General features: G+C 40.5%; 5 protein-coding genes, 1 long non-coding RNA gene and 3 pseudogenes across 48 annotated transcripts; 6 read left to right on the top strand and 3 right to left on the bottom strand.

The window, feature by feature from the left end:
- Positions 1-14138: 14138 nt before the first annotated feature.
- CGRRF1 (cell growth regulator with ring finger domain 1) lies at positions 14139-44254 on the bottom strand. The gene is made up of 6 exons (XM_038544760.1): positions 44086-44254; positions 30779-30918; positions 22276-22453; positions 21973-22120; positions 15996-16103; positions 14139-15580 (listed from the first exon to the last, which is right to left on the bottom strand). Exons 1-6 carry the CDS (start codon positions 44187-44189, stop codon positions 15260-15262), a joined length of 999 nt encoding a protein of 332 aa, XP_038400688.1. The 5' UTR covers positions 44190-44254; the 3' UTR covers positions 14139-15259.
- Positions 44255-55559: 11305 nt separating this feature from the next.
- GMFB (glia maturation factor beta) lies at positions 55560-69948 on the top strand. 2 transcript variants are annotated; one of them, XM_038544759.1, is made up of 7 exons: positions 55560-55698; positions 60546-60642; positions 62031-62080; positions 62708-62757; positions 63247-63329; positions 64334-64407; positions 66242-69948. In XM_038544759.1, exons 1-7 carry the CDS (start codon positions 55696-55698, stop codon positions 66311-66313), a joined length of 429 nt encoding a protein of 142 aa, XP_038400687.1. In that variant the 5' UTR covers positions 55560-55695; the 3' UTR covers positions 66314-69948. The 2 variants fall into 2 exon arrangements, with proteins under 2 accessions (XP_038400687.1, XP_038400686.1); XM_038544758.1 differs by having other exon boundaries at positions 63244-63329.
- A 14684-nt stretch (positions 69949-84632) lies between these two features.
- Positions 84633-99134, top strand: CNIH1 (cornichon family AMPA receptor auxiliary protein 1). Its single transcript, XM_038544756.1, has 5 exons — positions 84633-84845; positions 90111-90179; positions 94640-94752; positions 95784-95927; positions 98141-99134. The coding sequence occupies exons 1-5, from the start codon at positions 84765-84767 to the stop codon at positions 98166-98168; spliced, it is 435 nt and encodes a 144-aa protein (XP_038400684.1). The 5' UTR covers positions 84633-84764; the 3' UTR covers positions 98169-99134.
- CDKN3 (cyclin dependent kinase inhibitor 3) lies at positions 88386-119068 on the bottom strand. 5 transcript variants are annotated; one of them, XM_038544752.1, is made up of 8 exons: positions 118926-119068; positions 116719-116801; positions 114695-114750; positions 114130-114174; positions 111507-111729; positions 107891-107922; positions 105499-105599; positions 88386-89748 (listed from the first exon to the last, which is right to left on the bottom strand). In XM_038544752.1, exons 1-8 carry the CDS (start codon positions 118932-118934, stop codon positions 89593-89595), a joined length of 705 nt encoding a protein of 234 aa, XP_038400680.1. In that variant the 5' UTR covers positions 118935-119068; the 3' UTR covers positions 88386-89592. The 5 variants fall into 5 exon arrangements, with proteins under 5 accessions (XP_038400680.1, XP_038400679.1, XP_038400681.1 ...); XM_038544751.1 differs by having other exon boundaries at positions 89578-89748; positions 105499-105602; positions 118926-119063; XM_038544755.1 differs by lacking the exon at positions 88386-89748 and adding an exon at positions 103499-103730 and having other exon boundaries at positions 118926-119064.
- A 24696-nt stretch (positions 119069-143764) lies between these two features.
- Positions 143765-453395, top strand: LOC119876491. 38 transcript variants are annotated; one of them, XR_005363266.1, is made up of 16 exons: positions 143782-143953; positions 144942-145047; positions 163532-163650; positions 164634-164807; positions 172351-172839; positions 190881-190984; positions 194281-194443; positions 194847-194938; positions 223908-224027; positions 281151-281219; positions 283166-283339; positions 327079-327193; positions 422746-422782; positions 432349-432567; positions 437935-438058; positions 452724-453319. It is a non-coding gene; the product is annotated as an uncharacterized LOC119876491 (long non-coding RNA). The 38 variants fall into 38 exon arrangements; XR_005363269.1 differs by lacking the exons at positions 432349-432567; positions 437935-438058 and adding an exon at positions 297667-297778 and having other exon boundaries at positions 143781-143953; positions 452724-453372; XR_005363265.1 differs by lacking the exon at positions 437935-438058 and having other exon boundaries at positions 452724-453315.
- LOC610920 lies at positions 176901-177712 on the bottom strand (annotated as a pseudogene).
- LOC100686446 lies at positions 369464-370782 on the top strand (annotated as a pseudogene).
- Positions 401174-402129, top strand: LOC100686366 (annotated as a pseudogene).
- A 7328-nt stretch (positions 453396-460723) lies between the features above and the next one.
- BMP4 (bone morphogenetic protein 4) lies at positions 460724-467725 on the top strand. The gene is made up of 4 exons (NM_001287170.1): positions 460724-460921; positions 463997-464121; positions 465256-465635; positions 466618-467725. The coding sequence occupies exons 3-4, from the start codon at positions 465263-465265 to the stop codon at positions 467472-467474; spliced, it is 1230 nt and encodes a 409-aa protein (NP_001274099.1). The 5' UTR covers positions 460724-460921; positions 463997-464121; positions 465256-465262; the 3' UTR covers positions 467475-467725.
- The last annotated feature ends 73669 nt before the right edge of the window (positions 467726-541394 follow it).

Raw genomic sequence — 541394 nt, 5'->3', positions numbered from 1 at the left:
TCAGGTAAGGCAGGGGAACTCTTGAGGAATTGGCTTTCACTTTTCATTAAAGTTCAAATTTTCTTCAGTTCCTCCAACTAAAGAATTCTTCTAGAAAAAAAAAAAAAAGACTTCTTAAAAACCCAGTTTTAGGTAAATAGAATGCCACTATCCAAAGGCCATGTTGAGCAGTTGTGATTAATTATTGTTCAGGAGTCAAACTGGAATGTGAACTGGACAAGTATGTTGAATCCAGGAAGAAAATAGTTTTGCTTTTGTTTTGTTTTTTTTTGTTTTTATTTTTTTATTTTATTTTTTTAAGATTTATTTATTTATGATAGACATAGAGAGAGAGAGAGAGATTGGGGCAGAGACACAGGCAGAGGGAAAAGCAGGCTCCATGCAGGGAGCCCGACGTGAGATTCGATCCGGGTCTCCAGGATCACGCCCTGGGCCAAAGGCAGGCACTAAACCGCTGCGCCACCCAGGGATCCCCTGTTTTGTTTTTTTTATTCTGGTAAATTTCTAAACAAAACATTAGGGGCACCTGAATGGCTCAGTCGTTTAAGTGTCTGCCTTTGGCTCAGGTCATGATCTCAGTGTCATGGAATCGAGCCCCACATCGGGCTCCCTGCTCAGCGGGGAGTCTGCTTCTCCCTCTTCCTCTGATGCACCCCCTGTTTGTGCTCTCTCCCTCTGTCAAATAAATAAATAAGATCTTTTTTAAAAAAAATCAAATCCTCCCCTTTTTAAATGATTCTTAAGTGTAAAACTCAGCAGCATTAAGTACAGTCACATTGTGCAAGTCACCACTATTTTCAGAACTCTTCATCATCCCAAACTGAAACTCTGTACCCATCAAAAAACAACTCCCACTTCCCCCGTTCCTTCAGCCCTTGCTAACCAGTATCTACTCTCTGTCTCTATGATGTATTTGTCTATTCTAGGGACCTCAGAGAAGTGGAATCACACAATGTTGTCTTTTTGTGTCTGTCTTCTCACTTAGCATAATGCTCTCAAAACTCATCCATGTGGTGGTATGTATCAGAATATCATTCCTTTTTAAGACTGAAGAATATTACATGAAGAAAGCTTTTGAGACAGCTTTCTCTACAATGCTTAGATAAGAAGGGGTTAACTCTAATTTTTAGAACCCTTAGGTACACTACATTTTCTACTGATATCCAAACAATATAATTCAAATCAATTAACTGGTACGGTTATTTAAATAAGATAAATAAATACAAGCAAATGAACCACACTTCCAAACACGAATGCAGATGGATTCACACTTTTTAAAAATAAACAAATGTGTGAAGTATTCATTATAGTTTTTTTTATAGCTAAACATCTCACAAGGTGTCATAGGTAAATTTTCAAATAGATATAGCCAGAAGGTTAAATGTAAGCATTGCAAAGACTACTCCTATTTACAGGACTTATATGGGTCAGAATTACCAAAGTGGGACCTCAGAACTTCTGAAGGGATAACTTGTCCCAGATTGACATAAGAGAGAGTAAAAATCACTGTTCTCATCAAATCTTTATTCTAGGGATGCCTGGGTGGCTCAGCAGTTGAACATCTGCCATTGGCTCAGGTCATGATCCTGGGGTCCTGGGATCAAGTCCTGGTTCGGGCTCCCTGCGGGGAACCTACTCCACCCTCTGCCTCTATCCGTGCCTCTCTCTCTCTGTGTCTCTCATGAATAAATACATAAAATCTTTTTTTTAAATCTTTATTCTAATCTTGGTTATTAATTTAAGAATTGCCAAAACGCTTTCAATTAAAAGTGCAATTGAAATGTGTTCACAAGTTTGAATAGTTGGAATTTTAAAATGTACAAATTTAGAGGCATGTTTCCTTTTTTTAAGATTTATTTATTTATTTTTAGAGAGAGAGAGAGAGCAGAAGGAGGGAGGGGAAAAGGAAAGGGGGAGAGAGAGAGAGAGAAAATCTTTAAGCAGACTCCCCACCAAGCATGGAGCCTGATGAAGAGCTCCATCTCACAATCCTGAGATCATAATCTGAGCCAAAATCAAGAGTCAGACGCTTAAGTGACAGAGCCACCCAGGCACCCTTAGGGTCATATTTCTAAAATCTAACAAAATATCAGACTCCCCTTCCCCAATATTCTTTTGAAAATGTATTTAATATTATATTTGTAGATTTGGTGATACTTGTGGTATTAGTCAGCTTTGTTATAGTTGTCATTTGTTATACTTTTCCCCAGTACTCTTTGCAGCAACCTCTGTATGATGAGAACATCCCACCATTCTGACACCAACTTTCTCGTTACTGGTACTGCTGTTGCATGGGATATCTTAGATTAAATGTTGATTAATCCCACACTTTCCATATCCTCAGAATGTTCCCAGTCAGAAAAGTTATGAGAAACTGCCTGGTTACATATTTAAATATTATTGCAAGATTTTTCAAACTATTTATTTATTTAAAGATTTTATTTATTAACTTGAGAGAGAGAATGAGAGTGAGAGAGAGAGCACAAGCAGGAGGAATGGCACAGAGAGAGGGAGAAGCAGACTCCCCACTGAGCAGGGAGCCCGACATGGGGCTTGATCCTAGGACTCCAGGATCATGACCCAAGCGAAAGACTGACACTCAACCCACTGAGCCACCCCGGGGCCCCTTAAAGTCTTTATTCAGCTAATGTTCATCATACCTCTTCTGAGAGTAGAGTCTAGGGCAGGTCCTAAATTTACTGGAGCCCAGAACCCATTCTTCATAGGTCTTTTAGTATAGTATTGCCTGGAATATGTTTTAGGAAGTGCTGGCTCTGATAATAGGCTTGAGAAAAGCAATAAAAATGATGGAAGAAATTCTAAATTGTATCTACAGTTCAGTGATGAGAAACCATGTGTTTTTCAGACCATGTAGGAAGGCAACTAGTGACTACAAGTATAAGCTTTGGGCAAAATAAAATACAGCAAAACTGGATTCAAATCCCCACTCTGCCATCAAGTAGCTGTATAATATGAGCTATTTAGCTTGTTGGTCTCAGTTTTCTGTCTACCTTAGTCAGTTGAGCCAGGATTAGGGAAGATAATATCTAATTCCATCAATTAGAGTATAGCCAGGAGACAAAAAAAAACACAATAACTTTATCAGAGATTATTAATATAAAGAGTTGTTAACTGAAAAGTCAAAAAGAAAACATGAAGGTAGCAACTGCAGAAAGCAGCTACCACCCCCAGGGCTGGAGAAACAAAGTAAAGAAGTTGGAATTATGAAAACTGGAAGTTAGAAGTTTAGAGGAGGGGCCTCCCACAGCTGAACTTCTCAGGCCACTGAGCAGGGGTTGCTGCTGGGCTGGGGCTGGTGTCCTCAGTGGAAGGTGAGGAAGCAGGCTTGGCAAATATCAGAAGAACTACAGTGAGGATTCAGCTGGCCCATTGGAACAGGAGGCCCATCAAAAAGAGACAGGAAGGAACAAATCTTTTCTTCCTCTTATCTGCCAGTCTCCCTCTGCTGCTCTGATTTGCAAAGCTTTATAGGCAGCCCACTGGGGAAGCATAAATGCGGTCTACAGAGTCCTACCCCAGCATCACAAAGCAGAGAATAGGAGGGTGGGTCTGGAGCTGGGAGGCAATAGCTTCATCACTGGCACAAACACAACATACTTAGATCATAGAAACTATATGACAGCTCTTCCTCCTCTTCTTAACCTGACTAATTGACTCAGTCCTATACCTGGTATAAATCTGCATAATTGCTGTAGGATATAGCTATGATAAACACAGAAGAGATTAAATGCTAGAGGTTCAACCAATTACATAAAACAAACAAGGTAGGCATAATGTCACATCTTAAACTTAAAATGTCTAAATTGGAACTCTTGATTTTGCACAGCCCCTTCCCCAAATGTGTTACCCCTTACTCTTTTAAAAGTGCAATTCAGACAAGGTCATCCCCCTACTTTGACTCTCTAATATCTTCCCACTGCATAGAAGACAGTCCTAGCTCCTGCCATGGCTAACAAGGCCTGCTCTCTTTCCAACCGCATCCACATAGCTCCTCCTCATTTACTCAACTCCAGTCACACAGGCCTTCTCTCTGTTCCTCCAACATCCAAGCTCTTTTTCACTTTGAGCCATTGTGCTTTTCATTTCCTCTACCCAAGTACTGGGCTTCCCACCACCACCACCACCCCCATCACCAGATGATTAGTCTACTCTCAGTCTCTGGGTCTTCTATCTTGACTTCTTCCTCCCCACCAATGTACCAGTTCATTCCCCATATTCAGTCAGCTAGCTTTTTTTTTTTTTTTTTTGGTAAAGAGCAACTCTGACAAGGTCACCTCCTTACTTTAACTCTCCAGTGTTTTCCCATTGTTGGTTTTTTAAAAAATCAAACAAATCAAGTTACTTCTGATTAAAACTCTTCAAAGACTCCTCTTTGTCTTCATGATAAAGTTTAACTCTTATCAAGCCCTTCCTGATCTTGCCTCAGTTTATCCAATAATACCTACTCTTGCCACTTCTATTCAACATAGTACTGGAAGCCCTAGCCAGAGCAATTACACAAGAAAAAGAAATAAAAGGCATCCAAATCAGAAAGGAAGAAGTAAAACAATCTCTATTTGCAAAGGTTGTGATGTTGTCTATAGAAAACCCTGAAAACTCCACCAAGAAACTATTAGAACTAATGAAGGATGGGCAGCCCGGGTGGCTCAGTGATTTAGTGCTGCCTTCAGCCCAGGACCTCATCCTGGAGACCCGGGATCAAGTCCCATGTCAGGCTCCCTGCTTGGAGCCTGCTTCTCCCTCTGCCTGTGTCTCAGCCTCTCTCTCTCTCTCTGTCTTTCATAAATAAATAAATAAAATCTTTTAAAAAAAAAGAACTAATGAAGGAATTCAGTAAATTTGATATAAAATCAATACACAAAAATCAATTGTTTCCATACCTAACAATTATCAAAAGAGAAATTGAGAAAACAATCCATCTGCAATTGCATCAAAAAATAATAAAATACATAGGAATAAATTTAACCAAGATCTTCACTCCGAAAACTATTAGACATTGATGAAAGAAATTGAAGAAGAACAATAGAAGATATTGAAGAAGATAAAGATATGCTTTATCTCTGTAGCCTCATTCCCTCTTTCTCCTCCTTCCGCTGCACTCTAGCTAGCCTGAACTATTTCCATTTCCTTAACCTTAGAATGATCTGTACATGCTGTTCTCCGTGTATAGCCAACACCAAACTACCCTTTGGGTCCTGGTTTTCTAGTCACTTCCTCTGGGAAGCCTTTCCTCAGCCTCCTGGTCTGAGGTAGCTTCCTCCATAAGCTCCCGTAATATGATATGCTTAAGCTTATCTTAGCACTTACCATTCTGTGTGTTATTTGCTTGTTTACTTCTCTGTGTCTCTCAATAGATTAGAAACTGTTATAGACAAGAACTGATTTGTTTATCTGTATATTCCCATTGCCTTGCACAGAATTTGCCATTTAACAGGTATTTGCTGAATGAATGAATGAATGAATGAATGAATCTTCTTTTTTTTTATTTTTATTTTTTTATGAATCTTCTTTTTTAAGATTTTATTTATTTGTTTGTGATAGAGTGTGTGTGTGTGTGTGTGTGTGTGTGTGTATGTGAGAGAGAGCACAAGTGGGAGGAGAAAGAGGGAGAAGCAGGCTCCCTGCAGAGCAGGGAGCCCAATGCAGAGCTCCATCCCAAGACTTAGGGATCATGACCTGAGCCGAAGGCAGATCCTTAACCAACTGAGCCACCCAGGCATCCTGAATGAATGAATCTCAAAGGTATTGAAGAACCATTGCAGTTATATTAAACAGAGCAATATAATCCATTTATTCATGAGACACACACACACACACACACACAGAGGCAGAGACACAAGGCAGAGGGAGAAGCAGGCTCCTCACAGGGAGCATGATGCGAGACTGGATCCCGGTCTCCATGATCACGCCCTGGGCTGAAGGCGGTGCTAAACCACTGAGCCACCAGGGCTGCCCAGAAATAATCAGTATTAAAAGTGGTTTGAAGTGTAGCAATCTACAAAGTAGTGTGGAAAAAATACTGGAACTCATGTTTATTTTTATGTGTGAGAAATTAAATCTTACTAATCTTGGATTTGCTGCAGAAAATGTCAATAACTTATGAATAAATACACAAGTATTGAGGATGGTTTAGAGTTTGAAATTGGGAAAGACTGAAGGGAAAATCAAGATCAAAATGCTATTACAGTAATCCAGTTGAGAAACAATGAAGATCTAAGGATTTGGTAAATTTTCAATTATGGAAATAAGGAGTCTAGGGTAACTCTTATGCTTCTAGCTTGGATACAGTGAATGATAACATTTGGTGAACTTGGGAGCACCATTCCCATTAGATTGTCTACCCTTCTCATTAGATTGTTGCTCCATGGAGTCCAGACTCTCTTGTCCCTGTTTCACTCATTTATTCACTCAACAAATACTTACTATTTTGCACATTTTTTCAAAAAAGATTTATTTACTTGAGAGAGAGAGAGAGCAAGAACACATGAGAGAGGGGAGGGACACGGGTGAGGAAGAGGGAAAGACATAATCTCAATCAGACTCCTTGCTGAGCCTGGAGCCCAATTTGGGTTCTATCCCACAACTCTGAGATCATGACCAGAGTGTAAATCAAGAGTCTGAAGCTTAATGACTGTGCCACCCAGCTGACTCTAGAAGGACTACATTGAATTAGCTGCTGTTCTTGGTGCTACAGCGAGAGGAAAAACAAGATAACTGAAGTCCTTGACCTCATGGAACTCACTTGGATGGGTGTTGAGGTTACCTTACTTCTATACTCAGTTTGTGGAGTTGTTTTTTTTTTTTTTTTTTCTTTTTAAGATTTTATTTATTTATGATAGACATAGAGAGAGAGAGGCAGAGTCACAGGCAGAGGGAGAGGCAGGCTCCATACAGGGAACCCAACGCGGGACTCCATCCCGGGACTCCAGGATCGCGCCCTGGGCCAAAGGCAGGCGCTAAACCTCTGAGCCACCCAGGGATCCCCTCTTTGTGGAGTTTTTATCATGAATTTTGTCAAGTGCTTTTTCTGCATCTATTAAGATGATCTTATGGTTTTTATCGCTCATTTTGTTAATGTGGTATGTAACAATCATTCAGTTGCATGTTGGAACGTCCTTACATCCCTTGAATAAATCTCATTTGATTATAGTGGATGATTGTTTTATGTGTTGTTGAGTTCAGTTTGCCCACCCTGGGCAGCCCGGGTGGCTCAGCGGTTTAGCGTCGCCTTCAGCCCAGGACGTGATCCTGGAGACTTGAGATCAATCCCATGTCAGGCTCCCTCTGCCTGTGTCTCTGCCTCTCCCTCTTTCTGTGTCTCTCATGAATAAATAAATTAAAAAAAATTTTTTTTTTAATTTGCTGAGGACTTCTACATGCAAAAGAGTGTAGTTCAACCCTCTTCCTCATACCATATATAAAATTTAATTCAAATTTATTCATAGACCTAAATTATAAAACCCTTGGAAAAAATATAGGAGTAAATCTTTGTGATCTTGACTTAGGCCAAGTTTTCTTAGATATGATACCAAAAGCACAAGTAACAAGGGAACTAAAAGATATGTTGGACCTCATCAGAGTTAAAAACTTTTGGGTTTTTTTTTTTTTTTCCTAACTTTTGTGCTTTAAAGGACACCATCAAAAAAAGTGAAAAGATAACCCAAAGGATGGGAAAATATTTGCAAACATGTTTCTGATAAAAGACATTAACTAGAATATAAGCTCTTACAAGCCAAAAATAAGAGGTCAACCCAATGGGCAAAAGATCTGAATAGGTATACAGATGGCTAATAAACACATGAAAAGATGCCCAACCTCACTGAGCGATTAGGAAAGTGCAAATCAAAACCACAATTATAGGGCAGCCCCAGTGGTGTAGTGGTTTGGCACTGCCTGCAGCCTGGGGTGTGATCCTGGGGACCTGGGATCGAGTCCCATGTCTGGCTCCCGGTGCATGGAGCCTGCTTCTGCCTGTGTCTCTGCCTCTCAGTCTCTCTCTCTCTCTGAATAAAATAAATAATTAAAACACACACACACACACACACACACACACACAATTGAATGGTGGTTGGGGGGTGGGGGGTGTAGAGTTTAATGACTTAAGTTTCAGTTTTGCAAGATAAAGTTCTGGAGATTTGTTGCACAAGAATGTGAATATACTTAAACTACTGAACTGTACATTTAAAAATGGTTACGATGATAATTTTTATATTATGTATTTTTTAACCACAATTTTAGAATTATTTTTAAAACCCCACAATTTTGCCACTTCTACCCACTAGGATGGCAATAATCAAAAAGATAATGAGTGTTGGTGAGAATGTAAAGAAATTGGAATCTTTATGCATTGCTGGTAAGAATGTAAAATGGCGCAGCTCCTTCAAAAATCATTTGGGAAGTTCCTTAAAATGTTCAAAATAGGATGTTATGACCCAGCACTTCCACTTGTTGCTATATACTCAGGAAGAATGAAAACATACGTCCACACAAAAACTTGTAACCAATGTTAACAGCATTATTCATAATAGCAAAAAAGTAGAAAAATCCAAATGATCATCAACTGACAAATGTGATATATCTATATAATGGAATATTATTTGGAAAGAAAAAAGAAAAAAATGTTGATTCATGCTATAACATGGATAAACTTCAAAAACATTATGCCGGGAATCCCTGCATGGAGCCTGCTTCTCCCTCTGCCTGTGTCTCCTGCCTCTCTCTCTCTCTCTCTATCATGAATAAATAAATAAATAAATAAATAAATAAATAAATAAATAAAATCGAGTTCATTTACCAAAAAAAAAAAAAAAAATTATGCCGAGTGATGTTTTGTGCCTAATCACAACAGGTCATGTATTGTATAATTCCATGTGAGAGTCTACATGTGATTCCATTCCATGAACTGTCCAGAATAGTCAAATCTATAGAGACGGGAAGGAGATCAGAGGTGGTCTAGAGTTGGAACAAGATGGCAGGGATCAGCGGTGACTGCTAATTGTGGGACCCAAGGAATTTAACAAAAATCCCCTACCCCTGGACAAGCAGAGCAGGATTAACTCCATTTGTGCTACACCCCCATCTCCGGTGTGACCCCCACATGACCTGCTTATTGCTTAAGGCGCTGCCCCACCCTAGTGGAGCCGCTGGGCACACCCTTCCCGGACACCGGCTCATCAGAATGTAAACCCCGCCTGGTGCCCGCCACACCTGCGCGCCAATTCTGACCAGAGTGATAGGCCAGTTCAAACGGTCGCTACAGCGTAAGCTGCAATTCAATTGGCCACCTGCGTGCGGACCGACAGGACTGTGCAACTTTCTGTGTGTGTCACAATCCCATTGGCCACGGGCCCCTATAAAAGTGCTGCGCCTCTTAGCCTCGGGGTCCAAGCCCCTGCTCTGCTGCGGGGGGTACTCTTGGACCCAAGCTCCAGCTTTCAAATAAACCCTCGTGCGCTTGCATTGGTGTCGGCTCCTTGGTGGTTTCTCGGATACACAATCTTGGGCACAACACTAATGTGCACAGGATTTCTTTTTGGGGGTAATTAAAATGTTTTTTAAAAAATATTTTATTTATTTATTCATGAGAGAGAGAGAGAGAGAGACGTAGGCGGAGGGAGAAGCAGGCTCCCTGTGGGAAGTCTCATGTGGGACTGGATCCCAGTACCCCGGGATCATGTCGTGAGCCAAAGGTAGACGCTCAACCGCTGAGCCATCCAGGCATCCCTTAAAATGTTCTTAAATGGACTGTAGTGGTGGTTGGAAAACTCTGTCACTATACTAAAACTATTGAATGGCACACTTTGGATGGGGAAGATGTATGGCATGTAAATTATATTTCCATTAAGTTATTAAAAAGAAAAAAGACAAAAAAAAAAAAAAAAAGGCCATGCAGCTTTTGCCTTGTTGACTAGGAGGAACACTTGCTCTTGGAATCCTAAGCCCCATTTTAAGAAATCTGATTACCCTGTGACCACTTGGTTATGACAAGCCCAAGCCACCCAGAGATGCCACATGTCCTAGCTCAGCCCCACTTTCAAGTCATCACAACCCAGGAACCAAATATGTGAATGAAGAAGACTTCAGATGATTTAGCCCTCAAAGTGGCCTTTGAGTCACACTCCCAATCATTTGAGTTTTCCCAACATAACTTCCAGGCAAGGCCCATGCCTACCATATTCTGCCCCAATACCTGAGCACAGACTTTGTGAGCATGATAAAATGGTGCTTGTTTTAGATCAATCTGCTTTGGGATGGTTTGTAAATACCACTCTTTTGGCTTTCCTCCTACCTCACAGTCTCCTTCTTAGTCTACTGGTTCCTCCTTATAAGAGTTATTTCCTCAGTATGTGGACTTCTGTTCCTGTGTGTTCTCCTTCAGCAACCTCACACAGACCCATGGCTTTACACATCACATCGATGACCCCCAAATTTATAACTTTAGCTGGACCTTTCCCCTGAACTTCATAGTACTATATTCACCTGTGTACTTGACTTCCTACTTTGTTTCCAAGTAGTATCTAAAACTGAACAAAAACAAAATTGCTCTTTTCCTCCAAACCTGCTGTTTTTCCAATTGGCTCCTCAGCCTTGTAGTCATTAAAGCCTCTTTGCCTAGACATTCACATGGCTCACTTCTGGCCTCCTTCAGGTCGCCACTAAAATTCCTGGTAGGCCTTGATATCCTATTTGAAGTAGTAACTCCACTTCCAACCTTCACATTCCCTATGCACCCAACCCAGCTTTGATTTTCTCCATAGCCCTTCCCTCCACCTGATTACTATATCTTTTACTTTGTCTCTCTTTCTCTACTAGGATGTAAGGACCATGAAGGTAAGGGCCTTGTCTATTATTTTCACTGCTGTATTCTCATGCCCAAACAATGTGTAACGGATTTGGCACTCAGTAATTATTTAATCATTGAATGAATAATCACATAAGTTCAGGGAGGCAGAGATGAGAACAAGAACACAAGTTGAGTGGTAGCCTCAAAAGTAGATTTAAAAAAAAAAGATATAATACACCTCCTCTTTTAGGGAAGAGAGAAAAGAAAGTCCACTGGTTATGAATACCTTAGCAAAGTAGTAACAGTAGTACGTATCACACATGGGGCTTACTCTGTGCTCTGTCCAGGTCTAAGCATTTTATACATACCAAATGGGCTAATCCTTTAAACTATAGGTAGGTTCTATAATCACTTTTATAGAAGAGGAGGTTCTATTTTACACATACCAAATGGGCTAATCCTTTAAACAATCTATAGGTAGGTTCTATAATCATTTTTATAGAAGAGGAAACCTAAGCAGAGTGAGGTAAGTAACTTGTCCAAGGGCCAAATGGCAGAGTTGGGATAAAAACTCAAAATATAGGAGTTCAGGCTCTATTACCTTAACCTCCACACCACACTACCTCTTAAAGTTTCTTTGCTGGGAGTGATACAGGAGTGGTGGGGTACAGAATTTGAGAAGAGTGGAGGAGTTTTGCAATAGTTATTGGGAGTTCGGTAGGGGGTCCAGGAGGAAAAAAATGAAAGGATTGTCAAGCTGCAGTGAAGGCCTGGGTGCAACTAAACAATGTGGTTCTGTGGTAGATTCCATTAATTGGGTAGGTCACTTAACCTTCTGTGCTAACAGCAGGAAGCATAGTTGAGTTCAGCCAAGTTTGTGGGTTGATAGGGTAGGTAGAGCAGAGATCAAGAGAACAAACTAAGATAAAAACACATTTGTTTACCCAAAAGATAAAAAAAATACAGATTCAAAGGGGAACTTGCAGCCCAATGTTTATAGCAGCATTACCAACAACAGTCAAACTATGGAAAGAGCCCAGCTATCCATTGACTGATGTGGCATGTATATACACGATTGAATATTACTCAGCCATCAAAAAGAATGAAATCTTGCCATTTGCAACAATGTGGATGGAGCTAGAGTATATTATGCTAAGCTAAATAAGCCAGTCAGAGAAGACAAATACCATATGATATCACTCATATGTGGAATTTAAGAAACAGAACAGATGGGCATTTGGAAAGGGAAAAAGAGAGGAAGCAAACCATAAAAAAATCTTGAGGCTTAAGAATTGAGTGTTGATGGAGGGAGGGGGATGGGCTAGATGGGTGATGGAGATTAAGAAGGGCGCTTGCTATGATGAGCACTGAGTGTTGTATGTAAGTAACAAATCACTAAATTCTACTTCTGAAATCAATATTATGCTATATGTTAACTAGAATTTAATTTTTTTAAAGATTTTATTTATTTATTCATGAGACACAGAGAGAGAGAGAGTGAGAGAGAGAGAGAGAGAGAGAGAGAGAGGCAGAGACACAGGCAGAGGGAGAAGCAGGCTCCATGCAGAAGCCCGATGTGGGACTCAATCCTGGCACTCCGGGATCACGCCCTGAGCCAAAGGCAGACGCTCAAACGCTGAGCCACCCAGGAATCCTGTGAATTTAAAAATTTGAAAAGAAAAAAAAAACACATTTGAAATAGTTGAGCAGGGAACCCAGGAGCAAATTAAAAAATTATTAGAATAAACTCAGATACCCAGGAATTAGGTGATGACAAGGATGAACATTCAGGAGGAATATAATATAGGGAGGATGTCCAAAATCTGGCAAATGGAGTTAGGGAATTATCCAGCAATAGGGCCTGTCTAGGCAGAATCAAGTTCCTCTGAGTACAGGAAGTTGACATGATCTCCTCCTACCCTTCCTAAACCCAGGCTATCTATGTTGATGCTTCAAATGCCCATAAGCCAAGACAAGGCTCTTCACACCACAAAAATGGGAGGGCTTAAAAAATACAACAGCCTTGTGGGAGATGATTCAATGACTTGTGTTAAATCATTGGGTTTTTAGGTTCCTCCTCTAGCATTGATTTGGACATTAAGAACCCTCCTAGGCACTAAGTTGGAAAGAAAGGGTCACTGAAGGAGAAGGTGGCCAATTATCTGTCAAGTTGGCTTAATGTAGCCCTAGGTGGGATTTTTGGAAAGTAGCAACTAATCCACTGAAACCAAACATTTTCTCTAATAACCCATTCAAATAAAATGCTTTTGTAGATGTTCTCACAAAATGTCACTTATTCACTGCGACTGGAAAGTTCTGACATAAGCCTCTAGGAGTCAGTTGTACTTGCTTTTACTTGATTACCTACCAAATTCCTCAAATGTATTACCACCAGGGGCAGGAAGATCAACTACTTTAGTCACAGCAAGAGAAACTAAGGGCAAATCATCCTTAGGAGTTATAAAAAATGATAGCGAATAGATAAACAAAATGTGGCCTATATATACCATGGAATATTGGTCAGGCCTAAAAATGAAGGAAATTCTGACTCCCGCCATAGCACAGATGAACCTTGAAGACATTTTACCCAGTGTGAGAAGTCAGACCCAAAAGAACAAATACTGTGTGATTCCAGGAATATGAAATACCTAGAGTAGTCAAATTCATAGACAGAAAGTAAAATGAGGGTTACCAGGAGCTGAAAAGAGGGAGAATGGGGAGTCAGTGTTTAATAGGTACAGAATTTTAGCTTAGGGTGATAAAAAGATTCTGAAGATGGTTCCTGATGATGCTCACGCAACAGTGTGAATGTACTTAATGTCACGGAACTATACACTTAAAAAACACTTAAAATGATAAATTTCCTGTTATGTATATTTTACTAAAATAAAACAGTTACATAAAATGGAGTAAGATTGGTGGACTCTTATCGCAGATGAGAAAACGATATGCCTCAGACAGTGTGAGTACAAACAGATCTGTAAAGAGAAGCAGGATGGCTGAGATGGACAAAGTGATCTCTGAGGATTCCCTCAATTCCCACCAGAGTGAATTTCCCAGCGAACTAACTGCTGCAAAGACTGTAGCCTTGGACTGCCCTGCTTCTGGTGGCAGGGTGGGAACAGAGCCCTAGGAATTGCCGAGGTAGGGACGTGTTTCTCAAATACTGTCAGCACCCCTTTGAGGCACAATTATTTTGAAGTTAGAAGTCTTGCCTGATTTTTTGTAGCCCAGACTGCCAAAAGGTGTCTGGCCCCTAGAAGGTACTTAATACATAGCTACTGAGCAGAGATGAAAGTTTGATTTGGTTTATAAAATGGAGAATAGGGTAATGTCTTTTTCAGAGTGTTATATTTGATTAGAATGAAATACTACTATGTAAAAACACTGATACAAAGATAAGGCATTATTCTTAATACAAACAAGACAAAAAAGTCTTGAAAATTTCCCTGAAGTTCAGTTTATTTGCCATGATCTAATTTCTTGGTGAGTTGAAGGTAATTTTCCCTGAAGACACAGAAAGCTCTGATCTACCTTTTTCTTCTCGGTCATCTTAGAAAGCATGGTGATGGGGCTTTTTGGCTATCAGTTACTATTCTGGAGGATATGGGTTTATTTGGAACAAAACTGCAGTAGAAAAATATAGTTGTTTCTCTTAGCAGTTTTTCTGGCTCTAAAAGCTCTCCAATTTTAGATGGATTTGTTATGCAGGAGGAAATCTAAGGTAAGGCATCCCGAGTCTCACAGATCTTCCCTGATAGGTCACATTCCGCTAACCTAATCATATTTGACAATAAATTTAATTATCCAAGAAATTTTATTATCCAAGTTTTATATATCTGCTTCCTATAGATGAGTATCATTTTAATCTATGATACACTGAGAGAAGACAAGAATTGTATCTTGCATCTATGATTTAAGAAGCTATATTAAAATTAAGACTTGTGTTTAGGTGACTAAAAGGAAAATTAGATGGATATTTATAAAACCTGTTATTTTAGGAAAAGATCTAGAATCTCTTTCCAACTTCTTTATAACTGGGGAGCATGCAATTTAGGAAGAATTCAGTTTTTTTTCCCAATTGCACTCTAGATGATGTTAAAGGCAAAACATTCAGAAATCTTGACTTTTCCCTCCTCAAACTTTAGATGGACTGCTTTTCAGACTTTTCCTAATCAACATTCTATGAAATCTTCTAGCTGATAAAAGGCCAAACATTTACATTCTTCTTAAGGGTTGAATACATTTTTATATTAACACAGATGGTATTCTAGTATTTATCATACTGAACAGGAACAAATTAATTTTCATCATCAATGTACCATACAAATGTGAAGTTTAAAACAGGATTTTCATTGATGGACAACACTGTAGATTCCATGTTGTGATTAATTCCAGGAACACAAATTTCTACATCTTCAGTGGAAAGTATACTTTTCAGGCGTAATGACTCCCTCAAAGAGCTTTCTGTTGGTCTTTCTCTTGCTCCTTTTGACTGCAAAGCGTAAAAGATTCCTGAACAAATTGCCTGCACATTGGGCACTGCTGAAAATACCTAACACAGCCATCACACAAGCACGTGTGTCTACACGGCAGGAGCACCCAGTTCACACTCCCGTTCTGGCAAACAACACAGTCCTTGCTGTTCTCTTCAGGAGGCTCCACTTCACTTTCAGACAGCCCAGCCTTTTCCAGCAAACTTTGGTCTATGCTTTTTTCTTCTGGGGAGGGATTGCTGGAGGGAGTGGAATTATTATTTGCAGACATGAAAAGTTGCTGAAAACCAAAGAAACAAGTTTAAGGATAGTCACAAATGACAATTACTCTTTAAAAAAATTTTTTAAAAATTTATTTTAGAAAGGGTGAGAGAGAGAGAGCAGAAGGAGAGGGAAGCAGATGCCATGCTGAGCACAGAGCCCAACATGGGACTCGATCCCACCACCACCAAGATCATGACCTGAGCTGAAATCAAGAGTCAGATGCCCAACTGACTGAGCCACCCAGGCACCCTGACAATTATTCTTTAAATCTGGGAGTCATAAAAGCTGCTAAAAATTTGTGAGTTAGTGAGCCCAATAACAAATAATAGCTAACTTCTGTGATAACTAACTGAAAAATATCATCTTTATAAATGGTCATTCTTTGAAACTCTGCAAATAAAAGGAGAGAGCTAAGAAGACAGAGTACTTACCTTAAGATCATGAAATTGACCTTGAGACAGGAGTAAATATTGATACAATATTCTACAGGAAAGTTTATAAGTCTTATCCGGAATATGAATTACTGATACCATGGAAATCTAAAATAAAAAGTGAATACCAATTAGTATTTAATCTCCTTACATTATTCACAGGTATGTGAAATATAAGAAAAAAAAAAGGTTGATAAATTGGAAAACTTACAATAATTTATTTAAATCACAGTCTACTAAGGAGGAATCAGTTATGGAACATATTTTTGCCAGAGTTATTTTTAATTATACTCAAATTTACAAATTAATGTGATCCCAACAAAAATACCAATGAGCTTTTTCATAGAGTTATATGAGTTGACTTTAAAATTCTCATATGGAAAAATAACACATAAGAATATCTAGGAAAATACTGAAAAAAAACCTGTGAGGAGGATTGAGCCCAGTCAGATATTAAAACATAGTACAAAGCCTTTAGAATTAAAATACTCTAGTACAGGCACAGAAACAGACAGGTGGCTAGAATACAACAAACAGTCCAGAAACAGACCCAGCTATCTATACAAATATGATGAAGGTGCCATCTGAAATCACTGGGTAGTCTTTTTAATAAAAAGTATTAGGACAACTGGATAACTATTTGGAAAAATATAAAATTAGATACATTCCTTATAACCATATGTAAGAATAAATTCCAAAAGCATAAGAAACCTAATTATAAAAAATAAAACTATGCAAGCACTAGAAGAAAACGTGTGGATTCTTTTTTAGTCCCAGTGTAGGGACTTTGTAACTATGACTCAAACCCAGAGGCAGATGCATTTGACTATATAAAAATTTAAAACTTGTATGATAAAAAGCCCCATAGACAAAGTCAAAAGACATATGATGAATTGGAATAAAATATTCACAACAAATCTAATTTATGAAAAACTTTTAAATATTAAGAGTTGACCAAAAAGCCTATTTTTAAAAATGGGCAAAAGACATGAACAGACAATTCACACAAAATTATAAACATGATCCTTAGCCATATTATTATTTTTTTTTTAAAGATTTATTTATTTATTCATGAGAGACAGAGAGAGAGAGGCAGAGACACAGGCAGAGGGAGAAGCAGTCTCCATGCAGGAAGCGCGACGCAGGACTTGATCTTGGGTCTCCAGGATCAGGCCCTGGGATGAAGGCAGGCGCTAAATCACTCTGCCATCCAAGCTGCCATCCTTAGCTATATTAAAAGATGTTCAATTTCACTCACAATATGACAAATACAAAATAAAACTTCACTGAGATATCATTTCTTACTCCTGGATTAATAGATTTCAAACGTTTATCAATAATATAGTCTGTGGAGAAATAGTCACTTTCATATATTGCTGGTAGAAATGTATAAAAAAGAAAAAAAGCACAAAGGCCAAGGATATAACCCCAATGGAGGGGAATGTGGTAATATGTATCAAAATGGTAATATGTCTCAAAATACCCTTACCCCTCAACCATACAACCTTAACAATATGAAAATACATACACAAGTTATGTGTAACTTGTGCAAGATTATTTGTTATCGCAAAATACTGGAAATTACCTGAATGTCCAGCTACAGGAGATTGGCTAAATAACTATGGTACCTATACCCCTACATACAATCAAGTGCTATGCAGCCATAGAAAAACAATGTGAGAAGAGCTCTATGAAATGATCTGGAGTGATTTCCCGGAGATACTATGAAGTGAAAAAAAGCAGGAACATGTATAGTATATAAAGCGTGATACCTTTTAAGAAAGAAAGAAGAGAAAATAATAAAACATATATATACCTGTATCTTCTCATCATTACAATATGACACACAGGAAGGATAAACCAGAAAGCAATAGACTTGATTATCTACCAGAATTGGGTGTATAAGAATGGGGAGGGAGGTGCTTGGCTGGGGTGGAGAATGCAACTCTTCGTCTCGGGGTTGTGAGTTTGAGCCTCTGTTGGGTGTGGAGATTACTTAAAAGTAAAATCATTAACAAAAAAGCATCATGGGAAGGGATGAGAGCAACATCTGAGTACACTTCCTCTTTATATGGGTTTCTGACTTTTAGGAGAACAAATCCAAGTAATTTATGGACACAGACTTTAAACCCTTGGGCAGAAAATAAGGAGAGGGCAGTTGAGAACCAAAATAACTAAATTCAGTAATGAATTATAAATCACTGGGAAAGAAAGGAATTCGTGAGGCCATACAGATAATAAACAAAGAAACAGATGGGAGATCTCTTGCTTATAGTAGAATACTGAGAGCTGACTGAAGGGCTGGGGTAGGAAGTCATTTTGCAACCATTGTGGAGAAGGTAAAACCTGGTAAAAATTATCAGTGGATATTCAATCCATGGGGAAATTCTCATAAAGACTGCAATGTTTGCATGGTCTTAAAAGTGCTCTCCCCCAATTGCTTATTTATAAGGGAGGGGGAAAAAACAGAACAGATGAGGAATGAGATAACACCTTGCTGAGAGATTATCAAAATGAGCATCACCAGTGAGGGGGAAGAACGATATATGCCTCCAAAGGTGACGCCTTGAAAAGCACATGTCATCACCTGTGCAGTAGATGGGCTAAAAATGCACAACTCCAATCTGATCATAATGAAACATCCACAAACAAAAGGGGAGCTGTCCTGTTTACAAAAATGGTGTAGGTAAGTGTATTCTTCAAAAATGCTACTATTGTAAAAGACAAATACAGGCTGTGAAATGTTCTAGATTAAAGGAAGCTAAAGATACACGACAAATACAGTACTTGACTCTAGACTAGAACCTGTATTTGAGGGGGAAACATGCTGTAAAGAAGATTGTTAGATACACTGGTATATTGGAATACAGGTAACAGATTGGATAAAATATTTTATCAATGTTAGATTTATAAAGATGCTAACTATATTGTGTTTGTATAAGAGAATATTCCTATTATTAGGAAATACACATGAAGGTATTTAGGGGTAAAGAATCATGCATACAACTTATTCTTGATTCATTAAAAATACACACATCTGGGCAAATAATAGTGCAAATGTCAACAATTAACAATAGGAGACCTGGGTAAAAGATACAGGGATGTTCTTTTGGTTTTCTATTTTTCCAAGTTTCTAAAATTATGTCCAAATGAAATGTTTAAAGAAAGAAGCCCACTATGGCTGTAAACATATAATATTCTTTACAGCTTTATAAGGATTTAATAATTTGGCAATGGCTGCAAAACCTTATAATACTAAACCAAAATGACAGGGCTGGTAGAAGGCAGTAATATCATCACGTCATTTGAACAATCCTGCCATTCCATTTAATATTAAATGCTTCAGAAGCTAGTATCATGTTGGTTATAAATATATACGTAGCTGTAGATATATATTTCATATTGAAAAGATGCTCAAAATATAATAAATGAAAACAGGTCACAAAATAGTTACAGATTACTATGCTTTTTTCCTTTTTGGCTTATGTAGACTTTTTATTTCCTGCCACAAACATGTAATATGTGAGTAAGAGAGAAAATCTAATTGAGTAAAGATGAAAAAAAATGTCAAAGTCAAAATATTGCAGTAACAACCCCTGCTTCTTCCTAAAATATCAAACTGACCACACTATCAAAATGTAATTTTTACTGTTAGAATAGGAATGGTAGAGTTTAATTTTTTCTTTTAGATTTAGACTCTGACCCCCAGCTAAATACTGAAAAACCAAATGCTCGATTTGCTTTTATTTTTTTTTAATATTTTATTTATTTATTCGAGAGAGAGAGAGAGAGAGAAAGAGGCAGAGACACAGGCAGAGGGAGAAGCAGGCTCCATGCAGGGAGCCCGATGTGGGATCGATCCTGGGACTCCAGGATCATGCCCTGGGTTGAAGGCAGGCACTAAACCGCTGAGCCACCCAGGAATCCCTCAATTTGCTTCTAAAATTAAGAACAGAGAACATTAACACAAACTATGCTCACAAATATGCTTTAGTTCCAATGTTAGGCCCAATCTGACTAATAAAAAAGATGGAGGAGCAAGATTAACAGAAAAAAAGGAAAGGAGTTTGCTGATGAGAAGAAAAGACCCAGGGAAGGACCCCAAGGAAATGAGTGGAGAAAAATTAGAGAGGAAGACAAACCATGAGAGACTCCTGACTCTGGGAACAAAGGGTTGTAGAAGGGGAGGTGGGTGCAGGAATGGGGTAAATGGGTGATGGGCATTAAGGAGGGCACATTATGAGATGAGCAGTATACTATATGTTGGCAAACTGAACTTAAATAAAAATAAAACAAAAGAAAAAGAGAAAATGCCTATTAACCTGTGAGGGCCAGACACCTCAATTCCCCTGTGGAAATGCACCTCCCACAAGTACAGCTGGGCCACATAGTCCTTGTTCCAGTTGGATCAGGGCACCGCGAGCAAATCGTTCCCTATTTATAATGCCATTGACTTATACCCTGGAAAGTGGTTAAAACAGTAAATTTTATGTTATATACATTTTGAGACACACACACCCCACTGCTTAGACTAAGGAAGAAAGTTAGGAAACAAAGACTCTGAGTACCTTAAATAGATAGCACCCTCAGCGAGGGGGAAAAAGAAATCAAAAGGGGAAGCAGAGAGGATGGTGACAGATCTGACCTTTTTTTTTTTAAGATTTTTATTTATTTATTCATGAGAGACAGAGAGAAAAAGAGAGGGAGGGAGGGAGGGAGAGAGAGAGAGAGGCAGAGACACAGGCAGAGGGAGAAACAGGCTCCATGCAGGGAGCCCGACGTGGGACTCGATCCTAAGTCTCCAGGATCACGCCCTGGGCTGAAGGTGGCGCTAAACCACAGAGCCACCCAGGCTGCCCTGACCCTTTTTGTTTTGAATGAAAGGAAGGAAGTAAGGGAGCTTAGAAGACATGGGTGACACGGTGGTGACAGACTGGTTACCTTGCTGCGGTAGCCAGGGTAAAGAACAGAGGCTGGAAATATGAAACACCAACCTAACGGTTCTTATTCATCTTCAACTGAGCAGGATAGGAGGGTAAGAGGGGAGGAGAGGGAGGAAACTAAAAGATCTCATATGCACTTGTCATGCACAAGTAACTGACTTGCTGTCGACATCTATGAGGCTCACTAACATTGTTTGGTAGGACTCCCTGCCTCCCGCCCCACTTATCAAGTTTATTGAGCACCTACTGTGTTCCAAGCACTGTGTGGAAATATACTGCTATTAGTATGACTTATTTGGAAAAAAAAAATTGACTTCAATTCAATGGAACTTCAATTTGGTAAGATTTAAAATCCAAACTGTATGAGCAGGGTCTAGATTTCTCAATAAGGGTCTGCACTTTTTAAATACAAGAAAATGTATACTTGTTTTGAGAAGATATTCCTTGAAAAAAATTTTTATCTTCCTAATAGGGACAAACTACCAGACTAAAGAAATAATGAGCACATAGTGAGAAACGGAGATTCCTATAATTACTGAAAATACAGAGACCAAAAACATAGTAGATGTAAGTGTGGCAAGGGCTATGATAGAAACAAGGTGACTTGCCAGCGTGCAAAGAAAAGAGGAATACCATCTTAAAACTGAGCACTTCAGATGATCACAATGCTTATTTATTCAGTGCTAAAAATGCTAAGAATAAATATGCTTCCCAAAAGGCTTTTTTTTTAATCTAGCAAACATGACAATACAGAATAATAAAATTAACTTAATTCAACTATAATATGCCTTTTGTTTTCTAAATAATATCACATGTAACTCAAATGGAAAAAAAAGTCCTACACTGAAGGAGCTGTTACATGTATAAAAATCATACATGTATACTTCTGAGGTATCCCTTTTTTAAGAAAAATGTGTTTGGGCCAAATGTATGTCCTCAGAAGTTAAAATAAAACTTTTTCTTTTCACCAAATAATTATGACCCATCATCCCAATCACTTAAAGGAATGCTTCCAGAATTAGAAAATTACTTACAATATCATAAATTTCTCGGTCATCCTCATCAGCTAGGGTCAAAAGTGCTACCAATGGATAGCGAGATCTGGGTACTGTACCAAAGTCTTCGATTTTAGTATCTCTTGGTAACTGGCAATATATTTCTTCTTTGCTGTCCTTTTTAATACTTTTTGAAAATGTAAAGGTAAATTACCACTATAACCGAAAATACAGTAATACACCAAAGGTGACCAATAGTAACTTACCAAATATTTTATTCATAAAAAAAGTCTAACATCTAAAATTTTCATTTGTTAATAGGTATATCAGATAAAAGGATACAAATACTGTTCTTGATAGAGATATTCACTATACAGAGCATCTTCCAGTGCTTGGGGAGTGCTTATTCGGAAGCAATAAAAGTGCTTTTGCAGAGCTTCATATAATTTTTGAACACTGCACCCCCAATAGCATGTAAGGAGGCTATCTTCTAGGCAATCTGTTGTCAAAGTTATGCCAGCTGTAAAAAACAAAGAAGAAAAGAAGACAAAGAGAAGAAAATTACCTAATGTAATTTCTAATACAATTATACACAGTGAATAACAAAAGCTTCCTTTTGGATCCTGGCCAGGCTGATGGCAGTTAAAGGAACTCATTAAAGGGTATGTGCCTGTAAATGAAGCAACTGGTCCCAAAACAAGTAATATAAAAACCTCAACCTCTACACAGTTTTGAAGCACTATCAGTAAACTCTTATTATTTATACATTTATACTTGGAAATTATCAAGTTAATTTTGTCTGTGTGACTTAAAGACTTTTCCAACATAGAGTTTATTTATTTTTTAAAATATTTTATTTATTTATTCATGAGAGACACACAGAAAGAGAGACAGACTCCAGGATCATGCCCTGAGCCGAAGGCAGACACTCAACCACTGAGCCACCCAGGTGCCCCTGCCACATAGAGTTTAAAAACTGTAGTATAGTTCACTATTGACAACCTATTACTCTAATTGCATAGATAATCCTAACTATAGGAAACAGTAGAGGTGTCTCTAAAAGTGGATATACAGAACCTTGTTACTGTAAGAAACAGCAGAGCTGTTTCTGAAAGTGGATACACATAACTCATGGGGTCCATAAGATGATCACTGGAGTAGAAAAAATATTAAAAAGAAACCAAACCTTAGTAATATTGTTATACACACTGACAACATTAATATATACTCTTGTCACACAGTTAATGTCCCACATAATATGCAAAACATCCTAAGGAAAGAGTGAGGATTCCAAAACATGAAGGGCTTAATAGCAATGTCCTCATTCACTTATTTGCTTTCAGTGTAATGAAACATATTACAATTTGAGTAAACCGGTTTAAGTGGAAAAATAAATTATAAGTGGACATACAAATTAGATTTTTTTTTAAGATTTTATTTATTTATTCATGAGAGACACACAGAAAGAGAGGCAGAGACTCAGGCAGAGGGAGAAGCAGGCTCCATGTAGGGAGCCTGATGTGAGACTCGATCCTAGGACTCTGGGATCACGCCCTGGGTTAAAGGCAGATGCTCAACCGCTGAGCTACCCAGGCATCCCAAATTAGAATGTTTTACTTATTTATTAAATAGTTACATAGGACTTACTATTACTACCCATGTGATTTTTTCCCTTGCTCATGACAGTTGTAGCAATAACAAGTTCAAGGGCAGCAATATCCAGGGTCTTCTACTGCTGGCAGTAGAAACTGTAGCCTCTAGTGCTCAAAAGTACATCGTTTAGGGCATTATTCCTGACTGAACAACTTTGGTCTCTGATGCTGGGTCTTCAAACCTATTGGCAATTCTGTAAGCTTCCCAGTTTCCTTTTGCAGTCATTTCTATTAGCTAATAAAAATTCTGACTGAGGGCAACCCCGATGGCCCAGTGGTTTGGCGCTGCCTTCAGCCTGGGGTACAATCCTGGAGATTCGGGATCGAGTCCCACGTCAGGCTCCCTGCATGGAGCCTGCTTCTCCCTCTGCCTGTGTTTCTGTCTCTCTCTCTCTCTCTCTCTCTCTGTGTCTATCATAAATAAATAAGTAAAATCTTTAACAAAAAATTCTGGTTGATACATTATATATATTTTTAAAAGGTGATTAAGGGGGTAGCTGGGTGGCTCAACCAGTTTGGGTGCCTGACTTTTGATTTCGGCTCAGATCATGATCTCAGACTCATGGGATCAACCCCCACATTGGGCTCTACACTCATCAGGGAGTACGCTTGAGATTCTCTCTCTCCTTTCTCTGTTACTGCCTCCCCCGCTCCCCGCACTCACTCACTTTTTCTAATAAATAAATAAATCTTTTAAAAGTACATAAATCAGGGCAGCCCGGGTGGCGCAGCAGTTTGGCGCCGCCTGCAGCCTGGGGTGTGATCCTGGAGACCCAGGATCGAGTCCCGCATCGGGCTCTCTGCATGGAGCCTGCTTCTCCCTTTGCCTGTGTCTCTGCCTCAATCTCTCTGTGTCTATGAATAAATAAATAAAATCTTTTAAAAAAAATAAAAGTACATAAATCATCCCTTAAGAAAGTAAAATAAAAAGGTGATCAAGAGTATGTCTCAGAAGGATATACACAAACACAAGCAGATGCTCTACAGGATACCAAAAATGGAATTTTTTACTTTTCTTTTCAGTAGTTAGTGTATGTATATAGAGTCTCAGATTTGCAGTATGCATAGTCACAGTGACATAGGATAATTTCCAATCATAGTTATGCAAAACTTCTAATTGGCGGGAACTTTGCATAGGTAATTGGAATAGAATTTTATTTCAAAGTTTTGTATGATTCCAATCATCAGGTATTATTCAAGAATGGGAAATTTATGGGGTGCCTGGGTGGCTCATCAGTTAAGTGTCTGCCTTTGGCTCCGGTCATGATCCCAGGATCCTGGGACCAAGCCTCGCATCAGGTTCCTTGCTCAGAGGGGAGTCTGGTTCTCCCTCTACCCCCTGCTCATCCTTTCTTTCTCTCTCTCTCAAATAAATAAATAAAATCTTTTTAAAAAAAAAGGGAAATTTAATTAGCTATTATTTTTCAATTAGCTACTAAATATCCAAAGAAAAACACTCCATCAATACCAAATATATATTTATATATTAAATTTAATATATAAAAATTTATATATTATGTATTACAACATTTTTTAATGTTAGTATATACTATTTATATTATGTTGCATGACTTTTTTTTTTTTAAAGATTTTATTTATTCATGAGAGACACAGAGAGAGAGAGAGAGAGAAAAAGAGAAAGAGAAAGAAAAGAGAAAGAGGCAGAGACACAGGCAGAGGGAGAAGCAGGCTCCATGCAGGGAGCCTGATGCGGGACTCGATCCTAGGACTCCAGGATCACACCCTGAGCTGAAGGCAGGCGCTAAACTGCTGAGCCACCCAGGGATCCCCGCGTGACAATGTTTATATATTTAAAGTTAATATATATATTAAAAATCATACCTCCCTTTCTCTTTGTTACCACACAACCATACAACATGAGGTAAGGGATAAAAACTAAAGTAGATATGAAAGGGAAAAATAGAAAATACATATAAAAGAAAGTGGAAAAATAAAAAACATTCTTGGTAGAAATGAGAAAATGTGAAAAAAATGTTATGAATGAAGCTCTAGTTACATCAAAATGCTGGAATCCACCCAAATGTCCATCAATGGGAGTTAAATGAATAAAATATGGGATATTCTATAATGAAATATTATGGAACTCTTAAAAAAGAATTGAGGCATGGCAAGATATCTGCATATACTACAATGGGATGGGATGATCTTCAGAATACATATAAATGAAAAAAGCAAGATGGAGGCAAGTATATAGCATATTCCTGTTTATCCTACAGGAGAGGATATCCACATATATGTGTCTATTTCTATTTAAAAAGAACCATGGAAGGATAATCCCTAAAACACACAAAACTACCCAGTTTATTTGCTTTGTAAAAAGAATCAGAGTTCCAGCCATTCAGAGCTGCATAAAAGGCTTGTTTACAGACTGCATATACTTGACTAAAGTGCAGAGAGGGTCAGAGACTATTGACAACTGGATACTACTCAGACATCAACAAAATATGTCTCTGAAATTAACATTATAAGTTAATGAGAAAGAAGTATAGAATCTATAAATTCTACTTTCCACAATCTCTCCACACTTGTCCATGACATAGACTGAGAAGAGAATGTATCAATTTACACTAACTGATGACAGTTCAAATCCCCCCAGGCAAAACTGTTCTCCTTTTAGTTCTTCTCACTTCTGCGGACGGTTCTCATTCTTTTATTTTCTCCGTCTTCTAAAATTCAGTGCAAACACAATGCCATCTCAGATCAACAGTAATAGCAGAGCTAGAACATAGCCTTAAACCAGAAAATTCAGAATCTAAACTAACTGAAGCAGCATGGTGGTGACTGCCTTCAACCTGCCTTTACCTGCCTAGCCATAACAGCCAAATAAAGCCCTGCATAAGAGACAGACTTGCAAAAAATTGCAAAAAATAAGGACTATAGCCAGTGAGTTGAGCCATTAAAAAAAGGAGAAACAATAGAGCAGAAAAGCCACAAACTTCTTTGAGGAGAATCCCTGAGAAAGAAGAACCAACATACAAGGTGATCATGAATGAGTAATAAATCTAGAGTATTGGGAGATGAAAATTTTACATCGTAGAAAATAGAGGTTCACAAATTCCTCCAAAAATGCTGTGTGTCATTTTGTCTAACGGTTTTATTTGTGTTAGTCTCACCAGGGTGAATAAGCCCAAATATAAGGAAGTTGTTACAAAGGGATAGGAAAATTCTAAATCAAATGAATTAAATTCAACTAACATATCCTGAGTACCTCCTATCAATTTCATTAGAGCCTTTTACACTGGGGACATGGAAACATCAGAAGTCCAAATCCAGTATCACCACATAACAACAAAAGAAATCCCACCAAGCCACCCATAGTAAAGAGAACTAAATGACTAAGATTAAAACAAATTCTCAGGACACCTGGGTGTCTCAGTGGTTAAGTATCTGCTTTCGGCTCAGGGTGTGATTGTAGAGCCCCAGGATCGAATCCCGCATTGGGCTCCCCATGGGGAGCCTGCTTCTCCCTCTGCCTATGTCTCTGCCTTTCTCTGTCTTTCTCATGAATAAATAAATAAAATTTAAAAAGTAAAAAATAAAACTGATTCTCTTGTTCATTTTCAAGTAAATCGGGTCTCCAGATATTCCCCTTCCCTCCCCTACATGTCAGGTCCCTTGGGTACAGTGGTGAAAAAAGACCTGGATTTTTGGGGGGATCCCTGGGTGGCTCAGCGGTTTAGCACCTGCCTTTGGCCCAGGGCGCAATCCTGGAGTCCCGGGATCGAGTTCTGCATCGGGCTCCCAGCATGGAGCCTGCTTCTCCCTCCTCCTGTGTCTCTGCCTCTCTCTCTCTATGTCTATCATAAATAAATAAATCTTAAAAAAAAAAAAGACCTGGATTTTTAAACTAGACATCAAGTGAAATAACCTTTTCAAATGTCACAATTATTGCTCAGAATATTATTTTTATGTCCTAGTTAGACATCTTTAATGATATCCACTGTTTCACAGTTTAAACAAATGAATTTTATTCTGCCAAATATAATTCCCACCAAAATCCTTCCCCTTATTTCCCCATAGGAGACAGATAATGAATGATAGGCACTGGTGTTTTAAAAATTAAAATACTTCAATAAGCGTGCTATAAATCCACACATTGAGATGCCTTGGCTCAGCAGTTGAGCATCTGACTTTGGCTCAGGACGTGATCCTGGAGTCCCAGGATCGAGTCCTACATCAGGCTCCTGCATGGAGCCTGCCTCTCCTCCCTCTGGCTATGTCTCTGCCTCTCTCTGTGTTTCTCATGAATAAATAAATAAAATATTTAAAATAAATAAATAAAGCTACACATTAGAAAGGTTTTTTTTTGTATATTTCAGTAATGCTACTGTTGGTTGGCAGCTGAGAGGTCTTCTACTTACTGGATATCTTTTCATTTCCTTCTAACATTTACAGCAGGGTATGAGGGGCTCTTTTTGAGACTATTTCTTCCTGAAAGGAAGATTGATGGATTTCCTTACACTTTCTAGCTCACAAGTGTTCTGTGTTTGTTTGCTTATAATTTATCAGTTCTTACTTTTTTCAGCATTTCCCAGCTTGTAGAACTATACAGTAGGAAGGACAGCTTTGTTCTGGTAGCTTTTTGTACTGGTAGTCCTACTCAAGACTTAGATGTGACACTGGAGCAGGTCCAAGTGCCTGACCACAGAGGTCAGAGGTCACCAAACTACCACTGTTCCAAAAATAAAATGTACCACATTTTATTTTATTTTTTATTTTTTTAAAGATTTTATTTATTTATTCATGAGAGACAGAGAGAGAGAGGGAGGCAGAGGCACAGGCAGAGGGAGAAGCAGGCTCCATGCCAGGAGCCCAACGTGGGACTCGATTCCGGGACTGCAGGATCATGCCCTGGGCAAAAGACAGGCGCTAAACCACTGAGCTACCCAGGGATCCCCATAGGTATGTTTTCTAAACAGGTTAATTGTCATATCTTGAAATCTGGTCTTCTCAAGTGAAAAATGTCAGAATGAACTCCTTATCTACCATTAGAGGGGGGGAAAAAGAGGTCTTTAGTTCTCTTCAATTCACAGGGTGAGAGTACAGTATTTACAGTTAAGGAAGAATAAGAGACTTTGTACTTTTGCATTATAAATCAATATTTACTTAAGGTTAATAATCCCTATTAACTAGGTACACTGATTTGTTAAAAGATTTTATTTATTTATTTATATAGCCACGAGTGGGGGGAGAGGCAGAGGGAGAGAGAGAAAGAATCTTTAGCAGACTCCATGCTGAGCATGGAGCCTTAATTGGGGCTTGATCTCACCATTCTGAGGTCATGATCTGAGCCAAAATCAAGAGTTGGACACTTAACCGACTGAGCTACCCAGGCGCCCTAGTACACTGATTTTTGACTTGTGATTCTGGAAGGTAAAGAAGGGAAGATGACCACATAAGAAGCGTCACAGAAGTCAAGGGAGCAGGGTATCAGGAAGGAAGGATTGGTCAACTCCGTTAAACTCTGTGGAGATAATGTTGATTTAGGCCTATAGAGTGTCCACTGGATTTTATGACTGCTGAGGGGTTAGGGTGGGGGCAGAAGTGGTGATCAGAGATCTTGGGGAAAGTCATTCAGTAGAGGATATAGGCAAAAATCAGACTGCCCTGATCTGAACAGTGAAAGTGAAGTAGGCTAAGGGAAGAAGAAAAACACAACTTGCTTTTGAGATGCCTGGCTGTGAAGGGAAGAGAAAGAGCGCAGTAGCTTCAAGGAGATAAAAAGTTGAGAAAGGTGGGACACCTGGGTGGCTCAGTGGTTGAGCATCTGCCTTTGGCTCAGGGCGTGATCCTGGGGTCCTGGGATCGAGTCCCACATCAGGCTCCCTGCAAGGAGCCTGCTTCTCCCTCTCAATAAATAAATAGTTGAGAAAGTTTGGGATTGTTTGTTTTTAAGATACCAGATATCTGACCAAGTGTAAAAGGTGATAGGGTCTCAGCCCAGAAATCTTTGTAGTGCTACAGAACTGTACCTAGAGCTGCCCACTCTGTATCTCTACTTAATTGCTACAAATGCATTTCAAGTCCAGAAGTTCAAAACTGAATTTATTACCTTTCTTCCCAAACCTGCTGCTTCTCCTGTATTCTTTATCCTGGTAATAGGATCTGTCTGTGGAGGGCTCCTGCAAAGAACCTGAGTCTTCCCCTACTCTTCTCTCTAATCTGTCCTACACTATGTTTTATCCACAACAAACTATTGTTTCTCTCCTGCATTGTTCTCATTCTGTATCAGTGCTCTGTTCATGCCTCTTCCTCTTAGAACTGCTCTCGATCCCAGGAGATAAACACCTACTTATCTTTCAAGACTCAATCAATCAATCAATGAGAGAGTGAGCACATTTTTATAACCTTTTCCTTTTTCTTTTTTTTAAGATTTTATTTATGTATTCACAAGAGACAGACAGAGAGAGAGAGAGAGAGAGGGGCGCAGAGACATAGGCAGAGGCAGGTTCCATGCAGGGAGCCTGATGCGGGATTCGATCCCAGGACTCCAGGATCACACCCTGAGCCGAAGGCAGACGCTTAACTGATGAGCCACCGAGACATCCCATAATAACGCTTTTCCTGAATATGCCTCCCCACCTCAGCAAACTTAACCATTCCTTTTTCTCTCTCTTTCTTCCCTTCCTTCTTTTTCCCTCACTCCTTTTCCTTGTTTCACTCCAGTGGTTCCTAGTTTTACAGATAATTTACTTTTCCAAGTAAGCACAGAAACAAACAACTATGATCTATTATTACCATCTCCCCAAATAACATTTTATGCCAAAATAACTTATACCCAAAATATCATAATTTCAGATTAAAAACATTTGTTCTTGATAAGGTTACCAACCTAGTAACTGTGTTTATCTATACCATTCATATATTTCTCACTGCACTGAAGATCCATGAAAATGGCAGTGACCTAACAAGCTTCTCTTATTAACACTTAAGATACTTCGTTCTTCTCACATGAATGCCACTGCTAGTTTGTAAGTTCCTAAGGAGTAAGTTTTGTGAATTATTAGTCTTTGTATCTATAGTACAAAGTAGTATTATAATGCAGCTCCCAGAACAAAACAGGTGCTCAATAAATACTTAAGTGTAATCAAGAGAAAGCAATAGAGAAAGAAAATTAAAATGCTAAGACAGGGGCATAGAAAGAAAAAAATCTTTGGAAAATAGCCACCAACTTGAAATCGAAGCTGAAGATGGATTAGTGATCTCTAAGCCAAAAGGATTCTTGACTTGTCTCATTTGCTTTTTGAAAACTCTTGTGTTGAACTGGGTCTCTTCTGAATTTCTCAGAATTACTGGAACATCCCAACCAAACCTAAATAAAAATAAAATAATACATAATTCTAGCAAATGCTGAAACTTTGCTATATGTGAAGTATATTGTGCTTCATCAGTTATTCCTTTTAACATAAGCACCACAAAAAGAGATTAATTTATTCATTTTACATTGTATTACAGAATTAATCTAAAATTGAGAGATTAGAGGCCCCATACAATTGCAATATATCATTCAACTGGCTGAAATGACATACTCTTAAAAATGAAAAGTTCTATTGTTAATATTATTGTTGATAACAAAGTAGTATAGTCATTAGATAAATTAACATAACAGCAAAAACATGATAATTATTGACTTTTTTTACATAATATAAAAAACATATTCATATTTAATATGCAGACTATTTTATATTATTTATGGGACAGGAGAACTTTTATTTTTTTTTAAATTTTTTTTTTTAATTTTTATTTATTTATGATAGTCACAGAGAGAGAGAGGCAGAGACACAGGCAGAGGGAGAAGCAGGCTCCATGCACCGGGAGCCCGATGTGGGATTCGATCCCGGGTCTCCAGGATCGCGCCCTGGGCCAAAGGCAGGCGCCAAACCGCTGCGCCACCCAGGGATCCCTGGACAGGAGAACTTTTAAACACCAAATAGAGCATTTCATTTATATAACATATTTTCTACTTGTGAATTTCATGTAAAACTGCAATAATGTACATTGAACAGATTAGAAGGAAAGTGAAAGGGACCAAACTCAATTCCTTATAAAATTAGAAAGCAGCTAGGTTCACTCAATTTAAAAAAAAAGGTAACTTAAAATGAATATACATTAGTTAAACCAGGGGACTTTTTCATACTTTGATGCATTCTCTTCTCTCCAGAAACTTATTAATGATGGATAAAAAATAAACAGAGAAATCAAAAAGACCCCATGGAAATAAGCAAACAAACTGGTATGTTTAAACAAGGAATAGTAGTACTCAGCAATGAAAAGGAATAAATTATTGCCAAAGCCACATGGGTAAATCTCACGACCAACATGCTGTGCAAAAGAAGTCTTATACAAAGGAGTACATGCTATACGATTCCGTAAAATTCTAAAGCAGGCAAAACTATCCATAGCAGAAATAAAAACAGGGCAATGGTTGCTTCTGGGAGCTCAGGAGTATGGACTGACTAGCAAACGGAACAAGGAAACTTTCTCTCGTGATGGTAATGTTCCATATCTTGATAGAGGTTTGAGTAGATGATATGTTTGATAACACTGAAGACTTGTATATGTCATTGTGTGTTAATATTACTTCAAAAGAAAAAAATAAATGTTGAGGGATGCCTGGGTGGCTCAGTCACTTAAAGCATCTGACTCTTGGTTTCGGCTCAGGTCATGATCTCAGGATTATGAGATTGAGCCCCATGCCGGCTCCCTGAGAGGTGTGGAGCCTGCTTAAGAGTCTCTCTCTTGGCCATGTCTATATCTTCCTCTGTGAGATTTCTGTTCATGTCTTTTGCCCATTTCATGATTGGATAAAGACTGCTAACTCTGGGAAACGAACTAGGGGTGGTAGAAGGGGAGGAGGGCGGGGGGTGGGAGTGAATGGGTGACGGGCACTGGGGGTTATTCTGTATGTTAGTAAATTAAACACCAATAAAAAATAAATTAAAAAAAAAAAAGTGTCTCTCTCTTTCCTTCTTCCTCTGTGCCTCCCGCCCCCCTTCTCTAAAAAAACCCCAAACAAAACAAATATTGAACTGTAATATGCAATGCTTTAGTATTTGGAGAAGAGTAACAACTTATTTTGAAGGGATTAAGAAATAAGATGGACGGGACGCCTGGGTGGTTCAGCAGTTGAGTGTCTGCCTTCGGCTCAGGGCCTGATCCCAGGATCCGGGATCGAGTCCCGCATCAGGACCCTCCCAGCAAGGAATCTGCTTCTCCCTCTGTCTGTGTCTCTGCCTCTCTCTCTGTCTCTCATGAATAAATAAATCTTAAAAAAAATAATAAGATGGACAAATATGTAAAATATTGATTATATTGATTATAGCAAAATATTGATTGTAGAACCTAAGTGTGGACATATATATATATTCACTGCATAACTTTTTTAACCTTTCCATATGTTTGAAATTTTTAATAATAAAATGTTGGAAAAAAAGAGACATAGCTGGTTTCAAAGACAAATCTTTATAGCTCTGAAAAGGGAAAGAAATATAAAGTAATGAGTAAGGCTGATGCCATGGTTTGATGGGTCCTGAGTCTGGCAGCAGGCAGTGGGAAGTAAGCCTTCCCACAGTATGAAGATCTTATTTATAGGTTGTCTGCTAAAGACAAGAGCCAGAGTGAAGTTCATAATTTGAATCCAGGAGCTGGGTTAGGCCAATATCAATAAGGAACAGAAGTGTCATCACCTGGTCCTTGACTAAGGGGCACCTAGGAATCTAGTTGGAGACAATTGTAAAATGGTTAAACAGCAAGGATGAAAACAAAGGGTGGGGAAGAAAACTTCTACTTAAATTTAGGTTGCAAACCAAAATTTCAAAACACATGAATAAATCTAAGGCCAAGAGAAGGCCAATAAAAGTAACACATGGAATACAGTTATACTCTAGATGAATTTAATTTTATGGAATTGTTGGATAAGTCTGTTCTGGTCCTGGCTAAGAAAGCTGAAAAGCAAGCCTCTAACAGATCAAACTGTTTCCAAGTAAGTTAACTGTATCCCAAAACAAACCTCAAGATTATATATATGAATACAAACACATCTAGCACCTTTAAGTAAAATTCACAATGTTTAGCATCCAATAAAAGGTTAACAACCATGCAAAGAAGAAAATATGACTCATAATGAGGAGAGAAACTAATCAAAAGAACTAGACCCTAGAAATGACATGGATGCTAGAACTAGTAGACAAGAACATTGAAATAATTGTTGCAACTAAACTCTATATTTTCAAGAAAGTAAGTAAAGACTGAGCATATTATATAGAGACATGGAAGACATCTAAAAAGACCCAAATCCATTTCTGAAGAAGAAAAAACACAGCATTTTTTTTTTAAATACAACATTTGTGATGAAAAATACACTGGATAAGATTAATAGCTGACTTAACATTATAGAACAAAAGATTAGTACATTTGAAGATTTATTCACAGAAAGGAATCCAATATGAAACACAAAAAGGGGGAAAAAAAGGCTGGATTAAAAAAAAATATCAGTGAGCTGAAGGACAACTTCATGTAGCCTACAGTTAAGGGGTAGAGACATACAAGAAAATTACAGACACATATCACTCAAGAACACAGATGCAAAACTTCTTGAAATGTTAACAAATGAAATCCAACAATATATTAAAAGGCTAATACATCAGGACCTACTTACAGCTTAACATAACATTAAAAATTTAATGTAATTCACCATATTAACAGACTAAAAAAAGAAAAACCATATGATCATCTCAGTACATGCAGAAAAAGCACTTGCTAAAATCCAACGTCTATTCCTGATAAAAACTGTCAGCAAACTAGGAATGTTAAGGAACTTGATAAACGGCAGCAATAAGTATGTGGAGCTAACATCGTATTTAATGAAAAACTGCTTTCCTCCTAAAATCAGGAATAAGACACTTAATAGCTGTGTGTCCTTAAGTAATCACTCAAGCTTTATTTAACTGGTTTCCCATCTGGAAACATTTGTAACAGGGCTTGGCACTATATAAGTGCTAGCAATGATAATGTTGATGATGGAGTAAATGTAGGTGTTGGCAGAAAAGCTAGAAAGAAAAATCCAGTAATTTCTCCTTATTGAACGTCAGAATTGGTTACCCCACAGTCCCTGTGTCCACAGCCCAACATTGCCCCAGGGCCTCTTAGAGGTTAGGTTGGGAATGTGAAATGGCAGGATACAAGATATAGTCTTCCCACAAGAGCCGTAAGATAACACTTTCCCCTTCTTTCTTTCATCCCTTGGAGTGAAAAAAACAAAGGGAGAAAAACATGATTCTATGCTATACATACTCATTACATTTCCTGGCCCCTTCATCATTTTAATTCTCCCTACTGTCCCCTTCTCCCTTTTTTTCTTTACTCCCACTGCCTGGCTCCATACACCCACACTACCAGCAGTAAACACCAGAACTCAGAGCTTATTGTGTTCAGTTCTACTGTAGGTTCAAGCATTATATTTCAGGTCCTTTATCATGTTATACCTAAAAATTTCAATTAAACAATCTTTAAAGGTATAGGAGTCAGAAACCCAAAAAGCAAGGCTTTGGAGAAATATCTGGAAGCAGCCTGCTGTGAGCACAGAATTCCTTTGCAATATGCTTTATTTATTCCATGATATATCTGGGTGTTTTTTTTTTAATATATTTATGACAGACATAGAGAGAGAAAGAGGCAGAGACACAAGCAGAGGGAGAAGCAGGCTCCATGTAGGGAGCCTGATGTGGGACTCGATCCTGGGTCTCCAGGATCACACCCTGGGCCAAAGGCAGTGCCAAACCACTGGGCCACCGGGGCTGCCCGATATATCTGGTTTTAATATAAATATATTATTTCTCCAAATCTTTTTTTTTTAGATTTTATTTATTTATTCATGAGACACACACACACACACACACACACACACACACACACAGAGGCAGAGACATAGGCAGAGAGAGAAAAAGGCTCCATGCAGGGAGCCTGATGTGGGACTCGATCCCGAGTCTCCAGGATCACGCCCTGGGTTGAAGGTGGCGCTAAACCACTGAGCCACCCAGGCTGCCCTCTCCAAATCTTTACATAAAATCAGTGTTGTGGAAAGATATCCCATATCTGTTCTGTGGCTTTGTATATGCCTTAGAATGGAACAAATAATATGAGATGTAAAGTGTTCCTTCTTTTTAAACATGCTTATCCAAGGCTGCTTGGCCCAGCATTATATCCGGAGCTGCCAAAGCACACCTATTATGAAAAGAAATTCATCTCCCTAGATTTTTTTTATTTCTCTGCCTCATGCTTAATCTTGGGTCTGCATTTTCTAACACCCTAAGGTCCTTGATTTGAGTCAAATACATCTTTTCAAATTGGTATTATGAATCATGCTAAACCCTTGGCCAGAAAAGTACACAAAACATATTTCAATGAATTAGAAAGTAAACTGGTATTCAGGTTAAGAACCCAAACAATATCCTCAGAAAGTCTGTGTGTCACCTCCCAGGCACTACCCCTTCCCTCTCCACTGTCTTGACTTTCATTACTATAATTTAGCGTACCTGTTTCTGAATTGTTATGTAAGTGGAAGTGTGCTGTATATATGCTGTGTATACTTTTATTTCCTTTTTTACAACACTATGCTTGAAGATTCATCCATGCAGTTATATTCAGTGCATTTTTGTGGCCTTATAGTATTCTAGGGTATAATAAATGTGCTGTAACTTGCTTACTCATTCTACCTTTAATAGATATTTAAGTTGTCCTCACATTCTGGCCATTATGAATATGCCTATACGAACATTTTCATACAAGGCACTTGGTGCACATGCGTGTACATGCATTTTTATTAGGTCCACACAGGCTGAGAATGGTATTTCTCAGCCATAACGTCTGTGCTTCTTCAACTTCAGTGGATAATGCTAACAATTGTTCTATGTGGTAGTATCAATTTACACTCCCACCAGCAGTCAATGAGTGCTCCCCTTGCTCCAAATCCTTGCCAAAACATTATTAGCCACTCTAGTAGTTATTTGGTGGCACTGTACTATGGTTTTAATTTCTATTTCTCAGATGACCAATTATTCTTATTTATAGAAATTAATATGTTCTGAATACGACTCTTTTGTTGGATGTCTTCACCCCTTCTACACCTTGCCTTTCACCTTCATAATGGTATCTTTTGATAAGCAGAGTTCTTAATTTTATTTATTTATTTATTTTTAAAAATATTTTATTTATTTATTCATGACAGACACACACAGAGAGAGAGGCAGAGACACAGGCAGAGGGAGAAGCAGGCCCCATGCAGGGAGCCTGATGCGGGACTCCATCTGGGGACTCCAGGATCACGCCCTGGGCCCAAGGCAGAACTGATCGAGTCCCACATCAGGCTCCCTGCATGGAGCCTGCTTCTCCTGTCTGTGTCTCTGCCCCTCTCTCTCTCTCTGTCTCTCATGAATAAATAAATAAAATCTTAAAAAAAAAAAAAACAACTGAAGACTGGTCAAATAGTAATCCATAATTGGTGCTGACAAGTGGTTCTGTAAAATACTGATAAACAGACCTAGTGACATGTCTCTGGCCACCATCCTAAAATTTGGTCTTTTCCATAATTTTAATCAAAAACTAGAATAAAGACATTGATGCCCTGTCTATCAGATCATGGCTGATATGAGATTACAAGGAATAATAAAATAAAATAGTAAAATGGAAAATTGACAAATTTTCTGTTCAATCAAATTTCATCCTTATCTTTTTCCACTTAGTCATTTTGGCAACTGTTAGTGATGGAATATGGAATGGCAACTAAATAAATATTTCTAAACATTCATTACTTTCTTTTATATTAAACTTAGCCCCCCTTTTTTTTCTATAAAGAGAATTTTCTATTCTCTTTCCTTTACTATTACAATTTTATAGTTATTCCTCCTGGATTTTTCTATAATTCTGGCTTTTCTCAGTTCTAAAGTTGTTTGTTGCACTTGTTCTTAATGTTTATACTTCTAGCACAGCAATAATCTGTGGACCTCCAATTCTGACCACATTTTTCTTATTGCCTATATAACATCTTACCCTGGCACACTTCTGAAGCTTCTACTCAGAGGCTGAATTGGTAGACTGGACCTCCTTCTTTGTGTCTGGAATCTTATGGAGCTCCTCAAGAATAAAGGTTATTTTGAAGCTAAAATTTTAGGCTCAGTAGTAAACAATTTTTATTACCACTTCAGCCTTGAGTTCTCAAGCCAATCAAAAATCAGACAGGCAGTTAATTTGAGGGGGCCTTCTCTCCAGGGTGATCTCCCAAAGATGGTTTCACACAACTAGCTGGATACTGACACTGGATCAGGATATAAAAACCACTCATGGGGAAACCCTTGGTATGGGAGGATTGTCTCTGAGGGAACTACTGGGCTAATGATATGACTTTGGGAAAACGACTCAATCTCTAAAATTCTGTGCCTTTATTTGTAAAATGAAGGGTTAAAATAAGTGATGTTAAGGTCCTACGAAGGTGTAAAATGTCATATCTAATAGTTTTGTGTTTTCTTCTAGATTGCTCAAAAAAAATTCTTGTCAATGCAAATGTTAAGTATTTTGTACCCTAATCAAGTACAAACTAAAGTCATACTCTTTTCTTAAAGAGGAATCTGTACCTCATCACCAACCTCATCATATGCATAAAACTGACTGCATTCAACAGCATATGAGATGAGAAATAGTCCAGGTCAATGAATCAGGCAGGGTTGGCAGGAGACAGAGACACATCTGTTATTTAAGAATTGTTAATCAAGGGCACCCCGGGTGGCTCAGTGGTTTAGCGCCACCTTAAGTCCAGGGCCTGATCCTGGAGACCTGGGATCAAGTCCCACGTCAGGCTCCCAGCATGGAGCCTGCTTCTCCCTCTGCCTGTGTCTCTGCCATTCTCTCTCCCTCTCTGTGTCTCTCATGAATAAATAAATAAAATCTTAAAAAAAAAAAAAGAATTGTCAATCAAATACTGAAGACTGAAAATGCAAGAAGGGGACACTTGGGTATCCTAGTACGAAGCAATTATCACTCCTAGAGCTGGGGAAACAAAGGGAAGACTAGCAGTTATTACGATTTAGAAGCTCGGATAAAGGATTCCCCAGAGCTGGCATGCAGACTTTTGTGGTAGGAGTGTGGGCCAGCTGGTGCCAATATCTCTGAAGGAGTGTGCTAAGGCTAGTTCAAGATATGAGGAAAAAATGTAAACTAAAATAAACTGCTGCTACTCAGGTCAACTGCAACTGCCAGGGCAAAGGCCAGTTTCTGCAGACCAGAAATAGGAAGCAAACTGTTAAGTCTCTTCTTCCTTCTCCAGCCTTCCAGTCTCTTTCTAGCATCCTCTATTGGCAGAGCCTAATAGGGAGCAAACTACAAGAGAAAAATGATTTGCCAAGTCCCAGCTCTAGTATTACCACAGTACAGAAAAGCATGTTTGCTTCTGAGAGACAACAGCCTATGAGAAAGATCTGGAGAATGATTTATATAGTATGTCCTTGTGGCAGCACTGAAGGATACAGAATCCTTCCTATAGGGGACCTGACCTCCCCTTTAATCAGACACTCCAGGTCTATGGATTGGCTTGTATCTGTAAACTGGGTGAAAGGTGGTAAATCTCTGCTGCGATGACTCAAGTCAGGTTTCTGGCTCCAGACATTGAGTTTTTCCTTCTAAGTAGTTTATGTAGCATTTAATAGGCTGCCCATCTGTTTTATTCCTAGAGACACTGTAATCCATTAGCCACTGCCAAAAATCCTCATGGGCCAAAACATTCTCTGCATTGTCCTCCACTGCCCATTATGGAACATATGTACACCTTGACTCCTGTGAGGTGCCGCTGGACCTCAAGTCAGGAGCTCCCACCATCATAAACAGCCTCTAGGAATAGAGATTTTCAAGGATATGAGTCTCCTCTCAGCAATTTACTTCTCAGTGCCTTCATGAAAGGTGTGTCTTCTGTGTACTCTTAAAGGATGCAGTAGGTGGGTGGGTGTGCAGGTTGCATGTAATAAATCCAGTCCAATATTTCTATCTTTCTGAGCATTCAGAATCCTTCCTCATCATGCCAGGAAAGTTCTAGCACCTTAACCTTAATACATATAGGCCACCACTGAGTTTAAATTTCAGCCAACCAAATCTGAGTTAGTACCTTAGATTCAGACTTTCCTAAGAACACACTCAGAACAATAAATTTTATCTGGGGCACCTGGATGGCTCAGTAGGTTAAGTATCTGGCTCTTGATCTCAGCTCAGGTCTCGATCTCAAGATTGTGGGTTCAAGCCCCGCATTGGGTTCCACACTGCATGTGGAACCTACTAAAAATTAAATAAATAAGGGGGCACCTGGGTGGCTCAGTGGTTGAGCGTCTGCCTTTGGCTCAGGTCGTGATCCTGCAGTCCTGGGATCGAGTCTCACATTGGGGTCCCACATGGAGACTGCTTTTCCCTCTGCCTTTGTCTCTGCCTCTTTCTGTGTCTCTGATGAGTAAATAAATAAAATCTTTTTAAAAATAAATAAATTTAAAAAATAAGTAAATAAGTAAACAAATAAATTTTTATCTGATTTAGTGTTACATTCTATCCTTCCTGGCCTAACCTACTTATAATCCATTCTCACACATACTCCTCCTTACCAATGATACAAATTAGCAAAATCTTGCAAATCTTAGAGGCTAGGCTCTTTCCAACTGGGTTGGATTTTTGTCCCTGTTCTTTGGAGCAGGAAGAGATCTGGGCTTCCCAACAGGTTATAGAGATAGGTCTTGAGTACAGATATCGTTTGCAAAGCATTTACTCTAGGCAAGGTTATTACAGGACCTCCAAGCAAGGGAGGGCCATTTTTCCCAGACATGGAAAGCAAAGCAGTCTGCTTCCATGAACAAGGGAGAGTCAGAGTGACTGGGATTTCAAGATTCTCAGCTTTAGCCACGTCAGAGTAGATGTTCCCATTCCAAGTCTCAGGGCTCTAGTTCTTTCCACTCAGTGTCCTAAATGAGACATCAATAAAGTTGTATAATTCTATTATGCACAACTAAAATTGTACAATGTTTAGTTCTGTGGCTGTATGAAATAAAGTGCTTTAGAACTACAGAAACTCTCTGATTCTCTAAAGAGTTGACCCAAGTGTTTTAAGATTTTAGCTTGTCATTTTTCTTTCTGTAAGGACTCCAGTGATCTCAGAAGCACCCATCCCACCCACCTCTCAGTCCTTATAGTCAAAAAGTGGTTTAGCTCCTAGGTCCCCCAATCACTTCCAAAATCATTTTATTACAATCAATCAAAGGCAGCAATTTGATTAATAGTGATGCCAATACATGCCGTGGATTACTAGGACCTTATATCCTTCCTATTGGCAAGGAGCTGAAGATGTGACCAGAGGACTCCTTGAGCCCATCTTTGAGAGTAACTCTCAAAGATCCCACTCTGAGTAACAATTTCCTTATTAATATCTTTTATAAGTCTAATCAGGAGACCAAAACCACACCGGTTATTTTGAGAATTTACTATGAATAATTGTTTACCATATGCTGAAGAGCTGAAAACGCAAAAAGGGGACAGTGAGTATCAGGGAAGTAGTACCAGAAGAAAGTAGCTATCACTCCAAAACAGGGATAGAGGAAAGAGAACTACTATAGCTGAGCAATTTGGAGGAAGGACTGCTATGGAGCTTGGACTAGAATCTCAGGAAAGGGTATTAATATCTTTGAAGGGGTGCGATAGGCTGATTCTAAGAGAGTAAATAACTACAAACTGGAAAAATTAGGACCACTGTGAGGCACTATCACTGTGGTGAGACAGACAAGAAAAAGAATCACACAGGAAGCAGCAAGCCCTTTTGTCCTCTAGCCTTCTACTTTCCCTCCTCTGCTGCCAAAGCCTGCTAGGCAGCCAGCTAGCAAAGAAGAAATGTGGTTTAGAGGTTCTGCCCCAGATTCACAAGACAGCATCTAAAGGGGTGCTATGAAGCTGAGGGACAATTGCTTAATAATCTGTAGTCAAGAGGAAACAGGGAGCAGTTGCAGAGCCAGGGTCCCCGATTATTTGGATGTGTTAAAGGATGTACGGCATTTTGGTCTCCTTTCTGCACAGTGCCTGGCAAATATCAAAAGTTTAATAAACTTGAGCTATTAGAGCTCACAGAAACCACCATAGAGTTAAAGAGAAATACCATACTTCAGTGGCATGATTCTTTGCTATTGCTATTGGGATTCCAATATTCAGATGTTCCTATTCTTTCTCCACTCCCACACAGTGCAAGCAGACAAGGAGAACAGTAGAAAGAAGCAGTGGGAAAGAAAATCAGAGCAGTACTGAGATAATGGCGAAGACAAAACCAGTAGGGATTATATTTGGGGAGGTTAAAAGAAAAATGACATGGGTGAAAAGCACAGTGTGGATTCATGGGTTTACCATCTGTCTGGGGGCACTATTAGAAAATTGTTTATATGAGATCTAGATGGTTTGCTTTGTTTCTACTCAATGACTCTGTTGCCTTGGCTTAAGTTAACAAATAAACATTAGTAGAATGTCTTATCTACATGGACAAAGCTAACTCCGGTAAAGGGAATGGTTGGGTTAGGCTCAAGATAACTGGTTAGGCCCAAATCAGAATGAAACTGACTGGCACTTACATAGTCTTGGGGCCTCAGCAATGCTTAGCCCAGTCTTCCAAAAATTCTACAATTAACCTGGCCTTCCACCCTTCCAAAATCATATCTAAATGGAGTGGTTAGGTAATCATTAAGCTTTCAAAACAAGTCTTAAACTTGGCAGAGCCGGAATTTGAATCTAGGTCTGTATGACTCCACTGTCTCCAAAGTCTGTCTCTTAACCACTACAAACATGAGGTACCCGACTACCCTCATCCACAGATGCCGCCATCATTATCACTCTGGCCCTTACTCATTTTCCTCTTCCCAATACTACAGATAGATATCTAAGAAATCTAGTTAGTTGGCCTACAGAAAATTAAAATTTAAGGATATAATGCAATGATCAACTAGTTACCTATTTTCCTTAATGAAGGAAAATTTACATTCTTCTAAGAGAATAACACTAATATTATAGTGATTAAGAAACCCTGTGTTAAGACTGCTTTACTCACTTGGGCAACCAAGTTGCAAATTCCAACTGCAAACTTTCCTGAACAATAAACAGCAATAAAATTTGATGGATCAAGAATAACAAACTTCTCCCATCCATCCACAAACAAGGAATTTTCTGCTCTACAGCTGGCAGGGTGAGGAGCGGTATGGAAATATTAAAACTGGGCTTAGTTTCTAAAGATGGCATGTAGTTTCAGAAGTTAACAAAAGCTTGTTTCCTTTCTGCAAAGTAATTCCATACATGCGTCAAGGGATATTTTAAATTTGTTTTACTCCAGCTGATCTATTCACTGACACGCTTCCTCTGCCCCCCAGCTCATGCTGTATCCTTGAAATGCCTTCCATTCTCTACCAGACACACTCAACTTTATTTATTTCTCAAAATCCTTATCCTTCAATTTTCAGCTCAAGGGGCAGCCCTGGTGGCTCATTGGTTTAGCGCCTGCCTTGGCCCAGGGCCTGATCCTGGAGACCCGGGATCGAGTCCCACGTCGGGCTCCCTGCATGGAGCCTGCTTCTCCCTCTGCCCCGCCCCCCTCTGTGTGTGTGTGTGTCTCATGAATAAATAAATAAAGTCTTAAAAAAAAATTCCAGCTCATGTCTCTCTCCTCAGTGGATGAATTAGTAAGACGGTTTCAAATAGCCGCATTCATAAGGCTTCTCTAATCATGATACGATGGCATCTCCTCGAGAGAGAAATTTTAGAGTCTCTGAGCTAGAACTGCTCAGGGATTACCTAACAGTCCATTCTCCTGGTCTCCACTGGGTAAACTGCCCCTACCCGTCAATGTGATTTATCTCAAAGGTCTTTTCCAGCTCTGAAATTATGACTTTCACAGTTCCATCGACTAAATGTTACTTCTAAAGGCGTGGAATGCATCTAGAAACCATTCAATTCTCACACGGTAACGGAGTTCAGTTATAAGTTGCGCTGAAAGCTCTGAGGCCAAGCGCTCGGTTCTGCCCAGAACAGTCAACTGTGTTCACTGTCCAGGTCTGCGCGCTGCACCGCAGGTGACGGACTCAAGCCTGCTGGACAAGCACTCTACACCTCAACGCCCGGACCAGGCCCTCACCGGCCGCCTTCTCTTTGAGGAACAAAGCTGGGCGAAATACCTCATTCCGGCACCACCCCCAGATGCCCGCAGCGACGGGGACGGCCCAGGGATGCAGGGAGCAGCGATGCAGGTGCACACCGCAACTTGCTGTCCTCCGGGGGCCGGTCGAGGTTCGCGGCAGCGGCTCCCCCGCGGCCCCAGGAGCCCCAGCCCCGCAGCACCCGCGGCTCCGATGCCCTCCCCCTCGCGGTTCTCCGCGACCCCGCTGCCCCAGCGGTCCGCCCCTACGTCCCTTGTTTCTAACCACGCGGTACTTACCATCCCAATACCAGGCCGGTGGTCACGATGAAGCAGGTAAAGACCACCGCGATGTAGAAAAGCGGCGAATACTCATACAGCGTAACCAGAAACACCGCAGCCATCAGGCTCTCCTATACTGAGCCGAGCCCCAGCCGCTCAGCCCGGCCCGGCCCCGCCCCGCCCCGCCCACCCGGCGGGGGCGTGGGGGGTGGGGAAACCACTACGGCGCCTCGGAGCTGACAAACTTTGTACATACGCACTCGCCCCGGGTTCTCAGACTAGGCGTCCGGGCGACCTCGCCGGCTGCGGGAGCCGGACTGCCAATCACGACGGCGCCTGCAGGGCTGGCCCCGCCCCTCCGCTCTCGTCCCGAGCCATTGGCTGGGCAGAGGGGCGGTGCCCTGATTGGACTCACGGGATTGGTACCCAGAGAGCATCTGTCTGTCCGTGGGGTCAAGGCTTTTCTGCGGCAAATTCTAAATAACCCCTCGCGGCCTGCTTCGCCCCAGGCTCAGGTAAGGTTTTCTGATGACCCAGAGAGGAGGCACGGTCCGAAATCCACGTCACAGAGTCTAAATCCCGCATATTGGATCCGTGGCACATTTGGGACGAGGAGAAGAGAACCCGCCGGCGTCATGGGTTCTACAAAGTGAAGCAACCCCGCACCGGCTCTTGTTTTATCTAGAAAAGTTACAATTAGACACTACGAAAGACCAACCGGAGTCTCACAAGCAGTGTGTACGATTCTTGTCCGCCTTTTCAAGTTGGATTTCATGATAGAGGAAAATTAGCATAGATTCTCACAGACGTAAATCAACTGTCCTCCCACATCCTTTTCCTTTTCTGCTTCCCCTACGTTCCTCAAATTAGAATTAGATATTTGAACTTTTAAAAAAGATTTTATTTATTTATTTGACACACAGAGAGAGCACAAGCTGGGGGAGCAGCAGGCAGAGGGAGAGGGAGAAGGCGGCTTCCAGCAGAGCAGGGAGCCAGAAGGGTGGCTGGATCCCAGGACCTTGGGATCATGACCTAAGCCACCCAGGCGCATCAATATTTGAGCTTTTCTGTATTCATTTTTACTTTAAGGACAATTTTAGATATGTCTTATTATATATAAGGCTTAATTTATATGTATATTTAAATATATATCTTATTTATTTATATATATATATATATATATATATAAAAGGCTTCTGCTCAAAAGGTATATATGTACCTAGCAGAAGCCTTTAGGTAAAGAAAGGAGTGAAATGCTCATCCCCATTCAGCCTCCTCCATCCAGGTAGCCTCCCTGGAAGTCTCTCACACCTCCACTGACAGCCCGTCAGTTTGCATTTAGCCCTTAGGCCACATCCAGTTACCCCAGAGACAGGGAAATGTCTTTTTATTCTGAGCAGCAACACCCCCTGCTACAAATCAGGGTTTTGTTATCAAGGAAGAAAGGGACAGAAGGCTGCAGAATGGATAACTAACTAGTAGCCCCTCCACACTCCCAGATCACTAGTAAAATTAATGCTGGAGACAGATGAGCTAAATTTGTTCTATGGCTTCACATATCTCTTGGCAAATGACCACATATTGTGTACTCTCTGGAGTAGTGCTGTGTAAGCAGTTCAGGTCAACAACATAATTTTTAACAGCTACATATATGATTTATGAAAGTATATGCTTTATCGTTGGACAACTTTTTATTATTATAAACAACACTGCAGTGAACATTCTTTTTTTTTTTTTTTTTTTTTTTTTTTTTTTTTTTTTTTTGCAGTGAACATTCTTAAAGCTAAATCATTTCCTTAGGTGAATTCCCAGAGGTGGAACTTTTAGTTCAAAAAGTATGTACATTTTAAGCCTTTAGGGAAACAATGCTCTCCAGAAATATTGTACCAATTTATGCTCCTACCCTTTCATCCTCAGTTTTGTGATCATTTGAAATTGTCACTTAAAAAGCTTGGCCAATGGGAAAGGCAATTTTATTGCAATAAACAATAAAGAGTTTTCATGATGAAAACAGGGAATTCCAAGTTAAAGTGGCATATTAAACATATGCCTGTAATTTTGCTCTCTCTCCAAACTCCACTAAAACTACAATAAAGGGATGTAAAAAATAAATCAACAAGAATAGGAAATAAAATAACAGCAGCACATATTGGAAGATGGAAAACAGCTGAACAAGGATAATTCACTAACCAGGCCATGAAAGTCAAATCCCAACCCAGCAGTATAGAAAACTGACTCAACTTGATTTATACTGATGAACTTTTTTTTTTTTTTTTAAGATTTATTTATTCACAAGAGACGCAGACTAAAAGAGAGAGGCAGAGACACAGGCAGAGGGAGAGGGAGAAGCAGGCTCTTTGCAGGGAGCCTGATGTGGAACTTGATCCCGGATTCCGGGATCACAACCTGAGCCGAAGGCAGGCACCCAACTGTTGAGCCACCCAGGCATCCCTACACTGAAGAACTCTTAAAAAGAACAGGAACTAACACAAATTTAACTCAAGACTTTATCTCCCTTTTGGATATTTGCTACCATTCAAACTTGTCACTTTACTTCCAACATTGGTTCTTTCTAACACATAATACATGATACATGATTTTGCAGGCAAAAATTATTTTTAGGGCAGCCTGGTTTAGCGCCGCCTTCAGCCCAGGGCTTGATCGTGGAGATCAAGCTTGATCGAGTCCCACCTCAGGCTCCCTGCATGGAGCCTGCTTCTCCCTTTGCCTGTTGTCTCTGCCTCTCTCTCTCTCTCTCTCTCTCTCTCTCTCTCTCTGTCTCTCATAAATGAATAAATAAAATATTTTTAAAAATTATTTTTAACATGTATCTTTTCTTTTAAAACATACCTTATTTCATTATACCACCCCAAATCCTTGATTGCCATGCTATATATCCTTGAGGATGAAGTGCCAGGTTCCTTGTTTGACATACCCACCTCTACATGATCTGACTCCTACTTACCTCTTACTCATTCAGAAAATGTTTGCTGAGTGTGACTTATGTATCAGACACTGTAGATGGCTTCAGGGAAACAATAATAAGCAAAAAATGACATATTTCTGTTCTCATGGAATTTATCATCTAATGGAAAAGACAAATAGTCAAAGAATCTAGAACAAAATATAAAGGCAAAATTATAATAAGTGCTATTAAAAAGAGGTACATGGACATATGAGAGCATATAATGGGAGAATGGTGAAACATAAGGAAGATCAGGGATGCCTGGGTGGCTCAGGGGGTTGAGCATTTGCCTTGGCTCAGGTCATGATCCCGGGGACCTGGGATCGCATCCTGCATTGGCTTCTCCCTCTGCCTATGTCTCTGCCTTTCTCTCTGTGTCTCTTATGAATAAATAAGTAAAATCTTTTTAAAAAATAAAGGAGACAAGAGAGACTGCTCTCTCTATGCAGGTGTATACAGAGAATAGTCCATGTGGGACACAGGGAGAAGGCAGCTGTCTGCAAACCAAGGAGAGAGTTCTCTCCAGAAAGCCTGATGATACCCTGATCTTGGACTTCTAATCTCAAGTCTGCCTGACTATCATAATACAGGGAGTGACATTCTGTTTGCATTTTCAGTCACTTAGGCTATGGTGTAGAATACTTATTGGAAAGAAGCTGGGTTGGATATGAGTGAATATGGGGATATCAATTAACAGATTCTTTAAAAAGTCTAAGCAAGAAGTACTGGTAACTCTGATTAAGATAGTGACAAGGATTTGCAGTCAAGTGGATTATCAGTTAGAAATCATTGCACTTGTAAGTGACAAAACCCGAAACAAAATAGTAATTCACTTGAGATAGAGATGTATTTGTATTTCAGATGAAAGTCTAGAGGTAGGTCAATGCAGGACTCCACAGCACAATGCAGGATTCAGGCTTCTATTTTTGCTCTACCATATGTAGCTCCCATTCCTAAGGTTACCTCATAGTTCAACATGCTTGTTGAGCTCCAGCCATCATTTCTATATTCTTGCTAGCAGGAAGGAGGAAAGAGAGGAAGAATGAGACATCACTCCAGTTTAAGGAAACTCTAGGGATACACCACTCATTCCATTGGCCACAACTCAGCCTCATGTCCACCTTTAACTGGAAGGGAGGCTAGAAAAATACAATCTTTGTTCAGGGCAGCCACCTCTGCTGTTGAACACTATGGCTCTTGTTCAGGGTGGTGCAGAGCCAAATGCAAATTCTCTCTCTCTCTCTCTCTTTTTGTTAAGGGGACAGAGGAAGAGAATCTTAAGCAGGCTCCATGCTGGGGCACCGAGCCCAACAGAGGACACTGGGGGTTGATCTCACAACCCTGAGATCCTGACCAGAGCCTAAATCAAGAGTAGATGCTTAACTGACGGCCTCCAGGCATCCCTCCTCTCCTTCTTTCTTCCCTCCTCTCTTTCTTTCTTAAATGGAAAATGGACTACCAATTCCAGGCTCTTCAGCTTCTCCAAGACCAGACCTATTTGGATGCTTTACTGCAACCCTCAGCCCCCACTGCCTTCTCATCCTGAGACTGCAGCCTGGAGGGGAAGCCAAAACAGAAGTACAGTGCTGCCTGCTGTACTTAGTCAAGCCCCGCCTTCCTGCCCTTCCAGCACATTGGAAGGGAAAGACTTCCCCTCCTTCCCACGCGGCAGATACTTGCCTTCTGTCCCAGCCTCGGTTTCCTCTACCACATGGCATAGACTAAATGCCACTTGTAATTTTGCCATGGTCTGGATTTTGAAATGTTTACAGAGCTTTAATTTTTTAAAAAGATTTTATTTATTTATTCATGAGAGACACAGAGAGAGAGAGAGGCAGAGAGGCAGAGACACAGAGGGAGAAGCAGGCTCCATGCAGGGAGCCCGATGCAGAACTCGATCCCAGGACCCCAGGGTCATGACCTGAGTCAAAGGCAGATGCTCAACCGCTGAGCCACCCAGGCGTCCCTGACCTAGAGCTTTAAATGTTTATAAAACCTGGGGCACCTGGGTGGTTGGTTCAGTGGTTGACCATTTGCCTTTGGCTCAGGTTATGATCCCTGGGTCCTGGGATCAAGTCCCACCTCAGGCTTCCCACGCGGAGCCTGCTTCTCCCTCTGCCTGTGTCTCTGACTCTCTGTGTCTCTCATGAATAAATAAATAAAATCTTTTAAAAAAATGTTTTGATGAAACCTTCCTCAGTAGTGTCTGAGATTTTCTAGATTACTGTGTTTCTGGGGATTCAAGAGTCCTATTTCAGTAGCCAGAAGCTACATGCTTTCTTTTGCATTCCTAATATCACAGTTCTGTTTATCCTTTGAGTCTTATATGGGCTGACTAAGGAGAAAGTCTCATAAGAGAAATGCAAGCAAATATTAATGTGTTTTTAAAAAGTATTATCCACATCATATATTTTTCTTGGAGCTTGTTAATCCTTTCATTTTTAAAAAAAGATTTTATTTATTTATTCATGAGAGATAGAGAGAGAGAAAGAGAGAGAGAGAGAGGCAGAGACACAGGCAGAGGGAGAAGCAGGCTCCATGCAGGGAACCCAATGTGGGACTCAATCCCGGGTCTCCAGGATCACACCCTGGGCTAAAAGTGGCGCTAAACCGCTGAGCCACCCAGGCTGCCCAACCCTTTCATTTTATATGGTCTTTCTATAGCCTACAGTATTTCTTGGAAGGGCAAATTTATGTCTATTTTGAAGATACCAGTAGGAACATCATACGCATCATAACTCTGAGTTTTAAACTTTGAGACAACTATTGTACAACAGAACTGAATGAATGTCCGATTGGGTATGATCCCATAGATGACAGGAATTATGAAAAATCTTGAAAGTGATACCTTGGCAGAACCTGATTCTTGGCAGCCCACTGAACTTCCAACTCCCTCTAGTAAAAACTTCTTATGGTCTAAGCTATTTGGCTTCTGTCATCTATATTTGGAAGCTCAGTCCAACTGAAATGACACTGATGATTTATGTGGTACACGGTCTGTGGCCCAAAGCTTAGGACATTCATCTAGAACAGTGGTTCTTGACTGGGGTTGACTTCCCACTTCTATGCCCTGGCAACATTTGACAATGTCTTGACACATTTTAGTTCTCAATGGGGGAGGTGCTACTGGCCTCTAGTGTAACTCCTGTGACCCTGCATGGTGTTTGGTATTCTGCTAAACACCCTACAATACACAGCACAATGTACCCACAACAAAGAATTATTGAACTCCAAATGTCAGTATTGCTAAAGTTGAGAAACTCTGATACATAATATTCTTTTGGTTCTGGGCACTTCTCACCAAATCACTGGTTCCATATTGGTTCAGGCCATGTCTTCCCTGGATTACCATAAAAGTCTCCTAAATGGTTTTCTTGCTTCTCCATCTCCCATAGTCTATTTTTTTAAGCTTTTATTTATTTATTCATAGAGACACACACACACAGAGAGAGAGAGAGAGAGAGAGAGAGAGAGGGGCAGAGACACAGGCAGAGGGAGAAGCAGGCTCCATGCAGGGAGCCCGATGTGGGACTCGATCCTGGGTCTCCAGGATCACATCCCGGGTTGCAGGTAGTGCTAAACCGCTGCGCCACTGGGGCTGCCCTAGTCTATTCTTTTTAAAATTTGTTTTACTTTTTTAAAATTTAATTTTTCATTCCCATACAGTAAAATGTATTATGTCTCCTGTACCGTTAGCTTTATGAGTTTTATCCTGTATAGGGGTCATAGGACATTAGCACAATCAAGATGCAGAATGGCAGCTCAATTTTCAAAGTCTTTTTTTATGCTCTTTGGGTCTGTCCCTCACATGAGCCACTCTGGGGTTAATCTCAGTCTTGACAATGTTTTCTTTTCTTTTTTTTTTTTCCAAAGATTTTATTTCACAGAGAGAGAGAGCACAAGCAGGGAGGAGGGGCAGAGGGAGAGGGAGAAGCCGACTCCCCACTGAGCTGGGAGCCTGATGCAGGGGCTCGATCCCAGGAGATCATGACCTGAGCCACAGCAGATGCCTAACCGACTGAGCCACCCAGGCGTCCATTGGTAATGGTTTCTATTGTAGTGAGTTCTCATAGTCTTTGCTGTGCTTCTGCAGGTGTGTTCTGCACACATGGAGCTGGGGTGTGTGCCTGGTGTCAGTTTCAATCTCTGCTCCTCAGAACTTCCCTTATGCTCTCAGACTCTCAGGTTTTAGGTACCTGTGCCCCTGCCCTGCTGAGACAGTGCTGACATGGATTGGGATGGGTGTTGGCATCAGGGCAGAGCTAGGAGAGAAAAAAAGGGCAGGGGGGTTTGGGGGGGGGATTCCTTTCACATTCTTCTGTTCTACACTTGTCCGTGATCTAGTCTGCTCTCATGTCAGGCAGTAGAGGAGGAAAAAAAGAACAAGAAAAGTCACTGGCACCATACTGGCCATTCTTCAGGTTCTAGCTACTTGTGGTGGAAGGCCTAAAATCAAGGTCTTATGTTATATGCTGCCATGACATTTGGTGAAATTGGGCATGACCTAACTGCAAGCTCCGCTCCTGACTCTGCTCACATAGGTAAGGTCCTCTAACCAGGCATCCCTTATCATGGGGACCAGGCATAATGCTTGGTATCCTTCAGTGGTAGGTTTCAGTTCCTAGCCAGCCTGAGCACGAACTCCCTCTTTGAGAATACAAAGCCTGCCTTGCACAATGTCTAGTTGTTCACTGTGTTCATGGGTCCTGCATGGCTTTTGGGGTCCTTCTTCCCCAGACTATGAGTATATATGACTAAGAAACTATTACCAGTCTCATTTGTCTAGTGTTGAGTGTTATGCATTTGGCTATCCCCATAACCCTAGGGCAGGAATCCCTCCTTCACAAACAGGATAAAGAGGAGGCCACCAAAACATTTCCTTCTTCAATTCACTGGCTATTTTGTTATTACTTACTCTTTAGAGTCCTCAGGTAGTTGTTTTCATGTTCTGTCAAGAGCTTCTAGCTGTAATCAGTGAGAAAGAGACCCTGCAGCTTGGTTACTCCCTCGTGGCTGGCTCTGGAAGTCGCTTTGTCCCAACAGTCTAACACAACAGCAGAAGGATCTTCTTAAAAGGACACCGAAGTCAGAATGATGCTGCTAAAATGCGCAACAGACCGCATCAGTCCCCTGCTCAATCCCTCCAGTAGCACTCCATCTTGACTGTGTAAAAGCCAGAGTCCTTACAATCATTTACGAGGCTGTAGGATCCAGCCCTCCAATCCCTCTATGACCTCATCTATAACTCACCCCAGCTCATCCACTCCAGTCATTTGGTTGCTTTTTTTTTTTTTTGTCCCCTATAACAACACCTATGCTTCTGCCTCCGGGCCCTTGCAGTGTTGTTTCCCTCTGTATGGAATGTTCCTGCAGATATCCATATGGCTAATCTCCACAGCTTCAAATCTTTGTTCAGACATGACCTTCCTAGTGAGGACTAGGACTACTACTGTATTTAAAATCATAAATCCCTAATTGTGTGCACTCCCAATCTCTTTTTTCCTATTCCACCTCCTCCCCCGCCATATGCACTAATCACCTTCTACCATACAATATTGTTTACTAATTTATTATTCTTATTGTCTGTTACCTCCTCCTTTTCCAGGACGGTATGGATGTTGAATCAGTTTTGGATCAAGGTGCCCAGGACAGAGCCGATTATATAATGGGTCCTCAGTAACTCTTTATTGATGGAGTAAATGGGTGGGAATATATAAATAATACAAACATACTTTAGCAAGGGTGCTGTTACAGAGAATAAAGGACTTAGAAAAATTTCAGGCTAGGGATCCCTGGGTGGCGCAGCGGTTTAGCGCCTGCCTTTGGCCCAGGGCGCGATCCTGGAGACCCGGGATCGAATCCCACGTCGGGCTCCCGGTGCATGGAGCCTGCTTCTCTCTCTGCCTATGTCTCTGCCTCTCTCTCTCTCTCTGTGACTATCATAAATAAATAAAAATTAAAAAAAAAAATTTAAAAAAAAAGAAAAAAAAAAAGAAAAATTTCAGGCCAGAAAAGATTATTCTAGTTCTGATCTTCCATCAGTTTTTACTTAGAATACTCCTTTGTGGGGCAGCCCGGGTGGCTCAGTGGTTTGGCACCTGCCTTTGGCCCAGGGTGTGACTCTGGAGTCCCGGGATTGAGTCCCACATCAGGCTCCCTGCATGGAGCCTGCTTCTCCCTCTGCCTATGTCTCTGCCTCTCTCTCTCTCTCTCTCTCTCTGGAATGAATAAATAAAATCTTAAAAAAAAAAAAAAAAAAGAATACTCCTTTACTATCGAGCCTGATCTTGTCTTCATGTCAAATGCTTCTGGGGGAGGAAACACATTTCAGTAATTTCAGCATATCCTAGTATTGATAGGTTCTTGACCTTTTTTTTTTTTAAAGATTTATTTATTTATTTATTCAGAGAGAGCGAGAGAGAGGCAGAGACACAGGCAGAGGGAGAAGCAGGCTCCATGCAGGAAGCCCTACGTGGGACCCGATCCCCGATCTCCAGGATCACACCCTGGGCTTCAGGCGGCGCTAAACCGCTGCGCCTCCAGGGCTGCTCCTGTTCTTGACTTTTTTATACAGGTTAGCCAGGCAGAAAAGTTTTGGAAAATGTTCTGGAACCCAACCCCCCCGTGAATAACCTAAGCCAGATGGCATTTCCAAACCTCATTTAAAATAGCACTTGGGTGGCACCTGGGTGGCTCAGTGGTTGAGATCTGCCTTTGGCTCAGGTTGTCATCCCGGGGTCCTGGGTAGAGGCCCACAATGGGCTCCCTATGAGGAACCTGCTGCTCCCTCTGTCTATGTCTCTGCCTCTCTCTCTCTCTCATGAATAAATAAAATCTTTAAAAAATAAAATAGCTGTAATATATTTTCTGATTAAAACATGTTCTGTAGACTGAGTTTCAAGTTTCTATAGTCTATATTCATTTTATGCCTCCCATAAAATAAAATAAGTCACATTTTCATGGCTGTTCTTGTCAGTACACCCAGTCCAACATCTTTTCCTTGAAATATAAGATCAGCCCATTTCATAGCCAATAACACTTCGGAAACATTAAAAAAACAGAATGTAAGGGAAAGAAAACAATGGATTTGTTATTTATCAGGTGTAATGTCATGTAGCTTAATACTAATTTTTTCACTTTTTTCTCTGATTCCTCCCATAGATGGAGAGAGGAGATTGGGAAAAGGTGGGGGTTGGGGGGAGAATCTATGTTAAAGTCAAATGTAAGCTCATGGACCAGTAACATCATTTTCTCTTCCATCATTTGTTACATGGTACTGTGTGTCGTACTTAGCAGTCCCCTTCTCATAGTAAAAAGTATTTTGGGAGCAGATCACTATGAGAAAGTAGTTAAGCTGTGGAATTTCTTATAGCTAATACTTCCATTTTCCTAATTTATGAGAAAATGTAGATATTGTATCAAATTAGTTTATATATGTTGAACCCTGCTTTATTGTTATTTATTGACATGTTAACAGTTCATTAAATTTAAACATTAAATACAAACTCAAAAAAATTCTAATAATTCAGGGGCACCTGGGTGGCTCAGTCATTGAGCAACTGACTCTTGATTTCAGCTTAGGTCTGATCTCAGCGTCCTGAGATCCAGTGCCTGGGCTTAGAGGGCAGTCTGTTCATCCCTTTTCCTCTTCCTCTGTCTCTCCCTCTTCTACCTTCACCCACTCGAGCTCTCTCTCTCAAATAAATAAAAACCTAAAAAATAAAAATTCTAATGATTCAGTTCAATACAAATGAAGAAGGATGACAGCGGGAGCATGTTCTGGAATTTTCTTTTTCTTTCACTTATTCAGCAAGTATTAATTGAGCACCTGTTAGGCCCCAGGCCCCAGGGATGATGCTAGCTCATCCCGTAAACACCGACTATCCTGCCCCAGGAAGCTTCTTTATTGGAGGTAACCGTATGAATTCTGGAGTTCAGAGTTTTCCTCTTCCAAACTTCACTCCATTCAAAAATTAGCTTGCTCCAGTAAGTGCGCACCTCCTACAGAAACTTCTTTAAGTGTCATCAGGTAGTGTTTCATTAACACCCGTATAGACATCCTCATTCAATCATACTTCAATAAATGAACACCACTGAGAACAGGAATGGATCCCCAAGTCCTGGAAGGTGGTGGGGAGGTTCTGGAGAGGACGGGAGGAAAGACAGGCGTGCCTAGGTTTGAGGGACCTTTGAGGGACTTGAGGACTTCGGCTTCTGTTCTTGAACGGACTGAACTCCATGCTCAAAAAATAAAGCGGACAGTTAAGTTTGGAAGGTAGGCTGCGGCCAACAGTGCATTATTTGCCATTGACATGATTGACTTAATCGTGCCACCATGAAACGGCTCTCAGTTTGAGTAAAGGTAAAAGGAAGCGAGAACGGGCTTGGATGTTACGAGCGCATCTCGGCGCGGCCGCCCCACTCTCCGACGGACAGAACCTCCTCTCCTAGGAGCAGCGCGAGCCGGAGCACGAGGGCGCTCGCGTTGCGGCGAAGTTTGAGCCGCGCCTCCCGCCGTCCGCCGTCACGTGCCGGCCCGCCCCAGTCGCGTTGCTGGGTGGGGGCGACTCTGCCAGGCGCCGGGGCAGGAAGGGAGGCGGTCGCCGTGCCATTCTTAAAGGGGCCCGAGGGAAGGCGAGGAGCTGCTGACGGCCGGAAGGAAAATGGTGAGTTGCCGCCGGGAGGGCGGGGGCCGGAGGGCCGGGCCAGCCAGCCAGCCAGGCTCTGCTGTTTGCCGGAGCCGGACTCGGCGGGCAGCGCCCGGGGTGGGTCGGCGGCCGCTTCCGCCCGCCGCTGGCGCGTGCCCACAGCAGCGACCTGGCCTCCCCCCGCCGCCGCTGCCACCCCGCCTAAGGGCAGCATCCTCCAGCCAGGCCTGGGTCGACGCGCCCCGCCGATCCTGGGACTGGGGTGCGGCCAGTAGGGCTCCTCGCCGGGTCTTGGAGGACGGAGGCTTGCAGCGCCTGAACTGCAGGGCCGGGGGTCTGGCCTAGCGAAGGCTCCCCCCACCCCCACTCGGGTCTCTGCCGGGACGCGGGCCAGGCCTGAGGGGCATATAGGCGCTGAGCATTTTCCGCCTGGCGGCCTTTGCAGGAAGGGCTTGAAAATTTCGGATTCCATTCTCTCCGCCTGGCCTTAGCTTGAGTCTCCTCCTTCCCAGGCCTGTCCCTAAAGGATTTTTCCATATCCTTGCTTTCTTCAGGTAGGGGGCAGTTGGAAACCTTTTGACCCAAGGCTTTGGTGCTTAGCCTTAAAGTGACCGTCCGAAGCTTTAGTTTGCTTCTCCTCGGGGCTTTGGCTTTCCATTCTCGGATAGGTTGAACCCCTCGCTCAAAAATAACGTGGAGAATCAAGTAAATTGCCTAACAAGGATTTTCTGGATTTTTCCTATCAGGTGTTTAAATGTGCTCACTACTTTCATTAGAAACAAAACACAATCCCCCCACTGTCCTCTGTCTCTGACCTCCCACTCATTTCTCAGCCCACCTCCTTCGTATAGGTCGTGTCATGGTCACCAAACCCAAGGGACTGTCTTCATTCTCATCTTTCCTGACTTTTCATCTACATTCCAGGCAATTGACTACTCTCTCCTTTTTGAAGCATCCCCACCCCCCCCCCCCCCCCCCCCCCCCCCCCCCCCGCCTTTCCCCTGGCTTCTGTTTTATTCCTCCTACTTTTCCTGTTGGTGTCCATTTGTGTCCCATGCAGACTGTTCTGCTTACCTGAATATCACGTGTAGGAGTTCTAAGCTCCAGTCTAATGCTTTGTTTTCCACCCTGTATTCTTTGTCCATCCTTTCTTACACTTACAGCTTCATTTGTCTCCTACCTATATAAGCAGATGACTTGTGAATTTGTATTACACTTGCTTCTGAGATCCAGTTCAGATCTATATATCCCACTATTCAGTTATCCTGTAGGAAACCTCCCCCAACCCGCCCTCGGGACCTTACTTTGTCCAAAATAGAACTCATGCTCTTTCTCTGCAAAACTGCTGTTCCTCATTGTTTTTTAACTCAATGAAAGGTGCCATTTAGTCTGTGACACAAGTGAGATGCTTCAGTCATCTTGGTGGCCCTTTTTTCCTAACTCACCCCACCAATGTCCAGTCTGTCACTAGTGCCTTTATAGAGGTTAAAAGAGTGGCTAGAGATCAGGCTAAAAGATCAGGCTTCACTGGCTGTGTAACTTTGGGGGAGAAATAACTCTCTAAGCCTTAGTTTCTTGCAAAGTGGGGATAATAAAACCATCTTAAAGGCTTGTTTTGAGTATGATGCATGTAAAAGACAGCACTGTGTTTCACTCATTGTGTTTAATAGATATTAACTGTTCATTAGCAGTATTTCCCTATTTCTCTCGATCTTCATCAACCCAAGCTACTTTTCGTCTCTCACTTGGGACTAGGTTTGCCAAGTAACTAGTCTTGCTCTATTCATCTTGGCACTCTGCCTGTTTCCTGCATGCAAATCTGATCATGTTTCAAACATCACCACTTTGCTTAAAACATTTCACTGGCTTCCCTTTGCTCATAGGATAAAGACCAAAATATGACCCACTGGGCCCTATGTGGTCCAGCCCCAACCCAACCTCCTCTTATACCATGTATACCTGCTCTTATACCATGTATACCTGCTCATTCTCTATGCTTGAGTCACGCTGGCCTTTCATTATCTTAGATATGCCATGATTGCTTTAATCAAAGGTCTTTGCCTAGCCAGTTTTTGTCCTTCAGATACCGTTTTTTTTGTTTTTTTTTTTGTTCAGTTACCTTTTAAGACAGACCTTTTATGCCCATGCTATTCTTCCCTAGTCTCAAGTTCGTGTAGCAGTCCATGTCTCTCCTGCCTAGTTCTTATCACAGGTGCAAACAAGTGTATGTTTTCCTGATCCTTTTGATGTAGGTCTGTTCTCTATAGGTATGTTCTCTACTACACTATATCAGAAGCTCCCTGAGGACAGACCCATATTATTTATTTATTTTATAGGATTGTATCCCTAGCACTTAGCTCAGTGCTTACACTCACTAAATGTTCCTTATCTGGTTAAACCGATAAGTGAACACTTGAGCTCAACACTCCTCTTAACTGTGTGTTAATACTTGCCATATAGAGTTGTTTGCAGGGTGTTATACTCATTCTTAAATGCTTCTACTAACTGTAAGCAATTAGAACTGACTGAGCCTGGGTCCTTTTTTTGTAGGAAGGAATTTTTGGCCTTATTATGTATTGAGAGGGGTGAAGATAGCCCCCAAAAGAGCTATATAAATTAAATCACAGCATGTTTTTCACTGGGTTCCTGGTCCTTAGAATGTCAGGATTGCACAAGCAGTTCTGAGTATCAAAGCTGGAAGATAATACTTTTGTGATTAATTGGTCGTTGCCTAAAGAGGAATCTAAAATATTTATTAGTTTCACTCATAGTTGTACTTTTGGTTGAAGAGAGAATGGAAATTTTAGTTTTTTAATTTCTGTATCTTTCTTAAAAGATAGAAAAGATAGACTAGGGTTGAATACTACTTTCAGGAAGCTCCATATGACTTAGCATCTCTTTCTCTAAGGAAAACTAATAGGATGTGCATATTGAGTCACACAGGAGCCTTATTCATTGGCTAATACTTGTTGGTGGGATGTCCTTTCTAATTGTAAATAGCATATCCTATGGTATCATACCTTACAATTACCAGTGTTCTGAATTTAAAGGACAATTTAAAATTGATAGCTATTTCCTGCTTTAACTTATGCTCTCATTTACCCAACATGGGGTCAAGAAAGCAGGCTTTTGCCTTCGACCCAGGGCGTGATCCTGGAGTCCCGGGATCGAGTACCGTGTCGGGCTCCAGTCCCTCGTCGAGCTCTCTGCATGGAGCCTGCTTCTCTCTCTGCCTCTCTCTCTCTCTCTCTCTCTCTCTGTGTCTATCATGAATAAATAAATAAAATCTTAAAAAAAAAAGCAGGCTTTTATTAAATTTGTATTTTAACTTAAAATTGGAGACCTTAATCTTGGGTTATTTAGCATTGGTCTCAGAACTGTTCTAACTCTCTTAAGGTGGGGGGGGATGACTTATGCATGAAAAGATCAAAGAATGTGGACCTTATTTGGTACCTGACTCAAACCAGCTGTTGGAGGAAAACAAAACAAACAGTAAGGGGAATTTGAATTCTGTTTGATTATTTGAGGCTAGAATTATTGTTTGTTTTTTTTTAGGTGTGATAATCTTGTTGTCCTTATATTGTAATGGCACATGCTGTCATTTTTGTGATACATACAAAAATTTTTACAGTTGAAATGACTTCAGGCCTTTTGCTGTGTGGCAGACCATCGGGCAGTATTGAGAGTATTGATGAAGTAAGATTGGCTGTGTGTTGATAATGTTTGAAGCTGAATTATAGGTGCATAGGGTTCCACCATACTACTCTCTCCTTTTGTATGTGTTTGAAGTTTTACACATTAATGAAAGGAGGAAAGACGCTTTCCATGCTCTTCCTTGGAATCAGTAATACATCTGCATTACTAAAAGAGTGCTTTTAGTAATTTCCTTACTGCATTTCTGGAGAAGAATCTCTAACATTTTTTCATAATTTTTAAAGGGTTCTTTTAGTTTTTATATTTGTTTCATCTGGTTTTGCTTTCATAGTTCCTTTTTTTAAGTAATCTCTACACCCAGTGTGGGACTTGAACTCATGACCCTGAGGTCAAGAGTTGCACTCTCTACAGACTGAGCCAGCCAGGCATCTCCCTTTCATAATTCTTTTTTTTTTTTTTTTTAAGATTTTATTTATTCATGAGAGACACAGAGAGAGAGAGAGAGAGAGAGAGAGAGAGAGAGAGACATAGGCAGAGGGAGGAGAAGCAGGCTCCATGCAGGGAGCCCAAAGTGGGACTCGGATCCTGGGATACCAGGATCATGTCCTGGGCCAAACAGACACTCAACCACTGAGCCACCCAGGTGTCCCAAAAAATATACTTTCTAACAGCAGACAGTGATCCTTGTATTTCCTATATTCTTCTCTTCCTCTCTGGTTCTGATGAAGTTGCACATTATTGCATCTAGTTCTTTGAGAACTAGATTAGCCAAAGAAAAAGTTAAAGTATAACATACATATAAGATGAACAAGTGTGTTTAATTAATGTAGATACAAAGGTTGGTAGATTTAAGAGCTCTTTAATTATTTGTGTGTTTAAGGGCAGCTCGAGTGGTTCAGCGGTTTAGCACCTTAAGCCCAGGGCATGATCCTGGAGACCCGGGGTTGAGTCCCACGTCGGGCTCCCTGCATGGAACCTGCGTCTCCCTCTGCCTGTGTCTCTGCCTTTTTCTGTGTGTGTCTCTCATGAATAAATAAAATCTTAAAAAAAAAAAATTGTGTGTTTCATGTTAACTCACATAGTTGTGACGTATGTAGATGTCAGTGTATGTTTTTAAAGAAAGGTATTAGCTTTTATAACTTTAACATGACCTTGGTTAATTGTATTGAAGTCATGGCATTTTATGCATCTTTTTTTTTTTTCTTTTCTAGAGTGAGTCTTTGGTGGTTTGTGATGTTGCTGAAGATTTAGTGGAAAAGCTGAGAAAGTTTCGTTTTCGCAAAGAAACAAACAATGCTGCCATTATAAGTAAGCTAAACGTGATCGCCTCAGTTACATGGTCTTAGTTGATTTTTATCTTACAAGCTACATTGAATAAATTGAGCTTTTAGGAAATAATTTGCCTCCTTCTGTTTTAATCCTCTCCCTTTCTTTTAGATCACTTTAAAAAATAAGTAACAGCTGTTAACACAGAACAGAGGTGGAGTGCTTACCTTCTTCCTCAGCTGCCTACACAGCTCTGGAGAAAATGATCTTAGTCACTTGGTCATTGTAGTGACCCATCCGACTCCATCCTTTAACTTCTCAGGAGACTAAAAATTGCCCAGTCATTCAATCTCAACCAGAAACCTTTACCTGCACCTGAAATGGTTAAGTGTTCAGCTTTGTCTTCAAAGTGATTTGAGGCCTTATTTCAATTCTAGACTTGAGCCCCAGTTTTATAGAGCATACTTTTAAGTGTCACTGACTTCTGACAATGGAAAGAATTATTTGCATATTGCCTCTCCCACTGTGAACTGTATCTGATGTTATGCAGATTTCTTTTATGTTCTTAAGTTATATTTGGTATGGGAGTAGTGATTTAGAAAGCTGAAGGGGAAAGTCAAGGGGGTAACAGTGCAGAACTCTATAGACTATGCTTAAGAGAGAGGGATCTGGCAGATGTGAATTGAGGTAGTGACAACTTGTCATGAGTTTTGGCTCTATTACAAATAAATCCTACAACAGAGACATACAGTTCTTAAAAGTGAAAATTCATGTCAGTGCCATTTTGCTGCAAAAGGTAAAGATATTTGAGATCTTTCTATAAGAATTTACTATGAAATCAGTGCAAAACCAAAAATGGCCGGCTTTTCACAGTAATAGAAAAGAATAAAGGCATAGGTTATCTAAATATACTTCATTTGGCTTTGGATTGTTACATATATTTGAATATAGATATAACTGCTATTTGATAATCTTGTATCTCATAATAATCATACTGCACTATGAAATCTTGACTCCGGAGAAGCAGGGAATTTTTGGTGGTTCTGTCTTAATTTCTGGTCTGCTTTTTCCGGCAGTTCTAACCACGTTATATAGACCAATCATGTTTGCAGTCACCCTTTCGGACCTTATGTAGGAAGTTGCATTTGAGTTACAGAATTCTTCAGATACACAGGAAATATAAGGAGCTGACATAAAACTCTAAATAAGCAAATTAGGTGATGCAAATTATGGGTAAAAGCCTTTAAATGCTGACTGCTTGAAAAGCACAGCTAGCTAATAGACCATAAACTAAACTGCAAATGAGTTTTATGTTTGTGTTTCTTAATGTTTTAATTTTAGATGCCAGAGAAAGGGCTGAGAATCCGTGGGTTGGGTAGATCAAGGTCACATTAGAATCACAGTTTACTTATACTATATTTTTATTTTAGTGAAGATTGATAAGGATAAACGCCTGGTGGTACTGGATGAAGAGCTTGAGGTTTGTTTGACCTGCTAAGTACATTTTTATAGTTAAGCACTTACTATTGCCTAAAAGATGCTATGTTAGTTACATGTACTTTTATAATGAGTCTAAATACATGCTCATTATGCATGAAAACCATGTGCTAATTATTTTGTAGCACATTGTCTTGTTAATTGAATCACCTTTAAAACATTACTGAAATTCAGGGTAGTAAGTGGTAGAAGTTAGAGCTACATGTCCAGTATAACTTCTAAATTGCTTGACCAGTAATTAAAAACTAAAATGCTTATAACCTAAGCATTTAGTTTGTCAAATTAAGTAACTAATTTAGACTAAAAAGAAATTAACTTTTTCCCCCTTAAATCAGACATTGATGTTTCCTTTGAAAGGTAGCTTATTAATCTTATTATTTCCTGACAACTGGAACATGAGCATGTTAATAAACAGAACTAAACTGAGTGGGCTTTCAGTGGATTGAGGGTTTAGTAATCTCAGTTTATATACAATTTAGTAACATAAGATTTTGCATTGTGGTATATGGTTATGAATTTATATCTATTAGTAGAATGGTTGTTTGGCATATCTCTTAAGTATTTATGGGTTAGAAAAATGTTTAAAAGTTGTTTTTCTTTATGGTGCCAGGGCATTTCACCAGATGAACTTAAAGATGAACTGCCTGAACGACAACCTCGATATCCTTTTCTTAGTGCTTTTAATAGATTTGTTTTCTTTAGTGGTCAGAATTTTATTATGAAGTTGGTTTGTTCAATTTTTAAAAGCCCTATATTTTACAAAATCTTCTTCTACAACATGATCACAATTAAAGTAGGTACTCACATACTGGACTAAGAAAAATGGGAAGTTGACATTTTAGTGGGATGAATTATTTCCTTTTTAAAAAATTCCTTCTGTTATTATGTGTTTACAGTAAATAGAAAAAAATCCACCCTAAATCCATACTTTTATAATTTATTTTTGAGAGATTATATGTTTCTGTAATTTCGGGGCTCATGTATGCTTTTGTGGAAAGATAATGATAAGATAAAGATATGGCTCAAATGGATAGGACAGAAATTTACCATTCATTAGCACCCTAAATATGTGTTTTCTTTCAGAACTTTGTTGGTAAGTACTTGTATCAAATAGAACAGTAATTTTAGTTTCTTTAACTTGAGAAAAACCTTCATTGTGTATAGTTATAAATACCAACATGATGATGGAAGAGTTTCATATCCTCTGTGCTTTATTTTCTCCAGTCCTGTTGGTGAGTGAATTTCTTTAAATAGTGCATTATTTGGATCTGATCTAATTAAACCATTTTTATAGGAGACAAATGTTATGCTTGTTTTAAAGATGTGAAGTGTTGAATAGCCTAAAAGGTATGTATGCACATGAATTCAGCCCTAGAACAAAGTTACTATAACATATCCATTCTTGAGAACTTGCTTGTTTTCTTAGGATAAATTTCTAGAAGTGTAATTGTTTAGTCAAATCATACATACATTTTAAGGAATTTGAAATGTGACATTTTAAAATACCAACATATATTTTCTTTTTAAGTTTTGTGTATAAGTACATGAACTTAATGTATAATCATGATATATATTTGTGTTTATCTTTAAAATAGTACTTACTGATGATATGCCTAGAACCTTGAGAAAAGTCCCAGAGTAGCTTACATTGGATATTAAAGTGGCTTATTGTTACTTAAGATATATCCATTATCACCAGAACTCCCAGTAACCACCATTTAAAGCCCACAATAAACTTTCTGAACTTTTCTCTAAACTTTACTACCTGTATCGTTTATTTAGCACTTAAAATATACTGCAGTACCTTTTTAACTTAATATGTAAGTTAAAGACAGGTCTCCCCACAATGTAACTTTTTCAGGACAGGTCTCCCCACAATGATCCATCACCATCCCTAAACCTGTATATGTTTGGCATCCATAAAATTGATCTTGATATTTAATGTCAAAATTAGGTTATTCTGAAAGCTTCTTAAGTATTTACAAGGTTCTAAAAGATCTGCAGAGACCTAGCCACATTTATTTTTATCAACCTATGGACTTGTCATTTAGCAATGGCTCCATGCAGGCAGTATGCAGTTTAAGACTCTTGAAATACACCATACACATTTAGACTGAAGTTTTTTGTAAGCCTGATAGCAAAGAAAATCCTAAATATGCCATTTTAGAAGTAAAAAATGAAAGCCCATCACTTTTTCAAAAGCTAAGTCTCATTTCTATACTAATCTCTTTTCCAGGGTGTAAGCCTGAACAACAGATGATGTATGCTGGGAGTAAGAATAAGCTAGTCCAAACAGCTGAACTAACCAAGGTGGTATTTATATTTTACTTGGTTGTAGAGACAATATTTTTCTCTCACTATTAGAGCAATAGCTAAAGTAATCTGAAGAGTTAAGTATTTTTTATGCAGGTGAAAGTTATTTAGAACAGAACAGTAAATATAGAAAGTTTTACTGTTTGAAAATAGAATGATAGAAGTCTTTTTTTTTTTTTTTAAGATTTTATTTATTTATTCACGAGAGAGAGGGGGAGAGAGAAAGAGAGGCAGAGACACAGGCAGAGGGAGAAACAGGCTCCATGCAGGAAGCCTGACGTCGGACTCAATCCTGGGTCTCCAGGATCACACCCTGGACTGAAGGTGGCGCTAAACCACTGAGCCACCCAGGCTACCCAGAATGATAGAAGTCTTTAATCAAAATGTGTTTTTTGAAAAGAAATTATAAGTTGATTAGAAGAAATCACATTTAAAATATAGGCAGCTTTAGAAAAGCTACTGCCACTAATTCAGTCTATTGAGAGTTTTTTCATCTTCCATAATGTCATCTCTAGTAGATAAAAGTAAGCATTGAAGCTTCTGAGAGCCCTTTACCATAGGCTAAATGAACCAAATTCTGTGCAGAAATTCCCTATTAACGCAGTTAACTGTATATAGTACCAAAGTCTAAAATTAATTGGTAAGAATACTTATGAGCTTTACTATGCTAGACCATTCTGTTTTATATGAGACACCTTGCTTAAGATTTAACATTCCCCCATTGTTTCATGGCATTGTTGAAGTTTAACAGTAAGAGGGGTACTTGTTCTCATACTTTATATAACTTCCATGCATTAGTTTGAGTTGACACAGTATATACTTTTAAGGTTTTGAAATGGAATAGTATATCACTGAAACAATATTAAATAAAATTTCCTTTTAGGTTTTATTTTAAGGGCAGTGTCAGTGTTTTCCCCCTAAGTGTTTAATTATCAACCCAGGAGATGTTGTTTAAGTGCCCTTGGCCTTTTCCCTTTATCTTATGTGATTGTCATTGACACCACCAACTTATCAACACTACTTTTTCTCATTTGTACCATAGGAACACCCTGGAGTTGCTCTAAGGGGGTTAGTTTGTTAGGAGGGAGCCGTATTAACAACCTCATTTCTGTTCTAATCCCACGCACACCATCAAGTGCTGGAACTAAGGCATTAGAATTTATAAGTTACTTTTACAAATAATTACATTGAGTGTTCAACACAATCATGTGAGTTTGATGGTGATATTCCTATTCTGTAGATGGAAGAACTGAGATTTAGACGATGAAACTGTTGTCCAAGAGTTGTCCATGATAGTAAATGACAGACCTAGGATTCAAACCCACATTGGCTTCGATCCCATCTTTTCTGCTCTATTACATCGCTTCTTTACAGCCATTATACTTCCTGGGCCTGTGTGTGTATACAGATTCTTGCAGAGTTTTGTGCTGTGGACCTGTAGTCCATCCTTTTAAAACAATCTACAGCTTGTGTTTCCTCCAACTATGGAAGACCAGCATATATTCTTCCACTTACTAACTAGCTAGATTGATTTTAGTTGTGTGTACTCGTGGTATCTCTCCTAGTGGGTAAGATGTACAGGACTGTTCTTTTAGAATATTCATAGATTTGTACTTTTAAGATAAGAGTTTTGGTTTTATGCCGTCTTGATTGCTAAACTTTGGTAATACATTACTTAGCATTTCAAAAAGTAAAGGTATATCTAATTTACAAAGAGAAGTCATGACCGACATGAATGAAAGAAGGAGAATTTTTTAATACTCACATATATAGTGTGTGTATTTATTTATTTTTTGAGTGCCAAAGTATGACCTAAGGTTCTTTTCTTAAGGTATTCGAAATAAGAAATACCGAAGACCTAACCGAAGAATGGTTACGTGAGAAACTTGGATTTTTCCACTAATGTGAACTTCTGTGTTTCTAAAGTATTTATGTATTAACCTGACCATACTGGAACCAGACATAAATACTTATGCCTAAAAATGCACTGTTACTTACAGTTTGTTTCCTGCAGTAAAGAAAAATCCTTCATTTGTTCAAAGTTTGAACAAAGGGGAAATCATCTTCATAGTAATGAAACTTTGTAAAGTGTTTCCTTATATTTGTAATTGTTAGGTGGACTACTTCTCTCCAGGGATTTTTTGCACTCTTGTGACTAATTTCTATAACTTATGGTTCAGAATTTGTTACTATTTACAGACACCATTGGAAAGTGGGTATTAGATTGTGATAGACAACAGTTGCCTCCTTTTGACAAATACTGGATATTAGCAGTTTATATATGAAAATAGCATATTATCACTTGTCAAATCTTTAAAATTAAGTTGGGGTAAAAGACTTGAATGACCCAATTTAGAGCCATGAAAAATAATTTACTGTAGTGTATGCTGCATTACAGATACACTTGTCATCAATTCCATGCCTTCTTTGGTTTCCTATATCTTTTTAATCAAGTCCAGAAACTTTGTTCATCAATCATTCATTCTTAAGGTCTGAGAGTTAGATTTTATAGTAGTTATGACTATTCTGTTTTCTTCTTATAGAAAATAGCATGTTAGTCTTGGAAATTGATAGGTTGGAACTAATCAAGGGCTTCATTCCTGGTTGTGTCATAGCTAGATAGTTTTGGATCTAGGTTAATAACACTTTATTTATAAAGCACCTCTTAATGTCCTGTGAACACAAGTTATTTTAAATGTGTTAATACTGTGCCTTTGATTTGTTAGCTTTAAAGTTAGTTTAAAACTTTTACACTGCCAGTATTCCGGATTTGGTGAAATTAATACTTTTGTAAAGGGTCCAAGTAAAACAATTTTCTAACGTGTGTATCTGAAATTTGTAATAAAATCAACCTCATATTTTTAAAATTCCAACTATCTGCTTGCATTGGTGAATATATGGCAGTTGAGAGTTATAATTTGGGGTACATTTATGATGACTTTTGTGCCATAGGAAAAATTACTTATCTTAAAACCTTGGCTAGAGTTAATAACATTAACACATCAGTAGAAATTGCATCTTATGTCCTAAATGTCAGAAGATATTCTAAACTGGATATCTGTTTTATTGGCATTCTTGGCATAAAGCAAGGATTCTAATATATAGTGTACTTTAAGAACATATAATTAACTGTTTAACATTGATTTGATAAAAGGTCTTGAGACTAAAGACTAACTGAATTTGGTGAACAAATTCTTATATTAAGAATATCTCAATCATTTCAAAACTGGAAAGGCATTATTTTATGTTGATGTATTTTTCATTTCTATATTCTTTGCATTTTTTTGAGGTTTCTGTGCCAAATTTAATGAAGAGGTAAAGATAGTTGGAATTTTCACAATATTGAATCTTCTGTTGCCAACACTGTTTGGCTTCACTAATCTCAAAAATAGGAAGCAATAGGAAGTTAGTTGGAGATGAGGAAGTGCTAGAGTGGGCATTTGTTTTGGATAGTGAATGGGAAGGATTCTTTATTCCAATTTCCAGAGAGAGAGAGAGAGAGAGAGAGAACTTCACCCAGGAAGTTTACGAGTTCTTTAAACAACTATTTTGATATTGGAGAATAATACTTATAATTCTGCGGAAATGCAAATAAAACCCAAATGAATGGAGAGGGTTTTTAATGTTCTTAAATGAAGGAAATGAGATTTCGTTTCACCTGGTTTGCAGCAATAAGAGAAACTAGTGCTGCAAGAATGTATTTTTTAATGAGGTTCCTTACTTTGTCTTGCATGTTTTAGTTATTTTGTTTTCAAATTTGAAAATCCTTCATAATGTCAGATGAGACTGACTTACATAAACAGAACTTAGTTCCCCTGTTCTCTAACAGGGACAGAGAACTGTGATAAATCATGTTTTTTTGAATTTGTTTAACTTCTTATCAATAACATGTATTTTGCAAGACAGTAGATTGATTGGGGAAATCAGTAGAACATGTTTTTACTCCCTCTGTCCTGTAGGGAGACTTACAAATCCTATGCTCTAGAGTTGTTCTCAGACTTTTTATATAAATTTCCCTTCCATGTAATCAAATTTTGCATTATTCTTTTCAAGAATATTTTCAGTTTGCTCTCTTTTTCTGCCTTCTCTCAAATAGTAACTCCAGATTGGATAATTCCAGTTGTTACATTCCATAGCTTTCCGGTGCAGCCATTCCCATTCATATCTTAATCTTTCCCTTTTGGCATCAGCTTTTTTCCTGGGAACCTCCTTCATGGTCTTCTAAGTCAGCATTAGTTTTAAAATTCTTGGCCTTGCATAAGTTCTGCATAGCATCTGATGTTGTCACAATAGAGCCAACTAGTAATCCTAGCATATTTTTAGTATGGTTTTTGTGGCAACATAAATGACAAATGAAGAAATCTGTTCTCAGGTTACTATGCTGAAATTCCAAAATTTCAGAGTTTTGAATAGTCTTCACTTTGTTTTGGTATTGAAGCAATCATGTTAGGAAAAAGATTGTTAGATTGTTTTTGTTTAATTGACTTCTAAAATAAATGTTCAAATTTGTCTATTTCTAAAAAGTTTACCAAATGCCTAGTGCAGTTAAACATACTCTTGTTTAAGAGGGTGTTGCTAAATTTTTTATTACCATTACTAAATAATCTTTGTAGCAGAATGTCTGTCAGCACTTTTCTCTCCCCTTTTATCTCCTATTTTCAGGAGTCAAATGTAGCCATAAACTGTATCTGGTTTGACACTTTAAAAATTTCCAGTTAGAGGAGTTTATTGCCAAATTAAATTTGGCTGTCTTTATTCCCACCTATATGTAGATAGTAAGGAAGGTATACTTAAAAAAATGTTTGGACTACTTTGAAACCTGAGCAATGTCATTAATCCATAATGTGGACTAGTGATGAATAGATATTTTCATAAGAGTTTAAATGCTGATATTTGGTGGAAGTAGAGAGTAACTTGTATTCTATCAATTCAAGTATTCTTAGTACAGTTGCTTTCTCTATTTGTTCACTAGACTGATAATACTGGAATCTACAGAATTTGAGCCTTTACAACTTATGTGAAGAAGTGTCTCAAACATTTCTGGACAAATCTTATTTTGTATTTCTGGAAGAATGTAAATCTTCTTAGGCCACTTAACACCAATGGTCCCAAGTTGAATATTCTTGAGAAATCTGTTTCTTGTTATGCCATTTGACATTTCAAATCAGTGACCATGTTCATGTAATATTCAAAACAACTATGTTAAGGTTGTGATAGAAACTGTGTTTTATTGCTTTTTGGAATATAGTTCATACACATATATTACTTGAATATTGTTTGAGATCACTAACTTGCCAGGGCAGTTCCCACTGATCTAGATGGTCCAATATAATCTCATCGAGGAGGCTTGAAACATTAATGGTTTGGTCTTGTGAATTTTAACAGTTCCCTGTCATCATTTAACAAACTCAACAACTGGCACAACTTTTTAAGCTGTGATTTCAGTCTCTGCTAGTTCATATTGCATGTTTATTTTGGACAGTCTTCTGTTAAGCATGGTGCTTGTACTGGTTTAAATAAAATGTTAACATGAAAGGACTTTTGGCTTTCATTTTTTTCTCACCCCCTCTGCCTTTTGAAGTTACTATTACCTGCTTGGCTCAAGTTGTGTGGCTTTTGCGTGAGCCACACATATTCACTTTCCATTCTCTGGGAAAACTGAGAGGCAAAATAAACAGGAATCTCTTGGCAAAGATGGGATTATAAGATAACAAGATTATAAAAATTTCTAAAACTTGTCCTGAGGCTAAAATGATTTGTTTGTAGTGGTGGGAAGGCATTATATCATGATGAACCCTTGCTCTTGGAAAACTATATGTTAAAGGGGCTGTATACTTCCTAAGAAGTCAAGTTGAAGGATCTTTTATTGAATATAGTATATCACTATTTATTAAACATCCATTGAAGATCCATCCTACCTTTCTGCGTGGTTTGTGTTTCATAGCTATCTATTGAATGAGTACAAGTCACCACTACTTACCTAGCCTTTAGTCTACCATACACCTCTTGTGGTTGAATATGTGATAGAAGTCAGGATTTGTTTGTTTGTGAAAGGATTAGTTTATGCCTTCCTGTCTTCAAAAATCTCACAAGGAGAATTGGCCAGAGCTTGGAAACATGTCTTATTTCTCAAATTTGTCCATTTACCTATTCAAACAGCCAGCTCCTAAATTTTTTCACCTTCATTTTTTTTCCTGTCCTTTTACTTTTCAGCAAAAAGCTTTTTTGACCACTTTAAGTCCCAGGGTGAGCCCACTTTCATTTGTATGAGGGCACACCCTGAGTGGATATTGGATCCTTTACAGTATATTTTTGGTTATGTTGGGGAGCCAAGTAGATATAAAGATCTTACTGCTGAGCATCAGGGAATTTTTACACCATCTCTTTACTTGAGGTCTGTCCCCACATGACATGAAAGCATCCTGCCAAGGTAACCCCCTTTTCTAGTTATAGGAAAGGAAAAATGAATGCCTAGGTTGTATCCAAAAGCAATGCTGTAGTCTCCAGACTGTGTGTGTGTGTGTGTGAGTGTGCATGAACGAGCAGGACACACCTTGTTACTATCACAGGATTAAGCACGGATTCTCTTCCTAGAATTTCAGGCTTTCACTGTTTTGGCCCACTCCTTTCCTGTGGTAGACAGCCATGCCCAAATGTGCTGCAGCCCTCCATTAGGTAGAAATGCCCCAGTCATTGCTCCTTGCTGAAGCCTTCAAGTATCCATGATTTGCCTCACATGTCTGTACCCCTCGTCCTCAGCCCCTCCCCATCCTTCAGATACACAGGATCTCTCATTTCCAACCCCCTGGTTGAACTCTAGAGCCTAGCCTCTGAGATGCCACTTGACTGGTACCAAACAATGAGCTGGGCCAATCTCCCAGTGTCAGATACCAAGAGGTACTTTACAGTTCAATTCCTGATGCTGGAAAGATGACCTCATTCTCTTGAAATGGGAACTGAGCTTGGAAGCATGCCATTAGATGGAGAAGAGGGAGAGAAGATGCCAGGTGGGGCAGTATAGAAGGAAGCAGGCATGCAGAGTAGCTGAAGCATGTTGAAGGAGAAGCCCCACACTGAAGAGTCACATTCTCATCTTTGAGGTTCCTAGGGCCTCTTTAGACCCAGGGCCACTCCGCAGAGTTCCCTCTGAGACTTGGTTGGTTAGCTCTTTCTGGATTCCTCTGCAAGTCTGTCCCTACCAGAAATTAAGTTATTGTGGACATGTCTGTTTACTTGCATGCAAAAGAAGCTAATTCTGATACTACTACTGGTTTCACCTGCCACTATTCCCTACATTTACACTCCAGCCTAGTTGAATACCCTTCTTTCATGCAAACATGCTCTGGGCCTCATCCCCTACCAACAGGGACACCCTCCCCAGGCTGCTGCTTGCTGCCTGTGAAAATCAACAATCTTCAGTAATTATCTCCAATGCCATGAGATTGGTATACCATGAAATCTATTGTTGGTTGAACTAAATACAGTAACTAATGTAGGAAAACACAAAACTTTTATTAAACCAGTATCATTAGAGAAAAATCAGAAAATGCAAGCAAAAAGAAGAAAATGTCTACTGCCCCAAGAAATCCACTGTGACCTTTTTTTGTTACCTCTTTCCCGTCTGGAGGAATCCTCTTTTTTAGACACCCTAAAAATTTATAGAATTACACTCATTTTTTCAGGTAATAAAAATCCCAACCTAGTCCAACGTCAAAACTTCAATATCTTACTTCCTTTAAAGCAAGCTCCCTCCCTCACTTCTCTCTTCCCTCCACTCCACTTCCATCAAGCCTGGGAACCCCCCATGGGGATGGGATGTAGTCTGTCCCTCATTACTGCCTCCCTGCCTCGCTCCCCCATTAACTAGTTGTCTCTGGACCCTCTGGGATTGGTAGGGGGAGGCAACATAAGGGAGCAGAAAAAGACTCATTCACCTGGTACAAATGTAATCTGGAGTCAGAGCTCTCTGGGGTGTGGCTACTGTCAAGTACCAACTCTTTTTCCTCATTGAATGCTTCCGAGAGTTCCTTGCCAATTCCCACTGGGGATTTTGGCTGAAAGTCCCCTTGACATGGGTCATGTCGTCTATGGCTAGTGGCTTTACAAACTCAGCTTCTGGTAGGCAGCACCTTACTTCTCCAGACTGGCATCTTGTCCAGCTCCCTTCCTCAGGGTTCATGCTGGCCCACAAGAAGCATGCATCTTGGTCTCGTTGCCATCAGGGAGGGTACAGTTTGCTTCCTTCGCCATCGGGGTCAGCTCTCAGATCCTACCCCTGCATACTTCTCTGATCTCATTGTGGCCTATTCTAGCCCACTACACCGAAGCCATGCAGGGCTTATTTTTGTTCCTTTTTTTTTTTTTTTAAGATTTTATTTATTTATTCATGAAAGGCAGAGACACAGGCAGAGGAGAAGCAGACTCCTTATGGGGAGCCGGATGCAGGACTTGATCCCAGGACCCCAGGATTATGCTCCGAGCACAAGGCAGGTGCTCAACCACTGAGCCACCCAGGCGTCCCTTATTTTTGTTCTTTAAATACATCAAGCTCAGGCATTTTCACTAGCTGCAGCTTCTTCCTGGGAAGATTGGCCACTCTCCTTCTTCTGCACCCACCCACCTCCCCAATATTCATTTGGCTGGCTCCTTTATTCTGAACTGAGCTTAAATGTTGCCTCTCACAAAGGCTTTCCCTGATCATTCATCCTGAGGTAGCAACACCTCCACCATCATATCACATCTGTTTTAATTCTCTGCCTAGCACTTACTACCATCTGATAGTTTTCTAATTTATGTAACTGATCTGAAGAAGGACTCTCAAAGGTAATCATGTAAAAACAATTTTGGGGCTGTTTTTCAAAAATTGCTACCTCTCCGTTCCCCATCAAATCTCTCTTTTTTCCTCTGGCAAAAAAAACTTCCTTGATGATCTATTTCCATAATATTTGTTACAAGTTTCTTTTTCTGTTACTAAGATTCAGTTCTGTTTGTTTTAAAAATTCAATCTCATATTTGATTCAAATTTCATCTCTCCTTCAACACATACTACACTTGGGGTGGGGTAGGACAGAGCACTTGTCCTCAGGTCCAGCTCTCTTGTATTGCCACTGGCGCTTTCCCCCATGGTGTTGGGGAGGGGAGGTTGAAAGAAAAGACATTAACTTCTATGCCTGCTTGGGCCAGTGGATTCTAACCTCCTGGATCTGGTTTTTTTTTCACTTGCACGTGCTGCTGGTAAGTGGATTGCTATTCTTTTGGATGTCATTAGCTTCTCTATTTATCACTGACTGGCCATGAGTTCCCAGAGTAGGGCAAGCCGCCTTCAAATGCTGATTCCTTCCTGGAAGTCATCTTTTGCATCTTTGGATGACTTTTTAGGGCTTCTTCTTGGTTACCCTTTCTATGACTTTTGTTTTACTTGAATTAACCATGATCTTTTGTCCCCATTTTCTTATTTTTCAATGTAGTTATTATTTTTTCCCTAAATACCTCCAGCAGATGACTCAAATGCCTAGCCAATTCTTCCAAATGCTTCAACAAATAGAAAATTCTGTCAGTTCCAAAAGATTTCAAATAAGAAAGGAGACTATGTACATTTAAGTAAATTGTAGTTAAGGAAAAATGTTTTCCTATGATTTATCTGGTAATCTCCACATTTTTCCTCTCTAGGTCTCTTACTGGCTTGGATGTTGGACTGCTTGCTCTGAATCTTTAATTTTCTTATCTTTTCTATTGTTTATCTTTTTATCTTTTTTGTTCTTATTCTGAGAGATTTACCTCAACTTTGTCTTCTAACCTACTTATTGATTTTAAAATTTCAGTTATAGGGGCACCTGGGTAGTTAGTTCAGTGGTTGAGCATCTGCCTTTGGCTCAGGGTGTGATCCTGGGGTCCTGGGATGGAGTCCCACATCCGGCTCCCCACAGAGAGCCTGCTTCTCCCTCTGCCTATGTCTTTCTGTGTCTCTCATAAATAAATAAATAAAAATCTTTAAAAAAATTTAAAAATAAGATTTGAGTTATATATTTAAAAGCAATACATTTTTAAAAATATTTTATTTATTGAAGAGAGAGAGAGAGCACAAGCAGTGGTAGGGGAGCATGTGGAAGGCCAGAGGGAGAGAGAGAAGCACTGAGCAGGGAGCCAGACACAAGGCTTGATCCCAGGACCCTGAGATCATGACCTGAGCCAAAGGCAGATGCTTAACTGACTGAGCTACCCAGGCACCCCTAAGAGTCAGACAAGTATTATTAGTAAGATTGAACAGTTAAGCAAGGAAAACAAAATTTCTTCATAGTCTATAAAATATTTTAGAAACACTTTATATCTCAACAAAGGACTTATCTGGGAACCGGCAGCTAACAGCATTTCTACAATTAAATATTTTATGAATACATTTAAAAAGAAACTACAGGGGCTCCTGGGTGGCTCAGGCAATTAAGCCTTGGACTCTTGATTTTGGCTCAGGTCTTGATCTCAGGGTTGTGCGATATAGCCCCACCTTGGACTCTGCTCTGGGAGTGGAGCATGCTTGAGATTCTCTCTCTCCCTCCTTCTTCGGCTGCCCCTCCCTCACTCTCTCAAAAAAAACAAAAAAAAAAAGGAAAAATAGATTAAAAAATAGAAGTGAAATAACTGTGCATGGTTTAAAAAAAAGGTACTACAGCTGACCCAACAATACAGGTTTGAAATGTATGGGTCCATTTATACATGGATTTTTTTTTTTGATACAGTACAGTACTATAAATGTATTTTCTGTTATGATTTTCTTAATATTTTATTTTCTCTAGTTTATTGTAAGAATACGGTATATAATACATCTACAAAATGTATCAATCAACTGTTTATATTATTCATAAGGCTTCCAGTGGACAGTAGGGAATCAGTAGCCAAGTTTTTGGGGAATCAAAAGTTATTCATGGATTTTCGACTATGCAGGAATAACCTCCATGTTGTTCAAGGGTCAACTCTTTTTTTTTTTTTTAAGATTTTATTTATTTATTCATGAGAGACACATAGAGAGAGAGAGGCAGAGACATAGGCAGAGGGAGAAGCAGGCTCCCTGCAAGGGGCCCAATGTAGAACTTGATCCTAAGACCCTGGGATCACAACCTGAGCCAAAGGCAGGTGCTCAACCATCCAAGTGCCCTCAAGGGTCAACTCTATATTTGCATATCAAATCATCACGTTGTATACCTTAATCTTACATGTTATGTATCAATCATATCTCACTAAAACTGGAAAAAAATCTTAATATATATTAGTGTCTTTTCAATCTATTCCCACATATAATTGTATATGTATCATATTGCAAATGATATTATTCAATTTCATGAGTAATGAAATTTTAATAAATTTTATTAATTTATTATATACATTCTTTATTTTAAAAAACTATTCATAAAGGTAGTTTCATAATATTTTTCTGAGTACATATATCATGCTTTACTCAATAATTCCCTTGTTGTTGGATATTTTGGTTGTTTTGAAATTACTGCTATAGATATTTTTGTGCAAAAGAATTTTTCCATGCTTTGGATTATTTTTAAGGGGCTTATTATACTGAACTGGACTTATTATACTGAACAGCAAGTATGGACAAGGGAACCTTGCCAACATTGAATACTTTTATTTATTTTAAATACTGTTTAATTTGATTTACAAAATGGTTATCTTTATTTTTAAATTTGCTTTTCTTTGATTACTAGAGTTACCTGAATATTTTCTCATATACTTTGTTAACCAACTACAACCGTATATTGTGTGATCCTATCTTTTGTCCTTTTCTAGATGGTTTTTTAGAATTGATTTTAGTGAGTTTTCAAAATCCTTAATCCTTTGTCTTTTTTTTTTTCTGGGAATATTTGTTTCCTCTTTTTATTTATTTTATAGTTTTAAAATTTGTATTTATTTATTTATTTGCATTGTTGAATCTGTTGATTAGGTGCGGTTTTGTGTGTGTGTGTGTGTATGTGTGTGTGTGATGTAACTCACTGCTTTTTAGTTTAAAAAGTTTAGTTTAAAAAGATACCTATGCCCAGAGATTTGACAACCCTACATGTACTTTTATCATTTTATGGTAAGCTTTGGATTGACCTAGTTATAAAATATGAAGAGAGAATTTAAATTATTAAACATACCTAACAAATATGTTAGATATTTTTAACATATCTAAAAATATTTTTCCCAATAATTTGAGATGTTTCCTTTAGAAAGTGTTATTTTATTTTATTTTATTTTATTTTATTTTATTTTATTTTATTTTATTTTATTTTATTTTATTTTATTTTATTTTATTTTATTTTATTTTTTGACAGAGAGAGAGAGAGAGAGCAAAAGCAGAAGGAGCAGCAGAGGAAGAGGGAGAAGCAGGCTTCCTGCTGAGCAAGGAACCTGAGTTGGGGCTTGATTCCAGGACCCTGGGATCATGACCTGAGCCAAAGGCAGATACTCAACCAACTGAGTCACCCAGGCATCCCAGAAAATGTTCAATTCTTATATGGAACGTGGTCTTTTTCTGAAACAATTATTCTTTTTTTTTAAGTCTTTTTTTTTTTTTTAAGATTTTATTTATTCATGAGAGACACAGAGAGAGACACAGGCAGAGGGAGAAGCAGGCTCCATGCAGGGAGCCTGACGTGGGACTCGATCCTGGGCCTCCAGGATCATGCCCTGGGCTGAAGGCAGCACTAAACCGCTGAGCCACCTGGGCTGCTCTGAAACAATTATTCTAATATATTGTTAATGCTTGTTGAGTTTTGTGACTCAATCAGTATTATTGTAGGTTTATAAGATGTTTTCAAATCTCAATAAGGCTAATTTCTTTTCACCTTTATTTTCAAATATTTATTTGGTATTTTCATATATTTATTCTTTAAGGGGAACTTTAATATCATTTAGTTTAAAATTGCATTGAGATGTTGATTACAATCGTGGTTATATAAATTAATTTGGGAAAAATGTCTTTTAAAAAAAAAGATTTTATTTATTTATTCATGAGAGACAGAGAGAGAGGCAGAGACACAGGCAGAGAGAAAAGCAGGCTCCACACAGGGAGCCCGATGCGGGACTGGATCCTGGGACTCCAGGACCACACCCTGGGCCGAAGGCAGGCACTAAACCACTGAGCCACCCAGGGATCCCCTTAAAACTTCAATCAAGGAAAATGTTTTAGTTACCTCTTTTGTATTTCTCAGTTAGGTGGTATAATTTTTTCCATATTGGCATTCTTGTTGTTGAAATTTCTGGGGACTCATTTTAATCCATCTCTAGTCCTGGGAGGATTGTGAGATTACGGATGATAATGAAGAGCCTGACCCAGGAATAGCTGTAGAGCTGAGCCTCACTGAAGTTGGAATATGGCCCGGGAACTGGAAGCACCTCTCTCCAGCTACACAGACTGAGTTTTCTGGTTTTCACCTCAAATGCAGAAGTTTGTTGATCATCTGCACTTAGGATAATAAAGCACCTCCTGCAGTTGAACCACCTGGTCATGTATTTTGCTAATGTCTTCTCAATTTCACTTCTTTGGCTTGCTCAAAACCAACCTGAGTTTCCTTTACCCATGGCCATGTTAGCCCTTCCTGCCTCCCAGCCTCTCTCACAGATTCGGTTCCCTTTACATCCTGTAGCCCTGGGGGTGGTAGTGGCTTGTGGCAGCTACTTCCTGCCCCAGTGTCCCACACCTTTCCCGGTTAGTTTCCTTCAGCCTGCCCACACCAGTGCAAACAGGCCAGGACACTGCACCCACCTCAGGCCTGGCGTGGATAGGATGGAGCCCAGTTTCTGAAGGTGAGAATCTGGGCACCTGGGTGGTTCAGTCGTTGAGCGTCTGCCTTCTGTCTGCCTTCGGCTCGGATCACAATCCCCGGGTCCTCCTGGGATCAGCCTTGCGTTGGACTCCTTGCTCAGTGGGGGAGTCTGCTTCTCCTTCTCCCTCTGCCTGCCGCTTCCCCTGCTTGTGTGTGCATGCTCTCTCTCTGTCAAGAAAAAATAAATCTTCAAAGGTGAGAATCGTTGTAATGTTGGAGGTGAGAGGTGGAACCTCATTACTGTTCTCCTAGCTTGTGGCCTCTTCTCTGAGGAAGAGAAATGGAGCTCTTCCAAAAGAACTGTAGGGAAGTGGTTCTAAAAAGTGAACTTTTTACTCTAAAAAAATTATAAAATGTTTCTAATACAAAAATGTATAAATATTTTTAAAGTGTACAATTTTAAGGTGAACCACAAACGAACGTAAGATTCAAAGACTAACACATGAAAAAAAACATACTCATTATCTGGCCCAACTACAACATGTAGAAGAAACCTTTAGACTGGTGCTTGGTGCTCACTGGGTAGCACCTCCATACAAGAGGATTTGGTGTATTATGTCTGCAAAGGTTGGCTCTTTTTTTTTTTTTTCATGTTTTCCAAGCCAGTGGCATTGCTAGACTCCCAGGGTCAGGTTCTGTGATGTCTCAGGGCTAATGAGGTTGGCCTAGGAAAACATGAGTAGATTCAGGTAGCAACCTAGGAGTGGATCTTTGGACTACTGCCTGTTATAGAGTTTGAATACTTTCCCATTCTTTTTTTTTTTTTTAAGAATTTATTTATTTATTCATGAGAGACACAGAGCGAGAGGCAGAGGCATAGGCAGAGGGAGCAGCAGGCTCCATGCAGGGAGCCCTATGCAGGACTCAATCCGAGGACCCCCGGATCACGACCTGAGCCAAAGGCAGACACTCAACCACTGAGCCACGCACGTGTCCCGTACTTTCCCATTCTTGTTTAGGAAAATAAGCAGTGCCTGTGGAGTGGTGAAGCAGTTACTTTGGTTTTGCTTAGACATGGTTTTGATCTACGCTTAACTTGTGTTATTCATGGTTTTGTCTTACTCTGAGATTCCACATAATGCTGGGTCCTGTTCACTGCTTTCTCTTTAGTGTCTTTCCACTTGTGGCCTTGCCCACTGTTGCCGAGTATCTGAATATATCTCATGTTCAAAATCCCAGCGAGACAAGGGATCTGTGTGGTCAATTTGGGGATATCACCCTGGTGAGCTACATACAACATTGCCCTGGGGGCTGTCTCCTCCATACCTAGCTCCTATTCTTTCCAGTCTGTTCTTAGGATAAAATTCCACACACCCATGCCACTTGAGCACGACTCTGTTCCTTGTCACCCCAGTAAGCCTGAATAACATGGATCAAATTGGCAGAATGTCCAATAAAGGAAATTTGAGAAGAGTATGTTCCATAGAGGGAATAAAGTACAGAGGATGTTCAGATGACAACTTTAAGTAATCAAATGTGCAAAATACAGAGAGCATAGAAGTAGAGGGAGAGGGAGAAGCAGACAAGGAGCCCTATGCGGGGCTTGATCCCAGCACCCTAGGATCAGGACCTGAGCCGAAGGCAGATGCTTAACCAACTGAGCCACCCAGGCACCCCAGGAATTAACGTCTACTACAACAACAACAACACAAGCAAATCTCAGAGATATGTTGAAAGAATCCAGACACGAGAACACATACTGTATAATTTCAGTGATATGATACTCTGAAAAAGACAAATCTAATTGGTAGTGCCTCAGTGATGGCTTTGAGCTGGGGGTTGGGAAGAGGTACAATGAAACTTTTTGGGGATGCTATAAATGTTGAACATACTGATTATAGGTGGTTACCTGAGCATATAACTTTGTCTAAGGTCATTGTGCAGTTAAAATGGGTACATTTTATTTTTTGTAAATCATAAAGCTATTGATGCATGCAGCAATGGGGAAGAGTCTCAAAGAGAAAAGCCCCGAAACATTATGCTGAGCCAAAAAAGCAGACACGAAAGAAAGCATATGATTCTAGTTACTGAAATTCAAGAACAGGTAAAACTAATCTATGGTACTGGAAAGCAGAGCAGTTGTTGCCTATGGTGGTGGGTCATGAGGGAATTACACAGGGTGGTGGCAATGTTCTCTATCTTATTATTACCTTAATGTTCTCTTATTACATGGACTTGTGCATGTATTGAAAGTCCTTATACTCTTAAACGCTGTGTTTTTGACCATCTTTAAATTTTACCTTTATGTGGGACTCCTAGGTGGCTTAGTGATTGATTGAGCGTCTGCCTTCAGCTCAGAGCGTGATCCCAGGGTCCTGGGATCGAGTCCCACATTGGGCTCCCTGCAGGGAGGCTGCTTCTCCCTCTGCCTATGTCTCTGCCTTTCTCTGTGTCTCTCATGAATAAATAAATAAAATCTTTAAAAAAATGTTACCTTTATGTGACTTTATGAAAAAAGATACATAAGTCAATAACAATAACAATAAAGGTATAGTTTGTACACAAGAAATTGTTGAGTGAGTCATTTCTGTACATTGATTCTTCTTGTAATGGTTGTATGACAGGTACTTCCAGAGCAAAGGGCAAGGTGGATGACACCTGATACTGAGAAGCCACATCTTTCTGGACAGTCTAATGCTTTCTATCTTCATAGAGCTGTAACCCAGTGTTTTAGAAGTGTGTACAGTGAACAAAAACTAACACCAATAGTCACAAGCTCTGCTCTATAGCGAAAGCACCTGGGAGTCAGACATCACCCTGAAGGACAGGGGCTTCCTCTTCCCAAAACCGTGGGCTGGGAAGGGCTTGTCCTCTGAGCACATGGGCATGAGGGCCATGAGCCCCCAACAGACCCTGAGCTCTGGCAACAGGAAAGAAGTGGGAGTGGCTTTGGGGGCAACTAATATTTCCCGCTAAACTTCCCATTTTTCCCAGCTCCATACCTCTTCTTTCCAAGTCCTACGTCGATTTCCAAATCCATGCGCTACCCACAACCACTAAATGCAGTAGCTTTTCCTTCAAATATGCAAACCTTTTCTGGAAGATTGAGAACTGCTGGCTCAATTATCTATGCTCAGGGTACTTTCATTTTGGAAGTGCCTTGTTACCCAAGGCAAGGGCCCAGATCCTCTCAAAGTGTCATGGGTACCATATGATATATGTAACTAGGACTAGATATTCACCTGTTACTCCATATTTGTGAGAGCACTCAAATTGGTTGAGTGTAAATTCACAATAGTTCCAGGAGCTTTCCCTTTTATGCTACCACCATGCCTCTAAGTATCCTACATACTGCTCCCCATGGAGGGGGTGTGCAGTTTATGAGCTTCCTTGGCCAGAGAAAGAGGACTGTCCCCCTGGCATGGGCTGGATGGGGTGCTGAACAGAGTGGCAAACATCACTACCACTTGGATGATGGATGTGTGAAGATGGCCTGCTGCTGCCTGGCAGTTCCCAACAGACACCAGTGAAAAAGAAAGCTGAGCTTGAATGTCGGGGGCTGGTGGTGGGAAAGACAAGCTACTCCCTGGAGATTGGCAAGACTGAGTTTGCTCCTTTGGGGGCTTGCATATATCTTGAGCTCACATTCTCTTAACTGCTGGGCACCTCTCATTCCCCCTTCCCACCACTGGCTTTCTATATCTAGTCTAGGAGGCTAGAAAGTACTTTCAGGTATGTGTCTGAACTTTTTTAGTCCTATTCTTAGATCACATGCTTTGTATTTATGGATTTTTTTTTCTAGTTCTCTGGTGGCTGACTTGTGCCTAGCTGTGCTGTTTGGGTTAGGAGCATGGGCAGTGGATGGAGTGGGAGCAAACCACTGGAAAGTCAAGTGGAACAAAGGAAGCCTGAGTGGGAGAAGAGGAGTGGTGCAGGAGAGAGCGAGCACGTATGTAAGATTAATATTTCTTTGCAATATCATACATCCCCAGCCATGTATACAGGTAGAAGCAGGGACTTAATTCAGTATGTACTTCAAAATTACTTCCATGAGGTATAAGGGTAATGCAACTTCCAAAGGATACTGAGAATTGATCGAATGAGGATAGCATTGATTACTCACCACTTGTAATGCTTCTCCAAAACATCAAGTGAACCCATTATCTTCCTCACCAACTGCCTTGTCTAGTTGGTCAATCTAATTAGCCCTTTGTCCTCATTAAAATGGGTGTATTCTCTGACTGATTATAGCTGTGTAATATTGTCTAAAGCAGTGCGAACAGCACTTTCTACAATGGTGGAAATACATTGTCCAATACAGTCTCCACCAGCTGCATGAGGCTATTGAGCACTTGAAATATGACCAGTATAGCTGAGGAACTGAATTTTTAGTTTTAATTTTATCCGATTTAAGTTTAAATAGCCACATGTGATTAAATGGTTCCTGTACTAGACAATGAAGGTTTACAATTTACCTGTGTGTTCTGGTAAAATGTGAAAGGGCTTCATATTGCTCCAGCTTCTGGGTGAATTGGCATTCTACGTGACATAGAATGGGTGTTCAATAAACCCTTGTTGAAATATCTTAAAATGCTACCCTTGAATGAAGTAGAGGGGCTTGGGTTTTATGTAACAACAGTTATGGGGGTTGGGGCAGGCAAAATTTCTCTTGCCAACTCTCTCTACCTTCTCAGGTGAAATGTGGGACACCCCTCTAGAACCAAGGATGGGTTCTTGGGATACAGTTCCATTTTGTGTAGTAAGGTGCTGGACATAGTTACCAAGCAAGGGAAAGGTACATTTCAAGTGAATCTGGAGAATGGCTTGTTGCCAAACATTTTCCCTGAAACCAGGAAACGACATCTACCCCTCACTAGATTATGAATTCTCTTGGATAAATATTGTCTACTGTTGTATTTTGCCAAGCTTCTGTGGCCTGTGGTACCAAACATCTTCACTGAGGCTTCCTTTCTCTTACCCCTGCACCCAATCAATCAAGTCCTGCTGGGCTTATCTCTCAAATACCTCCGAATCTGTTCATTCCTTTCTCTCCTGGCTTCCACTGCCTTAGTCGGAGCCACAGTAGCTTCTTCTTGGAGGCTGTGGGCTCCTTAGTGCTGGTCTCACACTCCTCTAATCAGGATCATGGTGCACAGTTGGGCAGTTTGTACACTGCACACACAGCCTGCATTCCTGTGCCCTAGTGTGGACCTCTGTTTATCTGGAGAGAATACCTTTGGGATTTGCACAAAGGTGCCATATAATCTTGATTGTATAGACCTGTACCATTTAAGACAGTAGCCACTAGCTACATGTGGCTACTTACATTTTAATTAAAATAAGTAAAATTTAAAGTTCAATTCCGTAATCATACTAGCCACATTGCAAGTGCTCAATAGCCATATTTTATGAAACAGTGCAGAGAAAGACAATTTCCAGTCTTGCCCCAAGTTTTGCTGGACAGCACTGGACAGACTGCTTCTAAACATGTCTCTATACAATTGGCTAGTGCGAATGATCTGTAACGCAAATCCAAATATATCCTTCTTTTTTTTTTTTTTTTTAAAGATTTTATTTACTTATTCATTCATGAGAGACAGAGAGAGAGAGGGAGGCAGAGACACAGGCAGAGGGGGCAGCAGGCTCCATGCAGGGAGCCGGACGTGGGACTCGATCCAGGGTCTCCAGGATCCCGCCCTGGGCTGAAGGCAGGCGCCAAACCATGGAGCCACCCGGGCGTCCCCCAGAGATATCCTTCTTGTGCTTAAAAGCCTTCAGTGATTTCCACTCCCATCAGCAGCGATCATTTTAGCAGGTGGTGAATCAATTTTGTGGGTCACAACCAGGGCAAGAACAAAACCAGGCTTATGAGGCCCTCTGTGATCTGAGCCCTCGCTAAGCCCTTCCTAACTCTCAACACTGTTTTGCCCTGAGTTCCACTAATTTAGAATTGCCGGTGGTTTCTCCTGAGACATTGAGGTTTTATTTCCCTTTTTCATCTCTGTGCCTTTTGTCAAGCTGAACCCTCTCTTTGGAGTGCTGGTTCCATCTTCTCTTTGCCTGGACTTCTCATCACAGGAGCCTCCGCTTAGGAAACCCCGGGGCTCCGGCTCTGAACGCTGCTCCACGGGAGGGATGCCCTTCTCTGACCTTCCATCCCAAGCCGCAGACTTCCGTTCAACAGGGCTCTAATACCGTCATGATTTATTTAGGCGTTCGTTTCCGGCACTCCACTACGTTCTTTCGGCGCCCGTACTACGTTTCTCCTCTTCGCATCTCAAAGGAGAAGCACAGTGCCTGAGACCTAGCAGGCGCTCCTTCAATAAACACTTGTTCGAAGAATAGACCAGGGAAGGCAAGGAAAATCCATCAGCGGCGCGGACGACGTAGATGCACCGCACGCTTCCGCCGTCAGAGGGCGCCGGCGCGCCTCGCGCTAGTACGCAGGCGCGCGGCGGGGGGGCGGGCGCCGCGGCGGCGGTGGCGGCGGCGGCGGCGGCGGTCGTGGCTGCGGCCGGGGGAAGTGAATGGTTTTACCCAGAGGGCCCTGCGCCGCCTTTCTCCGCTGGCAGCGGTGCCGCTCCCTGCTCCTCTCTGCCGGCCATGGCGTTCACGTTCGCGGCCTTCTGCTACATGCTGGCGCTGCTGCTCACCGCCGCGCTCATCTTCTTCGCCATCTGGCACGTGAGTAGCCGGGGCCGCGGGAAGGAGGGCGAGGAGGCGGCGCAGCCTCTTCCTGCCCCGGGGCGGCGGCCGGGGCGGCGCCGGGGGATGGGGCCGCAGCGGGGCAGGCCGCGCCGCCGCGGCTCTGTGCGCCCTCCGCCTGCGGGGCCGGGCTGCGGTGGCCCGGGGGATGCGCGCGCCGCTGCCCCGGCCTGGATGGGTGGGGCGCCCCGGTCCTGGGGGCCCTGCGGGACCGCGCTTCGCCGGCGCGACCCCGGGCCCCCGCGAGGATGTCAGGGGCGCACCGAGGCGCGCTGCGCGCTTACGGGAGTGAAGTTTGCCGGTTACTAGTATTCGATCACATCGTCTTTTCTTTTCGAGTTTCCCCCGGAGTCTGGCCCAAATGAGATAGTATATATAGCCTACTTTAGAGGAATTTCCAACTCCGTTTTCAGCACTTGTTGGGTGCTGTTCGAGTAGAATGCCTCCCCCCGCCCCCCCCCCCCCCATTCTGTTTCCTTGTGAACTTTGATGCAGATTGATCACTTTGTTGGCCGCATCTCCGAACTTTTCCCCCAAAGCAGTGTTTGACTGCTGGAGTTTCTCAAGAGACACTCTTCCCAGCCATCTGTATTCAGGGTAGCTGGATTTAGTAGAGGTAGTTTCAATTTGATTTTGAAAATGGTCACAAATCTTAAACTTCCCTAGGGAAGTTTTTTTTTTTTTTTTTTTTTCTTTTTCTTTTTCTCGCCTTTTACTCACATCTTGCTGCAGGATAGAAGCACATCCTTACTGGTTCCTGTAAGGAACAAGTAAGCTCCTCGTGACAGTTCTATACTAGATTAAAAAAAAAAACATATATTTATTTACTCAGGAAAGACACACAGGCAGAGACATAGGCAGAGGGAGAAGCGGGCTCCTTGCGGGGAGCCTGATGCAGGACTCCATCCCAGGACCCCGGGATCACGGGATCACGCCCTGAACCGAAGGCCAGGGCACTCAAGAGCCACTGAGCCACTCAGATGGCCCTCTACGACAGATTTTTTAAGGATTCTTGTTTCTCTAGCACAAAATTAGAACCAGCCTTCTGGAAATCAGCATTTATTAAAAATATATCTTATATTTACTTCTGCCCTCCTCCTGTTCTTTTAGTGCCTTCTGGAATATTAGCCGTCAGTTGACTGATTGGACAGGTTCATTCATGTAAATTTTAAGTCAGGTTTCATCATGCAGATAGCAAGGATTTCTTAATGTACGTAGAGTGGCAGAGTGATTTAAATGGTAGCGGTGTCTAGGATAAAAAAAAAAAATCTCAGGGCAGCCCGGGTGGCTCAGTGGTTTAGTGCCACCTTCAGCCCGGGACGTGATCCTGGGGTCCCGGGATCGAGTCCCACGTCAGGCTCCCTGCGTAGAGTCTGCTTCTCCCTCTGCCTGTGTCTTTGCCCCTCTCTCTCTCTGTGTTTCTCATGAATAAATAAATTAAAAATCTTAAAAAAAAATCTCAAAAGTAGAATGAAAAACAAAAAGTAGAATGATACCACAGATTATTCTCTTTTGATAGAGAGTGTGGTTATGTTCATAATTAATTTAGAACCTAATTGCTGTATAGTGGGAAATGCTTAGGTAGGCTGTTCAGTAACTGCTCCCTCAAATGCTTTTCAGTAGGAACCAATACATTCAGAGCAGTTTATGCTCTTTGGTGGAAGAATAACAAATAAAGATAATTTGGGATGCAAACCAGCTCCACTTTAGTAAGCCTCTGGTGGAAGTTGAAATGTGTGGCTCCCTTCCATTTGTGAATGTGGATTTAAGTCATTTCCTGCTTGATGGGTATGCTTTGTTTTTTGAGACGATGAACATTCTGAGCGAGCTGTGATGGCCTTGTTTACATTTTGAACCAGGTTGTTTGGCTTAAGGAAAATCTGAACTGCGTTTAAAAAAAATGAGTAATTTAGTTTCAGCGTTGAAATGAATATGTATCTGGGTAAAGTAGGTAAATTTTAAGTCCTATTATGGAATTAAAAAAATTAATTTGTATTCCATAGATAAGTGGAGAGCTTTTATCTGTAGGGATTTCTTTGTAATTCAGAGGATTATGTATCCTTTGGAAACAAATTGACAATTCTAAAATATATAATTTCAATTTTTCTATCAACTTTCTATCAATTTTTCTGTCAACATAACCTTCAGGTAGTTTAAGTACCAGAAAGCTTCTTTGGAAATTTCAAGTAGAAATTCAAAGAATCTTGTTTGCATTAATCGTTTGGAGGATCTTTTTTGTGCTGGTGGTTACATCTGTCAGTTGAGTCCTAATTCATGTGATTGATGCTCTGGAGGATAGAGGTGGGAGCATAGAATTGCCTGAAGAGAAGGCATTCCCTAAAGACATGGATCAAATTTGAAGTTACCCTGGATTGTATAGTTTGATATCTTTAGGGATATATCGATTTTGTTTCTGCACTTCCGTGGGACGTTTTGTGAACATCTTTGTCTAGATGCATAGTCATAAAAGATGTGAAAACCACTAGGTTAAGAATCCTTTCAGAAGAGTTTTGAAAACTCCAGCTTATAGCGCTCAAACAGAAGCTCATGCATTAACACACTCCTTCAGAGATCCCTGAAATCCCCTGAAGAAGATGCTGGTCAGACGTTAGTTTTACATAAGTTTTATACTCTGCTGTTAAGGTCAGACGTTAGTTTTACATAAGTTTTATACTCTGCTGTTAAATTGGATCTTGTTATAGGCAGGTAATTTTATTTGCAATGACAGTCCTTATTTTGGACTTTATTACTGAGGTGCATTGGGGATTTATCACAGCAAATGATAGGTATTTGACTAATAATGTCCATAAGTAATCAGAAATTAGTATCTTCTAGTTGTACGTTTATATTCTTAACATTTATATGTGTTAGGTTTCATTAGCAAAGGCAAATAAATGCCTTTTGGTGAGTTCTGTATTTTTTTTTTTTTTTTGAGTTCTGTATTGTTTTAAGCTAGTCCCCTCCTCCCCTTTTCATCAATAAATATTGATTGAACACTTAAGAAGTTTATGTGCCAGGCCCGGAGAGGTAGCAGTGAACACAGAAAAAACCTTTGCTGTCATGGAGTTAACATCTTAATGTTTATTTTTCTTCCATTCCTATTTTATTTTTATTTTATTTATTTTATTTTATTTTTTAAAAGATTTTTATTTCTTTATTCATGAGAGACACAGAGAGAGAGCGAGAGGCAGAGACACAGGCAGAGGGAGAAGCAGGCTCCATGCAGGGAGGCCGATGTGGGACTTGACCCCCGGTCTCCAGGATCACGCCCTGGGCTGAAGGTGGTGCTAAACCGCTGAGCCACCTGGGCTGCCCTTCCATTCCTATTTTAGTTAGAATTTTTATTTAGTCAGTTTGGTGAATTTTATAAAATTCTAGAATTAAAAAAAGACCACTATCTTTTTATGAAGTGAAAAAAAATATATTTTTAAAGATTTTATTTATTCATTAGTACACAGAGACATAGGCAGAGGGAGAAGGCTCCCGTGGGGAGTCTGATGCAGGACTCTGTCCCAGGACCTTGGGATCACGACCTGAGCTGAAGGCAGATGCTCAAACACTGAACCACCCAAATGCCTCATGAAGCGAAGAACTTTAACTAGGGAAATAAACCAGCATAGTAAAAGCTAGAAATATAGAACTATACTGATTACTGGTAATATTGAGTAACACTGCCTCACATATGAAGATACTATTCCTAACCCACCAGAGGAAAGGCAGATAGGATTCTCTGTCCCCTGGATGACTAGAGACAGCAACTAAAATAGCTCCCCCATAAACTTGGTGCCTTTGGCTTCTCATTTTAACATCGGACCTGATAACACAGAGTGGTGTGGTGCCCTTATTTTGATTTTTAGTACATTTTGAACTTAGAAGTTGTGTGTTAAGTGACCCTAAATGCTAACAGCCACATCTCTCCAGAGTGTAGTCAGAAACATTTTTGCCATATATTTCATAAGTGGATAAGATCTTTCTCCCCTTATCACATTTATAACTGACTCCTTACACCCTTAGAAGTTGGTCTTACCTGGGTTACCCTTCCTCAGTCTTTAGTTTGGTGACCTAGTGAAAACATCCACAAGTGATAGGAATATGCAGAGGACACAAAAGTTAGACTGATCACTTTTATCATGACCTTGAACAGGGCTACTCTTGCTTATATGATGCCTTTAGGTGCATTAGAACAAGATGCCTCTTGGGGTAAAAGAATTAGTAAAATCCCTCCCTCCACAGCCCCTTAGGGCAGAGCCTGGTGTAGAGCTAAACCAGGATGCTTGGCCGCAGGAGCATGGGCTGGCTTTGAGCTTCCACCTCAGCAGATATTGCACTACCATATGTGGTGGTCCTGGCCATGAAGTTTAATAATCATTTTGTGTTTCCCTATTCTGAGGCCATTTCTTGTATTTCCAAATTGAAGCAGGACTTTGAAATATATGCGTTTGAGAACAGTGGGAACAAACTGAAGCATATGAGTCCATCTCTGGTGTCTCACTGAATTCCGTGATGGGGGCAGGGCACGCCCAAATGATTAAAAATGCCTCACCCCGAGGGGTACACAGACGTGTACACAAATACTGCAGTGTGAGAAATACCATACTGGTAGCACTGTAAAGCTCTGTGTTATGTGGATATTAGACACATGAAATTATTTCTGCCCAAGGGAGTCAGGGAAACCTACGGAGAGGGGTTGACATAGCAAGAGGGTTTTTAGGATGAAGAGTTTTGATCAAGGGCAGCCCCAGTGGTGCAGCGGTTTAGCACCACCTGCAGCCCAGGGCGTGATCCTGGAGACCCTGGATCGAGTCCCACGTCGGGCTCCCTGCATGGAGCCTGCTTCTGCCTCTGCCTGTGTCTCTGCGCCTCTCTCTCTCTCTCTCTGTCTCTATGACTAAATAAATAAAATCTTAAAAAAAATCTCTAAAACAAAAAAAGAGTTTTGATCAATAGTTATGGGTGAGGGAAAAGATCATTTCAAGAAGAGAAAATAACTTGTACAGAGGCTTTGAAAAATTGAAAATTGAAGACATTTATCACAGTGATACCAGGTCATTTAAATGCTATTAGTCTAAACATGTTTTCACTTCTTTAAATATGATTCTAGGTCTTTATCAGTACATAGTGAATTTACTGTGAATTGGTACATGTAGTCTTGGTATACTTTTGCTTTTGTTTTATTAACTTCATTCAATTATCATTTGTTGCTGCTTTTTATTAAAGGTCCTAACTATTTTAATTTTATTTTAGATTATTGCATTTGATGAACTGAAGACTGATTACAAGAATCCTATAGACCAGTGTAATACCCTGAATCCTGTAAGTTATAATATAGGATTTTTCTTTAGATTTTTAAACTGTTTTTGCTTTTAATTTAATTTGAAAATGGCCAATATTCTCAGTAGCATAATATATTTGTACTTTTTGAAGTAGGCAGAATTTACAAAAATATTCTTTTTCCTGCTTGACTATTCTGACTATTATTAATCTGTTGGTGATCTTGTCAGCTGTCATACTAACATTCTTCCAATCTGCTTTTTACATTGTCGGCCAAAGACAGTTGAAAAGGTCAAAAAGATTAAAAGAGTCAAAATTGCATTAAAGGTGTGTACTGCTTTTTAGTTTAATGTTTTAATGCTACATTCATTTCATGGGGAGGGTTAGGGCATTTGTATTTGTAAAATGTTCTGTTCGGTGTGCTTGTTCATATGCCTGTTGAGGTTTATGATTTCATGAAATTTCATATTTTATGCAAATGTTTGCTTGCTGGCCCAGTCAAGTAGGGAAAGCTGTTAAATGCTTATGCATTTTTTAAAAATGTTATAGCCATAGGCACTTCTATATTACATTATTTGATGCAGTGTTTGAAAGTTGGTTAACATAAAATGACTTTAATAGATGGTGAGATGATTCTTCTACTGTGATTTATTTGGAGGTAGTCTGGAAGTGTAGTCTTCAGTACCATGTCTACTTTAATCTTTGGTTATGTCTATTCTAGAATTAATTATTCACCCTTTCAGCTGATGTTTATTCAGAACCTTTTAGGTGGATAAATCTTTCCTTCGGCTCTGGAGTCTTGCACTAGTGCCGTCCTTTGGATTCATGCTGCCAGGATTTTGTGGATAACAATTTCTATACAGAAGTCTACAGTTTTTTTCTAATATATATCCACTCTAAATTTCTAAAATAGACTTACACTAAGTTCTGAGCTCTGATGGATTGTTATAATGTGGCTCCATTGTGCTTAGGGTTTTATTTTTTATTTTTTCTAAAGATTTTATTTATTCATGAGAGACACACACAGAGAGAGAGAGAGAGAGAGAGAGGCAGAGACACAAGCATAGGGAGAAGCAGAGAGAGAGAGAGAGAGAGAGGCAGAGACACAAGCATAGGGAGAAGCAGGCTCCATGCAGGGAGCCTGATGTGGGACTCAATCCTGGGACTCCAGGACCAGGCCCTGGGCCAAAGGCAGGCACTAAACCACTGAGCCATCCAGGGATCCCTGGTTTATATATATATTTTTTACTTCATTCAGTTTACTCATTTAGGAGGATTCTCCTTTAGCCTGTAGGTTTGATTTTGCCTAATTGGCTAGAAGCTGAAAGGCTATTTGTAAGAAAGCAGTGGATAGGTCTCCAAGAAATAGAATACAATAAATCATCTTAAAAAAATTACTCAAGATGAGAACTTGTGTAGACTTTAACTGTGTAAAACTATAAGGCACTAGCATACAAGAGGGATTTTATGGGTCTATAAAGTTAGTTTGCTACTTTCTCATTGTTTCCTTCATAAAAATGAGTGATGGGATAAATTTCTAGTTTGTCTTTAAAAAACTGCTACAGTAATTCTTGATGTAGGTACAATTAAAAGTATTAACTTACTAGCTGTTTCTCTGCTCTTAAGAAACAAAATAGGTGATGAATTTGCTTTCTCATTGGAAAGTAATAATGTTGATTGTAAAATATCATAACCTACCATTGAAACTGTTACCAAGAGATGAAGAAATCGAAATTTCTTTTTTTGACAGTTGTTCATTAATAGTATTCTCTTTGGCTTTTCATTACTTCAAATAACCAAATGATGATGAGGATGATAAGAGCTGAAATCAAATGAGGGGTTTCCTGGGCACCAGGCTCTGTGCTAAGCATCTTTTCTTGGGCTTTGTCATTCAGTGCTGGTGACTGACTTAAAGGGTAGGTATGTTATTCTCATGAGTAGGAGGATAGGATAGGCTGAGGCTTAGCGAGTTTGAAGCACTTTACCAACAAGGTCACACAGCTAAGGTAGAACCAGCATTTGAACCCAGACAGCTGGATTTTTATGCTCAAGCTTTGGTAGTTCCCTAATTTACCATTAACTTAAGAGGGACTAATTTCATTTTTACATATAATGTGTGATTTCTGACTCTTCTTCATGGAAGGAAATTCTCACTTAAAAAAGACATGTGCTTCGACATCCTAATGCTGTGTAGATTGGGAGGAAGTTTTTATATCAACACAAGTTGCATTTGGATAGGGTGCCGAAAATTGGCTTACTAGCAGTGCATCTGACAGTTTTCCCTATTTAAAATTTGTTTTGACAATTCTGCCAAAGTATGGGGGAAGACAAATATTATTTTTTAAATGTGAACCTTAACTAGAGTATACTACGATTTGCATGTTAATTATCATTTCAGCCATATTTTTATGAGGAATTTTTTTGGATACTAGTTTTTGTGTAAACATTTGTTCCTAAATGGAATAATTTTTGTGCAACTTATGAGGAAATTTCACCATTAAAGAACGATTGGAGTGGACTGGTTTTTATGAGATGCACAATTAAAAGATTCTGGACTTTTCTGAGGAGAAGGGAGTGTGGCATGTGTTTCATATTAGAACTGGAAGAGTGGCAGATTATCTGTATTTTCACTCTTACTAAAAAGTGTATTGTTTAAGAGCAGTTAAGATTGTGCTTTCAAAATCATTATCTCCCATATCTTACTCTGGAAGTATAGGATGAAAAGCTGGATAATGATTTGTTTTGTTAGATATCACTTGGCTTTAGAGAGCTAAAATAGACATTATATATTGTAAAGAAAAATTCTATAATTTATACTAGTATGATAAACCGTTTTAGTGGAACTCCTAGTACAATGTATATTTTTCTTGGTTTGTCCTGGTTGCAGTCTTTGTGTTTCAAAGATTTCCTGTGGACATTTTCTTGTTTTCTTGCAGATGTTTAATTTTGATCTTAATTAAATGGTGGCTTACTGGTTCCTGTTATCTACAGGTTCATATACATTTGCAGAGTTTATCTTTTGTTATTTATTATATTGTTTAAGTTTTTAGAAAATATCTGGTTAGTGATGTAGATTAGTTGGTTTTACTGGGATTTCTTTCTTTTTTTTTTTTTTAATTTTATTTATTTATTCATGAGAAACACACACACACAGAGAGAGAGAGAGAGAGAGAGAGGCAGAGACACAGGCAGAGGGAGAAGCAGGCTCCATGCAGGGAGCCTGAGGTGGGACTCTATCTCAGGTCTCCAGGATCACGCCCTGGGCCGAAGGTGGTGCTAAACCGCTGAGCCACCGGGGCTGCCCTTTACTGGGATTTTATTTAAAATATTATTCATTTAAAAACTTTGCTTTACAGCTTTGAAGTGGAAAAAGTGATTTGGGAGTATTAGAAAGTGGGCTTGAATATATAGTACAATTGTTATTATTCCTGCAACAATGGTTTCCTCTCAGGAAAGATCTGATGATGTTGAGGATTCATATAAGTTTACTTTGATATGATGCAGACATTTGAGAAACTGGCTTTGCATCTGTGACTTATAGGAAGTTATTTGGCTGAAACTTGCAATGAAAGGTTTGGGACTTTTATTTAACAGAGTCATTAGGCTGAAATCTTTAGGATCAGAAAGATAATTAAAAATAAAGCATGAACTCTTGGTCATTTTATAAAATGCGTTTTGCTTGAATTAATTTTTCTCATTTAATACTACCTGCAATAAAAAAAATCATTTTATTTTTGAGTTCTGACCTCCTGGTCTGCTGTGTCTGTAAGTAGTTGGTTAGAAAACAAGCTGAAAGAAACAGGAAGGCCATGTAAGCATCGGAGCTCAGGAACCGGGACAATTCCAATTTATGGTTCAGAACTCAGTCTTTTCCCTCCTACATTGCAGAATGCACATCGTTTGCATCTGTGTATATTAGTGTTTCTTTCCCTCTGACTGTGCTGAGATTATAATGGCTTTTGGCTTTCCATTGAAAAATTACTTTTGTGGTAATGCGATGTGATTTGCTAAGTATTGTTTTATGTAGCATTCCTGGTTTCTGTTAAAAGCTTTGAAACACTGACGGGTAAAATATCCTAAAGGGGAGTTTTGTTTTTGTGGATTTTTTTATATCATGTTGCATGTGATCAGATACCTCATTTTTCTATTTTTATCATTGTTGAACAGTGGAAAGAAAAAGTATTCCAAGTGATCAGCAAAAAACTGAACCACCTGGGTGGTAACGTTGTATAATTTAACTTGTTATTGTAAGAATTTGAGTCTTAAATTTGAAGTTCTATTTAATCTTTTAGTGCAAGCTTTATCATCTGGTCACTTTGCTTCGAATTCTACTTTCAGTAAAAAGTTCAATATGGAAACAGAGCTCAGCAGCATCCTTCATGCCTGATTCTAAGAAAAGAGTGATTTTTTCATTATGGAAACTTGGTTGCCACCTGCTTTCCAAATTACCATTTGACTTAATGCCAAGGCATTTTGATAATTGGCTTGTATTTTTCTTCCAGCTTGTACTTCCCGAGTACCTCATCCATGCTTTCTTCTGTGTCATGTTTCTTTGTGCAGCAGAGTGGCTTACACTGGGTCTCAATATGCCCCTCTTGGCGTATCATATTTGGAGGTAATATTTAGATATATTTCTAATACTTTTCCTAATTATATTTTAATTATACTATGGTTGATACGGTTATCTTATGTGCTAGTCCTCTAAATGAAAACTGAAGATTAGTTGGCATTTATTTTAATAAAATCAAGTAGGTGAACAAATAATTGTTTAATATCTTTTATGGTGTTTACTTTGTTACTCTTTAAAGGTGTTTTTCAAAAAGTGAGGTTTAATTTACATACAATAATGTGCAAAAGTCTGAAGCCCCATCCTTGTCAGTTACCTTGCCACCTCCCAAGGAGAGCACTGAACTCTGTCAACTGGATTAGTTTTGCCCATCTTTGAACTTGATATAAGTCAAAATATATAGTGTGTTTAACTTCTTTCTCCATGTTTACTTTGTAATTTTAAATTTGGTTGTTTATAAAATATATTCATATTTTATAACTTGAGTTATGTATATTATATCTGATCTATATAATAGAGTTAGAGGTTTTTCTTTTTTAAATAGGTGTGTTAAATCTCATTGCTCTTGATTTTAGGAAATATACTTAAGATGTGTTTAGGCATAAAGCGGTATCATATCTGTAATTGAGTCTGAAATTCTTCTATAAAAAATGTGTGCATATTTGGAGCTAAAACAAAAAAAGAGAAGAGTGAAGCTGTGTGGTTAATGTGAGCATTTGGAATATCTTGGTGAAGTGTTTTCACACCATTTCTGTAAACCTAAGATTATATTCAAAGAAAAAGTTAAAAGGAAGAAAATCTTAGTTCCTTTTTACAGTTATTTTCCTTTTCCTTGTGTTTATGAAATTGTTGAAGAGACCAGATAGGATTTGTTTAACTGTCCTGTTCTCATATAGGGGCTCTTGTTTTAAAATTAAGATGATAAGAGGAAAGAACTCCACCCTGGAACTACAAGTAAGCTTCCCTATGTAGACTACCTCTCATGGCAACAAATGTTACTTGAGAAGGAAAACCCTCCTTCTCATCTGAAAGGTTGTCTTCCCTTTTTTGGGGTGGCTAATAGACTGTGTTTATTGCAGGTATATGAGTAGACCAGTGATGAGTGGACCAGGACTCTATGACCCTACAACCATCATGAATGCAGACATTTTAGCGTATTGTCAGAAAGAAGGCTGGTGCAAATTAGCTTTTTATCTTCTAGCATTTTTTTACTACCTATACGGGTAAGTTTAAAAAATGAAATGAATATATGATTTCACTTTGCTTCCAAAAAAGTTTGCAGGCATTATGGTCTTAATATAGTACTTTAAAATCCACTTGAAGAACTCAGTGTCTTGAATGGTGGTGGCTGGTAATGGCACAGTGCACATCAGCAAACGCACTCACATTAAATATGAATAGACTGGTACTTGTCACAGGCAGCCAACTGCTGTGCAGTCGGAGACAGAAGGTGTGGTCAGGGGCTGCTTCCTAAATTTTTGGACACAGTCCGTCAGTGAAGGACAGTCCTCATTTTCCATGGCAAAGTGATGGCATTGAGAGGATTGCAAAAAAGTGTGAATTTGCAAAAAACCATTTGCTTGGCTTCACTATCTTGAGGTGATATTTAATTTCTTATCATTCTTTACAAACTGTATGCTCTGCCCTTTATTTTCTGGCTTCCTTGATCTGAATTAGATGAATGAAACAGATCTATCCTATTTGATGGTGTAATTATCGATTCTTCTTCCTTTATACCGTGATGGACTCGTATCATTCCTCTAGATCAGGGCTTCTCAACATCAAGACTGTTAACATTTTAGGCTGGATAAATTTTTGTAATGGGGGCTCTCCTGAGCATTGTAGGATATTTAGCAGTGTCCCTTGCCTCTTCCCACTAGACGCCAGTAGCACCTCCTCTACCCCAGTCATCAAAACCTAAAATGTGTCTGGACAGTGCCAAATGCCCCCTGCAGGGCAAAAACCAGCCCTGGTAGAGAACCACTGCCCTAAGTGTCCTGTATATGGAATAAGATGGCTGCTCATTAAAACAAGAAAAGGACACTTGCAAGTGTGGAATTACATTTCTTTAAGCTACATAAATACACTTTCTCATTTTTTATTGACATATTCAACCAGAGATGACATTCCACCTGATTTTCCAAATATGAAGAAAATTGGCTGTATAAGATGGAATTGTAATCATTAAGCTTCTTTCTATTCTCTCCTTTTTGTTAGAAAGCTTGCTAAGTATTAGATGGTAGGTTATATTCTTATTTCTCTTTATATCATACAAGTTTCCATTATGAAAAATAATATGCTAGGCTGAAATTTATGAAAAAGGTATGTTTATGCTTCTAGAGGTTGTAATTGTGAAAATGAGTATCCTTTAGTGCATTTACAGATGCTCATTTATGAAACAAAAATAGTGAATAAGTTCTGAAAAGTGAAATACCAGGGGTCATTTTCATTTCCTGTTAATTTTCATTTTAAAAAATTTCTTTAACAAATATCTGGAACAGTGCTGGCATATAGTAGGCACTTAAGACGTATTAGTTAAGGGCCACCTGGGTGGCTCAGTCGATCAAATGTCTGACTCTTGATCTCAGCTCAGGTCTCAGTCTCAGCGTCCTGAGTTCAAGTCCCATGTTGGGCTTTATGCTAGGCATGAAGCCTAATAATTAAAATACTTGTTGAAAGAAATGAATCATTGAATAGATGATAAAATCAGCGATGTATAGTTCTGGGAAAATGTTCACCAGGAGATGGTGGCACTAGGTCATTTCATTTCTGTTTAAATTGTTTATCGAGTTTGTACAACTCTTTGCTTTGTATTTCCATTTAGAGATCCATGCTTTTTAACCATGCCTTTCCCACATCACTCTGGTAGAATTGCCCAGAAAATAAATGTTTTTTTTTCTATTTTGCTTGTTTGTACCCTTTTCCCACCCTGTTGCTGTTGCCTAGAGCCTTCCTCTAATGGCTCTTCCTCTTCCATCTGTAAAATGGGGATAATCATGGTACTCACCCCCTGTGACTGCTTAGAGGATTCAGCGAGATCATGTACATAAAAGTTCTAGTGGAGGGCCTGGCATGAAGTGAGCCCTCCAGAGATGCTTGCCTCTATTATTAGACAACTCCAGAGCAGTGTACTGTTTGGATTGCTTCTCTAAGCTCTGATCCCCTATTAAGCTTTCAGCTGTGCTGTTCTACTTGCTAAAATTGGAAAAGAAATAGGGGACAACCACAGCATATGCACTGAGCCAAGTCCTACCTTAGGCAGAAGTCCATAAATGCAAATTAGGATTGTATTGTGAACTGGTCATTAGTCTTTTCATATTCTGTGGTGGTGTGATACTATAAACCAGTTTGCTTTGTAAAGCAGACTCAACTTTTTGGTGCTTTTAGTTTTTATAGTTAGGAATGTTTGAATTAATAGGCTTTTTCTTCTTTTCAGCATGATCTATGTTTTGGTGAGCTCTTAGAACAACACACAGAAGAATTGGTCCAGTAAGTGCATGCAAAAAGCCACCAAATGAAGGGATTCTATCCAGCAAGATCCTGTTTCCAAGAGTAGACTATGGAATCTGATCAGTTACTTTAAAAAATGACTCCTTATTTTTTAAATGTTTCCACATTTTTTGCTTGTGGAAAGACTGTTTTCATATGTTATACTCGGTTAAAGAATTTAAATGGAATTACGTATAAATTAATATAAAATGATTACCTCTGGTGTTGACAGGTTTGAACTTGCACTCCTTAAGGAACAGCCATAATCCCATGAATGATTGCATTAATTATTGACTATCCTTAGTCCATTGGAAGCTTTTGTTATATATAGGAACTTGTAGGGCTCATTTTGGTTTATTGAAATGCCATCTAATTATAAATTAGCTGTAGATATCAGGTGCTTCTGATGACTGAAAATATATATCTGACTTGTGGGAAACTTCATGGGTTTCCTTATTTATCATGTATGTGATTATATATGGACACATTTACAAAATAAGAAGAGTGGGATTTTTCCCCTTCAACTTGAATATTATCCCTGTATATTGCATGAATGAGAGATTTCCCATATTTCCATCAGAGTAATATACTTGCTTTAATTCTTAAGCATAAGTGAACAAGATAAAATATATGCTGAATTACTTGTGAAGAATGCATTTAAAGCTATTTTAAATGTGTTTTAATTTGTAAGACATTACTTATTAAGAAATTGGTTATTATACTTACTGTTCTAATTTGGTGGTAAAGGTATTCTTAAGAATTTGCAAGTACTTTAGATTTTCAAAATTGAATGAGAGAGAACATTGTATAACCGTCCTGCTGTTCCTTAGTGCAATACAATAAAACTCTGAAATTAACTTATTTTCAGTGCATTGTTTTAAAGATTACAAATAGCTATTTCTTACACTTGCTTAATCCATAATAAAGACATATTACTGTCAGTTTTTTTTTTTTTTAATAGTAGAGTATGACATTGTGTGTATGTGTGTTTGTTGTTGTTTTAAATACCATGCCTGGATCTAAAAAACATAGTTTTAAGTGGCTAAGCACAGTACCCTCTGTTGTCACTTGACAAGGTTCATAAACATTGATGGCACAGCATCATCATTTTTCTTAACCAATTTAAAAAGTTATGGTGGCACCTTAAAATGTTAAATTTTGTTTTCTTTTTTGAAACAGCAGGTTTTTAAGGAAAAATGACCTATTAAATTTGAGTTTTTTGCTGCTGCTTGTAAGGCAGGTAAATTATGGCTTGCGTGTTTTTGTAAGAATTGTGCTTTATTTGGAGTGCCGTAGTTGAGGCAATTGAAAATAGTGTGAGTGGCTCCAAAGTTTCTTAAACAAAAGATCAAAGAAAGAAAACCAATACATAGAAATTCCACATAATGATCAAGGTAGTTTGTGGATGAGTTTATGGAATTCTTATTCTAAGAGCTCCTTAAATTAGATGCTGCTGAATTCTCTGCTAGTGAAGAAATGCCTCCCCACCTTTTGGGAGAATAGCTGTTCACTGTTTGGGATTGTATAACAGGGTGAGTGTGCTGAAGAAGAGGTTGTAGAACCAGAAGAGAGAGGAGAGCCAAACTATTTCCTAATGAGAGAAGCTTTAAAGACCTTATATTTTATGGTCTGGATGACAGACACCTCGAGGGATCTGCCTCTTGGGTCGTTTCATGCAGAAAATTATTTATTGACCAGTTTCTAGGCATTGAAAATTTGTGCTTAGAGTCTGAGCAACCATTCAGCTTCTAATCCAGCTAATTATGTCAGCACCTACTTCTCATTTTTCTTTTAGGTTCACAAGTAACTTTTGATCATGTGAGACCTTGCCAGGTCCAGATAGGTTTCTTGGGGCTGTTACTTTAGCATTCCTGTTGAAGTATTTGCACGAGCCCTTGTGGTCTCTTAGCAAGCACTACTTTCTAAGTTTTAACAAATCTCCTTTTAATAATATACTTCAGAATATTCTCCAAAATTCTGCAAGGCTTACTGGCTGCAATTTGTGGAAGCCACCTTCTCAGGCTTCAAAAATTAGATATGTAGTCCTTAGCTGATTCATTACTCAAAGGTGACTGACTGATTGCCAGCCAGTATGGTTCACCCATCTCAGTGGTAGGTGGGTGGCTCCTAGGCACGTGAGCAATTAAAAGATTGAGTGCCTGGAAGCTCTCACAATATCTTCCCATCTTTGAGACAACCTGGGTCACTCAGTGGTTGAGCATCTGCCTTTGGCTTAGGTCATGATCCCGGGGTCTGGGGATTGAGTCTTGCATCAGGCTCACCCTCACTGTGGGTGGCCTGCTTCTCCCTCTGCCTATATCTCTGCCTCTCTCTGTGTGTCTCATGAATAAATACATAAAATCTTAAGAAAAAGCTAGAAGAATGTTTTCCTTGCCATATTTTTCTTCCAACTATATGTTTATGAACAGTATTCAAGGAATATTATTGCCATGGTGCAAATAATGGCTGGTGTGTATCCTACCCTGCAGGGGTGTGAGCTTTGATTTTAGGTGTGGCTACGTCATAGTGTGATATATCACACCCACCCAATTAAATAGTGATCTGTATTTAACAGTATTTATCTAGTTTATTTATTTATCATTCAGCACTCACAAATGTGCATCTCTCAATAATCAGTTGTACGGTATAATTGTAAATCAGAAATTTTGACAGCAAAAATATTTTAATACAACTCTATTCAAAGGGAAGGGTAAAAATATTGATACCTGTCTAGCATTGTTCATAAAAGTACTCCTATTCATAATTTTGGGAAACTACTACTATTAGTCTCAAATTATTTAAGCTCTTTTTTTGTTCAAACCACTCACTGACCTATGGTCAGAGTGGCAGCTAATGAGTCTCTGGTACCAGTATTATAGCTCAGAAGAAGATTCTGAACTAATACTTTAGAAGTGATGCCAAGAGAAAAACTGTGGCTCTGTTTCTGGATATGTTGAATAGCTTTCTTAGAACAATTTTCCCTTTCATTAAAATTAAGAGTCCTAAAGCTAAGTATCTAAAAGAAGTAAACAACTCTGCTGCTTGTTCAACTTAGTTTTGGGAAGCAGTATTAACTGTATAGAGTGATTGACCTGTGGGACCAGAGTGAAGATTTCATCCTATGTTAATTTTATTAATGCACATTGTGGACACAAAGATGTAGAGCGCATCTTCACACGGAGAAGTTCATTTTATCGTACAGTGCTTTTCCTAAAACACATCTCTTCACTAACCACGTTCATATAGTCTAGAGAAGAAAAATTTCCTAAGTAATAGATTGACTACTAGGTAGACCCTAAAACTGAGAGAAAGCATGGCATATAGTTAGCCATCTGCTCATGGTTTATTAAATCTGAGTTAACCTGATTGGTGTGGTACCACTGTCCAGAGAAAATGCCCATAAATCTACCTTCTTAGAGCTTGATTTATTTTGCTTTTGTATATTAAATAAAAACTGTCTCAAATGTTTCCTTGTGTAGTTTATGGTTAATGGCTGGGTCTGTGTCTTAATTCAATTTCAGCAGCTAACTCTGGCTTGTGTGTGACCAGGACTCCAGATTGTCTCTCTGCTTGTGATGAGGGAGGGCTATCCCCGCAGGTTAGGTAGAGAAAATACTTTCCAACAGTGTAAAATTACCTTTTTTTTTTTTTTTTTTTTTTGAGTAATACTCTTCCATGTTTCTCTGTTATGGAATAATTGATGTTTTCCCTTAATACTTAGTATTAAAGTAAGTATTTTTAAACATGGAAGGCTTAACTAGCATTTGATGTAAAAATGAGAGAAGCATGCACTTTGAAAATTCAGTTGATTATTTAAGGATTTGATTAATCCATGCCAATATTTTCCTTCCACTTTAAGTGTTCATGAATAAGCTATATATTCATATTAAGAAGAAGAAATGTAAGATTTGATAATGTTAATTTCAACGATGTCCTAAAGTTTAATAGAATATTGTGATTTTTTTTTTTTTAAAGATTTCACTTATTTATTCATGAGAGACAGAGAAAGAGAGGCAGAGACACAGGCAGAAGGAGAAGCAGGCTCCATGCAGGGAGCCCGACGTGGGACTCGATCCCGGGACTCCAGGATCATGCCCTGGGCAGAAGGCAGGCGCTAAACCGCTGAGCCACCCAGGGATCCTGAATATTGTGATTTTTAAATGTATTTGGCTGTAATACTGAAACCATGGAGAAGGTCAATTTATTACTGCAGCCTGAACTTATTAAAAAAACTTTTTTTCTGGCTATAACTTTTGGCATTTATTATCTTAGATAAGAAACCCCTCGTTTAAGTATTCAGATACTGGTGGGATATGTGGTTCTCCCATCTTCCTTAGTATTCATATATTCTAGATTCTTGAAGTAGTGCATATATAAAAGTATTAAAATACTGATTTTATATTATGGAACACACTGTCTCTCTGATCTGAAGATCCCAAATAGCACTAGTAATTGTTTAAAGTGTTCCCCAATGAAATTAAAGTAGATCAGCAGCAGCAAGAAGAGTGTGAGACAAAAGAAAACTGGCAATCACATGATTATTCAGAAATGAAGTTTTGATGTGAAATTTACTTTGGCGTGGAAGTGCCTAGGACTCTTGTTTCACATTTGTGATCGCCAGCAGCCAAGGGACTACCGTATGTAGTGCTGAAGCCCCCATGCCTGTTAAAACATCCTTGCCTACAGTGCTGACTGCTTAGCATTACATTTTAAGACAAAAAGACATGTTCAGTAGCATAGGGTGAAGTGAAGCAGCAAGAGAATCGGAGACTTAATTTGTGGATAAGTGTTTCCAACATAAATGTGAAAGAGGGGTTAAATGTGTAGTCCCTAGGGCAAAAACATGAATGCTCTAAAAACAAAGCAGCTGTCTGACCCAGTGGATTCCTCATATCTGAAAATGTTGTAGCAAATGCTGGATAAACACCTATTGGGGATGATCGAGTATTGGATGGGAGGTGACCAAGACAACTCATAGGATCTCTCACACTTTTGTAGGTCTATGAAGTAGAAAAAACATGGGAGAAAATGTGGGAGGAATAGAGGGTGAAAGTTATTTGATTTTAGCTTGGGTACTCCTACCAGTTTTTATATTTGCTACTATGGTATATTCCACCCAGTAGTTACAAGTTGTAAAATGAGGTAAAAGTGTGGTAAATAATAACTATAGGCAGTCAGCTATTTTTCCATATGCTTGTTTCAGCATTACTTCCAGGTGAAATATACCAGAGAAGCCAATGCATTTCTAAAAAAGGAAATTGTATAACAATTTTTCAATCTTCTATAAGAGATGAGAGACACAACAGATTTGTCAATAAAAGCTTTAGGAATATCTGCACATACACATTTACATTGAAGTTGGTAACACTAGTAAGTTTCATTTCAATACAGATTATGTTAAATAGCGCTTAAATTTCAGACATGGTCATATATATGTTATTTGAAATTCTTTATCTAGATACAGATCTTGATAATGGATCTCTTGATGATAGATGTGCAGCTAGTTTGTCCCGAAACTCATGAAGATAATTATATTGCTGAAAAAAGTAAAGATACATTGAAATATACTGTAGAAAACTAGTTAGCAGAGTACTCACAATACCAGTAGCAATTATGAATAAAAAAATAATTGCTAAGAACAGTTCTACAACTTTTGAGTAAGGAAGTGTTTGCATTATGAGAATTTTTACCTTTCAGTAAAGCTGCATATAGTGTGAAAAACTATTGCTTTAAAAATCAGAAGGTAGCATTTAGTACACATGAATGTTTTATAAAAATCTGAAAAATCCTTTCTCACTTTCCTGGCAGGAGCAAATTAAAATTAAGAATATTACATGAAGGCCTTCTTTTTGCTAGTGTATTTTACCTCTGGGGTTAAGTAGGGAGGAGAGCGTACTTTCTATAGCAATTAACAATGGTATATTCAAGAAACTGTTTCTTAATTTATGGAAGCCCTAGATTTCTGCTTCTTGGGGTGACATAATCCATCTGGAACAATGTTCATAGTAGTCAATGTTTAAAAAATCAGTAATCTTAACAGATAAGTGAAAAAAGGCCTTAAATAATTTATTTGCAGTTTTAATAATTTCCCAGAGGATATTCTTATTCTGCCAATAATCTCATTTCTTATTACTGGGAAGTGAACATTGTGCACTGCTAGCTGTATCAGCACGGAGATGGCGGAGATGGGAGAGCCTGTTTGCTACAGAGTGCTGAGGTGATCAACTGACAGCCCATATGATGTGGGCTTCATTGTCTCCAGGATAAAAGATGTAACATGCACACACGTGGATATGTTTTTTTTTTTTTTTTTTTAACGTGGATATGTTTGACCATTTGGTTTTGTTTCAGACACCTGAAAACATTTTGAATTTGAAGAATCATTTGATTTTAAGAGGTAAGAAGGGGAATTCTCTGTTTTCAGAACCTGTACAGTGAAGTGGATCCTCTATGGATTGTTTTGAATGATCTTATTTAAGCCCTGAGAATCAGGCTGGTTGGTGAATTTGTCAGTTACTATAATAATTCACATTCATGACTGTTGGGTAGACCCCTGACTCTGGGAAGAGGGACTCAAGTCCAGGAAGCTGCTAAAGGCCAGGACTCTTGTGCCTGATTCCGTGATTGAGTCCTAATGCTGAGACAGGGCACTTGGGAAAGGAAGACAAATTAAGTTTACAAATCCAGAAACAAAGTGAAATCTGCAGAATCTTTCAGGAACATTAATATCTAATAATATTCTTGGGGCACTGCTACTGCAGAGATTTTTAAGTGTTAAGCGGAGAGGAAATGTGCAAGCTGTCACTTGAGTTATCCACAGTAAAGGGTAATTAGCATTGTTTTGTGGGGTGTTTTTCTTTCTTTCTTTTTTTTTTTTTTTTTTTTGTATTATAGTCATCCATCTGTCTTCGTTGACTATTTTGGTGATATGATGGATCTTTATTAGATCTTTCTGGCCAAGAAACTACCGAGTTTATTGTAATCATCTCATTTGGTAAAATTTTGAAATTCATTCCAAGAACTGAATGGGCAAAAACTGAACAATAGTAGATCTGGCAAGAATAAACTGGAAAAGTTCAGATTTTTCATTATTTTCTTTGAAATACTGTGAATTTCTTCAGTATGTATATTTAACATAAATATTAATATATTAATTTAACATGTTTATATTTAAAGATAAATTCTGAACAGGTGATACATGAATAATAGAGTGCTTTGGGTTTTCACTGCCCTTTGGGTGATGAATTCCACTGTGGTGTAACTGCCCCCAGCCCGCCAGCACACAGGAACGGGCAGCCTCCTTACCTTGATCGTCTGTATTGCTCCAGACCCTCGCAGGTCTCTCAGGCTGTCGATGGCTTGCTGTGGTGAAACTGTGTCCGACAGGTAGAGCAGGAGACAAGCGGCTACTAATAGAACATGTTAGGAAAAGAGTATATGATTAAATAATGATAGGGTAGGGCATTGTGTATTTATTTTTTTATTTTTTAAAGATTTTATTTATATTCATGAGAGACACACACAGAGAGAGGCAGAGACATAGGCAGAGGGAGAAGCAGGCTCCCTGCGGGTAGAGACTGATGCGGGACTCGATCCTGAGACCCTGGGATCACGTCCTGAGCCGAAGGTGGATGCTCAACCACTGAGCCACCCAGGTGCCCCAGCATTGTATATTTAATTAGACTTCCGCTGGTGCAGAAGATGGAGTTTTGGTGTCAGTGTGCAAAATGAATTAAAAGACATTTAGTAGGTGTTTTTGACAGTTAAATTATGATTTCAAATGATTATGGTTGGTTGAAGTTTAAACTGGCTTCATTCTTTTTAACAGCTTTATTGAGTTCTATTTAATATACCATATAATTCATTCGTTTAAAGTGCACAATCCAGTGGATTTTAGTGTATTCACAGATTGGTGCAGCCATCGCTATAGTCAATTTTAGAACATTTTCGTCCCCTCAAAAAGAAATCCTGTCTCCTATTGTCATCTCCCTGCCCCCAATTACCTGCCCTAAGCAACCACTAATCTACCTTCTATGGGTTTGCCTAACCTAGACATTTTATATAAGTGCAATCATATGTGGGCTTTTGGGATTGGCTTCTTTGCATAATGTGTTCAAGACTCACCTATTATGGCATGTAACTACTTCATTCCTTCTTATAGAGAAATAATATTCCATCATATGGATATACATTTTGTTTATCCATTGTCAGTTGATGGGCATTGGGTTAGTTCCATTTTTTGGGCTATTGTGAGTAATGCTGCTATAAATGTCCACGTACAAGTTTTTGTGTTTTCATTTGTTTTGGGCATATATAACTAGCAGTGGAATTGCTGAGTCCTGTGGTGACTCTATGTTTAACTGTTTGAAGAAGTACTGCCAGATTTTTTTCAGAGCAGCTGCACCATTTTACATTCTCTTCAGCAGTGTATGAAAGTCCCAATTTCTCCACATCCCAATGCATATTTTCCATTTTTTTGGATAATGGGCATCCTAATGGATATCAAGTGGTATCTCATTGTGGTTTTGATTTGCATTTCCTTGATGACTAATGATGTTAGGCATTTTTCATGTCCTCAGTGGTCATTAGTATATTTTGTTTGGAGAAATATCATTCAGATCCTTTGCCTATTTTTATTTTTATTTTTTTAAATTTTTATTTATTTATGATAGTCACAGAGAGAGAGAGAGAGAGAGAGAGAGAGAGAGAGGCAGAGACATAGGCAGAGGGAGAAGCAGGCTCCATGCACCGGGAGCCCGATGTGGGATTCGATCCCGGGTCTCCAGGATCGCGCCCTGGGCCAAAGGCAGGCGCTAAACCGCTACACCACCCAGGGATCCCCTTTGCCTATTTTTAAATTGGGTTTTCTTTTTATTATTGAGTTGTAAGAGTTCTTATATATTCTAGGAAGTCCCTTATCAGATATATGGTTTGCAAATATTTTTCTTCACTCTGTAAGTTGTCTTCATTTTGATAGTGTCCTTAGAAGCATAAAAATTTTTAATACTGTTCAACATTAATTAAAAGGAATAACTGTTTCTCCAGTATGGCAGTTTGTTAGCTACTTTTTTTTTTTCTAACACATTTTTAAAAAAAAGTGAACAGGGATCCCTGGGTGGCGCAGCGGTTTGGCGCCTGCCTTTGGCCCAGGGCACGATCCTGGAGACCCAGGATCGAATCCCACATCAGGCTCCCGGTGCATGGAGCCTGTTTCTCCCTCTGCCTATGTCTCTGCCTCTCTCTCTCTCTCTCTCTCTCTCTGTGACTATCATAAATAAATAAAATAAAAATTAAAAAAAAAAAGTGAACAGTAATTGCATGAAGTAATTATAATTAACTTCGGTTTTCGTACTTATGATGGATATTATTTAGAATTTGCTGTCAGTATCATAACAACTGCATAGGGAAAATATTAGAAAACACAACACAATGCAAGAATGCAGGTGCTAAGACTTAGAAATAATGTTTTGCAGAAACCTCAAAACAATGTTGAAAATACCTCCCATTCTGCACTCTGGCTTTCTAGAGAATACCAAATTAAGGGCCTTACATAATTCTTTAGGTCTTAGCAGACTTATATTGTGTTTTGTCTCATTTTAACACAAGGTGAGCATACAGCCCAGAAACAGGATACTTTCACCTACTTTGAGGATAAAAAAAGAAAAAAAATACTGAGTAATGAAAATACATTTCTTACCAAGGCAAGATCTCCCAAGTCCTCCATAACAGCTGAAAGGGAAGCACAGTTTTGAATATTATACATTTTCCTTCCACCTCACTAATTAGGACTAAAGACTTGCTTTTTCTGCCTTCTATTTCTAAACCGAATAGTGCCTACTAGCACAATGCCTGGCATGCAGAGGTTAATAAATATTTTTAAATGAATCAAGAGCAAAGCATGCTTATTTATTTGTTGGTACTCTGAACACTTCTGTCAATGTAGATAGGGCCTTTTTTGACCTTTTTAAATACCGGGATCCACCTATGAGAAAGAGGGACATGTTACTAAATAGAAACTAGATTATTTTGACCAACTGCCAGTTTATTTTCCTCTGTCTCCATAAAACCTTAGTGGTTATGGAACAAGTCTGTATGACAACTCTTCATTTATCTAAAAAGAATACAGAGGTGGCGTGTTACAGAGGTTGAGAACCTGGGTTCTGGAGCCCCGCTGCCTGGGGCTGAGTGGTGCATCTGTCAGTCTGACATGTGTGAACCTAAGAAGTTATTTAACCTCTCTGGGCCTCAGCCTTTTTATCTGTAAGATGGTGACAGCCACAGTACCTGCATCCTGGTTAGAACCGAATGAGATAACTAATGTTTGTAAAGGCCTTACAATGGAGCTCAGCACAGGGTAAGAAGTCAATGAATGTTAGTCTGGCCTTCTGAAGAAATCAGCAGTTGTGCAGAATTGGATTTTCCAGAAAAAAAAATCATGATGAAACCTCAAAGCACAAAACCATTCATTCTAATTACTTTCAGAGATGCTTAAAAAATGTTTTACGAGATTCCTAACTTTCCTAGGGGGTATACTGAACCTACTAGCGTGGTGCTGATGACTTCTCAGGAACATGAATTGCTGCGGTGTCCTGTAGATGAGGCAGCAGATACGCGTCTTGGGAGAGGATATGAGACAGAGGGCCAAATAGGTACTGACTCCCAGAGTATTCATGAGGTTGCTTTCTACAAAGTGTCCTGATATAGGGCTGTTTTCAGAGATGAGGGTTTACCCCAGAAAGGTAGGAGGCAGAACACATCAGTGGTTTTCTACAGGATGAATACTGCTTCATACCTATACCTTTATGCTTCTTCCTTTGATTCCTGCTCATCCTTCAAAACCCAGCTCCAATTGCCTTTTCTGACCTGCCTTTGTGCCCCCCACAGAAGCCATGTCCTTTGTGCTGCCTTGTGTACTCCCTGTGCGAGTCTTTCTGCACTCACATGGCAGGGCTGTTGGCCCGGGCTCCGTGAAGGGGGGACTGTGCCCCACGGTGCATACTTTGTATTCATAGTGTTTGGTACATAATGGGTATTGTGGGTTGAATCATATCCCCATAAAGATATGTTGAAGTCCTAATCCCTCATGCTGTGAATATGACCTTATCTGGAAGTAGGGTCTTGGCAGATGTAATCAAATGACGATGAGGTCGCTGGGGTGGGCCCTGATCCAGTATGACTGGTGTTCTTCCAAGAGGAAATACCCCAAGAAGACACAGCAACACAAAGAGAATCATGTGAGGCAGAGGCAGAGGTTGGAGTGATGCAGCTGTGAGCCAAGGAATGCCAACGAGTGACGGCCACCACCGAAGCTAGGAAGAGGCAAGAAAGGGTCCTATCAGAGTCTCCGAGGGAACACGGTCCTGTTGACACCTTGATTTTGGACTTAACAAGCTTCAGAAGTGGGGGAGAGTAAGTTTTTGTTGTTCTAAGCTTTGTAGTACTTTTTACAACAGCATAGTACAGCAGGCAAGCAGTGTTTGCTGATTTTATAAAGGAACAAAAATGCGGAGAGAGAATCAGCGAGACAGTGCTGGTAGACAACAAACTCAGTTTTTGAGGGATAAACCCTAGAGCCATCTAGCAATGTGAGCACTCAAAGATGGCAGAATGGATAGAAGATTATTTTTATCCCAATGTTAGTTACTGTAAGATATCGTGGAAAGCTCTACTACGATGGAAATTTCTAGTCATCAGATGCTTTATTTTATGGGAGCCAGAAGCATTCTGCGTAAGCAAGGCTGCCCGACCATCCTTCTTTCTTTTTTCTTTTTTTTCTTTTTTTTTTTTCAACCATCTTTCCATCCTGTTTGTATTCTGTTAAAAAATCAGACAGCTTTGGTGTGCTAGAACCTGCTTCAGTAGACTTTGTTAAATTTCACTAATCTGAGCTAATTTGAGCTGTGGAAACTTCAGTCAAGTCTGCTTTCAAAGATTTATTAAAAAAAAAATCAGAACGGATTTGAAAGATGGGTCCAAAAATTGGAAATTATTTTTCACGAGCTACATGTAATTATTTAATGCTATTTTACTTAGACCTATTAGAAAATTTAGTATAGACAACTTTATCCTAGAATTATGCTGTTATAATTAGCAAAGCAATTAGTAATTGCTTACAATCACAGATTATGCTTTTCTCTAGAGGAAGGTTGGAAATTGTAGAATGTAGGATGCTTTCTAGTTCTTTATTCCCTATTCTCCAGGCTATAGCCCTCTGTACATTAGAGTTTAGTTCGGCCACAGTGTGTGTCCCCAAAGACCCTTGTACTAGTTGGTTTGCCTTCAGAATGGGAACTGTTGGCATGAGGCCCTGGAGCTCTAGGTTGAAGGAGAGCAGCTTGGCTGGGCTTGCCCTTTCCCTAGGTGCCCTGAGATTAACTGGTTATTTGGTATAGTCTGCATACTTTCTAGTTCAAAGCAATGACTTTAGGGCTTTTGAGGTATCAAACTATTTAATACTCTATCTTGTTCCAGAAAGGATTAAGGAGTTTATCAGGATACAGAAAGTACAAGCAGCACAGAGAAGGACTAGTTTGCTCCCTATGGCTGGCTCTCCTCTGCTGTCTCACTTCTGACAGAGCAGATCTACTGTATTATCCACAGCACCACTTCCCATCTTTGTACTGCTACTGTCTACTGCTGATTGTCACTCCCTTTTTCCTTTCTCCAAGCTACTTTTTTTTTTTTTTTTCCCTTCTCTCCTCCTTTTTTCCCCCTTTGGCCCATTTTATTTTGTTTTAAACTTCCATACCAGCAGCTTGTGCACAGCCATTGACGAACAATGAGAGTTCCTTTTTCATTTTGGTGGCAAATTCATATCATCAAATATAATCTTCATATATTTAAGATTTCATATTTTTAAGATTGCTCATAGCTTATGAATGATCCCTTTGCAAATTTTTAAAATACTTTTTTTTTTTTTTTTTTGCTGTTAGAAGCAACTAAGCAACTGAAAAGCTGACCAATGAGTAAGGCTATTATAAGAATGATACCCTACCTTTTGGGAGGAAGAGGGTCCCCAAAATTATAAGTAAAGGTCTAAGGCAAAAGGAAAGAATAAAAAGCCTGTAAGCCTGTTCTATAACTTTTCAGATCTACTCATTTATTGTCCTTACTCATCAAAAGTAACAATAGCAAATATCTGAGTGCTTGCCTTGTAGCAGACATTGTGCTAGAACTTTTCATGCCTTATCTCCTTTTAATCCTTACACCAAACTATAAGGTGGGCAATAACCGAGTAAGGATGGAATAGGTAGAAAAATCATTCTGACTATGCCATTCTCCTCATGTCATGTACAGAGAAAAGAAAAACGTACTGTATTAAGGTTTTTCGGTTATTTTTAAGGCAGATTGCAAGTTCCTCCATTATTTCACAGCAGCTGGCTATGTCAGGAGTCCCTCCATCTGGGATTGGATGATGATGAGTGATAATTCCGTACTGATGGTAGAGGTCCAAAAGGTTTGGGACTCTGTATTTTGACAGTTCTCCTCTGGTGCAGAAAACAAATATGTCTTGTATACCATAGCTTTTTAGTTCTTCTGCCAATAGACCAAGATACAGATGTACATGTACAAAATATTACAAATTTAATACAATCAAGACAGAGAATGTGGTGGTAAATTTCTTAAGCCAAACTAAGTAGATAACACATGATAATCTATAAATTTGAAATACTTATTGATAATCTAAAGCAATATTGAGTTGTCTTCAAAGTAGGGTAAAAATCAAGCTACTAAGCACAAAATAGAAATTAAAAACGTGAACCAAAAGGTGATTAAAATTAAGCCTGACTTAATAATTCAAAATGCTTTTAACTGAATTTTAAGATGAGTCAACTATATTGCTGTTCTTGAAGAAAATCCATTTTCAGTACAACTTTAAAAATAAAATTCAAAACATCTAATATTTCAAAATAAGCCCTTGTGAAGAAATAATAGCACATTATCCCCCCCTGTTTTCTTCTCACAAAATCCATGTTTGCCACTTTCCTCACTCTGCCGTTTTGTTTTATCCTAAGCCTTGTATATAAAAACTCCAGTATGCCCATGGTGCCTGAACTCATGTTCTCCTTTCTATTTATATTGTGTTACACCATAATGCTTTTAATTTTATGGCCAAGGTCTCTAGGAAATAGAACGTTAACTGTTTTAGAATAAAGTGACTTAGCTAATTTCAGTATAATGAATATGAACCAAGCAGTAGTGCTATGGGCCATTCTATACACTGGAACATTCTTATGGCGATACTCACTGTAGAGTATTAGGTTCAAAATGAATAACTAATTTGGGCTGATCTCAGCCTCCTCTCTCTCTCTCCCTGCCTTCTAAATCCGGGGACATTTAACTAAGCGCCTTTTATCATGAACCTCCAGATACATACTTGAAATGTGGCTAGTCCAAATTGAGATGTACTGTAAGTGTAAAATACATATCTGTTCTCAGAGATTAAGAACAAAACCCCTGTATTTTATTAATAATTTGTTTTATGATTAAGACCATTGAAAGGATACTATGTAGGCTATATTAGGTTAAATAAACTATATCAAGTTAATTTGACCTGTTTTTACTTTTTTTAATATGGCAATTAGAAAATATAAAGTTACATACAAGGCTTCTATTTCTGGCTCCCATCATATTTCTGTTGGACAGTGCTGCTTTAGATAATACTATTATTTTTTGTACTTCTAAGAGCATTAAACCTGAAGTCAGCATACTTAACCATTTTTAAGAGTAAGTAATTTTCTATCTGCCTCTTGCACACATTGGATAATTTCTATTATACAGTGGCTTTCAAACTTTTCTCGAAAGGACTCTGAGGAGGGAACCACGGGGGGTGATGCAGGGAGATTCTAGGTCTCTCCTATCAGATTGTTGTCTTTTATACATTGGAAAACAGAAGGTTTGGCAAAATACTGGAAACCCTTTTTATAGAAAATACTAAATGAATAGGGCTTTCCAAAATGTACACGATTGGTTCTTGAGCCAGTGATTGTCATTATATTTTGGTTATGACTTAAATGTTCTCCAAATGAAAACTTCCTATCATGGCAGGTATCTCTAAATCAAAGAATCTTTACAAATACTGTAAGACTCAACTAACCTATTAGCCTCTGTAAGTCTTTTTTGGTAGGTAAGGAATAAATTAGAGAAAGCAAATTAATAAATTGATATTCCAAAACAAGCAGGAAAAAATTTTAGGATTTAAAAAATTTATAATGGTCAGAATCAAGATGTGTGTGTATGTGTGCGCGCATGTGTATATTAATTTATTTATATTTATTTTGGTGTATTATAAGGACATAGGTAGGACTATTAGCTTTGAAATATTCCAGGCCAACCAAGGTACAATGTTTTGAAAATCCAAGTTTTTTAGCACCGTGCAATATGTAAATTTCAAAATGGGGTGGGATATTAGGATATTTTGGGATTATTAGACTTGAGGCTACAGTGGTATAAGCATCCTTGAGCTTGTGAAAATGAAACCCTACTTCATCTTTCCCACCTAGATGTTGGCTCTAAATTTTCTACCCAGGATGTTCAATTTCACTACTCCTTCTGGGTTCTCAGCTCAGGCTTAATTTCTAGGATCACAATCAAGTCTGGAAAGGATAGTATGCTCAAAGATCTGGGCAGTGAAATGGCAGTTTTCTATTAATGTATTTATCACCCTCCAACTTAGACATTTTAAACTCAAATGGAATTTCTATGTATAACTACAACAATCAGTGAAAGGCAATGCTATGTTTAGTAAACAAGGAGTTAGTTCTCTGTGCCCTTCGCAAAGACATCTTTGCATAGTAGAGTAAGTCTATAGTTTGAAACTATGAAATAACATTCATTTGGTATGCTGAACAGAGACTAACATTGTTCTTTTTGACAACGAGATTTTCAGTGTTATTAGGAAAAGCTATTAATATGGTTGTTTCATGTTATACCTACCTGTATCTTTTTGGATATTTCTTCTAACATTTTTAAATTTACAACCTACAAGCAGTAATAAGGCAAGTGAAAAAGTCAGTGTTTGGCCACATATAACAAATATATTTAAACACATACACAGCTACTTTATAAAGTCATACCTATATGATCATTTATGTTTCAATTTCATTTTGAATGTGGATTTCAATTTCTTATATTCTTAGGAATATAACTGTAGGGATTCCTAGAACCCCAGCTAAGGAACTTCCAATCCAAAGATTCTTTATTCTGTGTCGTCTCTGTAACAAGTACCTGCCAGTTGTCATCAGCCTCACCCTGTATCTCAGTGTTTACATTTTATTAAGGTAGGTAAACCAGAAATGCAGAATTGTGAATGAGTTTGGATGGGCTGAAGAGTGATCTGTGGCCTTTTAGCTAGAGCCCACACAAGGGCTTCCACTACTGAGTTCCCTAGGGTGATGATCTGTGAAATTCTTGTATTGCTCAGTACAATGATTTATTAACTGACAAAAAAAAAAAATTATCCTAAGTATATCAATAGGAAGCCAACTGTAGTCTTACCTACCTGGAAGAGCACATAAACCAAGAAACTGAGAACAATTCACTTGTGACAGGGGTAGCCTGAAAAGAATAAAACTTGAAGTTTAGTTCAGTTTTTAAGTTATAAATGGAAATTCAATTTAACAAATCTGTGCTTGGCACTGAACAAGGGTGTTTTAAAGTTTTATCATAGTCACAAAACAAAAATGCATATGCAAATAGCAATATGTTGTTCACAAAAAGGACCAGAAAGATTGGAAGTTTTATTTATTTATTTTTAAAGAATTTATTTATTTATTCATGAGAGAGAGAGAGAGAGAGGCAGAGACACAGGCAGAGGGAGAAGCAGACTCCATGCAGGGAGCCCAATGTGGGACTCGATCCTGGGACTCCAAGATCACTCCCTGGGCCGAAGGCAGGCGCCAAACCACTGAGGCATCCAGGGATCTCCAGATTGGAAGTTTTAAAACAGGGACTTATCATTTGCTTTGTCACATGTCACAATTTTATTTCCTTCCTTCCTTTTCTTTTTTCTTTTTTCTCCTTTTCTTTTCTTTTCTTTTATTTTCTTTTTTCTTTCTTTTCTTTCATTTGGGATGCCTCGGTGGCTCAGTGGTTGAGCATATGCCTTGGGCTCAGGGTAATCTCGAGGGGTCCTGAGATGGAGTTCCACATCAGGTTCCCTGCAGGGAGCCTACTTCCTCCCTCTGTCTATGTCCCTGCCTCTCTCTGTGTGTCTCTCATGAATCAATAAATAAAATCTTAAAAGAAAAAAGATTTGTTTATTTGAGAGAGAGAGAGTGTGTGTGCAAGAGCACACGAGTGGAGGTGGGGTGGGGTGGGTTGGTAGGGAGAGGGACAAGCAGACTCCCACTAAGTGTGGAGCCCAACTCATCTCATGATCTCTGAAATCAAGAGTTGGACGCTTAACCAACTGAGCCACCCAGGCACCTCTGGTAATTTAAATTTACCCTAAAAATAATAATGCCTAGATTGCCTACAGCTAGTATAAAGCATACTGAAGTTACCCTGTGGTATGTTATCTGAAATGGTTTGTATTTGTTATCTTGGGGAATAAGCCAGAAAATGACCTTCTGATGGTTTTATCCCCAGGATTCATTCTATATTACTATTTTAAGATTTCTTTGTAGGACTTCCTTAAGCAGATATAATATCATATGATAAAAACCACAGGTCATTCTTTGTTGTAATAGATTTTGGTTAAGATAAAATAATTTCAAGAAATCATATTCTCAGTTTGCAGTACTCAGGGACAAAGCAGGTAGAAGCCAAAGAGGAGTTTAGAGGAAAACAGAGGGCATCATATAAATACCATATGACTTTGGGAATTAGATGAGTTTTTGAGTTTTAAAGAGGGGTATAAGGAGAAAGGAAAGGTAATTGCTATTTGATGGCAGAACAAAAAGACCTTTAGGGATAACATACTCTTTTCCCCTTCCTATAGTTGGGGTTTTCTTGGAGATTATTACATTTACAGGGATAAGGGAAAGCATTGATTGTTGTAGAGATTCTGGTGTAACAATAAGTCACTGTCAAGATTTGGAAATTGAATGTATATAGAAACATTTCTTTTTGCTCTTATATCTATAGTAATGTGGCTTTTATCTTAAGCAGGGTCTGCTAATAGATGCATTATTGTGGCAAGTAGTTCTAGGATTGGACTAAATGATAAACAATTAAATATCTCATCCTATGTTTGGTAAATGATTCTTTTGTCATAAAAGAATAAATAGGCTTTGGTCCTAATAGGAGATAGTCTGATCCTATCTCAACTCCTTACTTATTTGTCTCTATATGGTTTTCTAACATAAAGAATGACTTCCTTCTCTGCCTGCATCCCCCCAAAAGAGAGCCTTATTCTATCATAGATAGTAAATAATAGGGTTAGAGGATCCCTTAAAGATTAGAATTACACAATCAGCAGAAGAGAATCAATAAATATTTTCAATACGCAGACTATGGATCTACATGCGTTATGATGTACACAACAAATAATTAGGTCATCATTGATCAGAAGTGTTAACCTACCAGGATATCTGAATTGGAGTCTGTTCATCTTCAATAGGCTCTTCGTCTGATGAGTCAAACTCACTTGTTTGCAATGAACTAGGCTTCAAAAGAAATCAGTTATGTTAAATAAATGTAAAGAAGAATATTTACATATAAGCTGATTCTCGCTTAAACACACACTGAACGCATATGTGCAATTTATTCAATCTGGAATATCAGAGTGATCAGCAATATCAATAATAAATTATTGATTCTTACTGTCCTATTAATAATTACAGTGCTCTGCAGTGGAAAGAGTTGGATTGGGAACAAACCAGGATTCTGGTCTTGGCTCTGCCATTTACTGTATAATCTCAGACAAGCAACTTCAGTTTATTCTGGGTCTCAGTTTTTTACAACCGTAAAGTGAGGAGATCTATTCATTCATTCATTCACAAACATTTCCTGAACACCTTCATTTGCCAAGCTCTGGAGATCCATAAAATAAATAGCTTCAGTAGAGTTGGAGAGATGTGTGCATAGGTTATAAAAAAAGAAAGTGCTAAAATGGAAGCATAAACTACATTTTTAGAGCTGGAAAGGAGTGACTGCTTAGAGAGCTGGAGAACGCTTCAGAGGAGAGACATTAGCTGGATTTTGAAGGATGAGCAGGAGGTTTTTAGGCAGATAGGGAAGAAATTAAGGCAATAAAGGCAAAAGGAGAAAGGTTTTGTTTTCAGGAACTGTGATATCAGAGCAGGGGAGATGAAGCCAGAGAAGTAGTTTACCTACCCCATTTCTCAAAAAATAAGCCCAACAGCCCAGCAGCTTGGTTGATGGGGAGAGGACAGACAGGAGATCATGCCCTCAACTTTGTGAGTCATTGGACTAGAGAGACTGAGATGGACTTTGTGTAATGATCTAAGGAGTTGGAACTCAATCCTGTAGGCGTAATTTCTACATGACTGATAGTTGTTTTATAGGATCAATAAAATATACATCTTTCTTCTTGCTTCCTGGTTGGAACCTACTGAGAGATAAAACAGTGGAGAGGCAAATGGAGATCAATATGTTAATTTCATTGCTGAGTATCAAAGGGAAGGTGTGGCTTTAAAGCTGTGGTCAAGTGGCCAGTCAGTTCTTCACTCCAGAATTGGACTTATCCATCCAGTCATGGGCAGCAATGGATAACCCAGGGCTCCTGTGTTGCAGAGAATACTCTCTCTGCAGAGAGAAGAAAGGGTTCAGCTACTTGTATTCAGCTCCTCCCAAACTGGGGGGATCAGATCTCTCTGTCCCTTCTGGGAACAGGTGGAGAAAGAGGCCAGGAGTGAAGGACAGCTGATGCTCCTCCACATGGAAACGTGGGGATTAGCAAGGGTAACCAGCTAATGTTCTTTCTAGCTCTGAAGCTATAGTCTATAATGGTCTTGTCTGTTACTACAAGATCACATTACAGAGCCATTTAGGCTAAGGATGTGAGTTGCTTTGGATGATTATTATTATCAGCTCAAATGAAGGCCCTTTAATATTCAATAGGTTGTCAACCCTGGCGGCAGGCGATTGAGTCAGGGAGCCTCAGCATCTTGCGTCTGGTTTTTTCCTTTCTCTTTAAATCAGCTTTGACGATCCAAGATTTTCAGTGTGGCTTCTTTACTCAGGCTCTTCCAGCCATGCTCACAGATCCTAAACACGGTGAGACGTTTCCGCTCCCCCGGCCCCAGGGATTCCGAACCCCGGGAAGGGACGCAGTGCCAGTTGGCCCCGGGGGATGGTGACGCACCCACAATCGGGGGTGGGCAATGGTCTTCTGCGAAGTTCTCCCCGTGTGCGGTGAGGACCGCTCGCCCGCGGGGCATCCTCGGGCATCCCTCGGGGCTGGGTATGGGGCAGACTGACGCATCGAGACACCTGAGCTCTCCATGCCTCCGTCTCTTCCGTAAAACGGGATTCAGCCCTCCCTAGCAGGGCTGCCGGGGGGCCTAGGAGACTCCTCGGGCGGCAGTCCCCGGCCTGTGCGCAACAGGTGCACGGCGGCTGTCCGTCCTCCCCTGGACCACCACCGACCCTCCTCCTGCTCCGTCATCGCTCTCCCCGCTCCGGGGAAGCGCCACCTCCCCGACCCAGGACGGTTACGGCGCGAGTCCGGCCACGACCAGGCCTGGACTGGCCCCAGGCCCAAGAGCTGGCCTCGGGGCCGCCTGCGTCTCAGTGGCATCGCTCGTCCACGCCTCGGCCCGACTCACCGGCTTCATCGCGGGCCGCACCAAGTCGTGAGCCGCGGCCGCCAGGCTCCCGCAGCCCCCGCTCCCCCGCCGCTGCCCCGCGCCCAGCCCGCCTCTTCGCTCAGCTCATTGGTGCAGCCTTCCGTGGGGCGGGGCGCGGCGTCTTCCCGGGACCAATCAGACCCCGACGCTGTGTCTTCCTCCGCCCCCGAGCGCCCTGGCGCCGCCTTTAACCGCCCATTGGTTTTTCGGGGCCTTTGAAAGATGCGCGGGAGGAGGGTCCTGCTGAGCGTTGATTGGCTGGGAGGGCGCCGTCCTCCGGCCCGTGGGGAGCGGCGGGCCGGCGGGAAGCCGGGAGCCCAGAAAGCATCTGAAGGCAGCCCCTACATTTTGGGGTCGCTGGAAAGCCTTACTTTCTCGTGACAGGATTCCAGAGGGGCACCAGGGTAGGGAATTTTGTTTCTTAAAAATTTGAAATTTCAAGGGCACAGGGGGAAGCACTGTCCTGGAGCATCTCATGAAAACGCTCCACACTCCCATAAACTTTATACCTGCGGTCATATCTGGTCATATAAATATACGATGGACGCGACTAAAACTCCAGAATATAAACATAGCTTGTATGTTTGGTATTTTATTTACCATTCGAGGATCTAGACAGGTTAGGTCGTAGATCCACTTTCGTGTTCACTAAATGTGAATGCAATGGTATTGTGTGAAAGGAAGTCTCCAGATGGTTTTAAGTGCTCGTGTTTTTACATAATCGGCTATATTCTTTAAAAACTGTGTTTGATTACCCTCTGCCCGATTCTCCGGTCCCCAGTTAGCTGTCCATGGGGTAGGAACTCATCATGAGCAATATTACCTGCAGATCTGCAGAATATGTGGGAACATCAGCTCCCTGACTCATGTTGTGAAAACCCGTGGGTATAGAGCTATTAGGGGAAATTCTTTAGTAAAGAAGATAGCATAATTTGACTTTGGGTCTGTATTAGGGTTCTCCAGAGAAACAATCAAATAAAGAGATTTATTTTAAGGAAGCGGTTCTCCCAGTTGTGTGAGTCTGGCAAGTCCACAAAGTCTGACCGGGGAGCCTAAGGGGCTGGAGACTCAGGAAGGAGTTGCAGTTGCAGTTCAAAGGCAGTCTGCTTTAGAACCGGGGCTGGCAGATTTTGCAGATGAAGTCCAAAGGCAGACTGCTGCAGAATGCTCTCTTGTCCTTTGTTCTATTCAAACCTTCAACTGATTGAATGGGGCCCACCCATATTATAGAGGGCAGTCTGCTTCACTCAGAGTCCACCAATTTAAATATTAATCTCATCCAAAAGCACCTTCACAGAAACATTCCAAAATAATGTTTGACCAAATATCTGGGTGCAATAGCCCAGCTAAGTTGACATATAAAATTAGGCAGCATAGACATGTTGGACTTGATTTATTGATTGGTTGATTGATTCAGAAAATATTTATTGAGCACCACTTGTGTCTGAGGTACTATTCAAGATGCTGGGAGTGAACTCGAGTGAATTAACCAAAGTCTCCACCTTTATGGGGCTCACTTGCTTTTGGGGAAGAGAATTAGGTAGTAATATTGCTGTGAGGAAAAATTAAAATAGAGCCTGATGAAGATACTATTCTAGATAGAAAAGTCAAGGAAGGCACCTTTGAGTAAATGTCATTTGAGGCATCCAAATGAAAAGAGAGTGAACCATTTGAATATTAGTCTGTCTAAAATGTAAAGAGGTGCAAAGGCCCTGAGGTAGGAATGTGTTAGATTATTCAAGGAACAGCAAGGAGGCCAGTTTGGGAGAAACTGAATGAGGTAGAGAGTGGTAGGAAGTAAAGCAGGGACTTGTGGGAGGCTTAGGAGCTTCTTTTCTAAAGGATTCAAGAAAGGGTTTAAAGAAAGATTGAGACCTGGGCTCCGCGTAAGTCCCCTGTGGTAGATATTCAATTCTTTCTCATTCTTTAACTTTCACCTTCTTTCCCCTTTTGCCAACATTGTCTTCACAGATCTCTTTAAACTTCAGCATCAGGGGTCTCTTCCATTTCCTCAGAACATACCCTCCTCCTCGGAATGAATGAAGTCCCAGCTCCTTCGAGTATTTTATAATTTCTGCCACTTCTGGGCTCAGCTGGATGTGAACACAGAATCAATCTGTTCTAGCTCCTGCTGATTCTGCGGAGTGGGGACGATGAGCTGTAGTCTCATGGTAGAAAGGGGGTGGAGGACTGAGGGTAAACTGGGAGCATTTCAGCTTCTGCTCTCTCCATCAGCAGGGCTGTCAGGCTTTGTCTTTGCCTAAAGACAAACACATCTCACTTCTATGATGTAGTTTTTTGTTTGTTTTTGTCTAGTCCCAGGGTTAGCAAACTGCGGCCAATGGACCAAATCCCACAGGCCTGTTTTTGTAAAGTTTTGTTGGAATACAGCTACACTCAATTGTGTAAGTATTGCCTGTATAATTTTGCACTACCGGACTGAGTAACTGCACCAGGGGCTGTGTGGCCTGCAGATCCTAAGATATTTACTGTCTGGCCCTTTACAGAAAATGCTCACCCCTAGTATATAGTCTATGAGGGAAATGTGTATTGTTCTAATACCATGATTTTAAGTCTACTTCTTGCAAAATAGGCGTCCTAGTCTTATTATGCAAAAAGATGTTCTCTGCTTGGCGTGGTACCTTTCTTCTGGAGGGTCCCACATAAAATAGCAAGGCTTTTTGCTGAGCTGTCTGGCTAAATGGCATCACAGTAAACTATTTTCTCTCTAATCCCCAAGATTCTTCCCTGAGAGGAGGAGGGGGGGCTTGAGTTCAGCCTGCTACACCTGCAGTCCTCAGTTTATTTTTTAGTGTATGACTTCACAGCTGTTAACAGGAATGTATGTGGTCAACACAACGTGGGAGATTTATCCAAACCACCAGAAGGAAAAGTGTTAACACACGTCCATAGACAGATGAGTATTTTGAAAGATACTCAAAGAGAAGTGAAACATGGTTACTATTGGTAGTCCCACTTGGGTGTATGCTTTACAACTAGATCCGTATTTTAAAGATATTTTAGTATTATTATTTTTAATTTATTCAGAGGCAGAGAGAGAGAGAGGCAGGCAGAGAGGCAGAGGGAGAGGCAGGCTCCATGCAGGGAGCCCGACGTGGGACTCGATCCTGGGTCCCCAGGATCACACCCCAGGCTGCAGGCGGCGCTAAACCGCTGCGCCACCGGGGCTGCCCAAGATATTTTAGTATTAATGATAATGGATTTGACAAGTGTGTTTGGGGAGAGAACACTGGAACCTTAGAGTTAAATGCAACTTCAGAGAACATACTTCTTCATTCTTGATATGCCAAGTTTAAGAATTTCTCGTGATGATGACAGTCAGAAACAGTGTATGACGTGGCAGTCGGCATATGTGGTTTTCCCATTGCTTTTCCCTTTGGAGAATTGCCCCTTTTTCATTTCACATGATCTTGTTGAGCAGGTGACTGAGACTGCCCCATAAATGTACCCTATTCTTGTGGTCACAGTTATCAGGTCAGGGAAGACACATGATGCAAACTGGAGCATCCTTTCTCGTTTCGTGTCCTCTAGTCGCTGGTGCTCTTATTTTCATCTCTACCTTCCTAAGGTTTCTGTTTTACCCCAGAATGATGCTGAGTTCTAATTTGCACTAGACAATTAGAGTGGGTTATAAAAACTATTTAACATATTGTTTAAAGTTTAAAAGGTACCATATTTTATAATTGGAATGGATATAACAATTTCACTTAGCCCACATGCTCTTCTGCAATGTGACTTTGCCATGCTCCATCATGAGGTAGAACATAATACTCTTCCTCAAATATGACTGAACTTACGACTAGTTTGATTAACAGTGACAAATGATAAGCTCCCAAAGCACCCGGATCAAGAAATGGAACATTACCAGCTCCTTTGGACTTGTGACAGTATTGATTAATTTCACTTGCTTGTAAATTGTATACAAATGGAATATTTTGTGTCTCGCTTTTTTGGTTCAACTTGATGTTTGTGAGATTCATTCATGCTGTTGTCTGTGGTTATATTTGTTCATTCTCATGGCAGTATTCCACTGTATGAATATACTACGATTTATTTATCCTATCCACTGTTGATAGATATTGGGTAGTTTCCAGTGCTGGGCTATGATAAAAAATGCTGCTATAAACATTCTTTCCATGTTTTTTGGTAAACATATGTATACATTGCTGTTGGGCATATACTAGGAGTGGAAGTATGTTTGTTTATTCTTAGTCCATAGTGCCAAACAGTTTTCCAAAAAGGTTATACCTATTCACACTCCCACTGGCACCATGTCAGAATTCTAGCTCGACATCTTTGCCAACATTTGGTATTGCCCGTCTTTTTCATTTTAGCAGTTGGGTGAATGAGTCATTTTATTTCAGAACAGTATCTAATTTCAAATCTTTGAAAGGCTAAGACTGATCAGTTGGATAATAGGATCAGTAGATGCTGTTCTTTAAATGGTAGCAAAAGTTCATAATTTTTGGAATTCTTCTGTATTATGTGTTAATTACTATGTACACATATTTTCTGCATTATTTTAGAAATGTTTGTATCATTGCAACATACATATTTTGAGAGTATAAGGCTACTTTAGACTATGAAACTATTGATACGAATTGAGTGGATCCAAATGATGAAGGTTCTCAAATTTAGACATCAATGAGCTCCTCATGTGATGGTGGAGGAAATATTAAGTTTCCAAGGCATTGCCAGCTTGGGGCTAAAGTAAGTCATAGGAATCATTCGTTATGAAATAATATTCCTCTGGTTCTTCCTTCATCTACTACGTGAAACTGCAGCCCCTTTGTATTCCTCATGATAGTTCAGCGAGCCCTCATGGATGACCCTCCATATGCTCTGAGATATAAGAGTAAGGCACCCACTGTCTTTGGCTCTCCTGCTCGTGGTTGCTGGGGTAATGTGTCTGGTCACTGCCTAAGCCTGGAGCAGCAGCCATGCTGACGTCCACCGAAGGTGCTGTGACTTTCCACTGCCATCCCACCCTTCCCATCCCACAGTGCCCTTCTCTGTCGCTGCTGCTGAAATTGCTGGCACAGAATTTCACTAAACCTTGCTTTCATCTTTGTTCTATGGAAATTTTAATAAAACAGCTCTTTTTAATTGCACTGGCTTTTTAAAGCCATAGTCACAGGATGTTGGGTGTGGCCAACACTTCCGGACTAGGGAATCATCCCTCCCCTCTGGCCCTGTCTTGATGTCATGAAGCCCAATTTGTGTACTTTGACTTTCTCTTCCTTTAGGATGAATTATGTCCCAGGAGTTCTCTGCTCTCCTGTCAACAGTCCTGTCAAGATTATCTCACCCGCCACCAGCTGTGCCCAGGCATGTCTGAGTCCTGAGTGCTTGGTCGCAAGCTGGGGTGACCGCACGTCTGGGTCGGCCTGGGTTAGCCCTGGCTTATGACTGTTGTACTGGTGTAGTTATTAACAACTCCCTCATTCATTTTCAAAAGTTTCTGGGTTTGGATGGTAAATTATGTGGTCACCCTCTCTCAAGCCATTTTAAGGAAGTCTTTCTAAGATAAAGCAGAATCAACAGCACATTTTAGAGCAGCCAAGAAATAGACTGTGTAGAAGAGGATACTGAACCCTGAAGGCTGATGTTCCCATGGCAGTGACCTGCCTGGTTCACTGCCCTGGCTCTTCCTGTCTGCCCTGCCACTGGCAGCCACTTGGCTCCACCTACAGGCTGGTCTCTGTTCTGGTCCCAGATGGTTTCTTCTTTTCACAGAGCTGGAGTAGAGTGCTCTGAAACTCAGTTGGAGGTTAATACTTGGGGTCATAGGCCTGCCCAGCATGCCCTTATGTGCCAGGATTTCCTAATCAGGCTTCTGCTGTGTTCTTGAGACAATTTCTCTTTTGTTCATATTTGAACTCTGAGCAGGGGCCCTAATTATCTCTTGCCATTTCTTCCATCCCATGGAGTGCTCTGGAACTGGACTCTGGCTCCTGACCCTCAGTCACCCGAGTCCTGCTGTCCTCTGCCAGCTTTTCCCACTGTCCTACCCTGTGCCAGGCCTATTGTCCCTAGTAGTGCACTCTGCTCTTTGTAACCTCTTGTCACCCCTGCCTGCTAGGTTCGCACCAGGAAGGCCTGGTGCTCTAGCAGAAAGGGCCAGGCCATTGAAGTCAAAAGCGCTGAATTTAAGTCTTAGTTCTGCAGTTACCTGTGTGACCTTGGATGAATTACCCCATCATCTAACCTGAATTACAATCTCCTCATTGGTAGCATATGAAATGAAATTGCCACTTGAAAATTGACCCCTGGGCTCAGAGAATTTCCCAGGGAGTTTGTTTGGTATAAATTGGTTATCTTGGGGCTGGATCAATCTTTGGGAAGAATAAGATTTCTGATATTTTGATTCAAGGCTCTATATAAAAGTAGCTGGAGAAAAGACCTGGAACAGCTAATTTGATTTCCCATCTTCATATTAGGAGAAAGTTTGGCCAGCTCCTGAAGCTGAGCTATACATCCATCTCAAAATTGCTTCAAGTGCAGAAAGGCCTTGAACCAGACGGCGAGTTCTCACCAGCAAGAGCAACTGGAATGTCTCTCTTTTTTAAAAAAATTATTTATTTATTCATGAGAGACACACAGAACAAGGCAGACATATAGGCCGAGGGAAAAGCAGGCTCCATGCAGGGAGCCTGATGTGGGACTTGATCCCAGGTCTCCAGGATCACACCCTGAGCTGAAGGCAGATGCTCAAAGGCTGAGCCACCCAGGTGTCCCAAGAGCAACTGGAATCTTTTCCCTATCTCAGCTCATTGGTTTTGGGGAAACTACTCTGAGAAATTGGTCAGGAATGAAGAAGAGTCTGATACTCTCAAATCACTGTCTTTCATTTTCAATACAATCTAAAATAAGGAGAAAGCGTTATTTTCATCACTTCATACTGAAATGAATTCAGAATGAGTTGGAAACATGTATGTTATAAGCATCCACATTAATGACCTAAAATATAAAACAGAAATTGGCAAGGCTGACCAGATAATAGTTCTGTTCTTCCTGGAATGGAAGGTGGCAGTAGAGTAAAGTAGTTTCAGTAAAGATCTCTCTCCTGTACAGAAATCCCCAGGGTAGGACTCCGATCTGATTAAATGAGTCAGACTTACATTTATTACGGTATATTACAAACATTTTTCAGCATTCAGAAGTGACTGGTGTCTCCGTGGATTTGGCCAGTTCCTGGCAATTATGCACTTGGCTGCTAGTATAAACCAGCATGCCAAATGCCTGGAATGACGATCCATGTCTGAGCGGCTTTCAGTCTGGGAAGGATGTTGTTCAAACACCACGTTCCTTCCCAAGGTGGCCAAATCCTGGTTACAGTTCTGTCCTTCAAATCTGTTTATCCTGAAATTTGACCAGAAAGGATATGGCTACATCCTTTGCCCCTTTCAGCTTCCGCAGCAAACACCTGGGGGACCTTGCATGGGTTTTACTGTCTGCTGCTTATCCAGAAGTAGTTTCATGCCTAGTGCCTTAATCAGAAAATCACATTTGGAACATGATGTGTCGGATGGATTATTAGAAAACACTAATTATTTCTGTGAAGTCTGGAGGCCTGGCCCAATTCCAAACGAAGTAATGGCATTCTTTCATTCTTTTTTGAAACGTCCTTCCGATTTTATTTGAATGAGTATTTGCCAGCCTATCCTCAGTTGTACCTGATTCATAGTTCTTTGTACTCCAGCCCTTTATTAGGAGGAGAGGCTGTTGCCTGGCATGTTCTGTGGAAGCTATAGAAGAAAAATCAAACACTTTTCCAGAACATGAGCAAGGACTATCTTGACATATATGGGAGAACTAGAATATGCATTCTATGAGGCAAGAATTTTTATCTTTTTTGTTAGTGATCGTTAATGGTATCTAGACTCATATCTGGCTGTTATGAGCCACTCAGTATCTGTTGAAAAAATAATGAGTTAATATATAATTAATTATAAGCCCAGCCTCTTCATTGCACAGTAAATATCATATTGTCCATTTCTTATTCTCTTACTTTTCTTGCTTTGTTTATATTCAATAAGGCAGGAGGCAGTAACAGGCATTTCTCTACTAAATGGGGCAAATTGAAAGTCAATATGGCACCTCGAATGGGGCTTTGTGTGCATGTGCCAGGCTTTTCACTTATTCCTGTCTGTCTCTCTCTCCTACCCTTTCTCATCCTGCTCAAAAAGAGGGCCCTTTTCCCTGGCTCAGCTTATGGCCTCGCCTATTTAAAAGGGAAATTTGTCTGTACCTATAACATGATGTGGCCATGACCGTGCTCACCTCTTTTTCCCCAGTTGGAACAAGGCATATATATACAAGGCAGATCCTTCTTCTTCTTCTTCTTCTTTTTTTTTTTTTTTAAAGATTTTATTTATTTATTCACAAGAGACACACAGAGAGAGGCAGAGACACAGGCAGAAGCAGGCTCCTGCGGGGAGCCCGACATGGGACTCGATCCCAGGATTCCAGGATTCCAGGATCATGCCTTGGGCCAAAGGCAGGCCCCAAACCACTGAGCTACCCAGGGATCCCCAAGGCAGATCCTTCTATATGAGACAAATCCCCTTCCTCTGTGGAATCATGCAGCATTACTGATTTCCTCTCTCTTTTGCCTGCTTCTCATTGCTGGCTTCTTCAGAGTCCACAAAGATCTCAAGTTTCTCCAATATCAAACATACACACACACAAACATACACACATACCACCACCACCACCACCACCACCACCACCACCACCACCACCACCACCGTAATAACTTCCAACCCCTCACAAATAGCTCCATATCACCTTTACCATCACAGCCCAATTGTTCATTCAATAGAAAGAGATTCTACTTTCTCACTTCTTTTTTATCCTCTTATACTTTGCAAAACTAAACAAGAAAAATTTCTTTCAGAAGGAAAATATAAAATGAGGAAATGCCTCTCTTTTAAGAATAGAACCAGATTTTATTCTTCCTTGCTAGCTGGATGTCGTAGGATAAGCGCACAAATCCCAAATCGAATTGCATTTTGTTATCATGGAACTTTCTGTTGGTGAAATCTCTTGACAATAAAAGAAAAATACGGGGATCCCTGGGTGGCTCAGCAGTTTAGTGCCTGCCTTTGGGCCGGGGCACGATCCTGGAGTCCCGGGATCGAGTCCCACGTCGGGCTCCCTGCATGGAGCTTGCTTCTCCCTCCTCCTGTGTCTCTGCCTCTTTCTCTCTGTGTCTATCATAAATGAATAAATAAATCTTAAAAAAAAGAAAAGAAAAATACAAGAACAATCTCTCTTAATGTAAAACTCATTCCTTATCCAAGAAAAATACTCATTTAGATCCCATCTATTGGAGTTAAGGTTGGTGGACTGACCAGGTGAAAATAAATGATTTTTTTTTTTTTTTTTTTAGAGATTTTATTTATTTATTTATTTATCCAAGAGAGAGAGAGCAAGCGAGCACAAGCAAGGGGAATGGCAGGAAGAGGGAGAAGCAGGCTCCCCGTTGAGCAAGGATCCTGATGAGAGACTCCATCCCAGGATCCTGTGATCAGGATCTGAGCCAAAGGCAGTTGCTTAACCAACTGAGCCACCAGGAAGCCCTAAATGTTGCTTCTTAAAGTGAACCAGATGATTGATGTAAATGAACCAGTAGGACTTTCACTAATCTTTCTTAAGGCACATTCTTGAAAAAGGTTTAAAAAGGCCTTATAAACTCCTCCAGGATTAAAGGGAACAATTCTAATTTCTCCTTTAAAGGTAGGATCCCTTAAATAGTACTTTTTGATTTTTTTTTTTTTTTACTTTCTGATTTTTATTCATGAATCCTAAACACAACACTGTATCTTTTGCTTGACTAAGTATTATCTTCCACGTCAACCACACTCAAGACTCTGACCTGTATCTCTGGCGTTCTTCTCGTACACTCTGTGAAGATCACCTCCTGATGACATCCACCTGTCACACATAGTGAACACTTCAGGTAATCCCTCTGTGGTTTTTGATTCTAATAATTGATCCACTCTTGAAATTCCTTCTTCCCAGGGCACCTTGGTTGAGCAGTGGTTGAGCATTTACCTTGGGCTCAGTCATCATCCTGGGGTCCTGAGATCAAGTTCCGTATCGGTTCAGGGAGCCTGCTTCTCCCTCTGCCTGTGTCTCTGCCTCTCTGAGTCTTTCATGAATAAATTTAAAAAATCTTAAAAAAAAAGAAAAGAAATTCCTTTTTCCCTTAGTTTTCAAGAAGTGGGCTCTCCTAGCTCTTCTTCTCTGATTCCCCCTTCTCTGACTGTCCTGGAAACATTCCTCAGGGTCCTTTCTTTGGCTATCTTCTAACTCCCCGTCCTCTCCCTGGGCTGTCTTATTGATCCTGTGGTTCAACTGCCAATAAGCTGAATTCCTAATCTCCACCTCTGGCCTTTCCTCTCTTCTGTGTTCCAGACCCATGTCCACAACTGCCTTCCACCTTGATGGCCCTCACAGTAAATCTCAACACATATAAGGCTGGAATTATGGTCTCTTTCTCAAACTTGCTCTTTCTCTGTATCACTGTAGCCCCACACCTGAGCATCATTCTAGCTCTTTCCTCTTACCCCCACTTGGTGACCAGGTATTGCCTTTTCATCCTTAGTACTGTTTGTTTGGGCCTTCTTTCTATCCCACTGCTTCAATCAGACTTTATCAGTTCTCACCTGGAATATTGAAAGAGTTTCCCACCTGCTTACTGGCTTTTGCTCATACATTTCTTCAGTGCATTTTCCATATGAATCTTTTGATGAAGCCAGAGAGATCATTTTGAGGGATCATGTCACTTCCCTATTGAATACCTTTTCCTTGTTGCCCACTTAGAGAGGATGCGGTTCAAACCTTGAGCATAGCAAAAATATTAATTGCCCTCCCACCTGCAAAAACTATGCATTTTAGCTTTCTAGTTGAGGGGTTCAGACTCAAACACAGTGGAGGGAATGGTGGGGACCAGATGTGGGTGTTGCAAATTGGAGAGTTCATAAACCCATCTAAAGGGGACATTCTTTGGCTCCAGCCTGTTGTTGCTGGGTGGGAATTTGGGCCCAGTCCAGCCAAATTAAAGGCTTTTTTTCATAAGAAGCTGCTTTTTATGTTAAACTTTGTTTATTAAATGTTGGAAACTAATTTAAAAAAATTAAAAAACATTGTGTGGTAGTTCATTATGAAAGTGAAAAAGAAAAACACATCATCTGTGGACTAAATTAAACACATCTGTGTAAGATTGTGCAAGATTGATGCCTGTGTCTAGAACTCCCCCTGAATTCTGCGTCTGAGCCACATGGAACTGCTTCCAGTGCCCTAAACATGTGGTATGCCTCCTCACCTTTGTCTTTGCTGGCTTGCTGTTTTTGGAATGCCCTCCTTTCTCCTCATACTCCTCCCACCCCACCCACCCTTCTCCCAAATAAATGCTAAGGAGTTTGGAGTTTATCCTGATTTGTCAAGACTCCTCTCCTAAGTCCCTTCTCTCCAAAGCATTTCTTGCTATTCCTTCACTCCACTTTAGGGATAACCAACTTACTTTCCTTTGCCCTCCAACAGGTTCTGTGGAACTTGTTTAGTTTTTGTTTTCTGTTTGTTTCCATAATGCAATCTCTAGACCTTAAGCTGCAATGAGACAGTTTCCATGCCAGATATATCCATGCATCCTCCAGGCCTAGCACAGTGATTGGTCAGAGTAGGCATTTAATAGAACTTTGTTGAAAAAACTAGATGTGTACTTTCTAAAGTTGACACTCACTTTAATTTTTATCAAAGAAATGCCAAAATGTTATTTTATAGTTGAAAACTTAATATCATTCCAAAATCCTCATACTTGATATTCTGGTATTGGTGCCTCTTTTGGAAGCCAGTCCCCAAACATGGCTGCCAGTGAACATGCCTCTCAATATCCATGACCTTGTGTAGTTCCCTCCCCTTGAATTTGGGCTGGTCATGTGACTTGCTTTTTGACTAATAAGGTGGAAGGTACACTGTATGACTTCTGGGGCTGGGTCAGAAGAGGTCTTACTGCTTCCATCTGAGTTTTTTGGAGTGCTTACTCTTTTTCAATCTCTCTGGCAACCCAGCTGCTCTGCTGCGTGGAGAGGCATGGAGATCCTTCATGTAGGCCACATATAGACTCCTGTTGAGCTTCAAGACAATAGCTAGCATCAACTGCCAACATGAGGGTAGGCATATTGGACACCCAGCCCAATTGAGCCTTCATATTGAAGTCGTAGCCAACTTCGCACTCCAACTGCATAATGCCCCAGAGTGAGATCTGCCCAGCAGAGCCCATTCAACCCACAGGATTATGTCATAATAATAAAATTACATTTCAAGCCAATTACATTTTGGAGTGGTTTGTCAACACAGTGATGGGTAGCCAGAACAACTTGGAAGGAAATAAAACATGCTTGGAGGGATGTCTGAATGGCTCAGTGGTTGAGTGTCTGCCTTTGGCTTAGGTCACGATACCGGGGTCCTGGAATCGGGTCCTGCATTGGGCTCCTTGCAGGGAGCCTGTTTCTCCCTCTGCCTATGTCTCTGCCTCTCTCTGTGTGTCTCTCATGAATAAATACAATCTTAAAAAAATAAAATATGCTTGGAATTACTATGTTGAGAATAGTTTAACCTGTTGTGCTACAATTGACCTTGGAGTTCTGTGCTGTTTCCTTCACGGAATTATATATTACTGATGCATTTACATATTTATCAAAAAAGTCTTAGTTAAGTTCTCTAACAAGCTCATATCCACCAAAGTCTCTCTCAGTGCCAAAAGTTGCCAGTATAAATGATGAAAAACTGTCAGTATAAATTCCATCCTATAATAGTAGCAAGGGCATTTCATTAGCATGGAATTGCAGAAAATATTTCCTATGGTCCTTTCTATGGAGCACTCATTCTCTAGCAAAATAATCTGTGGCAGATTTTAGTCAACGATATTTACTTAGTTTCTAGATGTTGGAGAGCTCTCTTTCCCCAATAAAAAATTAAGCTATTTTATAAACAGTGAAACATGCCCTTTTTAGTATATGGGCCTGCAAGTCTTGACAAATGTAGGCAGTTGTGTAACCATCCCCATGCTCAAGCTACAGAACAATTTGATTTTCCCCCTCAAATATCCCTGTGCCCCTTTATAGTCAGGTCTCCCAGTTGACCACTGATCTTTTTATTTTTTAATATTTATTTTTAAAAGATTTTATTTATTCATGAGAGACATAGAAAGAGAGGAAGAGACACAGGCAGAGGGAGAGGCAGGTTCCCTGAGGTGAGCCCGATGTGGGACTCCATCTCAGGACCCTGGGATGATGACCTGAGCTGAAGGCAGACATACAACCACTGAGCTACCCAGGTGCCCCAACCACTGATTTTTTTAAAAATCATTTATTGAGGGATCCCTGGGTGGCGCAGCGGTTTGGCGCCTGCCTTTGGCCCAGGGCGCGATCCTGGAGATCCGGGATCGAATCCCACGTCGGGCTCCCGGTGCGTGGAGCCTGCTTCTCCCTCTGCCTGTGTCTCTGCCTCTCTCTCTCACTGTGTGCCTATCATAAATAAATAAAAATTAAAAAAAAATCATTTATTGAGGTGAAATTTTATAATGTCATATTAACTATTTTAAAATGAATAATTCAGTGGCATTTTAGTATACTTGTAATATTGTGCAGCCATCACTTCTGTTTGTGCCAAAACATTTCTGTTACTCCAAAGCAAAACTCCTTATAGTCTTCTCTCCCATTCTTTCCTACCCTGATCCTCTGGCACCCATCACTCTACATTCTATTTCTGTGGCTTTATCTATTCTGAATGGTTACTATAGATGGGATCATATATCATATGACCTTTTGTGTCTGGCTTCTTTCACTCAGCGTAATGTTTTGGCTGTTCATGCTGTTTGTGGCACACATCAATACTTCATTCCTTTTTGTGGCTGAGTAATATTCCATTGTATGGATACGATCTGTTGGTCTCTCTAGTTTTGCCTTGGCAAGGATGTCAGATAAATGAAATCATATGACCTGTAGCCTTTCTAGTTCAATGAGATTTTTTTTAAAAAGATTTATTTATTTATTTATTCATGAGAGACACAGAGAGAGTGAGAGATGCAGGCAGAGGGAGAAGCAGGCTCCATGCAGGGAGTCCAATGTGGGACTCCATCCCGGGTCTCCAGGATCACTGAAGGCGGCACTAAACTGCTGAGCCACTAGGTCTGCCCCAATAAGATGTTTTGATCTTTTTTTTTTAGAGGTTATGGGTGCCTTCAAAAGTCTCTATCACTGGTTGAACTTTTCTCCCAGAGGTTATGTGGAGGCATGGTATTTTGGTTCATAACTTGTGTGTACGTACTCTCCTCCCCTATGCTTCATTGAATTTCCTCATTTTTATGTGGAGGCCGAGCCCAGAGCATGGGCATGTGACATTAGTCACTGTTGCTTTAAGGAAAGGTGGCTGGTGTGAAAGTAGAGAACACAAGTGTCTGACCCTTCACTCTAAATTCAAAAACCATTTTACGGGCATAAGTAAGATTTGTGAAGAATAGTTAAGGAGTCAGTTTTTTCCCCCATGAGCCACAGAAGTGGAAAACTATGAGCTGGGAGGGGGAGATGGTTAGATGCTTTAGATGCTGTTGCCTTCCTGGGGAAAGGAGCGCTGCTGCTCCCTACCCCCTCCTTGGAGAGCATGGTTGGGGGAGGGGTAGCATACCAGGACGTTCAGCTATGAAAGGGGATATGAGGACAGAGGGAACTTGTGATTGTGTTCCGAGTGGGGTCTGGGAAAGCAAGGCAGACTCTGGAGCTTCCCTACTGCACTGGTGAGATGTCCCCTAAGAAGTGTAGATAAGGCTGTGGAATGTGTCAACACAGGGAGGGCCTCAATGGCCTGCCTGGTTTCCTGGCTGAATGAGCCATGGGAGAGCAGACACAGTTTCATATTGAGAAGGACTTGGCAGTTAGCCAAGAGGCAGAGCAAGAGCAGGTGGGCCTGAAGGGGTCTCTTGGTAGGGAGACCAGCCGTGGTGAGAATATATGTATTGTGTGGCTGGAGACCAGATGGGAATTCAGTCCCCTCCGCAAATGTTGGCCTGGAGGGTCATCCATCAGAGCCAAGGGCTAGCCAGGGCTGAGCATCTCAGCAGAAGCCAGTGTGGGACAGATGATGGCAACAAGGGACGAGATGCCTTCTCCAGGTGTCATAAGGCTGCCGGAGCCCAAGGAGCTTGGAAACCACTAAGGGAAAAGGAAGAGGAGGAAAAACTGCAGAACTGATTTTAAACTTGAAGTGACTTAATGTACTTGGAATTAGGAGTGTAATTTCTGCCAGCACATGGAATGGGAGCTTGAGATAGTGAATGTGAGTATTAGAGTGACTGGTCTCTCTGTGTTTGTCTTTTCCTCTGGCAAGAGAGGGGCAATCATACATAGCACCTCCTTCATGAAGTTAGTTTGAGGTTGCATACAGCATTTAGGAGGGTGCCTGGCACACAGCAAACCATAAATGTTAGCTCTTGTTATCTGCAAAATACATACATACATCTATATCAAGCAAACATAGAGATAACAGAGTGATAGGAAAATAAAGACCTTGCTTGAAATCCTCACCTATCGCGGTTCTGTGCTGTTGTGCAAGTGAGCCAGGAAATTAGAGTTCCTGCCCTTTGGAGCTTTCAATTTAAGGCATCACCAAACTTCCGATAGTCCTTCCTGTTGTTGTGAAAGTGGAATTTATCAGTAAGTATTGACTGTATGCTAAGTGAATTAAGATGACAGGAGCAACAAGGCCGGATGCTTGTTTTAGGTGTGACTTCTAGGGTCTTCGAATCTGGGAAGTCACTTGGATCTTTCAGGTTTGTGCCTTTATAAGCTTAACTTTATCAATTTACCCACAGTATGCAGTCTTCCTATGACTCTTCTTCTCCATTTTTCTCTACATATTACATGTAAAAATATTTTGTTTAAAAGGTGTGTCAATTTTATAAAAGCATATCATTATTAGTGGTATTGCTAAGAATCAGTAGCCAAAATATATGATGTAAGTTTCCTTGTGGCTCCCTTGCTCATTCTTACTTTGCCCATCCTAACATTTTTAGGATTGTTAACCATATTATTCTTTCATACTTCATAGTTTTATAGTTATGGTTAGTGTCTACTGATGTCAGTTATGATTTTGTGCTATTGGCTTGCAGCCAACCAGTTATGGTTGGATTGGTTTTCAGGCTACTGGCTGCCTTCTCCATACTGGTGGTAGCCATTCCCCTGAACTTCCTGCTCTTCTGTTCTTCACTATTTCCAGGCAATCCAGGTCCTCCTCCTCCTCCTCTTCCTCTTCCTCTTCCTCTTCCTCTTCTTCTTCTTCTTCTTCTTCTTCTTCTTCTTCTTCTTCTTCTTCTTCTTCTTCTTCTTCTTTTTTTCAGGTCGTCTTCTCTTGTGCTCCTTATGTTAAAGTCCAAAACTGAGTCCCATGAAAAGAGCAGAGTAGCTGGTCTGATTTAACAGCACCATAACTAAGTAAACAATGAACATCAAGTCCACTAAAAAAAAAAAAAGAAAAGAAAAGAAAAAAAAAAGAAAAGAAAATCTACATTACATTGGGGAAAAGCTTTTTCTTTGATATCAAGTCTTCTGCAGGAAATCACTAGGCTTGAGGGCCCCACAGAACTTTCATTAGAACCTTATTTGATAATTAAGATCATATTTCATTGATTTGGACTAGTACCATCAAGAGTTCAAATGCTGCTTCTTTCTGTTTTAATAGGGGGCATAAGATTGCTTTTTCTTCCAAATACGTTTTCATAATGTTTAAAAATTCGTTCCTGACTAAATTATTACAGTGAAGTACTTGGAAACCTTTTGATTCTGGAGAGTTCTGAGTACAGGCACATCCTATGGTGTGCATTGATACCAGGTGCCAAGGGAGAAGGATGAGCTGGATAATAAACCAAACAGTGGGACTCGGGCAAGCTCTTACAGGGCAGACAGAAGCAAAAGGCAAGGCCACAAAAGGAGACTTTGAAAGGCCACAGCAGGTTGCTCTCTGGGAAAGAAAATCAATAGTTTACTTTTAAACAGTCTATTAACTAGCCTCTACGTGAGAGTTGCCTTGCCCTTCACCTCCACACCTTTATTGAGATGTAATTGTACTTAAAAAAATTATGTATTTTTTCATGAGAGACACAGAGAGAGAGGCAGAGACATAGGCAGAGGGAGAAGCAGGTTCCCTGCAGGGACCGTATGCGGGACTTGATCCCAGGACCCCGGGATCATGCCCTGAGCCAAAGGCAGACGCTTAACCACTGAGCCACCCAGGTGCCTCTACACTTTCTCTTTTAAGCTGTTTCTGGACCCCTCACCACTGTGTGATTGGAGCGTAGGCCACAAACAGTCCAGCTTCCTGAGAAAATGTAAGCGAGAACCAGTGAGGAGAAATCGCCGTGCCTGCTAAGTGCTGCTCCTCGGGTGGTTCCCAGGCTGCCTTCCCTTAGGCAGGAGAGCCAGCGTGAGCAGGGCCCTCCCGGGGCTCGCTGGGCTGTGGGGCTCGAGGCCACGGGATTGCCCGGCCGGAGCGCGCCGCACTGTGCAGCCGGGCTGCTGGGAAGCCCCGAACAGCTTGCTCAGTTATTACTTCATTCTCGGCCGAAGCAGCGGCGGCGGGATGATGAGTGAGCGAAAGAGCCCGTGGACTTCAATGTGGGCCGAGGGAACCAAAACAAACACAGAGAAGACAGGCCAATATTTAAATCTGTGTAAAGGATGGAGCGCGCAGGAATGTTTGACTATATTTTGTCTAGTGAACAGATTTCATTTTTTAATGGCCGTGTTAGTCAGTGCAAAGCAGAATTGCGGAATGGAATCTGTTTCGCTACCCCCTGGCCTGTGCCTCTTGCGGCTCTCAGGGATATGTCCCTGTTCTTGGAACTTAAGGTGGCCTGGAAGTTTTAGAGGGAGACGGGTTCTGAACTCACATGCTGTGCCCAGATGCCCAGTACGTCTCTCCTTCCCAAATAGACCTGCCTAAGAGGGTTGGGAAGGAGACCATGCATTTCGCATATTGCACTTTCTCATTTTCCAGGCTGCTCAGCTCTGGTTGAACAGCATTAATCTCCTGGACATACAGCCTTTCCCCCTCTCCTCTCCCGCTATTGCATTGGGTGCGTCTCTCTGCATATTCTTCTTTGATCCCTCCTTAGGAGATTCTTTTTTTAAATTGTCTCACACCAGGTTTTCATGCTTGCATTCATCTTTCCACTTCTGCACTCGAGGCCTCTGTCCTGGATGTCCATACCATTGTTTGGCAGCTTGATTCCAGTTCTTTGCCCTGGCCTCCTGCCATTGTCACTGGTCGGGGAAAGCCAGTCCCTTACCTTGTTGCTCTATTGTTTGAAGGCAAATATTTTTCACTGACTTGAAATCAAGTGTTTTGATGAACAGAGGATGATCATTTAAACACATATTCTGGGCCCCTGGGTGGCTCAGTGGTTGAGCACCTGCTTTTGGCTCGGGGCGTGATCTCGGGGTTGTCGGATCCAGTCCCGCATTGGGCTCCCCGCAGGGAGCCTGCTTCTCCTTCTGCCTGTGTCTCTGGCCCTCTCTCTCTCACTGTGTCTCTCATGAATAAATGAATAAAATCTTAAAAAAAAATAAAAATAAACACATATTGTATCCTTGCAATTACATAATGAGGCAAACTATAAGAGTGAGGATATATGTGTAGAAGTGTACATACACATGCACACACGTGCACACACACCACACACACACTCTCTCCATTTGGCCGATGGAGGGAGAGCATATTACCCAAAAGGGTAGACAGGTGAATCTGTGTTTACATTATAATTACCCATGAAAACTGCCGATTTTACTTCTTTTTTATATTCTCTAGTTTTCAGGAAAGTGTTAGAGGATCTATCTTGTCGTGGGTGGCATAGCTTGGGGATGGTAATTTTTCAGTCACACAATTAATAAAAAATATCTGTTTCCAGGCTTAATTTGGCAGTAGGGAGCAATCTAGGCTCAGAGCTGTAGAGGGCGCGCGTGTCTTAATAATAGCACCACCATCAGCCCTAGAAAAAGGAGCCAGGTGGTGGGCGGAGAAGATCCTTTTCTTACTAGCTTTTATGGGAAAGAAGATAAGGTGCATTTGGGAATAGACACTAAATTGTATTGTTTTAATATTACCTTTTTAAATATTTTTCTTATAAATAAACTCATCTTCTAATTTGTATCCTTTGGTGGTGGTTTTGTTAGAAGTGCACAAGCTAAAAAAAAAAAAAAAAAAGAAGTGCACAAGCTCCACCCAGTGAGAACGAACCTCTTTTAGGTTTTATACTTTGCATAGGTCCTTACGCTAGTAACTAATGCTGTGTGTGGGGGGAGACACAGTAGTTTTTCAAAAATGGCAATTGGAAGAGGGTAGCCCTCAGCATAAAAGCCTTCAGTGGTTTTTGATCTCATTTAGAGTGAACTCCACTTCTTAACTGTGCCTACCAAGGCTTTTAGTGAATAGCCTCTCCCCACCATCAGCCTTGTCTTTCTCTCTCACTTCCCTCCCTGTGTCCAGGCTAAACCTGAAACAGTTTATCCAAGGTGCCAAGCTGGTCCACACTCAGTACCCTCTGCATTTGCTCCTGCATCTACTCAGCGAGCCTGTCCTCACGTCTTCCAGGGCCAGTCCTTTCCACTTCTCAGTCCCTTGCTTCACACAGATTCCTCAGAGAGATTTTCTTCTTTGTCAGCCTGCTCTAAAATAGGCCTCCCCACCTCTAGCTTTTTTTTTTTTTTTTTAAGATTTTATTTATTTATTCATGACAGACACAGAGAGAGAGGCAGAGACACAGGCAGAGGGAGAAGCAGGCTCCATGCAGGGAGCCTGACGTGGGACTCGATCTTGGGTCTCCAGGATCACACCCCAGGCTGAAGGTGGAACTAAACCGCTGAGCCACTGGGGCTGCCCAGTTTTTTTTTTTTTTAATTAGAAAAATTTAAATTGTGTTAGGATGCACATGATGACATTTTACATGGTACAGACATCACCATTTTAAAGTATAAACTTCAGTAGGTTTTAGTATATTCAGAAGATTGTGTAGTCATCACCACGATGCAACCTCAGAACGTTTTCATTACCCTAAAAAGAAACCCCATACCATTATTAAGTCATTCCGCACCCCCATTCCTTCCAGTCCCTGGCATTCCCTAATCTACCTTCCATCTCGGTGGATTTGTCTATTCTGGACATTTCACACTTACTTCCTCTGAACCATTCAAGTATCCTGTCTGTTTCCTTCCTGGCACATGTGCATTTGTTTGTTTACTTGAGTATCGTTTATCCTCACACTCATGAATAACTTGTAGAGTTTCTTTCCAAATCAGTCTGCCTAGCAATGACGTGAGCTCAGCCTCAATAGGGGGGAGTGAATCACTGGGGTTCCGGGGTTGCTGGACAGGATGACCTCGAAGAGCTCTTCCAATTCAAAGTTTCCACATTTATGTGCATCATCTTCCCATTCATTACATTTCCAGTAACAGATTTTTGGGCTCCAGGTCTTCCCCAAGTATTTTCAGTTCTTACTTGCAACCCACAGAGTCATAACTGATTTAATCCCATTTAACCAAGTGTGATGTTGGGCTTCTAGAAAACTCTTTAAGGGCTGGGACTGTGCCATGGCAATAATAATAGTAACACTCAGGGAACGTGGGCCATGTGCCAAGCATGGGGATGTGTGTGCTACATCCATCTTTTCCACTTATTTCAATGGTCTTCTTACAGCCTGATGGGATAGGCACTACTATTATCATCCCATTTTGAAGATGGGAGCAATGTGGCTTAGGGAAAGGACACATTTTACTGATCTGGTTTGTGGCAGAGGAGGTACTTGAGTCCTGGCAGTCAGCTTCCAGGGCCACTTTCTTAACCCCTTCACTTTCTATTCAGCATCATAGGTTTTGCTTGCTCAAAGCGCTGGTGTAATATTGGCATGCAATATTGGCTGTTAAGATTCTGCACAACCACGACATCATAAATAAAGAGATTTTTCTTGTCGTTCTTAGCATAGCAACAGAGGAGGAGTCTTTGTTACCTGGGATTCTCTGCTGTCCTTTGGGCTAGGGAAGTGACCAGTTAGTGTCCTTTGGCATATCTAGGGGCTATGTCAACATTTGTGTGTGGATGAAAGGAAGAATTCCTGTCAGTGACAGCAGCTCATGCGTCCAGAGGAGTTGGCACTCAGAAGAAGGTGTTTTCCTTGAGGAAGATAGATCCTCAGGAGAAATGCCACTGAATGGCTTAGGTGGTGTATTAGTCAAGGATCTCCAAAGAAACAGGACCAATAGGACACACACACACTCCATAAATGAAAAAATTTATTCTTTTTAAAAATAAAATCTGCAAGGTGGGCTAGAAAGCTGGAGTTCAAGTTTGAAAGCTGTCTGTTGAAAAATTCTCTTGCTCAAGGGAGGTCAGTCTTCTGGTCTAGTCAGGCCTTTGACTGATTGAATCATGCCTACCCAGATTAGGGAGGGAAATCGGCTTTAAAGTTCACCAGTTTAAATGTTAATCTCATCCAAAAACACCCCCACAGAAAATCCAGAATAATGTGAGCCCAGATAAGGTGGGCTCGTACAATTAACCATCAAAGCTGGGTACCTGGTGCTTGGGTTCAACCTACCCAGGGCCTGGGCTGGAATGTATGGGGGTCAGTATTGGAGAATGTTCCACCTCCTACATAGTGAGGGGAGTACAGCTACCCCCTACTGTAAGTACTACCAATTGGTTCTCCAAGGGTGGTCCCAGTGGGTAAGGATGTGTCTCAGTCATTTTAAGGTTTACCCAGAGAACAAGCACTTGCCTGAGACTCATCAGTGGATTGGAGGGTCCATGAGCAGAAGGTCCCTGCACTTTCTTGCTGGGTGGGCCTCAAGGACCTATGGATCACTCACCCAAAGAAAGCCTAGTTGGTGTTGACTTGAGTTACCTCTGGATCACATTTTTTTTTTAATTGAAGTGTAATTAACATACAGTGTTATATTAGTTACAGGTGGACAATAAAATGATTCAACAATTCTATACATTACTTAGTGCTCATCACGATAAGTGTACTCTTAATTTCCCTTATCTATTTCACCCATCCTCCCACCCACATTTCCTCTGGCAACCACCAGATTGTTCTCTGTATTTGAATCTGTTCTTTTGTCTCCTTTTTTTTGTTTTGTTTTGTTTCTTAAGTTTCACATATGAGTGAGATCATATGGTATTTGTCTTTGTCTGACTTACTTCACTTAACCTTATATCCTCTAGGTCCAGCCACTGTTGTTGCAGATGGCAAGATCTCATTCTTTTTAATGGCTCAATAATATTCCTTGTGTGTGTGTGTGTGTGTGTGTGCATGCGCACGTGTGTTTACATCTACCTATCTGTCTAGTCGCATCTTTTTTTTTAACACCACATCTTTATTCACTCATCCTTCAGTAGACACTTGGATTGCTTCCATATCTCAGTTATTGTCAATAATGCTGCAGTAAACACTGGGATGCATATCTCTTTTCACGTTAGTGTTCTCCTTTTCTTTGGGTAAATACCCGGTGGTAGAATTACTGGATATTATGGTAATTCTAGTTTTAATGTTTTGAGGAACCTCCATACTGTTTTCCACAGTGGCTGCCAAAATTTGAGTTCCCAAGACCAGTGCAGGAGCTTTTCTTTTTCTCCACATTCTCAACAACACTTGTTATTTCTTGTCTTTTTGATTTTAGTCATTCTGACAGGTGTAAGGTGCTATCTCATTGTGGTTTTGATTTGTGTTTCCCTGATTAGTGATGTTGAGCATCTTTTCATGTGTCTGTTGGCCATCTGTACTTCTTCTTTGGAAAAATGTCTATTCAGGTCTTCTGCCCATTTTTGAGTTAAACTGCTTTTTTTTGGTGTTGAGTTGTGCAAGCTTGGATGTTCACCCTTTGTTGGAGATATCATTTGCAAATATCTTCTTGCATTTAGTAGGTTGCCTTCTCATTTTACTGATGGTTTCCTTCACTGTCAAAGCTTTTTATTTTGGTGAGTCCCAATAGTTTAATTTTGCTTTTGTTTCCCTTGCCTCAGGAGACTTATCTAGGAAAAATGTTTCTATGGCTGATAGCAAAGGAGTAACTGCTAATGTTTTCTTATAGGATTTTTATGGTTTCATGTCTCACATTTAGGTCTTTAATCCATTTTGAATTTATTTTTGTGTATGGTGTGAGAAATGAGTCCAGTTTCATTCTTTTGCATGTAGCTGTCCAGATTTCCTGGCACCATTTATCAAAGAGACTGTCTTTTCCTCATTGTGTACTCTTGTTTCCTTTGTCATAGATTAATTGACCGTATGAGCATGGCTTTATTTCTGGGCTCTCTATTCTGTTCCATTGGTCTATGTGACCTGTGGATCATTCATTCATTCATTCATTCAACAAACATTTGTTGATTGTCTATTATGTGCCAGGCTCTTTTTAAATGCTGAGGATACAGTGGTGAACAAACATAGACAAAAATTGCTGTTCTCAAGAAATTTACATTTTGGGAAGTGATGAGAGACAGGTACTTAAAGAAAATAAGTAAAAAATATCAGATGGTGTTAAGTGCCATGGAGAAAAATAAAAATGAAAAGAGAGATAGGAAATACTATGGTTGGCAATGGGTGGGGTGCTGGTGGTTTGCATTATGAAGTAGAGTGGTAAAGGAAGGTCTTGTTGGAAGAAAAGGTGCTTTTTAATAAGGAAATAGATTAAATATATAGATCATATCATACAGATCACAGGAGAAGAGAATTCCTGGCAGAAGGGATAGCAAGTGCAAAGGCCCTGAGGAAGGAGTAGTGTGCCTGGAATGAAGCGAGAGAGGACGAGTAATGGGAGATGTGGTTAGAGAAGTAACAGTAGGCTAGAGGGTTGGGGGCCTTGAAGACCACCGTGAGGGTGGCAGGTTCTACTCTGAGAGAGCTGGAAACCACCAGGGGGTTTTGTGCGGAGGAGTGATATGATCTGGCTCTTTATGGAGTATGTGTGTGTGCCGGGGTGGGGGTCATGTCAGTCCATTTGCATTACTAGAACAAAATACGATAGACTGGGTGGCTGATAAACAACAGAAATGTCTCAGGGTTGTGGAGGTTAGGAGGTCCGAGATTTGGTGTCTGGTGATAAGTGCTTTTTAGTTCATGAAGGGCTGACATCTTATTGTATTTTCACATAGTAGAAGGGGTGAGGGAGCTCTCTGGGGCATCTTTTATAAAGTCACTAATCCTTTGGTAAGGACTCTGCTTTCATGACCTAATTACCTTCCCAGGGCCCCACCTTCTAATACCATCACCTTGAGGGTTAGCATTCCACCATGTGAATTTGGGGGTACACAAACATTCGTACCATAGCAGGGAGGCTGAGGCAGGCACATGGAGGCTTGGCCAGATTTCAGGGGAGAGATGGTGGTGCTGTGGACCAGATGCAGTGAGAAGACGGCAGGTTCTAGATGTGTTTTGAAGGCCAGGCCGACAATTTGCTGCACATAGTGAGGCCTCTGTGAAGTGTGTGTGGGCTGGAGAGTGCTGGAAGAGAGGTTTAACATTTCATTCCCATCCAGCCCTCTTTTGCACAAGAAGATGGCCTTTAGATTTTTAAGATTCTTGTCCTCAGCAAGAGTGTCTGAGGACTGCCTTTGGGGCCATTTCAGGATGTGTGATCAGTTGGGTCTTAATGGGTGAGAAATCCCTTCTGTGGCTGGTCTCTGTGGCTGAAAGTGGATTGTCTTGACTGCCCATCTTCAGGGTCCTTCTGCCATTCACAGATGTGAATGTCCGTGGCCACAGGAAGTGACCTCATAAGCATGCCCTTCAAGCCACACAGGATGGGTCCTTGTGCGACATTCAGCCGTCTCTCTGGTTTACACCAAATTCAACAACTTGTGGCCTGCAGATACTCAGTATAAATAGCTGGAAAAGCCTGACCTTGACAACCTCATTTCTCATTCCTTTCTTGTTACAGGTAATAGAGCTGAAAATGTGGTTTTAATTATAGCACTAATGAAAACTGAAAATCCAGACAGACACTTGACGAACTCTGCTGTGCTTTATATTACATTTGTGCTAACTACAAAGTGCCCAGCTGGGTGTAACATTATCCCCCTTTCCTCGAGCATCCGCCTGACTGAAGCTGTATAATTGATGTGTACTTTGGCAGGAGGTCAGCTTAAAGGGTTTTTTTTTTAAGTTTTTTTTTTTTTTTTTAAACATCTTTAACGGTATTTGGGGAAGGGAATATGTTTATTACCTGGGCTGGGAGAATATTTCTCTATGTTGTCCGAAACTCCCTGCCCCCATTCCAAACCTCTTCTAGAGCATTCCACACATGCTCTTCAGGGAATTCCATGGCCAGAAGTGACCTTAGGGACTTACTTTAACTTGAAGCCCTGTGCCTTTGTCTTTGCCCTGCTGGGGCAAACCAATGCTTTACCACACAAACCTGTTCGGCTCTCTATTCTTTTCTATCAGCAGGGCATGTTCAGTGTCTATGAAAGGGAGAGTGATGGTGGCCATATCCACATCTGCATGGGCCCATCTGTCCTCACCTGCTAGCCCGTGACTGCCACGTGGCCTCTAAGGGAGTTCCTTAGAGGAGGATTTTGAAGTAACATGGGACATCTAGTTAAATTTGAATATCAGCAAATAATTAAAAATTAAAACGTATTTTAAAAACCTTAATTTTTAATTATTCATTGTTTATCCAAAATTCAAGTTTTAGCTGGGTGTTCTCAGGTAGTTTGATTTGTTAAATTTGGCAACCCTACTTTTAGGGTTTCTGAGACTGGACCAGGTTTTCTGCAAGGACTTCTAAAGAATCCTCACCTATGACTTAAAGTAAATCTAAATCTTAACTTGGAGACAATGTAAACTTAGCTCTGTTCTAGATCACTGAAGACTTCTCTTCATATTCTACCTGAATTCAGAAATCAGTCTCTCATCTTGCTCCTTAGGTCACATGGAATGCCATGGTTCTAGAATGACATGGTCTTGTCTACCTCAGAAATAATGAAGGTTCTGCAGAGACCTACTGGTGGTAACGGCATCTTTACTGACTTGGTTGGTGACCCTGGTCAAGCTACATAATATTTTTCCTGTTTAATTTATAATCTTTCCGTTTTTGTTTGAATACTTAAATAGGTATTCTATTTATATTACATGTATTGATTTCAACAAAATATATAGGGTATATAGTAAGAAGTCTCCCTTTCCCTTCCATTGTCCAGCCATCCAGTGCCTTTCTCCGTAGGCAGCAGCTACTATTAATTAATTTATTTTTCCAGACATATTTATGCATATATATGCAAATAAGCACATATTTTCCCTCCTTGTCATTTCTATATAATTGTTAGCATACTATACCCACTGTACTTAACATACTAAAAGCATCTTTTTTTCCTTTACTAGCTCTTTGAGATCTAGTCATATCATGATATAGATAGCTCTCTTATTATTTTTTATGCATAATAATACATTATGTAGATACATTATTTAATCAGCTTCTTCTTTTTTTTTTTTTAATCAGCTTCTTTCTGATGATATTTACACGGGTTCCAAATGTTTGCCGTGAGAAACAACAATTGAGACATACATCATTTTGCATGTATGTGAATATATCTTTGCCTAAATTTCTAGATGTGGAGTTATTGGGCCAAAGAGTACATGCATTTTTAATTTGCCAAATTGCTCTACTAGTTTCCTATTGCTGCTGTAACAAATTACCAGAAATGTGGTGGCTTAAAACAACACAAAATTATTATCCTGTAGTTCCAGAGGTCAGAAGTCTTAAGATCAAGGTGCTGGCAGGGCTGTGTCCCTTCTGGAGGTACTATGGCATAATCCACCTCCTTGTTTTTTCTGGCTTCCAAAGGCTGCCTGCATTCCTCGGCTTGCGGCCCCTCTCCTCCGTCTTTAAGGCCAGAAGGGTAACATCTTCCAATCTTTTTCTCTGATCCTTGCTTCCATCATCACATCTTCTCTGACTCTGACTCTGACTCTCCTGCTTCTCTTGTATAATAATTCTTGTGACTGTATTGGGCCCACCTGGATAATTCAGGATAATCTCCTCATTTCAAGATCCACAATTTTAATCACATCGACAAAGTCCCTTTTGTTGGGTAAGATGACATGGTCACAGGTTCTGGGTTACCATGTGGACATCTTTGTGGAGTCATTATTTAGATTACAATACTTATAGAATTTGTACCAGTTTAAACTCCTGCCATATCCTCACTTGCAATGCACATTCAAATGTTTTGAAACTTGATCAAGCTGGTTGGTTAAATACCTGGTGTCTCTGTACTAAATCATAAGTTGTCTTTCTCTCTCTTTTTAAAAGATTTTATTTATTTGAGAGAGAGAGACAACATAAGCAGGGGAAGAGGGAGAGGGATAAGCAGACATCTTGCTGCACAGGGAACCCTATGCAGGGCTTGATCTTGGGACCATGTTAAATTTTAAGTTGCCTTTCTCTTATTATGAGTAGGTGAGTGTGTGTGTGGGGGAAGCTATCTAGGAGCCATGTCTTCTTTTCTTTTTGAACTTTCCAAATTGTTACTTATTTTCCTATCAGGTTGTCAGTTGGGAAATTATATATTTTAGGGTAGATGATGTTTCTGAGAAACGAACTGCACATTTTTTCTTACCAGTTTGTAATTTGTATTTAAACTTTGCTAATGAAAGTCTTTTGCCATGCAAAAGCTGTTGTTTTTATGTTGTTAAATTTATCAAATATGTTTATGGTTACAAAGGTCTTCTCCACTTCAAGACAATGAAAGAAACATAATTTCTTTTTAAAAATAAATAAGTAAGAAACAACATAGGAACCACATGGTCAATTTTTGTTGAAAAAGTAGAAAATTGGGCAGCCGCGGTGGCCCAGCAATTTGGCACTGCCTTCGGCCTGGGGTGTGATTCTGGAAACCAGGGATCGAGTCCCATGTAGGGCACCCTGCATGGAGCCTGCTTCTCTCCCTCTCCCTCTGCTGGTATCTCTGCCTCTCTCTCAGATCTCTCTGTCTGTCATGAATAAATAAATAAAATCTTTAAAAAAAAAAGTAGAAAATAGGGCACTTGGGTGGCTCAGTGGTTGAGCATCTGCCTTTGGCTCAGGTTGTGATCCCAGGGTGCTGGGATCGAATCCTGCATTGGGCTCCTCGCAGGGAGCCTGTTTCTCCCTCTGCCTCTGCCTCTCTCTCTGTGCCTCTCATGAATAAGTAAATACGATCTTAAAAAAAAAAAAGAAAAATTAGGGGATGCCTGGGTGGCTCAGTAGATAAGTGCATGCCTTCAGCTCAGGGCATGATCCTGGGGTCCCAGGATTGAGTCCCACATCAGGATCCCTGCGTGGAGTCTGCTTCTCCCTCTGCCTTTCTCTGTGTGTCTCGTGAATAAATAAATAAATAATAGCATCTTTAAAAAAGTAGAAAATAAAGATCAACAAGAAGAAAAATAAAAGCCACCTAAAACATGCATTTTATTGTTTATTCTCTGTATGAGTGGTCTACAGATTACAGTATGTTTGCAGGTAGGGGTTGCGCGGTGGGTGTTGGAGCTGGTTTGTGTGGGTTTGTGAGAGTTGTTGAGCCTATTGTAAGCATCTCTATCCAATACCATATTTAGGGGCATCAAGTTGGTAGTTCTAAGCTGATCATGTTGAGAGTGCTTACACCATGGAAATTGACAATCGCAATTGCTAGAAATCAGATCTTTCCCCCTGGAGAACAAATTGTTAAACATTTACCAACATAGTACCAGAGAACTTGTCTAAAAAGTCTTTAAAAAATCCAAGAAATGATTTTACTTAGATTTTTATATTTGAGAGCAGCTGATGTTAGGGATGGCTCACAGGAAGTGTGTGTGTGTGGGGTAGCTTTAGATTGATGGTGCCTTTGTATGCGTGAGTGTGTGTGTGTGTGTGTGCGCGCGCGCACACACACACACTTACTAAAACATGTATATTAAATTGGTAACCTGCTTTTTTGTCTCCTTAGTGGTATGTTATTGCCATCTTTCAATCTCAGTAAATATTTGTCCAAATCATGTTTTTAATGGTTGCATAGTATGCCACAGAATAATTTGCTGCCTTTGACCAATCCCCCATCTGAGACATTTAGGAAACTTCTGTTTGTCTTGGTTGCTCCCTCTAGTTGGTATGATGTTAGGCTGCTCAGCTCTCAAGGATGTTGAGATATTATCAGTGAGAAAACTTTCAAGAAGTGCTTTCAAATCTATGAGGCCTTTACAGTGCTGGCATCACTATTATAATTGCCCCCAACCAGGCAGGCCTTTTGGGAAATGCCCTGGTTTCTCTTGGTGTAATTGCTCAGGATCTTAGACACATAAATTCTCAAGATGTTTACGGGGCAACAGCAGCTCAGGAAGAAAGAATGCTGGCACTAGAGATGTGGATTCCAAGAGATGGAAGCTCTTGAGACAGACAGGGAAGACAGGGAAGACAGACAGACAGGGAAGGTGACAATTAAGCCAGAGATAAAAATAAAGAGGATAAATCTCATCAACACACCAAGGGATTTCAGACAAGCCAGTGGGAATGGTGGACTCAGAATGGAGGATGATTAGAGAAGGTATTTTTGGGCTAAGACAAAGTGAGAATGGTGTTTCCTAGTTAGCGTGGGCTTAAAAAGTGTAATGCAATAATTATTTCTCAAAGATAGGAGTATCATTAATTCTATGTTAGATGTTTTGGAGAACTTTTTATTTTTTAAAGATTTTATTTATTCATGAGAGACACAGAGAGAGAGGCAGAGACATAGGCAGAGGGAGAAGTAGGCTCCATGTAGGGAGCCTGACATGGGACTTGATCCCGGGTCTCCAGGATCACACCCTGGGCTAAAGGCAGTGCTAAACCACTGAGCCACCCAGGCTGCCTTTGTGTTTTGGAGAACTTAAGAGAAATGTAAGAAAGAACGGATGGATCGGTTTTAATCAGGGAAAAATTGGAATTTTCCTAAGTTCATAAGCAGCTTTGAACAACCACTTTGCAAAATATTAGTTTGATTTTGCTATGTTTGGCATCATTGGCTACTGAGTGCACTTTTGATGATGGGATACAGGATTGCCACACTCAAGTCAGTTCAGAGCTTTCTGTGACAGTATTTGAACAACATAATTGAGTGGGATTCCCATCCACAAAAGGGAGATAGGTGCTTTGAATTTTTTCAACAAGTACTAAGAAAGAGTATTACTAATAGTGGAATTTTAATTAGTGCCTACACCAAGGCTTTGAAAATAACCTTTTGGTGTTTCCTTGAGCCTAAGGGCACACAGGTACTACCTAGTCAAAATACTTAAGTACACTCTGTGGTTTTTGATTTTTAAAACCTATTGTTGCCACTGGAAGGCAGTGTTGCCTAGTCACTGTGTTCAGCCAAACCAATGGGCGGATCTGAAGACTTGGCCTGATTTTGCAAAGAATCCAAATGAGCCCAAAGAAGTGCTTTTCTCTCTGCTTCTTTTCTGAATCTGGCCAAGATCCTGGGCTGCCCATAAATATACCATCCCTGTTGGATGTTCCCTTGTATTGGGTATGTTGGCATTGATTATGCGAAGTCAGCCTGTATGGATTAAAGTGATGAGACTTGATTCCCTTTGGTCTTCACTTTTTTCAAATGTACAAGGGGATCATCAGCCCTTGCAGTATCACAGCTTCATTAAAGGAAAAAAGCAGATGGTGGAATTTCCATACCATCAGATAAAAGCAACCTAATCAATGACTTACACAGATAACCTTTTGGAAATCTCGCTTTGACTATTATTAACTTTCATTAGAGCAAATTATTTCATGATTATCCTAGATAATTTTTTTTCTGTCACTTAATGTACCTTGTAAAATTCTAGGTCAACCCATGAGTTCTCAAAGGGAATTGGTTCAACAGTTAAATAGTCTTGCTGTATTTTTTTTTGGTTTAGAAGCACTCTTCAGGACTTTAGGGAATATTCTGTTGACTTTTTAACTGTAGACATCTCCTTTTTAGACTATTAATAAAGATCCCTTATCTTTGTTCAGTGCTTTAAAAATGTAAAACATTGGTATATGTTTTCTCCCTGGATTCTCTGGACAGTCTGGTAAACCTGTTAAAGGAGGAATCAAGATTTCCATTTTGATGCTTAGGAAGTAAGTCAAGATTAAGTCCCAGAACCACTTAAGCACCTTCTGGTTCTAAACTGTGCTTTTGCCTTCCCCATCCATACTGCATATAAACAAAGGCTCCTTCATCTTACAAGCCATGATAGTAAGGCTGGAATTGGAGCCTTTTATCCACGATGTTTTTTGTCCTATTTTTCCTCCCTTGGTTCATAGAGAAACATACCTCTTTTTGGTTATGTCAATAAATGGTCAGCACAGCATGATTTTTCATGGACTTAAGGTGAATAAGGGCCTCTATCCATTAAAAGCGTTTCTGCTTCTTAGGAGGCTTTATTCTGAAGAGTGTTTCTGTAGAAACGTTTTTTACTTGAAAGACTATGGATCACTTTTCAAAAGCGGAATTGTCTTATCTGAAATACATTCCTACCTGTGCTGAAAGACACAGGTATAATCAATGCCTTGATCGTACGGACAATCTTTATCAAAAGTGCCTTAGATCCCGAAAAGCCTGAGGGGACGAGAAAGACAGAGATTGAGAGAGAGAGAGAGAGAGAAAGAATGAGAGAGAAATCGAAAGAGAGAAGAGTGTTTTGCTAGTGTCTGAATGTGATGAGAAGCTTGGTCCTCTCATAGACCAGGTGCAAAGGAAGGTTTTAGCAAACTGCCTCCAAATCCCTCTAATCCTTCCCATGTTTTCAGCATCAGATAATTAATATATTTCTAGATGGAGGGCACTTTAGTTCAATTGGTCACTTTATGTTCTGCAGTATCTTAGGTTTAGTGTCATTTTGAAGATTGAAAGCTAGAATCTACTAGGCAGTAAATTAGTTAATGAGGATACTTTTATTATAATGACTATCAAAATGGATTGAAAATTAAATTCACCTTCCTCACTGCCCTCCAGCAAAATTCATCAATGAGGAACAGTCCCCTAGAGCCTGCTTAGAAAAATCCAGGTCAGATTTACCAGTGGTAATGCAGACACAGTCTATAAGTATCACTAGGTAGCATCATTGTATTCTTGAATAATCTAGCTCCGTGCAAGATGTGTTTTTGAGGAGACTAGAGAGATCATAGTTGGTGCTCTTCCTTTTATGTTAACGTTATATGATAGGGGAGTTTCTCACATTGCGCCCAAACCGTTAAATAATATATCACAAATATATAACTTATAATTTAAAATTTAAATTTTTATACCAAGATGATTGTTGATTCACATGCAGTTGAAAGAAATAACAGAGAGACCCAGTGTACATTTAGCCCAGCTTCCCCCAGGGGTAACATTTTGTAAAACCCTAGTATAGATCACAACCGGGACATTGATATTGATACGATCCACTGATCTTGTTCAGATCTCTAAGTTTTGCTTGTACAAGTGTGTGTGTGTGTGTGTGTGTGTGTGTACACGGTTTAGTTCCATACAGTTTTATTACTTACATAGATTCGTATACCTACCGCCACAATCAAGACACGAATAATTCCATCACTACCCCCTTCCCCCCCAGTTCCCTAACCCCTGGCAACCACTAATCTATTCTCCATTTCTAAAATTCTGTCATTTCAAAAATGTTATATACATGGTATCATACAGTATGTAACCTTTTATAGCTGCTCTCTCTCTCTCTCTCTCTCTCTCTCTCTCTCTCTCTCTCGGTGTAATTCCCTGGAGATTCATCCAAGTTATTTGTATTCCATGGTATTGATGAACCACGATTTGTTTAACTGTTTACTTGTTGAAGGATATCTTTGCTGTTTCCAGTTTTGGATTATTATGAATAAAGCATCTTTGAACATTTGTATGTGAATTTTGTGTGAGCATTTTCATATCTCTGGAATAAATTCCCGACATATATAATATTTTTAAGAGTAACAGGAGTAGTAGAATTTTTATGCTACTTTCTTGGAGATATATTCTCCTAAAAGATGATCCATTTTAGTTTGTATGGTGACTCCAGACTTGTAAACAGATATTGTAGACATATATACGATTTTTATACTGTTCTAGGTGAGAGTTTTTATGCATGAAAATAATTTGAATTTCAATTCATTCTATGGCTATTTCATGGGGAGATGAGGTTAAGGACTTTTAAAAAAAGGATGTAGAGGCTGAGTTATCACTTCCTGTTTTGCCTTCCCACCTCTAAACTCTCCAGTTATTTAAGTATCTCTTTGTTGCCATGTAATCATGTGTTTACACACCAGAGTCCCCACCCTGGTGGTCTCTCAATTCCTTGAGAGCTGAGCTCCTGTCTGAATCATTTCAGTAACAGATATTCCCAGGGTAGATATTTAGTAAGTATTTCTAAAAGAATACATTTCTTTTTTGCATAGGATAATTTGTAAGTCATCATCATATATTTAAGTGTCATATAGCTAATTTGATAAAAAGAATGTTACCTTAGTATCTTCTAATTATGCTAATATGATCTTATACAGAGAAGGAACTCCTGACTATGAACATGCTTTGGAGAACATTGGAGAGTGGTTTAATGTTTGTTACGATAAAAGGAATTTATTAAGGACAAAAGTGATATAATCCAGTATTTCACATGAGAGAAAATAGATTAAGAATTCAACCCTTCCTGGGTAATGTCAAAAAAATGACATAATTCAACATTAAGCCCAGACCTGAATTTTGTAGTGAGATTAGTGCATGTGTGACATTTAAAAATACTCTACATTTTGACAGTTGGAAGATATTTAACATTATTTTAATTCAGGTTTATACGAGATATGATTTCAGTGACACTCCTTGGAGACTACAGCCATCATGGTAGAAAGAGTATCAGAAGTCTAGGATAATTTTACTTTACCATCAATGCCTTGAGTTTGATATTTTCTTTTAAATTTTGTGATGAATATTGCATTTATGGTATTAACACCATAGCCTTTATATAGTACATTGCTTTGGTCCTCCACTCAAGATGATAAGGCCCAATGGTCCTGGAGCCCAGAGTCTAGATTTATTTATACAAATAAGTTTAACAGTGAAATATCTATATCATAAGAAAAATATTAACACAGGCCAGTGAAATGTACAAATAATTATTCAGTTTTAAAACAATAAATGTGAACTTCTCTCATAACTCTTATGGGGATTTCTAAAAGCAACAATAGTTAAGAATTGTCCTATTGCTACTTCTACTAGGCATATGTATATATATATATAGCTGCCAAATGATGGAACAATTAGGAAAATTAGGTTTTGAGTTCTATAAAAATTTAATTATCTGAAGTAGTCAATACACTCCTGCATGATCTGATATGAATGTTGTCTTTTTCTTTTAACTTTAGCAAATTTTATATCAAAGACATTATAGGTATCCTCCTTATGTGAAGATCAGAGAAAAATTTGAAACTCTTCCATTCTTGACATTTTTCTTATTCTATTTTGGAGAGTTTACAGTAGCAGGCTAATATGTGATATTGTTTTAGAAGCAGCAGCAATTTATAGTTTGGTTGAAGCAAGTTCTTGTAATAATGACAGGCACGGTTCAGCACTAATCCATGGGGATCTATGCAACATGGCAAACAATACACTTTCCAAGACGTGTTTGAATTATGAATCCAATGGTGGGCGGTCTCTAAGTTCTGTGCAGAATAGCTTTGGTGTGAGTTGATGGAGCATTTTGTACCTGGGATTCAGAACTTTTATGAAGGCCAATACCCTGAAACTCATTCAAGCAATAAATTCACTTGTCTTTGAGTTTACAAGGCAATAAACAGTGAAGGCCTTTGACCTTAACATTTACTGAATACATTTGCAGCAGTTGTGTTTATTGACAACTATTTATAGGGAAGCGTTGGGTACTGAATTTGTTAAGGGGAGGGGAAGAACAATTTTCCTGGTCTTTAAAAAAAAATAAAAATGATGAATTTAATTTTTGGCTATTGGATTTTCAGCTTTGGAGTTGAGATTTGATTCTAACTGTGTACCAGTCGTGCTTCAGGAATTTCTTTCTTTATAATAAAATTTAAAGAAGACTCATAGGGGAGAGGACTAACACTGGAATAAGTGTTTGCTCATTCCATTCACTGGGTATTCCACACTTTGAAAGGAAGACAGAAGAGAATGGTACAGGTGTTTTAAGATCTCCCCCTCCTCCCACCACAGATTCACTGGATGTCACGGAGCAAGTAACTACTCTTCTGTATAAACAAACAGTTACATGGAACAATTATACTGTGGATCCACAAAGATGTTGGGGGAATTTACTAATCCCAAGTATATTCTGCATTTTCAGTTTGATGGGTTACAAACATGAAAGTAAGAGAGGAATCCTTTTTCCTGAAATAATGACTATCACAGAAAGGGCAGCCTGCAGTTCTTGTTTTATTCCTGAAAGTTGGGAGAGGTTACTGTTGGTCCACATTGCAGGGGAGGGTGGGAACTTGGGCGCAAGGCAATCAAAGAGTTTTGCTTCAGTTAGAGGGTGAGTCCATGGTGCTGGCTGAATCCGAAAAGATGCTGCAAGCACCTGGGGTGTGGGGCATGAAGCAACTGTACTGGGGAGGTCACTTTCTGCAAGGAGATTCCTTGGAGTTAAGTTTTTGCCATAGACTTGGACCACAGTTACTTCTTACCGTGAGGAAGCACAAGTCTATAATGGCCCTGGAAATCAGGGACCCCCTTCTAATTATACTCTTTTTTTTTTTTTTAAAGATTTTATTTATTCATGAGAGACACACAGAGAGAGGCAGAGACATAGGCAGAGGTAGAAGCAGGTTCCCTGCGGGGAGCCTGATATGGGATTCGATCCCAGGACCCCGGGATCACCACCTGAGCCGAAGGCAGGTGCTCAACCACTGAGCCACCCAGGCATCTCCTGATCATGCTCTTTGAACACGTTTGAAACAGGGATAAACCCCTTGCTGATTTTGGTGGGGCTCATGTCTTGGAGAACAAGACGTGCTGATCATTATCTTAACATCTGGTGATGGTGGGAGTACTTGAGGGGGCAGTTAACAGAGTCCATCCCTTCTAGATTCCACGGTAATACTGACACCACACTGCAGAAGAATTCTGCAATAACAGCACTTGGCAGCCTTGCAGTTAGCTTGAAAAAAACCTCAGTTTGAAAATTCTTCACAGGCTTTCTTCTCACTGAAGGAGCAAACTGCAAAGTAAACAAAAGAAGTATGAGTTCTTTGGGTCATGTTGTTGCTTTTTATTGGACAGTGTATCTGTGGATCCACTCCATTGAGGTCTGGACTGTATTTTTGCCCACTGGCTTGAATGTGGGTTTGCTTACGTGTCTGTTTTAACAAGTTGTGAAAGAAAAGTATGTTTCATCCGCTTGTTGAGGGAAATCGGGTAGGATCTGTCTGGGTTGGTTTAGTTAGGTAAATTTGGTTGTTCTGGCATCAGCAGCTAATGGTTCTGGTTAGCTCTGCCTAGTAAAAAAGACATGTTGCAATTGCACTGGCTACCACCCTCTTACAAATGTGGTCATTGTTCTGAGGAGGGAGGAACGGTGTGAATGTCTTGGGACAATTCACTCATTAAGACCAGAAAGGTGATTCCCAGAGCAGGTGCTCCTGTTAGAATTCAGTTGGTGAGGTTAAGGACCAGTAATGGACTCACTTGTTATTTTCTGGGGGTTTATCTTTTTCATGATGATCCCGTATCTGGTAAGCATTTAATTATATCAACTTTATAGTCATATTCAGAATAACATTTCAATAGGGCATGTCCCATTGAAATTAATTTCATCTCGATTTAGTTGTTTTGGTGGCATGACTCTGGCCTGTAATTGAAGACAACGGTCCCTGCTAAGTCATGGTGTTGGGCAATAATATTTGTTGGGCAAAGCAAGTCGCTGCTTTCCAAGGTTATCATGTGTAATTCCTTTTCCCAGTTCAAGAACATATCTTGTTTTAAACAACTTTTTGAAAGGCAGCCAAAGAAAAGGTTGGCTCAGATATGCCCTTACCAGCCCTGTTTATGGGATACAGTGTTCCACTTCTTGGAGGAAGATGATAAAGCAAAGCTGGCTTGGGGAGGTGTGTAGGAATATGTGTTCATGTATTTCAATTCCATGTGTAAGAGTAAAGCCCAAAGGGAAAGAATAAAAGGACTGTTGATGACTATCTCATATTCAGTTACAGGTACTGAGGTAAGAGTGAAGTTCTAAGAGTCGTTAGTGAGAAGTGTACATTCGCAAGAGCCATCGAACAGAAGACCAAGTGGCATTACTTCTGGTGGATTGAAGCTGCAGCAAGAACGGGAAAACCAGTTTGAAGAAGATTTGGAGGACTTCTGCTTTCTTTCCTGTCCATTCTTATCAAATATGCAGGCAAACAATATGATTTTCTTTGAAAGCCAGTTTCTCAGGGGAGGCAGAATTGTTTTTATGATTCAGCTGATCTCCTACTAACTTCAGGGCACTCACCTCAAAGAAAAAAAACAAAAAACCAAAACAAAACAAAACAAAAAAACACCAAAAAAACGGGAAGCCGAGCTCCCTGAAAAAATGAGGAACTCCCTGAAACAACTAGGAACTTCCCAGAAAGCGGTGCAGTCAGCCTTGTGTTGGAAACAAACAGAAAACAAATCCGAAGGCTGCGGAAACCTGTTTGTTAAGCAGGGAGGGGAAATGCCCTTAGCCAGACAGTCTAAACACAGGAATGCTGGGCTGGAGATCAGATCCACAATCGGAAGGGGAGAAGAGGCTGATAAGGCTGCAAAGAAAGCAGCGTCAGTCACCAAAATTGGTTTCAGGGGTAAAGTGAGGAGGGCCAGGATGTTTGTGATACGATCACATTGTGCCGCTAAATCCTGGCATATACCGCGGGAGCTGTGAGTAAGAGACACTGTTCCAAGCACCCGGCTTGTGTGGCTCTGGAGCCTACCCAGGTGTGCAGAGGTGTGCAGAGGTGTGCAAGGAGACCCATCCCATTTGCTGTGAGGGAGTCTTCCTCATTCTCAGCGGGGCGCCCCGGGTCAATGCCAACCTGTTAGAGGTCTCACTGGGGTTACGGATGATCCAGTCATGGGCTCAAGACATGCAAGGCTCATTGGAGGGGAGATCACTTTTGGTGACATGGGAACTTTCTATGGCATTACTTAGCCCTTCATCAAATGTAGGTGGACTTCAGTTAGCTCCAGGATGGGATGTTTTCATGCCTCTTTTTCTCCTTTCAGTTTCTTGGAAGGGTCATCTTTGTGGGGTAGATGACAACGCTGAACATGTCCTGGGCGTTTATGAGTTTCTAGGATTCCGGCTTATGGCCCCATAATGACGAGAGGTGAAACTTGGAGAGTCCCCAGATGTGCCTGAGGCAGTCGTGCGAGCCAGCCCCATCACCCTGCCCGGCTGAACGTTTGGGACTCGCTTTGTCACTTCTGATTCTGCCCACTGAGGGCACGGAAGCGAAAAACCACCTGCTGGGGATTTGGACAAGGCTAAAATGCATTTCAAGGTGTCCCGAAGCTTGTTTTTGGAGACTCTGAGCGTAGTGCTGCTGACGGGGAGGCATTCAGGTGTCCACATGTGGAAGCCGAGTATTGCTGCTGAGTGGGAATTGTCAGTAAGTGCAAACCAGTGGCAGGCTACCTTAGCCTTTTTGCTTGTTCAACATTAATCTCAGGACTACGTTTATAGGCTGATTCCAGATGTGGTTGACTCCAGGGCTGAGTTTTCGGAGGTGACAGGTGGTGTGTTTACTTCAACATAAAGAAGGTCAAATTGTATTATAGATCGCAGGGCAAATGTCTGCCTGTCCCCTGGGAGTGCCTGACGGATCATTTGGCTGCAATCTGGCCCAGAAGCTGGAGGAGAGAGTGCTCCCTCCTGGGAGGAGTGAAGAGATGTTGTTCTCAATGGCTTCGATAGAGGTCGCAGCTTGAAAGGAAAGTGCTAAGTGAGGGAAGTGAAATACGAGCTTTTAACTTGGTGTCCCCCGGGGTCATTCCTCTCCGTGCCCCACTCTGAGCTGCTGGCTGGCTCTTGGTGGTGTTATTCTGCAGCCATGGTATTTGGTGAGCTCTGTTTTTAGGAACACTTAATTGGTTTGACCTGCCCCACTGCTTCTTACATGAAGGGGAGCATTCCAGGAATAGAGCTTGAGTCTCCTGCCTCTCAAACTTGGGAAATGTACAGACCTCTTTAAAGGGACAACAATGTCTTCGTGCATTCCTGGTGTTGACTTACATCCTTTTTATTATTGTATTCTATATGTGCATCAAGTTGGACATATATTCCCGATGCCTACAAAACAAATACTGTTCAAAATAACCACATCAATCAAATAGAGTGGATGGTGTCGTTTTGCTCAGTCCAAATCCCTTGTTCATGGTAGAAGCACAAACTTGAGATCCAGTCCTGTGGTTAATTTGTATTTGTAACTTCGGCGATGCTAGTGCTCAGATTTTTTGTACATGCAAGTGAATCGTAGGAAAAAAAATTAGTAACTTCAAGGCATAATTTGTAAGCTTAGGAAGGTCAGACCTCATATTAATCTACGATTGGCTGGAAACAAATTTTTCAAATGCCAATTAGAATGAGGCATTAGCTAATTGTGTGAACATAACTTCTGCACTACAAAGTGAGATTAGCATCACAATGCATTGAAATCTGCATCAAATGAGTGTCTGGTTCAAAGACTGTTGGAAGTGGGACTAGAAATATTCTTTTGGGGTTATTTGCTAATATATGCAGGTAACAAACTGGTGCAGATAATTCTATACGACGACAGGGGCCACCAATGCATTAACGCACATTATAAATGGAATACAGACTATTATAACCAAGGTCCTTTTGAGCACTCTGTGTCTATATTACTATGTGCCTTGTGATGGCTCAAGTTCTCCTCAGTGTTTTAAAATGTGAGATACTATCAGAGTGTCCTGTGTGGATCACATACTGTGGAGAGGCAGGAGCAGGCTTGGTCATCTCAGGGAAGGATTCGCTTGTGAGGCACTGGCAAGATGATTCTGAATTTGCTTATGTAACTAACCATGGTTATCATGTGGAAAAAAAAAACCAAAAACCTTAAAAATTCTTTTTTTTTTAAAGATTTTATTTTTTTATTCATGAGAGACACAGAGAGAGAGAGGCAGAGACATAGGCAGAGGGAGAAGCAGACCCCACCCAAGGAGACCGATGTGGAACTCAATCCTGGAATTCTGGGATCACACACTGGGCCAAAGGCAGACGCTCAAACACTGAACCACCCAGGCATCCCTAAATTAAAAATTCTAATGCAGTGCGATAATCGATAGATGGCAACATCCCACATGTCCAAGAGATAAATGAATAGACAAAATGTAATCTACACATACAACAATATTATTCAGCCTTTAAAAAGAAGGAAATTTGGGGGCACCTGGGGGGCTCAGCAGTTGAGCGTCTGCCTTAGGCTCAGGTTGTGATCCCATGGTCCTGGGATCGAGTCCCACATTAGGCTCCCTTCAGGGAGCCTGCTTTGCTCTCTGCCTATGTCACTGCCTCTCTCTCTGTGTCTCTCATGGATGAATAAATAAAAATCTTTTTTAAAAATGAAAAAAATTAAAAGAAGGAAATTTGGACACATGCTACAGCATGGACAATTGAAGACATACTCAGTGAAATCAGCTAGTGACAAGAAGATAGCTATGATATGATTCTGCTGTGAGAAGTACCAAGAGTAGTCAAATTCATAGATACACAAAGCAGGATGATGGTTGCCAGGGGCTGGGAGGGGAGGGGAATGGGGAGCTTATTATTTAGGAGGTTTGGAGTTTCAGTTTGGGAAGATGAAAAACAGGTCCTAGAAGTTGGGTGGTGGTGACAGTTGTGCAACAATGTGAATGTACTCAATGCTACTGAACTGTGCATTTAAGCGTGGTTAAAGTGGTACATTTTATGTTACAGATACTTGACCACAATAAAAAATTCTACTGCAGCAAGTTCAGTAACCCAGGAACTCTGTAGTCTCTGGAACGTGGTTGCCCAACATGAGTTGGGGCACCGGAACTGGTCCGCTGTCTTCAGTGAAATACAGGAAAGACAAGCTGTTGCATTAGGGTTTCATAAAACTAATTTTATCAATTTAAAAGGTTTTCATTTATTCTAGGCTTAGTTTATGCAACTTTGGTTTGGTTTTTTGTTTTTTGTTTTTGTTTTTTTGAGGAAGGAGTGCTTAAAATCTTCCTTTTGTGAAATGAACAGAGTGGCAGTTGGTAATGATTGTTATTCTTTAATGCACCTACTTGGCAAAATAAGTAGTTGGGGATACCACGTTTCTGCCTCCAATTAAAAGTTTATTTTAAAAACTGGTTAGTAAGATCTGAAATCCTGAGAACTGCTGCTTTTTAAAACTGGCATGTGGTCCTGTTATTCCTTCTCATTTTGATGGCTACACTTACTCAAGGTGCATTGAACAAGAGAAAAATTATAGCTTAGCATTCTAGAGCCAGATTCCAGCATCTCCCTCAGTGACCTTTGCAAAACATAAGGACCTATACAGATGTACGCTGTTGCTAACTCTCTTTCCATATTTATTGAACACCTATGGTAGGCCTGGGGAAACAAGATGAATAAGGTTTGGTCCCTGCCGTGGAGGAGCCCGTGGCCCAGCAGGGGAGGCAGTCACACAACTAACTATAACCCAGTCTGATAAATTCTGTCACAAAGAGATGGACAGTGCGCTATGGGAGCACCAAGGAGGGGGTAGTAAATGGTAACATTACCCCAATGTTTTACAACTTTTATAGTAAGGAAATATATTGTTTAAGACTTGGAGTCAAACCCTTCTGGCTGAGGCATGGGCCCATTTCCCCTCATGTTGACCCCAGATTAGAAAACAAATCATCCCACCAGGGCAGCAGCGGATTGTGAATTCAGGGTGAGGGTCTGTGATGGAAGGCGAGTTTGGGGGACGAAGCATTTATCTAAGCTTGAACATGTTGGAGGGAAGAGTTAGGGGCTCATTTGTCAGGTGGATCAGACAGGAACCCGGGTGGCCCAGGCCCCAGGGGACAGAGTGAGGCAGGAAGGCTCCATGTCAAACCCATGCAGGGAGCCCAAAAGGCAAGGGGCAGGAGGACAGTTGTGGTGCAATGTTAAGAACGGAGTTGATCACTATAATGAGGGGAATGGCTCCACTGACAGTACAGTTGACCCTTGAACAACACACGTTTGAACTACACAGGTCCAATCATATGAGGATTTTTAACAATACAGCACTGTACATGTATTTTTCTCTTCCTTATGACTTTCTTTTCTTTTTTTTAAGATTTTATTTATTTATTCATAGAGACACACAGAGAGAGAGGCAGAGACACAGGCAGAGGGAGAAGCAGGCTCCACGCAGGGAGCCTGATGTGGGACTCGATCCCCGGTCTCCAGGATCACACCCCAGGCTGCAGGTGGCACTAAACCACTGTGCCACCGGGGCTGCCCTCCTTATGACTTTCTTAATAGGATTCCTTTTCTCTGGTTTGCTTTATTGTGAGAATACGGTGCCTAACACATAGTACACACAGAATGTGTTTCATAACTGTCTTTGTTATCGGTAAGGCTTCCAGTCAACAGTAGGCTATTGGTAGTTAAGTTCTTGGGGAGTCAAAAGTTATACATGGATTGTCAACTGTATGGGGAGGTCAGTGCTCCAACCCTCTGTGCTGGTCACGGTCAGCTGTATTTATTGAAGGCTTACTGTGTTATAGGCGCCATGCTAGCGTGTATTCTTTGATAATCTTCAGAAGGATGCTGGGGATAGTAACACTGTTGTTATCCCCATTTTACAGATGAGGTAATTGAGACCTAGAGGGGTTACTAATTGACCCCAAATCATGTAAGTAGGACATCCTAGAGGCCGAGTCAGGGCTTGACTCTAGGCTTGCAGGACCCCAAAACTCATCCTTTCCAGTCCAACGTTTCACGCAGGTGCCAGCACACTTTCACCTTCCAACTGAGTGTCTCCAGCTGGATATTCCACCGGCACTTCAAATTTAATGTGTGAAAGTAAAGTTCATGACTCTTTTGTCTGTTCCAGTGAGCATCCCTGCTTCTCTCCTCTTAGGCCTCCCTTAGAACCTCGGCTTGTTCTTCTCCCTTCCCACTTCTTGCTTGCCACATCCAAATGATTGCCAGGTTTTGTTGGTGCCCGACCCACACTCCATTCCTGTTGCTTGTCACCTCCTAATTTGTCCTACCCTGCTAGTCTCTGCCATCTCCAGTTAACAAGAAGGCTGCTGCCAGATAAAGCTTCTTCTAAAGCTCAGCTCTGATTATATTATTCTCTGCTCAAAAGTTAATATATGAATAATGGCAGTGGGTTACTTCCTGTGGACTCAAGAGAATGTTCAACCTCCTTAGTTAATCATTTGAGACTTTTGATGATAGTCTTCAGGCCACCTTTCCAGTGTTAAATCTCATGAAGTTATCTTCACATCTGTTGTTGCCCCTCACACCCTTTTATCCCAGGCCAACTCTTCCTGATGCCTTACCTCTGTGCCCTTATTTATGTGCTACTGTTGCCTGCATTGTGCTCTCTGTCACCTCAACCTGCTGATGTGACACCTCAAATTGTTGTTCCAGTGGCCACTTCTTCCCTGAGACTCCCCTCTCACCCTGCTGGAGGTGACCTGCTGGTTCTAGTCACATAACCAATACTTTAGATGCTCCCCCAAATTCCTCTCAAGAAGTAACTCCAACCTCAACCATGTTTTATCTATCTATCTATCTATCTATCTATCTATCTATCTATCTATCTATTTAAGAGAGAGAGAGTGAGTGAGTGCAAGGGGGAGGAGCTTAGGGAGGAGAGAGAGAATCCTGAGCAGACACCCTGCTGAGGGCAGAGCCTGAAGTCAGTGACACTGAGATCAGGATCCTGAGATCATGACCCTGAGATCACGACCTAAGCTGAAATCAAGAGTCAGACGCTTTAACCAACTGAGCCACCCAAGTGCCCAATCCATATTTTGTCTCAGGTTTCACTTGCTGCTTTTATGTCACACTGTCTTTCTTCTTCTTCTTCTCTTCATTCTTTTACTCTGCCAAAAACTGTTCCATCTTTTAGGATTAAGTCAACTCTCTCCAATCACCTTTGAAATTCATTTATACTTATTTCAAGGATTGGTGTTATATATATTTTCTAAAAATATTCTTATAGCCTCTGCCACTTACATTTTGGCAATTTAATTTTGTGATTATTTGTCCTTGTCCTATATTCCCTAGTCATCTCTTTGCTGAATGCAGGGACCTTGTGTGGTACAACATCAGGGCTCTAACAACAGTAGCCTGTATGAATGGCATTCTCTGGAGTTGAGCAGTCCTCAGCCTGCTCAACAGTATGTGGCAGCCCTGGTTGTGGACTCATTAAAGTCAGGTGCACGTTTGGCTGACATCTGATCATTTTGTGAGTCATCATGGGCTCATTAGGACCTTGTAGTATCTCTAGAAGGGTAGAATGTGAAGCAAATCGCATGCTGGTCTCTTCTCATAGGGCTTCAGGAAAGCAGGCTCCTGTTTGGACATCCAGCCCTTGTCTGATCTGTTACTGCACATGCCGAGACTCCACAGACTGTCGATGTGAGCCCTGGGAGCCCGAGAAACCACTTGCAGGTGCTTAATTTCACATTTGGGTATTCAGATTGGCACCAAGAGGAGAAAATACTTGGAATCCAACAGGATTGTCAATTATGAGAAGTTAGTTGTGGCTTATTGTGTCAAAACTATGTGCTTGTTTAAGCCCTGGGTACTATGGTGATCGGTCCTGTGTAAACACAAAGACAAATAACATTTTATATTAGTCTACCACCTGTGCCTGTCAAGTCACCTAATTGCCCCTTCATAAGCCTACTTCTTGTAGAATAAATGTACCAGGCAGCATAATGAGATGTTTCCCCTTCGAGCATTGGGATTGCTTACTCCCACTTGGGATGCCCAGCCTTCTGAATGCCACGGCAACAAGGGATGGGGGCTTTCCTGCGGAGGAGTCGTGGTGTGCAATTTTCTTGGAACTCGTCATGAGTTTGAAAGGAAAAATGACCCAGAGGAGGACAAGCAAGAAGAGACAGCCCATTAGCAGCCGAACCATATGACAAAGTAAAAAGCAACTTCGGAGCTGTCAGCACAGCAGCTGGGGGAACAGGCCAAGAAGCCAGATGCTGCTGCTGAAAGACTATTTTCCACAAGGTTTGGGCCTGTGATGTTCATCTCGGCCCCATGTGTGGCCCTGGGCATGGGGCTTTATTGCTGGATAAAATAACAAAGGCAGGGAGAGGGGGGAATTGCGTGCATGCCTGGGGGCTGACTTATAAAGTTAAGGCAGACAATAAGGAATGGAAAACGACCTTCCAACACTATCAGGAATTAGAACTCTGTACATACCTCTCTCTAAGGGGTTTGTTTATTTGGAAGGCGACCTAACACGTGGCATATTTTAACTTGAAGCTAGGTATCAGGTTGGTGACATCCCACCGCTAGCTCATTGAATCAGACACATTCTAGCCTTTTCTTTTGTGATCCCCAGAATAGTCACATATGTGAAGTCTTCTGCTATTGATCTTTGTGTCAGATAAGTGGAATTTTTTCTCATTTTACAGATGAATGAACTGAAAAGAACCTTACCTGCTTAAAGAAATGGGATGTGGCTCGCTTAAAGTTATTCCATTTGACATCTCCAGGCATAGACCTTCTGGAGTGCTGAAGCTTTGTCTTTAGGGCTTACTCCTGGACTGCATCCTCCAGCTTTCTCTCTCAACTTCTTCACTCTTCAGGTTCACCTATTTCCATCACCTGTTCTCTCCCCTCCCCACACCCTGGACTACTGATATAGGAAACCAATATATCTCCTTTCATACTCAAAAGACTACTGGAACATTCATTTCTTGATTTCCTGGAAGAGCAAAGCATTTTTTTAAAAAAAGATTTTATTTATTTATTCATGAGAGACACAGAGAGAGGCAGAGACCTAGGCAGAGGGAGAAGCAGGCTGTCTTTGGGGAGCTAGTTGTGGGACTTGATCCCAAGACCCGGGATCATGACCTGAGTCAAAGGTAGATGTTCAATCCCTAAGCCACCCAGGTGCCCTGAGCAAAGCATTTTTAAAAAATAAGAATATTTGTACTGGGAAAAATTTCTGGAAACAGGCTGGATAGATAGTTAAAATCATCTTGAAGTGTGAGGAAATGATTCCTTATGCATCAGGCAAATGAAACAGGAGAAGATAAATTGTAGAAATCCAGCTTTGTTCATTTCCTGAAGTTTTTTGGGGGGATGAAAGAACTTTGCCATCATATTTCTAGGGTGTCCACTCTTGGTTTATTCATCCCCTGACCCCCAATGAAAGAGAGCAGATGTAGGACAAATGAAAAATATCAGGTCATCTAAAACTCAGATACCCTGTAGCTGGTATTGCAGTGTGGTTCTGCCTCGACACATTTGTATAGGGCTGGGGAAAGTTTGAAGATCTTGGGGTTTGCTGGCCAGGTCACTGAGGCTGGGGTGAGGGGATGAGTTTTGAATAGGCATAAGTAGGAGATGTTCTCCCCATTGGGTTTTTTTTTCTTGCTTTCTGAGGTTTTCTTCTGTTTTGGAGCAATACGAAGTTCTCACTACCTTAGCTTGAGTTCTCTCCATAAAGCAAAGTCAGAGAGAAGGGCTTGTGTGGAGGTAGTTTATTTCAGGAAGTATCTCAAGGGAATAGGGGAGAGAGAGAGAGAGAGAGAGAGAGAGAGAGAGAGAGAGAGAGAGAGTTGGGAGGGTTGGGAATAGTGACAGGGAAAGAGGGAAGCCAAGGTAAGGTGCATCATCGAGCTGGTCGCCACCTTGGGCAATCGGGACTCAGTTCATTGGGAGCTCTATGAGGAGCCATGGAAAATGCACCTCAGGATTACCTGCCTAAGACAGAAGTGGGGACCATTCGCTCACTGGTTCCCATGCTCTATAGGTCAAAATTTGTCCTGTGGGCTTAACTTCCTCGAACTTCCATGTTTGTGAAATGTGAGTGATAAGATATCCCATGCTGCCATGTCAGAGAAGCCTCCCAGACAGAACATGAGAGACTGTGGGTGCAGTCAAGGCCAAGCTGCTGTCAGGTGTACCTGTATGGCTGATTGTCACAGCGATGGCTTGAGTAAAAGTTGGGCTGAGAGGACCTACAGGGGAGCTAGAAGTATCTGACAGCTATGCCTCCATCTAGATGTGACCCTGGCATCACAAAGTGGCCTTGAAATTCAGAGCAAAGCACGGTTTTTGGGCAGATGGTAGGCCCTCCACAAGACTGGTTTGTATTCCATCTGATTCATTGATTTTTCTCTGAAATTCGCCCTGCTGTAGGATTATAGGATGCTCTGCTTTCCCCACATTGGCTTTAGACACAGGATGGAATGGGAATGTGGCCTCGTGTTGGACAATCATTTTCTGCATAGCCTGGTGGATGAGTCAGGGTCCCAGCAGACACCAATGGCATATTCGAGAGGGCAAGCCAAGAGAAAGGTTTAGGTACACAGGTTTGGGTACAGTTAAGGGAAGCCAGCAATATTGGAAAACCTTACCACAATTAGCCTGCAAGAATGAGAAAGGGCACAGTTCCTGAGCCCTGGGAATGATAGTTGTAGCTGGAGTGGAGGGCTGCAGGAGAGGAGCTGTGGTTTTTAGGAAAGGATGTGTCCAATTTGTGGAGACCTAGCAAGGAAGGTGCAGGGGGAACAAATACCCTGACCTCCCTCTCATCTTGCCCTCTGATCTTCTGCTAGTGCCTCCCATTGGCCAACCTCAACTAGAAGCCAGAGAGCAGGGGAGCCCAAGATGAAGTCCATGTGGGTCAGCCTTCCTGGACACAGAGCAGAGTGGAGAAGCGTAGACGGTGGATCTGGAGGGATAAGTGGCAGACATCCAGCAGGGCTAGTGTGCAATGTATATTGGCAGTTAGTCGTTCAGTTCTGTCTTATTGGGTATTGAGTTCTAGTCACGCCTACTTGGAAGTGGCTTGCTTTAGTACAAATAAGGAGTCTTTAGGCCTAAGAAGTGCCTGGCTCAGTACAAATCTAACTGTGTGTGTGTGTGTGTGTGTGTGTGTGTCAGAGTGTGGCTAGGTGGATCACCATGGGATTTTAATATATTCAGTTACTTGGAAAACATTTTTTAACAATGAGATTAGAGAGATATTTATTTACTATGTAAAAATGGTGTTGGCTCGAGGACAAAGAAGAGAAGGGGGAAGATGAGATTAAAAGCAAATTCATGGTTTGCGGTGAAAGTGAGGAAACTTCTCTCTCTTCTAATTTCCTTTGTTGCTATTTTAGTGCAGTTTTTGCAATCAATGAAAAAGAAAGAGAAGCCACTGGTCACCTCGATGAGCTTGTGTAGGCTTCTGGATGGGCATGCTGGCTATACCAAGCATCTTGGATGAGGAAGCCTTTAAACATGAAAATTTCTTGCCTGAGTCTTGGAAACTTAAACTAGAATCCATGTGAGGTTCATTTTAATAGAGCCCTCTAGGTTTTTAAGCATTTTTTCCCATAATTACTTCTGTTTTCTTTATAAGCAGTTTTATGGGGAGTGGAGGGGAGGTATTTTACTTTACCCCTTCAAGTGGCTTGGTGCCCGGTTCCCAGGTCACTGTGGATGCAGAGTGAGATTGAGCGTCTTACACAACTTCGGATAAGTGGGACATCCAATATTCTGAGGCCTGTCCTTTCTTTTGGGGAGGCACAGGGAGAAAGGTGGTGATTGCTGGGTGTGGTGCGAGGGGGTCGGGGGAGCCAGGGTGTCCCAGAATGCTGCAAAGGGCAGCAGCTCTCCCATCTCACCTCTCCCTGATGGGGAGGCTGCAGCACCTGCCAGTCAAAGCTGGTATCATTAATGTTTATCAGTGTCCACAGACCAAATACCAGACCCTGTTCCTGGCACATGAGGAGTGGGGACGGGCAGCTTTAGTCCTTTTCTTTCTAACCACAACTGCAAACCTGACACCAATATCTTTGGACTGTCATGAGAATTTACCCTGAGAAAAATGTTTTAGTTGAAAGGTATTGTTTCTGATCTCATGGACTATGACCAGTTGACAAGTTATCTGAGCTGAACTGGATCGGGGGCCTGGCTTCCAGATGTGAACTGGTAGTTTGGTTTTCCACATTCTCTCACCCCTATCTGCCCAAAAAGGATGAAAAAGAAAAAAAATGTGTGCGTGTGCACTTGTGTGTTTTTGAGGGGAAATAGCTAGCTGGTTCCTGGCATATATCTGATGTCTTCAGGTTGGGACCGTGTCTAATGAGAATTTTGTTTGTATGAAATAGAGATGCCTGCTATTCTAAGTAAACTGCAGCAAGATAGTTTTCTGTGTTAGCTCAGTGCAAAGAACCAGGATAGGCTTATGGCACAATTTACCAGCAGCTGATTATGGCCTCCAGATTTGTAGCAAAATTAAAAACTTAAAAAAAGACTACCTGGTAAAGTGTCTTTGCCTCAGCATGATTGCTTCATATATATATATATTTTAAAGATTTTATTTATTTATTCATGAGATACACACACACACACAGAGGCAGAGACACAGGTAGAGGGAGAAGCAGGCTCCAAGCAGGAAGCCTGATGTGGGACTTGATCCCGGCTCTCCAGGATCAGGCCCTGAGCCGAAGGCAGATGCTAAACCACTGAGCCACCCAGGGATCCCCCATATTTTTATCTTTGGTAAGAAATTCATTTTGAGTGATCTAAAATGTCTTAAATGTCAACTGTGCATTTGAGATGGAATCTAATAAGACAAAGAATGGGCCTATCACCTGTGAAGGGGAAGTGGAGGGAAATAGAATAGAATAGAATAGAATAGAATAGAATAGAATAGAATAGAATAGAATAGAATAGAGAGGCCTAGCTTAAGGTGCTTTCACGAGTTCTGGAGATAAATTCACAGTCTGTGCATAAGTCCCATTTGTTCCCATGCCAACCTTCCTGCTTGCCCGCTTGCTTTCTTTCTTTCTTTCTCTTCTTTTTTTTAAAAAAATATTTTATTTATTCATTCATGAGAAACACAGAGAGAGAGGCAGAGACATAGGCAGATGGAGAAGCAGACTCACTGTGGGGAACCTGATGCAGGACTCGATCCCAGGACTCCAGGATCACAACCTGAGCCAAATGCAGACGCTTAACCATGGAGCCACCCAGGAGGAGGAAGCCACCCTTCCTGCCTTTTCTAAAATTGGAATTTTGTCTGTGTACCTGTACTTCCAGCAGCAGGGCCTGTGTCACAGTAGAAATCTTTCTAGCTTTGGAGCTGGATATAACCTGGAAATAGTCCAGTGAACTAAAGGCAAGACTTTTTTCTGCGCTTCCTTTTCTTAATTTACAAAAGAGAATACTAATTGCTTACCCTGTAAGATCCTTGTGGTGCTTACATGAAACAACACATACAGTTATCTTACATTAACTTTAATCATTATTTAAGTAATTTTAAACTAGATCTTTCCTTACTCTTGCCTGACTTCCTGAGCCCTCAAATGCAAAAAAATGTGAAATACGGGAGGCAAGGTGCTGGACCCCAAAGAGAGAGTGTGTGGGGCTGATAAATTAGGAAAACGGCATGACACCACATTCGGAATGGTTGAAGATGGGCAGTGGTAACCGTGTCTGCAAAACATCGTTTTGCCAGCATGGGCAGCGCTCCACACTATTTCTAAAGGGCAACCTAAATTCAAGTCTGATTTCCTGGAGGGTTTCAATCCACTTCCAAGCCATAGTGACTGGACAAGTGATTCTCAAACCCGGCCTTTTCTCAGGCCCCAAGTCTCTGACCGAGAACTCTCTCTGGCTCTGCTTTGTAACTGTAGCCGGGCCGCACACAGGAGATCCAGTGCAAGTGCAAGGACAAGACAAAAGCATTAAAGATTGTTTCAAAATCAGAGACAAATGTAAACTAATATAAAAATAACAGTATTCTCTTGACCCCATATTTTTGAGGCTTGATGGGCCTCTGAGCTCTCTAACGTATTGTTTCATGGTTTAATCTGCCTTGCATTGCTCTGAATTTAGTGATGCCGGGAGAGCAAGGGTATGGGACTCTAGGAACTAAAACAAAGAACAGAAAAACAGGGGGTGCTTGGAACATTAAATTTTTAAAATATTTTTTGTTTTCTTTTCAGAAATGTATCTCCTTGTACTGTTGAAAAAGAAATCCACACAGAAAGTTTTTTTTTCAAAGAAGTCAGTGTGTGTGTGTGAGATAGATCGCTATATATTTATGTTTGTGACTGATAGATTTTGTTTATCACATTAGAATAATAAAGAAGGGGCAACCTGGGCTCAGCGGTTTAGCGCCATCTTCAGGCATGATCCTGGAGACCTGAGATGGAGTCCCACATCAGGCTCCTTGCATGCAGCCTGCTTCTCCCTCTGCCTGTGTCTCTGCCTCTCTCTTCTCTCTGTGTCTCTCATGAATAAATAAATAAAATCTTAAAAAAAAGAATAATAAAGAAAATATTAGTATAGAACAATAGGGGACTTGAGTGCTTTCTTCCCTTCCTCCCTTTTTCTTCAAAAATTTCTAAAATAAATCTACAAGGTAAAATATAGGGATGTAAAAAAAAAAAACCCACACAAAGGTGCTCTAATAGTTAATGTTTAACAATTTGGAAATGAGCTATTTATTTGTTGTAACTTTAAAATTCAATCTGTTGTGTTTATCAAACACCTATTAAGTGCCTAGAAAAAATAAGTAGGCTCCTCAGTTCTTATTCCTAAAAAGCTTACAGTCTTGTTGGAACCAGGGTGGGTGGAGAGCCTAAACACATAGGAAATAGGGTTATGGTAACCCAAATGAATGTATATAGACGCTCAAGAACTTTTGAGGTGGTGGAATGACCCAATGATGGCTGGAAGGCTAAGAATGCTAGAGGTAGAGTCGGAGATAAGACCATATGGGACTTTTGAGAGGTTTTCTTCTTCTTACAAAAGGGCCCCAATAAAGCAATTGTTTGTGTCCCCCACTAACCCTGGCACATATGGAGGCCAAAGAGTGAAGCAAATATTAGTGCCACGTTTCCTTTCTCCCCTGAGCAGAGAATGTAAGCAACTGGAAAGCCCTTCTCACTTTGCTTCAGGAGACAACAGACCTAAGTGATTTTCAGCAAACCTGTTGTCAGTCCAGATCTGCCAGAAACAATGACCAGACCTCAGCTTCCAAGCCTGGGCTGTTCTAGAAGACCATAAGCTCTGTGACTTGAAGTTGTTTATTCTCCCTGGATGCTCAGAGTGGGGCTTTGGCGCATTGTGGTCTGTGCCTGATTTTAGCTGGTTGAATTGTATTAGTCTTGATGCTACGTTTTTAATTTGAGGTCCCTGGGATCTTTCCAGTCTTTCAGTTTAAATGTCACCACTCAGGGAGGTCTGTCTGGATGGCCCTACCTTACGTGGTCACAGCCTCTCTTATTCTTCAGCACAGCATCCTGTTTATTTTGCTGGAGGCACTTGTCGCAAAAGAATTATTTTATTAGTTTTGATGAAGAGAGTGCTCCCTCCATACTAAGACAGCATTATGTGTCAGTAGTTTTAGAGAAAGGAAGGCTAAAGTCTCGAGAGGGGTTTTAACTCTCTTTTCCAATAGCCTTCTGGAAGTTTACATATGACTACAGGTCTGCCGTCCTTCCCTTGCTGAGTATCACAAGGTTTCCTCTTTCCCAACTGAGTGTCATGACCCCAAGGCCCTTCTCTGTAGGTGCTTAGGCTCATCTGGAGTAATTCCAATGTGGCTAGACCCTGGGAGTGGTGGGCCCAGTCTCCAGGTAGTTGGCACTTGTGTCCATCTGTCCAGTGCACTTTTGATCAATGTCAAAAATGTATTTTGAGTTCTGAGTCTAGGGTATCTTTCTTTGACCTCTACTTATATTTGGTACTTAATGTTTGTCTTTCCTGCTGGATTATTCATACCGCAAGGAGAAGGACCATGTATGTCTTGCTCTTTCTCCTATTCCCAGGGTGTCTGACCTGTACAAGGTCCTCAGTCAAGGTCAATCTTTGCTTCTTCCCATCCCCTCTAGCCACTTTTTAACTTCTGAAATACCCTCCAATTTCCCAGCACCCGTGTAACCCATTTGACCCACCCAAACTTATAGGGTGATGAGGAAGGAGTAGTAGAATCACTGCTTCAGATTCTTCCACTAATTGTTAACGATCTGTCTTCTGGGTTTGGGAAAGAGGTGGAAGATTACAGGGAGTCCCCAGAAGTCACCCCTCAACTCCCCATGTTTCTCACCCCCCAACCCAACTTTTTGATTCAGCCTGGCAGTTATTTGTTTTTAATTGGCCTCTCCTGTCCTCTTGCAGTCTCTCAGCCCAGCTCCCTATGTGGGCCGTTCTTGTTCTTGGATGCTTGGATCGCTCTTTATCTCCTCGCCATCTGTGTAAGGGGATCCTGCCAAGATGATCAGATGTGAACTCAGCGCCAGAAACATTTTAATTAATTTATGGTGATAAAATGCGAAAAGAAAACCAATGAGGAAAGTCTGGGCCAAAGAAAATTAAACATAAGAGGAAACAAAGAAACTGGAGCCATGCGGCCTTGGAAGGAAGGGCCTGGTTGGCAGAGGAGCCAGCAAACACTCTCTCTTGCCCTCTTCACTTTTTTAATAACGCCCAAGTGGAAAAGCCACAGAGGACCCAGAAACTGGAGGGAGGGGAGGGAGAAAACTGAGTAGTTTGCTATTTGTCTTGACTTCTGGATTAGGTCAGCTGAATGTGGGTGTGGAGAAGACAGACAGCAAGGCTGTAGGATTGCAGACCCCTGTTATAATAGGGGTAGCCGGTGTTTCTCAGGTAAGCGGAAGACGGAAGTGTCTTAAGCTAAGTCAGTATTTAAAGTAAGTACGGCTTCACTGCAGCCTGGCAAACACTACTTGGGTTGGGCCATGCCTAGATTGGGAAAACACTAAAGGAAACTGGTATTAGCTGGCTTTTTCCCAGCTGAGATGAAAACAGGCTGGCAGTATTTATTTGTTGGCTACCAGGTCATTTGACTTATTTGCAAGGTTTTTCTCCCCCTGCTCCTTTTTTTAAATGTGAAACACTGAATGCTGAATAAGGACAAATTTTGCAGTGACTATTTCCAAGTGAACTTTCGATGAATATAAGAAAAAAGGGAAATGCTTGTGAACCAGCACATAGGAGTTCTATCAAAAAAGGAATTGTTTTGTATCTAATTTATTTGGATATTTTATTTTTATACATATGATGGTCTTAATCCAGCTGGTGTAATTCAAGGAAAATAATATATTCTTAAAAACAACCAGGAGAAGAAAAAGCAGTGAAAGGAAAAGGGGACATGTTAGTTGAAGGCAAGGAAAGAAATTAGCCAAACTTCTCAGGAGTAATCTAGAGCACATATTACCATTTTTTTCTAATGAAGAGGGAACTATTTAAAATCAAATCAAATCAAATAGGTTTATGTTGAATTTAGTAATGGATCATTTTTACACTGATTTAAGAGAATAATAGAATTTTAGAGCTGTAAGTGATTTTACACTATGGGTCTGAATCAGAACTACCTGGAGAGGTTTTCTTTTTCTTTTTAAAAATTTGCACAATTGAAGGGTGCCTGGGTGGCTCAGTCAGTTAAGCATCTGCCTTCATTCAAGTCATAATCCCAGGGTTCTAGGATTGAGCCCTGTGCGACGTGGGGCCAGGCTCCCTGCTCAGCAGGGTGTCTGCTTCTCCCTCTCCTTCTGCCCATGCCCCTTGCTTGTGCTCTCTCTCTCACAAATAAATAGAATCCTTAAAAAAATTTACATGATTTGGCTTCACCTAACAGGGCTTATAGGGTGAGGGATTGTTATATGTATTTGATAAAGCCTGCAAGAGATTCTGATATGTATTCCCATTCATTCATTCATTCATTCAACACTTATTAAGTGCCCACTATGGGCTAGACACTATGGCAGGTGCTGAGAACATTATGGTCAAGAGAAAAAGACATGGTCCCTCCCATCATGGAGGTACGGTCTGTGGGTAATGTACAATCCTTTCATTGTCAGTTAAAGACACTACTACTCTGAGAGTTTAAGTGACCTTCCCTGGATCACCCAATTAGTAGTGGTAAACTAGAATGGAAGGTTATATCCAGATCTCTCAATTTTTCTTTCCATATTCTTTCCATTAGTTACCCTTGCTGATTTTCCGTCTTTTATTTAGACTAATATTAAAATATTTGAGACTCTAATTGTACTGGGCAACAGCTAGTTTCGGATCTTGGTTGAAATTCTTGCTCTACCATGTGTTAGCTTTATGACAGTGGGTAAGTGTATAACCTCTAGCAATGTCCAATCCCCTCATCTTTAAAACAGAATTGTACCTATCACACTGAGATGGAGGGAGTAGATGTGACTATTCTACAAGACAATATAAATGGAAAAATCTGTCCAGAGGCTACAAATCTGGGAGAACTCAATTATTGGAAGTTCTGTCCAGTTCTGTGCTGGAGGCCCCCAACCTTAGTGGGTATTGCTGAGGGTAGGGAGTGGGGGGAGCCAGCCTGAGACTTGGTGGAGCGATCAAGTCTCCTTTATCCTTTGGAATGTGCTGACTCAGTGTTGGGCCTGTTGGCATCAGATGAGTCCTACCATTTAAGCAACAATGGTATACTTAGGATGCTGGTTGGTCTCTGGGGCTCATGAGAAAACACCGGTAGTATTTCCAGAGAAAGCGAGACATTCAGAGTTGGCACAAAAAGAATCTGAAATCGGAGGTAGCAGTCAGCCCTGGAGACAGAGCCTGGAGTATAGTGGCAGTGATTTCAGAAGCCCTTATAGAATGGCTTCTTGGTTTTCAGTGCAGACCTGTCAGCCTTGCCCCAGAGCATGTTGTGGTTACTTCTCATGCTACCTCCTGCTGATCAGCTCAGCAACCTTGGCCTTGGCCTGAGTCTTATGCAAGTTTCCCTGCCAGGACAGAAGTCGCCACCCAAGCTTGCTGTAGGTACCAGAACCAGATCATGACACCATATTAGAAAAGAAGACATGAGAAGAAATTGGTCAGATCAAGAAGTTGGTTGGATGTACCACCAGCAACAAGAGTCAGATTTGTAATGCACTTCTAAAGTCTTTTAGATCTTTATTATTTAAGAGAATATATTGCCTCTTCTAGGAATATGGTCAAGGGAAATGCATATACATGTCCACCGGAAGACACATAAAAGAATATGTATATATTCCGTATATTCAAGATTAGCAGCATTGCATATAATAGCCCCTAGCTGAACACTACTCAAATGCTCATCAGCAGTAGGATGGAAAAATACATAGTGGTATAATCACACAATGGGATGTACAGCAACAAGAATGAACAAACCATAACTACATGAAAGAACATGGTGGACTCTCACAAATAGTAGGGAGTCAGATGCAAACAAGTACTTACACTAACTCCATTTACACATAATATTCAAAACCAGGCAAAACTTATCTATGATGTTAGAAGTCAGGGTAGCGGCTACCTTTGGTGAGAAGGGCAATAACTGGAAATATATGCAAAGTAAGTTTCTGGGTGATATCCTGTTTCTTGATTTGAGTGTCGGTTGTGTGGGATTGTTGAATTTGTGAAAATTCATTGAGCTACATACTTATAAATTTTTTGCCTCAATATCTACATACTGAGTTTCAATGAAAAGTTTACTAAAAAGAATGTGTTAACATATCTGCACCATTATCAACATAGATTGCTGTCTGGACTCGAAATCTGCCATGTGGTTTTTCTACCGGTAAATGATAAAGTAATACTCAGTGTTTTATTTTCTTTCTTTCTTTCTTTTTTTTTTTATACTCAGTGTTTTCTTATGGCTGGCACAGAATAGGCATTCAAAAAATATTTGTTGAATAAATGAAGGATGGGTCGTAGCTTTTCTGTGGGACAGATAGGCTATAAAGTAACAGTGCCAGGGCGTTATGTAAGAGTGCTTGGGGAAATTTCTATTATCAGAGATTTTCATGTTCTAAACCACTGTGTCAGGCATTTAGGAGGGGAAACTCACACTTCCTGTGCACCATCTGACTTAAATTGGTGTGTGCAAATAAATGCAAGGTACTCTTCATTGGTGATAGAGAGCAGCCCACACTTAGGATAACCTCCCTGTAAGGAGCTCTTCGTCTGTTCCACAGCCCCCAGAGCCCTCCATTAGGCCCAGTTCAGCTGGATCTTTGATGTCATCTCTGTGTAAAGGCTACCCAATCATTTTCTCTTGGTCTTTTTTTTTTTTTTTTTTTTTTCTGCAGCAGAGGAAACTTCAGCTTTATTGAAATCACTGGCTATCGGAAGGGAGGTAGGTGAGGGACTGGGGTAGATAGGTGATGGGGATTAAGGTGAAGGGCACTTGTGATGAGCACCAGGTTCGTGTGGCAGTATTGAATCCCTATCTTACACACCTGAAATTAATAGTACACTGAGTGTTAACTAACTGGGATTTAAATAAACACTTAACACCCCACTGGTTCCTGACTTATTTGACCACAAAACCTTGTTTCAAAACATTTATCTATTAGTATCTCCCAGTACTTTGAAAAAATGCTGCTTAAGCACTTTTGCAAGCATGTCTCATCTCAAGAACATGCCGACATTGGGAACACCCAGAAATCACACATAAGATGGCTTTCCAAAATTAGTATATCAAGAAGTTTAAGTCCATGATATGAAAACTGTAGATTTGTCTTTCTTTGAGGCACTTGTTTAATAGTAAATATGGCTAGGAAAGCCACATTTAGAGGTGAAAGTCAGTCTCTCTCTCATTCTCTCTCTCTTCCCCCGCAAACTTCCAAGCAGCCAGGTATAAACTAGGCTGTCTTTGTTCATCCAATAGCCTGGAGTCTAGGGTTTCTAGGAAAAGAGACAAATGGCTCATGCTGGCATTGTCCAATGCTATCAAAGGAGTCCCTCTTTTTCTCCCTAGGTGCAGTCTCCAAGTAGCACCCCCCAAAGCTATAACAGTACACACTTCTTGGTGCTCTTCTTTGTAGCAGGGTAAAGCACAGCCCGGACAGCTTCTGAAAACACCTCATGCACTCCATCCTGCAGCAGGGCCGAACATTCCAGATTCCAGACTTCACTGTCCCTGCTTGTTTGGCCAGGGAAGTGCCTTGCTGAGGAGTTGTGGGCACTAGGCTCTGTTCCTTCAGCTTCTTCACTGTCTCAACATCATTCCGCAGGTCTCTCTTGGTCCCTACTAGCAGAACAGGTACATTGGGGCAGTGATGGGAGACCTCCGGGTGCCGCTTATGCCTCACATTGGCATACGAGGATGGGTTGCCAATGGAAAAACAAATGACAAAGATATGTCTGGGGGTAGGACAGCGTTCGCAGTCGGTCATACTCCTCTTCGTCAGCTGTGTCCCACAGGTTCAGGCTGACGATCTGGCCATCTACAGAGGTCTGGGCGCTGTAGTTGTCAAAGACAGGGGGGATATACTCCTCAGGAAAGGCATTTGTTGTGTAACTGATGAGGAGGCAGGTCTTCCCGACAGCCCCATCTCCTACAACCACACATTTGATTGTCTGCATTCTTCCCTTAGAGTCCGTGGAGTCCATGAACTGCTAGAGGCTAAACTTCAATAGATCCTAGAAGCCGCCTCTGAAGTGTGTAATATTATGCGTATGTACATAAGTGAATTTTTCTGGCAAAGTGGTCGCCTCCTATGCTGTTCACTGTGGCAGGCAGAGGCTCCAGGGCAACTCTCGCCGGGGTGGGCAAGGCTCGGAGGGCTGGGCGCCACATCCGGGCAGCTACCCTCTCTTGGTCTTTGATGAGTAAAATGTGGGTGGGAGATGTTTCACCTTGGGGCACGGCTTGTGGTAAGGCAGAAAATGCCTCATCTTGTTGGGGTACAAGAAGGGAAATTAAAAGATATCATGAACTGGTACACAACAGATTGACTCTCAGGTCTGCCAAACATCCTCCAGGAAGTATGACAGGGCATGCACACAGAGTTGCCAAGGGGGACACTGTGGAGGTACCAGCACTACAGGTCACCCTAACTCCAGCCTGAGTGGAATCTCTGTCAGTCTGATGCACCTTCTAGTCAAACCTGTTAGGAATCTAAAGGTGTCAAGAGTTTCAGAACTCATTTAATTAAGCCACAGAAAAGACCTGTGGAGGTAATTTTCCATTAGAAGACGGGGGAGGGGGTGAACGTGCAAATATGCATCACACATAGATCCAGTCCTGCCCATAAAGCCTGGATTTTGTTTCCTTTTCAAAGGCCCATAAAACATCATACTCTGGAACTCAAATACAACAAACAGCACAGTATCAAGAAATGTGTGCCCTTTGAAACCTGGTTTCCAAAGATGTGATTCCTTTGACTTTAAAGGTAGCTGCCGTTGGGGTGCCTGGGTGACTCAGTTAAGTGACCAACTCTTGATTTTAGCTCAGGTCAGGATCTTAGGAGTTATGAAATTAAGTCCCACTTTGGGCTCCATGCTCAGTGGGGAGTCTGCTTGAAATTCTTTCCCTGGGATCCCTGGGTGGCTCAGCAGTTTAGCGCCTGGCTTTGGCCCAGGGCATGATCCTGGAGTCCTGGTATCGAGTCCCACATCGGGCTCCCTGCATGAAGCCTGCTTCTCCCTCTGCCTGTGTCTCTGCCTCTCTCTCTCTCTCTCTCTTTCTGTGTGTCTCTCATGAATAAATACATAAAATCTTTAAAAAAAATTCTTTCCCTCTGTTCTCCCTCCCACTTTCTCTCTCAAATAAATAAATAAATAAATAAATCTTTAAAAAAATATAGCTGCCCTTCTCTTGGCTCTGGTGGTACAGACCAAGAAGTCTTGGTTTTCTAAGTGCAATTCTAGAACAGAGTTCTTTATACCATGTGGAATGGTGGTGAGCTAATATTCCACTGGGGTGTCTCAGAGGTTTGCTTCTTTTTAATTATGAAGTTGCTAAACCATCTTGTGTAACAGGAGTATCTGCATTTTGCCAAATGTCAAATAATGATGACATTTGCATAGAGATGAAGTCAAGGGGTGAAGCCTGTCTTCCAAGGGCAGTCTGGTTCACAGGGTCTTGTGGAGCCCATCCTAGAGGACTAGATACCCTAGGTTTAAGTGCTCAGGTCTCTTGGCCTTGAACATTATCCTTGGAGGACAGCCATCAGTGGGGTAAGCCTCTGGTGGCCTCTCCTCTGCCAAGGGCTAGGGCAATCAACACAGTAGGAGAGAGCAGATGTAGTGGTTGGGGAGGATAGTGGAAAAGAGCTGGGAAGTGTAGGATTTGGAAAAAACAGAAAATGCCAAAAGACCCAGGTGTTGAAAGACAAACCAACAAACATACAGTTAGCATTGAGCCCTGGGTTTTCTATGAATAATCCTTCTCCTCCTTCTGCTTCTAACACTGAAACCCCTAGATCCACTTTGGGGGTGACAAAAAGGCTTCCCTTTTATACATTTGAGAGAGACAATAAGAAAGCAAGGTTTATTGATCGTAAAAATCCCTGCAGATCTGGCCATGTGAACTGTGGGAAGGTCCACATTCATGTGTCCCTCTTGGGCATTTGTTTTTTTCTCTGCTACAGGGCAAAGATATTAAACTTTATGATCTCTTAGCATGAAAGTTCTGAGTTCCATAGTATCTTCCAAACAGTTTGCTAAGGAGGTGCTTCCACCAGAGGCTTCAGTTAAAATCTGAATGTGTATCCTATGAAAGATAATGTTGTAAGCCTCATTAAAACGAATACTTCAGGTCAGTTGCACTTGCCAAATATACTTGATACTGGGATTCAGGACACAGGCTTGACTCATTTATATCAGAAGAAAAGGGAGGAACATTCTGGAGAAAGGGGAACTGACCAAGGAGCTCAGGATTGAGTGATGTTCTATGGAGAATGCTCTGCCCACTATCTGACAGGAGGGGTTACTTGAGGCAATTGGCAAGATCCTGGAGGTGGAAGTTTTTTACCCTCATAACTGGCATCAGGAAGCTGGAACCCTTCAGGATAACTTAAGGCAGCCAACCTTTGAAATGGTCCTCAATGGTGCCTGCCTCCTGATATTCACAGTCTTGGGTAATCTTCTCCCATTGGGTAAGGGCTGGACCTAGAATCTTATACCTAATACATGCAAGGGTAGGGAAGGTCTATAACATATTTGTCATCAATACATGCTTACTGAATAATTCTAGTTTCCCCAATGAAAACCTATTTCTATCAGTCATGATCCTAGTAATCAGACCACAACTTTTGTTTAAAAACAATGACCCATTTATGACATTGAATATGTTAGATTTATGAGCCTTGAATTGAAGAAGAGCATTTGTAGTAGCTGCCTTCAGAGTATGGGTTTCCTGAAGAGAATTCTAGCCAACCACTACAAGTCTGTGCATCCTTTTTTTTTTTTTTTTTTTTTTTAAAGGTTTATTTATTTAAGAGAGAGAGAAAGAGAAAGAGAGAGTGTGGGCAGGGGAAGGGGCAGAGGGAGCAGGAGAGAAGCAGACTCCCTGCTGAAGACTTCCCACTGTAGACTCCCTGCTGAGCAGAGATCCCTGATGTGGGGCTTGATCTCTCACCTTGAGATCATGACCTGAGCAAAAATCAAGAGTCAGATACTTAATTGAGTCACTCAGGTGCCCCTGGTCTGTACCTTCTTGGGTAAAATGCTTTCTTGAGCCTGTGCAGCTCAAGCCCCGGACTTAAAGCTTAAACTAAGTCATACACAATGTCCCTCTGCATATGCAGACATATTTTAAAGCAAATTATTTACCACCAGTGGTAAATAATAAGTGGTAAAACCCTTGCAGAAGGGTTCTTGTTCATGTTGATGGCCAAACCCCTAGTCTCCTATTTTTCTTTAAATTTATTTCTTGCTTTCTCATTCTCCACCTAGTACCCTGGGGTCTTTCTGACACTTGATAGGACTAAAAGAGATGATTCTTTGGCCAAAGATTTCAGTTTCTTACCACTCCATAGTGGGGTTCAGAAAAAGAGATGAAGAGTGAAGGGAGGAGTTGAGGTGGTGGACCTGCACTAACTTTCGGCTCGCAGAGCCATGGACTCTATGTCCATGGCTGTGGGAGGTTGTACAGGTGCAGCAATCATGGCTTAGACGTAGTGGGTGTCCCAAGGCTCCATCCATGCTAGACATCTGGCCATCAGGTCTCCCTTTTCTTGGACTGGGCTGGCTGACATATCAAGAATGACTAGACATTCTGGGCCGTCCAGGCTCAAAATCTCATCAATGTTTTAAAAATATTTAGCTCAAAGCCAAGCATGGCATTGGTACCTACATTCTAACCACTGTCCTTTTAGGTGCTCTACCCAACACCTTTTGAAATGCATCAGCCCATTTTATATTAAAGATCTTCAGGCTTCCAGGTCTCTGAGGGCAGTTGGGTGACCCAAGGCAGCAAGCCTTATTACTAGATGGAGTTTTGGGGTTTAAGGCCACAGAGAAGGTATCTTGGGAACTCCTTACAAAATATTCCTAAACCAGTAAACAATGAAAATGAAACAGACTGGGTGAAGTTTTGCAAAATAAAAAATAAATTGACCCTTTCCCAGAATAATTTCTTTTTCCTTATTTTGAAGGAAGCAGCTGGTGGTAGGCAATGGCTTAGCCCTGCCTCCTCTTATCCCCATGGGCTTCAGCCATTCATTAGTATCCTACCTTTGCTTATGGTTACTTATTCCCTTTCCTCAGAAGATCAGAGTTTTAATAGTAATCCTGAATCAATTGAGGAATTGACTTTCAGCACATGCACGCACAGGTTTGGTGGACGTGCATGATATAGGTGCAGAGCAGCGGTTCCTGCACTTCCTGAGAGAGTGCCAACACCCATCAAATATGATTTGGCCAAGGAGTGAAAACAGTGAAGCCCCCTGGAAGCCCCCCAACCTTTGGTCTCTGGGCTGGTGGGGACCACTTGGATTGTGCCCACAGAAACATGTGGTCCTATTGGCTCCTCTGCTCGGGGCTGAGTTTGCGCTGACCAAGCTCCAATTGTGTTTTGCTTTCTAGCCCGCCTCGGTGGGTGAGAAGGGAGCAGGTTTCTTTTGGGTGGGGAGGAACATTCCTTTCTTCCTGTGGGGAAGGTGGTATTTATGTTTCTCAGAAAAGAGGTTCCTGGAGAATAACATATTGCTATATGCTTTGGCTGTTTGGGATAAAAAGAGAACAATTTAAGCAATCTATTTCCCCTCTGAAGTGCTGTCAGAAGGGTCAAGAGGGAGTACAACCTAGGAGAGCCCTTCTTCAGATTTAGTGTGTGAAGAAAGCAGTGGTGCTGAACTCTGCTTACAATCACCTTGGAGCTTTTTAAAAAAAAAAAACAAAAAAAAAAAACACACACACACACACACACACACACCAATGCTGAGTTCCACCCCAGACCGATTAAGTCTGACTCTCTGGGCGGTGAAGCCCGGGTCTTGGTATTTTTTAAAAGCTCCCCAGGTGATTTTCATGTGTGGCCAAGGTTGAGAGCCACTGCAGTGGAGTATTGTGTAGTTTATATTAAAAGTGTGAGGGAGACGGAATCGTGATTACCTGAGGTTAATGGGGGGAAAATGTTTTCTTTGAGTCAGGCATTGTGCTGGGCACTGGCCTTATATAATCCCATGATGCCCACAGCAGCTGCAAGGTAGGTGATGTGTCAGTATCTCCATCTTACCAAAGAGGAACTAGGGCTTAGAAAGATGAGCTGATTTGTACAACGTTACCCCGCTGGGAAGTGGTAGAGCTAGAATTTGAGGTAAAATCTATGTGATTTCAAAGCACCCAAACCGCATGTTCCTGCAAAGGACCTACCTAGGAGCCAACAGAGAGAAAGGGCCACAGGCTCTAGTGTGTGTATGTGTGTGTTCGTGGTGATGGTAACAGGGCAGTCAATAAAGACAGGCAATTTCAAGATAGTTTTAAGGGCGAATTCCAAGTGTTCATCTGCTGTACAGCTTTCATTGGCCCTTCCCACATTTCCTGCTGCTCGTATTTTCCTTTCCCCCTCCCATTCATTCCTGCTTCTTCTGGCTTCCCAGAAGGTAATGTGGGCCAGAATATAGTACATATCAAAAACAGAATTCATTGTCTTTCTGTCCAAACCAGTTTCTTCCCCTGTGAGCTGTGCTCTGCAGAGGTGTACCTTCATCCCACTGGGCACTCTAGCCTGAAAACAGAGAGACTTGTCCTCAACCCTTCCCTCATCCTATATGCCCCTGTGTTGATGATGGAGCTTGGTCTAGAACCAGCTCCTAACTATGTGACATCCTCCTCCTTTCTCCTCCCTATTGCCATCTGACCATTGCACGATCCTCTCTTTTTCTTTCTCCATAATTTGATAATGTCATGATAGAAGGAGAATATTACTTATTTAACAGGAATAAGACACAGTGCAAACTTCTCTGGGTATGCCTTTTAAAAAAATTTTTATTTATTTATTCATGAGAGACATACACACACACACAGAGGCAGAGACATAGGCAGAGGGAGAAGCAGGCTCCATGCAGGGAGCCTGATGTGGGACTTGATCCCAGGACTCTGGGATCATGCCCTGGGCCGAAGGCAGGCACTAAACCGCTGAGCCACCCAGGGTTCCCCATGGGTACACCTTTTCAGACAGTTTTGATTTGAAAGCATTTTCTACAGATTTAAATAATGAAATATAATCAGCAATGATGGAAGGCAAAAAAAATCCTAAAACTGGAAGAAAATTAAAGCAAATGAACTCAGTTATATTTCATATAACATTATGGAATAACATTACCATAACGAAGGGGAAAAACTGATTGCAATAATTTATAAACACAATAATTATAAACACACATAACGAAGGGGAAAAACTGATTGCAATAATTTATACAGTCAATTTATGACTATATACATGCAGTCTTGAAGAGGCTCAGGAGATGGGGACAAGAGCAAAAGGTCCTGAACTCTTCATTGTAGGTTTGCTTTTGGGAAAAACCCTTCTGAAGCTCTTTTAGATGTACTATAGGATTGAGTAATGAGTGAATTAGTTCATCTTGTCGGAACCAAAGGTTGTCACTGTGGAATAAGAGGTACAAATGTGCAATAGGGAAATTGAGAGAACCTGGGGGGGGGGGAATGGATTGGAATTAGAGGCACTGGGGTGGACTCAGAATTGTGTGTATGTGTTGTGTATGGATACGTAACTATGTATATTTCCCAGTTTTGTCCACTAAAAAGGGCCAAGAAGCAATGACACCTTACTAGCAATGAGCACATTTAGTGCTCAGATCTTGTTGTCTAATGCCATTCCTCCATAAAGGGAACTAGGGCTCCTTGGAGAAACAGATGATTCCAGGGCTGAAGCAGGGTAGGTACAGGATAAACCTGGAATATCTTGTTATGCTAGAAATTGAGAAAGTGCAAGAAAAGAAACCAATAACAAGCAACCAATGGGCTCTACCACTAAGACACAGGAGCCAGTTAGAAGGGATTCCCAGTTGTCAAATCAGACATAATTTGAGCACTAAAGTTAAAGATAGTAATGGATTATAAAACACTGAAGAAAAAGGAATCCATGAGCCCATACTGATCATACCGAGATGAATAAATTAGTGAAAGAGAGGGAAAGGCTCATGCTTATAATGGAAGGCCAAGCACCTATTGGTAAATGTAGAAGGGGTGCTGACTTTGGAGAGTCATCATTTTGCAACCACCATAGTAAAATTCCTTCAGGTAAAAATTATCATTAGATACTAAGTCTAAGAGAGAAACTTTGGTAAACAGTATATTTATATAACCTTTAAGTGTCTTCCCTCAAATTGCTTATTAATAGCAAAATAAAAGATAATAACTATACATAGAATGGAGAAATTGAAAACACTTTGACTGGAGATCAAAATTTGTATCACAAGTGAGGGACAGAAGGACACTGTGTACCTCCAGGACACAGTGCCATTCATAGATCAACCCTCCTGGGAATGCATCTGAATCTAATCAATAGGGAACATCAGACAACCCAAAATGAGCAACATTCTATTAAATGAAGAGTTAGGAGGAGACCATTATTCAACAATGTCAATGTTATGAAAGACAAAGAAAGGTTGAGGAAATGGTCCAGATTAAAGGTGACTACAGAGACATTATGACTACATACAGCATGTGGTCTGAGACTGGGTCCTATACTGGAGATGGAAGAGGGGGGATATGATAAACGACAATTTTTGGGTAGCTGAAAAAAACTGAAATTAGGCTGAAAGGGTGAAATTTTGCATTAATGTTCATTTCACTGGAACTGACAACTATGCTGTGGTTATAGGAAAGAATATTTCCACTTAGGAAGTATACATTGAGACGTTTAGGGGTAAATAGCCATGATGTATGCAACTTACTCTCAAAAGGTTCAGAAAAACAAGTATACACAATACATACATATATACATATTTTTTAAGAGAGAAAGAGCAAGAAAATAAATGATAAAGCAAACAGGGCAAAGTATTAACGATAGGAAAATCTGGGTAGAGTGTATATGGGTGTGCTTTGTGCACTATGTGTGCAACTTTTTAAAAAGATTTTATTTACGTATGTATGTATGTATTTATTTATTTATTTATTTTGGAGAGAGAGAAAGAGAGAACGCGAGTAGGAGGGAGGACCAGAGGGAGAGGGGCAAGTAGACTCCAAGCTGAGCACAGAGCCTGATGCAGGGCTCCATTCTGTGACCCTGAGATCATGACCTGAGCTGAAGTCAAGAGGGGGAAGCTTAATCCACTGAGCCACCCAGGCATCCCCACTATGCATGCAACTTTAAGTTTGACATTATTTCAGGAAAAAAAACAATTTAAGAACAAGCAATATTAATTCTCTCCAATGTACTATATAGTAAATTTGGACGCTTAGGATACCACCAGTTCACAAACTCATATTCTCATCAAATGTAACAGTGAGTTCTTCATACAATAAGTGTGCACTAACAACATAAGCAACATAAGAAGTTTATTTGTTATGGAAGTTGAGATCATACTCAATGTTTCACAGTCAAATGGTTCCCCCTACTAAAACAGATAGAAAATCAACTGTATGATAGGATAAAAATCCAAATTCCTTAGAAGGCTGTCCAAAGTCCTCACTGCCTGTCCCAGATTTCCTCTGCCCTCACCCCCGAGCCTCGCGTGTGTCTCTCACCTTGTTGTACTTTCCAGTCATTCTCTCAGCCCTGTCACCCCCCTTTCTGTTGCATTTCTGTAGGTCTTTGTGCATGGCATTTCCTCTGAGTGCTCTTCCCCCACCTGCTTGCACCTGCTACGCCAGGCTCAGGAGAGTCTTTTGTGCCCATCTCTTCCCCACTCCTTAGGGTGGAGTGACCTCAGGGTGATAGCTGGGAATGGGGCAACGGGGGAATAGTCCCACCTGGAAAATTTGCACCACTTCTTAGAATCACTGGAAAATAGTTTGTTTGTTTGTTTGTTTTTTTTCTGGTATCCAAATCATCAAGATGTGAATCTGGAGGTGCCAGGGTTGTGTTTTCTGGAAAACTGAGTCTGAGAGAAGGATGCCTACTCACAGAGAGAAGGACATGAATGAGATATAGAAGCAAAGAGCTGAGCATTTCATCCCTCTGTCCCTAAGGCTAGATACACATTTGCCCTATAGTTTAGTTAGGTGAGCCAGTGAGTTCCCACCACCCTCTACTCTTTCTGTGTTGGGGTTACATTTCCAACACTCGTACCTAGCAGAGGCCAACTGCATCCTCAATTGTTTGAAGGAGTTTGGGAGCAGAGACAGTCATGCATATTTCACATGGTACCTAACACTGTCTGGAGCACGTAGAAGATGCTCAGTAAATCCATCAGACCCACTTTATGGAACATCCACAGTGGCCTGGGCATGTGGCTGGCTAACTGATCCTGCTTGTATTTGTGATCCTGTGGAACCCATCAATCGGTGTGTTGCAATATTTAAATTGTATTTGTTTGAGATTGCAACAACCAGCCCTTTTTATCCTATTGGTATCTATAGAGAACATACTTTTCTTTTCTTTTCTTTTTTCTTTCTTTTCTTTTTTCTTTTCTTTTCTTTTTTCTTTTCTTTTCTTTTCTTTTCTTTCTTTTCTTTTCTTTTCTTTTCTTTCCTTTTCTTTCTTTTCTTTTCTTTCTTTTTTCTTTTCTTTTCTTTCTTTTTTTTTTAAGATTTTATTTATTTGAGAGAGCAAGAGAGAGCGCAAGTGGAGGGGAGGGGCAGAGGGAGAGGGAGGGGGAGAAGCAGACACCCTACTGAGTAGGGAGCCTGATGTGGGGTTTGATCTCAGGACCCCAGGATCATGACCTGAGCTGAAGTCAGATGCTTAATAGACTGAGCCACCCAGGTGCCCCTAGAGAACATATTTTCTGAACCCCAAATCCAGACACATGAATAGGCAGGAAGCAGTTTAAAAGACATGATTTAGAAGCTGAAATTGCAACGTTTCTGGGATATTTTGCTTGTTTATGTGAATAATTACAGGGATAGCTACGTGTATCACATGTTTATTTAAAAATTCGTTTTAAGAATATTCTTTTGGAATTTGACAACACCATTGGGTTAGGTGCTCCCAGAGTAGGGCTGAAAACCAGAGGCACCCAACGGTGATGTCTCTGAGTCAGACACCCATCAAAACTTTATCTCTTAACATCCAGGCCGTAAAAAACAGCATAGCTGAGCTCCAAAGTTCTATTTTAGATTTGGTTGCTCAATTATGTTAAACCTTAAAATAGAAGTGTACCAAGCAGACACCTCATTTTTCAATATAGAATTAAGTTCTGCCTGATAACGGATGGATACTTTCCACATTAATGTAAAATGTGAGTATGCATTGCGAGATAGTGTAATGCACTCCAGGAACAGGCCGTGATATATTTAGATACTGATTAGAAGTAAAACTGATACATCATTCCTTATAATGTACATGAATAGTACCAGCGCATAACAGTGCCTCTTGGGACTGAGGTCATTTATTTTTCCTCCTGGATATATTGTTTATATCATGTTCTCTCCCTCATGTTATATATTAAATTGTTTAATGTAAGCCATAAGAGAGCAAATGTCACTAAAGGTCTTCCCCCACACCCCCTAAAAATCTGAAGAATCAAATCTTCTAAAGCAGGTGATCTGTCAGTTTTCATTCCTGAATGTCATTGGTACGTACGGCTTTTCTTATCAGTTCATTTCACATTCCCAAATCAAATGACTGGTAATCTACAACATCTGAGCAGAAAGACTGGGGGCTTCCTGACTTTTATGCAGGCTACTTTCTGGGTTCCAAACGTGTGTCTACGGGAATGAAAGCTTCTTTGAAGTTACTAGGAAAATTAATTTATTATTAGAAAGTTTCCTAAGAGGTGGAGACTGCTTAAAGTCAGATTGATAATAACTACTATGATTATTTTCAGAAAAGGCTTTGTGACTGACTGTGTGTGTGTGTGTGTGTGTGTGTGTGAGAGAGAGAGAGAGAGAGAGAGAGAGAGAATAGTGGTAGAAGAATAAAGCAACTGTATGTCTTGGAAAACTGGATGGTCAAAAATTAAAGTGTTCTGCTCTGTTATCATCAGCACCTCTTCCATCTAGAACTACAACAGCAATAATCACCATTGTTGAGGCTTCCAGTATGCCTGGCAGTGTGAAAGAACTTCATATACACCATCTTATTTAATCCGCACCAACATAAATCCATGGCGAGGTGGTTATGATTATTCCACATCAAATCAATCAGCAAATCTTATTGTCTGTGCCTTCAGAATAACTTCTGCATCTGTTTCCTAACACCTCTCCTGTGACTGCCTGGTCTAAGCTGTTCTCGTCTCTTGCCTGGATTACTGTAAAAGCCTCCTAATTGGTCTCTCTGCTTCCCTCTGGTCTCTGTGGTATTCGTTAGTGCCGTTCACCCAACATCCCATCTTGCAGGCACATGGTAGGATTGTACTTTCCCATTGCCTTTGAAGTTAGATATGGTCCAACAATCTGCTTTGGCCAGTGAAATATGAGTGGAAGTGATGCATGTCACTTCCAGGTTGATGTGTCAGAGCCCATGCATGTGTCACCGTTCTCCCCTTTCTCTCTGTCATGGTGATCTGTAGTGATTCAAATGGAGGCTGCTCCATCCCTGGCTCCTAGAATGGCTCCATCCCTGCCTCCCAGGATTAGCAGACCCCAGCTAATTTACAATGGACATGAAGTATGAGTGAGAAATAACCTTTGTTCTTATAAACCACTAAAATTTGGGGGTTATTACCTTCTCATTTTATAGGTATAGAGAACCTGAGGCCAAGGGACTTAATTCTTGTGGAAATGATTATGTCAACTTGCAACAATGAAAGATGACTTAGCCTATTCTGATTGATGCACTCCTCTCCACCCCCACCACCCCCAGTCTCATCTTCAAACAGCAGCTCCAGCATCAATCTATGCTGCTCAGAACTTCTAATGGCTCCTCATCAACATAAAATGAGACCCAAATTGCTCACTTTCAGACCCTTTATGGTCTGGCTACCTCTTTGATCTCATTTCTTACTCTTTTCCTTCTCATTCCCTTTTCTTAACCCACACCTGCCTCCTTGTTGTCACTTGACCATTCCTCAAATGCTCCTGCCTCAGGGCCTTTGCACCTATACTTTGCTTCTGCCTGGGTGGCTTCTGTCCAGAGGTTAAAAGGTTCTTTCCTCATTTTATTATGGCCTCTGTTGAAATGTTCCCTCCTCAGAGAGACCTTCCCTGACCACCTGATCTGAATTAGTAATCCATTACTTTAACTTCTCATCCTGCTTTATTTTTCATCATAGTGTGTATTATTAATTACTACTCCCTGACACTATAATTTCTATTTCTTTGTCTTCTGTGTTCCTCCTGAGGCCTGGGATTTTTGCCTGTTTTACCCACTGCTTGAACTTATTATTTAGTTACTGGTCCACTTTAGGCACTCAAGAAATATTTGTTGAGTAACTATCAGCCCCATTTTATACATAAGGGAACCAAGGCTCAGAGAAGTGAAGTAGTTTGGCCAAGGTAACACAAGCAATTAGTAAGGGAGTTGTGATCAAGCCTTGGTCTCTGACTTCAGTTTGCTCTGGAGCTGGACTTCTTCTGCACACAGCACCCTGTAAATTCTGTCGGCACACAGGAGCCCTGGGCCTCTGAGTCGTGCCAGCCATGCACTTTCTCTGGTTTTCATTTATGAGACTTGAGGTTAGGATGAGCAGTTTTGAAAAGTTTCACACTCAGTTGTGGTTCATTTGTCATGTGGGTCGTAATCTGTTTTCTAACTGCATCTCTACAACAGTCTCTGTGCTAATGAAGGAGACTTGTCATATAATAAATAAAAAATCCGGGCAGCCCCGGAGGCGCAGCGGTTTAGCGCCGCCTGCAGCCCTGGGCATGATCCTGGAGTCCCGGGATCGAGTCCCACGTCAGGCTCTCTGCATGGAGCCTGCTTCTCCCTCTGCCTGTGTCTCTGCCTCTCTCTCTGCATCTCTATGAATAAATAAATAAAATCTTTAAAAAATTTTTAAATAAAAAATCCTGCATGATCCCAAAGTCATTACTTGCCTTTAAAATGAATGGTCTCTGCACTTAAGCTTGAAAATACAAGTGTCTGCTGTCTGAGGAACTCACTTTGAACACAAAACGGAAGAGCCTTTTGAAGAGCCCCCTGTCTTTGAGGCTGGTAGGAGCCCACGGGCTGGACTGGGCTGGGCTGGAGTGGTGCGCTCAGTCTTTGGAGGACAGGGCGGCCACCGGCATTCTGCTTGGCCTAACCCCCCTAGAACTGGGCTTGCTGGTTCACAAAATAGACACAAGGAGTGGAGATGCTAATAAGGCAACACTGGATGGAGATAGGTCAGTAAAGGTAAGACTTGCCCAGATAATCAGCTAAAATCTCGGTGACATTTTTATAGAGTCACAGACTATTGGAAGAACTGGAATAGGAACACCTTGGACTTCTTCAGACCAGTATTCTCAGAATGTGTTCCATGGACCATCTGCATTAGCCTCATCAATGGTAAGCTGGAAATGGAATATTCCTGGTTTCCATTTCAGCATTTCTGAATCAGTTCTGCCAAGAGAACTCCAGAATCTGCACACTGATCTAGCTCCCTAGAGGTTTCTCATGAACACTCCAACTTTGGGTCTAGTTCAGCCTTTTCATTTAATAGGCTTAAAGAAACTGAGGCTAGGGATTTGCTTCTTGTAGAGATGTTTATGGCAGATTGTAGCAAGTAAAGGTGAAATTAATTTTCAGGGTAAAATAAATATAAGAGCCATCATTCATCTCTCTCTCTCTTTGGGCACAAATGCCCGTAATAAAACAAAATAAACAGAAAACCCAGGTTCTTATAGGAAGCATGTGGTAAAATAAGGTTTTCTCTAATATTCCTTGAAGTCAGTTTTCAGATTCTCTGCACAGCCCGTTTTAGAGCTATTGATTCTTGTCTGAAGTAACAGGCTTCCATGAATTTGCTCCTGTGTTTACCTGCAGAATTGAGGCTGCTGACAGTTATTCAGCAGCTGGAGAAAGAGAAGAGTGAGAGCTGGAAGAAGGAAAAGAAGAACGAGTCAAACCTCAGCAGATTATTCATCCAAATAAATGCCGTGAAGAGCTTTTTTAGAGACCCTTACTACTTAGGCAAGGGAATAAATGTAGAGCACATCAGAGAAGCCATTGTATCTACAGGAACCAACAATTTTTTTTTTTCCCCAACGATGTAAAATAAGGACAAAGGACCTATCAATCAGCCCGGGAATGACTAATTATTGGAGAACAGAAGATTCTCTGTAGTTTATTCTTTGTATCAATACATGAAAAAAAAATCCCTAGAATTTTGTGGTCAAATGTGGCTTTAAGTGAACAGATAAGAGCCCAAGTAAATGGAAGCACTCCTCCATTCCTATGGGAAGTTGGTGAACTGCCCACATAATTTGCTGATAAAGGCCCATCTGTTAAAACAAAGTAGAGTTGCATTGGCAATACATTTCAGCCGGAGACTGTAACTGGTTATTTTTTCTTGACAGCCTTGTTGGCTTTTTTTTTTTTTTTTTTTTTTTTTGCAAGCCCAGAAAACTATTTGAGGGTGAAATATAGATTATGATATTGGCTTTAAGTTAATGTTACACTTTCAGCTTGGGGAGAGAAAAACCCATCGGCACAAGTTCTCTTGTAAACCCTGTTGCATGATAAATTGTTATGAGAATAAAGTCATAAGGAAAACTCAGCTTTGCAAATGACACACGTAGAAAAACAGCAGATGTCTGATGAAGTAAAGAACCGACTTATTGCCAAGACCTTGAAAAACAAAATTAATTTCCTTTCGTCTTTGATAATGATGATGTAATGTAGTTAATAGGAAGAGCCTGCCACGCTCAAGTAGTTATAAAAGGAGAAACGTTCACCAGGCACTGGGTCCGAGTCGTTGGTTTTAGTTTCTTTTACTCTCCACAAGTTGGTTGCTAGATTAGGCGAGTCAAAGAAGCAAGGAACTTGCATCGCGTTGTTTGCGATATAAATGGGCTCGGGCTCTATTAATTAAGCACCTATTTCATACAAAGGAAAGAAAGCAGTTAAATCAGTTCTGACTCTGACAGGGATTTCAAATATCTGAAGCCTTTGAAAATTATTGTCAGTGAAAAAGACACCGCACAAGAATAAAAGTCATATTCTACAGAATAATTAAATTTCCCTACAGAGGAGGATGCTTGGTTTTTAGGTAAATGAGGCACATGGCTGGTGTCCCTTTCCATACAGAAGAAACTTAAAAGTACACACTAAAGAAAGATTTATCTATGACTTAAGCCATGAACAATCCATAGATCCAAATGTCTCTTTTCAGCCCCATCTAAAAAGAATCAACAAGAAAGCTTATTTTGAGGAACATCTGACGGTTCCTGGCATCTCGTGTTTTCAGGGTATAGAAGCTGTTGAATTTTCTGGCCCCAGTAAACTAAAGTTTTAAATAGGCAGAGTGCCAGGGAGCCTAACTCTGGTCTCAGCATCGGAATTGGCCCCATTCTACTGCACATCTGAATTTGTTTTGTCTGCCCTGAACCGCATGCCTTGGGAGCAACCTTTCAGAAAGGTTACTCTGAATCTCAGAGAGCAAGATATCCCTCTTACGACAGCTGGTGCCTGGAGGGTCAGAGTATCAGCCATTAAGAATACCAGCTTGGTGGGGCTGGTGAAATTTGCCCCTCTTTCCAGTGCTTTCCCTGGAAAGCATACATGCATATTATCTGGGAGTTGCTTTTTCAGTGGTGCCAGCAGCAGAAATTGCAGATAGGTCAATGCTGCTGACCTACCTCCTGACTGCTACCTCAATGTGAAGGCCAGAGTTTTAAACTTTTTTTTGGTGTTTTGAGGCCAGTCATTATCGCTCTTCTCTGGGGGAGAGTCTTCTCCCTTGATAAAAGAACTTTGAAGAACTAATGGATGAGTCTTTTCCAAATCCATGATAGTTTATGTTGAAACCTGGGAGAGATGCAAGCTTTGTTTTGTCTGTCCTTTTCTTTTATTTTCTCTTTTCTGTTTCTAGACCATTTATATTGGAAACACATTTAAAAGGTCCTTTGTTTATTATTTTTCTTTTTTTTCCACTTGATTCATCTGGTATAAATTTGGGTTATCTAGGAGGGAAACCTGACAATATACCTGTTGGCCTAAACTCCTTTGCTATCATGAGAAGCTGCCTGGTTCAATGATGTGATAGCAAATAAAAACAATAATGATGGGAACGACTTATCAAGCATGGTACCATAAGAGTATTAAGTGTTTTTTTTTGTTCAGTTTTGTTAAATTGTGACTGTCCTGTCACAGCAAAATGACAGATTACATACTATAAAAAGCTCCATTTTACAGATGAGGTAACTGAGGAGTCAATTTATTTGCCCAAGATCATACAATCATTTTCTGCCAAAATTGGAATTTCAAGGCCTTTACTTTTAACCACCAGGCCACACCACTTCCGCTTTTCTCTAACATTGTGTTTTCTCTGCTTCTGGGGTTCTTGACCTATTATCCCCCATAACCAGGAATGGGGGGATGTCCTATGAGGGGACACTTGCTATTCTGAACTGGCCTGAGAGAAGATGACCCAGGATCTCCCTATTGTGAAAAGGTTCTTATTAAAATTCAGTCATTTGGTTAATACATATTGGAGCCTGCAGAAAGCACCCTTTTAGAAAGATGGGTCAAGCTGAGGAACTCCTTCGACATCCTAGTGTAACAAGTTTGAAAGCTATTGCTTTTTTGGGTTGACCTGGGAGATTTGGATATGTCTTCAAAACCTTCCATCTTTGCTGTTTCAGCTGGGGGATTTTTAGCTCAGACAAGCCCCAGAAGAGATGGAAAGAGCCTGCTAAGTGGAGTTGTAAATCTTGAACACTTGCATTTTCATACAAAAGCAAGCAGAAAGGAGTAAGAACTTGGAAGGTCATCTCACAGAGGAAAAAAAATTTAAGGGAGGAGCTGGTAAGCTTCATGTAGAAATTGTGTGTTGGTTGAGGGGGAGATGGCAATCAAAAGGTGGGTAGAAGGGACCGGAGTCTGAAAGGTAGATACTCTTGTTATGGATTCTAGGAAGGAAGAAAGGAAAAGAATGTGACTCAGAATGAGCTATGGACAAATTAAAAAAGAAAACTCAAGTATCAGGATAAAAGCGGAATAACTGAGAGTTTGAAGAGATTAAGTTGTTTCCTTCTCTGTTTTTCTCTGAAATATTATCCTAATGTCTCTTATAGCTCTTTTTGAGCAGTGTTGATGACAATATAGCTATTATCATAGAAAAATTAGGACTTGTAAACCTCTGTATAAATTTTCCTCCTAAGAACATTCTTTTTTTTTTTTTTTTTGCCTCACACATTACTGTTGGTAGAAGCTTACTACTCAAGAGGGAGGAACTCAGTTTACATTCTCCATAAATAGAACATGTTTGTCACCTGGAACAAAGAGCAGCAGTTTCTACAGGTACTAAATCTCAAATAATTCAGTTTTTTTTTTCCTTAGACTTGATGGGATGAGAAAAACTCACAAAAAACCCTGAAGTAGTTGTATTCCTGTCTTGCAAATAAATGCTTGTCTAGAATGGCTATTAAGGCTATTAATGGCTATTAATTAAAACTATTAAGTAATAGTTTTCCAACTAGTACTATAAATAAGATTACACAAATGTCTTCAAACCTTGCAAGGACATCATATCTATGTGCAGCATGAGCTGATTATCTTTACTCTATTGATGTTTTGGCTTCTCAAAACAAAGAAGTGGTTAAAGATTTATTTGTTTATTTGAGAGAGAGAGTGAGAGAGAGACAGAGAGACAGACAGAAAGAGAGCCCAAGCATGACAGGCAGAGGGAGAAGGATGGAGAATCTCAAGCAGATAACATGGGGTTCGATCTCATGACCTGAGCCAAAGTCAAGAATTGGATGCTAACAAAGAAGTGGTTGAAAACATGAGTCTTCAAGGTAAGTGAGACAGACAAATTTCAATACCAGCTCTAATACTTATTTGTTCCATGTGTTTTTACAAATCACTTGGAACTCAATCTCCTCATCTGTGAAGTAGGGGTACTATTCCTACCTCATTGGGTTGCTCTGCAGACTAATGAGAGAATGGGTTACACACATTCCTGGCAGGGAAGGTCCTCAGTAAATGGTAACTATTATCATTATCTAGTTGCTAAATATATCTAAGCATTCTAATATGTAGGCAATTTTGTGTTTGGAAACTGGAGGGTATCTTAAAGTCAGGCAGGTTCTCACAACACCTGGACACTAAGCAGAGTGTCAGGGTGTTTGTGAAGTTGTTAATGCCCTTTAGACTCCCTAAATAACAAGCCAGATATTTGATCGTTTCTTTCAAGAAGTTCTGCCTTTCCATTGAGGAACACGGGGCAATTCCTTCCTTCCTTCCTTCCTTCCTTCCTTCCTTCCTTCCTTCCTTCCTTCCTTCCTTCCTTCCTTCCTTCCTTCCTTCCTTCCTTCCTTCCTTTTTTCCTTCCTTCCTTCGTTTCTTTAGCTCCTACTATGTGCCGTCCATTGCTAAGGTGCTAGGTGTTTAAGAGTGCAAACAATTGGTGGATTTTCCCCTTCATGAAACTTACATTCTAGTGGGAGGAGAGAGCTAACAATGAATAAATAAATAAACAGAAGACTTTTTGATGATAATTAGTACTCTAAAGAAAAGTCTTTGGATATGTATGGACAGCAACTGGATGGAGGTAGAGGACTGATTCTAGTGGGGAGGTCACAGATGTGTCTCTGAGCTGGTGATTATTATTATTATTATTATTTTTTTTTTTTGAGAGAGAGAGGAAGAGTGGGGGTGAGGGGTGAGGGCAGAGAGAATCTTAAGCAGACCCCCCACCCAGTGCAATCACATGGGGTTTTCTCTCACAACTCTGAGATCACGACCTAAGCCAAAATCAAGAGTTGAATGCTTAAACAATGAGCCACCCCAGGTGTCCTGAATGAGCTGGTGATTATGGAGGGAAGAAATGAAAGGTGAGAAGAACACAGGGAAGAGTCTTCCAGGTAAACAAGCAAATGTGAGCACCTGTGTGTAGGAAGGGGCTTGGTGTGTTAGAAAAAGAAGGCCAGGGATCCCTGGGTGGTGCAGCGGTTTGGCGCCTGCCTTTGGCCCAGGGCGCGATCCTGGAGACCCGGGATCAAATCCCACGTCGGGCTCCTGGTGCATGGAGCCTGCTTCTCCCTCTCCCTCTCCCTCTGCCTCTCCCTCTGCCTATGTCTCTGCCTCTCTCTCTCTCTCTCTCTCTCTGTGACTATCATAAATAAATAATAATAAAAAAAAAAAGGCCATCATGCATGGAATGTGGTGAGGGAAAGGGGAGAGTGATACAGGCTGAGGTCTGGGTGAGAAGACAGAGACAAGGAGCAAAGTATTAGAAAGGGGAAGGGGGAGACTTGCAGGAAATTACTCCAAAGTAGAGGCTTCCATTGTAGGGGGACTCCTTGCCCCTTAGGCACAACAAAGAGAAAAACCAAGAGATTGAGTAAGAAGAGGACTCACTGGGAAAAGAACACTAGAATTTCAGTGGTAATTTTACTTTGGAAAACAAATAAACAAAAGATCCACATTTCACCAGCCTTCCTGGTGCACCTGGGTGTAATGGAGCCACTGGAAAGCTTTTGGAACACCTTATTTCAATTTCTCTTCAAGAAGGTTATAAAATTTTATATATGTTTTATATGTATTATATGTAGATATAAACATATTTATATATTTTTTACGTGTATATATATATAAAATAATTGAATTACTGTATATATGCATATGTATAAATCTATCTACCAATTATTTCAGTTTCTTCTCAAGGTTGTAAAATTATATATCTATATTTCATATATATTATATATATTAATGTAATTATGTTATATATATATAAAATATCTATCTGCCTATTATATGTTTAGTCCATTGAAGGCTTAGAATCAACCATTTTCATTCTGTAGCAGTTTTGATATTTTTGAAAATAGAAACATGTCATACAAAGTATCTACTTCTGAGACATTGGTGTGTAGGCAATATTTAAACCTTAATTTCTCCAGACTTTTCTTGCCTATTCAGAGCTCACATGCTTGATGATTTCATGCTAGGTGATGTGACCACATAGCATTCAGCAACTTAACCCTGTTAGGGAAAGCATGGTGCTAATGATGCCAAGGTGGTGGGGTCAGACACCAGTGGTTGGCTATCTTTGTACTGTTACAAGGCCATTTATTCTGTTAGAGCATATGTGCCTTTGGACATGAGGAGCACAGGTGATGGTATGTCAGTGAGCAGAGAAGATCTATCATGGCCATTGGCATGTGGGAGAGCAAGTGATTGCTTCACTGCGGCCTCCACAGAGACACTGTGAGCTGAGGCTTCTCTGCTGTCAGCAAAATCCTCTGATGTTTGAGAAATCCCATGGAAAGTCATATTCTAGGAAACGTAACTCTTTGTGGAGGCTTACAAAGCAAGAGCAAGTTAGTTCTCTTTTTGTTTGCTAAGACTCTCTTGTCCACCCACTGTTTTCTTTTACTCTCTTCAACAAGTTGGTTTGATTAGATTTTAACATAAATCTCAACATATGGCAAGACCTTAAGTTATGCACTATTGAGGGCAGGGAACTGATTTGACTTTTTTTCCCCATAGAATAGAAAAAATAGAAGAGGGAAGAAATAAGAAATTATACTTTGTGAAAATTTTTCATACTGAAGTATGGTTAAAAAAAGGAAAAATTGAAGTATGGTTGACATACAATATTACATTAGTTTTTGGTGTGCAATGTAGTGATTTGATAAGTCTATACTTTATGCTATGGTCACCACAAGTGTAGCTACCATCTGTTACTTTGGTGTAATTTTTTGAGTCAGATCTTCCCTTTGAACATGTTCTCCTATCAACTGCCCCACTGGGGTCTTAATTTGTCTTACAGCAGTTTTTAAACACTTCACTGATTCCCATGTTGTGAGCAAGTAGGGGCCATATTCAAATACATAGATTCCAAGAAGAGAATGACATATTTCTCACAGGAACGGCACCTTCTATCTCAGAATGGGACATTTACATTTTATGGAGTTGGCACAGTTTAGGTTAAACAGGCACATAATTTATCAACGTATAAAACCAGTAATAGGAAAAAAAGGCTGCGGGGGCACCTAGGTAGCTCAATTGGTTGGGTATCCAGCTTTTGATTTCAGCTCGGGTCATGATCTCAATATTGTGGGATAGAATCCTGTGTCAGGCTCTGCACTCAGCAGGGAGTCTGCTTGAAATTCTCTCTCCCTCTGCCTCCCCACTAAAATAAATATATAAATCTTTTTTTAAAATGTTGCATTATAGGATAAAATATTCAAATGTAATGTGATTGTTTAAAGCAGTTGATGGCTCCAACAGGTCAGTCAAAGAAGGTAGTCTAGATTTGGGGATGATTTTACATCTAGAAGAATCCTCTCCATGACTTCAGTGACTGAGCACTGGAGAGCAGGTCTTCTCCTTAAGGTGAATGATATTTGAGGTACCAGATAGTTTTGTTTTGTAACTGTGGTTCGAAGAGAGGGTTGACTTGGGACTGAACTGCAATCAACCAAAAGAAATACCAGCAAACTGAAGAGGTCACCGACATGATGATATCAGATTACTCCTAAGGGATGAGCCAAAACACCAAGAAACTGACTCAGAGACTTCCCCCACAAGGTGGACCAGTGGTGCTGATCAATCAATCTTGGGCCAAGGGTGCCAAGATCAGCCTTCAGCCAGGCCAGCCATTCCAGCATCCAAAGGCTATTTGACCCTGAACTTTCAGGGTGAGCTATTTGAGGGGACGGGCAAAGTAGTCATTGAACACAGGGTCAGAAGACAATGGCACATTACCTTAATAGAACAGAAGGCTTCCCGACTGCCCTTCTAAAGGATTCATACAAATCGTTGTGTTGAGAGGAAGAAGAAAGTGAGAAACATGGATATACTACCGTTAGGGTCAGATGTCAATAAATCATGCCGGGCTTCTTTCACATGTTTCCACTTGAAAATTAAGGAAATTAATGTAAAAGATACATTTCTTAAAAGTCACAAGGCTTGGGAGGAAGGCACAAGGAATTGGTGGACCTACTTCTAGATCCTGCCAATGCACTTTATGACCTATGTTCTCTTCCATGAAACACTGATTCTCTCCTGACTTAATTAACAGTAATGCAAGAATAAGGGGAAACTGTTTCAATAGTAATATCATTGCAGGTAGGCAATGCAAACATGCACATGAATAAAACAACACCTAAAGTCAAATGAAAGCTTGGTTGGAAAAGCCTGCAAAAAGATGTTATAGAAGAGAGAGGCTGCTGCCTCTTGGTGGGCTAGTAGGGAAGTTGTTGATATTATGAACTTAGGTTGACGGTTTATGGGCTGGCTCTGAAGTCAAATGCCTCCATTCAAATCCCAAACATTTCCAGTTACTTCCATGTGACCTTGAGGTAGGCAATTAACCTCTTTAGGACCACTTACCTCATCTGTTAAATGGTACCTATTTCATAGGACTCTTGTGAGAACTAAAGGAAATAATATAAAGCTTGTCAAGTGCTTAGCTCCATGTCTGGTAAATGTGAGCTCTTGATAAATGGTAGCTATCAATATTAAGTCATGCTTTAGAAGGAAATGTATAAAACAGCTTGGCAAGGAGTCTATTCTTCCTGCAGGCTGTAAATGTAAAGATGACACACCCTATGGTCTATTTTTTGGGCTTAAGTTGTAACTGTCATTGTGTCATTTTTCCCACCTTTTCCTCATTTTCCGGCCCATATCACTGATCCACTTCACTTTCTCTTATCTGGATCCTGAATCAAAGTGGTTTAATACACACCAGCAATCTTTGTTGAGTATTTCCCATACTTACTAATGAAAAGTTCAAATTGATCTAAATAAACATTTATAGAGATGCCTGGGTGGCTCAGCAGTTGAGCGCCTGCCTTTGACACAGGACGTGATCCTGGAGTCCCAGAATCGAGTCCCACATCGGGCTCCCTGCATGGAGCCTGCTTCTCTCTCTGCCTATGTCTCTGCCTCTCTCTCTCTGTGTCTCTCATGAATAGACAAGTAAAATTAATGGGGCAATGTAAACGGTTGTATTCCAAAATGAGTCTCGTAGATTATTGTAACAATTTAGCTGTCTATATTCCTATATTCTCTCTCCTTCAATTTTTTTCTTTTTTTTTTAAGATTTTATTTATTTATTCATGATAGTCACAGAGAGAGAGAGAGAGAGGCAGAGACACAGGCAGAGGGAGAAGCAGGCTCCATGCAGGGAGCCTGACGTGGGATCCGATCCCAAGTCTCCAGGATCACGCCCCGGGCCAAAGGCAGGCGCTAAACCGCTGTGCTACCCAGGGATCCCTCTCCTTCAATTTCATAGATGGATTTAGGAATCAATGCAACAGTCATAAAACAATATTGGAAGCAATGGAATTTTTTTAAATTAATAATCTCATGGGTTTAAACACAATTGGTATGTCCCAAATGCATGGTGTCCTGGATTTAATTTTTTTGTTTGTTTTTTGTACTTTTGGATTCATAGTTTCAGATGGTTGTGAAGTACTTGTGAATTCTTTAGGATGAACAGTGAGGGAAGCATATAAATTTTTATTATACGTCCTAAATTGCAAAATGAGTTGTGAAAATTAGATCTACCTGAGTATGCAGCTCTTTAGTAACTCTCGTGAACTTGGTTGGAATGGAAGGAAAGTTGCTTTTGGAAGATTCAAAACGTCCAACTGTACTGCTAGCTTCCTCTTACAGTTTGTGTGTTTAAGACCAACAAACACTAGAAAAGTGTTCTTGGAGCTACTTGGGCATTTTTGTTTTTTAATTCAGAGAGCAAACTATTTTGAACTCCACACCAAATCTCCATGGTTCTCAAAAGGAAAGGCATAGCAATGCACTGCTCTTCCACGGACCAAATAAATCCTGAAGGAAAATATTGGATCGTTCTGTTTATTCCTCTGTCAAGAGTTTATTGATCGAGTGAGCTCTCCTGTAGCTTGGGCAGCCTTTGATCTGCCAGGGAGAAATTGGGTTTGGGATTTTGGCGGAAGGGAGGGGAGGAGGTTGGGGAAGGATTTGGAATGTAATGGCCCTTGTTATCTGTAGTGGCCAGAGACACCCTGACACGGGCCAGCTCGGGGCTGCTGCCCAGGGAGGAGCGGAGGCCAGGAGATGGCTGGTGGGAGCTGAAGGCAGGGCTTTGGCATTTTCAGCTGGAGAAGCACTTAGTTAAAGCCGTTGGAGTGATTTCTTGCTGCTAATAGATTTGTTTCTTTAGAGGCAGATAAGTAAAGGAAACGATGACTTTTAAGTGAATAGTTCCCCTGCTTGGGGCTGGTTAGTGTCAGCTAGTCCAGTGGCAGGAAATACCGATGTTTTTTTTTTTTTTTTTGTAGCCTAGTGACAAAAGGCTTTGCTGTCTCCCCTCCCCCTCCCCCTCCACCCCCACCTTCTTACCCTCTCTCCTGGCCTACAAAACCCAGACGCCGGCCCTTCTGCCTGCTGGTGGAGGGCCAAGGCTTGTCTGAAAGCCGTTTAAGTAATTGCTCATAATTGCACATGTTTCCCCGACTGGGCTTTTACCTCTCCACCCCTGAAATTAAAAGGGGCCAAAGATGTGTGACCTTTTTCTAATGGGATGGGTTCTGGAACAAAGGAATTCAAGGAGGAGGCCCGGGGCCTTTATCAGGGCTCATCTCTGACAGCTGGCTGGGGCCTGGGGGAGAGACTGGGTTGTCCTTTCTCAAGGTAGAGAAGAACAGGGTTGGGAGGGAACTCTTCCTCCCCAAACCTCACAGTTTCACATGGTGTGTTCTGAAGTTCTCGCTTCTCTCTTCTTCCACTCTGCCTGACAATAAAATCTTTGCCTGATGCTCAGTGCCATTGAATTCTGAAAAGGAGTTGACTGACAACACCCAGTGACAGCTTGGGCTGTCTGTCTTTCCCTGGGTAACTCCTTGTGCCTTGCATGACTCACTTCTCTGAGTCTCAGTTTCCTCATATGAAAAACAGGGATAATGAGATAACATCACCTGTCAGAGGGATCTGAGGTAACATACGCAATGTATAGTGCTTGGCACCTGGGAAACCAATGAATGATCATTATTTCCTAAATATAATTTCTTGGTGTCATTTTACTCCTCTTATCTCTCTCAGCTGGGGAGAAACAAATTCCAGGCCTTGAATTTTATGACCCAAATTAGTTAAAATCTATATAATTCTTTTTTTCTTTTTCTTTTATTAGAGGGAGGTGGGCAAGGCAGAGGGAGACAGTGAGAATCTTAAGCTCTTAAGCAGGCTCCATGCCCAGAGCAGAGTCCTGCATGGGGCTTGATCTCATAACCCCAAGATCATGACCTGAGCCTAAATCAAGAGTTGGTCGCTTAACCAACTGAGCCACCCGGGTGACTCAAAGTCTATAGAATTCTAAACACAGAAAGGAATTTTAGAATCCTTTAGTCTACATTAGAATACTTGGGGAGTTTTTCCAACTATTGATGCCCAAGTCCCATATCTAGAGATTCTGACTTATTTGATCTTGGATAAGATCTAGGTATTAGTACTTTCTAAAAAGAGGTTCAAAGTTATTCCAATGTGCAACCAGAGTTGAGAATAACTGATCTTATTAAACCAAGAATGAGAAACCTGAGGCCAGTAGAGATTTATTTGCTGATTCCTTCATTAGCTCGCTGATCCATCCCCATCTATGCATGCAGCACCAAATATATATTGAGCATTTACTATACATCCGGCAATATTCTAAGCCCTGGGGATGAAGTTAGTGGATTACTCTCCTTGTAGGAGAGCACAAGAACCAGACAGAACCAAGCTCTGGTGGGGAATAGTTTTGATCTATCAACTGCTAGCTTGTTGCTCTAAGTTGCTTCTTTATTATTATTTTTAAAAGATTTATTTATTTGAGAGAGAGAAAGAGAGAGAGAGAGAGAGGAGGAGCATTGGGAGAGGGAGAGAAAATCCCAAGCAGATTCCCTGTTGAGTGTGGAGCTGGACGCAAGGCTGGTTGTGGGATTCAAGACGGGGCTCAGTCCTGCAACCCCAAGACCGTGACCTGAACTGAAACCAAGAGTCTGAGGCTCCACCTACTGAGACACAGGCCCCTCGTTGCTTCTTTATATCAGTAAAAGTTACACTTGGGGCAAGGAGAAATCGGTCATTTGAGATGAATAGTTCATAAGGATTTAAGCTTCAAGAGCAGATGGTGGCTTCTCCATGCTGAGATTCCTGTGATCATCACTAAATGTAAACATCACAGAATATCTTGCACCTGAGGACTCTGCATGTCCTGAGCCATTTTCTCTGGGCTGTCCTCTTGCCCTCAAATTTGCCTTACATATTAGGGCATAGTTCATGAGCTACAACCAGATTCTGGTCTGGAAATCCTGCTGACACAAACAAAATGGAGACAATGTGAAAATTCTGTGCCTTGGTTTATGCTATTATAGTTAATGATCTGTCAGTGTTTCCATTATAAACCCCTGTTTTCGGGGATGTGTAACCCAGTCATAAACGTTCTCTCCAGGCAGAGCTTTGGCACTTGTGATTTCAGCCTGGGAGCACATGTGTGTGTTGCTGTGTGCATGTGTTTTTACAAGGGTATGAGAGAAAAAAATAAGTTAGCCATTTTTAAGCAAAGGATGGTGAGAACAGGGGGGGAAGGTGGTAATTGATTGCAGATGCTCTTTTGATGCTGCCAGGACGTGAAAACTGCTGAGTTGCTTTGCCCCCCAATTGGGGATCTGAAGGGTTGAGATGCTATTCTGTGCCTTAATTTTGTGCAAGAAATGTTATTTGACAAAGTAAAAAAATCCACATGTGAAGGGTAAAATATGGACCTGTGTAGTTTCCACAAGAACAGGAATTGACTCAGGTCCAGAGGCTGTAGGGACCAGAAGCCAAAGAATCTGAACAATATGCTGCAAAGAGAAGTTCCTTTCACCTGGCCTGGCTTCCCTTCACCCCCTTTTGCTCTATCCCTGAGTAGTAGGCAATGGAGAAGGTGTGGCAGGGGCTTCCAAGAAACTGCTTCACTCAGTTTTTGGTGGTGGCCATGGTTGTCTTGGTGTATGGTTGATAGATGGAGTTGTCCATTTTCCCTTTGAATACAGAATTCAAGAAGATTTCTGATAATATGGTTTTAATGAGATTATATCAAAATTGCCATGTAAAAGGCACTAGGCTGACCCATGTTGGTTAGAATCCAGGAATCAAATGATCTATACTACTCCTATCATTGTAAATCCTGAAGTGGCCATTATGCATTAAAACAAAACCAAACAAAACCAATTTCATTTTGTGAGCTGCTTCACCCACCTTTTTCCCAGAGAGGTGCTGTTGTTTAAAATCTAAGAAGGACTAATCTCGAGCAGTAAAGAAATCTGCAGAAGAGAAACCGGGGCCAGTGAAGTCAGAATCTGTTTGGTCCAGAGACATGTCTATCACTCAAAGTGTACAATGTGTGCCTCTCAAGCAGGAAGCTTCAATACCTGGCTGATAAGGACAAAAACTAGTGTTATATGGATCCTTACATCTCCAAACCATGACCTAGTGAGAACATAGAAGTTTCTAGATCCATCTCCCCTCACGACCATTCAACAATTGTCTATGGTGTATAGCACTGTGGATATATGTATTTTTTATTGTTATAAGCTGATTTAAGACCATGTGCTTCAAGAAGCACTCATCTCCTACAACTTTCTCTCTTGTTCACTGTACATTAGCCACTCTGACCATCTATGTGTTTCCTGAGCATGTCAAATTCATCCCTTCTCTAAGGCCTTTATACCACTCCTCTCTGTGCCTGGAATGTTCTTCCCTCTTCTCTTTGCCTGCTGGTTCTTTATTCTCATTTTAGTCTTAGCTCAAATGTCCCTTTCCATGTAGAGCCTCACTTCTTCCCGTCACTCGTATTTTCTCTCTGGCCTTTTCAAGAAAAACTTTGCCGACTTCTGCTCTAGTCTAATACTGCATTGTAGTTTCTCTGTGGCACTTGCTATTGGTTATAAATTATCTTACTATTATTTGCTTATATGTGTATTTGTCCGTGTCTCCTCACTAAAAGCTCTGGAGGGCAGACCTTTTCTGTTTTATTCACTGATGCCTTGTTGCCTAGTTCAAGACAGAAAATGGGCACTCAAAATGTATGTGCTGGATGAACAAATGAATGAATGGGTACAGTTCCTGGATTACATGATTGGCTCTAAAACTTTAATTGGCTCATTCACCCATTCATTTAGTAACTAATTACCAGGTGCCTGTTACGTGATATGCGGCAAACATTTGTGCCTTTGGCTTATCCATTCATTTGCTTTTTTGTTGTTGTTGGTTTTTTTTTTTAAGATTTTATTTATCTTATTCACGAGAAACAAGAGAGAGAGGCAGAGACATAGGTAGAGGGAGAAGCAGTCCCCCTGCCAGGAGCCGAATATGGGACTCTATCCTAGGACTCTGAGATCATGCCCCGAGCCAAAGGTAGAGGCTCAACCACTGAGCCACCAAGGCATCCTCATTCATTTGCTTTCATGGAGGTTGACCTATCAAGACCACTTCCTTCCCTGGGCAGCTGTGGTGTTAGAGCCAATGGGCTTGGCAGACTTTTCACGTCATCAGACAATTCTGACTCTTCTTATCTGATGAGGCAGTCTCTCATCCTGTTGCATCCTTCACTGACAGCAGCACCAGGGTTGTGCAGCTCAGAGCTCTACATTGCCTCTGGGGGTGACCCATGCGCCCTCCCTCAGGAAGAGGCACCAGTCCTATTTTTGCTCATTCAAGTGCAACTTTTGCCTCTGCTTGTGCCACAGAAATCCTCTTTTCCCCACGTTCCCATTTGTCTGGGTTTGCCCCTGCAGCCTCCCACTCACACCTGCAAATCTCATTCATGTGGTGTTGGATTCATTATTACTGGCTTGAAAGCATTTTCCTGAACTCAAGCCACAGATTCCAAGAGAGAGGAGGGCAAGAGTCTGGTGGTCTGCAAGCTTTCCCCTCCTCCTCCTTCCTGCCTTCTCTGCAGATGAGTTTCTGGGAAGGACTCTCCGTGTGCTTTTTCTGGAGTAGATGCTTAGTTTACTAATGGTGCTTGTAGAGCAGGAGGATGTAACAGTCTATTTTATATATTATATATCTCAGTTCCTGGTGATGATAGGAAGATAATTACCCACCCTGAGTTCACATAGCATTTGATACACTGTACAAGATGTTGAAAGATCTCAAGTTTAGACACCTAAGAGAGGATGCAATTCATCCTTAAAGAAGCCTATCTCTTTCCTCATGTGTTAGAATAAAATGCCCATTTTTATACTTATCTAGTTTGTGGTTGTAGTGACTATATGATCTAGATTTTCCAGGCCAGCTCTGGTTGGCAACATACTTCCTCACTGTAAAATCATGAACCCCAATGTGGAATTGGTGATATTTTAATAGGAAATGTTGGCCTATTTTGATACCCTTTTAAGTATCTCATGGGTTGTCCAGTTTTCCTCTGAGCAGTAAGGAGCTGGCAGGGTTCAGCCAGGGTAGGTTGAGGGCCAGAGAAGTTGAAGACAGCTGTCAGGGCAGATGGGAGTGAACTGAGATGACATGAACCTGACCTGTCATAGCTCCCTGATTTACCTGATTAAGAATCGGCAGCTACTTCTCATGTGTTGTATATATCCCCCTTCTTGGTTCTTACTTTATATAGGAGCCTGTTCATGTTCCTATGGAGCCTCCAAGAACACCAGAGTAGAAAGTTCAAATAAAGGGTAATGCCATTATGTCGGCCACCTGGCAACCCCAAGCACCGAGAAAAGCTCCAGGCCCATGTGGGTGCTTCATAAACATCATTTAACATTTAATGGAGGGAAGAGACTAGTAAATGTGCTCTTGGTTGGCAAGAGGTTAGGGAATCTGATCCCTTCCTTCTGACATTTAAGCTCTGCTTTTTCCACACACAAAAACACACAGAGCCAGGGAATGAATAGATGAGACACATATAAGAGATTTAGGAAAGCAATTCATAAGGAAAAAATAATTCCCATTTTTGTTGTTAAGTGGGCATTCAAGATACCAACCCCACGGTGCAGAGGTGGATATATCCTGACATTAAATACAAGGTCTGAAAAATATACTGGCCAGTAAGGTTTGGACTAGGGTAAAATGTGAGAAAGTCTGGCTCCTCTTCTCTTCCCAACCTCTGTCCCTTGTTTTAAAGACTCCAGGCCTCTTTAGAACAGAGCATCTCAGAATCTTAAGTACATATGTAGCTCCTGTGGGTCTTGCCAAACACACATGTAGATTTACTATGTCTCCAGTGGGGCCTGAGATCTTGTGCATCAAGCAGGCATCTAGCTGATGCCCATGCTGCTGGGCCACAGTTCACATTTTAAGTCATGAGGCCTTAGGGAACAAGTCCTCAAGTCTATATTGCTTGCTTCCTCTTGGCCTGAGGTCCAATTCAATCCCTGGGCCAGAACTCTGAAGAGGGAGTCATTTTTCTTGGGCTGGATGATTTGAAATATGCATGCATACAGTATAGTTTGGGATCCTGACGGTCCTGCTTTTGGAGTCCCTGTCTAGCCAGGTGTCCTCCTCAGCTTGCAGTGGGGGCTGAGAGGCCCTTGCCTTCTCCATGTTCTGTCCCTATCAGGGTCCCTGGTCATAGGCTCTGCCATTCTCTGGTAGGGCAAACTATTAGCAGTAGGCCTTGGTTTCTTCATCTAAAAAATGGAAAAAAGAATACTACCTACATCATAGTGTTTTCAGGATTCAGTGAGTTAACCTGTGTGAAGTTGGTGCCCCACTCAGAGTTAGCCCTCAAGGACTTCTGGTTTGTCCTGTCACATGCACTAATCTCTGCCCCTCTCAGGGAGCTGGCGGTACTCAGGAGGGACATGATTGTTGCCATATTTGTGGCCAAGTTTTCATTGTATACATTGGCCTTCAGGAGCATATTTGGGTACATTGTGATGAGAAGATTTTGGGGTGAGCATACCTCCAGTAATCTCAGGTGGTAGCTTCTGTATATGGACACTTGGGGAAACCAAAGAGACTGGCGATCATCTCAGCAGTGTCAGCAAAAAGAGGACTTTTCTAGAGCCACAGCAGCTAGTCATATTACCCTGTCTAAACCAGTGACAGAGTGAGTCTCTTACCCTCTCTTAGAAGTGCTGGCCAGTGCTCCCTAACCTGATGACTGGGTCCTACTAATGACCCTGCTAATCTCCAATGCTGCTATTCTCATCACTCTAGACTTCTTTCTCACTCTGACATGGTATGCCTCACTCTCCTTCCCTCATACCTTCTTCTTGCTCTTTCTGTGTTGATCTCCTGATTCTGCTGCCATTCTTATACTTACTGCCTATTTCCCTCTGTCTTGAGCTTAAACTCTCCCAGAGACTATGTGATCAGTTCAGCCAAATTGAGACTGAAACACCTCAACAAGCCCCTTATGGGTCACTGACAGCATGTAGTCCAATGTGCTGTGGCCAGGACCCCATGGTTATGAGGTACAAGTCATGACTGTCCCCTCTGATGGTATAAGTGCTATAGGCAGTCATATGAAGGCCATTTAGGATGCTTTGAGCAGAAAACCTGATTCAAGTGGCATACAGAATAAGGAACTAATTATCTAATATAAGAAGTCCAGAGGTAGGGTGGTTCCTGTGTGGGTCACCATTGATTGCCTGCCTAAACCTGTTTTTTTTTCTTCTCTCCTGTGGAAGAGCCTGGATTTTGTTTCCATGAGAAACTATATGGTTAGGCAAGATTGTACTTTCCCTATAGCCATGAAGGTGGATTTTGATGAGTTTCTTTCTGTTATTTCTGCCAGAGATTGGTTTAGACAGGGGAATGTGACTCAATTCTAACCAATAAGACACATAAGGAACTTCCAGGAAAAGTTTTCTTGCTTACAAAGCAGTGTCCATTTAACCTTCCAACTCAGCCATCCCACTCCTAAGGATTTAGTTGAGAGAAATGAAAATATACATTTATACAAAGACCTGTCTGTGAATGTTTACAACAGCTTTATTCATAATAGTTAAAACTGGAAACTGCCCAAATGTCCTTTAACTGGTGAATGGATAAACAAATTATGGTATATATACACAATGGAATACGACTCAGCAGTAAAACAGAACAAATCACTGATATATGCAACAATATGGATGGAGTTCATATGCATTATGCTTAGTGAAAAAAACCAAACACAAATGGCTAACCCTCCATCATATATGATGCCATTTATATGACATCCTTGCAAAGGCAAGTTATAAGGACAGAAATTAGATTAGTAGTTGTCACGTGCCAAGGTTGAAGGAGATTGACTACAAACAGACATGATAGAACTTTCTGGCATGATGGAAATGTTCTACATCTTGGTTGTCACATGACCGTATACATTTGTCAAACTTACAAGGTTGTACACTTAAAACTGTTGAATTTCACTGTATGTAACTTATTTTTATTTATAAGCCTGATTTTAGAAAAAGACAAAAGTGAGAGGAAGCCAACCCATTTTGTCATTCCAATGTCTTCAGCTTCTATTATTCTGAAGCTATAGTTTGACCTTCTAGACAATGCCTTAGGCTTGTATTATCTGAAGCTACATGGTATCTTCACACCATGAGGGGGAGTCCACCTGGAAGATCACACTACCCATTGAGGATGGTGCAGTAGAAAAAATTGTTGAGCAGCTGAATTAACCAGTCCTAGAATCACCCTACCTCTCTGATTTCTTGTTGTGTGAGACCATTAATTCCATCTTGTTGAAGCTATTGAATCAGGCTTTCTGCCTAAAGCATCTCATCCTAAATGACACCGATGTATGTGTAAAGAACTGCCTCCTCTAGTGCTGTCCACCAGAATGGGACTGAAGATATGCAAGAAAGAAACTCCATCAAGCATCATTATCCATCTAGGCAACATCTAGGCAACTGTGGTTATTCATGCTTTTTATGTCTCCAGTCTCTTAGACTGTACTTCCCACTCATTACCATTGCAAGTTTCTGCTATATCTGCTTTCCTTAGACGTCTGAGGCATATACATCATAGCTACATGAATAGCATGAATAATGTTCCCCCATTATGAGGACAGGGGGCCTGCAGCTATTGGCTGGTAATGCTCTGGGAGCCCATGGTAGCACAGAAGGACTGAACTTTCCAAAGTAGCCTGAAAACTTGGTCTTGCCATTTGGTGCACCCAGCAGTCTTCTGATGGAGAAGGCTTCCAGGATGAGGACTGAGTGGAGAAGACCATGTGTTAATGTATTCTAAATATGAAGGTACATGCCTCTGGGAAAGCAGAGGTAGGTTTTTGGTTGGTAAAATTATAGACACATTTTTAGAGAGTCATTTAAAAAAGTAAGCTGTGGCATTCAGCCAACATGACTCCAGAATTGAGGCCAGAGACTTTTCTTTTGGTTTCAGAGTCAAAGAAACAGGGCACCAAATGACGTGTGTAAAAAAGTCAAAGCCACAGATACAAATGATGACCAAGGTAGGTAGGCGCTGATGGTCACATATTACCATATATATATATTACCTTATATATATATATATATATATATATGACTCCAACCACTGGGCATAATTTGGTGTCAAGAATCCTATTCAAGAATTAAAGAAAACCTTACATACCAAGGCTGCATTGTGTCAGTTAGTTCAGCAAGAGCATAAAATTCTCCCAGGTGAGCAAAGCCATCTTTTCTTCTCTTTTTTTCATCCCTATCCATTTAGTGCCTCCTTCCTTTTTTTTTTTTTTTTTTTTTCCACTTGGTAGGTCTACATCACTTCTAGTTTTCTAACACTTCCAGAGTAGGCCTGGCATACCTTGGCAGTAATGTATCCTATGAGCCTGTCCATGTCTCCTCCCCATCTAAAGGACCCAGTTTTACACATCTGATGACTGAAAAGTTTTCCATGGTCTGGGTTCTGGCTCCTTATATCTCAAACCTTATTTCTCCCATGATTCACATACTTGGGATATGGGGTTCAGTAGGTCATATTCAGATTATGATATGACCTCTGGCCTATACTGTTGTCTTGATGCAGAGCTAGTCAGCACGATGGGCAGAGGAGCATTCCTAGAAGAAGTCCTACACTGGGATGGCTAATAATGATGTAAATATCCATGGAAAATGACTGTGAACCACATACATTTTTCCTGCTAAACACGAATGTACCCCCAATTTAACTTCTTAGCCAGATCCCCAAAATGCCTCTAGCCACTCTGAAAACAGCCAAACTGAGGGTAAGTGTGGCTGAAGGAAAGCCAAAATGGAAATATAAAATGGACTTAAGCCAATTGCAGTTAAATATTACACATTTGCACATTTCATAAAACATACAACTATGTAAGCTTTTTGCTAAGTTCCCTCCCAGGATCTTAGAAAGTATCTATTTTAGAGAGGTGCCCTAAGGTTTAAGCTTTATTAATTTAAGGTGCATCCATCTCTGATTTACTTAACCTATGTTATATGACACAGGCCTACTTGGCCTGACGGTGAATCACTGTGTGAAACACATGTGCCACTCACACATTAGTGGCTCAAAGGATGTTGAGTGAATGAATAAGAAAATGGATTATTTCATTGCAATTTGAGCTGGCTTGAAGAACTAGGAAGCATACTATGCATAATTCATAAATATTTATTGACTAGTTAGTTTCTTATGAGTCTATCAGTGGATAGTTAGAGAAATTGGGATATGCTTACCCATTTATCACAAATATAAACAGAACCTAATCAGCTCTGGTTGAAAAGGGGCCCAGAAAAGGGGTGTGTTTATCTATAGTGAGTGGAACAAAGGAGCCCCTTTGGGGAGTCAAAACTGAGCTCTGAGTCTGACCCCTGTCCCCCAAGAAACCAAACAGGAATGGTAATATAGAATGACGTAGTGTAGAACACTGTCCACCACTGGGTGAGATATCCATCAGCTGCTGGAAAAGAGGTGAAAACCTCTTTGTACTTTGAGACAGTTCTGACAAACAGCCCACAATGATCTGTGGCAGCAGAGAGAATGTAGTGAGGTGGGTCTCCCTCAACCATGCTCTTCCTCCTGCTGGATGCAGGGCCTTCTACCCTTCTGACCTGTGCCATGTTAGATTTTCACCACTTCTGAAACCTCACTGGTGGCTACCAGAGTCTCCATCCTGCAACCCTGGCTGGGATCTCCGAGTTGGCACATAGCCCTCATGGGTGGCTGCCCATCTTTTCCTTAATGACATCCAACTCCAGCTTGGTATGGAGCTTCCTTCTATTGTCCCCTGTCTCCTCTCCAACCCCAGCTTCCAGGCACCTGTTCTTAACTTTGCACCTGATGGTCTAGTGTGCTGCTGGCACCACTCCGTGTCACTCCTCAGTGCCTTTTCTCAGTCATTCATTCCTCTGTCTGCAAAGCCCAGACCATCTGCTTCTCCAGGGAAGATCCCACTCAGTTTTGAAGTCTTACTTCACATAGCAACCCCACTACGGTGTCTTTCCTGCCTGTGTCCCCAAGTGCTCGTTCTCTGAGCATTTACTTCCTGCTCTGTGTATTAGCTTCCTGCTCCCAGAGCTGGAAATACAGTAACTGCTCCTAATGTGCATTTTGCTGTATGGTTTGAGAATGTTCAGTTCTGCTGTAGAAGGAAGTGGATGGTAGTGGATGAAACTCATTAAGATGTATTAAGCATAGAGTAAGCAGTTCGACAAATTAAGTAGAGCATATTTGTGTGAATGCACAGAGAAAGGGGGTAGACCAAGTAGTTACTAAATCTTTAGATACATTGAATATAAGAAGATACTGAATATTTCTGAGGTTTTCATCTGATACTCATTGATATGCCTATTTTGGCCTGTGTATCCTCTACCCAAGAAGTACAAATATAATCAGTGGCTGTTCAATAGACTAATTGCCAAACTATAGCTATGGCCAGATAAGATTGCTCTGATAGAGCAGGTTCATGCCCTTGAATCCAGGCATCTGCGCCTGATGGGCCCTCTTGCCCATACTAACTCTGATCCTCACACCAATACCATCCACAGGGAAGGGGGAACCCACAATTCAGGTCATGTAGTTTCTTCCCACCTGCTTGTACTCTAGCCTAAGTGTGATAACTTACACCATATCTTTTTTCCCTTACTTCTCCCTATGTGCTTTAAATTCACTTAATGGAACCATGTGATTCAAATATATTAATTTAGTCTGAGAGCCTTTCTGTTCCATGACCCCTGGGAGAGCTTGCCTGGTAGCGCACTTGGGGGCTACCATTATGTCAAGGTAGTTTCTCACCCAACACTGTTCAATAAATATTTACTTAATGAGTGATTCTGTGAGGGAACACAGTGCAGAATTCAGAATTGTCTTTCAAGGGCTCCCAGGCTCTTTCGTAGTTCAATCTACGTTAGGCAAAAAAGTGGTTAAAACTGGGCTGTTGTTGGTGCCTTTTATGCTTCCAAGATGATCTGTACATTTCTTGGGTAGGGAGGGGATATTCTTGTAAGCCTAAGGGCAGGGTAAGCAGATTAGAGGCAGAGGGATTCAATATGAAGAATGAGGACAGAAGTAATAGGTGGGAATGCATTGGTAGGTGGGGATGCTGTTTCCCAGAAAACAGTAGTGATGAGCAGATGATAAGAATAGTGGTTTAAACATCCAGTAACAAAGTGGGACAGCTCAGGGAAGGTTCGGAGAAAATTTGGGATTTGGAAACATGACTGGGAGTGTGGTGTATAGGAGAAGGGGTTAGAGCAGGTGAAGTTGAGGTGGAATATTGAGCACTGGTAATGTGCTGGGCCAGCATGGAAATAAATTCTGGGGTAGTACAAGTTGAGGAGGGGCCTTAGGGGATTCAGGATTTTTTGCTTCATGAATTTACAACGACAGCCAATGTCCACTTTATTGGTGTTTTGCCTCCATTTCTGAAAGGTTCATTCTCTGTGTTTGTGATAGGTTCATTCTCTGCATGCATTTCACGTATTACTATTTTTAAACTGTAGGTTCCTTCTATGTTGTTTGATATGTGCTTTAATAATACAGATCACCTCAGACTCCTTTTTTAAATTAGTTCCTTGAAGTATAAATAAGCAAATAAATACTCAAACAATTAAATGAGATTTCCTCCTATTGATGGTCTGTGACCATTCTGAAAAATAACATCTGCCCTCTACTTGGCTCCGGGGGAATTTTATGAGCGTTAATGACATGTCTGAAAAGCGTTTCATTTCCTTGGAAACAAGCTTAACAAAGTGTTTTTCTCTCCACAATGATATAACAAGCCACTCATGCTGTGCTCCTGATTTATAATAATTGAAACTTTGGTTGCTAAAAAATTTAAGCAGTTTGATGGCAGTTCAAAATAAAATTTTAAATATTTTTATATCTCCTATGTGTTTTTAAGGTGGTAGATAGGTAAATGGCCTTTTCATGACTTAAAAAAAAAATTCCATGACATTTATTCTCCCATCATATTTTAACTAGTCCTTACATTAGTTCACAAGGTCACGGGCTTGGCCTGTTTTTCATTTTGCAAACATCTGGATTTATAGTAAATGATTCATGCAGCCTGATACATAACTGCCCTCTTTTTGCTCTCTCTTATTATCACTTGTGGAATTGGATTTACCTCCTACCCTGTGAGCTATTCTTCCATTTGGAACGATTTCCTACTTATACAAGTCTCCAGTTTGTGGGATAATCATGATTAATTTGTCCACTGTAATGGAAAGTGCTATCTGGAGTGGGTTTTCTCATTTTCAGATAGAAAAATCCATGTCATCCTTTACAAAGAACACGATGAAGAGCTGAGACAACACGGGCCCAGAGCAGAAGGTTGCATGGAGGATATAATGGGGGAAACAAGTAGGAATTTTTAGATACAGTGCTCCTGCTTCCTTTTCTTCTTGTTATTACCATCTGATTATTCATAGACCCACTTATCTGTTAATTGTCATGTGAGCAGGAAATGTATCACCAGCACCTATAACTGTGCCTGGCCCATTATAGATACTCAATAAATATTTGAGTTAATCAATGAGAGGCCCATCTGTCCATCAGTCAATAAAATAAGTAGATACTTATAGTTGCTATTTATTGAAAGCCTCTGTATTGGGTTGAAGAGTGTCTCCTCAAAATTCATTTCTACCCAGAACCTCAGCATGTGACCTTATTTGGAAGTGAGGTCTTTGTAGATGTAATTAGCTAGATTAAGACAAGGTCACACTGGATTAGGGTGAACACACAGAGAGAGACACACACAGGGAAGAAGGTCATGTGACAATGTAGGCAGAAATTAAGTAACTGCAAGCCAAGGAATACCAGGGGTTACCTAGTAGCTAGGAGAGAGGCGTGGGACAGATTCTCCCAGAGGGAACTATCTCTGCTGACTTATTGATTTCCAACTTCTGATTTCCAGAACTGTGAGAGAATACATTTCGGTTATTTTAAGCCACCCAGTTTGTGGTATTTGTTTATGGCAATTCTAGATAACTAATACAATCTCTTTGGCATAAAGCCCTGGACTGGACAAGTACCTTTATATGACAATTGCCAACTTGCAGATAAGGAAACTGAGGCTGAATGTCTTGCTGGTCGGTAACTGAGCCCAATCCAGGTCTTTGCACTTAGAAAGTATGTTCCAGACTGTTGCCATGCTTGGCCAGTTTGGAGTCAGGAGTTTAGGAGCATTGTAAGTTTAAAGGTAGGGTCCTTACCTGGGGTCATTCCATGGCTGCTTTTACCAAGTTATGATTAATAAAAGAGGTGTGAACAGGAGGTTTTGTACTTTTTTTATTAGGAGGTTTGTGCCCAGCAGAGTCAATGGGAATGCAAGTCAGCCAGGGAATGTGCTCACTGGGTTTCCAGAATTTTTCCTAAATCTGTGATTCCATCCCCAATTGTGCTCTTCTCCCAAATGGTTAAGGCTTTGAAAACTATTTGGCAATGTCTACTGAAGTTGAACATTTGCATGCATATCCCTTGACCCTACAATTTCACCCCTAGGCATATATAACCAACCGAAATGCATACACATATTCACCAAAAGGAAAGAAAGTATAAGAAAGTTCACAGGAGTGCTATTTATAGTTGCCTCAAGCTAGAAACCACTCAAATGGTCATCAACAACAGAATAGAAAATAAATTATAGTATGGCTATTCAAAGGCAGACTATACAGCAATGAGAATGAATTGTCTAGTGCCACATGCAACAATATCTCACAAAGAAAATACTGAGTGAAAGAAGCCAGCTAGAAAAGAACACTTAATAAATGATTTCACTTTTATGCATTTCAGAAACAGGCAAAACTAAGCTTTAGTTTTAGAACTCAAGATAATAGTTTACCTCTGGATGGGTAATGAAGTACCATTAATATTTTATTTCCTGATCTGAGTGCTGGTTACACGTGTGTAGTTAGTTTTTGAAAAAATATCAGCTGTGTATTAATGATTTGTGTACTTCTCTGTGCATAGATAATACTCTAGTAAAATGTTTTAAAAAGTAATATTAAGAAATATTAAGAAAATTGCAAAAACCCTCTGCTATCTTGCCTCTTTCACCGGAATGATTTTCTGGCCACACCTGGGCCACTTCTGCATGGAACTATTAACCTCGTGGTGAACGGATCCAGTAGGGGACAGGCAAGAAAACAAGGGGTTGGGATTGAGTTCTAGGGATTCAGGAGCCAGTCTTGTGAACACAGCACATTTAAGGTGATATTTCTCCTACACTAGGCCAAGAATGCTTTCTGGGTATGAAAGTGTTCATATAGCACCAGAACTGCCCTCACAAACATGTAACTGTACACTTTTTTCAGGACCAAGGGTTTTTTCCCCCAAGCTCTTTGCCCTACATCCATCTACATAACATAATTTTGAAATTGATGGTTTGAATCTGGCTTCTCTGTCGATGTCTTTATCCCTCTGTATTAGGCAAACAGCATTCTGAATTTCATTGATCTTATCAAAATCTGGAAAGGCTCTGCACTCATTCCTGAATCCACTAGTGTGAATTAAACCCGAGTGTCATTTTTCCCTGGTATGTTCTCATCTTACTTCATTCCACTGAGTTCTCCTATCAGTATCTTCCCAGAATTGTCATGATTTCAGCACTGAAAGGCTTGTATCCTGAGAAACTCTCCCGATGGGGAAACTAGGATGGTTGGCCACCCTACTCCTGTCGGACAGGGCCACTCTGACTGGCCAGTTTTGACCCCTTCCTGGCCTGGCTCTTGAGATTTGGTCAAACAAGGTATGAACAAAACTCAATAGAAATAGGACCTTGAAAGTACTTTTTGTTTGAGAAGTGGGCCTTTGGAATCCCTGATTTTGGGTTATAAGATATGGATATGATTCCCAGCTATGTATTTACTTGCTATGTGACCTTGAGGATGTCACTTTTCTTTTCTGAGACTCATCTGGTCTGTGGATAAAAAAAATGTCCTACCAAGCAAAATTGTATGACTTTGATAAGATAAGGCATGTAAAAGTGCTTGGTTCACAGTAGATGCTCATGTTGTTCTCATTCTTCTAAACTCCTATATATATGTTTATACTTTTTGGTGACAATTCTCTCCATTGCAAGGTAGTATGGAAGAAGCTTTAAAATTAGTTATCTCAGGACATCTGGGTGGCTCAGCAGTTGAGCGCCTGCCTTCAGCCCAGGGCCTGATCCTGGAGTCCCAGGATCGAGTCCCACGTTGGGCTCCCTGCCTGGAGCCTGCTTCTCCCTCTGCCTGTGTCTGTGCCTCTCTCTCTGTGTCTGTCATGAATAAATAAAATCTTAAAAATAAAATAAATAAAATAAAATAAAATTAATTATCCCTAGGTTCAAATTCTGGTTTGGTCACTTTCAAATTATGGCCCTCAGGGAAGTTAACTTTTGAGAGCCTTGGTTTCCTGACTTACAAAATGGAAATAATAAATTCTTTTTAAAAAATATAATATATGCAGATATTGCGGTTGCTTTTGGTAGCCTGTCCATCCCTGGTTAGCCCATCTCTCATTTCTCCTGCAGTTCTGGTTTCCTAGGAACTGAGAATCACATTGCCAGTACCCCTTGCTGTTTAGCTTCTAGTGTTATTTAGACTACACTAATACAAACAGAAAATGAGATATATGGAATTTCAATTGGAGTCAGGTACTAAATTATCATATGCTATGATTGAGGATAACAATCTGTAAGAGCTTGAACTTTGAGACAGAACACAGATTTAAAAAGAAGAGAGAGTCAAATGAGTTTGCTATATCTGCATTTTCCATTTGGGCGTTTTCAATTTACTTAGCAGTAGAATGCAATGTATTAACCTATCAAATACCCATCAATATTTATCTCTATCTTCAGAACTTCGTGACTTAGTAGGTCATGAAAATCTATCTAGTACACACATTCAAACATTTACTTCAAAGAATGTAGCTTAGAATTCATTTCTGTTATAAGTCCTAGAGCATTACATTGTTTTGTGGGATCTTAATGATGTTCTGATTCTTTTACTCCTAAATAGATTATTTAAGTGTTCAAGGCATTATGTGTGATATAAACTTGAAAAAGATACAATTTGTGCCTCTAAAGAGCTATAGCTTAAAGGAGATGAAAAGCTAAATGCAGAAATAATTTTGTTGAGTGCCCATATGACATGCACATTATATGTACCATCTCTAATCACCCTTCCATACACAAAACATATGTAAAAGTTCCTTTTAAAACAGACACCAAGAATTTGAGGTGGCTTAAAATTTTATTTAAACCTTGAAGTAGATTATAAAAAAATATGCAAAGTAACAACTATATATAGTTAAAGGAGTCCAAGGAAAGGTAAATAGAGCTAGTTTGTGATAAAATAGTTCATAGGAATATATCCCATGTAGTTCTGTGAAGCTGCTTGACATGAATTGAATATTTGACTTTGAGTTTCCTAAAGACCAATGTAAGAAAGAAAAACAGGCATAGTTTCAGGAGTTGGATCCTAGAGATAGGATTGAATCAATGGAGAAGCATAGTTTTTCTGGAGACCTGGAAGCAAATCATACTGTAGGTCTTCATTAAGACCACACTCTAGGGACGCCTGGGTGGCTCAGCGGTTGGGCGTCTGTCTGCCTTTGGCTCCAGGCGTGATCCTGGAGTTCTGGAATTGAGTCCCACATCGGACTCCCTGCATGGAGCCTGCTTCTCCCTCTGCCTGTGTCTCTGCCTCTCTCTCTCTCTCTCTGTGTGTCTCTCATGAATAAATTAAAAAAAAAAAAAAAAGACCACACTATAAAGTAGGGGCCATTATGTCAGATGGCATCCTTACAGTAAAAACTGTGGATAGCTGTTATATGGCTGTTTTTTATAATGTCCCTCAGTATGAGTCTAAGACAAAAGCTCATCTTAGCAAAATGAACAGAAAATAAATATTTGTTGTCCTTCAAACAATTCTCTATAAACATAATTTTTAAAAAAAGATTTTATTTATTTATTCATGAGAGACAGAGAGAGAGAGAGGCAGAGACACAGGCAGAGGGAGAAGCAGGCTCCATGCAGGGAGCCCGATGTGGGACTCGATCCCCAGACTCCAGGATCACGCCCTGGACCAAGGCAGGCGCTAAACCACTGAGCCACCCAGGGATGTCCTATAAACATAATTTTTAAACAATATTTTATATTTGGTTTATTTGAATCAGGATCCTTGCATTGCATTTGGTGGAGGTTTTTACATCTCTTTTAATCTATAACTGTTTCCATTCCCTGTGTTTTCCTCCTTGTCATTTAGTTTTTGAAGAAACAGTTCATTTGTCCTATTCAATGCCCTACATTCAGCATTTGGTTGATTGTTTGCTTGTGGTTTCACTGAATTTTAAGTAGCAATTATTCTATTAACATAATTGAAAATTTTATTTAGCTTTTTTTCAAATTTATCTAGTCATTTTATCTGTTTTTAGGTAGTCTCTGCCTCCTTATTTATAGCTTTTTTCATTATTTAAAAATATTAAATGCACTTATCTTTCATTCAGAATCTGATAATATCACTATCTGAAACCTTTATGGGTCTGTTCTATTATTTGTTGTTCCCAATGACTCTTGTTTGTCTCCTGGTAGATTGTGTGATTTTTTTGATTGTGAATTCATATAAGTTTGTATTTTTGGCATTATCTCTGAGGGCGCTCCATGAGACTTGGGTGGAGAGTTTGTTTCTTTAGGTAGATTTTCTTTTTTCTTAAGTAGACTCCATGCCCAGCATGGAGCCATTGTGTGGCTTGAACTCACGACCCTGAGATCAAGACCTGAACTAAAATGGAGTTGGACACTCAACCAACTGAGCCACCCAGGTGCCCCTCCCTAGGTGGATTTTCAATCTTGTTTATCACATGCCTGGGGGCTCCATGGATCTGGGTCCATCTTAAATGAAATTCTCCTCTAGGTTTTTAGGGCCACATACATAGTGTGATTTCTAGCCCTGAATACCTGTGCATGGCCAATTTGGGTTTTTGAAATCTGAGTCTGAATCCAAGCTTGCTATGATCTTTAGATGCCATATTTGAACAGCCCCACTGTCTTCAGTAAGTGTCAAGTTTTCTTACCTTATTTATCTCAACTACCTCTAACCCTGGCCCTCTCAACCTCAAACATCCAGCTCCACTTTGGGTACCAGTCATTAGATATACCCCCAGCTCCTCTGCTAGCCTGGGGTTACTGAAGTAACAGCATGCCTATGGCCAAACCTCCTTGAGCTGTGACAAAAGTGATATTTGTGAAAAAGAAAAGTATTGGCACAAAGCCCTCCTGGAAAAATTCAGCCAAAGAATCTCTCTCCTTTGAATTATTTGTATTCCTCTATGACACTTATTTACCTTCCCCTTTTTGCTGTAGTTATTTAATAGATGTTTTGTCTTCATTCCTAGAAAATTAGCTACTTAAAGGTAATAAATGTAATTGGAGTCAAAAGACCTGTGTTCAAAACCTGACGCTATCATATTCTAGTTATGTGACTTTGGGCAAGTTACTTTAACATCTATGCCTCAATGTTTTCCCCTATCAACTGAGTTTAATAGCCAATTCTTTATCAAAAAACTTTGGGACCACTTATGTCTAGGAACTTAGAGGTTTTTTTCCAGATTTTGTCTGAATAGAAGTAATGTAGTACACACATTATATATTATGGAATATCCCAGAAGTTCCTTGCAATCAAACATCCTATTTCTGTGATGACACATACAAGCATTTATAGTAGATGGATTAAATAATAATTGTAATTATATTCTTATAATTTCATTCACGCCAGTTTTTGTCACCAAAAGAGTTAAAAAATAACTTAGTTTTTAGAGATTTGGGTTTTGTAATTGCAGATAAAGGACTGTGGACCTGTATCACTTGTCGCACAGAGGTGGTGTTAAAAGGATTAAATACGATAATATAAATTAGATTTCCCAGTATGGAGTCCAGTATATATGTAGTAAACTTACAAAATTTCATGTGAAGCTGATTTTTAATTACCTAATGAATATTTATTTATGTTGTTCATGTGGAGGATGGTGATAGGAATTTTTATGTGAATGATAAAACTTTCTAGTCTGGGCTTTCCTTCTTTGGAGATTTCTTAGAAGGCACCAGCGGCCACCTGGTTCTTCTGATCACAACAAAGATGTGATTTCTTTTACATGTGTAAGTTAGTAGTGGGTGACCTATAAATTTGAGTGATCTGGAATGTTAGGATTGGAAAGGGCTTCAGAGACCAATGGCCTGTGAATGTGGACTGCTTTCCAAGGAGGTTATCAGTATTGCCATTTATTCTCTTAATTTTATAATTAAGGAAATCAAATTCTTAAGTGGAGAGAGATGTAAACTTGATTTGCCCAACATATACAGATAGAGAAGGGCTGAATATCACATGGAAGAGAGGAATTCTTTTCACAAATGTACTATGGTGACTATCTCTCTTCACTGAGAACTACTTTCAGGAAAAAATGGAAAATTGTCCCACTCTTGGAGTTATTCACTTGGTAAAAAAGGATTGCATTTATGGTTTTAAATATGTCCAGTCTTTAAATACTGCATACTTAGTTGTATTATTAACCTAAATATTTGGTAGCTGTAGTACATTCATTCATTTGACAAATATTTGAGTTCTTACTTGCATCAGAACTTGTTCTGTCTCTTGGGAGAAAGAGTGAACAAAAAGAAAGATTTGCTCTAATGGATCTTATGTGGGTGGAGAGGGAGAAATAGAAAAAAATCAGATGAACAAATAAACAGACTAGGTAATGTTATTTCCTGGCAAGTGGCATGAAGACCATCTGTCAGGATGGGTGAAAGAGACTGACTGGGGCTGGATGGGCTTTTCTTCACTTTGATCAGTTAGGGAAGACCACTGTGAATGGTGATATTTGGGTGACATCTGAGTGCTACCCAAAGAAGGATTCAGCTATTTGGAAAAAGAGCATTGAAAGATGAGGGGACAGAAATCACAAAGTCCTAAAGCCAGAGGGAGCTTGGGATGCCAAGCAACATGGAAACATGGGGGCCAGTGTGGCTGGAGAGAGTGGTTCAGAGGAAGACAGTGGTCTAGTCACCCAAGGCTCATAGGCCATAAGAAGGAGTGTACAGGAAACAGTTGGGGGATTTAGGGTCTAGGAGCCACGTCAGGAAAGTAAGGCACAAAATTCCAGGGGGTGCCAAAATATTCAATAATTGAGATAAATTATATGTTTAAAAAATGGAAATGGATGCAAAAATCCATGATGAACAAAATATCACATTTTTAAATAAAGACAGGGTCTGACCTTGCACATAACTGATGCTGAGTTCCTTATCCTTCTTGCCCTGGTCCTGGGCCAGCCTGGGGGTGAGATTGACCTGATTTATGTCTCAGAAAGATCACCCTGAGGCTCTGTGGAGTGGCTGCCAGGAGCTCAGGGCACAGGGGAGAGCAGGATGGAGCCTGTGGTGATAGCGCAGTGAAAAGAAGGTGCAGTAAGAGATAGGGTGAGAGAGCCAGATGGATTCCAGATATTTTTGAAGGAGAGACCTCAAGACTTGCTGAACCTAATTATAATATTGAGCTCTATTATTACAACTGGTTTTTAATTTCTTTTTTGTGCTTCTGCCATCTGTGCTTCTATGTTTTGCTTTGTGATGTGGGGAGTTGACAGAGAATCTGTGCTTGTGGGCCAACAGCAGTGTCCTCACTTTTGCATGCTTTGCCTAACGAAACCAATGTTGACTCTTTGTATGTCTTGGTCCTTGGTCTTCAGCACAGCTTCTGAGTTCTGTGCTGACATTGGCTTCATCCTTTAGATCAGGGCAGCCAATGGCTTTTCCTTTGAGGCTTCAGATTCTCCTTGGGGCCCTGGGTGGTGTTCACAGTAAAGCCACCTGAAGCCAGAGCATGCTTGGAACTTTGGGGACTGATTATCTCTTGTTTCATATTCTGTGCATCCTTCCTCACAGGGTAAGAGGCAAGTGCTTAGACCAGACACCTCCTCCTGGCCCTTCCTCAAACTCTCACTCCATGGAAAAAACCTGTTCCTTCCTTACCCTCTTATGGAAGCTACTATCCTTACCCTTTGGGTAAGTACATGGCTAGTACACGGTGGAGTAGAGATTCCACTGGGTTCTCCACTGCAGCAAAACTTTTACTTTAGGATGTGGGTTTTCACTGAAATTTTACCTCTATTAAAATGGACTCTTTAAACATGAGTTAGGCAATAGACAATGCATTCAGTGATAATGGGTCATGTTAACAATAACAGAACAGTTCTCTTTTTTGGTAGAGTTAGGAAATAAGAGGCCCATCTTTTTGGGTGGCTGAAAAATGTCTGAGGTGGAGTAAAATGAAAATAGCATATTTTACATGATTATTTAAATTTTTAACAATGTCTCTAGCTTCTAATTAGCTTGAAATTGAAGGCCTTGTAGCCTTCACTACCTCCTTCTAGGAAATTCCTCCTTCCAGAAGGAGAGAGAAGACCAACAAAGAGCCACAGGCAGATGTGTTTTCCAGCACACTGTCTGGGATGCATTTTCGTGAGTAGTTCCTGATATTTATGTGAAAAGGAGTATGACTGGGTCGCTCTTCTTGTTGAGTTTTGCCAGAGGTCACCCTCACAAAAATCAGAAGAAATGGGGTGTGTAGGAATTTGGGGCTGGTAAGTTATTTATTTACTTAACCATGTTTTAAAGGCTGAAGAGTCTTCCATAAAGTCTGTGGAATGCATTGTCATAAGAGGTTGGTGAGCCAAGTTCTGTGGCTGCATTTTCCAAAGGGTCAGGTCGTTTTGTGACCAGTGATAGTCATAGTTATAATTAAACCTCAGGCTTGGGTAGGTCTTGAATTTGGGGGACAAAGTGGGGAAGAAATGGTTACCACCCTTGTCTCCTCAAACCCAACCTCTGAATCCCAAACGATACCCCCAGCCACATATATGCTTTGGAATAGAGGCATTGTAGTGAGAGAAAACCATTACAGAAGAGTTATGAAGACACACAACAGAGGAAGTTTAGAGGATGAGTCTGCTCCTCTTCAAGTAGAATCCCATGTTGCCCTCAACAAGAGACCTGGAATGCTGGTAGTACCTGAAGAAGGAAGACAATTATAGTGATGGGATCCTGGAACTGACAGGTGCTAGGGCAGTAGAGATTACAGAGAGATCCCCCCAATAAAAGCAAAAAGCAAAACCCAAAAAAACCATGTGAAACTTGACATATGTTCATTTTTTTGGTAGACATAACATATCCTCAGGGTATCTGCTCTATAATACGCACCCATTCTGGAGGTTCATCTTATTTACTCCTTACAGCCAGCCACTGAGGAAAGGGCTGTCATTGTCCATGTCTCAGACTATGGAAACTGAGGCTCAGAGAGTTTAAGTCAATCGCCAGGATCAGATAGCTGATTTACTTTTACACCTACAGTTTGAATTATGATGTTAGCTAGCCTCCAAGAACAAAAATGCAGAAAGAGACAGTCATCAAATAACACACTAAATTATCCTACAACCTAGGAGTAACTCTTGTAACAACTTGGATTTAATAGATATGGAAAAGGAAAACCAGCCTGCTTAAGTGGCTTGCTTAGCATTCTGGTTTTGTCATTGTTGTTTCACAGAGCACTTTCCATGGTTAAGTGTGTAATGATTTGGGTAATACTTGTCTACCCCAGTAGGCAATACATTCTGTGAGTGAGGGGATTGTTTCTATTTGCTCATCTCTGCATCCCCAGGGCCTGGTTTGTAGTAGGTTTGCTTCAACATTTCCAAATGAATAAATGAATGGACAGAGCTAAGTTGTGGCAGGTCCAGCATTTTTCCTGCCTTCTTCTAAGTTTTGTGACAGGAATTGGTTTTCCTTTGATCTCTGGGAATAGAGAAGTGTCATAATCTTGTCCCCCCAGGGAGCTTGACCTCCTGATGACATCTTCAAGGCTGCAGTGAAATGTTGCTGGAATATCAGGTGTGTAATGCCCCATCTCTCCTATCCTCATCACCGAGCAAAAAAAAAACCCTTCCAGGTGGAAGCCCCTGGGCCCCAGAAGGCAGAATCTGGATCCCCTCTTGGAGCTTCAATGAATAACTGAAGGGATGTTGGCAGCCATGGGCCAATTGTGGAGGGGCCTGCCGGCTGGTAGGAGTACATAATGAATGTGGACATGTGGTGGAAATGGTCGTGTGCAGGAATCCTCATTTAGAAGGGCTCCCCTGATGTGATATTCCTTATTGCAATGTGACTTAGGCCACATATTGGAATTTTCAAGAGAATCCAAGAAAAACAGGGAGGAAAATAAAATGTTCCTATTGGGAATACCCTCTGGAATTGAAGAATAGATGTGATTCTCTGGTTTCTAGACAAAATAATTCGGTATGATGATATTTTATGGAGAAGCATCTATCTCCCAGAGCAAAAAGAATGGAAAAGTATTCTCTAATAAATCTATTGTGCCCTGGTTAGCATACAGCCAGACTTCAAGGGAACCTTACACTGAGGATTTCAGTGCAATTAATTACATAAGTACCAAGACATGTAGTCTCCCCCCCAGACTAAAAGGTCTCTGGAACAATTAGGAGACTGTGGCCCCCTTGCCCCCTTGTCATGCACATTAATGTCACAGGCCTCAGCAGAGGACTTGGGGTGCTTTGATGCCCAATGTGCTCAATTTGGTTTTAGAGATGTCCAATCCCTTGTACCTAAGCACATGTCCTAAACAAACAAATAGCATTGGCACAGAATTCTCTAGCAGGCTGTTGAGACTTAATTACCTCAACTCAGTGGTCTTCCCACTGTTGAGAGCCTCCCAGATACTTGGCAGCATTAACATTCCTGGGATTGTATTTGGCCAGCCTTTGTAAAGGAGTTGAATACCACCTCATTAGCTCAGGCTCGTGGGGCATTTGTGTCTCCAACAACAGTTTAATTATGGACATTGTTTACTAATCAGTATTACAGTGACAGACTAGAGGGCTAATCTGAAGATGAACACAATAGCTTGCTTTCTTTTTATTCTTTCAGCCAGTGAATGTAAGAGTTAAACAAACCTGTTTTTGTAGCCCTTGTTTTCCATAATAAGATTGAGGGGACACATTCTGAGGCAGGTCAGGGTTTCTACCTCTCTCTTCTTCAGTTTAACTTGAATTTAGCCTGCTATGTCCCACAGAGAGAAATGCCGGCTTTGGAAATGTGGTTGGTTGGATGACTGGAAGATGTGGGGAGACTGGCTAGTTAGGATAATTGAATTTAGGGAACTTTGTCTGGAATCTTTGTCAGCTCCCATGAAAGTCTCTTCTCAGAGGATTTTTGAAATCCTGAGAGGTGAATTTTTCAGAAATTTGAAAACTGAATTAAAGATTTCCCTTTATGCATGTTTTCTTTGTCACGTCTGTAATTGAAGATAAAGCATGTTTCTACTTCACAATTTGGGAACTGTGAGCAGGAAGTATTGTGAAAACATTCCTTATTGGGGAGAAAAGTGGGTCATTCTCAGACTCTGGAACTTGGAGATCGATTCTGAGACATTTGTATGAAAGTGTTTCTGTCATTAGTTTTGATTAATTAAGGAAATAGCCTTGAGCACTGAAAGGCTTAATCCCTCCAACATCTCAAATATTGGAGCAAGGCAGCAGTTGGAGGATTCAACTTTCCAGAGCCAGATTTGTCCCCAGAACAGAAGGTGAGGGAGGAACGTGGGTGACAGCAGTGAGCTCAGGCAGGATCTTGAAGCCAGGTCTGGGATTGTCTTGAACCTCACGCTGACTGGGTGGCAGGCTCCTGGAGGTGGATGAACAATTCAAGAAGCAGCAGATCTACTTTATTGCATAGATGTAGGCAGAAGCCTGGGCCCCAAGCCCGCCAGGAATATGCCTGTGTTTCAAATAAGCCTTGGCTGTATTGTCACTTGGGGGGCGGGGGCAGGGATTCTCCACTAACTGAAAAGGGAAGTGGCCATGAAAATCCCTTTGCTCTTTACTACGATTAATGACCAAGAGTCTTTCACATGGTGCTGGAGACCTTGAATATTTGCATGACTGGGCAAAGGGTGAGCAAGTTGGCAACCTAAGAGCCGCACCAACTGGTTGATGGGGGTTGTTTGCCCTGATACACATTATTTTTATGTTTTCAACTGAATTGGGAACTAACATAAAAATATTGAGATTTCACATGAAAATCTATAGTTCTGTCTTTTCTTGAATCATTGAAGTCTCTGAGAACAGGGCCAGCATGCCCACAAGGGGATAACTATCTGTGGTCACAGCTGCACACCTCCCAATCCTGAAAGGTCTGGATGTGTGCTCTCCTGTCCCCAGAGCCTCCCCAGCAATTCAGCCTTGCTCACTGAGGTCCCTGCCTGGCCCCAGACACACGGTATACAAGAGAGGATTTGTGAACCCAGGAGGCCCTCTTACACAGGTGTTGGCTGTTAACATTTGGAAGAAGTCCTTTCTGGTTAGAATTTCCTTGCCTCTTTCAGAATATGATACTTTGGTGTCAATGTCCATTAAGTTTCATACCTTAGTGACTAGTATGAATTATCTTGTTAGATGGAACTCAAGAGTAGGAGAAGTGTCTATAAGGGGGAAAAAGAGGAGGAAGAAGGCTCAAGGGAGGGCACTTTGATCACTTGGTGTCTGGATTGAGGACAAGGAATGGGTTGAAAGCACAAGAGAGCTGATTCCTCCACATCCATTTGTTTGAGCCTGATCCCAGGCAAGTGAGTAAGAAGAAAGTTGTCTTGAGGCCTGATGTAGACTTAATGTTTGTGTCCCCTCAGAATCCATGTGTTGAAATCTAATCTATGGGGTGATGGTAGTCGGGGGTTAGGCCTTTGGGAGGTGGTTATGTCTTGAGGGTGGAGCCTCAAGACCTAATGGAATGGAATTAGTGCCTTTATAAGAGAACCCAAAGAACTCCCTTGCCCCTTGCATCATGTGAGGACGCAGCTAGAAGATGGCTGTCTGTGAACCAGGAAGTTGACCCTTACCGGGCATGGAATCTGCCAGTGTCTTGATCATTGACTTCTTAGTGCAGGGACCTGTGAGACGTAAGCGTCTGTTGTTTTTAAGCCACCCAGTCTGTGGTATTCTGCTATAGCCCCCCAAGACTAAGGTAAGACCCACTGAGGCCCTAATCCCTCCTGTTAACAATGATACTGGAAATGTTTTTCTTTCTAAGGTTTCTGGAGTATTTTGAGAGGACGGAGAGAGTTACATGGTGACTATAAAGGAAACAATTATGCAGACAGTTTTGAGCATTATATAAATCACCTCTATTGGTCATTATATGAGTATTAAAATTGCACTGTATAAGTATTATGATGTATTATATTTGGTCATTATATAAGTCACCTTTATTTAGCCACTGAAAAGAGCAAAGATGACTATTTTCACTTCATTTTCTCTTAACTCTCCATCCAGGAGAAGCACTAAAGGTGTTAGAGTGGTCAGAAGCAGAGAGCCAGAATAGGGAGGGGGAAAAGGGAAGGGCTTGCACAGTCCCTGCAGTCCCTGCCTCTGCATCCTGGGCCACTGGCCCTGCTGAGCAGTCACAGGGCCTTGCCCCATTGCTCTGTCTGCCAGAATCCCCCAAAACTGTGTTTGTCCCACTTACAATAACTAGTCGCAGAATTTCTTATTTGATACTGCCAATCCACATGGTGTGATTCAGCTTCTTAGAAGAATAAATCAACATTTTCAAACCTGCTTGGATTTATTTTAAATAGCCTCTCTCCACTAACAATGGCCCGCAGTGTGATTTGGCCCGGTGCTAGGATGGTGGCTCCATTTTGGAGACATATTTGCCTTTGAAATAACATGGCTGCGAGGAAATGCACCTCTTTGTTGGCCACACACGTGTTTTCTTAGGAAATTGAAAGGACTTCTCTCTGAGTCACCTTAGCTGCTCTTCTGAGTCATTTCTGAGACTCAGGGAGAAAAGGAGGACAGAGAAGCAGGCAGCAGAAAGGCCTGGGCAGGCTGCAGCCTCACCACTGGGACCTACCTACTGCTCTGGCCTGCTTTGACCTGGTGATGTGTGCCCAGACCTCCTCTGGCCTCGAGGAAACTCCTGGAAGATGTTCACCCTATCTACAGAAGGGAGTAGACAGATTTTCTACCGGGCAAGTGTGTTTAGGTGTGTCCTATATTGTAGCTTTGCACAAAAAGCATTGTAGCTTTTCTAAGACCACCAGACCTGACCCTACCTCTTTGAGTTTGGTCCCAGGTGGATGTGGCCTTCTCCCGCAGCACTTATATCCTCTGCCACCAGCACAGAAGGCTGCCTGCACCCCCTTGCTTGTCCATGAGGTGTCATGGATTTGGGGCTCCATGAATCCTAGCAGAACTGGTACCCTATCCTTCTTCCCTCTTTTCTTGTGATTCGGAAGCCCCCACAGTCCCCGAGAGACCTTTTGCCTCTCCATCTGACAACTGCTCAGGCATATTTCAAAAGTGTAGACTACTTGGTAAGATTTCTCTTACCAAATGTGCATTTCGAGTTGTGTGGTTCCCTGGAATGAGAGTAAGTGCATTCTGAGTTTTGCATCACTATTCCTTAGTTTGGTGAACTTGGGCAAATTAACCATTCTCATATGATGGAGACTCTAATAGTGGTAACTATGGCTTGCTTCACTCATTTATAGAACTTTACTTCTTAGGGCTATTGTGGGAATTAAATGACATTGTTTCTGTAAAGTACTTGGGTACCAAATGGGTAAAGTAGGTAAAGTAAGTGGGTAGAGTTATGGGTACGGAACATCTGTTGAGTATTTAGTAAGTGCTCCTATTGCTGTATCTTCGTGGATATGGAAGCTGAAATGTGTACTGTTAAACATCCTGGGATATGATTCATCGAGAAACTTCATAGCTGCTGTGAATGTCTGAACCTTCGAAATTGGGCCTGGGTGAGAGTCTTTCCGGCAAGTGTCTCATGCCGACCTCATGCTGGTCTGTAAGGGTGAAAGTTTGTTGCTGGTGGAGGGAAGAGCTTGGAGGGAGATTCCAAATCCACCAGTCAGTCTTTAGTTGGCTCGCTGAGGCTCAGCCTCAGTCTGAGGCTGCAGCAGTATTCTGACTTCTTAAATGATATGAACTGCTGCTTCTTTCTGCATCCTTGGACAAATTAAAAGCAGTGTACACACAGAACTCTTTGGTCAGTGTTCACCAGCTGAGCCAAATTCAGAGTTGAAGGCTAGACACGAAATAGCAAACAGAAGCAAGCAGACAGGCGCTCACACCTGGTTGCTAAGAATGAACAAAACAGATGCCCGGAAAGTCGGGAAGAATTTGTATGTGAATGCAGAGTCTTATGGATTTACCATTTTGACTCCAGCAGCTCCTAGAAGACTTTCAAAGTGAGGGAATGCTCCCTTAGGATTTCTGGAGCAGTCGGGCACCTGCGTGGGGAGCCACGCCCAGTGATTCCCGGGAGGACTCTGATTTATGGAGAGAGGGATTCTGAGCTCAGCTGCATTCTTGTGGCTGGGATCAAAAGGGCTTTCTTACTGACCACAGATCACATCCCAGGAATCCTCCCTAGACAGCACATTCCTGAGAACAAATGCGGCCTTGGCCGTAGCCCATGGGGTGGAGTAAGACCTGAAGGGCACATAATCCAGAGGGATGGCATTTTTAATACCCTAAGTCACAGGTTTTATGTACCCCCCAAACAAGAGAATTGTAGGTTTGGGGAAAGTTATAATCTTCCCTTCTTATCTAAGGGCAATCTGTTTAGTGGAAAATAAGCTAATCTGAATTTTCATCCTGACAAATTACTTTTTTGGGACTATGTTTCATCATCTGTGAAAAGGGTATCTTGGGTTAGAATCAGAAGGATGTTTTTAGGCATTTTGCCACAGTCCCCACCGCTCCCTATTGTATCACATATGGCTTGCTTTACTCATTTCCTCCCTGGCCCCACTAAGAATTTAAATTCTCAATCTCTGGACTGGATCATATCTAGGCCCTGTTCTTCCCTTCCTCCCATTCCCCACCTGTTACTTTCTTGAAAATCATAGTTGGGAATAGATTATAGAATATTTGTTTATATAGGTTGACTCACTCAAGATATTCCACTGTTTGCTTTTTCAGAGTCAAGAGTTGGCTTGCTCACTTGTTACAGGCAACTTGGCCCTGAAAGCTTCGGTGAAATTGTACTTTCTCCTTTGATAGGGTGAGGAGAAATGGATGAGGCAGAGAGAAGAAAGGGAAGAATGACAGCCCAGGTGGCTCAGTGGTTTTGTGCTGCCTTCAGCCCAGGGCATGATCCTGGAGACCCAGGACTGAGTCCCATGTCTGGCTCCCTGCATGGAGCCTGCTTCTCCCTCTGCCTATGTCTCTGCTTCTCTGTGTCTGTCATGAATAAATTAAAAAATATTTTAAAAAAAGAATGCTGGGCTTCCTCCTGCCAGGCAATATCATTGATGCAATTCTCAGTTGCCTACATCTTTAATGAAAAGAAGAAAAAAAGTGCTCAATATAATTAGAGCCCGCAGTCCCCTTTGGGAAAATGGGAGAGATATTGTACCCAAAATGAGCTAGCATAAGGTGGAGGAGACTGTACAGGACTCCCTTTGTTTTTATTCCATTCTTCATGAAGTCATAGTCAAGGATTTTATTTGATGAAGAAATTGTGTAATACTTGTAAATCTATAGAGACAGTACCAGTCATATTTAAAAGACTAATAATACTAATATTTAACACAAATACTAATATTTATATTTGGTTTGTAGGTTCTATTATTGGCACAGTAGCTTGAAGTTGTACTTAGGTAAGAATCCTGAACCTAACAGGAAAGTTGATGCTTTGGTTAATTACAGATTTATCTCTTCCTAATAGATTGCACACTTGATAATTATGTGGTGTTGATAACTTCTCCACAATGTAACTTTTAGTCTATGACTTTTAAAATTGTTTTTCGAAAAGCTCCTTTGCCATGACACACAATACTTGCAATTAATCTGGACTAATTTTCTTTGCCTTTCTGCCTTTTTTTCTTAAACCAGCTGTATCAGGTGAATTATATAAATATCCCAGATTAGTTTTGATTGTGTCTATTAATCTAATTGTTTATTGTTTGCTTAAATAATGTAATTGAGAGCATACTCTAAAATATAAAAGTCCCTTGCTCTAACACATGCATAGCCTCACTGCTCTAAAAGTCCTCTATGCCCTATCTATTCACCACTTCCCACCAACCCCTGGCAACGATGATATTTTTATTATCTCCTTAATTTTGCCTTTTCCAGAATATCACAGAGTTGGAATCATGCAGTATGTAGCCTTTTTAGTTTGGTTTCTTTCATTTGCATTTAAGGATCCTCTCTATCCTTTCATGACTTGATAGTTCATCTACTTTTAGCACTGAATAATATTCCATTGTTTGGATGTAGCATAGTTTACCCACTCATCTACATAAAGATATTTGGGTTGCTTCCAAGTCTTGGCAGTTGTGAATAAAGCTGCTATAAACATGCATGTGCAATTTTTGTTTGTTTGCTTAGTTGTTTTTTGTTTTTTTTGTAGACATAAGTTTTCAGTTTATTTGGGTAAAGGAGTGCAATTGCTGGATCATATGGTAAGAATATACCAAACTCTCTTCCCAAAAGACTGTACCATTTTACATTCCCACTAGCAATGAATGAGAGTTCATATTGCTCTACATCCTTGTCAGCATTTGGTATTGTCAGTGTTCCAGATTTTGGCCATTCTAATAGATGTGTAGTGATATCTCATTATTGTTTAATTTGTATTTCCCTGAAGACATATGGTATGGAACATCTTTTCATATGTTTATTTTCCATCTGTACACCTTCTCTGGTGAGGTATCTGTTAAGATCTTTGTTAATCAGGTTGCTTGTTTCTTTGTTGAATTTTAAGAGTTCTTTGGATAAAAATCTTTTATCCAATGAGTCTTTACAAATATTTTGTCCCAGTTTGCAGTTTGTCTTTGCCTTCTTTTGACATTGTCTTTCACAGAGCAGAAGTTTTTTTTAAATTTTATTTTAATGAAGTTTAGCTTAGCAATTATTTCTTTCATGGATCATGCCTTTGGTGTTGTACCTAAAAAGTTATTGCTCAACCCAAAGTCATCTAGGTTTTCTCTTATGTTGTCTTCTAGGAGTTTTATAGTTTTGCATTTTATTTTTAGGTCTATGATCCATTTTGAATTAATTTTTGTGAAAAATGTAGGGCCTATGTTGAGATTCTTTTTTTTTCTTTTTTGTGGATGTCTAGTTGCTCAAGTACCATTTGTTGAAAGGACTTTTTTTTGCACCATCGTATTGTTTTTGTTCCTTTGATCAGTTGACTATATTTATGTAGGTCTATTTCTGGGTTCCCTATGCTGATCCCTTGACCTATTTGTCTATTCTTTTGCTGATACCACACTGTCTTGATTACTATAGCTTTATAGTAAGTCTTAAAGTCCGATAATGTGAGTCCTTCAACTTTATTCTGCTCTCTTTTTTTAATATTTTATTTATTTACTCATGAGAGACAGAGAGAGAGAGAGAGAGAGGCAGAGACACAGGCAGAGGGAAAGCAGGCTCCATGCAGGGAGCCTGATGTGGGACTTGATCCCAGGTCTCCAGGATCACACCCTGGGCCCAAGGCAGGCGCCAAACCACTGAGCCACCCAGGGACCTCCTATTCTGCTCTTTCAATATTAAGTCATTATTCTGGGTCTTTTGCTTCTCTACGTAAACTTAAGAATCAGTTTGTCAATATCTACAAAATAACTTGCTGGGATTTTGATTGGGATTGCATGAAAACTACTAATCAAGTGGTGAAGAACTGATATCTTGACAATATGAATCTTCCACATATATGGGATATCTCTCTATTTAGCTATCCTTTGATTTCATTCACCGGAGTTTTGTAGTTTTACTTATATAGATCTCATGATAGTTTGTTAAAGTTATACCTAAGTATTTAATATTTTGAGTGTTAATATAAATGGTAATATGTTTTTTAACTTCAAATTCCACTTGTTCATTCCTGATATATAGGAAAGCAATTGAATTTTTGTATGCTAACATTGTACCCTATAACTTTGCTATAATCACTTATAAGCTCTAGGATTTTTTGTATGTGAACTCTTCCAAAATTTTCTACGTACATGATCATGTCATCTGTGAACAAAGACATTTTATTTTTTTCTTCTCAATCTGCATGCCTTTTATTTCCTTATTGCATAGCTAGAACTTTCAGTAAGATATTGGGAAAAAGTGGTGAGAAGAAAAACATCCTTGACTTGTTCCTGATACTACTGGGAAAGCTTTGAGTTTCTTATTATTAAGTATGATGTTAGCTTTTTTCTTTGTAGATATTCTTTATCAAGTTGAGGATGATCTCTTCTATTTCTAGTTTACTTAGAGTTTTTATCATCAATAGGTATTGGATTTTGTCAAATGCTTTTTCTGTATCTATTGATATAATTGTGTGATTTTTATTTTTTAGCCTGTTGATGTGATGGATTATATTAATCAAGTGCTGAAATAGCCTTGCACACTTGGGATAAATCTTACTTAGTTGTGGTGTATAATCCTTTTAATCCATTGTGGGATTTGAGTAATTGGTTTTTAATCCGGTGTTTCCCAAATAGATTTCACTATGGAACCCTTTGCATATAACAACTGCTAACAGTTGTGTAATAACAGGTCTGTGGCACTAATCTCTCATGAAAAAGTGGAGAGAAATGAAGAAGAGAGATGTCACCTCCTGGAAGGGTCTCTATGGTCTTTAGGGAATATGTATAGGCATTTTCAGGTACAGGTAGGAGAAAGTCAAGCATCAGAAGACATTTCTCTTGTAAAGAGGAATCTTATTTTGTGTGCTCCTCTAAGATATTTGGTTATGCTAGAACAGGCTGCCAGGAGTATATGTCCATGAGTCCTGTAGAGATGCCAAAGAGAGTCCTGGATCTCCTTCCTGACAAATGAGACCAATAAGTACAGCCCCATTACTCCTGAGAAAGCAGGATATACCCATGAAGGGGTAAAGGCAATAAGTGGGGGATACTTCCCAGTGTCATGTGGGGTGACATCACTCAAATTATCTCTTTTTGGACCAAGTTTATTCCCCCTCATCTCTCTCAATCCAGGTCTCAAGAAACCTGGTACCAAATTTCTGCAGAAAAGAAATTTTGGAAACATTATTTAAATGCACAGGAGCCCTTTTTTGGTAACTTGATGAAAAATTTTAAACCTTGTAGGAGGAAGACGCTTTCCCTAGCATAACACAGCCACCAGCCATGGCAGAAGAGTGACTTGGGTTACCCCACTTTTGGTGACTTCACCAGGCAAGGGAGTGCTAGGAGCATAGCTTTAGGTAGGAAGGGTAACACCCCTGTGAGTCATGTGGGGAGCACAGGACACAAAGAGAATAGATTCCAGTGGATAACTAAAGTGAGGAGGGGCTAAAATGTGCACAAGGAGCCCTGGTGAGACTTTGAGAAGATCCTTGAATAGGAAAGAAGGTGACTGTATAAGTCAGATCCCACAGCCACACATTTTTTCAGGTTGCCTTGAAACTGGTACACCTAGGGCAGAAGTCCCCAAATGTCATTGGTGACCAAGAAACCATGGATAACCTTTGAAAAAAAATGCCAATTTCAGGCAGCACCCCTGGAAATTCAGAATCAGCAGATATGTCCTGAATGGATTTTTAACAAGTTCCCCAGGTTGTGGGGAAGTGCATCCAGGTTGAAGGACCACTGATACGAGAGAAAATATTTCTTGAACTTAAAAATGCCTGTTGTGAAGTAAACTTGGAGAAATTAAAATATACTCTCTTAAACTCATAGGACTGTTATTACTCATAGGGCAGAAGTCTTACTTAAAAAAAAAAATCCAACAATTGCACTTAGTGAATAGTTTAAAGATCTCTTATTCATCCATTTGCCTGCAGACCTGGATCCTCCCCTTTCTTCTCTACTCCCATTCCTACCCTCATTTGTCCCTATTTGAGGACTTTTTCCTTTGCTCACCTGCCCAAGCCAGAATCCTGCTCTGATGTGTGCAGGATCTCTGCCTGTTTGAACCCTTTCTTCCAGATAATCAGAAATAAAACAATTTCCAATTTGTAATTTTTGTTTTTTGCCCTTGCTTGGATTATCTACCCTTCGATACTTTTTAAAATAATCTTACTCTGTATTTTTGAGTCATTGAACTGGAAATGGCCAGGGGCCACTCTTCTCATTTTAATAATAGCATTCATGATACTAGAGAGTTGGACTCTATCCTCAGAGGTCAATTTCATGCAAGTCTCACCAGGCAAATCCATCTGAAAGGAGATTCTAGCCAAGAGGGAACACACTGCAAATTTTACACCTCCAGTCAACCTCATTTATGGTAGTTCCCTTCCAGATTTTGTCATTTACAATAGACAATTGTCTTATATTTCTGTGTTATTTTCCAGAAATTTTGCACAAGATGCTCGTGCCTCAGTTTCTTCACCTGTAAAATTGAGGCAATAATGTAATATTACACAGTCTAAACTTTTTGCAAAGAATATTGTAATGCAAGTGTGGCTGGTTCAAGTGTAACTAACCCAAAATGTGTTTATCATTTAAAATGGAAATCTGCAAAGAACAATTTGATAGTAACTGCATTTTCAATGAGCGGCTTGAGGTCACAGTTCATAAAATAGTCCTGCACCACTTGGGTCGTTTTCTGCAGAATTTGTAAACTGAAAGGATGGAATGCTCTCTGCTGTGTAAATTTTGCATCTGCTATTTCTTACAACTGCTTTCCCTAGAGCATAAGTGACCGAAGCAGCAGAGTTAGTAGAGAAAACAGGTGTGCTTGTTCAAAGGAGGAAAGTAAGTGTATTCATGAAAATGATCTTCCCAGCACCCCAGCCTCTCTCCAGGAGAGATTCACAATCCAGGCATCCCTGTGGGCACAGCCAACTGACTGGTGCAAAACTAGATTCTTACATGGATTTTCCAGCTTGTAGCTTAGCAAGTTCAGGATGGAAGATTGACTCCTGCCTGCAGGATAAGAGATGCATGCTTGTTCTTTGTGGCACTACAGGGTTCTTTTGCTTTTAGCTTGTTGAGATTTTGCCAGTTAGAGTAGGAGAACTGTGCTTACCTGGGTACCTGCTTTCAAAACTTGAACCCAAGAGATGCTCATTCATTAGTAAGTAAGGCAGATCAGGAAAATTGTATTTTCATTACATTTCAAAGCTATTTCTTTGAGAATCTAGGGCTGTAGGGAATGGCAAACTAGTGCTAAAAGCATAAGGGATCCTAATGTTTAATCTTAAAGAGGCATAACAGACCCTCAAAAGGATGCCTATGCATTAGCAAAGGTTACATTTCATTGGTGAAGACAATAGGGCCCAGATTCTATCTAGTCTTAACATTTGCAGGTTTGGAAACTGGATTTTGTCAGTACTTAGGAACTCTTTTTTTTAATTTTTAAATTTTTTTTTATTGGAGTTCGATTTGCCAACATATAGCATTAACACCCAGGGCTCATCCCGTCAAGTGCCCCCCTCCATGCCCCTCACCCAGTCACCCCATCCCCCCGCCCACCTCCTTTTCCACTACCCCTTGTTAATTTCCCAGAGTTAGGGGTCTGTCATGGTCTGTCACTCTCATGGATATTTCCCACTCATTTTCTCTCCTTTCCCCTTTATTCCCTTTCACTATTTTTTATATTCCCTGAATGAATGAGACCATATGATGACTATCCTTCTCCGATTGACTTATTTCACTCAGCATAATACCCTCCAGTTCCATCCACGTCGAAGCAAATGGTGGGTATTCGTCGTTTCTAAGGGCTGAGTAATATTCCATTGTATACATAGACCACAGCTTCTGTATCCATTCATTTAGTACTGAAAAACATCTCATGCCCACACAACTGACGAGTGACCATTGCTTGACTTACACTGAAAAATTATCTGCCAAGTGGATAGGATACTCTTATTGGCCGGATGGAATATTTGTATTAATTCACAACAAGAGATACAACTTTCAAGGGTACCAGGCATTTATAACACCTTGCCTAACACTTCTCTCTGTAGGATGGCTACAGAGAAGCTAAAATATAATTATAAGATTGTATATTGAGCATGGACACTGCTTGTTAATACCAATACTGAGTGCATCGAGTCATATAGCCCAGCATGTCCATCTACAGTACCAGAATTCATGTCAAGCAAACTGAGTATTTGAGCGAGGGGATGAGGACCCCTTGTTCTGAAAGGGGTAGTGTTGGACGCTTCCTGTCACATTTGAATTCTCATTTTTTTTCTGTATTCTGATGACAAAATTCTTTCCTCCCTCAGTGTTTCTCGAATATATTCTATGGTTCATGAATCCTACCTTATTTGTTGGGAAAAAGGGATTTGTGGTTGAAAAATTCACCACTGCATGCCATATCTTATTTTGTGGGTTCACTATGCTTATTAGCACATTAGAAGTTCTAATGTCCTATTTAACTTTGTTTACCCCCACATTTCCTAAACTTATTTGATCAAGAAACACTTCCTTTGTAGAATATCTATTAGCATCCTGAGAAATTAGATGTTCCAGGAAATACTCTTTGGAAAATGCTAATATAGCCATGAGTGCCATAAACTGGACAACAGACAAGTTTCCTCTTTTCTTGCATTTTGTTTGGATAACATGTAGAGTTTTGTGGCTGCCTTACTGTTGGCTCCAGGTCCTGACTATAGTGACAGAAGACAGAAGAAGCAAAGGGAAGCAAAGTAAACCTAAAGAAAGATGAAATAGTCCTAGGGTGAAATAGGTTCCAGGAGGCTAGAACGGCAGGCTTCTAAACTTCTAGTCCTGCATATTTAGGGCTCTAAAGACTCTTGGGAAAGAATATTCCTTTATTGGGCTTCAACACTTTTTTTTCTTCTAGCAGATGGAGAAAAATATGACAACTTTACTTAGTAGGATAGGGAAGATTTTCTGAGAACCTACATGAGCCATTATGAGTTCTTGTTCATCATGGCTTTTAAGCCTTAGCAGGTAATGTGGCAGAAAAAGGGCAAGCTTGACATTGGAAAACCTGGATTCAAATTCCAACACTGTTCTGGAGTTACCCTGGGCATGACGTCAGTTCTCCAAACTTCAAATTCATTTTTATCAATTCAAAATAGAGATAACAGTGTTAGTTTGTAATGTCATTGAAAGGATTAAATAATGATTGGATAACATCCAACAGTGCTAAGCCCTGTACTGAGTCTTTTACATGCTTGTTTCTTTTTAATCTTCCTAACCGATTCTATGTAGTAGGTATGGCAGAAACAGCAACTACGGTGTAGGAAAATAAAGACACATGGTTAGTAATGGTGGACCTGGAATTTGAATCTAGAAGTCTATTTTCTTTGCTACAATGCTACATGCAGAAGTCTAGAAGCTAGCACATAAGTATTTAATCCATGTTTTCTTTTTACTTAACATATTGACTAGACTGATTCATGTTAAGTATGAAACTATGGAAAAAGACATAGAAGATAAGCCTTTAGGGAAGAAAAGCTCAAGCCAGATAAACCTTATGTAGTGCTTAACATAAATTTTTTATTAGACCATGTTTAGGAAGGTCTGCATGATATTGATAATCACTGCCTATAGATTTTGGTTTTGATTTTGTTTATAGACCATTATACTGGATTGAATGCTCCATATAGTCAGACTGTGTCATATCTTACAGCGAACATTTGTGGTCATTCAACCTTTTGGTGATTTCCCACATAGGAAGCTTACCTTTCCAATGTAGAAGGCAGAAAATGTGAATCTTAGATTACTTGGTGGCCAGGAGATAGGCCTATGATGTGGGCTCTATGACATGGCCCATACAAGATAGATTTGGAAGTGAGCTGCAGGAGATGGCAGCATGGAAGGGAACCAATCTTTTGCTAAGATTGTTGGAGGAGATATCAGGGGAGGTGACAGTGGCATATTTCCTGGCCTCCAGTCCTAAGGGTCTTAGGTACTGAGTATCGGTGTAGTGGTATTTTCTTTACAGACTTCTCTGTGCTGTGGATGAGCATTATTCCTGGCCCTGTAGCTTCAGGGTTTGGCTTCCTGGCCCTTCTGGAGAGTCCTGAGATATGTACTACTGTTTTTTTATTTTTTTTATTTTTTATTTTTATTTTTATTTATGATAGTCACAGAGAGAGAGGAGAGAGAGAGAGAGAGGCAGAGACACAGGCAGAGGGAAAAGCAGGCTCCATGCACTGGGAGCCCGACGTGGGATTCGATCCCGGGTCTCCAGGATCACGCCCTGGGCCAAAGGCAGGCGCCAAACCGCTGCGCCACCCAGGGATCCCTATGTACTACTGTTTGATCAATTCCCTTTTTCCACTTAAACTTGCCAGGATGAATTCTGTTGTTTTAACTCAAAACTGTCACTGATAACATAGTTTAGTTGCCATACCTGTCACTCTACTGGGGATACAGTAGATGCTCAGTGAATAATTGCTGAATGTATAAATGGAGGGTAATTGTGAAACCATTTGGTGGTGGTGGTGGTGTGTGTGTGCACACATGTGTGCATATGTGTGTGAGACCCCTGCTCTATTACTTTTCTTAATTTTGATCTCAATCCCTTGGAAACTTTATGTTGGGATTTGGTATGACACATTTTTATTTCTGCCTGTGACTTTAAAATGTAGGAACATTGTAAATATTAAGTCCTTCTTCACTTTGTTTTGAGGGGCTGTTACTGAAGATATGTGGATAAATTTATACCAGGTTTTCCTCCTCTAGAATTATGTGGACAAGTTTTCCTCATTTCTGCTTGTCAGAAGGAAATTTGGAATGTATGAGGTCTGGGGTTAACTTTTGAGTTAAAGTTGACATTTTTCTAGTGAAGAATGTTCCTGAAAATTTCTTCATTCTTTGAAAGATGTTTAACTATGAGTCTCAAAGATTCACAGGAAAAGTTTTTTAATTTATCATTTTCATTTCTTTTTAAAAATATATTTTATTATTTATAAGGGATTATTCAGATCCAATTTAGTCTTATGTTTTGTGATAGTTAAGGGACAGTAGGTCGTTGCTTGACATCCATACTTTAGACCCTTGACATCCATACTTTAGAAGCCCCAAATAACAAAATTTTACACCTGAGTAACATTTAAGATTTATCCCAGAAGCTATATAAAATGGGACATTTATATGTTGGATCAAACTTTCACTTACTCGCCTTAAAAATTTTGTAGGTCTGTTTGAGTGTCCATTGGTTTCTTGGGGATATTCTTGAAGAAGAGTTTCTAAATAGAAAAGCCTTACTAAATTTTGGATTTGGAATTCTACTCAGAAAGAGGCAAAAGGAGACCAGTGAGAGCAAGGAAGGAGACCAGAAGATTGCATCCCCACCTCCCCACTGTCTCAGGCCAAAAGGAAGAGTGGCTTCCCTGGGGGAACCCACCCACTCTTGCCTGGTCCCTACTACAGCATAACACTTCAGACCTTCTTGAAGAGAAATGTCTATTTCCTGGAGTTTTAAAATATCTTCTGTATAATTTGTTTTGTTGTTGTTGTTGTTGTTCAGATAGATGTTAATTAAGGGAAATTTCACCCAAAATAGCTAACACATATGAAATTGCTTTGTGAAGGCTTTTTTTTCCCCCCACAGGGAAAAAAGAGTACTGATGGTCTTGTAATCACACATTAGGATGCTCTTAAGGGTCTGGCTTATCTGGAAACAGGACATTTAAAAGATAAAGTTGACACTTCATTTTAATCCCACCCCCAGCAGAGTCAATTTTTTGTGGTATTTCTTTGTCAAGAATTAAGGATGAAATGTGCAAGAAACAGGTTTTTGTTTTTAAAACAACAGCTGCTAAGCAACCACTATCATTTGCCTTCTGTTACCAAGTTTCGGGCAGATAGTGGCCGGGTGGGTATTTCCAGGAGCTCTCTCATATTTTGGTACTTTGATCCCACAATAATCTTTGAACATCTGTTTATATACCCACTGAGCTGTTTCTTCTCTCATGTTTAAATCTGGCAGAGAAACCACAATTTCGTAATTCTGCAAGGGAAGCGTAGAGGGAAACAGTATATCACTGTGTTTATAAAAAAGTGCAATGGAAATAAATACTAATGTATAGTATTTCTTTCTTGGCATATCTGAATTAGATTCTTGCTAATTAGTTAGTCATTTCTTTGGGTTTCACTTCTGGAAGAAGCCTATACTGGCTAGCTGTTGCCATAGAAATCATGCTGTGCTTAACTTAGAAGCAGACAGCTGATATCTAGGGCTGGCATGGACAAAAGGTATTAACTTCATTCACCAGTGTTGTTGAAGCACAAAGGCAATTGCTTTGCACCAACAGTATATTAATCTTGCTTCACAAAAGTGTGCTTCACTTTTTGCCTTGTGGGAAGGGAAAGAGTAGAAATATCCTTTTTATTTTGAGGCACTGTGCATTGACATTTATACCCTATTTTATACTTTAATATACACAAATGCCCTACTTATATTATATAAATATACTTTATATTTTAAGATTGATCTAAGGAATCAGACTGTTTATATCCCAAAGTGCTTGACATTATGCATGTAAGTATTTACATTCTCAGCTTTGCCATTTTTTTGTCAGGATTTAGCTTTGTGCTTTCCTTTAAAACCTCACGTCGATTTTTAAGCTAATATTTATATATTATCACATATGAGACATATCTATAGATGAAGCATTGGTATTTTATTTTATTTTTATTTACTTATTTTAAAGATTTTACTTATTTATTCATGACAGGCATAGAGAGGCAAAGACATAGGCAGAGGGACAAGCAGGCTCCCTGCAGGGAACCCAATGCGGGACTTGATCCTGGGACCCTGGGATCATGACCTGAGCCAAAGCCAGACAGTCAACCACTGAGCCCACCAGGTGTCCCAAAGCAATAGTATCTTATTATATATGTCAAGTCTATTTTTTGAAGATTTATTTATTAATTTGAGAGAGAGAATGCACCTACAGGGGTAGGTGGCAGAGGGAGAGGGACAGAGAGAGAGAATCCCAAGCAGATTCTCCATTGAACATAGAGCCTACTTGAGGCATGATCCCATCCCACCACCCTGAGATCATGACTTGAGCCAAAATCAAGAGTTGGACACTTAACTGACTGAGCCACCCAGGCTCCTTGCTCAATCTTATTTTTTTTGTGCTTAGATATATGTACGCGAGTACCCTAGTATGGATTGAAAAATTATAATCATACTGTACTTGCTATTTTATAATTTGTGTTTTTCTATCATATCAAATCTCAAACACTTTCTATTTTGTTAAATATCCTTTAAAAAATGGTAATACTCTAACATAAGGATGTACCACACTCTATTTAGCCAATCTCTAAATGTTAGACATGTAATTATGTTTTAGGTATTTTAAAAGGGCATATTTAAGAAAAATTTTTTAAAAAAAATTTATTTATTCATGAGAGACACACAGAGAGAGGCAGAGACACAGGCAGAGGCAGAAGCAGGCTCCCTGCAAGGACTCAATCCTGGATCCGGGATCACGACTGGAGCTGAAGGCAGATGCTCAACCCCTGAACCACCCAGGTGTCCCTAAAAGATTTATTTATTTATTTATTTATTTATTTATTTATTTATTTATTTATGAGTGTGTGTATGTGTGTGTGTGAGAGAGAGAGAGAGCACATGAGCAGAGGGTAGGGGCAGAGGTAGAGGAAGAAGCAGACTCCCTGCTGAGCAGGGAGCCTGATGCAGGACTCGATCCCAGTACCTTGGGACCATGACCTGAGCTGAATGCAGATGCTTAATTGAATAAACCACCTAGGCACCCAAAAGGGCATATTTTTAATGTAAAAAGTCCTTGCATTCATCTCTGGTTAGGTTCTTGTGATATAGTCCTAGAAATGGAATTGACGGGTTAAATGTATACATGTGGTGTTGACACATATTGCTAAATTGCCTCTAAAAGGTTGAAACAACTTTCACTCTTACTCATATTGTATATATATATATATATGTTGGATTCTCTCTCTGTTTGTATTTAGTGGTTATTACTGCTTCTCTAACCCATAGCCATTTTTGAGGCAAGAAAGAAACTCATTGTTTTTAAATTTGTATTTTGAAATGTGCTAGTTTTCTATGTTATGATTCCTAGAAACTCTTAGCTCCTCCTATTTGCTTGTTTTAAAAGGGATCAACACTGCAGTGTTTCATTTAGGGTAAAAGTTATATGTAGAAGTTTAAACTATGGTGGAGTAGAGAATCCACAGTTCTATGGATGTCCAACTGTTATAATAAATACAGGCTGCTTCCTAGGTATTATAAAATAGGCCACTTTATCTTATATTATTTTCTACCATGGATCTTAGAAATGTATTGTATAATCAAATAAGCTCAACTGGACATTGAGCCGACAATTTTTTGGACTAACACCTGAGGAGACGTATCTGTGAATTCAAGGCTGTGTTAAACTTGACTCAATCAAGAAAACCAGATAACTGCATTCAAAAGGACATAATACCCATCAGAACATATTTTGTGTTCTCTCTTTTATCATAAACCTTTGGAACTTAAATATGTGCACATGCTTTTAAAAAAAGATTTTATTAAAAAAAAGATTTTATTTATTTATTTGAGAGGAAGAGAGAGTGCATGAGCAGGGATGAGGGGCAGAGGGCGAGCAAGAAGCAGACTCCCTGCTGAGCAGAGAGGTCAATGTGAGACTCTATCCCAGGACCCTCGGATCATGATCTGAGCAGAAGGCAGAAGCTTAACTGACTGAGCCACCCAGGCACCCTGTGCACATGCTTTTTTGAAATCAAACTATGGTATTTCTGGACAACAGGGAAGCAGAGGCACTTTGAGGTCAGCTCTTCATCTACTGCTTCAGTTGTGGCTTGAAGGATGGGATGAGAAATCATTATTCAGTTTTGTCACAAGCAAAATCTTTGTAAGGTAGCTAGAGAATGCAACAGATTATCTCAAAGCCAGATTTGTGCCTTTGATAGAGCTCTGAGAGATCAACCTGCAGACCTCGGGCTAGGAATCAGATGGCTTGTGGATAAGTGACCAGCACAATTGGACAAAGCAGTTCTTGCCTTTATCATAACATACCACATCGAGTTGCTTTCCTGACCTACTTCTCCATCAAAAGTTAATCCCTTCTCTGTGCTCTGTTGTGCATATCTCTGTCCTGGCGCTGGCTACAATGGATGCTTTGTGACTGTACTTTCATCAGTCTGCCCAGGTACCACACTGAGTCTTCTGGCTCACCCATTTTATACTTTAAGTCCATAATATAGTGCTTGATACATACTGGCACCAGTATTCGCATGATCTTTCAGTGATAAGGTTATCAGCCTTAGGCTCCTCTGCATGTTGACCAGAAGGGCAGCTGAGAGGACCAGGGAGGCAAAGGCTTTGCAAGGTCTGAGTGATTCCTGGAGTCCTGCTGTGTCTTACCTTAGACTCAACTCCTGCATCACGCTCTGAGATTTTGATTTTTTGAAACCAGTTTTCTTTGACATTATTAAAATGTCATAGGGGTTGTAATTTAAAAAACCCTTTGTTGAGACCTATTTGATATTAATAATAGGAAATGAATAGATTATTTTGAGAATTCATTTAAAGATTGTATAAAGTGAAGACTTTAGTCATCTGTAAATTCAAAGGATGGGGAAGGGACTATTACAAGGAATCACAACCGTTTCTGTTATTTCTCTAAAGAGACTGTTGTGTTCTAAACACCCCAGAGCAGTCCTACACAGGGTGCCTCTTAAATCAGCTGCAGAGTCCAGGTGTTCCAGTCAGCGTGGAGTCCTCCGTGCCTGGGAGGAGTGCAAGATGTCTTTTGTGTAAAGCCTGAAAGTTTGATTTTTATGATTTTTAGCTTACCTGGAAAATATCATGAATAGCTCAAATAGAAATAACAAGTGTTGGCCCAGAGGTGGAGAGAAGGGAACCCTGGTCCACAGTTGGTGGGAATGTAAATTGGCGCAGCCACAACAGAAAACAGTATGGAGGTTTTTCAAAAAATGAAAAATCGAACTGCTCTACAATCCAGCAATTCCATTTTGGGGTATTTATCCAAAGATAAAGAAAACACAAATTTAAAAAGATATATCCACCCCCATATTCACTGCAGCATTATTTACAGTAGCCAAGATATGGAAGCCATCTACGTGTCCTCAGTAGACGAGTGGATAAAGAAGATGTGGGGAGTGTATATGTGTGTGTGTGTGTGTGTGTGTGCACGTGTGTGTATAAATATTAGTCACAAAAAAGAATGAAATCTTGCCATTTGCAACAGCATGGATGGATTTAGAAGATACTATGCTAAGTGAAATAAATCAGACAGAGAAAGACAGATACTGTATGATTTCACTTATATGTGGAATCTAAAAAACAAAACAGATGAACACAACAAAATAGAAACACACTCATAAATACAGAGAACAAATAGGTGGTTGCCAGAAGGGAGGGAGATGAGAGGATGGGTGATATAGGTGAAGGGGATTAAGAGGTATAAACTTTTAGTTCTAAAATAAGTAAGTCTTGGGGATGTGAAGCCACATAGGGAATATAGCCACAAATTTTAAGGCAGAGCTCAAATAAGCAGCGAAATGACTTTAAAAAAATTCATGGGTCAGTTATTTGAAAACAGACATGTGATTTTAGTTTAAAATTATTTGTTCCACCACTATTACTACCTTCCATAAGGCTTTTAGATGCTAATGAAAATAATCAGAGATGACTTTTCTTTATAGCCAGGCACATAGAGATTCAATAGATACAGATATTATATCTCAACGTCTCAAACCTGCAGGTAAAGAGTCATTAAAGTTTAATTTTGGCTAGAAAGACAGATTGAACGATAGGCTATTACTAGGCTTTGGTTTATTTCCAAGTATTAAATGGGTACCAGATAAATATGATCTTCATGAAAACTGTATGTAAAAATTTCTCTACTTTTGGTAACTTATGCAGCCCACTAGAACAAATGGGCAAGTTTCTGGTTTTCTGATAATTTTAATAATAAGAAGAAAGCCATGGGAGGTGGGCAAATTCTGTCTCAGTCTCTCCTTTTTATTTGAGCAGCACTGTTACCTCCTGTCAAATTACATAGGCAAAAGTCTTGTTCCTCTGAGAATAGCAATTACGTCACTCCATGTGTGTTTCTTATTTTGGCTGATAGACTATTTTAGAAAAAATTCTAGTTCCTTTTCACTTTTGCATATGCTTTGATTTTTGGCTCATGTGTATACCATAGTTACTAAATTGTAACTGTGATCTGGCCCCCTTATTAGAAGCCTGTCAGCTATATTCATATGAACAGCATCACTTTAGAGGAATAAGTTTTGAACTTTTTGGATTGCCATCCCATTTTCACAGTTGCAAACCCCTGTGATGGGAACTCTATATGCTCTTAGAGATTTTTTTGAGCCAGGGGTATAGAAGAGGGAAAAAGGAGAATGAGAACAGATAGAGCTGATGAAAATACCAGAGTATAGTTTAATTATTCAGTAGGTCTTTGTTACTTTTAAGACAGAGACAATTTTTTTTTTTTAAAGAAAAATCCTGATTTAACTAAATAGCACATTGAATCCTTCCCAATGTTCGGAATGAATTTTCTTTATCTTTTAGAATCCACCCGCTCCACTCCCTATCCCTGGGCCTCTGATCTATCAGTTACAATATCATTTTTCAAAGGGGAAAAAGTATTGAGCAGTCCTTTGTATTTTCAGTTCAGGAACTATCAATTATGGATTCAGGATCTTCTCATATTGTAAGAAAAAAATGAAATGGCAAAAAAAAAAGGAGGAAGTTCATTTCTGAATATGAGATTAGTTCTACTTTATCAAATACAATGTGAAAGCTTGAGCTTTAAAAATATGCCATAAGTAGGGAAATGGTTCAATAAATTATGGTGCATCTGTATTATGGGATATTACACAGCCTTTTAAAAGAAAAATGTAGATATGTCTAAACAGGGTTAGCAAACTGGAGGACTAGAGGGCTAGGCTGGATGTGGGATTGGGGGTTGCAGAGCATGCGGTCTACTGAGAGTGAGGGTGCAACCAGAGAGACTCTTGTTTCTAACTGGCTCATGGCGCAAATTGGGCACAATGTTGCTGTCTCGTTCATTAAAAAAAATAAAAGGGGAAATATGAGCTTTCTTTTTTCTTTTTTTTTTAATTTTTATTTACTTATGATAGGCACACAGTGAGAGAGAGAGAGGCAGAGACACAGGCAGAGGGAGAAGTAGGCTCCATGCACCGGGAGCCCGATGTGGGATTCGATCCCGGATCTCCAGGATCGCACCCTGGGCCAAAGGCAGGCGCTAAACCGCTGCGCCACCCAGGGATCCCTATGGGCTTTCTTTGTGTTGAAAACAAATTTTAAAAATTTAAAAGAATCTGTGACCTGGACCTACTGGTTTGCAACTTCTGGCCTAAATATACTGACCTGAAATGATGTCTGAGACAAACAGGAAGAAAAACAGCTTATAGAACAATACATACAGCCTAATCTCATTTACTTAAAAAAGCATCCTCCATTACACATGTGTGTATATACATAGAGAAAGGTCCCTAACATACTTTCTGCATTGCTAACTGTTGTTACCAGAGAGGAGGGAGGTATGACAAGCACTTGGGGGGAGGGGATTCTGGTGTTTGAAGGAAGTTTTTGTTTTTATTCTATATACTTTATATACTTTTGTATTGTTGGCACTTTAAATGTTTTCTTGTATTGTGTTCGCAATTAAAAACTATTTAAAACTGGGCCTTAATGTTCAATTACCACAGTTTCCTACCTTCTTTGTAATGTCCTTTTTCAGAAGTAGATGAAAATATAGGGAGAAGGAATAAAAATATTTTAGAAGGCATATACTTCCTAGGGGTATAACATGGTCTCATTCATACTCACAATATAACTTTGATAGGGTTTTGAAAGTCATTGCTGAAATGTGAGATTTTCAGGTACTGCTACAGCTGACTCCATGTTATGACTATATAAATATCAAAGCCCGTTGTATTTTAAATGTATGTTGGTTTTGTTTTTTCATTGATAATTTGACAGTTCCTGTGTCATTAACTGTGTGCTTGGTTACCTCAACTGGTGATGTAATGCCACAATATTTATTCTTGCTGCTTTGTCAATGGCTGGACACTTCCCTTAACTGCAGCTCCTAGGAATGTGTTTTGTTGATGAAATATTAGATGGATGGACCATTGTCAATCCATTACTACTACTCAAAATAAATGACAACTCAAAGTAAATCACCTGCTAATTATTCATCAGTCCATCGGTGTACAAATGATATGAAGGTCTGTAATACCAATGCTGTGATAGTATTTAGCTGAACAAGTTAGTATCTATGTGGTTGAAATTGCTAAAAAGAAAAAAAAGAAAGGGGAAAAGAAAATTAAAGAGCCCTTACCATTTACATGAAAAATAGTTGGGAGAACAAAACCATTTATTTCCAATATGAGGTATATAAAATGGAAATTCCAAATGTGTTTTCCTACCTCTTTGCATTTTGCAATTGCCCATATGCTGCAGAGCTTAAAACTGAATGATTCATAGACAACATGGTGAAATGCTATGTAAGTTCATGGTGTATGTGAACTCTTGTAAATTGCAGCGCTGACATGAACTCAAAACCTTCGCCATTCCAATTCATTGTTTGAAAACACATGTTTCAGTGCCAGAGTGGCAAAACTTCCCTAGACAACAGTTGCTGCTTTGAACCCATACTCCTCTTGGTGATTTTTAAAATCTCCTAACAATTAAATGCTTAAATAATGTTACAATCACTCCTCTTGTTCCCTATATCAAATTGTACTATGGAATTCCATTTAGATCTTTTCTCAGCGGGAAGGAAAGAAAAGTGAATGAAAGTATAGCATTCAAAATATCAAAAATGATCTGGGAGAGAGATGGAAGGTTGTTTCATTACCTAGGGTTACTGAGTAAGGGGGAATAAAAGAACGTTGTTGCAGCATTTTATTATCCACTCTGCAGCCTAATGCAGTCGCGGGGCTCTTGGTAAAACTGCCGCTTTATCTTAAATGAACTGCAGTATGTTGCAGTACTGAAGTGTTTTGGAAGAACAGTCACTCCATTATTTTTGCAGAGATTACCTGCTTCAAGTGAAACCTATACGGAATCCTTTCTGACCTGTTTGGTATTGTGATATTGATAACCAGCCACACTTTCCAGCCCCTTATCTTGCCTTCTACGGGATAATCTTTTCTTCTGGATCTTAATTCTGCTAATAGCACCCTTGACTGGCTGCCAGACAACAAACACAGGCAGGTGAAAAATGAATGGCTCCAGCCTGACCGCTGATAACTTCCAAAGGCTTTTTATTCTCAGAATTCCCTCCAAAAAATACAAGATGACAGGATGCCTGTCAATTGCATTCCTCTTGCTCTGTTCCGCAAGCACCCACCCTTCCCTGCCAGCCACCTCCCTTCTTATGATTTATTCCAGTAAGAGAATAGCTAATTGATCTCTGTTCTATTTGCTTTTTTCTTCAATGCATTTCAATATACTTTTTTTAATTTAGAAAGTAATATATGTGTGTTATGAAAAGCTAGAAAACCCAGAGGAGTTTACAAAATGTTCTCTTCCTTCCTCACTCCCAATGGTTAATCACTGAAAACCTTTGATGTGAATTCTTTCAGGTCTCTTTTACATGCACATCAACATATATGTCTATTTCTGTTTTTTTCTTTTTAATGACAACAAAAAAATGATACTAAGCTTTATTCATGTTGTGCTGTTCCTAGCACATCATTGATCCTTCCTTAGTACATACAAATATTCTTTATCCTTATTTCCTGGCTATAAGACATTCCATATTATGCATGTAACAATTCATTTTATCAACCCCCCTATTAAGAAACATTGTTATTGATTCTATTTTTTCTATATTTTATGTGTAATACATTTCAAATTTCATTTTCTACTGTAATGAACATTCTTATATTTTCTCAAATATGCAAGAATTACTTCTTGTTGAGTTTTTTAACCCCCATAATCTTTGTGTCTTTTGGTCTCTGCATTTTGAAAAAAAAAATCAGGAACACATGATGTTTCCAAATTAAAGGTGAGGGCTGGAGAAAGTAATTTCCCATGTACCTGGTTAATGCATAGGCTTACCTTCTATGATTCTAGGTCTTGACGTAGTTTAAAATGAACAAAACGAATGTGTACCACAGGTATGCAAAATAGTTTTAGAGAAAATACTTTCTTGATTTATTATCTGTGGAAGTAACTTATACAATTCTGGGAAAAAAAAAAAAAACAACAACCCAGGGGTTTTTATTCTGTGAAATCAATATACTACATTGTATAGGACTTGAACTCTGAAAAGTGCTGAAAACAGCTTACTGCCTTTTGCTTGCAAGGAGCTCTGGAAAGCCCATAGTGTATGGTGCAGGGGGAACAATGGCTTGTTTGCTCCAGAGTAAAATTTTGTACTCTTCAAGGATTCTCGATTGTTCTGTGACTCTCAGACTGAGACACTGTATTTAACAGCACAGTGAAATCAGTCTCAGAATAAGACCCATTTGGTACCAGAGTAGTGATTTAGGTGGAACATTTGAACATATGATTATAAGGTAAGTCCTACTAAGGGGGCCTGGCGTGATTAGCTTTGCTGGAATATATAAAAGTATCAACTGTTCCTTCAGGGAAATCACTTTAATAGATAACAGCATGTTGTACAATGTTTCATCAGTGATATTTAGATCTAAATTAAGAGCAGTTGTGAGATGGGTTGCCGATTTTTCTTGTGATAAAAGGGAAATAGTTCAAGAAATATAGACCAGATGTTATCTTAATCCAGACCTCATGTAAAAAAGCACACTATGGGACAGTAATAATAGTCCATTCTACCTGTTTTTAATTTTCCAACTCTCAGACACCCCCTGTGAAAAATAGATTAAACCAACACATCATTTATGCATCAGCACTAGGCTGGGGTTTACTTTGTAGGGAATGTACAGATTGAAGTTTGCAGTCATTGGTTTTTGATAAATGTTTTAAAATGCTCGTTTGACAGTAGCATTTAAGAGGAAAAAAAAAAACACAACCCTTAGACAGTCGATGGCTTAGAAGGAACGTTCACAGTTTGGGGATAATCCAGACTTCAAGAAAGATTCTTAAATTCATTGAGTTTTGCTCCTTGACTCTGAGCTACACAATCTGTAGTAAATTTATATAAAGTCAATATTGGAAAAATAGGTCATATGAAACTTCTCCTGAAAAGTGCCTTCAGTGCGTTTGTAAGCATCTACTAAATAGCCCTGTTTGCAGCTGTGGAGTAAGGAAGCCTGATGTAGTAGGGCTCCAGAGTGTGCCGTCCATTGTCTTTTCCCCATGGATGTGTAGGTGGAAGAGGGTATCAAGGGCTTCAGTTTGTAGGAGAGGGGCTTCTCCACCGTGTTGCTGTCATGGATGCTATCTTATATCTTATCTCACCTCATCTGTGTCTGGGACACAGATGTGTTAATTGCGTTGTTGCAGGTTAAAATCTGATTCTAGGCAAGGCTTTGAAAGCTGTAGGCCCATGAGAGAGCTATCCACGGGGCCCCTTGGAGCAGAAGGGGCTGGGCAGGTAGCCTATGTGTATGAAGCAGAATGAGCAGAAGACCAGAGGGAGGAGCAGGGGCCACGGAGACCTGAAACATGCATTCAACTGGGCAAGGGCTCCTCAATGTCAGTCTCCGTTATCACTCAGGAATATTGGCTAATGATAACAGTTGCTTGGATTTCTTTGTTTCTAAAAAAAATGGGGATCTCTATTTTAATGTAAAAATCTCTTATTTTTCTTAAATCATGACAAAATGTACATAACATAAAATTTACTATTTCAACCATTTTTAAGCGTACAGTTCAGTTGCATTAGGTACATTTGCATTGCTGTGAAACCATCTTCAGAAGTTTTTTCATCTTTCCAAATTGAAACAAAAATGGCCACCACCAGCCCTGCTCCGTTCTAGCCTCCCCCTAGGCCTTGGCAACCATCGTTCTACTTTCTGTCTTTATGATTTTGATGACTCAGAGAACCTCAGATAAGTGAAATCGTACATTTGTCCTTTTGCAACTGGCTTACTTCACTTAGCATAATGTCCTCAAGGATCATCCGTGTTGGAGCATGTGCCAGAGTTTCCTTCCTTTTTAAGGCTGGACAGTATTCCATTGCATGTATATAGCATACTTTGTTTATCCATTCATCCATCTATGGACACTTGGGTTCAACTTTTATCTATTGTGAATAATGCTGCTGTGAGTTTCTTGGTTTTCAGATCAACGTGCTGCCCATCTGAACACGTCTTCAGGCTGAATTGAGGCTGGGACAGCGGGTTTGTGACTTCTGCCTGAGAACAAGTGTGTGGTAGCCAAATTCTACTTTTTCTTGAATGGAATGCAGCCCCATATAGAAAGGGATATGAAAACAATGACTTAATGGCATCCCCACTGGCTGGCCCCAGAGTTAAAACAGGCTGGAATGGTCTTCCCAGGCATATTTTCTTTTTTTTTTCCAGGCATATTTTCATAGAGGGAGGACTCAGTTCATTGTGATTAGGGCTGCCTCCTGGTCTTTCCTGTCCTGTCCTTCTGTCTCTCTTGCCAGTGGTTATTACTGTGCCGAAGAGAACAATCAGGACAAGCCTCCCATAAGCAGCATCTACTCTGTTGGAAGACTCTTTCAGTGGCTGGCAAAAAGGTCTTCATTATTTTTTCTAGGAGAATCAATGCTCTTTTCAAAATGTGATATTTCCATTTTTATTTCATGACAGAGAAGCAAGACTGTGTAATAAGAAAAATGAGCCTTTAGGGGCCGCCCACACAGCTCGACCTCTGCAGGGGGAGTTGTTCCAAACAGCTTCAATAGGGATTACAACTCAGGATTTACATTTTTAAATAATTAACCTTCTGATCACCAGTGACAGTCTGAGGGCATTTTAATGACCATTGTTGTTTTAATTGGAGTGACAGCAAAAGCTTTGGGAAACTGTTTTTTTCTTATCAGAATCTAGGCAAAAATGTGTGTGTGTGTGTATGTGTGTGTGTGTGTTTTGTCATTCTGAAGAAATTACTGAAAGTTTTCTGAACTCTAAATTAGCTAAAAAAGACATATTTTGCCCAGTGCTGTAATTCCAGTGCTGAGCACAAAGCCATGCATACTGTAGGCACTTGATAAATATTTGTAAACACTGGATTTTCTTTTAATACTAGATCTTTTTTTTTTTTGACAACTGTACACAATTAGTATAGGAAGCTATTAGAATGGTTTCAAGAATGATGAAACCATAGAACATGGGATGAAAAGTACATCTTAATTTATGTGTTTTGAATATTCTTTCTGAAATCTCTATTTACTTTTAAAACAAAGACTTACAAAAATGAGCTCTTAATGTAAAAAAGATCCCGTCAGTAGTTGCAGCAGGACATATAGGTTAATACTCAAAGTGTGTTATTAGTAATGACCAAAGACCTTTAGCCTCCTGTCCAAAATTCTGTTTTACTGTATAGAATGAGAATGTAAACTCTATCATGTTGGGCTATTTAGTAACTTATTAGTGCATTCATCTTTTCATCATTTGACAGGTGGAAGTAGTAGTTCAGTTTTTAGTTTTAATTATAAGGGATTCCAGATGTAGAATGCTACACAAATTAAAACCAGAGCTGCTCATATGTCTTTTCAAAGCAGGCTGACTTCAAGGTATCTGCTTTTCATTTCAAAATGTTATTAAAGCTATTACTAAGAAATTCATAGTCTTAGCCTGTTCCAATAATTGACACCTTTAAAGTGACTAAACAGATTTAGAGTGTGCAGAAAAGTAAATTTGTCTTAGAGAATGACCCTAATCATCTATTTCCATATAATGGACAAATCAGTGCCCTTGGTATTAGCCTGGGAGTTGATGAATTAAGCTGAAGGGTTCTCCTCTTCCCTTGCTCTGTCTCAGTTTTACTTTTGTCTTCCTAATTAAACTTTACTTGCAGAAATTCGCTGTTTAGAGGTGAGGATTTAACGATCTGCGTTTACCTAAACTTGCAGTTCCCCACATTTATTTCTGCCAGTTGGAACAAGGGAACACATTTTCATGGAAACAAAACAACTGAACCCAGAAACTGTGTTTTTTAGTGATTTTGATAAGCAGTCTCGGAGAAGTCCCGTCCACAAAAAAAATGTTCCAACAGCCGTTTCCCAGCTTGCTGCTCATCGTACATCTCCAAAAGTGGCTTCATGAACTGCGGAGATTTTCAGTAATTAGAAGGATAGCTGGCCGGGCTGATAAATTAGAGAAATAACTTGTTTGGTGTAAACCGAGCCTGTTTCTGAGGCAGAAATGTTAGGCTTTTATCCTCTGGAGTGTGATTGAAAGGGTGAGAAGTTAATTTGGCAGCCTCGCTTCTATGGTTTCATAATGTTTCTCCCCACCCCCTCCCTCCAGCCCCAGCGAAGCCCGGGATTGCAGCGCTTTGCGCCTGCCCTCATACAAGGCAGGACCGTGACCCGAAACGGAACCCCTCTCCCCAGGGCACTTTCTGAGCAGCAACAGCTTGGCTCAAGTGTTTCTTATGAACAGCCGTCCTGAGCACTTGATCTAAATCATGCCATTTCCTTCACAGCATGGCACAGTTAACAAGTCAGTGCACCAACACAATCTACAGATGGCAGTTCAAAAGGTGCGGGTCCCCCCAGCAAGATAAAGGGCAGGCGGTTCCAGGGGGATGCTCATTACCGGGATGCAGCCGGGGGCTCGGGAGGGGTGTGAGCGCGGAGCTGGGCTGCTGGGGGGGGGGGGGGTGCGGTAGGGAGGGGAGCGAGCGGGCTCTGGGTGGGGGTGCGTCAGCCCCGCTCCGAAAAGGCAGGCGTGTCTTCGCAAATCAGGCCAGGGTTCTGAGAGATACGTTATTGAAGTAAAGTGCAAACAGCTTGCAGAGAAAGGCTGCATTCAGCCGGGGCTGCGTCCTTCCAGAGCCTGGAGAGGAGAGAGGGTGGTGACAGGGTACAGCACTTACCTTGCTCCATTTATCTGCAAACCCTGGCAAGTATAAGGCAATTTCCTGAGCAAAGCCCCCAACATCAAAAGCGGTGGGGTAACTACCGGCGAATGCGCGAGTCCCCCTGGCACTGGGAAAGCGCCCTTCTAGCTCGCGGCCTGCGCTCCTCCGCAAATTACATTAGCGCTAATGTCCAGCGAAGAATCTACGAGACATATTGGGCCTTTAGACTTCAAAACAGGCCTAAATTGGAACCATATTGCGGAATACTTCTTAGCTAACATTTATATTACTTCAGTTACCAAATCCAGACTAAGTCCCCGGACTCGGCAGGGGAGGACATAATATATTAGGAAGTAAAGAGGAGGGTGTTCTCTTCTGGCCTCCTTTTATAAAAATGTACAGAAACTTGCCTCGCACTAGCAAGGAAATGACTACAAGGCCCTAAAATGTGGATTTCCAGAGGCCGATGGGGGGCCGCTCCCCGCCCAGGCCGGCCCCCCCAGCTGTGCGCCTGCCACGCCTTGGGGGAGAGCAGCGCGCCCCGCAGCCGGGCTGCGGCAGAAAGGCTCAGGTGTCAGGCAGGTAATTAGACACGCAGAGCGAGATTCAGCGGGGCCCGGGCGAGTTGTCAGAGGATGAGATCTACCTCGGGAGACCCAATCGGCCTCTCCCACACTGGTCTTTGTAAGCAAATCTCTTTGGGAACGCGCAGGCTGGTGCTTTACCACGAATTTCAGCGCTCGGGAGAAAGGAACGCGGGAGGCGCGGCTTATTTCTGAGGTCCCGTCGGAGCAGCCCGCGAAGATTTTTCCTTTCTGCACTTATTTGCAGGTGAATGTCCCGAAATGGATAACATTCCTGCAGCTCAGAAGTGTCCACAGCACAGCAGCCCAAGAAGGGATAGATTGGTGCAAGAGATACTACTTTTAAAGATCGTGCGGGAGGAAGAACGCACATTTGTAAAGACTGACTTCGAGGCCATTCTTGCCCCTCTCGCTGGTCTGGAGTTCACGCCGGTGTTAACGGCCTTATCAAACAATTCCTATCATGAGCTCCTCTATTCTTCCATTTTTATCACCCCACCCAAAAGGGGAGGGTGCCTAGAGGGGCAGAATTAAATCCGAAGGGTGATAAACCAGCAGATTCAAAGTTTAGGCTGGGCCGAGGGGTTTTAGTTCCAGCTGTGCCTCAGTAGGACAGACTTCACCAGGGTCTATCCTATTAAGAGCCCCCAGCATCGTAATCCTGGGGCTGCCACTATTGTCCTTATTGGGTTCCTGAATATCCTTTCACACAATGAGAGCTTGAAAACCTCATTGATTTTCAGAAGGGAGGAAGATTTTTAGAATGATTTTCAGGATGGAAATCAATGGGTTACAGCGCACTTGTATGTGCTTTAGGTGTTCTTTCTCTACCATTTATTTCTACCTGACGCTTTCAAGACTTGAGCGTGACTTTGGAGAGAAAGAAAGAGTCATATGATTATATGTAGCTGTAATTGAACGGCATTTATTTTGTCAGAGTTCACATTGCATCATGTACGTTTGGTTTGCTATCTTTAGGGAAGGTTTCATTTGCCATCTCCTATCTGAATTTTATTTGGAATTCCCATTGGGACATACATGGAAATTATCAGTTTCTCTTTGCCTAGTGTTGAAAAGGGTATCAGCTTAAAGTACCTGTGTAGACTCACAGATGGAATGTAACAAGTTTATGAAAACTGGCCAAGGACCAGAACTGACTTTGTATCTCTGTAGAAAAGAGCATAATACAGTGATCATCACAGGCTGTCAGAACTTTCCTTGGCAGCCTGGATAGCATGGGTTGGCTTGCTGTGGAAGACAGAAACAAATACTAAATATGTTATTACAGATCATAGCCATGAAATACATATGGGCAAGACTAGAGAATGAGAATCTAAAAGGCAAAACAAAACAACAAAAGTCAGAACTTGCATCATCAAGTGAGTTTTGTTTTAAAGTATCACCTTAAGAGACTATGCGTTTATACTAATGATGCTACTATTAAAGAGAACATTCTTAGAAATGCTTATTTGAAATTACTATAATAACCTGAAGGTAATTGAGCATGCAAGAAACCTGTGACTGCTTTAGGCTGGCACTTTGTTTTTGCTCACCCTAATTCGGTTCTACACCTTGACCATTCATTTACCTGATTCATAAGACTTGATAGCGAATGAATTCTTTAGATATCTAACTCTAAAAAGAAACATTTTTTTTCCCACAATGTGATGATTCATGAAAAAGAGACTATATCTTTTGAAGGTAAATCCAGAAGAGAATACGGGAAAATGTTTTGAGCAAGTAAAGTACCATATTCTTTATGCTCTTAAAGAGCAAGTTCTTTGTTGCTCATACTTTTTTAATGAAAGAAAAAGCACATAGTGAATCAAAGGGGAGAATTGAAGTAAGAACTTTCAGCAGCTGCTGACTTTCTCCTTAGGGCCTTGTAGTACTTACACTGAATGTGTCAGATTTGATGTGACTTCAAAGTTCAATTTTTTGCTAATGTGCACCAATTTACATTGTGTTTTTTTTTTTCCTTTTTTTTTTTTTTTTGTCATTGGCCAAGGAAACTTTCGGAAAATTTGTGGTATACTGGATTATCATTCACCACAACTCATCCCCTCCCTGTCATAGGAATCTACATTCCTCTTCCTGTGGTGTGTGATTTGCCCCTGCCTCCAGCATACTTGTTTGATTCATGACTTTGAGCTTGATCCTGTGACATGCCAGTGCTCTGGTCAGTGAAGATGAGTGGGCGTAGAGCTGAGCAGAGACCAGAAGAACTGTAGCTAACCCACAGACCTCATGAAAAAAGAGCAAGATAGATATATTCATTGTAAGCCACTGATGTATTGAGATTGTTTGTTACTGTAGCAAAATGCTAAGTATATTAGATCTAATCTCGTAATTTACCTATAAAAGGCAGATAAAACTTAGTGAGGCCATAAAGAAAATTCCCAAATGTCAGTCATCTGGAAAAAAAAAATATCTGAGGAATTCTATCCAGGATTCCAGAACTAAGTAAAATGTTTAAAGAATTCCACAAGGATCCAGGACTGAGCATTGTGTTTACTGGGGCAATATTTGTTGATGAATGGTGGTCGGGGCATTTCCAATCATTAAAAATGAACTTAAGCATCCAGATATCATATTTGATAACTGGGTGTTGGCATTTTAATGATATGGCAAGCTGTAAGCACTGTCAATAGTGTTTACAAGGCAAGTGGTGCTTATTTATTATAGGAGTACAAGTTACATGATAATTTACAGTGGAGACCTCCAGAGTTTAATTACCAAGTCATCTATAGGAATGATACACACATTTGAGAAAGCTAAAGTCAGCCCATTTTATCCTGTGTTAAGAAACAAACTTTTATTCCTTGTGTTCAGAAATTGAACTGATTCAAGAATCTGTACACATTCCTCTATCCTTCTCTCACCACGGCCCATCTTTTCTGATTCTAGTTAAGAAAAGAGAACCACAAGTGAAGCTATTGCTATTTTAACTGTAGATAATTTGTGGTTCTAAATATCCCCTTGGGCTGCTTCTTAAAGACAAGCTCAAACTTCATCGAACAGATCTCCTAGGATAGTGTACCAAATTTTTTCAGTCATCCATGATGCCTTAGCCTTGGGGAATAGTGGAAACTTTGGGGGTTTGAAATGAAGCATAACATCTTCTCCAAGGTTTGGTAGATGACATAGTTACATGGGAACTCCCAGGTTCTTCTCTTTATCCTATCCTTCTCTCTCAAAGGTAGAAGACCTACTTTCTCTATGGAATAAACTGTGAACTGAGTGTTCAAGACTTGGATGTTGATTACATAAGTATTTAAGAAAATCATCTTCCCAAATTTGACTATAGCTGGTTGAGTTGAAGACATTTATATCCTATCAACCAGCATTTTCATTTCCAGGTACATAGTAGGTTGAGCCATATATTTTTTTAGAGATTTATTTATTTGAGAGAGAGAAAGAACATGAGCAAGAGTGGGTTTAGATCTCATGACCCCAAGATCATGACCTGAGCCAAAACTGTGGGATGTTCAGGTGACTGTACCATCCAGGCACCCCTGGGTTGAGCCATATTAATCTGTCATTTTGTAGGTCAGAATGGTTGAATATTGACAATTTCCTGTGATTCAATCTACACATCAAAGGGAAAACTTCACTCATGTTTAGAGAGAGGCAAAAATGTTCCTTGAAGCATTGTTTGAATAATGAAAAACTGAAAGCAATCTACCCATTAATAGGAGGATGAGTAAATTAGAATACATTATAAAGCTGATGAATTGAATGAAAATAGCTACATCTATCATTTTTCATTAATCTCAGAGGAATAATGATTAGTGATTAAAGAAACATAAGAATTTCAATTGAAATTGTACACTGTTTACAATTCATGGAATATTTAAAGGCATACAAAGTAATAAAGGATACTGGTGTAGGTATGTACATAGATGGTAAAAGACTACAAAAAGATCCACTGATCAGAGCAGAGAAGAATGGGCTTGAGGAGATATCTCTTACGTTTTATTTAAAAAAGATCCAAAGCAAATATGGAAAAATGTTAAGAATTTTTTACTTTGTATATGAATGTAAAGATATTTATGATGTCATTATATCGTCTATATGTGTAAAATATTTTACAATAAAACTTTAAAAAAGTCCTCATTTAATGAAATGACTTTTAAATCTATTGCCTTATTTGGAATCCTATTCTAAAAGTTAAATATTGAATATTAACTCTCTATTGTTCTTTACTTCCCTGCCAATCCTACTTCACCACAAGAGCAGGTGGATGCTTTATACTTACTAAGGAGAAGTAAAATACATGGAAATACAAAACAAAACAAGCACTTAGCATTTTTCAAAAATATCACTCCTATTCCCACTACATCAACTTTCTTTCAGTGCAAGGGCGAGCTGCTCTCACTGATTCTGACTTTCTCTCCATCCCCTTTTGTATTTTTCCTACTCTGAGTAGATCTGAGACGTGTGAATAATAAATATATCAAAAAGATAAAGAAACATTTTATCTTGGGACTGATGGAGAAAGTAAGTGCCTGTTTCTATAATAATATGACTGCAATTTTTTTATTCCTGAAGTTTTGATACAGTATCAAGAAAAGAGCAACTCTTGCAAATCTAACCAAAATGGGCATACTGCATAAATGCAGTGTAACATGGCATGATTTGTCCACTCTGAATGAGCCATTCATAGGTCTTATATGGGACGTGAGTTTGTGATTTATGTCTCTGAATTCTGGATGAACATCTTGAAGCTCCTCTAGCCTCTAAGCCATTGTCTATGTCAACAGGTGGTGGTACAGGGGGCAGCTATGTGACTTCCTGTTGTTTACCACAGGCAGAAAACTCTGAGTCAACTAGCTTAAACATTATGGAGATGTATTGCTTCACATTACAAGAAGTCCAGGGATAAGGTGGTCTCGTAGGTATGTTGCTTCAGAGGCCAATGATGCTATCAATATCTCAGGTTCTTTTCATCAACACGAGCAGCTTGCCCCAGGGTTGACTACAGCCTCAGGCTGGTAGCAAGATTGCTGCAGCAAGCTGGGAGTCACGTCCACTCAGGTCAGTGCTCATGGTAGAGGAGGCTGTCTTGCTTAGTAGTGAGGAAATAGAATCTAGAATCTTCCAGCAAACTTTTCACATCTTGTTGGTGAGAGTTAGGTCATATGCTTATTTCTAAAACATTCCTGAAAAGGACCATAGAGTTATCTTAGACAACTTGGATTTGGTGTTGGACCATGTTTCCCTAAGGATCACGGCTGTATAGACCATTAGCAGTTGACTGAACAAAAATCAGTGTTCTGTCAGGGAGAAAGAAAGTAGGCATGGATGCTAAGTAGACAACTAGCAGTGCTGACTACTGTGGCTTGGAGTGTGTATGAGAGATATTAGTTTCACTCTAATCTTCATTAGCCATTCATTAGCTCATTCTCCAAGTACCCCAGTGATAATAATTGTACTATCTAAATAAAATCCATGAGCTGCTAGATCATCTTCAAGTTCCCGACCTGCTCTTATATCCAGATCATCTCCCATAAGCCCCTTCCTTCTGTATGGAAATTCTGGGACCATCTCTACCCACTGCCTGGTAGGGACTTTTAAAGCAGTCGCTCAAGCGTTAAAAGCAAACATTAGAGAAAGAAAAGAAAATTAATTTATATAGACACCTCAGCATATTTATATCCATCACTTTAACACTTTTAAAAACTTTACCTTGTTTATGTTTTGGGAAATTCCAAGGTTTTCCTCAGGGTGTATTCACTTGCCCAATTTGAGATTTTAGGAATATTTTCAAGAATTTTCCAGAAAGCATTTCCATTTTGGCAGCAGCCACCTTTTCTTTTTTTTTTCTGTGAGTCAGATGGGATACTTGTCACATTCCAAATTACTCATTTGCTTTGTGAATCTGCTTGTTGTTGTGGTGACCAGAAAATTTGTTGGCTGAGGGAAAAAAGTTTTATTTTGGGGTGGGGGGTGGATAGAGGGAGGAGGAGGAAGTGGCTTTAAGAAAGGGAGTAGAAATGCATTGACTATTTTGAGTCTTCCACAGAAGGGACAGAGGAGCTGAATGCTTTATTCTGGCTCTCAGAGAAAATTTCCCAGGACTTGTGCAATGAAAATAAGTTCACCAGTTGTCTTCTCTTTGTCTGTCATATATTCTTTTCCTGTTTCTTTCTCCAAACACACACCAAATTAAAATTCAAGATCTGTGATTTTTTTTCCACTGGATGTGGTGAGTGGTGAGTGTCTCCTGCTGTAAGGAACTCTTCTGTTTCAAAGCAGGGAAGCCCAATGCACTTGTCATCAGGTTTTTTTCTTTAACAAGATAGGCACTCTAATGATACTTGCATAAGCCATCACCTGAAGTCAGGAATTAGGAGGGACATTTTAGGTACTTGTTGGAAGGATAAAGGAGAAGCAAGTTTTTCTTCCCCCTCTGGTTTCATTGGGGATTCTTGTAAAATATAATTTAATTGAAGAAAAAAAAAAAAAAAAACTTGGGTTCTTTTCCCTGAAGTGTCATTCCTTCCCCTTAACTGAATTAAGGTTAACAAAACAAAATTTTAGCTTTTGCATTCTTACCCCAGCCAAAGAGCTGCAGTGATCCTGCCCTGCTTTTACTGGAGCCAGTGAGAAGTGGGAGTTAACAGATCAAACCTGGGCTCCTACAGACCTCCTCAGATTCTGCCTCTGTCACTTCGTAGCAGCATGACCTGGTTTAGTTACTTAATTTCTCTGAAATTCAGATTCCTCATTTGTAAAGTGGGGACAGTAAGCATACCTATCACACTGGTCCTTGTGGGATATAAGCACACAGTGTCTAGGACATCAAATGTGTTCAACTTCAGTAAGATACAGACACACATGTCTATGTTACTATTGCTTGAATTTTATTGGGAGCATCATTACAAAACTATAGTTCAGTACAGACTGTCTGCATTCTAAGTCCTGAGGGAATATAACTTCAAATGCAAAACTTAACCTCAATTTCAGTTTCGTGAAATTGTATTAATGGGCAGTTGCCTGAATGATGTGGAATCTCTACTTTGATCCAACTATTTATTCTAGATTCTACACCTAGATTAAGCCAGACCACTGAGGAATACTTAACCATGGTTATTTATGTACTATTTTGAACAGATCAAATAGAGAATAGAAGGAGCTTTATCTGAGGTAGGCAAGGCAAAAGTTAGAGGATTCTAGTGGAGAAGAAAGAGAATTAATGATATTTCATCTTCTCAGTGTTTGAGCATCCATTTTTTTTTTCTATTTATTTATGATAGTCACACAGAGAGAGAGAGAGAGGCAGAGACATAGGCAGAGGGAGAAGCAGGCTCCATGCACCGGGAGCCTGACGTGGGACTCGATTCCGGGTCTCCAGGATCGCGCCCTGGGCCAAAGGCAGGCACTAAACCGCTGCGCCACCCAGGGATCCCCTTGAGCATCCATTTTAAGGAGAATGTGTCTATATCTGAGAAAAAGTGTCTGATATGGGAATGGCTAAGAGGTAAGAGATACAAGATAAAATAAAACAGACTTTTGGGGACATTCACCTACTCCAAAGAGGAGGAAGAGAGGGTATGAGGGTGACCTGAGTGGCATTAATTCATCATGACAATTACCAAGTAATGTTCATCCAAACAAGAAGTAAATTGATAAAGATAATTTTACATCCTTATCATTTATTCCAATGGTACCTGCTCCCTAGCGCACACTCAATAATAACTTCCCACAAATGATCAGAAGATACAAGAATTCCTGCTATAGACTCACTAGCATTGGAAATGTAAAGGTTTTAGAAGAAGCTGCTTTATGTTTATCTGTCATATTTGCTACGGTTGTTAGTCTTGTACCCCAAATTGAGTGCAGACGTTTGAGTTCTACCATTTATATTACAGGCTGTTGGAAAAATAATTTTGTTGTTGTCATGATATTTGTCTCAGTTACCTTTGATCGCATTGGATCAAGAAGCTGATATTAAAAAAAAACAACAAAAGCAATTCCCTTTCTAAGGTGAAGCAGCTCTAGAATAGCAGCTGTATATATATATATATATATATATATATATTTAATACATATACAGTATATGTATACAATATATATATATATATCGCTAGGCTGAACACCAGGTTTGGAAGAAAGAGCTCAACTGAACCTTGAGTTAATTGAACGAATTCAAACTCATTAAAAATGTTTTAGGCTCTGCAAAAGCCAAAATGTCTTTTGCCTCAAGTGCTTTTTCCCTTGGCCTTTAAACTCTGGTGCAGTTTAGGAGAAATTCAATCTGTGTGTTTGTGATTCATTTACACTTAACTCATCCCTGTGTGGTTTCTTAAGAGCTAGTTTGGTGTTCAGTAATCTTTGGAGCCAATTTTTTTTTTCTTGGTACTTGGAAAGTGATTTTTGCGCAGAGTAAATGAACTCAAACCCCCCAAAGTTTCAGTATTAGTAAGAAACTCAGAACCCATAAAGTTCAGGCTGGTTCCACACTCACCAAAAATGTGTCTTCCTCCTGTTCCTCTGGGTTTCATACAGCCCTTTGCTTTGGACTTTGCAGAAGTTCTCATATGCATGTCCCTGGGTTGATATTTGGCTATGCATTCTTGCATATCTCCCTTTCCCCTCCAGAAACAGGAGATTCTTGCTCTCAAAGGCTCTGACTCTACCATTACATTCTTTAATTCAGAATTAAAATTTTCCCCTTCCATGCCTCATCTGCCAAGAACAGAAATCCTTGATCCCAAACATACTTTCCTCCCATCTTTAAATATGTTTAATTTCACTCTAGAATGAAGCCAAAATTCAGCTCCCCCCAATCCTAACTCTTCCTAATATGCCCTTATGCTTAGAGATTCTTATTTTCTTTCTCAGTAGAGTTTTCTCCCCGCACTATGATCTTCCTAAATTCTAAACAATTAATCTGAATTGTGTAGTTAATTATGTATTGGATATATGCTATTCCTCCAGGGGTCAACAGACACAATGCCCATTTTGCAGTACTTTTGTGTGAGACAGAGTGGGTTGACATCTCAGTTGCCATTGTTCCCTTTTCCTTATGGACAAAGCCTTGATTTTGGAGTCCACCCTTCTCCTATGTGACTTGTAAGTGAATCCTGATTGGTCTAAACCAATCATGATGATCCTATCCTTGCTAGAGTTTGTTTTCAAAAGGGATGAGACTCCAATGCTGGCCAAAGAGTCCTTAGGGCTAAGACTGTTGGGGGCTTCTAGGATGAATTTCCTCATTCTTAAAAGTGGACCAGGCAGAAAACAGACTCTCTTCCTTCTGTCGCTTCTTATTGTTGTCTAGCTGTTGCCATACCCAGATGTGATGCTTGGAACTGTGTCAGCCTTCCTGTGACCTGGGGAATACTGGTTGTGAGGACAAATCTGACACACGAGGGTCTTCAGAACAGAAAGGAAACAAGAACCTGGGACTTTGATGATGTTGTTGGACCACCAAATGAACCTGGCCACCGTCTCTTAGTATCTCGCATAACATTTTGTTATGGGAGATACTAATACTCCTTGTTCAAATCATTTTGGGCTGAGGTTTCTGTTCCTTGGACCTAAAGGCTTTCCAATGACTTGTTTACTTTCCTGAATGAAATCCACATCACCTCTGCCTGTGAAAGTCCTGGTAGTTCTTTCTCGGGATGCCAGCTGCTTCTCGACCCCTCTGTGTTCTTTGCCTTGGACTTGACCACTTCCCTCCACCCACATCTTACCACAGCGGGGGTTGTTAATCCCTTCTCCTAGCCCATCTATCTGAAATTTCTTTTCTGCCCCCGGAGCTACTAAATCAGTTCCTCCCTTTAAATCTTATCCTGCAGCAGACCCTTTCTCGTCAGCATTTGATTAGCTCCCTGTGATAGCTCGCATGAAGGATGCTCTATAAAAGTGAATTATGCTGTACTATGTTATACTGCTCCGCCCTGGGGCCCAGTAGGAATCATGGGAAACAGATGAGCACAGAGGTCAGAGGCACAGACTGCAGAGGAAGCCTGCAGAGGGATGGCAACACAGTGACCCTCTCAGGGACACATGTAAAAGCTCCAGTAGTCTCCAGACTCTCTAAGGTATAAGCTAGAAGTAAAACACTAGTTTATGTGACAGCCTGGGAGCCCCAGGGATGAACAGAGGAGTTTCATCACTATAGATCATAGAATTTTAAATAAGTGTGATATTCCAGAAGCTGAAATATTCTTTGAAAACAAAACACACAGTAAAAACTCAAGAATGAGGTCTCCTCTGGATGTTTGCCAGGTTGAGCCTTTGTTTCTAGTCTTCCCCTGTCTCCAGGAGAGCCCTTGTGTATGATTTGGGGCAGGTTGAGGCATCTAGAAAACTAGGTACAAGCTTTCATTTGACCTGCAGTGATTTGCTCAAGGGCACCCTCTGTAGTGTCCGCAGAACACAAAGGTAGCAGCAGGGTGGTCCACGGATTTGTGGGGAAGAGCTTCCAGGCTCTGATCACAACTGACCCTTACACTGCTCTTTTCTGTGGCTCTAATTGTTATGGACTATTTCCAACTAACTGTGCTCTGCATTTTCTGACTGTATTTGCCTTTCCTACAGGTCCTCATTTGCTCATTTTGTTTCTTCTCCTAGAATGCTTAACTCTGGCAACTCCCTTTTGTCTTCTCCTAGCCCTCTTGCAAGCTTCAGACCATAGACCATTTCTCCAGAATGAGATTTCCCTGGTTCTCTCAAGAGGAAGCTTTGGAGTCGTATTTGGCCTTGCATCTGTCTCTCCCGGACTATCTGGGGATGGACCTCGTGAATCTCAGTTACCTCCTATAATGATGAGGGCTAATATTTCAGGGCTGTGCTGAGAATCTGTGCCTGGCACCTATGATGCTCTCAAAAATCTTAGTATATTATCTTCTGTTCTCTTCTAGACTTGAATTGACTTTTTTCTTCTTTTGAACCTCCCCGCAACATATTTGAAACTCTTCCTCAAATTACATTTTAAAAAATGTATTTGTTTATACAATGCCTGTCTATATTTAGGACTTATTTGCTGGCCATACATTTTATGAGAAGTGAGATGGAGAGTCAAGATGATTGAGAGTGGAGACAGAAAGGCCAGAGTTATTCTGGAATTTATTTTCCCTTGAGTCATTCCATCTTCCCTTTACCTATTCCTTTAAGTCAGGCCAACCATGTGAGTGCATGTGACCAGACCCGCTAAGAGAATCTTTTGGGCTCCTGATCTTTACACAGCAAACTTCACGAACTCTACTACCTTGAACCCTATCTGTCTGTCCCCTTTCTCGTCCTTCACTCGCCTGCCTTCTTTTCCTGTTCCTGGCCTGGAGCCAGCCCCTTGATCTTGTGTTGTATTCTACTTTTCTGGTTTTATCCCCACATGATCTCTTGAACATGGTTCTGTACTTTCACCCAGACTCTGCCTCCTGCTCCCCTGGACTCTAACAGTCCTGCCTGATCCTGACTGAGCTGCTGGAACCTAACTCTGATCCAAGCCTCTCTCCCCATAAGCCAATGCTGGGGACTAGAAAATTCTTTTTGGAATAATTGCAGGTACTTACAGAATTAGCCTTTTATTTTTATTATTTTTAAAGATTTTATTTATTTATTCATGAGAGACACACAGAGAGAGAAGCAGAGACACAGGCAGAGGGAGAAGTAGGCTTCCCACAAGGAGCCCGATATAGGGCTTGATCCTGGATTCTGGGATCACGCCCTGAGCTGAAGGCAGATGCTCAACTGCTGAGCCACCCATGCATCCCAAGAATTAGCCTTTTAAAAGTTCATTTACAAATATAATAGAAACTTGCTCTAGACCATGCCATGATTTGTACCTGCTTTTTTCAGACTGGACATTTTCCAAATGAATAGACTATTTCCCATTTACCTTAAACTTTCCTTGTAGTGTGATTTTTATTTTAGAGATTTAGAAAGATAAAAAGATTAAGATAAAAGGTTTTGCTAATTGTGTCACTAGTTTTTTGTCATCGCAGACCATGTTGCAGTCTCATCTTGATGGCATCACGTTTCTTCCTCTTCGCTTCGTTCATTGGATTTTTGATTGTAGAAACCTGGCCCTCTCTGTCCCAGGTTTAGGCAAATATGGGTTTTGACCTCCTAATTTCTCCTTTGGGAAGGTTCATGAAGGCCAAGTGTGAGAGATGGTAAGCTGTTTATCATGACCTTGAGTCTTTAAAGGCACACACATACCCTGTGTGACATGGGTGAGAGACAATTAGGGAAGCAGATCTGGGAACACAATACTCATGATATTGTTTCAGTACAGATTCAAAGTGAATTCTGGAGAGACTTAATTCCTTAATTCTTCTGGTGTTATAGTCCCAGATCACTTGTCCCAAATATGTGCAACTTAAAATCCTCTATGACTGAATCTCAATAGTGCTTCCCTTTTTGGTTTCTCTGATTAAAAATGTCAAGTAAAGTTTCAGGCAATGATTTCTGTTACCAGAATTATCTGAAGTTTGATTTGGTTAGTAGATTCTTATCCTCTCCATATGTTACCGTTTTCTCTCTGCTTGGGTATGATCCTGCTTGGACAGGCTCAAAGAAAAACTACTCAAAATGGGCACTTTCATACTCTATCTAAACTTCTGATGCATTATTTTGCTGGAACTTCTGTGAAAATATTAGACTGGCTCTTTTCCTAATGGGCCACCAAGGCTTTCTCTCTCCTTACTCACTTTCTTCTCAGCCACCTGTGGGTATGCATGAAGTGACAGAAACAGCAGTCACTCAACCTTCCCTTGCCTTTGTTCTCACCTATTGGTACAGGGCTTTAGGTTCCCAGTTCCCAGCAATGTTCTCCTAAGTATCTCAGGGAGAACCCACAGGTGCTCACAAGTAAACACTGCCCATCCTGCCAAGCAGTGCCATGGGCCACTGGTAACCATGGTCCTCTGACAGCTTCTGTGCTGCCCTGTTCTGCTGAACATCATGTCTGCCATGGGATGGGGTAGGGGACTTCCCCCACCTCCCCAGGCCCTGCAGCCTCCATAGACACCTTTGCTTCTCTAACTCTCAGTACCATCTCTTGGGGGATATATACAGAACACTAGTGGTTCTCACTGCAGGGAAACAGTGAAGCCCTAGAGCTTCCCATGCTGCAGATGTTTGGTTTTAAACTCGGGAAGAATCTGCCTCCATAATATGCTCTGTCAAACTGGGTCCTAAAGGGAAGGAGGATGCTGCTTATGGAATTAAAAAAAAAAAATGAATGGTTCTTTCAATATGTACTCATGATCCCCAAACCCAGTGGGTGGTGGACCAGAAGACAAATTAAAGTGATAGACATTATACTGCACTCAGAATTGCTACTGCCTTGACACAAAAGCTTTTTTTCTTGTTAAATCTTCCCATGCCTGGCTTTTTGATCCCACACTAATAAGGTTGTCCTACTCATCAGTTCTGGAGTGGAGTAGGCCATTTTCAGACACACAGAAATCCTGACTCAAAATGACTTATACGATGAGAAAAAGTTCTTACTTCACATAAGAAGAGGCCCAGTAGTCAGAGAGTGGTAGGGTTGGTAAATGCAAAGACCCAGGTTCTTTCCATCTTTTTGCTCTGCGACCCTGCGCATGTCAGCTCTGTTTTCAGATGGATTCCTTTCATGGTTGCAAGATGGTTAGAATGTTTACAGTTACCAGACCTAGAGGAAGAAGGAGCTGCTTCCCTCTAGGTGCCTCTTTTTTTCTCCTCTTTTCTTCCATTCCATCTTCCTTCTTTTCTTCTATCTTTCTTTTCCTTTTTTTTTCAGCAAGGTAACCTTTCTCAGACACCTTCCTTTCCTGTTAGCAGACTTCTTTCATCTCATTGATCAGAACTGCTGCAGCTAATGTTCACTGCAAAAAACACTTCTTGGCAAGGGGAATGGGATTAGCACACCTAGTTTAAGAAAGAACAAGGCTGTGTGTACTGTGTGGATTGTCCAAAAAAAAATCTGGGGTTAGGGACGCCTAGGTGGCTCAGCAGTTGAGTGTCTGCCTTTGGCTCAGGGTGTGGTCCCGGAGTCCCAGGGTGGAGTCCCTCATCAGGCTCCCCTTGGGGAACCTGCTTCTCCCTCTGCCTATGTCTCTGCCTCTCTCTCTATGTCTCTTGTGAATAAATAAATAAGATCTTTTTTAAAAAAAAGAAAATCTGGGGTTAGAAATTCTAGGTAAATTACCGGCAAGTGCTACACTTGGGGGTGAGCAGATGTGTTTGAATACTATGCTTTAAATGAGAACAAACAGAACGAACAAAAAAGATGCTCAGTCTTTCCTGTACTCAACAGTTATAGCTAACTTATAAATTACAGTGGGTGTCTTACTTGCAAGGAAACAGAGACCTTCAGGGGCTTGAAAAGCAAGCGTCCCTTACCTCCTGTGAGTCTTGTAAGGGGCTTAGCTCCAGGACAGGAAGCAGGACACTCCGGAAGATCTGGGGGTGGTGGGTGGGGACCAGGAAGTGTGTGGAGGCCACCAGGCTCCTGGAGGCCTTGTAAACCTGCCCCCCAGCCTTGCTGCATAAGATCCGGGATTCCACAGGGAGGGGATGGTAGCCAATGTGCCAGGAGAAGAGGAAACACTAAGTGAGCAGAGCAGAAATGGGCTCTGAGGCCTGAGGTGGTTTTCATTATTTATTTTTGGTTTATTTTTAGGAAACTCAGGGAATTCTTATGCTTGAAAGCAGTCTTTCTTGTACTGGAAAACAACTTTCTAGGAACTACTAAATATTTTTCAAGGCTTGGTTCTCTCTTCCCTACCTGTGCATCTCCACTCTAAGAAAAATGTTTCTCCATACCTCAAACTCCCGCTTTCAATATTTGATAGGCTTGATAGACTAGATTTGAGTTCTGCTTTCTATAAGCTCACTGAAGGGTTTTGAGATGCTCATGGTCCCTGAACATCAGGAGTTTTGTAATTTATTTGAACATGGATCATGTTTACATGAAAAATAACTATGTTGAGCCGACCAGCTGATACCCAGAAGTTAGTTTTTTACTAGTCTTCCAAGAGCTCAGGGAGAATGGTGACTATCTTATAATTATGCTTTGGGACCTAAAACAGTAGGGGCTTTGATGTACAACAAACAAACCAACCAGAAAATCAGATTTGAATCTTGGCTTTACCCTGTTCTCACCAAATGACATTTAGAGTTGATGAAATTTGAGACAGCATTCCTCATTTGTAAAGTGGGCTATCTTAATACCTACTCCTCCCCATTGCCTCTAGTACGTCCTCAGGGTGCAGTATGTGTTGGCTCTTTTTCCTTCTCTACCAAATAAGTAAATGTTCCCATATCTGAGCATAGAGCAGTGGAAAGAACCCACTCGATTTATTGAATAATTGCAAAGAAATCTGTGACCCAAAGATTTCTGTATTTGTATGAAAAAGAATATACTTTGATATTCATGTATAATATAAATATTAACGCGGAGATTTTTATAATTTATTATTTCCTGAGTTTTAAATCATGGAGCCAGAATTTTATAGCTGAAAGAAGCTATCCTTCTCCAAGCTATTCCTACTCAGCAGCCAGCGTGGTCTTTCTAAAACTCTGATCATGTCATTTTCCTGCTTTAACCCTTGAATGGATTCTTATTTTGCTCTGTAAAAACAGGAACCTGTTGTTCTTGTTACTGTTCTGATAACCCCAGAACCTAGAAAAAGGCCGGCCTCATAGTAAGATCAATAAATAGTTTCTGAAGAAGTGAATCAAGTTGAAACTCCTTTTGGTGAAAAGGCCACTGGTAATGGGTCTGGCCCCTGACTCCCTGTGCATCTCCTGTATGACCACTTTCAGCTGCCTTTGCACAAACCAGACATAGTAAGGTGAGTTGTGGTTTCCTAAGGGACCATGGCAGCCCCTGGCAGGCCTCTGCCCTCACTGTTCTATCTGCCTGGGTCACTGCTCCTGCTCCCCCCTGCATATGCACACTTTGCCTTTGGTTCTTTATGCCTCTGCTTTAGGTGCCACTGTCTCTACAGTGTACCCTCCTCCGTACCCTACAAATGAATTATGCAATCCCATCTCATCCTCCAGTTACCTTTTAGTAACAGTTATCATGCTGTATTAAAATAGTTTGTACTCTTTTCTATCTCTTCCACTAGACTGTAAACAACCTGAGGGCAAAGACTGAGTATTACTAAAGAATATTTACTGGATAAATAAATAAAGCTTCTAGCCTAACCCCCTTTTTTTCTTCTTGAGGAAGCTGAGGGCCAGACAAGTTAGTGACCCATCTGATGCCACCAGCATTTTGCATCATGAAAGCTGGGCCTTGAATTCTTCCTCAGCTGCCCAGCGTTCTCTCGGCTGATTTACTGTAGTACTCAATGTTCCAGTAACTACAGAGTAATCGTAATTTACCATTTGAAAAAGGAAGATAGGAACTCAAATAATTATATAATTAATTCAAAAGACAGATGTGAAGATTTCTTTTAAACCTCTATTATTTTAAATTACCCACATCATTGTTTTCTTCTGTTCTCCTGGAGCTGTTGAAAGAATGTGACATAATGGTGTGCTCACTGTCGGAGGCCTTGGTTTCTGTATGACAGCCAGGATGTAACTCCATTCTGGCAAAATCTGATGTTATCACTCAGGTTTTTTGTTGCACTGAAGTTAGGACATCTTCTTCTGGGAGGATCTGGTGGAAAAAACATCCAGATATCAGATCCCTGTCTTAGCAGTGCCAACTAACAGGGCTCTCAATTAGAATGAGAGCAAAGGGAACATGGGATGGTAAAAAGAGCAGAGGCTTTGAAACCCCGAAACCCTGGTTGAATTCCTACTTTACTACTTTACAACCTTAGGCATAGTATTTTCTCCAGGCATTTGTTTTCTCCTCTGTAAAATAGGGCTAACCGGGAAGATAATTTCAGGATTAGCCTGTATAAAGAGCCCAGTCCAGTGTCTGGCTACAGGCTCTATTACAGCACTTTTCCACCCAATTCAGGTATTCCTGCAGGGCAGAGATCTCATCATAGTGCCTGGCTTGAGAACCTAGTAGGTGCTCAGTAATGCTGGATGATTAATGATTGTAAAGGAGATACGGAATAGCTACATTCTCACTTCAAAGAATCTGAGGTTAGTCTGTCTTTTCCTGTCTGTTTTCTACTGGGGTATGGGTTGGGATGTGTTTGCTCATGTCTTTTAGACACAATCTTTATATATGTATACTGCAGAAAGAACTGCAGTCTGATTATGCTTGCTACAATGATAGGGGAAGACAAATCTTTGTGAAAAGGGCCCAAAGAATCTCTCTTAGGACGCCTGGGTGGCTCAGTGGTTGAGCATCTGCCTTCGGCCCAGGGCATGACCTTGGGGTCCCACATCGGGCTCCCCGCGTGGAGCCTGCTTATCCCTCTGCCTGTGTCTCTGCCTCTCTCTCTATGTCTCTCATGATAAATAAATAAAATCTTAAAAAAAAAAAACCTCTCTCAAAAGAATATGGATTTTGCCATCTTCACTTGCTCAGATGAGTGACTTGGATTAGTCTAAAAAAATAAAAGAAAAATTTGATAACAAAGGGAGAAACTTCTATGAAGTTGCCAGCCAGTTCTCTGCCTGGCAGAGTCATTTAGTACCCAGGTCCAAAATTCAGAAAAGTTCAGCTGAACGTTGATTTGGAATCCATGGAGACCTTGAGAAAGTGGCCATATACCCTTCAGATATTTTTCTTGATGTGTCTATAAGATGTCCCTTAGGAAAAATATGAACACTACTTATCTGCTTATTACTCCAACTCATACCACTTTCTCCTTAGACTGACACATATTGCTTTTTGAATGTACACTCTTAGCATTTAATTATGTGTTATCTTGTATCTGTCCTTTGGAACAAGATTGTAAGCTTCCTGAGAGGGAGGACCAGGTCTGTACCGTTGAGGCAGGACTAGGATTTCAAAGGAAAGCAACATACATTGTTCATCAGTTGTGTGAGTTACAGCATCTGCTCTGGTTTTTCAGCAACTGGAGAGCAGGCATTCTCCCCATATTTTGGATGGGAGGAAAAAAAAAAAGCTCAAAGGCTTGGGTTGGAATTACTGTGAAAATCTTACCTCTTACTTTTGGCAAACAGCTATTGTTCTAGGCCATTCTCTTGGCAGGATTCCTTTGGGAAATGTAGGAGGCATTATAATTTTAAGCCAAAAAATGTGAATTCTAATTTGTTTCTTCTCAGTGTTAAAAATGAATGTGGAAAGAGACACTTCTGATAAGCAATGAGACAAAGGTATAATATCAGGTGAGGGAATGAGGTGCAGGAAAACCAGAGTCATTTAGCAAATGGATTGAAGCTAGCCAGAATTTCACTACATTTTAAAACTTGAGCCCAACAGAACACAAAGGGGTGTGTGTCTTACTGTGTCTTTAGCAAAGGCCATTTAACACTGGGAAGGTTTCCAGCAGTGTATTTCAATAACGGCAACCCTTCCTACAACATTTGGGGCTTGCCACTTTGAAAATCAATACTGTTCGCTGTCTACTGAAGTTGCACATTTGTTCTCTGTAAAAAGTATATGAGATGACCATATAAATTATCTTCTACTCTGGGACATTTTTTTTTAAAGAGAAAGGGAGAGCCTCTAATTGCACCATAGCAATAGGTATAAATTGGGACACTCCCAAGAAAACTGTGATGACAGAAAGTGACAATTACAGAAACATGGATTTGTATAGTCTATTTATAGAAATAGTTATTTTATATATTTATGTGGGCTTAAAAGAATAGGTAATTCAGGTGTTTAACTCACCATGGTGATGGAATTGAGCTAAATCATCTACACACTCTCCATTGGTCACTTTTGTATCTTAGGTCCTTCATTTGCACGTTGTCTCCATGCATTAGCCCACTCCAATGCAAGCATCACAACTGGCCTGCTCAGAAATTGAACCCATAATTTTGCTTGCATGTTAGTTTGTAACCAGCGTTAGATTCTGCAGGGCCCTATCAATGGGTCAGACGCTAGACTAGAAGATCAAAGCAAAAATGCAAAGGGTTCTGGGCTTTTCTGTAAGGACCCAGATTCTAGTCCTGTATTTATCTTTAACTAACTGTGATTTTTGGCAAGTCATGTAACCTCTCTGTGTTTTGGTTTCCTTATCTCTAAAATGGGGTAACAGTATCTGATGTGCAGACCTCAAAGGTTTGTTGGGAAGATCCAGGGAAGTGATGTATGCGGAAGCCTTCTGGAAAGTGCTATACATATGTGAAGTGTTATCATTATAGGAGAGAAGAGGGACATGAGATGGAAGGGGAAAACAGGGCTTTCAACTCTAGCTGGCCTTGTAGATTAGGCTTGTGGAAACAAATGATGAAAATAAGGCCATGGGAGAGGCATTTTATTCTCCTTTATGAATAGGACTAGGGAGGGAGAGAAAAGTGAGGAGAGAGAATGTAGCCAGTGAGACTCAAGGAAGATAGGGAGGGATGCATTATATATGGTCTTCCAATATCACTGTGTTCCCCAAAGCCTGGCAAGACCTCATCAAAAATGAACATGTTGGAGAAGAAGAAATGTTAGATAGCTAGGTTCCCAGGCTGTGAGGGTACATTCTCTCATTCCTGATTGTGAGGGTTGGCTTTATTTTGCAATCCAGTAGGAATCAGAATTTGATACTGGCCTTTTTTCTCTTGTTGACTTTTGGTCAATATTGAACAAAATAATTTATGTAAAATTGCTTTATGAACTATAAATTATAGTATAAAATAATGACTTTATAGGATGAGTCTATTGATACTAGTTATTATTATAGTAAGAGTCATTTTTTTCTTCAAAATGATTATGACCTTTTAAAAAATTTAAAAGGTCAATGTGCTTTTAAAAATTTAGATACATAGTGGAGGAGATAAAAATCACACATCATCCTGCCACAATGGATCATATTTTGGTGAATGATCTTTCAGGCTTTTTTGGTGTTTGTGTAACAATTTTTAAAAAACCAAAATAGAATCTTTATTTTGTCATTCATTTTTAAAATTTGTTTGTGATTATTTATATATTGGTAGATAGAATGCTAATAAGATAAACACTATGTCTTTTTATTTTTATTTTTATTTTTATTTTTATTTATTATTTTTAAAAAGGATTTTATTTATTTATTCTCGATAGACATAGAGAGAGAGAGAGAGGCAGAGATACAGGCAGAGGGAGAAGCAGGCTCCATGCCAGGAGCCCGACGCGGAACTCCATCCCAGGACTCCAGGATTGCGCCCTGGGCCAAAGGCAGGCGCCAAACCGCTGAGACACCCAGGGATCCACCTGTCTTTTTAAAATGTGGTTTATACTTTCCTGGGGGAATACAGACAAATTATTATTTTTCAAAGATTTATTTATTTGAGAGAGAGAGAGAGCATGAGTTGTGGGGAGGAGGAACAGGGAAAGGGAGAAGCAGACTCCCCGGTAAGCAGGGTGCCCGACACAGGGCTCCATTCCAGGACCCTGAGATCATGACCTGAGCTGAAGGCAGACTCTTAACTGACTGAGCCACCCAGGTGCCTCTAAACAAATGATTATAATATAATGTGAAGCATGCTGCAAGGGGGAAGCAACAGGTGCTTTTGTAGGGGCATCTCTCCCAGTCTTAGGGAGTCAGGGGAGGCTTCCTAGAGGAAGAGATATTTGAGACCAGAAAGATGACCAGAATTAGCCAGACTGCAGTGGATGTCATGATGTGCTGTCTAGGTACCTCTTTAGGGACTGGGACACTCATTTTCCTGTTGGCAGTAGTGTTATTTTTTGACGGTTCTCAGCTGAGATCCTACCCTAGATATTGCCCTTTGCTGAAGGAAATCTTGCTCAAGGTTATTCCTATTTCCAGGGGCAACTGGGGTAAAAGGTCAACCTTCTTGTCTTAATTTGGACATTGCTGAAGGACCATCTCTGTTCCAGAGCTCCTCCTGGGATCAGTGGAGTCCTCAGCTGAACCTGTAGTGCAGTTCACTTTATCCTTCTGCCCAATTCTGCATCCCTCCCTCTTCACAGGTATTGTTCCTAAGAGCAATTCCCAGTAAAAATCTCACACACAAATAAACCTCCTTGACACAGGCAAAGAGTGGTAGTGATGGTGCAAATACAGGAAGGTGTTACTAAAAGATGGAACAGCATGTTCAAGGTCTGGAGGTGTTGGAGGAGTTAAATGTTTTGTTTTTTTCTTACAAAGACTGCAAAGTAGCAAGTGAAGTCAGTAAAGAGACATGTTTCCAAAGAGGGAGTCAAGCTCTTGTCAGCCACATCAAGGAGATGGGGAGATTGGACTCTATCCCAAGGCCATTGGGGAGCCCCACAAGATAGTAAATCACAGGAGAGACACGATCTGATTTTCTAATTTGTGTTTGAGAAAGATCATTTTGGCTGCAATGTGGCACCATTAGTTAAAACTCTCAACATCGATCATTGTATTTTTTATTAGAACATTGGAGTGATTGTGACCTCTTTCTGCACTTTACATCTTTACAGAATGAACAGCAAATCATATTTCCCCCGGGAAAGTCATGTAATGAGCACCAGTATTGTAGCAGTATTGTGGGACCTTTCAAACTCTGAAGGGATTCAATCATAGTTCTCGAATTTTTTTTTTAAACCTGATTCACACTGTTTAAATATTTATTGAGCACCAACTATATGCCAGAATGCACTGTGCTATTGCTGTGGAGGATCAAGGACAAAAGCTCCAATTAGGAGACCATTACTGTGTTTGTTGTTCACTGCTCTATCCCTGCAGTGCCTGGCAAACAGTGAGTGCTCAATAAATGAATAATTGGAATGAGGAGACTTAGAGAGATGGGCAAATTACTTAGTCCTCATGACCACAAAATGGAACAACCATCCATTAAGGTTGTTGTGAGTGGTAAATAAGATTATATAGGTATAAAACACCTACTTTGCTTAGTATATATTATAAATCATGTTTACTCAAATAGTTCTAAGATTTTTTGCTATTCCCAATTTTGATAGAAAGAAACTAAGAACTTAAATGATGACAACCAAACTTCTGACACTCATTTCTCTCTTGTCCCCTAGATCCTATATAATATCACTTCAAGAGAAAAATGTGATTTTTAAACCAAGTTAAAAAAAGAATCATTCATAAGTTTATTCAACAGATATTTTCTGAGAGCATCCAAAGTGCCAGGCATGAGTTATGCAGTGGTGAACAGAAAAGACACAGTCCTTGTTTTCATGGAGTTTATCATCTAGAAAGGAGGCACCAAACAAAGAAAATATCATTATATTATAATCCAAACAGTCTGTCATCAGAATAACAGAGGCTAATTTAATAATAGAAAGGCAAGTCTTCTTTGATGAAGTGACCTTTAATCTGGAAACTAAGAGTGGCAGTTTTATTAAGAATGGGAGAGGGGTGCCTGGGTGGCTCAGCGATTGAGTATCTGCCTTTGGCTCAGACCATGATCCCAGGTCCTGGGATCAAATCTTGTATTGGCCCCCCACAGGGAGCCTGTTTCTCCCTCTGCCTATGTCTCTGCCCCTCTCTCTGTGTCTCTCATGAATAAATAAAGAAAATCTTAAAAAAAAAAAAAAGAATAGGAGATAAGGCATTCTGGGCCACGGGAAAATCTTGTGCAAAGGCCCTGGAGTAGAAAAAAAAAAACTTTGGCCCCTTGGAAGGACAGAGAAAAAAACAGAGTAGAGGAAGATGCAGAGTAGAGGAAGATGAAACTGGAAAGGAGACAAGGCAGATCTTGAAGGACGTTGGTTGCCGCATGGCCTTCCTTTATCCAGGCTAAAGGATACATAAAGTGCCTGAAATCTGACTGCTCTCTGACTGTATCAGAGCAGTCCAGGATCCCTGTGAAATAGGAAGGCAGATTAACTGTGGTCTGAACAGTCATATTGAAGCCTTGGGAAAAGTTGGTTAATTTTTCCCCCTTCTGGTCATCATGATAAATGAAAAACCATGTAACAAAGGAATCCAGTTGTTTGTTGAGAATGTGTATATATTTGCAGATATACACTGCACATATTTCTACCTACATTTCTATCCCTATCAAAGTAGAACTATTATAAAGCCTTTATTTTCTTCTTCTTCTTCTTCCTTCTTCTTCACCTTCCTTCTTCTTCTTCTTCTTCTTCTTCTTCTTCTTCTTCTTCTTCTTCTTCTTCTTCTTCTTCTTCTTCTTCTTCTTCTTCTTCTTCTTTTCTCCTTCTCCTTCTCCTTCTCCTTCTTTCTCCTTCTCCTTCTCCTTCTTCTTCCTTTTGGATGTGGTTCTTCCAGTGGAAACAATCAGGGGGAGCAGGGAACAATTTAGAATAGAGATGCTATGTCTCCTGTGGTTTCCCAGGAGAGGTAGGAGAATTTGGGGTGTTGCAAGCTTTTGGGTGGTGGCTTATGCACTGAATTTGCCTGGAGAGGCTTCCATTTTCCCTCTTAGTGATTAGAACAACCTGTGTTCTGGAATACAGTATTTAAACAGCAAGATTGGCATTGCTATCTTCCAGGATGGTGAAGGCTTAATTAACATTTGAAAATGCTTTGAGATCTTTGGATAAAAGTGTTCTGGAAGCATGCAGTGTTATTATCTTTGGAGTGATACAGGTCATGTGACACAGGAAGTGGCTTTGAAGGAAAAGAAAACCTTTCATCAGGCAAACTCCTTGGGGTGGTTTGAGCCTGTTTTGAGTGACTCAACATGCCCGTGTCATCTCTCTCTAGACCATGAATGAAAGGAATAACTTGGCCTACAGCTTAGCAACTGCCACCATCATTAACTGCAAGAATTAGGTAAGCTTACACGGTAAACATTTTACAAATTATGCAGAATCCTAAAGCAGTTAGAGCAGTTGCCCCTTAATAAGCATTGAATAAATATTAGCTGTTACTAATATTGTTCTCATGAATATACTTTAAGATGTCTGGATCTGTTTTCTCTGAACTTAATGCTCCTTTTAACCAAAGGGTTCGATATTCTTCAGTGATAAACTAATCTGAATTTCATTTTAAAGACTTGGTAAAGAGCAAAACAAATGTAAATCATTACTGTTGAGGCTCTAACGTGACAGCCGCAGATAAGGCACCTTCAATGCCCAAGACTCTTCCCAGCAGGTGACATTAGGTCAATGTTGGATACTTAGTCCTTTCCTTCCTTCCTTTCTTCCTTCCTTCCTTCCTTCCTTCCTTCCTTCCTTCCTTCCTTCTTTCTTCTTTTTTTTTATCAGATTATTTATTTATTCATGAGACACGAGAGCGGCAGAGACACAGGCAGAGGGAGAAGCCGGCTCCACGCAGGGAGCCCGATGTGGGACTCAATCCCTGGACCCAGGATCACTCCCTGAGCCAAAGGCAGATGCCCAACCACTGAGCCACCCAGGCGCCCCAAGTCCTTCCCTTTTTAACAAGAGGGACTCAAAATAGAAGCTGGATTTCCTAACTTCTACTTCCCTGATGACTCCTCAGGGTCTTCACTGGACAGGATTTCAAAGAGAACATTTAAAGGTGGTTGCAATTTATGTAAGGGTAGAAGTGCAGAAAGATTTCATCCTGTTCCTTCTTCTACCTTTTACATCTTCCTAATACTTCCTGGGAACGTAGACGTCAGGACAGGGGTGGAGACTAGGAGTGCGGTTCACTTGAGAAAAGCATATTTTTGAGCAATATCGATGTCAAGCCAAGCTTGCCCCTGTGTATTCATGAAATTTTGCGGGCTAGATGACCCGAGGTCTGTTTTGTCCTGCTTTTTAAACACACGTGTGCCTCAAATACGATATTCTGAACAAAGGAAAGGTGAACTGGGAAGGGGTGCAGGAAGGAGAGCGAGAAGGAGGAGAGGGTGCAGGTCGGAGGGAGGCCATAAACGGGGAGAAACGGGCGAGGTGGGAGGAGGGGCCGCTCAAGGAATGCTGGGAAGGTGGGTGGCCAGGGGCATGCTGGGATGCAGCGCTCGCCCGAGGCATGCCGGGAAGGGTTCCAGGACTTATCTGCGCCTGTGCCGGGGGTGGGGGGAGGCTCGCGGTATAGTGGGGTCAGGCACGACGCCGACCTAATTAAAAGCTCATTACACCAGAGCGTCCCCGTTAAGAGGGCGTCCCACGTGCAAATCCCTCGGCGCAAGCGATATCTCTGCCTCGCGTGTGGGGAGCCCTGCCCCGGCCCCGGGGCCTGGGAACAACGGCCCGTTAAAGTGATCGCCCCCGTCTGTGACCATCAGGTACAGTTTCTTTCGGGATTATTTCACATTCCAGTAAATTAGTTTTATCCGCTCCGAAACATCTTAACAAAGAAAGCTCTCTGGTCATCCCATGGCTAAAATAACAGGAGATAAAAGAACGTGTACTTGGCCTAATCAGAAACAAATAACTAAATCTGTCTGAAAATGCAGCCTTTCCTGTCCCGTTCTCCTTTTCATTTATCTTTCACTGGTGGGATTTTGAAATTACCGTTCTATAGGCAGACCGTGGTGCCCGTCTTCCTCTGCTTGTGTTTTATAGAATTGTTGCCGACCTTGACAGAAGATCTCAAAACTTAGGTATAAAGTTGGTAAATGATACTATTGTTTGGGAGGTGGGATAGAGATGGGGTGGGAGCAGAGGGTTTATCTAAGGAGGGGGGAAAAAAAAAAGAAAGAAAGAAAGGAAAATGCACCCTAACCAGGCTCAAATGAACTGAAATGGATCAAAGTAAACAGAGACATCTAAAAGCTTTTGTAAGTTAAAAGTGGCTATCTGTTGCAGGTCTTGCCTCATTAACTGCTGATTGAAGCTCTGCTTGGCCCTCTGGGATACCTAACACCCCAGGCCTATCACCAGATGAACCCCTGGTTAGGCGCTTTTGCCTTCGCCTGTGTTGCTTTGCACAGCTCCTTGACCTCAACCTTCTTACGAATGTTTATCCTTCTACCAGACAAAGTGAGTATAGATTTGTCCTTGAGAATCTTGCTGGGAATTTCATTTTCAGCCAATGAGGAATTCCCAGAAAAAGAGAAATGGAAGACACAGTTGTGGTATCTAGGGAGATCTGTGTTCTGAAAAGTAGACATGCAGCTCTGGTGTTTCAAATAGAGCCTCTCTGCTCAAGAATATGTAGGGGAAAGAGTCCACAGTGCATCATCTTTCCTTTGGATGTTGGCCTCATTTCCATATGTGAATGGTGAAAGGTGACGATTAGGCCATATGCTTGAAGATACAGATATCTCTTGGCTCCCATGGTCAGAGCCCTTCACCAGGCCATTCTGCTGGGACAGGGAGCTGAAACTGAGAGGGCTGTCTAGGGGAGGAAGACAGAATAGTAGTGGGGGTGGGTTTGGGGGTTGGGGAGGGAGGAGCAGGGCTCTTTGAGTGGGACCAGATAGGTCTCTGTGTAGAGTAATATTACAGCTCTTTCTCTCATAAACAAGCTGCATGCCTGCTTCTAAAGACCCATCTGGCATAGCTTTGAGAATGGCAATAATTACAAGCTGATGATGGACATGGAAAAAAAGCCCTGCTGAGCTAACTCATAAGGAAGTACAGGCCAGGACTGCAGGGAAATTACAGGCTGAAAACCTTTCTAGTTTAGGCCTTTTGGTGTTCTTAATCACAGACTTTAAATGTTGTAATAAACACTGTTGCATTTTATTGACCAACTCCCATGACAGGCAAATCTTTTTCATTTTATTTTATTTTTACCATTTGCTCTTTGGAAAGCTGCTCAGCAGTGTCTGTCTAGGTCATGCCAATAGGCCTTTAGTTTTTCTGCTTGTAGGAAAATTAGGTAAACAGGGGTGACTCTTTATTTGGTTAACAGAAATTTGCAAAACTTTTTCTTAAATTGCTCTCTGCATTTTATGGTTCAGACGGACTCTCAGGCTCGATGCTTAGTCTGTAACTGTGTAAGATATGGCCCGGCTGTCTCAAGGAAGAAGAGGATAGAAGGACAGACTTGGGAAGAATAATTTATGACTCTGTACCATCATATAGTGTTTATAATGTAGGAACAAGTAAAACTCCAAGTTAAAAACTATACCATTAGATTAATGGAAACTTCAGTTCTGGCCTTGTATGTAGAAATGATCCTTATTTCAGGGATAAATTTGATATTAAAAGGATATTCTCAAAGTTTTGGATCCTAATATTATACAAACGAACCTAAGACATTTTGTCCTCTCGGACATTTTAGACCGTTTAATGAAGCAAACGCTTTTAGGAAATCTTCCTAGAAAGAAGAAAATAGAAACACTGGAAATATTCTTTCCTCTGAAACATTATTAACCTCAAAAATCAATAACTTAAATGTCATGGCAAAATTAGTCTTGAATATAACACATTACCAGTTGCTATAATAATGGGATTTTGAGACCTCATGTGGGTTTTGTTCTACTTCAACATGTGTTATCCTTTTTTATGAAAAGAATTTAATCTTCATTTTATTCATTTTAAAAGTCTCAGGTTAGAAATGATGAATGATGCTGTGAATTGGGATTTCTGTGTGTGTGTGATTGTATTAATTTATACAAGTATATCTTTGTTCAAAAGATACCTTTATGGATTTTCGGCAGAGCGTGTGAAGTTGTTTATTCCTTAAACATTAGATATGGCTTTAGTAACTTATTTTCAGGTCCTTCCCTTCTTTGCCACAATTTCTCATTTATGTTCCTTAAAGCTTATATTCTTTGTGTTTTGCATGCAGTTCTGGCTATCCCAAATGGATTATTTATTTCTGTTCTTTTGCATTTGATTACTTGTTCAAGGACATAAAGTTTTGGGGTCTATGAAGTTAAAGCAATGAAATGGTTGTGCAATGGAAATTTACCAATATAAACTCAATTTCTTATCCTTTCTTTGCCTTTCATAAGCATTGCTTTACCTGAAGTTCCCTTGTCAATGAGAAATTATTTCTTTATTTTTGAACTGTCTCTTTTCCTATAGAGGGTAGAATTGTTCCTAACAAAAGAAGCATGAATCGGTGGAAACTATATATTAAATGCAAGACTATTTGTCTAGTTTTCATTAGGTTGCTGAGTGAAAAGCCTCAATTCCTCTCTTTTCCCAAGGTACTCAGATATCCATGAAGTCCCCCTCATCTCACACTATCGTTTCTCTCACCGGGTGCAATCCGACTTTAAAGAATTCAACACATACTGGTCTTTAGAGAACTGTCAGCAATGACAGCAACCAGGGACGCTGACATGTCTTATTGTTTACAAAGGATGAGCACAACAAGGCCTCTCGGATGACTTGATAAGCCCTGCAATTTTTCTCTCCCTGATTCTGGCCTCTGGACCAGCTGTCTTTTCGTGGCCAGCTAAAGACACAAGTATCAAAACTTGATCTAAACACCACAAGTCAGCAAACAGCAGCAAAGATAAACGAGGGTTCCTCAAGGTCGCTTTATAAACAGTGAAAACAGAAAGAGAAACAAGAATATCTCAGTCCCCGATTCTTTATACGCATACAGTTTTCTTCTGTACTTAAAGTTTGATGAGAAAACATCCTGGACTATCTAGCATTAAAGTGAGTTCAGGGACTGTTATCATAGTCCTGAATATTTACTTTTTTCCTCACCTTAGCATCCCTCCATTCCTCTAGAAGTAGCAGCCGATGTTGTACTTAGATTAAGTGCAACAGTTTTGTTATTGTTCTGTTTTGCTTTGAAATATTCTCCACATGCCCTTTTCTATTTAAGGAACCACAAGGTTTCTTGGAAATTGTACAAATGCACATGCTTTTCCTCATACTACTCTGTAAAGAGGAACATTCTTATCAGGAAGGGGATCCTGGGAAGTTGAAACCCCTTTCCTCTTTCCCTTGTGCTGCCTTTCAGCGCTGAATAGGTAAAGGAAGAAAAGAAAGTTTCATGTGTTTATGCTCCCCTAGGGTCAATGCTTCTGTTAAATGATGTATATCATAACTTTGCCAACTACATGGGGTTTGGGTTCCTTAAATTCTTTGGAATTGAGACAATGCTATTTTATTCTGAAGATGCTAGACTCTTCCCTGAAAGGAGCTGTTTCAAGGTACTTGGATAAAAGATTTTTACTCTAGGCTTTCCCCCCATTTCTCCTTTTTTTGCAGAAATGTCATTGCTGGGGGTGCCTAGGTGGCTCACCCCGTGAAGTGTCTGCCTTCAGCTCAGGTCATGATTCTAGGGACCCGGGTGGGATCAAGCCCCAGAGTTGGGCTCCTTGCTTGGCAGGGAGCCTGCTTCTCCCTCTCTCTCTGCCTGCCACTCCCCCTGCTTGTTCTCTCTCTCAAATAAATAAATAAAATATTTGAGAAAAAAAAAGGAATGTTGTTGAAAATAGTGTATGCCACAGATGATTAGAGCAAAGCACCTTTCTTAATTTTAGTAATTTCAAGGCCACATTAATCACAATCACTGTAGCTTAATGTTGACAGTCATAGAAAGGGATTTAATCTTGATTATGAGGCAAAATCTTCCTGGTCTCTGCCTACAATCCGCTCAACTCTTTCTGGACAGTTCTCATAAAATATATGCCTAATTTTTACTAGAGCATCTGTCTGTAGATGCTTTTTGTTGATGGTGGTGGTGTTTTTGTTTTGTTTTGTTTTGTTTGTAAATCACTACTTTAAATTGAGTCTTGGAACTCAACTGACTATTCCCTTTTTACAGATGGTAAAACTGAAGTTCTGCCATCTATCCGCTCTGTGGGCTATATAGCACGAGTGCCACCATGAACTCGGGACTGTGTGTTTCCAGATCAGTTTTTAACTTTGCTGTTCTCTCCCATGAACCCAGTCTAAAGGTAAAGACTCAGTTGTAAGTGGGACACTCAGAACAGAAGGCCCATTGCTCAAGGCTCCCAACAGCGATAAGCAATGGAATGTGAAACAGCAAGCTCACAGCTATTTGTAATCGATAGCACCATCTGAGAACACTTGGAATGATGTGTTCTATGGCGAGGAAATGTACAGAGGAAGAATAGTCACTCCAGATCAGTGGTTGAGCTTGTGGAATTATTGAATACTGCTAATTCTGCTGGTGGCTGTACCTCTCAATACTTCCTTTGTGTACTGGAGGCAATTTCTATCCTCCTAAACAAGTTAAATGTATTTTTTTTTTTTTTTTTTTTTTTGTGATTTGATGGGCTAAAGTGTTAACTCTTGTTGAAATATCTATATTTGGAGTTATAGATGTGGTACAAATACATTTTCTTCCGTACACAAAGATGAACTTTCTTGCAGAATGACCCAAATACTTTTTTTTTCTTCCTCACTGGACCATCATTTTAGGAACTTTTCTTCTCTACCAGATACAGAGTGGGTAGATGTTTATGCTTATATGGGATTCACTCTATAGAGGTCTCCATATATAAATGGAACCTACTAATGCTACATCTAGCAAATCGCATCAGAAGAACTTCATGGTAAATCAAGGGTCAGAAAGTGATGTGCCAGCCGAGGGGTATAGTATTGTGTTTCTCCCTTGTTTCTTCTTTGGCCTCCTATTGCTTCTACTTCAGTCTGGCTGTGGCATTCAGACATTTGTTCAGTTCCAGGTTTTGTCTGTTTGTGTTTTTGACTTGTGCCTGGGGATAATTGTGTAGTTTGGGGTTCTCCAACTCCTTGTTCCTCTCAAGTCCAAGTGTCATTTCAGGATTAGATTTCTTTTTTTCTCAAGTAAATTCATTGGCCTGGCTGCTTAGCTTTTGCACAGTTCAGACCTCTGAATCTGCAGAGATACAAGACCATGAGATCTGCTAACATGCGAACCGGAGATAAAAGCATTTTTAAAAATGTCTTCCTGCACACAGGCCTGCTTTATAATAAACCAGAACAGTGCAGGAATTAAGATGTTGTTGAAATGCCTGAGTGTCTCTGCCCTTTTATTACATCCAGGGTGATGAGGTCATGGCTTACTGTTTAGCTTATATGGTGCAATTAAGAGATTCATTTCTTAACGTGATTCATCTCAGGAAGAGTTGACTCAAAAGTTTCAGGGGAGAGGCAAGACTTGTATGAGAAGATGTTGGAAAATTATGGTTTTCTTTTGGAAGTTTGAGTTCATTTTTTCATTCCAGGCGAGAATAAGAACTGCAATAAGCCTGTCTCAGATTTCTGAGTATCAGGGAATTTGACTACTTAATGCCAATAAGGCTAAGGAGATGGTTTTAGTTCTTGGCTTTTTTCCCTCTTTGGAATGATGGCAAAAATATGAACTAAATAATTGTTTTATTAAGATACCTCATTAGGTCTCTGTGTGTAGAGATATGAAAATGAAACAGAATCTTAGATGTATATATATATGTTGTATATTTATATATTTTATATATATAATATTTTATTGTGTTGTTTATCTGTTGAGCCTTGATTGAACCCTTTAAAATGTAGATTTAAGTCTCTACTGCTGAAAAAGAGGTGGTCTCCCCATTTGGTCAGGGCAGTTCTCAACCGTAGTCAAACCCTTCACAATAATGTGTGAATACAAAAATGTCAAGAAGCAATGGATTAGGCCATCTCTATTCTTTTATGAAAGACTTATTCATGGGGCTCGGTTTGAGTAGCATTTACTAAGGTTCCTTTCTTCCTTCCAAGTCTTTCTTGATTATGATTCTTGGCTTGGTCTTTTATCCATGGTTCAGCTTTAAGTGGAAATTAATGATTTCTATACTGGTCAGTTCAGTGCAAGAACCATTCATGAAATGCATACCTTATTTAAGGCACTAATAGGCACCCAAGACCATCTTTGGAGGGATTAACTACTGTCTATGTCCTTTAGAGGAAATGGAAAATTCTACAATAATGAATACAAGTCAGATTGGGAGAAATATTAGAATAAAGGGGTATATGTGTTCTGAATAGGGAGCAATTTATTTTGCCTTGGAATTGGCTAGGGCTTTCTAGAGGTGGTAATGTTTGAATTAGTCTTTAAAGCAGAAACAGAGTTTGAAGAAATAAAACTAGAGGAAAAGTACAAAGTTTTAGAAGTATGAAAGCCCATGGCATGATACAGAAAAGAGCTGAATCTGGTCTGGGTAGAGCATTAGCTGTGTGTGAAGAGAAAAGGCAGGTAAGTACTGAAGTATAGAACACTTTATTTATTGGCAGCCTTGAATGCTTTGCTCAGACATTTGGACTTCATTCTAAGAGAAAACAGAAAACTAGTAAAAGCTTTTGGACTGAGAGGGTGCAGCACAATGATAACTGTACCTTAGGAAGATAACTGTCAGGGATGTGACAAAGAACTTGGAGTGGAGAAAGCAAGTGGTAATGGGGACTACTTGGGGGGGGGCTATTATAATAATACAGGTATAGATGACATGGTGTAGGACAGTGATAGTAGAAGTAGGAGTAAGAGAAGAATCCAGGAGACATACTAAGTCGAGAATTAAATGTGGTGAGATACTTAAATGGCAGAAATTTCTACTTTAGGGTGGTTGGTCATTGGAGAAACCATGGACTGAGATAAGGGTTCTTAAGAGAGGAAAATTGAAGGAGAAGATAGTGAATGGTTAAGCTGACATTTAAATGCACTTTGATTATACACACCATTTCTTTTGTTTCTTGAAGAACAAACTTGTTATAGCCATTTGCTCTAGATTCCATTGTTAGAATTACACTCTATTTTTCTTTTGATTTAGGACCTTGACACTCTTTGACTCCTCCATGGAGAAAGAGAAAATATATGTTTTCTATCACTTCTGTATGTATTTTTCTATTTTACCTAATCTGAAGGTATTTCTGAAGAGTATCTTGAGCTTTACTCAAGATAGACTCTTTGACCTAACTCCTTTCTCTGGCCATACACTTGAGGCAATTTGAAATCCTTACTAATGCTTATAAGGATTCTCAGAGTTAGACAGAACTGGCCTTTACAAGGCTAGAATTGGAGCCAAAATGGATTCTTGGATCATGTATCTCCCGCCGGTTATGAAGCTGCCAGACTCCATCCCAGTGGGTGGAAATGAACACCAGCCCCCGAGGAAGTGATGGCTGCACATGGACGTCTGCTACCTCTGCTGCTTCCTTTCCTCAATGAGGAAGGAAACCGTGGGCTTTCCTAGGCATTTTTCTCATTCTCTTAACACAGGGGGACTGAAGAGTCTTGGACTTTGGAGTTTGGATAGTGAACCTAAGCCTGGAGGGGTTTCTTGAGAGCAGACAGTTGCCATCTCTGAACAGTTGTTACTTTCTTTTTCCACCCCCTTTCCGGTGCTGTGCTATTCATTCTGTCTCCAGAACTTTAGTGCACAGGGGTGGAAAGTCTTAGTGGAGTACCTGGAGTTCAAAGCTCATGCAAGGCTTTAAGTTGGAGATGCTGAAATGGAAGGAAAGGAGTATACCACTAGCTTTCTTTCTGCAAGTGAAATATCATTTATATAAATATTCTAACTCTTTCCTAACTTATTTCTTTATTAGATTGGCATGCATATCCAATGACTAGTCCTCTTGAAAGACGGCGAGGAAGAATGTTACTAAAATTATAAATATCTACTTTTCATTGATAAAGCTCTTCCAGAGTTGGCAGTATAAATTTGCTTTGCAGTGAGAATTCCCCCAAATCAAACATTTAAAAATTCCGGGCATCAAATTCAGCTCTGAATCTCTCGAAAATAGTGTGTAAAGGGTGGATCTGTCTGACTAGATTGTGGAATTAAGGTACCATGTACTTAACCATTTCTTCAGGCCATTTTAGGTCCCATTTTCTATCCAAGAAAACTGAGAATGTATCTTTTTTTTTTTCCTATGTTGTAGCATAAAATTGCTTCTCTAGTTTTGATTTCCTTGATTATTTCAACAAGATGGTTAAAATAAAACAAATCTTCAAAAAGAACATAAAGATGAGCCTTTCCTGCTGTTTATAGCCCCAAAGCATGCATTAAACACTTACCGTATACCCAGCATGCTGAAGGGTGCCATGTGGAACAAAAAGAAAAGCCCCAACAGGTGCTCACTGCAAAATTTCTGAGTGAGGGAAGAGAGGACTGGAGCTGAGGAGAGGGGAAAACTGCTCATCATCATCTGAAGGCTCTAATCCCTTAAAGCACAATCAGGGAGAAATGCTCAGAAGGTCAGCTCTCCTCAGTATTTTAGAGATGGAGTAGCAGGGGTGAAAGGATAAAGTTGAGGTGGCAGACAAGTTTGTGATAGACTGACTGACTTTAATTCTCTACAGTAGTGGGTTTGAGAGCAATAAAGCAAAGGGCAGCTGCTGCTGCCTTTTTGTTTTTAATGTTAGCTTATGAGCCACTTTCACGGCAAAATCCTCATCCTTTTCGTCTTTTCTAATTCTTCCTGGTATTCCCCCTAAAGGCAGCAGGTAAATGCTGGGGTCTAGCCCTTAAAGAGGCTGATATTCTCCAGACACGTCCATAGACACTTGTAAGTTGAGAGCAGAATCCTCTGCCAGACACATTTTCCTTGTCAAATCATGCCTGTCCCACCTCGCTGACACTGATAGTCCTGGGAGCCAGTTCTGATGCCAACCTGTATTGAACTCCTAGATGTGAATACACTCTTTTGAAGGGCAGCTTGGGCTAAAACTTGACCTCTCAGAGCTTTGGGAGGTGGGCAGGGGAGCAGAGTGTTGTTGGGGAAAGAGAGATTTCCTGGTTGTTGCTCCAGGGAGTCTGTTTACTTGCCTTCAAGGGTCACAGCCATCTGAATGGGCTTCTCTGGCTCTGCTCTTGGGTTTGGTTTCAGAGGACTTGGTCCTGTGGAATTCGGCTCCCCAACGCCCTCCCCTTACTCTGTTAGATATGGGACTTTTATCCCACAGTACAGTTCAAGATTTCCCCAGGAACACAGCCGCTTGCTTGCAAGAACAGCAGTTGGAAAGGCTGTTTTAAGTGGAGTTTACTGTTGTTGTATAAACCTTCATTTAAAATTGACTATAAAATGTTTCTGAACCTGCCAAACACGCATTAAAATATTTTGCTCCATTTATGCCTATGTGTAACATTTGGTTTCTAAAGAGCTTTAATCAAGTAATCTTCAAGTAGGAAGTTATTCATCTTTATTGCCAGTCGGTTCTCAGTGGTGGTCGTGGCAACAATCTTTTTATTGCTTCTGTGTTTAGTTGTTCTTTGACATGATAGAAGTCAGCTGCAGTTCAATGAGCTCACTATTTGTGCAACTTAATTGCTTGCTTCCTTCAATACATACTCAATTTTTCCTTTTATGAGCAGGGCTGTTGGAAAAATTAAGCTTAAGGATATAGCCATCCACTGTTAATTAACCTCCTTCCCAAACACATTAGTAAAATAGGTCAAATAACTGCTGAGTGCTAAGTGTACTGTTCCTAAGGTCCTCCTCAGCTGAGAAGTGAATCCTGCACTAAGTGAACAAATGTTGGAGCTTTGAGCATTTTCTGGAAATGGTGATGACATAAGAATAATGCTTTGTAACACAGCATTCCCTGCTGCATCTTCTCTTCGAAGTTGATATATTGTTTGACTTTGTCTGGCTCTACCATGGGTTTAGTTTGTTTTATGTTATATCAACTTTAAAAGAAATAAAAGCCTGCTTCTCCTTTTCTTTTTTTCTTTCTAGGTACTGTTTGCTTTCAAAGGAGGATCCTAAGCTTCCCTTTTTGACCACTGCTGTTTTTTTTGACTCACAATTCCTAGAATAATCTGAATATCGTGAGGATGTATACATGTTTGTGATAAGTATGAAAATATGCTCAGTGAGGGAAATTCTTTATTAAAATAGATTTATATAGAGCTCTTATAATGTCTTTTTAGGGTTATATTCAGATGGAAAATCACTTTAATTGCAGTGGTGAAGGGCTTATTGGAGTTTTGCCAACCTGGCAGAAAATATTTTGAAGTTTATAGACTTAGAAAGAAAAAAACAAGAAAATGTGATAGTTCCTAAATTTGGTAGAAGACAGGAAAATGTTAGGGTCCAGTTTATTCTTTTAAAAAGAACAAAGCAGGGATCCCTGGGTGGCGCAGCGGTTTAGCGCCTGCCTTTGGCCCAGGGCACGATCCTGGAGACCCGGGATCGAATCCCACGTCGGGCTCCCGGTGCATGGAGCCTGCTTCTGTCTCTGCCTGTGTCTCTGCCTCTCTCTCTCTCTCTCTCTCTCTCTCTCTCTGTGACTATCATAAATAAATAAATAAAAATTTAAAAAATAAAAAAAATAAAAATAAAAATAAATAAAAAGAACAAAGCAAATGCAAACAAAATTGAAAAGGAGTAGTATGCCAGAGCTGAAGGCTGAAGATCACAATAGTGATAGTTATCCTTTATCGCTAGTTTCCATATTTAGTTTTTAATTAGGAAGGGGTAGGGAGAAAGAAAGAAACCCAACCAAATCTTCAAATAAATCTTATTTGATTTTCTTATTTTCTTTAAAAGTATTACTCAGTTGCAACCTAGATCTTATAGCTGTTTTTTCCTTTAGGTAGAGATCTACATTTCTAAAATCATCTACTCTGATACGATCATTACCAAATCCTGGTTGGGTTCAGTACTCTTCCATGGTTTGGGCATATTTCTCACCTTGCACTTACAGTCAGCGAGAAGCATCCTGCAGACTTTTTTTTCCAGTGTGATTTCAGGATATTGATGACACAGAATGATGTCAAAATGGTAACCTTTGGGTTCCTTGTTTTGCCTACCTGCTAGAGGGATAATGATCCTTTGCCAGTCTAGACTCCAGGGGATTGTTAGGAATCTTGATTAGCTAATGCTTGTCGGGAGCCTTGAAACAAAAAATGTTTTCCCTCTGTGTTACTTTGTCCCCCCCAGTAAAGCTCGCAAGAATGACCTCATTCATATTCATCAGTTATGGGTGCTAAAGGTTATCCTCTCTTATCTTTCGCCCAGCTAAGTCCTGAGATGCAAATGGCAGATTGTTGACACATGGGAAATAGTTGAACCATCTGAAAGGTTGAGTATGGGAGGAGGGGCATTGCATTCACACATGCTTGTAGATACTTTGGTCTCTATCATTTGTATGGATGGCTCACAGATTCCAGATTGCGGGTGGTAGGGGGTGCTATAACTTTTGGTGGAGAAGGAACTGCTATGAATCAAAGTCAAGGGATTGAGTTAAAGCTTTTATTCCTATCTGACCAATTATGATGATAAATTTCATATCTTTCAAAAGTAGAAGATACTCATCTAAGAAAGTGGGAAAGTATAGAAGTCTGGGGTTGGTGGGTACAAGAAAGTATAGAATCTTGAAAAATTTTGAAGCATTTAGTCTAATATTCTAAAAAATATTCTCCAACAGAGCCCTGTTGCCAACCTGCATGAAGCAAATTTGCAAATACTAGGTTTAACCTTTTAAACATTACCTTTAAAAGAGTCAGACCTTTGCCTCAGGAGAACATGTTAGATCACGTTAAGCATCTGAGAATTGGTATCTTGCCCATATTATAGATCTTTTTTATTATTTCCTAAGGGTATGTTCCTTATTTCTTAAGGGTATGTTTTCTAGCCATCATTGATTGACTTGAATTAAACCCCAGGAGGGAGAGCGCAGAGCCGTAAAGATACTTCCTACAACCGGCAGGTGGCGCTGTGGACACTACAGTGGTAAAGAAATGCATTTAGGAGTCAGAGATGCAAGAGGGAAACCCCTCATGATGAGATGAGGAGCTCCTCCACAGCTCTCAGGGAGTTTCACAGGGCATCTCAGAAAGCCATAAACCAATTCTGAATGTGGGAAGCTGCATAGAATAGCCTTTAAAGAACATTCTCTCTGATTTTTAAAGTCGGCCTTCAGGCTGCATCAATTGAAACCTGTTGAAATTCTACATGTATGCTATTGCCCAGGGTCAAAACACAAACTTTAAGGAAGGATTTTTAGGGAATTTAGAAATTAGTATTTATTCATATTCGAACTGCAGAATGTGAACTAGGAACTCAAGCCTGGTATGTTTATAATATAAAACTACATTTCATGCTCTCAGAATATTATTCATTAGGGAAACATGTTAATGGGATTTTATTTAGTTATATTAAAGAGGTAGTGAGGACATTTCTTGACATCCATTATCCTCTACATTCTCAGTTGTCTATAACTCCTCTTTCCTTTGAAAGTTTATTTGAAAGAGATTTCTGTAAACCAGTTTTTAGAAGATACTTTGGGCATGTGTAAATTTTTGCATCTTTGGAAGTTTATGTGGTGCTGCATTTAGGTAGTCAAGTCGAGTAAAGAGATAGAAACAATTACTTCCAAGTGAAGCCTTCCTGATAGCAGGAACTTTCCAAGGCTCTCTTGTGAAGGTTGACACTTGTCTCTTGTTTCCTGAGACATCAGAAGGGAACTCTTTATGTAGATTAGACCAGAGGCAGATGGAGGTCCAAGGGAGGAAATGTAATTTCTCTCAATAAATGTTTCCTAAGCTGAGGCCTCGTGGGAACACTGCCTTTCTACCAGAAATATGGACTTTTCTCCCTGATGAATTTCTGTTCTCTGGAGCAGATATTTGGAAGACTTTTCCTCTCTGCCTCCAGGCCTAGAATGCATGGGTGTTCTAATTGTGACAGAGCATATCTTCCAAGGGGACAGCTGAGAGAGTTGTGAATGTGTGGTCACCAGTCCAGAAACCAGTATTAGATTGATTATCCCATCCTACATGAAGGCAAGGAACCAAGGGTGGAGGTGGGGAGAGGAACAATGAGGCTGATTTTGGGGAAGGTGGCAGAAATCAGGATCTGAGAGTAGGAGGACAGGATTTTAGGGGCCAGTTTTAGTGGTCTCCCAATTCTCTCCCAGATCTAGAACCTTGCATATCCCAGTCTGCCCAGTCCAGTGGGAGCTGAGGCAGGCAGCTGGCTAAGTTGCCAAGGGAGGATGCCATGAGTGGTCTCTCCACGTGACTGGAAAGTCTGACCAACCAAGGGGACCTGGGAATGGAAACCAGTTTACTGTATATTCAGAAACAGGGATATTTCTGATTCACCAGGGCAGGCTCCTCTCTTATTTCTTGGAACAGATTGCTCTCTTCTGAGCCTGGAGCCTGGGCAGTGCTTGAGCAGCAATGAGGAGCATAAGTTTCCTGTCACTTCCTCTTTGGCAGGTTGTGTCTGCAGACACTGGCTTCCATACCCCATAATTACTTTTTCACATTTTTTAATATAGTAACACATGGTTGGGCTTGTGGTGGGGGAACCAAGTGATGCCTCCGGGCCATGAACACTATAAATAACTTCAGGGATTGTTTTATATGGTTAGGGAAGGAAGCAGTTTCTTTCTTAAGAAATAGCTCCAAGCAAAGAAGTAGGGCTTAGGAACAAATAACTTTTATTTTCAGGAGCCCCTTTGCCTTTTATATTTCTCTATAGATCAGAAATCTTATTGATAATTTGTTTTCTCACCAGTCTGTTACATCAGTTTTTAATCCAAGTGGATATTGCAGCCATCTTGTCATTTAGAGAAAAGTTCATGATTTTGTTTATGAATGTGAAACTTAGAGCTACCAAGTCCATTCTCTAGGATTAGCATCTGACTGTGAACTCCCTGACAGGTAACCACATGCAGGTGTATGTGTTGATTGAAGACTCATTTGTTGGAAGGGACTACAATAAGCAATCTAAAATAATTCCTCATGACTTCAACAAAATTTTTAAACCATCCAAGGCAGTGCAAACTTAGAGCTTCCTGGGAATAGGAATTTGGGGCATTTGTTGTGGAGTATAGTTATTTATCATTTTTCCATTGGCGAGAAGTTCTTCCTTTCATTTACTCTCTCAATGTATTTTCCTTTTTTTTTTTTTTTTTTGCTTCATATTTATTGAATGGAGGTTGACAACAGTTGATGAAGATTACCTTGCAATAGTTGTCCTTTATATGTTTCTATGGCCTGGCCTCTAAACTTGTACATAATTTAATAATTAACACTTAAATAAGATAAACGCTATTCTTTATTAAGTGAGATCTGATAGAAAAATTTCTAGATATAGCAGAAATACTCCAAAAACACTCTATAAATATCACTACAGTGTCTATGTTTTAGCTAAACTCATACTTGTGTAAATTTGATTTGTGCAATTCCCTTCTAAAGCAGAGCAAGTACTTTGGAATATCTTTGCATTATATATAATATCTCTTTGTAATACATTTACATTACAGAAAGGCAAAGATGGTAGCCCAGTAAAGGAGATATAAAAGCTACAACTGGGGCACTTGGCCGGCTCAGTCAGTAGAGCATGGGACTCTTGATCTCAGAGTCTCTCGTGAGTTCAAGCCCCATGTTGGGCATGGAGCCTACTTAAAAAATAAAACCAAACAGACCCACAACTGTCTCAGGCATTGAAATACTTTGTTTCATCCTTAGCAAGTTCATTCCCTGAAGTAAAACTATCTGGGCAAATGGAGCTGATTTCACCTCTTGGATCCTGTATCAGTATGTACAGTCAGTCGGGGAGCAGGGACAATTTCAGTGAGAGGTAAGTCTGTGGAATCGGGCAAGGGGCAGTGAGATACATTCCCAGGGGGAAGCAGAAGGAAAACCAAAACCCATGTGCTTTTCACTCTTCAGGGCCAGTATTTGCTAACCTCTGTGGCACTGTGCTCCAGGTTTCCAATCTGACAAGCAGATATGGAAATCTCTTCCTCTTGCAAAAGGAAACTGCATTTTACTTCATTCCTGACAATGTATTCTTCTAGGCAGTGGTGGCTCCCTGGGCAGAGGGCTTGACCTGTTGGGCTGCTGGCTGATGTGTATACCGAATGCTGTAGTGTTTGCGTGTCTGATAAGTCACGGAGACTGTAGTTGGACTGTCATTTTCAATAAATGATGCTGTTTGATAATTTTATTTTAAAGACTTCTCTAGTGCTGTGAATCTGATAGAGCATATGTTTTGATGTGGTGCGCTGACAGCCACAATATCTATCAAAAGGAACTATGATGGATTAAATAGCAGAGGGCTTATCTCTCGTGGTGTAGCAGCACTTAGGAGGGAAAAGGCCTGTATTGTTTCCTGGGCTCTATCCCCTGAAACCCTACATAAAGTCCTATTGGATTAACTGGGCTGGCACCAGAACTGCAAGTTCTTGTTAAACATACAGGCCAAAAAGGCCCTAACACAAACAATCCCTGTTAGTAAGTCAGCCCTTTACAAACATATTTCCAGAAAGTACTTGTACCTGTTCTCTGCCATGTTACATTTTTTGAGATGATTACACGCTTATGCTAGGGAATGGCAGATCGCCAAAAGCAGAGTCTGCCTGCTGGAGTTTCAATAGTGCTCATTATGAAGGAGAAGAAGTTTCTATTCTTACCCTTGGAAGGAAAAAGGCAGTCACAGATAAAGTGTATGATATGATTACCATTGCTTTAGATAACCACAAGTATTACTTCCGACATGATAAGGGATTGTTTTCTGTCTTGATCATACAGAGCTTGGCTCAGCCTTTATAAGAAGAAAGGGGGGACATTTTTGAAGGCCACTTGGTCAGTTTGGAACCTCTGAGCTCATGAGGTTGCCACGTGGATAAAAATCAACACTGGTTTTAGCTACCACAGCAATTGCAGTGAGGGTGGGGGAGCTTTGTGAGGAGGCTTAGAAACAGGGGAGCAAATGGCCCTAGTGACTCCAGCAGAGTGATTTAGAGGCCTTGTGAGTAAACATCGTGGGTATCAGAATCTGTTAGATGGTTCTTTTTGTTGTGCTAACCTCATTCAGATTAGGTTCTTTGGGAGAGCTAGAAAGCTCAGCTCCTCAGAACGGTGTATTACTGAGGAAGATTGACTTTAAATAGTTGAACAGGAGTGTTAGCCCTCAATACCTGATTTGCTGGAACAGATATGAACAGGAAAGTTATGTGGCTGATGTAAATTTGATGAATTCAGTTACATAAGGGAATTATGAGTCTGCTCTTGACAACTGGGCTGAGTTTTAGACTTTCAATAGCTTTTGGTAGGAAAACAGACTAGAGGATAAAACTCTTTTAAGTTGAGGGATATTAGAATTATCAAAAGGTAAGAAATGGCAGTTTCTCTTCTCTGATACTTTTTTTAAAAAAAGATTTTATTTATTCATGAGAGACACAGAGAGAGAGGCAGAGACAGTAAAGGGAGAAGCAGGCTCTTCACAGGGAGCCCAATGTGGACTTGATCCCTGGATCCAGGATCACACCCTGAGCCAAAGGCAGATGCTCAACTGCTGAACCACCCAGGTGACCCTCTCCTTTCTGGTGCTTTAACAAGTGGCCAATAGATGGATTGTTGACTACAATGTAAAATTCAGAGAAGGAAAATCAGAATAAAATTTGAGAATTTAAAATAAATCCAAAAAAAAAGAAGAAAAGAAATCCAAAAGCTAGGATAGTGTTTGTATGCATGTAAGCATGTGTGTATGTATGTATGTAGTTAAAAAAACAAAACCTCCAATTCAAATATTAGTCATTTCTGTAGAGTATCCAAGATATCAAAAGAGGCCAGATGTATAGAACAGGCTCCTCAAAATGTAATGGGATGTGTTTTCATGCTTTTTGTCCCTTGAGACTGGTAACAGCAGGGGCCAGTGTGTTAAGTATAAGAGAAAAAAGAACAGAGGATTCAGTTTCTCTGACTTTTCCACTCCTGGTCCTATGGTTGTTGATACTACACTCTGTGGGATTGCATTTTTACCACCTCCTGGTACAACCATTGGTAGACAGAGGGGGTGAAGGTAAGGGGATTTGCCTATATGAACACTTGTCCTGGCTCAGTTTTAATCCTCAGAATGGCACTCAAGGCTGTAGTTCTCCAAGAAGAGACCACTTCTCTGTGTTGAATGGTAATGAGGAAAAAGTTATACACTCTCCTTGACTTGCTGCCTTCAGTTTTCTGTCCTTCATGAGAGATGCAATTAAGCTTGGGAACTTCCCTTTTTGCTTAACAGGGATGTGATTACCCAACTTTTGGCAAAGTACTTGGGATTATCCAGATGGAAATGCTATTTAAGGGCCAGGTATTAGGGTTTAGCCTTTTAAAAATTAAAATATTCTCAGATGAGCTTTATTTGTATTTCCCCTACAGTCCTTCATATGGGAGTGGCTAGTGGTGGAAATGCAGGCTCAGAAGTTTCTGAGTACCAACCATAGCTCTCCAGACAGTTTAGATAGTCTCTAGCCAAGGGCTCAGCCAACAAAGCTGAGATGTACCTTTTTCCATTGTTAGCCCTCTGTTTGGTCCCTGGAACTGAAGCCTGTATCCCTGAATTGCTAGGTTTGTATTAGAGATAGGGCTCCCCCAGCACCCTGCTTGCCTGTCATGTGCTGAGTTTCCTCAGGACTTTTGAATTGGAGAGACCCTCTGACCTTGGGGAGTCAGGATACTGAGAAGCCACTTGACTGTGTGGCTACCTCCGTGCTATTAGGAACTGGGTATAACCCCCATGGAATTCATCTTCCTAGTCGGCTCTCAAGTTCTTTATAGATTATATTTCATCTGTCTCTTTGTAAAAAGGGTTCTTGTGGATATAATTCTTGTCACTTTCCATTCTTTCTTTACACTTCAGCTCCTGGAGTTCTCTTTGCTGGAGACATGGATAGCCTCACTTTCTTGGGAGGGGTTCGAGAGCTCATGCTGCTCAGGGGTTATGGCAGATTTGCTGTTGTTGCCTTGCTGCCTTCTTTTCAAAGAGCCGCAGGTCACATGATGACTTCCAGGCCCAGATGGGGAGACGATGTGGATAAAAGTATTTAGCAAGAGATCAAAAACTGGGCTGCACTTCTAAATGGCTTGCCTTTTAGAAAAAGCACATTAGCCTCTCACCCAGATGCGGTTGTGGGTAACTGTCAATACGGCACACAGGTGGCACGGTTATCTGGCCATTTACTGCCTGATGCCTTGGCGACTGCTGCCAGCCCTTCAGAAATAGGAAATGACTAATGATGTGGTGGAAATTATGAACCAGGATTAATAAAACTTGAAAAGGAACAGTCTTCAGTGTTTGATCCTCCTTAGAGGAAGTTAAGTCTGAGTCCTAGATTCTTTTCCCTGAGGTGTTCTTCTGATTTCTTCTGATTACTCGGCTGTAGTTGGGAATCTAGGCTGGAGCTGGGAACAGTGAACCAGATGGTGCAGGAAGCAAAACCCTGCTCCCCATCCCTAAAGGTCCAGACACATGCACAGCCCTGCAGTCCATCTGTGAAGAGTTCAGTTAGAGGAGGCACAAGCACAGAATAAAGATTTAATTTTTTAAGGATTGAAGTTGTGTGCCTGCTCATGAGGAACATTCTGGAAAGACTTCATTCACTACCTGAGTGATTTCTATTCTTTCTCATTAAAGACAGTTGTGGGAATCTGACTATGTTTTAGGGATTTGACATTTTTCTTTTTAGTTTGCAAATCAAAATGCCTTTTCCTTAAAACTTATGGTCAGGTTTTTTTTTTTTTTTTTTTTTTTTTTTTTTTATAGTACTATAGGCCTAGCTTCTGTTCCTTTTCCTTCTTTGGCTCACATTCTCAGGCTCCTCTATTCCACATGGAAAAATGCTAAGTAGGAGAAATGTACGTTTTGATGAAATAGGTGAAGCCAGTGTGAGACATAGTGAGAAGAAAACCAAACTCTGGATAAAGAGATCTCAGCTCCAGGCTCCTTTTGGTTTTGCAACCTCTGGGCAAGCCCCTTCAAGTTCTGTGAGCCCCAAGATGTCACTTTTATGATGATGAGTCTTAACCAGGTATCTGCTAAGGACTCCTCCTGCTCTCATTAAAACACATCTGTGTGTGGTGTTCTGTTCTGAGCGAGTCACAGTTCCATTGTCTGAAAATACTCCAGTCTGCCCAAGAACCCCCAAAGAGAAGCATCATGGGCAGGTCTAGGAAGGGTGGTGAAGCATACCCAGTTGCTGCAGCAGACCATTAATACTTGGGTGACTCCTGAAGTTTTAAGTCTTACTATTGCTGCAGATCAGCTGGTTAAGGAAAACCCCAGAGAGTATTTCTAAATCCTCTAAAGTCAAAATATCTCTTGAGTTTTCTCATTAAGGCCAGCCAGACCACAGAAGAATCAACCTAAACTGGCCACCCACAGGTTTCTGGTGAATCAAGGTAGCCCTAAATCTCGAGTTAGGTTAGGGTTGCCAGAATGACTCTGTGGCTTGGCGCAGGATATGGGCATATGTGTTGAGCTTGAGTTTGTGTATATGAGAAAGTTTGTGCGTGCGTGCATGTGTGCACTTGTGTGCTTATGTGTCCTGGAGAAGTAGGAGAGAGACTTAGTAAAGAAGGTAGCTGGTTTACAGCAAATTTATGTGAGAACTGGGAACTAAGGAATGAAGCTAAAAAGAGACAAAGTAACATATGATCTTGCTCTATCCACTCAGCATCTGTGAAATCCTTAATGGTAGTAACAATAGCTAATATTTGTTGAATACTTACTAAATCCCGGCAATCTTTTAATGTGGTATTTAATCTCTCTATGCCTGTTTCTTCATCTATAAAATTGGGATAATCATAGAACCTACCTCCTAGAGTTGTTGTGAAGAGCAAATGAATCAATATGGATGAAAGGCTTAGGATTGTTAATAAAGATGGATGAGTTGAAATAGGGGAAGTTCAGAACAGAGCCTGGCACAAAGTATGTGCAAAGTGATAGCTGTTATCATCTTCATTTTATGTGCAGGGAAGTGGAAGCTTAGAGGGGTTCAGTAACTTCCTTGAACTCCACAATGGGAGGGAGTTGAATGCAGCAGTCTGACTGTGGAGGTCCAAACCTCCATCTTCCTATCCTGGACCTTCATCAGGGGCCCTGTCCCCTGTTGCTGAACTTTGTCAAATTAATGCGAGCTAGATCCTTGAGGACATTTGCAAAATAAGTTCCCTTAGAACCTGGGGTTCTAGGAGGGTGAATTTTAAAAAACCTTCACTCCATTGCTATCTCAGGGGCTTTTCTCTTGTACCACCCTAGGACTGCAGTGGGCGTGTGACAGTTGTCCCTCCCCAGATCCTAGGACCAGGTCTGAGAGAAAGGCTATATATTTAAAACAAATCTTTATACTTCTTTTGGCTCTTATTCCCGGCATATTCCTGTCAATTGGCTTTGTACAATAATGAAAACATGGGACACCTGGGTGGCTCAGTGGTTGAGTGTCTGCCTTTGGCTCAGGGCATGATCCCAGAGTCCCGGGATTGGAGCCCGCCTCTCCCTCTGCCTGTGTCTCTGCCTCTCTCTCTGTGTGTCTCTCATGAATAAATAAATAAAATCTTTAAAAAAAAAAAAGAATGAAAACATGATTTTAAGCAAATTTAATGGACATACAATAGTTAATATATTTTCTTCTTGCCTTGTTATCTTAGCTATGAAATAAGGTAAAAAAAACACCCCCAAAAACTGGTAGCACAGAAATTGAGATCCCAAATGCTAGTGAAAATATGACATCTCTTTGTTTTTTTTTTTTTTTTTAAATTTATGATAGTCACACAGAGAGAGAGAGAGAGAGAGGCAGAGACATAAGCAGAGGGAGAAGCAGGCTCCATGCCGGGAGCCTGACGTGGGATTCGATCCCGGGTCTGCAGGATCGCGCCCTGGTCCAAAGGCAGGCGCTAAACCGCTGCGCCACCCAGGGATCCCTATGACATCTCTTTGAATAAATGCTTTGATTTGATCTCTAATGGCTGAATCTCTACACTAGAAAAGCAAGTGGGTAGACCTGTAAGAGTTTCCTCAAATTAAAGATCGTCTTCCTGGCTCCTGGGAAAATACTGGCCATGAGGTTAGGGCTTCCTACATTGAACAGAGTAATGAGAGATGGGAAGACAGAAAGGGCCAATCTCTGAGCATCTCTCATACTGGGAAGGAGGTTTGGGTCTTACATAGCTGCTCAGAGAGGAGTCCAGGATCCTCTTCCAGAGCTGTGGGGGGATCATGCCTAGGTTGAGAGGCCAAAGGAAGTGATGTGCCAGACATCAGGGAAATTGCTTTGTGGTCCATCTCCCCTTTTCTCCATCTCTTTGTCTCCCTGGGAAGTCCTGAGAAATTTTACTCAGCGGAGATAGGGTGAAGTGAGCTCTGAGGATGACCTTGAAAAGGAAAGGATGTAAGGGATGGAAGAGGGAGCTTAGATGGCCAGTTGTTGCTAGCCAGATAGACCTTGGCCTTCTGCTATGCAGATGTGTATGGACCAGCCGAGGGTCCTCTTAAAGGCCTCATTGCAGCGCTGCCTCCAGTTCTCCTAGCCAAGACTTGTGATTTTCTCAGCAGCTCTGAATCCAGCTCTGGGCATGACTGGCCTCAATTGCTGAAGGTTCTGCCCAGTTCTGTGCTGAGGCTTTGCATTGCTCTGGCTCTGCCCTTGGGTTCTCCTCTACCCTGCCCTTGGTTCTGGCATCCTGCTTCAACAATTAGCTCAAAGGCCAGCCACTAGGCTTGTGGAGTTGAACCTGCAGTGGCCTTTGTTTGGTGCTTTACAGAGGTTTGCTTTCTTCCTGTTTGCATTGTTGTCTCCAGGCTGTCACTTGAATGAGCCCACAAGGCCATTACAGCCATGCAGCCAAACAAAGGTCTTTTAAGAGAACAATTGTCATTTGTTTTCCAGTTGGCATTTCTGGAGATTTAGCAGGATAATCTTGGATGTACGTCAGCAAGCATGAGCAAGAATCATCTTAATCCCTAACAAGGCATACAAATGAATCAGGACTTCATGCAAAGTGTACAAAGAATTTCTCTTTCTCCTTTCTGCTTGTCTGTTCCAGCTGTAGTGGGTGTTGGGGGAGGGAAAATTTCCTTTTGATTCAGGTACCTGCTGCAGAGATAGGGGCTCAGCTTTGGGGATGTTCTTGCCAAATGTACACTCCTCATTCCAGAAGAGAGCTTCTGCCCCAAACCTCTGTCACAAGTAAATCCTCTGAGGTCTTGGCTGAGAAACATAGCTTAGACTCTTCCAACCCTTCTTTTAAAGTCCTGCCTTGAGTTAGCCTCAAAGAGGCCACTACTGGATTCCAGATCCCATTTGGTTATATAAACTCCACAAGTTTAAGACTCCACAAGTAGAAGACATGTCCAGCTTTCCTCCAAAAGGAAGAAAGGTGTTCAATGTTCAAGAGTCTCTCCATAGTTCCTCTCCAGATTCCTTTCTCCTCCTGTAGCACCAGTTGTGTCAGACCTGTCCGTGGAAGGGAGTTTGAGGGGGGGGGAGGTTACCTCCTTCAACCCCAGAGTGAGGCTCCATGGTGCCCATGATGTTAACAGATCTGTCCTTGAGGTTGGACCAGAGAGGAAGGGAGTGGATGAAACAATATTTTCCTCTCAACAGTGTAAGAGTTGTTGGGAATCTTTCCTTTTCTTGGGTGTTACGTGATCTACTATGCTTGCTGTTATTGTTACACCTAGTTATACCAGTTTTATCTATATAGATTTCTATCTAATTTTCATTCTCCAGGCTTTTTTTCTTCCCATATTTAGGCAAATTATTTTATCACATGAAAGCTTTTAAGTGATGTTTACCGCCCATCAGTTATTCTTAGAAGACTTGCTTTTCTTCCTTTTTAAAAAAGATTTTGTTTATTTATTTGAGAGAGAGAGAGCATGGGAGAGAGCATGAGTTGGGGTAGGGGGTGGATAGTGAGCAAACTCCTGCTGAGCACAGAGCTCGAAGCAAAGTTCAGTCCCAGGACCCTGGAATCCTGACTTGAGCCAAAGACAGTTGCTTAACTGACTGAGCCACCCAGGTACCCGTCTCCCTTTTTCAAAGAATTAAGTGAACATTAAATCTGAACATTTGCATGATTAGTAAAAGCTGTGATAAGCTTTTGCATGATTAGTTAAATCTGTGATAGTTATTTTTAATCCTTATATTTGAAATCACCATAGGTTTTCTTATGGCTTCTGTGGATTTCAGCCCATGCACTCCTTAGGTGCCAAATCTATGGTATTTTGTATGGATGAAGTTAAGACCCTAGAGATAGAGTCCTCATTTTGTAATTCTTCCTCTATACTGTTGTTGAGTAGAAAATGAGAAACTATACAAACAATATCTCATTTCTTCTGTATTTCCTCTAACACTTCTCAATTCAGTGTGACTCCTATTGCTCTTAATACTAAATGAAAAAAGTGAATTACTTCACAGATGCTTTTTCAAAACTTTTTTTAGTCACAGTTATGACTTTAATATATAGCAAGTTTTTTTATTATAAATGGTTTCCTATTAGCTTTAATAACATACGTGATTTTCATTTCATCTTCTAACCAGAATCACACAGAATTTTAGAAGTGGGAGTCACTGTAACATCTAGTCCTACGATGTCAAAAATGTTTAAACTTGTTTGTTAACTCTAATCTGTTGGTTAGGACTGACTGACTGAGTGCTGTCTTGAGAAGACTCTGAGGCTGGGTCTGGGCTGAGGGGGAAAGAACTATGATTAGTAGAGTCAATCGTAAATCGAAAACAGTCAATAATGCCTAAAATGTGTAAATCAAGAGATATTAGCATAAGCCTTTTATTTAGAAATATGGAATTGAACTACTGTTTCCAGTCAAGATGTAACAACAGGAATCAGATTTATCCTCCTGCTAAAGAAAAAAAAAAAAAACAAAAAAACCCTGGCACAATATGTGAAAAAATATGTTTCAAAACAGTGCAAATCAGGCCAAGAAGGACAGTGATCTCTAAGAAACAGGAATCAATACGATGAACCCTATGATTGTTCTATCTTCTTGCCTTGAGAGAGATGTGAAGCCATGGTGCAGGGATGGATTCTCTGAATTGAGGAAATGTTGCTAGGGATGGAGACCAGGAAAATATCTAGATAGAGTTCCCAGGGTGGAGTATCAGAGAGAAGAAAGCTGCACAGAAAGACAGCTCCAGAGATCTGCAGAGTACCCCTTGAGTCTTCAGCTGAGTACTAATAAGTATTTGCACGTGAGAGAACTAACCAAGGTTGGGGAAAGAACTGTTGGAAAGGAAAACGGAGTTCATGCAGGGCCAAGGATCATGTCACTCCCCTGCTAAAGACCCACTGTCGTCTGCACTGGATGGTCAACTTTGTTGATGATCTCCTATCCCTTCCCACTGGACTCTTTGATTCAACCTTATTGAGCGAACTGGTCTCAGACTTTTCAAACTTTGCTTTGCACAGGCTGTTTCCTTTTCATGAAAGCTTCTCCCCTTGAATCTCTTCACACCCATCTTCTTTGCCTGGTTATATGATTGCCTTTCAAGTATAGTTTGCTCCCATAATAACTTGTGTTTACATCATGCATGGCTTTTATGTATTCTTGTTTATATCATTGACTTTCAAAGAGGTGTTCCTTAGAGTCCTAGGTATTTGGTAAACATAAACCTTTCTCAGCCCCACTGTTACACCTATAAATATGAATCTTTGGATGGAGGGGTTTGGTATAGGAATCTTCGGTTTAACCTCGTGCTTTAGCTATTTTTTAAGCAGAGTAAAATCTGAGCACAACTGGTTTCTAAAGAGTTATGAATCTTGCCTCTTTCTATTTCACCATCAGAGCCTACCACAGTGTCTAGCATAGAGAGGGTTCCCAGTAAATATGGAATGAATGAATGAATGAGTAGGGTTTTAAAGGAAGGGTAGGGCATGAAAAGTGGGAAGACCTTAGCAAGGGGATGTGATGATGTACCTAGAGTCTGTGATGGGTAGCTACAGGAAGTGAGGACAAATCAGTAGTTTTACTTCCCTGATTGCCAGAGTGAGTAGTTGGAAATAAACTCTTTAGGCAACAAGGATTCACTACAGTAACACTTTAAAGGTAGTGCTTAAGGTAACCTTTCTAGAAGCAGCATTCAGTGAATATGCATTGATAGAGGTCAAAAGCATGTCCCCTAAGATGGGGCAGAAGCGTAGTCAGAGGGTGGTGTGGACTTGGTTTCTGATGGTAACAGAGAGACTTTTTAAGGACAAACTCCTACACTTTGGTAGTTGATTTTACTTTGGAAATAAAGGCATAGATGATGTCCAAGAAGAGTCCAAGATTTGAGTGCTATGTAGCCAAGAGAAATGGTGAAGTCCATGTTAGGATAATGGATGCTGGGAAAAGGAGCTGTGGGGAAGGGGTGACTATGAGTTTTATTTTGGACATATGGAGTTTGAGGCGCTTAGGACACAGGTCCAATGAATCACTCAATCAGTACAAACACTCAATGAGTGCCCTGTAAGTAGGGTCTCCACTTTGAGACATACACAGGCTTGTGGGGAAGAAAAAAATATAGGATGAAACATTATAATAATTGAATAAATGTGTATAATATAGATAAAACAGCCTGGGGGAATGGAAGAGGATCTGACTTACTGGGAATACAGAAAGACTTTGATCCAGGCCACAAAGGGTAACTACAATCTTCCCTGCAGGGAAAGAGAAGGAATGACACTTTAGGGACAGGGAAGAAAGGACATGATATATTTATGGAAAATGCATTGAATGTTGTTGGAACACAAGCTACAAGTGGATAGAGTGCTAGAAGACAAGATGAAGCCCTAGGTTGAGGACAGGAAATGGGCAAACCTTTATGCCAAACAAAGGAATTGGGTTTCTTCCCATGGACAATAGAGAGTGGAAGTTTCTAAATAGAATGTGGCATAATTAGATTTTATTTTAAAAGGAAGCTAGATTGTTCTAGTAGAATAGTGGAGGCTAGACTGAGTATGTGCTGGCTGGTTGCCAGAAAAGAAGGTTGGAGTTGTTGTAATAATCTAAGAGGATGATGGTCATCTCTGGCCATGCTAGTAATGATGGAAACATGGAGGCTACATTTGGTGAACATATGAATGGGCATGGGCCACAGGGACAGAAGCCAACTTCTGTCAGATAATTTCAGCAGATAACTCTGGGGTTTCTAGCTCTGGATCCTGGGTTGACATCTTCTTCTGTAACAGATAAATAGAAAAGGAAAAGCAAGTTTACTGTTTGCATGGGAATGAGTTCTGTTTTGGACATGATGATGGGCTGAATTGTGTCCCCAGCCCCCCAATTCATATGTTGAAATCATAATCCTCATAACCTCACAATGTGACTGTGTGTGGAAATAGAACTTTTAAAGCAATTAAGCTAAAATGAGACAATTAGAGTGGGACCCTAAGCCAATGTGAATGGAGTCCCTAGAAAGGGAAGAGATACTAGGGGTGTGCACATACAGTGGAAAGGCCATGTGAGGGCAAATCAAGGAGAGAGGTCTCAGGAAAAACCAAACTTGCTGGCAATCTTGATCTTGATCTTTCAGCCTCCAGAACTTTGAGAAAATAAATGTTTATTATTAAAGCCACCTGGTCCATGGTATTCTGTTATGGTAGTCCTAGCAGACTAATAAAGACATGATGAGCCTGAACTACCTTGAGGTAAATTTGCTGTACTTTTTGGAAATAGGAGGCTGGGGTTAGGAAGAAAAATATGGGCTGGAAATCAAGATTTGAAAGTCATCAGCAGATGATGAAAGCAGACTAGTTTACTCTTGTGAAATCTGAATGTGAAAGGCATTGTCAGATAGAGGGGGAACTTGGGGAGAAGAGATTTGAGGAAGGGACTAAAATACAGAAGCAAGTAGCTCTAATGATGGACAGCTACTGAGAAGGCAGGAGAGGGTGAAGGGTTGGCTTTAGCGAAGAGATAGGGAAGAACTAAGACAATTACTACTGCTGTGTGTAATTTCAGATGTCAAGGTAGGAACACTTGAGAGGTCAGGTTTCCATGACATTGACAAAAGACAGCTGATTTAGGAGGATAGAAACAGATGCTTCTGTTGAACATAGATCCATGGAGAGTTTGTTTTCTTTCTCCCTTCCTGGCCATTGAGCTATGCCCTAATAGAATTAGCATTTTTACAGCATTTGTCAAATAATATTATTTTAAAAATTACCTCTGTATGCATAAATACAGTTTAAAATATGTGTATAAATGTGAGAGTATTATGCATATATTTTTGTTGGTATGTTCCTTTTTATGATTTCTTTTCCTTTTTTACTCATACCCCTCTTTACCTTAGTCACCAATCCTTGGCCTGTTACCCACAGTGATAACCTGGTTTATAATCTCTCATATTCTTTCTCCGTGCTTTTACAATTAAATAAAAATGTATGTATGCACAGAGAGAAATATAAGTATTTATTCTTATGTAGTGTTAGCTGCTTAAAAACAAGACTAGGAATATATTATATCCAATTTTCTGTGTCCTGCTTCTCTCAGAATACTTTTTAGAAATCCCTGTAAGTCATCTGGTACATGTTTAATTCATGATGTCTACATAACATAATTTATTTAATACTTACTGATGGAAATTCACTTGATTTGCTTATTTGTTTTATCTGTTCCAAAAAAAATACTACAATAGTCAGCCTCATATATTCCTTTTGTTTTGGTGCTTTTCATAGGTTCCAAGGAATGGAATTACTCAGCCAAATGAATATATGTCTATTTAGTTCCAGTAGATTTTGCCAGACTACTCTAAGGGCCATAATAACATTTTTACCAGCAAAGTAAGAATATATTATTTTCTTCATTAACCTTAGGTATGAGTGGTTACCCCTCTACTAAAGTTTTTCTTTTCTGAGAGGTGTAACTGATACTCCATTGCTTCTTTAATTGAATTTCCCTGACTACTGTTAAATGTGAGAATTTTCTTACATTTGATAACTATTTAGATTTACTTTTCTATGACTCTTTTAAGTCTGTAGCATTTTTTGCCATAAAGATTATACATCTGTTTTCTCTCTTATGACATCAGGGTTTCCAGTGTTGATTAAGGCCTCCCTAACCCAAGGTTGTACAGGGGGTCTCTTGTCTCTTGGATATTATTGCAGTTTTTTTCATTTAAGTCTTCAATAGATTTAGAATTTGTTTTTGTGTATCCATGGGGTAATATGGAAGTCCAATGTAGTTTTTCCTTCCAGATATCTAGCTAGTCATACCAGCACTATTGGAAAAATATCATTTGTGCCCACTGAGTTGAAATACCATTGCCCTATATTAAATCTTCTAATGCACAGGGATTTAGTTCTTGTTCTTAATTCAGATCTGTTTATCTCTCTCTGTACCCATATCACGTTGACTTGATTATAGTAGCCTTATATTTAAGTTATGGTATCTGGGGAGTCATGTACTTCCTTTTCATACTTTTCTTGGTTATTCTTGGGCATATATACTTCTACTTATTTCATTTTTGCTAACAACTTTACTAGATCTAATTTATGTACCCTACAATTCACCCCACCAGTGGGAGTGATAGAAGAAGAGAACTCCTACTGCTGGTTTGCATTCTCCCAGAACTTGGCCTTGGCAACAGGTAGCTGGGCAAAAGGATGAGAAATGCTGATAACCTGTACCTCTAGGGAGGATATCCCTAAGACTAGGAACTCAGGGGAAGAGGAGCCCTGTGTTCTTGGCTGCACCAGTCTGTTTCTGTTTTGCTGAGCTTTGAGGGTGAAGGGAGGGTGCAATCTAGGTTCAAATACCACAGGCTAAGTTTTTACCAAATTTTAGTAGATTATCTTGAAAAGATGTTTCTTCATTTGCTACATGCCCATAAGCCCATTTCCAGAGAATTAAAAATTAAGAAAAACAATTCTCACCAGTTTTCCTGGGAGCAGGTCCATGCTACTCTACATGCTATCATGCCAGAAGTTGAAGTTCCATTCATTTTTTTTAAGATTATATTACTTATTTTTTTGGGGGTGGGGTGTACGAGCATGAGCGAGGGCAGGGAGGAGGCAGTGGAAGAGGGAGAAGGAGAGAGAGAGGGAATCTCAAGTAGACTCCATGCTGAGCATGGAGCTCAATGCAGGGTATGATCCCATGACCCTCGGATCATGACCTGAGCTGAAACCAAGAGTTGGTCGCTTAGCTGACTGAACCACCCAGGTGTTCCTTCCATTTATTCTTAAAGATAATTTTATCCAATTAAAATTAAAAGGCTAAAATCTTAAAAAAATAAAATAAATCTGGGGCAGCCCCCGTGGTACAGCGGTTTAGCGCCACCTGCAGCCTGGGGTGTGATCTTGGAGACCCAGGATCGAGTCCCATGTCAGTCAGGCTCCCTGCCTTTCTCTCTCTCTCTCTCTCTCTGTGTGTCTCTATGAATAAATAAATAAAATCTTAAAAAAAAATAAAAAGGCTGTTAAGATTTTAATTTGATTTAAATTATATGTTAATTTGGGGTAGAAGTCATATTTTTGTGATGTTAAGTCTTTGCACCTAAAAGCACTGCTTGTCTGTCCAGTCGCACAGATCCTTATTTATGTCCTTTGGTGAGACTTTATGGCTTTATATTTGTTGGTCGTGAGGCATTATTTACAGCTTATTCTTTAGTTATTTAAAAATTTTGTCACTGCTGTGAACAGTATATTTTTCTGTATTTTTCTTTTCTAGGCATTTATTGCTAATTATAAATAAAAGCTATTGACTATACATAGTTACCTTATATTTGACCACCCTATAGAATTCTCTTATTAATTCTAGCAGTTTTTAAGCTAGAATTTTTTTGCAAGAGAAAGATTTCTAAATATAATTCAACTTTAAAACAATATGAAAAAAACTGCCCCAAATTTAGTAAGGAGATTTAGAAAAGGGTTTAATCTAAGTTTATTTTTAAGTGCCAGTTAATATTTCCAATATTAAGAGAGGCACCTAAATGACAGGGAGAGCCAGTGAGGCTTTCATGACTGTATCATAATTTTTCCTCCTATTACAAAGTGCTCCTCCAATGAGATTTCTTAAATTTTACTTTAAAGAACATTTTTTTGCTTACAACAAACAGTAAATATTTCATATAGGGATAAAGAAGCCGTGATTACTGAAATAAAGTGGAGTATGAGCTCAGTTTACACACTGTCACCAATTTTCCTTTAATGGGTTTATAGAGAGGTGAAACTTCCTCACATTGATTTGAATGAAAATATAAAATTGAGATTTCAGTGGTTTAACAGGCTCCCTGCCTTGGAGAGAGTCAAGATGCATTATACATATAGATCATCTGCCAAATGGTGGCAATGGAGGCTATTCCACTGCAGTCCCTTTTCTGTCCTGTATTTTCTCTCAAGTTCTCATTCTCTCCTTGCACCTACCCTGCCACACTCCTACCTCAGTCAGGGATGAGGCAGGTCAGCAAATCTGCAGTGGAAGAAGAAGCACAACCAAGGAACAGAGTACAGTCTTCACTTACTGTAGGCATCCTTCACTTAACTGTAGGCATCCTCAGTGTTCCGTTGATCCTCAGGTACTGCTTCAGTTCCCTTTGGGATCAGGGTGGAGAGAAGGGAACCACCTCACCATGAACACTGAAATCCCCACAAACTTGACCCTTTCTAAACTCCTTTCTCATCTCCAGTCTTCTCCCATAGACTGGGAAGGAATGGGGTGGGTTTTGAGGTTTTATTTCCCAACCCCCAAATCTCCTGGTAAACCTGTGAGGGAGGTCCCTGTTGTGGGTAGCTTTCTTTAGTTTGTGGGTTTCTTTGGCTTATGGGGATCTGTAGGCTTAAATGGCAGTTCCAGGGCAAAAGGAAATATCCCAGGTGGGAAGTCATTCAAAAGATTCACAGGAGAGGTGAATTTTACATTGAAGATAATTGATGTTTCTGGCTCATATTCAGTTCAAAAGTCACTAGGAAAGTTTAATTGGGATCACTCGTTTTTCATAAATTAGAACGATAATTCGAATAATGGCAACAATTACCACATACCAAAAACCAGTATTATTTGTGACCCATGTTTCTAACTTACAGAGTGCTTTTAAGTATGTGCTCTCATTGGATCTTCTCAGATCAAGTCTATGATTAGAACTAGGAAACGTGATTATTATAAATTTTTACAGATATAAAACCATGGCCAAACTGAGTGATTTGCCTGAGATCTCGGAGATGGTATGAGTATGAGGTAGAATAGGACCTGAGTCATTTTTTTTTCTGACTTCTGGGCTAGCATGCTTTCCACATTCAAAATCCCAACTCAGAGTCAACTCTTACCAATGACCTAGGTTTTCTTCAACAGCATCTCCAATTATTAGCTGATTTAGTGAACACTCTCTATAGGAATTAGGTGTTTTCACTCATAAGATTGACTTTTACTAGTTCTTTGTGTTTATATAGTGTCTTGTTGTGCTGGTCCCTCTAAGTTCACTTACTGCCATTCTCTAACCTGGCCTATGCATGGGAAGATGGCTTTTATGGATATAATCGGTGGATTACTTGCCCTCAGAGTTGTGCTTGGGTTCCTCCAAAGGGAAGCACTTGCAAGAGATCAGAGGATGGAAGTAGAATGAGTTTAAGTATTTATCCTTGCTTCCTCTAAAGCTAGGAAAAAGGTTCATTTGCTTAAATTCTGGCCAATGGAATTAGGGTTGAGCTTAGATACTCTACTTCCAGGATACTCACCCTTATTCTTCCCCCATGTTCATGATGTTCAGAGCAACTTCAGAAACCATGGGTCAAAGATGGTAGACCCTTGCCCATCTGGGTCTCTGAAGGATTGTGTGGAGCATAACCTCATCCTTTGCCCTGCCAATTAAATCTTATGTGAGCGTGAAATAACTTCTATTAGCCACTGAGATTTGGAGGTCAGCTGTTTGGCATTTAGTGTTATCCTCAGTACTGTACTTCATCTTTTTTTTTTTTTTTTTTTTTTGTAAGTTACATCTATCACTGTTTGAAAAATTTCCTCTAAAATGCTAAAATTTATAGCTCATACAACAATGGCTCCACATCAGTAGCAGCTTTCACACTTTTCTAATTATTGACTCATGACCGTTTAATAGGTTGTAACTGATAGTTTTAAAATGTTGCCATTCCTCTATGTGTATTTCATACCCATGTATAAATACAGATCTGCCCACTGTCAATTCAAAGGCAGCAAATAGAAAAAATGTTAATATTACTTACATCATGATTTGATGAACTCTTGATTAAAACTGCCATTAGACTCATCTGAATAGATTGATTGTACCATCTAGCTTGTCTTCACTGCTTTTTATAACATTCATATCCTTCTTGGAGAGCTATAGGAACTGGGACATACATCTTGACCTACGACCTTATGAGGGGTGAATCCATATATCTTCTTCTTGCTTTATTAGTTTTTTTTTCTTTTCTTTCTTTCTTTCTTTCTTTCTTTCTTTCTTTCTTTCTGTCCATCAGGTTGAGTCCGTTTCTAGCATTAAAAGTACCTACACCATTTTAACTCTAACCCTTTAGCTAGAGTTAAATATTTAAATAAAATATTTAAAGCACTCATTAGAGATTCTGGTATACAGTAAGTACTTGTTATATGTGTGCATATATCTGTGTGTAGCTATTTAACCATTCATCCATCCATCCATGTTTTGAGGCAGAGTTATATTCTCTGCTATCCCATCAACTGCTGATTCTCAAGGGAAGAACTATATATCCAAGCCTCACAAGGTATTCAGTGAATAGGAGAAGTGATATGTGGGATCTGAGCTATTTGAGTTGTCATCTGTCTTTGTAGAAGTTTTCTACTGCTGTGTAACAAGTTACCACAAACTTCAGCAGCTTCAAATAACACCCATTTATTATCCCATGGTTCCTGCAGATCAGTAGTCTGGGCATGGCTTAGCTGGATTTTCTGTGCAGGGCCTCACAAAGCTCAAATTAAGATGTAAACCAGGCTGTGTGTTCTTATCTGGAGACTTGACTGGGGAAGAACTTGCTTCTAAGCTCATTCGGTTTATTTGCATCTATATTCATTTCCTTGTATCTGTATAGTTGACATCCCTGTTTCTTGCTAGTTGTTGGCCAGGGACCATTCTCAGCTTCTAGAGGCTGCCCTCATGTTCCTTGCTATGTGGCCCTCTTGCAAGTCATCTCACAACATGGCAGCTAATTTCTACCAAGTCAGAGAGAGGATCTCTCTCACTTGGGTTCTCTGACTCTAGACCCTCTTTTAAAGGGCTCACCTGGGATATCTGGGTGGCTCAGCAGTTGAGCGCCTGCCCCTGGCTCAGGGCGTGATCCTCAGTCTCAGGATTGAGTCCCACATTGGGCTCCCTGCCTGGAGCCTGCTTCTCCCTCTGCCTACATCTCTGCCTTTCTCTCTCTGTGTCTTTCATGAATAAATAAATAAAATCTTAAAAAAATTAATTTAAAAAAAAATAAAGGGCTCACCTGATTAGGTTTACTTCAGATGATCTTTTATTAACTCTAAGTCAACTGATCTGAGAGCTTAATTATACCTATGAGAGTCCCTTTGTCCTTGCAATATAATATAATATAATCATGGAAGTATTATCTTATCACCTTTGCCATGTTCTTTCGATTAGAAGCAAATCACAAATTCCATATGCACTCAAAGAGGGACACCCTTATACAAGGGTGTGAGTCATTGGGGGTCATCTTAGAACTCTGCCTACCACCCCCCTTCAAATTGATTTGTGGAGTGCTCACTGCCCTGCCCTTGTTGACCACTTGAACAGCAGAGCTTTCATGAAGATGAATGAATGAGAGGATGGTAGATTCTAAGCTCTTTGGAAAGAGAAGCCAAACAGCAATATGGTAAATATTACAAAGACCCTCATGAATACCTTGCCTGTACTAAACCTTGAGTAGGCTGAAAAGCTATCTGCTCCTCTATAGGTGGTTGTATGCATGTCACTGCCTACGACAAGGGGATTTTGAGACATAATGTTAAGAGGTCAAAAATCTTCATCAGGTTGAAACAAATAATTCTCATTGACCCTGCTTACTACTTTTGAAACTTTTTAGGAATATTGGGGGGGAGATCCTTAAGTTTAAAAGATACCACTGTCCTCATGTAGGCTATCTGAATTTCTACTCTAGTTCACAAGATTCCTTGAGGTTTTCTCTAGGCCCAATTGAGAGGAGCTACTTATTAAGTTATGAAGTATATGCTCATCTGTGTGCATGGAGGGTGAGAAGAGATGGGAGGGGAGAGAGGGCTTGCTTTTCTCAGCAACAGATTCTATTCTGTACTAATTAGAAGTTTCAAGAGAGGCAACTCTGAACGGAGAGAAAGAAGCATGTAAAGAAATTATTTAAAATGAAGTATAGATTTGCCATGCTTGAACTGCTAGATTATTTAAAGTACAACTTCAAAAAAATACCAAGGATTAGATATTTTCCTCTACTCCCTACCTCTAGGTATTTCTTTATACAAGAACTTCTGGGGTTTTATATTCCAAGATTGCCTCCAGATGCTCTGAAGTGTTCTATCTCAGCCATTTCCCAGTGGCATTTCTTTTCTTACCTGGGGTGAGGTACCACAGAGATCAATGCCAGAGGGCATTATTGAAAACACTGACCCAGAAGGCACACTCCAGGCCACTGGAAGCATCTGCTTCACAAATGTCAAGCTGGGGGACATCACCAGATGTTAGTGTTGAAATACCATTTAGAAGACAAACATTGACTCCAGGGGCCAAAGGTCACCTAAACAAAGAGCCAGACTGGCAATGAGGCTCAAAGTGAGGGCACAAAAACTAGATTCATGTGACCATGACTCTTTCTGTGTTCTAGCTCACAGATCATTAGACTTTTCAGGACTGTGGAAACTTTTTGCATTGTTTTCCGAGGCTTGGATTCCAAGTCCTATCTGGCATAATATTGTCTGGGAGGAGAGGACCGGGGAGGCAGGAAATGATAGGATAAGCACAAATTTTATGTCCAGATATGAAAATAATTTCTTCCCCACATGGTATCTAGGGGATCCATGATATATAATTTTAAAACTACACTAAAGGATTTTTAGGGTACCTCACCAATGTTATAGGATTAAGCAAGATCATTCCTTTTTCTTTGTACAAAGGAAGATACCCAGAAAGTCTTTCTGGGAGTGAAAGGATGAGCCTTTTTTTGCCCTTTTCGTTCATGGCTATTGTCCATATTCTTAGTTCTATCCATTTTGAAGGCTGAGGGATTATAAGCAGGTAGACAGGGTTTATATCACACTGCTCCTTTTTATTCTGCCCCAGTCACACATTATTTTTTGCTTATCCATCTGAGACAATGCTCACAAGTGATACAACACCTTAGTAATAGTTATCTGGCTAGATTCAGGTTGAGGATAGCAATTGGGTCAAATTGGACACTACAGATAAAAAGAGGAATGAAGAAGGGACTGACTTCTTACTTGCTTCTTACTTCAACTGTATATATCAAGAGACCAACAAGATGCTGGCTTGACTATTTCATACCTTGCGCACCAAGCTGGGAATTTGGAGTCTTTTATTATTACATCTCCAAATACTTTATTATACCAAGGAATAGTGAAGATCAATCAGACTATCTCAGCTTAAGTATTCTGTTCTGTATCTGGGCAACACCCTCCCCCCAAAATAATCTTTGATGTAGAGCAGACTTGTAGAGAATTATAAAAAAAAAAATTACTCCTTAAACATTTTTCACAGACCTGAAAAGAGTATGAGGTGGTAAAATCAATAAAATTGGCATTTTTCTTTTTTACTCATCTGGCATACATTGTTACTTGGCCCAGGTGAGAAGGCTTATAAGAGTGATGACAGTATATTTGAAATGTTTTTCATTTCAATAGAACGTCTTTTTGAACAATCTTGGACTTTCAATCTTTTTTTTCTTTTTTGGGGGGAGGGGAGTGGTGGAGAAAGCTGAAGAATTTAACAGTTGTTTAACTTTCCAGGCACATAGCATTAAGCCAGCAGAAGGGCTGAGGCTAAGCATTCTCAAGTTTTGACTGATTGCAAATGGTGTCCCTATTCTGGGTCTTTGAGGATGAGGTTGATGGAGCGTCGATGACTATAGTCAACTTCAGGATGACCAGTGGGTATTGGAGAAGGATCAAGAACTGTTTATCATGAAGGAAATGGAGCTGCTATCTGTGGGCTTCATCAGGCATGCAGGGCCTACACAGTTGCTACTTCAAAACACAGAACTGCCTCTTCAAAAATGAATCAGTGTTCTTGCACAGGCCCAGTTATTCTGCTTTAAAACAGAGAGGGGATTTACCTGGATGGTGCCCATTCACTTTGTTTCTGGTAAAAACAGTCTGATTTTTCTTTCTTTCTTTCTTTTTTTTTTTTTAATATTTGATTTATTTATTCATGAGAGACACAGAGAGAGGCAGAGACATAGGCAGAGGGAGGAGAATCAGGCTCATGCAGGAGCCCGATGTGGGACTCAATCCCGGAACTCCGGAATCACATCCTGAGCTGAAGGCAGACGCTCAGGAGCTGAGCCACCCAGGCATCCCCAGTCTGATATTTCATGGGAAGCTGCCCTTCTTCCTCTGTGAGACCATATCACTTGGATGGAACTGACTCCATGCTCTAGGGTTTGCCATCCAGGAAATGACATTCTAGCCACACCAGTTCAGGGACAGGCATGTAACCCAATCGGAGTGAAGGAGACTCAGTACTTAGAAAGAGTTGGAAAAAGAGAAACTCTGTAGAGGGTTGTTGAGAGAATAGAAAAATGACCTGGAGCTTTTGGCTTCCATCATGCCGGTATATTGGGGGATCCTGTCAGAGAGTGAAGCCAGCATAGAGGAAGGCTGAGTCAAGACATAGAGAGGCAGCTTCATGAAAAATTAAGCACCTGAATTCAGTCGTGGCTGAGGCCAGAATATCCTTAGACTTTTGTTTTACTGAGCCAATAAACTCCCTGTTTATGCTTAAGGTAGTTTGAGTTGTTTTCATTTACTTGGAACAAAGAAAGCCTTGAATAATGTATGTCCAAGCAAGGACGAGAAAGAAATATCCTTTTACTCTTTCCCATGTTTTCAGACATTAATCTATTTCATTTTTAAGGAAACTCTTTTTCTTCCTTAATAAAGCCAAACCTAGATTCTCTAAAATTATCCCTGGGGGGAAGTCTTCACATTGGAAGAGAGCCTTGACCCCTGAAATTCACCTTTCCCTTGGAGGTTTCTTACTCATGCTACTGCTACAATCACACATAAAAAACCCTTCCCTTAATAAACACATGTCTAGGTTCTGCAAGGTTGGCAATGGGGGAGAATCTCCCTGTTGGAGGGACCAGCTGGACCTCATAGCCTCAGTGCCTGTTCCCCTGATGTTTGTCTTTCATTGATATTATTAAAAGAGTCAGCATGTTTCCTTACGGGCTTATGTTGAGCAGATGAGGAAAACGGGCCACCCTTGCCTCTTGCTTCCCCTGACCTGTCTCATCCTCACCCAGGATTTATATACACAATTACACAATCTCCCCCTGTCCACTGACTATAATGAAGTTAGAGCAGACAGAAGGAGCAGTTGTTGCAATGATACACTCCATGCTTCCATGCTTCCTTTGCTCCTTTGCTCAAGTTAGGAAACCCCTCCTTTCAAATTCTTATTTGAGGTTTATGGGCTCAGCTTGACCTTGAAAACATTTTAGTGGTTAAAGTGTATAAAGTTGACATTTTTTCCCCAACAAAGGTTTAGAAACAAATTCCAACACTGCTTCATTTTTCTTCTAGAGTCCCTGAGCACAGTATTGCTCCATAAATTAGACTTAGATTCTTAATAAGATGCCATTCTCTGTGTGGAAGGTCATAGGTGATATTGTCCACTTTGAAACAACTGGTCATGTCAGTGCAGACTCTTCTGGCAGTTGTAACATTAGGGCCATACCAATGGAACTTTTTTACACAGAAGTTGCCTAGTTCTACTGATTAGTCTGGTGGTGTATTCTGTGTGTGTATGTTCTTTTTTTTTTTTTTTTAAATTTTATTTATTTATGATAGGCACACAGTGAGAGAGAGAGGGCAGAGACACAGGCAGAGAGAGAAGCAGGCTCCATGCACCGGGAGCCTGACGTGGGATTCGATCCCGGATCTCCAGGATCGCGCCCTGGGCCAAAGGCAGGCGCTAAACCGCTGCGCCACCCAGGGATCCCTGTGTGTGTATGTTCTTAAAACCATCTTCGTTTGCTTCAAGGTTTGTTCAAGTACTGTCTTCTCCATAAGATCATCTTTAATCATTATCATTCTCAAATTGGAAGCATCGCTCTTTCTTAAATATTTAGTATCTTATTTGTAGCTTTCTTTTTGGCATTTTTCGTTATTACTTTTGTGTTAGAATTGGTAATTCTTTATACTTACTTCTATATTTGGTGGCAAAATTCTTTTCCAAACCATCTTTCCCTTTTCTTAATACACTACCCTACCTCCAGCAGGACCTCAGTTTACACTGGGTGAATGGATGATGGAGTGCAGAGGGATGGATGCATAAATTGCAACACTAATAACCACATGTCCCCAGATCCTTTTCAATGGCTGTCTGAAGTTCTCAGGAAGACAAGAAGACACAGACTCCTCCAAGCAAATGGGTGCTATTTATTCTTATCTGGAACTTTTCCTAAATCTTTCTTAAGTTTTCTATTCAATGGGGCTAAAATAGACAAAGTAGAAACCTCAATTCTCTTTACCTTTCTCTCCCACTATTGAAGACAGAACAGGCTGAAAGTGGTCTCTTTCCATTTTCTCTTTCTTATTCTGACCCCTCACTCAGAGCTTGCTCCTCAAAACATTAGGTGCCATTAATCTCTATTTTGTAAGCCTCAGCCATAGTAGAAGAAAGAGAAATCATCTCAATAAAGGAGCTCTCACTTTGTTGTTTATAACAAAGACTTTAACCTTGGTAAAAGATTTCTTGACTTCTTTGGCCATATGTGTATTCCTGTGGAAGTGTGTGTTTGCATGTGTTGTGAGGTGGAGAGTGATACATTATATTTCTAGAGTTCTTTAGTACATTATTTATGGTTTTCAAGGAACATTAGTATACATCTTTTATATATATATACACATATATAAGCCACAAGAACTCCTTTGGATAGTTGCCTGAGCTGCCCATTGCCCAATCTCATTCTTAGTACCAAACAATCTTCAGGATAAAAGCTGTCATCTGTTTCATTATACAGTGGACATGTGGGAATATTATGATGCCTGAAGCTTTTTAGCTTAAAGAGACTTTGGGCCAAATCCATTCCTAGGGCGTTCATGTGTAGATCCTATATATGTGGCCCATACTGAGTAACCTGTTTACAATTTCTTTGTAAAAAGCATATGGCATCCAGTTGTCTTTTGCTTTTTTCAGTTAGAAAGACATATGGCAACTAGCTCTCTGGATTTACAGATGTGAGTTAGCTGAAATAGTAATATATAGAGGTGATATTTCCTCATACACACTATTGCATGGTAGTTCTCATGGACAGTGCTGTTTTTTTTTTTTAAACTTTTCTCTATTCAGATTAATTACTATTATTCGTATATTATTTTTCCAGAACAAAGGTCTAAAGAGGCTTCTATTCTGTAAAATGGTTTTGATGTGCTGTTTATTAAAAGTATTAAGAGTACTTTGGGGACGCCTGGGTGGCTCAGCGGTTTAGCACCTGCCTTTGGCCCAGAGCATGATCCTGGCTGGAGTCCTGGGGTTGAGTCCCGTATCGGGCTCCCTACATGCAGCCTGCTTCTCCCTCTGCCTGTGTCTCTGCCTCTCTCTCTCTCTCTCTCAAAAATAAATAAATAAATAATCTTTTTTTTTTTTTTTTTAAAGAGTACTTTGTTTTAGGGCATTAAAAAGATTAATTCTACAAGGAAACCTGATAACTGAGAAATTTGTCTATTTAAAAGATAATGAGAGACCAAGTATCTATGAACTTAATTAAGTCAAGAAACACATGAGTTGTTAGTTAGAGGCCTTCAATAGCAAGTTAGCTATTCCAGAAGTAATATCTAGGTAGGTAGTTGGCCAATCAAAAGTTGGCAGTCTTGAAGACTGTCAGCCAGTGGGTTTGGTCTTTGCAATGGCTGGTATCCAGGTTGTACTAATTTCTGTCTTGTAACTCATTAAATACTTCTTTACCCAAGTGATGTATCACTTACTCTACCAAAAATATCTTTAAAGATGCTAATTCTTAAAACAATAGAGGCTCATAAATTAATGCAAGATCTAAAGCAATAGTTAAATCATAGAAACTGGGTTAGAGCCTATTATTTTATTGCTCCCTTTTTGGGAAAAAAGAGCAAATCCAATGTCAAAAGTAAATTGGAATATCATAAAATTTAGATTCTTACAGGTTTGTGTCTACAAATTGCCAATCTAGGGGAAATTTATTTTCTGGCTTTACTCCATTCCTAAATAATAATCAATGAAAGAAAGGGTAAATAATTATTATGATATATAAACATTAAACTCTGTCCCAAAGGTAATCAGCTTGGTTTCTCTATCTTGGATAAATCAAATGTCACAATAGTATTTTGGCCTATTTTTCAGAATACAAAAATAGTCATGAGTGTAAAAATAATTAAACTAATGTCTGAAGGTATTCATTAACACATTTGTGTTAAACAGATATGGTTACTGCTCTGTAAGTGCTGTTTGCCTAAAATGAACAACACAGATGCAAACAAACAAGAGAACAGAAAAAGCAGCAGACAAGTTGAAGAGAGTTTTATATTTTGTTTAAGAATGGAAATGAGGGTAGCCCAGGTGGCTCAGCGGTTTAGCACAGCCTTAAGCCCATGGCGTGATCCTGGAGACCCGGGATCGAGTCCCATGTTGGGCTCCCTGCATGGAGTCTGCTTCTCCCTCTGCCTGTGGCTCATTCTCTCTCTCCCCCTTTCATTATTATTATTATTTATGAATAAATAAATAAAATCTTTTAAAAAAAAGAATGGAAATTCAATTTATAGACACAATGAAGTGTAAAATTAGAGGATGGAGAAAACCATCACTTTACTAGTTGGATAAAGAAAGCTAGAATTTTATACACTGATTCTGGAAGAAAACATTTTCAAGGCCCTCTTATTGCACATTTTATTTTGTGGGAAGAGATATATATAATACATAAATACATCATTTATAGTACACATAATTTCTACATATGTTTCTATGTAAATTATATATAGATATGTCTTTGAAGTATACTATTGAACTAGTTGTACACTATTGAACTTGACTATGTTGCATATGTTCCCTGCTTTTACCTATGTTTATATATGAATATATATGTTCTTCCAAAACTGTAGATATTTCCTTGGTGAAAATCTCCCTCTTTACTCTTTGGTCATCTGGTACTTCTTCCTTCTGGCAGTTGCCACTTGGAGTGGACTAGAGCCTGGCCTAATACAGAGGAGGGGAATACCAGATTTTAGCTCATATCAATTTTTCAGAGGCTACAAAAAGGTTAGCAAAAGACAGTAATGTGAAATATGGTGTCACAATTCGTTAATTCATCTAGAGTGTACTGGTTCTCCAATAATAACCCATGTTGGCTGTACCTGGAAACAATGTGATCATTCTGCAGAACACTGGGAAATGATCTAGTGGTCTGGCAGACTTCCAGAACAATCCTTCAAGGCCAGATCTTGTTTTTTCTTATCATTCTAGTGATATAGAACACCCAGATTCCAGGGTGCAAAGAAGGTGATGGATGAATGGGCATTTGCTATCTGTAAAAAGATGTAGAAGGAGCTACTTTCTGGGCAGCCCTTACCCACAAAAAGGAAGACAGTACTTGCTGATGGAGACTGATCTGGTCTGTACTTTATTATGAAGACTCTTTCTGGAACATTTACTTCAAAGTTTACCATTATAGGCTTACATTCTTTATAGGTGACAAAAATTAAATTTATACCATCCCCAGAGTAATTATTTTGTTCACTCAGCTAGTGGCTTGGCATATCATTGACTATATTCGGGGACAAAGTTGTCCTTTTCCTTCATGGTGGGAAGGCTGGCTTATAATGTACACTTGACTTTATTGAATCATCTCCTTTCACTTTTCCCATGTTCACTATACTCCAGCCATTTGGGCAAGACCAAGCTTGTTTCCACCTCTTGTCCTTATAACTTGCCATTTTTTCTTTCTGGAACACTGTGCCCTAGATCTACAGAGGGTGGCTCTTCTTCGGCATTCTTGCCTCTGTTCACACATTACCTACACATACACTCACTCTAAATTAGCCTCCTCTCTCCTACCGGTCATATCACCCTATTTTTAAAATCACCTTCTAAAATTAACCTGCTTCTCTCTGATTACACATTTATTAGCTGTCTTTACTGAAAAGGGATGCCCACCATGCATACCTCTGTATTCACAGTGCTAGACAGTGAGTAGCGTATGGTGATGCTAAATAAATACCAGTGACTAATCTGGACTTTATTTTTTTCTTCCAGCTTTATTGATATATAAATGACATATGGTATTGTATAAGATTAAACTGAGTTTTAGATTCATCTCCAACTCACAGAATTCATTTCTTTCAAAGCATACCTGCTTCCTTATCACTAGAAGCTGACTGTTAAGCATTCCAGATTAAAATATTGGTGGTGGAATAAATAAAACAATATTTTGGCTGATTTTCCAATAATGTTGAAGATGGTTGCTGAAAGAATAGGAAGGGGGTAAAAGAAAAAAACCTACTTAAAGTTGGGGTACTAGGGATTTTCTTGGTTCCACCTTCCTGGCTGGCTTAGGACAGATGTTCATTGGAATAGAAATTGCCTTATTTATTTCCAAGCTGTTTGGTCTTTTCTTTTATCATGAGTGGGCCTTTGTGTTGGGAAGGAACTGTTAAGACTTCCTGCTTACTCCAGCATAGACATCTGTGAGTCAAACAGACATTTCTTCATAGACTTCAAATGACTACTTTCTTCTTGTATGAACGGAAATATGCTGCCTATAAGAGGGCCAAGGAGAAAAAAAAATTCCATCGGATATCCTTATAAGGAAAACCTGAGACATGTGCTTATAATGTGCAAACAGCTATTACTCTGAAAAAGAATTATTAACATGTATTAACTTTGATAAAGATAAAAACTAAATCATTTCCATTGATATAAACCATTTGTTTTTCAAATGGGATATTCATAAACTTCAATTATAAAATTAATGACAGATGCACAAGAAGTAATATATCTGGCTTCCACATGCATGCATTGGAATTAGCCCTTTTAAATGCCCATTTTAAAACTTCCTTTTTTATAGGACTGAAGTAATTTAGAAATGATAAGCTTATTCTTTTTACCTATGCTGTTTTATAATAGTTTAGGTAGCTTGTTTAATCTGAACTCTTTGCTCTTTGCTTTTTCATGTGTTCATCTTATACCTGTCCCCAAATATTTCATTTTACTGGTGACACCAGAGCTGGGGTCATGAAGCACCCTTTTATAAAAAAATGAGAAGAGGCTTCTCCTCCCCCAAGATCATGTTTTCATAAACAATGAAATTTCTGAAGATCTGCATAGTGGAATATGAAAAATACTCACACTTAGTTCTTTAGGGGTTTTGTTGTTGTTGTTGTTAGAAAAAACCTGAAAATTACCTTTCAACTAAAGTGAAATGTTTTTGTTTTTGTTTTTGTTTTTTTGTTTTGTTTTATTTTGTTTTTGTGAAATGTTTTAAATGTCTCTTCACTTATCAAATTAGATAGGACTTCTGGTTTGGAGAGAACTTGAACATTGAGTGAAAGAATCCAACTGAGGGAAGTTAAACTTTGAAGTGTGGCAGAAACAGCAGGAGTCACGCCTTCTTTCAGGTGTACACACCACAGTGCTATTGTATAGCACTTAGGCATATCCAGAGAGAACTGTTAAAACTCATACATGCCATGCAATAAGAAAGATTTATGCCTCCATCTTATGACAACTGGGAGATGTATGAATAAAGAGAAAATTATTCAGAAATTTGGATTATCTAGGAAAGGGATGTACACCTGGGATCCAGGAAAACCTGAATATCATGAATGAGTTGCTTGTGAGCCCCTAAATTTATGTGCAAAATTTTGTGTGTATGTATAAATGCTCATTTTTCATTGTTGGTGAGGAGAGTGTCTAGTAGATTTTGTTTGGTTCTCAAAAGGTGCGTGACCCCCCCAAAAAGGTGAAGAATCAAAGCAACAGAGCTAGACTACCATTACCTCAACTCAGTTTCATGGGACTGAATGGGCTGTGCAATGTGGTCCTCTTGTGGTCAGGTAAGTTGGGGAAACATTATTTAATGTATCTCACCTGTTGGAAATTCATAAAACAGTAAGTTATTAAAAGCTCTATGATGTTCTGAGGTAAAGAAGCCTGTTTTTCTTTGTTTAAGAGGGCATTTTATTTGACAACGAAGCCCTCCTTTTGTAAAATACCTGTGAACATCCCATAGGCACTGGAGTTCCACGCATGGAGTCTGACAAATGTTGAACTAACATGTATCACCTAGATTCCTTGCCTCTCAGTAGTAAGAGGTCTTCTTCAGGGCCTCTTGTAGAAAAATTCTTTTTTTGTGTCTTCTAAGATAGGACTTGACTGATGAGAAAAGTCATATGGTTGGAGAGTTGGAAGGCCACCCAATTAGAGGTCTACATGTAAAAACAGGTCATCCAATTAATCCTCCACTGGATACTTAAATTATCTCTGTGAATAAAATGTAAAATGGTGTTTCCACAATTTGGCAATCCTTTCCTTAATAGAGAATTCACTAACTCTGGGGGCATTACACCATTTTCAGGCTGTTCCATCCCTGGTCTGGTTCTTTCTCCTAGAGATGCATCTGTCTTCTTGATAGCTTATCTGTCACTTGAAGAGAGGCAGCAGTGGCAGATCTTCTTGAAGTCTTTGCTTCTCTTGGAAAGCAGCTGCAGTTCCTTCCATTGTTCCTCATGGTTTGGGGCCCTCACACCTCTGACACTGATGTTTGTTTTCTTCTTCACTAAGCCTCACATAGGCATTCTGCCCATCCAGGCTGCTTTGCCAAGGTGACTGGAACATTTCACTGAAAAAGTACACCATCTTCAGTCCCCTTTTCAGGAAATGTCACACATGCATATTTCCATCTGGCGTCTGTTGTCACACCCATGTATGTTCTCTGATAATAAGCCCACCTGCCTGCAACTGGGTGTAGAGCCACTTTTGCATTACCTAGCCCTGCCTGCTCCAAGGTTGATTGGATTATCTGTCCTGATGATTGGAGTTAGGTTATTTGGACCCTGTCTACTCTCCTGGGACTAGGGGGTGTGTATGCTCAGAAGTTGTGTGCACAGCCAAGCTCATGGAGGAGCTGAGAAACAACTCTAGAGGGAAGATGAGTTAGATGGGCAGGAATAAGCAGAATAGTGTGTACCCTGGGGGGAAGGAAAGAGAGAAATTAGCTATTTCCCACTCTTTCTTTCTTGTGATCCTGCCTTCAGGCTCACTGGAATACTCCTGATTCTTTATCATAAATTGTCTTTTACTGCTTGAGCAAAAATGTAGGTTTCTATTGCTTACAATTAAAAGATCTTTGACAAAAGACACTCAAAGGTCTTGGAAGGAAATGAACAGTCTCCAGGGAAGAGTTGAATTACTGCAGTGTTCTCCTAACTTGTCTCTTTTCTTCCATTTCACAACTCATTCCACTCTCATTTGATTTATTAATCTGCCCCACTTCTGTGACTCTGCTTATGTTATTCCCTTTCCTACAATGCCATTCCTTGCAGTCTGTTTAAATCTTACCTTTTCCTTAAAGATGCAGTTATACCTCTTCTCTGAAGCTTCACCTGATCATTTAATAAATGTTTGTTGAATAAGAATAGCCAATCTGATTAAAGGAGTAAGAGAATGGTCTCATAAATAAAGACAAAAGTATTTAGACTTTTTTGAGCAACATAAGAAAGGGGATTGGTGACTAAATGGCAAGGAGTGAACAGAGGACTGGTCCACAAATATTCAGATGTTATCACTCTCTATCTTCACTTAAGCCAATGAGTCAGGGCTTCCATCAAGAACAGTTTTGATCCATAGAAAGAATTCCTCAGTCTTTGTAAGATTTACTTTGAGAGCCCTTGTTCAAGAGCTTGTGGAATTTCTTGTAGATTTTAAAAAGCAAACATCTTTCTTGGACCCTTCTAAAGAGGTGCCTTCTTAGGGCCCTTTCTTTTAGAGTCTCTTCTTTAGCACGTGGCACATAGATGTTTAATAAACATTTATTGGGTAAGGAAGGGAATACATGAATACAACTTCTATCCCTGAAGTTCAACCTCCAGACAAGCAAAAGGCCTGTAGCTTGTCTTGAAGAAATGCTTTATCCGGTGGTTGGAAAAGAAACCACATACAACCTGACACATATAGAATATGCACAGGATTCTTTACTTTCCAGAGTTAGGCAACTAAAGCAGTTTTAGAGTTGATAATAGGGACAAGCAGGCCTAATGCTTAAATGTGTGAGCCACTAAAAACAGCCATCACATTCCTGAATACTTGTGCTCCTTGGCTAGGGAACCAGCATTCCAAAATCCCCAAAACATATCCCTACCATTGGCCAGGGAACCAGAGTCTCTGCTATCTATGGCAGTATCATGCCATGCTGAATATTTGGAAGGGGGAATGAATGCCTATGTATCTTTCTGGCTCATTTGGGGTCACTGGCACAGTGCAGAGAGCCGGCAGCCCACCTGAGGATTAGCAAGAATCTAGTTCTGTCCCCAAATCTCTTAAAAACAGTAATACTGAAGGAAATGAAAGCTCACTTCCATTCATCAGGTAAGAGACACTTTATCTGTAGGAAGTGAGAGGAAAATGCCAACCACAGCAAGACTCCTCTTAGAGTATGAAGTGGTATAGACCCCAGGGTTGTGGGAAGAATGCTAGTCCAGAGCCGCAGGCTTCTCAAATCTGCCCCTATGGGCAGGAGAGAACCTTCATTGCCAGACAGTATGTTCAAGTCACCAGCTGGGAGCAGGATGCCATAGAGTGTTGTGGTCCACCATTCCCTCTTCCATTTCTATGGGAATGAAGATTGACAGCCATGCTTTAATTGAGTTCTCAATGTCTGAACATCCTGTAGTGAGATAAGCAGCAGATTCAGACAGGCCAGCAGACCAAGTTGATTTTCATGAGAAGAAAGGATTTTTTCCATCTCAATTGGTGTTTATGCCTAGTTGGTTGAACTAAGTTAAATCCTGGCAAAGCGATAGGGATACACAGTTGAATGATTTACATGTGACTTGGGAAAGGACATGATTGCACAGCTATTTCTGATCTTTAGTTACAAAATAAACTTCATTTCTTTTACTCTCCTCACTCAAAGCTACTCAGATCTGAGCAATTATACAAACTTCCAAAGTGGCAATAGGGAGTCAGGATGATTAAAAGCCTTCCCTTTGGAAATCTCTGCAGACTCAGATCCTGCAGGCCTTCCCAGCCTCCCTCTGTATGAATTCACTCTTCTTCAATTTGCATCGTGGTCTCTGCCATTGTCACGTTAGGACTTTTTGTTCTGTTTAATGCTTGGACAATGAATTTCTGTCAATGCTAATGAGAAACTTTGGCTTTAATGGTATAGAAGCATTATTCTTATGCTGCTTTGGTTAGGGTTTTATTTAATTCTGTCAACTGAAGTGCATTGGAAGTACAGTCTGGCTTCTTAGTTAGGTCAAGTGCATGAAATTAATCAAATACCAAAGAGGAGGTTGATGCCCAGACACAGCAGGAATGTTCCTGACAATTGCAAAGAGAGAAAACCCATTCAGAGGGATGATTTATCAAGGGAACATAATGGAGAATGGAGAGAGGTGGGGGAAGGGAGGATTGAATTTCAAAGATGATGTCCTTTACAGTACAAGAGAATGTGAATGATAAAGTTTTTTGTTTGTTTGTTTGGTTTTATTTTCTGTTTTTGTTTTGGTTTTCTTTTGTGTTTGAAGAGCCAGGACTTCTTCCTATGGATCACCTCTCTGGTGTCATGGAAACCTCATATATAAAGCTACAAGTAATGTCCTCAGTATGAAGAACCAAAACTGAGAATATCCAAGCACATGAGAGTTATAGGTGACTTTCAGAGTCACCCGATTATTGGCTCTCTGTTTCTTTAAAAGGGAAACTATTCTGTGGTTATTTTCATGGAGAGAAAATTAGAAAAAAATTATGCTTACAACCTTCAGAATTCCAAGTTCTATGAAGGCAGAGAAAATGCCTGTTTAGTTTGGAATTAGATCCTCAGGGCCTAGTATAATGCCTGGCCCATAGTACATCCTTGGTGTATATTTGTTAAAAATAATGTCTGAATCAGTAAGTGTCATAAAATTGTAAGTGCTTCCAAGTTAAAGACACCACAATAGAATTTTTATCACTAGTTACTAAAAGATATTTGATAGATTTAGTCCTATATGGTGAATATATATATGGTATCCACATTGGTTTTAGTATTGGTTTTAACAACTTTTTAAAAAATTTATTTATGATAGACATAGAAAGAGAGAGAGAGAGAGGCAGAGACAGGAGGAGGGAGAAGCAGGCTCCATGCAGGGAGCCCAACGTGGGACTCGATCCCAGGTCTCCAGGATCAGGCCCTGGGCCAAAGGCAGGCGCCAAACCACTGAGCCACCCAGGGATCCCCATGGTTTTATTATTGGTTTTAGTATATGCTCTTAAGAATTTATTACAAATACCAGGAAAACCTAACCAACAGCTGTTTTGGCATTTTGAAAGATTCTCTTTATTGTGAAAGCTATAGAAGTAGTGACAAAGTAATATTTCTTTGAAATTAAAACTTAATCAACTCTCAACCTATGATAATGTTAAGGCTTGTTCTATAAAATGTGGCTATATGAATTAAAGAGAGTTTGGATATTAATCAAAAAGGACATGGTAAAGGCCACTAGTATTTGCATTCAGATTTATAATACCTTCATGGGGTCTGTGTTCAGACCAAGAATAATCCTCTTTATTTCTAATAGGTAAGCACTCCATTGTGCAAAGTATGAACGTTGTCTTTCTAGCAAGATTTTATTAGTAGACCTTGATTTTGAATCATTCTCTGAGAATATTTGGTTGGAAGTTCTTTCTTACATATTTACTGAATGAATGAATGAATGAATGAATGAATGAGTAAGTGAATTTTAAACAAGTCAACAAATCAGAAAATGCACTGATTGCCTGGCTCTTCAATGCTTTCAGAATGCAAAGAGCTTTTTAAACCAAATTTATATATTTAATATAAATGACAAGAAAAAAACCCTCGTTCTTTCAAGTTTCAGTTATTTCTAAGGTGAGGCTAGTCACTTCTATTAATTATCAGTAGCATTAAGTACCAAGAAGTAGTAATATTAAGCACGTAAGAGAACCTGAATATGTTTAGCAAAGTCATTCCTAGAAGGAAAATTGAATGGAAAATAAGAATGCCACAGTAAGCCTCAAATGAAATCCATAAGCTTTGGCCAATACTTTGCTCACTTTTGCTCAGAATTTTATTGTTAATGTCATTGCAAGTATAATTGTGGGCCCACTTGCTGGAGGCAGGAGTTTGCAAAAAGAGCTGACCTTCTGGGGTGTAATATGCTAATAAGAGAATATCTCAGAGTTGTCTGGATATAGAGCTGCAGTGCAAAAATAGCATATAAAAGACAGAGTTTTCTTTCAAAAGAAAGATAAACCAGCTCAAAACCATGCCCAGGCACCCAGAGGAGCAACGCTGCATGCTGATGATGCCATGCCAATTCTTAACAGTACCTCCAGGATTGCCCAGCATCCTAGCTTGGGTTCAAATATAGGGCCTTTGACTTCCTGACTATAGAAATAGCCACAAAAGCGTATTCTACATGGCTGGAGCCCATGGTCATGATCTTTTCCCATAAAGCTCCACCAATAGGGGAAGCTAGTATTTATTAGAAATGGCAGTCATACTGAAGTGACATGCATTCCAATAAAGGCATAGGATTTTGTGCCTAGAGTTCTTTATTTTTCCCACTATTGGGATTTGTAGGGCCCTTGACCTATCCTCTCCATCCTCCCTAACACTACCACTGCCAAAGCCAGCTCTGAACACTTTCATTAGTCTTAGCTTGATAATCAAAACTCAAAGCCAGTTTCCTTTGAGCACATAGGCAAGGCAAGAATGGCTTTTCCAAGCAATGGCTGGAGAAAACAAATGCTTGGAATATTCAAATTATTTCTGTCTTTTCATAATTTATCTGTTTCTCTTACCACCCTAGTCCGGATTTGCTAATCCCTAGGATTTCTACTTTCCTGTAATGGGCAATCATAAATTTCCAGAGAAGTAAGGGTTTGTGGGTCTGAAGCACAGTGACGTTGTTTGTTCAAAATATTTGGAGATGGTGCCAAATGCATAACAAAACATGGTTTATGGCCTTCATTTGGCATTGATTTGTGCTAGAAAACTCAGAGTATCATTTCCTCCAGAAGGTTTTGCATTTTTGATGAGAGAAAATATTTTCAACAACAGAATTCTTGAAGAACTTTTACAGTGTTTAATTGTGGAAATCCTTCAAAATAAAGCAGCTTTAAATTTTTCTTGTAATTTTAAATTGTTGCCTTCTTTTTTAAATTGTTGCTTTGAAGTGGAGCCTTCAAAGTGATCTTTCCAAGGAATGTTCCTTTAAGAATAGTCACCTGTATCGTGGGGGGACACAAACCAACTTGAAGCATGAGCCATGTTGTTACAGATGCATACTTTACAAGAAACTGGTGGCAAGAAACAACATTAGTTATTGGTATGTACCCTGCAACTGGGACTGAGCCAGAATTATTCCAGTGGCCTTGGAGCCTCTGGAAAGATGAATCATCCAGATTTCCAAAAAAGATAGCTTTCACCAAGGAAGAACTCAAGGGTGAGTAGATCAGAAGACTCATCATGTCCAACAGAAAGGTGGTATAATGTTTTGGAAAACCCACTGCAAATGAATTAGAAGGAAAAATAAATTAAAAAAAACAAGTCAGTTTCTCAGATAAGAATTATAAGGCCTATTACCTACTGGAATAGGGTGAAACAGAGGGAAAACCAGAGGGGCCTCACAGCCCCCCAGAAGGTCACATGTCCTCACAGTGTTGATTCCCTCACTCAGGTCCTTCCTTTGTTAGGAAAAACCAAAAAAAGCTGAACAATAAAATTATTAGGTCTGGCCTGCACAAATGTTAATCAGCTTTTTTTTTTTTTTTTTTTTTAATTCTATTTATTTACTCACGAGAGATACAGAGAGAGAGAGACAGAGACATAGGCAGAGGGAGAAGCAGACTCCTCCCAGGGAGCCCAATGCAGGACTTGATCCCCAGTCTCCAGGATCATGCCCTGGGCTGAAGGCAGGTGCTAAACTGCTACTGCTGAGCCACTCAGACTGCCCTGTTAGTCAACTTTGAAAGAAAAAGCATTGTTATGGGTGATGCTAGGCCCAGTTTGTTGCTGGTTTGTCTGCAGGCTCCAGAAACCAGATTCCTGGCCACACCCCCCCAGAGTTTCTCATTCAGTATGTTTAGAGTGGGGAAGGAGTCCAGAGTAGCAATTCTGACAGTTTTCCAGGTGATATGATACTGCTTGTGTGGGATCAACTTTGAGAACCATTCTTCTAGCATATGTCATTAGCTTTGTGAATCCAAGGAAATGAAAGCACATGACTTTTAGGTAATTTTATGATAGTTTGGATTTATTCTTATACATGTATCTGCCCATGCAAACTACAAATGGGGGGAGCATTTATCTGGAGAATTCAGGCTACAGACTTCATTAAAATATTAGAATGCTTTAAGTATAGGAAGTTTTTTCCCTGGAGAGTAGAAGGGGAATGTTTCTAAATCATCCTAGATTGCTTTATTGCCCTTTTTCATTTTTGCATAGGGATAGCAAAGTACTGTTTGTCTAAGACGCATCTATTGACCTGTTCTCTAATAATGACTTTACTTTGGAAAGTCATTTATACACAGCCTGGAAGAACTGTGACTATGTTAGGAAATGGAAAGTGTGAATGGGCATGGAGTCTTTTAGAGAAACGGGTTCCAAGGTACACCCTTTTCATATCTCTGGTGTCTGTGGGAGAGGTCACAGGCAGTCTGATGATAAGTTTATGATGCATTGTTATATCAAGTCTGGAAGAACCAAAGAAGTGCCTCCTATTTGTCTTCAAGTCAAGCTTTAATTAGGAAGACTCTAGAAAATGCCAAGGAAGAGCCTCAGAATATCCAGGAATAATGCTGGAGCAAGTGACAAGTATTTTATCCCACAAACCTGCCTGCACAATGACAAGGAATAAAAATAATCTTAGTGTTAACTTAAACCAATTCTTCTTTAATGTCATTTAGAGTTCTTAATTCCTAATCTATTTTGCCTGTGTTTCCAACCTTTATTTTGTAGGTCTACCCAAGTCTTTCCTTTTGGACATTGTTTATATTTGTCTTAGTTATAATACCAATGAGATTATAATTGAGTGACCCTGAAGTTCTAGAACATGTAATAATTCTTTAAAATCAGCTGCTCATCTGTAAAATACAAACCCTCTGAATGTTCTTTAAAATTCACAATGAGGGGCGCCTGGGTATCTCAGTTAGTTAACCATCTGCCTTCAGCTTAGGTCATGATTCCAGGGTCCTGGAATCAAGCCCACATTGGTCTCCCTACTCAGCAGGGAGTCTGCTTCTCCCTCTCCTCCTGCTTGTGCTCTCTCTCAAATAAATAAATAATATCATAAAAAAATAAAACAATAAAATTCACAACCAAACGTAACAGTGTGGGTCTTCTTTTGGTGACAATGGACAGCTTTTAAAGTCATATCTTACATCTCCTAAAACAGATTTCCATAGCAGGTACTTGAGGTGGGGTGTCAGGTGTCAGTTTAATCACATGGAAGGCCAACTTTATTGTGGGCAAGGGACCACTCTGGAGTGATCATTATGATTCTGATGCTTTTTGAGTTGAGTTTCTGACACTTGCAACTAAGAGACCTATAATCACAGGACTCTTTTGGACTATAAGGGAGAGAAAGCCCAGTATCACTGAGACGTTTCCAAACAGAAATAACACCCAGTAAGAATGGAAGTTCTGGATACAACCAGTGCTAACTTGACTTGTTCTCTCTACATTTTTGGAAAAGTTTAATGAACTTCACCATTCTGAACTTTAGATATACCCCACCTGACCCTTGGGGCTCTCCTTATGAGTATGACTCAGTAAGAAAGCACTGTTCTCTTTTGCATTATTTTGCTGCTGGGAAACAGGTCTTGGGGCCACTTAAAAAGCAGAAGTTCTGGGATGCTTGGGTGGCTCAGCAGTAGGGCATCTGCCTTTGACTCAGGGAGTGATCCTGGAGTCCCGGGATCTAGTCCCGTATCAGGCTCCCTGCGTGGAGCCTGCTTTTCCCTCTGCCTATATCTCTGTCTCTGTCTCTCTCTCTGTGTCTCTCATGAATAAATAAATAAAATTTTAAAAACCTCATTAGTTAAAAAAAAAAAAAAAAAGCAGAAGTTCTCCTTTGATTCTGGGAAATCCAGATGAATGGATAATCAGAGGCAACCAGAAGATACAAATGGAAAACCTCCAAAGGTACACTCCTGTAAATTCAGAAAATAGGAAAAGTTTGCCATCAGCACATATCTGATTTCCCTTTTGGTGCACTCCTCTCTCTTCAGGGTGTACTTAATTTCCTTGAATTGTGTTCTTGGTCTCCAATGGGCCTGTGGGTCTAATTAAAGTATAAAGAGTATCTAGGACTCAGGATCTAGCTCTCAAGCCCTCCTCTGCTCCAGACTCTTCTGTCACCTCAGTGTATGAAGACCATTTGGTCCAAGTTATAAATAGGTTTGCCTAGAGTCTCAAGTAAAAGTGTGCTAAAAAGGACAACGGGGCAAAGTGTATAAAATTGAAATGATCCCAGAGAATCACTGGAAGATATGCTCTGTAAGGGGAAGGATCTTGTCTTTTCAGTTCAAACCACAATCCTCAGCACCTGCCTGTTATGTGGCACATAGTAGGTGCCTCACAAATATTTGTAGACTCAGTGAATGAACCACATAGTCAAGATGTGTGGTCCAGTATCAATACCATTCAGCTAGTTGCCTGCTCTTATCCCAGTAGGCTGTGAGTCAGCAAAAAGCAGATTACCTAATGCAAACTTGATTTTAGTGACTGAGACCAGATCAGATGGAATTCAAGCACTGATGGAGGAGGAGAGAACTTAGCACTTACAGAAAGGAAAATACATGTTTATTGAGTGCTTGTGCTTTACACATCTTATGACTTTTGCTTGGTGCAGTAAGCCCTGAAAAGTAAGTCTTGTGTGTTTTGTTTGTGTGTTTTGTTAATGGGAAAACTGAGATCATATAAGCATTCTAGTAAGAAGCTGAGATAGAATTTCTACCTAGATCTTTTCCATCCAAAGCTCATCCTGATTAGATAAATAGGTGATGGAAAAAGAGTGATAGGGGTTCTTTCTCCAAAAATTTGACTAGGTTATAGAATGAATTTATTTTTTGAGAGAGAGAGAGAAGAAAATACATGTGCATGCATGCATGAACATGGATAAGCAGAAGGGGAATAGGGAGGGGGAGAAAGAATCTTAAGAAGACTGTGCACTGAGCTCAGAGACAAATGTGGGCTTGATCCCACCACCCGGAGATCAGGAACTGAGCCAAAACTAAGACTTGGATGGTTAAACAACTGCACCACCCAGGCGCCCCCATGGGACAAATTTAATACAACATCTCCTATGTCCCCAATATGACTCTGTAGGACATTACCCCGACTATCCACAGTTCCCTGACTCAGCTTTTCAGTAACTCTCAATTCAGAATTCCTGATGAGAATCAATTGACCCAGCTTGGAAAGAATGTAACAAGCAGATACAAATGTAGCTTCATGTACTCATCTCCTTGTTAAGGCTGAGAGTGGAACAAGTTTCTTTTATTTTTATTTTTTAAGATTTATCTTAGAGAGAGCATGAGCGTGATCAAGGGTAGGGGCAGAGAAGAGGGCGAGAATCCTCAAGCAGATTCCCTGCTGAGCTTGGTGCCTGACACAGGACTTGATCCCAGGACCCTGATATTATGACCTGAGCTGTAATCAAGAGTCAGACACTCAACTGACTGAGTCACCCCGGTGCCCCAAAACAAGACTTTTAAAAATGAGAGTGGATATGGGAAGACAGTTATCAGTATTTCTAGGATAAATAGGTATGGTGAACATTTGCCTGCAATCCTCTTCCTTCTTCCATTCTTCCATAAATATCTGTCTGTATTTCCCTGTCAAGATGAGATGCTTTTACTTTTTTTTTTTACTTCTTGCTGAGACACAAGGAACCTTATAATTGAATCTGTTGTCTACTGAGTCATAGGTAACTGATATATGTTAAATATTACCTATATAAACTGTGTTAAAATCTGCTGCCAAAAGTAATGATACCTTGTGGCAATTACTGATAAAACAGGACAGACTATTTCTTCATTCATCTGGCCCTTGACAGAAACAAAAGCCACTGGCTTTGAATGAGGAGACCTAAGTTCTGGAGTTGGCCTTTGTTTTCACTATAGCTACGTGAGATCATTCATTGCAAGTACTGTGGCAAAGGTAAAGGAAGTGTATAGGAGAGCCCCATACAGATTTCCTTTGAAGGGAGACTCTACTGCAAGGAGCACAGTGAACTTTGCAAAGAGATTCCCAGACAGATGACTTTGCCATGTCTTCTCCCATGACATTTGAAGCTTCTTCTATTTCCTGCCCACTCCTAGCTAAGATAGCAGCAGGAGGAAATCCAGTGTTCTGGTAATAGCGGGCTTTGGTTTGGAGTGATCTGGCTTAGTCATTTCATTAGGGAATACCTAGCTATCAGAATTTTAGGCTCTTTCCTCTTGGGATGGTATCTTAGTACATTCACAGTAATGTAGGTTCTTTCTAGCATGCACCTCAAGATTCTCGCAGCCTCTCTACCCATTACCCAAATTTAAATCCACTTCACATTTTGAGGTATTTGTTGTAGTAGCACCGTACGTCTCAGTACCAGTATCTTTTTTAGTTGATTCAGGCTGCTACAACAAAAATACCCTTGACTGGGTGGCTTATAAACAACAGAAATGTATTTCTCAGAGTACTGGAGGCTGGGAGGTCCAAAATCAATGCGCTGGCAGATTGTTTGCTTGGTATGGGACCACTTCATAGATGGCTGTCTTCTTACTTTGTTCTCACATGGTGGAAGGGGTGAAGGAGCTCTAGGGTCTCTCTCATATGAGCACTAATCCCATTTGTGAGGTCTCTGCCCTTATGACCTAATCACCCCAAATGCCTTACCTACAAATACCATCTCACTGGGTTTAGGATTACAACATATGAATTATGGAGGGATACATTTCATTTAGTCTGTAGTAGACAGTCTGTTTTCCCAAAGATAAATCTCATCTTTTTACTGGGATATATAAGCCTGTCTTTCAAGGTTCTGAGAGTCACATGGAGAGAGGGTGTATGTTTGAGTGTGGGGAGGTGGGGTAAATTTTTACCATTCAGTAGTTTCACTTCATTTACTTCAGTCCCCTATTTTCAATATGGCCTAGCCTCCCTTAGCTTTGTCTCCATTCCTGAATCTGCATCTCTTTGGTCCGTTTTCTTGACAGTGTAAATAAAGTTCTCTGTTCTAGTTTTCTGTTCAGATGGGAAAGAGACTGCTTGCTGCATGCACCAAAGAATGGGAAAAGGAGATCTGTGAGTCTGACTTCTCATACAACCTTTCCACGAACTCTCTTTTCGAATCTGTCTTCCACCTCCAATTTTAGAGACACTGGTATCTCTCATTTCTTCTAAAATTTTGCTGCAGCTGTCTCGTCTCTATCCTCTTTGCCTTGATTTATGTCTCTCTCCCCTTTCACCATTTTATTTTGATGAGGTTTGAGGTAGAACAGGAGGTAGATGCATGTGTTCAGTCTTTCATGTTTAACTGGAAGGCTTCTCCCAGGAGCTCTGGAAGGTCTGCTTGGCAGCAGTTACTCCTATTGGGTGGGTGGGTGAGGGGTGGCTACAGAGAGGAGTGAGCTTTTAAACTTTAAACTACGTTAAGCTTAGGAGATCATACCTAATTCCGTGATTTGACCCTGATGAGAACCGAAAACCTGCTGAGTATGAGTAGAATTAGCTCCAGAAAGCTCAGACTTCAAAGCATTTAACATTTTGTATTGTTACGGAGTTAGTTTTTTGAGTTGCCTAGGATAAGACTACAGTTAGGAGATATTGTGGTAAGATGACCAAGAAGCCACCAAAAAAATGCTAGCTTGATTTTTTTGGGGTATACAAAAATCTCCTGAAAATTCAATTATTCTTTAATAATTAGTAACTTATTACTCTGGTTAAGTGGGGGAGATTGGTTATGTATAGGGGATTCATCAAATAAGTAAAAAATATTGAGACTTATGAAAGAAGTTAAAAACATAATAAGGAGGAAAGCTAGATTTAATCCTGTGATGTTGGATTGGATTTGGAGATAGGTTTATCATTCTCAATATATAGAGCTAAATATAGATATATAGATGCAAATCTGAGTATATATATGTACATGTTGGTAATATAAATAAAGACTAAATTTAGATGTAATTGTGGTGTGTGTGTGTGTGTGTGTGTACATATACATAAACTATGTGTTTCCTACTTCTGTCTACTGAAAGGACCTGGAAGCAGTAGCACTCTGAGAGAGAGGGATATATCTTGGACCTAGATCCTGGCTTTTATTTATTTGTTTGTTTGCTTTTATTTATTTTTTTTAAGATTTTATTTATTCATGAAAGACACAGAGAGAGAGGCAGAGAGAGAGAGGCAGAGGGAGAAGCAGACTCCCTGTGGGGAGCCTGATGTGAGACTCGATCCTATGACCCCGGGATCATGACCTGAGCAGAAAGCAGATGCTCAACCACTGAGCCACCCAGGCATCCCTAGATCTTGGCTTTTAAATACTATTCTCCATTAAAAGCAACCATGTCTCTGAGTAAATTAATGATTGTTTACTGGACTGGGCAGAGGAGAATATTTTTTGACATCAGAAAGTAAAGAATGTTCAAGAAATTCTGGGAAATATGGAAAGGACATGGAAGCCGGCTTGAAAGACTTCCCACTGGCTTCCACTGGCCAATTAGAGTATTAGAATAAAAAAATAATGGATTGTAACCCATTAAATAGAATAGGAATTCACAAGTCCATACTGATGAATAATGAATACATAAATAGGCAGAAGAGAAAATTCTTACAGTAAAATAGCAATTAATATAAGAAGAATGATGAATTAGAAAAACATCATTTGGCAATTGTAATAGAAATAATTCAGGCAAGAAACATTAGTGGATGCTAAAAATAATGGATTAAAATCTGATGAAAGACAGGATATTTACTTGGAGTCCAAGTATTTCCCAGCAAAGTAATTTTTAATTACAAAAGGAAAAAAATAACCTTACAGTAGAGAATCCTGGCAAGTACTACCTTAATCAGGTAATCAAAATTAATAACACCAGTAATGAGACAATTTAAATTATGTATCACCCAAAAGGATGCAATAAAATGAAAATTTTTGTGATCTATTCTTGACAAAAATCGTAACCATAATCTAATCATGAAGAAACATGGGAAAAACCATATTGAGGGATAATCTACTGAATAATCGGCCTGTACTCTTCCAAAATGGCAAGATCATATAAATCAAACTGAGATATAGTCTCTTTATTAAAGGAGACTAAACAGAAATGGTAATTAAATACCATATGTGATTTTGGATTGCATTTTTTTTGCTACAAAGCAGTGGTTCTCAAAGTATAATTCCAAGACCAGAGCTTTACCCACCACCTGGAAACTTGGTTAGAAATACAAAACTTTAGACCCCATGCCAACCTACTAAATCAGCAAGCCTGGGTTTGGGGCCCAGTGATCTATGTTTAACAAGACCTTCCATTGGTTCTGATGGTCATTACAGCTTGAGATGCACTGCTATACTTGTTGGGGCAATTGTTAAAACTGGGGTAGATGCTTACAATATATCAATGTTAACTTCCTGTTTTACATGTCAGTGTTTTTAGAAGCACATACTAAATTATTCAAGGGTAATGAAAAGTTACACCAGCAATGTATTCTAAGTGAATCAGTAATGAAAAGTTCTTTACAATATAAATGCAACTTCTCTGTATGTCTTAAAAATGCCTAAAATAAAATAAAACAGGAGGGGTTAAGTTATACATTTGTCATATTAGGAAAAAGCCTGACTCATACTCATTCCAACTCTTTTAATGTAATCAAATGTGGCACTAAATACAAAGGATATATATTCCATTACATGTATGGTTAAATCTGCAATGGAAAATAGTTTGTTCTCTTAAGAACCATCTGTGTTTATTTTCAGGTTGAACCAACCCTAAGGTTGCTAACATTCTTTAAAACCATGTTGATGAATGACACAATCTCTGAATCACATCAAAGCAATATGGTTTCTTTGGGGATTCCGTATCAGAGGGAAAACATTTCTGCTGAATAGCATCTGTCTATCCATATGCAGAAAGAGTCAACACGTGAAACTGAAAGATAATTGTTTTCAAATTGGCTAGATGACACACACAGCCCCTCATTCTCAACTGCGTTACTAATTGCCTGAATACAATCCCTGATCTGATTTTTTTTTCTCTCACTGTAGATTCTTTGCAAGACTTTCCATTGCACACAACTAAATACGGCAAGAGCAAAATGTAGCCTGAGAGAAGTACATATGTTGGATTAGATTCAAATATGCAGGGTTTTATCTAGAAGGAAAAATCCTTTTAGAGTTAGAGAGGAAGTGAATCAGTCCCATGGACCTTGGCTAACTGACTGATTCACAAACATTGGTGGTTGGCGGTTGTTTTTCTACTTTTGGTTGTCTACTTTGAAGCCATTATACAACATCCAAATCCCTAGCTCCATTCTTCCTGGTGTTTTGGTGGTCATGCATTTGTTCTGATACTGAGAATGGAGAGTTCCCTTCCAGCCAGCAAGTGTTCCTTCCCCAGCCATAATCCCTCAGAAGAGCTGAATCTGATCAGTTATGTCACAACTGAAGAAGACTACATTTGTTTTAGCAAAGTTTATTTAGAACATCCTGCTGCTAATGTCAGCACACAGATTGGGCAAGTTCCACCAAAATAACTTTCAGACTATTTGTATTCAATTAAATGTTTATTTAAAATTTCCTTTGGGTTTTTACTGCTGTAAATGTATTGTTCATTTTTCACATACCAGGCACTGTTGTTTAGTCTCAAGGGCATTACTTGTTACAAATTTAACAACTGTGACATATTAAAAACAACATTTAGGGAAGAAAGTAGGGTTGAGAGGATATGACCAGATGTTTCCGTGGTGTTTCACCAAAATGTTGCTTAAATGCCAACAAGATTTTAAAAGGAACTTTTTTCCCAAAGTGTACCCACTTGACTGGGCCCTAAATACACTGCTATCATAGTTCTATTAGAAAACCCATTTCATTTTCATTTTAATCACAGTTTTCTTGAAGATACTTAAAATCTTTTCACTCTCATTTTTTAAAATTTACTATGACCATAAAAATAATCATGGCTGTGCCACATGCTAATTTGTGACCCAGATTTTCTTGTTGACTAAAATAGGGATGTGGTCCTTACCTCCTATGATTGTTACAGAAGTTAAGTGACATAACTTACGCAGCACTGTTAGCCTAGTACTTGGTGCACAGTAATAACAAATAATGTTTGTGTTATTACAAACTGTACTAATTATTGTAACAAGCACAAAACCCCACTGAGTGCCCTGGTGTATATTTCATTAGGAAAAATGCAGACTTCCCTGCAAATTTCAATTCAATTTCAGTGTTTTGTGAGATTGTCACTTAGTAGTAGGAGAAGGGCCCGTCAAGAATCAACTTCAGAAGAAAGTCATTATTATTTTTAAATAAGTCTGGTGGTAATTAGATAAGACCTCTCTGAGCTGATTTCTAAATTCAAGAGCAGTTAGAAAAGGAGCCTGCAGGTAAATAGAACAGAGAGATTGTCTGCACCCAAGTGGAGGATTCCAGGTTTGCTCGTCTTCTGTGGGAATTCTATTGATGTCAGAGGGTTAATAGAGCTTTTTAACAGTAGATGGGGGCCCTGGAGTTTCATGATTTGGCCCACATTCAAAAATATACAAAAATATAAAAGTCAGTGAAGCAAATGCTGTTCAGCAGAAGTTTTTCAGGGAAAAGGGATAAGCTTGATCCAAAAATATTTTGGAGGGTGGAGACATTCCAAGCATACCATTCCATGCCTGTGCCAATGGAATGTGGGCACAGCACAGGAACAATGTCCAAGGCTGGAGAGCTTTAGAGGACCAGGGAAATTTTGAGTGAAAAACACAAAACAGTGAACCTGCCCCCAACAAAAACCAAGTATCCCTATTTACAGGTTGAGTAGTGAATTCAAAGTAAATTTTAAGTCCATAAACTATGAATTCCTGAATTTGGTACCAAATAATTGTAGTTGCATTTTGCAAATGTATACCTCTACACTGGTCACACACACATATTCTCTCTATCTCTCTCTCTCTCTCTCTCTCTCTCTCTCTCTCTGAATTGGAAGGAGAGATTAAGTTCCAATTATTACGTTTAAATCCCAGACTGGAAATAACATTTTGTCTCTTTCCATTATCTTTGACTCTAGGCTGGTAAAGCTGCCATAATGAAAATTAAAAATAAACACAAATACGGACTGCTTTTCCATATTAATCATGAAAAGGGAGTAATTCCTAGACATTCACAGACTTTTTGCATAAAGTTTATTTGCTTGTAATGATTATTTGCTTGTTAATGGTTGTTGTATTTTTCTCATCAGTGTTTGTGATCCTTCAAGACATGAGGGGATTTTGATTTTAAAAGATCCCCATTATTCCCAAGAACTATATTGGCCCATAGTTTGAGCATATGGTTGTGTCTGTTTGCAGTTGTTCATCTTCATTCCTCTCTATTGGTAAAACTGAGGAATGAGGAAACTCGTGGTTGTCCAAAGATGACTTAGGATTTTTTAATTGAAAACTTCAGTCAAATGTCTTTCAAGAAATACTTTGCAAAAACAAACAAATTTTGCAAACTGTTTTTACTAAAAGAGGCATTCCCTTTTTCCTTGACCTGATAATCTATTTAACGGAAGATGAACAGTTCAATGTATGGCAAAGAACCATTCCAGAAGTTGCCTGGAAGTGGGATGACTTAGTGTTTCTCAAAGGTGGGGCACAGCTCATCTCAGTCAGAATCCCCCAGGGAGTTTTTAAAACTGCAAATTCTGGGGTCCCACTCCAGCCCTACTGAGTCCAGATTTCCTCGAGTGGGGACTGAAAAGCTGCATGTTTCATTGACTCTGCAGGTGATTCTTAGGCAGGAGTCTCTTCAAAATGGAAATTAGTAGTTATATCTTAAAAGCCAGTAGTGCTTTCTGCCCAGACATTCCCCTAGCTTTGAAGAGAGGGTCAGTGATGCATTGCTTTTGAAAAAATTCCAATTTGATTCATAGAGCAAATCATTTTCCCTCCTCTTAATGTTTTCTTCTAGCTCTGTTTTTCTTCATGGGCTCAATCATCCAGTCTTCACACAATAGAATTTGGAGTTGAACAGTCTACAAAAGGTTGTTGTTATTGTTGGTCATTGTTTTATTCCTAATGCCTCTGCATTACTGGTCAGTGACCATGATCTGCATTTTCAGGCAAGGAAAGTATATATATTAACAACTGAGTCACCTGAACCTCACCAGGTATGGAATGTAGTCTCTTACAATACCTTATCTAGGGCAATGGTTCTTCACCTTGACTGCATGTTAGAATTGCTGGAAAGGTTTAAAACTTTCAACACCTAGGACCCACCTCAGACCAATGTCATCACAACCTCCAGGGGTACAACCCAAGCATCTATACTTTGTAAAGCTCCCCTGGTGACTCCAGGGTGCAACTTAGACCAAAAACTATTGTCCTGGAGCATCTATAGAAAGTGCATTGAAGCCTTTAGGACACCCAAAGGAGATCATCAGTATTTTTCTTTACAGACATAATTTCTCCTATCTGCACTACACTCTAACAGGAGGAGAAAGTTTAGGAGCTATTTCTTATTGAAATGAGAATTTAAAATTTCTTTAGTGTTCAGCCACCATTTCAGAAGATCCAGTGTGAAATGCTACAGTGTGAATGTTGAAGTTGTTTCAAGTGCACACGCATAGACTTATACATGGTGTGAACCATCCCTGCCCACCTACGAAACTCCCCTACCCCAACCTATCACTTTGTCTGTTTCAGAGAATCTATGAAATTTATCGGTCTTTGGCTGTCTTCTTAAGAGCTGGTAACAGATCTCCAGTGAGCTGAAACAGGAAAAGTTGTTTTAAACCATTGACTGCTTAATAAATTAGCACTAGACGGCTCTTAGCCTAATTTATCTCTGAAAGCCAGTTTCCCAGGGTATCAGAGCAATACCACAAGAAAAATTATTTCCATTAAACACCACAAAAATGTCTTTCCTGTGATACTTCATTGAAAGGGTGACATGTATGAGATTCTCAGTCACAAAACAGGAAAGAAATGTTTGAAAGTTAAATTAAAAAGTAAAGCACAGTTAAGATTTTATTGAGCTTAAACCCCATTCCTACCCCCTAAACATATAAATCTGTTCTGTGTTCTGTGTCTCCCACTCAGATGGGTGATAAATTTTGGATGCTGAATTCTTCTGTCTCTAAAAATAACGTTTACCTAAAGTGAAGTGCAACATCTGGGTCCACTGGGGGAGCATGAAGTGGCCTTTCAGGTTAATTATTTGTGTGGTCAGGTTAGATTTCCCAACCCTGAAAATGATACCAGTTTTGTTTCTCTTGGCCCCTACCCACCACAGGTAAAGACTCCTGTCCCAGTGACTTTCCCATAGGTCTGCTTCTTCATGCAGAATGTTGCCATCAATGCCCCAACATTGAGGAAGTAGAATATTTGTCACCTGCTCTCTGACCTGAAAGACATATTGTGCCCCGAGGTCCCTCTGTTACTGTGGTTAGGAATAGAGTGAAGAATCACCCCACTGCTGTCAGAGTGTGCCATCAGAACAGAATCAGAGGTCCCTAATATTCTCAAAGGAATGTCTCTTTGCCATCTCCATCAAAGGGTATGTCTGCTTATCTAGATCAGAGAGTAGATTGTGATGGTCATGTGCATTTTTAGATACTACCCAAGTAGGGGAGGTAACAAGGCTGGCATTAAGTTGACCATAAAAAGAACTCTTTCCCTGACCTTTCTAACACTCCATATTCCAAAAGAGGCTAATACTGTGGAAAAAGAAGCCTTATGAAGGAATGTAGTGAGAGCAACCAGATGTCCAGGGTGATCCTAGGAAATGATGGTCTTTAGTTATTATTTTAAAAAATATGAATAAGGGATGCCTGGGTGGCTCAGCGGTTTAGTGCCTGCCTTTGACTCAGGACATGATCCTGGAGTCCTGGGATCAAGTCCTGCATCAGGCTCCCTGTGTGGAGCCTGCTTATTCCTCTGCCTATGTCTCTGTCTCTCTCTCTCTGTATCTCTCATGAATACATAAATAAAATCTTTAAAAAAATAAAAAAATATGAATAAAATCACAGCTTGAAATAAATTTTTAAAATCTCTAGATCTTTGTATAAATTTGAGTCCAAGCATTTTCATCCATGGCATAAATTTTTCCAGACATTGACTAGAGACTTGGGAGTTATCTTTCCATTTTTCTCCTTTCCCTACCAAATTCTGTTAATTCCTCTCTCTTTTCCATTTTCTTGGCCACTTCCTCTCTTTAAGCTTGATTGTTTCATTTTGATCTATTGTAAAAGGCTCCTTACTCATCTCTAGACCTTTAACTTTTCAGAATTAAAGGTCATCCTATACACACCATCACCAGAGCAAGCTTCTTGGATTGTTGCTTTGCTCAAATCACTACTCTCTTTAAACTTACGTGGTGACTCACCCATTGACTACTGAATAAAATCATGACAACTTATCCTGGTATTCAAGGCCTTTTACCGTTTGGTTCCAAATTATGCTTCCTATTTTATGCTAATGCCCATGCTCTAGCAAAGGACACCTCCACAGCCCCTTATTTCTTAACCTCATCTTGCCCTTTCTTACCTCTGGTTTTCTCTCCACCTGGACTGTCACTTTCCCTCATCTGTTATTCATGAAATCTTGCTTCTTTTCCTCTAAAACTCACTCAGAAGCTCCCTCTTTCTTTTGTAAAGTCTTTTCTCGCCACTTTAGTCAGAAACTTTCTTTGCCTCCCTGTCCTCTAGCATTTGATTAGAGCTAATCTCAAGGCTCTTAACATGCATTGTCTTGTACTATAGTTATTGGGTACCTTGTTTAGCCTTCTCATTGAAATTTCTGGAGGGTATAAACCACATCCTTATTCTTCAACATGCCTTGTACATGTTGGAGGATGAGTGAGTAAATGAATAAAGTTAAATACTACTTCCTTCCCTTCTTAATCCTTACACTGAAAAAGTATGGTGTGGGACATAGGCCCTGGAAAATTCTCTAGTACATCTTATTTGTGGGTAGTCAGGAGACCTTGGCATATCTGAATTCAGATCAGTTTTCCCAAGACTATGTATGTATGTAGAGGCTTATCTTAATGAGCAGTTACTCCCGGGTCTTTGGAATTTCAGGGATGGAAGGGGGGGAAAGGTGTGGGCCTGTAGTCATAAAACATGTATTTTAAAAAATTTAACCAGAAGTTGCATAACTTTCTGAAAATTTGAGGCTCAAAGCTGGCAGGTATGTGGTGCAAGTGGCTTGGGTGCTGCTGAGTCGGTTTACCTTTGGCATGCTTATTCTGGAAACCTGGCCGCAAGACTTGGGCAGATCATTAATTTATAGGCTGAAAGGCAAAAGACACTTAAAAGAAAAAAAGATACTTCAAAGGATTAAAATGGTGCAGTACAAGATGGCTTAATATAGGTGAATAATAGGCCCTCACATACTAACTTCTCTTTACTCAAGTTATTTTTTCAAGCAGAGATTTTGGGGTAAATGTGAGCCATCACAACTTTCTATGTAACCATTATACATAACAGCAATGTAAATCAGATCCTTTGTTTCTCTTATTTCCCACAGTACCATGACTGTTAGCATTAACAAAGTTCTAGACATTGTTCAAAGATTGAAGGTGAAGATGAATTAAGTGAATAGTTGAGGCCCTTAAGGTTTTCCTTTTAAAAAATTTTAAAATTTATTTATTTTAAATGATTTTATTTATAAATTGACAGAGAGAGAAAAAACAAGCAACGGGAGTGGCAGGCAGAGGGAGAAGCAGGCTCTCTGGGAGCCCGAAGTTTTTCCTTTTTAAAAAATATCCGTTATTGAGATGAACTTGTCAATAATGACCTGTATTATCTCTTAATTCCATTTTGCCTAGGTAGCCTCAAATTTTTTTATTTGTAACACAAGAGTAATAGTAATTTTGCCTATTCTGTAGGATTATAACGAGGATTGAATAACAAATGTGAAAAGTATATTTAAAAAAGATTGTGTACCTTCTGAAGCACTGTGCATATGTTTGCATGTTGTAGGAATGTGTGTGTTATTCAAGTAATGCAGCTGATTATTATCTAGCTTATATTAGCTCTTGGAGCCATACTTCTCGTCAGACCACTTTCAGTTTGTGTAAATAGGTAGATAGATAGATAGATAATGGATTGATAAGTGGATAGATGAATGGGTCAAGTATAAATGTACAAATACTTATGTTTCTATTTTAAATATATAATTAACAATTATACTTTATCAGATAATTAAAAATTTAGAAGTGAATCCAAACTAGGAGATTAGGTTGAATGGATTTTACAAATACTGTTTGTTTGGTGTTAAATATGAGTTTAGGTTCTTTCAATAGTTGGGAAATGTCCTCTAGTACAGTGCTTTCTAAATATGGTCTATGGGCCCTTGTTGGTACATAAATTAATTGTTCCCAGTAGCAGTAATAATGAGCACATGGCCTAGTTTACTACCTTTATTCCCCCATAAAAGTTTCTTGGTTTCTATCCTGGCACAAGGTGGTTAAGTCCTCATGAACTGACAAACAATAGTTTGTCAGCTGTAGTAGCACTGCTCTAATAGCAATAGATACCTTGCTATTGGGGCATTCATTCATTCCTTCAACAAACATGTCTTGGGGACCATATTAGTTATGGTAACCCTAGACATTGTAGCAAATAAGTCACTTATTTGAGCACCTACACTTAATGTAATAAAAACCTATTTCTCAGAAGCATTATAGTCTATGCAGGTGCTCTTCATCTGGTGCCTTTCTCTGTGGTCCTTGGGAAAGTGGCTCCTTCTGTCTTGTGGCCCACTCTTTTCTAGTCTGCAAGAGTACTCTGCATTTGGATAGCAATAGGAAAAGAGGTGATGGGGAAGATGAAGCCTTAACCATTAATTTTAACTACTACATATTTTAACACATCATTTCTCACATTCTCTTTCTGAGGACAAGTGCCCTCCCATATCCCCATGCAAAGGGACTGGAAAATATAATCCCTGGCTTTGTAGACACTTATGCTTATTTTGTTTTGTTTTGTTTTAGAGAGAAAGAGCACATGCATGGTGGGGGGTGCAGAGGAAGAGGGAGAGAATCTTAAGCAGACTCCATACCCAGCATGGAGTTGGACATGGGTCTTGATCTCAAGATCCTGAGATCATGACTTGAGCCAAAACCAAGAGTCAGACACTTAACCAACTGATCCACCTAGCCACTTTGGCTTTGTGGACACTTCTGAGTATTACCATTTCATTAGGGAAGGGGAGCAAAATATTTTGATGGTCACCTAAAGCAATGTTTCTCAGACCATCTGTGGTGAAGGATCAGTTCTGTTTTTAAAAATTTTCAATCTATCACAACCTAATACTTGAAAAAAATCCTATAAAAATGAATTTATAGAAAATTAAGTCAAGGATATACAAAATAAAATTAGTTTTTATAATTAGATTCAAAAAATTAATTAATTAATTAAAAAAACAAAATTAGTAATTTTTATTAGAGTTTCTCTACTTAGCTCATTGAGGACTGATTGGTAGCATCACACACAGACTGGCGACATTTATGAACCACACTTGAGTTGTGTAGTTCTAGATTTCTGGAGTTAAAATCAATAGTGAACGTGGAATTTTTTTCATGTAGGGCAAGAGACAATAAACAAATTAATAAATAAGGTTATCTTATGGTAGCAATAAGCATTATGAAGACATGTGGCCCAGGGTCTTCTAGAGAGAACTTCTTGAAGAGGATCTTTGTTATGATCAAGATAGAAGAGGAAAACATATTTAGAACAAAAAGATACAACCATATTTAAATTTGTTATGCTTCATTTTAATTTCTGACTTCAAAATTTTCATAAGGATTCAGAGGATAGCCCTTCTAAAAAAACAAAAGGTAATATAAAATATTTTAAAATCTTTCTCTTTTCCTAAGATAACATACATATTAATTATTTTTTAACAGCTTTATTGAGATATTATTCAGAAACCCTGTATTTAATTTAAGGCATAGAATCTAATAGTTTATAATATACTTACAGATATGCACCCAGCCATCACCACAATCAATTTTAAAAGGTTATCATTATCTCAAAAAAACGCACGACACTGAAACAACCCTGTTCCCTTTAGCTGTCAAATCCATATCACCCATTGCACCCAGCCCTAAGCAACCACAAGTCTACTTTCTGTCTTTTGCCTATTCTTGACATTTTCTAATTGGAATCATATAATATATGGTCTTTTGTGACTGACTTCTTTCAGTTAATGTTTTCAAGGTTCAGCTATGTTGTAACATGTATAAGTACTACATTCCTTTTTATGATGGAATAATATTCCATTATATGGATATACCACATTTGTTCATCCATTCATCAGTTGATGGAAATATGAGCTGTTTTCATTTTGGGGATATTATAAATAATGCTGCTATAAACATTTGTATGAGTCCTCCAACTGTATTCTTTAAGAGTATTTTGGTTATTATGAGTCCCTTGCAATTCCATATGAATTTTAGGAACAGTTTAAGAATTCCTATAAAAAAGTCAGCAAGGAAATAAAAGTCAGCAAGGATACTGATAGAGATTTTGTTAAATGTATAGATTAATTTGAGGAGTATTGGCATGATAACAATATTAAATCTTCTGATTCATGAACATGGGATATTTCCATTTATTTATATCTTCTTTAATAATGATTTCTTTTGGGATGCCTGGGTGGCTCAGTGATTGAGCATCTGCCTTTGGCTCAGAGTATGGTCCCAGAGTCCTCGGATGGAGTCCTGCATACGGGGAGCCCACTTCTCCCTCTGCCTATGTCTCTGCCTCTCTCTCTGTCTCTCATAAATAAATAAAATCTAAAAAAAAAACAAAACAACAAGAACAAAAAGATTTTTCTTACTAGTCATTTCTAATTTTTAGAGTATTCAGTTTTGCACTTTAAAAAAATCTATTCCTAAATATTTTTTGATGCTATTGTAAATGAAATTATATTCTTAATTTAATTTTTGGATTATTCATTATTAGTGTATAGAAATACAATGGATTTTTGTATATTGATCTTGTATTTATGACCTTGCTGAAGACATTTATTATTCTAAATTTTTAGTGGATTCCTTAGGATTTTCTGTATATACAAGTTCACATTATCTGCTAATAGAGATAGTTTTACATTTTCCTTTCCAGTCTAGATGATTTTTATTTCTTTTTCTTGCCTAATAACCTTGTTCAAACCTCCACTATAATGCTGTATGGAAGCAGTGGGAGTGGACATCTTTGACTTGTTCCTGAACTTAGAAAGCATCCAGTTTTTACCATTAGGTATGATGTGTGGGTTTTTGTGCAGGCCCTTTATCAAGGTGAGAAAGTTTCCTTCTATTCCTAGTTTGTTGAATATATTTATTGTGAAACGGTTTTGGATTTTGTGAGATACTTTTACTTCATCTTTTGAGATGATCCTGTGGCTTTTGTTTTGTATCCTATCAATATGATATATTAATTGATTTTCAGATGCTAAACCAACCTTGCATTCTGGGAAAAAATCCTAATTGATCATCCTTTATAATTCTTTTTATGTGGTACTGGATTCAGTTTGTTAGTGTTTTGTTTAGGATTTTTGTATCCATGTTCATAAAAGATACTGGTTTGTAGTTTTCTATGAAATTTATGTCTCGTTTTGGTTCCTAGGTAATACTGGTTTCACAGAGTGAGTGAAAAAGTATTATCTCCTTTTGCATTTTTTGGAATACTTTTTGAAGAATTGATTTTAAATTAATTTTAAGGAATTAATTCTTTAAATATTTTGTAGAATTCACCAGTGACAGTTGATTTTTAGTGTTGTTCAAATCTTCTATTTCTTTGTTGACCTTCTGCATTTGTTCTATCCATTATTGAAGTATTGACGTATCCAACTAGTGTTATTGAATTGTCTATTTCTCCCTTCATGATCTTTGCTTTATGTATTTTGGTGCTGTTTTTAGGGTTATATACGTTTATAGTTATATCTTCCTGATGAATTTATCTTCTTTATACAAAATGTCTCTATCTCTAGTAATGTTTTCTGTTTTAGAATCTATTTGGCCTATTAGTGTAGCCACCCCAGATTTGCAGTTGCTCTTTGCATTTCATTTCATTTTCATTTTCCATACTTCTACATTCAGTTTATTTGTATCTTTGAATATAACATGTGTCTCCTATAAAATAATATAATTGGATCCTGTTTTTTTTTAATCCAGTATTTTTTAATCTAGCCTTTTGCTTGGGTTGTTATACTATTCAAATTTATTTTTTATTTTATTTTACTTCAAATTGTATTTATTTGACAGAGAGCACAAGCAGGGGGAGTGGCAGGCAGAGGGAGAGGGAGAAGCAGGCTCCCTGCAGAGCAGGGAATCTGATTCAGGGCTCAATCCCAGGACCTTGGAATCATGACCTGAACCAAAGGCAGACAATTAACCAACTGAGCCACCCAGGTGCCCCTATACTATTCACATTTAATGTGTTTATTGATATAGCTGGATTTTGTCTGCCATTTTACTCTTTGTTCTCTATATGTCTCATATCTTTTTCTTTGTTTCTCCTATACTGCTTTGTTTTGCATGAAATGAATATTTTCTAATGTAGCATTTTAATTCTTGCATGATTTTTCACTATTTTTTGAGTTATTTCCTTAGAGTTGCTCTAGTGCAATATATATATATTTATATTTATATATAGCATATATATGTATGCTTATCAGAATCAACTTCAAAAAAAACCCCACAAAACAACAAAAAAGAATCAACTTCAGATTTAAGCTTACTTAGTTGCAGTGAGATATAGAAACATTTATATAGAGCTATATTGTCTTCTCCTTTTTGTTATATATGTTATTTTTGTTATATATATAATTGTTATACATATTCTGTAAATATTACAAACTCAACAATACAGTGTTAAAACTCTTACTTTACATAATTTTATGACTTTTTAAAGATTTTACAAATATCTTCTCCCATTTGGTACGTTGCCTTTTGTTTTGTTGATGGTTTCCTTTACTATGCCCCCAATAGTTTATTTTTGCTTTTGTTTCCCTTGCCTGAAGAGACATATCTAGATAAATGTTGCTAAGGCTAATGTCCAAGAGATGGCTGCCTATATTTTTTTCTAGTTTTATGTTTTCAGGTCTCACATTTAGGTCTTTAATCCATTTTGAGTTTATTTTGGTATATGATGTGAGAAATTATTCCATTATTTTGCATGTAGCTGTCTACATGTTTTCTCAGCACCATTTACTGAAGAGACTCTTTTCCTCGTTGTATATTTTTTACTCCTTTGTCATAGCTTAATTGACTATATAAGCATGGGTTTATTTCTGGATTCTTTCTTCTGTTCCATTGACCTATTTGTTTTTATGCCAGTACCAATACTGTTTTGATTGATACAGCTTTGTAGTTTATCTTGAAATCCGGTATTGATATAACTCCATCTTTGCTCTTTCTCAAGATTGCTTTGACTATTTGGGGTCTTTTGTAGTGCCATACAAATTTTGGTGTTCTTAGTTTTCAGCATTTTTACTACAGTGTGTCTATTTGTGAATCTGTTTGTATTTATCTTACTTGAAGTTACCAAGCTTCCTAGATGTGTAAGTGAATGTTTTTCAATAAATTTGGGAACTTTTTGGCCATTATTTCTTCAAATATGTTTTCTGCCCTTTCTATTTCTCCTTTCCTTCTGGTACTCACATATGTATATAATGATATTCTTAATGCTATCTCTCTTATCTCTGAGGCACTTTTCATTTGTTTTTATTCTTTTTTCTCTTTGTTCCTCAGATCACATAATCTTTGTCTATTATCTCAAGTTTGCTCATTTTTTTTCCTGCCAGTTCAGATCTACTATGTAGCTCCTCTAGTGTATTTTTACATTTCAGTTATTATACTTTTCAATTGCAAATATTCATCCCCCCATAAGCTCTGTCTCTATTGATATTCTCTATTTGATGTATCACTGTCATCATGCCTTCCTTTTACTTCCATAATCATGATTTTCTTCAGTCCTATGAACATATTTATAATGTTTACTTTGAAGTAATTGTTCATTAAATCCAAGATCTGGTCGCTCTCACAGGTAGTTTGTTTCCCTCTTATTTTCTGGTGTAAAGAGCATACTTTCTTATTTCTTTGTGTGTCCCATAGTTGTTTTTTTTTTTTTTTTTTAAGATTTTATTTATTCATGAGAAACACACACACACACAGAGAGAGAGAGAGAGAGAGAGGCAGAGACATAAGCAGAGGGAGAAGCAGGTTCCCTGTGGGGAGCCTGATGTGGGACTTGATCCCAGGACCCTGGGATCATGCTCTGAACCAAAGGCAGATGCTCAACTACTGAGCCACCCAGGCATCCATCCCATAGTTTTTTTTTTTAATGGAAACTGGACATTTTAGATAATAGAGTGTAGCAACTCTAAGTATTGGTCCCGCACTTTGGGGCTTGTTTTTGTTATTTGCTTGTTTATTTGTTTAGTGACTATCTGTATTACTTTAGTGAAATCTATTTCCTCCCTACAGTTTGACGTCACACAGCCTTAGGTGTGCCCACAGTCACCCTGAGATGAAAGTGGTTTTGCAGGGCTCTCTTAGATGGTCTCTTTTTCTGATTACAATTAGCTATTAAGTGCCACTAGTTGCCGGCTGATTGCTATATTGTTTTCAACAATACTGGTGTGTAAATTGCTTTATTAAAGTAACCTAATCAAATTCTGGCTCTTTTGAAGGTGTTGTAGAAGTTAGTATTAGAGATTTGTTCTGACTCCAGTTGTGCTTCCCAGTTCTTTTCAGCAAATTAGTCAGTTTATAGTTTAGCATTTATCTCTAATGAGCCTATCAATCCCCTTCCAGTTTCCTTTTACCACAGATTCTGTTTTGGGGAGTACCCTTAGGGTTGAACTTCACCACTTTCTATTGGGAATGAAGTCAATTCCTTGGGGAGAGATTTGGAACTATCTGTTGAAAGGCCTGTTTGGATTTTGTAGACTACTTCTCCTTGGCAAAATTTCGGAGCCATGGCTTTGCTCGAGGTGAGGACAAGGCACACTTCTTCTTCTTCTTTTTTTTTTTTAAAGATTTATTTACTTATTTATTTATTTGTTTGTTTGTTTATTTATTTATTTATTTATGATAGAGAGGCAGAGACACAGGAGGAGGGAGAAGCAGGCTCTATGCCGGAAGCCCAACATGGGACTTGATCCCGGGACTCCAGGATCACACCCTGGGCCAAAGGCAGGTGCCAAACTGCTGAGCCACCCAGGGATCCCCGAATGGCACACTTCTAAATGACATCCTTACTTTGGAGTTGAGCACTCAGTGGATGGGGTAGCAGCCCTAGATGTTCTTGGTTTGCCTCTCTTGTCATGGAATCCTTGACCCACAGACTGCAGCAAGGGCATTTAGGGTCCCAGTTCACAGTGGCACCATGTTCAAGGTAAGGGTTTTATCCTATTCATGGAGGCTGAGTAGAAGGTGAGAGGCCTCCCCTTCCACCCCCAATTGGGTGTGTTCTCCTAGAACTTAGCCTCAGCAAGCAACAGGTAGCTGAGGTAGGATGAAAACTGCTAGCATTCTGCCCTTATTGGGAAGATATTTCTCTAACTAGAAACTCAGAGGAGAGGGTTTTCTGTATTATTGGCCATACCAGTCTGGAGTGGAATTTCTATCTCAATGCTGGAGTTGGAGAGAGGATGTAGTTTTTCATTCAGATCCCACAGATTCTTGCAGTTCTTATTGGGATTTAGATATTTTTTTTTTTTAAAGATTTTATTTATTTATTCATGACAGAGAGAGAGGCAGAGACACAAGCAGAGGGAGAAACAGGCTCCATACAAGGATCCTGATGTGGGACTCGATCCTGGGACTCCAGGATCACACCCTGAGCCAAAGGCAGACGCTCAACCGCTGAGCCACCCAGGCGCCCCGGGATTTAGATATTTTTGAATAAATATTTCTTTATTTGCTCTATGCCCTTAGGACCATGGACCGTTTCCAGAGATTTTAGGTGTTTTTTTTTTCCTAATTATAATTTTCACCATTTTCACAGGGGAATGATTCTGTGGAGCTTCTTGCGGTATCATTGCCAGAAGTAAAAATCTTATATGTTAATTTTTTCATTTTCTCACTCACTCAATTTTATTGAGTGTGTTATGTGTCTGGTGCTGTGGTAGGAGCTGAAGATACAATGGTGAATAAAACAGACCTGGAACTTGCTGAAGTAGACAAGACAAAAACAAAACAAAAAAGGATTATAAACCACTTGGGCAAACATGCTCATTGCATTTTGAATTAATAATGAATGAACAAGTGAATTATATGAAAAAATCTTAAGGAAACTATGGAACTAGGAAAGGCCTGTTGGATTTTGCTATCAATAGATTACTAGGACTATTTTTTAAAGTGTTTTTATTTTTTTTTTTTCCTTTTTTTTTTAATTTTTATTTATTTATGATAGTCACAGAGAGAGAGAGAGGCAGAGACACAGGCAGAGGGAGAAGCAGGCTCCATGCACCGGGAGCCCGATGTGGGATTCGATCCCGGGTCTCCAGGATCGCGCCCTGGGCCAAAGGCAGGCGCCAAACCGCTGCGCCACCCAGGGATCCCTTAAAGTGTTTTTAGTAGAGCACCATAGACAGAAGCTCATGCCATCTGGCTAAAGAGTGAATGAGAAGAATACAAGTAGGCAAAAGATGTGTTAGCTATTCTTGGAGGAGCTCAATTTTAAAGGAAAAGAAGGGAACATTAGCCAAAGGGTTAACAGACTTTTTTCTTTTACCAATTCTACCCAGCACTGTGCTCCAAAATTTTCAAGAGAAAGGGATATATACTTCTTGTGTCCAGTTGATTTCTCTTGCTCTAATTCTGTGCTAAACAAGCAAGCAGATGATTTAGCTTCTCAGGTGTGTCTGCATACAGACAAAAACAAATGAAATGAACTAATTAGAAAAATTGAGAATTCAGTCTATTGAGAATTTGTAATTCTCATTATAAAGGAAGTAATTGGCATTTGATCCCTGTGGTTTTGAATAGAATGAGCTGACCTTCCTTGGTCTTATCACCTCTAGACAAAACTGATCTTGTCTGCAGAGCAAAGCTCAGACCTGGAGCAGGGGTTCTCCTTGTACCTATCTGTACCAAACTCAAGCCACACTTCATGTTCTAAAACCATAGGACTTGCTAACTGAAGTATTTACATTGTGTTTTTATCAAATAACTTAATAGCAAAGATGGATTTCTTTGAGTTCTGCCTAGTATTATATAATGGGATCATCTATTATCTTTCTGGCAGACATTTTTAGATAAAGAATGGAACTTTGCTAGCAGTTGTTGTTGAGAATGAACTTTCCTAAAGTTAAAATGAAATGTGAAAAGAAATTAAAAAGGTAATGAATGATGGCATGTGAAGGCCAGAAGATAAAGTTACTATCTTGGATATTAGGCAGTAGGTGAAAGGTAGCTAAAGACAGTAATGGCTGAAGAAGTAGAGAGATCCTAAGGAGAAGAGAGGGATAAATGGGGTGGAGAAATATTAAAAGAAAAGGCAGAGTCAATGAGTTGTAATGGTACCTACTTTGCCCAAGTACAAAGTCTCTTCTGTGTGTCCTGACAAACACTGAAAATCAGTTTTCACAAGGGGGCACTTCTAAAGGCATCCTAGTAAGCAATATACTAGAGTACGGTTTTCTTTTCTGACTTGGGTTTTTACCCTAGCATGAAATAAGTTTCCATTTATTCATTCAAATATTTATTGACCCTACTAGATGTCAGTCAGGGGGCTAGGGACCAGGGACATAAGCAAGAGCAAGATAGATAGAAAGGTAACTAATATCAGGTTAATTGGCGGTTATTATTCAGTGTGATAATGTGAGGAAGTACTTGGAATTATGGAAGCAAAGGGGCTTCTAACCCAGACTTGGCAGGTAAATGAGGGTCCCCCAAGGAAGGTTCCCTATTAGGCTAGAATCTCTAACATCCCTAGAACCTAGCACAGTGCTCATCATGTGATAGAAGCTCAATAAGAATAAGATGAATGATTGAATTAATCAAAACCCATCTTTACTTCATTTGCTTGGTATGGAAATAATCCCAATAGGAGAAATCATCCCAAATCATATTCTTTAATTCTTAGTGTTTTCTTATGAGAAGAGAACAAACATATCTGGATTACTGATTAATTAATCTGTCATTTATTTGCCCTTGAAGTTTCATGAATATCAAAATTTTAGAACAAACTTCCAAGCAATTGCTGTAGCAACTAATGTCAATGAAATGTCAAGAAAGTGTAGAATAGATCTTTTAAAAATCAAGGGAAAAGCAATATGTAATGGAAACATTGAAGTGCAAAATATGTTGGGCCTTAATTCAGTGAGGCAAGTGAGGCATTAGTGTTTTCACTGGATATTTACAGATAGTTGAAATAGCTAAGAATCACTTGATTATTATTTGCAGCTACTTCCGTGCACCACAGAGAAACTAGCTGCCAACCCTTCTATTCTAGTGGCTAAAGTTTGGAAAACAGACAAAACTAATGGCTTCAGAGGAATATCCTCATATTAAAACTCCCACAAATAGTGTGATACGAGGCAAGGAAAATAAATTTCAAACGAAAAGATTTACCACTTAGTAGCTTTTGTGATCTGGGTTAGGTCAGTTAATCTTCCTGAGCCTGGTTCCTAATCTATGAAATGCAGATGCCATGATGTTGCCTAACCTCCTGTCATTGCTGTGAAGATCAAAGGAGATCATCTAAGTGAAGGAACTTTGAAAACTGTAATATGATTGTTAATTATTCAAATAATATTATGAATGGAGAATAGAATTCAAATTGCTATGAGTGTGGTCCATGATGAGCAATCTTTAATATTCCATAACCAGCTCCAGAGCCTTTGACCCATTAATGGTTCATCACATAAGATGCGGAAAGAATCACATACTGGATGAAAGATTTCACACTGGATAAAACAGTTTTTTTTTTTTAAAGGCTGGTCCTCTGATCAGTCTAACAATCCAAATTGTGAGCATGTGCATGTGTCTTTTAAGAAGGATACCCCTTTAATCAGGATGCTTCTGAGGCTCTCTGGAGTTCCTGCAGAAGCTGATATGGAAAACTCACTTACCCAAGCGGCCTGAGTCACTAATTAGACAATTTGCACCAATTTGATAGATCCAGCTGTTCAAATAAAACCTGCCCTGATGGGAAGGCTGAGAGAAAGACTGGAAAGGGCAGGATTGGGGATGAGAATCACATCCAGGGAAGACAGCTGAGCCAGCTGCTTTCCTTAGGCGGATGTCTGAGAAGCAACATCTTTATAAGACTAAAGAGTTTATTTTAACTATAAGGAAAAGAAACTAAGTACCAGTCACCACTAGCAAGGGTGATCTTTATCTGCCTTTGTTGGCCTGAGAGAAAGAAAAGGAATCTTAAAAGGCTTCAGCAGCTGCAGGCTCCTCACAGAGGACATCTCCTGCACATTGCTGACATGTCTTGGATTTTTCCAACCTTACCTTGTGTTGGAAGAAATTACTGCGGGAGTCGAATGTCCTCCTACACACGTGACCCCACGTGGGTGTTAGCCACTACCCCTCACGCAGCAGAATCAGCATTTCCCAGTCTGGTTCTCGTAAAGGCCAGTGATTGCCCTGTGGAAGGCTTTGTGATCCTTTCCTTGCTTGGAAGCCTCTCTCTTCCAGCACCTGCGAGCCCTCACCCTGAGAGATGGCTAATGTGCTAATTACTCCGAACCCAAAAATGTAAGCTGTAAACAAATGAGAGCTGTGTTTATAATCAATCAGTTTTATGACCTTCTGATGGTGATGATATCAGTGGCGTTTACACTGGAAGACCGCACAGCGTTCTCCAGCAGCTGGCCGCTTCTGTTGCTTGAGAGCAGAGAATGATGTGGCCCATTAATTGTAGTCTTTGCACTGAAGGGCATGTTACCTTGGCCAAATGGCCAATCTGGCTCTTGGAATTGCCAAATAAATTATTTTCAAAAATCTCAAAGTCAGCTTGGATGGTTTTCAAATAATCTGTGGTTTGGGGCCTACACTCCTCCCCCTCCCCATTGAAAAACTAAAAATGCATTCTTTCTGAGCTGTAACTTGATATATACATGATTTGAAGACAGCGGGGAGACACTCTAATCCCAAAGAGAGAGAGAGAGGTTTGGCCTGGATGCACAAAGAACTCACTCCCTCTGATTTAGGGCTGACCTTTGCTACATCATTCTCCCTGCCCTTAAGCTGTTTCTCCACCTGAAGGCTGAGGTGGGGAAGACTCCTGAGCAGATGCCTGCCGAACACTTTGTTATCAATGGAACCAAGAGGATCCATGCAAAGCGTAAATATCATAAAACGTGGCAAGAGAAATGTTTACACCAATCTGTGGTTTCTGATCAAAGCCAAAATTGCTGGGTTCTTGAATGAAAACTTCTGGCCGCACATGTGAGATTTGCAGCTGCCTTTGGCACCTATAAAATATGATTTGTGAGGTGCTGAACAATGTCCTGGGGGTCTCCAAAGGCTGCTCCTTTGGCACCAAGATCCTTTTCATTGAGTCATGCCAATATGTGGATAGGCCAGTTTGAGAACTTTGGCTGCATTTTGGGCTTGTTAACAGTGTAAAAGATTTGCCAGAGAAACCCCACATGCATTTTGCCCCCAAGCACCTTGCCCTTCATTTATAGACCCCTGGGAAAACCAAGCCCATCTGTTTCTCATTCATTTACACTTTACTCATCAAAATGTTGGTTTTGGTTGGATTCCTTTGTTTTCATTTCAAGAAACCTTTAAGAATGTGGAGTGAGGAAAAGATGGGTAATTGGCCAGAAGTGCTGATGACCCTCAGCGCTCTGTCCTGTTTCTAGCATTAGTTTTAGTTCTCTGTATGGTGACAAGCAGTATTTCCCCCATTTATCCCACTTACTAGTGTGCTTAAATTATTATTAAAAAAAAAAAAAAAAAAGGAAAAGGTGTATAAGTACAGTGTTTTGCCTCTGCTCTACCACCAGAGATTAGAAAACAATCTAGAATCTGAGGAGTTTTCATGAGGGGACACTCACAGTGTCTCAGATTTTGCCTTTTCTTTCTTTCTCTTGTTTTTAAAGAGTCAACTGCTTTTTCTTACATTCATGAAAGTGAATGAGTGGCTGGGAACTGGGAAAATGAGTCTTTTTTTTCTTTTCCTTTCTTTGTAAATACTCGTGAAATTGTGAATATTTGTGAGCTGCAAGAAAAATACATTCAGTCTATTTTCTGGTCTTGTTTTTTTTTTTTTTAAATCTCTTAAAAAAATTCTTAAATCTCCTCAAAGCAGCTTTTTTTCTTAGTTCTTAGTCAAAATCAGTAGTTGTAGGCCTCTTAAGTGAGGCTAAATTCCTGCCTTGCTTACAGTTGTAAACTTGCTGATCTTTAGAAGTAGAAATAAAATTAGATTACATCCTGTCCCCACCACCAGAAAAAGGGTAGATAGTTCCCTCCCCAGTTCTTAGTTTACACATTCCTGAATAACAACCATAATCTAAATTGTGTAGGAACATGATGAGAAATATCTCAGTTAAAGGGGACATTACAGAGGATTATGTATTGTATGTATTATATAACCTTAATCAAGGTTCTTGGGTTAAGTTATCAAGTTTTAGTAGTGGTGAACCTCTGGTACTATTATGAAGTATCTCAATAACGTCTTATGAATTGGTGTTAATGCTGTGACAATCAGATGCAGTGTAATTTGGCAAATTCATTCCCTTTTTATGTAGTAATGGCTTTACTTTTTGTCATGTGTGCCAGATGGTAGGGGACCAATATAATCTGCAAAATTGAAGTAATTGGACAAAGGAGACCCAACTGCTATTATGGGACTTAAGAAGTTCTAGAATTACCACTGCAGATATGGCTTTCTGTTAAATACCATTCAAGTGGGTGACAGCCTAGGGCAAGCATTGAGAACCTGTGCTGTGAGAACAGGCTAAACCCCAGCTAAAATCTGAGATCTGCTACTTTGTACTAGCCACAACAAGTTACCGAGCCTCTCTCTTTCCTCATGGATATGGTAGGAATAATAATAGTGCCCAGTCCAGTGGTATGTTGGTAATAGCCAATTTCCGTGGTGTAAATACTCTCACTGTGGTTGGTTTCAGGTCGCCCGCTGGAGTTGGCCAAGGTCGGCACAATCAGTTACTCCTGAGCTGGTGCAAGCCATTGCCAGCACTCCACTGACAGTACCTTGGGGTGTTAGTTGGGGGTATTAAAATGAGATGCAGCATGCAAAGCGCTTAATATCCTGCTTGTATATGCTTTATTTCCTTCATTCTAAGATGGCATCAATTGTAAGAAAAACCATATTTAAAGATAGGTTTTAAGGAAAATTTTTATTGATTGTATATATCCTGTATCAGAAATGAAAAATTAACAGTTTGTGTTACGATTGAGGAAATAATGTTTACCCTGCAGAAGGCACTATGCTAAGCATTTGTCATAAGTGAAAAGCCTACACCACACATGCTTTTGGCTTATGGCTGTATCTGTTTGCTTATTAAATTAGAAGTACTCAACCAAATGCTAACACCCTGGGCCTTCTGGCTCTTTCATTGGAAGTCTTACCTGTAGAAAGTCTCTCTGTCATACCTTTTGTTAACCTACTAGGGCTACTATAATAAAATACCACAGTCTGGGTAGCTTAAGTAACAGACATTTATTTCTTACAGTTCTGGAGGCTGAAAGTCTAGATCAAAATATTAGTAGGTTTGGTCTCTCCTAAGGTCCTTCTCCTTGTCTTGCAGTTGGTGTCTTCCTGCTGTTTCCTCCTATGGCATTTTCTCTGAGCACCTGTATCCCTGGTATCTCTTTTTCTTCTTAGAAGGTTACTAATCCTATTCAGTTAAGGCCTCAACATATGAATTTAAGGGGATACAGTTTTGGTTCATTACACATGTCTTTAGGCTGTGTATTAATATTTTGGAGTTACCTTAACAAATGGCCACAAACTTGGAAGCTTAACAGAAATTTATTCCCTAGGCCAGAAGTCCAAAATTAAGATGTCCACAAGGCCATGTTTTTTTCTGAAGGCTTTAGGAGATGATTCTTTTCTTCTTTTCTTTTCTTTTCTTTTCTTTTCTTTTCTTTTCTTTTCTTTTCTTTTCTTTTCTTTTCTTTTCTTTTCTTTTCTTTTTTCTTTTCTTTTCTTTTTCTTTTTCTTTTCTTTTCTTTCTTTTCTTTTCTTTTTTTTTTCTTTCTTTTCTTCTTTTTTATTTTTTTCTTGCCTCTTCTAGTTTCTAGTAGCTCCAGGCATTCTTTGGCTTATAGTGGCATTACTCCAATTTCTACCTTCATTTTCACATGGCCTTCTTTTCTTTTCATCTACGTCTTATAATAACAGGTGTCATTGGAGTTAGGGTCCACTCAGTTAATCCAGGATGATCTCATCTCAAGATTATTAACTCAATTGTATCTGTAAAGACCCTTTTCAAGTAAGGCCACATTCACAGGTTCCAAGTAGACACACCTTCTTTATTGGGGGAGGGGACACCATTCAACCCACTATAGGTTGATTAATTCATCCTGTCAAATGCATGAACAACATATTGATTTGTATCACAACTAGATATAGCAGTAGTATCCAGTAAAGAAACTATTTGAGAAATCTTGCTTTTTATGAGCTTTTCACAAGCCCGAACTAGCTGACACCAGCTGTGGGAGAAAGAGCTACCTGACCACCCAAAGGCATGGGACCTCCTTCTACAATGTAGAACACTGTAGAGTTTGGACTAAGCTACAGCTTAGCAACCTAGGGAACTCCATTTCCTAGCTCCTTTGAATTTTACTGTACTTATGTGACAATTTCTGGCCACCAGACTAAGGTAGTTAAGCATTCTATGTGCCTTGTCCACATTGCCTTTTGTGGCACCTTCACAAAGTTAAAGTAGACTGCACACTTGAGTCATCACCTGGGGAATAGGTGCTTAGGAGAGATGTCCATCAAGGAATATCCTTGTAAAAATTTGCATGAGTAAGAAATAAACTTGTACTATATTAAACCACTGAGATTTGGAATTGTTTGTTATAGCAGTTAGCTTATTTTAACACTCCGGGTGATACTACTCTATTTATGCATGATAAAGTGCATTTTATAATGAAATTGTACCATTGGTTTGTAAGATAGCTACCACATTATCTTCATATACTAGGAGTTAGTCACAAAGTAACATTGGCTAGAAAAAAGGTATTGCTGTCTGAAATCAATTCTGATCTGGAAATGCTATAAAGAAATGTTAAACATTCTATATAACTTACCCTAACTTTCCAAATTCATTTGTTTTCCCTTGGAAATAACCAAGAATTGGTAGTAATATTGAAAGATTATTTCATAGGGAAGAACACTATAATTTGGGGAGTGATTATGATACTGTGGAAAAGAACCTAGCTTTTAAGAGGCAGATGAGTTTGTGTTTATTTTTTTTTTATTTTTTTTTTTAATTTTTATTTATTTATGATAGTCACAGAGAGAGAAAGAGAGAGAGGCAGAGACATAGGCAGAGGGAGAAGCAGGCTCCATGCACCGGGAGCCCGACGTGGGATTCGATCCCGGGTCTCCAGGATCGCGCCCCGGGCCAAAGGCAGGCGCCAAACCGCTGCGCCACCCAGGGATCCCTGAGTTTGTGTTTAAATGCACAATATGCCACTTCTACTTCATGAATCAGGAAGATAATTTAATATTTCTATGCCTTACCTCTCCTTACTTATAAAGATGAGAAAATGACACCTACTTCACTCATAGTTACTGTATTAATTAGATAAAGTAATGAAGTATTTTATGTTTGTTTAGTACACGGCTCAATTAATGATTATGACCTTTTTTTTTTTTTGCTATTATTGCTCTCATTGTTATTGACTGTGGTCTGTGGTTTCTGAAAATATCTCAGAATACTTCTGTTCCTCCACCACCTTCTGTTTTAGCTTGTTGCTTGCAACACCTAGATTGCCAGACATGATCATTTCCGCTAGTGTGTTGATTGAGTTTAAACCATCTAGATGTAGCTTGTCAAATTAGCCACCATCCATAAGTCTTAACACCCTCTAGAAAAAAATGGTCATCTATATGGTGTAGATGCCTAGTCATGTTCTGAAATGGATGGTGGTAGAGATCGACCAGTAAGACCTTCTAGGTTCTTAGAACATGGTATATTAGAACAGATAATAACATGAGAATCTGTTGAATTTCTAATTAGGTAATATTTTAGGTTTGACTTTATAATCTCTATTTTGACTTTAGTTGAAACCTTGAGACCAACGAGAAACCTGTATGGGTCCTGCTTGGTGGTTAAACGACTGTAAACTGCATGAGGACAGAGCCTGTGAATATTTTGTCTACTACTTTGTATCTCAAAGCCAACCAGTGTCTCACACATAGTAGGTGTTCAGTGAAAATCTGAAGAATGAGTAGGTAACCACTATGGAATATAGAACTGGACCAAAGGCTGCCAGAAGGAGTTCTTAGGACCTCTATAATATATGTTAGAGTCTAGATGGGACTGATATGACCCTGCCACATTAATTAATTGAAAAATACTCCTCCTAGCATGGCTTAATAACCCCTGAACTATGCAAAGCACATTTCCCCAGCATTATCTGTCATTGTTTTTCAACTCTATTTCATGGGAACTCACTCAGGTAAATACTGCTTCTCTGGCCACCAGAATTACTGAAATGGAGTCACTGGTTCTGTCTATATATTGTAGAGGAATGCAAATCCTAACATAGAGGTATCCCCTCTCTAGCAAAATGGTGAGTTAAATTCAACATCTGTTTCTTGAATATAGTTCAGGAAGGGGCAAGTGATATGCAGTAGGATATTAAAAAGGGAGACTTGCTATATAGAGTGCTGTTTTCTAGAGATTTTGAGGTGCTTATTTGTACTATGGCAATTTCAGGGAAGAGAGAGCATTTTTTTTAAGGTTAGGATTAAATAGGATAAGACATGTGAAGAAACAGTCCTGGGCCTGGCACAATATAATGCCCAAAGGGTGTTAGCTAGTTTTGTTTTATATTCTTATTAGAGATATTAATATCATCACTGTAGTGGATGCTGTGGTGCTCCTCCCAGATCTTCCCTTAAAGATGAAGACACTAATTCCTCCAGGTGCCAGCAGTGTTAACTGATGATAGCTCAGAGCTAAATCTGTCTCCAGAAGTTGCCCTTGGCTGAAAGGAACTTGTTATGGACTGAATTGTGTCTCCTCAAATTTAAATATTGAAACCTTACCCCCCCCCCCCATAACCTCAGAATGTGATTGTATTTAGAGATAGGGCTGTAATAAGAGGTAGTGAAGTTAAAATCAGGCCATGAGGGTGGGCTCTAATGCACTCTGACTGGTGTTTTTATCAACAGAGATTAGAATATAGAGAGAGACAGCACAGGTGTGCATACACAGAGGACAGAAGAGTTGTGTGGGCCTGGATCCTGAGGGTGCTGTGTAGAGACAACAGGAGGGCAACCATATAGAAGCCAAGGAGAGGGGCCTCAGGAGAAAGCAACCCTACCAGCCCTTTGATATTAGACTTCTAGTTTCCAGAATATGGGAAAATAAATTTGTCCTGTTCAAGCCATCTATTCGGGTATTGTGTTGTAACAGTCCCAGCAAATTAATGCAGAGGCCTCACTTTAAGTTACACCCCAAATAGGGGCAGCCTGCATTCAATAACTGGTCAGTGAGGGGGACACAGTGTCCAGAACCCTAGCCTGAGTCTAGTACATCTCTCAAGGGCTATCCCAGCTCAGAGCACTCCTACAGTATTTGCTAAGGCTCTTGAGGTTCCAATTCTTTCTCTGTCCAATCCTCACTCCCCTTGAGGGATTGTCATTGAGAGTATTCTGTAGTAGACTTCTGCACCAAAGTCTATTACAATGTTGACACACTTGAGAATCTTGAAAATGGAGGTCCCCTTGAGCTCTCTGGGTCTGCAAAAGTGGCCTACCCTGTTCTATTAAGCTTAGAACCATCCCATTGCTTATAGCTGAGGCAGAGATCTCTGTCTGAAAAGATTTGTATCTGCCTCAGGATCTATTCCTCCCTCCACTGTAGGCTACTAGATTATAATTATGATTAGGTCACAGTCCAGTCCAGCCAGGAAAGTATTGGGCTTGCTAAGGAAGGCAACATCTGTAGGAACTCAATCGACATGTATTGATTAGTCCAGGAGCCAGGAGAGTTGCCTGGGTGTAGATCCTGAGGATGTTGGATCAAAGTGGTGGAAAGGAGGTGGGAGTAGAACAAAAAGTTGGAGGAGAGCTTATCAATATGAGAGTACTCATGATACAGGATTTAAAGCTCTGGCAAGGATTCTAGGAAATGGTGCTAACATGTTATTAGTTTAGCTCTTGGAAGCTTGGAGAATGATGGCCTCACTAAATGGAGTAGAAAAAAGAAATGATTAGTGGTTTGGAGTAGGGTTATTTTAGAATAGATATGTTACATAAAGCTGAAAACCCACCAGGAAACTGCGTTACATAAAATGGCCAAAAAAGCCCTCCATACACCAAAGTGAGATGTATTATGCTGGTGAAAGGATCCCAGCCATTGAGCTCAGTGGTAATTGTCCTTCATAGACAAGGTCTGACAGTAGAGTTGTCATTCCAGAATGGGGCTCACTAATAGCAGTGGGGAGCATAGAGCCCTTAGACAAATTGAGACCAGTGTGGTGGTACTTACCTGTCAGAAACAGGTGAGTACAATTTCATAACAATTGTCTGCCAAAGGAAACTGACCTATGGAAGACTAAGGAGATGATGAATAGACAAAGCATCACTTAGAGGTCACTGGGCAGTTAAAAAGTGTGTTGCTCAATGTACACAATTAAAACAAATAAAAGGTAGAGAATCAGAAAATTGAGGGTAGCCATCTCAATAAAAAGTCACAATCGTTTTTAAAGAAATGATGCTGAAGCAATTGAATAGCCGTAAGAAAATTAAAATGAGGGAACTTTCCAGAATGCTCCGTGAGACGTGGAGGAGCGGCAGCTGCCCAAGCTGCCCCCAGCAACGCGCTCCTTCCTGCTCCCCCACACCGGCCTCGGCCCTCTCACCGGCTGTAGAAAATGGTGAAAGAAACCACTTACTATGATGTTTTGGGGGTCAAACCCAGTGCCACCCAGGAGGAATTGAAAAAGGCTTACAGGAAACTGGCCTTGAAGTACCACCCTGATAAGAATCCAAATGAAGAAGAGAAGTTTAAACAGATTTCTCAAGCTTATGAAGTGCTCTCTGATGCAAAGAAAAGGGAATTATATGACAAAGGAGGAGAACAGGCAATTAAAGAAGGTGGAGTTGGTGGTGGTTTTGGCTCGCCCATGGACATCTTTGATATGTTTTTTGGAGGAGGAGGCAGGATGCAGAGAGAACAGAGAGGTAAAAATGTACATCAGCTCTCAGTAACCTTAGAAGATTTATATAATGGCACAACAAGAGAACTAGCTCTGCAAAAGAATTGATTTGCGATAAATGTGAAGGCCGAGGTGGTAAGAAAGGAGCAGTCGAATGTTGTCCCAATTGCCGAAGTACTGGAATGCAAATAAGAATTCATCAGATAGGACCTGGAATGGTTCAGCAAATTCAATCTGTGTGCATGGAGTGCCAGGGCGATGGGGAAGGGATCAGTCCTAAAAATAGATGTAAAAGCTGCAACGGAAGGAAGATAGTTCGAGAGAAGATTCTAGAAGTGCATATTGACAAAGGCATGAAAGATGGCCAGAAGATAACATTCCATGGTGAGGGAGACCAAGAACCAGGACTGGAACCAGGAGATATTACCATTGTTTTAGATCAGAAGGACCATGCAGTTTTTACTCGATGAGGAGAATATCTTTTCATGTGTATGGATATACAGCTGGTTGAAGCCCTGTGTGGCTTTCAAAAGCCAATATCTACTTTTGACAACCGAACCATCATCATCACCTCTCATCCAGGTCAGACTGCCAAGCATGGGGATATCAAGTGTGTGCTAAATGAAGGCATGCCAATTTATCGTAGACCATATAAGAAGGGTCACCTAATCATCGAATTTAAGGTATACTTCCCCGAGAATGGCTTTCTCTCTCCTGATAAACTTTCTTTGCTGGAAAAACTCCTACCTGAAAGGAAGGAAGTAGAAGAGACTGATGAAATGGACCAGGTAGAACTGGTGGACTTTGATCCCAATCAGGAAAGATGGCGCCATTACAATGGGGAAGCATGTGAGGATGATGAACGTCATCCCAGGGGTGGTGTTCAGTGTCAGACCTCTTAATGGGGCCAATGAATAACACTGCTGCTGGCATTTTATATGCAGTAGTGGATGAGTGAAGGACTATAATCATAGCTCACTACTTGCTAGTGTTTTTGTTTTAATATTCAACTATAGTAGTGTTTTAAAAGTTAAATGAAGAATAAACTCAAATATAAAAGCTCAAAAAAAAAAGAAAATTAAAATGAAACTTGGCCCCTATAACATGTACAAGAATTAACTTGAAATACATCTTAGACCTTTTATATTTATAAAAGCAAAAACTACCAAACTTCTAGACAAAAAAAAAAAAAAAAATAGAAGAAATCTGTGTGACCTTAAATCAGGCAAAGATTTTTCAGATAGAACACAAAAATCATGAATCACAAAATAAAAACATTGTTATTTACTTTATCAAATGAAAAGCTCTTGCTCTTCTAAAAAATACTGTTGAGAAAGTGTAAAGAAAGCTAGACTGGGAGAAAATATTTGCAAAACATGTATCTGATAAAGGATTTGTATCTAAAATATATAAAGTACTTTGACAAGTCAATAAGAAGACAAAAAATGCAGTGTAAAAAATGGACAAGAAATTTGTATAGACACTTGAGCAAAGAATGTATTTGAATGGCAAATTAGCAATAAAAATGTCGTTAACACCAGTAGTCTTTAGGAAAACAGATTAGAAGCATGATAATTAGCCAGGATACAGGGTTAAGATATTAAACGTTTAGAAAAGGTTAACCATATGAAGTCAGAGATGTGCTACACCTGAAACTGTCATGCAACTGCTGCAGGAAAAGTAAAATGATACAAACGTTTTGGAAAATAGTTTGCAGTTTCTTCAACAGTTAAACATGTACTAACTAAAAACTCAGTAATCCCATTGGTAAGTATTTACCAAATAGAAATAAAAACATCTCTCTGCAAATGATCATAGAAAGTATATTCATAATAACCCCAGATTGGAAACAACCCAAATGCCTATCAACCAGTGAATTGGTAAACATTTTGTGATATATCTATATACAGAACACTACTCTGCAATAAAAAAGGATGAGGCACTGATACATGCAACAACGTGGAATCATTATGTTAAGAGAGAGACACAAGATTACAATGTATGACATAATTCCATTTATATGACACTCTAGAAAAGGCAAAGCTATAGTAACAGAAAGCAGAGAAGTGTGGTTGCTAGGAGCTGGGAATAAGGAAGGGAGAATTGATTACAAGGAGCACAAGGGAACTTTTTGGGATAATAGAAATGTTCCATATTTTCATTGCGGTGACAGTTATATGGCTATCTACATTTATTACAATGCAATGAATTGGAATTGAAATGGATGAACTTTATTGTGTAAATTTTATCTCAAAATGATTAAAAATGCTATATTAAAAAATGTAAAATTTATAAAGTCATGCTTCTTATCCCAGTTTCCAGATCTGAGCTAGTGTGTAGATCTGAAATTCACAGCAGAAGGATATATGATAATGATTCCAACAGTCCTTCTCCAAAGAGATCTACAGCTATTTCTTTGAGTAACCATACAATGAGGAAAGGGCAGCATATGGACATTGAAAGACTGTTGAACACAGGATTCAAACTGAAATTGATAGCTGCGACCTGAAGGTCATCACTGTCTCTTTTATAGAGAGGTGACATAGGAAGACCAGGTGATCCTTGGGACCCTGGCCCACATTCGGTTCACAGTGGGTCCACTGGGACTTTGGACTCACCTGGTGCCATTTCCCTAACCCTTCAGTGCATAATTGGAGTGGAGATACATGGTAGTTGGCTGAACCCAATGTTGGTTGGCTGAACCCCATATTGGTTCCTTGACCTCTAGTAAGAACTGTTGCAGTGGGGGAAGACCAACTGGAAACCTCTGAAACCCCCACTCCCAGTCCTGGCAGTAAGTAAAAACACTATTGCATACCACAGGGAATGGTAGAGATTAGTGCCAGTCTTAAAGATCTAAAGGATGCAGGGGTCATGGTCTTTACATATCTTTGTTCTTTAGTTTTCCAGTCTAGCCCCTACAAAGCCAGACTGATCCTGGAAGATAAAGGTAAACTATCACAAGCTCAACCAAATAGTAGTCCTTATTATAGCTGCTGTACCAGATGTGGTATCTCTGCTAGAACAGATTAACATGGACTCAAGTACCTAGCATACAGCCACTATCTGGCAGATGGATTTGTTTCATCTTCATCAGGAAGGAGGATCAGAAGCGGTTTACATTCACATAGGATTAACAATAGTATACACTTTCAGTTTTGTCTCATGGTAACTGTCATAATATAGTCTGAAGAGACCTGGACTCTCTAGATATCCCATAGGACATTCCATGATATTGTTGACATTGTTAATCAAACTGGATGATTATGAAGTGGCAAATACATTGAAGCACTTGGTATGGCACATAGACTGTAAAGGGTAAGAGATAAACCTCATGAATATTCAGGAGCCTGGTGTATCAGTAGAGGTTTCAGGAATCCATTGATCTTGATAAATTGTTGCATTTTTCACCTCCTATGGCTAACAAGGAAGAAGAATGCTAGGTGGGCCTTTTATTTTCTGGATGTAGCATATTCCATGAATGGGAACATGGTGACATGAAAGGTTTCTAGTTTTGAGTAGGGCCCAGTGCAAGAAATGGACCCTGCCTATTTGGCCGCATGATTTGGTAGACCCTATGGTATTACCTGCAGTAAGGAGTGATGTGTGGAGTTTATGGCAAGTGCTAGTAGGAGAATCATAATGTAAATACCTAGGGTTCTGAAGCAATGTCATGCCTCTACCATGGAGAATTATATATTAATTGAAAATTAAGTCCTGGTATGCTTTGGATTTCTGGTAGAGATGGAGCACCTACTCATGGAACCTTGAAGGGCTAGCCAGAAGTGTCTACCATTACCTGTGTTGTGTCAGACCTACCAAGTCGTAAGTTAGGATATCCCAGCAGCAATCCACCATAAGATAAAAGTGGTACATCTGAGAGTGGGCATGAGCAGGATCATAGGACACAACAAGACTGCATGAGCAGATGGCCCAGACTCCTGAGTCATCCACTGCTGTTGTATAGTTTCTTCTCTCATCTTGCCCCTGTGGTCACAGACATAATCTCTTATGACCAGCTGACAAAGGAGGCAAAAGGCCAAGCTTGGTTGTGGATGTGAATAGATGAAGAGAAATTCTCTCAGTTAACAACACCTTTGGGCAGTGCAGCACATCATCTAATTTGTGTGGTAGGAAAAATGGCCAAAGGAAGAACATACACCAACATGTGGGTGGTTGCGAACTGCTTGGCAGATTGGTCAGGGGTCTGAATGAGAATAATTAGAATTTGGAGATAAGCAGATATGGGGAAGAGTAATGTGGATGGGCACATGCAAGTGAGCAACTATAAGGTTTGGTTTATCTAAGGGATATTATTCCTAATCTTTCATCCAGCTTATGGAGATACCAAGGTATGTGGGCTTCTTTCCATATTTTAATTGTTTTAATCAAGAGAAGGGAGGACAGATTTAATAGCTTATCCCTTTGTAACATATGTTAACTTCTGGTCCCCATCAATGCCCTTTACCTCTATATTTAAATAATTTCTAAATTTAAAAAGAATTGCCTGGAACCATATCACTGTTCCCCAGAAGGGACAATTGTGAGACATTAAAGAGTGGAGAGGACACACTCAGCCAGAGGCAGAGCCCTCGTTCCAATTAATGAACTTCTTGGAGGAGAGCATAAGTAATTGGTTTTGAGATTGTTTCCACTGCCTTTGAAGGGCAATTGAAGTGCTCATCAAGATGTGCCAAATGTTTATAGAGTGCCTCTTTGGATGAGTATCTGTTTTAAATAAGTGAATTTAAAGGGGCCTGTAACTCACTTAAATTACACCAAGATGGGAGACTGGAGACAGGATATAGCTTCCAGTTGAAATTCCTTGATCTCTGGTTTAGTCTTAATTTTATAGATAACAAAAGCCATCATTGGAAGAACTTTAACCAGTTGTGTTCAAATGGTATTCAGATGGGACACAGGCTGCAAGCTATCCCCAAACTGGTTGGTTCAGATCCATTTTCTTCTTAATGCAGTAACTTGCCATTTGTTGGTTCAGCGAACACATACAGTTTGTAGCTTGAAAAATTCTTGAGCTCCCGCCTGGACAGAAGAAAAGGAGGACTAAGAGAATGCCATACCCTTATCACTGACACCTGAAAACCGTGGATCTGGTGAGTGCAAGGAAATCAGCTGCAGGACTTCAGTCAGGCTCATCCTGTGATTCCCCTTTCTTCCTCCCAGATGAATCCCAATTCGTAGTTTTCCAAGACTGCTATTTACCAGCCTAATGCACCTGTTTGAAAGCTTCAGTGAAGTACACACTTGGCTGAGGTATAGAAAGGGAGTGCTAGATGACTCTGAGAGATAGCAAGGGGGGCTTTAGGATAGAAGATGGAATAGGTCTTGGAAACATTAAGATAAAGGAGGACCTGGATGTGCAATAAGAAAAAGGCCAGCCTGAAATTTCACTGTACCCCACCAGGAAATGGAGGAAAGACTAGTAGATAAGATTGAGGAGGACTGACATCTAGACTTGGCTTTGCCACTAACTAGCTATGTGGTCTTAAGCAACTGATTTAATTTTCCAGGGCCTTGGTTTTCAAATGTAAAATGAAGGATTCAGAGAAGAACATCACTATGTGCTCTATGCCCTATTTTCATTTTAAGTTCTAAAGTTCTCTGATTTTATTTCTAAGAATGTTCAAATTATATCTAATTGTCTTAGAGATTTCAGTCACTTCGTATTTGGACTGTGGAGCTGTGTTTGCTTCTGCATCTTCAATCCTGACAACTCAGCTTGCTTTAAAAGTACTACACATTGCTTCTCTCCCCCCACCCTCCTCTTTAAACACCTATGGACATCACCTTCTTCATCACCACAGTGCTCAAAACACACAGCAAGAGGATGACCCCTGGCCTCATGCAGGCCCTTAGTGCTAGCCCAGGGGTCCAGTTGCATTGCTCTATTCCAGTCTTTCCCTTATTTCCTAGACAGCTTTTCACATCTTTTTATTTTTCTTCAGACCATCTGAACCTTCCTCCTCATCCTACTCATAGCTGATGAATATGCATCCTGTTTTCTTGAGAAAATAGAAATGGTCAGAAAAGGATTTATACCAAATCCCGCTGCCTCCTTTACCCACCTGTCTGCATCTTTGCCTTTACACTCTGCCTCCACTCCTGTTACAGGGGATGAATGATATATATGTTAATCTAAGGCTAATTCCTGTTACTTGTGCATTCCACCTCATCTCCTTTTGCCACTCAAGAACACTGCTCTAGCAATTGTCCCCTCTCCCCACTTGCTTCATCAATTTTTCTTTCTGTAATGAATCATTTTCATAGCATACAAACATACTGATGGTCTGTCTAGCTTTTTTTTTTTTTTTTTTTTTAAAGATTTTTATTTATTTGACAGAGCATGAGCAGGGGGAGTGGCAGGCAGAGAGAGAGAGGGAGAAGCAAGCTCTCTCTGCAGGGAGCCTGATGTGGGGCTCAAACCCAGGACCCTGAGATCATGACCTGAGCAGAAGGCAGGCACTCTACCAACTGAGCCACCCAGGCACCCAATACTGTCTAGCTTAAATAAAAATTCCCTTTTGTTCCCACATTTCTCCCACACTACTGCTTCATTTCTCTATTGCTCTATACAGTAAAATCCTTTAAAAAGTTGTTTCTACTCAGTGCTTACAATTTATTCTCTCCTTTTTCTGAACGTGCTCTAGTGACTTCTGTGTACCTGCATTCAGTAGTCAATTATTAGTCTTGATATTATATGACCTATCCCAGCATTTGATCCAATTAATCACTCTTTCTTTCTTGAAATGGGTGTTATTTTTTTTTTTTCCACTTAGATTCCATGACACCTGCCAGTTTTATCCTACCTCCCTACTGCTTATTTCATTCACCTTTGCTGGTTGGTTCTTCCTCATCTCCTCAACCTCAGAGCATTGGGCTGCTCAAGACTACAGTCCTTAGGCCTCTTCTATTCTAATGGACCCACTTCCTAAGTGGTCTCATCTAGCCTCAGGACTTTAAATTCATCTGAACTTTGATGACTACCAAGTATTTGTCTCCAGCCCACAAATTTTCCCTTACTCTTGGATTCATATAGTTAATTATCTATTCGACAAGGGTATCTGAATAGGCATCTAAACTTAAGATGTCTAAAACCACAGTCCTGATTCTTCCGCCCTTTCTAATCTCTGCCTCTCCTGTAGCCACTGCATCAAAGTAACTGACATCTTCATCTCTCTAGTTACTCAGGCCAAAACCCCTGCAGACATTTATGAAAACGTCTGCTTACATCCCATTATGTTGGTGGTTCTACCTTCAAAATATATCCAGAGTTCAGTCACTTCTCAGACTTCCACTCCTATTTTCATGGTCTCCCTCGTTGGTCTCCTTGCTTCTATTCTTACCACCTGTTGTATCTCAGCACAGCAGGCAGAATTGTCTTGAAAACTTTAAGTCAGATGATGTGACTCTTTTGCTCACAACCTCCCAGGGTTTTCTTATCTGGCTCATAATAAAATCCAAAGTTCTTATGGTGGTCTGGGATATCTCTAAATTTTCTCCATCAACACCTTCCCCCACTTATATTTCTCTTACCTCATTTCTTACCACACTGCCCCTCCACTTCAGCCACACTAGCTTCCTATCTGTTGCTGCCTCAGTGCCTTTGTTACCTAGGTTTGGCATGCTCTTTCCACAGATGACCACAAGGCTCGCTATTTCACCATACCTGCCCTGCACTCCTATCTATTTTACCTTTAATCTTTCACTACAATGTTTATTCATCATCTGACATAGATCTACTTTAAATACTTCTGTTGTCTGTCTCCTCTCCCTAGAGTGGAAGCCTCACAAGAGCAGAAGCTTATTCTCTTCGGTTCACTGCTGAGTCCTCAGTGCTTACACCTGGGCTTGGCACATAGTGAATGGCTGATACCAATTTGTTGAGTAAATGTGTGAATGTATAAGAATGTACAGGCCAGGCCCATGGGTTTGGGGGAAATTTAATTGGGAGACACAGGAAAGGAGGTCTAGGGGCTTGCCTATTTGGGAGCCAAACTCCTTATACATCATCTGTGAATATATCAAATGTGAAATGGCATAGCTTAATTAGGTAACAGGGAAATGCTGAAACTCGGGGAAGTAAATTGTCATTTTGTTCATTTGATGTGGTAAGATAGTGATGGACAGGGCTTGTGTCAGGTGGAGTAAAAGACTTCTGTACTCAGCTTAGTTGATTTACTTGGTCAATGCCATAAGTATAATCATAATTCAATGACATGCACTTGTCAGAAGATTGCTTTATGAAAATGCGTCTCCGCTAGCTTATGTGTGTGTTTTGTGTGCACATATTCTCAGTAGCATGCCAGATGACAGAAATTCAGAAACCATCATCTTAGTTGAAGTATGTGGTCCATTCAACACAATATTCCCTGGCCAACAGCAATCCAAGGAAATTAGGTCAAAGCAGATAGGCACACTTGATAGTATATTGTCATTTATTTGTAAGGTTAGATCTCCAAACTAGCTTGAACAAACAAAAAAAGGGATTTATTGGTTCAAATAACTTGGAAGTTTAATGGGTATTTTTAGATACAGCTGGATTGTGGGACTCAAAATAATAACTTTGTATGTGTATCTATTGGATTCTTCTTTCCTGGGTTGGCTTAATTCTCAAACATGCTCTCTGCAAATAATGGCAAAGATAGCTTCAGGCAGTTCCAACCTTATGTGGTCCCTAGCCCTACCATAATTCCATGAAGTTGGCAAGGGACAGGTCAAAAAAGGAAGCAAAACAGGGCAAATAAAAAACTAGTATTGCTACTCTTCTCCTAATGGCCAGTTGTGAAGTTGATTTACTCAAACATTTTAAGTGTATTTTTATTTCCTTGAAGTCATTGACATGGATTTGTCTTTTTAGACTCAGCTGTCTTTGATTACCATGTTTCTTAGAACCCCATAATGTTTTGTTTCCTCCACAACTCTTTCTGGCATAATGTTATTGTTTTTAATAGCATTGATGAGGTTTTAGAAACTTTAGACCAAACACAATTGAAATGCTAGTTAGGCCCCTTTGGTGCTGCTGTCATGACTTGATGAAAATTATACAGACTGGGGCAACATCTATGGGATCTAATGCAAGCAGTGTGGTCCTTTGCCATCAAAACAGGCCTCACACCATCCACTGGCCGGAGGCAAAGATCAGTCAAATTTTGGTCCAAAGGGAGATCTAGCCTGAGAACAAACTCATAGCTTAGGAAATCAGTAGGTTCTCCATGCATTTCAGTCATGAGGTCAGGACTGCTCAGTCTGAGTCCTTCCTTTAACTTTGGCCTGGGCCATCCTCTCCTCAGCCCCCTTGATCCAGAGAGTGGAATGGGAATCTTAGCCTTGACCTTAAAGCAGTTTGGCCTTTGCCACCCTAAAGCCACTGTTCTGTTCATCCCTAGTGACCTCTGAATGGAGATTCTCAGGTGGAAAATCAAGGAATATAGAGGTAGAGATAAGACAGGTCAAGGTTCCAAGCTGCAAGAAGCAAAACTAATTTTGTTAATTTAAGCTGGAAAAGAATTTATAAGAAAATTGAACACAAGATCAATGGGATGGCCAGAGGTCCAGGCCCAGGAAATCAGCAGGAATATAGATGTTGTGAGTTGAACTGTGTCCCCCCAAAAGATATTTTGAAGTCCTAACCCCCAGGACCTGTGAAGGTGACCTTATTTGGAAATAGAGCTTTAGATATAATCAAGTTAAAATATTGTCTTATTGGATGAGAGTGGCCCCGAATCCAGTGATGGACATTTTGTAAGAGAAAGGAATAGGAGCTTTACCTACAGAGTCATAGGAGAACATACAGGCAAGACCATGTGAAGATAGAGGCAGTGACAGGAAAGACGCTGCTACCAGCCAGGGAACAGCAAGGATTGCCCACAACCACTGAAAGCTAGAAGGGGCCAAGAAAGACACTTCCCTGGAGCTTACAGAGAGAGCATGGCCCTGCCAAGGCCTCAGTCTCAGACTCCTGGACTCTAGAACAGTGAGATAATCAATTTCTGTTGTTTCAAGTTCTCCAATTTGTGGTACTCTGTTATGGCAGCTCTGGTAAATTAACACAATCAGGCAGCATTGCAGCGGAAGCCTTGGCCAGAATCATGCCCAGCAACAGTCTGAATGCTAATCCACAGCTGCTGCCCCTTATTGACACTGGTGCCACTGGCTGTGCTGCCCTCTCCTCTGGCTCTCGGATGAATTGTCTGCTCTCCTTACTTCTTTGTATTCAAGTTCCAGACAGGACTGTCTGGGTGAAGTCTGGTTCACATGTCCATACCCAGGCTGACCAGAGGAGGCAGAAAACAAGAATCAGGGAATTCAGGAAGTAACATGGCAGGTCCTTCCCAGAGATAGGAAGGAGCTTTAGATGGTAGGTGACAAAAACAAGTGACCATGAATTGCAAGAAAGCAGCAATTTAAAAATAGGCTATGTTGCAAATAATAATACTGAAGTTTATGAATGGTTTGCTTGAATTTTGGCATAAACTGGAGGAATTGCAAGTTTATTTTTTAGTATATTTTTAGGCTCCTGCCAGAAGACAGGATATTTTGTATATATCTCCATGGCATATACATGAGAATGTTGTATCTGAAGATGCCATTTGTCAGGCATCTCTGCAAAAAAACAAGATAGATGTTGATGGTCTGGGTGGGCTCCGGAGAAAGCCTCTGGAGCTTGAACCCTGGTTCTGCCACTTACTAGCTGTGCAGTGTGGCTGTGGTTTAACCTCCTGGGCCATTAGTCTCCTTGTTTGCCAAAGGAGGGTAATAATCCCTAGGTCACAGTGTTGTGGTAAAGATCAAGTGAGTTAAACCCCACAAAGTACGTAGAACAGTGCTTAGTATGTCAGAAGCACTCAATGTTAGCTAGTATCCCTTTACTAGGTTCTGAGCTTTGAGAGACTATCTTTGTCCTTTGCAGGGTAGCATTTAGCATTTCTGAGCACAAAATTAATAAAAAAACAAAAACAGCACTCAAAGAGCAAAAATCATATCAGTATTTTGGTTATGCCATCAGCAGGAAAATGTATGTCTCTGGGTGCTTTGTCCCTCCTGTTCAGAGCCAAGATACACAGATGGTCCCAGTCCTCCAGGGACAGGGGATACAATTAATGCCCTGTACATATCAGATGTCTAGACACAAAAGGGAAATAGAGAATTAGCAAGTTGATTCTTTGTTGGCAGCATGGGCAGACATAAAGCCAGGCATGTATCATGGCAGGCATACCAGTGCTGTACAAGATTCTCTCTGTTAATCTTCATGTAGCCTTACATAGTCAAATAGTCGACACCGTTATTCCCATTTTACACACAAGGATATGGAGGCTTAGGGAATTGAGTGACTTGTTAAAGATCTGGAGTTATAGGGGGTTGAGTGGGTTGTCACCTAAACCAGCCTAGAAGTAGAAGCAGAGTAGCTGAGGCCACACTAGGGCAGGGCAATGAGCACCTGCTGTTGAGAGGCAGTGACAGTCCCTGTGCCACCACACCTTGTCCCCAGTGATCTTCAGGACCTGTTCTGCTGGGAAGCCCCATTGTGCCTGCCTTCAATGGCCATGTGTATAATAAGTGTCCCATAAGAAAGGAAACCTGAAAGGCTCTTGTTCCCTAAAGCCTTGCTACTCAAGGCGGGGCCCAGGGACAGCCAACTCAGCATTACCCTGGTATATGTTACAAAAGCAGCATCCTGGGGCTTCCTGCAGACCTCTCAGATCAGAATCAGAATCAGATTTTTTGACAAAATTTCCTTGTAATATTCACGAAAATGTTTGAGAAGCACCTTAACTGCACGTTGGGAGTTTAAAAAATACCATTGCTTGAGTCCCCAGCCCTAGCTGTCACTGAATCAACTGTTGTGGGCTGCAGCCTGGGCATCAAGATTTTAGCTCCCTAAGTGGTTCTGTCTTATGGCCAGAAATTGAGAACTCTCTGTTCTAAAACCTCTAATCAGTGTATAAACACATGGTAAACATGGGGCTGAGGCATGACCTGAAGACTGAAATCATGAATGTCAGTGGAAAATACAGATTTGTTCATCAAATCTCAGGTAATTAGAGGCACTAGAAGCTTGAGAAAGCTTAAGCATAGAATAAAATGTGTACGATGAAATTAAAATAACTACAGGTGATTATTTCTAGCCTTTTCCCTTTCTTTCTTGCTGCAGAGAACCGTGCTAGCTCATGATTTCTCCCTCCCTACCGAGGGTTCAATCTCTCATGTACTTAAATGACATGGACTCATAAGGAAAAGGAGGGGAGAAGGGGGATACAAGGTAATGGCAAGGGTGGAGTTTTAAGAAGTTTGGCAGTAGATTTGGAAGAGACTGTGTTGGTGAGTATGGATTTTGAGAAAGCTTAGGAGAAGATTAGAAAAAATATGGTAAGAGTAAAAATTTCTTTTTCAAAAAATAATTGTGGTAAAATATACATAAGATAAAATTTACCATAATTAATCTTTTTAAAGTTTACTGTTTAGTAGCATTAAGTATATTTGCATTGTGCAGTCTTCACCACTATCACTTACAGAACTTTCTCATTATCTCAAACTGAAACTTGACCCATTAAATAATTTTCCTTTTCTCCTTCTCCCCAGCAGCTCCTGGCAACTACTATTCTACTTTCTGTCTCTATGATTTTGATTATTCTAGGTACCTCATACAAGTGGAAGTATACAGTGTTTGTTCTTCTGTGTCTGAATTATTTCACTTAGCATATGGATTTCTTTTATAATCATTTTTGACTTTTTACATTGTCCTTTTTAAAATTTGGCCTGTTTAAGGACTGGACCATGTGTGTCTTGGCTTTTTTAGGGTTGCATTAGTGTAGTGCTGCTTTTCTTGATGGGAAGTGAACTTAGGAGATGATTATCCTAAGAAGTAAGCCAGACTGAAAATAAAAATAGGCTCAGAAAAGGTTGAGATAACCTCATGATGACAGAGCACACAAGCTTTTCAAGGGAAGATAGATATCTGACAGCCTGTGAAGATGCTTGTAATTGCTTCATCTAGATCCCTAACAAAAGCATTTTGGTATTTCTGGTTGTCAGTGGGTCACTTGCTCTTTACTTGCTCTCATTTTCAAGTTCTAAAGCTAAAATGCTGTTTTAACAACCATCACCTACTCCATTTGGCTATGGGGAGGTTAGTTTATTTTTTATGGTTAACAAAGGAGGTGATGTGATAAGATGAGTTTTCTTGTTTTGTTTTGTTTTTTTGTTTGGAGGGGGGCGGAATCTGCTTTGGATCTCATGAGTAAATCTTGAAACATATCAGTCATTTCTGAAGAGACCAGTTGGGCTTTATCCCACAACTTTTAAAGAATGGGAAGACAGAGGGACATTGCCATTTTCTTTCAGAATATTTTTGGAACATTATGATCAACCTATGAGACCTTTTATGGAGATACTAAAAATAAATTGTCATGTACTGATTATCTGACTTTGGATGATGTTGTTGATTCTTAATTTTTTTATTTTGGAGGTATGAGTTGTAATGTCTAACTAAGAAAATTGTGAAAAGAATTCAAGGAGATAGTGTCTTCATAGAAGGCCCTCAATAAATTATGGTTGTCATTTGTCTGATTCTATACTATGATGATATATCCTTTGCAGTCATCCCAGCATTTGGTAAAATTTCAAGTTTCATTGATGATTGGTGTTGTTACATAACATTTCTATTTAGATAGCAGCATATTGTCTGTCTTAGGTTGGGTTCAGTAGCAGCAGAGTCTGAGATAGGGTTTTGACTGCTCTTTGGGAAGAATCTGTAAGGTAAAGAGGGGAAAAGGATAGGGGAAGGGAAGGAGCCAATAAGATGTGGTTTCAGATGAAGTCTAGCCTCTAGCTTGATTTGAGGGCAAAGGTGGGGTACCTGGAGAGGGGGACCTCCAGTGTATTAATTTTACCACAGGATCATCCCAGGCAGACTGTACGCTTTCATTCTTTAATAGCACCATTTTAAGACTCTAAAACTTTTGCAGTTTGTGGAACCATCAAAAATAGCTAGTTGCTGTAACATTTGTGTCCACTGACTTAAAAATGGCTATGCAATAGATACTCTTTAACCAACTCTTAGTGGTGCATCAAACCAAAATTGCCCCACAATTAAAAACAAAGTATTCATTTGTTCATGAATTTGTGTACTATTTCTTAAACATCAGTTAGGTGCTCAGAACTGCACTAGGTACTGAAATCATGGCCAACACAATAAAAATTATCAATAGATATTTTTTACTTAAAAATAATTACTTGAAAACAAAATAGCAATAACCATTTCCTCTAGTCTTTTCAATAAAAAGTAACTAGGCTGCTACATAAAATCGGATATTTAAACTGTATTTTTGAAAAAGGATGATGCTAGGAATTGTTCAAGTTTGTTTTTTATATAGCTAGGCAAACTTGGAAAGTTGAAAATTTAGCAGCAAAAGTGATACCCTGTTCTTGCTGCAAGCTATTCCTGAGTGGATGTGAAAATCAGGCGAAATTTGTGGCAGGTGGGGCTTTGGATATTAGTAAATTGCAAGTACATCCTTTGAAATTAATCTAGAAATAAGTAGTTTCTTAACATAAAGACATTATAGCTCTGCGAACATCTGTTGAACAACAGATACTTTTAGATACAATAAAAAAGAGCTCCTGCCGAGAATGCAAAGAACTGAATTTTTTTTGTTTCAGCTCCTCTGGTGCCTGCTTGTAAGTATTTTTGGTGAAATCAACTAGACACATGGAAACAAAAGCAGAAAGAAAAATCAATAAACTTTCTCTAACCTTCTTATTACCAAGACCATATTTGGGGATAATAATTGGTGTATTCCATAGGGGCAAGCTGAGAAATGTAGGTCTGTCATGATCCTTTGTTCATAAGCAGCAGAAATGAGCTTTGGATAACTTAAGTAGAGGGAAAGTTTATTGGAAGGATATATGACAGTTCTTGAATAAAACAAAGCTTAGGCACCTGGCTTCGAAAGGACAGGAATCATTGTACAGGAATCCCAGGGACTAGGAAACAAAAACGGATGGTCTCGTTAGAACATCTCTGTTAGGATGAGCTGGCTTCTGGAATTTTTTTAGTCTGTGACATGTCACTTAAGACCCCATCTCAGGGAGAAAGGTGTCTCACTGCCTGGTTAAAGGAGGGCTGGGATCATTCATTCATTCAACAGATAGATTTATTGATCTATACTACTACATGCCAGGTGCCTGAAGTACACAACTTGGCTGACAGCCCCAACACGATGCATTTAGTGGGAGAAGGATAATTTCTCCAGTGCAAAATCAAAGTGCTGCAATAGAAGTAGAATTGGAAAAATGGGAAAGGTTGAAGGGTGTTCAGTATGGCCAGTAAACACTGTAGGATGATTTTCTTTAGATGCACAGACATTTATATACTTACTTCTTTTTGTTGGTTTTTGTTGCTGTTTTGTTTATTTTTTAGAAACATTTGCTCCTTGAACGCTTTCTTGCTTTTGGAACAAATTTCCAAATTTCCCAAATCAGTGGGCTAGAGAATATTAACTCCCACCACTCTAGAGCCAAGCAAAACCTGGCCATGGATGCTCACCTGGCACCAGCAGCCACATATCTGTACCTTGGCTTCTTGCATTCAGGGGCCTGATGAGTTTTGATCCAGCTTCTTTTTTCTCTGTCAGGGTGAATTACAGATTCTGCTTTGTTCACATGTTTATTCTTTCACTTAATCATTGTCAATTTCCTCCCCCCACTGTTCACACACACATTTATCTCAAAGTTTCATTTGAGTGTAAAGTTATTACAGTTTTCTTGCACTATATGTTTAATTTCCCATTTTTGACTACCTTATGAGAAGTCTGATAATGAGCGCATTGTGTTTCTATCTGTCCCTTAAAGAAATTTTTCTCCTTTTTACTGTTTTATATTCCCAGACTTAATATTGGCTCGAATACAGAAGCATTTACATTCAGAAGCAAATACAGGGAAATGACTATATTACCTAAGCATAGCTCATAGAGAGCTAAGGTGGAAAAATCACACTTTCTTTTTGTTTTTCCTACATAAGTCATACAAGTAGTCTTCATTATCAGAGCATTCCTCAAATGCCCTCATTGTTTATTCATGCATTCATTCACTCATTCGTTTGTTTTATTTCCCAAGCAATTATTAGCCACATTTGCTGTACACTATTCTTAAATGGAATTTCTTTGACTTTATATGAACTTAAAGTAAGATGAAGTTTTTAGTGAGCTTAGCACAAGCCAATCTGAGGGGACCAGAAAGGAGTTTGCGATGCAGTTTCTAGGAGATCCTCAGTCTTGGGCTTGTATCGTTGATGTAGTATAAAATTCCAGTTCCTGAGGCAAAACTTAAAATGGCCCCTCGTTCCAGCTGCAGAAACAACCTACCCTTCCTTGGATCTCTGTCACCTTCTGCTTCCCTGGACAAAGAGGGAGTTTTGTGGGCAGAAGCTCTAAGGGCTTTTTAAGGACTCAGAGCTCCCTAAGGGAGGGTGGTGCTGGCAGGATGTGGTGTGATAGAAGCAGCAGTATCAAACCTATAGCTGGCTTTTCATCTCCTCTACTGTTTGAATTCCAATTCTGTTGGTTGGTTTAATAGTCTTTTTTACAATGCTTTTTCCCCTTCCAGTACAGAATCAAGTCTAAGGTCTGGTGTTGCACTGGGTTGTCATATCTCTTTCACCTCCTCTAATCTGGAACGTTTTTGTAGTGTTTCTTTATCTTTTACAACCTTAGCTTAGCTTTTTTGAAGACTATAATCCTCACTACCATCACTCTTCTCTTTTACTCCTGCCCTCACTTTTTAAAAATAGAATACTCCGCATTTTAGGTTTGTTCGATGTTTCCAAAGTACTACATAGGTGATATTAGTCCTTCAGGTTATCATGTCTCTGTTGTCACCAGTAACGTTTATTTCGATGACTTGGTCAAGGTATTGTCCAAATTCTCTGTTATGTAATTACTGTCCCCCACCCCACTTTTGCAATTAAGAAGTGGCCCCTAGGGAGGAACTTTAAGATGGTACTAATATCCATGAAGCATCCTTTGATGAGTCCTGTCTGATCCAATCTTTATTATCATGATTGCAAAATAATAGTTCTTCAGCTCCAGTACTGCTTCATTCACCATCAGTCATTGTATTTCACTATAGCCCAGGGCTCTCCGTCCCTCATTTATTTATTATTTACTATTTATTTGTTATTAGTACAGACTCATGAATTCCCATTTTTTCAGTGGTTTTATAACTCGCTGCTGTCCTTAGTTCTGTTGATGCTCAAATTTATATGTTCTTCCTTATGTAAAATACCAGGCAAATGTAGTTTTATGCAGTTTACCTACATCCACTCAGATTGCAGCCCCTAAGCCCCTCCTGTGTAGAAATTCTAGAGCCACCACTGTGGCTAAATACACAGATTTAGTTATGCATAGACTATAGCACCCAAAAAAACCTGATAGTAGGGGCTGCCTCAGGGGAAGGAGATAGAGGGGGGCCAGAGGTTTGAGGTTGGAGAAAAACTTAATTTTTACTTTGGTAATATTTGAATTTGTTTTTAAATGAGGTACATGTAATAATTTTTGATTATCAAAAATTTTTAAAAAGCTTGTTTGTTTGCTGAGTCATTATTTGGCAAAGCCAGATTAATTTGAGTCTGCTACTGTGAAACACATTTTGTTTTCTCAGTTGTTAAACTTCTCAGCTCCATTTGAAAGTTTTCCAGGCAATCTTCATGATCTAAGTGGTATTGCTTGATGATTGCTTGGTGACATTAGTTAGGGTCTATTTTTGAAGGCAGGTTTTAGATACTAGCAACCAGCAAGTCTGACCCTTGACCCTCAGTTTTCAGACTTGGAGTATGATTTCCAATGCCAATGTTAACACAGTGTCATTGTCATTGCAGTGTAGTTCTGTTTCTGCCCTGAGCTTTATTCGAGAGAGTTTTGCAAGCTGGTTAGATGGGAAACTGTGTGAGGTTATTAGATCAATTGTTTATTTCAGTTATTTTCTTAGTCATTTGGCTGCATGTGTCCTAAGTGAGCAACAGTGGCAGATTTGGTGCATAAGGGTTCTTTGGATTCTAAATAATTGCCAGGGTTGCTGTCATTGAGTTGCTCTCCTATTCACATTGTAGACAATTAAAAAGAAATCTTTATAAAATCACATACAATATATCCTTAAATTTCTTCTTCACTTAAAATAAACCTGTACATTTAAAACATTTGATCTCACTGTGGTAAGAAATATGTGAACCCTGCAACCTCGTAGACAGTCAGGGCTCAGTGTGGAGCAGTTTGTAACACACAAACCGGAGGGAAGCTCTCTCGGCCCACTCACAAGAAGCCTCGTGTAATTATTCCTCCATTAAGCTTGCCTGCAGACCACACTGAGCTCAGCCATAGTCATCCTTCTTTGAAAAAAGAATAATAAAGTGGCCTTATTATAAACATGGGCGAGCTGGATTTTTTTGAGGGCCTTTTACATTTTGGAGCCTTGTGGTTTTCTTCATCTATCTGATAATCATTAACATGCACAACAGTTAACCTTCCAGCAATGTGAAACTTTATATCTGAGCTTTGCGGCATCTGTCTTGCAGTGCAGACTGAGGTTTGCTGAGGCTGTTTTTATAATCACTGGTGGTAAAATCAGGAAGATGCAAAATGGGCGTGTATTGAAACGCAGTTCATCCCACATTCTAGACCTTAAATTAGAGTGATGAGCATAAACACTGCAAACAGAGTTTTTTCCCAACTAAATTGAAATTATATTTTAAATTACCTACAATTACCAGAAACCATCTCAAAGCTAGAAATTAACTTCTTAGGCACTGGTCCCAGCAGATCAGCTGTTAAATGGACCATCTTGTGTAGCTGACCTCCCACTCTGGTTTCATCCTCACATAGCCTTGAAAGAACTGGGCAAGGTGGAGCCCCAGGGCGGTTCCCAAGTTTCATGGTCATGTGACAGGCGTTGGCCAGTGGGATGGTACAGCCATATTTTTACAACTTCCCAAATTACAGTTTCATCCAGGTTCGTGACATTTTGCTGAAAAACTGTGCTTGTTTTGTTTTTAAAAACAAGTGATTGTTTTATTTTAAATTTTAATTGAACTAGTTTTATGCAGCAGGTTTTGTAATCTGGAATGTAGGGCGTGCAGTTGGGTTCAGGTGCCAGAGACTATTCTGGACTGGTCACTGTATGACCTTGGTTATGGCTCTCGCCTTCTAAGCTATACAATCATTGTCAGAACTGTCAGGGATGAGCAGTTGGGCAACTGTCAAGTGCCCTCTCCTTAACACCGGGTAGGTGGCCTATGCGCACGACTAGGTTCTTCCCCATCCTGCTCCCTAGTCTTTGTTGCCGCCTCCCTTTCACTGAGAGTATGAGGGTCTAAGGGTCAGCCTTGCTTTATACTGTCTGGCTGGTACACAACTGAGCATGTGTTTGACTTGAATTCAACACGGTGGAATACTTTGAAATGTTGAAATTTGTGCTTAGTATATTTGCAAATGGATTAACTAGTTTGAACCCCATGGCCTCTTATTTCTCCAGGAACTCATAATAAGCCTCTCTTCCTTGAATCCAGTCTCTTGTTTTCAATCCACCCCCTAACCGTCCCCAAAGTGATTTTTCTAAAATCCAAAGCAATGCCAATTTCCTTCTTAAAAATCCTTCAAACATTTCTCCATCGCCAAGAGCCATGCTGATTCAATCCCTGCCAACTTCTCTGCTTCACACTCCACACTTCTGCAGCATGAGATTATTTCTACTTCTCCCAGGGCAGCCCTCTTGTATTCATGTAAAGTACCTCATTTCATCCCATGGGTTCTTTCTGGCTTGCTCTACCTATCACTTCTCCACTTGGCTAGGTCACAAACAATGTTTAAGATTGTTTAAACCATGCTTGGACTGAATGTTTGTATCCTCTCAAAATCCCTATGTTAAAATCTGAATCCTCAAAGTGATGTTATAGGATGCTATAGGGGAGTGATATCCCTCCCCACCTTTGGGAGGGAACCCCTTTGAGAGGTGATCAGGTCATGAAGGTAGAGCCTCATGATTGGGATTAGTATCCTTATAAAAGAGGCCCCAGAGAGATCCCTTGTCCCTTTTGCCATGTGGGGTACAGCTAGAAGAGAGATGTCCGTGAGAAAGTGGACTCATCAGACACCAAATTTGTCAGTGCTGTGATCTTAGACTTATTGGGAGAAACAAATTTCTGTTATTTATAAGCCTCTAGTTTGCAGTATTTTGTTAAAGCTACCCAAACTGGGGCAGCCCGGGTGGCTCAGCAGTTTAGCCCCACCTTCAGCCCAGGGCCTGATCCTGGAGACCTGGGATCGAGTCCCACGTCAGGCTCCCTGCTTGGAGCCTGCTTCTCCCTCTGTCTGTGTCTCTGCCTCTCTTTCTCTGTAGGTCTCTCATGAATAAATAAGTAAAATCTTAAAAAATAAAAAAAAGCTACCCAAACTGACTAAAGCAGACCACATCTTCTAAAAAGCCTCTCTGAAACCCCTAGTTTATGGTGGATACTCCTTCTTAATGTATTAATTTAAACATTTGAGTGCCTGTTATGCACACAATGATATTAGTTAATGGGGTTCATTTTGCTCCCATGAGTCTCTCTGCCCATCTCTAGGTGTAGAGGAAGAGAGGAGAATATCCAAGAAGGAGGAACTTGATTTCTTAGTGCCCATGAGGAGGTGGTCATATGAGTGCTCTTTATAAAGGGCATATTTGGGAGGCTTTATTTGAGAACTGGAGAAGGGTGAGGTAAAACAAATGACCACAACCATTTCTCCCAACCATAAACTCTATAAAGTTGAAATATGTAACTGAAGTAAAAAAAATAGCTTTGTATACTCTTTTAGACCCCAAGTGTGTATTAGACTGACATGAAGTTTGGTTAATAATGGAGTATACCACCATACTATTAATAATGTGATACTGGTCTTAAATTAAAATAGTTATTATGATAAGGGAATAAACTATAAAGAGAACTCTCATTTTGATTATCTGTGCCCCATGAATCACTTTAGTGATTTGATTAGATAATGCTCTTTAACCCAACTTCTAGGGGATTTCTGAGGGATAAATGAATAGGTGTAGAATTAAAAGGCAATAAATGGGCTAAAGTATCTGTTGTCATACTGTATCAATAAGAATACTTTTGGCATCCATAGAAAACCTTACTAAGAGTGACTTAAACTATCTTACTAATATAATAGGCATTCTGGAGGTAAATAGCTGTGGGTGATTGGTAATAGCTCAAAAAAATACCAGAGCTAGTATTTCTCCAATTCTGTTGGCCCATTTCTTGGGGTTGCAAGATGGCTGCCATAGCTCTAGGCACTAGGGTATATCAAAGGCCAGAAGAAGGCAGTTGCAGAAGGGATGGTGCTAGTGACATCTGTCCTTTATATCAGGGAAGGGAAGAATTGCCAGAAGCTCCTGGAGAATTCCACTTATACCTCATTGGGGATAAAACTGTTTCACGTAGCCAATGCGGGCTGCAGGAGAGCAGGAAAGCAAATATTTGGCTTTTCTAGCCTCTATAATGAAGGATGCCAAAGGAGGTAGGTTTGAGAGTGGGAGTTGGGCCAGCTAACTAATGGCATCTGTCACATGTATGTCCGCTAATTCTTTTAGAAGTCATCAGCCTTCACTGCCACTTACCAGTGTCTTGCTCTTTGGGACTCTTTTAAGGTAGAAACTGGCAAAAATAAAACCTTGCTTCATTTATAGATTTCTCCAATTACCACAGCAGTGGGCCTGTGTGGTCTCTGACAGGCTATCTGTGCCTGGGGAAAAGAAGCATTTGCCTATGGTGTCAGAGAAAGCTTTTGAATCCAGTTGTTTGGATAGATCTGAAAAAAAAAAAAAAAGTGTAACCAAAAATGTCTATCCTTGGTATAACTTTTCGCTCTTGTTTATTCATGGGTGCTTCTAAGAGCTTTTGCAAGTAAACCTTCCAAAGCTTAAACTAAGTGTGGTAGGCAAACTATCTCAGAGTTTACGGTTTACACCACCGATCAAGAAGAATAACAATCCATTAATTCCAATGAGGTAACCTCATTAAAGGGGGCATGTGGAATAAACAAGGGGAGATTCTAGCCAGTTTGAAAACTTGAAGGCACACTGTCTTCTCTCTGTGCTGGAATATCCACAGACACCTCTCTGGTTTAGGAACATATGTGATGGGATAGCCTGTGATATAGTTGGGCTGAAGACAGTACAGAGTAGTGTTAAGATGTGAGCACTGGAGCCAGATTGTCTAGTCTCAAGTCCTACTTCTACAGCTTACTGGCTGTGTGACCTAGGACAAGTTATTTAAATTCTCTGTGCCTCCAAATGGGGCAGTAATAGTAACTCAGCTAATATACATAAATACATGTAAAGCACTGAGAAAATTTCCCATCACAGTATATATAATAATTGGTAATTATTATCTCTTGTTATTATGTAATAATATTATATAAAATGATAACACTCATTAGGGCAAGCACACTCTGTTTATCCACTTTTCCCATCCTATTGGTATGAATCTCCTCTGGACATTTTCTTGTTACAGAGGAAGCATTCGTAAATCCTTGTCAATATGTAAGTGCTTTGGAGGTAGCACCACTTAGTAACTCTCTGCACACTGTGTCATGCTGTGTGTATTATTTTCACAGTTTCACAGAAAGAAAAAGGAATTGAGCACAGAGGTAGAGAAACTTGTCCAAGCCACACAGGTAGTAAATGTGGAGTTAGAATTAGAACTCTGGTATTTCAGACTCTTGAAGTTCTGCAATTTAGTCCCATTCTAGCATTATTGAAAGGAGTTCTAAGGCACAAGTTAGCTTTTCATATGCATGTCTCTTTCTCTCTGCACATAATTTTCTCAGAGGGAAAGATTTGAGCCATCCTTTAGGATATCCACACAAGTCACAGTTATCCTTTTTTTTTCTAAAAACTGTTCCAAGGTCCTGATGAGGGAGGGCTCCAAAGGCTATATATATATAAAGGATATATATATCCTCTTTTTTCTAAAAACTATTCCAAGGTCCTGGTGAAGGAGGGCTCCAAAGGCTATATATGCTTAAGAAGTATAGTTAGCACCCATTAAACTTTAGATGCTGTCATATTGTTACACAAACCCACCTTTTCTGGCCAAGGTTGAGTGGACATCAAGCCAAACTGGGCCAGTTGGATTCTTTCAAGAACTTGAAAATTGGATTCTGAGATAGCCCAGTAGATACAGCATGTCACTGGAACTAAGATGATGGAAGTTCAAGAACAGTAAAGTATCTATCTCACCACAAGGGTTGGAAAAGGCGTGGAGTGCTGCCCTGCAGAGAGAGAACAGAAGAGATGAAAAAGGCTAAGCAGAGGAAGAGATGAGAGGTGGAGGCATATAGTGCCTAGGAAATAGTGGGGTTTCTCAAGTCTTAGTTGTAGTCCCTTACAAAATTCCTGCCTTGGGTGTTTGTAAGAAACCCTGTCTCCTAACATTAATTTACCCACATCTTGTTTTCTTTGTGTGTTAAGCTAGCTTAGATTGTTCTCTTGTCACCAGCAACCAAAACAGCCTCAGTGAAGACCATTTGATTGGGACAGATGCCGTAGTTACTGATTGAAATAAGTGTTTTAGATTATCTGGGTACTTTATTTATCATACTCTCTTTTTTATTCCCATAGATTATGGGTTGACCTATTCAATACCGTAAATGTAATTCAGGTACCCTAACACAAACTTGAGAAAGTTCCTACTTTCACTTGTCAATTGCTAAATCTTAGCAAGATTAAGAATACACAACATTGTGTCTCTCTACATAAGGTCTAGGTGTGGTGTGTGTGTGCGTGTGTGTGTGCATGTACTTGTGTCTAAACTTCCTAGAGCTGTACCTTATTCTTGTGGAAATCACTTTTCAAGAAAGTTCTAAGCACTTTGTTCTTCTGAGTGTGCTCAGCCTTCCACCATCACTGAGTGGTCAGAATCACACTGTGATCCCAGGCCAGAGAAGAGTCCAGATGGACAGAAAAGATTCACCTTGTAGTCACTGAATTTCATCTGTGTAGCTTCCGTGGTCTGAAATCCTGATGCAGGTGACAAAAGCAAGGTCTTGCGATCTTCATCCAAAGTCTCGTAAGCTGCTAGCTTTCAATACCAGTTCTAGTATATAAAGAGATCCAATAGGATATGATCCCTAGAACTTAATCATTTCACATATGACTTCCTATTCCAAGAAGTATCCTAAGATTTAAAACAAAAAAAAATTACAGGTTTTGTTTTTCTAAGGGTTTTTTTCTTTCTTTTTTTACGTAATAGCCTCAAACACCGTGGTTCTTGACCAGGATATATTTCAAGGTGATCAGGGAAGCTTTCTTTGAAATAGACTTGCCATCTGAGAGCAGGGAAGACAGATATTGTCACAGTATGAGTGGATCCCTAAATTGGTGTAATTTTTTGGAGGGCAATTCAATAGTATTTATCAAAAATTTAAATGCACATATATACTAATAAGACTTAAGGAGGAATATATTCCATAGCTGTACTTGCATAGCTGCCCAGATATATATTTAAAAGAATGTATGCTGAAGCATTATTAGTATAGGGGAAAAACTTGGAATATTATATCACTAAAAGGAGATAGATTTTATGAAAGTGTAGGTAGATCCTGTGAGGAAAAGGCCAAAATAAGTAAATAAAGCAAGTTGTAGAACATGTTTACAACAATAATAAAAGGAGAGATATGCATATACTTATGAGTTTGTGCCACCTTTGTGATATAGATATACACTTATATGTATAGAAAGCTTCAGAAAGAATATATAACCTGCCCACAGGGTTACCTCAGAGAAGTAAATAAAGCATATTGTCTCAAAAAGAACTTTTAAAAATACTTTATGCTGTTTTTGTTACCTACTAGTTGTAGAATAGTCTCAGTGAAGACAATTTGGCTGGCATGGACACTGATTATAGTTTCTGATCAAAATAAGTGTTTTAGGTTATCAAGCGTATTATAAAATACAAAACTGATTCAGGCTTGTTGTAAAAAAGAATTTCAAACAATATAGACATTTATATAAGATGAAAGAAAATTTCCTTTTTCCCCATTCCCCACCTCTCCTCCTTGGAAGGGAGGAGACTTTCTACTTTTCATGTAGAAAAGGTACTTTCATACCTCTCTTGGTCCTGTATGTTTTTACTATGAGCATGTATGACTTTCATATATAATAATCATATTTTGCTATTTTAGGATCTTACCAACATCTATTAGACCAGAAAGTTCGGGGATAGAGGCTAAACATGTATATTTAAAAATAACTGCCTGGGTGATTCTGATATATATTCTTTGTTAAGAACCACTAGCTATGATCATTCTTTGTGTCCTAAAGTCCAACATGACTTAGAATGAAATTTAAGAATTTCCATTATGGAAGGGGTTCCCATCTCTAAGAATCTAGGTAGCTTTATAAGCATGAATAATTGGAAATTTTCAAAAGAAGGGCCTATCCCTGTGATATTCTAAAGAGTTCATGGTTGAATTGACCATACTTAGTAGGAACTGAATTGTGACATCACACATCACAACCATATATAACTATATGGTTGGCATACCTATATTGTCCACTACCGTGTCCGTTGAAGACATTGCTAATCAATCTTCACACTTGTTCTTAGTGAGCCTTCACATAGCTCAGAATCCTTTTTATCAGAACTCATCATCCCAGATAACTACCATCTAGCCTTGATTTGCAATGCCAAATGAAACCTATTGTAGTGGCCTTCTGTTTGTGATCTTTCTGGCATGATTTCCCCACTTTTTCAGAATACAAAACCCTTCTTTCCTATGAGCAACCCATTCCATATGGCTTTCCATATAGGCCTGACTATATTCCCTGCTCCAGCTACAGAAGTGGAAACATCACCTACACTGCTCCCATAAATCAGAGAATCCCATCGTATAGGCTACACTGATTGGTACAAGGATAGGTACATGATCAATTCAGATCAATAAATTATTCTTTCCTGGGACTTTCTCTTGAAGTTATTTGGGAAACAAAAAACATGTTTCTCCCTCTTGGTTATTAAGCTTATATAGATTTTGAGTCTTCAGCTTTCAGCCATCATCTTGGTGATCTAGAAAAAATCTGTTGAAAAAGTCCCCATCAAAGAAGGAAGTGAGAGACACTCCTGATATTGTCATTTATGATTTATGATCCTGATCCACGTATACCTGAAGCCAGATGGATCTTCCCAACCATCTATTTATGTGAGTTAGTAAATTCCTTTAATTTGCCTATATTTGTTTGAGTTAGGTTAATGCCACTTGAAGTAAAGAATCTTTATTAATTATACCTGTTCCCCTTCCTTATCCCTGGGTGTGAAAATCTGTGCTTGGGCTTCTTTTCGATTTTCTATCCTTTCTTTCTATTTGTGAGCCTTTCTTTGTATTTCTTGATTTGGCTCCTGTATTTGAGAATGGAATATACTCAAAAGCCAGATGGGGTAGAGGATGTTGGTTTGTTGTTGCTATTGTCATTATTAAGGTTAAAGCAAGAAATTCCTATTGTAAATCAATTCTATTAGAATTAGAATCAGAGATGAATTAGGATCTTGGTAGGCAATGAGGAAAACTGTGGGTCAGCTCATACATAGAATGATAGAATCTTAAAGGAAGAAGAGACCTAAGCAATTCAATATTCTCTTTTTACAAAAGAGGAAACTGAGATGCAGAAGGTTAATCCATTTGTCCAAGGTCATAGAGTCTAGCCTATAGTCCAGATCTTCCTGGCTTTATCTGATGTTCTTTCACTGCATTGTGCTGCCTTATTTCTGGGTTGAAAACAGTAAAACTGGATCATTATTAAATGACTAGATGTAATGTTAAAAAATCATTAACATCATCACCAATCAGTGAATGAGCAGTTTAATCAAAATTCAGCATTTACAACTGCATTACAAATCAGCAAAAGAAAATAAGTAGACCACATTAAACATAACCTCATACATAAGTAAACTGAAGTTTTTAAATCTGTGATTCAAAGTCCAGATTTTTCCAATCTTCCAAATTTGGTATCCCTACTCTTTTAAACGTTGAGGAAAATTTTTGAAAGTTTCTTCCAGCCTTGCCCTACTGTATACATACAGATAGACTAGTGATTTCCTTTTGTGTTATGTGTGTGTGTGATTTCCTCTGAAATGGAAATGCTTATAGAAATGACTGCATCAACAAACTACTTGTGAGGTTATTTTCAAGTAAGTAATAGATTATTGGCAGTTCAGAAAAAGTCTGTATTTATATCTTGAGATTTTTTTTTGTTAACTCCTTACATTCCTGAGAGAGATATATGACCTACAGAGCAATGAATCATTTCATTCCAAATACATAGACTCATGGCATTTAGGGTGAGAGGGTTATTTAGAAACTGCTTTAGTTCAACATTTATTGATGAGGAACCCAAGACCCAGGGAAATTAATTGACTGTATGCCACTATGAGCAGGGAGCTATTATGAATCCTTCCATAATGTCATCTGATATTAACTTTTTCTTATAAATCTGATTTTTCATGAAAATTTTGAAGCTTGATGGCAAGTAAGAAAATGTATCAAAATATATGATTTTTACTTATTAGTATTGATTTAAATATTTAAATAACATGAAAGAACTATTTGAGTAATTAAGCTAACATATATTTTCTTACTTTTCTATTTCCCTTCCCAACCACACTCCAAAAAGCAACAATAATTATTCCAAAAACATTTTTCCCATATTTAATATTTTATAATCTGATATTAGGGGAATACAATCAACATATATTCTCATAAAATATTTTGTGTAATACGCACTTAAACTTATGAGGTGTTTGTATTCTAAAGCATTTGGTGTATGGTCTAATAGTCTCCCATATTGACATATGCAGAATTCCAGAACAGTCTGAACACCTCTTCAGGTCCAATTGATGAAATTAAGCATGTCAAGCATATGAAAAGCTTGCAGCAAAGGTGACCTCCAAAGCAAGCAAGCAAGCAAGCACCCTGGGCCTCTGAAGTAAAGACTCAAAAAGGACCTCTCCCCACTCTGCCTTGCAAGGAAAGGCAGCTCTTCAATGGGAGAAAAACAATTAGAAAATTAGCATCTTGATCCAAGGAAAGCTGAATAGGGGAAACAGATGTCTCTTACCTAATTCTGTATTTTTCACTCTTTCAGGTGAGAAAGAAAGCCTTTTGGGAACTGGTAGGCTTTATGTATCACAGTAGTATTGTCTTGCAAACCACAGAGAAGTGAGTCTCAGACAGGATGGTCAGTAGAATTGCCCCAGAAACTTCTAGCTGCTGCAAACCTAGGCCTAGAGTTTTTTGTTTTGTTTTGTTTTCTTTTTTGTTTTTTTAGAAGTTGCTTTTTTATTTTTTAGGAAACTTAAATACATTTAAAAGGTGTGTGAAAAAAATAAAATAAAATAAAAGGTGTGTGAAACCAAAAAATTTTTCTTTGAACAGTGTCAATTCATCATAATATTTACTCTGCTCTGGATTTTGCTAGCTACTAGGGCTACAGAAATGAAATTCCACTTCTTAACATTTATTTTAAAAAGTAAATATTATAAGAGTACAATAATAGGTTAGAAAGGTGTTCACTGTAGCATTTATTATAATGGCAAAACATTGGCAACAATCTGAACAACCATCACTATGGAATTTGCTAAATTATGTTGTATCCACATAGAAATAAAGTTATCTTTAAAAAAGTACAGAAATTTGTTGTTTTTCTTCTAATTTTCAATTGGATGAGATAGTATATGTAAGAAACTCCAAAATATATGCTTTCGGAAAGCAATTTTACTGGAGAAAGAGTTAATCATGAAGAAAAGAAAATCCTTTTCCTTCCTTCCTTCCTTCCTTCCTCCCTCCCTCCCTCCCTCCCTCCCTCCCTCCCTCCCTCCCTTTCTTTCTTTCCTTCTTTCCTTCTTTCTTTTTTTTTCTTTCTTTCTTTCTTTCTTTCTTTCTTTCTTTCTTTCTTTCTTCTTTCTTTCTTTCTTTCTTTCTTTCTTTCTTTCTTTCTTTCTTTCTTTCTTTCTTTCTTTCCTTCCTTCCTTCCTTCCTTCCTTCCTTCCTTCCTTCCTTCCTTCCTTCCTTCCTTCCTTCCTTCCTTCCTTCCTTCCTTCCTTCCTTCCTTCTTCCTCATTTACACTTCTTCTGGGTAAAGAAATTCTATGTTGTAACAAGACCAGCTGGGGTTCCCATCTGAGAGATTGTTTCTCTAATATTTGTAAGACTGACCAACCTAAATCATTGAGTCAGGGAATGTTCCAGCTGGACATAATTATTCTGTGTGAATGGGGCCCTAGTAGATTGAATTATCTTGAGCATCGACCAGGGCACCTAGCTGGTGACTGTATATTATGGGATACTTTATTTAGGACATTAAAAGACACAGGCATTGGTATAGAAACAAAAAGAACCTATATATAAGTTTACTTAGAGTTGTCTTTGCCCATATGTCAATTATTAAAACATGTGCTAATACACATAAGGTTTTCTTAAATCATTTGTAGTCTACTAATGACAATTAATAAACTAGTCAAATCTTAACTAACTGGAGAGGTGAGGTCTCACTTCACTCGTCCCTTTTGATTTGTTTTCTTTCTATCTCCAGCATTTGCTGTTTCTTAAGGCTTTGTCCTTGGTTTTCATCTTTTGGTTGCAGGATTTCTCACATTCATTCTGTACCTACTCAAGATCCAATTGTTAGAGAACAAGGACCTTGTACTCTCAACTATAGAAAAGTTATATGTTGCTGCCCCATCATGATTTCACTACTCCCTTTTGACTTCTGTAATTTGTGCATCACTTTATTCTGTGTGTGTGGCAACTTTTCATTCATTTATTTATTCATCAAATATTTTATGGAATGCCTACTTTGTACCACATCCTATTGTACAGATAATAAGATTTGTTTTTTTTACTCTTTGGCCATATAACAAATTTCATAAGTTACAAAGCCTTGAAAATTACTCAGAATATATTTTCTAAAAACAACAGAATTAAATTAGAAATAAACAGCAAAAAACTATCTAAAAAGTTCTCAAATGCTTGGGTTGGACAATATATTTCCAACTAATTTATGGATCAAGCAAGTCAATCACAATGGAAATTAGAAGATATTTTAAACCGAATGGTAATGGAGATATTTCAAATTTTTTTTTAAATTTATTTTTTATTGGTGTTCAATTTACTAACATACAGAATAACCCCCAGTGCCCGTCACCCATTCATTCCCACCCCCTGCCCTCCTCCCCTTCTACCACCCCTAGTTCGTTTCCCAGAGTTAGCAGTCTTTACGTTCTGTCTCCCTTTCTGATATTTCCCACACATTTCTTCTCCCTTCCCTTATATTCCCTTTCACTATTATTTATATTCCCCAAATGAATGAGAACATATAATGTTTGTCCTTCTCCGACTGACTTACTTCACTCAGCATAATACCCTCCAGTTCCATCCACGTTGAAGCAAATGGTGGGTATTTGTCATTTCTAATAGCTGAGTAGATATTTCAAATTTAAAGGAAAGTTAAGGCAGTGCACAGACAGAAATTTCTTTCTTTTTTTTATTATTTTTTTGTGTATTTTTTATTGGAGTTCAATTTGCCAACGTATAGTATAACACCCAGTGCTCATCCCGTCAAGTGCCCCCCCTCAGTGCCCATCACCCAGTCACCCCATCCCCCCACCCACCTCCCCTACCACTACCCCTTGTTCGTTTTCCAGAGTTAGGACAGACAGATATTTATACTTAAAAGTGCTTATACTTAAAAGTGCTTATGTTAGAAAAGGAGAAAGTTTGAAAATCAGTAATCTACACTTCCACATTAAAATAACAGAAAAAGGAGGAATTTTAACCAAAATTAAGTAGAAAAATTAATAAAGATAGGAATGGAAATCAATGCTATAAGAAATGGATGGACAATAGAGAAAAGTAACAAAAGTAAAAACTCTGTTCTTTGAAAAGATTAATAACATATGATTAAGACAATGAGAAAACACAAGGCACTATTGTGTGAATGAAAGAGAGGTTATCTGGGGCACCTGGGTGGCTCAGTGGTTGAGTGTCTACCTTTGGCTCAGGTCGTGATCCTGGGGTCCTGGGATTGAGTCCTGTGTTAAGTTCCCCTCAAGAAGCCTGCTTCTCCCTCTGCCTGCCCCCCCCTCGCAGGTGTGTCTCTGCCTCTCTCTCTATCTCTGATGAATAAAAGAAAAGAAAAGAAAAGAAAAGAAGAAAGAAAAAGAAAGAAAGAAAGAAAGAAAGAAAGAAAGAAAGAAAGAAAGAAAGAAAGAGAGAGAGATCATCCTTGCAGATCCTAGAAGTATTAAAAGGATAGTAAAGGATTGTTATGAATAATTTTATTCAAATAACTTCAAGAACATAAATGAACAGGAAATCAAAAGCAATACTTTATTTTTTAGCGATATTGTAAAGATATTTGACTATCACAAACTCGAAACATAGAAGAATGGTGACTCCTTCTAGCCTTATGCAACTATCCCAAATGACCAGTGAAGACAAGGCCACCATGACGACCGCATCCCCCTCGCAGGTGCGCCAGAACTACCACCAGGACTCAGAGGCCGCCATCAACTGCCAGATCAACCTGGAGCTCTATGCATCTTACGTCTACTTGTCCATGTCTTATTACTTTGATCGTGATGATGTGGCTTTGAAGAACTTTGCCAAATATTTTCTCCACCAGTCTCATGAGGGGAGGGAACATGCTGAGAAACTGATGAAGCTGCAGAACCAATGAGGTGGTCGAATCTTCCTTCAGGATATTAAGAAACCAGACCGTGACGATTGGGAGAATGGGCTGAGTACAATGGAGTGTGCATTACACTTGGAAAAGAGCGTGAATCAGTCACTACTGGAACTGCACAAACTGGCCACTGATAAAAATGACCTCCACTTGTGTGACTTCATTGAGACTAATTACCTGAATGAGCAGGTGAAATCCATCAAAGAATTGGGTGACCATGTAACCAACCTGTGCAAGATGGGGGCTCCCGAATCTGGCATGGCAGAGTATCTCTTTGACAAGCACACCCTGGGAAACAGTGATAGAGCTAAGCCTTAGGCTGTCTTCCCATAGCCACAGGGTGACTTCCCTGGTCACCGAGGCAGTGCATGCATGTTGGGGTTACCTTTACCTTTTTTATAAGTTGTACCAAAACATCTACTTCTTTCGTTTGTATCATTCCTTCAAATAAAGTAATTTGGTACACCCCCCCCCCAAAAAAAAAAAAAACTGGCGCCATCTTTTTGGAGAATTCCATTGGATTCTTGAGAAATTGTTTAGGTAGGAACTCCAGTTAGCTGCTATCCCGATGTGGGCTCTATTTAGTTTGCTACAGAACTGCATATCATAAATTGCATATTATCTTATCTGACAAGCCATAAGGTTGAGTGTGCCTAGCAGCACTTTCTCAACAAGGTATGTGGGACCCATGAGACTGAGCTCTAACAGACCTAAAGGTACTGGTAAACTATGTGAACAGATGGTGCCCATTTTAAGTATTCCCACCTTTGATGCATAACCGTATCTCCTTCAACCCACTGATATAGCCTCATGGGTGGGAAGAGCACCCTAAGACCATTTAAATAAGGAAACAAAACATTAAACATGATTATGGATGATGATTCTGCAGTATATGCAGACTGCTGTACTTATTAACCTCAGTTGTGTGTGATGATAATGATAAATTGACAATGATGACAATTGACAATGATGACAATCAACATGATGAAGAGAAATTCTTCTGGGCAGAATTGTAAGTGTTACATCTTTTTGTTCACATTTCTTGGAAACTGGGACATCCTGTGTTAGAGTCTAAGTCAATAATCAGGGGCTAGTGTTCGTCTGGATGGACAGAAACTAGAAAAAAATAATACTGGAAGATTGGCAATAAGAAGGTCTAGGGCCAGAGTAAGTAGATGGAAACTTTTGACATACCAAGGGCAGGTGGTAGGAGTGGTCTGCTCCAGGTGCAAGCAGTTTTTAAAACATAAATCAACAAGACTTTTTGAGGGAGGTATATTGTATCACTGACATTGTTTAGAATTGCCAGTACATGCTGCTAATAAAAAGAAGACTAATTTATAGTTGGCCTTATTATTATTTTTAAATTCTCTGCAAATAGTGCACCCCCTTATCACTTGCGCCTGGTGAGCCACTCCCATTGTCCTGTCTTTGACCTGGAGTGTGACAATATTTGCGATTATTTATGAATGCTGACCAAGTATCCTCACAACTGAGGACCTTCTCAATAATCAGATGGCCAAAGGATGAACCAGATGACCCACTCCAAGGAAGTCAGTCAGCAGCTACTTTCCTTGGTGATTCCAGTGATTCCTCAATGAGTTCATGGAGAGTATGGCAGTGGGGATGGAAGTTATGAATGGGGTCTGGCCCCTACCTCTGTAGGATATCCAGTGCGTCAACAGCAGATATCAACCCTGAGCCCTATTATGTCACCGTATCTCAGTATCACTAGCCAGCCACCTGGTGGCAGAATAATGATATTGGACTCCTATTGGTGAGGACCAGAATGTATGATCATTGGAATAGACAGTCTTAAATGAAATAGCCTTGCTTAAAGCAGTCAATTTATAAAAGTAGGAAAGATATAAATGAATGAATGAAATTGAAGAACAATATAATAGAGATGAAAGTACAAATACTTTTAAGCTGTAAAAACCACAAAAATATTTTAGTAATAAAATCAAAAGGACATAAAATGAAAAGACTTATGAAATAGACAAAAACTATTGCTATTCTGGAATCCCTGGGTGGTTCAGCGGTTTGGCGCCTGCCTTTGGCCCAGGGTGCGATCCTGGAGTCCCGGGATCGAGTCCCACATTGGGCTCCCTGCATGGAGCCTGCTTCTCCTTCTGCCTGTGTGTCTGCCTCTCTCTCTCTCTCTCTCTCTCTGTCTATCATAAATAAATAAATAAATAAATAAATAAATAAATAAATAAATAAATCTTAAAAAAAACCTATTGCTATTCCATTTATAGTTTAATAGAAAGAGAACATCAAATATATTTGGAGTGAGAAAGGCAACAAAATGTCAGGAAGGAAGGAATTACTTGGGAATTCTATCTAAACAAAAATATATAAATAAACTTGAAAATCTTGATGAAATGTATAATTTTCTAGGTAATTATAAATTATAAGATTGACCAAAGGAGATGGAATATCCAAAATGGGTTAGAATAAAATGGTCCTCAATGAAAATCACAAAAGGTAGAAAAAGTGTGAAAGACAAAGAATAAAAAACAAGGGCAACCCATTGAAAATAGTAACAAATATAGTAGCTGTTAACCTAGCTATATCAGTAATCACTATAAATGTCAATGGTCTAAATACATAAATTAAAAGACAGAGATTGGGGGTGCCTGGCTGGCTCAGTCGGGACCATGACTCTTGATCTGAGGTTTGTGAATTTAAACCCCATGTTGGGTGTAGAGGTTACTTAAAACAGTGCAAAAAAAGAAACCCTTAAAAAGACAGATGTTTTGTCTATAATAAACTCACTTTAGGGCAGCCCCGGTGGCACAGCGGTTTAGTGCCGCCTGCAGCCCGGGGTGTGATCCTGGAGACTCGGGATCGAGTCCCGCGTCCGGCTCCCTGCATGGAGCCTGCTTCTCTCTCTGCCTGTGTCTCTGCCTCTCTCTCTCTGAATAAATAAATAAAATCTTAAAAAAAAAAAACTCACTTTAAATATAAAGACATGTATATACATAAAAGTGAAATGATGGAGATATACTATGCTTTTATTACCTAAAAATAAGATTGGAGTAACTATATTAATTTTAGACAGAGCAGACTTAAGAGCAAGGAAAATTATCAGGGATAATGAGCATTATATAATGATAAAGAGGTCAATACTTCAATAAGACATAACAATCCTTAATGTATATATGCCTAATAGCACAGCATCAAAACATGAGTCAAAAATTGATAGAAATGCAAGGAGAAATAGATGAATCTACTATTATAGTTGGAGACATTAACACTTCTCTATCAGAAATGAACAGATCCAGCAAGCAGAAAATCAGTAAGTACATAGTTGAATTCAACAGCACCTCATTCAGCTGAATATAACTGACATCTATAGACTACTTCATCCAACAGCAGCAGATTAAACATTCTTTTCAAGGTCATATGGAACATTCACCAAGAGAGACCACATTTTGGGTCAAAAGTACAACTAAACAAGTATAAAGAATAGAAATCATACAATCTCTGCCTTCAGACTTTATGAAATTGAACTAAAAGTCAATAATAGAAATGTAGCTGAAAAATTTTAGAATATGTGGAGATTAAACAGGACAACTCTAAGTAACACGAGTCAAAGAGGAAATCTCAAGAGAAATATAAAAATATTCTTAACTAAATTAAAATGACAGTGCAACTTATCAAAATTTGTGGAATATAGCGAAAACAGTGCTTGCAAGTAAATTTATAGCATTAAATGCATATATTGGAAACAAGAAACATCTAAAATTAGTAGTCTAAGTTTCCACCTTAGACAACTAGGAAAACAAGAGCAAATTAAATATAAAATAAGCAGAAGAAAAAAATCATAAAAATTAGAGCAGAAATAAAATAAATTAAAAACAAGAAGTCAGTAGAGAAAATTGACAAAATCTAAAGCTGGTTCTTTGAAAAGACCAATAAAATCAATAAGCCTCCAATCAGCTAACTAGGAAAAAAAAAAGGAAACACAAATTGCTAATATCAGAAATAAAAGAGGGAACATCATTATATCATGGATGTTAAAAGGATAATAAAGGAGTATTATGAACACTTCTATGCCCATAAACTTAATAACCTAGATGAAATGTACCCATTCCTTGAAAGACACAATCTGCTAAACTCACTCAAGAAGAAATAGATAATCTGGATAATTCTGTATCTATTAAAGAAATTGAACTTTTAGATAAAAGACCAAGGGAATGATCTGTGAAGAAATAATTAAAAAGCTAGACTTCATTGAAATTAAAAACTTATGCCCTGAGAAAGACGTCAACATAAAGATGAGACATGCCAGTCTACAAGAAAATATTTGCAAAAGACACATTTGCTATAGGATTGTTATACAAAATATATAAAGAACTCTTAAAACTCAGCAATGAGAAAATGAACAACTCTATTAAAAAATTAGCCAAAGAACTGAACAGACCTTATCAAAGAAGATATACAGATGGCAAATAAGCATATGAAGAGATGTTCCACATCATACATCATTAGGGAATTGCATATTAAAATAATAACAAGATACCACTGCATACCTATCAGAATGTCCAAAATCCACAACACTGACAATACCAAATGCTGATGAGAATATGGAGCACTAGGAACTCTCATTTATTGCTGCTGGGAATGCAAAATGGTGTAGCTACTTTGGAAGACAGCTTGTCATTTTCTTACAAAACTAAACATACTCTTACCATATGATCCAGCAATTGTGCTCCTTGTTATTTACCTAAATGAACTGAAAACTTCTGTCCACACAAAAACCTGCACATGTGTTTATAGCATTTTTTTTCATAATTGCCAAAATGTGGAAGCAATCAGGTTGTCCTTCAGTAAGTGAATGGACAAACTGGTACATCCAGACACTAGAATATTATTCAGTGCTAAAAAAGAAAGAAGCCAATCTGAAAAGTTTATGTACTATATGATATTCTTGAAAAGGCAAAATTAAAGAGACAATAAAAAGATCAATGGTTGCCAGGAGCTTTGGGGAAAGTGGAAGGGATGACTAGATGAAGCACAGAGGATTTTTAGGGCAGTGAACATATTCTGTATAATACCATAATGCTGGATACATGTCTTTATACATTTGTTCAAACCCATATTGTGTACAACATCAAGAGTGAACCCTAATGTGAACTATAGATTTTGAGTGATACTAATGTATTAATGTAGGTTCATGGATTACAACAAATCTGCCAATGTGGTATGGGATATTGATATTAGGGGAGATTGTTCATGTTTTAGGATAGGAGGTATATGGGAAATCTCTGTACTTTGCACTCAGTTTTTCTGTGAACATAAAACTCTAAAAAATAAAGTTTTTTAGAAGTGGAAAAAGGGACAAAATAATAGATGATAAAATTATAGACCAATTTCGTTTGTGAATACAAATATAAAAATCTTTCTAAAAATTTTACCAAGTAAAATCTAGTGGTGTGTCATGACCAATTGGGATTTACCATAGTAAAGCAAGAAAATTTTGATATTAGGAAATATACTAATGTAATTCCCTGTTATCAGATTAAAGTAAAAAAAAGCTCATGATCTTTCAATAGAAGCTAAAAAAGTGTTAGATATTATGATAAAAAATCATAATTATAATTTTTGATCATTATCATTTATAATAAAAATCTTTTAAGCTAAGGATAGGAAGAAATATCTTTGATAAAGTATAAGTTATATTTAAGAACTGACAGCAAACTTCATACTTAATGGTGAAGTACTATCATGACAATCAGGAATAAAACATAGATAGTTGGGACACCTGGGTGGCTCAGCAGTTGAGCATCTACCTTCGGCTCAGGGCATGATCCTGGGATCTGGGATAGAGTCCCGCATCGGGTTCTCTGCAGAGAACCTGCTTCTCCTTCTGCTTCTCTCTGTCTGTCTGTCTGTCTCTCATGAGTTTTAAAAGATTTTATTTATTTATTCATGAGAGACACAGAAAGAGAGAGGCAGAGACATAGCAGAGGGAGAAGCCAGTCCCATGCAGGGAGCCCGATGCAGGACTCAGTCCCAGGACTTGATCCCCAGACTCCAGGATCACGCCCTGGGCTGAAGGCGGGCGCTAAACTGCTAAACTGCTGAGCCACCCAGGGATCCCCATTAAATACATCTTAAAAAAAAAAACATGGTCACCATCTGCACTAATGTTTGCCAAGATACAAACAAGAGAAAGGACTAAAAGGTCTAAGTACAGGGGAGAAAAGCAATAAAACTGACATTATTTCCAGTGAAATGATCATCTAACTCAAAAATTTAAGAAAATAATCAGCATGAATTTTGTGATGGCTATGCATTTCTAACTTATGTGCAAAAGAAACCAATTAGTATATTTAAAAATGAATATTCAATGTATTAGGGTAAGAAACTTTAAAAGTTTAGTTTTCTCTAAGCCTTTAAGTTCAACTTACAAATCTTGTCTTTTTGTAAGTGTTGTTAAATAAGAACAATCACCTTTACTTTTTTTTAAAAAATATTTGAGTCACTTAAGTTTTGTAGACAATTCTTTAAAAATTAGTTCTTTTTTAAAGATTTATTTATTTATTTTAGAGAGAGAAAGCACAAGCAGGAGGGGTGGAGGGAGAGACAATCTGAAGCAGACTCTGTGCTGAGTGTGAAGCCTGAGGTGGGGCTCAGTCTCAGAATCATGAGATCACAACCTGAGCTGAAAACCAAGACTCAGTTGCTTAACTGACTGTGCTCCCCAGATGCCCCTAAGGCATCCCCAAAATTACACTCTCTTCAAGGAAATAAAATGCACTTATAACTTTGATACATTTAATTTTCTTCAAAGCCTTAAATATGCCTAATGTAATAACCAAAACTTTCCAATATGTATACAACTTTTATAAATCTAATAAATTAAACCTGTAAGTGTGGCATAGCTCATATTATTTAACATTCTGATACTGTTTATAAATTTGGTCAAATTCTCTTTCATATTTCAAAGTAAGTCCCTAATTCTTTTTATTATTACTATGTTTTTGTAGGTGGGGGAGGGCAATGGGAGAGGGAGAATCTTAAGCAGGCTGCACACCTGGGGCTTGATATCATGACCTGAGCCAAAATCAAGAGTCAGACACTAAACTGTCTTAGCTACCTGGGTGCCCCCAAATAAATCCCTAATTCTAAAGTCAATTATTCAGCTACACATTTCAAATTGAAGTCACAAGGCTAATCTCTCAGAAACCTAATGCCTGTTCAATATCAAATTTACCAAATTTACCCAAATTATCTTAAATATAACACAAAAGTATCAACAATTTCAGTTTGATTTTCTTTAGAATATATTAAATTCTAAACTTCCATGAGATTGGAAACACTACATGAAGTGGTCAGTTTCACCACTGCTAGAAAACTGGCTTTTATCATCTCTAGAAAGCATAGGTTAAGAGAAAGGAACCTGGGATCTGTATATCCAGAGTGATTCTCCCGTCATCACCAATAGACATCTTGACCTCCTTTCTTTGTTGCTAAGACAGCAGAGACTCCCAATTATAAACCCTTCAAATGGGATTCATTTCTCTTGGGTTCAAGTTACAAAATACCTAATTCTTCCATCAGATTTAAGTCCACAACCTCCTACTGAGGTTACTAATAACTCTCTTCACCTTAACATGTACTGTCTGATTGAATTCTGTATTTACATGTTCTTTCTCTCTGGTTGGACATAAAATCTTATAGATATTTAAAGGATACATGAATATGTTTCACACCTTTGGTTCTGAGGTCAAAATATTAGTCTTACTAATAAGAGTTTCCAGAGAGGAGCAAAGAGTATTAACTAAGGAATTTTTAATAAAATGGCTGGATATAAGATATTTGTAGTATCTCTACACCAGCAATTTAGGAAGTGTAATAGCAAAAGCAACAAAAACTATAAAACTTCAGGAATAAATCTATCAAATGTGTAAACCTATGTAAATAATACTTTAAAACCTTATTCAAGGATGTAAAAGAAAACCTCAATAAATGAAGATGGAAATTATATATATATTTTTAAATTTGTATTTATTTATGATAGTCACATGGGGGGGTGGCGGGCAGAGACACAGGCAGAGGGAGAAGCAGGCTCCATGCACCGGGAGCCCGACGTGGGATTCGATCCCGGGTCTCCAGGATCGCACCCTGGGCCAAAGGCAGGCGCCAAACCGCTGCGCCACCCAGGGATCCCAGAAATTATATTTCTGAATGAGGGGTTTAACACTGTAAAGCTGTCACATCAGTTGCAAATTAATAAATTCAAATTGTTATTAAATTTGAAAAATGATTCTCAAATATACCAGATTTTTAAAAATAAATGAGGAAACATGAGCTGGACCCTGACTTGTCCAATATCAAATTATTCTATAAAGCTATAGTAGGGATCCCTGGGTGGCGCAGCGGTTTAGCGCCTGCCTTTGGCCCAGGGCGCAATCCTGGAGACCCTGGATCAAATCCCACGTCGGGCTCTCGGTGCATGGAGCCTGCTTCTCCTTCTGCCTATGTCTCTGCCTCTCTCTCTCTCTCTGTGACTATCATAAATAAAATAAATAAATAAATAAATAAAGCTATAGTAATTAAAGTAAAATACTATTACTCCTAAATAAAGAACAATTGAACAGAATAGAAAATTTCCAAACAGGTGAAGAAATGAATTAGAATTCAGTTTATAATAAAAATGATATTTTTAACCAAAGAAGAAAGAATGAATAAATGGTGTTGGGACAATTTGGAAAAATAAATACAGATATCTACTTCACACTATGATAATTCCAAATGAATTAAAAATCTTCAACTTGAAAAAACGAAATTGCAAGAGTATTAGAAGGAAAAATGGAGAAATATTTCATTGGGGTAAGGTCTTCCTAAGCAACACACAAAACCTAGAATCCACAAAGGAAAAAATGCTACTTTTTCTCCCATAAAAATATAAAATTTTCCTCAAAGAAGCACTTAAAAAGTTAAAACACAAATAATAGACTGAGATAAAAATATCTGTCAAACATGTAATTAACAATTAGTATCCACAAAATAAAAACATACCTCACAAATAAAAAAAGATGAACAACCCAATTGAAAAATGGGGAAAGTACATGAATAGATCATTGACCTCAGAAAAGTACAAATGGTCTACAAACAAAAAAAATATGGTGAGACTCCTTATGAAGGAAATGCAAATAAAAACAACATTGTGGTGTCATTTCTACTGAGTGAATTGGAAAAAAGACTATACCTTGATAATATTCAGCATCAGCAAGTGTGTGGGGGATGTAAATGCCATTAGACAGTCCTGGTAGAAATATAAATTAATATCTTTTGGGCAGTATCTGTCTACATTTGAAATGGATCTTTGACCCTAACAACTTCATTTTTAGAATTCTGTGTTGAAGCATTATTTGTGCCTGCAGAGATGTTAGAAAAAATTCTTCTGTATCACTCTGATAAAAAATTAAAAACAGTTTAAAGACCCATCAATAGTAATGTGACTGGATAAATTATGAGATATCAGTATTATGTGCACCTATTAGAAAGCAAAACATGTTCAGTCAAAACAAATATTATTGAATAACACAAATATGGTGAATCCATTAAAAAAGCAAACATCAAAATATATCAGTTACATGTCCCTATATTTATGCCAATGTATAGAGGAAGGACTAGAAATTTATAGACCAAATTGCTGACTTTGGGTCATCTTTAGGGAGTGGAGTTGGAATATTGGGAAAGAGGGTTGTTTTTATAGTTATCTGACTCCTTTAATTCAAAAGCTTTTCAGCTATCATAGCTTTTGGCTAACTAATCAATAAAATAACCTCCTTATTTCTCTAGGATTTTATCCTGGATTTATCTCGAAGCTCCATTAGCAGATGCTACAGACAAGTGGGATCTGAAAGGACATGCAGCATTTGGAATTGTCTCCCCATCATGGACAGTTTAGCTTTGGGAATTGTTAGGATTTGGTTTATTTATTCATATATTCACCATTCTTTCATTCTGTAAATAGTATATTGATCAAACTAGACTCATGGAGAGTTAACATCTATTTAGCAGAGCTAGTCCCACTTTCAAGCTCCGGATTAAATTCTGGGCTGGGCTGCTTCACTGATCATCTAGGGAAAAAAATACCCTGCAATTATGACTTGTGTCATAATCATGGCCCCAGTTCACTAATTAATTGTCCAGTCCTATGTAATAACCAAACTCTGAATTTGTGTAGTGTTAAATCACCTTTCTTCCCCAGCTTGAGTCGTACTTCTGGTCGACCCTTCAAAGTAGAGAAGGGGTCACTGTCCATTTCTTCTTACCTGCCTTGCTTTTCTCCTCCTCTCTCCACTGACTATGCAGGGGACCCAAGTGGTGGGGATGACAAAAGACTTGGCAGGTCCTTACTTGACTGTTGCTGTCATCAGCTGACTTTGCCATCTCTGGACCTTGTAAGTTCTTCTGTGGGTTCCTCAGAGGCTCCCCTGCAGGGGCCTCTTCAAGTTCAACTCGTTTGATGTGGGTGGTATCCCTTCTCTGGCTGGTCATTCTGCAGCCTCACTGATCACTCGGCTTCTGCATTCTTACACTTTATTCTGACCTCCGGCAGAAGCTTATTTAGACAGGGCAGGGCCCCATTTTTAATGACAGCAGGATAACATTCTTCTGTGGATTTCACACATTTGGGGGGCTCTCAAAGCACTGGCTTGCAGTTATTACTGTGCTATACTTGCTGTTAGCCGGCCTCTTGCATTCTCTCCCCCAGGACTTGGAAAAACACACGGCAGGCTTTCCAGATGCTCCCTTTGGAGCCTCTCTCCTTAGAACTAGGATAAGGGGTGGGTACTCCTCTCTCTCTCTCTCCCCTGGTGGCAGGAGAGCTAAGTAGTGGAGCCACAGGCAGAAGTGGACCCCAGGAAATCCTCTTCTCCAAAGCCCCACTTTAGAGGCTTTCAAGTGAGAGATCTCGAATCCCAGTGAGTCAGACCCTCATGGAGGCCTTGTCTCTGCTCTTTTAAGTCTGCATTATGGGTGAACATATCTAGAGTTGAGAGATTATTTCTTAATGTTTTCTTTAAGTGTTTACAATCTTGGTCTGCATATTCTGCTAGGATTTCCTTTCTGTTTCCTGTTGGTGCCCCAGTAGAAAATTTCAAATTAACATCCTGTTTCCACTTATTTGCTTGTCTGTTGTAGCAGACAGTTATGGAGTGCCTTTGATATGCCAGCTATAACTACAGTGATGAATCATTTGAAAGCTTTTAATTCCTATGAATGAGGGAGCAAAAAATTAAAAGAATAGTTTATCTTCAGTCTGTGGTTAGGGGCCCAAGTTCAGAAATGATTCTCCTTCCCCCCACAGTTGGTTGTTTACACACCAACTCTTGCTTTGTGTTATTTTCTTGGAGCAGAAGCCCCTATATCATAAAATGTGTTTGGGTTAGCCTAGAATAAAGTATTTACTCCTGGGTAAAGAAAGAAATGAATAACCAGCATCTTCTTTGTAACACACATTGGGCTTGGGAATTATAAATAAAAATGATAGTAACTGAGCAGCAACACCTATAGTATGGGGTTTTGGAGAGATATACATGGATTGGAATCCTGGTTTCACTACAGTGTGAGCGTCTTCATCTTTCTGAGTTTTATCAGTAGTGTGGTGTGATGGTTAATTTTATGTATCAGGTTGACTAGGCTGCAGTGTGCCCAGACATTTGGTCCAACTGTACTCGGAGTGTGTCTGTGAAGGTGTTTCTGCATGAGATGAACATCTGAATTGATAGACTGAGTGAAGCAGATTGCCCTCCTTTCCATGTTATAATAATAATGGCAACATCAACCACTACCCACTCTGCCTCAGTTACCTTGCCAGACACTGATAGTGATGAAGTTGCTAAGCCCCCTTCCCTTGTGAGTTTATGCTCAGGGTGGTAGGGTGAGAGGGACAGAGGGAAACAAAACACAACCAACATCAAGAGATTAATAACTGACTAGAAAACTAACAAGCTGCAGACATGCCAGGAAGGAAATAAAAAGGTGATGAGAATAATGGGTATGGAGGGGACTTTAATAGGTGGTAAGGAAGGACACAAAGAGAGGTGACATTTAACCAGAAACTGTGAGGATGGAAAGTGGCCATCCACTCACAGGGTGAGGAAGAAAATTCACAACAGAAGAACAGAGTTCCTGAGTCAGAAAGGAGTTGGCCCATTCAGGGATCTGAGAGAAAACCAGTGTGTGTTATACACAGGAGGGGAGAAGGAGAGAGTGCCACTAGGTGAGGTAATAGAGAGATGGGGAGGTGTGAAGCCATGCAGGGCCGTGGAAACCATAATACCAGGTTTGGATTTTATTCTAGGTGTAAAGGGAAACCATTAAATGTATCTTAGGTTGGAGAGTGACATAAGCCAAGTTCCATTTTAAGAAGATCTAGCTATCTTGCTGCAACAGATGAGCATGGGTTAGAGGGGAACCAGAGTGGAAGCAGGTTGCATTGGTCTTGCTTGAACAAGCAATGTTTGATAGTGGTCCCAGTTATGGTGGTGGTGGGGGAAATGTGGAGAAAGTAGCAAATTGATGTTATAATTCAGAGATAGAATTAATAATATTTGCTAATAGATTAGTTGTGAACTGAGGAAGCTGGAGAAAGAAAGGATCATCTTGATTTCTAGGTTTAGCAAATGGATGAATGATAATGCCATTGTCTCAGGAGAGCAATTCTGAGACATGGTAGGTGGGCAGAATTAGGAAGGGAACAGGAGCTTTGTGTCAGGTGTATTAAGTCTGATATTTCTGTAGAGATGTAAATAAGGCTATTAAATATGTTAGCCCGAACCAGTAGTTCTCAAACTTCAGGGAGCATCAGAAACACCTGCAGGGCTTGATAAAACAGATTGTCGTCAGGCCCACCTCCAGAGTTTCTGGTTAAGAAGGTTTGGGTGGGGCCTGTGAATTTGCATTTCTAACAAGTTCCCAGGTGATGCTGATGCTGCTGGTCCAGGGTTCCTACTTGAAGAATCACTGGTCTAGACAGAGGATAATTCTAGGAGTCTGGAAGTCATCAGCATGAAGATAACATTTAAATCCATGGGACTAGATGAGATTGCCTAATGAGGCTATGCAGAGAAACAAGAGAAGGAGGCCCTGGATTAAGTTTTGAGAGGGATTAGAGAAGAAAGACCCAATAAAGGCAGGAATAGAGAAGAAGGAGGAAAACAAAGAGAGCATTGGGTTTCAGAAGCTAGAAGGGTTGAAGGTTTCAGGTCCAGATTGACCGAACATGACAAATACTGTTGAGAAACAGTAAATAAGAGGGCAGTGAAGTGTCCATAAACTTATCAATATTAGAATTTCTGTCAAGGGCAAGTACTTTATTAACATTATCTCTCTGAATCCTTCACAAATCCCATCAAAGGAGTACAGTTAACTGAATTTTATAGTTAAGGGAAGTGAGGCTCAGAGACTATACAGTTTGTTAGGGCAACAAAGAGTCTAAACCCCACATTTCTTCTGCTAGCATCTTAGGGAATGCAGTGCTTGCTGCATCCTCTACTTGCAGCTAAAATCTACAAGGCAGGCCAACCTTTGGCAAAACCTAGAAGGATACATTCTGCTCACTCCTCCCCAAGGCATTCACTACCCTCTGGCTGCTCCCGGACAATGGCAACGCATGCTCACCTGCTGTCCTGGTTGACTCCCCCTGCTTTCCACACTCACGTCCAACCTGGACTTCTTTCCCTGGCAACAGCATCAACCTGTCTTATTACCAAATGATAATGGGTAAAAGTGGGTGCTAATTGGTGGTGTGCAGTAAAGGTTTCACAGTCACCTTTCTCGGGGAAAAAGCCCTGATTTGCGGCATTTGGTGATTTCAAGGCACCACTGGCTGATTTTGGGCCATCAATGTTAGGAGAACGTAGAGTTGGGAAGAGATGCACATAGTTGGCTCTTTCAAGCTATTGAGAGCTGGATCCAGCACACTGCTGGAATGATTTAACATGTTGATTTTCATGTCACATATTTCCATTCTACACACAGCCTTCTGGAGACAATGTCTTAACCACAAGTTATGGGAACTCCAGGCCATCTGCCCAGCCACGGGGGGAGATGTTAGGAATAGGGAGGCCAGTGCACAGCCTCTAACCCATAACTCGAAGGCGGTCACCTGCTTCGTCAGTGTCCGACCTAGCCCAGGAGCAGAGGGAATGTCAGTTTAAAAACTGGCGTTGGTATCCCTCTTTGGTTTCCAGGGTTCAAAAATGTTCTTTTATGAGGATTACAGGCTTGTTCTTTGGTGTCAGCAGGCGTTTATGATGGCTGTAGCAGGAATGAGAATTGGGGTCTGGAATAAGCCTTGCTGTTTCTTGCCAGGCTGCAAAGGTTTATGGTGGAGACCAGACATGCGTCTTGCTCATGTCCATATGCTGCTCTGTATCTGGATTTAGAGGAGGGGACCGCATCCTCATCCACGCAGGAATGGCAGCCGAGGGCTCAGTCCCAAGGCACGAGGGAATTTTAACTTCCTCATGTAACTTCCATTTGCTTCTTACTCTTTTATTCTTAAAAGCACAGGTCACAGAAGTGATCTCTGGGGAGTTATGTGATGTGATGGTATGGTGGATAGTGTTGTAGTGTTACTTCTCACCCCTCAAGAGGAGGGAATTCAGTCAGTATGGAATGGGGACAAGTGGGAGGAAGCAGAGGCCTTAATGGAAAGAGGAGAGGAGCCTCAAGAGCTGGAACTTGGCACTTGACGTGGAAGGGGCAGAACAGGGCTGTGAGGTGGGTTGAAAGAGGTGTTTCTTCGCAATCGCAATCGGATTTTATGAGTGTGTGTTTTGCAAGTGGATGCAGTTAGCTCAGGAGCAAACACTTCTAGGCTCAAGGATGTTTCTCTGAATTGGCGGATAGAGAAGTCTGAGAGTTACACTTCACTGCTTTTTACGGAGCTGATCACATAGTCAGGTTTTACGCCTAAAGGAAGCTAGAAGGACTGTGGCACTGGCCAAGAGACTTCTAGAAAGCACTTAACCATACGCTATGGTTGAGGTTGATTTTATACCAGCTACCCAAATTTTTATTTCTGGGACCAGTTGTTTTATTGTGTATGAATTACACAGACAAACATCCGTGGGCTGCCAGGGGTACTCACAGGATAATACTTGAAAATCACATACTCCCATCCAGTGCTCTAGGTGCAAATTTGCTCACATATGCATGCATGCAAATGTGTCAAAATAACACTAATATTTATAATAATACTTTGCAATTCTACACTGCCTTTCATCTGTAGATCTCAGGGTACAAGCATTCATTAATTCTCCCAACACTCCTCTGAGGGAGGTAAATATTATTATCCTCCTCTGTGCAGATGAAGTAATTGAGACAGATAAGTGATTTGCCTCAGGCCAGTTAGGGAGCGTGGGTGGAGGACTGAGATTAAGAGCTCGGAGTTCCTAGAGATGTCCATTAGGGAAGAAGCCCAGTGGTCAAAACACACAGGGCACTGTGAGCTTTTGGAGGAGTTCACTTTATCCTGTGAAATCCATCGCCATGGTAGTGAAAGCTGCTTATTAAACATGGACTATGCATTGAGTGCTTTACATATGCTATTTCCTGTCCTCATATTAGAACTAGTATTATCCCCATGGCACAGATGAGGAACTGAGATTTATAGTGGTGAAGTATCTTGTCCAAGATCACATGACTAATAAGTGCCTGGGCTGGAATTCAGACCTAGATCTGTTGGCCTCCCAAGCCCAGGTTCTGTCCCCCAGCGCATACCTGATGCTCCTTTGAAAATTGCAGGGAAGCACCTTTCTACACCTTTCTACCCTTTCAAGCCTTAGTCTTCAGGCTTTTATTTGCCCTGTCTACTACCAGTTTCTTTGCATTTGACTAAATTTTGAGACTGATGCTTATAGCGTGTCTGATCTGGACATACAAGTTCTAAGCATAGGAAAGGAGATCCTCTGAGGTAAGAGTTTCACATAAGCCGGAAAAAAAATTTAATTATAATTACTTTTTGCTTTATTTTGTGTTATTTCTGGTGAATGTATCAGTTTGGCATCTCTTGACAGAACAAGAAAATGGCCACAACGAGAGAGGTGGGGAGAGAGAAAGAGCAAGAGAGAGATAGAGAGAGAGAATGTGGATTCTCTTGGGACAGATAGATTTCCAATTGCACTGTCAGAAAAAGAGTCAATGAATGAATCAAAGAGCCAAAGGACTTAGATATTTAAGATAAACCAAGTTTTATTCTGGTCTTGGGTCTGCTCAGTTAGACTGCTCTCAGGAGTTCAGCTGACTCCCAGACCTTCATAACTCAGCTTACAGTCAAAATGATATATCTTAGGTGCTAGGGTAGCCGTGCAATCTGTGGGGTGGCCAAGGGATTGCTGGAAAGGCCTGGGAGCACATGGAACTGCCAGGGTGGCAAGGAGCTTAGGAAATTGTGCACCTTGGAGACATACCCCAAGGTGCCTGCTAGTCAGTGAGCTTGACCTGGGCAGCTCCTTGCCCTTGGCAGGATTCAAAAGGACCAGCCTGGGGCCACCATTGCCTGGTTAGGGGTGAGGGATGGGGCCGGTAGGGGGGAGCTGGGGGAGAGGAAACTCCCAAGATTCAACCAACCAGATAGAATCTGCACCCTTCGGAATTAGACTCTGCGAAGTCAGCTTTGTAGTATGATACACTTTGTAAGCAAGATAAGGAAAGTCAAGTTTGAGTCACAACTCATTTGAAACTGTATTTTTCTTGGAGAAGTGAGAACTAGCTTATAAAAGTCAGTGATTATACAGGAATCTGAACCCAGCTGACCTGTCTGTTTTGTTTGAATTCTTTTATAATTAGTTTAGTAGTGATCTCAGTGTCCCTTCCCAGCCATCCTCTCTCCTCAACACAATTTAGACCCAGTTTCTACCATGCTGTTGCATATGCTTAAAAGCAAAACTTTAAAGAAATTACTAATCACAAATTGTTTGATTCAGAATCTGCTGGTCTGTCACATGTATGCCTGTTTGTACACACACCTGGGATATATCTGCAGGGCAAGAAACACAGGGATAAAGAGAGAATGTGTGCTATGTGTGTGAAATAGGATGGCCAGTCATCCCGGTTTGCTGGGAATGAAAAGTTTCCTGTGCTGTGGGACTTTCGGTGCTAGATCAAAAAGAACATAGGGTAAACTGAGACGAGTTGGTCACCCTAGTTCATGAGGATGTTAAACTGAAGGTGAGTCATATTTTTAAGACATCAGATTTTTGAAATGCACTAAACTGTAACAGACACTTCCCAAAATATAAACATAAGCGCACCTTCCACTGCCCCATGGAGCAAATTAGCGCCTACACTATTTACAAGTGGCTATAAACATTGGAAAGCCTGTAGAAGAAGTCAAACATTAATTTTTGTCTAGCTTGAAGTCACAGAATAAGGATTCTCCTGGTGGGTTTTTGGGTTTGCTTTTGGGGGGGGGTGCAGGAGTGAGTGAAATAGAAAAAAAATACCCACAGTGTATTCTGTACAGCCATATAAACACTTTTGAAAAGTGTTAAGTGGAGGGCAGGGCTGGTAATGGGACTGTAATGGTAATGGGCTGAACAGCAAAGCCTACACCTGCTTTGAATGAATGCAGGGAGCTCTGGGAAGCTGAGGGTCCAGTGGGAAGCAGCCAGATTGGGCGATGTGCTTCCATACCCGTGCTTAACCACATAATCATTAAAGAGCAGAAACCTCTCCTTGTAATCCTCTCCTATAGGACAGCAGGGAGTGTTAGCATATTTGAACTGCTTCACATTCCTTCTTGCCTACTTTTGAGAACATACTACATTTTAAAACTTGTTGGTTTCTTTCATGTTTTATTTGACCCTATGTAATTGCATTCCTGAAGGAATAACAGGCTCCCCTAGTGATTTACACCCTGTATTAAATGTCAGTTTTGAAGAGACACAGTTAACTGTTTGGTTTAACCTCTTGCCTTCCCTCTCTCTATTAGCTCAAAGCTCAAAACTGAATTTGAGCTCCAGCTCTTAGAACTCTAAAGGAAGGATACAAAGATAAAAAAAGGAGTTGCAGTAGCAGCAACGTTGAAGGGAGCTTCTTGGCTCTAGCCACTTTCCCCCCACTGTGTAGCCAGTCACCAGCCCAGAATATAGAAACATCCCTTTTCTTACGGTGATTCGTACTGTTCACTTCTGTCCCAGTTCAGTTGTGAAGATGGTGAATCAGAACCACATTCTGGCAAGCTGGCTTTCTATTTCATATTACCACCCACTGCCACAGCCCTGGGGACACCAACAATTGCCATAAACTGTGGTCCTCCCTCAACCCTGAAGTACCCAGTGAGGGTTTGAGGAAGCTTTGGGAGAAGAAATCTGTCTTAGTAATTATCTAATTTCATTTTACTTTGTTTTATTTATTTTATGTACTTAGCTGCTGTGATGTTATTGTTATTAAAATGTTTCATTTGCCCTTGAAGATTCACTTAAAGTATGTTTAATAACTGCTTAATCACCTGTTGTGAACTAATTATTGGGAAAATCTTTAAATACAGCTGGATGTGATGGCATATTCCCTTATGTTTCTGTGCATGTGTGTGCTTAAAATCTAGAAGTAAATATATCCTGTGTTATATAACTTGACAGGCAACTAAAGTATTATTATTACTTTCAGAAGTCCAAATAAAAAATATGGTACAAAAGAGATTTTACGTTAAAAACAGTTATCTGGGGCGCCTGGGAGGCTCAGCGATTGAGCATCTGCCTTTGGCTCAGGGCATGATCCCAGGGTCCTGGGATCGAGTCCCACATCGGGCTTCCTGCATGGAGCCTGCTTCACCCTCTGCCTGTGTCTCAACCTCTCTCTGTGTGTCTCTCATGAATAAATACATAAAATCTCTAAAAAAAAACAAACCCCAAAACAGTTATCTGTGCAGAGCAGACTAAATTCATCCTCTGCTCTGTTCTTCCCACTCCCCCAGCTTATATGCAGTGACCACATTCTATTGAGCTTGGTTGAAATGACTACAACAAGGGGCACCTGTGTGGCCCAGTCAGTTGGGCAACTGACTTCATCTCAGGTCATCATCTCAGGGTCCTGGGATTGATCCCTGTATCAGGCTGCCCACACAGTGAGGAATCTGCTTCTCCCTCTGCATCTCTCCCCTGTTCGTGCTCACTTTCTCTCTCTCAAGTAAATAAAATCTTAAAAAGAGAAATGATTACAGCAATAGTAGGAAGAGAAGGAAATAGGAAGTAATGACCATAGGGACAATCAGGTTCAATTCTCTGGATTATGAAGATATAGCCTACTGTCATCTTGTCAGCACCTGAGACTTTAATCCCTGACTCCCACTCTGAGGCCACTTATAAGCCATTAGCTAAGCCATTTGATCTGGACCTCTTTGTCTATGGGGAAAAATTCAGGCTGCCTTATGGTATGAGATAGCTTTTGTTTGACTCTTTGTGCATGTATTTGTCAGTCTTATTCCCCAAGTTCTTTATAGTGGTTTATAAAATAAATAAAATAATAAAGAAATCAGGACAAAGGAGAAAAGAGGTAGGACAAGCAAGACAATTCAAGTAATGAGTGTTCATGAAAGATATTAGTCAAATGTACAGTAAAGTACAATTATCCATCACCACCACTACTGTAACCAATAGTTACTATAAAAATGAAATATTTAAGGATACAAGTGCTAAATGACATTACTGTCAGAAACCACCAAGAATGGCCAAATGTGTCTTGTGTCTCCTTAAAAGTGATGCATATTTTCTAGTTACTGAGTCCTGTCCAGATGGGCCTTCTCTCCAAAAAATGATTAAAGAAAAAACCTGAAGTTCATATTCCATTCTGAAATATATCTCTCCGATAGACAGCCTTCTTTTTTTAAAAAAGGGATTTTTATTTATTTATTTGAGAGAGAGTGAGAGAGAGAGCACAAAAGTGAGGGGAGGGGCAAAGGGAGAGGGAGAAGCTCTTTGCTGAGCAGGGAGCCTGATGCAGAACTCAATCCCAGGACCCTGAGATCATGACCTGAGCTGAAGACAGATGCTTTACTGACTGCGCCACCCAGGTGCCCCTAAATACTATCTTTCTATCTGTGTTAGAAGTGTTTGTACTTTTTTGGAGAAGCCTTTGTACCTTATTTAATGATTTATTTCATGATATTGTAGGGCTACTAATCAATGCCAGTGTTTCAGTCTCTCCAACCTCTGGCCCTGAGAATTTGAGGCAGAAATAAAAGCACATATTAAGTACCTGGGAAAGTTTGATATTTACAGTACCTACTCCTTTGTAAGGTGGCCACTCATTCATTTCCATTCTGAAATTCCAGGTTATAGGATTTTTTAGAGTGGTTTTCATAGGGCCAGGTTAACAGTTTGCAAAACTGATAAAAGAGATATTTTTATCTTTATCTGTAATAATTTGCATTTCTCGTCACTGGTGTAGTTGAGCATCACTTGATGTGTTTATTCGGGAAGAAAAGCTCCTCTTCCATGAATAATCTGTTTCCATCCTTTGCCCACTCATTCATTGGATAGTTTGTCCTTTTCATTATTATTATCATTGTTTGCAAAGATTCTTTATTTTTATTGTCTGCTAGAATTCTTTATTTTTATTGTTTGCAAGAATTTTCATTATGTTTATACTAATCCTTATTATATAATCATGTACATTAAATATTTTATATAAGGGTATATCTTATAAAAGTAATTACACTAATTGCAGAAAATGCAGATAGATGAAATAATATTTTTTTGCACAACTCCACATCAAGAAAGATCTTGATGACTATCCTTTTTAGTCCATTGTGCAAATACACATATGTGCATGTGTGTATATATATTTTTTATTGCTTTTTATTGTATATTACACATGTTGTTTTATAATCTGACTTTCCCCTTATCTCTGCATCTTGCACATGTTTTTATGTCATTACTTCCCAACAATATAATTTTAGTTTCTAGATAGAATTCTATTCTATGTCTATATCATAATCTATTTAATCTCCTATTGTCAGACAACTTTTTGCAATTATTTTAAAAAACTTAACAATACAGTATAATTACTTATCTGATTTTTTTAATGTTTTTCTTTACTACTAGATTGCTGACTTTTAAACCTTTCTGATAATAACTTACGGTAAGTACACAGCATTCTGATTCAGTACTCCCCTGTGCATATATGCTTGTGTTCACACATATAAGTGAAAAAAAAGGTCATGAAACAAAACTCACTTTCTGTTAATTTCTATTCTAATTCTTTTCTGTATTTTTTGAAGAAATTCTTGTTATAATCCACTAAATTTTTTTATGACTCACAATGAGTTTTTACCCTCCATTTGAAAAGGAAAGAGGGGCTGCACTTAGCACACAGTAGGCATTAATGTGTTTGTGTTGAATGAACAGCCTCATAGCTAAATCTTTGTGTACATTCATGCTGACTACTTAGGCAGTATAGTAGGGTTTTCCAGAGAAACAGAACCAATAGGAGGTAATATATATGATTGACACTTGAACAACATGGGGTTTAGGAGCACTGACCCTTATAGTCAAAAATCTGTATATAACTTTTAAGTCCCCCAGAATTTAACTACTAATAGCCTAATGTTGACCCAAAGCCTATCAGTAACATAGCAGTCAATAATATACATTTTTATGCTTTATGTATTATATACTATAATCTTACAATGAAGTAAGCTAGAGAAAATATTAGGAAACTCATAAAGGAGAGAAGATATGTTTACAGTACTGCATTGTGTTTATAGAAAAAAATTCATGTATAAATGGAGCTGTGCAGCTCAAACGCATGTTGTTCAAGGGTCGACTGTATATCTTCTATTGGCTATATAAATATCTCTTACTGGTTTTATATATATAATTTATCCAAAGAGATTTATTATGAGGAAGTAGCTCACTCAATATTGGGGCTGAGAAATCCCACAATCTACCATCTGCACACTAGACGCCCAGGAATGCCGGTGGTGTGAATTCAGTCAGACTCTGAATGCCTGAGAACCAGGGGAGTCAGGGGTAGAAGCCTCAGTCCAAAGTTAGGAAAAGATGGGATGTTCCAGCTTGATCAGAGAAACAGGAAAAAAAGGAGGAGAGGGGGAGAATTCCTCCTTCTTATGCCTTTTGCTCTCTTCAGGCCCTCAGCAAATTGTACATGCCCACCTACTTGCCCACATTGGGAAAAGCAATGTAGTTTTCTGTATCTACCAATTCAAATGCTAATCTTACCCTGGAGCATTCTCATGGTCACACTCAGAAATGATGTTTTAATATGGGCACCCTGTGGTCAGTCACATTGACACATGAAATTAACCATCACAGGTAGTATAGTATATAGTTAATTCCAGGGACTCTAGTTAGACAGCATAAGTTTAAATGCTGACTCTGCCACATACTAGCTGGTGGCTATGGACAAGTTATGTAACCTCTCTGTGTTTCATTTTCCTCACCTGTAAAATAATAGTGCCTATCTCAAAAAATTGTTCTGAAAATTAAATGAGTTAATTTCTTAAGCACTTAAAACTACCTGACATACCATAAGTAATATGTTTTTATTAAATAAATAAATGGGAAATTCCTGGAAGCTACATGATTGGATCAAAGGGTATATAAAAACATAAGACTTTTTTTAGATTTATTTATTTATTTGAGAGAAAGAGCACACATGGGAGCAGGGGAAGGGGCAGAAGGAGAAGGAGAGAATCTCAAGCAGACTCCCTGCGGCATGTGGAGCCCTACATGAGGCTCAGTCTCATGACTCTGAGATCATGTCCTAGCTGAAACCAAGAGTCAGATGCTCAACTGACTGAGCCACCCAGGTACCCCAAAACATAAAACTTTTAAAATATTGGCATACCTATTGGTATAAATATATTGATATATCTATCCTTGTCTATTCCACCCTTTTCAAAACCTGAACCAACTTTTTTCCCGGCAGCCATAACAGACTTGTAGCAGTAGTGTACTAAGGTACTGCTTTTCACTTACCTGAGGTTGTGGATGAAAATTCTTCCACCCAACCCCCAAACTGTAAGAGAAAATGGGCAAATTTTCCCCTTCTGACCTTTGTTCTTCACTCATTTACAAAAGATTATTTCACCTCAGCTAAGTTCTTGACCTTGCTCCCTCTTTGAATTCTGTCCTCATGGGTGTAACTTCCTCCCTTCTTTCCCTCTCTCTATTGTCCTTTATACTCTGATTCTTGAAAATCAAGAAGTGAGCAGCTTTGTCATGGTGCTATAGGAAAAGAATAGCTTTCTTTGAACTTGCAGCAGTTGGCCGAATTATTAAGCAGGTGACCCTCAATCGGCACACCAGGAACTTAGGATGTGTCAGAGTAGCAAACACTGCATGGCTGTCAGAGGCTAATGCTGGTGGAAACCAGGGTGGCTGACTTTTCCCAAGTGGCATGCTCCACCCTAAATTCAGCGTATTTGATGATCCATTGAGATTTTTACTATAATCTTGGAAAACTTGGAACATCAGGAATTTCGTGCAACACCTCATTTTAGGGTGAAGAACTGAAGGAGAAAATCATGCATCAATTTTCAGTTGTGTGCTGGCTTTCTAGTTCTGATTTTATTTGGAACAACAGAATCAAACCAGCAATGTATTTTTTTCTTAGTGCCAAGTGAAAATGAGTCTTACTGATATTGCCAAGCAATTGAAAAAGGGCTTCTGTTTAGAGAGGATGCTTAAGACAGAGGAGAAAGCAGAGTGGAATAGATGAGCTGTGTTGGATGGTAGTTTTGAGGATATCATTAATGAGTATGACATGTAAACAAGGAAGTCACTGAAATTGATCTAAGTTCATTTAACCTTCTTTGGGAACACATTAAACAAGTATCATTGTTTATCAAGCGGAAAAGAAAAGTCGATAGTGAAAGGGAAGCTTATCTTTTGTAGAGTATAAACTATTACAAAGAATAAAGAGGAATTAAAACTATCTGGTTAGAGTACCTTTAGAAATGCCAAAGTCCTGACATTCTGATCATTTCAAAGAGCACTGAAAAGACAAACATGCAAAAAGAGATGCCTTTCTTTCCTTTAGGGTTCCTTTAACATATTCTGAAAATGAAGTTTTCTCAAACATTTTTATTTAAGAAATTTGAAAAAGAGGGTTTTTTTTTCATTATAAACATCGCTTGTTTTGTTTCCATTCACCCTTATGCAAGATGAAAGCAATATGTATATATAACATTTTGTCCAAGGATATGGAAGATTTAAAAATAATAGGATTCCAGTTTGCTGAAGTAACAGATACAAGCATGACAAATCATATGATGAGTCTCAGGTAGAGTGCAGGAATAACTCTACTAAATCCAAGGCAGTTTCTTCACTGGCAGAGTAAGCTTCCCAGTCACAGGTCAACCAGCTCCTTAATGGCTGTTTCCAAAGGGTTCCATTCAATCTGGTTCATGTAAATATTCCATTATTTTTACCATTTGGAAAGTAAGGCATATTAATATTGAAAAATATGTTCCATCATCTCTATTCGATAATATTAAAAATACTTCTATATGGCATTATGTCAGTTGGGAGACAAGTGGGATTCATTTGCAGATGAGATAAATATTTTGAAGATACAGCTTTTACTAAATCATTAAAAGAGACAAATACATGAAAGGAAAAAATGAAATACAAGCCAATGGGAAGTGCATCTTTGGAGGAATGGATAAAGTTAATGGTGTTATTTGCTTTAAAAATTTTACTGAAAGAAGTCAAATAACTCTGTTTTGATTGACTCGGGAGGGTATTATAGTTTGAGAGAGATTTCAGAACCTGGCAGAAGAATAAGGGAGGAGTAATTGGTGGATTCTTTGGGACTCATAGCCATAATGCTTTGTGACTGAATTTTTAAGTATAAATGGGAGACCATTCTTTTAAAAATACAAGCAAATGATGCTTGAAACATCTTTCTCTTCTCCTGAAGATAGTTTTTATATTAGTGTGAAAATTTGCTCATGGACAAATTTGTCTTAGTGTTTATAGCCACAATTTAAGCTATCGTTGCACTCGGGAGAATTCTACCTTATAGCATAGAAGGGATAAACACATTTTAGGTTTGCTGGGAATTTAAACTAGCCAGCTGGCTCTCACTATCTAAACTTCCTTTGCCATTGTAGAGGCTGCAGTACTGTCATATTAAAGTATAGGACTGGGCAGGTGACAAATTTAAGAGCCAGAGCTGGGTATGACCTGGACCTGGGGCTGCTTAAACAAAAGTTTAAGAGGACAAGAGTTTCTGTTGCCCTGTCCAAGAAGCTCAAGTCAAACCTGATATTTTGCTGTTTGGCCTACATACCAAGATATATGGTTACATCAAAATACTTGTTGACAACGTTCACTACTTACTCTAGGGCAGGTGTTCCTCACCAGGGATCTAGAGATTCTTTAAGGGATTCAATGAATTCCCTGAGATTGTATGCAAAATTTGATGTGTATGAGTATATGTGCTTTTCTAGGGTATTGTTCATCAAGTTCTCAAAGAGGTTGTGGTCCCAAAACAAAAAATAAGAACTGCTTCTTTAGAAGGGAAAATTTCTTCAGGATTTTTCCCAATGAGCAAAATTCAATGATTTCTGGCTATGTTTTTTCAGCAGAATTAAGTTGAACAAGTTAAAATTACTGTATTTTCCTTTTTGTAAAAAACAGTATTTTTGTTTATCCAGATTTAATCTTCCTACATTAAAAAGAAAGTATGTGTTAGTTCATTGGTTACAAATGAAATATGTATTTAAACATTCTATTCAAATGAAATTATATTCCATACTACAATATGCTATTTAAATTCTAGCTATTTTAACCAAAATACTTCAAAGACCATCTCAGCAAGAAACAAAACTATAGCTTTCTCCCAACCCATTCTTAAGAAATACAAAAAGATCAAACTTTTTATCACTGAAAATAATTAGAACTCTAGTCAGTCACTTAAACAGTTTAAAAAAGAGGTATAAATAATAAGTCAATATAAGAGATAAAATGGAGTAATAAAAATGTTCAAATAAACCCAGAGAGGGCAGAAAAAGAGGACATAGAAACTAAGAACTAGTACCCTAAAGAGGAAACAGCTAGCAAGATGGTAGAATTCAATATGATGATACTACATCACTTTGAATGTGAATGATCTAAACACACCAGTTAAAAGGCAGAGATTTAGATTGGGTAAAGTAGCAAGACCCAATTACATGCCATCTATAAGAAACCCACTTTCAAAATGTATAGATTAAGATTAAAAGTAAAAAAAAAATGGGGCAGCCCTGGTGGCGCAGTGGTTTAGCGCTGCCTGCAGCCCAGGGCGTGATCCTGGAGACCCTGGATCGAGTCCCATGTCAGGCTCCCTGCGTGGAGCCTGCTTCTGCTTCTCCCTCTGCCTGTGTCTCTGCCCCTCTCTCACCGTGTGTCTCTACGAATAAGTAAATAAAATCTTTAAAAAAAAAAAGTAAAAAAATGGAGAAAGATATAACATGACAATGCTAACTAAAGGAAGGCTGGAGTAACTATACTAATTTCAGACAAAGGAGACTGTGGAATCACAAAGATTATCAGGGATAAAGAGGGACATTTCATAATAATAAAGTCAGTTTTCCAAGAAGTCATAATCCTAAATATGTATGCATCTAATAGTAAAGCTTCAAAATACGTGAGGAAAAACTGATAGAAGTAAATAAACAGAAAAATATGCAGTAATAACTGCAGACTTAACACCCTTCTTTAGATAATTGTTATAACAGGAAATGAATGAGGATTTAAAGATTTATTTATTTATTTTAGAGAGAGAGAGCGAGCAGTGGGAGGAGCAGAGGGAGAGAAAACAGAGAATCTCAAACAAATTTCTGATGTGGTGCTTGATCTCATGACCCTGAGATCATGACCTGAGCTGCAATCAAGAGATGGATGCTTTACTGACTGAGCCATCCAGGTGCCCCCAAATGAATAAGAATTTAGATGACCTGACCAGGACTAGCCAGAAACTGGACCTCATTGACTTTTATAGACCTCTGTGTTGAACAACAGTGGAATATGTATTCTCTAGTGCACAGGGAACATGCACCAACATCATACACCATACCCTGAGCCATAAAGCAAATGTTAATAAAGTTGAAAGAATAGAAATCACACAGAATATGTTCTCACACCACAGTGGAATTCAACTAGAAATCTACAATAGAAAGATGTTTGGAAATTAAACAACACATTTCTAAGTAAGCTATGGGTCAGGGCAGAAGCCTCAAGGGAATTGAAAGCACAACTGTCTGAAGCTGGGCCAGGGTGTGGTGTTAAGGGAAGTTGGCATGGCTGGCCAGTGAGATGGAAGCAGGGGCCAAACCCTCAAACCCCTCAGAGAAGGAACACCATGAGATGTAGGAACGAATTTCAAGCAAGGGTGGTAGTATGAGTGTGGATTGGGCACTGTGGGTGGGGGCAGTGTATGGAGAACATTTGGGGGCCCTGTGGTATTGTTCCTAACACTACTGCCCAGCTTTTCTTCATCTAACTGTTCAGCTTTAATAAATGCAATGATTTCCTGGGGCCAAATGCAAACACAAAGTCAAAGGACATAGCACAGTTGCAGTAGAGCACTCAATTCTGAGCTCTTTGCTTTTGATCTCTTTTCTTCAACCCTCAAAGTACCTCATACTCTGCTTTCCCCATTATAATCAAATCATAAAAAAGTATGGTTTCCTGACTACATGGCAGGCAGTGTACTAAGCATCTTATATACATTATTTTATTCAGTCCTCACTAAAAATCTTGTCAGGGAGATATTCTCCACTCTGTTTCACAGAGATGTCAACTGAGGTGCAGAGAGATTAAACAGGCACACAGCCAGCAAATGGCAAAGCCAGGATTTGGCTCCTATTTTGTCTGATCCCTGAGACTCTCGGTGCCTGTGATGTACTACTTCCCACTGTGGGTGCTCACTTCCTGGCTGTTAACTTTGCACTTCTGAGTGTCTGAGAATATAACGATCTGAGGGGATCTGAATGAGAAGCTTTCACCTTCCTTGGGCAGAAATTTAGAGCATTCAGAATGCCCACGGAAGGTTTAGCAGGAGTTGGGACAGCAGTCAAATTTAGGCAGAATCATTTGCACACATATCTATAGTATCTTCACTAATGTGGGTCTACGTTTAAAAATTCATAGCCTTGAGGTATCTGGGTGGCTCAGTCAGATAAGCATCTGCCTTCAGCTCAGGTCATGATCCCAGGATCCTGGGATTGAGCACCATGTTGGGCTCCCTGCTCAGCAGAGGCCTCTTCTACCTCTCCCACTTTCCCTTGCTTGTGCTCTCTCAATCTCTCTCTCAAATAAATAAAATCTTTAAAAAAATGAAAATAAAAAATTCATAGCCAGACCCTCTTCAGTGGGCCTTCTTATCTGACTCTAACTTGTTGGGCCCTTGGGACAGTACACCAACAGCATGGGGGAGAAACTCCCTTTAGATATGCATTCTTCCAGTTGGGACTTCTGTGACTACTCATAAAATATTGGGATAAAGGCAAAAATGAATTATTTAAAAATATGTAGTCATTCTCCTCACCAAACAATTGAACTATTGAAGGAAAATAAGAAGGATACTAAACTGGGTAGATAAATATTTATGTAGGCAGAAAAAGTAAAGGGTAGGTTGTTGGTGCCATAAAATATAAACGTGTATACATTTCAGCATGGTGTTTAAGCTTTCTATCTCTAGAGTTGGTATGGGATCAAAATCTGCTTCTGCTGCCTACTGGTTGTGTGGCCTTGGGGTTCTGTCACTTTATCTTCTTTGTCTTAATTTCCTCACCTCAGAAATGAGGATAATATCAGTGTTTATTATTACACAGGGCTATTGTGAGGATTAAATCAGTACATAAATACTTATAGGTATGTGTGTGTGTGTATATATATGTAGTAATCAGTGTTCAATGCATTTCTAGTTGTGGTTCTATGTCCAGCAGTATCACAGAATTAAAAACATTTATGGGATAGTTCAAGACCCAAACAAATGAGGCTCAAAACACTTAGCTTCCTTCCAGACACTGATCAGTTGCACTTTCATGAACTTCCTAAGACAATACCTTTTCCCTCTTTCCAAGCTTTGGGTAAACTACTAGGTTAGCACTCATTATATTTGAGTGGTGGATATTTCCTTGCATAGCTATCTTCATGGGCTGTCCCATGAGGTTGGGACTCTGCAGGCAGGAATTGGGTCTTGCTCATCTGTCACCCAGACCCTACCCACCCTAGCTGCAAACACCAATAGCACCCAGGACAGTGCCTGGGACTTAGCTGCTCCTCAATAAATGTTCATTTAATTTATTTAACTGAACTGAAATGCAAAGACCAGCTCACTCAGGAAAAGAGAGACAGCTGGAAGAAAAGTGGGGGTTTGCTTCCATTGGTCACACAGAAGTAGGACTGTCGTTCTGCTCCTATGTATCTGAATGAAAGGAGTTTGACACTGCAAGCATATTTGAGGACCAGTGAACCTCTGGAGGCCAGATGGGGACAAATAATCCTTTACAAATATGGACTGGGAAGCCTGCTAACTTTAAGAATTTTCACCACCCCTCTCCAAATTTTAATCTGTACGAGGCTCAGAGATCCCTGAGAAGCTTTTTATAAAACTGCAGCTAGTGCAACTTTACTTGTGCAAATCAGTGTGGGTTAAAGGAAACTTCAACAGTCTCAATTGATGCCTTAGTCAGAAGTTCATTAAATTCATAGGGGTCAAATCTGACAAGAATGTGTCTAGCTTTGTCACAGAAACCTGAGCAAAGTCACAGAAACCAGATGGAATTAGTGATATTGCCACAAATCCAGAGGGACTGGATTAAGAATATTATTTGTTCTGTGCCATAAGCATACACGGTTTATACACACGCTCACTCAAACACACACTCAGTCTCTCTCAATCACATGTGCTCTTAAGCACTCAGACACACATGCAGGCGCACACACACCCTTTTCTAGTAATCATTTCAGAAACTGCATTCATAGAGCAGTTGAGCAGCTCTATGAATGCAGAGCAGCATTAGTGTGGGTATTCAGAAACTGTCTTCTTTTTTGTAAATGTCACCAGGGCTGAGTGGTTTTCAGTGTTTGGCACCTTTGCATTCATGTCAAAATCTCTTGTGGGATGTTTAAAAACAAAATTCCAGGGCCCTGTGCCTCAATAAGAGGCCACCCAAAATGAATCACACTTTTAGTAATGATTTTCTGAAGACTTGTGGATACTTTTTTTTAGATTTATTTATTTATTTATTTATTTATTTATTTATTTATTTATTAGAGAGAGAAAGAGAACAGGAGTGGAGAGGGGCAGCAAGAGAGGGAGAGAGAGCCTCAAGTAGACTCCTTACTGAGTTTAGCACCAATGGGGCTGGATCTCATGACCTTCATATCACTACCTGAGCCAAAACCAAGGATCAGGTGCTTAACTAACTGTGCTACCCAGGCTTCCCTTGGAGATACTTTTTAAGGCCTGATAAGTCTACCCTACATCCTAGCATTGAGTCAAAGAGACCAATGAGACCTTAGTGGTAGCCTGGTTGACCTTATCTGGGATGTTCCAGTGTGCTTCCCTTCCATGTTAATGTCATAAGAAAGGCCGTACTTAAGAGTGGGTCATCATACACAGTTATACTGAAATGAGCCCACTCTCTTATTCTAGGCATTCATACCTAATGTCTCATTTTCTTTTGGCAGAGATGGCACTGGAATCCAAATCTTTTGATGATGTCAAACGCAGTGTGTTTCACTGAACCACAGCTCTCTTCACCGGGTGATCAGGAATCTCAAAATGAAGTTTTTGTATCAGGAAATGTTAAAAATATTTAGCAACCAGTAAAACAGGTGCAGGCCCCCTCAGGACCCATGTAGAAGAGTGCTCTGCACCCCACTCTGTGGCCCCACCCGCTGATAATGGTAAAGTACCCTTTGAGATATTATCACTTGGGACTCAGGCCCCTAATTAGGCATGGAAGAGACAAGCAAGAAATTACCTGCTTTCACCCAATATCCAGGACAAATGACAGTAAATAGAAAATTATGACTAAAAAAAAAAAAGCAAGTTCACTCTTTTCTTGAAATAGAGTAGAAAGACTGAATTATCCAGTTAGTTTCCATAGGAGTGGTGACAAATGTTTTTCCCTCCAAACTACAGCTCAGACTCTATGTTCCTGTATTTATGAAGGTAAAGGGTCACAATACTGAAAATCATGACTATCCTACAAATTTGTGGGAAATGCTGGCCAAATCTCAGGCATCACCTGATGGTCACTACTATGCTTTATTATTCCATGGGGTAGCTAAAAATTCACTGGGAAAAGCTTATTTCCTTACTATAAAGAATCACTCCCTCTTCTGTGCTCAGCTACAAACACCTGGGATGATGAGATTGCATGGAGGTGTAACAAGGTGACTTGTTAAGTCCCAACTAACCCCATAGCCTGGCCTGGATCCAGTGAAGGTCAACTCTCCTTTGACCCTCTGTCAGGGCCTTTATGAAGCCCCACGTGGGGGAAGGTTGATTTTCTCGGTAGATCTCAGTTTAGAAAAAGCTCTGGTCAGCTATAGGCTTCCTTCCTTCTTTTTCTTCTCTCATCTTCACATTCCCATCTGGTGGGCATCTTGGGTATTCTGTCCTGAGTTTTCATACTTAATATTTAACCCTTTTAAATTTCACAGCTCATGATGAACTTTCACTTTTGATAGAAGTTTCTAGCCTTCCTCTTATTTTTTTATTTTTCTTTTTTTGATACAGCCACTTAAGTGTGGAGCATTATTGTCCTAAGTGCTCCATTTCTGACTTGAAATGATTTCTGATTTTAAATCATAACATTCTGATTTAAAATCCCACACTTAATACAGCAATGCCTAATAACCGGGCCCACAAGGTATTTAATGTAATTGGAAAATATCTTATTCTGGCTTTACTTCCCTTAAAGCATTCCAATCTCACTCATTCAAGGAGCTAAAATAGAAGCTTGATCTCAGAATTAATTGGAGATTAACACGGAATCTTAATTTTAAATGTATCAAAGGAAAGAAAACAATTTAGACCCCAGTGTACATCAAAGGATAATTCTATCTGGCACCGTACAACGGCTTTGCAGCAGCCTAATCTCTCACCACACCCTCATGCTTCCATAGCTACCGCAGCACAGGAGCCACAACAACATCTTTAGTGCCGTTCCCTCACGCAAGGAGCTCTCCCAGTGCACTGTGGCTGGGATTTAATTAATTACAGCTATTTACAATCTCTCAGGAGCTCATTACACACCAACAGAAAATCTCCAGCAAATCAGGGAGTGGCCTCTTCGGAGGTCATTGATATACTGCCTTCTGATCACTTCTCATCGAACACTGATGGAACCTGGGCAAGGATGCCAACCCAGCCTCTGCCCTGCTTGCAACCTCTGTGGTGGGAGAGCCCCTAAAGGCCCTGGGGCGCTAGGCCATGGGAATGAGTGAGAGGCCAAGAACAAGGTGGGAGAGAATTCAGAGTCTGACACCAGCTGCAGGCCGGGTTCAAAGTGGTGTCAAATGTCAGTGCTTTGCAGTGAGGAGATCCCTCTGCACACACCTTCTTCTCCTAGGCGAAGTCTCATGTGCATTTTTCTTTTTTTCATTTATTTGAAAACCGTGCACTGCCGAGGCAGGGATTATGTGCTGGGAGTGTTTCATTTTCAGATGTTTTTGCACATAGCTTTTTGCCTCCCACCAATGTTTCAATCACCCATAGTGAGTTTCACTAGCAAAAAGTTTTTCATTTAAAATTTGAGTAAACACAATACAATCAAAAAGGATTCAGCATGCCTAATTCTGAAAGAGAGAATTCTGGATAAAGTAACCACCTTTTGGTTGAACCAGATGAACTGGAACTTCATCATCCAAACCTCGAGTTGACCTGCATATAATTTGAGACTTTGGTAGGATAGTGAAATGTAGGCCTTGAAGAGCTCAATTTTTATTTCTTTAGGGGGAAAATATTTTAAGTATATCTTACTTTCTAACCACATATATTAAAAAGGGTATTCCTTCTGCTACTCTTCCCTGTCTCCTCCTCTTTTTCTTCTTCTCCTGAGAAGTGTAACTAAAAATTTTTAAATGATCCTCAGCAAAACCCTTGAATCACCTTTTCTCCAGTGCTCTCTGCCCTGAGTTTCTAAATACTAAGCCTCCAGTGGCTTCCACTCAAGTATAGACTGGGGCTCCTCCTAGCAGCAGAGTGCCTATTGTGGGGATCCTTTTTACTTTTATTTTAAAACCCCTCTCAGGGGCAACCTCCCCCTTGCAAGGGCTAAAGTGATTACTGGGCATGCAAAGGGGGCTAAGTCCTCCACTCTGGGGACAGCCAGTTCCAATGGGACACCCCTCCTTCCCAGTGCTGGAAATGTGTGTGTGTGTGTGTGTGTGTGTGTGTGTGTGTGTGTGTGTGTGTGTTTTAAAACTCTAAGAGGAGTTTGAACTGAAAAACAAGAATACGTTGTGAGTGAGTGTTTTCCTGGGTATAGTGTATCCATCAAAGCATTTTTCTGAAGAGGGAAATGGTAAGCTCTTGATAAATGAAAAATAAACTCTTGTTCTCCAAGATAAATTATTACAACAAGAACTTTCTCCAACCTAAAACTCTAATAGTAATCTTTGGCTTTGCACGGTAGAGTTTCCCTAAACCGTTGAATGCAGTCGTCCTTTCTCAGACCTTGTTTTGGTAAATGACAAAGAGAGCATCTCCAAAGGTTGAGTGATTACCTTATCCTTTTGCTGCAGCCCTGGAGATCTTTACCTCTTTAAGCAGTGGTATGTAAGTCTTGAGGACACCCAGAAGCTTGCCCCAGGCTTTAGACATTCTCAGAAAGGAAGAAAGTAAAAGAAAGGCTGGCTATGGTATCAACAAGGCAGAAACAGAATAAGCCAGGTAGTCCCATTCTGATAAGGTTGGAGATCTTCTGCAAATCAGGTAAACTGACCTGCAAATAAGTGTGCTTGCTTGGGCAAAGGCAGCCTCTCCTGTCCTAGGCTTTGTATCTGGGGCATTCATTCTTTGAGCACACTTAATGGCCAGCAGAGTTAGAGATAGGCTCTTTCCCAGCTTCTCTGAGCAATGAAGTTATTCTTTCACTTCTAGAAACATTTTTAATCACATCTTCTTACCTTTCCTTTGTGCATCCAAAAGAGGTTATCTAAAACTGAATTATAACCATATCTAGGCTATGTCATAAAAACTGAAATCATCAATTTTAAGAGGATTTTATCACCAGCACTTTATAGCGCTTGATTGAAGTGAAATAATAGACATAAGGAATGTTTGACCTCTGAAATGACACCCCAACCCCTGCGAAAGGAAAGCCTACTTAAAAAAAGAAAAGAAAGATAAAAGATCATAGGAAAATGCTCTTCAGACCTAAAAGTCAGAATGCAGAAAGTTATTCCTTTATTAAGACTTTGCAAATTGGTTTTATTTTAAACCCTTTTATAATAAAGCCCATATGTCAGAGTAATGATGTCAAAACCTTTAAAACTACACTGGTAAATTGAAAAGGTAATGGAAAATGAAAGATTTTATTCAAGTTTTTTTTTTTCATTTTGCTGGAAGTACTGCCTATTTAAAAAACATAAATGAGACCAAAGTATAATGGTATATCTAGTTTTAACTTTAGTGAGACAGTTCTATTATACTTTATGATTTTTGTTGTTTTCAAATTAAGTGAAGTTTTCATATAATAACAGCTATAAAAAGAATGCAAAAACCAAAGTTAGGAAGAGCATATACCTAGAGTTAAGGAGTCCTTGACCATAAGTGGTATGATTATAGTTCATTTTTTTTTCTTATGTTTTTTAGTTTTCAGAATTTTCCAATTTTCTTATAGTTAACATTTATGGCTTTTAAAATTTAGTGTAATTTTGTTTAAAATATAAAAAGATTTTGATCATGTTATTTCATTCTTGAGTGTGTGTGTGTGTGCTTTTTAAAAAATATTTCATTTATTTATTTATTAGAGAGAGATAGAGCACAAGCTACACACAAGCAGGGGGAGGAGCCGAGGGAGAGTGAGAGGGACAACAAGCACCCTCAGTGCAGAGTGGCCTGGGCTCATCTCTTGACCCTGAAATCTAGACCTGAACTGAAACCAACAGTCCACTGTTTCACTGACTTGAGCCACCCAGGCGCCCCTCATTTTTGGGTGTTTTGAATGACAAATTTTTTATCTTCTTTCCCCTTTCCCCTCTGCTCATCTCTGGATTGAGTTCCTCTTTGTGTTGCTTGTTTCCTCCTTTCATTTCCCAATCCTTCTCTTTCTCTTTCTTCAGTCAGCATCCCCAGCTTGGGACTAAAGTGCCTGCCTAACCCTGGGAGACTTCTATGGAAAAGAGGCCAGAGAGAGAAGGAGAATGGTCCTGCCCAGGCCAGCAAAGCTCCAACTCCATTTCTGAGCTGAAGGGTTGAGACCCACTGCCCTCACCATACAGAGGAAGGAGCTAGGGTTGACCTTGCGTGAAGTGACTCACTCAAGGTCACACCACCAGTTTGGGGCAGAGTAGAAATTAGAACCCAGAACGAGGCTTGTGGCTGGAACCTGTAAAAGGTTGTTGAAAGCAGCAAACACAGAAGCATAGAAGGAACAGTGCAAACATCTAATGTGTGAAGGAGGCTAGGTTTTTCTAGAAATGTACTGCTGACTCTGGTTTGGGGTGTGTGGGTGTGTGTGTTTCATTTCCCCACCTTAGATAGAGATATAAGCACAGAGAAATAACTCTCTGCTGTAAGAAACACAGCAGTGTCAAAGCAAGAGAAACAGAGACTGACCTGCATCCTCAGTGTCCTAGGAAGCAGAGGAACTCTAACCATCGCCTCTCAAGGGGCCTGCCCCTCCAAGCTGATATTGCCATGTAAGAATCTTCTGATTTGACAAGAGAAGTGAAAAATTAAGATTTTTGTGTGAAATTTCCCAGTTTTAAAATGTTGATGCAAATGGCAGAAGTTTGTAACCCTTGATGGCGAATATGAGAACGGGACAGAGCTACCTCAGGATCTTAGAGTGAAGATGAATGTTATGATAAAGAGGGGGATGGGCAACTACTGTGGATGGTTGATCTCAAAATGAAGTGACATCAGCATACACATTCAGCACGGGGCGTACCTGGGCACTGGGCATTCTTACCAAATGCTCTTTCTATGCTTTTAATATCCTGCCTGGCTTTTTCCCCCCATTTATGTTAAAAACAAGATGAAATTTGCTATATCCTTGGCTGATAACTAATATATAAACTCTCCCTAACTCCTGGTAGAAAGCTGTGGCAGTAGACTGAGATCTCCTTGGATCTACATATGGAAACTTGAATGTAACACAGGAGGTCCCCAAAATGTATAAGCTTCTACTTAGATGCCTATAGACAAGATCCACCTTGCCAGGTACGAGAGTCTGGTTCTGTTTCCTCCCACCTTCATTCAGAAAAAAAAGAAGCCCTCTACATCACAGAGCTTATGTGTTCATTTTATATATGCCTGAAAATTGACAAAGACCACACTATTGCACTCCCTTTGAAATCAACTCATAAGAAAAGGCATTGTTTAATGTACCACTCAACATCATATTACGTGAACTTCAAAAAGCCCCGGTGAACATTTGAATTCATGTGTGCTCGTGAGAACAAACCATTCTGAAGGAAACAGACAGCTCTAGAGTTTATCTTTGTTTCTCCTGCCAAAACATTCCAGTGGAGCACCACAGAACCATATTGGTTGGTTTGGGGACCTGTATAAATTATGTGAGAAAATTTAGAGTTCTTCTTTTGTTCTGAGTATTATACCATTTTTAAAGAAGCAGTGGTTGAATTTACAGTCATTTGAAAATTCAGTTGCTTTTACATCTTCAAATTAAAAAATTACATGTCATTTTAGTTTTTCCAGGATTTGTTCTTTAGCACAAGAACAATCTTTTTGAACAAACTTGGATCTTGCACTAAAGAGTGTGGCAATTTTACTAATGCTTTGCACATAGTAAATAATTGATAATCAATGCTTGGCTCAATCGGTTGGGCATCTGCCTTCAGCTCGGGTCATTGGGAATCTGTTTCTCCCTCTGCCCTTCACCCTTGCTCATGATCTCTCTCTCTCCCTTTCACTCTCTTTCTCTCCAATAAATAAAATCTTTTTTAAAATAATGAATAACTTGCTACATATGACTAAATGTTGAGCCTCCTTGACAAATGGCCACAGCATGATAGAATGCAATGGAAAAGTGTTATGCATAGTGCATTCAGGGAAGCTTTCCCACCCTCCAGAGTTAAGGGAGATCCAAATTCTTCATGACTAACTCCATAAACTATTTAAGCATTTTCCTAGCTTTTGTTTGCTGCTGCTGTTTTACAGCATTTAATTTACAATTTATCATGCCAGATTAATATGAGAGATTCTTCTTCCTTTTTAAAGAAACACCGTTTTAGACTGACTAAGGATTTTTTTTAAATTTACCAATGTAACCATTTTTATTTATTTATGATAGTCACACACGCAGAGAGAGAGAGAGAGGCAGAGACATAGGCAGAGGGAGAAGCAGGCTCCATGCACCGGGAGCCCGACGTGGGATTCGATCCCGGGTCTCCAGGATCGCGCCCTGGGCCAAAGGCAGGCGCCAAACCGCTGCGCCACCCAGGGATCCCCTAGACTGACTAAAGATTTATGCTCAACACCACTGTCCACTCTGGGCTTCATTGTCCCTGGCCTAAACTCCTGTAATTGGCCCCCATCTGGACTTCCTGTTCCATACAATCTACTCCGACACACTATTGCAGTCTTTGTGAAATGCCAGTCTAATCCTGGCCTGTGATCCGCTAGATAATCAGTTATGGAGCACTTACTGGGCCTGGCATTGTGTTAAATACTTTATATTCATTATCTCATTTAATCCTCGTAATAATCCCATGGGGCAATCTCTATTTTACAGAGAAGCAGAGGGAGGTTCAGAGAGGTTAAGTAAATTGTGTAAGTAAATTATAGATTACATTTCGGGCTTCATTCATCCATTTAATTACACATACTCTCCCCACCTGAAGCTACAGCAGCATGATGGCAAAATGCACTAGGCATGGTGACACTTCTATCACATGTTGTCTTTCTTGTCTGGGAGGCTCTCCCTCACTTGCCACTCAAGCGAGTTCTCCCCACTCTGAAGTCTTCCAGATATCCTTCCAGCTCCCCACTTAGTGCTGACATTTCTCCATCATGCCTCTGTCACCTATTGCTTTTCTATTCTAAGTTTATCTGTCTTGCTCTTTTATCAAATGTCATGAGGGCTGGGTCATTGGGCTGGGTCATCAAATATTGAATTTGTGTTCATTTACACAAAGCTTGAGGAATAGTAGGCACTCAATAAATCTTTGTAAAATGGATGAATTTTGAGGTCTTTAAGAGTGCCTTATTGATCTTTCTATCCCCCAAGTGAAGCTGCAATACCAGGAGGTCACCCAGGAAAGGACAGATTGAGAGGCAGTTCCAGTGGTCTGGGCAGTTAGGGTGTCCCAAGCCATGGGGAAGAGAATCAGTAGACAGAGATGCTAAACCTGGAGATAGAGAAGCCTGGTTGGGGACCAGCTGGACAAAGAGGAGGTTGGATATGGAATAAGTAGAAATGGAGTGCTGTGTTAGTCAAGACTCTCCAGAGAGACAGAGCCAAATATAAAAAGAAATGTATTATGAGGAACTATGGCTCACATGAGTATGGAATTTTGATGTCCCAAGATCTATAGTCAGCAAACTGGAGACCCAGGAGAGCCCATGGTACGGATAGTTTAGTCTGAATGTCAGCAGACTTGAGACCCAAGAAGAGCCAATGTTTCAGTCTGAGGACAAAACATCAGTAAAAAAACCTGATGTCCCAACTCAAAGATATTCAGGTAGGAGGAATTCCTTCTTACTTGTGGGAGCGTCAGTCTTTTTGTTCTATTGAATCCTTCAACTGATTTGGATGGGACCCACCCACATTGGGGAGAGCAATCTGCTTTACTCAGTCTACCAATTCAAATATAAAGCTCATCCAGAAACACCCTCACAGACAAATCCAGAAAAATGTTTGCTCAAATATCTGGGCATCTCATGGCCCAATCAAGGTGGCACATAAGATTAACTATCACATAGGGGGAATAGAATGGAGTAGACTTGACCAGGAAGACCCTCATGGGCACCAGCTTCCAATTAGAGTCCCTCTTCTATGAGCAGGTTGCAGTGGGCCCATTTGATGTGGACAGTTCTTAAAGTTTCCCTACCTGACAGTCAGTTGTGTCTGAGGAACCTACCATTTCCCTCTGCTCTGCCCTTAAACCTACTCCTTCTGCACACACACTTCTCTCCTGAAACTTTGAGTGAAATAGTCCTGACCATGGAATTATCCCTCATTCATCCTGCTTTTTGATTCTAGCATCTAAATAGTTGCCGAGACCTGTCAATTCCTCCTATAAAATGCTTCTCACAGCTCTCATTTCCTTCACTGTCTGCTATTCCTCTCTTACTTATACAGTGATTGCTCTTTAATTTTTAAAGAGAAAAGAGGGTGGAGGGTCACAGCTGGGTGCAGAAGAGGTTATAACAGGAGACTGCTTTTGAAGCTGCCTTCAAAAAGCAAAATGAAATTTTCTTTAGATTATATGTTTCAAGTTAATAATGCAGCAGTTTTATATAAGTATACTTTACATACAAAGTGTTCATTGTATATATCAAATTATACATACGTATTTTTCAAATTTGTGGTAGAGATTATGACAGGGAGATCCTACTTTGTACAGCAACTATTAGAATTGTTTCTCAAAAGGTTTCTTGGACTCCAAGGACTTTTTCTTTTGTTCCTGGATAAAACTTCCTAAAGTACAACTTAATAACCTTCACTGGCTCTTCACAGCCTCCTAAATGAGGAACAGTCAGTCTATGAATGGATTCTATGACCCTTTGAAATATGGATCCCACCCATTTTTCTGGCCTTATATCCTGTGAGTCACCATTGCCCTGTATCAGTCAGGAATGCCTTTGGCTGCAAGTAACAAAACATCTAATGTGTGCTGGCTTAAACAAATAGCTATTTTTCTCACATAATAAGAAATTAATAGGTCTGCAGTTCAGGTCTGGTGCAAGTGGTCAATGATGGATCTAAGCTCCTTCTAACTGTTTCACCATCCCATTATATGACTTTTGCTTCTGATCTCATGACCTCAAAATACACTTCTAGGCATCTTAGTCACATTCCCAATAGGAGGCAAGAGTCAAACTGAAGGAAAGAGTCCTAACTGAGCCTGTCCTGTTTTATGGATGAAGTGAATACTCTCCCAGAATCCTAACCCAGCAATCTTCTGCTTATGACTCAGTGGCCAGAAGGGTATCATGTGGTGGAAGGTGACGGGGTGGGGGTGGGGGCAAGGATGGAGGTGGGCCAGCCAATCAGGAGTACCTGCCATGTACACACCCACTCTACCTACACAGCTCACTCACCGATTTTTCCTTACTTGCCTTCACATCATTTCCTCCACCTTGAATAGTCTTTGCCCTGCTCTACCTCTGCTTATTGAAGGCTTTCATTTAGTTTAAGTCTTGATAAAATACTGCTTCATCCTAAAAGTCCTCCTGGTCTCCTTCCAAACCTCTCTGACAAAATTTCTTCTTCTGAGATCAGCCACTGTTTGTATTTCTACGATACCTAGAAGCCTCACACTGTACTCTGGTTAATTACATGTGTTTTATCTGCAATTTATATTTTGAGGTCCAAGAGGATAGGGAGCATGTCCCATTCATCTTTGTATTTCCAAGGCAACTCAGCACAGAGTAGGTATTCAATAAATGTTGGATGAATGCATGCATATTCTGTAATATTCCGTTCTGAACAGTAAAGTCTGCAATACCCACACTGTGTCTATAATGGTCCCTCTGATCCAAGTTAAAGGAGAACATCTGCAGTCCTCTGTGAATATTGGCTGCTGTCCTCTGTCCTCAGCCAAAGCAGGGACATCTGCGGTGACAATGTGACTATCTACCAATGCTTTTTATGTCCCTCTGCCCAAATGTGCAGCTGTTTCCTGGGTGGGAAAGCAAGGAAAGAGTAAAAATCAGAGAAAATAACAGGAATTTTATTTTTTTTTTATTTTTTTTATTATTATTTTTTTTAATAACAGGAATTTTAGCAGGAGACTTGTGAGGGTGTTAGGTTCCACTTAACCTGGAAGCTGTGCTACAATAGAAGTAATAATAATATTAATACCAATTAATACCATTTATTAAACCCTTTATGCGAGACACTGTACTTTCTATGCATTAACTCATGGACTCCTCAGAACATGCTCCTTTGTTAAATAAGGAACCAAGGCTCAGAAAGATTAAACGATTTGTCCAGGGTTACATAGCCTACAAGTCGCAAACCTGGGCAGACACTCGTTTCTTAATGCAAGTCTGGGAGGGAAGGGGTGTTAGTTCTGTTTTACAGATGAAAAAACTGCAACCCAGAGAAGTGAGTGACTTCTCACGACAACCCAGAGTGGTGGTTAAGAGGATGGGCCCTGGCACTGGACTTCCCCTATGAGATCTGGGGCAAATGGTTGAAAGTGCCCGTACCTCAGTTTTCTGATCTGTAAAACAAAGGTAGCTTTTACTTCATGGGTGCCTATGAAAACAAAATGAGTAGGTACATATGTAGAGACTGGCCTAGGCACCTAGTCCAAACCAAGTATGTAGTAGCTCTTAGTCAGGGCTGCCGCTAGCCTAAATGATAAAGTAGCCCAAGGACAACATACCTGGTATACTGAGCAGGAGAGAGTTGGGCATTCAAATGTGCTTGTCCTTCTGGGAAAAGAAATCAGTCCTACTGTCTGGCTCCCAGTGGTAGGAGTCCTTTTTTTTTTTTTTTCTCTGCAAAAGGGCTCCCCAGTCACCATGCATCAAAAGAGTCACACCTTTTGAACAAAACGGCTGTGTCTGCACTTCTGTCCACTGCCAGCATTACCTGACCCAGAGAATTAGCAGGCTTGTGGTGTTGGGACTGTTTTGAGAAAGAACCATCACTTGGTATATGCTGAGCTCTGTGGAATAACTTTTAGTATTTCATAGTCAAATGACATTAATTAAGCTACTTTTCTCTTCTTGGTAGTGGGAGGCTCTAATGATGCTCCTGTGATAAACACTGCCTTTTGGCATTCACATCCTTGCATAGACCCCTCCCTCATTGAATCTAGGCAGGCTTTATGTAGCCAATGGGGTATGGTAGGACTGACTGTGATTTCTGAGGCTAGGTCATAATGAGCCTTGTAGCTTCTGCCTTGGGTTCCTTGAAAGCTTATGCTTGTGGAAGCCAGCTGCCATCTAAGAAGTTTAACTACTAGGAGACCACCATGCTGTGATAAAACCCAAGTCATCTGTGTTGAGAGGCTGCATGGCAAAAAGGAGACATCTGCCCACTTCCTCCCACCCACAGAAATCCCAGCCATTTAGGTGAGGTGCCAGACACTTAAGGAAGAAGCCATCTTAGACATCCAGCCCAAGCAAGGACAGACTCTCTGTAGCCCCAGTCGCCATCTGACTCCAACTGCATAGGACCCCAAGCAAGAAGTGACCAGCTGAGCCCTGTCAACCTATAGAACCTAAGAGATGACTATAAGTTGTTATTTTAAGCCTCTCTGTTTGGAGGTTATTTATCACAAAGCACCGGATAACTGAAACATTCATGATTTCCCCAAGGCTGCTGGTGCAGTTACAGGACACTCATACAAACCACAGATGAGGACTGTAAGCTGTTTCTTTTTACTAAATTAGATTTCGGGGTAAATATACAAATGAGAACCAATTGAAGTCTATATGCAAAACGTTTGTAACTCTGTTTTTCTTAAATAGGAGAAATACTATTCTAACACCATCTAGCATTATATTACATGTTTATTTGCCTGTTTGACTATTGTGTGTTTGAATATAAGGTCAAAGATGGCAATAATTTTGTCTGCTTTATTCTCCTTCGTGTCCCCGATGTTGGGAACAGTACTTGACCTACAGTGGGTCTTCAATAAATATTCGTTGAATAAATAAACACTGGAGGATAGAAAAGATAAATGTTTCATAGATAAAATGTTCATATAATAAATACATTTAGCCTATAGAAAACTTCTCACATTGGCTTCAAGAATAAAATCTGACTTAGGAAGATATTCATAATGTATTAAGTAAAAAGGGCTAATTCCTAAGAATCAGCTTGCAAATCAGTAAGTGCAGCAAAATTACATAAAAAATGTTTTTAAGGGGGCACCTGGGTGCCTCAGAGATTGAGCACCTACCTTTGGCTCGGGTTGTGATCCCAGGGTCCTGGGATCCAATCCCACATCGGGCTCCCCACAGAGAGTCTGCTTCTCCCTCTGCCTGTATCTCTACCTCTCTCTTTCTGTCTCTTATGAATAAATAAAATCTTTTTTAAATAGTGTTTTTAAGGGTATATTAATGAAAAAAAGAAAACAATGAGTCCAAAAGTATTTTCATCAAACTATCAACAATAATTATCTCTGGGTGAAAAGTTCAAAAGGGAATTTTGTTTTCTCATAGCTCCTTTCGAACTCTTTCTAAAATCTTTAAAATAAAAGTGTGTTAGTTTTGAATCAGGAAAAATGTTATTTAATAAAACTAAATTGGAGTATTGATGTACCCATTTTTTATGTATATCCCATCTGAGACCACAAAAAAGTCTTCCAGTTTGTTCTCAACTAGTTGAATATGTTCTAAGTGTCTTTGTCACAGCTTTCCTGACTTTCAAGGGAGTCATTGCACACCACTTGTGCTCACATGGGGAAGAAAATAAAAAGTAAAAAGAATTCATTTGTGCCTCTGGTAAATTCCTAGAGCAACTTCTGTGGGCCGGAGTGAGGAAGGATTGGTTGTGGAGTAGGGGACAGGGATGAAAATGGAGAATGCCATGGCTATGATTTGCGTTTCTCAAATAGAGTAGGAAATACTGTATTTATAATTATGTGGAAGCAAACTTTGTAACCCATTGTGGAAGTTACCCATTATAGAAAACAAAATAGATCATGCTTAAGGTAGCAAATTGTTGTTTGCTTATATCTCTGAGGTCCACATGAAAATGCCTTGAAACTCACCAGAGAATGGGAGCAAAATTGCTTGCCTTTTTCCTGAGATTTGAGAAACTCTCTTGGAGAGGTAGCACACACTGGGAAGGAGTGGGGCCCTGCCACTTCTGAATGTTTTCTAAGTAGCAAAATGGTGACAATGCCACTTTTTCTGCTGAACCTGCTGTGATTTACTGAGATGAATGAATTCAGCAAGTCTGTGTGAAACTACATTGCCCATGAGACGTGGTGCTGAAGACTAGGTATGCTCATGGTGATGGATGTTAGGAATCCCATTTCTCTGCCTACATACATAGTAGTACCTCCTAAGGTGCCCTTCATTGGTCCTTTAGGTGCTCTGTCATTGGGAACTAAGCATTATTTAGTGGTGAAAATGCTTTCTAAAACATAGAGTAGCCTCACTGATGACCAGACACGATTTTTTTTTTTTTACTTAATATTTTACTGATTTATTACAAAGGATGTTAAGGGATACAAATCAACAGCCATGTGACGTGATACATAGGGTGAGGTCCCAAAACAAAGGAGTGCCTGTCCTTGTGGAGCTTGGAGCTTGGTGACACATGGAAACATTATGTTTCCCCATCGTGGAAACTCTGACCAGACCCTGAATTTATGTGCCATAAAGGCTCCTCAAACCTTACTTTCCTCTTAGATTTCGCATCTGCCTTAATGGCTAAGAAACAACAAAATTCTCCTTAGCCTTACCTCTCTACATATTCCTTGCCTGGAAGTTCTTGTCAACTAATCCTGAGGAAAGTTCTCAGACTCTAATTTTTCTTCTTTCTCAGTCCCATGCCCAGGGTTTGGGATCTTACCACCCTTACCACAACTAGTGCACCAGCCTTCTTACTCCACTCCTGACAGACCCTCTGTACATCTTTACCACCAGATTAAAGAGTGTTCTCTGAAGATGAAGAGCCAGTTTAACAGACTTTTAAATTTCTCAAAGGGCATTTCTCCTAATAAGTGCTCAATAAATGATTTTTACTCATGGATTTGCTTGCTTGAATGTGAAGTAATATTTGGGTTGGGAAAAGCCCTGGGACTAAGGAACTGAAGATATGGTCATGGCCCATTGTGTCAGTTCCCTATGACTGTATACCAAGTCCTTCCCCAAAACTTCACAGCTTAAAACAACAATTATTTTATTTTTTTCTCACATTTTCTGTGGATCAGGAATTTGAACAGGACATAGTGAGGGTATGTCTGTTTTCTTTATGATGTCTGAGGCCTTAGGTGGGAATATTATAAGCTGGGGGTAATGCAACAGCTGCAGACTGGAATCACCTGGAGCATCTTCATTCACATGGGTGGATGTGATTCACAACTGAGGCTATAGCTGGCTGCCAGCCAGAACACCTACATGTGGCCTCTCCATGTAGTCTCTCTGCTTGGGTTATTTGGGGTCTCCTCACAGCATGGTGATGGCAGTTGGGTTCTAAAAACAATTGATTCAAGCCAACTAGTTGGAAGCAGTATCACTTTCATGGCTGAGTCTTGGAAGGTATGCAGCTCAATTCTGCTATAGTCATGGGCTTACCCAGTGTGGTAGGCTGAAAAACAACCCCCTAAAGAAGTCATGTGCTCATCCCCACACCTATGACTGTCATCTTACCTGGCAAAAGGGACTTTGTGATGTGATTATGTTAAGGACCTTGAGATGGGGAAATTATCCTGGATTATCTGGGTGGGTTCAGTGTAACCATAAGTGTCCTTATAACAAGGGAGGCAAGGCAGAAGGGTCAGAGTCAGAGAAGGAAATATGATGTGGAAGCAGAGGATGGAGTGATGCTGGCCAGGCATCAAGGAATGCCAGCAGCCTCTAGAAGCTGGGAAAGGCAAGGCAACAGATTTTCTCTAGAGCCTCCAGAAAGAACACAGCTCTGCTGTGACCTTGATTTTAGTCTAGTAAGATCCATTTTGGAATTCTGATCTCCAGAAATGTAAGAGAACAGACTTGTGTTGTTGGAAGCCATTAAGTTTCTGGTAATTTGTTCTAACAGCAATGGAAAATCTTTCCATGGGAAGAGTATCAATGTCATATTCAAAAGAGCATGTGGGATAGAGGACATTGTGTAGCTAGCTTTGAAAAATACAGTCTGCCATGCTCTCCCACTAAGTAAGTAATTGTGGGTTGATCTCTCTGGGTCTTAGTCTGTGCATTTATAAAATGAAAGATTGAGCATGAGGATAGGAAACTTTCTGAACCTAAAAGTTCCCTGGTCTTACTATTGAAAGGTAGATGTAGTAGTCCCATGAGAAATCATAATCACTTCCAATATCTGAAGCCCTTCCTTGATGCTCACTACCAAATATATACTATTCCAAATGGAACCGGAGTGGAGTGCCTGGACCAGAAAACCTTAGCATGTGTGGCAGATTCCTTAAAAGATAAGGTTTGAGGAAGGGTTTTTGTTTTCGCTAAAATTTCAAAATATTTAAGGAAGGAAGGAAGGAGGGAAAGAAGAGAGAAGGAAAGAAGATAGGAAAGAAGGAAAAGACTATTAACATTTTGAGGCAGTGACCATTTCTTGTTCATTATTGGAACCCCAGCACCTGACATACAGTCTAGAATGTTGGTAATCTCCAAAGAATGTTGAGTGAGAACAAAAAGAAAAGATAACCCAAGGTTCACTGGTTTTGTGCCGGATAGCTGTATGGGAGGGACCCAATCCTTGGTGGGTCACCGGGTCTAGACACTTTCACCATTTTACTGTAGAAATCATTTCAGTAGTCTTCTAGTTGGCCCCCTCTACTCTATCCTTGCCCTAAACACAGCAGCCAGAATGATCCTGATAAAATATAATGTTGATCATGCCACTTCCCTGTTGAAAACCTTCCAGGGGCTTCCTAGTTCACTTTTAATTAAAGCCAGAGCCCTTTCCAGGCCCAGACTGGAGGAGGGGAGGGAGGTACCTAAGGAGGCACTAAAGGAGGTGCTCACTCTCAGGGGCTCACCTAGCACTTGCACCACTATGAGCCACCACTTTCCTTAAATAAAGGGCACTGGGCGCCTCCATCACAACCTAGTCATGACACTGGCTCTTAGGGTGGGGTTCAAGGCCATCCACCATTTAACCTCTCACCTTCTCTACCTCTCTTACCTCATCTCCAAATACTCAGCCCCTCTTCTCCTTGGCTCACTCCACTCAAGCAGACTTGCCCCTTAACTATTTCCTGAACACAGGAATGGTAGGCCCATTTCTACCTCAGAGTTTACACTGCTTGTCCTTTAGATGAAATAGTTTCCCTCATTATTCATGCGGCTGGGTCCTTCATCTCCTTCACGTGTCTTCTCAAATATTACTTTTTCTGTGAAGCATTCCATGACTGCTGTATTAAAATTCAACCCCATTGCTCTCTCTCTTTCCCGCTTTATTTTTTTTTCTCAGTACGTAGTTCCATCTAACATGAATTGTTCATATTTAGTTGCTGGACTCCCTTTCCTACCAGGCTATAAGATCCGGGAGGACAAGGATTCTAATCTGTTTGTCACTGCTGTGTCCCAACATCTAGAACAGTGCCTAGCATATGTAAATGCTCCAACAACAACAAACCCAGAAACGAAACAAATGGAGCTCAGGAGATAATTTATGATATAAAGCCATAAAGAATAGAGAATTATAGGATTTTAGAGGTCTTATTACCAAAGAGATCAGCAGACTATAGTCTGTAACCTATGTTTGTATGGTCTATGAGCTAAGAATAATCTTATGAATTGAACTGTGTCCCTCTACAATTCATATGTTGAAACCTAACCCCCATCATCTCAGAATGTAACCTTAATTTGGAAATGGGATCACTGCAGATATAATTAGTTCAGATGAGGCCGTCCCTAGCTCAATATGACTGGTGTCCTTACAAAGAAGAGAAATTTGGACACAGACACACAGGGAGGATACCATGTGAACATGCATGTAGAAGTTGGGTGAAGTTTCTCCAAGCCTTGGAACAGATTCTTCCTCACAGTCCCCAGAAGGAACCAACTCTGCTGATACCATGATCTCAACTCCTAGCCTCCACAATTGCAAGATGAAACATTTCTGCTTAAGCCACACAGTGAAACTTGGTATAGCAGCCTAAAGCCTAATTAGCTGTTTGGTCCTTTGCAGAAAAAGCTGGTGGTGCTAAAAGCTTAGAGATCATCTAGTCCATATAACTAATGAAGAAATGGCAGCCTCCAGAAAGAAAATCACATATCCAAGTTCATCCATATAGCATCAACTGGTGTAGCTACACCTAAAACCAGCCTATCTGACTTCAGGTCTATTTTTTAAAAGCCACTCTACACTGACTATTGCACTTTTAAAAATCATTTCATCAGTTTCCCCTTGTTTAAGCTAAAGTAACAAAATGTTCCTAAGACGATATTTTCATCAATTATTCACCCCCACCCCGTGCAGCAACCTGAGGCCTTTACAGAAACATACCATAATTCACAATTTTTTTTTAGCAAAGTGCCTACTATGATCCATATTTTTTTGTTTTTGCTTTTGGGCCTTGCCCTCCAGCAACTCATTTTCTGTGATACTGGTTCTCAAACTATAATTAAAACATAATTAAAGATCAAGAACAGATGTCTGCCGGCTCTCCGGAGCTTCCACAGACTATGTAGTATAGAGTTTAGTATTACGGATTTTATGCTGAGGAGAAATGAAGTAGGAGAACTATCGGTTGAACAAAGCCACATACAAAGACTAAAGGCATAAGAGAGTATTTATTTATTTATTTACTTTTGAAGATTTTATTTATTTATTTGAGAGAGAGAGAGAGAGAGACTGAGCACAAGCAGGGGTGAGGGGCAGAGGGAGAGGGAGCAGGAGACTCCTTGCTCAGCAGGGAGCCTGATGAGGGCTCCATTCTGGAACTCCAGCATCATGACCTGAGCTGAAGGCAGCCGCTTCACCCAAGCACCCCCGTAAGAGAATATTTCAAATAAAGTGGGCCAGAGCTTATAGTAGTTCCTTTAACACACCCCGTAACTCAGGGAACAGCAAAACAAATCCTTTCTATTTTCATCAACTCCATGACTTGATGGTGCAGACAAAAAAGATCTACATTCTTGCTAACTCGTTTTGGGTGAGACATTAAACCACTTGGAGGAGGATCTGTTTTGCCAGTTGTCAGCTGCTATGGATGAAAGTGCTTCCTACGGATGGTTATTGGAATGGGTTGTGGGCGTGGAGGCCAGAGATCTTTCCCTTCTAAGGCTGCCTTGTAAGTTGAAGCATAGGTGCCACTCATAAGGAACTATGTGTATAAATTTCTGTTAATTTGCTGGTGAGCCTGACATGTGGAGGAAATAAAAGGAAGTGAATGGGTTAAAGACAGTTTCCCAGCAGAGTATATGAGAACACTGAACATCCCAAATGTGGCTGTTCTAACTCAAACTCTTATACTTTTGCTCAGAATGTACAAGTACCATAGGAATTAAATTTACTTAGTCTGAACAAAATATGCTTTTTTTTCTTTTCTCTGTTATCCCTTCTCTAAAGCAGGGATGGGATCACATCTGAAGTTGAAGTCTGGTGTTAGCTGGGTGGCCTTGGGCAATTAACTTAACCTCTCTTTGTCTTTCTTTAAATGTTAAAAAGTGGGCGGAGGGAAGCAGGAGGGGAGAAGTATAGTATATAAACCCTAAATTGGTTCAAGGATTAAATGAGATCATGAAACATGAAGGTGGCTAACAATGGTCAGGAATCCAAAGTATGTTGATTTTCCCCGGTAAGTATATGGTTGAAGAAAATATGCAAATATTCACCTAATTATAATTATTTACACAATTGTTCATCTAATTATAACTAGCATGTGGAAACCCATCAGCATTTATTTTCATAAATAAATGCCACTAGCCATATGTTTTGTGATCTGTGAATTAGTTTCACATATACTCCAGCATTTGATCTACAAAGAATCTCAAGAGTCTTGGGACGCCTGGGTGGCTCAGCAGTTAAGCACCTGCCTTCAGCCCAGGGTGTGATCCTGGGGTCCCAGGATGGAGTCCCACGTCGGGCTCCCTGCATGGAGCCTGCTTCTCCCTCTGCCTGTGTCTCTGCCTCTCTCTGTGTCTCTCATGGATAAATAAATAAAATCTAAAAAAAAAAAAAAAAGGAATCTCAAGAGTCTTAGCTGGGTAAGTGGTGGGAACAGCTTAACATGGGGCACAGCAGGCACCTGAGTTCCAGGTCATTTTCTGCTGTTAGGGTCCTTTCCTCTATGAGTGTTGGCCCCAAACAAAGAGACATTTCTGTTGTCTCAGTGTCGAGTTGGTAACATTTTGCTCTGGGGGGCTCCTGGGTGGCTGAGTCATTAAGCAGCTGGCATTTGGTTTTGGCTCAGGTCAGGATCTCAGAGTCCTGGATGGAGCCCCACGTTGTGTTCTACGCTCAGGAGGAGTCTGCCGGAGATTATCTCCCTCTCTTTCTCCTTCTGCTCCTCCTCCTACTCTTCCCACTGCTCACACGAGGGCTCTCTCTTTCTTTCTCTCAAAGTTCTAAAAAACAAAACAAAACATATTACTCTGGAGTGTGAAAGCTATATACCACTGAGTCAAAGTTTCTGTGTGTGCAGCTTGGAGACAATTCTCCCAGTAAGAAAGGGATTTGCATACAGCATATCCTACAGGTTTGTAATTCCTGGGTCCAAATCCCTTTAAAAATTTGATAAAATTATACCCCCTTCATGCACTTTTACATCCACTTCCATAATTGCATGTGTAAATTTTGTGGTTTTCACAGATCCCTTGAAATCCATCTAGAGATCCCTAATGATGTCACTTAGCAGGTTTAAGAATATCTAATTTAAGGAGATTAGCATTTTATTTAAATACAATAAGAAAAGCCAGCTCTCACTTTTATACTCCCCTTAAGACCTATTGTTTTTCAGTCCTCCAGTTTCTCTTTGTTTTGGTTTTTTTTTTTTTTTAGTTCTCTCTAAAGCTCAGGACATAAAGCCATACTATCCAACCTTCTCAGGTTTCCGCTCAAGAGCTAATCAGATGCAAGAGTGGCACAGCACATTTTGGTGCAAACTGAAGACATATTTACCTGTTACCTGCCATTGACACCTGAACACTTGTAGGAAGTGATAAAGGAACAAAAAGATATTCAGAAGGAAAATCAGAATTCTGAGGCAAAGTCTTCAAAATCCAGCCTGACATTCTCCTGTACTGAATAAAGGAATTTCCTTGTCATGTTTCATTTTTACCTCTCTCGAGGGAAGGGCTTAGAGTCCCCCCAGGTTGTTTGGCAAGGATGTGCTGCCCCACCAGAGACCATCTGAAGCCTCTTCCAGCAACCTCACACCCCTTGCTGGCCTTCATGCCAGGTTCCTGTTCCTCCTCTTTCTAGCCTCATGAATCTCCCTCCCTGGTGTGGCATAACCTTGCAGGTATCACTGCTGGGCTTGGCAAGTAGATGCAGCAGATCCAGGAGCCCAGGCACCCGAGGAAGCTCACTCTTTTACTCACCGGATGGGAAAAACCAGACTCTGTGGCCTGGATAACCCTATCAAAAGATGGAATCGGTAGGAGAGGGGGTGGCAAGCTAAGTGGGCAAGCTTAACAAATAGTAGCCAATGAGCTGCTCCTCATTTTCTGCGTGGAGAAGCAGGACTCCAGTAGCCTGCGCCCCAGCATATCTGGGGACTGGGTATGTGTGTGTGTGTGTGCACGCCTGGTGATGCAGGGAGCAGGCGCAAACTGTGGCAGGAACCACTTTGAACCCTCCCTCCCTCCCTCCCTCCCTCGGCTTCCTTATTTCCTCCCCCACTTCTCTCCAGGAGTTTCCTGGTCAGGTAGACGAAGAAATAAGCGGGAACTCTCGATGTCTGAGGAGCCTCTCGCGGTCGCACGGAAATTCTGTGCGGGTGGCCTGCCCCTGCCCCTGCCCCTGCCCCTGCCCCCGCCCCCAGTGGCCGGGGCGCTCGCTGTTTATTCGGGGTGGGGGTCAGATGAGCCGTCCGGGGCACAAATCCTGCAAACCGAGCGTGAGAGCGGGTCGAGCTCTCGCAGGTAGGAAGGCGCAGCCGCCGAGCTAGCAGGGCCAGGGCCGGGGCGGGAGGCGCCGGCGGGGGGCGGCCACCGGCCTGCGCTGACACCTGCGCCGCTCGCTGGGGCGTCGCCGCCCGGACGCGAGGGAAGGTGTCCGCTGCCACAGCCTCCCGAGCCTCCGCCTCCTCCCGGGGGCCCTCGGGCGTGGGGACGCGAGCGGACGTTTCCTGGAGGGACGTTGGGGGAAGCCCAGGGCCGCGTCCGACCCGACAGGACGTCCTGGGGCCGGCGACGCTCGTGTCCCCGGCCTGCTACGCACCGCACCTGCAGTCAGCGTTTCCGGGGCGTCCGCACCTCCTCCTCCGTCCACCTGCGGAGGTGAGAGCTGGGTGCGCCTCGGCTCTTCCCCAACGCAGGTGGGCCCCCTTCCCGCAGCCCCTCTCCGCACGCTCTCCTTACTCGAGCTTGCGTGATCTCGGAGCCTGGCCCGGGGACGCAAGGTCACAGGCACCTAAAAAGCCATTTCTGCGTGGAGCTGGCACGCCGCCAGGAATAAAAAGGGGCGCTCCTTCGCGCCTGCGGAGCCGGGTTTTCTCTCCTGCTATCCTGTCCCCAAGCCCAGGGGTCCCAGAATCTGGAGATGGGGCACATTTCTTTCTCTGAAGCTGTTACCTTTTCTTTGTGCTTAGGGCACTTCTGTCTTCAGAAATACGTAATATAGGTTTCCGACGTCCCTGCCTTTCCCTCCTGGAGACTGACACTTGGAAATGCGCTCTCCGAGCCTCTCTCCCCGCGGGGGAAGCCAAGGAGGGGATGAGCGGAGTCCGAAGTGCAGATGCCTCCAGGAGCTGCTTTTCTCGCCCAGAGGTTCTGGCCCTCCCTGGGCTTGGGAAACGTGCAGGTGCGCATCACGCATCTTGCCCTCTTCCCTTGGGTTGCGCTGTTTCCCCCAAAGCCTCCCCCCCCACCCCCACCCCCCGCCTTCGTTGCCACAACTGCTCGCCTTTGGGAGGCTCCAGAGCAGACTCCCTGAAGCCCTGGGTGGGTTTCCCTGGTGCTGTGGCCACCCTGGCACTACAGATTATGCTTCTCTTAGCTTTGCTCTGTGCAACCCTCTGGTTACCTGAGGGGACTAGGAACATTGTCTCTTTCTGGTGGGCTTCAGATGCTGGTCAAAGAAAATAACTTTAAGGAATAATTTCAAAAGTATATTTTTAGTAAACTTTTATTGAAATAGAACACGCATAGAAAAGTGCACAAATCTCGTGTATACAGCTTGATGAATTTTCATAAAGTCAACATCAACAAGCAATTTTTGAATGTTTATTCCATCTATACATAATCCCTGAGGGGATTACAAATAATATATATTTATTCTCAAGGAAGACATTGGTGAAAAGGATTTCCACCCTCTCCCCAGAACCATGAAATATTTAGACTATTTGTAAACACACCCAAGTTTTATTTGTACAACAAAAATTTCTTGGATCACATATCCCTTTGGACAAAACTCTCCTTGCAAAAGGCTAGAAAGCTGTTAGCTTGAACTGAGCTGTTAGATGGTTAGATGGTATTGCCCAAATGACATCTGGTTGGGAAACCATAACAACTCATTTGGTACAGTCTGATGTCTCTGCCTCCAAAACTCATCCTGCAGTGACACTGCATTTTTATCCAGGTCACACTGTTAACACTTAGCAACAGAGAGGGATATATGCTGAGATCGAAGATATTCCAAAGTTTTAACCTTTTTGACACATTTCATAATAGTTTATTTCCAGGCAGCATCTCTGCTATAGAAGCAAGTGGGTATAGTTGACTACTTTTTAGCAGAGGAAGCTTAAAACAGGAATAAGCCAAACATCCTTCATTGTATGCCAATGCCATCCTCTTTGGAAAGGGAGGAATTTCCATATCCATGCCCTGTCTGCCATCCATCCACATGGTAAACATGTTAAGACATAACAATTGGGGTTTTGATTAGAATTCTGTGTCCATTTTTGATGGTCTGATTTGAATGACTTTTTTTTGTTAAAGATATTGTATTCTAGAAAGTAGTGAGCCGATAGTTTACATTATAAAGAAAAATTGTTAAAAGTCAGAGCTGTTAGAGATCGGAAAAAACAGAGATGGAAAATGTTTCAGATGTCATCTAGCCTAGTAGTTCTTTGCTCTCAGTAGTTAATGCCTGTCCACTTTGACAGTGATTAGTCATCTTGGCAGAGATTTGTTCATAGGTCAGACTCATACAGACAAATCATAATGAATAGTAACTCGATGCGTGCTGATTCACGTAAACAGCCTTTATCCAATCAATCCCTTATGTGTACAGCCTCAATGATTATAAAATAAATGTGAGCTATAACCCCTTCCTTTAAAAAGTTTATCAGTAAATAAATAAATAAAACTCAGCGCCAGAGTGACTTTTCACCTACTTTGCTCTTGTAATCATTACCTTTGTGAAGAAAAATAATAGCTAATATTTGCTGAGCACTTTATGCCTGCCATTTTATTTTATTAACTCATTTAATGCTTATAAGAATATTATGAAATAGAAATTGTTATTCTCAGACTAGAAATGAACAAACCAAGGTTTGGAGGTTTAGGCATTTGACCATGGCTTTAGCTAGCAGATATACTATTTCTCTTTCGTGGGGAAAGAGAAAGACCTGTGAGAAAGACCTGTGAGGAACTTGCTCAGTTCTCACATTTACATAGAGGAAACTCAATGAGGAGACCCATCAGAGATAAGCAAAGTCTTTCTCAAGATCAGGACTTTTACTCCTGGGGAAGTTCACATAAAGTTTTCCCTTAAGGTGGGCTATGTAATAAGAATCCCTAAGAGGTAAGCTTCCAGGTCTTAATTTTGTTCTGTCTTCTGAACCCTGGGAAGAAATCCTGACATTCTCTGTCACTGCATGCTGCAAGGGTAGAGCCGCAGCTGCCTTGGCCTTGGGAAAGCCTCCAGTGCAAGCCTTGTCTAGTCAGAGGGGGTCCATCCCTCTGCAAGACCTGCTAACGGCATTTGGAGGTGGAGGCAAAATGGCCTGGTCTGAATTTTGGGTCCCCAACCTACTAACTCTGTGACCTTGAGAAATTCATATGACCCCTCTAAATTTCAGATTCTCATCTGTAGATTTTTATGACAGTTGTGAGGACCAGACAGGAAATGTATAACAACAAATGGTAAAAACGAATGGTCCTGGCCAGTTTCAGAGTTCCCTTGTAATTCCATTTCCAATTTATCTATCTATCTTACTCTTTCTCCAAAGTCAGCAGTGATGCTGGGGATTCATTCAAAGTATCTCTCCAGAGCTTCAACTGACACTTAATTGGCAAAGAAGGTTTGATGACTTGATGTGGTTCTGACTCAAGGACCTAGATGTAAGAACTACTACACCCAGAGGATTAGAAATCTTTTCATTTGCAAAGACCTATTTGGTGTGTTCTGGGCATAGTAATACTATAATCACCATATTTAACAGCTTATAAAGCACATGCCAAGTGTATTCCTTGACTGTTTAGTAACATCTAGGTATCAGCCTTTTAGTGGTATCTACCAGCCTTGAAAATATAAGTGAAATCACTTTTAAAACAGTAGTTCTCAAGCTTTAGTGTGCTCAGGATCATCAGGGAACCTTGTGCAATATGTAGATCTCAGGCAGGCAGAGCTGGGAAATCTGCATTTTTCAGCATTGGCTCCAGCCTTGTTCTGAAGCTTATGTTCCTCATCCTTGAGAAAGGATGTCCTAAGAACTTGCTGTCTAGCTACTCTTCCATAATGCTTTCCAGGAAAAACCCAAACAAACGCCCTTCATTTAGCAGTAGCAGCGGAAGAGCAATAGTTAACTGTTGAATTACAATAGATGTCTCCTCCCAATCTAGATGATTTAAGAGCACAGCTTCATTTGGTCCAGCTATATTATATTCTATAAAAACAGCGAGGTTCACAAGTAAGCTTGAGATAGGGACTGATTTCCCTCACTAACTCAGATCACTAGGCTGTGATGGATTTAGTTCTCTAACCAGCAGGTACTTTCTTCTTTGGCATGAGAGATTGGAAGTAAGAAGAAAAAGAAGAGTGAGTAAATAGAGGCGCTAATAGAAGGTTTGCCCTGTTTACAATGTGGGCTAGAAATAAAACTATCCAAAAGGAACTGAAGCTGAGTTCTTCCATCACATATCTAAAGACTCGTATCGGGGTTCTAAACAAGGTATGTCAGGTGTCTTCATTAGAAACTCCTGGACTGTGAGTTTCACACACTCATGGGTGGACCAATGGCCACTTTATTATTTAGACTTCAGCAAAATGAGACAATAACAATGATCCAAAAGCATTTGGATTAAAAAAAAAACACCTATTATCTTGTGCCTTAAAATAAAATAAAGCCCTACTTTTAAACACAGCATATCAGTGTTGTTTTGAGTTTAAATATTAAGGAATACATTTTGTTAATGATTTAAAACGATACTGGTTGTTTTAGGGGGCTTGGTGAACATTTAATCTGTCCTAACTCTAGGCAGTGTGCTCCTTTAGCCTCAGGATGGACATTAGGTAACTATTTAATGGAGTTTTAATTTTCTTTTGTTATTATTAGTAATTGCTGTAATTCTAGGGGTGCCTGGGTAGTGCAGTTGGTTGAGCTTCTGACCCTTTTTTTGGCTCAGGTCATGATTTCAGAGTCATGAAATAGAGCCCAGTATCTGGCTCCAAGCTCAGAGCAGAGTGTGCTTGAGACTCTCTCTTCCTCTTGCTCGATGGTGGCTTTCTCTCTCTCAAATAAATAAAATAAAATCTTTTTAAAAAATTGATGTAATTCTGATTACGTTGGAAGCTGGAGGTATATTGTCAGTCCTCCTTTCTTAATGGTGGTATTGCCCTACCCTGTTTAATCTGAGGTTCTTAGAAAAGGTGGGCTTATGTGTGTTTTTAATGAAAGATGATGGGGGCACTTGGGTGGCTCAGTTAGTTAAGCATCTGTCTTCCTAGGCTCAGGTCGTGATCTCCAGGTCCTGGGATCAAGCTACGTGGAGTTGGGGTACCAGGGTTCCCTGCTCAGTGGGTAGTCTGCTTCTCCCTCTCCCTCTGCCGTCTCCCAGCTTGTGCTCACACACTCACTCTCTGTCCAATAAATAAATAAAATCTTTTTTTAAAAAGAAGATAGATGTTTAATGATTTCAATTAAAATTAAATCATTTTCAAATGGAAAAGGGGTATGAAAACTGTTCTAATCCTTTCATTCTGCTGATGAGAAAACTGAGGCCCACAGAAATTCAAGGACATGCTCAAAGCCATACAGCTTGTTTCTGTGGTTTGAGGCATTATTGGGCTAAAAGACCTCAGAGGCCTAACTTGGAAAAGATGGCAGGACGCCTTGGCCCTGCTCTCACAGTTTTTCCCCACATTTTATCCAATTCCAAACTTTGGTAATCTGTGTTCCACAAATGAAGTAGGTTTTCTAAATATTGAAGGTATCTAAATGTAAAAGTTTTTATAGATAAAGCCCCTAGGACCAATACCTGTTTAAGTAAAGACCTAAACATTTTGCTGGGATGGTGAAGTGTAGTATGGATGCAGGGTAAGAAATCCAGGGCAGGAAAGGCTCCATCCTCCAGCACTCCCCAGGCTACCTGGAGCTCAGGGCTGTGGCCCTCAGCCCCGCCCTGCACTATTAGCTCGGGACTCCAGAGCAGAGGCTGTGATTTAGTTCAGGGCTCTAGGCAAGTTCCTTTAACCTGGCTGCTCTTCCCCTTCCGTGTTTGTAAACCAGAGAGATGAGGCTGCTATGTCCTGCCTCATCTCTATCAGAGACACTGTGTGAAATTAGCTCCTGTTTGGGAAGGTTTTAAGCACACATTCCACCTCCCTGCTAATATAATTACTAGCACTTTCTTGTTGGAAAGGGCCAACTCCTCACTCCTTTCTTCCTTTAAAAACGGAACAAAGGGTATCCTCTCTTGTGTCCCTGTGGACAAAAATGTTGTTGGTTTGGTGGCTGGTTTACCTCCTCAGAAGATCAGTTTGCTGAGATTAAGTATTCCCAGGTGTGCCACAAATAAACAACAATAACAACAAAAATGACCTCATATGGTGGTTCTTAAGAGGGTTTCTGAGTGGTAATAAGCAGGCTTTTCTTACTGTAAAAATATGGCCCCGGCCTGTCTCCATGCCATCTCTGTCCTCAAAATTGTTAGGCCTGGGGAGGAAGAGGGAACTGGACTGTTTATTGGGACCATCCTTCTGGGGGTCATCGCCAAGGCTTTCCACAAGAAGCATTGAAAACAATGTTTTGGAAGGAAAATCACCTTTCAACAGCCAAAGAGGCACCTCATAGAGCACACAGTCCTTCGCACAGCCTGTTTCTCACTGTTTGGAAATCCTTTAACAGTTTGTGGAAGGCTACCCTTTAAACCAATCCAACAGCTCCTTTTTCCATAACCTGATTTTAGAGGTGTTTCATTATCTCTAATTACTCGGGGTAAATGGTGATTACTCAGTGTTTTAATCATCAGTTTGGGCAGCAGTTACTCTAAACTCGGGGAAGCCCAGACTCCCATGGGTATTTTTGGAAGGTACGGCGACTAGTCGGTGCATGCTTTCTAGTACCTCTGCACGTGGTCCCCAGGTGAGCCCCGGCCGCTTCCCCGAGCTGGAAGCAGCACCGGCCCGGCCCGGGCAACAGCTGCCGACTCCGGCGCAGCCCGGGCTTCCGGGACCCGGGCCTGCGAGGCGAGGCGAGGCGAGGCGAGGCGAGGCGAGGCCCGGCGGCTGGATGGGAGGATGTGGGCGGGGCTCCCATCCCAGAAAGGGAGGCGAGCGAGGGCGGGGGGAAGAAGGGAGGGGCTGCCGGGGACGAGGAGGAGGAAGGAAAGAAAGAAAGAGAGCGAGGGAAAGAGGGGGAAGGAGAAGATGCACGAGGGCAGAGGAGGAGGGAGGGAGGGAAGGAGAGCGGAGCCCTGCCCGGAAGCTAGGTGAGTGTGGCATCCGAGCCTAGGGACGGGAGCCTGAGACGCTCGGAGCGCTCGGGGCTGAGCAGCTCGCCTCCCTCCCTGATGGGATTCCCGTCCGCGCCGTCTCGAGCCAGCAGCGCCCCAGTCCTCGGCCCTTGCCCGGGTTCACTGCAGCCGTTCAGAGGTCCCCAGGAGCTGCTGCTGGCGAGCCCGCTGCTGCAGGGACCTATGGTGAGCAAGGCTACCTGGCGAGGGGTGCCAGGCAGAGGGGGCCCCGGGGAGCAGCATCCTTGGGGGGGAGGGACAGCGGGGGGCTCAGCCTTTGGCCACAGCCATAGGTGGCTTATTTTCCCCCCTACGGTGGTGCTAGAGGTAGGGATGCTGGCGCCCAAAGACACTTCCCCACATCTGCTACTGCCTCTACCCGGGCCACTTCCTCGGTCCGGCGGCCCCGGGTGATTTCCACCTTTGGTAGGTTCGGGGCAGAAGAGATGGGAAGAAGAGGAGCCTTAGTTGGGGTCGCTGGGAAAGACTGAGGTCTTGAGCGGAACGCGTTGCGGGGCCCCTGGCTTTGCGATCCCCGGACGGGAAGGGCCGGGAGAGAAAGGAGTGTGGGCTCCGAGGTCCGGAGAGCGGGAGGGGGCCGAGGGACCGCGAGGTGGAGGAAGAACACCTAACCCGGGCTGGTTCTGCCGCGGGGAGCGCGGTCCTGCCGCCTCCGGAGACCGCGCGCCGCCCGGGGGGCTGCGTCGAGGGGAGTGTCACCCGACCCGGCCCCAGCCGGCGGGAGCCCCTGGGAGCACGCCAACTGCGGTGCACGACGCGCCTTAGGCACGAGCTGCTGTCGTGAACTTGCAGCATCCAAGGAGCCTCTCCCCTAGCATTTCCTGGTGTAGGGTCTGTAAGGAAGCCGGTCGGGATGCCTGGCGCCCCGGGCACGCGTCTTCCAGCGGTGTCGTGGCCCGTGGGGAGTCGCGGGCAAGACCCGCTGCGCACCCGGGCTCTTGCGGGTCCTTGCAGGCCAGAGCCGACCGGCAAGGGTTCCAGAATTCCCGGGTCCCTCCCCGCGGGAGCTGGGCCCGAGGCCTCAAACGCTTCCTGGGCACCGCTTAGGTGGATGCACTGTAAGGATCGGAGTTTGTGGGCTGAAAGCTTTGTGAAACGTTAAGACCCCCCCCCCCCAAAAAATATAGATTTGGTAAACTGAGGCCACCTCTGGGCAAACTCCGGCGTCAGAAGACTCTAGTGGGGAAGTAAAGGACAATCGCCACGAGCTGCATCCCTGTCACCACCACCACCACCACCACCAAGAAAAAGTTCTGGAGACGAACGTCCTTTTGGGCTTTCGTCCTTTTTAATTAAAGAAAAAATGGGGGGGGGGTGGAATTGCATGATCAGAGACGAATCCTCCGGAATCTGAACTTGAAACACCACCGCTCTCCGTCCAGCCTCCGTGTTTCTAGCGCCGCGCGCTCCCGCCGGCGGCGGGGGAGATTCCTCTGGGCAGAGGGGAGCCGGGGTCCCGGGCGCGCGCCCCTTCCACGGGCCCCCACGGGGACTGGCTCCTCTCCGTCTGCGTTTCCCATGTCTACCCCTCCTCCCACGGGGCAGTTTTAGAGTCCAGGCGTCTGAAAAGCCCTCTCTCTGCTCTCCCAGCCCTTTCGCAGCCCGTTCCAGCTGCGGCGCGGGAGCGGGAAAGCCGTAGAGCGGCTCCCGGAGCGGCGCGGCTCCCGGGCGGCGCCGACGGTCGCGCAGGGGCGCCCGCGGCCTCCACACCCGGCCGGCGGGGCGGGGAGCCAGGGCTAAGCGCTCGGTCCTCTCCGAGATGCAGCCTTCCTCGAAGGCTCCCCGCGCTTGCCCCCAAGAAGAAAACCAAATTTGCGAGGGAGAGAGGCGGGCAGCCTGAGCCCTCCATCTCTGATGAGCCCCGGCGCTGGAACTGGAAAGAGCCTCGGGGAAGGGAGGGCGGGTGCCGTGGCCTGGGGAGCGGGACCCCGGGGCGGGCTGGGGCCGAGGCCGGGGCGCGCGGGGCAGGGTCTTGAGAACCGCACCCCCACCCCCCGCACAGAACGACCCACGCCCGCAGCATCTTCCGTTAGAGTCAGGACATCCCCGTGATTCCTTGAGCTGTGGGTCGGCAAGAGTCTTGAAGAACTATTTGCTGCGACTCTGCAGCTGGTGCAAAGGAGGAAGGGGGTGGGGGAAGGAAGTGGCGGGGGGAGGAGTGGTGGTTTCAAAAATAAGACAATCTGGAGAGAGAGGGAGAGACGCCGACGCAGAGGTCGAGCGCAGGCCGAACGCTGTTCAGGGTTTTCTCGACTCCTGGGAACGCAGTGGGATTTCCTTTCCGCGCCGGGTCGGGGAGTTGTAAAACCTCGGCGACCCGGAGCCCCGAAACCTGTGATGCGCCCTTTCCGCAGCGACGTCCCCCTCTGAGTCCGCCCTCCGCCTCGAATGGCTCGAGGACCGCTTTCTTTGGGGACCTGCTGCGCTCCGAGTGCACCCCGCGGCCGGCGCGGTGCGGGGATCCTCTCCGAGATGCAAGCGCGGAAACCCGCCCAGGGGCCGCTCCCTCCCCACTTTCCCACACCGACCTCGGCCTCACACCTACCCCCCCCCCGGGCCCGGTGCGTGACGGGGCCGGCGGCCTGCGGCCCGGAGCTCGAGCGCCCGCCCGGCTCGTCGGAGCACTCGCGGGCGCTCGCCGGGGCGCGGGGCGCGGGGGAGTGGCTGTCGCTGGGAGCAATACTTGGCCTCGCGGAGGCCCCGGGGAGGAGGTGGCGGCGCGCGCGAGCGTGTTCGTCCGTCAGCGCCGCTGGGTTGGCGAGGCCGGGCGCTGCTGGGACGCCGCCGCCGCCGCCGCCGCCCCCGCTCGCGGCCCCACTGGAGCGGCGTCCGCGCTGCAGGCGCAGCCCCCGCCGTGCGCCCCCGCCCCTCCGGCTGCAGGCTGCAGGCTGCAGGCTGCTGGCCGCTGCGCGTCGGCCGGGCCCGCGGCACGGAACGCCGCAGGTAGAAGCGAGGCCCGCGCGCACGGCGCCGGGGCACCGGCCGGGGGCTGCGGCGAGCGCGGCTCGGAGCTCCTCCCCGACCGCCGGCGGCCCGGGCGGCCCGCGCGGGGGTTGGCCTCTCCCGGCGGGGGCGGGGCCGCGGGGGAGGGCGCGCGGGCCCTTTCGCCGCCCGCCGCGGGAAGGGCGGGCTCCTGCGCGCTCGGGGCGGGGCTTCCGCGCTCACGTGACTCCGAGGGGCTGGAAGAAAAACAGAGCCCGTCTGCGCCAGACTCTCATTATATTCAAATATTCATTTTAGGAGCCATTCCGTAGTGCCATCCAGAGCAACGCACTGCCGCAGCTCCTCTGAGCCTTTCCAGCAAGTCTGTTCAAGATTGGCTGTCAAGAATCATGGACTGTTATTATATGCCTTGTTTTCTGTCAGTGAGTAGACACCTCTTCCTTCCCCCCTCCTGGGATTTCACTCTGCCCTCCCCGCCCCTGCTCGCCCTGGGTCCCTCCCGTCGGACCTTTTTTTTTTTTTTCCAGAGTTCACACTCCGCTTTCTGGCAGCGCTGTCGCCCTCTTCTTGGCCGGGCAGCCGCGGGGCCTGAGCGTACCGGTTTTGTTTAAAGTTCTGCTTGCTCCCACTCGGACTCTCAGATAGTGTGCGTTGCAGGAAAGGGGAGCGAGAGGGGGCTAAAGAGATGAAAGGTCCGCAGCCTGGGGTTGGTTGTACTTTCTGGGCAAACACACACACACACACACACACACACACACACGCGCGCGCGCGCCCGCGCGCGCGCGGCTCCCCCGTGCTCGTTCCCAGCTGCTTGTCAAAACTCAGCAGAGGTGTCTGTCTGTCTGTCTGTCTGTCTCTCTCTCTCTCGGAATCATCCCCCACTTCCCGCCCCCCGCTTTCCTGGGAGTGAGAGAGCGGGCCCGATCAGATGCTTTTTGCTGGGCATTTCAAACTCAGCAGCCACGGCAAAATAAGCCACAAACTCGGTCAGCTCCCAGACCACGTTCTCGGGCTCAGCCTCTGGACCCCGCCGCCCTCGGCCCTCGCCCACCCTCCCGCTCCGCTCCGAACCAGCTGGAAGTTGTGGAAGTTGGCTCTCGGAGGGCGGAGGAAGAAGGGGGGTGGAGGAAGAGGGAGAGAGGCTGAAGGTCTGAAGTGGAGAGCCAGGGCACTGGAGTCTTCCCTCCCCCACCCTGTTTTACCCCCTCAATGTTAACTGTTTATCCTTGAAGAAACCAAGCTGAGATCATGGCTCAGATAGCAGTTGGGACAAAAAAAGATTAACAGGATGGAGGCTATCTGATTTGGGGTTATTTGACTGTAAACAAGTTAGACCAAGTAATTACAGGGCAATTCCTACTTTCAGGCCTTGCATGGCTGCAGCTGGTAGTGGTGGGGGTGTGTGAGGGAGAAGACACAAACTTGATCTTTCTGACCTGTTTTACGTCTTGCCCCTCCATCACTAGCCTTATATGCATATGCAGAGACATCTCTATTTCTCTCTAGTTATTGGTGTTTATTTATTCTTTAACCTTCAACCTCCTCCCCCTCCCCAGAGACACCATGATTCCTGGTAACCGAATGCTGATGGTCGTTTTATTATGCCAAGTCCTGCTAGGAGGCTCGAGCCATGCTAGTTTGATACCTGAGACGGGGAAGAAAAAAGTCGCCGAGATTCAGGGCCACGCGGGAGGACGCCGCTCAGGGCAGAGCCATGAGCTCCTGCGGGACTTCGAGGCTACGCTTCTGCAGATGTTCGGGCTGCGCCGCCGCCCGCAGCCTAGCAAGAGCGCCGTCATCCCAGATTACATGCGGGATCTTTACCGGCTCCAGTCTGGGGAGGAGGAGGAGGAAGAGCAGATCCACAGCATCGGTCTGGAGTACCCTGAGCGCCCCGCCAGTAGGGCCAACACCGTGAGGAGCTTCCACCACGAAGGTCAGTCCCTGCGGAGAGTCCAGGTGGGGGAGGGCCAGTAGGGCTGGTTAGTGGGGGGCAGTGTTAGCCCTGGGGGAGAAGAGTTCAGGTTACATCAAAGCCCCAAATCCTGGCGGCCCCGGGCAAACAGAGCTGCTTACCTCCAAGAGCTGAGGCTGAATTTATTTTTTGGAGACAGAGGGGAAGGGTTCCGGGGAAGGAGAATGACACCACTCAGACGTGGGCTAGCCCTTGTGGTGTGTTTTTGCTATATCAAAGCCTTTTCTGCCAGGTTTTCTGCCCGTTTTTTTTCAAAGCACCTACTGAATTTAATATTACAGCTGTGTGTTTGTCAGGTTTATTCAATAGGGGCCTTGTAATCCGATCTGAATGTTTCCTAGCGGATGTTTCTTTTCCAAAGTAAATCTGAGTTATTAATCCACCAGCATCATTACTGTGTTGGAATTTATTTTCCCCTCTGTAACATGATCAACAAGGCATGCTCTGTGTTTCCAAGATCGCTGGGGAAATGTTTAGTAACATACTCGAAAGTGGAAGAAGAGGGAGAGGGTGGTAGTGTGCATGTTTCCTCCTGCCTCTGCTCTGTTGCCCACCCCCCCCCCTTTTCTTTATAACCACTTGTAAAGAAAACTGTACACAAAGCCAAGAGAGCTTTAAAAGGGGAGTCTGATGGTGGTGGAGTAAGGAGTTGACACATGGAAATTATTAGACATATAAAGGAGGTTGGGAGATACTTTCTGTCTTTGGTGCTTGCCGAATGCTGGCTAAGCTTTGCTGGTTTGCTAGCTGCCCGTTTATCTGCTCCTTCAAATGAAAAGATAGGCTCATTTCCCCAAATAGGCTTCCACTAAGGAAACAGAATTTACTGCTCATCACCCAAAGCTTCTTGACTGAAGCTGTTTCTTGACTTTCTGATCCCAGAAGTTAATGTGCCTTTTTTTTTTTCTTTTCCCTTTTTCTTTTCCTCCTCCACTGCGCCTAGAACATTTGGAGAACATCCCAGGGACCAGCGAAAACTCTGCTTTTCGTTTCCTCTTTAACCTCAGCAGCATCCCAGAGAACGAGGTGATCTCCTCTGCAGAGCTTCGACTCTTCCGGGAGCAGGTGAACCAGGACCCTGACTGGGAGCAGGGCTTCCACCGAATAAACATTTATGAGGTTATGAAGCCCCCGGCAGAAGTGGTGCCTGGGCACCTCATCACAAGACTACTGGACACAAGACTGGTCCACCACAATGTGACACGGTGGGAAACTTTTGATGTGAGCCCTGCGGTCCTTCGCTGGACCCGGGAGAAGCAGCCAAACTACGGGCTGGCCATTGAGGTGACTCACCTCCATCAGACACGGACCCACCAGGGCCAGCACGTCAGGATTAGCCGATCGTTACCTCAAGGGAGTGGGGATTGGGCCCAGCTCCGGCCCCTCCTGGTCACTTTTGGCCACGATGGCCGCGGACATGCCTTGACCCGACGCCAGAGGGCCAAGCGTAGCCCCAAGCATCATGCACAGCGGGCCCGCAAGAAGAATAAGAACTGCCGGCGCCACTCGCTCTATGTGGACTTCAGCGACGTCGGCTGGAATGACTGGATTGTGGCCCCGCCAGGCTACCAGGCCTTCTACTGCCACGGGGATTGCCCCTTTCCACTGGCCGACCACCTCAACTCAACCAACCACGCCATTGTGCAGACCCTGGTCAACTCTGTCAACTCCAGCATCCCCAAAGCCTGTTGTGTCCCCACCGAACTGAGTGCCATCTCCATGCTGTACCTGGATGAGTATGACAAGGTGGTACTGAAAAATTATCAGGAGATGGTAGTAGAGGGATGTGGGTGTCGCTGAGATCAGGCAGCCCTTGGGGACACACATGTTCCCATCCACTCACCCACACACTACACAGACTGCTTCCTTATAGCTGGACTTTTATCTTTAAAAAAAAAAAAAAAAAAAAAGGAAAAAAAACCTAAACATTCACCTTGACCTTATTTATGACTTTACGTGCAAATGTTTTGACCATATTGATCATATATTTTGACAAAATATATTTATAACTACATATTAAAAGAAAAAATAAAATGAGTCATTATTTTAAAGGTAAACTGTCCTTTTCTCTTTAATCCTTTTTTCTTCTGCCCCCATCTCTTTTGAATGAGATTTTTTTTTTTTTTTTTTTTCCTGTTGAGGAGGGGCTGGGGACAGGATGGAAGTCAGAGGGTGGTAACTGGAGGTGGTTAAGTTGGAGGGGCAGGAAGTAAACTGATGGTAGAGAGATGGTAATTGCCAGGATGAATTGTTTTCCATTTCTATTTAATGTTAACAAGGACGCAGCATCCTCTCCCATCTGGATGACACATGCCTTGGAGAAACAGTGGGATGAAAGGAGTAGGCCAGATTAAAGACTCAGTTTTGGGCTCCTTGTACATCTTCTGTTTTTGCTCACCTGTTAGAGGTGCGTCCCAGCTGAGCCTGATGGATAGAGTCTCAGCTCTAGGGAATAATTCCCACTGCAGCTTTTATGATACCCTAAAGGGTCTCCAGTTATTACAGGCATGAAAGTTGTATTTTCAAACCAAAACTAATTTGCACATGTGTGTTTGTGTGTATGTGTGTTTTAACAAGGTGGGTGGGGGGTGATGTGGGTTTTATTCAGCAGAACAAATAACACACCTTACATTTGAAAAAAGTTTGATGGCCACCGTTTTAATATACCAAGTGGTGGAATTCGCCAGTGTTTCTTGACTATCCCCTGTCTCCTATTCCCCACATGAAGGCCTTCATGGAGTTCAAAATCCTAACAGATTGGGCTGGGTGGCAATGGGATCAGACACTGAAGGATCAAAATTTCTAAGTAGGCACGTGAAAGCATTGTCCTCTATGCAGTATCAAGTCAAATGCCAGCTCCCCGTTCCCTAGAGCTGGGCAGAAAGTAATAGATAGCCAGTGGATGTGCTGTTCTGAGCCAGGGTTTCTTCAAGGAGAAAGCTCAAATTTTGGCCAAAAAGGAAAATGCTAATGAGTGGAATATCCCTCAGTTAGGGGCTGCCAGTAAGGCAGAGAACTGGCTTTCAGGAATGATGTGGATCTAGAAGCTAAGGGCACCAGAGGAAGAGACCTTTGCTTTTCCTTACTGGCCACTAGCAACTAAATTAAGCCTTGGAATGTTAGCCTGCTTAGGTTCATTTCTTACCATGTGTACTTTTTCCTACCTAGGCATGGGTAGGCTTGAGGCAAATGCTGCGTCTTTGTAAAGTCTGTGTGAGGTGGGCTGATAGGAGCGCATTTCTCCTTCCATGAAGGTGTAGGTACCAGTGGGAGTGTGTGTGTGTGTGTGTGTGTGTGTGCACCCCCTTCATTCATGTACACAGCTCTTCCATGTGCTCTTGGGGGTGGGGTAGGTGAAGCAGGATTCATTTTTGTTTTTAATTACTGAAGTCCTACAATCCTCCAAAAGGAGCAGCTTAGTGGAAACCAATAAAAATAGAAGTGGAGCGGTTGCCAAAGCCCCAGCTCCCCGGAGAGCGCAGGTGGAGAGAGGAGATCAGAGCCCCAGGCAAAGGCAGCAAGACTCCACAGTTCCTCCAAAACTCCCTGCAAAGAGGGATAATTCTCCCCCTCTCCTAGCCCCCCAGGTCGCTGCCCCTTTGATTAATGGTATGGAGGTCGAATAAATCATTTAGGGGAAGCCCATTACGGGTTCCCCTCAGGCGGCCTCGATTTGTTTTGCCCGATTTCCAGCAACTTTCTGAAATGTCCGTGTTATTGGAAAGGAACCCGCAGATCTCTAGCCACTTGGACAAATTATCAGAGGGCGAATCCTAAGCCTGGTGACCGCCGGGCTCAGGTCACTTTCTAGCAACCACCCTGCCCCCCCCCCCCCCCCCCCCCCCCCCCCCCAGACACCACCACCCGCTCCTTCTACTGGCTTATTTTCAGGAATGGATAATGTTGTTTATTTGTTCAGCCAAATATTTGGTCTGGGGAATTTACCGTGAAATTCTGTGAATTGCATATACCTAGTTAACAAAATAGTCCTAATGCCACAAATGCTAGCATGAAAAACAACGAGCTATGGCCAGCTTTAACTCTTTAAATTCTGCGTGACGGCGCAGTCCGAGGCCCGGGGAGACAAGGACTCGAGCGTGTGTGGAGGTGATCGAATTTAGGTTTCAGCGTTGTATTTGGGACTGACGCTCGACCGAGGGCTTTAGGGCTGCAGCTGCAGGCGGAGGCGCGGCACCGCTGTGGGATCAAGCCCCCCCCCCCCCGCCCCCGCCCCCATCTCTCTTTCCCTCTAGAGAAATGTTCCCTGTGCTTAAAGAGAGCCGGGGAGGGAGAATCGCTCTCGAGGAGTTCAGCAAAGTCGTGACCACATCAGAGGAGCTGCCGGGTCGATGCCCGCCCCGCCTTTACACTGGAACCGGCTTCTAGGAGCTTCAGAAACTCGAGGGCAAGGGCGCGGGGGCCCGGGACGCAGCACGCACTCCCGGCCTTCGCCGCACAGCGCGCCCAGACCCGCCGGGACCCGCGGGCTCGGCGTTCGGTCCGGACCGCGCTCCGTTCCGCAGCCCGTTGCCGCCGGGCAGCGCCGCCCCGAGAGGGCCCCGGGCGGCCGCGGCGCGGGCGGACCCCGGCATCGCCCGCCTCGGACCGACGTCAGGCCCCGGGCGCCAGGCCCCGCCCCGCGCCTGCTCCCGGAGCTCCCCGGCGGCGGCGGCGGGGGCGGCGGGGGCGGCGGGGGGCGTCCTGCCCGCCCGGGAGCAGACGCGGGCCCCGCCGTGTGCGCCGCGCTCCCCCCCCCGCCCCCGCCGGCCGCCGACTCCAGGCCCCCGCCCCGCGCTGACCACCCGCCGGGCTCGGCCGGCCGCGCCCTGGGCCCCGCGCTCAGGTGAACCTCCGCGAAGGCAGATGCAGCCGGTGAGCGCGCGCGAGGCCGCAGGGCGGGGGCCCCGCACATTTCGCGCGAAACCGGGTCACGCGGCCGAGCCGAGCGGCGGCGCCGGGGCAGTGGCTCACCTGGGCCGAGGCGCCGAGGGAGGGTGCGGGGCTTCAGGCGTCGGCTCTGCCTGCGCGGAGCTCACCGTGGGTCCGCACCTCGGCCCGACAGACTGAGAGCACGGGTGGGGGGCACAGACCCACGGACAGAGGGTCCGACGTCAGGCCTGCCCCGGGAGCTGCCCCCTCGGCCTCCTCGGAGCCGCTCAACCCTGGGGAAGGGGGACAGAAGAGGCCAAGGGTGGGATGCCCGGGTGGCTCAGCGGTTGGGCGTCTGTCTCTGGCTCGGGACCTGATCCTGGAGACCCGGGATGGAGTCCCACGTCGGGCTCCCTGCAGGGAGCCTGCTTCTCCCTCTGCCTGTGTCTCTCTCTCTCTCTCTCTCTCTCTCTCTCTCTCTGTGTGTGTGACTCTCATGAATAAATAAATAAAATCTTGAAGACGAAGGAGAAGGAGAAGAGGCCAAGGGTGCGCAAGAATGGGTTGACTGATTTCTTTCAGAAGCCAAGCCCATGGTATTTGACAGCACTTCGGTTGACGTCCTCTAGGCCTTTGGGCCTCCCGGGGACGCACAGTGCCCACGCGGACCCTCACCCACCACCCAAAGGCCAGAACTCAACATGGGGATCCCAGAGATGAATCAAGGAGAGTAGAGCTTGAAGCCCAAGTCTCCAAGCTCTTTGTGCTCAGTGATACTTTTGCTCCAACAAGCAGCAAATTGTATAGAATGTACAGACATTCTCTTTTTTAAGTGAAAAGAATAATACAAAAGCAACGTTACCTGAGAAATCAGAAAGTTATTCGTATTCCCCGGAGGACTTCAGGAGAACTGGTGGATTGCCAAAGTAGAATTGATGCAGAAATAGGCATATTATTTCAGCTAGACTAGCACAATTCTGAAAACTGGAAATATGTCCAGAGTGGTTAGAAGTGCGGCCCTGGTGGCCCCATTTCCCCATGTTTTCAGCACTTAATGGCAGAATAAATACACACCTCAAAACTGTAGTGGTCACCAATGAAGCAACGTGGCTAGTTTTAGGAAAAATTGTCAGTTGCTCTAATATTTTTAAAAAACTGGAAAATTTGAAAAATACAAAAACCCAAGGTATGCAACATTTAGTCAATCGTAGAAAAAGAAATCAGAGTATTTGCTCACTGATGAAGCCATTCGGAATTACAATGTATAAATCAGTGTACCCAAGCCACAACTGAATCAAGTTCCAATTGTCTCTGCTTTTTCTGTCTCTTCAAAATAGTCTCTTAAAACCTGGAGTGAAAATATAAATGCTGTTTGCTGAGTTATGTTACTAATGAGAATTCTTAAGCCCAGGTTTCAGTTGATTTTGCCACAGTTTCTGAAGATAAGATCTCATTGATCTCTCTTGACCTTTTATAACTTGCTAATAGAAATATTTAAAAAAATGACAAGGCTCCCCACCCCCATCGTAAGTCTTTGAATCCCCTTGCCTGGGTACAGATAGATTCTGGTTTTGCATAGTTTTGTTGTCATTACTTTAGCACTCAGTTTTTTTCAGTTTTATTAACTGAATCCATGGCCAGCAGATAATTTTCCTAAGGACCAAAAGCATAGTGATTGAAAGTTGAAAATACTGGATTCTATTCTTTACTCTTGAAATTGTTTCTCTGTCTCTCCGGTACCAGCAACTGACTCCATCCTGCACATATTTGCCCATAATTCAGTTGAGAAAATGTATAACTTTGTTCATCGTAAGCTTTATGCTGATTTAATTTTTAATCTTGGTCAGTTGGTGTTCAAGGCAGTCTTTATTAAGGTAGGCCCAGGGGAAGAATCCGAAGATACGCACATTATGAGAGAGGGTAGGGGGGAAGAGAGAGAGAGAGGGAGAGGGAGAGAGATTTCTAATTGAATTCAATTTGGCTTAGACTTACATTGATTATTCTGAAAAATAATGTAGTGCTGTTTTTCAAGGATGACAACAGGTATCCTTAAGGATATACCCAACATCCCTTGAATTCACCTAGGATTCCAAAGTAGAAAAAGCTGTATATTTCGAGAACTGACATAATTATAAACTCTTTATAATTGGTCAGTAAGAACGACATAAGTCAAAGCATTCACTTCACCTCCAGAAAGTTCAGACTCATGTATTCAAGATCTCGTTCTAGCTGCTTAAATGCAACTACGTCTTTCTTTCTTCTATTGTTTCCAGTCTGTACTTAAATATTTTAAAGATATTTATAAGAAAACAAATTTGCTTGGAGCCTTATCATCCTAAAACAACTATCTACATTTTTCTGTGTTGCTTTTCAGCTTTTGTTCATAAATTCGCACATTTTTATACAGCTTTTATTTTTCCTTACTTTTTACTTAATTTCTGAAAATTTAATAACTAACATATTTAAGATCTCAAATGTGTGGTTTATATACATGTTAGTGTGGATCGCCATCCCTCCTTTGTGAAAGTAAGCTGAGTATAAAACTTGCATAGTTATCCTCAGGTAATTTTAAGTAGCCTGGCTATAACTTCCAAATTTCATTAAGATTCTTACTGATTTCTTTAAGTCTCAAATGTTGTGGTCTCAGTACCAAACAGAATGCTCCTTGGGTTACCTGACATCTAGGGCTCAATTTTATACAGGAGGACTTGTATCCACCTGATTTAGCCATCTTGGGAACACGTTCCTTCTCTGGTTGTGACCCAGAGAAGGAAAGGCATGCTGAAAGCTGTCTCGTACACTCAGACGTCATTGGTTGAGCAATTTCCTACTGGACTCAATGTAGGCCCCTCATTTTCTGGCCCTGACTTACTGCACTGGTTTTCTTGGGAACTGAGGGCAATGGGACAGGGAAGCAGAATTATCTAAATACAGTAATTACCAAATTGAAACCTACTGAGTTAGGTTACTAGGCTCAGAACCGACCTTGACACTTGCAACCTTCAGATTCCAGTTGGTTGGGGTCAAACACAAATGTCGAGTTGCTGAGTGATTTCCACATGCTTCTTTTGTGTACCTTAACTAGGGCAGACAAAAGATGTTTTTCCAATGGGACTCATTCTTTAGGAGGCCTGACCCTTGAAGGAGCAAACTAATCTCAGGTGATCTTGAGGTTTTAGGGCACTAAGAGAGCTTTTAGAGCATGGCGAAGTAATTTGTTCAATGGTACCTTAAAAGAGTTAATTTATCTCCAAAAGGTGAGCTCCTTTACTCTCGTGAGTCCTTCACTTCCCCTGAGATCAGACTCATAATTTGCATAGCAAAGCATTCCATTTCATTGGGAAGGAGGGGGTGGGGACCGTTAACAAGGAGAGCCGCTTTCCCACAGTCTTTCACAGCCCAGGTCTGTGCTAAGTGAGTTTGATCAATCTTTCCCCTCCCCTAAACTCCAAAAGTTCAGACTCTTTTGCTCATTATCTATCTTGAGATTGAACAGTTTTTCCGGATGGAAGAGCTGTAGGATTTAGCATATAGTTGAGAGGACAGGCCTGCTAGCATCATTGTTGTTTGGTTTGGCCAGTTATTGTAGACTTGCAGGTGACACTTCAGGAAAACAAATAAAACCCACTCACATCCCTCCTCCTCTTCTTTGCAGACATCGAATTTTATTTTTTAATTAAAAAAAAAAACAACTCAGGTAAATCAAGGAGGATGTTTTTCACATATGGATGACACTCTGCTTGGGAATTATACAAATTTATCTTATTATGTTTGCCACTTGGCTATCCTACTCATCTACTCAAAGTCATACAGGCAATTAAATCATAGTCTCTGAGGGCCTACACTATATGTAGGTTATTGTTCATTTGGTTGTTACTTAATGATTCTCCAGAAGTCTCTCATAATTTATTTTAGCCAAATATCCCCTACCTTGGAGACCCACCACCATGAGTATAGGGGACTTTTCAGCATTCTAGAAGATTGAACACTCTGAAGTTCAAATCAGCGCAAGACCCACCAGTGCTTCCTTTAATGTTTCTATTATTTCCAAATTGGTAGATTAGTCACAGGGATCTGAGGGGAGAAACCAGGCTTTTCACAAGCTCTGTCAATGAGAAGGGGCAATCACAAAAATATAAAAGATTTGCTGCTAGAAGCCAAAATGTGATTTTGAGTTGAAACTATTACAATTCAAGCATTTGCAGGAGAATCTAAATCTTGCCATAGCTCCTTAAGGCCAATGACGTTGTATGACAAGTCATGGTGACTTTAAGACAGTAAATTTAGAGAAATATTAGAGGAAGAGAATGACAAACAGGACAAAGTGATCTGTGGTCTTTTCTGCAGGGTTCCACCCACTGACAGAGTTTATAGGCTTCTCTAAGAGCAGCATGGCTCTGAGGAGGGGAATATAACTAGGTGGAGGAGAGTTAAGAAGGGGCTTCTATTTTCCCCAGAGTAGGGACTGTGAAAAGGTAGTCAGGTTGTGCATACATAATAAAACGTAAATACCCAGAATTTTAAACAGAAAAGTATGTGTCTTCTAAAATAAACATGGATTTTTATAGAATTGATTGCATCCCTGTGTTGTAACGCTAGGACACTGTTGTTTTGTTTGTTTCTTAAAATGCATAGATGTGTGAATAGATAGAAGTCTGGCATCAGTGGGAAAATTATGTTATGATGAACACGAAAATGCCCCCTAAGTTAACTTAATGCAACGCTAAAGTCTCCTTGAACATATTGTAAGGCACTTGAAAGATATTCAGGATGGGGAAGATTATTCCCTCGAGTTTTAGGGCAATAGTAGTAGACTGGCTTTAGCAGACGTAAAAATATTATAAAGTGACAATTATAAGAAGCTCTTGTTATTAGGTCATCAACAGAAAAAGGGATCAGAGAAATAAGCAGGTAGCTCAGAAATAGATTTAAGATATTGTTAGAGCTGGACACCTGACACATTAGAAGCAGTATAGGTGTAGGTACAGGAGTTACTGAGAAATGCCACTTGGTTAAATGCATATCATGCAAAAAGGACTTAATAGAGATGCGTAAATCAGACCAATCTTTAGAAACATATTGAATATAATATGTCTATACATATTAAAGAGCTAATCATGTTTTTAAGTATACGAAAATTGAATTGCCTATTATCCAACCTATTAAAGAAACACACATTCAGATTATTTAAGAAATTGAGGGTATCATTAAAGGCAAAGAAACTAGGTTTGATATGCAGAGGTTTTAAGAAAGTTTGTAACAATGAGGCACCAGGAATCCCTGGGTGGTTCAGCAGTTTAGCGCCTGCCTTCAGCCCGGGTGTGATCCTGGAGTCTGGGGATCAAGTCCCATGTCGGGCTCCCTGCATGGGGCCTGCTTTTTCCTCTGCCTGTGTCGCTGACTGTCTCTCTCTCTCTCTCTCTCTCTGTGTCTCTCAAATAAATAAATAAATAAATAAATAAATAAATAAATAAATATTAAAAAGAAAACAATGGGGCACCTGGGTGGCTCAGTGGCTCAGTGGTTGAGCATCTGCCTTCGGCTCAGGTCATGATCCAGGAGTCCTGGGATGGAGTTCCACATTGGGCTCCCACATGGAGCCTACTTCTTCCTCTGCCTATGTGTCTGCCTTTCTCTCTCTCTTTCTCTGTGAATAAATAAATAAAAAGTTTAAAAAGTTTATAACGAGATGTAATAAATATAAAAGAACAATATGTATGAATAGGACAAGTACTTGATATTTATTATAAAATACAAAAATTATGGCTGTAATCCAAAGTCCATATGAAGATTTGTAGTCAAGGTAACTGTAAGTGAACAGACCCTTTAGACAAGACGTTGACAAGCTTTTTCTGTAAAGTGCTGGTTAGTAAGTGTTTCAGGCTTTGCGGACCATAGGTCTCTGTCACAACTATTCAGCTCTGCTCCTGTTGTACAAAAGCAGCCACACAGAAGACAAGGGCACAAGGTTGTGTCCCAATAAAACTTTATTTATGAACACAGAAATTTGAATTTCATATAATTTTCACATTATGAAATATTCTTCTTTTGATTTTTAAAGACTAAAAATATATTATTACTGAACTCCACATCTGAAACTAATGATGTTGGCTAGTTGAATTTAAATATTAAAAAAAGACTAAAAGTATAAAAACTACTCTTAGTTCATGGGCTGTACAGCAATAGGCAGCAGGCTGGATTTGGCCTCAAAGCAGTAGACTGTCAACTCCTGCTTTTAGCCAGTGTTCCCCGAAGAATTTTCCTTGAAAAAATAGTCTCAAGAGCTTTTTTATGAAATAAGAATGCTGCCACCAAATATACTTGGGAAACCCTGTGACCTATGTCACCCTCTTGGAAATTTACAATGAGCATTCACATTGTAAAACCTTTGAAAAGTCTCACAGGGAGAAACCTGCTTAACTTAGGTCAAGCAGTGGTGCTTCTGCTTCTTTAACTATGGTACCCCCCTGTGTCTCACAGATCTTCAGCTCTATAAGGCTTTGGCATGACTGGGCCTCTGCCCATCTCTCTGAGGGCACTTCCAACCTCCTTTCTTCTATTTTTTTTTTTTTTAGATTTAATTATTTATTCATGAGAGACACACAGAGAGAGGCAGAGACTGGGGCAGAGGGAGAAGCAGGCTCCCTGAGGGGAGCTCGATGCGGGACTTGATCCCAGGATTCTGGGATCATGACCTGAGCCAAAGGCAGATGCTCAACCACTGAGGAGGGAAAGGCATGCCTCCTTTCCTCTTATTAACTAGACGCCAGCCACACAAGGTCTTTCTGTTCTTTAACCACCAAACAGGTTCATTCCTGCTTCGGATGTTCTGACTGCTGTTCCCTATGTCTAAGAGTTTATGCTGCAAGATTTTCAGAAGGCTGGCCTTTTCATTCAATTCCCAACTCCAGTTTCCTTCTCAGTGAGATTGTCTCTGATGGGCTACTCTAGAACACCTCCATCCTGCTGAATAGCAGGATTCAGGCTGTGTTCTTCACCAAATGTTATAAGAAATTCTGTGTGTGTGTGTATCATCTTCTCACAGCAACAGAGATTCCATAATAGTGAGAACCTTGCCCCTAGTGCCTTCCTTAGATCATCCTGTCCCTAAATGAAGCATCGGCCACATAAAATAGATGCAATATAATTTTATCCAGACAGATGGAAAGAGATATAGAAGCAGAGATAGAGATGGAGAGAGGAGGAAGAGGGAGAGAAAGTACTTCACAGATCACATTTCACATTTTTGGAAATACTATTTTGTGCGGAAGAAAATACAAATGCTAAATTATCACTTTGAAAATTTCACAATGTCACTAGCAGTTACAATGCAAATTAATACAACATAAAGTTTACATTCCAACTCAGTTTACTGTAAACAGCTCATGTAATCACACCCATCAATTGCTGATGTTTCTCTAGATGGATCTTTTTTTTTTCCCCCCTGGGACATCCAAGGCACCTGCAATCAGAACTATAAAATTGTTTATACTCTTTGACACTTTGGGGGACACACTTCATAGAAATGATCTGTAGAGGAAAACAGTATTATTTTCAATAAGTTGATATCAACCCCACAAAGATTGGAAACAATCTTTCTATGATTGCTAAAAATAATAGTAATGTAAATTACATCAATACTTGGACTTTTTTATTAAGCAACAGTAAATGAGAGGAGCAGAACACAACATATATGCCCTCTGATTACACTGATGTAAAATGTGCACACACCCACTAAACCTAGCCAGACAAGAAACTGCAATAGAGCCTATTAAATTTCATGTTTGCTGTAGTCTGTTCTCTGTAAAGTTAAAAAGTTGACCATAAGAGAAAGAGAGAGAGAGAGAGAGAGATTGGAGCTTGTCGGCACTGAGGAGAGAAAACCGGTTTTGTACATGCTTTATTTATCTGAGGTCAAAGAGAAAATGCTTAAATATCCTGAAGTAAAAGTGACAAACTTGTCTGCTTCAGCCTCGCAAGGGAAGTCTGAGCCTGTGGTCCCAAAGTCACTTCTCAGTTAATTAGCTTAGTTGAGCTCTGAATCCTTTGAGAAGACAGTTGCTACTCACTAGGAAAATATTTGCGTTAAATAGGGTACTTGGGCATAAATTCATGGAAGACACTAGTTCCCACACCTTGAATTTATTAGCTCTGTTCGGTAGGTTTCAATGGTTAACAAACACCTGCTGTTGAAAACTTTCAAGAGCAAAAACTTCCCCATGCAAACGAAGATTAGCCAAGGGGCAAGCACCCTATTTACAGGGTGCTCGGGGTCTCAGTCTAGTGAGGAGTGAACGCCAAACTGCCCACCTGAGTGCTTGGCAAGACTGATCGCAGGTACGAAGGTCCACTGTTGTGAACGTGAGTTCGTGGATGAGCCCTGGTCTGAGGAAAACTGTTAGGTAATCATAGCATCCAGAGCGTCCAGCGCGCCACCCAGCCGAGCCTCAGTTTGCCCTGGGAGTGGGCGTCATAAGAATAGTGAGAACTGGTTACTGCTTCTGACCACTTGTCCAGATTCATGGGAGAAAAGCACAGTGTAAAAGGCAGTGTGTTAACGTGTTTGGGAAAATAATGCCTTTTTTTTTTTTTTTTTTAAGGAGCTGATTGGGTAGAAATGTTATCATTCTACACATTCATTTTAATTCTTTTGAAAGTCTTGTGCAAATTCTTTTCTCATTATATAGCTCAGGTTTATTTGGAGTCTAATGAATATTTTGACAGCATACAAACTTGAAGAATTGAGATCTGACCTGACTTCATATACGTAAAATATCATCATTCTCGTCAGTGAATAAATAGAATCAATTGTTCAGCTCGTATATGTCATTATGCCACTTCTTTATTGTGTGTAGAGTAAGCAAGTATAGTCTCTGCGAAATACTATACTTGACAATCCAGGAATAGTTTTTCCTTTAGTTTAAAGATACAGAGTGGCTAGCAACGTATGTTTTAATTATTCACGTATAATTTTCATCTCAGCTCAAAAAAACAAAAGCTATAAAAACAGATAAAATATGTTTGAGCTTCTATTGCTTGAAATTTATCACTGTAATGTAGCTAGCTGGCTAAATAATTGTTTATGTACTTTCTTTTAAAAAGAGTATTTAAACACTGAAGGTAGAAAATAAATAGGGTTAATGTAAAGTTGCACAGTTGAAATAAATTGCACACAATATTTGTAATGTCGTTAGCTCACCTATATGGCCTAAGATATAGAACTAGTTTTTATTTAGTAGATTACCTGTAATTTTAAATACAATGTAACATGAGAATATAAGGTGCCTGGGTGCCTCAGTTGGTTAAGGGTCTGCCTTAGGCTCAGGTTGTAATATCAGGGTCCTGGGATCAAGCTCTCCATCAGGCTCTCTGGTCAGTGGGGAGTCTGCTTCGCGCTCTCCCTCTGCCCCTCCCCCTACTCCTGCACGCACACACTGTCTCTCTCAAATAAATAAATAAAATTTAAAAAATACAAAGTAACCTGAGAATAAGTTGTTAACTGATGTGTACTTCCACAGCTTATCAACCTATGTTCCGGGTGTATACGTATGGGACCTAAGGTTAGCATAGTTCTCAGCTATGGAACGCATGCCTGGTGTTCTGTTGAAAACTATTCCACAGACAAGGTGTCATCATCCTATTTTATTTACAATAATTGTTTTTTTTTAATATTTGAGAATGATCCTTTTGTTATTAAAGGAGATGCTTAGAATATCCTTACTATTACACTGTAATTTTCCTGTAGCAGATGCTTAAGTCAGCAGTTCCAGTTCATTCATTCGGAAGGGTTTCATTAGGCTAAAAGCATTTAGTAGCAGAGCTGCAAAATAAGCATTTACTCAGGTGCTGGAGACCACAGATATTAAAGATCTTGTGCTAACTTTTAATTCTGCTTACATTTGTTTGAAAGATTTGATAGCTCTTTATACTTTTCTCAGGTGTGCAAGTTATTCTCTTCTTTAAATTGCATTTTCAGTGGAAAACTGTACCTGGTCCGTTCACCTGGGGAAATATGAAGATGTTACAGAGAATCTTGTGTCATCCATTTGTAAAGTCACAAATCTAGGGACTTATTTTGTTGCACATTAATCTATAATATTTATAATTTTCAAAATGAAAGGGTATTTTTGAGCACGATGACTGGAATGCCTCAAAATGAGAATTAGGCCATCTTACCAAAGAAGCCTATGAAGACAGAGTGGGATTTGTTAGGGGTGAAATCAGAACAGCCCAAGGAAAAAAAAAGGATCAAGCCAAGAAGAAAAACTGTAATGGGATTTGATTGATGGCGAGAAAGAGAATTCATAGTAGAAAACAATTTGTTTTTAGCCTTAGATCTTACATTTGGTCAAGTGTGACCTGGAACCAGAACAGATCCTATAGATGAGGGCAGGCAACCAAACTGGCATGATGAACTTGTGAAAGCCTAGATAATTGATCCGGCAATATTCAGATCCACAGGTTCTGATGACTAACACCCTAAGGTCAAAGAAGAATTGGGTGAGGTCATCACAAAGTGTGAAACAAACATTCTGAAGAATTCGGAGCTGACAAGATGCCTTAAGAACATAATCGATATACTTTTAAGAAGAAAATGAATCAGCTCACCAAGCTAACCTTAATATGTGGATTTACTCAAGTCTAGCACAAATTATCTTAAATATAAGCTTTCATAGAGCAAGTGAAATTTGAACTAGACCTTAAAGGTTGAGAATCCGATCCCTTTGGAAATTTCTGATCTGCTCTATTCCACGTGGACTTTGAGGCAGTTTTTCACCAGTGTCCTTGACTTGCACTGTTTTTCTGCATAGATTTTTGTCTCCAGGTTCCTCATGGAACAAAATCACACTGAATCATTATGGCAGTCTTCTGTGACTGTGCCACAGAGGGAAAGTAACCGATTTTGTAAGCCGATACCTTGACCTTGCCCCTGAGCAGACAGCGCTATAACCAACTTAGCTAACTAGTCACAGACCTAAGTAGATGAGCCTGGTTGACTGAGGGGAAGCAATAAATTATGTTTGTATTGACCTTAGTAAACCTTTTAATTCCTTCCCACATGATATAGTTCTCAACAAATTGGGAAAATATGGCCTAGTGCCTAGGTAATTGCACCAAGTGTGTATCAACGGTCAAGGCGTGTAGCATCAGTTCGGTGCCTTAATATACTCAGTTTCATCATCTGTTGGCACTGGTGGAGCACTTCGACTCCAGGCCAACTCCATTCCTTCCCACTGGCCAAGAGGATGCTGACCTTTTGTTGTCTACAGTAGGAGGTAAGGGACATGGCCTCCTACCCTTGAGGGAGGAAACATTGTTCCAGGTATGTTGGGGGTCAGGGCTGACAAGAGGAGGCCTGAATGTTATTGTTGCATTTCCCCTCCTAGCTGGTCTCTCAGAATGGAAAGAGGGACCCAGTTTCGCCCATCTCACCATTTGTTTGGCTGTTGGTTGCTGTCGACTTAAGTGGAAATCTTCCCAAAGTGTTCTAGGCTTGGGATGCCTGGGTGGCTCAGCAGTTGAGCATTTGCTTTTGGCTCAGGGTGTGATCCTGGTCCTGGGATCAAGTCCCACATCAAGCTCCTTGCAAGGATCCTGCTTCTCCCTCTGCCTGTGTCTCTGTCTCTGTTCATCTCTCATGAATAAAGAAATAAAATCTTAAAAAAAAAAATTGTCCAGGGCTTTTGGTCTCTGCCTGTTCACTAATTAGTTGCTTCATGATCCCTCTCTTAGTTGCAAAGGGAAATGCACTAAACACCTCAATGACTTCCAAGTTGGAAAGTGTATACAATCTGTAAGAAATTCTCTCCTTCATTTGCTCAATATGTAATTGTTAAACTACTGTCATGTGTCACTACTGTACTCCGCAGAAGCTGAATAAGGTTCAGCTTTTGCTCTGGAGGAAGTACCGTCTATTTGATGACACTGATATATATCTATATATATAAAATAATTGTATTATTTATTAGGGCTGCCATAAGAAAATACCAAATTCTGGGATTAAACAAGAGAAACATATTTTCTTACAATTCTGGAGACCGGAAGTCCAACATCAAGGTATCGGCAGGTTTAGTTTCTCCTGGGACCTCTCATCTTGGTTTGTAGATAAGCACTTTTTTCCTGTGTTCACACTTGGTCTCTCCTCTGCATGCACACATCCTTGGTATCTCTCTTTGTGTTCAAATGTCCTCTTCTTATAAGGATACCAGTCAGACTGAATTAGGACTTACCCTAAAGGCCTCATTTGAACTCAGTCACCTTTCTAAAGGCCTTAATTCCAAATACAGTTATATTCTGAGACACTGGGGGTTAGGGTTTTAAAAATGAATTTTGAGTGAAAACAATGGTGTGATAAGTGTTAACAGGTATGGGAAGTTTTATGTGAACTCAGATGGTATCTTGGGACCAGAATGAACATCAACGATATTACTTGTGTCACTGTGGCAATTCATAAATGGAATTAGATCTATGGTTATGATCATTTTTTGGCTAGCATCATGTATAAGATATTCTAAATCTGAGTATCTTTAAGGTGGGATAAAGATTTACAATGTTTATTTAATCCTTAAAGATATTCAAGTTTGCAATCCCTGGCTAAATTGATAAGGAAGAAGAGAAACATTTTCCTAACACTCCATAGTTGTCAGGCCCTCCTGCCCACACAGAGTCAGTTAACTACATTATTATTATACACCTGTTGTTAATTTATTCTATCCATTTCTATCTACCTATTTTCATTTAATCTTATTCCAGCCAATCAAGAATCAGAGATGAATTCATTGAGTCACATAACCTCTTCACAACTGCTCCTTTGGCTACTTGAGGATATAGCCAAAATTTTGAAACAACTACTTAATATCCTGTTAATTTCTTAAACAAGATGTTCCCTTGCTACTACAAAACTGAATCTTCTCCATTCTGTTCTAATTTAAAATTACACATGGGTGTGAGAGATGATAAGCAAGACTTAGCTCATTCAACATTCAGCAATCCTGCCAACTGGCAATGCTTCTTGGGATATCCTGGTTAAAAGAGCAGGCAGAGAGAATCTGATAGGTTGATTCATTTCCTATCATCAGGTGGTAGGTTACCACCGCTTATAATGTGGATGAAATTGGTGAGTTTCACTGTAAAGGAAGGATAAATAAGTGGGCAGGATATATCCAGGTACTCAAAGGACTTTGTGATCTTGGTACTGCCTACTTTTCTGTGATGGTTTGGAAAAAATATTTTTTAGAAAACCAATATGATAAAAACTAAAATATTTATTTTTATTTTTTTTAAAACTAAAATATTTTATGTAAAATGTAAAAAAGGTGGAGAGTTTCAGTAGTAATCTATGAATCTGAGAAATGCAAATGAAGCAAATATGAATTATAGCATTTGAACTCAGTTTGGCAAAGATTTAAAGATTGATGATATCCTACATTTGCAAGAATGTGGGAAGATGGGCACTTATACATTATTCATAGGGTATAAATTTGTACAGTTTTTGGAGAGCAGCTTGATACTAGATACCAAAACATAAAATTCCACTTCTAGGAATTTATCTTAAGTGTACCAAATATAAGTACACACACACAAATCATCACAATGTTGGAAATAATTGGTGAAAAAATTATTAGAGACTTAAGTGTCCATTAATAAAGGATGAGTCACAATCATTTTTGTCCATTCATATAATGTAACTCTATGTTTCCATTAAAAAGAATGAGTCATAGCTATATTCACTGGAATGGAAAGATATTTCAATAGCATATTGCTTAATTAAAAAAAAGCAATCTTGAAAACAACTGTGTAGGAAAATTACATCAATATTAAGTATATGTATTGGGGTGTGTGTGTGTGTGTGTGTGTGTGTGTGGAGAGATGATATCACAAGGTTCAGTAATATGGGTTATAAGGACAACCTCTGAGAAATTAGATTTGTGTGGTTCTTACTGATATAGGGGAGTTTTACTATTTTAATTCTTTCATAAAGACTACATATTTTCTTTGTATTATCTTTATAACTAGAAAAAAGTAAATAAAATATTTGGACAAAAATATATTTCTTGGGACCAAGATATTTACCAGTTTGATTTTAATACTGGACTCCACAAATGGTTGACTTGCTCAGATATCTTCTTTTTATTTATAGGCATAATTCTTGTATGTAGACTATTATTGCAGTACACCTTGAACTTTCTTTTTATTAAGTGTGAGGTATTCCAACAATGGCCAATAAATTAGGAATATGTATATACATATTCATTGAATCATTGGAGACAAGTGTTATGGACTGAATTGTGTCCCCCCTAAATTCATATATTGAGATAGAATATGATTGTATTTGGAGATAAGATCTAAAGAAATGATTGAATTAAAATAAAGTTGTTAGGATGTGCCAACCCAATATGACTGATGTTCTTATAAGAATAGGAAATTTGGGCAAAGACACTTACAAAGGAAAGGCCATGTGGAGACCTAAAGAGAAGAAGCCCATGTACTTGCCAAGGAAAGAGGCCTTAGAATTAAACAATTCCTCTGAAGCCTTGATCCCCAATTTCTGGTCTCAAGATTTCTGAGAAAAGAAATTTCTGTGTTTAAGTCACCCAGTCTGTGGTGGCCCTTTTTTCATGGCACACCTAGAAACTCGTGCAATAAGTAAACCTACCTCATCCATAATCCCTATTGAAAGTCTTATTTTTGTTCTGTAATATTTCCAGGGTACTTAAATATATCTGAAATGAACAGTCTTAAAGAATTTTATTAAATGCCCAAATGAGTAAAAAATAAAAAAGTAAGCACCAACTTCAAAACCTTATACCCGAGGAAAGCTATCGAAAATAGAAACATAAATATAGCACCGAAGAAATGAAATTGTGCCATGCAGAGATAAGGCTGGATTTGGCAAATAAATTTATATCTACAGGTGTGGAGTTCTGCAATTTCAGTTAGAAAAAAAGTATTTGGGATAGAAATAGGATTTTAATCAAGGCTGAATCTTTGTAAAATTGAAGAACCTACTTACTGTTTTACCCCCACTTACTGTTTTCATGGCTATGGTTTTCGTAGAATTTCCAGAGGGGGACAGAAATCTCACAATCCAGAGAATGTAAAAAATGGGAAGGAGGGAAACTATTTCATTTAAAATATTCTTGAATTGACGGGCCTTTTCAAACTTGTTAGTGACAAATGAAGTCCAGAATGGTAATTTTTATTTAGCAATAATCTATATATCTTAGATAAAGCTTTTAAGTTATTTTTTTAATGCAAAGGCATATTTGTAAACAAAGGTTTAATTTTACCAAAGGTATGGTAGCTACTTAATGGTTACAAAGTATGAAATCCTCTGGAAAAAAGCTACTTTTAGTTAACATATGTGGGATCTTGTGTATTTACAGGAAATGTTTCCATTTAAGACCATTGATACATTAATAGTTTCCAGGCACGGTTTATGAGGGCCTAAGTTTGTACTCTTTTGAACAACTAGAAAAGGATGTTTTTAAAGTAAGCACATAGATTTGCCTGGATCTCATTTATAATGCAAGGGTCTTAACTCCGAATGTCTCTGAAATCAAGCTGTGCTCCAAAGTAGCGAATTCCCCAGAGGGATGACCACAATATCTCCCAATCAACTTCTCTTTGCCATCAAATGTCCCAAGTCTCTTGTACCCTTGTGTTTTCTTTCTGGAAAAGTAGCGAATGGATGCAACAGTGAATGGATGTTGTCCCTTCAGGTACTCTATTTGCATTTATGGCCAGTCTGTCATTGTACTTTTTTTACTTTCTTGGAGAAGTTGCTAATCATAAGTCATTTATTATAGTAATGCTTTGAAAACTCTGTCCTCACATGGACACTGGGGTTGGGTAGGCAAAAGGAGAAATAATTTGGTGGAGAGATATGGGTGAGTTCTCAGTTACAGGTAAAGTACTGATGACGTTAATCATTTTGCCTCCCACTGTGTAATGAAGCACCCTAGTGGCCAGGTAAGCCCCCTGGGATGCTGTGTGCCCTCCCTTTGAGGGAGAGGATCTAACTCTCCCCAGATCTGTCTGAACTATGGGAGGGGACTAGTCATGGTCTCCAGTGTTGCCCAGTTCCCTTTACCCCTGCAGGCTTCCCAAGGAAGGGAGAGGCCATCTGGTTCTCCAGCTCAGAAGGCCTTCAACTAGCTCTTTAAAATGGTAAGAGATATTTCCACTATCAGTGCAGACTGAAAAACTCACTCAGGCTCTGAGAGCTGTGAGCTGGGCTTCCCCAAGGTAGCTTCCTCACTTGCAGTGTCTTCACCAGTCTGTGTAACTTCAGGAGAGGCGGAAGTCCATTTTGTCCCTTGACTTTCTCACAGGAAAGTTGAGGTAACACAAAAATATAGTCTGTACAGTTACTCTGTACTTGGTTACATTGTAGTCATCACTTGGGTACTTGCTATAAAATCAAATGAGTCAGCTTAAGCTCTATAGATCCTTGAGGCACAGGTCCTGTGTCCCCTAGGAACCCATTCCTCTGAGACCAGATGACCTCACTGGACACAAGCCCATTTATAAACATGTGACAAGGGACAGTGTCCTCCCTGTGTCCCCGGTGATGAGCGGGACGTCTGGCACATAATAAGGCCACACTTGGTCTTTAACATAAATGAAAGTAATTGAACCAAGTGATCTGAAGTATCTGTTCTCAAGGAGACTCTCTAGTTTGCAAAAGATGCTTATTGCCAAGCTTCCAAATTCAGATGGGTTTTGTTGTGTGTGAGTAGTGTGCTGAGTACTATGGGGGTGCAGAGAAGCCTTAGATGGAGTTCATTCCTGGTTCCAGTGAAGCACCTGCAGTCAAGTGGGAACCCTGTGGCTCCCTTCACCCTATGCTTCCCTCTGACCCCTGTCCAGCTTCTTGGAGCTCTTTCCCCACCTCATACTCCCCATCTGTCCTCTCCGCTCTGCACTCTGTACCCACAGCTCCTGGTATCTGTTTGTGTTGAGGTCACAGTGTCACAAACTCAATAGTTACCTTTTACCTCTCCCTCAGGAGGGCAAACTACCCCTCCCCCCCGCAGGAACATCTGCACATGTGGTCACTTGCTCATTTCTACTCCCTGCTCGTGCATTTCTCATTTCTGACTCTTCCCCCTCAGGCTCCTTTCCACTGTTCCTTTCTCATCTCAAGTCTAAGTATAGTTTTTCTTAGACCTTTACCTTGGATTCTTTTTTGTCTTACACTTTCTGGTTATTTCAATCATGGATGTATATTAGAGGCCCTTGGGGAGTTCTTTTAAGCTAGGCATATCCAGACCCCAGAAATTGTGATTTATTGGGCCTTTGGTGTACGTGTGTGTGTGTGTGTGTGTGTGTGTGTGTGTATGTATGTGTTTTGAGAAAAGAAGATTCCACAGATGATTCTTAATAATACCTCTTGTAGAACCATGGCTCTATGTTTCTCCCCCCTCCTCTCCTTCCATCTTTGTGTGTGTTCCTCTCCCTTTCTCTAAGTGAATTCATCCTCTCCTGGCTTCCATATGCTGATGACTTCCAAATCTAAATCTTCATCCCAGAGCTTGCCTTTGATTCCAGGTCACTGCATACAAATGCATTCTTGGGTGGCTCATCTCATAAAATTGTCCTCAATGGAAATCATGATTTACTTCTCCAAATCCACTCCTCCTCCTGCTTTTCCATGTCAGTAAGTGACATTGTCCTTTGTACAATTCAGAAAACCAGACGTTCTCCTTGACTGCTTCTCCTTCATATCTCATACCCAATGAAGCACCAAGTCTTGCCAAAACTGCCTCCTAAATACACAGCTGCTGATAAGCAACCATTTTTACTGAACAATAAGGCAAGCGCAAATGATTCAACCCAATACTTATTAACTGTGGTCACTTTTCTCTATTTCAGTGACAGCGTCTTGGTCCAAGTGCTGGTTCTTTAGATGGCTGAAATACCTCTCTTACTGGCCTCTCTGCATCTGTTTTTTGCCTCTTCTCCCATGACTTATACTGTCTCCAGACTTATCTTTTTTTTTTTTTTTCTAATGCAGATCTTATTACATCATGTCTTTACTTAAAATCCTCAGTATGCTTTCAGTTCACTTTGAGGTAGGTTTAAAAGTCTTGAATGGCTTGGAAAACCCTGTATTATCTGGTCCCTTTCTCCTCTGTACCTTATTCTAAGCAACTATTTTCCTTCTACTTCCTTCTTTGATCACATCTCATTGGACTTCATCAGGTACCTTTTGATTTAGGGACTTTGCGCATAGTAATCTCTTTGGCCTGGTATGTTTTCACTAATTGTCTTGTTTGGATAATTCCTGTAAATTTTTCATATCTCACTCTAAACATCACTTGTGCTGGAAGCTTTGCCTGAGCAGATTTAAATAGATCTCTACATGAAAGCATCAGCCACAAACAACCTTTATGGTGACCACAGGCAGGCCTGGTTTCCTGGACAGTTCTGGTGAACTTATGGCCACTGTAGAGTCTGTATCTAGCTGCTGTACTTGACTGTCATTTCTTTGGATATTTGAGATAGTGGAAAATTGCCAGATGATGTGTGACAACGCCGGTTTTGTTGGTTAAAAATGTTGCTTTTATGATTTTACAACCTATATAGTAAGAATGGCTTTGTTCAGATTATAGTCTGCTCCCCACTAGGTTAAGGGACCCTAACTATGTATCCCCAAACTTTCCATGATAATGCAAACCATTGTTCTTATTCATTCTGTAAATTGTTGTGCAATTATTTATCCAATTATTTATCCAATAACTTTCTCTCTGCTAGACTAAGACTCCATGAAAACAGGCATATGTTCATCTCATCTTCTGCATATGGTGTCTCAACTTTTAACATGGTGTCTTAATTTGGATAAATTCACATTGAATACATGAATAAGATGGAAGTTAAGGTACAAATGTAAAAAAACAAATACCAGAAAGTATTTTACAAATGTCAGAATAGAGATGTAGACAAAGCACTGTGGGGATTGGAAGAGAAAGAGATTATCCTGGGTTTTTTCATGGAGATTTTCATGCAGAATGTGATATTGGTCTCAGCCCTTTGTGGGTAGTAGGGTTTTTCAGAGATAAAGAATGGCATCATAGGCGGAGGGAAGAACAGGACCAAAGGCATAAAGATAGAGAAAGATAGAGTAAACCTAAGGAATAGGAAGTGATCCAACTGATGCTAGGATAGGGTAGGTGCTGGTGAAGTAGTAGGTAGGAAGGCTAAGACATAGATAAGAGAGGGGAAATAAAGGGTGCAGAGCCTAAGGAGTTTAAAACTTGTCATCTTCAGCCACAATCTCAGTAGTGTTCCGAGAGAACTGATTTGGTTTTTGTGTGCAGGGTGAGTTTTGAGCATTCAAAACCAGTTGGGAAGATTGCAGTAAACTTTGTGAGAAATAGTGAGAACCAGAACTCAGGCTGTCCCAGTGGGAATGAAAGGAAAGCTGGGCCTGAGGTCAGGGTACTAGAAGTGGCATTGCTAGGCTTTTGATGACTGCTTCCAGGCAATGGCAATAGAAAGAGACCAAGCCCAAACACTAGAAGAAAGGCAGGGTCTTGGCCAACAATTTCAGAAGAGTCACTAGTTAGAATTTAAGTGGGAACTGATGAGGGGGCACTCAGTCAGTTAGGTGTCTGCCTTCTGCTCAGGTCATGATTCCAGGGTCCTGGGATCAGGCTCCCCTTTCCTACAAGTTGGGCTCCCTGCCCTCTCCCTCTGCCCCTCTGCTCATGCTCTCTCTCTCTCTTTCACTGTCTCGTGCTCTCTCTCTGATAAATAATAAATAAATAAATAAATAAATAAATAAATAAATAAATATTCTAAAAAGGTTGTTGTTGGGGGGGAGGGGACACTGATGATTGCATCAAGTGTCCATTCTGCAAAAGCTGCGAGAATTCATTTATTAGATAAATACATTCACCAAGATTCCCTACTTTCTATCCAGTGCCCACTCTGCTGGAATGTTCCTACTCATGAGTAGGTGTTGAGGTGGTTTGTAAGCTGATTTCTAAACTGGTAATTAAAATATATATAATATTGCATTTAAAAATTCTTTTCCCAGACAGTGGTTATGGTTCAATCTACTTTACAGGTATGCAGGAGGTTTGCAAATGACTATTTCACATTTACTGTGTAAACTAGTGACTCAGTATGTTGCTTTAGAACCAGATATGTGTGGTTTTGCTTCACTTGAGGAATTCAGTAAAGAACATACTTCATGTCAGCAGAAACCCTCATAAATCTATATAGAGAAGGACATGAGTAAAACCTTTCATAATCACATGGCTTCGTGGAATCCATTTCCTTTTCTTTATGGAGCCACTCTAGATTTTTCTCACATGCCTCAGAAAAAGCTTATTCATGCCTATGAGGTGGTTTTGATAGGGGCATCATCGTCATCTCTTTCTTGAGTTTACGCTTCAAGATTAAAAAATGATTGAAGGAGAAAGTAAAATTCTTAAGGTTGTTATTTTGCTTTGCATGTAAGAGGTATGCATTTTCCCTCTAGACCTGTACTCCAGGGGAAGCTTGCCAGAAAAAACAAACAAGGTAGCTTGGTCCTACAATGTTTCTCCTGCACAATGGCTGAGCTTCTGTATCTGGCCCTATGTACATAAACTCTGTGTCTTGGGATAGAAAGTCTTCCAGAAGCACGAAAACATGGATCTAAGAAGTAGGGAAGAGAGTTTTCCTGTGGTTATAAAAGAGCATTTACACTATTACTGTTTTAGCTCGAATATTAAGCTTTCACATTTTCAGCTTTAAAAGAATTTCCATAAATTTCTCCTTCTGGCTATGCAGGTTTTGGCTCAGAAAAATCCAGATTAGCATGATTGGTTGAAAGGAGATAAATGGTAGGAGGAAGTCCCAGATAGAAGGGTTTCTGCAAGAGACACCTGCCCAGCTTGGCATAATGAGCTCAGCGGCCTGGCAGCGGCCCTATTTGAATACTTTGGTTGGATTGATGACCTTTTGTGGCTTTTGTGGCATGGAAAAACATATATTTTTTTTTCTAAATGGAACACTATATGTTCCTCTAAAGAGTCCTTGGCATTCTGTTGTCTCTCGGCCTTTATTAGTGAATGCCGGCAGATTCTTGGACATGCATGATGATAGACAACAAATTTAGAACTTTTAACTTTCATATTCTGCATGCCATATTACACAATTTCCCTAGGAAATCAATGTCTTTTTTATCTAAATTTACACTTGAAGTGCAAAACGTTTCATGTCGTCACAGGGATATTTCCTTAGCATTAGTCTTTAAAAACATATTTGCATTTCATTTCCTAAATAACACCATTCCCATGTGTGTGTGTGTGTGTGTGTGTGTTTGTGTGTGTGTGGTGTACAAATGCACGTGCTTTAACCTCTGAAATTTGTCTTATTTTGTTTGACTTTAGAAGACTTTTGAGGCCATTTGCCATGCCTAGTGATCAGTGGATGGGGACTTGTGTCCCAGGGTGCATGGGTTTTGGATCTGAGTTCCACCCTTGGTTTAATAGCAGCCTAAGCGCTCCCCGTAGCCAAGTGTTTTAATATTTCTTTTGGTAAGTTGGACTAGAAAACATTGTCCTTTTCATTTATAGATGACACTTTCTTGGAAGGAAAAACTAACAGTGTGTGTCTGAGATCAGAATCAGACTTCAGAATAACTTGGATGGGACCTGAGGAATGAGTAGAGCAAAGCTCTGTTCTGTGGCAAATACATCCCCTGGTGCACAGAGCCCCCCTCCCCTCAGTCTCCTCTTTCAGCTCAAGCCTGACTGCTTCCTGGGAGGGTGCAGAGTGGTTACCTGCTGCTCTGCTTACCACCCTCTTCTCTTTACCACTCACAGAAGGACAGGTTCCTCCCAGGTCATCTGGATCCACGGTCTTCTGCTGAGCTCCATCTTCTGACCATGTTTCTCTTCGCTTTCACTGACAGTCACTGATATCTTTGGCATGTTCCTTCTTCGTTCTTTTGCCATATATTTGTTTTTCTCCCTCTCCCCTGTCATGATGGAAAAGATGTTCCACCGACCTAAAGTCAGTCCCTAAGTGTAGGCTCTGGATCCCATCCTTTCTGGATATCTCATGGCCCTCTGATTTTATCTACTTACCAGATCTTGGATTTTTTTTTCCTATCTCCAGCATCTCTGCCTCTCTTATTTTACTCCAACCACAATTTCCCAATCTCTCAGCGCCCCTGATTTGTTTCTCTGCACACAGCGTTGCCTTTTCCAGATCATCCTTCTCCATGAAGCCTGTGAGTTTTCCAGAACATAAACCTGTTTCACGTACCCCCTTCTTTCCCTTCCATCCTGGGCTCCCCTTGGTCATTAGAACAAGATCCAAACTCCCCCACAGGCAGGGCTTCAGGGATCTGGCCTTTGCTGAGCTCTGCAAGGAGATAACAAATCACCGCTCTACAAACTAAACTGCCATATGGATTCCTGAAGTCTTTTATGTTAAACTATATTTTTTAAAGAAACAATTTCTAGCATATACATAGCCTAATGTTAAAGGGTTGAGAGAGTTTTGGAGTTTAGAAAACTGGCTTCTCTTTACATTCAGGCCAATAAAGAATACTGTTTCTGACATTTACTTATAGTCTCTTAAAACCATACATCTTTTTCTTTTAGATGTCTGTGATCCATGTTGGGACAATTTCTTTTGTACAGAAGATGTGATCCACAGGAGAGATTCTTTGGTAAGCTAGAAGCCATGACTTCTAACAATAGGAAGTTGCCAGGGTGAGGCATATGTGTGTGCAATCTCTACTTACTTCCTAAACTGTAAAACAGTGACCAAACTGTCATACCACCTCCACGAGTGTTTGTGAAGCATTTCTAATAAAAATAACAGGCTATGTTATAGGATATTAAGATGCCTTGCAAATAATCTTTTTCCTTAATAATGCATGATGATTTATGAGTCCTTTGGAATTGCTTTTAATCCCTGAGGTTAGCCCTGATGTAATTCAAGCAAGAATAATCAGATACAAGGTGGTAAGACTTCCTGCTTCTCAGTGTATGTAATGTGATATACGATGCCAAGTAAAACCATGAAATTGAAAAGAAAATCAGCTAATATTTAGCATTTATGAGTGGCATTTTGCTTTCACAACTCCAAACCTCAACTAATTAATTTATACACATCTCAAAGGAAGGTGATGATTATCTGTTTTACAGGTGGGAAGAAACTGAGTGAGTTCTTAAAAGCCTTGCCCAAGGCCACAGAGGAGGGGGATGTCTTGGTTCTGGCCTAAAACCTGGGCAGTCCTGATGTCCAATTCAGCTGCTTCACACACTCTTTCAGGGGTGCCTCTGCTCTTCTCTGCAGCGGCCTTGGTTGTTGATCGAATGAATCTTTGGCATTGACCTTTGATGGTAGAAAGTTGAAGAGAGTATGTTTTGTGATTCAATGTGGACTTCATGGGTCCCCAGAAAAACTGAGTTCATGGAACCTTACTTTCTTTTAGAGATCATTTTTAGAAGGAACAGAAGAGCACCCTGTCCCCTGAGGGAATAAGTAAAAACATGATATACCAGGAAATGCTTCTGCTCCAACATGTGAGTGAGCAGTAACTGAGAGGCTGTGTGGCTTCCAGTGAGGACACTTAGTGTTAAATGTTAATTGTGAGTGCACTCGCCCTACCTAGTAGAAGGTGATGAATTGTAAACTTCTAGAGGGCAGAGATGATGGTCTAATTCCTTTGTACCTGCAAACTGAGGTTGACAGGTTAGACAGGTTGTTCCAAATGCTCTTTGAAAAGGGACTGTCAGAGGTCTTAGATTGTTAGCATTCCTCAATTTACATAACACATCCATCCCCTCAAGTTTCTGTAAATGGGTCATATTTTTAAAGCACCAGGAAATTTTGCCTTTTAAAGGGTCCTTGTTTTGAATCTATTTGCAAGTGAACTAAACTATTGTGATAGAGACAATTGCTTCTGAATTAACCTCTTGTGCGATTTGGCTTTCCAAGGATGTGAATTTTTAAAAGCAGAGCCTTTCTGCAGTGTGAACGTGTCACAAAATGCAGCAATGATGCCATTACAGAGTGGAAGATAGCAGGGCCTCTAGAAGAACATGACTTTTAGGAGACAGATGTCTCCAGTTGCATTATAAATTTTGTCAATTAAAACTGAGTGATTGTGGGCAAGTTTCCTTTGGTAAGTCTTCCAAAGAATCAAATGGTTTTATACCGAGAATTTTATCTTAGTCAAGTAATACCAAAAACTTCAAGGCAGTTCCAAGGCAGTTTACACAGAGCTTTCTTATTTTTCTTAACATTTGCATGATGTTCCATGGCATAGCTTTACCACAACTTGCTTGCTCATTCATTCATTCATTCATTCATCTATTCTTCTAGTATTGGATGTATTACCTGTTTCTCATTATTTTTTAAAACAAATGATTTTGCAAAGAACATCTCTATAATCTGTGTTTATGTATTCCTATTGTGCATGTAAGGTCTAAAAGTGGGATGACTGGGTATGTGCATTTTTAATTTCATAAAGTCTGAAATTGTACTCCAAAAATTCTGTAGCACTTTGTACTTCCACGAACAGTTGGCCAGAGTACTTATATGCTGACACCATCGTTTATGCCAGGCGTTGCCAAATGTTCTCATTTACTTAATCTGTTGCATGAAAAAAATGTATTTCAATAGTGTTTTTATCTGTGTTCATTTAATTGTTAGTAGGCTTAATAAGCAGATGTTACATGTATACTAGACCAACAATTTTGTTTCTGGCTGATTGGAAAAGAATAAAAATCATACATGCAACTTAATCCAACCCTGAGGCTGAGAACTTCCTTGATATTCTCCTTTGTTATAATGGTTATAGTAACTTTCAGGATGATGACCTGACTTACACATTCCCAACACACTGGAAAAAAGTGAAAAAGTAAGTGCAAGCAGTTCCTTTTTTGTCTCTAACTTTATTAAGACTTATAATTATTAGACAAACACTACTGCTTCTAGGAACTGGAATAGGTGAAAATGCTTTTAAACAAAGCCTAAGAAAGAACTTTTCAAAGGAACACGAGACGAAGATTTTAAGGGAAATAATTTTGTACCCCTGCATTCTGACTTTCAGCTGGAGAATCATTCGTTGCCATGACATTTTGACTGTTATAGTTGGTAGTAGTTATGGGTTTAATCACTTTAATTCATGGTTTGAACAGCCCACAAAAATTTGGCCTGTAGCCTTTTGAAGAAAATGACCCTTTAACTGTGTTGTTGTTGAAAAAGAATCATCTCTGTACAAAAATATGAAATCTGATAAGGAGCCTGTCTTTAAGACTTTCCCTATAAGTCTCTCTCTCTCTTTCCTCCACCCTCCTTTTTTCTTCACTCCTTCTCTCTTATCTCCCTATCAGTCAATTCTTCTTCCTTATCATTTTAAGTAGCATTTTTTAGGTCTAACTTTGTTTAATCAAAAGAGAGAAAGAGAGACAAGACCAGAACATAACAGCAACCTCTTTTCTTTTTTAATGCAATAGTAATTTTATTTAAAAAAATTTTTTAAGTTTTTATTTATTTAAGTAATCTCTACACCCAACACGGGGCTCAAACTCATGACCCCAAGATCAACAGTCACATGCTCCTCTGACTGAACCAGCCAGGCACTCCCCAAAAAAGCAACGTCTTTTTAACCTAAAAAAAATGATTGCAATTAGAAACTTCTTAAAAAAGATTTTATTTATTTGAGAGAGAGAGAGAGAGAGAGAAGGAGCAGGGAAAGGGACAGAGAGAGAGGGAGAAACAGAATCCTGACTAAGCAAGAAGCCTCTGTGGGGCTTGATCCAGGGACTCCAGGATCATGACTGAGCAGAAGGCAGACACTTAACCCACTGAGTCACCCAGGTGCCTCACAATTAAACTATTTTTAAGCTGTTTTTTCTTCCTCTTAGATTCTTGTAAGTGTAGTGCAGTTTTTCAAACATGGACCACTATTTGGCAAACTTTGTGAAAGTGGGATTAGACAGAAATGCAAATAGGAGGAGAATTTATGTCTCTTGGAAGAACCAAAACATTATTGCCAAGGAATCACAGGTAGTGTCTTTCTTTTATTTAACTAAGGGTTCATAGTACTCCAATTAGTATTTCAAATCCTGTTATGAAGAAGAGTCTAGTCAAAGCTCACCTTCATAACAAGAATATTTAGTACTTAAAGACAATGAAGCTAGCCCTATCCTATCACTTAAGTCATTTTGATTAGGGTAATTTGGTGGGGGAAAAGATAATGGTGGAGGGCAGATGCAGGACAGTGGGAAAGGACAAAGAGCCAGCCAAGGAGGGAAACCTGATATACTATGTGGAGGATGGTCTAACCATGAAAAATAGTGCTGGCCAAGAGGACTTTCATGAGCAGAAGAGGCTTATTTTTAATTATATATTGTTTGCAGATTTGTGATTTAAATCCCCTTCATTTTATCAAAACTCCAGTAAAATTTGCCTATACACAAAGACTTTGTAGTAAAATTTGCTTATTTTAAAAGTTATTATTTAGGGCATCTGGGTGACTCAGTCAGTTAAGCAATCAACTCCTGATTTTGGCTCAGGTCAATATCTCAGGGTTGTGGATGGAGCCAGCAAGGAGGGCTCAGCAGGGAGTCTGCTTGAGATTCTCTCTCTCTCTCTCTCTCTCCCCCCCACCCCCCGTCTGCCCCTCCCTGCTGTTTGAGCATTCATGTATGCTCCCTTGAGCAAATTCTTGAGGTCTCTCTCTCAAACAAATAAGTTAATCTTTTTAAAAAAGTTATTATTATTCTATTGGAAATTCAGGAAAGAGTCTGAGTTGGCTGAGTCAATGTTTTGTAGAGGAGAGGCAACATGCATATGCTATCTAAATGATTCATAGATTGAATTAATTTTTGGAAGCAGGAGTTAAAAGTCGAGGTTACCCCAAGGATATAGCTCTTGAACCTCTCTAACCATCCCTCTCCTCATCACTCCACTTCCTCCAACAATCTGGGAGTCACAGAAATCTTTGGGTGAGGGAATAAGGAAGAGCAAGGGATTTCTACAAAATGGGGATGGTCTGTTCAAGCTGATCTTAACTAGAAATTAGAAGTTACATCTACAAGTAGGCAGATAGCCAAATTTCACCTTGTAGCTGAGGAGAGGTGCTCCTTATAGAGAAAAGAGCTATCTTCCCAAGCTCCAGCTCCAAGAATAGACACAACTTTGGATATGACAGCAGTGGAGATATTGCATCAGGACTTAAAATGTATGTATCCATTAAAGATATAATCAGTTGGGATGCTTGGGTGGCTCAGCAGTTGAGCGCCTGCCTTGGGCGCAGAGTGTGATCCTGGGGTGCCGGCATTGAGTCCCACATCAGTATCCTTGAGAGAAGTCTGCTTCTCCCTCTGCCTATGTTTCTGCCTTTCACTGTGTGCCTCTCATGAATAAATAAATAAAATCTTAAAAAAATAAAGATATAATCAGTTAAGTGAGCAAAAAAAGTATGTGTGTTTATTGAAGGAATTTTTATAATAGACAAAATTGTAAAGAACTCCCTATTTGGTGATGATATGATTATCTATGCAGATAACTCAAAGGAATCTTCAAAACCAGATACTACTAAAATTCATGTGAGTTTAGCAAGGTTGAACAATATCAATCTACAAATCTACTGTATTTCTATATAGTGGCAATGAACAATTGGAAATTAGAATTTTAAAAATGAGTGTCATTTGAAATATAGCACTAGAAACACAAAGTATCATGCTTAAGTATAAATCTAACAAAATAATGCAGGATCTGTAATGTTGAAAGCTACAAAACATGCTGATAGAAGGATGACCTAAATAAATGGACAGATATCATATGCATCAACTGAAAACTTCATACTGTGAAAATGTCAATTGTCCCCAAGCTAACCTATAGATTTAAAACAATATCATTCAGGGATGCCTGGGTGGCTCAGCGGGTTGAGCGTCTGCCTTTGGCTCAGGGCATGATTACGGACATTGGGCTCCTTGCAGGGAGCCTGCTACACCCTCTGCCTATGTCTCTGCCTCTCTCTCTCTCTGTGTGTGTCTCATGAATAAAACAAAACAAACAAACAAAACAATATCACTCAAAATCCCAGTGGGATTTATTTTTTAGAAATATACATGCTGGGGCAGCCCGGGTGGCTCAGCAGTTTAGCGTCGCCTTCAGACCAGGGCGTGATCCTGGAGTCCTGGGATCGAGTCCCACGTCTGGCTCCCTGCGTGGAGCCTGCTTCTCCCTCTGCTTGTGTCTCTGCCTCTCTCTCTCTCTCTCTCTCTCTCTCTCTGTGTCTCCCATGAATAAATAAATAAAATCTTAAAAAAAAAAAAGAAAAAGAAATACACATGCTGAATTAAACTTTATATAAAAAATCAAAAGAGCTAGAATTTTGGCAAAAAAACTACAATTTGAAAAAAAGAATAAAGCTAGAGGACTGCTACTATCTGAATTTAAGATTTAGTATAAAGCTGTAGCAATCATACAGTTTGGTATTGGTGAAAGGACAGACATATAAATAAAGGGAGCAAAACAGAGATTTCAGAAATAGGTCCCCGGAATAGATTCATATATGGCCAGCTGATTTTTCAAAAAAAGTTTTTAAGCTAATGTATATTCACATGCAGTTTTGAGAAATTACAAGGAGAAATCTCACCTACTCATTTTTCAGTTTCCCTCCATAATGACATATTGCAAAACTACAGTATAATATCATTGATTCAATTAAACTGAGTCAATACATCAATCTTGTTCAGATTTCCCTAGTTTTATTTGTGTGCATGTCTTTAGTTTTAAGCAATTTTATCACATGTTATGTATACATGTGAGTCCACAAAGTACTTACAAAATACAGATCCATCACCACAAGGGGATCCTTTACATTTCTCTTTTGTAACCATACCAACAGTTTCTTCTCCCAACGCTTGGACTTAATTCCAGGCAACTATTCTCTGTTCACTGTCTTTATAATTTTGTCATTTAAAAAATGTTATATAAATGTTTAACCTTTTGGGATTGGCTTTTTTTACTCAGTATAATTCTCTGGAGATTCATGAAGTTGTTTTGGGTATCAATACTTCATTCCTCTTTGTTGCTGAGTACTCTTCCATGAAATGGATGTGCCACAGTTTAACCATTCACCCATTGAAGGACATCTGGGTTGTTTCCAGTTTTGACCATTACAAATGAAGCTGAAATGAACATTCTATTTTTTTTTTTTAAAGATTTTATTTATTTATTTATTCATGAAAGACTGAGAGACAGAGAGAGCCAGAAACAAAGGCAGAGGGAGAAGCAGGCTCCATGCACCGGGAGCCCGATGTGGGATTCGATCCCGGGTCTCCAGGATCGCGCCCTGGGCCAAAGGCAGGCGCCAAACCGCTGCGCCACCCAGGGATCCCTGAAATGAACATTCTAATATAGGTTTTTATGTGAATATAAATTTCCATATCTCTGGGATAAATGCCAAGGGTATAATTATTGAGTCATATGATAATTGTATATTTAGTTTTTAAAAGAAATTGCTAAACTGTTTTCTAGTCCTATTTACATTCTCATCAGTAATGTCTGAGTAATTTGGTTCCTCTACATCCTCACCAGCATTTGGTAGTGCCACTATTTTTGAATGTTAGCCATTCTGATGGGCATGTAGTGATATCTCACTGTGTTTTGTTTTGTTTTGTTTTGTTTTTTTTAGATTTTACTTATTTATTCATGAGAAACACACAGAGAGAGAGGCAGAGACATAGGTGGAGGGAGAAGCAGGCTCCCTGCTGGTAGCCCATGTGGGACTCTATTCCAGGACCCTGGGATCACGACCTGAGCCAAAGGCAGACACTCAACCACTGAGCCACCCAGGTGCCCCTTAATGTCATTTTAATGTTCATTTCCCAGATGGCTAATGATTTTGAACATGTTTTCACATGCTTATTTATCATCTATATGTCCTCTTTGGTTAAATGTCTTTTTATGTCTGTTGTCCATTGTCTTTCTTTTTTTTTAGATTTTATTTATTTATTCATGAGAGACACAGTAAGAGAGGGGCAGAGACATTGGCAGAGGGAGAAGCAGACTCAATTCAGGGAGCCTCATGTGGGACTCCATCCCAGTACTCCAGGATCATGCCCTGAGCCAAAGGCAGATGCTCTTAACCACTGAGCCACCCAGGCTTCCCTGTTGTCCATTTTCTAATAGGGTTTTTATTCTTACTCTTGAGTTTTCAGAGTTCTTTGTATATTCTAAATACTAGTTTAAATGCGTGATTTGCAAATATGTACTTCCAATCTATAAGATTGTTTTTCATCCTCTTAAGAGTCTTTTGCATATCAAATGTATGTTTTGATGAAGTCCAACTTTTTCATTTTTAAAATTAAGCTTTGGCTATCCAATCTAAGAATTCTTTGTCTACTCCTAAATCCCAAATATTTTCTCCTATTTTTTAATAAAATTTTATAATTTTAAGTTCTATGTTTGAGATTGTGATTTATTTTGAGTTACTATTTTATAAGGTATTAGGTCAAGGTTCAATTTTTATTATTATTTTTTGCTTTTGGGTGTTCAATTGCTCCAGCATAGTTTGTTTAAAAGGTGCTAAATGATTTTCGATAAAGGTACAAAGTCCATTCAATGGAGAAAGGATAATATTTTCAATAAATGATGCCAAAACAATTAGACATCCATGGCAAATATGAATCTCAACCAATACCTCACACATTATTAAAAATTTAGCTCAAATTTTAGATTTAAATGTGAAATCTAAAGCTATATAACTTCTCGAATAAAACAGAAGAAAATTTTTGTGACACAGATTTTTTCAGATACAATAGGGAAAGCCCTCTCATAAAATCAAGTAGACTTCATTTTAAACTTCTGATCTTTGAAACTGCTAATAAAGTAAAAAGACAAGCCATACACTGGGGAAGATATTTATAAAACACATATGTGATTAAAAAATTTGTGTCCAGTTTATATAAATAAACTTCCAAGCCTCAGTTATAAGTATGCAAAAATCTAGTAAGAAAATGGGCAAAGGATTTGAGAAGACACTTTATCAAAGAAGAAAGTCAGATGGCAAATAATCACAGAAAAATGTAGTCAACATCTTTTGTCATTAAAGAAATGCAAATTAAAACCACAGTGAGATACATGTATTTGAATGACTAAAATAAAAAACTACAACCACCAACAATACAAACTGCTCACAAGGATGTGCAGCCACTGAAACTCATACATTGTTGGTAGAAATGTGAATTGGCACAGCCCCTCTGGAAAATGTTTAGCAGTCTCTTGCAAAGTTAAACATATATTTACCATATGAGCCAGCAATCCCTTTCCTGCATATTTACCCAAGAAAGATGAAAACTGCATGCAAATATTCACTGCTGCTTTATCCATATTCACTCAAACCTGGAAACAATCCAAATGTCTTTATGGACATTTTAACCTAAAGGTTAAAGCTGCTACATAGATAAACTGTGGTATATCCATACAATGGCCACTACTCAGCAATGAAAAAGAACAAATTAATGGTACATGCAAAAACATGGATAACTCTCAAATGCATTATGCTGATTCAGAAAACTACATATCTTGTAATTCCATTTATATGACATTCTGAAAAGGCAAGCTTACAGGAACAGAAACCAGTGATTGACAGAGGCTCAGGGTAGAGGGAAAGATCAAAGATCGAGCAAAGGAGCACGGGGGAGAATTTGGGGGGCGGGGCACGAATCTTTTCTGTATCTTCACTGTGGTAAAGTCATAGAACTGACATCAAGGGAGCAGGAACATTATCATGTGTGAATAAAGAGTGTGGGGCACCTGAACGGCTCAGCCTGTTAAGCATCTGACTCTTGATTTTGGCTCAGGTCATGATATCTCAGGGTGGTTAGACTGAGCTCCAGATCAGGCTTCAGATCTTAGTCTGGTCTTGGGGTCTAGAGCCAGCCAAGCGGTCTTCTCCCCTTTGGGAAGCATGTGAGCTGCCACTTGGTTGATGCCTTCATGGAGAGCTAGTTACTCTGTGGGTCGGCACCTGCCCCCTGACTTCCCTAAGTCATGTGAATGCCTACAGATGCACAGGGGCAGATACTGTATCTCCAGGAGCTTGATTTCCAACACAGGACATACCTTACTTAGCTAGCCCTCTAATAAATAGCTTGTTGATGGGGATCCCTGGCTCAGTGGTTTAGCGCCAGCCTTTGGCCCAGGGCGCGATCCTGGAGTCCCGGGATCCAGTCCCACATCGGGCTCCCTGCATGGAGCCTGCTTCTCCCTCCTCCTGTGTCTCTGCCTCTCTCTCTGTGTCTCTATCTCTATCATAAATAAATAAATAAATCTTAAAAAAAATAGCTTGTTGATATTTGTTCTCAAATCTAGCTTCCTTTGTGTCTCCCTCTCATTTTTAGAGTTCCTTCGTGGTTCTGCTTTTTACCTGGAGCCCAGATAGCACATTTTTTTGGTTCTCCCTGCTTCATTGCACTTGTGTGTCAGCTAGACTTTCCCCCGAGTTTACTAAGTTTCCTTCTGGGCATCTCCTTGATTGTTCAAGCTGCTGTTCTCTCTGGCCTCTGACTGATCCTTTTCTCACAATCCTCTGTGTCTCTGGGTCATTACTCTCCATCCTTGTCTCTCTCTCTGCATGTCTTTTGGTCTCTCTCCCTGTCTTTCCTCTTATCTCCTGTTTTCTCTCTCCCATTTGGGCTCTGGGATATTCTACAGAGAGGTCAGGGGGTCAGTTCTCACACAAACCCCGCACAGCCAAAATATTTGTTATGACTTTACAGCTGGCACCAAATGTTTGTGCAAATATTTCTTATGAATATAAATGGTCAAGTGTGAAGATTATGAAAGGATGTCATTTGGATTAACTTTGTAGTATCTTCTTTATACATAGGAAGAGACAGTATGTGTAAGTAGTTAGGAGGAACAGTCTGGGGCCAGATTACTTGGATTTGAATCTCTAGGGTGCACTTTCCAGCTGTAAGACTTCAGCTGAGTTGCCTGACTTTTCTGCGCCTTGGTTTTCGTATCCATCAAATAGGGACTCTAACGGTATGTATCTCGTGGTGTTGCTGTGAGGATCCAACTGGTTTTATTAAAATCATTTGAGGAGTGCCGGACTTTTGGGGACTCCGCCCTCGCCTCACCGCCTCGTCCAGTGGGGTTACTTGGCTTGGTTGGGCCTTCGTCATCATCCTCGGAAATAACGCTCAAGCCAATCAGTGAAAAAGTTGCTTTTCTGGATGGCCGTTCATTGGCTGATAACGCAGAGCCCGTTCTGTTGTCCATATTGGCTATTGTTGCTGTCAGTCAGGGCCAGGGTCGCACCTTGCACCACTCTTAAAAAAAAAAAAAAAGGATCCTCATAAGGACCTTACAGATCGGTCTATACGTAAAATATGATTTATACATATATGCATAAATATAATATACATACATAAATCATATATGATTTATACAACATTTTTATACCAAAAAAAAAAAAAACCCAAAAAACCAAAAAACCAAACGGCTGGCCATCCCAGGGAGGTGCAGGGATAGGACAGGGGCTGCAGGCTGCACTCAGGGGCCAGGTCGTCCGAGGCAAGCGCCAGGAGAGCTCAGGTAGTGACCGCGCTGCAGACCTGTAACAGGCAGTTGATGTTCGGAGAGTGTCTCCAGTATCGGTACAAGGAGACCTGCAGGGTGAGGTGGCCCCTGTACTCCTTCAGGATGCTCCTAGCGTCCTTAAACTTCTTGGTCAAGAGCACGAACTGGCTCTGTGAGAGGCGCTGCACATCAAACTTGCAGACATTCTGAAACTCATGATAGACTTGCCGCTCGCGGACCCCAGGCCACCTACGGACATGCAGGGGGAGGATGGGAAGCCGCATACTGGGGCAATCTGGACCAGAAAAGGTAATCTTAGGGACCTCGGCTCGGATAAGATTCACCTGGTTCACATAGGGAGCCAGCACGCAAGGTAGAGAGGAAAGGAGGGCTCAGACATGGGACCGGCACGCAATGCTAACTCTTCTCATTGTGGGATGATTTCACCTCTGTAGGCCATGAGGTCGCTGGCAGAAATAAGCATGAACTACAGATGTCGAACCTGAGTTGGGGAATGCAACAGTTCCCAGACGAGGATTCTCTGTGACACGGTGAGAACTAGCAGTACAGGTAAAGGGCTGAGGACTGAGAAGGCAGTGGGGTGTTCTCAGAGGATTACAAAGTTCAAGCAGCTGCCCCAGACAGAGCAGTTTCTTTCGCAGCTTTTACCTATGTGAGAACTGGAAAGATCGGGAGCCCAGAAAGCAGCTTGTCCTGTCCAGTTGTGCGTGTGATGGGGGTGGGGGATGGGAAGGAGGCTCCTTTCTTCACCAATGCTCAGTGAGTTGAGCAGGCCTTATATTGATGAACACCATTTAAAATGCACCACCAACTCTGAACTGAGGGGCACTGGCTTAGTTCTCGGTGGATCCTGACTTGGACTTGGCAGAAACTTAGCTGCTAGGAAAAAGTTAACAAACCTTATTTTGGTTTTGCAAATGTAAACTCAAGTCCCTGAGGAATTTATTTGCCTTTCATGTTTTGCTCTGTTCTACCTGGCTAGTGATTCACATACAGACGCATTATCGCACCATCGCCAGAAAACAGGGGCCGCGGAGGGATAATTAAAGATAGACAGGCCACGAGGGACCCGGCTCTGGCCTCAGCGTGCACACGACGCCCAAGAGAGGACGTTTTCGAACTGGATTATACATTCCCAGCGTGCATCCGTTGGAGGCCGTGGACTATGTTTACATGAGCACTCTGTCTGTTTTCTTACAGCAGTGCTTTCTGAATCTTGTTCATCTGACCCGAGGATTCCTGTGTATGCCCTCCCACCAAACAAAAACAAAACAAGACAGAAACTCCAGCAGCTGGCAGCAAACTGGAGGAAGGAGATTGGATCAGCAAAATGTGCCCGAGAGAGATTTAGCTACACATGAAGTAGAGAAATAAGGCCAAAAGGTCTAGGTGGAGAGTGGTTCTGGAGCTCCTACATAGGAGGGCAAAAAGGTCATTGTGGAAAACTTGCCTCGTTCCCTGATTGCGAGAAGGGTTCGGGGTCTCATTTATTTTTCTCAGGCAGATATTTGAAAAGTGAAATTAAAAAAAAATCCATTTACCATAACTTCCAAAGGCATAAAATACTTGGAATAGATTTCACGACAGGCACGGAGGACCTCTATGCTGCAAACTACAAACCACTCCTGAAATAAAATTAACAAAGCCTCAGCTACATGGAGACTATATATGCACATGCCCAGAGGTTGACAGTCCAGTATGGTTTAGCTGTGACTCCTCTGCAGATGGGTCTCAGGAGGTGGGGTAAGTCCGATCACAATTCTAACTGGGGGGATCCTTGGGTGGCACAGCGGTTTGGCGCCTGCCTTTGGCCCAGGGCGCGATCCTGGAGACCCGGGATCGAATCCCACGTCGGGCTCCTGGTGCATGGAGCCTGCTTCTCCCTCTGCCTGTGTCTCTGCCTCTTTCTCTCTCACTGTGTGCCTATCATAAAAATAAATAAATAAATAAATAAATAAATAAATAAATAAATAAATAAATAAAAAACAATTCTAACTGGAATTTTGGGGGGGGGGGGGTAAAAATTTACCTGTAAATTTTAAAGTTTAGATGGAAAAGCAAAGGGTCCTGAAATCGCCAAGCAATCTTGAAGAGGAAGTATTTCATATACCTTAAATATTGATGACTAAAGTGCTGTTACTTAGCTTAATGATTTAAGCTCATTTGGGGAAAAAGTTAAAATATGAACTGATATGCCCAGGGGTTTTATTTTATTTTATTTTATCATTTTATTTTATTTTACCTCTCTGTGTGTTTTACTGGTGGCTAATACTGAAGAGTAATGCAGTAATAACTACATTTGGTTCTCGGTTGGCCGTCTTCCTTTCTTAATTCAAAAGTTGGAAAGGGTGGGGGGGGGGGGTGGAGGTGGAAGCCAACAAAACAGATGATTTCCCTGCATGCTTCTGTTAGTTTCTAAGCATATAGGCAAAAATTGAGCTCTAGCATATACAACTCTCTAAATTTACTAACAAAAACCCTGTGTAAATCTTCAAAGGTGGTTTATATTTATAACTGCTTCCTAATGTCTCCCGCTTTGGTTCTCTCTTTAGACATGCTAACCATAGGGTTTAGTAAACTAGGGCTGTTTAGAGAATGTTAGAGAATATTGGATTAAGGCCAGGATGTGTTAAACTTCTAAATGTAAATATCTACTAACATCCCATGGCGAGTGGGAATGTAGCTCGCATTTATATTTACCATTGGCTTCCATAAATTCACATTAGCTGGGCTGCAAAGTAGATTGGATGCAAAACTTGAATGGAGCTCCTTTACTATGTACAGTCTGTGAGTGGATGTGAATGGTGATGACAGCTGTTAGAATAACAAAATTGAGAAGAGGAAAAAGGATAGCGCAGCTCTCATCCTGAGCTCAATTGATGCTAATTGGAGGACCAGTCTCAATATCCAGGCAGCTTGTTCTGGGCTCAAATGGCAGACAGATGCTCTAAAGCCCTTGGGCTCAGGTATCTTATAATTGTGGATCCAGCCAAGGACAAATTTGATTTGTAGCCCACATTTTGACCTCTCTATAGTGCAAAGTGCTGGGAGTTGTTCCCACTTTGCCCCTCTCTTTCAGATTGTTTCCATCAGAGTCCCACACTCCCAACTGCTTGTCGATTTCCAGAACTATGTCCATATTTTACTAACAGCTCTCAGGAGGTTGGATTCCAGAAAGAATGATGGGAGACCAGAGGAGAAAAGAGGACAGACTCATTGTAAAAGTCACGATGAAGCTGACCCATAGGCTATTTGAGGGCAGAAAATGAGAACATTAGCTTGGGAAGTCTATAGTTCTGGGAAGGCCACGTCTGCCTGGCCATTGCAGATTTTTATGAGGGTAGAGTCAAGGTGAACAGAATAGTGAAGGCATGTTTGAAAGGAGAGAGGATCATGAGAACAACACACAGTTTATACTTTGTATATAAAGAGGATCGTGTTTGGAGACAGTTGAGTGGATTTAAAAACTGATTTTGTATTATGAGCCTCAAAACTTTTCAGTTACCAGGTGTCAAAATTACCTCTCTGAGAAGTAGCCAGCCTCTATAAACACCATCACCAATATGTGAGTCCTTGGTTATTTATCTTAAAAATAATAATTCATATTGATGGTTAGTCTTGTGGGATAGCACCTTGAAAAGCTGTCTCTCCCAATTAGGATACAGCCTTGGCATTATGGACACCACACACACTAATGCTTTTTGCACACAAACAGTAGACAACATCAGAGCACTAGTTACAACTTTGCAGTTTTTTATAGGTTAGAGCTGCGTGGCCCCGGCAGTTAGCCTTTCTCTGTAAGCACTAAACTTGGCTTTTAAAATAAGATTTGATTGATTGATTGATTATTATTATTTTTAAAGATTTTATTTATTCATGAAAGACACATAGAGAGAGGCAGAGACCTAGGCAGAGGGAGAAGCAGGCTCCCTGTGGGGAACCTTATGCAGGACTGGATCCCAGGACCCTGGGATCAGGATCTGAGCCAAAGGCAGACGCTCAACCACTGAGCCACCCAGTTTTGTTTTGTTTTTTTAAAGAGAACATTTGTGATATTGTAAGAGATCTTTCATTATACATCTTACTGATCATATACCCTCTAGATCTGTGCTGTCTCATAGAATAGCCACTAGCTATTTGTGGCTATTGAGCAATCAAAATATGGCTAGTTCATACTAAAATGTGCTATAAGTATAAAATATACACTCGATTTTAAAGATTTAGTGTAAAAAATGTAAACTATTTTATGAACAATTGATTGGACGTTGAAATAACATTTTGGATACACTGGGTTAAATAAAATAAAATTAATTCAACTGTATCCTTTTATTAACATAGCCACGAGGGTTTTAGAATTACATAACTTGGCGCCCATTATATATCTATATAATAGCTCTACTCTAGATTTTAATGTAGAGGCATGTATAAAGAACTCTGATCAACGGGCAAGATACTCACTGATTCAAGATACTTCTCTTATCTAAACAATTAAATATTTATTCAAAACCAACTATGTGACTGACACTTTGCTAAGTGTAAAGGAGCTTACAATTTTAGTGGGGAGAGAGACATGCTAATAAGATGCATTAGCATCTAGTCATTTCTTAATTTGAGACCGAAAACGAGAGTTAGCATTATACCTGCAGTGTTTTCATATGAACCATCATCCACAATGAATCACATGAGCAAGGGGAAATTACACAAAGAGACTATAAAGTCATAGAATTTAGGCAAGAATGACTCTTGGTGATCACAGGTTCCATACATTTTACAAAAGGGTTACAGTGGGGGGAGGTGGCAAGGAAGAGGTGGTGGGGGAGACAGAGGGGTTCATGTCTAGGAAGAGTAAGCTACTTGTCCAACGTTATGCGGAATCACTGGTCTGTGCAGGTGTATCAGAAAAAGGCCCTTCCTCTTCAGGTGAAAATAAGTCTTGGTCAGAGCAGCAGGTCCCTACCACCAGGGCTGGTGTACAATGGTAGGCAGGGGCTGTTAGGAAGGTCACTTTTCTATGATCCTGTCACTACAGTTGAGATAATCCTAACTTAAAAATTTTACTTCTTCCCCCTCTCTGAGGTTCACGGTGCAAAAGCAAATGCCTAACACAATCTTTGCTGATTTCAGCTTATAACAAAATTCTCTGTATTATTTTGTGTTGTTTCAAGAGTTTCAAAAGTAGGCTTCAACCTAAGTGTGAATCTATGGTTCTTATTAAAAAGTATGAGTAATATTATTATATTTTAAAAAGATAAATGAAGAGAGAAACTTTAAAATCATATAAAACAATGTATTTGCTACTTTTTGTGTTATCAGGAGAGCCATCACATTTTATATTTATAACTCAAATATTTAATTGTAGGCAGTTGCATTAGGAAGTTGACTTAACGTATGGCAGTGTGCATGTGTAATGAACATTAAAAAATGGTTTGTAAAGAGATAAACTCGTTAATAACGAAATATGAAAAAATACAGCCTTCTTGAGGGCAGGCCTTTTGGAAGGCTGCAGGAGCTTTATTGTTTTTCCCCTTTTCTGAGATGTAATTAACATGTAGCATTGTGCAAGTTTAAAGGGTACAACCTGATGATTTGAAGCATTTATAAATGGCAAAACAGTTACAATAATATTAGCAACTGCTTCCATTCAGTCACGTAGTTACCATGTTTTTTTGTGGTGAGAGCATTTAAAATCTACTGCCTACTCTCTTAGCAATTTATTTAATTTTAAATCTCCTCATTTTGATCTTAAGGATTTTCTCCCCCCAAACTTAACATTACTTTTTTCTAACTTTAAGGAAATAAGAAATATATGGCATAGAAAAATTTATTTCTTCTTTGATCAGTCCCCATTAATAGTTAAAAACAAACTCTTCTACTCTTTTCTTTGAAGATACGTATTACTGTCACTGATGACTTGCATCCAGTAATCTCTAGATAATTGGTGTTGTTTCTTTGGAATTTTTGCTAATTATTTAGGATTGAAGATTTTTCTCTGCATATAGATTTCTAATTCTGGATCTTACTGCTTGTTTCTATAATTAGCCTTGAAAATATTTCTCCCATTGTCTTGATGCAATTTAACTGCAAAAGTTAGTCACTGAGTTTGTTCCTGTTTGTTTTTGAAAAGCTTATTTCTTTGTGGATTAAAGATAATGAATACATTTTCATTTGGAATATAGTTTGTTTTCTGGAATTTGTATAGTTACTGGTCACCAAAATATTAGTTTCTTCTTGGTAAGTTAAATATAGTAAGCTCTCAGTTTCTAGACTTCAAATAACTGAAAGATAAATCATTTAAAAAATCAGATTATTTTAATTATATTTAATATTTTTTAAAAGATCCTGAAATAGTATAGTATTTCAAAATGCTTTAAGAAGTATATTACAAGAGAATAATAGTCAAGATGGGTTTAGGATTATGGAGTTTTGCTTTTCAATATGATAAATAAACCATGAAAAAAAATGTTCTGAATCTGGAGGCACCTGGGTGGCTCAGTCAGTTAAGTGTCTGACTCTTGATCTCAGCTTAGGTCTTGATCTCAGGGTCATGAGTTCAAGCCCTACATTGGGCTAGATGCCAGGTGTGGAGCCTACATAAAACCTACATAAAAAAAAAAAAAAAAAGAAAGAAAGAAGAAAAAAGTTCTGAACCTGGATTTCATGCCTTTTTTATGGACTCAATCATTGATTTTGTTTTCATACTTGCAATATAGTAACTCTTGGTTTATCAGAATATTAAATTAGCCAGACTATATCCCATTTCCAACCCCAAGAAGAACAAAAACAACAATAGGATCTACTAGATATAGTTATAAATAGCCCTTTTTCCATTCAGAATGCATCAGCTTGCTGAAATATTCCTAACAAATATTTTGATTGTGGTGAATAATTTTCTTTTCCAAAGGTTATACTTCTGCTTGGTTTAACCTAAAACTGATTCTCAATATTTGTATTGACAGTCCAATGTGACTGAGTGATTGACCTAATGATACCTTTAGGGATACATGTTGTAAGTATTTACTTCATAGTAAAGTAAATAAAACTCATTGTAATCTCCATTAAAGCCACCCCGAATTATACATTAATAGTATCTGTTTCCTCAACCCAGATTGCACGCTTCGGCTACATCCCAAGGTTGTTATATTCTACTTTGTGTTCTCTGATTCATCCAGCCTAGGGTTTTGCATGTGGTGAGCACTCAAAATGTTTGTGGATTAGAAATAAATACATTTAAAATAGGGTTTAGAAAGCACTTCCTTTACAGATGCTATGTCAGGTCTCAGTTGGCTTCATCGAAGCCTTCCAGACCTCTCTGTTCTGCACACAGCCCCATGTTTAATAGAACTGGAGAGGGATGGAGCAAGAATAGAGGTCTGGGCCATAGCTTTGCTTAGGGCCTGACACTGAAATGTGTAGGCCTTCCAGAGAATAACACACCAGGGCATGGGGCAGCGAAAGGCGTGGTGGCAGAGAATCCTTGAGTTTCTTCTCTGAACCTGGTGCTTCCAGGTGGAGTTTTTACCTATTTGGGGGCTTCTTTTTCATATCTGTCAAATACAGGTATATTCTGTGAGCTAGTGAATAGGGCAAGAGGCCAGTGCTCCTCAAATGTCCATATGCACACGAACCTGCTAAGTATCTTGTTAACATGTGGTTAAATTTGGGGTGATATCTGAGATGCTCTGTCTCTGGCAATTTCCCAGATGATGCCCATGCTGCTGATCCATGGGCCACACATTGAACAGATGAGCAGGGATCTGTTTGATTCATGTGTGCACATCTAATCCTGTGAATGGAATAGAGCAGGCCCTCAATAACTGTCTACTGAAAAAAAAAAAAATCAACAGTTCTATATTTCATACCCAAGCTGTATCAGCTTTCAGTTCAGAACTGGGCCCTTAGAGGAGAAAAATAAGGATTGTGAAATCCAGACATTTTGCTCTTGGTATCAAAAGCCTGGTGGACTGAGAGCACAGAGCCTTTACCACGAGCCACAGAATTGGGAATGATGGCTGGTTTCCAGCTCTAAAGGAAATATGACTTCATCTAACAGTGAGGAAGGAAGGGTTGGAGACACAATGGGGGGTGAGGTCCTAGTGGGTGCCTCAGAAGGGGTCCTTGCAAACCGCACACTCCGGGGCTCAGGCCCCAGAGGGAGTCCCAGAGCTGAAAGTTCAATTACCCATCTCCCAGGGTTTAATACAGGGAGACTTGAAGATTCACACCAGAGCAGGACCTGAGGAGTGAATCAGTAAAGGAGAGGACAGCCTCACCAAGCCTGAGCCAACTTGAATTGGCAAGTTCAAGAGTTCCAGAAGTTGGGCTTGTGATGTGAGTCCTCTGCTACATAAGTTCGCAAGAAATATAGTTATTTTGTATCTCCGAGGTGCCTCCCTAAATTTTGAACTTGCTCCAGATGTCTGACAGGCAGCTCCACCTGAAGTAGAAAAGAAGTAGAAAGGCAAACAGAGGGCTGAAGTAAACAGAAGAGTCCCAGAAAGTGCCAGACAGTTGTGCCATGTGTATAGTAGCAATTTCCTCGGGTGTCTCGTGCCTGGCTGATCTAATGAATTGGACTTATTTGCTTATGAACCGAAGCTGTTGGGAGTGTGATGAAACATTCCTAAGAGCTCCAGCAGGTCGTTGGTGACCCTGGCCAGGAGAAACATCCAAATGAAGAATCTGCACGCCACACACAGACTGTGGTGTTTTGCTCACTCAGAGAGGACGAGAACTCACATAAGTTTAACTCTCAAAGATGGGATTCGGGAAGCTCCTATTCAAGGTAAAGAACTGGGGAAGATACAAGCAGAAAACCTGCCTCAAAGAAGCCGTGCTGGAGGCAGAGCACAGAGGGCTTTGGCTGGCTCGCTTGCTCTCTACCCTGAGCCACGTGAAACTCCCCTAGGAAGGTGAGCGCCGGCTGCTTGGCGGCCCCTCCCACCCCCTGCCAGCTGGATCCTGCTCTGCTCGGTGGAGGTGAATGGGGAGTCTGAGAACCCAGTCCAGGCCATGCTGGACTCTTGCAGGCATGAGTCCATTTGCAACATCTGGTGGCTTGGGAGGGGCGTTGGCCTGAAGCTCGGAAAACTGTTGTGACATCCTGGTCCTCACGAGAGGCAGCCTTCTGCCACCGCCTCCTCCTGGAGCTTCTGCGCTACCCAACCTGACACCCGTCCAAGTGGGTGGGATCCCCAAGCGAGTAATGGCAGGACCCCGGGGCCCGGGACTTTCAGAAGGAGTGGACTTAAAAAACCAGCATCCTGGAAGATCGCAGGCCTGTTATGGTTCTCATACTTTGTCTCCTTGGTAATTTCCTCAAGCTTTGATTTGCCATTTGTTGGAGGGCTTTGGCACCCCACGCACTGGTTCCACTTGCCCTGGGTCTCGACTCAGCTGCTGGCGGTTCAGATTCCCCAGCCTTACCTCAGACCTAGTGATTCATGTCCAGAGGTGGGACTTGGAAAACCTTTCCCCCCTCCTTCATTCCTTCCTTCTTTTCTTCTTTTTCTTTGTTTTCCCTCCCTGTCTCTCGTCCTTCCTTTAAAAAATAAGCTTCTCAGCTGTTTTCTGCAGATGACTTGGGAAGAGCAAGGCTGCAGTGATGTTTGTGAATTCTCTCTGAGGCTTTTTGTGCTCCTCTGGCCATGCCCCTGACTTCTCTTTGGCCTCATGGACCATGCTTTGATGTCTTGCCCAGGCATTCCTAGCAACTACCCCTTCCCCTGGTCTTGGCCTTTGTTTTTTGTGTCTCAGCCAAAGCTTTGCAATGGTACCGAGAGAGAGAGAGAGAGAGAGAGAGAGAGAGAGAGAGAGAGAGGAGAGCTGAAGATCAATCACCTGAGAGCAAGCCTAGCTTAGGGTCGTGGTGCCTGGCACAGTGGAGAGCAGGGGCCTGAGGGCTGGTACCAGTGGCTGGTGGAAGAAGGAGCCAGATGACAGTGGTTAGGGAAAGCCCGGGAGTCCCACTTAAAAGGAAAGGAAGTTGCTTCCTTGTGTGGCCACTATGGGCCAGTTAGCCCCATTTGCCAAATCTCAGTGTCCTCATCTGTAAAATAAGATAAGAATAGTTGCAAAACTTAACCATTTGCATCCAGAGTAGCCAAACGTGTAAAACAGGGCTTGGCACAGTCAGACTCAAAAATTATTTTCTTCCTCCTCCTCCTCTCTTTCTTTTTGAAATCTTGTTACAGACTCTGGATTTGGCAGTAAAGGTAAGCAATTGTTATTATTTTAGTTGTCAGAGACATTACCTTGAGTTAAAATTCTAACTTTCTCTGCGTACACATGCCCCCCACCCCCAAGTAAATTTTGCAGACACGAGTGCCTTCCTTTACTTTGTGGCTTAATTCTTTTGAATTTCCACATCTAGGCCAGTGACAAGGATCTGAAGTCATACTACACATGGCCAGCAAAGTTGCTGTACCAGGCTGGCTCTTCTGCCAAAGGATGTCTGAAAATTTAAGTTTCTTATAAGGAAGAGAGCCTCCTTTACTGCTTCAGATACTCATGGATTCTTTGCTCAGCCAGGATTTCAGTTTTACTTTATCCCTATGGCACCTTGTTTATCTGTGTTGTGACTTATTTTAACATACGTGGGCTTTCCTCTACTTATCGGGATCTCTACTAGAAGTAAAAAGAAAGGAGGGAGAAAGCATATTGTTTCACCAAGCAGAAGTTATTATTGTTATTTGCAGTTACAGAGAGGAAGGTGGAAGTAATACCCATTTGCTTTCACTGGTCTTCCCACATGGGTCAGGAACTGGTAACTGGGGACTTGGGAGGAGAGGTACCATCAGCAGAGGCAGAACGTGATTTTCCTTGGTTTGCTTTAGTATTCCTGGACCCTCCTTCAGGGCAGAGTTGATGGCTTCTGCTTCTCTTTCAGAAGAAAGAGCACTGGACCTAGAGATTTGTTAACTTTACTGGCTTCCTTTTTATGCATGACAATGGATATCGAGCCTTTAAAACATGGTGCTATACCATGCCTTTAATAAAAGGGTGGAAATTGCCACCACTGAAAGATCTTGACATCACTCAATTTTCTGGGACCCTGTTTTGGTTCCCAGGGCATCTGAGTTCTTAACGTACCTTTAAACCTTAACACATTGCTTATTGCTTCCAGATCCCGAGGCCCTCCTGTGCTGGAAACGCTGTGCTTTCCTACTCAGTTGCAAACAGTGGTAGAGGAACGCTCTATTGGTGGCCTATTGTTCTAGCCTGGTGGACCCTGGAAGACATTTGTAACATGTTTTTTAAGTTTGGGATTTTAAAGCGAATATTTACAGGGTCAGCTGTTTAATGTTTTTTCACTAATTAGACTAAGTCCTTACAATTCGCCCCTCCTTTGTGTTGTAGGTTTATTATGATCTCTATAACACACAAAGATACATAAAGTCTTTACTATAGTAAAACATGTAATGAGTAATTAAGTAACTTCATTATTGAGGTCTTGGCCAGGGTCTTTTTAGCCACATCTTCCTCCCTTCCCTTCTTCCCTTTGTTTTGAAGGCTCTCCAGGCCTGTGCCTTCAGGGACCCATAATTACTAGGCCTTTGTTCCCAGTGGGCCCTCTGTTCTCCGGGCCCACCTCCCTGACTGATGTATCAGAACAAGCAGTGGGTCCCCAGGTTTTATTCTCTCATCCCTTTAGGGGCCTTAGGGCTCTGTTGAATTTCAGGCCTGGGATTTCCAGAGATCCTAGCTGGGCAACACTGGGTGGCCTGGCCTGCCTTCTTTGCTCTAAGTGCTAGAGAGCTGTGAGCAAAGAGCATTAGTGGAGGAGGGGAAGAAACTGCCCACCAGCTGGGCTCTGGACTGAAGTTCCACCCTGGGTTGCAGGATTCCTGGAAAGATGATGTCCAGAACCAGTGCCATGCTCTTTGTAGGACTAACTAGGTACTGGTGTGTCACCAACATCTGGTTTTCCCTGGAGATGTTTACATGCAACTGTTCTATGAAATCAGTCCACCATGCAAACTCGTCCTTCTGAGAAAATGTGTGCAGATGATTTAACTTAATGACTTAGTTGAATTGAATGGCTTCCAGTTGCATAGTAATGTGTTTTGAGAAGTTTTGAAAGAGAGAGAGGAAAAGCTGGTTTCCCATCTCTTTCAAATAATTTTCCATTCCTCAGGGGGAGAAAGGAAAGTCTGAGAATCCAGCAGAATTAATGCAGGTTACCCATTACTTCATTTTATAATGTTTGGCAAGGAAAACATGTAAGTCAGTTAAATCTGTTTATTTAGCTCTTCCAGGCATTCCATGTGGATGGGGCCTGGGTTGGAGGGGACAGTGAAATGTATTTCTGCTGAGATGCCTTACTCCCTTACTCGAGAGAAATAGGTCTGTTTTATAAGCAAGGCCCGCAACACCTGGATTCTAAGGGGTTCATTAGGGACCCAGGGGTTTGCTTGAGCATTTGTACGCAGCGGGCCCTCCTGCAGATGAAGAACCTGAGAAGCTCATCTCCGACCCCTTGGGCTGTTATGGAAAAGCTCCATTTGGGGTCACCTGGGTTCAATTCCTGTTCTGCAGTTTGCCAGCAGTGTGACTTTGGGCAAGTCATGAAATCTCTCTGCACATCCTAAGTTCCCTCCTTCAGAGGATTGTTGTAAGAATCACATGAAACAGCCGATGTGGAAGTGCCTTATAATCTATAATTCAATATAACAATGCATTCTCAAGTATCATTCTTAATACCGATCGTAAGAAATCATGCTTCCAGTAGACCGTGGTAGCAGAGAGGGTAGAGAATATGTAGACTATCAAGGTCCTTTGAGGAAAATATTGACTTCTCAGACCTTTTTCATAAATGCGTGACTTGAGCTTGAGAACAGGTCGCCCTAGAGGAGGGAGTCAATGCAGTAGTTGGTAGGGCCATAGGCTGTTTGTGCCTTCGCAGCGTCAGGTGAGCCAGCAGAGATTGCACCAGGCAGATGAGGATGACAATGCTGATGATGCTGGCCGATCCTGTGCTCTTGTCAGACCCCGCTAGGCGCTCACTTGGATCACCTACCTGGATGATCCAGTGGATCACACTGATTCTCCTTTGATTCTTATTCCATTTTACAGAGGATAATTCCTGGAAAGGTTAAGAAACTTGTCCAAATTTGCACAGCTAGAGGGGAGCAGAACAGGGATTCAAACTCAGGTAAGAATCAGTTTTCAAGCTGACACCCTTAACCACTGTTAAAGGGAAAGAAATATAACAAGGCTTTCCCCCCCCTCCCTGAAGAAATGCTCTTTTCCTCTATACATTCTATCAGAGGTAGCCTTCTGAATCCCTCAGGATCACCTAGATAAACAAAAATAGAAAAGAAGGTGGAGATTATGCCATGTGGCTATAATTACTGTTGCTTAGGATTAGCTAGAAGCAGGGTCACCTCTGAGAATCCTTGGTTTTCAAGAAGACCTCTGGACTCTCCCTTTTGAGATTTCAGGACAGATGTTAAAGGGCAAGACTCTGCCTTCTGTGAGAACAGATACTGTTTTTTGTTTCTTTAATACCTTTTAATTTATTTTTAATTTAATTTTTATTTTTTAGAGAGAGAGCGTGTTGATGCGCTGGAGGAAGGGGGTGGGGCAGGGAGACAACCCCAAGCAGAGCCCAACCTGGGTCTCAATCTCCCTTACCTGATATCATGACCTGAGCTGAAATCAAGAGTGTGATGCTTAACCAACTGAGCCACCCAGGTGCCTCACCATTCTTTGGTTTCTAAGGATTCCTTTCAGCATCTAGCTCAGGCTTTGTGCAACATTAACAAATCTTTGTAGCAAATAGAATCCAGAGAAATGAAAACAAACCCTCAAATCTTCCCTCAAGACCCTATCCTTTTGTCACTTCCAAAAAGACCTGCCCTAAAGTTGGTGGCTTAGAGTATTTTGATAGCTGAAGTCTGAAAGCAATCTCTGCATTGATTCTGTGGGGCAGGTGAAGCCCTACCTGGTCCCCCACACTGTCAATGTGTAAGTTGTCCTTACATCTTCCTTCAGATTTGAAGTGTCTGCGGAAGTTACTACGCATCTGGAGGAAGGAACAGATGTAACCAGAAGGGACTGGAACTGTTTGGTTTTTCATTGAAGACTTTTGGTTCTCTGTGATTTTGTTCTTCTCTAGTTGTGTTTACAAACAAAGTAAACAAATATGACAACCCCAACAAGATGAGTAGAGATTGCTTATCTAAAAGAGAGACTGATTTATACATGCCTAGTAGTTTCACTGTGCTAAGTCTCTCTTTTCATTTTCTTTTCCATCCTGTGATCAACCCCATGTACATTTGGATCATTGTGAAGGCATCCCCAAGGAGTTTTAGTGGAAAGGGAAAGACATAAGGAAGCCGGGATACAAGGCTCTGTTCTACCTGGTGTGGAGGTAAAATCACACTATCCCTGGGAAGATGAGCCGGGGATGGTACGACTGTTGCTTACTTTCCCATATTATGTGACAAAGATCTGAATGAGACTTTGGTGAAGCTCTTGCGGCCAAATAGATGATGCATGAAGCACTTCACAATGCACGTCAGCCACAAAACAAAATCCCTAATCCTGCTTTTCTGTGAAAAGACTCTAATCCAAGTACTTCATGCTAGATGATGTCAGTGAAGTCAGGACTTAGGAGAGACTGTCCTAGTTTTCATCTTTTACTCTTGTTGTCAGAGCAGATATATGTGTCTCGTGGATAATATCCTTTCTAGGTAGCTTTGTAGATGATTTATAGAGTGGGACCTTGGAAGGACTCTCATCCTAAAGCTCAGGTAGCCACATCCTTCTTGGCTTTGCTATTTACTAGCTATTTGACCTTAACCTTCCTGAGCCTCATTTTGTGCTTTGCCTACTTCATAGAATGGCATAAATTCAGTAGCACCTGTGAAAAGAATCCAAAATCTGTAAAAGCACTATGCAAATTTCAGGCACTTCAATTTATAATTTTAGAAATGGCAGGTCAGGGATGCCTGGGTGCCTCAGGGGTTGACCAGCTGCCTTCGGCTCAGAGCATGATCCCGGGATCTGGGATCGGGTACCACATGGGGATCCCTTGTGAGGAGCCTGCTTCTCCCTCTGCCTGTGTCTCTGCCTCTCTATGTGTCTCTCATGAATAAACAAATAAATCTTTAAAAAAAAAAAAAAAGAAAAGAAAGAAAAGGCAGGTCACTGTTAGAAAGTGGAAGATGGAATAGAGAAAAAATATTTTTTATTTTGTGCAAATAATGTTTTTGGTAAAATCATATAAATGGAGCTCTGCTGTTGTCTGAACCATTTTTGAATATATAGGATTCATTAGCATGACAAAATAGAAATAGATTAAGCTGATGTATCAGTTTATAATTTAAAAATTAGAAGCTGATTTATTTTGTAACCACTTGTGGCAAGTGTTATTGGGATACTTCTAAAACCATGGTAAAGGTGAAAGAGCTGAATTATGGTTGCTTTGTACTGCTAAGGTAACATTTATACAATTATCTTACTTATTTAGAATCACCAAATTATAATGGTTAAATTACCATAATTAATTATAGTTAATCAGAATTACAGGACATTCTACTTCTTCAGATTACTCTTCATAAGCTATAAAGAAAAACTTTTTAAAAGATTTTATTTATTTATTCATGAGAGACACACACAGAGAGAGAGAGGCAGAGACACAGGCAGAGGGAGAAGCAGGCTCCATGAGGGAGCCCGACGTGGGACTCGATCCCGGGTCTCCAGGATCACACCCTGGGCTGAAGGTGGTGCTAAACCACTGACCCACTGAGGCCGCCCTATAAAGAAAAATTTTTATTCCTAATTCAAATACCTTGTATTTAAAAGAAGGTGGGAGGTACAGGCTTCCAGTTATGGATGAATAATTCATTGGAATAAAATGTACAGTATACGGAATGTAATCAACGGTATCACAATAGCATTGTATGGTGACAGATGGTAGCTACCCTTATATTGAGCATAGCGCAATGTATATAGACTTACGAAATCACTGTGTTGTACATCTGAAAATAACGTAACATTGTGTGTCAACTATACTCAAAAACACACACACAAACCAGCTACTTGAAATTTTTACTTGAAACATGCTAGTATTATTATGTTATATATATAAATTATATTCCAGTAAGGTATTTAAAAAAAAAAAAAAAAACTAAGTACCTTGTATTTACATACTGCTTTGTAATCTTCAAAGCCTTTCACAGACACTAGTTAATTTGAGGCTGGCATGATACAAACTTTCCGTGTTTTTCTCTCAAAATAATATGGGAGGTGAGACATTGGTGACTCCAACAGGCCCACAAAACCCAAGGCTAGATTTCCCCTCAAAGCGTGGTGAGGTCAGATTCTCTTCATTAGACGCTCTTCTAGCACTGTCACTGCTTCCTTGTGGCCCTGGCCATGATCGTGTATGTATATTAGTTTCTTTTTCTTTTTCTTTTAAAGATCTTATTTATTTGAGAGTGAGAAAACAAACAGGGGGAGAAGCAGAGGGAGAGGCAGAAGCAGACTCCCCACTGAACAGGGATCCCAATGTGAAGCTCAATCCCAGGACCCCTGGGATCATGATCTGAGCCGAAGGCAGACACTTTACCGACTGAGCCACCAGGTACCCCCTGTATATTAATTTCTGTGATGACGTGGTAAATGTCATTCCCATTCAGAGGTCTTTAACTTCTGAGAGGGCAGGACTATTCTGTTTATTCCTGTTTCCCCAGGTCCCCATCCACTGCCTGTCACTTACTAGTGGCTCAGTAGACGTTTGATGAATGAATGAATGGGTTCAGGACAGTGCTTGTTACATGACACAGGGTCTACTTCTTTGAGGTTTCCAAGGAGGAGTTTCTTAGGGTCTTACTGTTGCAAACAACATTGCTTCTATGAAACAGTTGGTTTGTTCTTACTACATGGGCCCTCTCAGCTGAGTACCCACTCATAGTCTCCTGCTCATGCTGGCAGCTGGAAAGCATTGAAATAAATCATAGCTGACCCTTAGCAGATGTGTAGGACTTCACAGTATGTACTTTGTGCATTGGCCATCTTCCTGCTTACAGTTTATGCCCTGTTCTTATTTCCCTTTTTCCATATTTCTCTTTGCCACCCTTTTGTTTTTTTATAATGCATATTTTATGTGACTTTTACAATTATTTTAAGTATATTTGGCAGCAAGTCAGGTTATGAAAAATAGTACTCATATAACCGGCCCTTAATGTACAGGGGTCAATAGATAAAAGGTTAGAATTTCCAGAAAGATATTTTCATATGACAGTAATTTATTTCAATTTTTTAAAAAGATTCATGGTAAGGCAATGATAAAAATCAATGTTTACACTGAGGTTCTTGGAGTATAGCAATATAAGATCCCTATAACTACACAGAATCGTGGACTTATACTGTCACCTGAATGTGTAGAGGATGTGTGAGAAGGAAGAGTCATCTGGATAGTGCCTGGCTTGAAAGATTGTGTGGTGTCTCTGCTAGTCTACTTTTATATTCCTTTCATTTTTGAGACATGAATAAAGTAGGTTCTTGTCTGGCCCACCATTCAGTTTTGCTTTGTTTCTCCTCCAGGCTTCCGGGATGCCAATGAACGGAGAACTTCTTTCTCCCATGGTAAGCTTGGTCCAACCTAGATCTCTGGCATTCTCTTGACTTGAGGAGTGGTGTCTGACCCATAGCATCCCCGAATTAAACCCGAAAGATAGTTCCAGCCCCAATTTCCACAATATTCAAGCAACCCGATTTGTAGCAACAGCCTTCTCTCTGTGCTTTTGAAAGTTTTGTGACCCTCCCTCCCCCGGTGGGAGGCAGGGAGCTTTTGTTTACCCGGGAAGCACCACTTTGAGTTATACTCATGATTATGTGACTTTCGGTATTTGCTATGTCCTCACTCTTGGCCAACACAAATATGTTATCACATTCGACCTTCCTTAGCATAAGAATGACTTTGGAAGGCCACAAGATTTTCTAATAAACAAATAATGAGGGAAATGAGAGCACCTGCAGAAGGAAGGAAACGCTCCAACTGCAGATGAGGAGATAAGACATAACAAAGCCATCCACGTTCCTGTGAAGTGATGGTCCCTTCCAAGAATGCAGAATGCTATGACCGCTTGTATGGAATGCCTGCCCTGGCACGCTCGCTCCAACACAAGCAATCCATGCTAGCCAGACCGGCAGTATTGTCTGATCCACTGTCAACTGCATGAATCCCCACACATTCGCCCCAGGGCCTCCTCTGACCCCCACCTGGGAGGCTGAGGAGAAAGCTCCTGGTACCATTACACTTGAAATTAACTCTTTGCGGGCAACAACCACGAGATCTGGTCCCAGCCCTCTTCCTGTTCTCTTGATGCCCACCTGCCACCCATCCCAACTACTTAGAGGTCCGTTTATGAAGACAGTACTTAGGGTGGGGAGGACAGGGGCTCCCCTCTTATTCTTACTAAAGAGGAATATTTAAGCCTCTATTAGCCTTGGTTCCATCCTCTGAAAATAATGCAGTTAGATTGAAAGAACTTCAAAGTTCTCATACATTTGACTTTTTTTTTTATAGTATTGACTGCGTTTCCCTACATCCTACAGAGGAAAGGATGGCACCACAGTAATAATTATTATGTGCATTTCCCATGTGTGTTGTGAGGATTAGGTGAGGAAAATCTGTGGACAGCCCTTCATGTTCTTTCTTGCTTTCTCTTCCCCAGCCATGTTCTCTCCTTCCCTTCCTTCTCCACCTTTCTGGCCTTTTCTCCTCCTTCCCTGTTTCATTCCTCGTTCTTTCTTCTTCCTTGCAGACTCCATTGACCCACATGGGGAGGGGCTGGGCAGCCAAATACTGGGTTGGAATATTTGAGTTTCTACTCCCACTTCCACTTCTGATACTTCCCGCCTTGTGCCCCTGGTACTAGCAGGTAGCACAGGAGGACCCAAGGGCAAGGAGCTGCAAGGACCTCCGAGAAGTGCTTCGTGTGCATTGCTTTGAAGTGGATACAAGCACATTTACTTGAAAGTCATTCTGAGATGAAGCATTGATCTTGCCTTAGTCCAGGAAGTTTCTCAAAACATCCACTGCTGCATAGGTTCATTAAGTTCTTAGAGAAGTCTCCTTTTCTTGAACCTTTGACCACCACCATTACTGAGGAAAACATCGGGAGGTTGTGGGGGGCAGGGATGGAGATGGAAGAGAAAAAAGGAGAGAGGAAGGAACAAACTAGAAGTTTGTAAAGGTAGGTACCTGCTGTATTTTGGAGTTAGTTTGGTAAGGACACATGACCAGGATCCACTGTCAACTGCATGGTCCCACATGTGGTGATGGTCATTAGGTTTCACTTTGTGCCTACCTCTACCAATTGGTAGTTTTTGCCCAGAATTGTGTGTTGAAAAGGACTGAGAGGCACTACTACGATGTCTTGCCAGCATCTGCAGGGGCCAGACAAGAGTGATGGGAACAGGTGGACTCTGTATCTGCCCGTTCTAGATTATGATATACAGTGATGACACCACTGTCTTAAGCAGGGAGCAAAATAACCCAAGACTGCTCCAGAGTATAGTGTGGTGTGCTGAGAGAGGGAGATCTGAGTATTTTGTTCTTGGGGTGAGGGTGGGAAATGGAATGGGGAAGGAGTGGAGAAGTCAGAGCCGCTGAAATGAATAGGGGAGGGAAAAGGCATTGGTGCACAGTAGGGGAATATAGAATGTACCCGAACCTTCACTCTTTGTGAGATGAAGTCATAGGAAGCAGTGTTTTAACAAAGTCTCTCCTTGCACCTGTTAATATTTAACCTCTGCTGAGGTGGGCTCCAGTAATTCAGCCGGACATATCTGCTGAGTGTAAATGGTTTTCTAGGTTTCCCATATGCTGTTTCTGTCTTAAGCTATTGATACTTGCAAAGAAAAGGGGAAGAAAAAGTTTAATTCAAGTGTATGAAAGAAGCCTTCCTTGTCTTCAGTTCCCTCGATGAAAAGTTATGCCTTTTAGATAAATCTGACTATAACAAAGGCTTTAAAAGATCTTTCTCTCTCTCTTTTTGAAGATTGTTGCTATTAGCGATGATAAGTTAAATTGAAGAGATGAAGCAAAATCTGGCCATGGCTATTGCACACAAACTTATATTGGAATCGTCCCTATGTCTTCTAGGTGCTTAGGTTCCTTAGTATATGTTAGGATGTGTTCTAAAAGGTTTTCATCCCCCTGCCCCAGCAAAAAGAAAAAAAAAGGTTTTATAATAACAGTCACTATTTTGAACTGCTACGTTTATAATCACAGCACACGTGATGTAGAGATGATGATTTTTTCCCCTTAGGTGTCACAATTTGTCGCATACAAGTTCCTAGCTTTCTGAAGTAGCACAGTGAGAACATGTGCAAGGCATTATGCATTAACAAGGGTTGCTCTTTCTGTAATGACTCTTCCTGCTTCTTACATCAAACTGAACACTTGTTTCTGTTGATTTCACCTTTTAATATCGTTTTTGTGCCTACTCTAGAGCTTCATATCAATCTTCCTTCTCTGTGCTTATTCAAACCATCTTTGCTTCTTTAATGTATTTGCCAAGTGCCTGCCATAAGTACTCTTGTACTTAGAACCGCCCAGCAGCCTCCCAGCACCCACGGATAGAGCCCTCAGAGGTGGTCCTGCTTTGTCTGCCTTTCCGGCTTCATCTCCACAGGCTCCATTCCCTACAGCCTCCGCCCCCACCACAGCAGACCTCAGAGTTCTCTCTGCTTCCCATGGTGAATCTTCCTCCGTGCTTCTGTAATGCTCCCTCTCCTCTTCATCCTTTTGCCCAACAGGTAAACTCTTACCTTTACAAATGCAGCCCAAGCACTCTCTCTAGTCACCAAGCCATTCTTTCTTTCAGCTTTCATCTTGTGATTGCTTTGTACTAGCCTAGTAGGACCTCTAGGCTGTGTGCTCTAATACAACCAGACAGGTTGCTAAGTGATTACATACTGCCACAGGACCTGGGGACCCCCAGAACCTCCTAGTGATCTAGCAATTAAAGGGTTACTGCCTGTAATAGCGGAGGGCCTCCTGGACCCTGTTCAACACTTTGGCACCATCCATTTGGGTTGGATAGTTAATTTTTTTCACCCTCCCCCTTTGATTACATTGTTTCTTCCCTTTTTGTGATTGATGGTTGCATTTACTCATTCTTCTATGTTTTCTTCGGAATTGTAGCTTTTCTGAAGGTAAGGATACAGTCTTTCCCAACCCAGAATCCCCTGCATCCAGCCCAGAAACTGAAACAAAGTTGGTGTTTAATAAATGTTGAATGAGAATAAGGCTGTCTCCTGGGGCAGGGTGGGGAGGCTACAGAAATGATGTGAACTGATTTGTGATTGGCTCTGAACCTCGCTTCTCTTACCAGGGTGGTTCTTATCTGGGGTGATTTGGTCCCCAGATGTGACATCTGACGATGTCTGGAGACACTGTCTGGAGTTTTAGTTGTCCTGATTGTGGGAGTGGGAGTAGAGGTTTGGGGCTGCTAATGACATCTAGTTGGTAGAGGCCAGGGTTCTGCTAAACATCCTATAATGTGCCAGGCCGCCTCCACAACAAACAAAACGCCCATCATCAGTGCTGAGGTTGAGCTCCTGCCTTGTCACGTTGGCAAAAAGTTCCTTTACTCCATATTGGGGTCTCATCTTCCCCTTGGCTAGTAACTTTCTCTCCCTACTTTCTCCCACTTCATGGTTCTAGCAAGTCGTACCTAAACCGTAATTTCTTTTTTTTTTTCTTTCGACCATTGCTGCTTGGGGAGGTCCCTCTAGACCTCCTCTCTGTCCACATCCTTCCAAGGTTGAGACTCCTCCCTTATTTACATACCTCAAAGTGAAGGTTTTTGAGCAACGTGCAAGATGTGAAGCTCACGTGCACAACTTGATATACTCAAGGCAGTGTTTGGGGTCTGTGAGAGACTCAGTGAAAGAGAGGACCTGGGTGTCTAGATATTTGACTGTCTAAAGGATATCAAAACACCTAGTGGAACATGGGACAAAGGAGCTGATGGTCCATTCTGTTTATGTGGAACAAGCCAATTGTTTCCTCCTATGTGAGTGGCTGGTTTTGTTTTATCTTTATGAAGCCACTATCCCCCTTTTGCCCCACAGAACAACTAGAACTCATTCTTTTTTGTGATCTTTGTTTTGGCTTTTTTTTTCCCTTTTGATTTCTTCCAATGAACTCTTATTTTGCTGCATAATATCAAAATATTTTCTTCAAAGACAATTTCCTTTAAAAATAAACTGTTATCAGGAGAGAAGCTATGTTCACAGCTGGTAAAGGCATGATTAAATAATCACCGTATGGGGAATTGAAAAGCAATTTCATAATATAGCTTCAGAATCCAAAGAGAAAATCGAAGGAAACATTCCAGTTAGTTAAGAAAACTTTTAATCAAATGAAGTGTTTGAACTCTGTTTGGGTTTTGTATTTTTTTTTTTTCTTTTGGCAGCTTTCTGCATGTGCATGTTTTACTTGGTGAGACTTTGTGAGAGGTTATCTTAATACAGTTATGGGCTTCCTGAGAGTTTAGTTAACCTTCTAATTACATATAAAATAGCCTTGCAAATAGTTACACTAAGTGTTTTGGACATAAATTTGAACATGGTTTCTTATCTTTACTGCCAGTCTCCACCATAGCTCTGTTTTTTATTTTTTTATTTTATTTTCAAAATTAGTGTTAGTCTAGGAGGAAATAAGAATATTTTAAGAGAAACGCCTATATTCCCTATGCTCACAGAGTGACATAAACTCTTTTAGTAGTGAAGATCCAGAGAAAGAGAACAACTTTTGAGTCACAGAGGCTGGGGATCTGCCAGTGATCAGAGTGTAACTCTCAGAAATCCCCTAACTTCTCTGAGGCTCCAATTACCTCATCTGTAGACTGGGTACAACACTATCACCCTTCAGGGTTGTGCTGTGGACTAGAGTTTGCCAGTGCAAAGCCCTCATTACAGTGCCTGACATGCCTGGGATGCTTGGGAAACAATAGCTATGATTATTACCACAGCTGGTGATTCAGAGGCAAACTTTCTAGAGAAAAGTTTTCACCTGGAAACCGATAAAATGTTGGAACTACCAAAGAGGACTTTGTAAAATATGTATGAGAATTTCTAAGGCCACAACTATACAGATTCATTTTATTTTATTTTATTTTATTTTATTTTATTTTATTTTATTTATTCATGAGAGACACAGAGAGAGGCAAAGACACAGGCCGAGGGAGAAGCAGGCCTCCCGCAAGTAGCCTAATGTGAGACTCGATCCTGGATCCTGGGATCACGCCCTGAGCTGAAGGCAGACACTGAACTGCTGAGCCACTCAGGTGTCCCAATTATACAGATCCTAAGCTGAAATACAACTTAACACCTATGGTTTTGGGATCAGTATATATTGATTTTAGGTGAGAATTCCTTGATTTTTCTTTTTCTTTTTTTTGACATCACAGTGGAAATCCTGTACTAATACCAGATACTAAAACACTTTACATACCTGTAATTGTGAGGCATTGTACATTTCACTAGAAAATTGTATTTGAATGTTTATAAATGTTATTGTATTATCAGCCCAAGATTTTTAAATAAGAAACTTAATCATGAAACTTATTATTTAAATACATACAAAATAATCTAAATGCATCTTTTGAACGTTTTGAACTTTGGAAATTGATTTAATCATATAAGGTGATAACTGAGATAGTCTGTTTCATAAGCTATATTAAATCTTGAGAAAAGATTGAAATAACTTAGAAAAATCTTCCCAAGTTTTGTGAAATGACTTAATTTCTACTGTTTACATGTAGCTTAGAATATTTTAATATTTGTGCATACACTGAAATAACCAAAATTCTATATTCTAAAAGCATATTGAGCTTCTATAAGAGAATTGACATATGCTTTGGGATTGTGTTTGAGTGCACATTCAGTAAGTCATTTAATCAATTTACATAATACAGTATTTGAAATGGCTCTCCAAAGCATATTTGTCTGTATTTTATGTCTCATAAAAATTTGAATTTTACTTAAATACTTACATGTCATTTTTCATATTTATCTTGAAAAATAGAATTTAACATTTTGGAAAGACATCCATTGGAGTTAATTCAATAGGTTAATTCCAGAGAATGGTATTTTAGTTAAATTCTTGCTTTTTACTTTTTGTAGGAATGATGTATCATACCTGTTATAAAGTTTAGGTTGGAGGTACTTCGGTGAAAAGATAACCTGGCCTATCCATACACAATTTAAATGCATGTCGAATTTTTAAAGATTAGATGAGTTCAATTATCTAGCAAAGGACATTCTCTGATTCTAAAGAATAGTAAGAAAGCTAGTGGCATGCAGATAAAGAGAATTGACCTCGTCTTAAAGCTTATTGCTTTGTATTTTTGTCTTATGAACTTTGAATTGAACTTCTGCACAGGATCTAATCTGGATGAAATGTCATATCTGAGACTGATCCTTATCTCCTAAACGTTTCCTTTGTTTCTTTGATTCTTTGGGCTTTACCCTCTTATTTTATTGTGAGTGGCCCAGAGCTTTGATCTTGCAATAAGCTCTGGCTTGCAACACAAACCTTTGCTTTGGTATGACACACAGAAGGACATGGGTATACTCAGAAAATCTAAATAGACAAGAGGTTACTTCTTCTGAAGGCAAATGGGGTAACTTCAGAATTTATTGTCTCCCATTACATTATGGGAAACTAAAAATTCACACGGGTATTTTAACGTTAAGAAAGCACACCTGTGAGAACAAGTTTGATGTACAGTATGTATCTGTTTCTCATTTCATTTACAATAGTTTCTTGGGTTTTAAGAATTAAAATTTTCTCCTTTGCATTGCAGCAGACATAAAAATTTAGAGCCTTCTTTCAGAGTCCAAGTTCCTTTTTGGTTCAAAAATTACATTAAAATAGTTATGAAGCTATATGGTGAGTACAAAAATGATTAATATGCCCAACATAAAATATATCACACATAGGTGTTTTCTAGCCCAAAGAATAGTTAGAAGTGCCAAATGTATAATACAAATAGAAGTTATAAGTACTTTGTTTGCAAATAATATTTTGTATTTCCTGACTATTTAAATTTTTTCTTACTTTAAGGAAAAAAAAGGAGCATAAAAATTTCTGAACCATATTGTTCATAGTATTCACATTTTCAGAAAATGTACAATAATCGTGTATCAGAGGAACATATTTAGGCTAACAGACACCTATACATTGTGGATATGAATGTACAATGTACCTCTAAAATTAAGAGTGTCACAAACAGAGTCCTTTGACACTCAGATACCTCTAAAGATGCTTGAGGAGAACTTCCAAGGCTTTCTTCCTCCAGGAAGATCTACTAGTAAGTTAATAATAAACATAAGTGTGGTTTTAAAGGAGAGTCTCTTGACTACTGTATCTTCCTTTAAGCAGAAAATGTTCCCCACCAGTCCAGATTCAGCCATAGGAACATAGTAGTGGCAAATCTATCATTTTGAGACGGACACTGACACTTTCATGTCCCTCAAAATAAAAGCAGCCAAGGAATTGATTTCACATGCTTAATAAATGAGTGATTAGGATAGGAACGGGAACATTTTCTTTGTTGTCCTCAGACATTTCTCTAACAGACATTTCTCCTGACAGTGTGCATTAAGCTGGAGAATGTTAGCTGAAGGAGCCAGTTCAGACATATAATGGTAGACAACACCGAACTATAGGTTGTGGTAAGGAAGCAGCCTTCTTATTCTTCTTCTTATTACTGACTGTTCCGTCAGTCTTTCGTTTCAAGTGGCATACCTCCTGTGATGCTGCTCTTTATTGACATACTTATATACATACTTATTTTTTTTTTTAATTGGGATTCACCCACTGGCTACCAAGCAAGCACTGAACTTTGTCCATTGGGTTCATAATTTGAATTCGAGCTGTAGTAATGTTTGTCATTCTAAAAATGCTGACATTTGTCATTGTGAATTATGTCTCCCTTAGGAAATTCCTTTAAGAAAGAGAAGCAGTCACTTTTGACAGTAATCAGATGCCTCTGTGCTGACCCTCCCACTGAATGAGACCAGGCTTTCTAGGTTCTTCGCATTTGAAAAGAAATAACCATTCAGTGTAGCATTTCAGTAAATAATGACCTACAAGACTTATTAGGCATTTTCCCCCAATTTTCCCACCCACAGTAATCATTAACTCTGAAAACGTTACAGCGCTTTTCTGTAACATTGAGCAGGGGCTCCTAGTTCTTCATTCACATTTTTCACTTAATCCGATGTCTTTGAATTCCTTGCCTTGTAAGTTCCTATATATAAAGATTAGAAACTGCTTTTGGCCATGCAGAATTACATGCTTTTAGATGAAATTCAATCCTTTGTAAGAGGTTTTGTTCAGAGCAATGTTATTTATTCCATGTTGAATTTGGATGACACGGGGAAGAACATCGTTAACTGGGAACAGAAATTGTGTTACCCAATTTAAAAAAAAGCTGTAGCAATAATTTGGGGAAAGACTAGAAATATTAAACATTGGTGAGTTTATTTAAGTCTTTTAAGGAAAAAGGGAAATACCGGAAGATAATTAAAAGTGCAGGGCTAACTTTCCCTCTGGAATGTCTTTGACTTGCCTGCCTTTTATATAGGTTATATCACAATGGAGATTGGGGATTGAAAATGAACTTTTGGTATTTAAGGAAGTGATGGGATTTTGGGGCTCTTAGTACTCATCTCTGAGTGAGTGAAGAAGTACTAAGAGTACTAAGAAGTACTAAGAGTGGGGCTCTTAGTACTCTTTAGGAGTGAAGAAGAAAAAAAATATTTGGATCTCATGAGCTATTAGAAATGGTTTTCTTGGGATCCCTGGGTGGTGCAGCGGTTTGGCGCCTGCCTTTGGCCCAGGGCGCGATCCTGGAGACCCGGGATCGAATCCCACATCAGGCTCCCGGTGCATGGAGCCTGCTTCTCCCTCTGCCTATGTCTCTGCCTCTCTCTCTCTCTCTCTCTCTCTCTGTGACTATCATAAATAAATAAAAATTAAAAAAAAAAAAAAGAAATGGTTTTCTTTTGACTATTTTCCAAAAATAGGTTAAAAACTTGGAGAAACAGGGCAACCCGGGTGACTCAGCGGTTTAGTGCCACCTTCAGTCCAGGGTGTGATCCTGGAGACCCGGGATCTAGTCCCACGTTGGGCCCCTGATGGACCCTGCTTCTCCCTCTGCCTGTGTCTCTGCCTCTCTCTCTCTCTCTGTCTCTCATGAATAAATAAATAAAATCATAAAAAAAAAAAAATTTGGAGAAACACTGAAAAGTGATTATAGCCTCTCAAATGATTACTCTCACTGACCACTTATAGACCAGAGGGGAGGCTCCTACCTGAGATTTAAGATGAGACCCTTAATATTTGGGTGTAGAATACCAAAGAAACAGAAACATGGAAAAGGGGATGGAGTCAGGGATTGGGAGTAGGAGAAGTTGTCTACACATCATATGTGGAAGAAAATACTGAACAAATATATAGTTTGTTCACATGGCAGGATTAAAATTTTTGTCCCTGTGGAGTACAGGCATAAATCCTTAGACAATCTCTTCAAAATTGGCTGAACGATCCCTTGAACTTAAAGGCAACCAATTCTTGGGGTCTTTGAATTATACATTTTTACATCTTTACACCCTTCTCAGCAAACAGAAAAGGCAAAAGCCCACCTCAAAGGCCCCCTTTGTTGTTCTGTGTGTCCTTCTCTGCCTTTTGCATCTTATTTTCTTCCCAGATGCATTTAGCAGATTTTTGTTTTGGTTTGTGTAAATGAGCTTCATCTCAAATAGCCATGTCCCTCCCACTTTTGAATCCACTCTTAATGGATAACCCTTACTTCCTTGTTTCCCAATCTGCCCTCTTGAAACATTTGTTGCTCTACTGTGTTTAACATTAGCATTGGATGGTTCTCAGGATTCATTCAAAGATGGGAAATGAGTTTTTATTTTTTATTTTTTTTAATTGACTTGGCTGGAAGGCACTCATATACAAAGGATGCCGGGAAAAGAAAATGAGCAGACATTCTAGGGAAGTGAGGTAATTGCACTGGGCACAGGGCAGTTCCGGAAGGTCCCCCTCAGGGTGGGCTTCAGTGTTACCAAGCATGAATCTTCCAGTTCCTGGCTGGGTGCCGCATGATGGAAAGGACGTTGTAAATATTTAATCTCTCTCTTGGCGAATAGCTCTCATCCCCAGCAAGTATTGTTGACTGATCAAGTCTTAGATCCTGGAAGATTCTTTCATTTATTATTTTTTTTCTATTTTGGAAACTAAGTAGAGGGGGGGAAAAGACCAGAACACCATGACTTCATTGAATTGAGACCCAGACTTCTCTGATAAATCTCAAGGAGGAAACCGGAAATGCTTGACTGAGGAACGTCGATGGCTGTTTCATGTGTACCCAACTTATAATATTTGTCTGGGGAAAAACTTCAACATTGGGCAAGTTAATATCACCAGAAAGAACACAGAACAGTAAACTCTGAGAAGGCCGGGCTGGGACTGTCCTGACCACCAGCACATCCCCAGGTGGTAGGTGCTTGGTGCAGGCTTGAAGAAAGGATGAATGAGTTACCCTGCAAGCTGTAGTTGTCAAATCTTTGGCTTATTTCTTTTTGATGTTATGTATATGAGGCCTAAAGTTTGCTTTGAAATCACAGGAAGAAAGACTCTATATAAACCAAATGGCCATTGTTTTTGTTAATATGATGTCACCCCCAGCACCCGACCCCTTGCAGACAACAATTGAACCAAAGCAATGATCTGTCACATGATGCTTGAGGTCAAGTTAGTTTATCTCCGTGCCTCTGGCTTGGCATTATGTAAACTACCGAAATAAGGGCAATGAAGTCTAATATTTCTTTGGAGAAACGCATTTAATAGAAACACAATTTGAGGTGAGAGGGCAGAGAGTGGACATTGTTCAACTTCCTCCAGAGGAGTAAGTTATGCTCAGACACAGAGCCAATCTCCTGCAAGTTGCTTTCTTTCTTGGATAAAGTTAACAGGAAGAGGATTTTGGACTTCCAGGTTGTTTGGGGGTGGGGGTGCAGGGATGAGAGGGAAGGCTTGTCCTTATAAGTACAAGGTGATTTCTGTCTCATGGTAAAGTACTGAAGCTCAGACACAGCAACAAGGTCTAGGTGAGTTTATTGTGACATTTTGGTAATGGTAGGGGCAAACAAAGACCATACATTTTGAACCTCATGAAAGTATCCTAAGATTGGTGAAATCTCCAACTTCATATATTTTAGAATTTATAGTGAGAAAAGGAAGTGCTCTTACACATCTCCAGAACTGAGGAGAAGTATACCCTTCTCATGATAGTATGCCACTAGGTCTTCATGTTATTCATTGATCTACATAGCAGATACTTGTTATGGGTCAGGCTGGGGCCAGACAGAGGTGATTCCTGCCTTCCAGGAGTGCCTATGTTTAGCATTGAAACAGTTCTCAGTGGATGGATATTTTACTCAATTCTGAATGAAATACTATATTCACAAGCTGAAGATCACTTAACAATAATAATGAGGAAGAGAAGGAGAAAAGAAAGAGGAAGAAGAGAAGAAAATCCAGGAAAATAAAGCATAAGGCAAAAAGTGATAACAAACCAAAAAGAAATTCTGTATTCACCAGTAGCAGAAAGGGCAGCCTAGATCCACGGTCCACCTTGCTGCCTTTAGAAATCCTATCACATATTATTTGTTCAATGGACACTACAGAGTGGGGGTTGGCGAGAGAGTTAAGGCTTGGGTCAATCTGCAGATGTTTGCCGTTCTTCTGGGAGTTTCATCCTGACAAAAACACCTGCTGGGGTAACTGGGAATTGTGGCAGCCACAAAGAAAGCAGAGAAGGGGACTCCCATTCATCTTGCAAGGGTAAGGTCAGGCCACATGTTCAGTCCTCCTTGCCTCAATAATATTGCCTATTTATATGAGTTATCCAGTGCTAGTGGTTGGGGTCCTCCAGCTTTCCCTCATTTCCCAGGTCTGTGCCCAGAAGAAGGGAGGGGAGAGACCACATATAATGGCAGAATGTCCTTTCCTGCTCATGCCCTGCTTCTTCCAGATGCATCTACAAGTGCTCAGGACATAGTAGGCCATGAAAAAATTGTGTAGCTTAAATTAATGAAAATACTGTTCAAAGAATAGGCCAAGTGCCTTACTAGGTACCTGGAAACACAAAGACCGGAATGGCCAGTGTGGTGAGTGGTACTCAAGCTGGGGACCATGCAGGCAACCCTGGCCCCATTTCACAGGTGGCAGCAGCTTAGTTCTGATAGAGTATTGCCATGGGGGGAACATGGGTCCAGTGCTCAATCTTCTGATTTTTCAAGAGAAGCCAGAAAGCTAGATGTCTGTGTAAAATATTATTTTAAAAAATCTCATTTAAAAAATGTTGCTATCACTATTTTTAAAACTCTGGGAGGACCAAACAAACATATTTGTGGGTCAGAGGCAACCTAGGTCTGCTAGTTTATAGCTCTAGCAGAGAGGAAAACAAAGGGGGTCCTGTTGGGAGAAACAAATCTGTGAAGGCAGTAACTTTGAAAAAAAGTTGTTTGAGTTGATATTCAACTCTTGGTTTATATCCACTTAGAGAATGTGCTACAGACAGAGGTTCTAGGCAAACTCGTTAAGGGAATCTTTTTGGCCTCCATTGCCTTTTCAGAACAGGTATCTGGAGTCCTTCTGTCAGCTCCAGGATGCCAAAATTGTCCTCAGGGCTACTGCTTGCACTTAATTTATTTGAATTAATACAATGAGTTTAAAATAATTTGGTGTGGGTCTTTCTACCTGGCGATCTATGGAGGTACCAATGAGGCCATGTTCTGAGAATGATCTTAACAAACAATAGTACTTGACCCAAATATATTTAATGGTAAGTTCTGGGGAGGGGTGGAGAACTGAGGCTTGATATTATTCTGAGAATAAGAGAAAATGGACTTTTTACCCCAGTCAACACAGAGTGAATTTCTAGGGTGTGACCTGCAGAGAACCTTTGCGACCTTCTCTATTTCAGAAATTCTAGGAAGAGGTTATAGCTCTGGCTGTCACCACTGGTTGAATGGTCAGCAGGAAGCTTGGCTGGTCAGAAAAAAAAAGGAGGAAAGAAGAAAGCCCTTCCTCTTCACCCACCAATTTGTCCAGATGCCTCAGAGCCTAGACTGATTGGTCAAAGAAAACTGAATTTAATGAATTTATTTTTACTAGTCTGTATTAGATATGGTATGCTACTTGATGCTATAACAAATAAACCCCCAAACCTCAGTGGCTAACCACAACAATACTTTCTTTTTTGCATAGGCAAAGTCTTCTGGGTTCTCAGACGGTGGTTTTTGTGGGACTCTCTTCCAAGCATAGATTCTGGGATTGGGTTCCTTCCTTTTAGGGCCTCTGCTATTCCTTGGGGTTGCCTTGAGTCCTTTACCTGGGATAAGCAAAGAGAGAATTGATTGGCCCATTTTATAGCCAAGCTTAGGAGCAGCAAACTTTACTTCTATAATATTTCATTATCCACAACCTGGTCACATGGGAAGCTGACACATTGCCTCTTGGCCATCTGAGCAGAGGAGGGAGGAACAAGCCAACATGTTCTTCACTCCTTCCCTTCATTTCTCCCTCTCTTTCCTTTCATCTCTTCCCCTTATCTTTTTTTTCTCTCTCATGCTGATAATGACTGCCCAACTGCAAGAGCAGTGAAGCCCAAGTGATAACAGGCTGGTAGCCTGGCTTTCTATGAAGTTGAACTTTAAAAACCAAGGAAGAAGCATGATGGTCTCCCTCAGATAACACAACAGCTAAATTGTCTCTAATTAGCCTATTGCTAGTTCCTCACTCAATAGAGCTATTTTCATAGAACTCTTCTTCCTCCTCCTCAGTAAGTCTACAAACTTACAAGAGCACATAGACTAAGATGTATGTAGATCCTTCCAATTTATTATTATTATTATCCTTCCAATACATTCCAATGTATTAAGGAATACATAGGATTCCTTACTTGATTTCTTCTATTTCCATGATGGAGATCAATCATTTCAATTCATTGATTCTTTGCACTTTCCAAGTAGCTTCCATCAGAAGCTAAGGGTACTTCACAATATTTAAGTCATTAACATTCATCCAAAGAAGTTTTTGAGGTAGCTGAGCCAAGCATCAAACTTCTTTAGTTTATAGGAGAGAAACTGAGAAAACAGTTAAGGGATGTGTCCACGATCATTAAGGCTTTTAATCATCTAGTTTCCCAAATTAGATCAGAATTTACATTTAAACCCCTTATATTACTCTTGCAAAAATTAAAGTGTATTCGTGGTTTATGGATTTTAAATATGCATTTCTTTAATCACTGCCACTAAAATGACAGGTCCTTTCTCCTAATTGAGAAATGGTTGGGACATATATTTAAAATAAGTTCATGTAATCAGAGATAAGATTTTGAGAGCCACAAGGTCATGTTAAATGTCCAAGCAAGTGGGTCCTTTTGGTTTTGTGAATCTGGCTTCCTGGTGAACCTGTGTTCCTGTGTTCCTATGAAACAAGCCTAAACAACACATCTGAACTTTGAATGCAATTTACAGAGTGCTGGTAAGAGGTGGTGATCTTAGTACAAACGGTTTATGTGGGGAGGCAAAGATATTCTAACCAAGTTAAGTGAAAAATGACTATTTAATGCACTGTATGTAGAATTGTTAAATAAAAAAGATAGGCTTTTGAGTAGGCTTAAAGTGACAGTTTGGAGGAGGGTTTATTGACCAGATGCAGTGAATCTGAGATCAATTAATTTTGCTTTGAAGTTTGTTCTTGATCCAGATCTTCAATAAGAAGGTAGTTTCCAAATCACTGGTCTGTGAACACTACTTGTGATTAATTACCCTTTTATAATCTTAGGAATTCTGTTCTTTGCTGTATTTTGAATAACTCTGACTCCATGGGGAGTTGTATTTTGGCTGGTATATTTGGAACTGTTAATAAACACCTACTTCCTGTTTTTCTTACTACTGTGTATAGCAAATTGTAAAATTACTTGTATTGCCATCTCTGTTTTTTGTGTGTTTAATCAGCCCTGATTTACGTTGTGGGATAATCCGCATCACAGTCTTTGCCAACACATTTCTCATAGCTTCGAAATGTATGATACTCTATCTTCCTATTGCAGTACAAACTGGAAGGATGATAGGAGAAAGCATTCCATTTCATCAGCACAGAAAAATTGGATCATAGTATCATGAGCCCCAAATAACTCTTGGAAAGAATTTAGTGTATTTTCCTTTTATTTTCTTGTATATATTTTTGAGGTCAGCAGCTTTATGCTTTTAGGAAGACATATGATGGGATAGGTAGTGCTTTTCTGTTTTCCTTTGAGGTGTTATTTTTCTTGGTAAAGTCTAAACAGTGCATTCAGTTAATAATAAGAACTATTATTATTATTATTCATCTCAGGTTTTTAATTTGCAAAATGTTCTGGTTGCTTTCATTGCTTGAGCTAGCCTGGCCAGCACTGAGACATCTGGCTTGTGTTGTGTGGGCTGCAGGTTCACACTGAAGTTCGGGAAGTTGCTGACCTAGGAGAGGTTGGGGATTCCCCTAGAAGATGAGGCACCTGGAGAGCACTGGCTCTGGGTCTAGCCCCGGCCCCAGGAGGAGGTGACTCTCTTTGCCTTACAAGTCTAGACTGTTACTGAGTGAATGATCAACAGATATTCATTCTCTTTTGCTGATAGAAAAGCACAGAGAGTTAATTAGTCACTGGTGCCCTGGAATCCCCACCCTTTTTCTACTCTTTCACGAGAGCCCCCCCCCCCCCCCCCCCCCCCAGCCATTTCTGGTGACCCAAGTGGCAATGAAAAGTTTGAAAATGGTATGAGATGTTACTTAGGAACAGTCTACAAATTTGGTACTGCAAATTTGGTCATGGAGCAATACTACCCTTAGAGGTAGACAGCTGGGCCTCTATTCCCTCCCTCCTGGTTTAGAGGATATTGTTTTGCACCTAACTGCTTTGCACCTAAGCAGTGGGGCAAGATATTTTGGGGGGTCAAGGAGTATCCACCCAGAGCTCACACCCAACCCCCTCCATAATCTGGGTACCCAGAACTAGAGAATTTCTGTCCAATGATCTGATAAGTCTTCCAGGGCCTTCCCACGCAGGCCTTGTTCCTCATACATTCTCTTGAGGGGTCACTGGTGTATATGTGTGTGTTGGGAGGATGGAGTTTGGATATGAGAGATGGGGCATCTAGACATATGCACCCCAGACCTTACAATGTAGGATGGAGCTGGTGATGGGAAGACAGAGGGCAGGCTGATAGTGGAGACCTCCATTTATTTTCTTCTCCTGGCCATAAGATGTTAAGGGCAGGCCTGCCGTGTGGGACCAAAAGGAAGTAGGAGATTGAAAGCCTGCCGGGTGCTCCCCATGCTTCTTTCCTCTCCTTTCACCTTCTTTTAAGCTCTTAATGGCATTCTCACATCATCACTCCTCCCCTCTCTGCAGCTGGCTTCCCAAACCATCCTTTTGACCTCTCTTCACCGAACTCCAGACCCTCAGCTTCAACTGCCTCCTTGTCTTCTCTCTTTGGAGGTCCCATCAGCACCTTGACTACAACATGTTTAAAACCGGAAGGAAAATCAGAATCTCTCATGACCAGCTTCTATTTTTGAGATCTCTGCTCTGGCTAATCACGGTGCCTCCATAATTAGCCAGGCAGCTGTATTCAGAACCAGTTTTGACTTCTTGCTCTCCTCTACTGCCCTCGTGTAATAGATTCAAAACTAGTTAGTTAACTCTGGCTGTGGAGTGGAGTACCACTGGCCAAACCTCTAGTTCATCTCCCTCCTCACTGCTGCTGCCTCCCAGGTGGGAGGTGGCATTTTGTGGCTGCTCACCTACTCACCCAAAGGAACTTCTGGACTCACCTTCTCCAGGTTTGCTTTAACCCCCTATACCACCTGGCCAGGTTTGTGTTCCTGGGGAGAGTAGAAGCATTCATATCACTCCCCTGCTCAAAGGAGTCTCATTTCCTGATCAAATTTAGCAAAAACTCCTCCGCCAGTTGTTTAATTCTTTTATGTTTCCACGACATATATATTCTATATCTTTTATCAAACCATTGTGATCCATTAAGATCTAAAGTAATACCAAGAAACCTACCTTGTGTTCTCAACTGTAAAGAATATTTTTTTCTTTTTAAAATGTATTTTTTATTGTATAATACTTCAGAACAAAGAAGAATTGGGAATAATATGATGAACAGCACGTACTTTCCATTCCGCTTTACCAAATCCCAAGATCATGCTGTATTCATTTTAGAGTTTTTTTAAACTTAAGAAATATAACTGCACCATTATTGTAAAGGCTTCGGTGTACCCCAATTTCATCTTCTTCTCTCCTTCTTTCTTTCTCAGTGACCATCATTATTGTGAAAACAGTGTTTATTACCATACATATGTTTCTACTGCATACTTATGTATCCCAAAACATATCTTACTACTTTTCAGGTTTACAAACCTCAAAGTTTTAACTTGAAAGTTATAAATAATTGAGCAATAACTTTGCTCTACATATTACTTGACAGCCTTATCCACGTTTATTTCATTTAATGACTGTAGGTTATTCTACTGTATGAATATTCCAACTTTGTCTATCCATTTCCCTTTGATGGGCATTTATGTTGTTTCCAATCCTTTGCTCTTTATGAACAATAAGTACCTGCCTTGCCACATGTGCCTCCTTATAACTAAGTGCAAAAGTTTCTTTAGGGTTTAAAAGTGGAATTCCAGGGTTACTGGTGTGACCATCTTCAGCTCGCTAAAGAGCTCTGCATATTGTGCCCATTTATGTTTCTACTGGTAGGATAGGAGGGTTCCTGCTTCTCCACACTCTCACCTGCACTTGTGATCATCAGATTTACAAAATTTTGTGAGAAAGAGCAGTGTGAAATTGGATCTCATTGTTGTTTTAGTTTGTATTTCTCTGATTTTCAATAAAGGAGGTTTTTCTAGACAAGACACATGAAGTACAAGCATGAAAGGTCTGTGAAAGAGCCATATGTTTCACAGTCCAAGAAGAAAGATACCACAGAATTAAGAGATAAGACACAGACAGGAAGAAAAGATATGCAACACATAACACTAGTACACAAGGTTAGCATTCAGGACGTGTAAAAGAACTCCTGTGGATTTTAAAACAAGTCAACTCTGTCGAAAATGCACAAATGTTATGAACAGGCAATACTCAAAGAAGAAATCTCACACTGTCCTGGAACTCAGTAAACACTCGCTGGTTATGACAAGAATAGAATGAGTGGCCAAAGCAGATCTCTGCAGGTGTCAGGGTCTTCACTGGGTTCCGGAGGCACAGATTCCAAGATGGAAATTCGTGTCGGGGAAGTTTGATGAGGAATAGTCTCAGGAGGAATTGAGGAAAGCAGGATTGGGCAGAATGAGTTGATTTGGAAACTCTGGAGCAGGATGGCCCTTCACAGAGGTCCTGAACTGAGGCAAGGGGTTGGGCCTTTGTGTCCTTGCATCCACCAGTTACTGGTTACAGGCCTCCCCAGGGAGGGGAAGTAACCTTTGGAGAGGGGCAGATCCCTTTGGCAGAGAGACTGTCTAAGGAGGCTTTGTCCAAAAGAAATTCAGCTGTGAGCCAGCCATCTGTAGCTTACACTCCTGGCAGCTGGGGGAATGAGGCAGGAGCTGGGTGGGGCAACAACATCCACTTCATCTACTATGAAGATCCAGTGAATTAATCAAAGTATCATGATTTTGAATATTGACCATGGAGTCAGAAAGCTCAGAATTCGGTCCCCTATCCACTACCTATCCAGCTGGGTAGCCTTGGGCAAGTTAACTCTCATTACTCTTCACCATCATTCTTTCAACAAATATTGAGTCAAATATTGAGAGCACTTTCCTTGAGATTTTTTTTTTGGGGTGGGTGGGTAAGTGAATGAATACTCATAATGAGTTTAACACAGCTCCTGGCACATGTCTAATGCTTGATGAACAGTAACTATTATTTATTGTTATTAATAATACTTGCGAGGAAAAGCCTGTGTTTCTTTTGCTCTGCCAGTGGAATATAGCTAGAAACTTTCTCAGAATGTGCTTCTGTGGCTTTCTTAGATAAATAGAATACTCAGGAGGTTAGTGGGATTTAGAGCAGGCTTATTCTCTAGTCTAAGCCGGTAAATGCCTTAGCCATTTAATAAAACATTTCCTGTATTCATATTTAAAACTCAACTGACTTCCTACTTCTCAAG

Source organism: Canis lupus, chromosome 8, assembly GCF_011100685.1.
Source record: "Canis lupus familiaris isolate Mischka breed German Shepherd chromosome 8, alternate assembly UU_Cfam_GSD_1.0, whole genome shotgun sequence".
NCBI lineage: Eukaryota > Metazoa > Chordata > Mammalia > Carnivora > Canidae > Canis > Canis lupus.
Note: the sequence above shows the minus strand (reverse complement) of the source record. Positions and strands in the feature narration are given on the sequence as shown.

Bases quoted from the DNA above. Each gene is read 5' to 3' on its own strand.
- CNIH1 (XM_038544756.1), top strand. From the start codon at position 84,765: ATGGCGTTCACGTTCGCGGCCTTCTGCTACATGCTGGCGCTGCTGCTC. The intron at 90,180-94,639 runs GTAAGTTATAAT...TTTTTCTTCCAG, and splicing joins AGTGTAATACCCTGAATCCT to CTTGTACTTCCCGAGTACCT. The intron at 94,753-95,783 runs GTAATATTTAGA...TGTTTATTGCAG, and splicing joins TTGGCGTATCATATTTGGAG to GTATATGAGTAGACCAGTGA.
- BMP4 (NM_001287170.1), top strand. From the start codon at position 465,263: ATGATTCCTGGTAACCGAATGCTGATGGTCGTTTTATTATGCCAAGTC. The intron at 465,636-466,617 runs GTCAGTCCCTGC...CACTGCGCCTAG, and splicing joins GAGGAGCTTCCACCACGAAG to AACATTTGGAGAACATCCCA.
- CDKN3 (XM_038544751.1), bottom strand. The intron at 114,751-116,718 runs GTAGGTTAACAC...TATTCTTTTCAG, and splicing joins ACTCCAATTCAGATATCCTG to GCTACCCCTGTCACAAGTGA. The intron at 114,175-114,694 runs GTAGGTAAGACT...TACTGCTTGTAG, and splicing joins TGGTTTATGTGCTCTTCCAG to GTTGTAAATTTAAAAATGTT.
- CGRRF1 (XM_038544760.1), bottom strand. From the start codon at position 44,189: ATGGCTGCGGTGTTTCTGGTTACGCTGTATGAGTATTCGCCGCTTTTC. The intron at 22,121-22,275 runs GTATCCTTTTAT...ATTTTCAAAAAG, and splicing joins CTCTATCAAGAACAGTATTT to TATTAAAAAGGACAGCAAAG. The intron at 16,104-21,972 runs GTAAGTAATTTT...TTTTTATTTTAG, and splicing joins ACCGAGAAATTTATGATATT to ATTTCCATGGTATCAGTAAT.
- GMFB (XM_038544758.1), top strand. The intron at 62,081-62,707 runs GTTTGTTTGACC...TTATGGTGCCAG, and splicing joins TACTGGATGAAGAGCTTGAG to GGCATTTCACCAGATGAACT. The intron at 63,330-64,333 runs GTGAGTGAATTT...TCTCTTTTCCAG, and splicing joins TATTTTCTCCAGTCCTGTTG to GGTGTAAGCCTGAACAACAG.